This window comes from Vipera ursinii, assembly GCF_947247035.1.
Source record: "Vipera ursinii genome assembly, chromosome: 5".
In the NCBI taxonomy this organism is placed as follows: Eukaryota; Metazoa; Chordata; class Lepidosauria; order Squamata; family Viperidae; genus Vipera; species Vipera ursinii.
Genome location: NC_139518.1, coordinates 29408271 through 29869681, shown reverse-complemented (window position 1 = coordinate 29869681; position 461411 = coordinate 29408271). Strand labels below are relative to the sequence as shown.

The 461411-nt window shown below is 37.9% G+C and overlaps 10 protein-coding genes and 2 long non-coding RNA genes across 23 annotated transcripts in view; 5 read left to right on the top strand and 7 right to left on the bottom strand.

Annotated features, from left to right (window-relative positions):
• Positions 1 to 26990: 26990 nt before the first annotated feature.
• On the bottom strand, positions 26991 to 29588 carry LOC310640837. The gene is made up of 3 exons (XR_014492603.1): positions 29527 to 29588; positions 27507 to 27625; positions 26991 to 27132 (listed from the first exon to the last, which is right to left on the bottom strand). It is a non-coding gene; the product is annotated as an uncharacterized lncRNA (long non-coding RNA).
• A 4694-nt stretch (positions 29589 to 34282) lies between these two features.
• ATP1B3 (ATPase Na+/K+ transporting subunit beta 3) lies at positions 34283 to 65510 on the top strand. The gene is made up of 7 exons (XM_083364083.1): positions 34283 to 34577; positions 49732 to 49860; positions 51708 to 51821; positions 58065 to 58249; positions 59361 to 59411; positions 62788 to 62874; positions 64218 to 65510. The coding sequence occupies exons 1-7, from the start codon at positions 34469 to 34471 to the stop codon at positions 64386 to 64388; spliced, it is 846 nt and encodes a 281-aa protein (XP_083220209.1). The 5' UTR covers positions 34283 to 34468; the 3' UTR covers positions 64389 to 65510.
• A 10604-nt stretch (positions 65511 to 76114) lies between these two features.
• TFDP2 (transcription factor Dp-2) lies at positions 76115 to 88743 on the bottom strand (the record flags this gene model as incomplete). Its single annotated transcript, XM_083364941.1, is given in 7 exon segments — positions 76115 to 76443; positions 82177 to 82343; positions 84213 to 84352; positions 85152 to 85351; positions 85354 to 85372; positions 87711 to 87808; positions 88695 to 88743. Coding segments are annotated over 7 exon segments (822 nt in total). The 3' UTR covers positions 76115 to 76294.
• A 9934-nt stretch (positions 88744 to 98677) lies between these two features.
• Positions 98678 to 139499, bottom strand: GK5 (glycerol kinase 5). 2 transcript variants are annotated; one of them, XM_083364322.1, is made up of 16 exons: positions 139221 to 139499; positions 133059 to 133152; positions 132229 to 132304; positions 124761 to 124854; positions 120939 to 121070; positions 119593 to 119668; positions 118506 to 118567; positions 118349 to 118422; positions 117318 to 117378; positions 115571 to 115697; positions 114239 to 114343; positions 112863 to 112957; positions 109151 to 109254; positions 106426 to 106485; positions 105236 to 105369; positions 98678 to 104298 (listed from the first exon to the last, which is right to left on the bottom strand). In XM_083364322.1, the coding sequence occupies exons 1-16, from the start codon at positions 139398 to 139400 to the stop codon at positions 104144 to 104146; spliced, it is 1629 nt and encodes a 542-aa protein (XP_083220448.1). In that variant the 5' UTR covers positions 139401 to 139499; the 3' UTR covers positions 98678 to 104143. The 2 variants fall into 2 exon arrangements, with proteins under 2 accessions (XP_083220448.1, XP_083220449.1); XM_083364323.1 differs by having other exon boundaries at positions 132229 to 132298.
• Positions 139500 to 147445: 7946 nt separating this feature from the next.
• Positions 147446 to 210682, bottom strand: XRN1 (5'-3' exoribonuclease 1). 6 transcript variants are annotated; one of them, XM_083363353.1, is made up of 44 exons: positions 210500 to 210682; positions 207963 to 208195; positions 205886 to 205983; positions 205144 to 205253; positions 204950 to 205060; positions 204541 to 204623; positions 204294 to 204381; positions 204036 to 204204; positions 202850 to 202917; positions 201007 to 201135; positions 199018 to 199087; positions 198104 to 198206; positions 197855 to 197944; positions 197428 to 197584; positions 195931 to 196050; positions 195346 to 195515; positions 194903 to 195023; positions 194129 to 194227; positions 192388 to 192491; positions 190376 to 190507; positions 187697 to 187859; positions 185475 to 185588; positions 184302 to 184400; positions 182794 to 182909; positions 180802 to 180948; positions 179011 to 179100; positions 177156 to 177291; positions 176182 to 176238; positions 175024 to 175156; positions 173130 to 173199; positions 172550 to 172775; positions 170922 to 171023; positions 169300 to 169398; positions 162793 to 162910; positions 162319 to 162380; positions 161273 to 161383; positions 158454 to 158573; positions 158160 to 158301; positions 157511 to 157689; positions 156193 to 156306; positions 155953 to 156088; positions 155169 to 155326; positions 154782 to 155084; positions 147446 to 147563 (listed from the first exon to the last, which is right to left on the bottom strand). In XM_083363353.1, the coding sequence occupies exons 1-43, from the start codon at positions 210572 to 210574 to the stop codon at positions 154782 to 154784; spliced, it is 5325 nt and encodes a 1774-aa protein (XP_083219479.1). In that variant the 5' UTR covers positions 210575 to 210682; the 3' UTR covers positions 147446 to 147563. The 6 variants fall into 6 exon arrangements, 5 of the variants coding, with proteins under 5 accessions (XP_083219479.1, XP_083219475.1, XP_083219476.1 ...); XM_083363349.1 differs by lacking the exon at positions 147446 to 147563 and adding an exon at positions 148580 to 150915; XM_083363350.1 differs by lacking the exon at positions 147446 to 147563 and adding an exon at positions 148580 to 150846.
• Positions 210683 to 212755: 2073 nt separating this feature from the next.
• ATR (ATR checkpoint kinase) lies at positions 212756 to 271654 on the bottom strand. The gene is made up of 47 exons (XM_083364690.1): positions 271568 to 271654; positions 269919 to 270010; positions 268592 to 268741; positions 267325 to 268199; positions 266724 to 266917; positions 265201 to 265389; positions 264646 to 264869; positions 263859 to 264011; positions 262293 to 262491; positions 260827 to 261083; positions 258539 to 258729; positions 258347 to 258447; positions 254706 to 254877; positions 252952 to 253122; positions 251222 to 251416; positions 250646 to 250831; positions 248672 to 248764; positions 247210 to 247340; positions 246904 to 247047; positions 246328 to 246421; positions 245399 to 245524; positions 243962 to 244168; positions 243534 to 243647; positions 242741 to 242856; positions 241568 to 241688; positions 241292 to 241429; positions 239883 to 240090; positions 238462 to 238640; positions 237605 to 237769; positions 236423 to 236514; positions 235258 to 235349; positions 232938 to 233115; positions 231552 to 231728; positions 230060 to 230219; positions 228849 to 229028; positions 228455 to 228597; positions 227780 to 227877; positions 226960 to 227192; positions 225902 to 226036; positions 224142 to 224342; positions 222991 to 223134; positions 221856 to 222006; positions 221530 to 221686; positions 220703 to 220856; positions 218572 to 218723; positions 214853 to 214958; positions 212756 to 213302 (listed from the first exon to the last, which is right to left on the bottom strand). Exons 1-47 carry the CDS (start codon positions 271624 to 271626, stop codon positions 213129 to 213131), a joined length of 7971 nt encoding a protein of 2656 aa, XP_083220816.1. The 5' UTR covers positions 271627 to 271654; the 3' UTR covers positions 212756 to 213128.
• A 325-nt stretch (positions 271655 to 271979) lies between these two features.
• PLS1 (plastin 1) lies at positions 271980 to 334563 on the top strand. Of its 2 annotated transcripts, none has more exons than XM_083364689.1 (16): positions 271980 to 272116; positions 293029 to 293120; positions 298953 to 299116; positions 301381 to 301510; positions 303079 to 303211; positions 304122 to 304203; positions 310369 to 310534; positions 310643 to 310785; positions 311505 to 311600; positions 312755 to 312950; positions 317526 to 317604; positions 324533 to 324647; positions 325928 to 326061; positions 326752 to 326875; positions 329335 to 329459; positions 331969 to 334563. In XM_083364689.1, the coding sequence occupies exons 2-16, from the start codon at positions 293051 to 293053 to the stop codon at positions 332102 to 332104; spliced, it is 1893 nt and encodes a 630-aa protein (XP_083220815.1). In that variant the 5' UTR covers positions 271980 to 272116; positions 293029 to 293050; the 3' UTR covers positions 332105 to 334563. The 2 variants fall into 2 exon arrangements, with proteins under 2 accessions (XP_083220815.1, XP_083220814.1); XM_083364688.1 differs by lacking the exon at positions 271980 to 272116 and adding an exon at positions 273704 to 273858.
• Positions 334564 to 338718: 4155 nt separating this feature from the next.
• On the top strand, positions 338719 to 359740 carry TRPC1 (transient receptor potential cation channel subfamily C member 1). The gene is made up of 13 exons (XM_083363252.1): positions 338719 to 338965; positions 339789 to 339943; positions 340082 to 340183; positions 341859 to 342061; positions 343534 to 343665; positions 344921 to 345116; positions 349185 to 349521; positions 352073 to 352212; positions 353280 to 353423; positions 354185 to 354360; positions 355359 to 355560; positions 355914 to 356108; positions 358317 to 359740. The coding sequence occupies exons 1-13, from the start codon at positions 338830 to 338832 to the stop codon at positions 358542 to 358544; spliced, it is 2346 nt and encodes a 781-aa protein (XP_083219378.1). The 5' UTR covers positions 338719 to 338829; the 3' UTR covers positions 358545 to 359740.
• Positions 359741 to 361760: 2020 nt separating this feature from the next.
• Positions 361761 to 387680, bottom strand: PCOLCE2 (procollagen C-endopeptidase enhancer 2; the record flags this gene model as incomplete). Its single annotated transcript, XM_083364699.1, has 9 exons — positions 387461 to 387680; positions 383582 to 383687; positions 369996 to 370251; positions 368928 to 369052; positions 366798 to 366934; positions 365209 to 365363; positions 364514 to 364597; positions 363584 to 363751; positions 361761 to 361891 (listed from the first exon to the last, which is right to left on the bottom strand). The coding sequence occupies exons 1-9, from the start codon at positions 387619 to 387621 to the stop codon at positions 361761 to 361763; spliced, it is 1323 nt and encodes a 440-aa protein (XP_083220825.1). The 5' UTR covers positions 387622 to 387680.
• Positions 387681 to 410739: 23059 nt separating this feature from the next.
• Positions 410740 to 412439, top strand: LOC310640749. Its single transcript, XR_014492599.1, has 2 exons — positions 410740 to 411376; positions 411669 to 412439. It is a non-coding gene; the product is annotated as an uncharacterized lncRNA (long non-coding RNA).
• A 29175-nt stretch (positions 412440 to 441614) lies between these two features.
• PAQR9 (progestin and adipoQ receptor family member 9) lies at positions 441615 to 443045 on the bottom strand (the record flags this gene model as incomplete). The annotated part of the gene is made up of 1 exon (XM_083364295.1): positions 441615 to 443045. The coding sequence occupies one exon, from the start codon at positions 443043 to 443045 to the stop codon at positions 441615 to 441617; it is 1431 nt and encodes a 476-aa protein (XP_083220421.1).
• Positions 443046 to 454859: 11814 nt separating this feature from the next.
• Positions 454860 to 461411, top strand: part of U2SURP (U2 snRNP associated SURP domain containing) — a 52679-nt gene continuing 46127 nt past the window's right edge. For all 5 annotated transcript variants that reach the window (XM_083364695.1, XM_083364692.1, XM_083364693.1 and 2 more), the window contains exon 1: positions 454860 to 454934. In XM_083364695.1, the coding sequence (XP_083220821.1) occupies positions 454890 to 454934 (45 nt within the window). In that variant the 5' untranslated portion in view covers positions 454860 to 454889. The remainder of the gene's footprint in view (positions 454935 to 461411) is intronic.

Sequence of the window (461411 nt, the reverse complement as noted above, 5' to 3'; positions counted from 1 at the left end):
CTAAAATCTGTTTGGGTGCAAAGATAATCTAGCCACAGTAATCCCCTTCTCCCTGGTTGGATTACTGTAAGGCATTGTGCATAGCTGCCCTTGAAAGTTCTGCTTCTGTGGTGCAGAATGCTGTAGTCAGATCAAGCACTGGTGAATAGCATTTTATTGAATTTTGAGGAAGAGCTATTAGAGAGCACGTAGGAGGATCTGAGCAAATAGTGTTTGTTTTTTGTTGAATCTGGACCTGGAGATACCCAGGTTCAGTTCCCTCACTGAACCACAGAGTTTGTTGGATAATTTGGGGTCAATTTTTCACTCCTAGTTCCATTTCTCACAGGGCTCTTGTAATAAAATATGATAAAATATTCCCCATAAGGGCCCTACCTGCCCTAAGTTCCCAAGGGAAAAGGCAGTATGTAAATACAATAAATAAATGAATGCCATATTATGATGAACAGGGTGAATAACCATAATCTTGGGTATGACATTCTAAAGGAATTTGGGTTTGGGGGCAAAATAAGAATGTTGAAAAAGAAGCATATTGCTTTTGATATATAACGTTAAGTAAGATCACAGTACCAAAGTTCGATATTAAAATCACACAGTCAGGGAAGGAAAGATCTTGATCTTTGTGCACTAGTCACGAAGGAATTCTATCATCATATACAATTTAAACTTTGGTTAAAGCTGAGCAGAAAAATAGGATTTGAGGAAGAATTTTTAGGAAAGAAAGGTGGCTGGCATTTTATATATCTCAATTCAAGTATTCTTTTTATAAATGAAAACAGTAGCTGTGCTAAACAAGGTTTCTAGGAATAAGCCTGTAGTGATTATAGCCTGCATGCCTAACTGCAGATTCACAGTCCACTTCCTCACAACTGAGACATGAGTCTTGGTTATGTATAAATAGCCCGAGACTCCAGCCCTCTCTCTGTGGGATATAGATACGTTTTGGAAAAGGGCTAATTTCCATCGCTCAGACATTTGGAATATCAAAGAAGCTGAAGAAATCCAGGAACACTGAGGCAGAGTATCATTTGTTCTGTAGAAATTATAACGAGTATAGCTAGGAATTAGATTTTTGCTTTCTGTTCCGTGTCTTTTACTTCTCTGAACAAGTTATGAATTGGGTGTTTTAGTTTTCAGACCTATTTCAGGCTGTGTTCCTAAGAATATTTCTTTTCTTTAGAATTCCTTGTGATGTTTAATAATAGTTTGAAACCTCTTCCTACAGAATTTGGGCAAAGGGCTTTATCCGAGGGAACTTCATCTTCTGGTATATTTTTTTCTTTTTGTGTTTGCCTTTTTTTATGTTTTTATCATGGTTGCTAGCTACTCAAGAGTTGTGTGCCACAAAAATGGGCAACCATATATAACTTTTAAATAAATAAATTTGTAGCACAGGGTTCTGCAACCTTAAGGACTTGTGGACTTCAGCTGAACTCCACAAGTCTTAAAAGTTGTCGAGGTTGCAGACCCCTTTTGTGGCAGAGCAGATGAGGCTTGGCCTGGAGGCTGGTGCTGGCAGCAGAACTACTAAGCAACACCTCCAAAGCAGGAGATAAAGCAAGATTGTGAGAGGAGGGTAGTTTTTCATTCTGTAAGCCTGTTCTACTACAACGCCATATTAAACTAAAAAGAGCTTTGGTTGTTGGTTTTTTTGTGATGCCAATTTAAAAAAAATGAGTAAGAATTGTGAGAACGGGGGGACAATGATACAATTCGAACAGGTACATTGCATGTTGGATGCTTTGGTTATGGAATAAATGGAAAAAAGTTATCGGTGTTTGGTGTCAGATGTTCACTCAGGTGCTCTGTATTTCATTAGATTTCTATAAAGCTCTGATAACATTTAGTAGTAAAACTAAGCAAAACAAATCAGACAATCCAAAGATTTTCATAGAACTGTAGAGAGGCTTTTAATAGTGATTATAGACTACTTCAAATGCCAAATAAAATGGCTTATAAATATTTAAATAAATACATTCTGCTTGAAGGGCAACATTTTTCACATAAATAAAGTTTATTCAGTCAGAAATATAATAATATATTTGTGGTTACATTCTTGTATATATAGCATATGTGTGTGTGTGTGTATACAGTGCTTTTTTTCTAAATAAAAGGTGCTGGAACTCTCATCTTGGCGGGTGCAGGAGGCGGGGGGGTGGGGGGGCAGTGCTGCTGCAGTCACAGGTGCGAAGGGTGTTGGCGGGCTCCCCTCCCTGGGGCTGGAGCCGGCGCGGCTGGTGCTGTGGAAGCAGCAGAGCCCACTCTATATGGTGGGCCTGCACGATGTGGGCAGTGGAGGCGGTGCGGGCCAGGCGATGTTTTAACCTTATGATTTTAAATATATATTTTTTCTATTGTAAGTTTCCCCAAACCTCGCCGTGTGGATTGCATACAAATATTATATAATTGGTAAATAAAGGTAGAACATATGTTAAATATATATCAAATGATAATATGCTTCCCTACAAAGTCAATTCTTGCTCAATGACAGACCAAGGAGTTAACTCGGAAAGGCAAGAGGAAAATCTAGAAGAGGTCTGTGCAGCTCTTCAACATCTTCATCAACGATTTGGATGAGGGGATAGATGGGGAATTCATCAAATTTGCAGACGACACCAAGCTAGCAAGAATAGCCAATACTCCAGAAGATAGGATTAAGATACAGGAGGATCTGGACAGACTCGAACACTGGGCACTATCTAATAAAATGAAATTCAATTGTGAAAAAAGTAAGGTTCTACATTTAGGCAGGAAAAATCAAATGCACAGGTATAGTATAGGTGGTACCTTGCTCAATAGTAGTAACTGTGAGAGAGATCTCGGAGTCCTAGTGGACAATCACTTAAATATGAGCCAGCAGTGTGCTGCAGCTGCCAAAAAAGCCAACACAGTGCTAGGCTGCATTAACAGAGGGATAGAATCAAGATCATGTGAAGTATTAATACCACTTTACAATGCTTTGGTAAGGCCATATTTGGAATACTGCATCCAGTTTTGGTCACCACGATGTAAAAAAGATGTCGAGACTCTAGAAAGAGTACAGAGAAGAGCAACAAAGATGATTGGGGGACTGGAGGCTAAAACATATAGGGAACGGTTGCTGGAATTGGGTATGTGTAGTTTAATGAAGAGAAGGGTGAGAGGTGACATGATAGCAGTGTTCCAATATCTCAGGGGCTGCCACAAAGAAGAGGGAGTCAAGCTATTCTCCAAAGCACCTGAAAGCAGGACAAGAAACAACGGATGGAAACTAGTCAAGGAGAGAAGCAACCTAGAACTAAGGAGAAACTTCCTGACAGTTAGAACAACTAACCAGTGGAACAACCTGCCTCCAGAAGTGGTGAATGCTCCAACACTGGAGGTTTTTAAGAAGAGACTGGCCAGCCATTTGTCTGAAATGGTATAGGGTTTCCTGCCTGAGCAGGGGGTTGGACTAGATGACCTCCAAGGTCCCTTCCAACAACAACTACTACTTCTTCTTCTTCTTCTTCTTCTTCTTCTTCTTCTTCTTCTTCTTCATCTTATTATTATTATTATTATTATTATTATTATTATTATTATTATTATTATTATTATTATTATTACTATCGTGTAGAAAGGAAAGGCCCACACTGATAAATTAAAAATCTTTTGGTCTGCAAAGGAATGCTGGTGGGCTAATCAATGATTTGGTGACTAGAGGAGCATCTACAGTGTTGGAGCTTGTGGTCATGGTAAGCCATGGAGGCACTAGGCAACATGACTTTCAGGGCAGTGGTGGTGATTTTATTACTTTAAAAAAAAGTCTGTGCTCTGTCCAAGGGTGCTTGGTAGGCTGCATGTACAGGCCTGGTCTAAAATTTATTTTGGAGCATTCAACTATCTAGAGCAGGCATTTCAAACTCATTTTGTTTGAGGCAACTTTTTATAAAAGAATTGCCATTAACTTGTTTTAATAAAATAATTTAAATCAATTTTTCACTTGATTTCAAATTAAATGAATGAGATTTTTTTTAGTACAATTGCCAAATGCAATAAACTATTTTTAGGTATATGTTACTGGAAGGAAAAAGCAATTCCTGTTGCGTTACTGATCCCAGAGAAACATTTGCATGTATGCAGGTATCCTTAGGGTACCATAGTTATGGATGAGAAATATTGGTTGTAAAGTTGGCATTTCTGGATGTAATACAGATATTTTGGACTTATTTTTGTTTCTTTGCATGTTTGATATTTTTAAAAAGGCATATGCTACTGACTACGCTTATGCACATATGTAACATGATCACTGCTTGTCCAAAATTTTACTATACAGATAATACCCCCAGAAATTATTTTAGCCTTTTTAATAAATGTTGTTATTGATGTTAAGCTCACCAGGGAAAACATCATATATTGTTATGTATATACTAGGTTAATTATTTAAAGACTGAAGTGCAACATAACTGGATTCTAAATAATCTATTTTTCAAAACACACAACAGTCCAAACAGTAAAAGTAAAGTCCAAATTAAGAATATTTCATTCTTAAGAATTGTTTAGATTCAAAATAGTTTTCAAGAGTGTACAAAAGATACTATTTTTTTCTAGAATCAGCTAAATTAGACATATTACATTGAGAAAAATGTTTCCCATTTCTTTCCTGTTACCTTTGATTTCATTGCAGAGATGTTAACATAAGAAATAGATTATTTTGTTATCTAATTTTACCTTCCAAAAGACAGAAGCAGATGAAAAATGTGAGGTTCTTTCCTGTTGGCTTTTCTGAATTATTTTTTATTTTATTTTTTTATTTTAATTCCATTTATATCCCGCCCTTCTCCGAAGACTCAGGGCGGCTTACAAGCTTAGCAGTATGTTTAGATTCTAAAAGTTTAGTTCCTAAAGAAGTAATCCTGTAAATAATTTTTATCTCCTCCTCTAGTGCAGGCTCTTTTATGACTCGTGGACTTCAACTCCCAGAATTCCTGAGCCAGCATGGCTCAGCTTGGAAACCTCTCCCTTTCCCCTCAGCATGGCTGGCTCAAGATTTCTGAGAGTTGAAGTCCACGAGTCATAAAAAAGAGCCAAGATTGCTAGCCCTGCAATAGGCTTAGGAAAACCAATAAGGGAGCTGGGCTGTTTTTTGTTTTTTTGCAAAAAAAGTTGTTTGGATTGCTAACAAAGAATTAAGGGAGACTGATATGCATTTCAAACTTATTTGTTCTCATCAGTCAGCCATACCCTTGTTTTTAATGCCACCCTATATTTTTATTGGGAAAATATTCCCAGTTACTAAGTAAAAGGACAGAGATACATTTTACCTTTTGTTCCACTTCATTGAACGTTGCATTAACCTCTAAAGGATCGGGGAATTGTCTTGCAATAATTATTTGTGCAGATGTTTTTCATGCTGCTGTTGATACTGCCAAATGTGCTGCTTTAGCATTCTTTTACCAGTTGTGATCTTCCATGTCATGGCAAAGAAGTTTTGCTTAGCCCCTAACAGTTAAATTGTCTTTCAAAGCCAATGTTTGGAGCAATTGATGCAAACTATAATGAAACACAAGGAAATGTTGGAGTTAAAAAGTTGATTGAAAATACTAACCGCAAAGCACAGATTTTTTAAGTCACCATAATTAATATTGAACTTGGCTATTTATCTATTAAATTTATATTCTTCCTTCTTTGCCAAAAATAACACTCAGCATGGCTAACAAGCAAAATACAGATGAAAATGTTATGTTTATGGTTAAAACATTAAAATAAATACACTAAAACTATGATTGAATGCACCAATTAAAAATAAACAGTCCTCCCAATTAAAAATCAACAATCAGTGCCAAACATTTCTTAAGGTTAAAAAAAAACAACCCTTGATCTGTACAGAAAGAAGAGGCTTGACTTCTGGCTTGAATTCCACTGAGAATGTCATCTGTCTTATTCTCACAAAATGTGGCCCCAAACAGATATTTTTTATGGAAACCTTAAATCTTACTTACAGGAGATGTGGGCTTCCAATGAGTTTACACCCAAGGTGAATAGAATATTCACGTTTTCTTTCATTTTGTCCAGAAACTGTCTGATAGCCATAAGTATTATATATGCATCTATCAAAATTCATCAGTGGCATGCTTTGTCTGTCATTTGCTTTTTACTGCGACATATGTAAGATATTGCGATGGGGGGACATTCATTATATATCAGGGACAGCAGAAATCCTGTCTATGGTTGCTACACTCGAAATTTTGTTCAAGAACAACTTCATAAAGATTAACTTAAGATTCTGGTAAGGTCATTGAGCCCTTGGGTTATCTGTTTAAGTATGCATTGCATAAGTTAAAGCTTCTTATAGGCAGCTTTAATTTGTACACTTGACCCTCTAAAAAGGTTCTGATTAACAGCAAACATCAACAATCCTAGGGTCATAAGAGGTGAACTATTTCATCTCCTAGGTCCAATTATGTAAGTTTTGTAGAACTAGATTTTCCATCAGAGCCATACAAAAAGAAACAGATCACTAATCAGAAAGAAGCAGAAAAATATTATATTTCCTTTTCTCATGTGTATGAAGAAAACCACACACACACACGTATGTATGTATGTATGTATGTATGTATGTGAGAGAGAGCTGGAATCTGACACTAACAGGTTAATCCAAGAAGAATTGGATTCTACTTTTCAAAATTAATTTACAAACTCAGTGTGACAAAACAACAAATGAGACCAATTAAACAATGGTTTCCAGCAGATTATTTAGTCATTATCTGGAAGGCTAAATGCAATCAGTACGGTAAGTATTTGTCAGTTTCTGAGAAACAGACTATATTAGGCCAAATGTATTATCCAAAGAAAAGCATTATTTTGGTTGGGGCAAGCATTAAGAAGGGCTATGTTCCAAGAAGATGCCAAGATGTAGCATTTGAAAAAGATTGTATGAATTTCTTTCAGAAGATATTCCCTAAATATATTTGCTAATATTGGAATAGTAATATTGCTAAGTGGGATAAAAAATACAAATATAATTATACATACTGTGACTTAGTTTATCTGCAAACCAGCTGCCATATACAAAACTCCCAGCTATGTCTCTAATGAACATATTAGAGAGATACAATGCTTGCTGACCCACAACCCTCACCTCCAGAAAAGGTTGTTATATTAACTAAACTTTTTGCATCTGTATCAAAGAAAGTTAGAAGTTATTCTTTATTTCTTTTCATTTTTCTTTATTCCTTTGCACTTCCCCTTCCCCTTTTTCCTTATAAATAATTTTTGTTTTTTATAGAACTGTAATAGAATGTTTTTTATTTTAGCCAGAGAACAGCTGAACAGACTTTAGTATATTCATTTTCTAACCATTCAATTTTTTGAGGAAACATACAATGTATTCATGATAAAGTTAAATAACTGGGTTAAGTTCACCCAGAGCTTGATGTTTTTATGAATAGATCCATGTAGTTTTCTTGGCCTGACATGAATGCACCTGAGATTTTGTTTAAGAAAATATAAATTTTTAGAAGCTGGTGTTCTAGAAAATATAATTTTAATGGTTTTCTCAGAGATGATTATGATAATTAGAAGTAATATGGAAAGATAGTTATAGTGCTGGGTAAAATGGTAAAAGTGCTTGAGGATTTTTTTCAAAAATATTTACCAATCTGCATGTTCATTAAATAAAGATATAAAGTAAATCTGATTATTAATCTAGCAAATGAATTAAACATATTAATGGGCTAGAGAGATTAAAGAAATTGTAACTTAGTAGGCATGAGTGAACCAGGAATTAGACTTCTCAGACTGTTTAAATCTGATTCTGGAGAGAGCTACAAGAACTCTAACAAACGTTAACAAATAAACATTGTCTAGCTTTACTCTCCATCATGTTGTTAGGTGACTCTTGTACATGCAAGCAAAGACCTAGTGGTGGTGCTCAAATGTCAGTTTCTAAAAAGGGAGAAAGCGATGGCCACTGAGTTTCTTCTAAGAAGAAACATGCTTAAGTACATGCTTAAATATAAATTTCCTTTATAGGACTAGTTTCCTCCTATTTGAAACACTTTTTTGTTTTGTTACAGGAGTAATGATGATGATCCCAGGAAACATCAATACTTCAAGTCAATAAATTTTTATAGGCTGGAGGCAGGTCTTATTGATCCTCCCTTTGTGCCAGATCCATCAGTCGTCTATGCCAAAGATGTTGCAGACATTGCTGATTTTTCTGAAGCTCGGGGAATTGAGTTTGATGACAAAGACATTGAATTCTTTAAGAAATTTTCTACTGGTGCTATCCCAATACCCTGGCAAGAAGAAGTTATTGAAACAGGACTATTTGAAGACCTGAATAATCCCAACAGGTTAGCGTCAGCCGAAGTTGACTCCAAATCTGGAATGTGTTTACTCTTATAAATCTTAAATTAATAACATAAAAGGTGGGAATGCTTAATTGAATCTTCCAAGATTTCAAAGGCTCAGAGAAGTTTAACAAGCTGTCACTGATATTATAAAGGCAAGCTGATGAATTTGTCCTTTTCCATGCTGGAAATTTAAAGATAAAGCTTCAAGATTCTTTTATAATAGTGAAATAATTTTAAGAACTTGTGATGGTTTCTGGACAAACAATCGTAGTTATTAGGACATATCACTCTATTTGGAACTGCCACTATTTTATTATAATTCCATAATAAGACACCTACCTTCTTTACAAAATGGACACTACTCTTGCAAAGAACAACAAAATTCAAATTGATTTCAGTGATGTAGAGAACTCAGAACACTTATTTAAAATGCTTTCAGGCACAGGACTATTTAAAAAAAACCATTGTTCTTCAATTTCTTTTCCTTAAGGTGAAAATAAAAATTAGAAATGGTAGAAAAAGGGGGGAAGTTTACAAATAAAAAAGATAAATGTCTGGAATTCATATAAAATGTTGTGAATAAGATGGCAATTACACAATAAAATTCTTATTTGGAAGAACTTTTAACTAATCTTTATAGCTTATCTGCATTGTAGATTAAGCATTAATTTATCAATACATTTTTAATACTGATTTCAATTTTTAATACTGATTTCATTTTTAATACTGATTTCAGATTTCTTGATAGGATCTTTTCACATTGATGAAAACCATAGTTTAAATTAAACAAATTGACTGCACCAGTTTGTAACTGGTGTTTAAGTAGACAAATACAAATGGAATAGAAATGTTTATTCAGTGAGCAATGAATTTAATACAATTTGTTAACAATGTTTACAAGTGCATTAAAACTTTGCAAAATAATATAGTTATATTTGAATAGCATAAATATAATCATCTGGTTCTTATAAAATGCTTTTTGAATGTCTCATATCCAAAAATCCATTTTTTGACATTCTGAAACTAGCTTGTTCAGACCACATGATTTGGAGCGACATGACTAAAAATGTTGAAATTCATCATTGACAGAAAACTATCACTTACACAAATAATTTAACTAAGAGTCAATTTCCATGTTTGCACTGGAAATTAATTATACAAGAAAAAGTTCACTCAATTCACCCTTCCAAATCTCTTAGTTTTTTTAAAAAAAATATGGCCACTCTGCAGAATAAAAAAATTAAAAACAATTAGATATTCTGGGGGAATTGATGGCTGGAGAATCTGCAGAGCTATACTCTCATAAATATGAAACAATAAAATATATCCACAATGATGTTTCAGAGTACTTGTTTCCAAACTTATTTACATGCATATTGCCACTCTGTTTGGCAACACAAACTTACTGAAATGTTTCTGATTCAATACAATTAAGTAAAATAAACACTTATTCCAGTTTATAATATTGTGTTCATCAATTAATTTATGTGGCTGAATTTAGTTAATTTTTCAGTAAAGAATGCATTAGGACTAAAACTCAAGACCTAAAATATACACATTAATTTGCATAAATATATACGACTTTGCATAAACTACACAACATTTTTAGTCATGTGGCTCCAACATCTTCAATCTCTGGTTAGTTTTACTATTTCTGGTCTTCCATTTTTCATAATAACCTTCTTTAGGCAAAATCAAAAGCTTTTTTTTTAACTTAACAGGGCAAATACTGTAATGCCATCACAGTTCCTAAATGGCGACCTAAAGACTAGGAAGGAATCTAAAACACCAGGGAAGTTACAGTGTTAAACCCAAACACAGCAAACAATGATTCAGGTCAATCTGATTTTTGATATACTGATATGTTAAAGCACTATACAAATAACCCACAGTAAAAATATATATCAGGGATGTGGTGGCTCAGTGGGTTAGGACGCTGAGCTTGTTGATCAGAAGGTCGGCAGTTTGGCAGGTCGAATCCCTAGTGCCGCGTAACAGAGTGAGCGCCTGTTACTTGTCCCAGCTTCTGCCAACCTAGCAGTTCGCAAGCACGTAAAAATGCAAGTAGAAAAATAGGGACCACTATGGTGGGAAGGTAACAGCGTTCCGTGCGCCTTTGGTGTCTAGTCATGCCAGCCACATGACCACGGAGACATCCTCGGACAAGCGCTGGCTCTTCGGCTTTGAAACGGAGATGAGCACCGGCCCCTAGAGTTGGAAATGACTAGCACGCATGTGCGGGGGAACCTTTACCTTTACCTTAAAAATATATATAAAATCTCGGACCTTTTCTCTTTTTTTTCTATTGTGTCCACACACATTCAAATCAGAATATTTTTGATAAGAGTGGTATTGTTCAGCAAATATACAATATTGTCTTTTCTTTTTGAATTTGAGCCCCTCTCCCATCACCAGCTCACTTAACTATTAACCATGTACACTACGTAGCACTGGTTATATTACTTAGTTTGATAATAAGACATCTGCAAAAAAATGATCAAGCTCAGACAGCACCAAGGACACTACAGTATCTAACAAAGTCTTATAGTGCAATTACCTAAAGAATAGACTGGATAAAAAGAGATATACACAGGTATAGTTAAGGAAAGTACAACAAAGAGGCAGGGGAGAGGAAGGAGAATTAGAAGAAAATTATGATGAGCTCTGAATGCCTTACATCATTGAGTTTCCTAAAATATTACGTTTTGAATAGGTAATAATGACTAAAGTATGTATATGAAATAATTTACTTAAAACCCAAATGTGCTGCTACTCATTTTTAAAATGTATGTTATGGGACATAGAATTCAAAGAGGATCTAAATAAGTATTGTCCCTTTACATTTTTAGTAGTTCTAAAAATCATTGGGTCAACCAAAGCTACATGAGGCCTTTAATATTAACTGACTATTTGGTGCTCTGACTTTGAATTTCTTGTATACAATTGTCTCTTTCCTAGTCTGGTTCTACATCAGAACAAATATTGGCAGGCAGCATTTTATTCAGCTACTGAGCATTCTTTAGCATTTACATTAATCAATGGCAATCTAAATAACATGATTTCTTCAGCTTCTTATGTCCTATAATTTTTTAACTGAAGATTATTGTACTGGAACATTCAGAATGCATAACTCTTGGCCTATCACTGAGCTGTGTTTAGTCATTATCATTGTCATCATCAGCTTTTCCTGCAGCATAATTTTAGGGCTTGCTCAAGTCAGTCAAGATTGGCCAAAACCCCAAGTGACATCTCCATTCCAACATCTAAACAGACTAGTTCTTGATTTTACTTTAGTTGTAGAAATGGGAGAGCATTCCTCACACATCTAAGTTTTGGTTAAACTAAAAGTGTATAGGACACTCAACTCTTGTCTTTCCAAAGTGCTATTAGACCTCAGATTAACTCTTCCTAATTCATTTCAGTGATGTGCCTTGAACATAGTATGTCTATTATGTTGTATAATGCATTTCTGTAATGTAATAAGCTGTATGTTTCAGCCTCTTGAATGAAAAAACAGAGATAAATAGATTTTCCATTTCCCTCAAACTCTCCTAGTATATTATAAAGAAATGTTACAACTCTTAAAAATACATTAATATAAGAGTTGGCAGATATTATTCTGCTAACTTCTGCTTTGAGATCAAGACTGCATGTTTTTTTCTCAGCATATTTTTGTCCCTGCACTATCACCCTGAAAACAACATGTGTTTCATTGTGCTAGGAAAGCTGGCAGTACACACCACATTTTAATGGTTGCTACAAGAAATCTGTAATTAGATGACATTGCAACCTCATTTGGGAGAAGTAAAATTATTAGGCAGCCTTGCATACAAGAGAGCAAGGCTGAAAGTCTTATTTCCTTGTTGCACCAAATTTAATGAACACATAAAGTAGTTCCTCATTGGGACTATCTGAGGTGATGAAATCCCAGCTGAACATGCTTTTATATTGCTGCATCTTGAAAAAACAAGCTCATGCATCCAATATTTTGCACTTGAACCAGCAGGTACTATGACAAATAACATTTTATTACATAGAGTGGTTTTTTTAAAACAAACATACCTTATATTTGTGAAATTAATGCCAAAGGTAAGAACGGATTGTCAAAATCCCTTCAGGCAACTCAGGGATTAAGACAGTGTTTCTTAGCCTTGGCAACTTTAACACATATAGATTTCAATTTCCTGAATTCCCCATCTCGCCATGTTGGGTAAAGTCCACACATTGTAAAGTTTTGCCTTAAAGAATTATCATAAAACTCTTTCCTGCTTTAAAATTATAGTAGATGTAGATTTGCAATTCTACTCTTTCTTTTTAGAAGCCCCAGCAGGATATTGTGACCTGATGAATATAGTTCTCTTTCCAATATGGTATCCTATGGCCAATAGGACATAAAAATTATAAAGGCAAGAATTTTGGTTTTTTATTTCCTTCCTCCTTTAGAGAGCAGGGAGCACTGCTCAGTGTAAAAAACACTGTAATTAGGGACTTGATTTTCAGTGTCTGCTCAGTAAGCTGTACAGGATGTTTACTGATTCCTGTTACCTAAGCACTGCAATAAAAACCTTACAATAAAAGAAATACCTTAAAGCAGTGTTTCTTAAACTTTTTTTTCCTCTCAGGACCCATTTCCTCTTTTAATAATTTTGGAAGACCCCCCCAAAGAATTTTTGTTTTATGAGTTACATTTATCAATCTTTACCAAATTAAAAATTAAAATTGACACATTCATTTTAAAACAGTTTCAGAAGATGATTGGGCTGCATAAAAGACACATTGTCCCTGCCCTCTGGGTTGGATTAACATTTCTGATCTAAGTAATCCTTTTGCAATACTCCTGTGATGACTCTGGTTCTTTGTTATAACTTGTTAACCCAGTTAACAATAGTAGGCTAACTGTTTAAAACAGCAGTGATTGAAATGGATGATTGAATTATGTTTTCTCAGTGGAGTTTTGTAAAAACATGCTAGAAAGATGTGCTAGATATATCTTATTCCATACAAATAGAGAAATCAACTGCACTGTCTCCATTTTTGCTTGCCAGCTCTTGTACTGACATACACCATGCGTGGGTGAGGTCTAGCAAAACCAGCTTAAGCAATAGCATTAAGCAATCCTGGATTTTCTCTCAAACAGCACTGGGCTCTTAATTCTGCTTTTTTAAAACATTAGTTTTAGTTATAGAGGTAATGAGCAATACAGCTAAAGAGCAATACAGGTCTTTCACAGAACGTTCTTTTAACTGTGAGAATTTCTTGCGTGATTAGAATATTGACCTGCTGTAACTGGTGGGGGAAATGGTAGAGCAAACTATGAGAATCTGAAAACACGAAGTAATGAAATGTCAAAATAAAGAAATCTAGTAAAGACATTGGCAGAAAAGAATAACACACTACTGGCAAAGAAAAACAAACTTAAAATCTTCCAGGTAAATATAAGTCTCTAAAATTTGTTTGATGGGATTTGGTAAGTGTAAGGGAGAATCCTAAAAAACGGTTCCTACTTCCAAACTGTTCCATTTTACCACCAGCCAAACATACTTCTAGTATGAAACTTTGCTCTATGTTTAGGGCAGTGCTTTTTTTGTAAAAGAAAAAGGTGCCGGAACTCACACATGTCATAGAACCTGCCTTGCCTACCCTACAAGGTTCCATCCAAAAAAGGTGCCGGAACTCCGTTCTGAGCGTTCTATGAGAAAAAAAGCCCTGGTTTAGGGGAAGAGCAAATGCACTACCTTTGGGGAATGGAAAGAATGAATGAGGTAAGTCAAAATATATCAGTTGCATTCCTCCTTCACAAGTTATTACATACAGCCCCAGTTCTTCATCTGTTGTTATGTATAATTAACTCAATATTTTAAGTATTTTAGCTTATTCCACCTGGAGCCTTGTTTATGAAACACCATCGTATTAATTATGAGACCCTAATGTAATGTGCCTTTGGCGTCTAGTCATGCCGGCCACATGACCACGGTCCTCGGACAAGCGCTGGCTCTTCGGCTTTGAAACGGAGATGAGCACCGGCCCCTAGAGTTGACTAGCACGCATGTGCGGGGGAACCTTTACCTTTACCTTTTTAATGTAATGCCATGGGCACCAATATTCCTCAGATGATGCCTCTCAGTCTTTCTTTCTGATCTGATATTTTAAAAATTAACAGTTTCCATGTTGGAATTCAGCGTCAGATCCCAACAGCGTCTTTATTTCTATTCACAGGTCTAGGCTCACTTGACTGAAAAAAATAGATAAAAGTAAACAAGGCATAGTATGGCTCATCTTGGGTAATTAGAATATGATGATGGGCCGAACTTTACAAGTTTACTTTCTGGAAAATTTATGCTTTGTAACTGGCAGCCTTTTCGTGAGTGTGCTCAAACATTACCAATGTTTATTATATAAAAAGATTAATAACACTGTTTTGCATTACAAGCCCATATAAGCTAGGAGAAAAAATAATATGAAATGCTTTTCTGGAAGAGCACTGAATAGTAATCAATACTGTTTATTTCCAGATGTGCATCCATAGGATTGTAGACAATAAGCTAAAGCAAGTATGATGAGGCAACTAAAAATCTCCTGCCATAAGAAGCATTCTGCATATACAGTAGCTGAATGTATAAAAGTCACCTTCAGAACAAACAATAATTTCCCCATGCCCACATTTTCTAACACCAAGCTAGTATTGAAGGGCAAAAGGCAATACTGGTTATTTTGCCTCTTTTTTTTCCTTTCAACATATTATCAGAAACAAAAGAGGGGATTTTTATTTTTTTACTCAACTACTGTTATTTACACAGGAATGTCCTAAGGCAGAGGTGTCAAACTGCCAGCCCGCGGGCCAGTTTCATCATACCGAAGCCGCGCCCACCCCATTGCCGGCAATGCAAAAAGAGTTGCGATATGTTGCGACATGTCACGTGACGTGGCGAGTTTGACACCTGTGTCCTAAGGGATTTTTCTTTATAACTCAAACATACCATGTTATATATTGCTTAAGCCAACCTGAAGTTCTCGAGATTTTGGGACTATCACTTCCAAAATTTTCATGAATGAAAGGCAGGATACAAATCAAACAACCGAAAGATTCCCACCCATTCTGGCTAATGGATCTGGAAACTACAAACTGAAGGAGGCTGGTGTAACCTGATAAATTAGGAAATGTCCAGCTCACAGCTCCTGCTTTGTGGGGTGCCACAGACCTCGGTGCTTTTTCTTCTCCTTTTTAACATCTACATGAAACCACTGGGTGAGTTCATTAGTCACCACAAGATGAGGTATCACCATTATGCTGATGGTACACAGTTATATATTTCTGTCTCAGTAAGTAATGCTGTGGAGATTCTTTCATGGAGCCTGGAGGCTGTGGGAGGTTGGATGGGAAACAATAGACTTCAGCAGAACCTTGAGAAATAGCTGTGGGTGAGCCCTCTGTATTCAGGAATTTATCATCTTTGGTCTTGGATGGAGATGCACTACCCCAGACATCCTGTGTAAGCTGGAGGTCCTCTTGGATTTATGGCTTCTGTCTGAGGAGCAGGTGGCAGCTGTGACTAGGAGAGCCTTTGCTCAGTTCCATGTTGTGCACCAGTTGAATCCTTTCCTGGATAAGGGAGTTTTTCTGTTCAATTACTCATGCCCTAGTTATCACCTGTTTGGACTATTGCAGCACACTCTACATGGAACTACTCTTGCAAAGTATCTGACAGCTACAGCTTGTGCAAAATGTACCACAAGCTATATGGGTGCCCAAAGAAGGGCACATATAACACCTCTGCTCAGTGAACTGCGTTGGGTGCCAGTTTGTTTCTGGGTCCAATTCAAGGTGTTGGTTGTGACCTATAAAGCCCTACATAACATGGGGCCAGGCTACCTACAGAATTGGGTCGATCCCATTACATGGGCCCATCCCGCCCAGCAGGGAAAGGTATGCTGCAGAGTCTGTCAGGTGAAGAATTCTGACTGACAGGATCTGGAAAGAGAGCCTTCTCTGCCACCCCCTGCCCTTTGGAATATTTCACCCCTCCTCAGAAGTGAGATAAGCCCTGGCTTTCTGAGAAAGACTTAAACCATAGCTCTGCAGCCTCATATGGAGAGCCCAAAGGAGTATGGAGCTGTGGGGCTGGTTGGTACCATGAAAGCCCTCCCTTTGCTTCTGTTAATTTATTTTTAACTATGGCCTTAATATTGTCTCCTTTTAAAAAATAATTCTAACATCTTAATTCTAACATTTTAATTTTATATAATTTATTTTGACGTTTTGTTGTATACTGTCCAGAGTCCCGCTTTTGAGGGAAATAGGAGATTCAGAAATGTGAAAAATAAATAAATAATTGTGCGTGCTAAAGATAGCACTACTTCAACCCATATTAACTTGCTGCTCCCTAACACAATGTTACATACTGTATACTTCTCACCCTGATGCCATTTGTAAGGATGTGGTACAAGACTGACAAGTGATGTAAACCACTTTCTTTGCACATATAAGACATACTTAACTGAAGGAAGCAAACTGTGTGCAACTTAGCAAGCTTTGCATTGTTAAATCCCTTCACATGTCTATGCTAAGAAATTACTTAGCAAGCTTTGCGGATTGCATTATAATATTGTAAATCACTATCACCTTTGAGCCTTTTATCCTGCTTGTCCCAATTAAGAGAGCAGGACAGCATGAGTTTCCAAATCAGATGCTGAGGGCAGAGAAAGCAGTGGCAGCATATTAGAAATTATGTCTTCCATAAACATATTGCTAGCAAATACTTCGACTGAGTTGTAACAAGATGTCAGACACAGTTTAAAAATAGGATCATGTGACCTCCTGACGGCTAGGGCAGGACAAGGTCTAACTGATTTCCAATGGCCAAAGGAGAAGCTGATCTACCCTCAGTTTCAGAGTAGGAAGCAGTTAAAAGGTGAAACAGGATGGGCATGGACTAAGGTGTAATGGCTCATCTATTTGACTGGTAACAGAGATATCCAGTTTCTACTCCATCTCCAGCCACAGCAGCTTATGTGATGACTACTTCACAGGATTATTGTGAAGAAATGCAGCATTATGTATGTGCCTTGAACAAAGATGGGATATAAATAATGTGCACATTTGTGTGGCAGACAAGGGCCACATAAAGCAATAAGACTATAGATATTGTCTATATTTATTGTCATTTTTTTACTGTGGACACACTGGCACACATTAAAAATGAAATTCTGTTGCCTGCTCTCAAAAGTGTACACATACACAACACATATATAAACATGCTATGTACATACATACCATGTTTTCCTGAAAATAAGATCCGGCCTTATTTTTGGGTGATGTCTTACTGCTGCAGTCAGGCCTCCCATGCCCCGACACCTGTCGCACTGCTGTCTGAGTTCGGAGGACAGGGGAAAGAACATGTGTTTTTCTCATGTGATGCAGAAAATGCAGGCGCTGCTGTGCCCGCTTCACCAGTGTCTCGTTGTTGAGCGACCAAGCCAGCCTACTTGTTAGCAGCACACCCAGGAACTTGATGTTGCTAACCATCTCCACAGTATCCAGCCTTTCTTTCTTCTTCTTCAAGTTACTGCTTCTTTAAGAGCTACATCATGCAACAATTACTTGCTGCTGGGTGAGTGGGGGTGGCAACAAGGGATTGCAAGATTGGCAGGGAAGCTGTCGTGGAATCTTCAAAATAGGCATCACGATTACTGTACAGCAACAGCCTAACCACAGCAGCAGCTGGAAATATCTGGAAACACTTTCAACTTTTCCAAATCTCATTCCTTTGGGATTTTGGACACATTCTGTACATTAATCCAGGGGTCCCCAACCCTTGGGCCGCAGTCAAGTCCCTGGTCCATTAGCAACCAACCGTGTAAGTAGCAGGTGAATGAGTGAAGCTTCATCTGCGCATGAATGGGATCAAGGTTGTGCATGAAACCATCCCTCCTTGGTCTGAGGAAGTCAATTTTTCTTCCAAAACTGGTTCCTGATGCCAGAAAGGTTAGGGACCACTGTTTAATCCATATGAAGTATCTTGGTTCAAAAATTGTTGCACTACAATCCACTGTTTTATTTGTTTGTTAAATTTATTTGCCAGCCATCTTGCTGTGGAGCTATTCTGGGTGGCAGAGCATTGGTAATGGCAACAATGCCCAGTTATTGGTAATGACAAGAGTTTCAGTAGTATATAGATAATAGAACCAGTTTGGTCTACTGTTTAAGATATCAAGCTAAAATCTAGGAGATTGTGAGTTCTAGTTCCACTTAGGTATGATAGCCAGATGGGTGACTTTAAATCAGTCACTCTCAGACCACCCCACCTCACAAGATTGTTGGAGAAAATAGGAGCAGGAATGAATATTAGATATGTTTGCTGTCCTGACTTATTTATGTAAGTAGCAAAGACAGAATTTTAAAAAGTCTTATTTTTAAAAAAAACAATAGTTTTTTTGATGTTTCACCATGGTTTGAATCAATTGTCCCTGAATCCTAAAGGACTTATTGGCTCCAAACTGGCCAAGTGGCAGCACCTCCTCTGCTCCATTCCAACAAGTCAGAAAGGCATTGTGGAAGAAAGCTGACCTGCTATTTATTCATCACACTAAAACAATATCAGGCCCAGTGGAGGGATTCAAATATGTGAACAACCAGTTTTCTGTGTGGATGCTGCTTCTGGAAGTCCATTCTGGGCCTAGGCAACAAAAAATTAGCTAGTGATTCTGCCGAACTGGTGCAAACTGGCTGAATCCGACCACTGATCAGACCACAATATAATACAAAATGGAGACCTTTTGCTTGGAGCAAACAAAACAGGCAATCTACTCTCCCGAAGCAATGAGTTGCAAAACTCAAAAATGCAGGAAACATGCAAGAAAAAAACTGATCTTTTGGGTCAGCTCTTTCAGGCTCATTTCTTATGAATAAGCACTGCAGTGAGGGGAAAATCATTAGATGCCCTGCAGGTGCTGGAAACTGTAGGCCTCAAAGCATCTGCAGGGTAGAAGGGCAGGGCCCCTGGACCAAGATAAGGCAATGGAATCTAAAACATAAGGACAGTTGTTCCATGTGATAACTTTCATAAGCTAATGAACTCCACAAAGGCTCAGAAACATAAATTTCAATAACTGACCTAATAGCTTTCCAGAAAGTTATGAAACTGGACATTAGTATAAAACTGGATAACTAGATAGAAGAAATGTATCTACAGGTATATATGAAATGGCTGTTGACTTATAGGATAGGGCAGATACATTAATACAGAATAGAAATATTTACCTAATTGAATGGAACATCTAGTTACATTGCTACCAAAATATAATAATTTTCTTATCTATTGTTTCTCTGTTCTAAAATTGTTTCCACACCGTGTTAAAATACCATGATTCATTCATTTACATTTTAGACAAAGTAAGAGTGACATTATTCTTCCTTTTGTGACCCTCCTGAATTACAGCTATAAAACCTGACCTGCAAAAGTCTAGACAACTGCTAGATGTCAGCAAATTTCTGCATTGCTTTGCTGCCAGTTAGTAGTCATCCAAATTTGGCATTTGAATATTACTAATGCTTCTCTGACTTGCTTTCCTTTCTGCAAGGATTTCTTACATTTTTTGAGAAGTGTGGATACCTTTAGTACAATGCTTTTGCTTTTTGAAGAAGTTACCCTCTTAGGTTTAGTAGCTGACTCATGCTTAACTTCAACCAGCCTTACAAGAGTGCACACATTTGGTAGTAGTTTCGTTCTATGAACTGATCCAATAAGCTGATCTTTCCAATATCTATTCTAAAATAAATAAATGGAATAAAGGGATAAGCAGATTCATGTATATTATTCTACTGTGTTGTAATATTATTGGGGCAATTGTCTGGCCTGTTACATTTCCTTTTAACTCATGTTTTTCCCCCCAGGAAAGCTGTACAAGAGCAAATGGGAAGCAGGGTACCATTGTCTTCATCTGGCCAAAGAATGAGTGCCAAAAGTACATACTGACAGTGCCTTGCCTTCAGATCTTCTCCATCTCTTGAAACATGTTGATGGGATAACAAGAAAAAATATGCATGCGTAGGTCTCTGAGAGATTGTGTGAGGGCACCAAGCCATTAAAATGGTTTAACTGTAAGGCACAGGTGTCAAACTTGCCGCATCACATGATGTGTCACGACGTATCATGACTTTTTTTTTGCATTGCCAGATCTGGGGTGAGATGGGCCTCCGCATGATGCAACCAACCTGCAGATCAGCAGTTTGACACCCCTGCTGTAAGGAGTCCTGGTACCCTTCTTTATAGGTCTGTTGTAATAGTTTTCAAGACTCATTTTGGCATTTGTAAATATTGTGGTTGTTATTACAATTATTATTTTCTGGTTTACTAAGAAAGTAAGACCTTAGCATTATTACAGTCCAAAGTACCAGACTGAGAAAGGTTGCTGTAAATCAAGCAAATATATTAGAAACCTTCAAGTTTCATTGTCTCTTAAGCTATCAGCAAATCCATTCATTGTTTATAAAAATAGTTTTTTAATTATCTATTATTCTCAATATTTTCCTGCTTGCTTAAAAATAGCCTCTATACTATTTTTCTGAAAGAACAATGAAAAATCTAATAATACTAGAAAGGAAGTGATATTTAACAGGAAATATATTGTGACTGGAAATATTATTGCAATAAATGTTTAAATAATTCCTATCTTCAGTCTATTCAGAAAAGTATCTAGATTCCATTATTTTCATTTCTAAATAACTACCATTTATAATTATATATTTGTATGTCATGCCTCAGTCTACTGTGGAATGGTATGATGGGAATATTGCATTATTAACAGAAGAGCACTATAAGACTATCACCATTGATTTTTAATGAGTCTATTCGAGGATCATAGCCAAAAAGTACATTATCATAAAACACCATAATTATCTACGTTAGCCATTCAGTTAAAAAGAAGAATCCACCAAAAAGTTTTGTTTTTGTTTTTTTGAGGCAAGAGTTGTGGCTAGCTGTGAGTTCTAGTCCCACCTTAGGCATGAAAGTCAGCAGGGTGAACTTGGGCCAGCCTTTTTCAGTCCAAAATCACCTTACAGGGTTGTTGCTATAAAGAAAATAGGAGGAAGAAGGAATATTAGTTATGTACACAGCCTTGAATTATCTAAAAGTAACAAAGGCCAGATAAAAATCTAATAAATAAATAAAAATAATATAGAGAATTTCTTTTGACTTAAAACTATTTTCAGGTAAATATTTTTACTGCTTTCACCAGCTCTTTCCTATGTCTGTAAAAACAATACAATATTTAGAGTAATTTAAAAATTAGAGCCGTTAGTACATGCAATAAACTTCACAGATGATTGGTGGTCAATACAGTGATATTACCAGTTACACTAACATATAAATAATGCAGACAGAATGAACATAACTACAGAAAATTATTTACATACGGATAAACATGCAGATTCATACATAAACTCAAGTCAGGATTGAAGTTTCTTTCTTGTATCTCTCACCCTTTCATTCATACTCTAAGAGCTGAATATCTGATATGGGACAAGATTCAGCATTACTCAAATAAAAAAAATATTTCATTCCTCTTCTTCCTTTCAAATTTGGTCCCTGCAGTTGGACTCTTCTCCAAAAGAAATTGAGTAAATGTGGAATGCTTCAAACAGTAATGGGTTAATTCTTATTACTGATGGGAAGATGAAGACTACTGCATTTGTGTGACAGGCTAATTAATTAATAGCCTCTTCCTTGTGAGCATCCCAATCTCATTGGTCAAAGACATACTAAATATTCATGGGCAGGTTGAGGAAATGAATCAGAGCAGATTTTTTTTAAGAAGGTCAGATTCAGTATGGCTAGAAATCTATTTAGTACCTCTAAGATGCAGCTATTTACATTTTCTACTCTTGTTCAAGCCAGAGCTTATTGAAGTTAGAGTTGCAGCCAGCAGGGACTTCCTCTGCCTTCAAAGTTGAAGCAAAAGATCTGCTGGGCTTGGAGCTTCAGATTTTAGAGGAAGAGAAATTAATTTTGCAAGTGCTTACCCTTCCTGACTCCAAAAATACCTAATGCATGATCAGTGGTTGCTCTAAGAATTCTCTGTAATGTCATCATATCTGATTCTACCTGTGAGCACATGGGATACAGGTGATGGGTCATAATGACAGGGCCTATTCAAACAGATTGATATATCACAATGTATCAAATCAAATCTCTACTATGGTCAAAGACCAGCATAAGGCGGGTGGGGTACAAGAAACTAAAAGGCATAAAATTATAAAATTTATAAAATTATAAAATTATACATAAAGGCATAAAATTAGAAATAAAAAGCTAAATATAAAGATGATCAAAAAAGAGTTTAAAAGAAAGGGTATGATCTGTAGGGAAACACAACAAATCTATCATAATACAGAGCATTCTATAATGACATACTGGGTGCTCTTTAAAAATAGTTATCTTCTGACAAATTTTAAGTGCAGCTGCACAGAACCTGGCAACACTGTATGTTGTGGTGGGGTTGGTATCTGAGAGTAGCAAGGAAGTGTAGAATTGTCCTATGTATGGAGTGTCATTCCCTCCCATTTATGTTCCCCAAAAACTGATATTCAAACAGTAATTGATTCCAGTCCTGAAACTAAGGTTTAGTCAGCATGACCAATAGTACTAACTTTATCATATATGAATTTATCCAATCCCTTTCTGAAGCAAATTCATAATGATGAATAAGCTGTTGGTTAAAAAGTAACATCTCTTAGCAGTTACAATATAGTAACTTGCCACCTACATAAAGTATATCTCAACCAAATAGTAGCTAGGATAGTCAGTCAATAGAGTCATATTTATTGCTGCTTTTAAAAAGATTGTTCAATAGGAACAAACAAAGGCATCTACTAGAAAAAATGTACCATTCTCAGTTTTAAAGTACATTTGACAGAGTCATTACACTTTTTTCACTTCAGGTAAAAGAACACTTTTAGTGTTCTTCTTAGATTGTTTTCTAAAAACCCATTTAGTAAATTAATAAAAGATGAGGAATGACAAGGATGGTAGCACCAGAAGAGCCATTAAAACACCCACAGAGAAAAAATGCTACAAGGAATCTATTTGCAAAATATTACTAAGATAGGACAAACATTACGTGCTTAATAAATTCAATCTTTTTAGTCATTGTCTAGAGGCCATAGAACAAGAACAGGAAAAAAAACCGTGTACAATTTCCTATTATTTGAAATGAGAAATACACGGAAACTTATAATTATCCACTGTGGTTTACAGCATCTTTAAGAGTCATCCAACTATAATTGGGCCAAAATAACAGTATGAGGATAGTTTTATTTCACTTTATGGTGGCTGAGAAACTTCATAAAGAAACTATATCACTTATCAGATAATGGCCTCTCAATTTTTCCCCTTTTCTCTCTCTCTCCTTCGCTCCCTCCCTCCTGGTGCTGACTTAATTCATTTGGCTTTCTGTAACACTTGCTATAGATGCTGGAACGTTACTTTTTCAGAAAGTGTACTTATTCCATGAGTCAGCTCTAGATCTAGGGTTGCAGATTTACTAGCTTCCTGTTGTGATTCAGGGTCAGCCTGTGGGTTCGGCAGTTGGGTCAGACGACTCAGAGGAGGAGGAGGGGGGTGTTGAAGAGCTTGCTGATGATGGCCTTGAGGCTCCGCAGAGCCCTCAGCCAGGCCCCTCCCACCTGGTCACGACGGAGACCCAGCTGTGTGAGCCTGACAGCGTGGATGAAGATGACCCACAGCTGGCCCTGTTCAAGGACGCCCGACGCAGGAGGCAGTCAATCAGGAGTAAACAGAGGAAGGCAATGGGGCACCTCGGAAGGAGGCAGAGAGAAGCCACGCCCTGAACTGTATAAAAGGGGAATGTGTGGGAGGGCTGGTTTGCTGAAGGCAACCGCTTGAATAGTCCTGTTTCATGGTTGGTGTCTGTTTTATGTTAATAAATTTGGCAGGCTTTATTCCAGCCTCTTGCTGTTTGTAAAGGGGTTGTCCCTGCTTTTTCTGCAGGGCCGGTAGCAGGCTGGTACAGAACACTTCCTTCAATATATTAATTTAGATCAGTGATTCAATTCAGCTGTAAACAGGGCTTTTTTTTCTCATAGAACGCTCAGAACGGAGTTCCGGCACCTTTTTTGGATAGAACCTTGTAGGGTAGGCAAGGCAGGTTATATGACATGTGTGAGTTCCGGCACCTTTTTCTTTTACAAAAAAAGCACTGGCTGTAAGTATAGTGAAGAGAATTGGAGAATGATGGAGGGTTATAGGGAGATTTTAAAAGTAAAAGTACAGTACAAATTTCTCTTTTCATCATTTTTTTAATTTAATACATATGGTCCTGTTTTATTTTTGAATTTTGTATATTGTTGAGGTCTGATTATTATACATTGTACAGTAGTAAAAGTCAATGTAGAGTAAGAACTGACATAAGAACAAAGCTCAACTTCATATGTGCATATCATTTTCTTAAGGGAAACAAATTCAGAATAAACAAACATGATTGAATAAATCCGCATAGAATTACATGCTGCTTTGTTCTGCTTTTAATTGTATAAAGGCCCAAGTTAAGTTTACTTTCCCTAATGCAAGCTCTCTCATTTGATTTCTGTGACCCTAGCATCTTAGATCTGCTTCTTTTTTTCCACATTTCCGTTTAAGAGCAGAAGAGAAATATAGAGAAATATAGTCTTTGAACACTAGGAAGCTACATACCTAGATCCAGGAATAAAATCAAAGTGAGAAAGAAATTACCGTATATACTTGAGTATAAGCCGAATTTTTCAGCCCACTTTTTGGGCTGAAAAATTCCACTTCGGCTTATACTCCAGTCAACAAAAAAACTTACCGAGGACTTGTGCGCGGCCGAGGCTTTGGAGCTTCCGGGATCGCGCGCACCTCTCCCAAGCCACCGCCGTCCGGAGACCTGCCGAAGTTTGGGGAGGTTTGGGGAGGTGCGCGCGAACCTCCCCAAACCTCCCCAAACGAAGCCGGGTCTCCGTTCCTCTGCGCCCTGCCTGCCTGCTTCTTTCCACAGCGGAAAGAAGCAGGCAGGCAGGGGGCGGAGGAACGGAGACCCGGCGACGTTTGGGGAGGTTTGGGCGCCTCCCCAAATATCCCCAAACGTCGCCGGGTCTCCGTTCCTCTGCGCCCTGCCTGCCTGCTTCTTTCCACAGCGGAAAGAAGCAGGCAGGCAGGGCTCGGAGGAACGGAGACCCGGCGACGTTTGGGGAGGTTTGGGCGCCTCCCCAAACCTCCCCAAACGTCGCCGGGTCTCCGTTCCTCTGCGCCCTGCCTGCCTGCTTCTTTCCACAGCGGAAAGAAGCAGGCAGGCAGGGCTCGGAGGAACGGAGACCCGGCGACGTTTGGGGATATTTGGGGAGGCGCCCAAACCTCCCCAAACGTCGCCGGGTCTCCGTTCCTCCGCCCCCTGCCTGCCTGCTTCTTTCCGCTGTGGAAAGAAGCAGGCAGGCAGGGCTCAGAGGAACGGAGACCCGGCGACGTTTGGGGAGGTTTGGGCGCCTCCCCAAATATCCCCAAACGTCGCCGGGTCTCCGTTCCTCTGCGCCCTGCCTGCCTGCTTCTTTCCACAGCGGAAAGAAGCAGGCAGGCAGGGGGCGGAGGAACGGAGACCCGGCGACGTTTGGGGAGGTTTGGGCGCCTCCCCAAATATCCCCAAACGTCGCCGGGTCTCCGTTCCTCCGAGCCCTGCCTGCCTGCTTCTTTCCGCTGTGGAAAGAAGCAGGCAGGCAGGGCGCAGAGGAACGGAGACCCGGCGACGTTTGGGGATATTTGGGGAGGCGCCCAAACCTCCCCAAACGTCGCCGGGTCTCCGTTCCTCCGCCCCCTGCCTGCCTGCTTCTTTCCACAGCGGAAAGAAGCAGGCAGGCAGGGCTCGGAGGAACGGAGACCCGGCGACGTTTGGGGATATTTGGGGAGGCGCCCAAACCTCCCCAAACGTCGCCAGGTCTCCGTTCCTCCGAGCCCTGCCTGCCTGCTTCTTTCCGCTGTGGAAAGAAGCAGGCAGGCAGGGCGCAGAGGAACGGAGACCCGGCGACGTTTGGGGATATTTGGGGAGGCGCCCAAACCTCCCCAAACGTCGCCGGGTCTCCGTTCCTCCGCCCCCTGCCTGCCTGCTTCTTTCCGCTGTGGAAAGAAGCAGGCAGGCAGGGCGCAGAGGAACGGAGACCTGCCGACGTTTGGGGAGGTTTGGGGAGGTGCGCGCGCACCTCCCCAAACCTCCCCAAACGTCGGCAGGTCTCCGGACGGCGGCGGCTTGGGAGAGGTGCGCGCGATCCTGGAAGCACCGAAGCAAGTCCTCGGTAAGCTCCGGGAGGTCACTTGCTTCGCGTCTCCTGAGGGAAGGGGGGGCGACTGGAGCAGGCGTGTTTCCTCGCCTGCTGGGCACCGCGATTTGCCCGGGGAACGCGCGGGCCCCGAATAGCAGCGTGGAGCGAGGAAGCGGACAGCCAGGGCTTCCCGGAGAGCCAAGGCCACACAGGGTATTCCTGTGTATTCAGGCTTGCAAAATGGCGGATCGAGCCTCTGCTGGCGGCAGAGGCTTGCAGAACGGCGGATCGGCTTATACTCGAGTCAACAACTTTTTCCAGTTTTTGGGGGTGAAATTGGGGGTCTCGGCTTATACTCGAGTCGGCTTATACTCAAGTATATACGGTAATTTGGCCTATTCATTGCCCAGAAAAGCAAGGCTTGCCTGTCATACTGCTTAACAGAAAGAACACCCAGTGTTGGATTGAAATCAAAATAAGAAAGAGTCCTATAGTCGGGCACCAGATAACTAAACAGGAGACATTTATTGGTACCTAAAAAAAACATTCAGTGAGGGAAGAACATCTTGCATTGCTTATTCTTTGACACTTTGTTTTGAATTTTGAGAACCAACCATGTTTTCCATCTATAATTTTGGCTTCTAATAATTATCTTTGCCACCTCCATTTTTAAACTAACATGAGTGAAGATATTTGAAAGATAATATTCTGAAATGCAGAATGAAAATATAGTAAAATAGTGGTCATCGCTAATGTTTTACTGGTCGTTTTATCCCTACTAAGTTTTCTTTCCATTAGTTAAATAACAACAATTTTCTTCTCTTTCTTACGTTTATACTGTCCTTTTTGACTTCATAAAATAAACCTTTTCCTTTATATTTCATAGATGCTGCTATTGAAATACTTACTGATTTTATTCATATTTGTGAAAAAGCATCGAATTTTTGCTGTGCAATATTCAAAGATAGCTGAATCTTTCTTTGTAAGCATTCTTTCCATTAACCTGCAGTTAGCTGACTTAGAAAACCTGAAATAAATCAGCATCCATATTAACTTGATTAACTAAATCAATATCCTGATGCAGTTATTATATGCTGCTTTAATTTTACACATTTACACATTTGTAGTGCTCAGGCAAATATCCAAATACAGGTGATCCTTGGTAATAAGCTTCTGTGCAGTCACATGATCAACATTTGTGTCTTTCTTTGCTGGCTTCCTATACCCAAGTCAATGGAGAAGCCAGCAGGAGGTTGCAAAGGATTATCACATGAAATCCTCCTTTCACAACCCGAGATTGATTCAGTTAGCAATGGCAATTAGAAATACTAATGTCCATTGCTAAGTAGCATGGTCACATGACCCTGCACTTTACAAACACATCACTTAGTGACAAATTACAAACCAATTATCATTGTAAAGTGTAGCAAATATATTACCGTATGTGGGTAGATTGTGATGAACATCTTATAGTGGAGTTAAATAAATCTGATAAGAATACCTCACATCAGTGGCGTAATTTATCTTTCTTTTTAAGTGATACAAAGTTATCTGCATCAATTAAGTCCTTGTTAGGAATCAACACATGCAAGTTCTATTAAGAGTCTCTTAGGATTCATAAGTGTTCATTTAGGGCCACTAGATCATGTTGTAAAAACTGTCCTTTAAAACTAAGAAACCCAACAAATTATATTTGCATAACATGCTCCAAACTGAGTTTTGCAAGAATGTTGTAAAAGAGTAAGTTGATTTATAAGCATGATATATCAGATATTCTTACTATTTGTAAAAATATTTGTAAAATTATAGCTTTTTGGAAATCCATCACCACAACTTCAACCTATAAAGTATGCTACATAAACAGTTGCTTAAAACACAGTATTATGCTGCTTTATAACTGTAATAAAATTTATACATGTAGCCATCCATGAATCCATGCATTCATGAATCCACCCATATATCCATCCATCCATCCATCCATCCATCCAAAAGCAGTGGGGCCTAGTGAAAGTCACAGTTTACAATCATAAATCTAAATGAAATAACTGTTAGAACAGAATTGCTATCACACTTAACTGAGCTTTTGAATCAATTTTTTCCTGTTGGTTGCTTGGTTTTCTCACCATTGTTCTGATGTCAGAACAGAACCTCGCCTTGGTGCGTAGGGAGTATTTATGGGAATTTATACAATGATTCCATTTTGCTGGGCACTACTCATCTGATTCAGTGGCAGCCAGCCAGACCTTTTCTTTTACAATGACACAAAGGTTTTCATCCTTGCTTTAGAGTGGGAAGCCTTTCACATTGTTGTGGATAGTTTATAGAAGCATGTCTCTTGTACTATTTAATATTTAAATCAACTTCATGCATTACAAAATTTCTAAATGTAAACATGTTTCTCTGAAGAAACCACTACTATTAATGTGTGTTTCATAATAACTCCATTTTTGCATAGCTTATTTTGCACGAATAAAAAACAAATGTTATGATTTAGATATAATATCTACATGTGAGTCACATGCTATTGTTTATATAAAAAATATTACGTAAGGTTTTTTTGCAGGATTCAAAACTGCTAAGAATCATTAGCAATTGGAAAACATTTGTTAGAAGCAGATAACTTGACAGGAACATCCTATTATAAATTGCAGTGCACATCTCACTGCTCCTCCTGCATTTCTAATGCTGCTTCTTTGGCCTCGCTGTTTATATTATTATTTTCATCACTTATTAACCTTTGACTCATAGAATGAGTTCACAGATTATGAGAAATCCATGGAATATGTTAACAAATAAGTTCTACAATATCTGTGTCTTACTAAGGACTTTTCCACAGTGCATTCTTCAATCACTTCCCTTCCTATGTATGAACTGGCTGGACTTGTTAGAATAGAGCTGAAAGGGACCTTGGAGGTCTTTTAGTCCCACCTTCGAGGTCTTTTAGTCTTTTAGTCCTCAAGCAGGAGAACCTATACCATTTCAGACAAGTGACTGTCCAGTCTCTTCTTAAAGACCTCCAATGATGGAGCACCCACGATTTCTGAAGGCTTTGCTTTGGTCATGACAATGGCTTGGTGTTTAAGCTTGGTTTTCCATATCCTTTCCCCTTTCTGGAGGGAGGGAGAAAGAAAGGAAAGCAGTTACTTGGGCTAGGAGAGGAAAGTGGCAGAATTTTTATCATTTTCAGCTGCGTACACAATAAAAAACCAAGGCAGGCCTGTTATTTCACTCTTCTAACAATGAATTTGTAAAACAAAGAAAATACCCAGCTTTTCACCATTCCATTGGTAGACTTGTGAAAAACAACAACTGAAAAGATTACTTTTGATGTGAAACCAGAAAGGACAGGCGGAAGGTGGTGGAGAAGCAGGTGGGCGTGCATTTGTGTCCTTGAGAAATGATGTGTCGGGTGTGCTTGTTCTGGAATAAGCTGGAAGTGTAGACCCGCCCTGAACCTCTGATTAGAAATTACATTCACAATTAAGTGATGTGCAACATAACGAAATATGTTTGGGTATCATTGGTTAAAAATGCACAAGGAGAAAGGAGAAAGGAGGATTTTGCTGAAAGAGTTCCTTGCTAAGAATTGGGGGAGGTAAAAACCACTTTCTATTTTTAATTTATGCTTTAACCCCTGGATGCATGTGTCCTCCTGCAACCGATAGGCTAGAATTTAAGTCTGCCAGTTGCCTAGGATCTGTAAACCTATTTGCCCTTCAGACCATTAATTTGTTACAAAAGAAAAGCCCATTCATGTCTCCTTAGATGCAACTATATGACATATAGTAAGGCCTATATTCTGGGAAATGACGTGTACGTTTATTCTTTTAGTTTCAGTAAAATGCAAATGTTCTATACGACAGTACTGCAGCAAGAAAATGCTAAGAAGGATTCAATTAGAATATATTTAGGCCTTAATCTTTCTCCTGTTAAATGTTTCACAGGAAAAGGTATGAAGGGTATGGAAAGAATTAAATATAAAGACACACCCAGAGATATACACGCTACTATAAAGAAACAGGAAAGGACCTAATTATATTTTCTGCTTTCTGAAGGAGACACAGTAGGTTCCAGTAAACCAGATTAAAAAAGAAAGAAAAGTTGTCAGGCACTTACGGACACAACTATAGACTGAAAATCATGCTTTCCGGGAATATTGTTATATGTATTCCCCACTATAAACAACATTTGTTTTCATATCTAGTTCCAGAGTTTTACAAGAGGGCTGGGGCAGAAGATAGAGCAAAAGGTGAGATTAACAATTGTAACAGAACAGGACTATCAGTGTTTTCCTATCAGAAAATAAGCTTCTGGTATAATGCAAATAACTGTTTGATTAGGATTGTTTGCTACAAGAAAAATTATTTCAGATTAGACATTAAACATTTGCTAATAGCATATATTAGTTAAAAATATGCAGTGAACAAGACTCAGGAACATCTGAAAACCATATTTAGTTTGTATTGTGGCAGTCTTTCCTCATCCTGAAAAGCTCACCAAATTTTTGTCCATTGTATCAATATTGTGTATTTGTATGTATTGGGTGCTGCTTTCCTTTCATTTGGGGGAAACACAAGACTTATAACATTGGAAAAATTATTTTTCATTCAATTTCATATATTAAAGGCAAATCTGTTTGCAAAAATTTTTAAAATTTAATTGGAAATACACATCCTTCCAACCTTTCAGCAAGCAATGAAAAAATGCAAAAGAAAATTTATTATGGGTTTGGGCATGTCCAGCACAAATATTCTTGGCATGCCCAAAGCATGTTCTGCAAGAGAAAGCTTGGTCTGAGCACATTCAGAGTAAATAGTCTACGCATGCACAGGACATATTCTGGAAAGGTAAATGTCACTAAGTAAAGGGGACATGCTTTATATGCTCTGGCATACTTGCAGAGATCACATTTGACATTTACTTTTTGAAGACCTGCATGCTTTTGAAAAATAAAAGGCTGTAATTTTGATGTTGGCAACCCAGGACTTTAAGAAAAGAGCTTAACATTCTACAACTCTTTTTACATCATTGGAGATACTCTTCAGTATCTTCTAGGGTGCAGCCTCCATGAAAAGAATATCAAATGATGACTATCTCTTATAAAATCTAATCATTTTTTGATAAATGGAAACATTGTTTTTTCAAGCAGATCTTTGTCTGCCATAAGCAGTATTCCAATTTTCATTAAGCAGCAGTAGAACATGAGAACAACATAATGAAATGGTGAATAGCCCCCTATAGGGCGTGTAAAGGACCTCTGATAGGTAAGCGATTGGTTTTTATTTCTTACATCAATATAGGTAGTTCTCGACTTACGACTACAATTGAGCCCCAGACTTCTGTTGCTAAGCGAGACAGTTGTAAAGTGAATTTTGCCCCATTTTACAACTTTTCTTGTCATAGTTGTTAAGTGAATCACTCCAGTTGCTATATTAGTAATAGGGTAGTTGAATCTGGCTTCCCTGTAGACTTTGCTTGTCAGAAAGTCGCAAAAGGTGATCAAATGATACTAGGACATTGTAACCATGATAAATACATGCCAGTTATCAGGTGCCTGAATTTTGATCACATGACCATAGTGATTTTGCAACTGTCATTAAGTGTGAAAAACAGTCATAAGTCACTTCAGTGTTGTTGCAACTTTGAACCGGTCATTTCCACACGGTCTTTTAGTTATGTTGAACTATGAAACTAATCTAAACATTGATTATCTACCTGGTCATGTAAGAAATTACAGGGTGCAGAAATTATTATTTCAAAACAAAAGAAAACATGATAAAAAGCTACCCAAGAAACAGGTCAAGACCTAGCACTCAGGACAAGAGGCTTATAAAAAGGTAAAGGTTCCCCCGCACATGTGTGCTGTTCGTTTCCAACTCTAGGGGCCGGTGCTCATCTCCGTTTCAAAGCCGAAGAGCCAGCGCTTGTCCGAGGACATCTCCGTGGTCATGCGGCTGGCATGACTAGACGCCAAAGGCGCACGGAACGCTGTTACCTTCCCACTGTAGTGGTCCCTATTTTTCTACTTGCATTTTTATGTGCTTTCGAACTGCTAGGTTGGCAGAGGCTGGGACGAGTAACAGGTGCTCACTCTGTTACGTGGCACTCGGGATTCGACCCGCCAAACTGCTGACCTTCTAGTCTTGATAAATTCCAAGGGTCAGTTCCATAGAAATAAAATATTATGTTCTGCCTAGATTAGCTCTAATAGCCTGATCTCATATATATTACATAATTTTTCCAAAGAAACATAAAACATGTTAGAGAAAAAAGGAGAAACTGCACTTATTCCATTTGGGTTATTATGCTGTAAGTAGAAGACCACTTCTCTGAATTTTAATGTTGCTATGTTTATTGAGTAAACATTTGATCTAAGATATTCAATCTGCTACTTGATTTTTTTTTTGTTATCTATTTCATATCAAACTCATGAGAATGGAAACCTGGTTATACGATAAAGTTCCTCTTTTACCATATTGCAAAAAGCTGGGACTGGCTGTATCAGGCAACAAGATGAAGTAGCTATATCAAGCAGACAAATTTACAGGAAGAAAGTAATGTTCCAATGGAGCAACAAGTTTTAATGTGATAGCTTTAGCATTGAAGCATTTCATACAACACTTGAATCAGCACAGTGCCCTGAGACAACACTAGGAATAACTGAGGGAATATTATAAATATTTTGTAATATTTGTAATATTCCTTAAAAGGAACCTGAAGTAAGCCAGTTTGAATGTCTATGGCACTTTTATCTTACTATCTTCACCTTACCATTTAAATGGTGGGATGTTTTGCTTTAATTTGCTTTGCATTATTTTTAGCAAGGCAAAGACAGCATTCTCCTCACAGTAGTATGCGTAGAAATGTAATGGGTGTTCAGCTTTGTTATTAGGCAGTAACATGACAAATACTATAGTGTTTGTCATTGCGTGGAATTGCCTCCTAATGATTACACAACCATTGTAGTCTTGCCAACTTCTTTTTGAACGGAGCTCCGTTTACACCTGGATGTACAAGCACATTATGTTTAGTAAGGAAACCGTCCAATCTTTGTATATGCAATAGGAGTCAGGCTATCAAAACTGATTTTGCTTTTCAACTGAGAACTCTACAGACATGAAAAATAATTTGAAAGTAAATTAATAAAACACGGAGTGTAAGCAAGCCACTAGTAAGTTTATTTGAATATTGTTCCGTAGGTTATACTGCTTACTTTAGGTTCTAATATGCCAAGTTTAGACACAGAAGGGAGCGTGTGCTTAACTATAATCTTTTCGGGGTAAGTCCTGCAACATTTCATGCCATATATGGCTTACAAGTGTGATAAAAGGGCAGAGCGATGTCTTCTTCTTGCCTTAATTTTGTCCCCTGGAACCTATAGTCCCGGCTGCACTGCGACCCACCGCACGCAGACAGCCCACCCCTTCTCCCCCGACACCAGGATGGGAAACAAAAACGAGGAGCTTGTAGCAACTCCCCTTCCTCGCTTCTCCTTTCAAGATTCGCTCTGAAGCAGATAACTCTCGGCTTCCATCGGCTTCCGTTCCTCCAGTAGAGGGCACTCCGGCTGATCACAACTACCAGACGACGCGGGCAGCGATTGGCTCCTCCAAGAATTGACGTATAGAGTCGGGGTGGGGAGAGGCGGCGCGAGGAGCGCAACTCAGTGCGTGTGACTGGCCCAGCCCCTCTTTCCTTTCCTCTCTTCTGCTCTCCCGCCGGGCGCCTGAGGGGTTAGTTTCTTAGCGGTTCGGAAGAGCCGCTCTCCTTCTGCAACGGGTCTCCACCGTCGCCGCTCGGGTGCCCGGGAAGCAGCCGCTCCATCCCGCCCATCTCTCGCTCGCCTTTTTTTTTTTGGACTCGGCCGGCTATGACCAAGGAGAAGAAGAAACCGTTCCGCCAGTCTATGGCCGAGTGGCGGCAATTCATCTACGACCGAAACAAGGGAGAGTTTCTGGGGCGCACGGCCAAGAGCTGGGGTAAGGGCGAGTGGCGGGGAGCGGGCAGCCGGAGCCCAGCGAAGGGGAGGACGGGGAGGCGGGACCGGCCGGGTCGACCTGGAGCCCCTGCCGCCTTGGGTAGTAGCCCCGGACAGACGGGGGACCACGAGGCGAGCGCCGAGCTAAAAATAGCCCAAGCGTGACAGCGCGAAGCTGGAGGAGGCGCCTTGAACCCCACCGGAGAGCTGGCTTTGCCTCCCCTCCCCTCCTGGTTCGGCAGGGAGGGGAGGGGAAAAGTGCCCGGGCAGCGCCTCAGCAGATGCGGCGGGCTCCTTGGTCGAAGGCAAGGAGGGTGTTTTCTTAACGCCTGTCCCCATATCTGGCTACCCGCCTTCCTCTTCCTGCTGGCCCCAGTCTGCTGTCGGGGGTTACAAAGGGACCACCCCCTGCCACCCGCAGGCTCCTCCTCCTTCTTGGCAGCCGCGACAGTGTGCGGGGGGGGGGGGACAGTGGCTCCTTCCCCCCCCTCCCCAACGTCTCCCCCAGCGCTAGACACAGAGAAGATTTTCTCCCCTCGCCTGCTTGGCGTTTGGGGAGCTGTTGCTTGCCACGTGCTATAGTACCAGGGGTCTTCAAACTTGGGCCCTTTTATGACTTGTGGACTTCAACTCCCAGAATTCCTCAGCCAGCTTTGCTGGCTGAGGAATTCTGGGAGTTGAAGTCCACAAGTCATAAAAGGGCCCAAGTTTGAAGACCCCTGTGCTACGCAGTTCGAAGATGCCTCCGTCTTGGCTGTGGGAAGCTGGCGCGGATGGAGGGGGAAACCTCCGAAGCTCGACGACGAGCTGCGCGCTTATTTGCCACCGCCTGTTTTCTTTTTCCTCCCGATCGTTCATGTTCAAGCCTGTTTTTTTTCCTTCCCTCGTGTACGTTTGGGACAACGATGCTTTGAATGACCAGCCGTGCTCTTACTTAACAGAAGGGTTTAATATTACAAGCTCTGAAACGCAGTTTGCCCTGGAAACTTTCAACCCTGGTGTGTGGGTGTTGCTTTTAATTAAATTAGTTCTTTGAGAGGAGGAAGGGTAAAATAGGGAAGTTAGAGAAATCTGTAGAAGTAGAGAAGCATGGAATATATATATATATATATATATATATATATATATATATATATATATATATATATATATATATATATATATATATATATATATATATATATATATATATATATATATATATTGGTCTTTTTGTGCTTCAGGCACATGGTCAAAATGATGTGGAATAATTGAAAACAGAACACGTGTATTCTATTGCCAAGACCATCTGTCAGAAGAGTGTTTACTGTGCTGTGGATTTTCATCATTAGTACAGAAATGGGATTCTTTTCTCTTTTTTTAGAAATTGAGGACTAGAAAAGAAATTTCCATTCAGCCCTAGTGACTTCCTTTCCCTGGTTTACCTTAAAAGTGTATGTACTCACAATTGAATGTTGACAAGCAACATAGAGGAATATATGTATATTGATAAATGGTGCACTGTTCATCATTTTAATTATGTATGTATATCAGAATAAATGATATTTCCTTTGTTTATTCCCAGTGGAATATATATCTGTTGCAGGAAAAAAAATAATTAATTAATTGAGTCCTTCGGGAAAGGGCGGTATATAAATCTAAATAAATAAATAAATAAATAATTCTTGTACAGATAAATATTTTAAAACTGTAATGAATTAAATCTTTGAATACTTTATTCTTTTAAATAAAAGTGTTTTCTGATGAAAATGGATTTTCTAAAGGGCATTAAAATGCAGTTAACTTTTTTAATGCATGTCCTTCTGGCAATATGCTTATGGTATGATTTGCTAATTGGCATGCCACCTTGTTTTTGTGTGTGATATCATTCTTCATGCTTAATGTACATTCTATGTACAAATAAAACATTTGAATTAGTCTGTTTTTAAAACTTTGCATGCTAAATTGTAAGCAATTATTTTTTAAATGGAGCTACTATATTTTTCATGTATAAATTATACATGAAGTGAACAAAATTTAGTTGTAAAGAGATATTTACTGCTTTGGCTGTGAAATGAAATATCAAAGGAATATTTTTTTATAGAGGCTAGAGAAAATTGAGAACAAAGCAAATACACACATTACAAAATTTGTTTTGCCTGTGGCCTATAATTATTTCTCTGTGTTATTGATAACTTCAGTATTTGTAAATATTCTCAATTTAGTTACGTGATTATTTAAAAGCCTTTTACTCTCACTATGTAAAAAAACGTGTACAATCTTGTTTATGTCTTATTTAAAAGTAAATCCCAATGAGTTAATGGGTTTTCTTGGATGTAAGTGTATATGGTTTAGAAGCATGAAAGAAATAGAATGCCTGAGGAAAAACATCCCTTCCCCCCACCTTTCTGGTTCTCAAATTTATAAACAATATGCCATCATGAAAATATATGAATCCATAAATGTGTGAAAGTAGGTCTATGATGTTTAATAAGCAGTTTTTCTTTACTCTTCATCTGTCCCTAAATGCTATTATCCAGCTCTTACCTTCCATAGAGTTACCATAGCAGGTAGTTAGGGCAAAATGTATTATACATTTCCCTATGATGTTTGTATCTAGGAGTGAATCCTAAATAATCAGTTCCATCAATTTAATTTAATTTAATTTAATAATTTGATTTCTATACCGCCCTTCTCCCGAAGGACTCAGGGCGGTGAACAGGGCAATACACAATAAAAATCAAATACAAAAATTAAAAAACCATTAAAAAAACCATTAAACATCATGCCCATAAAATCAATACATATTAAGTTAAAAACTAATTTTAAAAACCCAACCCCATCCCGTCAGACCAGGCCAGCTTGTTCGAAAAAGAATGTTTTAAGATCGCGCCGGAAGGAGCAAAGGTCGGGGGCCGTCCGGAGCTCAACCGGTAAGCGGTTCCAGAGGTCTGGCGCGCCCACAGAGAACGCTCTCCCCCTGGGGGCCACCAATTGGCATTCTTTGATCAGCGGCACCCTGAGGAGGCCCTCTCTGTGGGAGCGCACTGGACGGAGGGAAGTTGACGCCGGTCGCAGGTGTTGCCGTAGGTAATCCGGACCCATGCGATGAAGGGCTTTGTACGTCATAGCTAACACCTTGAACCTCACCCGGAGAGCAACCGGTAGCCAATGCAGCTCGCGGAGCAGAGGTGTAACATGGGAGTATCGGGAAACTCCCAAGACGACTCGCGCGGCTGCATTCTGCACCAGCTGGAGTCTCCGGGTGGACCTCAAGGGCAGCCCCATGTAGAGAGCATTACAGTAGTCTAGACGAGAGGTCACGAGCGCATGAGTGACTGTGCGCAAGGCATCCCGGTCTAGATAGGGCCGCAACTGGCGCACCAGGCGAACCTGGGCAAAGGCCCCCCTAGTCACAGCTCCAATATGCTCTTCCAAAGAGAGCTGTGAGTCTAGAAGTACCCCCAAGTTGCGGGCCCTATCTACGGGGGGTAATAGCTCACCCCCCCATGGCCAATGATGGAATAATCGGAATTTCCCGGGATGCCGGCACGAACAGCCACTCAGTCTTGTCAGGGTTGAGTCGAAGCCTGTTCCTCCCCATCCAGACCCAGACCGCCTCCAGGCAACGGGACATCACGTCGAGGGCATCACTGGGGTGGTTTGGGGTCGAAATAAAAAGCTGGGTATCATCAGCATATTGGTGATACCCAACTCCAAAACCACGAATGATCTCACCCAGCGGCTTCATATAGATGTTGAACAGGAGAGGCGAGAGAACCGATCCCTGAGGAACTCCACAAATGAGAGGTCTCAGGGTCGATCTCTGCCCCCCTGCTAACACCGACTGCGAACGTCCCAGGAGGTAAGAGGAGAACCACTGGAGAACTGTGCTTCCCACTCCTAACCCCCTGAGACGTCGCAGCAGGATACCATGGTCGATGGTATCAAAAGCCGCTGAGAGGTCTAAAAGGACTAGGACAGAGGAACAACCCCTGTCCCGAGCCCGCCAAAGATAATTCACCAGCGCGACCAATGCCGTCTCCGTGCTGTACCCGGGCCTGAAACCCGATTGGTACGGGTCTAGGTAGTCAGCTTCCTCCAAGAACAAAGGGAGCTGATGCGCCACCACACTCTCAACAACCTTCGCCAAAAAGCGAAGGTTGGAGACCGGACGATAGTTGTTTAAAATTGCTGGGTCCAAGGCAGGCTTCTTGAGGAGGGGTCTCACCACCGCCTCCTTCAAGGCGGCGGGAAAACTACCCTGACTCAAAGAAGCAGTAATCATTGCCTGGAGCCAGCCTCGTGTCCCATCCCGGGCTGCATAAGTCAGCCAGGAGGGGCACGGGTCCAACAAACACGTGGTGGAGCTCAGCTTCCCCATGATCTTGTCCACTTCTTCAGGGGTCACAGGATCGAACTCTTCCCAGATTACTACTACAATTTACTACTAGGATGGTTGAGAAATCATCCATTTTGATATGAGGACTGGATCTTGAACTTTAGAAATAACCTGATTTACTTTGAATTAGTGGGGCTGCCCAGTCTGATATGATTCCTGAATCAAGAGGGACCTTCACTCCCATAATCTATCATACGGAAAACTCAACTGTTTTTCCCCACACTAGAATAACACAAATGGTTTTGGAAAAACCCAATCATTAAGAATAGATAAGTGTACCAAGCATTATAGGACTATATGATGATTTCAGATTCTTCTACACCAGCCTATAAATGAGAAATAATGTTAAGTTAAAATTCAGATCGTAAGGAAACTTAAAATGCACTGAATGTTTAGTAGTTGCCTTTTACAGAAAGTGCAGTATATGTCATCTTTTTCATGCTGGAGTGTAGTATGTAATCTGTTTCATATGCCTTCCTTTTATTTAATACTTATAAGTTCATATCAGCTTGAGCCAATGTGGGTTGTAATGAATTTTGTAAGAGTTATAATCCAAAATATACGGAGGACACTATTTTGTCACTGTGCCTTGGATTTTAATGCTTCTCTTTTGCTTTTAGTATTGCCATGAGGAAGGTTTGTATTATTCAAACTCAGTAACCTAATTAATTTAAATTGTAGTTAGTGGTATAATCGGGTTTATAAGATTTTGTTTTCTTTAGTGATAATCAAGATTACCCACAGTTTAACAATATTTTAATATCCTTGAGAAAGATTCTTATAACTGTGTTGTAATAAAAAGATATGATTTTGCATTATTATTACATCATTCCGATTCTTACTGAAATTCAGTTTCTATAAAACTGTGGACCTAGAGTAGGTACAGTGATTGGCAGAATGTATTATACTTACCTGTTAAATCTTGCTGTATTACAGATAGTCCTCAACTTGCAACCATTCATTTAAACTTCAAAATTACAACGGCACTGGAAAAAGTGTGACCATTTTTCACACTTACAACCGTTACATCCCTGTGATCATGTGATAAAATTTGGATGCTTGGCATGTATTTATGACAGTTGCAGTGTCCCAGGTCATGTGATCACCTTTTACTACCTTCTGACAAGCATAGTCAATGAAGAAGCCAGATTCACTTCAGTCATGTCACTAAACTGCACTGATTCACTTAACAACTGTGACAAAGGTCGTAAAATGGGGCAAAACTCTTTTTAACAACTGTCTTGCATAGCAATAGAACTTTTGAGCTCAATTGTGGTTGTAAGTCGAGAGCTACCTGTATTATCAAAACTATAGTCAATGTATCAAAAAAAGAATTAATAAACTTAGCAGTGATAGTTAGAATCACAAGGGTGGAAATGTTGCAAACTGCTCAAGATGAGTTGAAATTCCAAAAAAAGAGACTAAAAGCATAACTGCAAACAATTCTAATGTGAAAAAAATAACAGCAGAATAAACTGAAATAAGTGTGATTGTAACATAGTGGGTATCTGAAACAAAAAAGAACATAAGATGCAAAATAGAAAAAGGAAGAGGACATACAGGTAGCCCCACAACCTTAGATCTGTTAGTAGAGCAAAAGTTCAGAAGGACCTGAGGTTGGAAGAATTTGCCAAGAAAAACGTATTTAAAGATTTCTTTACTTACATTCAAAAGCAATTGGAAAGAAAAGAACAGGATGGAATGGGTTGAAACTTGAGATTGATGAACAAAAATATGGCCAGCTGAATGGCATCTTATTATGGTACTGAAGGAAATAACCTGACCATTGCCAATTATTTTTTAGAAATTCTAAGGAATAGTGAAGTGCCAGATAACTGAATAAGTGGAAACTGTAGATCAGTCAGTCTGACATTAATACTGATAAAAATTCTAGAATATATTGTGAAGATTAACTTTGAAGCACTTTGAAAATAATGAAATTCATAGGTCAGCATAGATTTGTCAAAAAATGACTTACTGCGCTAATGTTATCTTACTTTGTGATTGAACAATTCCCTTAATAGATTGTATGAATTCTGTAAATAAAATATACTGCGTGTTCATTTCATACCAAAGTATTCTGATTTGCAGTTACATTGGCTGTAAATGGCATGACAATTAAATGGTAGCCTGAAAATTATATTCAGGGCTCTTGTCAGTGATTCCTCTTCAAACGAAAGAAGAGCAGAGAGGGGTACCATAAATTTCAGTTCTGGGCTCCCGACTTTTGAATATTTATATTAGAAACAAAACTTATCAGATATGCAGTTGACACAGATGTGACTTAGATGGATAAAACCATAGAAAACAGAAAACACATGACAATCTTAAAAGAATAGAATAGAAGAAATTAAGTTAGAATAACAGAGCTTACCAGAAATAAATATTGATTGTATTCTTAATTTAAGAAAAGAAAAATCTAATTCATGGGTATAGACTGAGATGTGTGGCTTGTAAATTGTTCTTTTGAGAAAGATCGTGGAGAATTAGTTTATTACAGTTTGAATATGGATCAGCAATGTGATGTGGCTGCAAAAAAGAAATGCCATTCTAGATATCTTTAGATAGCAGGACTATATACAAAGTGTCAGATTCTGTACTATGATATTATCTCATTTCAGATTGTAGAACATAAAAAAATAGTTTTACGTTAAGGGCAGATTTTAGTTGAACATTAGAAATGGCACAGTCCTAACCAATTAAGGAAGTAGGGTCCTAGTTACTAAATAGGTTCAGGCAGCCAACTATTATGCATGCTTTCATTTGGGTCTCACCGTGACGAAGTGGTTGATCTAGTTCAGACATGTCAAGCTCGCAACATAATGTGATGTCGCGCGACATATTGGAGCTTTTTCCCCATTGCCAGCAATGGGGGCACGGTTTCCTGGTGATGTGTCCGGCAATTTGACACCCCTGATCTAGTTGGTGCCTTCTAATTATTTGCCTCTATGTTCTCAAAGAGAGAGGTCTGCATTGCCTCAAAATAACCATAATCAGTTTTTAAAAGTTCAGTTATATTGCTGTACTGGATTATTTTGGAAGTATTCCTGAAAGAAATGCAAATGAAAGAAAAGATTTATTTAACTAAATCAGAGAAGAGAAGCAAAGATTTGTATTTAATATGTACAAAATTCTTTGAGAGCTGGATGTTACATTTTCTTCTAGGTTTTGCCACAACTCCTGGACCATGCCATTCAATGGGTGTTTTGGAAATAAATCTCTTGAAGCAGAAATTGCTTGAGGTGTTTCAGGGATAGAACTGTCCTGCAGGCCTGTTTTGACCAGAATGCCTCAAAACCTTTCTGGTTTGAAGGATTTATTTGTGGAAACTACTGAACTGTCCCCAGAACAGAATGTTCTAGAGGCAGACTCTGTTTTTGAATTGACAAATTTTGCACATCCATAATAAGTTACTATTCATGAGATCAGGGTCCTGATTTTATAAGATATGTTTCAATATTTGTCTAAGATCCTACCTAGTGGTTGATTTCTATATTTAAACTTTATGCCTGCTAATTACACAATCTTTTAACAGGCTCAATTTAAAATGTATAAGCTTCTAACCCAGTAACCCCCAACCTTTACGGCTTGGCAGACTGGTGGCGGTAGCGGCGACAGCTGTGGTAGTGGCGAGGAGAGGGGATGGTTTCACGCATGCAAGCGTGCCACTTTCAGAAATGCACCTTCGCCCACATGCACGCTTGCCCACCACTTCCGCTTCCCAGTTCCAAACAGCCCATGGCCCAGCACTGGGCTGCAGACCAGGCCTTGGGGATCCCTGTTCTAACCAACTGCCTATATACTTAAGCTGTGATTCCTGGACAATTTAGGAGACCTAAATAGGAGGAGATACTTGCTGATGAAGCCAGAGAATAAGTCTTAGAAAGCATATATATTATAGACTAGAGATCACTAACCTTTGTTAGTTGGCAGACTAGAGGAAAAGGGAGGGGGGAGCATTTTATATGCATGCACGCGCATGGGGCCATGAGCACACGTGCATTGCAAATGGGGTGGGGCTAGCACCCCTGTGATACTAGCCCTGCCCTATTCTTGCATGGTTCAGCACCTTGTTTCTGCACCCCACGGTGCATCGTTGGCTATTTTTGCACCTTGCAGCACGGCGGTGGCCTGTTTTTGCGCCCTGTGGTGTGGCGTCTCATTTCCCCCTCCTTGAGGTGCAGCGGCAGCCCATTTTTGCACCCTGTGGTGTAGCATCCTGTTTTTGCATGCCACAGCAATAGCACAAGTGAGGGTTTAGTCAGCGTGGCCCGGTGGCCAGTAGGCTAAGGGCCACTACCAGGCTGCGGGCCACAGGTTGGGGATCCCTGTTATAGACAATGCAAAGATGAACACTACATTTTACTATATTTTCTTGACTTATTACCAGTCGCTTAATGATCATTCAAAGTTACGAAAGGCCCCCCCAACACACACACACACTTGCGGTCATGTGATCACATTCTGGGACTTGACAACCAGATCATCTTCATATATTTTTGCAGCGTCCCAAGGTCATGTGACCATGATTTGTAGTGTTTGGTCATCTACAAGCAAATAAAATATTGCTTGGGGAAAAAACATGCTAGCGCTATTTTCAGATTACCTTCTGCATATGCCTATTTAGAGTTAAAGTACATTTGAGTATAGTGAGATTTATCTCCAATGATTAAGAATTGTGACTTTGAAACTTACAGGTTAGATTGTAGAAGCACTTGGATTTCTCCACTGTTTGATGCACAGGGGAAATTTTCCTAATATGGTGAAAATTATAAGTCCTCTTTGTGCTATAAAGTTCAACTGGAAAGTAAAGTATTCAACCTTTGAGGCAAAAACAAATTGGAGCAAAGACAAGTTTTTTCATTTAGCTTCCATTATTAAGAAAGAGCAAAGAAATACTTCTAATTCTAATTCTTCAAAAGTTGTGGAATAACAGTCACAATAATGAGATTCTCTCATCAAGAATCATCTATTCCACTGGAAAAAGCAACATGATTATTGTATTCTGTTTTATAGATCCTGATTAAATTATGAAACAAAATAAGATTTCATCAACTGAAAGGAGGGAGTTTTCTGTCACTTTGGCAGTGGGGTAGCTTGATATCCTGCTTCTTTCTGTGTGGTCTGAGATGTGTGAAGAAAATTGAAAGTCTTGCTAATTCAGAAAAAGTTAGATCATTTTCATGCTACTTTGAAAGAATGTGACAAATAAATTAGCATTCACATCACAACATGTATATAGTCAGAATTCTTGTGAAGAAACTAGAATTTTGAAGTACTAACTTTGAATGAAACAGATGATAACTATTCATAAAATAAAAGGGAAAGTATCACTTGTGTTTAGGTCAACTTTTGGTGATTGCATCCATGCAGTTCTCTTAGCAGTATTATGGACCTTGTTTGCATTGCTTTCCTCTGAGATATTTTCAACTATCTAGCCTACCTAATAGTCTGGAATTCCAAAATGGCTTCCCAACCAAATACTAATCACCTCACTTACCTTCAGAGTCCAACTATGATTGGCTAAGTACAGTTATTCTTGAGACTATATTCATGTCATTACATGTAAGAAACAAAGGTAGGATATCTAACTTATTGATAAGCATTTCTTATGCAGCATTTAAATATCAGGAACAAGTTCTCACACTGTTCAGAATCGGGGAAGCTACATGTAATAGTGAGTACAGTGGAGATTAGGAACAATTTGTGGAGTATAGGAGTAGACAACAAAGTCTTGAACAACTACCTGAAAAATTGCCTTCTCTGCTTGATATCTGTTTATTAAAAGCTTTGTCAAAAGCCTTTAGTTCTACAGCCACAGGAAAAACGGATTGCTTTGACAGGAGTTTTCTTTTGCTTTTTAGTGTTCTTTAGTTTTAAGAAAATCTAATATAGACTTTTTAATATTTTGTCTGCTGATACAATTATAAAGTATTTACATTATTTTATGTAGTTAACTTACTGTTAGTATGTATTTTATGATGCTTTATTTATTAATTTGATTGCAATGCCATCTTTTGTCCAGGCGCCAAAGGGAACACGTGTGTTTTCTCCTGAAATAACATTGACTTGAGAAATGGTGATTAACCCAAGGTCACTCTGAATTTCCATGACTAAGAATTGAATATTGATCTTTCCTGTTCTAGTCCAAAATCTTAGCCACTCTAATTTACTAACATTATTAATATGTTACAGAAAAGTAGAATATAGATACAATGCAGTGTATGATAGTTGTTACAGAATTTGCTGGGCAGTGACCAAAATGAAACGACTGAATGACTTGCTAGAGTTCTAACTCTGTTGTGCTCACTTTCTGCACTTGTGTTTCCATGAATAGCTTCATGCAAAAGAGAAGATGGAAGAATGCATAGGTAACTTGCCGATTACATTCACAAGCCATGATAGTTGTTAAGTGAGGTGAACACATAATCACCTCACTTAACAGTCCCCAATCCTACTTTTCCCAGTGCAGTTGTTAAGCAGAATATGGGTGCCTAGCCCAGGATCAGGTCCATCTATCCTGGGCCTGACAGGGCCTTCCCCACCCTCTGTGGCAGCCAGTATTCTGCTTCTTGAGGATGCCACAGAACTTGGGCCTGCTTTTTTGCTACTGTGTCCCTGCAGATCCCTTAAAAACATAGGAACATAGAAATTACAGTAGTGTGCCTATTAGGCTTTCAGCTTGTTGATGAGGTCCTCTGATCCATTGTTTAGTACAATATTAATTTAAATTTAATATACTACTACTACAGTCCATTCAGTTGTGTCTGATTCTTAGCAAGTGTTCTTCATGATGCCCTGTCAAGGACAGCTTTCAGTTGTGGAATGTTCTTCTCTGTATCAGCTTTGATGGTATCAAGCCAGCAAGTTCTTTGCTTGCCCCTTCCTAGCATCACTGACTTCTCCAGTGATTTGCACGCATGACATGACCAAAGTAAATTAGATGTAGTTTTGTAATCTTGGCTTCTACTGATGTTTCTGATTTTATATGGTTAAATTTAATATACAGACAATTATAATGTTTTGTTGGATGGCAAAATTATTAGCTTAGAAGGGGATCCATTGTAAGAGATCTTATAATATTACCATTTTGTTGCCAGTTTTTCCATCTTGAATACATTATGGATTATGTTAGGAAACACTGAATATATACTTACGCTGCAACCTCAACCATCTGATACACAGTATTAACAACTGAAATATAATTTATGAATATTTCTCCTCTTTGCACACGTAAGGTCTCAAAGCAGATGAATGTACAAACTGTAAGTATTATCCTATCCAAATCAGGTGGAATCTCAGTTTCTACAATTCTACAAATTCTACAAACACCACCACCACTGTTTTATTGTATTCAGTTTCAGTTTCATAATTGTTGTCCGGTCCATTACCATTTCCAGCCAGTGACCTAGGGCAATTTCCCTAGATGGGTGAGAAAGGAAAAAGTTCAGTGTCACAGTGACCCAGATGATTTTCCCACTAATTTCAGGATGTTAAATAATACAGTGGCCAAAATGAAGCCCTGAGGGGATGCTATTGGTCATTGTGATAAACATGTTCAGTTGCTAAATGTTTTATCAAATTACTAACCTGATTTAATTCTGAGGAAATACAAATTTTAGCTACCTGTAGCCATATACTGAATCTTTGCAACCCCATGGACCATAGCACACCAAGCTCCCCTGTCCTGGGTCAAACTGGGCTCCTTAAAAATACCATAATCAGAGGATTAATTTATAATGAAAAACTCTGAAGGTGAAAAGCCATTATATGTTTTTGAATCTTTTGAAATAATGCAATATTAGAGGTAGGATAGAAATTCCCCAAAATTTCACAGTGTAATTTAGAACAGTTTTTTCAACAGTGTTTTATAGCTATTTAAATTTGCAAAATGTTGCATCTCTCACAGTGAAGTACCGTATTTAGCAGTCAAAATCAAGTCCCCTTTGAGATGACCATGACTTCTTTGGTCACCATTGTAGAAGCAGTTTGCTCTTATTTTTTGAGGGTTTTTTTACTTCCCAGTCTAGCCTACTACCTTGGTGCACAAAGTCCTGGCTTACTTACGGTTATGTTTTATCAAATTATTAACTTGATTTCATTCTGTTAAGCTTCGGAGGCCGTACAAATTTAGCCAGCTCCTGCTGTATACTGTATCTTACCAATCCTACCATCTCATATCTTCTGACTTTATAAATGAAAATATAAATAGTTTAATAAATATACCATTAAAATACACTAATGGTGATATAATTTTATTATTCTATAGTATCTAAATCAGAACTGACACTAATTTTCAAATTCATTGCAGGATACTATCAAGCAATCCTCTTTTCCCCATTCCCTAAAATGTAAAAGACAGAACTGATCTGATATATTCCTGAATAGATGCCAATGAAGAAAAAAATGATATTTTCCACTACTATAATGTCACAGCTAGATTTCATTCAATCTAGCTATTGCATAATTTTTCAGATAAATGATATAATACTGGTGCTTAAAAGTTTGCGAACCCTTTTCCTTTTTTTCACTTTTCAGTATTTCTGAATAAATATGATCTCACACAAATCTTAAAACTAGACAAAGAGAACCCAGTTAAACAAATAAATCAAACAGTATAGTTGTTCATTTATTCATTGTATGACATTGCATGACACATAATTGCCTGCACCAATTGAAACTTCCAAATACTTTTCAAGGGCAGCCCTGTGTAAAGTGTAGTATAGTAGTCCATTTAAGAGGTGACCGTGATCAGAGTGTGACTCTGGTACCCCGTGCAAAGTTGTATAGTAAATATAATAATAAAAAAATTACTTCCAACCCTCATCACAACAAGTATAAACCAACTCTTCATCTTCCAAGGATGGAGAGTTGGCTAATACCTAGGATTACAAACAGATACTTCTTCATTCCATATCTCATCCCTTGTCTATAAGCAAACCTAAAGCCTCTTCAAGGCTTTAACAAGCCTCTTTTGTAGATACAGTAAAAACATTTACAAGGTCATTCTCTTGGTTTATCATTTGTATTTCCCTTTTAATTTTAAATCATCAGGCAGTTTCTTTTGTACAGCCTTAGAACGCTTCTGATATATTCTCGCACCCCTTACAAAAGTTTGAAATAATGAATTATGCATATACACTATAATTTTGAAACTTCTAAACCCACGTTTTCACACCCCCTGGAATATTGTCTCGCACCCCCAGTTGGGAACCCCTGGTATAGCCAGTAAAGCAGGCATGTCAAACTTGCGACATCACATGATGTTGCGTGACGTATCGCGACTTTTTCCTGATTGCCAGCAATGGGGTGGGCGTGCTTTTGGCATGATGCATCCCGCCCGCAGCCTGGCAGTTTGACATGCCTGCAGTAAAGCATCCTTTTGCAAATGATTTCTCTTGGTATGCCATTTGTAATTCCACTTTGAGTACTTTTCTGTTTTGTCAGATAAAATTTGTTCCACATCTGTCATTCCTTTATTGACATCTTTTGGACATACTTTATCCATATAAAAATAATTACTGACATATTTCTGGCTCCATTCTTCAAATATCCTCTTTAATGTTTCTGATATTACTACATTTTGAAAATCCCAGCAATTACTGAAATCAGGAACTATAAGGTAATATGTGGATGATCTTGGAAGATGAGGGAAAGAGATGCTGCCTAGGTATGCAATCAGACAACAGAAGCAGGAGCTCAGTGGCTTAGCAGTCAGAGGAAGAAACTTAGGAAGGACCTGCCCTAATAGATCTAGTTAGTGGCAGTGGGACTTTCAGACTTATGAGATTCTGTTAATGTAACCTTGAAATAAAGTAGCATTAGTTCGTTTAGTTGGGTTTCCTGTCTGATTTATCTGGGAAGGCTCTTGAAAGTCTTTACTGACCAGTTTGCCATGGTTGTTGACTCCATTTTTTGCAGAGTTCACTATACTTCTGCCAGGAGCCCCCCATGCACACACACATGAATATTGTTGGAATAAGCATATTAGATTTTCAGCAGAAAATTAGACAAGAAGCTCAATATTTTCTAGGTTTTAAAACAGCTATGATGATATATTAGGGCTGCAGCTTTTTGATGCCCAAATTGTTTCCTTCTTATCTCTTTATTGAAATCATTGTACAACCTTAACATAGATACTGATCACATAATATTACCTGTAATTATTTTGATACAGGCAATGGGAACAACTGTTATGAAAGCCATAAGATGCAAATTAGCTCTACGTCCTTCTTTTATGCTTTTGATACAACAGTCATATACAATATAGTTGTATTGCTGTGCCAGGTTAGTTGTGTTCTACTGGCACAAGCAGGTTTAATTATAACTTCTCTTCCAAAATTCATATCTTGGAAATAGGATCACTTAATCAACAGGATTGTGTAATATTTATTTTGCATCTGTGAGGAGAAAAAACATCTTGGTCTTTGTTTTTAAAACAAAACCATTTAGAGCAACCTCAATAATAATTTTATTATTATATCAGATTTCACAATGTGTAATAATCAGATACATTGAATTTTGAAAGTACCGTAAAATTCTCTCTCTTTTTTACAGATGATTATCATGACTTTCTTTTAGGAAGAAAGTATTATTTAGAAGAGAAATCAATTTCAAAACTGAAATATTTGGCTAAATAATATTAATGTTATTTAAAATGATATCAAGTCTCATGTCAGATTTCAGCTGACTGTCAGTCTTTGCAATGTAAGTGACCAAACTAAATTATTCAGTGCATGTTTTGTTTACATTTTTTACTGTTTTTATTTTTTAGGCTTAATTTTGCTATTTTATCTCATCTTCTATGGCTTCTTAGCTGCACTTTTCTCATTCACAATGTGGGTTATGCTCCAGACATTAAGTAGTGATACACCCATGCATCGTGACCAGATTTCTTCTCCAGGTAAGTATGTCCAAATGAAATTACCAATATAAATTAATAGAAAAGGTATTTTACTTATATTAATTATCTCAACATTTACCATGTAATCATAATAATGAATTTCTAGTTCTTTTTGTACTGATTATTTATTTCAAATAAATATATTTTATAATGGCCTCTCACCTTATGAAATATAACTGCATGGCTCACAACAATACAGAAACAAGTAAAACCAAAACATGGCGCTTCAAGCAGCATTCTCCAATAAAATTCAGTGATACAATCTCCAGCTCCAAATTTGCCCTATTCCAACGGCTGGGGAGAAATCCAGCTGTTATGGTGTTCCAGAGAGCAAAAGGATGCGGCTTGTGGAATCCCTGGGGAACGATGTTGCACAAATCGGGCTTTTGCAGAAAAGAGATGTTTTGCAGAGATGTTGATATGTAAAGGAGGGAAACACGAGTGTCATTCTAGTCATTCTGTACTACAGTACCCATTGTTGTAGTAAATTAATTATTTGAGTATATTTCTGATTAATGTAGATCTTCAGTGCATAGTCTACATTTAAACACATTTTCTGAATGAATCATTAGATTTGACTTCTTAATATATGTTTATCATGAAATTAATACAAAACCCTTTCAGCTTTCTCTTCTATGAGGAGGCTAGTGCAAATTAATGACATAGTTCAAATGAACTTTGTTTAATTGAATGACACTCTACAAAATATAATGTATTACAGGCATTTACAGGTTGCATGCCCAAATGGGCAAAGTTTTTAAAAATCTAATAAAACCTTAACTGAAATTATAACCCAGAGCTAAAGACAACTATTTTATTAAAGTATTGATTTAAAATAAAATCTTGATTATAGAAATATAGGTCACATATGTGCAACTTCCTTGATGCTGAGAGTCATGTTTGCCTTTGAGCTACCTCCTAAAGACTATTCCAAAGAATAATGGATAGAATCATGACAAAAACCCGAGTTGATTTCATTTAAATAAGATTAATATGATTGCACTCGTGCAATTGATTTAAGAATTTCCTTATTTCAGATTAAAATTTACAATTTAATAATAACTTCAGCATCCATCTCTCTGACTTCCAATTGTCCACTTCTTCATGTAGACATTGTCAACAAGGGATTGATGTCTATTGTAACAAAATAGTCATATTAAGTATAATTCTATGTATGACAGTTCACATGCTATGACAGATATCAGACAGCCTCTAAAATAGTCGCACCCTGCAACTTGAGCCATAAGGTACACTAGAAAATTTACCCAGTAAAAAGTTCTACTTGTTATTAATGGATTGAGAATGTTCTTACGTAGTTTTGCTATATCTCAGGCAAAAATATAGAACAATATATAAAATAATAGAAAATGGACTCCCTTTTGGGTCCTCTTTATTAAACAGTGCTGGATCCAAGAAACACACTTGTTTGTCATGACACTTGCTTTGTGGATGACTCTGACCTTGCTGGCCTTCCATAAGACAATAAAAACCCAGTTTTAGTTTGAGCCTAAGTATTGAATAAGCCTGTGAGGTTAGTTATTTATTGCTTTTTAACTGTTCAGCATTGTGTATTGTTTGGGCAACCATACTAATACATGTAATACAAATAGATAAGTAAAAGTAAATTTTGCTTTGTCAGGGTAAGTGTTAAATAATTTTGATGATTCACTGATACAGTGATGAAATCCTTTGTAATTTAATGTAAAATAAAAGCTTTAGTTATTTAATCTTATGGAATTATGTAAAACCTAGTTCTTAAAATATTTCTTCAAACTATTTTTATACATTTAGAAATTATCATTTTTGAGGGATACTTTGGATGAACAATTAGCTTTTTATTTTTGTAGGACTAATGATTTCACCAAAACCAGAAACTGCTTTGGAATTTTCAATAAGCAAAAATAACTCAGGAAACTATAATTATAATCGTTATGTAGAAGCCCTTCATAAATTTCTAGGAGGTATGTATACTTTCACTCTTTTCCAAGAAATTTATATAAAGTACTAAGGGTCCTTGTAATGTTTTTCTAGCACTAACAATAATTGTTGGTAAAAGCAGCTATTTTTGTGGCGATTAGGGTTTTTTTTAGGTTTGTCAGACTTAGTGATACCTGAAAAGCAATTTTTTTTGTGAACCACTAAAGATCCTGAACTTAAAATGTGGCCACTTTTTTTTACATTCTGCTAAAAAAATTTGGGAGGGGAGCTTTTGGAAGATTAGTTAAATTGACTATTAATATTAAATTTGCTAAGATGAATATCTATTAAACTATGGCTTGATGTGAAAATATGAAATTGTTTGTTGCTCTATTTATGAATATCTTTGATGTATATATTGAGTCTGTTAACAAACTTAATGAAAGGCGACAAGGGCAATTAAGATAATAAAATCACATTCATACCTTCTGTATTATAGGTGTTTGTAAACTGTACAAGGGCTTTATTGTGCAGCAGGCATTTGATCAGTTTAACCAAAAGTATATATAGATAAGATATTAAACTTTTCTGTAGACTTCTCGGCCTTTTGGCTAAGATGAAGCGTAGTAGTGTGTAGAATTCTTTCTCAGGTAAGATACTATCACTGTTTCCTGTGCATATTTATGGAAAAGTGAATTGCGCACTGTTCAGAGGAGCTTACTTTAAATAAATGTGTAGAGAGTTGAAAGTCTTAACTTCAGCATTTAATTGAAAAGGGAACAAAGGAAAAATGTTGAAAAGAACAAGAAAGACATGTGAGAATGCAGAGAATCAGCATCAGAAACCTGGTTCAGAACTTCCTTGAAAGCAGATACTCAGTTCGGCTGCAGTCAGCTTAATGTGTCTGAGCGCCCTCATATTTTTGTATTTTACATGTTGCAGGCATGAGAAAGTAAGAGGGTAGAGGAAGGTCAGAGAGCAAGGAAAGGTGACAGAAAGTGGAACAAAAGAGAAATTGTCAGAGGATAAAATACAGAAAAATGAACAAAAGTGTCAAAGGCGGTGGCATTATGAAGGTGAAAGAAGAGATGAATAGAAGGTAAATGAGAGAAAAAGTGAGAAAAAGAAGATAGAGGAGAGAAAGCAAACTGAAATAGATTTCAGTGATTACAGGTGCCTTTTTGGTAAGAAAGTGCAAATGTGAAAATACGTCTTTAATTGTCATTAAATACAAGATTACTTGTGTTGGAAGAAATAGATTGCCAAAACCACAACATGTGTTCTACATTAAAGGTAAAGGTAAAGGTTCCCTCGCACATGTGTGCTAGTCGTTTCCAACTCTAGGGGCCCGTGCTCATCTCCGTTTCAAAGCCGAAGAGCCAGCGCTTGTCTGAGGACGTCTCCGCGGTCATGTGGCCAGCATGACTAGACGCCAAAGGCACACGGAACACTGTTACCTTCCCACCGTAGTGGTCCCTATTTTTCTACTTGCATTTTTTATGTGCTTTCGAACTGCTAGGTTGGCAGAAGTTGGGACAAGTAACAGGCACTCACTGTTACACGGCACTTGGGATTCGACCCGCCAAACTGCCGACCTTCTGATCGATAAGCTCAGCGTCCTAACCCACTGAGTCACTGTGTCCCTAGCGTGTTCTACATTAGACATTAGTAAATATGACATTTCAGATATTGAAACCACAAAAGCTGTTGAGGTAGCTTTTAAAGAAAAAAATATAGAACTTTTGAGATAAGCATGAAAACTGCTCTATATAACAACTTCATAAGTTCATCAGAATCCATAGTTAAAAGGTGGCAGAACTCTACAGTCTCATGTGGAAAAAATGAAGAATTGAACTAAAAGCAAAAGATTTATATAACAACAACAATAATAATAATGTCGGAAGGGATCTTGGAGGTCATCTAGTCCAACCCCTTGCTCAGGCAGGAAACCCTATACCATTTCATACAAATGGCTGTCCAGTCTCTTCTTAAAAGTTTCCAGTGCTGGAGCATTCTGGAGGCAGGTTGTTCCACTGGTTAATTGTTCTAACTATCAGGAAGTATCTCCTTAGTTCTAGGTTGCTTCTCTCCTTGATTAGTTTCCATCCATTGCTTCTTGTCCTGCTTTCAGGCGCTTTGGAGAATAGCTTGACTCCCTCTTCTTTGTGGCAGCCCCTGGGATATTGGAACACTGCTATCATGTCCCTCCTCATCCTTCTCTTCATTAGACTAGACATACCCAATTCCAGCAACCGTTCCCTATATGTTTTAGCCTCCAGTCGCCTAATCATCTTTGTTGCTGTTCTCTGTACTCTTTCTAGAGTCTCAACATCTTTTTTACATCATGGTGACCAAAACTGGATGCAGTATTCCAGGTGTGGCCTTACCAAGGCATTGTAAAGTGGTATTAATATTTCACGTGATCTTGATTCTATCCCTCTATTAATGTAGCCTAGCACTTTGTTGGCTTTTTGGGCAGCTGCAGCACACTGCTGGTTCATATATAAGTGATTGTCCACTAGGACTCCAAGATCCCTCTCACATTACTACTATTGAGCAAGTACCACCTACTATACCTGTACATTTCATTTTTCTTGCCTAAATGTAGAACCTTACTTTTTTTCACCATTGAATTTCATTTTATTAGATAGCGCCCAGTGTTTCAATCTGTCCAGATCGTCCTGTATCTTAAGCCTGTCTTCTGGAGTGTTGGCTATTCCTGCCAGCTTGGTGTCGTCTGCAAATTTGATGAATTCCCCATCTATCCCCTCATCTAAATCGTTGATGAAGATGTTGAAGAGCACTGGACCTAGAACAGAGCCCTGGGGCACCCCACTACACACTTCCCTCTATGTAGATGCACTTCCATTGAGGACCACACGCTGAGTACGGCCAGTCAGCCAGCTACAAATCCATCTGGTGGTGATGCTGTCTAACCCACATTTTTCTATCTTATCAAGTAGTAGATTGTGGTCTACTTAATCAAATGCCTCACTAAAGTCCAAGTAAATTATATCCACAGCATTCCTCTGGTCCACTAATTTTATCACTTGGTCAAAGAATGCAACAAGATTTGTCTGGCATGACAAACCCATGTTGGCTTGTAGTGATGACTTTGTTTGCTTCTAGGTGTTCGCTGATTCGTTGTTTGATTATCTTTTCCAGAATCTTCCCAAGCATTGAGGTCAGGCTGATAGGTCTGTAATTTCCCAGATCCATTTTTTTTTCCTTTTTTGAAGATGGGAACTACATCAGCTCTCTTCCAGTCCTCTGGTAGTTCCCCAGTGCTCCAGGATCTTTGAAAAATATAGTTCAGTGGCTCTGAGATCACATCTGACAGTTCCTTAAGAACCTTGGGGTGTAATCCATCTGGTCCTGGTGATTTGAACTCGTCTAGGCTGGCCAGGTGCTTACTTACCATTTTCTTGCCTATCTTATCTTGTGTTTCTATTCTGTTTTTTATGGTACTGTTTTTGATAGGTTGGACTGTTTTTTTCCCTTTGTGTAAAGACAGATGTAAAAATCAAATAGTTCTGCTTTCTCCCTGTTGCTTGTCACCTTCTTGCCCCTTTCCCCCACTAATGGACCAATCATTTCCTTAGCTTTTTTCTTGTTTTTTACATGTTGAAAGAAGCTTTTTTTTTGTTATTTTTGACTTTGGTTGCAAGCCTTAGTTCATTTTGAGCCTTAGCTTTCCTCACTTCACCTTTGCAGGCCCAGGCTGTATGCTGATATTCTGCCTTAGTTATGTGCTCCTCTTTCCACTTTTTATACTTGTCCTTTTTATCTTTCAATTTATCAGAGAGTTCTTTATGAAGCCATGCTGGTTTCTTTTGAGAGCTGTTGTTTTTCTTCTTTTTTGGTATTGTGCTAGACTGGGCTTCTATAATCTCACTTTTCAAAATTTCCCAACCTTCTTGAGTTGTTTTCCTCTTGAAGATTCTCATCCATGAAATCCTTCCCTTCAGGTTTATTGAAATTAGCTCTCTTAAAGTCCAAGACTCTAGTTTGACTGTGTTCTATTATTTGTGCTTCCATAATGCTAAATCCCAGTATTGCATGATCACTTCCCCCCATTGCAAACTTCAATTAATATGGTTACTGAAATATATAGCAGTGGCTTAAATTGAAATCTGATTTTTTGTTGAAAACCACAGTCAAATGTCTTGAGAACACTTTCAGTGATTTAAGGCCGTACATCAGGGGTATCCAACATTTGGCTTGCCCGAGCTGTATTAAGTGAAGAGGAATTGACTTGGGCCACATATAAAATATACAATATAGTTAATGTATATAAAGAACAAATTTCCCTTTATTTTTTAAGTATTTTTATTGTCTTGTGGGGCCACAGCTGTGGGTTTAAACATGTCTGCCGTAGATAGTCAACATATGAAAACTAAAGCATTTGCAATGCATTAAAAAGAATAGATATTATGTCCAGATGGTCCTTACTTAAGAAACCTTAACTGACTGACAATTCCATTGCTAAGCAATACAGTCATTAAGTCATATCTGCTTAGCGATGGCAGTTTTAGCAATCCTAGTTGCTGTCACTGTCTGAATCCTACACAGTCATTAGGTAAAGACCTATCCAGATCCAAACCGTTTTGGGGAAAATGTAAGGGTTTGACTCCACCTCAGCTCACCCCATTCCCCTATCTCCTTTCCAGTCTCTGCATTTTGGTCACCTGCTGCCAGCTGCCCCTGCCGCCACGATGCCCATCGCACCACATACCACGCTGTATCAGTGGGCAGCTTCTTTCATTTTGCCTTCTTTCCCTCCAATGCAGCTGGGGCTTTTCTTGCCTTCTGCCCAGGGCCTCCTTTGGCAGAACAGGGCCTGAACAGGGCCTCCATTCGTGCTCTGCACAGAATTTTGTTTTGTGAAAAAAGGGAAGGCAGGGTGCAAATGGGGACCCTGGCAGATGCATAAAGGAAACCCCAGCTGCACCAATGGGAAAGAAGACCCCAGCTGGTACAGTGGTGCAGTGCAGCAAGAAGCAGTGGTGGTAGCAGGTAGGTGGATGGCCAAAGGTGGTCATAAAAGCCCATGGGTCTGAATTTTATTTATAGGACCAGGCAGATGCAGCAACAGATAAGAACTTCAAGGACTGGTCATAAGTTCCATTGTTTAATGTTAACATAACTTCAAATGGCCACTGAACAAATGGACGTTAAGGGAGGACTACCTGCATTATTCTTGCATGGTTGAGATATATTTGAGAAAAAAAGATTGGTTGCTAAAATTATGTCAGCAAATAATTTTGGGGAAATTGCATTCTAAAAAAAATATTGATTTATTTTGCTTAGTACTATTCCATTTAAAATAGATTTATTAGCTTCGTATACAGAGAACTACAGTCACATATAGAAACAAAGTTTTTTTAATTTTAATATGTATAATTTTGAGATTTCTTGTACAAAATATTGTTCTTTTGTGTGAAGCAAACCATTGGCTCTTTTATATATATATAAATTTGACAAGTTAGTTCTGGTTTTGGAACTAGAATACCTTGCAGGCAAGTTTAGTTGTTTGAATAAACTGAATGTCTTAATACACAGAGAAATGTGTTGCTTCTTGGTTGTAAAAGATACGAAATGGAGTAAAATGCTTACAGTGTGGATTTAGATATACTGACGTCTGGGATTAATTGAAGAGAAATGTTCTCAGCTCTTAACTTGTATGTATTTGTGGCACAAGATTCAAGTTGTAAATTCAGGACAAAATTTACTGAACATTTGAATTTCTGTTAATAAAAAGGTGGTAAGTGATGCTATGATCACTTCTATTAAAATATAAGTTCAGCTTGTCTTTGACCATGTATTCTATGCCAAATAAAAATAAGGACAGATATAATAGCATATTTTATTATGAACCAAAAAACCCCCAGAAAGCATGCACTGTATTCTGGAAAATGCAATGAATCAAACATTGAAAGAAAAATGCTATTCTAATTATTTGAATTCTCAGAAACTTTCAGTTAGTATAGTCATTAAAGCAAATATTATGCAGTGTTTGAAAGTTAATCTGGTTGTAACTGATTTGCAACACTTTGAATTGCTTTTTTCTTGTTGGTAATTCCCCTAAATACATGAATTTTGGAGTTGGATTTGTGTTCAGGCTTCAAATGGCTTCCACCTCTTGACAAGTTGAACACCTCTGAGCAGTAATGTTTTAAAAAAAATTTGGAAATGAACATTCTCCAAAGATTTTCATTTGCTAATTGATTCTTTAGTCTGTATATTTATTAAATAGTTAATGTCATGCACTGAATTGTTTTTTCTAGCATATAATGAATCAAAGCAAACCAGAAACGTTTGGTGTACTCCAGGGAAGTTCTTTGACCAGAACTCTGTAAATAAATCAGCGTGCCAGTTTAATCGTGATAGCCTGGGACCTTGCTCTGGACTACAAGATGAAAATTTTGGTTATGACAAAGGAACACCATGTGTTATTGTAAAAATGAATAGAGTAAGTTCAGTTAGTCTTTTGGATTTCATAAGGCTTTCAGTTTTTCCTGCGGAAAACTGTTGTGCAAAATTTGCAGCTGGATAGTATTTGCTCGAAGGTAAATTTCTGTGTATGTTTCTGGATGCTCTTAGAATTCCTTCTCTGATCTTTACTGATTTTTATGTTGAAGATAGGAGCTCATGGAAAAGATTTTGCCTGCCTGCTTTGAGTTTTTAATTCAGCCCTTTTATGTTAAAGTTGGATGGCATTTTACCATTTCCAATTGCTTAGAAATGATGTCACATTTTTGCTTATAAAAGTAAAATTCAAGTTGTATGTTTTTGGTCTGAACAAATAATGAACCAGTAAAGAACAACTCACATAAGTATATCATGCACAAGTTTATCTACTGATCAGAAATGTTCATTAGAACGGTACACAGTACACAGTTAAATATTTCACTTTTTAAGCAATTAACTATGCATTATGTGACATGTTATTTGTATATGCCTTCTGGATTCAGCCGTTAGTATTATGTGCCTAATTTGAAATAATGAACGGCTGTTGCTGGAATCATCACATGAAAGTGAAACGTTCTTGTGTACTTCTGTGAGTGTATTTTAAAACAGGATTACGTTAAAACACCTACATCTGCATTCTGATCATTATTTTCCTTCCTTGCTGAGAACTGTTTGCCTACCAACAAATGCAGACATAAAGTAACTAATGGATAAAATGCATATTTGTTGTATACCTTACAAAACTGTTTGAACTGAATTGGTATCCCAACTGAGATTATTATAAAATTCAAGTTTTGTTTATATCTAGTAGTCACAGGACATACATGTATGAATATTATGGATATCTATTCATGTACTGAAATAAACAGCTTTGATATGGTTGAAAAAATGATTTTCATTACTATTGCCTTATATTTTGAATATACTGATCAAATATGGGACACAGTAATTTCTATGTAAAGTTATACTGCAGAAATAGTCATATAATGAATTATAGTTTCATTGTATTAAAATTAAAAACTTGGACTATTAGAAAGTGCTACTTCATTTATTTGAATTATTTTTAACATTTATTCCATTCCAAGTTGTATAACATTTTTCCTACATTTCAGATAATTGGATTAAAGCCTCAAGGACAACCATATTTAGAGTGTAAATCTAAGGTAAGCATTTTAAAATAAAAATGTGCCACTTTTTTGTTATTAAGAGAGGAACGTGGATTAATATTAAATTAGCCTTAATTATGTTATTTCCTTGTATTCTAGATCTCAGCTCACTAATTTTAAAATTTTATATTATAGTCTCCATTTTAAAAAGATACGGTTTCTTCATTATTACTTGCTTTTTGTTTTATTTCATTTGATAACGAGCATTTTGTTTTTCTCTCCATGCTGCAAATGCATCTTACACAATATATTTATGATGGGTAAGAAAATGAGCACTGAAGCAGAATATAAAATCTTAAGTGTTTGCACTGTGAAATTATTCACTTGTAAGCATTCCATCATTTTCAGAATGTATTCATTATAAATGTTACATATTTTTAAAATGTTTCCCTTTATATAAATGATTTTTATCATATACTTGTGTATTTTTTAAGAAAAAATATTTTTATTTATCAAACTTTATACTGCCTATCACACTTGCATGACCAGGCAATTTTCCAATTTATATAATATTTGCTGATTTATATATTTGAATGAATTTGGGTTTCAGGGTCACACACTGATGCTTTCCACTCTTTAACATATGTCCCATTTAGAATTGTTATAATATTTGCCAAACTTCATTAAGATGAAGATGTTCAATTTAATGTCCACCTAGTGTTGTTTTAATTTGAACGGTGAGGGTCATACAGTACCAAAACTGTCAAAAGGCAAGTGAGTTTAGAGTGCATGTGCAATCATCTGTTGTGATCATATTATGAAAACCAAAATTAAGTGGTTTGAATCACACTTCTGACTATTAAATTTTATTTTTATTAAAATATGCTGAAAAGAGGAATATATTGAATCTTGTCATGTATGCACGTTACCTAAATCAAAATGCATCTTATATACCCCCACAAAGAACACCTATTATTAGCCTGTCCCAATGTATCATATGATAATGGCTTAAGACACCCATGTCATTCTTTAAACCCCCATGAAAAAATGCCTCCCTCTGCTTACTTTTGGAATATAATCTTTCGCAGGGTGTGCAAAACCTTTGCTAATCCTCAGACCAACGGATATTGCATACAGCTGTACAGTATTGTATCTTTGATACTTTTTCAGCTAAATGCCAGTATAAATTTTCACAAATACATGCATAGTTGCCATAATATTGCTCATAGTTATGGCCCCAGCTTTTATGAAATTCCTATTTGAAATGTGACGTCGACTCAATGCGATCGGGCTAGTACATGGTTCCCATTGATCAAAATTCTTTCTGATAGAATTTTTTCTATTCTTGAACTTTCAGTCGTAAAAAATAGATATAAACAGCTCTTTATACTCTTTAAACTTTTATTATATCTGAGGGCATTTCAATTTGACATTTTTAATATCTACTGTTAAGTTTTATGTATCCTAATTAATTTGTTAGTTTTAAATATTATAGTATTTTTATTATTACATATAAATCTTTCATTTGCTCCTGTAATCCAAACTGCTTTGAGAATTGTTTGAGAATATTTTATCATATTTAGTAGCATATTATACTTGCATGTAGCATTTTTATATTTATTCTTAGAATCTTATTTCAAATGTAAGTAGTCTCATTTACTTTGAATGTCAAATTTTATCAGCCCAATTAACACAAACACTTTGGAAGCATAATTTGCATATGTTCCAGTACTCAATATAAAATGACTTATTTATTCAGACATTTAAAATATATTTGTGCTTGAAAAATTCAGGAAAAATGGTAGTGTAATTTATTTATGAATAATAGTCATAGAATTACACATCAAAATATAGTTTATTCTTAATTTAACTCGCTATACAGGAAATCCTTGACATGAACACAACTAAGCCCAAACGTTTTGTTGCTTAGTGAGACAGTTGCTAAGGGAGTTTTGCCCCATATTATGGCTTTTATTTAAGTGAATCACTACAGTTAAGTTAGCAACATAGGTGTTAAGTGAATCTGGCTTCCCCATAGACTTTCCTTGTCAGAAGGTTACAAAAGGTGATCGCGTGACCCTGGGAGACTGTAACTGTCATAAATATGAACCAGTTGCCTAGCATCTGAATTTTTATCACATGACCATGGGAATGCTGCAATGGTCGTAAGTGTGAAAAATGGTCATAAGTTACTTTTTTCATTGCCATTGTAACTTTGAACGATCAATAAATGAATGGTTGTAAGTCAAGGACTACCTGTTTTACCTTTACCTCCCAAAGTCAAGTTACTTTCTCTTGAACAGAATTTGTTTTATTTGTAAACTGCCCGGAGTCATTTAGTGAAATGGCAGGTGAATAAATTTGCTTAATAAATAAAGGTCAGGCATTTTTATTAAAATAATAACTGTAAAAATTAAACCAATTAATGGTTCTATCAAAATTCTGAAAATTTAAAGTTCATGTGTTTGTTTTTTTAAATGTATACACTGCAAATTGCCTATTATGGCTACATTAATACTCTTGTATTAATGGTGGTATTTTCTTTTTCATTGATATCTTCTGTAAGATTTCATATACAGATGCTCAAAAGTGAGGAATCTGGTTGAACACTTTTTTAAGGTGCTGTATATCCTTATTTGGCACATTCAGGTCTCAATAGGTCTCAAATCAACCTATTTGAAGAAGAGAATGGTTTTGTCTTTGGTTTTGATTAAAATTGTATTCCAGAGTTTTTAATACGTAGTGTTTTGATTGTCTGTTCTGTGATATTTGATATTAAAGTATCAACAGGTTATGAATTGGGCTGTTAAATGACATTTTTCTAGTTTCCTGAAGCATTTGGATCCTAATCCAAAGATTCTCAAACTTAGCAAGTCAAATGGTACAGATGAAACTCTCCATTCCCTCCAGTGTAAAACACACCTAGGTTTTCTTGTATGTGTGAATTTCCAATTGTTAGGGGCAGTTTTCCCTTCCCCAAAAGCTGTTTTGTAAATTTGACATGTTTGAAGGATGAGTTCCACAGTATGAAACATATTTTCTCCTAACAGATCTTTTTTAGTCAATTTGAGTTTAAGATGAGACGTTCATAAAGAAATTGCAGCAGACTTTAAAAGCTTACTATAGTATGGCAACATTATATTGTTGTAATAGTAACGTATTTCCTATTTACTTTTTTATAGGTTTAAGGTATAGCTGTATAGATGTAATGTTAAAATGGTTTTTTTTGCTGATTAACTGATTATTTTTTATTTTTTATACGATACATCTAGGTCTTTCTCTAGTATTGCTAATTCACAGTTCACTTTATTATACTTTGAATAGGCAATTGAATAAACCTTGGCTCTTAAGAGTCTTGTTATACATTTGTCCATGTACTCCGCATGAAAAAATGATGTTACATTTATCTTTGATAAATTTTCTTTCTTTATAGGAAGAGGGCAAGGCTACAATAAGTTATTTTCCTGCTAATGGAACAATTGATTTGATGTATTTCCCATATTATGGAAAACGCCAACATGTGAGTATGTCTTAAATCTGTGTCTCGTGAATGTGCTTTGTTCATGTTCACTGCTAATAGTGTCATTCTACTCAACTGCATTCTTCTAAAAATTAGTATGTGCAGCTGTGGGATGCTCCCTCCTTCTGGAGCAAACAGGCAGGGTTCACTGCCTCTCTATGAAAGGGGGAGGGGCTGGCCCAATTCCCAGCTTCTACTCTGTGAGCAAAGCAATTTGGTTTTGCTGCAGCTCTGAGTCTTTATCCCTATAGAGAAGCCTTAGCTTTTGAATGATTTCTTTAAAAAAACTACTTTTATCTGTTTGACCCAGCTTATCTTGCCTTCCCTTCTTACCTTGTAACACATCAGTAGGATTTTCATAAGGATCCCTTATATGTTGGCTTGTGCAAGTAAGAGGGCATGGAGATTGGGAGTCTTTTGTTGCTGTTGCACTGGTGTAGAAACCACTAGGATCTAGCGAAGAAGCAGCAATAGCTCCTATTCCTAATGGGGATCTGACCCTGGCTTAGTGTACAAAGGAGCAGGCAGTAAACTTGAGAGAGAAAGTGATCTCTATCATCCAATTGGGCATAGAAGTGATATGGATTGTGTCCCTCTTAATCTTATAAACTCAGAGGACAGTAATTACAGAGACCCTGTCCAAATCACTCCAGAAGGTATGCAAGCATATATGAATACAATGATGATCACTGAAGAAACATTTTACAAATGAGCAACTTGTTCTTTTTCATGTATTTCAATTAACCTGCAAAATAATTCCTATGTACCCAAATTAGATTACATTTTTTGTAATCAGATACTAATATCTGATAAATCTTTCTAAAAGTCTTTTGACAGTCAAAATTGTAGGAAAAAGTTAAATAGCACGTACTTGCTTTCATTTTATATTTCCATTTATTTAAAATAGTTATATTCTACACTTCAGTTGGAAAGGTCCCAAGTACAACTCACAGAACTCCTATTTTAGGGGTGGGGTCACTTACGAGCGACACTACAGTGCAAGATAAAAAAAGGATGGCAAAAAAGGAAAAATGAGAAGACTTATGAGCCAGATTCTTAGTATTACAAAAATCCTAGCTTGTCCAACCACAAGAATGGTTAAATGGCTTCTCTGGAGGAGCCAAGATTGACAGTGCTGGTTTCTTAGGATGGCTGATGGTTCTTTCCTTCTTGCCTTTTGCCATAGCTCTGATTATTTTCTCGGAGTTAATAACTTGAGTATATTTGTACATGTTTACTGGGAAAAATTCTACTGAACTAAAATGCATTTGGTCTAATTAAAATGCCTGGTTTTTAACCAGTTACTACTTGTTTAATTTTTATTTCTGCCTCTTTTGAACCAGCCTGACTACTTACAGCCGCTAGTGGCTATTCAGCTAGCATTTAATACAACCAGTGCCAAAGAAGATGTAACCATTGAATGCAAGGTTATGGGATCCATCGACATAAAAAATGATGATGAGCGAGACAAGTTTCTGGGACGGGTTTCATTCAAATTTCAGATATCTGAATAAAAGTCACCAATATCAGCAAAATGTCAATCATGTCAGCAGGACCTGCCATTCTGAAAGATGAGACCACCCGTAAGAAACCTAGAGTGGAACAAGGCATTCGGGGTAGCATAATGTGCTTCCAAATCATGATTTCAATTTGTCAAATGTAACTGCCCATCATGCTTTGCTTATTGGACCACTGTACAGATATAATCATGTTAGTGACCTGTAAATAGATTCCAAACATGTAATCATATTATGATGGTCTTTGACCTATTCAAAATGTGGGCTTTATCCCCAAGTGAGTGTCTGTAATGTATGTGTTGCGTTATGTAAATATTGTATTGGTTTAACACTGGTTAACTATCATATCAATGCGATCATGGTCTTAGAGTGAGAGGTAAGATATTTCAGACTATCCAATCCAACACCGTGAATTAGATTTGTGCAGAGATGCCTTAAATCCTGTATGGGGTGGGAGTTAGTGGGAAGCTTTATGTGGATTTTAAGTGTTAGCATTGATTTTTTTACATTATTTAAATACTGAAATAGATGTTGTGCTTATTGTGCAAGTATTGTGTGTACATGCAATGCTTCGTCTAGATTTGATATTTCAGTTGCAAAATTGTGTTAATTGCTGTTACATGGAGCACAGATAAAACCAATACAATGTCACTTTTTAAAACTTTTTAATTGAGAATTATCAATATGAAACAAGTCCTTTACAATGTGTGTGGTTTAGAGGTTTGGTAACAGTCGTATTACAAAGCTGCTTGAAATAAATAAAAAGACCTCACAATATGGGACTAGATGTACAATTTTCAATAAAAAATATTCCAGAATGGAGAAATGCCTGTTTAAACATTTTAAAATTCAGCAATGACTGTCCTGATTAAAAATTCCTTTGTTTAATTTATATAGTTTCAGATAGATTTTTGTCCTCTGTAAGTAGTATTTAAAATTTAGGTTTTTTTCTATTAAGCATTCTTTCTGTTAAGGATTAATATCCTCTGAATTTCAAGATGTAATTTAAAAACCTCTCCATATTCCAGGATATGTTGCTTCTTCTTTTCTGTTCACTCCAGACAATTAAAGAACTAAAAATGAGTGGTTCAGAATGTGCATTAAAATACACCATTAATTTTTATGCAATCATTTGTTTCTTTAAAAAACAATAACATAAAATATGAACAACACTATTAACAATAGAACAAGTTATGAGAGGAAAAGTTTTCAATTGTCTTAAATATTTAAGATCCATATTGAGCATATCCAAGTTAGCCAGAAAAGAAGTTTAGTGAAGGTAGAACCAATCTAGAAAGATTAAATACATGACTTTGGGCCTGACTTTGGGCCTATCCCTTAATGCTGTATCAGATGTTTTGATGAGCCTTTGAATTGTTGTATTTGCTATTCTTGGCCTGTTAGAACTTTTTATCTATGTTGTGAAAAACCTTGTTGGTTCTACATAGCCATAGACTTGAGCAGGTCAAGTATTAGGATAAAATAGTGAAGCTTGAGATATAGTGCATTATTGAGAAATCAGGATCATTTTCTAGACTATTTGGAATGTGACAGGACCTTTGGATTTTTGTTCAAAGGTAATATTTTAAGTGCTTCTGCCTTTTGATATAACAGAAAGTAGCCTAAACATGAGGTAAGTTGAATCAAAATGCCAATAAGGCTGGAAAAAGAATTCTGGCTATGAAAATAAACTAACCTTGGCTGCTTAGAATATAACAAGTATCATGTATTTCTCAGGGGCAAGGAAGGAATAATGGATGAGTTCACTATTGCTTAAAAGACCGTGTTCTGGGCCCCTCAAAGGTTCTGTGTGGTAAAACACGAGAATACTCCTGCAAGGTGGACAGGTGAACTTTAGAAATTTGCTGGAGTAGACCAGGGCTTGTCTCAGCCCCGCACTTTCTTTCCCACCGTAACCAAATTCTCCAGTGGACTCGCAAGCAGGATATGGAGAGAGTTCCTGCTTTTGTGCCACTGTAATTGATATTCAGAGGCATGCTGACTCCAGTTCACTGAAGACTAAATAGCTATTGATAGACCTGCTCTCTATCAATTTATTCAACTGCTTTCTAAAGCCATGAATGAGACACATGGAGTCACTGGGAGTAACAGTATGGAAGGAATGGGACACAATTTTGACCTAAAGTGTCAAAATATGATGTAACCTGAGTTATGGAGAACTAGTTGGTGTTTTGCTTTAGGAAGCAAATTTTCCTCCCAAGTTGTATCTTGATTTGTGTCAAATGTATCAGCCAAACTTTTTGTGGCAGTGTTGGGCGCTCAGTTTTACAGAATGGTAAAAAATTATTTGATGTCTTAATGCATACAGAATCATGAGGCCAAAATGCTTCCTGCAAGGCTCTAAAGAACTCTGTATATGGTAGCAGTTAAAGCCATAAAATAGAGTTGTGATTGTTCCTCAGTCCTTAGAGAGTTGTGACCACAGTGGCAATTTCATGAAAAGATACATATTTTTGCTAATCTGCAGAAGCCTTTATACAGTCTGAGCAAAACATTTCAGACACAAAATGGCTGTTTCATTTGTTCTAAGCTTTGAACAGACACTTGTTCTGACTTTTGGTACCAGTCTTTAGACACAATGGAATTTTTGTTGTTTCAAGTATTTTGACATCCTGCAATTGAATTGTTTGCTTTTCCTTTATTTTCTCCAAGCCATTGAGAGTTCCTTAGCCAGTGAGCAAAGATTACATTGTTGCTAGCGTATTGGCTGGCACTAGTTCAGAGGAGGGCTGGGTGGGGTTGGGTAGGGGAGAGTCAGTTAAGTGTATCTCTTCAGTGAGTCAGAATAATTTGAATATAAGTAACGCTTATACCTGATGGGAAGGCGAGTTTACTGTGGTTTTTAAAATTCCTTGCTATAGGGTAATTAGATGAAGTGCTGCTTTCCCTCTGAATTCCCTGACTGTTGTGGGTTTTCTTTTTCAGAATGTTTGCAAAAACCTGCATGTGCATGTACTGTATGAACCCTCAAACTGATAGAAGTTATTTTGTAGTACCATAATGAAGGGACACCATTGGGAAAGGCATATTGTAGGTGATGTTTTTTAATTGTTTAAAGCTTACCAAGTTGGTCAGTGTTTCTGTAGATCAAGTGATAAACATTCAGCATGGAAATTTACCACTTCTAATTTAATGATAGTTGAAGTATTTTGAGCTATGCTTGAGCTGACAAAGTTCTGAATGAGGCTGTTTGTTGTCAGGTTTTGGAGAACATTTTTATAAAGAAAAATTGAATGTATGCTTATATTTGTGCACTGTCAATCCTACTCCCGATGGGAACAATGTGGGTATTTATAGGCAAAGCTATAGTAAAACCACTTTGACTCATAGAGTATTCATACAATATGCTTTATTTTACCTAATCTTTATTTTATTCATAATTCTGTATGACACCTAAACTCACACAACAAGTATCATTGATTATTTTGGTTCAGTGTGTCATATGAACAGTCACAGAACTGATGGAATTCAGTTCTCTTCACCTTTTATTTGTAATTTGTGGAAAATAACAGCAGGAGACCTTCTTATGTTTCCTAATGACAGTTTCCATTGGAGCAAAAATCAAGTGAATGCCATCCTTCGAAGAGTAAGATAATTGATATGGGACAGTTCAATGTTGTTTTTAATTAACTTTAACCTATTATACATATTTTGTACAGTCCAATTCTATTTAGCATTCTCTTAAATTCCAAGTTTCTGGCTATATGTGATGGAAGTTGTACCAAGGTATTCAGTTGGGAAAAGCAGCTGAATTAAACTCATTAAATGAAATAAGTAAATAAATGCCTATAAATCAGGGGTGTCAAACTGGTGACCTGTGGGCCAGATGCGTCACGTGCAGGTCACACCAACCCCGGCTCTGCAAAGGCATGAAATAACACGATATGTCATACGTCGTGACGTGATCGAGTTTGACACCCATGCTGTAGCTGCACTGATTAGGCTAGATGTTTGTACAAAGTCATAATGGAGTGTTATTTTTTTCCAGCTGTTGCACCATATAGTCCAGTGTATTGTGTTGTGTGACTATGTTGATATTTAACTATGCCTAAGCATATTTGAAAGGAAAATAGGCTTTGCAAAAACAGAATTTCTAACTTGTCTTTAAATACAGTTACTCCGGAACAATTTGAAAACTTTTTAAGAATTTCTCCATATTTTAAACTCTCATTCATCCCAAATTAACAACTGCTGCTATGAAATAAACAGGGTTGAAACAAAGCAATTTTATTTGGCTGACTGGCTCTGATCAGATCTTGCTTCATTAGGCAGCTTGGTGATAAAAACTTGGTAACACACCCTTGAAGAGCAAATCTGCTAGTAGTGGCCAGAAGCAGCTTATAATTTTCATTCATTATCATGGTTAATTCATTGGTTAGGAACACCACAATGTTTGTGAAGTGAGAAAAGATTAACAGCAGATTTACAGTTGAATTTGTAGAACACTTTAAGTAACACGGTAATCAAATCCAAGTTGAAGTTTAAATTTAAGTCCCTGTTTCAAATTGCTGTGGGTTTCATGGGGCAGACGCATTTTGACACACACATTTGCAATTATAGTAATAATAAAGCAAAAGCTATTTTGAAATCTCTAGGTTCTGTGATAGTTTTAGAAGGATATACTAGGATATCTCCAGTAGATTTTTTGGTGTCATTTCTCTATACTTTCTATAAAAAACACCAACAGAACAAATGATTTTAAAATATTTAAAAACCAGTTTTCCAACATGTGCTCTTTGGAATTAAATAAACTTACAATGATTACTTTTGTAACAGTATTGAATCTTCTTAATATAAAAATATGGAATATGGAATTAAGTTAATATTACTTGCTTGGTAGAAATTAGTCACAGATCAGACTCTTACACTGCACAGAAGTAGCTACCAGTAAGTTTTCAAGACTTTTAAAGTATTAATTGTGAAACAAAGTTAACTTTGTTTCTGCCATCTTTTAAGGTCTGTCCTCTCCAGAATGCATTGTGCTATAAAAGAAAACACCCTCTTTTACACTTTCTATGTTTTTATAAAAGTGTAAGTGTAAATGTTTTGATGCCTTACTATAAAATTATACTGATATTTCTGGTTTGGCCCATTTTAAAATTGATTGAATATATTTATACTGTTAACTATATATTCTATTTCTAGAATTTGCTGCCAAAGAAGCCTTGCTCTAGAATTATTGCTGAAATCTTAATATTAATCTTTCTTATGCAACTTTCTCCTGTGATAATCAGATGAGATACTCATTTTAGAAAGAAAATAGGGATTGAAAATAGTATACAGGACTATGCCTGAGAAGTAATTCCAGTAGTCATGAGGTAAGAAAGCCAACAAAGTTGTTCCAACTTTACCAAAAATGTTCTGACACTGTTCTGAGCTTGGAAGAATTCCAGAATGGTCAGAGCAGTTTAGACAGAACAGTTTTTGAAAGATTTTGAATTTGAAATGTTTTTGCACAACACCCATAAAAATGTATTTGCTTTTAGGGCTGCACTGAAGCAACTTATTCAGTACTATGCTAGTACATTTTCTGAAACTAAGCAGGAACTTGTTCTTCAGACCAAAGATAAACAAATCTACTTTTCAATCTTAAAAATTTTATGCTGTAGCCTTCCAGAAAAGTTTATCTCTTCCCTAACCATTTTTGAACATTACATTTTTGTCAGATTTCAATTTCCAAGTTGATTTTTCTGGTAATATAAGTAATCATTCCACACCAAAACAAAATTTCAGGGTGAACCTGCTGCACAAAAATTTATCAGTAAATCCGATTCTGACTTGAAATAAGTCATTGGCGTCTTCAACTGCGGATATTAAATACAAGCCCAGCTTATTTTTTAACTTGCTGCTGCTGCTAAGATGTCAGTGTGCTAATAGTACTATGCAAAAGTGTTAGGTAGTTGTGGAAAAATGCTGTTCCATTGGTTAAATGAGCAGCAACATAGAATAGAGTAGAATTCTTTATTGGCCAAGTGTGATTGACACACAAGGAATTTGTCTCCGATGCCTAAGCTCTCAGTGTAATCGAAGCAAAAAGTGATAAATCATGATCATACTGATAAAATACAATCATAAATCATAAGATACAACATTTAGTAATAGATATAGGGTACTACATAACATAAATCATAATAGGATACTAATAAAAGCAATCAACATAAATCATGGAATACAGACAACAAAGTTATAACAAGCTAAAGAAATAGGTTAATAGGAAAGATGAGAAAGATAAAGCAATACAGACCTCCTAAGTGGTTTTACAACCCAGGGCAAAAGAGAGTGCTGTGGGAATCAGTTGTTTAGCAGAGTGATGGCATTGGGGGAAAAACTCCTTGTATCTAGTTTTGGCATGCAATGCCCAATAGCATTGTTTTGAGGGGAAAAGTTGAAACAGTTTATGTCCGGGTGTGTGTGTCTGTAGATATTTTCACAGCCCTCTTTCTGGCTCTGCATTCATGCATTTATTTAAGAAAGTAAGTCATATCACTTCTATTTACTAAGAAAACAAATGGTTGTTAATAGATTATCAGTCTACTTGGGTTTGATGTAAATATTGATTTAACTAGATGTCATCATTACGCTAACACAAAGAAAGGCTAATTTACCTCCTTTTGTATCCCACAGCATGAGGGAGTGCTGTCAAAATTTCTCCACAAAGATCAGATCAGTCTAGTCTCAGGTTGTTTCAGCATTATAAGACTTTCCCACCAAGTTTATGTTTGCAGAGGCCTTGCAGTATTTGCTTTCTTTGATGCAATGAAAGCATTTTCAAGTAACGTTATTTGAACCTTGCAAAGGTGTCCAGCAACTGTACCAGTCTTAAAACAGGTATACTCCTTCATGCTTCCCCCAGAAAGGAGAGCTTTAATGACTAGCACAGGGGTCCTCAAACTTGGCCATTTTAAGACTTGTTTATTTCAACTCCCAGAATTCCCCATGGCTGGCTGGAGAATTCTGGGAGTTAGAAGTCCACAAGTCTTAAAGTGGCCATGTTTGAGGACCCCTGGACTAGCAGAACTCTGTGGAATTCAGAAGAGCCCAAGCTCTTACTGCAAATCATCTTAAGAATGTACTACCCTATTCTAAGCATGCCTTTCGTTGTTTCTGTTCTGTTCGTTTTAGTTTTTTATTTTCTGTCCATTACTGTATAAATGCCATTTTTTCTTTTGCAGAATTCCATTGCCAGAATTTTTAAAAATTCTTTAATTTAGAAGCCCTTAAGATTCATCTCAAATGTATGCTGGAGTAAAGGGGATGAAATATAATCAGACAAAAAAACCTACAATAACATTTTCTCATCTAGGAAGGAAAGAAAACAATTTAGCTGCATGATAGAAACCTGACCAGACAAGAGGCTATTGTTTTACAGCTCAACTTTGTTCCTTAAGGTGTAGCCAGATTTAAGACTTAGATCACCCTAACTATTATGATGACTCAACACCAGTGAAGCCTTTTATTTACAGCACCTCATTAGTTTTGGACAACAAATTTATTCCAGCAAAACTATAAAGGCAAAAAAGTTTCATCCTGCTGTTAGAAAGTGATTGGGGACCCTGATTTATTGTATTAGACATAAAAGCCTTCAGTAATGAACTTTTTTTCTCTATTCAAGTGCCATAATCTTCTGGCCCTGTTCCCATGTATTTACATGCTAATGTCATTTGAATCAGTATTGTGAATTCTACTTTATTTGTTGCCCCTGTTTATATGTACTTTTCTACATTATTTTTTTATCCTCCCTCTTTTTGACAAAACCAGAACATAGTACAAAAACAGTCTAAAAGATTTACAGCCACCCTAGAGAAGATGACATGAAAATATTTCTCAACAGATTGTGAATGAAAAATGCACAAGGAAAAATGATGGGAAAATGTAAATCTGTATTGCTTTGCCTGAATGGATGATAGAGCATTTTAGTGAGTAATTAAAACTTGGAAGCTTGCCATGTTTATCAGACATGAGTTTGCTTAAATACAATGTTGGATCACAGGCCACATGAAGAAAAATGTTTAAAACAACTCTTTAAATCATTTGAATCTTCAAGTCCTGAATCAACATAGACAAAACGGTGGTTCTAGCAGTTGTGATTTCCCCCCCCCCAATAACTGCTAGCAAAGATAAGTTGTTCCTGACTATCCTCTAAACAAAGATGCAAAAACAAAACAACCCCAGACAGAGACGGTAAGACAACATTGGTAAGATTCAGTTATTGATATCCTGATCCTTTTTTAAAAAATATAGAGACTTTCAAAAGAAAACAGTCCTTTAGCTACTTTGGCTACATGTATCAATATTTTAAGGTAATGAATCTTTGACTGATTTGCTAATTAAGTGCTATGTCATTGTCAGCTCCTAGTGACTGCATAGATTTTTCTCTATGATCATTTATCCCTAACCTGGTCTACCGTAAGATCTGTTCCAAGGATGTACACATCACCACTGTTAATTGAGTCCATCCACCTTGCTGCTGGTTCTCTTCCCTTCCCTTCCCTTTCCTCTTTTACTTTCCATCTTTCCCAGCATTAAAGTCTTTATTCCATGAACTTTCAGTAAATTCAAACGAAATTAAAACTTACAAGGTCTGCAGTCGGTAATCTTATTTTAGATGAGTTTTTTCTTTTTTCCCTAATGTATTAAAATGATGCACATTTTTTTAAAAAAAAAACCTAAAACAATAAGGTGTTTTATGACAAAATGTATATGCAGTTTCCATTATCACAATAATAAATCCCTAACTCTAAAGACAGTAATTTTGACTTCTTAATTAGAATATGTGTGGGTAATTGTACAGTATCAAATGCCAAAACTGTATCTACAGGTTGGGGCATAGTCTCTGGCATCAAACTTTAAAGAAATCCTAATTGATACTGGTTTCAGAATGTTCCAGGAAGTACACACCCTTATGGTAACTGTTTCTTAGTGTATCTAATTAACTTGCCCATGCTGGCGGCTACAGTAATTGTCCTAACCTGCTTCTGCCTAGGATGTTAGGTAATGCTGAGCAGAGGTACTCAAATTAATGGCAAACAATTGCCTCAAAGCACATATTAATTAGAGCTAGTTCCTGCACATTTCATGCTTAGTGAATGTCCTTCCTTTCACTAAAATAAAACAATATAGCTTTACAGTATTTGTATTTGCCAAGCCAAAAAAAATAATCCCAGAAGGGAAAATACAGAGAGATTTATATTTAATATTTTGCAATGTCTAGTTCACATTCTCAGCATTCATAGGGACTCCCACTTTTGTTGGAAAAAAGTACAACTACAAATATAAGCTTTAGGAATCCCAGTTCTTATTTGAATGAAATACAGTAGATGCAAATCAGTCATTTTAACCAAAATTATTTCATAAGCTTGGGTAGTTATACAAAACTGACATGCACTCAGAGGACTCAGTCTGAGGGCACTGATCGCTTTCTATGAGCAAAAAGCTTGGCTTAGTCAACAAATCGCTAACCAGCAGTTAGCCAAACTAAAAATGGCTGTATGTCATTTTTAATGTTAGGCGAGTCTTTTCACTGTATTTGTGGCAGCCTTATTAAGAATGGAATTTTACACCAAAAATTAAGTAGTTTGTAGAAAAGCTAATGAAAGGTATGCATGTTCAAACTTCATGTTTCCATTCAATAATTTATGTTATGTATATTGTACGATAGGGACTTGCAAAAAGCTGACCAGCATAGATTACCACTTCCTTTGTTTAAATAAAAATGATTTTTTCTTTGCTTAAAATTATACTAATTACAGTAAATGAAAGAAATCTCTACTTAATATTTTATACTTTGGATCAGGTAGTTCATTCCAACTATTCGTCTTCAGAATTAAAAATAATGAAAAGGGAGTTAGAGATTTATTCCTTTTACACCCAGGTTTGCAAGATGAATTCAAAGATTTCACAAAAAAGTAAAAGTCTGCAGAAATCTGTGATGCAACAACAACAATGGTCTGATCGCTAAGTAAACACATCTAGGATTGTACAGTATTGTTCATTTTCTGTTCCTGTACTTTTGCACTACTTTTTACTAGGAGGGAGCTTTTATTCTACTTATTTCAGAGACTGCAAAAAGATGATGGTTATCTGAGAAATCATTTTTATAATTCTTATTAGCACATCAAACAATACCTCAAAACTTCCTTTTTAGGAATAATCAAATGGGAGCTTCCAACAAAGGGGCTGCCTTTTGTTTGATCATAGATATGGACTTTCTATAGGTAGTCCTAGTCTTACAACTGGTTACTTTATGATTGTTCAAAAGTATGACAGCTTTGGAAAGGGTGCTTTATGGCCTATAAAGCACATTTGGCTGTTATAAAATTTTACACACACACACGGTCACAATCTGAGTGGTTGCAATGTTTGCACTTATGACAATTACCAAGAAAATTGTAATCATGTGATTGCCATTTGTAATCTTCTCTGCCAACTTTCCCAGAAAGTCAGTGGGGAAGAGAAGATGCCACCTGTTGTGGAGCTGAAATTCACTCCTGGCAGCCTCTCTGAGATGGAGAGAGCTTCCTGCCAGGAGGGAATCTCAACCAGGAGAGGATTTCAGCTCTGCATAAAGCTAATATCTCCACCACCCACCCAGGCAGTCCTTCAAGAGTGAAAGGTTTGCCTACTGACAGAAGGGGAACTTCTCCATCGAGCTGCAGAAATGGAGCTCAGATCCTGAAGATTCCAGCTCTGTTACTGCAGCTCTCTCTTCCACACCTGAAGGAAAGATGAATTCCTCTGATGGGCTGCAGAAATGCAATTCAGATTCTTGGGATCCAAGGTTTGTTTCTGCAGCCTGCTATGTGAATTTGCTTGCACACACACAGGGGAGCTGAACTCCCATGGCAGACTGCAGAAATGAAGTTCCTGGCTTCTTTTCTATAACACATCACAAGAGATCCCTTCTGCCCTCCTTCAATACGCAGCTGTTTTGCTCCATCTCCTTAATGATCGGAACTGGGAGAGCAGGGATTGCAGTTGTTGAGCCAGTCATGTGGGTGCTCAACAACAGAGATTCTGGTCCTAATTGTGTACTATGGTTGTTAGTGAACAAATAAAATGTGTAGATGGGATTAAACGTACTATATGATTCAAACATTTTTAATGGCATATTTTACTCATCCTTTGAGCACTTCACTTTTGCATATTTATTGCTCTCAACCAAGTTATCTATTATTTTGGCTGCACTCACAAACACATTTCTGAATACTTCTCACTAATTTCAGCAGGACTTGATTTCAAGTAAAAGAATAGGATTAGATTCTTAGAAAATATTCTATTTTTATTGTATTTGAATTACAAGCTGTATCTAAAATGGAATGAGAAGTGGAATCATATAATTAAGAACCACAATCAACTGTATGATGTGCAAGAGCTTATGAAATGTTGAAAATAATTTAGCCTTCTATTTATTTTGAAAATATCAATTTGGCTTGACCCCCATTTCCCCTGTAGTTTACTCTGTAAGATAATTTTTTGAGATGGAGAACACATGCAACAAACACTAACCTTTGACAGCTTTCTTCTGCTATGGTGTTTTGCTTGAAAACAAGAACAACCCCAGTTGTCTTTAAATTATTTTATTCCGCTCTACAGTTTAATTTTACTTCTCAAGTCACAAGCAGCTGGATATTATTTTTCTTCAGGATATGCATGCTTTTCACTTCAGTCAAATGCAAATACATGCCCTGTTCTGTATGCTTCATTTCACCTTTTAATAAAATAGAAATAACTTGAAATATACAGAAATGTCTTTTTATATAATTTTTTCATAAAAATGTGTATAAAAGGTGTCATACCACAAAATAACGTTTTTATAAGCATGCTATACTTCTACTAGCAAAGATTTTTTCCTTGCCAGGTATTAATAGCAATAGCACTTAAATTTATATACCTCTCCATAGTGCTTTACAGCACTCTCTGGGTGGTTTACAAATATCAGCATATTGCCCCCAACATTCTGGTCCTGATTTTATTGACCTCGGAACGATGGATGGCTGAGTCAATCGTGAGTCAGTCTGGGTTGAACTAAAGGCTGTGGGTAGAGTTTGCCTGCAATACTACATTCTAACCACTGCACCACCACACACAACAAATCTAACTAGCCACATAAACTGAATATATTATGGGGCAATAGCAATATTATTGACCAATAGTTTCTCTACAAAAGAACAATTGGCAAGTAAAAGCAGCTAGTAGTAATATAAGTATTAATACTTCTGCAGATTTATTTGTGACACACACATAGCTCATCACAATATGCTGGATCTTTACATACCTCTGTTACATTCTTGAGATGATAACATGTTTATTACGCTTCCTATGCTTAGGAGTTGGCCTTTTGGATCATTGCTATTTTCCATGTTGCCAAAGTTTAAAGAATAAGCAATATGTACATAGTTAAATGGGAGAAATACCACTATTAAAGTTTATTTTTAAAAAGCTGAGAGAAAAATAGGATATTTTCTATTGGATATTATTTATATGGAACATAAAAGTGGCAATTTTTTACACAGATTATAATGCTTAGGTAATTCTAATCAAGCAATTATTCTGTGCAGTTCGAGAGCTTCTCAGTTTATGAAACTGATATTATATTCTAATGCAGTGGTCCCTAACCCCTGGTCCGTGGACTGGCACCGGTCTGCAACATGCCAGCAACCAGGCTGCACAAACAAGCAAAGCCCTATCCGCTGGATGCAGGCAGTACGCAAAACCACACACCCTTCGGTCCGTGGAAAAACCTTTCTCCATGGCACCAGTCCCTGGTGTTCAAAAGCTTGGGAACCTCTGTTCTAATATTTTTCCAAGGTTTAACTTTTTTAAAAAAATATTTTAAATCTTAGTTGTATCATTTACAGTGCTGAATTCGCATGGAAATTATTGATGACAAAATTAAATTTGAATTAAGCATGTTTGCCAAAAGATAAAGCTCACTCCAAGAATTCCATAAACAAACACAGGTAGTCCTCAACTTACAACAGTTCATTTAGTGACCATTCAGTTACAACTGTATTGAAAAAGTGACTTATGACCATTTTTCACACTGTTGTAGCATCTTCATGATCACATGAACAAAATTCAGATGCTTGGCAAATGACTCATATTCATGACAGTTGCATTATCCTGGGGTCACATGATCATCTATGACCTTCTGACAAGCAAAGTCAATGGAGAATCCAGACTCACTTAACAACCATATTACTAACTTAACTTCAGTGATTCACTTAACTGTTGCAAGAAAAGTTGTAAAATGGGGCAAAACTCAATAAGTGTTTCACTTAACAACAGAAATGTTGGACTCAATTATGGTTGTAAGTCAAGGACTACCTGTATATATGAGATAATAGCTTCAGCTTATAAGCATTATAAAGACTATTTGAGAATTGTTTATAATGTCCAGGCTCAGAGTAAAATTCAAAAATTGGTACAAACACAAATAGGAAATATTTTGTGAACATCCATGTTATTTTTATTATTATACATTTACAAACTTTTTAAAAAATAAAATAGGTAAACTTTTCCAACAATGTGTTTCTCCTATCAATAAAATAATACAAAATGAATGTATCCCAAAATTATGGTCAAGGTCTTCTGAGTATCATTGCCATATTTGTTTGTCTAAAGAATATTTTTCTTTTTCTCAACCACAATAGCCAATTACTTTTGATTAAATTTAATACTCCACTGAGTCCTACTCTTGTGCTATCTTCCTCTAGAGTTTCTACGGGAATACTGCTGTAGAGAATGGGATGTCTTTTTTAGTCCTCCGGTATCAAGGTCAGCAGCTGCTCATTCCTTGTAATAACTAAGAACCATTCTTAGGCAAGCAGAGATAAAAATGGGTTTTGCTAAATAACCTTTTTTTTCTAAAGAGCCCTATGTTCACCAATGCTATGCTAGGAAAATAGTGGACTGAGCCCTACTTGATTAATAAATCTAGCAACTAATTTTGATGCAATTCCCCCCACCCCAAGAATGTAGAATGGATACAAAATACAGCTTTCTGAGAATCTGTCAGCCTTTTGAGGTAGATGCTAGAAAACCAAAGTTATGAATGCTTATACTACTATTATTGTAAGGTTACAGTAACAAAGTTCTGCAAGTCTGAATGTGCTTCATCCATCCTTCCCTCACTGCCTGAGAAGTAGGGGTGTGTGTGTCATTTCTGTCTGAGACTGAAAGTTCTTTTACCTGTCTCTTGCTTTGGTTGCTGCTCTTCCTCCTGTTTGTTAGTTATTTCTACTACCCATTACAGAATTATATATGTGAATATAACTGCTTGGGATCTCAGAGAGAAAAAATTAAACAATAGAGCTAGGACTCTTCTGCCCTACTTCCCTTTTGCACCTCACCTTACCACAATTAGAATTATGCAAAAGAGTATATACATGAAACAAATAGAGCATGAAAATGTAATGAATTTAGTATTGTATGTATGTAACATGTATGTTAAATGTACCATCTATAGGAATTATTTCCTCTTGAATCATAAAAGCAGCCAATAGTTCCATTCAAAGCTTTGCTTCAAAGAGCTCTTTTCTAAAGCTGGATCAAGTGTTTGTTAAAATCTAAAGTGGATTATCAGAACATTGGCCACAGCTCACACTTCTTACGATTTTGTAATAAATTCATATTTTAGCTGCGGTGCCTTTTGTAGTTTTGCTTTCTGCAGAGAATTGGGCGGTTGTAAACAAAATGTTTGATTCATTTCCAAGTAAGAATTAAAAACAAGTTCTGCAACAAAGTTCAGAGATCTACTCTTAGCTATACCCCAGATTTTGTACTGGCTACTTTTTATACTTCATAATAGCTAAATTCTTGGGTCAAAATCATTTACAATATGACTTATGATGCAAAATAGGCTATCTCTATTATTGTTTTTAAAAGAACAAAAAGGTGATGCATGCTATTGGACTATATGTAGCATTTAAAGGTTCTTTATTCTTTATCTCTTTGGATAACATTGACATAGAACATCAATTAAAGGTGTTCCTATTTAACTCTCTCTGCTTGGATCTAAAATAAATCTTAAAGTCAAGGTGGACTCTTGAAGACTGTCAACATAACTATGATCAGTGCTTTTTTGTAAAAAAAAAAAAAGTGCCAGAACTCACACACATCGTACAACCCGCCTTACCTGTCCTACAAGGTTCCATCCAAAAAAGGTGCTGGAACTCCATTCTGGGTGTTCTATGACAAAAAAAAGCCCTGGCTATGATTATTTGGAGGGGTGGACATGCCAAAGAGGACAAAAATTGTAACTGTAGTTTCTTTTGGATTTTTTTTTTGAAAAACTCCCCAGTATAGCTTATTTCTTTGGAAACCTTTGGGGTTCTGATCAGTGGTAACTACAACCAGCCCTGCTTAGCTTTAGATCCAGTTCTTAACACCTGCTGAGATATAGCAGTGTTCATGTATAAAACAAAAATAACTATAGAATCAAACTGTTATCTAATACATCAACAGAAAATGTTTCTTTCACTATCCTTGAAACAAAGCACAATGCTTTTGGCTGAAATGGCTTATTTTTTTAACAATATTCATTAACTTATACTTCAGTCATGAGCAATGACATATTCCCAACCATACTGTTAACTCTGAAGAAATCAGAGTTTGTTATCTAATTAGCTCTACACCATTTACAATGGCATTTGGTTATGGATTTATTGTTACATGTTTTTAAAGGTTGAAAACAGATTTTTAAAGTTGTGGAAATGTATTATTATCCACCTTTCCTCTTTTTAATACTTTGAAGAGCCCTGTAGTTTCTTTAAATATTTGCACTATTTGTTCTTCCTCAAACAAACACTTTAAAAAAGGCCAAAGTAAAATGCATGTACTTAACTGTTAAGTCTGCAAACAATGTGAGGATTAAACCAAACAAAGGGTAAATAAGTGATCCAATAAACTGAATAAGAATTTCATTTTTTCTTTTCAATCTACTGTATAGACATGGGCTTAGTGTATTAGGAAGGCCATCTACCTTCATGCAACAATGATAATGAATGTTCTGAAAAATTCATTTGTCTATTAAGAAACTTTGCGTCCTTATACAGTTTAATCACTTACCATATTGCTTGTTTATATACCTTCTGTGCACAATTATAAGCAGCTTTCAGTCTCTCTGATATTAGTTGCATCTTTTCTTTAGGCCTCTTTAAACACAATTAATAGCAATAACACTTAGACTTATATACTGCTTCGCAGTGCTTTAAAGCCCTCTCTAAGCAGTTTACAAAGTCAGCATATTGTCCCCAACAATCTGGGTCCTCCTTTCACCGTCCTCAGAAGGATGGATTCCTGAGTCAACCTTGAACTGCTCAGAATCAAACTTCTGGAGTGAGCAGTGAGTTAGCCTGCAGTACTGCATTCTAACCACTGTGCCACCATGGCTCTATTAAATTAAAAAAGTAAAATTTGGAATAAAACTACATAAAGAACATTTGAAAATATATGAGGGCAAAATTTCACATAGATGTTATATTTTTATTCAGATGAAGATACAGTACGTTATGGAATACAAATAGAAAAACAGATTATTTTTTCTGTATTCCTCGATTTAGGAATGCTGTATAGATGTCTGAAATCCTGGAAAAAAAATCCCTCTCAACATTTCCTTCATTAAGAGCATATTCTGTCAATCACTGACGCTGGATTTATCATAAGCATCTCTTCTCCAAATGCAAAATGTGTATTACATTAGCTACACTATGGGAAGGAACTGTACCATATTTCCCCATAGGAAGTTTAAAACATACAATATGATTTCAATTTTTCTAATTAATATAATTATGATTCCACAAATGAGATCTCCTGTAGTATTTCATGGAAGACATTAACTAAATAGCTATTGTTGATTTATAATCTATTCCTGAAGAGAGCTAGCACCATTCTTTCTTTATAAATTAAAGAATGCACTGTTTTCTTGCTATCTTTCTTAAGCGCTGTGCTATAGTGTTTTATTCTATTATACCTCATAAATAACTGAATTCAGTGAAAAGTTTTCATTTAAGCATAGGAATGATAGAAAAAAAATATAACAAAAGCATAACTCTTAAAACCTCACAAAGTTAAGATTTAATTCCTTGTATTTAGAAAAAAAGATACTTGAATATCATATTGCATTAATGCAGCATTTTTTAATGTGGTATTCTAGGATATGGAAAAACAGGGAAAACACTGACATAATGGTAAAATATGGATTGAGAGAAATATGCCTACTACAAAAAGTGTAACTTCAAGAATAGCTCAGCTGAGACCAGATTTTTCCACATCTCTCTTATTTACATATGACACCTTTTTTTCTATCACTTTTAGGATAATCAGACACAAACAACTTTTTCATACACCCTCTTTTATTTGTTAAATATGAGTATCTACCCTATTTTATTTGTGGCTATCGTAGATCTCAAAACTAGTCATCATATAGGCTTTGAGTAAAGAATTGAAGTAAACTGTCAGATGTATAGATTTTTCACAGAACTGCTAAAATATGCGGATAGATCCTTTTTACTAATTAGCAGGAAGGCAGGAAGAATTACTGATGAGGCCATTTAGAATAGTAGCCAATTTAAATATCACAGATTGTTTATGAGTTCTAAATCTCCAATTTCAGAAATTTCAAAGTACCAATTAGTTGTATAATCTGCCAGCTTTTATAAATCACTCAATACTTTCATCCTCATGCAATTTGACATCATTAGAAATATTTCACAAACATGAGGTTTTCTACTTAATCTACAAATGCACAAAATGGTCACTTTACCTGCAACATAATTTTCTAAAGCTTTGGGCACCAGGGATTTAGCTGTTTTTAAACCTTCTGATGAGCATTTGCCTGCCTCTAGGCTAAGTGACTTTCTTATTTGTTTCAATACTTCATTGTCATCATGGATTTCAAAAGTATCTTCAAAACTGAACAGGTATTCAAATCTGCAAAAGAGAAAAAAGTAATAGAGGATACGTCCTGTAGAACGTAACTGCATTTTCTAAATTGTACATTAATGCATGCCCAAATACAATTATATTTCCTTGATTATTTCATAACTCAAAGACATATTTAAAACATAACTAGGTTCAGCTAAAGCTATACGTGCATTTGTGCAATTGCCATCTCAGCAGGTTCAAATGCTAGTTTTCCAATTAAAACACATTTTTCATACCAGGCAATAGGAGTTGATAAGCTTTTCTACCTCATTAAACAAGTTTGAAATTGAGCAAAAAGGAAACTTGGTTAGGCCAGAACCTTTTCTTGAACTAAATCCAAGGGATTTAAACGTCAGCAGCAAAATACATTTTCTCCTCCTTTCATCCTGATGATGAAAATAGCACTTAGGATAGTTCTTAACTGCTTTAAGAAAATCTCTTCTTGAAAAAATAATTTTAGTAGCCACATTATTAGAAACATTATAACATTATACTGCAATGTTTTCAGTATAATTTAAGGTCACCATGCTCTAGCTTTTCTAATTTTCTCTTGCTTTTAGATTTAATTTAAAGCAAAGTCAGTTTGAGTAACAAACAGTAAAGTATTAACACAATACTGGGAATGTTATCAAATTAATTTCATTCAAGGAAGAAAATAAAAACATATTTCCCCTAAAAGATTTCAGTCTGTTTTTCAATTGAATTGCACGGCTTATACATTGTGGTGGAAAGGTGGAAAGAATTCTGAACTCATTTATCTTGGTCTGATTTTTTTTACATCTCAAAAACCTGACACTTCAACTGGGGACTGTAGACTTTTATATTCACTTTGTGATGCAAAGTATTGGCTATTACCTTTAAAACTCTAAAGCCCTACCTGGCACAGGACTTGCTCCAAATACCTTCTTTTAAAGCTTGTCATCTTAAGAAACCTCGAAGTGTGTATTTTCTGTAATTGCCTCTGCACTCTGGAATGATCAACCCACCTTCCCAACTCTTCCCAAGAGGTCCCAACTCTTCTCACTTTTAGAAAAACCGAAAGACCTGACTCTTCTCCTGGACATTAGGGGGGCAGTTGAATGGGGCTCCCTCTCATTTGTTATGTGCTTGGTTGACATTTTGCAGTTGGTTCTTGTATATTGTATTGTTTATTGCAATGTGGGTTTATTTCAGATATTTATTTTTCCCCAACCTTAACCCCAATGAAATTATTGGGGAGATATACCCAACCAAATTCTTTATTTTAGGGAGTCCTGGGTCTTCAACTATTGAGAACTTTGGCTGATGGTTATGAGAGGAAACCTGCATTAGTTAGATGCAAAGATGTTAAAGGTGCTTCAGACCTGGCATGGGTACCCTTGCTGTATTTCTTGTCAAATATTTAAAGAGGTTGTGCCTGTTTCAAGGCTCAAATAGCGCTTTCTGTATTTTCCTCAGTAGTTCAGAGTAGAGTACAATATCCTTAAGGAGCTGCCAAAGAGTACAGCAAAGGTGCCCATGCTTGCCTGAGGTGTCTTTGCCAATTCAGTTTTCAATTCTCTGATCCTGTAATTCATGAGGAGTTAGCCCAATCCCAGCATTATCATCAAATTATGAGGCAATTACTGGGTTAGCCAAGCTGAAATTGAAGTATCACAGGAACAGTATGTTTCAAAGTATTCAGTGTCCAGTAAGTAGTTGTAAGTTAATTTAGAAAACATTGCTTTGGGCAATAATAAATAGGCATGGTATGAATCCTATGGTTCATTCTATTTTATGGTAATACAACCAGAATCTGTTTGTATTTATAAAGAGAATTACCGAAACATCACCATGCTTTGTTCTGATACACTAGGTCAAGATAACATTTGATGTCTTTTCTATTAAATAAAATACCTGGACAATTTAATATTGCTAAACACAATGAATTTAGGTCTAAATGACACCTTAAATTTGGGAAATTTTACCTGCAGCAAAAATTCTTGCAGCTGAATTTTCTTTTTCTTTATTTGTTCCAAAAATTGTTGCTTGCCTCTCTTCAGAACAAAAATGAAATTAAATGAAAAAAAGAATAGATACTATGGCTAAATAAACCATTTAGACTGGTATGGGGGTTCCCTCAGTGGCAATTATTACAGGTATCTTTGCATGCACATATGCTTTGGAGAATGGGAAAAGCTTTGGAAGTGCCTCTAGAAACTTTTCAAAGATGCAATCATACCAGTGTCTAAGCAGTAGGTTTGAAGAGCTTCTTTGCTCACTTTGAAAGCACCCTTCAAAACTGTTTGTTTACTGATATGAATCTTTCTTAAATTAGGAAAAACTCTGGCATTACAGAATTGCTTTAAGCAATATGAACCATAGTAAATCTTTTGCAAATTCAGATAATAGCAAAATTTCCGTAAGGACAATTCATTTTAAATGGAAGAGTAGTGGAATGTTATGTACAAGTTAGTTAAATAGAAAATACAAATAAGACAAAACCCATTGTATACACATTGACTTGAGTATCTGTATATAGGCATGTAAGACATGAAACCTGAAGACACAGTTTTGCCAGTGGCCTTGGGGGCGCCAGGTTATATGGAGCCCATCAAGTAGTTTGTGGAGAATTGTTGCTGGAGGGGGCGTTAGTGTATATTGGGTTTTGTATTTGGGGTTTTATTTCTGTAAGCTGCCTAAACTCACCATGAGTGAATTGGGTGGCCATGTAAAAATAAATAAATAAATAAATAAATAAATAAATAAATAAATAAATAAATAAATAAATAAAATATAGTTCAATCAATATGCTAAAGAATATTTGTAAGATTGTAACAATGGCTCCTATGATGTAAATAGGTAAAAAATAAAATGTAAAATTAACATCAATCCTCTCTTTCTAATGAAAATTACTATATCCAACAATTTACATTCTCTATTCTGGCCCCTAGGTTTTGGCATTATATAGCTGAGTCGTAACCATTTGATCTCCTTTGTCTCCTCTAAAATAATGTTTATTGTCATCAACACACTGAGAGCATCATAAACTCTCTAATATTCTTTTGATTGTAAGCCTATTTAAAAACAGGACTGATAAATAAATTAACAACTCATTACTGATGCCTAAAATAGTTAAAATCCATTTAATATAATTATATAAACAAACTTTCATAAAATAACAGTAAACACACTATTTCTACAAATAACAAAGCTATTCAAAGACCAGAAATTTGAAAGTCACAAATAAAATTGCATGAACTATCCAACTCTTTTTTTATGTTGATATACTTATGATTAATACAGTATGCCTAGTTAGCTTTCCAGTGTGCAACACAAAGGAAAAATGTGAATAAATTAAATTATTCTTAAATATGTTGCATAAGTAAATAAGCAACAAACTGTAATTATGATTATAGTTTGTTGCATATTTGGCATTTTTATTCAACTATCAAGTCCTTCCCAAGAACCTGAGATATTATTATATTTTAATTAGCATTTATTATCTTATCCCAGACATGTGAAACACAAGGCCCGGGGGCCGGATCTGGCCCGCAAAGTGGTTTCATGTGGCCCGCGTAGCCATCCTGGAAACAGTGAGGGAACGGCCCCCACTGCCTTGGCCCTGGCCCAGAGACCCTCCTTCTGCCAGAGACCCTCAGATCTCTCCCAGTCCTGCCCAGGCCCCCATAGGCACCCTTGAGGCGAACGATGTAGAGCTGGCCACACCCACCCAGTAGGCCATACGCACTCTAGCCACGCCCACCCAGTAGTCCACACCCACCCTGGCCACACCCACCCGGCCCCCTGAGGGCAACTGCAATGCTGATGCAGCCCTCAATGAAATTGAGTTTGACATATCCCATCATTTTAATATACAACTCAAGGGAACAAAAAGGTGCCTGGAGGCGGTTCAGGTCTGGATGGGGAGAAACAGGCTTCGTCTCAATCCCGCCAAGACTGAGTGGCTGTGCATATCGGCATCTCGGGTTAACCAACTTATTCCACCTCTAACGATGGGGGGTGAGGTGTTACCCCCCGTTGATAGGGCTCGCAACCTGGGCGTCCTCCTGGATTCACGGCTCAATTTTGAAGACCACATAGGAGCCGTGACCAGGGGGGCTTTTGCACAGGTTCGCCTGGTGCGCCAGTTGCGTCCCTATCTGGACCGAGACGCCCTACGCACAGTTACCCATGCGCTTGTTACCTCCCGTTTGGACTACTGTAACGCTCTCTACATGGGGCTGCCCTTGAAGACCACTCGGAGGCTTCAACTGGTGCAGAATGCGGCCGCGCGAGTTGTAATGGGGGTCTCCCGATACTCCCATGTAACACCTCTACTCCACGAGCTGCATTGGCTTCCGGTTGCCCTCCGGGTGAAATTCAAGGTGCTGGTTATTACCTATAAAGCCCTACATGGCCTGGGTCCGGGCTATTTGAGGGAACACCTGCTGCCGGCATCAAACGCCCTTCGCCCAGTGCGCTCCCACAGGGAGGGTCTGCTCAGGGTGCCGCCGGTGAGAGATTGCCGGCGGGTGACACCCAGGGATAGGGCCTTCTCAGTGGGAGCGCCTGCCCTCTGGAACCAGCTGCCGGTGGAGCTGAGAACTGCCCCCGACCTCCGATCATTCTGCCGGGGCCTGAAGACCTGGCTGTTTGAGCTCTCGGGCCCAGGCTGAGGAGAAATTTTTAATTGGGATTTTAAGTATACAGGGTCAATTTAATATTTTTTAATTTGGTTTTTTAACTTTTGTATGATGGATTTTTTAATTCCCTGTAAACCACCCTGAGTCCTCAGGGAATAGGGCGGTATATAAATGTAACTAAATAAATAAATAAATAAATAATACTCCTGCTTCCTATTTCCCTACAACAACCCTATGGGCTGGGTTGGGCTGAGAATGAATGGCCCAAAGTCACCCAGCTGGCTTTGATACCTAAGGTAGGACAATCTCCTGGATTTCTAGGCATCTTAACCATCCCACTATACCAAACTGGCTTTAAAATGTTTCTTATTTCACCGGAAATGAGGCAAATGTAGGAGAGCTGATATTTTGCTGCTGATATTTTTAAAAATCAGAAGTTCTGCTTACACAATATGTTTTAGTAGTCAGTCATAGTCTAGGCTTGTGGCCTATAAGAACAAGAAAATGTTCTTAGCACTTAAAACAGAATAGCAGTTTTGACTAAAAACAGTCTTGTGTTTAATTTGGCTTAATTTTTCCCCAGTAAGTTAGATTGTCTGAAATCAGAAGACAGGATAACATATCAATAACTTATTATTATAACTATAAAGATTCCTAGAACTGTTTAAGGAAGGATATGCCAGTGCACTGAGTGGGTTATGAAATGTACTTAAGACATTTTAATGATGTACTTAAGACATTTTACTTATTGAACTAACAACTAACTAACAACAACTTCATTATAGGATGTGATTCCTTTATGCTGGACCTTTTCACATACTTTCATTGAAAAATGTCTCAAACCCTTTCCATGTCTACCTCCCTTTTCTTTTTGTTTATTGTGGAAACCAAAAATTAAAAAATAACAAAAACATAAATTACTGAGTTTTCACAAATGTTGTTTTTGTGTACTTATACACTGCCTTCATTAAACAATTCCAATCAGTGAACAGAAGACTTATGACAAGCAATCTCCCCGTATTCATAACAGACATGGCAGTGAGTCCTCTCAGCAGGCAGTAGTAGCTTGCAATCTTCTCCTCAGGCTTTCCTATTGACTTTCTGAGGAAGCTAGCAGAGAAGATAGCAAATGGTGATCACATGATCGTGGGGAACTTGGTAAACAGTTGTAAATGTGAACAGGTTTCCAAGCACCCAGATCATCATCATGTGACTGCAGAGGTAGTGGTACAATGTTTTGCAATGGCTGGAAGTGCTTTATGGGCCGTAAAGCACTTTTTCTGAGGCCATCATAATTTCAGACATTTATTAAACAAAAGGTCATAAGATGATATGACCTATAAAGCACATCATTGTTTGGCTGCATTGCTTGTTGACAGTGATCTCAGCAGTCCTGGTTGTCATTGTTAATCAAATCCCACCCAATCATTAGGAAGGACCCACTCCAAACCATACCATTCCTGGTTTGGTCCTTCTCAGACCTGCACAAACTGCCTCTGCTTCAATTCTCCTCACCCAACTCACTTGCCCATCTCTCCCCTTTCTGTACCACTGTATTCCATTGCCATGTCTACCACCACCCTGCCCTCTTTGGTGTGAGTGTCATGTTCTTGCAGCACTAGAGTGCTGGGCTTTATGCTACTGTCCCCTCCCCATGGATTTTCCTCCTCTACTCTGCCTCACTCTCCCCTCTGGTAGACTTGCCAACATCCCAAGCTTCATAACATGGGGGCTCTGTCAGCATTGGGCTCACTTTTAGTCCTTGCTGCCACCACTTCCTGCTCCTCCTCCTCCTTCTTCATACTGGTTCTGAAGGCAGAAAGTCATGTGTGCATGCAAAATAGGCAACACCTATATTGGTATTGGGTGCATTGAAGCGCTTCCAGGTTAAAAGGATTGAATGGTGACATCCCTCTTGCCCGGAAGATGCCCAGTTTGGGGCTCCTTTCATATCCCCATTAAGTTGCCCACCAAAGTAGTATCCATCTCTCTATTTGCAGTCACCTGCTTTTGAACTGCTGAGTTGGCAGGGGCATGTGATGAGGGCTCACCCCGTCCCATAGTAGCAACCGGGTCTTGAATGTGAGCCTGCCGATCATTAGCCCAGCATCCTAATCTAACTTCCAATTTCACAAAAGAAATGATATACAGTACTACATTCTACACGTTTATGTGAATAAACTCTTAAAACTATATTTAAATAAAATTTTTACATTTTTGTACCTTTAAAGGTAAAGGTTCCCCCGCACATGCGTGCTAGTCGTTTCCGACTCTAGGGGCCAGTGCTCATCTCCGTTTCAAAGCCGAAGAGCCAGCGCTTGTCCGAGGATGTCTCCGTGGTCATGTGGCCAGCATGACTAGACGCCAAAGGCGCACGGAACGCTGTTACCTTTATCCCAAGTCAAAAAGACTATAAAAAGAATCCTTACTGCCACCTTGCGAAACCCATGTTTATATTGGTAGGCCCATCTTCCATAACATCAAAACAAAATCAAAACAATTCAGATATAACTTGAAGCCAAAAGATTCAGATAATCGCCCGGCCACCTTGTTTAGGGTGACTCGCTCACTTCTTAATCAGGAGGTGAGGGAGGATCCCTTGCAAGGTCGTGCCGAGGAATTTAGTCAACATCTGTCGGATAAAATCGCTCGGATTCGGACCGGTTTGGACTCCAGCTGGGCAGAGTCAGGCGATCAGGACACGGGCGGTCTTGTCAATGTTATCTGGGAAGAGTTTGATTCTGTGACCCCTGATGAAGTGGACAGGATTATGGGGAGGCTGAGCTCCTCCACATGTTTGTTGGACCCGTGCCCTTCCTGGCTGGTTTATGCAGCTAGGGAGAGGACACGAGGCTGGCTCCAGGCGGTTATATCTGCTTCTCTGAGTGAGGGTTATTTCCCCACCGTCTTGAAGGAGGCGGTGGTGAGACCTCTCCTCAAGAAGCCTGCCCTGGACCCAGCTGTTTTGAACAACTTTCGTCCAGTCTCCAACCTTCGCTTTCTTGCGAAGGTTGTTGAGAGTGTGGTGGCGCATCAGCTCCCTCTAGTCCTGGATGAAGCGGATTATCTGGACCCCTACCAATCGGGTTTCAGGCCCGGGTACAGCACGGAGACGGCATTGGTCGCTCTGGTGAATGATCTCTGGAGGGCGCGGGATAGGGGATATTCCTCTGTCCTAGTCCTATTAGACCTCTCAGCGGCTTTCGATACCATCGACCATGGTATCTTGCTGCGGCGTCTCAGGGGATTGGGAGTGGTAGGCACAGTTCTTCAGTGGTTCTCCTCCTATCTCCTGGGACGCTCGCAGTCGGTGTTGGCAGGGGGGCAGAGATCGGCCCCTAGGTCTCTCGTTTGTGGAGTTCCTCAGGGGTCGGTTCTCTCGCCTCTCCTGTTCAACATCTATATGAAACCGCTGGGTGAGATCATTCGTGGTTTTGCAGTTGGGTATCATCAGTATGCCGATGATACCCAACTTTTCTTTTCGACCCCAAACCACCCCAGTGATGCCCTCGCCGTGATGTCCCGTTGCCTGGAGGCGGTTCGGGTCTGGATGGGGAGGAACAGACTTCAACTCAACCCTGACAAGACTGAGTGGCTGTACATTCCGGCATCCCGGCACATTCAAAATGTTCCATCTCTTTCTATGGGGGGTGAGCTCTTACCCCCTGTGGATAGGGCTCGCAACTTGGGAGTCCTCCTAGATTCACGGCTTACCCTGGAAGATCATATAGTGGCCGTGACTAGGGGGGCTTTCGCCCAGGTTCGCCTGGTGCGCCAGTTGCGGCCCTATCTGAACCGGGATGCCTTGTGTACGGTCACTCATGCGCTCGTGACCTCTCGCCTTGACTACTGTAATGCTCTCTACATGGGGCTTCCCTTGAAGACCACTCGGAGGCTCCAACTGGTACAGAATGCGGCCGCGAGAGTTGTCTTGGGAGTTTCCCGGTACTCCCATGTTACACCTTTGCTCCGCGAGCTGCATTGGTTACCAGTTGTCTTTCGGGTGAGGTTCAAGGTGTTGGTTACGATCTTTAAGTCCCTACATGGCATGGGTCCGGGATACCTCAGGGACCACCTGCTGCCGGCATCGATTCCCCTCCGCCCTGTGCGTTCCCACAGAGAGGGCCTCCTCAGGGTGCCGCCAGTCAGGGAATGCCGACTGGTAGCCCCCAGGGGGAGGGCCTTCTCTGTGGGCGCCCCGGCATTATGGAATCAACTGCCGGTGGAGCTCCGGATGGCACCAGACCTCCGAACTTTCCGTCGGGGCCTGAAGACCCACCTGTTTGAAATAGCTGGTCTGGCCTGATGGGGGATTATGGGTTTTTAATTGTTTTTTAAATTTGTATTACTGTTTTAATTGGGCATGGGTTTAATCTTTTTTAAATTTTTGTATTGTCTTTTTTATATATGCCCTGTGAACCGCCCTGAGTCCCTACCAAGGAGAAGGGCGGTATATAAATCAAATAAACTATAACTATAACTATAACTATCTTTGACCTAGTGCTCTGGAAACTGCATTCATTTCCCAGAACCAGAATACAAATTTTAAAATAAACCCATTTACTTACCAGAGATGGAATTTTTATGGGGAATGATACAGGGGAAGTTTTTAAAATTCAAAAATAACTCTTACTGAAACAAAACACTATATCTATAACAATCTACAATTATTATGAGTTTTCATAAGAGCTTTTCTCTCATTTCTCTAGTCTCCTTTATAGGAAGGCACCTGTGTAAAGTAACAGACTTAGCTAACATGTCCTTGTCTTCTTTCTCAGCTGTGGATTATGGAGAAACTTCAGCTACTGGAGTTATAACTGTTTCTTGGCGAACCTTTCCTTGGGTTTAGGGTAAATTTTTACCATGAAGTTTATCCTAAATTATGAAGATTGCAAATATACTGATGAAAACTATAGCCATGATACATTTGCTGTACCAAAGATATAGGATAGAGTAATAGCATCTTTAAAGCCTAGCAGTGTTTTCACTCCCTACCTCCCACACTAGAGATTTAAAGGAGGATTATTTTTAGTTTCATTCTAGTGTTTTATTGTTGTGCCAGGTTTAAATCTTGTTTTGCTAATTGGAACTGTAATTATTCAAATCTGTAGTTGGGAACTGAAATTTTATGTTGCTTCCTTCACATCCACATTATATAATATGATATAGATCATAACATTGTATGTTGTTAGTACTGAACCGGACTACAAACCTCATAAAGTGGATCATTTGTGCTAAATTTCATTTTAACAGAATAAATCACTGCTTGATGATAGACATCCAACTCTTCATCTCCAATCTATTGTTACTGGTTGCAGATATAAGCACTCTCATGTGATATTTATTTTTATGCTTGGAACTGAACATTTCAGACAATACTAGTATTTTCTTTGCTGATGTCACATATCACATTGGTCTACGGGAAGGCAAATATGATTCAGAAATGTTGATATTGTTTTAATATTCTTTTCTTATATTAAAGGCTATAGTTATACAGAACATCTTATTTGAATTTCAATTAACTTTTTTGTGAATAAAATTTTATTTAGACTGAGAATGCTGTTTTCTCTTAAATGCACAACAGATGCTAGGCTTTATGCCTTTGCTTTTACTTTACTGCCATCTGCTGTAAAGATAAATAATACTGATTACAAGATGAATTCTTATAAAGAACTAGTTCAAAATACAGATCAAAACTATTTTGACTCTTGTTCTCCCATTTTAGTTCAAGGAATGTTCACTTGCAACAAAACTTACTGTATAGAACATAATGCAGATGGAATACTCCTAATCTATAATTTATCCAAATTTAAGAATACTGGGTGTATATCATATTTCACAGTTCCTCTATTGTCTCAGTTAAAAAGGGGCTTCTGTATATGAATGCCTTTGGATCAGTCTTGTCTTCAGGCAAATACAGGTAGGCGAGTCCATTCAGTCTTTGAACAGGTTTGCTACTGCTTCTTTTTTAGGGGTAAGAGGAAGTGGTTGGCCTACGTTTACCTAAGGCAAGACTACAATTCATGATCTTTTCATTTCTAGCTCAGTGACTTTAACCACTTCACCAAACTGGCTGTCAAAATGAGAACTATTCCCATGGGGTAGGATGAATTGGGAATTGGACTTCTATCTCAATGGGAATAAAATTGTGGAAGTGAACTCTTTGTACTGAGCAATTTGATTATTACAAGAAATGGGTTTGTGATAATGTACAACTCAAAATAAATTGATGCAAAAGCAGCAAGTGTCAAGTTTCATCTAAAATGGCTGGAATATAAAGTGGACTGGAATCAGGTGTTGGGCTATATTGGTAATTTGAACAATGTTGGCTTGAATGCAGCATAATATAGATTATTAGATCAGAACTTGAAAATTAAGTATTCCCAGATAACCTTTGCGGAAATATCATCCTTTTCAACATATGGCCAATTATGCAATTGGTAATTACAGGTTTATTACATGGAGGAAATGCAGGTAGTCCTTGTTTAACAACTTCCGGGTACAGACTGTTTAAAAGTGATGAAAAATAACTTTGCAGCCAAGCCTCGTATTTATGATCTTTGTTGGTCTGCAAAGCAGAGCAAAGCTCAAGATCATAAGCACACTTGTGGCTTTACTCAGTGACTGCTTTGCTTAATGACTGAGTGGCCAGTCCTAACTGTGGTTACTAAATCAGAATATCTGTAAGGAAACCAGTGCTTAATGTAAAAAAGGTGACAGAGTAGTTTAAATACTTTTTTTGGAGATCAGTCATAGTAACGAGCCATACAGCAAGAATAGGTTTTATATTCATATCTAAATGAAAATACACTATTTATTCATTTGAAAAACATGATTTTAATCCTGCCTGAATGTAAAAAATATGCATATTTTCTGATTTTCAGAGCAATTCATTTTATATTATTTAGATGCTGAAAACTTTTAAGGATATTCCATTAGCTTTTTTTATGCTGTCCAAGAATGATAGGCATTGTAATTCAGTCTTTGGGGGGAGGGCAATCAAGAATGGCAAAGGTACAGTACAATGTACCTGATATTTTTTCAATTCCTGCTCAACTTTCCTCTATAATCATCACATGGAAATCTCTTCTCGCTTAATACTACAATTAAAACTATAAAATAAAACAGCAAGCATTTTCAAAGAATTGCATTCACAGATTATCTACAATGGACACAAGAATTAAACCAATTGATAGTCCTTATTTGGTAACCACAACTGGGGCTAGTAACTCAATTAAATGAACTGCTGGCTAAATTAAGCTGGAGTGTGCTTGTAATCTTATTTCAGCTTTTCTTTGCTTTACAGACTTGTGGAGGTCATGAATGCAAAGATTGGTCACAAAGTTACTTTTTCATCATCATAACTGAATTGTCCTGTAGACTGTTGCTACATGAGGATAATCTGTATGCTTTCTAAAGTCTGCTATATTGTTGACTCTCAAACACAAGCAATCCTGAACAGATAATCATATTGCATGATACATAAGCAGTGAATCTCTTTTGTATTGGATCTTTGATACAATTCTTTTTAATTGAATAAGCACCAATTATGTATGTAAAAATGATAACCTGTTGTTATAAGAAAATATATAATAAGATTTTAAAAAACTCAACACAACATATATATTTCACAATCTATTAATATTTTAAGAATGAAAAATATGCTTTAGAAATAAGGTCCCCAACCTTTTGGGCACCAGGGACCATTTACGTGGAGAGAGTTTTTTCTGCAGACCGGAGGGGGTGTGGTTTCATGTACTGCCTGCATCCCGCAAATGGGGCTTTGCTTGTTTGTGCGGACCAATTGCTGGCATGCTGTGGCCCGGTACCGGTCTATGGACCATGGGTTGGGGACCCCTGCTTTAGAATAAACATATTCTTATGCCTTTACAGACATTTATAATACAAAGGGGAAACCCTACAATATTAGCCATAATTTAAACTAATACTTCAAAGGATGCCAAAGATCACCTGCATATTGGAACAGATGGAGTGAGTGTGCATCTTTGTGGCTATGAAAAGGAAGGACAAAGCTCTACAAAAGAATATGTATAGTAGAAGTGGTCTCAGTAACCATCAGGACCTCTGAATGTTTCCCCAAGCTTTTATGTATAATATTCACACACACACATACTGTATACCCTCCCGATTCACATACTAATACAAGATCAATGGAGGACTGGAGACTGTGATAATAAATATTACAACTCTTTGCATAATATGTAATTAAGCAAGTCATTTTCAGTTGGTCTGAAAGCTACATATAGGAAAGTAACTACTAGTAGTTTATTTGTCTAAACTATTCCAGTCCTTAATCAACTGATTAGCTAATCTCAAAATGTAGGAAGTCATGTTATACAAATTCACTTATCTTATAAGAATGAAGTACTTTCTTATTTGAATAATGATAATAATGTACAGCACTGAACTGCATGCTAGCCTATTAATTAGAGAGCTGTATTTCTGCAGGGCCCCAAATCAATTTCCAAACTTTCACTTCTTTGGGCAATAGACCCAAATTCATCTCAGTCACAAATGGCATTGCTTACAGCTTCTGCCAAGCCAATAACTTAATTCACATTTTCATGGGTCTTAAACTTTTTTTGAGGGGATATATATCTAAGCTACGCTTCCATAAGAATCATGCAAGTTTGCCATCTGAAATATACTTAAGGCTGTGGGACATCTGACATAGTTAACACCAATCTTCAAATAGTTTAAGGTACGGATTACACTAACTTTCGTCACAAAGTGCCACAAGGCAAACGGAGGAAGCTGAGGAAACAGGATAAACACTGGTTGGGTCCCAAGGAGGGTCCATGAAGCGTTCCAAGGAAGGGAGCAGGTAACATTTATCCTTCCCAGCGCAGGAGCTGATAAAAACTAACAACTAACGGTGTATTTCTACTCCTAAGTCCTTCCAGATTTAAATGAATGTCCTTTCTACAGCCCTCAGGGGCGGAATGGAGTGGACAGAGAAACACGAACTGGCGCACGCACTTCCCAATGTGCAAGAGCGGGGCCAGGGGGTCTGTGTGTGACCGACAGGTGGGCTGTCAGGGTCCATGCTTCCGCCGAGCTCAAAAGCCGGAGGGCACAACGAAACAGGGAGCGGGAAGCTGAAGGCCAGGCGAGCGGCGGGACAGGTACATGAAGAGCACCCTCGCTAGCTGGCTCGGGGAAGCGCCTTCAGAAGCTGGAGGAGGAAGAGGAGCAGACACAAAGGTGAGGGAACAAGGGTTTGTTCCTTCTTCTTCTCCTCCCCCTCCCTGTCAGGCCATCAGCCAAGGGACGGTGAGACCTTCTGGAATCCCATAATAGAGGCAAAACAGCAGCAAGCTCACCTCAGGATCCCACCTTTCTTACCAGTTGTGGGCCGGACCTCCGGCCTCGTCCCTTCCCTTGCCGCCCCAAAGGCAGCGGTTGCTGCCGAGTTGTCTCTCCCCACAAATTGGCGGTGTCTGTGAACAGAATTCTCCCATTGGCGGACACGCTAGTGAACTCACAAGCAAATTGGCTCACCTCCTTATGAATGCCAAACTTTCTCGTGGGTCACTGGATAGGCAAAAGCTAAGAGGCGGGGCTAAATACCTGAATTCATCTTCCATATCGATGGGGAGGAGGGGGCCAAAGAACTGCAAGTGTCGCCTGTCAATTTACCTTTGCAAAATTTTAATTTTAAAAAAGCAGGAGACCAGAGAGCAAAAAGCCTGATGGGGATTGGTGGGGTTTTTTTTATTTTTTTTTATTTTTTTTTATTTTTGGTGTTTTAATTTTAACTTGGTGTTTTAGAATTCTATTCCAATTGTTTTAACTTGGGCAATCATTTAATTTCTTTTTAATGTTTGTATTTAGTATTTTATTCTGCCCTGTGAACCGCCCTGAGTCCTCAGGGAGAAGGGTGGTATACAAATATTATTAAATTAAATTATATTATTAAATTAAAATATTAAGAAACACCATTTTAGAAAAATGAAAACGTTTATAGGTCAGATTTTTAACCTAAAGCCTAATTTCTTTGCCAACAGAGCCAATAGGCTTATGATATAGGTTTGCACCATTTTAGAAAAAAAATCCGAGGAGCTGGTAACATGTTCTTGAAATTGTTCTCTGCAAAACATAATTCAGATGAGGCAGAGATGACTAGCAAAAATTCAGCAATAACTATAGATTCAGCCTTTCTGTTTTTTCAAAAAATTGAGAGGAGAGAGATTGCACAAAAATTGAAGGATGAACTAATTACATTGGCTTTTCACGACTAGGCCAAAATATGGTTGGCTAGTTTGTGGTTCAGCATAGTGTCTAAACAATGCCTCTGTAAGGGTCTAATTTGTCTCTTGCTGGAATAACTAAAATGGCAACTGAAAAGGAATGGGAAAACAGAAGATACATATTTGTTTCACAAATTTCCGTATTGTACTTGTAGATATATTTATGAATCAATGCAAAATGTAGGGGAGTTTCCAAAATGTTCACTGATAGAAAATTGATTTCCATTGATAGCATGCTAGTAGAGGATCTGAAATCTAATTGCTCATTACTTCATTGCTAGAAACAGTATATTCCTATCTAAAAAGAAAGAGGTCAATACAAATCAATAGAAATGTTTGCTGATTTAAAAATATATCAGATTGTTCCCCATTTCAAGATCTTATACAACGGTGATATTTTGTCAGTTTTTCTCTTCTTAGTAAGATTTTGCACTTAAGAGATGCATAGGAACATCATAGCGCATACTTGGCTGGGTGGTAGTACTGGTGAGAAAAATCTGGGCATCCTGGTAGATTTAAGTAGGAGCCAGCAGTGTGTTGCAGCTGTCAAAAGAACCCATGCCATCTTGAATTTTGCTACATCAACTAAGTGTTAAGATCACCAAAAAGGATGGTCCTGCTCTATGCAGCTGGTTTTTTTCCTTGTCAGCATTTTGTTTTGTTTTGCTATGAAAGAAAGCAGCAGGAGAGTATAGGATATTACAATTGGAAGCACTATAGATTATATAAAATTCTATGAGATGGAACCATTATAAGATAAAAATCGTGTCGAAACACCTTTGGATGCAAGTCGTGTGTTATGGCTTCCTTCTTTTCAGAGATGTAATTTCTATTTGAAGTAGGTACTCATCATTCTGTAAAAACATAGTTTTCTGTGTTCCTTTGTATCTTATAGACTTAAGAATCTCAGGATTTGTGTTCACTAATGTCAGAACACAGAGAACTGTGATCTGATGCACTTTGTTCATAATGTGTACACGAAATGAGATATATTCTTTACATTGGACTATGCTAAGGCCATTGTAAGAAAGTGGAGGATATGGCCTTAGAAACTTTACCTCAAAAAAGGCAGCTCAGATGTGAAAGTCATGAGAGAAATGTTATGTTAAAAAGACTAATTGAGTATTATCAAGATGGGGACTTCAAAATGCTTTATTTAACCCAGAGTTCTTTTATAGATACCACCCTGAAACATCTCATTTTTGTTTCTTGGTCTTGCTAACTATAAACCTTTTAACATCAAGGAAAATATGACAAGCTCAGAATGTATTGGTGTGGCATTGGAAGCTAAGCAGAATTGGGCCTGCTTACTATTTGGATGGGAGATTTGACAGAAATTCCAGGTCCATGGATGATCTAAGAAGTTGAAATACCTCAGAGAAAGTGTTAACCATTTCTCTATTGCTGCCTAGAAATTCATATAGAATATTTGTATCCATTAAGTCACCTGAAATCAAAGCTCAGCTTGAAGAAGACATTACTTTTTATTGCAATTAAAAGTTTCATGCTGCAATTCTATAATTCTTCATTTGGGAATAAAATCCACTGAGTTGCACCCAAGTCAGAAAAAAAACATAACAGTACCTTACTAAAGAAACTGGAGACCTAGGGGAATTCAGCTCAAAGCAATTAAGTAGAACAGATTTTTCTCTATTGGGACCCAATTCCTTTCTGAGTTACCATTTTCACAGCATAGGACAATGCCACTTGCAAGGGCATAAAACTATTCAAAAGCAATGATTCGTCTTAAATGCCAACACTGAAAATCGGTCTGTTATATTTATAGTTTCAAAATATTTTGAGACTGGATCTTGTATTTACAATTGAGTATTCAAGTACATACATCTGAAGTAATAGATCACAGTATAAATTAAAGCAGTCTTGATTTAGCACTTTGTAACAGCTAGTTTCAATTTAGAAAACATATGAAAATGTAAGCACAAAATATAGTTGTTAGGTATACAATATTATTGTACAGATTACTTGAACAGAGTAGTGGTTCAAATTAATCGGCATCTTAATTGAGAATACTACAATGATCTTTATTACAGAATTAAAAATATATTAAATATATATATTTAGAAATAGTTAATTCAATTAAATAGCACATAGGACTGGCCTATATTTTTTTTGAGGGGAGGGACCTTTAAACTGGTTCTTGTGACCAGATATAGATCAGTCCTATAATTCACACAAAGTATTCTAGTTACTATAATTGGTAATGTATAAAATGTAGATGAAATATAATTCACTAATTGTGTTCTGGCTCAAGACACAAAGTACTAACATGCAGATATTCAAAGAGCTTCCAGTTGTTCCCATTCTTTCTTCTGACACTTAGACCTTTACTACGGTATTATGAAATATAGCACCATAAATCAGAATCTTGCAATAAAATTTCTGCCTAGAAAAATATATGCTTATGATTTTCATACTTAATTGCTGTTGCATATTACTACTCGCAACAAAATTTTGTGTAATTTTTTTGAGATTTGTCTATAAATGTTTAACTCACCTAACCCCATTTCCTACTTTGTATTTTTCTTCTGTTAAGTTCTAATTTATCTATGATGAATATATTGAGCTATCACAGAATAGGCTGTAGATGAAGGACTGTCGACTTCCGGTTTGCCACGCAGCTGCCATGGACGGCTTGGAGACTTCGTCTCTCTCCCCCATTCAGTTTTGGATCACTGAGGGGCCCTGAAAAGGGCTGAAAGTCACCCCAAAGAGGCAACCAGCTAGGAGGGGCTCTTGCTGGATCACGGGAGAACAGCAACTCTCCCATTGGAGCTGGCGATCTTTCCAAATCGATGGATGAAAGGACCGGCCATAGAAATATGGCTCGTCCCTAGGCTGCACACAGCCAAAGTCACACTCACCATCTGGCAACTTCAAAGCAGCGTGGTAAGGACTGGGTGAGATCACCTCTCATAAATCCTAATTGCTTTTTTGTACCTATTCAAGCTGCTAAAGTACTTTCTCCCCTGTGGAGAGGGAAGGGGGATTTTAGAAACAGCGACCATTGAATATACAGGGGAGCTTTTTTGAAAACGTTGAAAAAATAATTGGAACTTTATTTCCTAAAGCTTGTGGATTAAAAGATTTTTGATTATCTACTTTTTATCTTCTATTTTTATTTGAAAGCCTGGGTTTTTCCTCTTAAAATAGAAGAAAAAAACCAAAAGCATTGAAATAACTTTGAGATTTAAAGTAATTCCTTAAACTGGAGTGACATCTTGTGGCTAAACCTGACATTGCAATTTATTATTGTTAAAGAAAAGAGAGTTGGCTGACAGTTCAGAAAATAAGATTTATGTGACCTTGAACACCAGCTGTGAGTGTTTTAGCTCTGTTTTTAATTTAGGGGGGGAATGTAAAAGCTTTCAGTTCAATTCACCACTATGGAAGATCAGGAACAGACCTTTTCTATGGAAGAAATGCAAAAACAAATTTCTGCTATATTGAAAATAACTTACCAAACTCTTGTTATAGCTGGTGATGAAATAAGTTTTCAGAAAAAAAATCAGAAAGTGTCTTAGATATGAAAACTCAACTAAAAACCTACCTATACAGAATACAACAGAAAAAACTGAACATTTAAATATTATCACAGAAGACCTAACTGCCCAAGAAGTACAGACAATAGAAAATTCAGAAAAAAATCTGATAAACTTGGATGGAGGAAAAAAACCGCTACATAAATCAGAAGGAATTTGAAGATCAAGAAGAGAAACAGATGGAAGGAAAGATAAACAGTTGAGGTCAACTACGTCAAGAGAAGAAAATAAAGAGGCAATCTGGTAGTCCTGCCAGACCTTTCAGCCTTTCAAAAATGGCGACTGGATGGTCATATCAATATGACATAATATATACAATAATACAAGAATTATTTGAGGACCCTGAAGCAAGGACATGGAAGACAATTTGGCAAAGGAAAAAAGCCAGAATAAGACTGAAAAAGAATGGAGTGTGGACATATTTAGGAGGTTTAAAATAGACTATACATAAGTAAACAAGACCCGTATGTTGGCTAATTAAAACCTAGATGCATAAATATTAAATTGAAATATTGAGGTTTGTGTGTGTGTGTGTGTGTGTGTGTGTGTGTGTACTGATGTAATATAATTAACATGTTTTGATGTAGTGATAAGAACAAAAATTATAAGCTTAAATATGAGAAAGTGGACATAAGGAAAAATGCTGAAATGGGAGAAATTTTGGCTAGTGAATCTATAATATTTGGAAATTATAATGAAAACAAGAATATCATATTGTATTACTAATCTGTTGATATAAAAGTGAGATAGATATGATATGTATCTGGAATACTAGATGGGGGAGTTGTGACAAAGGGAATTGGGTTCATTTAAAAATTTGGAAATAAAAAATGTTAAAAATTTAATTTAAATATCAATGCAAAATTAAAGCTGGGAAAATTTATAAGGTTATTGATGGTCCAAAAGATGGAATGTCAAAATAAATAAGACATATAAAATTATTAAGTAGCTGATAGATAGAATAAGAAGTATATTAATTTCAATGAGACAGTATGTATTATGCGAAAAAAGAGAGGAAATATTGGCTGTAATAGTTGGAGATTTGTATTAATAATATTTGTATGTAATGGAATTATTGTAACTCAGACACCACATTGGTTTCCAAAGATATTATTGTAATATTGGAAAATTAATAAAAAGTTGTTTTTTTTTTAAAAAAAGGACTGCCTTACTGCAAAGGTTATATATATATATCAGACCAAAGATATGTCACTGCATAGCCAGTATACATGGCTCAGAAATCTCTGAGAGATAAAATTAATTTCATTTCACTACAAAATTATGCCAAGATAAAGTTTATAAATTTACAGGTAATCCTTGTTTTACAACGTTTTGTTTAATGATGGTTTGATGTTGTGACCACCTTGGGAGAAAAGTGATTTAAAACCCATCCTTGAAGTTAAACTGCTTGTGCCACCTTGTGGTCACATGACTGCAATACAGGCACTTGGCAATTGGCTCTCATTTATGATGGTTGTGGCATTTTGTGGTCACACAACTGCGATTTATGACCTTCCTGGCTAACTTCTGACAACAAAGTGAACTGGAAAGCTGGATTCACTTAATGACTGCATGATTTGCTTAATGACATGACTAGCTTAACAACCACAGTAAAAATAATAATAAAATTGGGTCCAGTAATGTGAAGACTCACTAAATGATCATATCACTTTGCAACTGAAATTCTGGTCCCAATTATTTTTGTAAGTCGAAGACTTTTGATATTTTCTAGTTTTTCCTAAAACTAGGAATCTCCTGAATTTCTATAAATGAGTATTGAGCTGAATTGATTATAGATTATGTGAGCAACCGGTTCTCTGTATGGATGCCATTCCGGAAGTCCATTCTGGGAATGGGCAACAAAAAAATTAGCTACCTATTGTGCCAAAGTGGTGCGAACCGGCTGAATCCCACCACTGGGTATACAACATTGTTCTCAGCTAGGACTTTCTAAATCTAGATTATCTGAAGAAGTAATAGTGGTCTTTTTCACATGTATGCCAATGCTCTAATGCAAAATTAAGACCAAATATGTATTATTTTGGCTCATAACAATATATGGCCCTAACTACAGTAATCTGGAAATTACCACAGAAAACATTAAGCTGGTATGCACTATTTCCCAAATATTCTACTTTCAATATTTTACATACTGCATAGAGATGGTGACTACTATAAAGTTTTCAAGTTCTGAGGTATCAGGTAGTGAAGTGCATAGGGAAGGAAAAGTAACAATGAGATCCACTTTGGGCTTATCTGATGAGTAAAAAAAACATCTATTTTTGGTCTCAAAGTTCAAACATGTAGTACTTGAATAAACACATGAGAGATGCTTCTTTCATTTCTGTTTAAATTTAAAGTTAAGATTCTAAAAACTCTTGCTTATTTCTTAAATAACAAGGTAGGTATACCTAATTTTCCTTAGGTCAGAATATGAGGACTTCCATAGGTTTCTGGACAATACTGACCATGCTGTCCAAATCTGAAAGTCAGAATTTTTTCATATAGATAGAAAACAGCTGACCAATTTCCAATTAAGCAATTTGGAAACTTCAGATTTCACCAAAATGCATTTTTAAAACCGTAACAAATGAGGCCATCATTGCAAAGGTGAGTGAAGTCACATGCTAATTTACTGGTCTCTGTATTCTACTGTTCGAAACCTCATTTGGTAAATAGTTGCTATCTAAATCAGGGGTGTCAAACTACCGGCCCACGGGCTGGATACGTCATGCAGAAGCCGCGTCCATCCCATTGCTGGCAATGGCAAAACTGTCTCGATATGTTGCACGACGTCACAAGTTTGACATGTCTGTTCTAGATCATGTTTTACTTTTAACTTACTGGTTTTTACCACAAAGAAATCTTTTAACAAAAAGCTTTTACTACTTTTCACTCTAGACAGTCAGTCTCCAATCTTAGAACCAATTTACCTATTTGGATGCATCTGTATCTCTTTCATTTAGGCATGGAGTAGGAAGAGATAATGCCAAAAAATGTATTTCTACCAAAAGGAGATGGTTTACATTAGAAAACAGAGGTATGTGGTATGCTCCTATCTAGGCGGAAATAACTTTTGTGATACAATTTTGATTTAGATTTTCCATATGAAATCTCCTAGGGTGGTATCTGAACATTCCTGCAAACTGATCTCATGTATAAAATCAACTTTGTCCATTATAAATAATCGTTGCTTAGAACAATACACTCTGACATTGAGTCTCTTGACTACTACCTGGGGCTCAATACTATTCCAGGAGACTTTTTGTATTGCTTGAATATTGTCCGAGTACAGTAACTTCTTAGTACAATTAAGTCTAAAGCAGAAACAAAGTTGCTAGTTATATTGTCCAACATATAAATAATATTAATTATTGAGATGCCTGGCTATACCAAGAGAGAGAACGGCAGACAGCTTTTATCCAATTACTCATAGCAGGTTCATACTCCTCTGGCTCCCTTTGTGGCTTAAAAACCATGTCAGTTTGCCTCAACTTCTTCAGATGTTTTTTGTCAGTCCAAAATCCTAAAAAACAAACAAAAAGACATAAAATAGTCATTCTTACGTTGACCATAATTTCTGTATTAAAACATGTTTAGAAGTATATATAAATCTGGTTTGAAGAATATAAACAACAGAATGTTTGAATATTTGGAATATTTTTCATATTACAGAACTAACTTGCAGAATAAATCTGTTAAATAATAATCTATAGGTTTTTCTGCAGAATTATCTATTCTGTGGGTAGGAGCCCCTGCCCTGTGGATCACCCTTCTCCCAGGAATCCACTAGGTCCCCAGCTCTCATTTTCCATAAGTTTGGAGAGCTAACTCTTCCCACAAGTGTTGAGGCAGGATGAGGTTGGAGCAGAAGATGGTGCGGGGATGTATAGGAAAGTGTTGCCATAAAGTGCCATATTTTTTAATAGAATTGTAATTGATTTTTATTTTACAGTTTGGAAGTTTCTGTTGATTTAATGTTTTGTGCATTCCCCAGTATTGCTGCTACAATACAGGCAGCTATGTAAGTATTTTTAAACAAACAAACCAACAAATGGATAATATAGTCAACATTGTTCAAATAATTGCAAAATAATTTTTGAAAAACAAAGGTTTCCTTGGCTGCTTCAGAGATATCTGACTGTGTAACTAAAACTATTTGTGAATTTATAGAGGTAGTCCTCGACTTACAACCACTTAGCAACTGTTCAAAGTTTTTGCTTATGACCCAGTTCTGAAATTACAGCCACTCCAGCGGTCTCCCGTGGCCTGCAGGGAGGCTGCACCACCACCACCACCACCACCCATGCCCCACCTCCAAGGGTTGACTTGATGGACCATAACAAAAACTATATGGCATACTCTTGAAAAGTATCATTATTATTTACCAGTTTTGTACAACGTAAAATAAATGACCATTTCTCTTGAAACAGATTCCCCCAGATACTCAGAGTAAAGCGTACCAATAGCGAGGCCTGCTAGAAAAGCTGCTCCAAGACAAGACATGTCTGTACTGTCAGGCTTGTTTATTGCTTTATTGATTAAATCAGAAGTCATCTGCATCACAAAACTATTTTTACTGACGCCTCCATCAGCTCTATTGAGGTGGGAGAAAAAAATAAAATAAAATTCAAATTCTATAAAACATATATGATTTAAACACTGCAGTGTTGTCATCTGCAATATCAGAATGGTATGCAAAATGGGTATTCTACTATGTAGCTAGTGGAATTGCTTCTTAGGTTTTCTAAATTCTAAATAAAACTGAGTGTAATTATCAAGAGATTTTCCATGCTTGGAAAATGTTTAGTTTTATATTTTATTTTCATCAGATGTACCTGACGAGAATCTAATTTGGAATCTTTAATAACTGGATAAGATCCAGTTACGATAAAATTCACAAGTTTGTTGAACAGTAGGTAGTTCAACTGACCGCTGTAGAAATATTCAATGTGGTTTTGTCAGGATAATATTCTTTCTGAAGGATCCTATTTCCAGCTTGACAGTGATAATAAAGTCAGCATTGCTATTGGTTGGATTTGTCAGCATATCAAAAGGCATCTCTCTGTCAACAGGTACAGCATTCTTGTACCCACAATTTTAGAATACTGCAACCATACAATGCTGCAATATGTAACGTGGCGACATGGCAATGCTTTGAAGAATGTCTAGCTCAATCTAGTTGAAAAAGAACAGCTAAGGGAGATGGAAGTAAATGTGATGTATGATGTAATATGTAGAAATGATTCCCTCAAGTCATGAATGTAATATTCCAGTATGTACTTTGTTCTGATAAAATGTATCATTCTTAAAGGTAACATTAACTACTTTCCATTTCATACTTTGTAGCTACAAGAAGATTACTAAACTAAATATCCTAGATTTCCAAAGAATAAATTGGAAAATAGCAATTTGACAAATATTACTGTACACAAATACCACTAAGAGACTAACAACAGTTTCGTTAACAATTCTACCGGCTGCTACAAATCTATTGATCAGGAGCTTACAGCAAGAGATGGCTCTACAACAGAATTATACTGGCTCTGACTTAACCATTGGGCCCTAAAGTTCACGAACGAAACTTATTTAATATATACATTCATATTTATTCATATTCACACTGAATATTTTTGATACAATATAAACATACCGAATGGACATAGATGGAATGCCCAACTCTGTTGTAATGATATCGTACAGCTGTTTGTTTCTTGAAAAAATAGATGGGGAGGGAGAAATTCAATAAAGTGCAATATAGTAAGTAACAATTATATTATAAGCATAAGATGTCATAAGGAACAACTATCAAAATTAACTAGATATTTAATCACATCTTTAAAAGGGAGTTAAAATTAGCTATAGTAAAATAAATTAGACTGCTTAATAAACCAAGAGCTCTAGATTTTTGAGCTAGTTTTTTTTCTTTGAAAACATTTTAGGTTACATTTTTCATAAGATTAAAGCAGTATACATCAGATATTCAACAAAATCCCAGAAAATAAAATTTCAGCAGGAAAAGTATTAAAGGTCAAAAAGTTAATAAACTAAGTAGTTTTGTATAATTTTAAAGACAGAAAAATTAATGAGAATTCCAATGATCCTATTATTGAAAGTGTTATTAGTACAAAAGTCTAAACCTAATACCAATATATTCTTAGTCTATCCATAGTCATTATATCAGATAACCTCTGTTCCCAAATTAGAATATATGAATTCTGTTTTTCATCTTATGCTTTATATGACAAAGGCAGAGGTGATAATTAAGCTCAATATATTTAATATAATGTAGCTTTCTCAGTAATCAAATTATTGAAGCATTTTTGCATCTCCTAACTGATAGCAGTGATCATATATTTTGTTATTTGCCAACAAAAAGTAATATAAATAACGTAAACCCAACTTATAATTTAAATTTTAGTTGCTCAAATTGAATTTAAAATTTAATCAGCAAGGAACAAAGCAAAACAAATTCCATTTATCTAATCTATTGTCTTAATCTCTTTTCAACCTTTTCACAGATTGTACCACTTTTAGGACATGACAATATTTGAGTACCACCAGTGTTTAGCAAGGTGTCAAAAACTTGATGACTAAAAAAATGGGGGGGGGGATTTTGGATTTTACTGATTATATTCATTTGTTGTTATAGAAATGGCTGGTTTATTATATTATGGAAAAGTAAAAAGTTGAGGTTCGATGTTAATGTTTCCTTCTGCTGCAACAGAGAAATTCTGTTCTTTTTCCCTTCTCCCCCTCAATTTCCCGCCCTTTTCCTCCCCACTGTGTCCTACCATTTGCTTTCGTATTTTTGTATTTTATTCTATAATCTAATAAGCTATTACAAACTGTAGAAAAAAAGAAAAAAAGTACCAGTTTTAAATTCTTTGGTGGTTGTTCCTTTGCTGAATCACTTTCCCTTTGCACTGACAAATGTATGATGAATTTATCCATGTTTATTAATATGCACCACTACCAGCTAGTTCAGGGGTCTTCAAACTTGGCACTTTTAAGACTTGTGGACTTCAACTCCCAGAATTTTTCAGCCCTCATAGCTGGTTGAAGAATTCTGAGAGTTGAAATCGACAAGTCTTAGTTTGTAGACTCCTGAGCTAGCTGGTTGGCCCTTCTGAGCTCTTCCACAGTGTAGTAAAAATGCACCCTCCCAATCCCTTCCCTGTACCCTTAAAGACACAGTAATCAAGCGCAAAGCAAGAAAATAAAGAAACACAAACTCCATTTTTTTCTCTTTAAGCTGCCTCAGGTGTATCATGTCACAATGTTGCAATCCAAGATAGAAATGCTCCAGCAATTGTGAAAAGCTTTAGCTTTAAATTAAGCCAGTTTACCTTCAAAGAAAACTTTCTAAAAGCCTCAGACAAAACTCAGTTAAAGGGGTAAAACTAATTACATTTGTTTAAAGCAGGCATGTCAAACTTGCAATGTCACGTAATGTCGTGCAACATATTGCAACTTTTTCCCCATTGCCGGCAATGGGGAGGGTGCGGTTTTGTCATGATGCATCCGGCCCGTGGGCCGTCAGTTTGACATTCCTGGTTTAAAGGGATTAAACCTATCCTGTTGTCTTTTTTCCCCTTCCACCACCCAAACCACGTTCTTTTATAGCCTCTCCTCTCTCCCCCCCCTTTTTTTTCTTCAGTTCACTTCCAGCTCCGAGCTGCTTCTGGAAGTGCCAATCAGCTGGAGCCAATCAGCTGGAGCCCTCCTGGCTCCTGGGACTTCTGCTGAGACCAGACAGGCCTGCAGATGCAGCTGCCTCTCCCAGAGGCTTGGCTCGCTTAGGCTCATTCCCCTCCCCTGCTACACTTGGCTAGCAATCACGTACCACCTGCCATGTGGCAAAGTACCACAAGTGGTACACGTACCACCGGTTGAAAAGCCCTGTTGTAGAGAGCCAAAAACAAAATACAAATGGAGAAGTGGATTTGAACATGGGGGAAAAAATACAAGGTACAGGAAAGAAATGTGCAAACAAAGCAAATGTTAAAAAGTCATTAGAATGAACAAGGGTTTGAGCTTATATAGTTTGTGTGTCCTGGAATATAATGATAGTGATTCATATTCTTATATGGACATGCTTGTATTTTAAGGGAGTTGGTTGCCTTCCCTTGGCTGTGAACAAGTTTATTCCAAGAAGAAATCCAAAAGTACAGAGCTACAGCAATGGAAATTGATACATTGTACATTTATCTTTGTAATTTTTGGAAAAACGATGAATTCTGAACAAATAGAAACCAAATGAGATTGTTTGTATTGACTGCTGGAATGTAGTTAGTGTGGATGCCCATATGTACACAACTAGTACAAGGGCATACTGAGAACAGGCCCAACCATGTTGACAGGGTATATCTAAGTACCTGAAAGCTATGGATTCCAACACAGCTCGAACAAGATGTTTTTTAGTAGTAGAAGGTGTGATACCCATAAAAGAAGTACATGCATAAGGATCATTCACAGGTATCTGAAATAAAATAGATATTAAAATAAAATATGTAGGAATATGTTCTATATACAATAGTTCAAGAAAGGACTGAAACATTACGGAAAGAAAAGGTTGCATGTGACAATAAGAGGCAGCATAGTAAGAGGAAGAAAATTGAAACAGCAGTAAGCAGTCTATTATATATAGGTAAAGGTTCCCCCGCACATGCGTGCTAGTCATTTCCAACTCTAGGGGCCGGTGCTCATCTCTGTTTCAAAGCCGAAGAGCCAGCGCTTGTCCGAGGACGACTCCGTGGTCATGTGGCCGGCATGACTAGACGCCAAAGGCGCACGGAACGCTGTTACCTTCCCACCGTAGTGGTCCCTATTTTTCTACTTGCATTTTTACGTGCTTTCGAACTGCTAGGTTGGCAGAAGCTGGGACGAGTAACAGGCGCTGACTCTGTTACGCAGCACTCAGGATTCGACCCGCCAAACTGCCGACCTTCCGATCGACAAGCTCAGCGTTCTAACCCACTGAGCCACCGCATTCAGATGCAGTCGGCCCAGGTTCGAATCTCAGAAGGGTATGGCTGACTGATGAGAACAAATAAGTTTGAAATGATCTTATCGGTCTCCCTTTATTCTTTGTTAGCAAGCCAAAAAATTTACACAAATATGAGCTGCCACTGCTGTGGCTACTGCCTGTAAGATGGCCTTGGGCTAGGCTGAAACAGGAAGTAAGATTTATCCCGTGTCTGGGACTAAGCAAGTGTATTCTGAATGCTTAACAAACATTTAACATATATATATATATATATGTGTGTGTGTGTGTGTGTGTGTGCGTGTATTACACACACACATATAAATGTGTGTGTGTATTATATATATGTTTGTGTGTGTATATGTATGTGTATATACAGTCATGCTCGAAATTGTTGGCACCCCAGAAATTTTTCCAGAAAATCAAGTATTTCTCACAGAAAAGTATTGCAGGAACACATGTTTTGCTATACGCAGGTTTATTCCCTTTGTGTGTATTGGAACACAACAAAAAAGGGAGGAAAAAAAGCAAATTGGACATAATGTCAAACAAAACTCCAAAAATGGACCGGACAAAATTATTGGCACCCTTTCAAAATTATGGGTAAACAAAATTGTTTCAAGCATGTGATGCTCCTTTAAACTCACCTTGGGCAAGTAACAGGTGTGGGCAATATAAAAATCACACCTGAAAGCAGATAAAAAGGAGAGAAGTTCACTTAGTCTTTGCATTGTGTGTCTGTGTGTGCCACACTAAGCATGGACAACAGAAAGAGGAGAAGAGAACTGTCTGAGGACTTGAGAACCAAAATTGTGGACAAATATCAACAATCTCAAGGTTACAAGTCCATCTCCAGAGATCTAGATTTGCCTTTGTCCACAGTGCGCAACATTATCAAGAAGTTTGCAACCCATGGCACTGTAGCGAATCTCCCTGGTCGTGGACAGAAGAGAAAAATTGATGAAAGGTTGCAACGCAGGATAGTCCGGATGGTGGATAAGCAGCCCCAAACAAGTTGCAAAGGAATGCAAGCTGTCCTGCAGGCTCAGGGAGCATCAGTGTCAGCGCAAACTATCCGTCGACATTTAAATGAAATGAAATGCTATGGCAGGAGACCCAGGAGGACCCCACTGCTGACACAGAGACATAAAAAAGCAAGATTAGAGTTTGCTAAAATGTACTTGAGTAAGCCAAAATCCTTCTGGGAAAACGTCTTGTGGACAGATGAGACCAAGATAGAGCTTTTTGGTAAAGCACATCATTCTACTGTTTACTGAAAATGAAATGAGGCCTACAAAGAAAAGAACACAGTACCTACAGTGAAATGTGGTGGAGGTTCAATGATGTTTTGGGGTTGTTTTGCTGCCTCTGGCACTGGGTGCCTTGAATGTGTGCAAGAGATCATGAAATCTGAGGATTACCAAAGGATTTTGGGTCACACTGTAGAGCTCAGTGTCAGAAAACTGGGTTTGCGTCCGAGATCTTGGGTCTTCCAGCAGGACAATGACCCCAAACATACGTCAAAAAGCACCCAGAAATGGATGGCAAGAAGGCGCTGGAGAGTTCTGAAGTGGCCAGCAATGAGTCCAGATCTGAATCCCATTGAACACCTGTGGAGAGATCTTAAAATTGCTGTTGGGAAAAGGCGCCCTTCCAATAAGAGAGACCTGGAGCAGTTTGCAAAAGGAAGAGTGGTCCAAAATTCCGGGTGAGAGGTGTAAGAAGCTTATTGATGGTTATAGGAAGCGACTGATTTCAGTTATTTTTTCCAAAGGGTGTGCAACCAAATATTAAGTTAAGGGTGCCAATAATTTTGTCCGGCCCATTTTTGGAGTTTTGTTTGACATTATGTCCAATTTGCTTTTTTTCCTCCCTTTTTTTGTTGTGTTCCAATACACACAAAGGGAATAAACCTGCGTATAGCAAAACATGTGTTCCTGCAATACTTTTCTGTGAGAAATACTTGATTTTCTGGAAAAATTTCTGGGGTGCCAACAATTTCGAGCATGACTGTATATTATATTGTTAATAATTTTAAAAATACGAATCCCAGGCATATTTACTTAAAGTATAAAATCTTTGAACACCAGGATGGATAAAAAAACAGTCGTTTATTGCTAAAAGATCATAATAAGCAATAAAAAGTAACCATTTAAAGCATATCTACCTAACCTAAGCTTTCGCTGGTCCTCTGCCAGCATCATCAGAGAAAGCATTGAAGGTTTGAAAAACCGCTGGTAAGTCTGTTTGGTTCTGTGCTCTGCTCATTGGCCACGTGATGGACCTTGCTCTAGCCAATCGTGATTGTTCTGTCTCACATCACTTCCCTTGCAATCCGGTCTTACTGTCCCTATTTTAAATTTTTCTCCTCCCTATCTGTTTTGGTTTGACTACCTTAACTGATCTTGTTTTCTTTTGTTGTTCCTCATCCAATGTCATAGCTGTTGGTATTTGTATTTCCTTGTTCTCTGTGTCCTCCTTCTCTACTCTCCTTGCTTGTGATTGGCCATTCTGTGCTATGCCTGGGTTTCCCTCGACTCCCTTCCATGATTTCTGCAAACAGCTCCCCGCCCCGATTCATTTGCACGTATGACTTTCTTTCAGTGCTTATCCACTGATCTTTATCTGATCCCTGGACTAGCCACCCCAATGTTTTTTGTTTATTCATATGCTGCCCTTGCTTTCTACTATCTGATTTAGTTGATCCTGCTGTATTTGGACGTTCTTTGTGTGTTGGTGTGTATGTGTGTTGCAGTGCTCTCTTTCCTTGGTTCGCCCATATCTGTTCAATTGGGGTTGTCTTCAGATCATCCATCAAAAGAAATACAGCAAACAGAGGATAACACGACTCATTCAAAAAAGAAGATACTGATCATGCAACAACTAGAATGTTTTGGTTTGACTACCTTAACTGTATCCATCCCGGTGTTCGAAGATTTTATACTTTAAGTAAATATGCCTGGGATTCGTATTTTTAAAATTATTAAGTTTGTGTGTGTGTGCGTATGTTTGTGTGTGTTTGTGTGTGTGTGTGTGTGTGTACACACACACACATAAAAGAAAAACAGTCACTCAAGTAAATAAATCAAAGGCAGTATTTTTACCTGCAAACCACTAAAAGATGGAACAAAACAAACTCCTCCTGAACTTATTAGGCTATGTGCCATTTGTGATGTCTCTTCAACATTGTCAAAAAGTTCTGTACAGGCAGACAAGATGTGAATTAATATGTATCAACAACTCTGAAACTTCTATACATAATTATCAATGCACTCCAAGAAAATATATGTCCTTTCTGATCCTTTAATTATGATGATTACATCAGTTATCTTTTCAGTACAGGTAATCCTCAACTTATAACCATTCATTTAGTGACCATTCAAAGTTACAACGGCATTGAAAAAAGGGATTTATGGCCATTTATGAGCGTTGCAGGATCCTCATGGTCACAAAATCAAACTTCAGGCACTTTGCAAATGGCATGTATCTATGACAGTTGCATTGTCCTGGAGTCATGTGATCACCATTTGTAACCTTCTCAGCCAGCTTCCAACAAGCAAAGTCAATGGGGAAAGCTAGATTTGCTTAATGACCACATGATTCACTTCAGTTGTAGTGATTTGCTTAACAACTGTGGCAAAAAAGGTTGCAAAATGGGGCAAAATTCATTTAACAGTTGCCTTGCTTAGCGATGGTAAGTTAAGGCTACCTGTATGGGAAAATATTCTAGTATTTCAGGTGTTGTGCACCTCTTTATGCCAAAGTGATCTAAATGGCCCTTTCAGTTTCTCTAAAAAGTCATTGATGTGCACTTCCTTACTGCCCTGAGAAAGGAAAATGTTAAATGCTATTCCATCTTTTCACTATTGGCAGTGTTTGCATATGGAAGAATTAGCGTTTGGTTTAACAAGTTAGTATTGCACTTAAATATACATAGCATATAGCTAGATATGAATTTCTTTCAATGCAGATTACAATACAGATGTCAAAGCAAAAACATCCGATGTTAGCAGAATGTTATTATTTGATACTGTGGAAGACATTATTCCTTCGCCTGCAATCTGCCTCTTAAAATGCAATACAGATGCAAATGCTGTGGTAAAATCTTGCAAAGCTTTCATTGCGTGGTGATAAAGTACAAACATCTTTGGGGTCAGAGGGTTTCTAAATCTAAAAATATATTTCTGCCAGAGTACAGGCAATATTATTAATTGCATATCATTACTTTTCAAAGTATGCAGTTTTAAAGTATAAAATGCAAGCTTTTAAATGCATTCATATTTGCTTTATTTGGTGTTTCATTTGGCATTGGATCATAAATAAAGTAAAAAACAACTGCTATAATTTACATCTTCAGAATTATTGAAAGGAAAAAATCCATCCACATAAGAACCAGTAACATGCTGATATTTTTTTTTACTTTACTTTTTACTTTATCATTCATAGGCTTAAATAATTCAGCTTTAATAATTACACTCACCTAAACTCTGAATCCATTTGATAGCATTTCCAGTATCAGAAGCATTGCCTTCAGCTAAGTAGGTTATCTCATTCCCAATTTTCCAACCAACCAGGGGATATAAGCCTTGAAATAACAAAACATAATTTTTCAAAGATATGCCACAATAGGCCCATTACATTCACAGAAAAACCTTTGATTAAATGCAGATCTTCACCAATGGAAGACATGTTAATAATGTTCACCAAATTCCCCTACAACTTGTGAAAATATAACCAGAGAATTAAGACTCTCTATAGGATGGAAGAATAAGGAAGGGCAGACTCCTCCTCTTCTTCCACAGTACTGGAAACTTGGGACAGTCCTTTGCAAAAAAAAAAAGCAGCAGTGGATTTATTTCATACTCTAATGAGTTTATTATGAGTTACACAATTACAGAGGGGCTCAAATGCTGGAACTTCGAATCCACATGCTAAGTCCCATTTTTGGGTAAGTTGTAACTTCAACCAATGGTTAATGCATTAAGGCAGATTTGTGAGAAAGGCTGACTTCCTTAATTCCTAAAGAAAAACAAATTGAATGTGTAGTGGAACAACAATCCAATTGATAGCACTGATCAAATGCTATCAACTGGTCATAAATCAAGAATTATCTGTAGTTTATATTAATAAGATAATTCATGATTTATTATACAGCACAGCAATAAGCTGCATTAGAATCTAAATTCTTTTCATATTTATATATTCTTCCATTATTTGAATAAATGTGGAGACATATTTACATGGGGTCTCCTAAACAAAGAAATATTTTAAGCAGCTTATTCAAATAATATTTTATAAATTTTTTATAGTCTTTATACTCTCGGTTGAATTCAATCTTCTATATTCAGTCTTTTCCATAAGGAAGTCTTTCTTACTATGGTGTTGCTTTTTTCTTTCTTATGACCAAGTGAAACCTATAAGTACACTTAGCCTATATCAGTTGGAACAAAAAAGTAGTTTTAGGAATTATTAGAATTATATTTTGAGATTTATTTTTACTAGCATAAATAATGAACAAAGCTGATAAAATACATAGTTGGGAATGGAGCTTTTTTCAGTTCTAAAACTTTAGTTATCCATGTGCTATGACTAAAACAGATTTCTTGATTACTACTTGATAATTAATATACTTAATTTTATTAATCATTTTAATTCTAATAAAATAAAATTTTATAAAATTATATACATTTAAAATTAAATTTAAATTAAGATTCAATTTATAAAACATTGTATTTATACAAAAATTATTTTTATTTCATTGTAAAAACTGTGTCCACAATTGTTCCTGCCAACCAGAAACATATAAACCTACCTTTCTTAGATACATGAATGTTGCTTCCAGTATTAATATCCCAAAAAGTACCAGTCCCCATGGTGATTTTTATATCACCTGTATCAAAACAGCCCTGTCCAAACATGGCTGCCTGCTGGTCTGCTGCCTACAAGTAAAAATCAGACAGCGAGGTATCAACAGCTACTCTAGAAATTAGTATTTAAACATTTAGAAGTGCATCATAACTTTACTGTGTTGAAAAGCTAATGTGCCAAGTTTAAAAAAAATGAAAAGCAATAGAATGGAAAGAAGATATGTAATTTTCCATTTTATTAGTCAGATAAAATAATGTTAATAGATGTTCTATCTCTCTCTCTCCCTATATATGTTTGTTTTAAAAAGTTTTATTTAAAGTAGCATTAGAATTTGGTAACGAGGGCCGTATCAGCATTGTGGTTACCCTCAGGGGGCCGGATGGCTGTGGCCAGGGTGGGTGTAGCCTACTGGGTGGGTGTGACTGGAGTGCATGTGGCCTACTGGGTGGGCATGGTTAGCTCTACATCATTCGCGTCAAGGGGGCCTGGGCAGTTGTGGGACAGAACTGAGGGTCTCTGGCAGAAGGAAATGGGACCGGGGCAAGTGCCAAGGCATGGTCCACTGGAGGAACCTCACTGTTCCTCTCAGGCCATGAGGGGAGGGGGGCTGGACAGTGGCACGGAGGTCAAATGCCCAGCCCAGCCACACCCACAGCACTAAGCCCAGCCCCACTTCCCCAAGGGGGCGCCCAGCTGTACTTACCTCCTCCTCAAGGCGGCTGCTGCTGTGCTTGCTCTCCTTAGCCAGGTTGCTCATGATGGGTACGAGGGCAAAGTCAAGAGGGAGGCCCACTCCCTCTCCATGTGAGGAGACCTGGCTTTGTATCCAAAGCTTCCTTAGCAATAGGATGGGAGACCCCCCCAGGATAAGCCGGGAGGATGGGGCAAGGGGATGGTGAAAGGGTAGCAGGGAAGGACTAAGGCAGGACTTCCATCAGACCGTCCCTCCCTCTCCTTCCTTCCTTCCTTCCTTCCTTCCTTCCTTCCTTCCTTCCTTCCTTCCTTCCTTCCTTCCTTCCTTCGAGTGCTGGAAAAATATTTGAGATGAGGGAGGGAGAAAAACATGCAAGAAACACAGCTGGGGAAGTGGCCAGCACATGGCCCTCACCTATTTCACATATCCGGCTTGGTGGGCTCTGGGGAAGGGGATGCCATGAGCAGCATGAGAGTTGATGTTACCTGTGCAATGCTGCCCAGCCCCCAGCCTGCCTGGTTTTGGCAGGCAGCAGGGCGCTCTCCTCACAGTGCCAAGAAGCTAAGTCGGGTGGCATGAATCTGAAGAGAAGCGCAAAGCTGCCCAGCCCCTAGCCTGCCCAAAGTAGGCAGGGCCATGTGCTGGCCACATCCAGGCAGTGGTACATTTCTTTATTCCTCACAAAGGATGATACCTCCCCAATGTGCACCCAGGGGGCAGGGCTGACGCGGCAGGGGCTGGTTCCTCGCTGTTTACAGACGGCCTTGTGGAGCTAAGACTGAATGCATTTCAGCGTAGATGGCCACCACGAAATTGTACATTAGCTCCCAGCCGGCCTGCTTCCAGGATGGCTTCGCGGGCCACATGAAATCACTTCATGGGCTGGATCCGGCCCTCAGGCCTTGTGTTTGACATCTGCTCTAGAAATTTAAGGATTAGTATGTTTTACTAAATTTAAATATATCCAAGTCAAAGAGAAAAATGTTTCTATACTTACCACAGCTGCTATTGCAATAGGCACTCCAAATATTTCAGGATCAACGGATCCAAAAATGTGACTTAAAATAAAGATAAATAAAGTTAGTGCTTCCAACTTATTCAATAAATTTTCAATAAATGAACTAACCAGAGAAAAATTGTCATTTCTATTCTAAATGGAACTTTGATACCATTTCATATTTATATTTCAACTATTTCATATTTATATTTCAACTAGACAACCCAGATCCATTGGGGTTATCATTTCAGAAATATTTCTTTATCTAAACAAAGAAATAGAAAGACCACGGGTGGGCAAAAAAATCAGTGGAGTGGGAGCAATATACAACTTCCTTTTGGCTTCCCCACTGAGTTTCCTTGTGGAAAGATGGAAGCAAGCATCAGAAATCTTCTTTCCTTCCCTTCCTCCCTCCTTCCCTTTCCTTCCCTGCAGGTAAGTAAGTGGCTGCTGCAGAGGACAGAGAGAGTGAGGGAGTATGGTGCAAGTGCAGAGAGATTGCTGCTACAACAGAATTGTGGGAAGCTGTCAGGCAACTTTGAAATCGAGAATCATGCGACTGGATTGATCATAGCAATGCCGTGGTGACACTGAAGCATGCAAAATTTCCCCAAATTTCATTCACTCAGGAGTCCTGCATCCCAGTATTCTATTTGAGGTAGCTTGGTTGAAAAAGGTTTTGCCCTATGACATAGTATTTTTCTCATTTAAAAGTTACAGACATGAGAGCTTTAACAGTAGCAATAGCAGTGAGACTTATATACTACTTCACAGCGCTCTTTAAGTGGTTTGCAGAATCAACATATTGCCCCCAACAATCTGGGTCCTCATTTTACCGACTTCGGAAGGATGGAAGGCTGAGTCAGCCTTGAGCCTATGAGAATCGAACTGCCGGCAACCGGCAGTCAGCAAAAGTAGCCTACAATACTGCTATCTAACAACTGTGCCACCATGGCTCATATATAGATAATTACTTTGACATTTATGTGTTCCTTTGGAAAAAGCAAAAATATATGTTAACTAAAACTTACCTAGTATCCTCTATTGGGGGGAAAAGCGATATTGGAATGGAAAGTAACTTGCTAAAAAGGTCACTCCATTGCAGCTGAAAACACATGCATATTAAAAAAAGAATTAAAACAGTGCAAAGACACACCACAACAACATGGCAGAGAGAACTAGTCATACCTTAAAAGGATCAAAAAATGCAGTGGTGCTGGCATTTGAATAATCTGTAGCATACACTGCACCTAGAATATACAATTAGATATTGAAAAATAAAACAAAAAGCAAATATAGTTCAACATGGAAATTAAAATTTGGTGGTTGATTTACTGAACAATACATCAGTCACATGATTCTTAATTATAACACCATGATTGCTTCTTTCCAAGAGGTTATTTTAATTATCTTGTAATATAGAACTGGGCAGTGCATTTCAATTAACGTTATTCTATGTACGCTATTATCACCATTCCTTTTATTGGTGCGCTTGATCTTCTATACAGAGCACAATTATAAAAGTAACCAATCTCACACACACTACAGAGCCTGTAAAATTGATCATGTTGAAGACGCCTCCAAGTGTAAAGACCTGCAGGGCAAAAGATTCCATAAGTAGCTATTGGGGTCTCTTTGTATGTGTCCTTGTCAGAGGAGGACTTAGAATCAGATAACACAAATTCTATGAGACATCTATTGTCTGAAAGATACATCTGAGCATAGAACTCTGATTCTTAACCCTAAAAATACCTCAAGTCTATGAGAATGGCAGTGCCTTCAAACAGTGATGCAAGGTATAAAATGGAGAAAAGGGGCAAGATTTTAAAGCTGGTACTTTCCTAGAAGCACGAATATTTTCTAAATGGATTACTATTAGGACAAAGACTAGAATTAGCAAATACGGAGTTCCAGTGGAATTCTCTGCAGCCTTGAGATAAAAATTCTAAAAATAATGTATTTTGCAATTCCCCTTTTATATTATACACCTTATTTCACCTTGTTCATCCAGCTTCCTGAACTTTGCTTTGCCTCTTGACTATGCTTTATGCCTGCACCTTTGAAACTTTGGTATTTTCTGTTCTTGATCCTGGATTAGATTTGGACAAAACGTGTTGCCCTTTCACTGCAAACGTCTTTATTTGCAGACAATAGATCTACTGTATTTTACAAATGCTGCTGTGGTTGAAGAATGTCAGAATAAGATTCACTTGCAGAATTTTAGGGTTGAGATGTGGGTATATTATCTTATCCCCCATTTAATCACTGTACTCACCTTTTGTGAGTTTATAAAGTAACCATGTGTCAACTGTTCCAAAACAGCAATTACCATCTTTAGCAGCTTGTTCTACCTGCAAATAAACACACAGGTCACTTTTTTTTTTGCAGAAAGGCAAATATAATCCATATCAGTATCCATACAATAGTTCTAGATTGCTACTCAGTCAAATTTAAGGGGGTTGATAGTAGTGTACAAAACCCTAAGCAATCCAAAAGGTTGGCTTAAGTAAGATTATTAATTACATAAGCCTTCTAGACTCTTATGATGTTTGAAGGAAACCCTTTTCTTTATGCCATAGTGTGGAAATTGCTGCTAGATAAATGTTGAGAAGATGAATCTGATGATTTTATGAAATGTACAACTCCATGCATCATGGCTGATCCCAATGCTAATATTTTTAGATATCTTTCAAAGCCACACTGTGTTATGTTGATAGGAGGAGGAGGGAGAAAAAGCAAACAGCCTGAATCTTTGCTAGCTACTGACTAGGACTGCTAGATGAGAAGAGCAGATTACCACTGTAAATTGTACATTGGCTATGACAAACGATGTGTATGTTCATATAGCATGCGGTTGGATAACAATCATGAGAGGAAGGGAATTGTGCTCAGTCTCTTACAAAATAAGTATTTGACCACTGGCCACTTTCTGTAAAAGCTATTTTATCTTAACACCTACAATATATTGCTTTTGCTGTTTATTTTATTTTTATTTATTTTTATTTTATTTTTCATAAAATATTTGAAGTTTCTTGTATTGGTCTATGTTAAAAATTGTACTATTACATCAGAAACTATTTTTTATAGTCCCATATAAAATGACCATCAGATAATATTAGCTATGATGCTTGTTTGTTTGTTTGTTTTTTGTGCTTTCAAGTCAGTTTTTGACTCCTGGCAACTGTCTGAACAGGTCCCTGCAGTTTTCTAAGCATGATTTTCAGAAGTGGTTCATCCTTGCCTCCTTCTTAGGGCTGAGAGAGTGTGACTGACTCAAGGTTACCCAGCTGGCTTTGTGCCTAAGGTGGAACTAGAACTCCCAGTTTCTAGCCTGATGTCTTAACCACTGCATCAAACAGGCTCTCAGTAATAACTATGCAGAGCTTGGAAAATAAATTAGTACAAATTGCATGCTAACCAGATATATTGGTCTCTAAACCCTAATATTCTAGTCAGTCTAGGATCATATGTTGAGAACAGTACACTGAAAAAGACTAGAATATTTATCAAGTTCATCTTCAATTGGCAATTTGATAAAACAAATGAACTCTTAGATACTATTGCCAGTAACCTCTGAACCAACAGGAAATCCCTTGCAAAGAAATTTAACATGAGGCTTACCTCAGATAAATGCTGTAAAACCCAAGCCAGTCTTAAAGAGACATGCTGTGTCGTAAAACTAAAAGAACGGGCTAGCAGAAGTTTATTAATCCGAGTGAAAAAGTGCAGCAAAGAAGAAATACCATGGATTGCCTGTTCAAAAACAAGGTTCGTAGGATAAACATTTACCTAAGCTTCTGTCCAACTAGATTCAAGTCAAGTTATATTTATGTAGGACTATATAGAAAATGAAATATATATTTTGAATTGAACTCAGAATAAACAGTGCATTCTGGAATGTTTGCAAAATTGGCTGCTGTTTAACAGAAACTAAACATGGATTTTTGGTTGTTCTGCATTTCAGCAAAAACAAAATCTGACCTTTGCACTGACCCATCCAATTTCCCATCTTCCCAGTATTTTTCATTCCCTCATTTTATAAAAAAAATGTATCAGCCCATGCACCTGCCTCCCTACTACAGTGATCTCAGCAGTTCAAAACACTATCTCTAACTGGCCTACCTGCTCCCAATCTTCCGAACCTTTTCTTTGCAGCTTTTCCTCAGCTGCCACTGATGCATAGCGGACGCGGACGCATATCTGCCCCTTACATCAGTTGTCTTAGCAGTAAGAAGCAGGATTTATTTGCATCTCCCACCAGCATGCCCATTCCACCCTTTCCAGAGTCTTCCCTGCTTCCAATGCCTTCTCCAAGGGAACTTCTCAGTCTACAGACTTTTTCCCCCCTGTGTATTCTTTATATAACTGGAACAAAACAACCCTATTTTCTTTTACATTTGGATCTCAACAAAGCATGTGCATTTTGATTTGGATGCCGATTGCTTAAAATCAGCTACAAATTTTGTACATTCCTAAAATTCTTACTAACATATGCCTACAGCTTAGTGCAAGTGTGTTCAGATATAAAGCCAAAAATGATTTATGTCTTAGTTTGTTGCTTATTACTTGTTTTATATGAGTTCAGACAATGTGATCTGTAAACCATAATTTGTCTGGACCCAGCCATTTGTGTTTCTTTTTTTCAATAAATCATGGATAATCGAGTAAGACTTATTATGTCCTATGAGCACCGCCTGTATCTATGAATACAGAACTATTCAGCTGTTTTGTGAAGTTGTTATCTGGACCTAAGGGACGCGGTGGCTCAGTGGGTTAGGACGCTGAGCTTGTCGACCAGATGGTCGGCAGTTTGGCGGGTCGAATCCCGAGTGCCATATAGCAGAGTGAGCGCCTGTTACTCGTCCCAGCTTCTGCCAACCTAGCAGTTCGAAAGCATGTAAAAATGCAAGTAGAAAAATAGGAACCACTACGGTGGGAAGGTAACAGCGTTCCGTGCGCCTTTGGTGTCTAGTCATACTGCTCATGTTATAAAATTCCCACTACAGAAATCAGCAGAGCAGAGAAAGGTTATATCCCAAGTATTTGCCAGATGTGCTGGTTTTCCACATGTGGGTAATTTTTAACAAATGCCACTTATACGTTTATTTCAATATTAAAACAATCTTTCCATTCTCCAGCACACACAAAACCAATCTGAGTCTGTAAGAAACAGTCACAGAACCTCTTCACTGCAGAAGTCAAAATTCATCTGCGCCTCCTCACTAATACAGGTAAGCCTCGACTTGTGACCACAATTGAGACCAAAATTTCGATTGCTAAGCAATAGAGTTGTTAAATGAGATGTCCCACTTTATGACCTTTCTTGCCACATTTGTTAAATTAGTAACATAGTTGTTAAGTAAATCTGGTTTCCCCATTGACTTTTCTTGTCAGGAGGTTCCAAGAGGTGATTCCATGGTCCAGGACACTGGAACAGTCATAAATACCGTGTTTTCCGGAAAATAAGACCCGGTCTTATAAATTTTTTTGCCTCCAAAAGAGGCACCAGGTCTTTTTTTCAGGGGATGTCTTACCTGCTTACCTTAGGACTGTTGCAGCCAGACTTCCCACACCCCGACAGCTGTTGCGCTGCTGCCCTGCTGCCCGAGTTCTTCTGTGGCTGCATGCCACCTGGCGCTTCACGCTGGTGCCGCTGCTCATGGCAGGATGCTGAATGTTGCACCGTGCTGATGCCGGCAGGTGTATTGTGCTGGTGCCGCTGCTTGCAGCAGTAGGCTGCACAAAACATTGTGCTGATGCTGCCGCTCGCACACGCCATGGCACAATGCACCACACGGCGTTCTGCCACTTGCGGCAGCACTGGCACAATGCACCATGTGGCATCTGGTGCATCATGCCGGTGCCGCCGCTCACGGTAGGATGCTGAACAACACATTGCGACAGTGCTGCCACTTGTGGCAGGATGCCGCAAGTGGCTGCAGAACTTGGGTAGCAGCACAACAGGTGTCGGGATGTGGGAGGCCTGACTGCTGCAGTCCTAAGCTAAGCACATGCGGGACACATGGGGCAGCTCCACCCCCTCCACCCCCACCCTAGCTTGATTTTTATATGTGCTTCTTGCCCCAAAACTAGGGCTTATTTTGTGGGTAGGGCTTATATTAGGTGCAAATGTAAAAATCAAGCTAGATGTTATTTTTGGTATAGGTCTTATTTACAGGGAATGTGATGATCCAGGGCTCCCCACGGAGGCAAAGCAGTCGGCTGGCAAGAGAAACAGTCCTTTAATAACTGTCAATGTTACCCAAAAGCTCCCCACATATGCTGGCAAGCCTTCAACCAAAGCCCACACACACGTTCCTTTCAGCTGCCTCTGGCTGAAGGCAATTTCAATACAGCCGAAGAAGTATACAATGTCCTCAAGGCCAGATAGATAACAAGAAAACAAAACAGAAACTTAATGAGTCCTTTTAAATCTCAGCTTGCCTGCAGTCTGCAAGGAGAGACTCCGAAATGCAGTCTGCAGTCGTAAAGCAGGAAACCAGCCGGTCTGGTATTCAAAATGTCCACATTAAACAAAGACAAGAGCACAGTTCACAACTGTCCCAAGATACCACGTTTGTTCCCGACAAATGCCCCACCCCACAGCGTCTCCTTAAATCTTAATCCCCAGGTGTGCCTTGTGGAGTGGGGCAGGACGCTCTCCTCCCGAGCAATTGAGCCTGCCTATGTTGTTCTCTCCTTGCTCTCGGATCAGGTGGGTGGGGGCCTTGCTCCTCGCCTGAACTCTGCCTCCCGTGTTCCAAACCTGAAGGGCCCTGGCCTGCCTCAGCCTGCTCTTCCCCACAGTCCTCCAAAGCCACAGACACCTCCTCCCGGGGCCTCAACAGGGTCCTGCTCCACCTCCCTGTCCTCCTCGGATTCAGGCTCCGGATGGAGGCATGACAGGGAAACACAGTATATGCCAGTTGCTAAGTGTCTGAATTTTGATGACATGACCATGAGGATGCTGCAACAGTCATAAGTTACTTTTTTTTTTAGTGCCGTTTGAACTTCAATTACTTAATGAATGGTTGTTAAGTCGAAGACTACCTGTACCAACATTTTCATTCAGGCAATTGTGACTAATCGTATCTTACTAAATCTGCATTTTTCTAAATCTAATCATAAAAAACAAGCTATATAATATGCTGGGAAATTCATGGCTATTTCCCTTTCCTAATCTTCTAGTTTACAAAATGTAGCTTTGGAAGAGACGACCTATTTGCTATTTAGAAAAAGAGAATTGAAAGAAAAATTTAAACGTTGTTTCTCTCATAAAAATACAAGGTCGGGCAACTCTTCCTTACTTCTCTCAGCTGCTGGCTTAAAGAAGTAACAACCAAATACCAGCCTTCTCTAAAGTAAGGGCATACATATTTGCACACACGCAAAGTTCCTTCCTTCTTTCATCCAACTTATTTTCCATGCAAAGAAGTATCTTACCTTCATTAAAAAACTTTTGTTCCAGGATTTAACGAGGTTAGAAGCTCTCATATCTTGCCAACTTATGAAATTATGAAAAGGTTTCCCTGTCTTTCTGGAAAAGCAAAAAGGGATAATTGACTTTCCAACTGCTTTGTATTACAGTTCAGTAACAGAGTTTAGATATCAGCTCTAAATAGATTACAGATAAAAAAAGGTATCGACACAGAATCAAAGAAATGTGCAAGTAGATGGGATCACAAAGATCATCTAGTTCAACCCTCTATAATATGCAAAAAAAACCATAAACAAATAAACCATGTTCCAAAGGTGTTGCTAGTTCTTCTTAAAAACCTAGCTGAATCGACCATTTGTGGTTATAAAGATCTTACAATCAGGATATCTTTTTTAAAGTGAAATTTAGGTACCAGCAACTTGGGACCTCATTGGTTTTTGGCCATCAAAAGGTTTTCACTGACCAGTGAGTTTCTCATAGCAACTGATTACAGGTAATCCCCGAGTTACAAGTGTTTACTTAACGCTCAAAGTTATGTAATGAGCGCCCCCTTGTGCTTATGAACAAGCAAGTCCTGAAATTACAAATATTGCAGCACCACAGCAGTCGTTTGCCCTTAGGAGCAACCGCAGTGGCTCTGCAACATTCACCCTGGTTATTCCCTCCCTCCCCACCCCGCCCCGGGTCCCCCTAAGCACCAGGCCTTCAATACTCACCCTGTGAAGATTGAGATCCTTCGGTTTCATGGCTGCTCCAGGCCTTTGGTGCGTTTGCAGAAAATGGAAACCAAGCAGGGGGACGCATCCACGTGCTTCTGGAGGCCTTTTCCAGGCTGCTGTGGCCGAGATCTGAGGCTGGGGGATGCTTCTGCACCCCTCTGTGGCCTGATCCAGGCTCCATAGGGGTTTTACAGGCCTCTGCAGCCCAGATCTGAGACCAAGGAAAGCTTCCACGCCCCCCTCCCACGGCCCGATTCAGGCTCCAGAGATCTTTTCCAGGCTGTTGCCACCCGGATCTGAGGCCGGGGGATGCTTACGTAGCCCTCTGGTGGACGGTTTCCAGGTGGCAGTGGCCTGGAAAATACCTCCAGAGCCCGGATCGGGCTTCAGGGGGGTGCAGAAGTGTTCCCTGGCCTCAGATCTGGGCGGCAGCCTGGATCAGGCCACAGGGAGGCGCAGAAGCATTCCCCAGCCTCAGATCAAGGTGGCAGTGGCCTGGAAAAGGCCTCCGGAACCCAGATCGGGCCACCGGGGGGGCAGGGAAGCGTTCCCCGGCCTCAAATCTGGGTGACAGCAGGAACTGCAGCAGAAAGGAGATGGATCTTTTCCAGGTGACACCAACGCAGAAGGAAGGGGACGCATGAGGTATCTTAGTGGGTCAGGAGGCCTTGGGGGCCTGTTCCATCACTAGGCCCTCCATGGCCTTCCCTACCCCGAGATACCTCATGTTCACTTAACAAGCTGCGTAAGTTTTAACAAGCAAGGGAGTGATCTCGTTGGAGGTACAAGATTCACTCTACAAGTTTTCGAGTTACGAGTGGAATGGGCAGGCTCCATTCCACTTATAACTCGAGGACTACCTGTACATGTACTTTAGACTGTCTTGTGCTTTTCCCCCCTGTCAAATGGGACAAGGTTTGGGGTATTGATTGATGGCTGACAGTTAACTCTGCACAATAACATCCCCACACTGTAATCATTACAATTAGTTATGCCCATTATGGCCAAAAAACATTTCGCCAAGAGATTTTAACACTAGTGGCAAGTAAAAAAATAAATATAAACTCTTAACAATTATTTCTTGACCTCATTTCTGTGGCAATAAAAAAGTGTCCTTGATAATTATCCCAATGTACTTGAATACTGATACCATCTCTACTTTCAATCTTCTAGATTCATTATCCCAAGTTCCATCGGCCTATTTTCAAGACCTTGTTTTACCTCTTTTGCCTCCACCCAACCCGTTTTAGTCAATGTCCCTTTGGAAATGATGCCCAGAATCTTTCACATAGTCCTAGAGCAGGGGTCGGCAACCTAAAAAAGAAAAAGAGCCACTGGGAACCGGTTCCATCACAAATTAAAAAAAGAGGGAGCCGCGTGCGTGTGTCCATGCACGCGCATGCGCAAAAAGGTTTTTTGCGCATGTGCGGACGCACGCGGCTGCCATTTTTTAAAAAATGAGATGGAACCGGTTCCCGGTTGCCCGACGGCGACGGCCCGTCTGCAAAGCTGCCGCTTTCGGCACCTTTGCAGACGGGCCGTGGCAGCTTCCTCAAAGAGCGGCGCCCCTGCCCATTCCGAGAGGTGCGTGCGCACCTCTCCGAACGACCGGAGGTGCGCGCGTACCTCCACGCGAATGGGCAGCGGTGCCGCTCTTTGAGGAAGCTGCCGCGGCCCGACTCAGCTTCCTCAAAAAGAGAGGCGCCCCTGCCCATTCCGAGAGGTGCGCGCGCACCTCTCCGAACGACCGGAGTTGCGCGCACACCTCCCCAAACCTTTGGGGAGGTGCGCGCGTACCTCCGCGTGAAGGGGCAGCGGCGCCGCTCTTTGAGGAAGCTGCCGAAAGCGGCAGCTTCCTCAAAGAGTGGCACCGCTGCCCCTTCGCGCGGAGGTACGCGCGCACCTCCCCAAAGGTTTGGGGAGGTGCGCGCGCAACTCCGGTCATTCGGAGAGGTGCGCGCGCACCTCTCGGAATGGGCAGGGGCGCCGCTCTTTGAGGAAGCTGCCGCGGCCCGTCTGCTAAGCTGCCGCTTTCGGCAGCTTCACAGACGGGCCGCGGCAGCTTCCTGAAAGAGCGGCACCGCTGCCCATTCGCGCGGAGGTACGCGCACACCTCTCCAAAGGTTTGGGGAGGTGCGCGCGCACCTCCGCCCATTCGGGGAGGTGCGCGTGCACCTCTCCAAACGGGCGGTGCCACTCTCCATTTGGAGAGGTGCGCGCGCACCACTGCCCGTTGGAGGCGGTGCGCGCGCACCGGGCGGCTGGGAGCCGCAGGTTGCCGACCTGTGTCCTAGAGCATGGTCTCCACAGTGCAGCATTGAGAAGGTTTCTTCTAATGCTATCCAGAACTCTTAGTCCTTTTAACATAAGTCTCACTTTGTTGTCTCATTTTCAGCTCATTGTCAGTGACCATACCCAAGTCCCTCCTCGTAATGCTTCTAAGCCCCTTCCTTTATAATGCCCTGTATTTTCCCTCTCTAAATACAGTACTTTACATGTCTCCCTGTTGAAGGATATCTTGCTCCTCTTAGCCCTGTTTCCCAAAATGTGCAGTTTAGATTGTAATGTTGTTAGATCTAGCTTACTGGCCAGATTTCTTAATTGTGTTTTAACTGCAAACAGGATGAGCAACTCATCCATTTCAAATTGTTGAATAATATTGCGCCAACACAGAGACCATTACTTGCTTCTTTCCCACTCACTAAGGAGCTATTAATGCTGACTGGAGTGTGGTTAGCTAGTTAATTATGGACCCATTTTATTGCATTGCTATCCATTCATACCAGTATAGCTTTTTATCTTGTCAAAGAAACAAGGTAAGATTTGTCTCACCTATTTTTGACAAAACAGTGCTGACTTTTAGAACACACACAGCATAGTCTTCATTTTGGCTACAAATGGCTGCTTTATTATCTACTCTTTAACATATTACATATATTGATGTTAAGTTTAAATTATTAAGTTTATTTTTCTTTTCTTAATGCCAGGCTCTTTTCCTATTCTCTAACACTTTTTTCCCCCGTCCTAATAATTCTTCAACCAGAACCTTCAGTATTTTAAGGGTATTTTCTTAGATCTGGGAACCTGAAGAGGTTCCAATTAATTGGGAAATGCTGGATTTCAGGGAAATGTTGGGCTTTAGTGACTGTGCTCTACACCAGGGGTCCCCAACCCCCAGTCCATGGACCAGTACCGGGCTGTGGCATGCCTGCAACCGTTCTGCACATACAAGCAAAGCCCCATCCACGAGATGCAGGCAGCACACGAAACCATGCATCTCCGTCCATGGAAAAACCTCTCTCCACGGAACAGGTCCCTGGTGCCCAAAATGTGACTTATTACAATTTTTCACACTTATGACTGTTGCAGCATCCCCATAGCTATGTGATCAAAATTCAGATGCTTGGCAACTGTTTCATATTATGACGGTTGCAGTGTCCTGGGGTCAGAACTCTGAGAACTTCTGACAAGAAAAGTCAATGGGGAAGCCAGATTCACTTAACAACTGTGTTACTAACTTAATAACTGCAATGATTCACTTAGCAACTGTGTCAAGAAAAGTTGTAAAATGGGGCAAAACTCACTTAACAAATGTTTCACTTAACAGAAATGTTGGCCTCAATTATGGTCGTAAGTCAAGGACTACCTGTATTCACTATAAAAGTCTGACCTTCACAATACAGGATGTGGAACTGTGAGATGACCAAAGAGAGAAACAACCTGGAATTAAGGAGAAACTTCCTGATGGTGAGGACAATTAGCCAGTGGAACAACTTTTGCCTTCAGATGTTGTGGGCGCTCCATCACCGGAGGTTTTTAAGAGGAGACTGGACAATCACTTGTCTGGAATGGCATAGGTTCTCCTGCTTGAGCAGGGATGCTGGACTACAAGGCCTCCAAGATGCCTTCCAGCTCTATTCTATTCTAAAACAAAGGAGATTTCTGAGCTGGAAATGGTAACAGCTACTTACAAAGCGTTGGGAATTCTGTGCCAAAAGCAAAACTGCTCTTAATCTCTAAGGCAAGAAGACTTAAAACATAAATCAAATATCTTATGATACACTGATTATTGGATTGTATCTCTTCACATAACAAGTTGGGGATATCACATTTGAAAGTCAAAAGAAGCCCCGTCTGTACAGAAAAGCGATATGGTACAGTCAACAACTTTTAACACAAATTTCTCTCTAACTCAAGGTACAGGCAAGACCTTTGTTGCAGTTAGATATTTCATAAGTAGGTCTTTATGTTCATTGCAGTAAATTAGTTTGAAAATTAATACAACCAGTCCTCGGTTAATGACCACTTGTTTAGCGACTGTTTGAAGTTATGATGGTGCTGAAAAGTGTGTTTACAACAGGTCCTTTAAAGTTCTGGCTGTCCCAACACTCTTTAGATCACATGATTAAAATTTGGGTACTTAGGAACCAGCTTACACTTATGATGGATGCAGTGACTCACGTGATTGCCATTTGTGACCTTTTGTGACAACTTCCTACATGCAAAGTCAATGGGGAAACCAGCAGGGAAGCTCCTAAGTTGTGTCCGTCACCCAGCACTAGTCACTGCCAGCTCATCAGTTACCTGTGCACCTTTCCTCCACCTGCTGCTGCTACCCCTGGCCACATGATGCCTCACCGGTCACCTGCGCACCTTTCCCAACAAGATCACTGTCATAATAGAGCTGAAATCTATTCACAAATACCAGCCTTAATGTCACTGTCTATATCTACAGGACTTTATAAGAATTAAGCTTAGGCTGTTTATTACTTTTCTCTATTCTTTGTATCTTAACTAGGACAACTTAATACCTTAACTAAAGAATTCAAACAATCACAACTATTTCTACACAAGAAAATTTTAGTAGAATAACTGGTTTTGGCGATAGTGAGATTTAGTGGAAGAGATTTAAAAAAACACCTTTTTATATTCCTTTTCCCTATTCAAAATGTTGAACTGATCAACAGTACTTTGCTGAACAATTTGGAAAGAGATTGTTTCACCCTGCTTCTCAACTTACAGTTTTTTGTTGTAATGCTTCCTCGGATATATAGTATTTCTTTAATTTATTCACATATTGAAGAATTCTGACTATATAGTTGAGATTATTGAACTAATTTTATTTATCAAACAGTCCATAGAACAAATTATGGACTCATAATTGAAGAACTCAGAAAAAAATCAGGAAAAAAATCTCAATATTCATATTAATCATAGAAATTTATTCCTGCAACTTGTGTAACTACATACCCTCTTAATTATACCTTTATCGTTTTTCAAATTTCATCAGAAAGTAATTATGATATACAGATTCCCAGCTATTTGACAGAATTCACATTAAGCTGTGTTTTCTGCTCTCTAAGATGTTAATATATTAACCAGTTTAATGCAATCAATGATGAAAATATTTTGGGCAGGGCATTTCAGACAGATCGATAAACACCCTAGTCATGCGCTGTTGGGGTAAGACTAATATTCAACACATTATATTGAAAAATAACAATTTGAAAGAAACAGAAACAGCCAGATTGCTACTAATATTCAACAGTACTAAGTTTTATCAACAGGCAATACCAAACAATGCAAGGAGAAAGGAGGTTGAAATAGTAATAGCTTATCATCCTGGGTTGAAAACTTCACAGGGATGACTATAGCCATGAATTAAGAGATCTCTGATTCTAGGCTGATGATATTATGATACAAATCGAGTTTTTCATACAGACATCCACATTTTTTCATTAACAGGATTAGTTGTGGACAACTCTAGCAGAAATTATGTTACATGTTTGGTCACTACCTGACCTCATCCAATACTATCCTACTTCAGAGAAAGATATCAGAGATCTTAACCAAAAAATAAAGTACAGAGATACAACTCAGACATAGACTACATTTCTCAATTTGTAAAAACATGGCTGTGAAAATTGGAATAACAGAAAGGCTGAAGGACACACTGATGCCTTTCAATATTGGTGCCAGTGAAAGCTTTTGCGAATACCATAGACTATCATCCGCTGAGCAAACCATTTGATCATAGATAAAATCAGCCTGCCCGTTGGAAATGCTATTATAAAAGGACATTTTAAGTATTTGGGACACATGATGTAAAGGCAAGAGTCATCTGAAAAGTCTCTGATGATTGGAAAAACAGAAGGCAACTGAAGAAAAGGCCAATAACAAACATGGTAGCTAGATATTATCACTGATAATACAAACAGGAGCTTACAAGAACTGAAGAAAGCAGTTGCTGCCTGGCAATCCTAGCAAAATGTTATTCATTAAATCACAAAGGCAAGGGTAAGAAGCAACCTAGTAATTAAACAACTTTGATAGTTGGGTATTTTCAAACTAGAAGACTCCAAGGTTCCTTCCAACCTTTTTTACGTAAAAGTTATGGCCCAACTTTTTAAAGCAGCATTTTAAACTACTAATTAAAGAATTAGCAAAGCTTTTCACCTATGTAGGAGTATAACCTACATCCATACATAAACAATATAGCTGGCACCTACCCTGCAGCAAATCATTTATTTCAGGTGTTTATTTCAATTGCACTTTGTTGGAAATACAATTTATAATACATATATGGGTTTAAAACAAAAGCTAAATGTATTTCATTATTATTTTTAATATCATGGGTGCTAGTAAATAATGCCTTCAACCATTACTGTAACAAGTGAACTTTACTTTGGAAAGCATCCAACACATACTGATCTACAAGCACAGAATGATCATCAGTTATAATCTTTACACATACTTGTTCCATGTAATGAAAGTTGCACGTTGTGTTGAAAGTCCAAGAGCAGAGATTTGATTCATTTTAAGTCCTGCAACTAAAAGATATATTTATTTATTTTAAAATATTTATTTTAAAAAGTTTTCCATTCAGGTGGGTCATGGAAATAAAACTACAAAACCCACAAAAAAAAAAAACATGTGGCTCCGTCAACCAATTGTCTGCAAGCTCCACCATTCTATCCCAGTGCCTAGATAAAAGAGCCAGGTTTTAATGCCTTTAATTTAAACAAGAATAGCTGAATAATTATGGTGGTGGTGATTTAGTTTAATAATTAATGCACGTGCATGGATGTTTCAATAAATATATGATGTTTCATTAAAATAAACTTAACTAGTAATCATAATTGTTAATTCAGTTTCTAAAAGTTGATGTGAGTGGAAAATAGGCTGTTCCAAAGAAAAGTAGTTCCCATATGTTGTGAGTTCTTTTCTGAAGGCCTTAGCTTTAATCTAGATATTGTGATAGAATGTGTACCTGGCAAATAAGTGGCTATGAGTTTTGGTAATACAGAGCTTTCCCAAGGAGGAGGCAGTAAATCTCACCAGAGATTTCTAATAGGTTAGAAGGTTATAGCTTCAGTTTCGCAACATTCTGTCCATTAAATGAAAGCAAATAAAGTTCGGATTTGATTGGATTTTACTGTGTCATTTTTGAGCGTGAACCTGACTTTGAACCTTTGAGCTTGAACCCATGTCATTTTTGAACTTGAACATGGACCTCAATATAAAATAAATTCAATATGGCAGTATTAAGTTTTGAAAGAGCAAATTAATACGGTTGCATATTACCTTGAACTGCTTCTTTAATCACATCAATGAACTGTGTCCACAGACTTTCAGGGTCTAATTCAACCCAGCCAGGCTGAGGATGAAGAACCTGTACCTATTAAGAGAAACACAGGTTACCAAGATTATAGATGTTAATAATTTTGAGAAAATTACCAAAAGCAATTTCATATATTAAAAGAATTAAAGATGTTTATAGCGTATTTCTTACACACTTATAAGCCACATCCTCAGTTTTAAAAATAGCAAAGATAATTATAGCCCAGACATTAGAAATCAATGTATAGTATGTATATACACTATCAAATATATTGTTGGAACCTTCAGCGTATGGCCACATTTTTCATTTTCTCATTGTTACATGAGAATGGAACATGTACATTTCACTGGTATTAAAAGTCACCATAAATCCACAAACCATTAATTGAATTTGGAATTTGAACATTTCAAAAATAAAAAACGTAAGTAATGCAAATCAATACTAATTCTTAAGGTCTCATCATCAGAAAATAAATGCTACTAATTAACCTTCAAGATCAAATTAATCCTTTGTTTCCAAAGGATTTGGCAAAGTGCCAAATCTCAACATACCGGTAGTGGTATAAGGAGAATTATAAAGCAATAAATATTGCACAAAGTTAAGTATATTTTGAGGTGCATAACTTTTTCTGATTGTTTCTTGTATTAAACATTGCTTTTGTAAACTCACTAGGGCAACTCACAGATGAAATCTCATGATTACAATATTAACTGCAATTCAAATGCTGTATAATTATTTAATAAAATAACCAGTCTCTATGATTCCATTACAAAAGGCAATTTTGGTGTAGCAACATTACGATAGGAGTACTTAAGGAATCCTCCCTGTATTTCCAGTCCAACATACATCTCTTTAGTTCTGCATCAGAGAATGGAGAAATGGAAATTAAATTATTCAATAATTAATCATGTCTCCTTAAAATCTGAATTTGATTCAAGCTTCAGAAGGTTTTGTTCACAGAAAATATATTCAAAATGTTCATACTATTTATACATCTATTACCAACTCTAGGAACTAGTTTAAGCATTGCCTTCTCAAAGACATCAAGAGACCCAAAGTATTACCAACGTAACAACAGTACTTCTGATACATCAGCTACAGAGAAGACCTTGGAGACAATACAACAAAAGCAACCCTTTAGTCCAGGAAACAAAGCAACTATGTGAAAGAAGCCAAGACTGCTTCCATATGAAGCAGTGAGGGAAGGGAAAATACAACCAGGCTTCAAGATTTTATTATAATTTATATCAACTCAATACAGCTCCGGTTAAACTCCCTGCAGTCTATTTGTTGACCTTGCTTACTTCAAAAAATATGACAATTTGCTATTTCATTTTGATATTAAAGAGTATTGAGAATATAGAGCATGGTGGCCAAGCGGTTAAGACGTTGGGCTTGTCAACCAGGTCAGCAGTTCAAGATCCGGGCACCCAAGGATGAGCTCCTGCTCACTTATGAATTTGAAAGCATGCCAATTCTCACTTTGGTGGGAAGGGAAAAGTGTCCCATGCACATGGATGTGTAGTCATGCTGGCCACAACTACAGAAATGTTTTTGGACAATGTTGGCTCACTTTGTTAAGAAATGGAGATGAACATACACCCCCCCGAGTCAGATATGATTGGACAGGGGAAACCTGTATCTTTACATGGAATCTTTATACAAATAGTCCTTTACTTAAAACCATTTGTTTAGTGACTGTTCAAAGCTACAATAGCACTTTAAAAAGTGGCTTATTATTGGTTTTCACATGACCACGTAACATCCCCATCAGTCACATAATTACAATTTAGGCACTTGTCAATAGGCATGTATTTATGACAGTTACATTGTGATTTGCTTAATGTGGCAAAGGTTGTATAGTGGGGCAAAACTCACTTAACAAGTAACTTTCTTAGAAACAAAAAAATTAGACTCAGTTGTAGTCATAAGTCAAGGACTATCTGCATTAGCTTTTTGAGATAAGCACAACTCACGAAAGGCATAGTATCTACTTAAACACACCAAAAATAGTGAATTTTGCCCCATTTTATGACCTTTCTTGCCACAGTTGTTAAGTGAATGACTGTAGTTAAATTAGTAGCACTGTTATTAAGGGAATCTGGCTTTTCCATTGACTTTGCTTGTCAGAAGATGGCAAAAGCGGATCACATGACTCTGGGACACTGCATCCGTCATAAACATAAGTCAGTTGCCAAGTGTCTGAATTTTGATAAATGAGGATGCTGCAACAGTCGTAAGTGTAAAAAATGGTCATAAGTCACTTTTTTCAATGCTGTTATAACTTTGAATGGTTGCTAAGTGAACTGCTGTAAGTCGAGGACTACCTGTACTTGGTCTGGTTGGCATAGCAGAGGCATAACTGAAAAAAGTAATTTGTAACTTTGATGCTTCTTTGGGAACAACTACACAAACAACGAACAGCATATGTACTGTATATTTTTAAAAAAATATTCCACAGAATCAATGATTAATAAATTAGTTGGAATAGACAATGAACACCTAGTAGTTCAGTTCACAACCCAAGGCAAGAATCCTCTATTCCAGCACCCCTACAAAATTTATTTATTTATTAAATTTCTCTCACTAACACAGTGCCTCTAGGCAGCTTACAATATAATAAAAAGTTAACATATGCTAAAACAATTAAAAAACAATTAAAATAAAATGATTAAAAGTTAAGAAGCAAGATGATGGGCAGCCTGGGAGTGAGAATCTTTCCTACCCTATCAGCCAAACGTAGCAAGCCCCCATTGACCAAGTTTTGGGGCTCTTCCAAAAGCCCAGGAGTATGGGAATGGACCTCATCTCTGATGGGAGAATATTCCAAAAGGTGGGGGCCACAGTAGAAGATGGTCATTTCATTCTGTTTAAACACTATGGAGAATAGGGAAGATACCTTTGAAGAAACTATGCAGCAACTACTACTTAAGCAAAATAGTTGAGTGGTATAAACAAAGTAGAAACATTTTTAAGCCCAGAAAAACAAGTTAATATTTAGAAGTGGCTCAGGTAGATCCTACTTGATTCACAGAGTACTGAATAAGAAAGGAAAAGAGAAACAGAACAATTAGACTTGCAAGATTCTTTTATTTTAGCCAATCTGAATAAAAATAGTTTGTCTTCTTGTGGAGTTCATTTCCTGGTCTGGTCTATCTAGTGGGGCTGACAAAGTCTTTTAGTATATTTATTTATTGAGGCATATATGTCATTCCAATCAGAACAGGACACTGAACAGCTTAAGTGATAGACAAATCTCACCTATACAAAGAAAACTTGTTCTCACTGATTAACTCTTACCATGAGAAATATATACCTAGTGCCAAAGTGTACTTCCTTGTAATTTAAACATATTTTCTTGACTTGTTTTCTGGATCGGTTCTGCCCCACTTCCCATATAAGAGCCTTTCTGATACTGGAAGACAGCTATTATTACTCCCTATAGTCTTTACCAGGCTAAACATACCCATATCCTAAATTTTTCTTTCTAGGCCTCTTATAACCATGGTTTGGTTTTACTGGTTGTTCTTATGTTACAACCACTCATTTAGCAAGTACTGAATGAGAAGGACTTACGATCAGTCCTCAGAGTTTCAGCTATCTCAGCCGTCCCATGGTCACATGATGTTGATCTAGGTGTTTGGATTGCAATTACAATGTCACACTGAACTGTGGTCACATGATCACAATTTCTGATATTCCCTATTGGTTTCCTGAATGCAAGGTCAATAAAGAGACAGGAAGCCAGAAACTGCTATTATATAAAGTCCTCATTTAACAATGGCAACCAAGACTACCATTGCTAAGTTACATAGTCACACAATATTGCTAGTCATAAAGTGCAACATCATGTTACTGTGTCACTTAGTGCCAGCAAATGCCATCATAACCTAAGGACTGTATTTATATCCTGCTACAATCTTAAGGGAGTCTTGGCAGTTTATGAAAAGTACAACAAACAAAATATCCCTGTTGCTTAACTCTGGTCAGTTTGTCAATGCCATTCAGTCTGATGCTGAATAGAGGGGAAGAATGATTTACTACATTACACATCTGTTGAAGTAGTCTAGAATTGCATTTGCTTTTTTTACTGTTGCACCACATTCCTGACTCATGTTCAGTTTGTGATTTACCACAATACCCAGATGCTTTTTTGCATCTAGCACTACCCAACATGATTTCCTCCTCATCCTATATCTTTTCTTAGTCAATCTATGAAAAACCTATTTTGCTCTGCATTTCTTCCTGTGAAACTTACCTTCCTGGTTTCTGCCTATTGCTTCAGCTACTTGTTATCCTTCGTCTTTATGCTATCTGCAAATTCCATCCCCATATTTTAGCAGGTTATCCAATTCATTTAAAAATATGTTGAATAGCACAGGGAGAATAACTAGAATTCAGCCCTGTGGTATGCAGCTCCACACTTGCTTCCAACTTGATATGGGTACTTTTTTCAATAAGCTTTATATCTTTTTCAATAAGCTTTATATTTAGCATAGTTGACTGCATTTTGCCATTCTATTAGCATTTCATGGGAGATCTGTGCACTATCATTGCACTTTCAAACAAGATTTATTTATATCCCTTTATTGGTTTTACAAGCAACTCAACACGACCAACACATTTAATACTCCTTCCTCCTATTTTCCCTTTGTGAGGTGAGTTGTGCTGAGAGTGAGTGAGTGGCCCAGCTGGCGTTCATGGCTAAGATAAGACTTGAATTGCAACTGTTATTGTTGTCAAAAGTACTAACACCTACATTTTTATATTTAATTCATCTTCAACTCTGAAAAAATTTCAAATGTAATCATAATCATAATAGGGACCTTGGAGGTCATCTAGTCCAACCCCCTGCTCAGGCAGGAAACCCTATACCATTTCAGACAAATGGCTGTCCAGTCTCATCTTAAAAACTTCCAGTGTTGGAGCATTTACAGCTTCTGGTGGCAGGTTGTTCCACTGGTTAATTGTTCTAACTGTCAGGAAGTTTCTCCTTAGTTCTAGGTTCCTTCTCTCCTTGATTAGTTTCCATCCATTGCTTCTTGTCCTGCCTTCGGGCGCTTTGAAGAATAGCTTGACTCCCTCTTCTTTGTGGCAGCCCCCAGAGATATTGGAACACTGCTATCATGTCACCCCTAGTCCTTCTCTTCATTAAATTAGACATACCCAATATCTATGACTGAATAAAAACAATTTTTATGGTGTGATATTAAGGGCAGGTTAAATACTGAAACTTTAAAACTGTATTTCAGCATTACATATAGCAGGCTATCTGCAATAAGAGATCAGCATGATATTGTACAGTCCATGCATTCATCATGGTCTCTGTTATTCAAACTCCTGCTGCATAAGCAGTTCAGAGTCAGTGCCACATAACAAACCAAAGCAAAATCCAATTTCTATATAACCATTACAGGTCAATATGCAACTTGTTTTTTTATTAACATATGCTACTAAACAAGAGCAAAAAGACAACAAGTTGTATATTTCAATGATGACAGAAATTGCAATGTACATTACAGAAAAACTACGAAGCCAAATGTGATCACTAAGTCATAGATTAGAGCAAAAACAAAACAAAACACAACCCCCAATTCTTTCCTTATTTATAAGACAGTGGAAACAAGCATACTGCCCAGAAGAAATAAAAGACTGAGAGGAAACCAGCTTGGATTACAGGAAGCAAATGTTTATAAAATATACACCACGGAAAAACTTTAGTTTTAATTGTATATAACTTATAGAAAAGCAGCGTCCCACTGAATTTAAGCAGTAACTCTCTCCCTCCAATTTAGGAATAGGAGTCTCTGAGTTTTGTTTTTAAGTAAACTATTAAATTGTCACAACCGAGATTGACTGAATCATTTCTGATGGTCAGTTGAGCCGAATTATTTACTGAACACACACTAGCTGAGCACACACGTTTTGGATGAACATCTGTTTGGGTGGTTAATGATTGAGTCTCGTGCGTCCACAATTTGTGGACAGGGGACCAGGTTGCACTCCGAGTTGTAATCTTAGGCAATAGCAATAAAAACAATCTCCAAAGAACTCGGCGACTAAAACGGATTTCCAGGCACTTCTTTATTTCGGGCCTTCTTCCCCGAGGCCCGCACAATTCTCACCTGTTTGCTACTGAATCCTTTGAGTACCGCCGCCTTGTCGTACACCTGGCACCGTATCACCGTGCTGCCCACGTCTATCCCCAAGATGTACTTCGCCTCCGGGGCAAGAGCGCAGGCCGCGGCGTCGCTGGCGGGGGAGGCATGGTTGGCCGCTGGTGCGCCAGTATCGATCAGTGTCATCGGCGCAGCGCCTCTGCAAACCCAGGCGACCAACTTTGGGCAGAGAAGCCAAGGCGAGCCTTCTCGCAACGGCTCCGGCGGAAAGCGTCAAGCGACCCCTTCGGGGCCAGGCAGTAAGCCGCCCTGACTTCAGGGGCGGGTTAATGAGGCGACCAAAAGGGGGCGGAGGCTGTTCGCCGGAAAGCTGGTAGGGAAACGAAAGAATCGCGCGGGGAAGCCGGAGCCAACCAGGGGAAGGAAATAGGACGAGAGGACTGTGCTGAGTCGCTCTCTTGCTCGGATTTGACTTCCCCGGCGGCTCCCCTGAATGCTTTATTCTAATTTGACTACACAGACTATTGCAATCTTGGCCAGTTTCCGTACGGCAGGGGACTTCAAACTTGGCCCTTTTATGACTTGTGGACTTCAACTCCCAGAATTCCTCAGCCAGCTTTGCTGGCTGAGGAATTCTGGGAGTTGAAGTCCACAAGTCATAAAAGGGCCAAGTTTGAAGACCCCTGCCGTAGGGTGTCTCGGGGCGAGGACAAGAACAGAAGGCGGCGAGCAGACGGGCAATTTTCCACAAAGTTGCTTGCGTAGGCACTCATAGGTCTCCCGAGGCCGCCCGTGAGTTTAAAACAAAAACACTTATTTTGGTTGTCTAGTGTGCTTTGCATTCTAGGAACTGAAGCCCCAAGCCAGGTTGCTTTTTGTTTCTAGAACGATGATGCAACCGCCCAAGTAAGTTATTACAGTTAAAAGATAGCTGCTGCGATTTTAAGTCTCGTTCTTCGGTTTTTTTTTCCATCCTCTTCACAGAGTGACTTAAAGGTAAAGGTAAAGGTTCCCCCGCACATGCGTGCTAGTCGTTTCCGACTCTAGGGGCCGGTGCTCATCTCCGTTTCAAAGCTGAAGAGCCAGCGCTTGTCCGAGGACGTCTCCGTGGTCATGTGGCCGGCATGACTAGACGCCAAAGACGCACGGAACGCTGTTACCTTCCCACCGTAGTGGTCCCTATTTTTCTACTTGCATTTTTACGTGCTTTCGAACTGCTAGGTGGCAGAAGCTGGGACGAGTAACAGGCGCTCACTCTGCTATGCGGCACTCGGGATTCGACCCGCCAAACTGCCGATCTTCTGATCGACAAGCTCAGCGTCCTAACCTACTGAGCCACCGCATCCCTTCCAGAGTGACTTACGAGTTAATAAAAACAACACTCCCCTCTACTCACAGATCTGCAGTCGAAAAGGACCCAAAAGGAGACGGGAAAGGAAAAACGAACCACTTCTCAAGGTTCTCGTCTTTCCCTGGGCACTATTGGGAAAGGGGTTGCCGGAAATGAAAGGATGAAAGATTGTACCCACTTTTCTCATTGATCTCATTCACTTTTCTCATCGATCGGAAGGTCGGCAGTTTGGCGGGTTGAATCCCCAGTGCCGCGTAACAGAGTGAGCGCCTGTTACTCGTCCCAGCTTCTGCCAACCTAGCAGTTCGAAAGCACGTAAAAATGCAAGTAGAAAAATAGGGACCACTACGGTGGGAAGGTAACAGCGTTCCGTGCGCCTTTGGTGTCTAGTCATGCCGGCCACATGACCACGGAGACGTCCTCGGACAAGCGCTGGCTCTTCGGCTTTGAAACGGAGATGAGCACCGGCCCCTAGAGTCGGAAACGACTAGCACGCATGTGCGGGGGAAACTTTACCTTTTAAACTTTTCTCATTGGAGGGGATTCTGGGAGTAGGACAGAGAAGAGGAGGATGGTCTCCTCTCTTCAGCTGCTCTTTTTCCTTAGGTGTCAGGACAAGGGGTGGGTGAGGAGAGGACGCATGGCTCCTTTGGGTACAGTTCCCTAATCTCAGTAAGAATGAAGGCCTTCCTTACCCTCCCCCTTGACTAGCTTCAAGTGAGGGCAAAGGTAGCAGAATTTTCTGCTGGTTCTCACCTTAGATAACAAGACTTAAGGATTAAGGGCTGTTCCACACAGCAGCTCTAAAATAACCAAAATTCTACCCCAAGGAACAAGCTGAGTTTGCACAAAGGTCAAGGAGAAGGTTGTACTAGTTTGTGCATTGGCGATGGACAAGTTATATACAGCAATTTCCTGCCATCTTTGCATCAACTCTCAGGCAAATAGTGTTGTTCTTTTCAAATACCAGAAACAGAGAAAGGAATGAACTTCTCTCAGTCAGAACATTTATCAGGAGAAATAATAAGGTGGTGGTGATGGATTGACAAGAGAAAAATGAGTTGGTTAGGCTGAAGATAATTTAGGGAAGAAGGCAGTCGGTGTGTGCTGAACCAAATGGGTTCTAGGCAGCCTTGGTTTCCTGAAGACTTAACTGGGGTGAGACTGTTGATGTACTCCCAGGTGGGGTTACTGAACAGACCAGTTCTGTTTATGGCAAGAGATTTGTCTTTGATACAGATGGCCTTGGGGAGAAATAACCAAGCCTTGTCAGCCCAAGAGACAATGCCAGGAAATGTAGTTGTTCAGTCATCTCCACATTGTGAGAGGAAGACAGGAAAAGCCTTATTGGCACAAGTAGAAATAAATCACTGCTAAATTGTTTTTATGTATTATTGAGGCAGAAATGAGAGAAGAGTTGGGGGGGGATTATGCTTAGTTGACTGTTTTAATGAAATATTGCACAAATTGCTTTATGTGCTTGGAAATAAAAGAAACATGTTTATCACTATTAGTAAACAGGGAAATCACAAGTTCTGTTGTATGTTGTATTATTTCTGAAAATCCATAATAAATCATATTTATACACCATTTAAAAGAGATAGCCAAAAAGCTAAAAATGAAACAAAAAGACCAGAACACATCCTCTCCAGCAACCAAGACCCAGATAAGCAGAAAAACAAGAAAAAAAAATAATATCCTAATCAACTACCAAGGAGAAAACCACACCCCACAGAGAAGGGCCACCTATACTATACAGAGGGAACAAACCCCATACTCTCTAGTAGTGATGATATTAACTAGTTGGGTAATGCAATGTCTGCAAACAAATGACGAAGCTCAGAGAGCACCAAGGACTCTATAATCCTTTCTTGTTGTATTTCTTCCTTCAAAATATTTTCTTTGGAAGCAGTAAGAAAATAATTTTTGCTCATGATATTTTATTAGTATGGCTTTTATATTTCATTAGTCTAATTGATTGCATGTGACTGCTCTGACAAACAGGGTAATGAGAGAGCATTGGAAATGTTCCAATATGTTCATAAGATTTGATCAATGTATGAAAGCAGCTGTATTAATCCCTTTATTAAGAAACATTAAAGAAGCATGCCGAATTTCTTGTCTTGGCCATACTTGACCAACTAATTGCATTACATTGCAAATTACACCCTCCACCCAAGCTTTAGTTGGTAATTGACTTAAAATGCAAAACATTTAAGGGTGAAAATAATTTTAAGGACACACATTAGCAGATCATATCATGTTTAACTTAATCTACTTCTAATGCCACCTATTTGTTAATTTTAGAGTTAACAAAGGCCTTACAGATTACTGGGATTTTTTCTCTCTCTTCCCCTTAGGCTGGGGTGTGTGTGGGTGTGTGTGTGTGTGTGTGTGTGTGTGTGTGTGTATTTAACAGAATATTTTTTGTAATTCCATAATTAATATATTAATAGTATATTTCTTTGATCTTCCCTTCTCCCAATAGTATTCTCCTTCCACCTTAATCAAATATTTCTTGATATTTTCAACGCCTAGTTAAATATAAACTTTTTTCATGTTTGTACAAAATAACATCCATGTATGACATTTTTTCTTGTCAACTTTTGTTTTTATAAAAATAATCTTATTAGTTCACCATATATCCTATTTTCATAATTCTTATTTAAGTTTAATTTCCCCTTAATATTCAAACAATTCTTATCTGTCATGATTTTCTCAATATTTTCTCAATACCCAACTCTTTCTTTCCACCCTGAACCAACCCAGCGATGCCATCGCCGTGATGTCCCGTTGCCTGGAAGCGGTCCAGGTCTGGATGGGGAGAAACAGGCTTCGTCTCAATCCTGCCAAGACTGAGTGGCTGTGCATACCGGCATCTCGGGTCAACCAGACTATTCCATCTCTAACGATGGGGGGTGAGGTGTTACCCCCCCGTTGATAGGGCTCGCAACTTGGGCGTCCTCCTGGATTCGCGGCTCAATTTTGAAGATCATATAGGAGCCGTGACCAGGGGTGCTTTTGCCCAGGTTCGCCTGGTGCGCCAGTTGCGACCCTACCTGGACCAAGATGCCCTATTCACAGTCACTCATGCGCTCGTGACCTCCCGTTTAGACTACTGCAACGCTCTCTACATGGAGCTGCCCTTGAGGACCACCCGGAGGCTTCAACTGGTGCAGAATGTGGCCGCGCGAGTAGTGATGGGGGCCTCCCGATGCTCCCATGTAACACCTCTACTCCGCGAGCTGCATTGGCTTCCGGTTGCCCTTCGGGTGAGATCCAAGGTGCTGGTGATGACCTATAAAGCCCTAAGTGGCTTGGGTCCGGGATATTTGAGGGAACACCTCCTACCAGCATCAAACTCCCTTCGTCCAGTGCGCTCACACAGGGAGGGTCTTCTCAGGGTGCCGCTGGTAAAAGATTGCCGGCGGATAACACCCAGGGGGAGGGCCTTCTCTGTGGGTACGCCTGCCCTCTGGAACCAGCTGCCCGTGGAGCTTAGGACCACCCCTGACCTTCGTTCATTCCGCCGGGACCTGAAGACCTGGCTCTTTGAGCTCTCCGGCCCAGGCTGAGAATTTTTAACTGAGGTTTTTAGTTAAGGGATAATTTAATCTTTTTAAATTCTTTTTTAACTTTTGTATTTTGTACTGTTTGATTTTAAATACCCTGTAAACCGCCCTGAGTCCTTCGGGAAAGGGCGGTATATAAATTTAATAAAATTAAATTAAATCATCTAAATATCCAGATTTTCCATTTTGATACATCATCCCATCTTTTCATATTTCATACATTATAAAAATACTATACTGCTTATCTATCTTATGACATCTACCTATAACATCTTTTGTGATCAGTTTATATTTCACTTATATTTGTACGTTAATTTGTTAAATCACTATATATCCTATTTTCAAAATTCTTATTTAAGTTTAATTTCCCCTCAGTATTTCAGTCATTCTTTAGTCCTAATTGCCTTCAACTTGGTGGAGCAGTGGGCTAATGCCTCCTTAAGTAACACCAGCTGCCTGCAATTAGTGCAGGTTCGCATCCCACCAGGCTCAAGGTTGACTCAGCCTTCCATCCTTCCGAGGTAGGTAAAATGAGGACCCAGATTGTTGGGGGCAATAAGCTGACTTTGTAATAATGCCGCTTGGGGGGGGGGCGAAAGCCCTAATAAGCAGGCATATACATAAAATGAAGGCTATTGCTAAGCATATTGATTTGTGCTTAGATTGTAAGCCACCCTGAGTCTTCGGAGAAGGGCGGGATATAAATGGGATTAAAATAAAAATAAAATAAACTTAATTTACCTTTAAATTTCAAAATTTTCATTCACATACTTCATCCTAATATTTTTACATCTATTATAAAAATACTATATTACTTATATCTCTTATGCCTCTTATTGTAAGGCCCCTTTATATCCAAAGTTATCTGTTCTTTTAACTGTATTCAAACAAGTGTTTGCTCGTGTAATACTCCATCTGGCAGGGCGAGTCAAATCTCTTGAATCTTCGCTGACCTGCTTCTTTTGCCAAGTAGCTTTCCAAGTTGATATATTCCGCTTGCCAGGAAGTTCTTTTATTTTTGTAAGTATTGTTGGGAGTGGAGAAGACAGGATGTGTAGCATATATGCTTTTTGTCTTCTGAACTCTAATCCTTCTTCTGGCAGTTCTATACTCCATTTTGTTAAATCTTCTTTCTTATCCTCAGGTTTATTTTGACATTCTGATGAATAAAGTATCTTTCCCATTTTTATTGTTATGTCAACGTCTTTTTCCTGTTTGTGTTAAATTATAATTCTCTTCATTTGTAGCTTCACTGATTAACTCATTTTCTTCTAGTTTGTTGTTATCGATTTATTTTTTACCATCATTATCTGAGTGGTTTTTGATTGTGAGTTTAGATTAGAGATGTGCTCATTTATGTTGTCAAAGTTATTTTTGATCTCCTTGTGGTTTAAATCTATTGTCATCTGTACCTGTCATAGCATTACATACATTTCCTCCTGGAAAGTATTTGTCTTGTCTTGAATTGTTGCTTCTGGAGGTCTTTCATATTCCAGCCTAGGTCCTTCAGGAGTAAGTATTAAATGTGGTTGTCATTTTTTGATAAGTATGCAATATCCATGTTGCCTTGCCCTTTCAAATAGTCCACCGGTGCTATAGTCTCTATAATTAGCCTTATCAAACCAGCTACACTCAGAATCCAAACAGTCCAATTTTGTATAGTTCTTATCTTTATATATAGTTTTTGTAATCCATAGTATTTCCAATTGTCAAGGCATCAATAAAATAAGTATTTTACTGTATAACAGTTCTTTTATTCAGGGGTCAGTTGTCAACCAGTCAAAATTGTAATTCAGTGTACTTAGCCATCTTGAGTCCTTCCTGTAAATCCCCCCCTAAAAGATTAGCCCAGAGTCAAAGTTTTTCTTTTTCTGTAAACAATTCTTGAGTTTAGACAACAGTCAGAGTATTTCTTTTCCTTCAAACACTTTTTAATCTTATGGCTGGCCCAGTATGTATTCTTTCTTTGTTCCCACCCAGCTGTCTTCTGAGGGTTATTAACGTTCAAGGGAACAGATTATTCTTTGTTTCTGGGCATCTTGCCAATTTCTGAGTGTTGTTAATGTTCTATATCCGTGGTGGCAAACCTATGGCAAGCGTGGCAAACCTATGGCACGCGTGGCAAACCTATGGCACACAGAGCCCTCTCTGTGGGAACGTGCGCTGTCGCCCCAGCCCTAGCCCTTCAGCTGGGTTTTGCTTTAGGCCTCTGCTGCCATGTGCAAAAAAAAAAGGTTCAATCAATTTCAACTTCTCGCAGGGAAAAAAAAAGATCTCGCAAAGTTGGAATTGATTGAACTTTTTAGTCCCACCCAGTCTGCCATTACCACTGCAGCCATGCCCACCCAATGGGCCACACCCACCTGGCACCTGACGATACATAAGTGGGTTTTGGATTGCAGTTTGGGCACTCGGCCTCTAAAAGGTTCGCCATCACTGTTCTATATTCTACTTCTCCAATAGGTGTCAGTAGTTGCTTTCTAGCTTTTCAGACAAAAAATTATTTTTAGTTTCATCAAAACTCTTTAAAGTATAATCTTAGCAGTTTTTTAACTTCTAGATTTATCCAGACTGTAGCATTTTAACTTTGATTTCAATATATTTCTTTCCCCCGTAAAGGTTAATTAACTGCTTCCGTCTATGAGGGAGTTGGGGTATAGTCCCCTCCCTTCACTTTCGGAGGTTTTCTTAATTGGGGATCTTTCCCAAGGACTTAAGTTATAGAATAGAGGAGAGAAGTTTGATACTCTCACCAGATCCAAGTACGCTGTTCACCGCTGTTCTGGTTTGTGCTCTTGGACTTCAGCTGCAAGTAGCTTGGGCTAGACGCTGGTGTGCAGCTAGCCTTTCTCCTGTCAGGTTAGAGGGCTTCCCCTGGATCGAACAGAACGACTGCCATCGTTCTGTGATTATCAGGGCACTCTCTTCCTTCGTCTCCTCCCCAGGGTGACTTCAGACACATTTAGGATCCCCTGGCAGGGTGAAATCAGCCATGGGATGCAGAGTTCCACAATTGTGCAACCATGTGCTGCGGCGCAAAAACCAGAAGTCATAGAGCGTTGAGTTACTTGTTAAAGGCTGGTTAGTTGGCTGAAAGATTAGACACCTTTTATCCAGACCAAGATATGAATGTTCTCATATCCACACTTAGTAGGAAGAAGCAAGCACTTAATTGCTTTTTAATGCTAGTTTTAAATTGTTGATGCACTGTACTATTTGTACAAGATGATTGTTAGTAGATGAGTATCTACAGATATCTACAACTTGTAAATCAGAAGTATCTAATTGGAAAAATATTTTAATGTTTCACGGCACAACTAATTTAACAAAAAAGCAGCTTTTAGACTTTCATAGTTTGATTTTATATAGCCATAGACTAAACAGAATAAGGAAGTACCAGACCACCTTACCTGTCTCCTGAGAAATCTGTATGGAGATCAAGAGCAACAGTTAGAATCAGACATGGAACAAACAATTGGTTCAAAATAGATTAAGGAATACAACAATATTGTCACCTTTCTTATTTTAATTCATATGCAGAATACATCATGCAAAATGCTGGGCTGGATGAATCACAAACTGGAATTAAGATTGCCAGGAGAAATATGCAGAGAATACCATGCTAATGGCAGAAAGTGAAGAGGAACTAAGAGTTTCTTGATGAGGATGAAAGACGAGAATGCGAAAGTTGGCTTGAAACTCAATATTGAAAGGGGGAAAAAAAACCCTAAGATCTTGGCATCTGGTCCCATCATGTCCTGGCAAATAGAAGGGGAAGAAATGGAAGAAGCAATAGATTTTATTTTCTTGAGTTCTGAGATCACTGCAGACAGTGACTGCAGCCATGAAATCGAAAGATGCTCCTTGGAGGAAAGCTATGGCAAATCTAAACAGCATATTAAAAAGCAGAGACATTAACCTGCCAACAAAGGTCTGTACTATCAAAGCTGTCCTTTTCCCAGTAGTAATGTTCTGTATGGCTGTGAGAATTGGGCCATAAGGAAGGCTGAGCGCCAAAGAATTGATGCTTTCAAACTGTGGTGCTGGAGAAGACTCTTGAGAGTCCCTTCGACTGCAAGGAGATCAAATCAATCAATCCTAAAGGAAATCAGCTGAGTGTTCTTTGGAAAATACTAAAGCTGAAGCTCAAATACTTTGGCCACCTAAGGAGACAAGAGGACTCACTGGAAAATACCCTAATGTTGGGAAAGATTGAAGGCAAAAGGTGGTGGTGGCAGAGGATGAGATGGTTAGATAGCATCATTGTCACAATGAACATGAACTCCAGGTGACTGTAGAGGACAAGGGAGCTTGATGTGGCTGTGGTCTGTGAGGTCATGAAGAGTCACTCATCAGTTAGTGATTGAATATCAAACAAAAGAGTAAAGCATTTTCCAAATTAGTAAGTCAAATGAATAAAGAGTTCTTTCTATGCAAAATCATTCAATGCTAAGAATCTTTTTATATCTTCTTTGTACCATCAAAAGAAAGGTGATGTGTTGGACAACTAGAAATACAAAACAAGTTTGAATCAACTGGTATATCTATATTTGGACAGCAAATTATTCAAACAACATATAGATAAATGTGAATACAGCTCATCACATTTGGCTTTTTGGGGGACTGCTTCAAACTTAATTTGTTTGAAATTAGGATATAATATTAATTGTATTTTGACTAGGAATTTCATTCATATATATTTTTATTCCTCTTCATTCCATATTTATCCTGTTTTCAGAATTGGATTATAACTGCCTATATTAATTTTTATAGTTCAATTTTTATGATTCTGTCAACATATGTAAAAAAAATCCCTTAAATTAATACATGTTATCATTTGGCTACCATAAAGTCTAGCCAACCATTAAATAATTACATTTTAATACAAGTAGACAAAACCAAATCTTATATAAAATTATTGTATTAAATTTCTCCAGGGTATTTCATGTTAATCCTTCATTGTACATTATAAATTTGCATTTTAAAATACTTTTGCACCATATTTTATATATGATAGAATTCTGACATACACACACTGTACACAAAAATACACTTGATATTCATGCCAATTTATCAATCTCATTTGTTAGGTAGACAAAACGTTTTCTAGAAAGGAAATTATAAAATCTGCACATTTTCCCTTTAAGATTTTAATAAAATACCACTTTGTACAAGATTTGTGAAAAAAATCCAGCATTTACAAAATACACTCTAAGAGGCCTTAAGCCAATTATTTATGTCTCACAACATAAAAAAACCCCCAGGGCACCATATATGGAAACTAATACTGATCTGGCTGATTCATAAGAAAATAAAAATGGAACAGATGTAATGTAGAGACATGAATAAAATCATTGAAAATAAGTGGCAATTTGGATTAAAACACAGAAATATAAATAGAATAGGAAAAATTGGATATTTTTGCTGGTTCTAGGTTAGCCAACTTTTCCTTTAGCGGCTAACACACAATTTATAGATTTTGACACAGGAAAAAACCTTCCAGGGCCTAGAGTAAGGATGTTTATATTCCTAAACATGTAAACAAAATGCAATTCAGCCTTCAGTCACACTGGCAAATAAACGTGGTTGTCTTCCATGGAGATCTGTAACCGGACCATACCTGTTACCAAAACCCAAATTAACAGACAGCCTGATCTATTTATAATCAGAAAAATAATAGGCTGATTCCTAAACTACTATGGATTTAAAACTAAATCCCAGCATTAAGTAAGTATTCTCTGTTAAACATAATTCAAGGCAAAGTATAGTTCATTTAAATTGAAAGTGTTGAATACTGCACTTCCCATGCTGTGATGTAACAATGTACTAATTTTGCATGAAAATCTGCATGTTAAAAAAGCAATCTTGGATCAACATGGATTCAGCTTGGATGCAAGTATGTGGAGATAATATATTGACAGCATTATTTAGGGTATTTTCCTATGGTGAGATTACTCTAGCATGAGAAATGTGTTATTTGAAAATGATCATACTCATTCATATAATGCTACTGCTGCTTCCAATAAAAAAAATTCTGAATGTTTCAAAAGTTAGTAATGAAACAGTATCATGCTGATTCATGTTTTATTTCTCTCAAAATATACTGCAGGTGAACAATAAAACAAAAAGAAAAAGATTTGTGGTGTGTCTGAGTTAGGACTGTCAATTTTCTTTTTTAGGAAATCATATAAAATTTTTATCCTATAAAAACAACTTTGCCAAATTGTAGAGTTCATTTTCCTCAATAAGGATAGGTTCAGAGCTCATGCTGTATGCCACATCCAAATGTATAGGATTACTGAGCAATGTGCAGAAATAATCTTTATATTTAGGATAAAACCAGATCAATAATTTGTATACCTCATTTGCTGGAACATGGTGCCATTTAGTTATTTATTTTCAAGTTGTTCTTAACCCTCATTTGTTAGTGACTGTTCAAAGATATGATGGCGCTGGACGAAGAGACTTACAACCCATGCCTGGACTTACAGCTGTTGCAGCACGCCTATGGTTGTGTGATCAAAGTTTGAGTGCTTGGCAGTCTGCCTACATTTACGACCGCAGGGGCGCTTCAACTCATCCTCACCTGGGCCCCCATCTGAGCCTTTTTGGAACCCTGACACCTTGTGCTCCACTGCCTTAGCTGACTTTCACTGTTTTCTTCCTCCCAGTGCTGATGAGGCATGCCCGGCCTGGTTGGTGGACTAGGCTTCAGATGTGGCAAAACAATAACAAAGATTTTGTAACCAGTTTGTGGGTGGGGATGAGGTTTGTGTTCCTAAAAGAAAAAAAAATCCTCAAAGCAACCCCTTGTAAAGAGTTTAGTTTAGTTTAGTTTTTATTAAATTTTTATACCGCCCTTCTCCCTAGGGACTCAGGGCGGTGAACAGGGCAGATAATAAAAGTACAAAACTACAAAAGTTAAAATAGAATTAAATTAATGCCCAAGATAAAACAGTAAAATATACAAATATTTAAAAACCCAAATTAACTCCCCCTCAGGCCAGGCCAGCTTGTTCAAACAGGTGGGTCTTTAACCCGCGCCGGAAGGAGCGGAGATCCGGTGCCATCCGGAGCTCCACCGGCAGTTCATTCCATAAGGCCGGGGCGCCCACAGAGAAGGCCCTCCCCCTGGGGGCCACCAGCCGGCATTCTCTGACTGGAGGCACCCTGAGGAGGCCCTCTCTGTGGGAACGCACAGGGCGGAGGGGGGTTGACGCCGGCAGCAGGTGGTCCCCGAGGTATTCCGGACCCATGCCATGTAGGGACTTAAAAACCGTCACTAAGACCTTGAACCTCACCCGGAAGACAACTGGTAACCAATGTAGCTCGCGGAGCAAAGGTGTAACATGGGAGTACCGGGAAACTCCCAAGACAACTCTCGCGGCCGCATTCTGTACCAGTTGGAGCTTCCGAGTGGTCTTCAAGGGAAGCCCCATGTAGAGAGCATTACAGTAGTCAAGGCGAGAGGTCACGAGCGCATGAGTGACCGTACACAGGGCATCCCGGTCCAGATAGGGCCGCAACTGGCGCACCAGGCGAACCTGGGCGAAAGCCCCCCTAGTCACAGCTGCTACATGATCTTCCAAGGTAAGTCGTGAATCTAGGAGGACTCCCAAGTTGCGAGCCCTATCCACGGGGGGTAACAGCTCACCCCCCATAGAAAGGGATGGAACAATTTGAATGTCCCGGGATGCCGGAATGTACAGCCACTCAGTCTTGTCCGGGTTGAGTTGAAGTCTGTTCCTCCCCATCCAGACCCGAACCGCCTCCAGGCAACGGGACATCACAGCGAGGGCATCACTGGGGTGGTTTGGGGTAGAAATAAAAAGTTGGGTATCATCAGCATATTGATGATACCCAACTCCAAAACCACGAATGATCTCACCCAGCGGTTTCATGTAGATGTTGAACAGGAGAGGCGAGAGAACCGACCCCTGAGGAACTCCACAAACGAGAGACCTAGGGGCCGATCTCTGCCCCCCTGCCAACACCGACTGCGAACGTCCCAGGAGATAGGAGGAGAACCACCGAAGAACTGTGCCTCCCACTCCCAATCCCCTGAGACGCCGCAGCAGGATACCATGGTCGATGGTATCGAAAGCCGCTGAGAGGTCTAATAGGACTAGGACAGAGGAACATCCCCTATCCCGAGCCCTCCAGAGATCATTCACCAGAGCGACCAATGCCGTCTCCGTGCTGTACCCGGGCCTGAAACCCGATTGGTACGGGTCCAGATAATCCGCTTCATCCAGGACCAGAGGGAGCTGGTGCGCCACCACACTCTCAACAACCTTCGCAAGAAAGCGAAGGTTGGAGACTGGACGAAAGTTGTTCAACACAGCTGGGTCCAAGGCAGGCTTCTTGAGGAGGGGTCTCACCACCGCCTCCTTCAAGACGGTGGGGAAATTACCCTCACTCAAAGAAGCAGATATCACAGCCTGGAACCAGCCTCGTGTCCTCTCCCTAGCTGCATAAACCAGCCAGGAAGGGCACGGGTCCAATAAACATGTGGTGGAGCTCAGCCTCCCCATAATCCTGTCCACTTCATCAGGGGTCACAGAATCAAACTCCTCCCAGATAACATTGACAAGACCGCCCGTGTCCTGATCGTCAGACTCTGCCCAGCTGGAGTCCAAACCGGTCCGAATCCGAGCGATTTTGTCCGACAGATGCTGACCAAACTCCTCGGCACGACCCTGTAAGGGATCCCCCCTCACCTCCTGATTAAGAAGTGAGCGAGTCACCCTAAACAGGGCGGCCGGGCGATTATCTGCGGACGCGATGAGGGTGGAGAAGTAATTACACCTCGCCACCCTCATCGCAGCGAGATAAGACCTAATATAGGTTCTTAACCGCAATCGGTCGGATTCGGATCGGCTGGACCTCCAGCAGCTCTCTAGGCCCCGTTTCCGACGCTTCATCTCCCGGAGCTCCGCGGAGAACCATGGAGCTCGATGGGATCTGCGCCGGGTCAGGGGCCGCAAGGGTACAACTCGGTCCAGTGCCTCAGTGGCTGCCCTTTCCCAGGCTTCCACTAAGGCATCCGCCGAGTTGTGAGCGACGGAAGCAGGTGGGGATCCCAGCACTGCCTGGAACCCATCAGGGTCCATTAAGCGCCTGGGGCGGTACCATCTAATTGGTTCCGTATCCCCACGGCGGGGGGTGGTAAAACGGAAGACCAGCCGCAGGAGGTGATGATCCGTCCATGACAGGGGCATGATAAATGGAGAGCCCCCACCAAGATCATCCAGCCATCGTCCAGATAAAAAACTAGGTCCAGGGTGTGGCCTCCCTCATGAGTTGGTTCAGAAATTACCTGCGTCAGGTCCATGGCCGTCATGGAAGCCATGAACTCCCGAGCCAACTCAGATGACCCTCCCAGGGATGGTAGATTGAAGTCACCCAAAACTAAAAGTTTGGGGAACTCAATCACCAAACCGGAGAGGACATCGAGTAGCTCAGGCAGGGCTGCCGCTGTGTGACTAGGCGAAACGTACACCAGCAGCAAGCCCAACTGCGCCCCCGAACCAAACCTCAAAAAGAGAGAGCTTCTGGACAGAATGAGCTCACTGTTCCAACCCTCCTCTCAGCTTTGCTGAGAAGCTTTTTGCAAAGGGGCTGCCCCACACAGCTGAACTCCTGCCCAGCCAAGCAGCCAGGTTAGGCATCCCTCATTGGCAGTGGGAGCAAGGAAATGGTGAAGGTCAGTGGGGGGTTGCAGAGCAGAGGGGTCAAGGGTCTCCTACTGCAGGGTGGTGAGGTTAACTAGGACTGGGCTGAGCCTCCCATAGTGTGTCACACAGCTTCACAGTCCTGCTGTTCTGGGGCTGCTAGCTGCCCCACAAGGCAGAGTGCAGGGCGGCCAAAAGGCAAGAACTGGGTAGGAGATGGTGGGTGGGTGGGAACTGGAGGCAGTCCAGTTACCTTATGGGGACTTTGGCTGGGAGGGACAGAGACCGGGATGGTTTGGACTAGGGTAGGTACTCGCTTAATAATCCATAGTTCTTGATTAATGACAGAACAAGGACTGCTGGGATTGCAATCATCAAGCAATGTATTCAATTTCATCTTACTTAATGACCACATCACTTAGTGACAGAAATTCTGGTCCTAATTGTCATAAGTTGAGGACTACCTGTACAATAATTTTAGGACATGTTTAAGTTGTTACATTGCTTTGGTATAATTCCTAGATATAATTTTATTTAAAGTTGGCAGTGCCACAATAGTTAAAATCTATTCACACTGAATCAGATTAAAAGAATCATATAGAAATAAAATAATGGCTACATTAAATAGTTTGTAGAAGTTATGTAATCTTTAAAAAGGAGACAAATCATCAGGAATAATTCTTTCAGACTCACTTCGTTTTAAAAAAGCAATTCTAGCACTATCAATATTATTGCTGCTATCTTGTGTTAATGTTTAAAAGCCATTTTAAAAAAAATTAGGCAAGATGGCTAGTGTTACTACCTTAATTTTATCAACTAAATAAAGTTCTTTAATGAGCATAATTAGTATTAAAAATAATGCAACTGCCAGAAAATATTAATTAAAAGCATAATTTGGATTAGAATTAAAATTTAAAATTGTATTTATTTGTATAATACAATAGAAAGGTAAGTATTCTGTATAGCATACTTATTCTGAAGATTTCGATGCACCAAAATTGACAGCCAATTTTCTGGGTTTTCGTTTGCTAGAAACATTTGGTGTTGACTTTTTATGAGGTGCCCTTGAATTTGGAGATGCCATTTTTTCTTGAAAAGATGTTGCAGACTGAACAGTTTGAGAGGGTCTTAAAGGATCTGAGGAAGTATCTGGTGAGTTCAGTTTTGTGGTGTCAGATATTGACTGATCATTCTTCAACTGTGCATCCTGAAGAGAAGCTTGGAACTCCTTAGACTCAAAATTTGTTTTGTTTGCAGCTGTTTTTTTAGTTACCTAAAAACAAAACAATAACCTGAATTACTTTTCTAAAATCAGAAAATGTATTTATATATACATTCTGTCTGCTGTCAGACTTACCTGCAATGGTATAAATTGGTTATGTGTACCAACTGGTATATTTGCAGGATATGCGTTTCCAGGATATGAACCTGTGTAATAAGATTTGTTGTGAACTGGCACTGGTGTTCCCCACTGTACTGAGCCAAAGGCAGGAAATGATGAAGGATATATATTAGCTGTGAAAAGAATTGGATATATATTAAATAAAAACCTTCTTTTTCATTTAAACTGTTCTTAGTGGGTCTGTTTTCAACAATACCCACTAAATAAATTTGGTAACTGCAAGGTCTGAACTGATGTTACTGCAGCAGAACCCCTATAGCCTTTTACTTTACTCTACAAAATTAATTAGAGAGCAAGAGGCACTTCAGGGAACATAATTAACTTTTTTATACATTATTCAATTGGTTATTTTTTTATTGTACAACTTGTCTCCCTGCAATTAACTTTTTTTCAACCAATAATATACCTATTTCATGAACATTATTTCACTTGTTCACATTAAAAAGAATGCAAAATAACTGTTTTTCTATGAAAGGCGCCATTCAATTATGTATAATCAACTAAGGGGCATGAGGAGAGCTACTACTGCTTTTCTCTTTTTCCCAAGCCCCAGTCTTAAATGAAAAGTATAAATAAATTCTTGCCAAAGCATTTGCAAAGGACTAGGACTAAGTGAGGCTTGAATCATTTGAACAGCCACTGTCTAGAGAAGGAAATACATTCTACATTTTTGGTATGGAAGAGATTTCACATCCTGAACATCCTTGAACAAATAAAAGATAACATTTAGCAAATTTACCAGTTTGTTGTTGACTGAAAACTGGAGGGATAGATCTAGGTGCCATAAGATTTCCCAGTGGCTGATAATTTGGAAACATTGGTGGGGGTGGCAATGGTTGCTGCGGTGGCAGGGGAAAATTCATCCCAATAGAGCTCTGTATGAAAAAGATAATGTTTTCATCATTAGAAAATAGAAGCATTATATGTTAAAAATTCAGTACAGTGCAACAGTTTCAGAACATTTAGAACATGGTCTCACCAACTGTTGTAAAGCAAAAAATGCTGCTTTCTCCTTGGCCTCATTTTGAGAATGGCACTGAGGTCCATGCACTAATAAGCCATTGGATAACTTCACTTGACAAACTGTCATTGTCTATGGAATAGAAACATGTAATATGAATAAATACCTTTTTTATCTTATATTGCAAACAAAAATAGTAAAGAGCTTATCTTTTAGTCCTGTGATAGGTTCCTAAACTCTCCTAAACAGAAGCAGGTTGCAATACACCATTAGATCTAGCGAAGAAGGCACGTACCATCTGCTAGGGATTTATATTTTAGTGGATCCCAGAAGGCAGGCCTTTTCTGCTCTGGTGCTGCCTTAGGGAACATTCTCCTCCGCCCCCAGGTCAAGTTAGCTCCATCCCTCTTAATGTTCTGGAAATCCCTTAAGACCTGGTTATGTCATGAGGCCTAAGGGAGAGGGTCCCCGAAAAGAGATAAGCTCATATGATCCACTATTGTGGTTATTATATTCATTCTCTCCATGCCTTGAGGTTTCTATATTTTTAATTTAATATTTTAATTTTTAACAGTAATAGAGTTGGAAGGGACCTTGGAGGTCAACTAGTCCAACCCCCTGCACAAGGACAACTTTCCCCCCCCTTTGATTGTTGTACAACTCCCAGAGTCATTTCCAGTTAGATGGTTCGTCAAAAGCATTTAATAAATAATATTAGAATTCAACAAAGCCTCTTTTCATTTGCGTTCCCTCCTAAATTTTATCTTATAAGCCTCCTGAAGCCGCTGAGAGAGAGAGCTGGGCAGCCACATACATTTTCTTAAGTTCTAATTTTGCCTTGGACAGATTTCTAGCAAATTGTTTAGGTTGCTGCTTGTGTCTCCAGAAGTGTTTACCATTATATCCACTGCTATTTGTTCATTAATGATGTGGATTTCCATCTTCCCTGATGGAAAGGAATGATGGAAGGAATGTTTTTATTTATGCTTTTTATACTATCCCATGTTTTTATTGTAAATTGACCAGGGTCACTTAGGTGAAGATGGGGAAGGAATGTAGAAATGTGATGATAGATAGATACAAAGATAGATAGATAGATACAAAGATAGACAGATAGACAGACATGGAAATCCACTCCATCTATGAATAAGTACCACTGAAAACAATTTTGGCGGTAGAAGCAACTTTCTGTTGAGTACATATGCCTATACAATCCAAATGCAATGGCAAATCTTTGATTTATACAAGTAAAGAGGGTGCTAAAAGGCAGTATTTCCTTCAGTTTTAATAAGTAACAATTTACTTATTAAGCCAGTTTATTTAATTCCAAGGTTACCTGTGGGGTTCTAAGGAATGAGAAATCTGGTTGCAACATTCCAACAAGGGAACACATACGAGAAAGTTCAGACACAGCAGTAGATACTGTATTTGGTGTTCCAAGGGGAGGATGGCTTCCTTTTCCCATGGCCTGAATGTTCTGTGACCCTCCAATATTAGATTTATTCATGAAATCCACTATCAATGAAACATAATATAAAAATGAATATATAACACCAATGTTTTGAATAAGTCCAAATATTAAGCTTTACTTGCTTCAATGTAACATATTTACAACTGGTCTGCTGCAAGCAGACACTCATCCTCCCACTATTTTAGATGGCCCCTTCAAAAGGTACACAGATGGCTAGGAAATGTCTTTGAATAGACCAACTTCTGTAGCAGGAGAATAACAGATCCTGGAGTATCAAAAAGTCTGTACATAATAATGGTTCAATTTTCTTTTGAAAGTGTATTTCTTTACAAACAAACAATTTCTAAAAACAAATTTCCCCATCCTCCTTACTCTTAGTAATATTTTCAGTATGTTAAAACATTTGTTGTAGGTAAAGAAGAAAAATCTAATTTGAAGTGCTTATAGCTAATTATAATTATTAATTTTATAATGTGCTACAACTATTCAATTTACTAAAATAAACCAGACATACCTATCTTTTGGGGCTGTCTACATTGTGATGCAGATTCAAAAGAATCCTGTTTACAAGTAGAAGGTGAAATTTCATTAGTCTTTCCTTCTGTAGCGTCAGAAGCATCTATCTTCAAAATTTCTTTGAGCATCTGTGTTCCTTTCTTTAAAAAGATGAAGTTAAATAGAAATATAAGCATATATGTATGTTTGTATTTATATACAGATACAGAATAACTTGGAATTTAGCATCTTGATTTAAAAAACAGAATTCCAAAAGAAATTCCAATTTGATGGGTAATACAATCCAATATACCATGGCAAAAGACTGGGGAGATAAATGATCTTCATTTGTTGGCTCCGTGGAATCAGGTGATTGTTCCTTTTCTTTGAAAATTTTTAAAGTTGCCAAAATATCTCCACGTTCTGACCCATTCTAAGAAGTAGATAAAGATATAGTTAGAAGCATACAGTATGTAAAATTAATTAGATTTAAATATTACATAGAAGGTTCTTAAGTACATTCAAAAGTTAGTGTTTTAAAAATATTTTACCATTTTTTCTGCCATGTTAGCCTACTTATACAATTTAGCATAGTTGCTACCCACTATGCTATTACAGATTTATAGTGAAAAAGAAGAGAATAAATGGCTTATTCTGGATTCTGACAACTCAGCTAATTTGTAACAGGATTTTTCTTCAAATTCAAAACTAAACCCATTTTGATTCTGAGCACACCTGTTTGTACTATTCACCACAATGTTTGTTATCTCCTTCACTGGATAGTGAAGAGGCTGTACTTGAAAGGATGCACAACAAATATGCATTCTCAACAAGGTTAAGTCTTTTTAGTAAACTACATTAGGGGCAATTTAACAACAATCCATTATAAAACTTCCAATATGCTGATCTTATTATTTTAAACGTGTAAATGACCTTGTTTACTCTAGAGGCTATAAAAAACTCCTTTTTACAACCCTGTAGTTCCTTAATTAGGAGTAGAGTTGGGGCAACTGGATGGAGCTGAGCAGTAGTGGGATTCAGCCAGTTTGCACCTGTTCGGCAGAACCAGTAGCTAATTTTTTGTTGCCCAGGCCCAGAATGGATTTCTGGAAGCAGCATCCACATGCAGAACCAGTTGTTCACATATTTGAATACCACAACTGGAGCTGAGGGTTTATTGGCCTGATGCCCTTCCCAATGCCTATACGGAATTTGCAGAAAATATTTTTTCTGCTGCAACACAGATTGACTCTCAACCTCCTGAATGTGTGTCAAATGTAGAACCATTTTATAGATATTAAGCATCCTCAGTGTGTCAGTATAGAGGTAGTCCTTGGGTTATGACCACTTGTTCAGTTATGATCAGTACTTGAAACTGTGGCCATCACAATGTCCCCGCAATTCATGTGATCAAATTCAGGCACTTGGTAACCAGCCGCAATTACACTTGCAGTGTCCCACAGCCATGGGGTCACTATTTGCAACCTTTCCAGATGGCTTCCCACAAGCAAATTCAATGGGGAAGTTGGCAGAATTCACAAGTCACTTCTGCCACTTTCTTCCCCAATGGATGGCATGGGGATCTTGTATTCTGTAATGTCTGCCCATGATCATGTGACATTGTACTTTATGACTGCACTGCTTAATGAAATTCCAGTCCCAATTACCACTGTAACCTAAGGACTATATGTACTGCATGCATCTACAATTTTGTTGAATACAGGCAACATTATGTTGGGTAGCAGGTAGTGTATAAATGAAAAGATCCTAGCCTGCATAAAATTAGCAGGAATATGCTTGAGATAAAAATGGACTTTAGTTTTGCCTGTGGCATATAAGTCCAATATAAGCCATGCTGACTCGGGAATTCTGGGAGTTGAAGTCCACAAGTCATAAAAGAGCCAAGGTTGCCTACCCCTGGCCTAGACAATGCTCTGATAAACAAAATTTGAGTCTGAAGGGGGGTGGGATACAAATAACATCTCAGAAGGGACCCTAGTTTTCAAGAGTAAAAGTAAGAAAGATGAAAGATACTTTCAAACTTGCAAAATTCTGTTACTCTTTTACAGTGAAGATAGTATTACTACTCATGTTTAGTGCTTCTTGACTTGACTACCTCAAACAGTGACCAGACACAAGTTGGGACAGTGATGACCTGGGACAAGTCCATGTTTGTCATAGTAGCCATGAACCTCCAAGAAATCTTGAGAGATGAGGTTGAACTCATCCAGCACTAGCAGTGTGGGTGAATCCACAACCACCCTACACTAATAGCAGTTTGGTGAAGTTTACAATCAAACATCAGATGAATGAAAATCAAATAAAGCAAATGAACAGTGAATGGCATGAGAAGGAGAAGGCCAATAAAGTCAGGTTTGAATGGAGTTGATGAGAACATCAGAAAGTGGTAAGAAGTTTATAAAACAAAAGCAATGTAAGAACTGGTATAATAAATAGCATTCTCCCTGAGATTTGGCTGGCTCCAATACTGCCTGCTTTTCAAAAGGCAGTAACACTTGGTTTATGGTATGACCTGTTAAATATTTTTTCCTGGCACTTTGTGTGTTTTTGTTTAAGGGTTTTCTTAATGTTTCATTGTGTTGTTTTTATTGATTATCTACCCAATCCTGAGTCCTGGGCAAAATTAATAAATATCCCATGTAAGCAATTTCTAAATTTTGTGTCATTTATTAACTCAACAATCCTGTCAAATTAACATTCCAATGGGCCACTGATATGAAAGGCATCCATCTCGTGGGCAATCAAGTCATACTCTGATTTATATTTAAGAAATTGAGATAGGAGCCAATATCACTTCATGTTCAGAGCTTTCCTAATGATGACATTATGAGCATAAATGTAATTCTATAGAGAAACAGAGGCACAAACAAAATTAAATGCAGTATTTAACTACTTTGGCAAAAACAGGAATTTATAGTTTCCAGATGTTGATTCACTTACATTCCCATCAATCCCAGTTAATCATTGCCAATTGTAAAGGTAAACTGGAACTGTTGTCCAGCAACAAATAGAGGGTGGCAGAATTTCCAGCTTTACGTTATGGATTAATAAAACTGTTTCTTTCCAGGGTATAGTCAGATATATATATCTTTTTAGACAGTCATTTCCTACCTTTGCAGTTATACTGGGATCATGAACTGCAGATTTTTCTTCTATTTGTGTATTTGAGCCTTCATTTCTCTTCAGAAGCTTTATATTACTCTTACTTACATCTGCAAAATTCTGCAATTTAATAAAAGTTTTCTCATTAAATTCTTATATATGAAAATACTGCAAAATAATTCTCCTAAAACAACTATGAATGTTTTAAAATCAAGCATAAGTTGAAATAATTTTAAAAGATTCTGTAATGACTCATCTACAACTATACACACGAGGAGGGTGAATGGTTCAGAAAAGTCTTCCAAATTCACTGCTTTAAGTCTTCATGCAAGTATCTTTTAGGTATGCACATACATACTGAAATGACATGGGAAGACCTCAGAGCAGCCTGTGAGTCTTCAAGAGGATACAAGATGCACTTCAACAACTTTAACAGCAGGTTTAGAGGGATATTTCACTTGCTTCCTGTTCTTGGTGAAGGGCCATGCAGCCCAAAATGATGTTAGGGATAGTGATGTTCAGGAAACCATATTAAAGGTTCCTTGGTTTTGCAGACTTACTATATAGTGATTGGGATCCCTCTTCGTATTTCTATAAGGCCTAGTAATCAAACTGAAGACAAATGATTCTTAACCTGTAACCTGGAGATTACTATTGGTCTTGGAGTAAATGACAAAGTAATTTCTAAGTTATTAGGAATAACCACAAAATGTTAAATCATATTGACATCTTGCAAAAGTATGTGTGGGGGAATATTAAAATACTGTGAAATTGCAATCCTTTCATATTCCAACCATTTCGTGAAATTCAGGAGTCGTCCAGATGCCATTCTGGGAACCACAAATTCCTATTTTATGTTATAATCTGCATGAAGAAAATACTGGAATAACTTTTGTAAGCCATTTAAAGTAGTACTATATTGCTTATCACAAATCTGCTTAATAATAAAATTCTGAACTGACTTCCATAAAAGACCTCTAAATGAAAGTTAAATAAATAAATAACAAAAGTACAATTATGTGTAGTCATATGCAAAGCAGAAAGATAACAATTACCAGTTTGTTGGATATTTTTTGTATTTGACCTTCATTTCTTGGCTCTTTAGAATCTTCTTTGGCTGGAACCGAAAAAATTACAAACAGTTTAAAGAGTAAAATATAATGAAAAAGAAAATTTCTGTGTCAACTAAAAACAAATCCATTAATTGTAGTAGGATTTATTGTTAAGTAGAACAGTGAGATTTCTTCACATAACTCAATATATTTTTCCTAGCTTTCTTCATGGTTTATCTATTCAGATCATGTATTATGAAAGATAGAATCAGGATGCAAAGTTGCAGTGGAAAACTTCAAAAGTGCTGATCGTGGCAGAATTTTGAAGAATTAAAATCCACAGTCATGGATTATGCATTTAAACTTCTTTTGGCACAGGATTCAGTGATGCCCATTGAAGCCAACTCTTTTCAAAACAGGATTCCTATATTTAAAAGTTAAAAATATTTCAAGTAAGTTACACTCTACAGTACTTACATTTTCTAAACGAGTCCTGGGCTTTTTGCTGGCTTTTAAAGCTATTCTCATTGAAACCTGGTTTGCAGGACCTACTATTGGTACCGAATTTTACATATTGAGGTAAAAAAACTTCATCCTAGAAAATCAGATTTTGCAAGAGTAAGATTTTGCATAGACGACATACTTTAGAATACATAAAACATGAAAGGGTAATCTATGGTCTGCAGAAGAACCGTCTCCTCCCCACCACCACAAATTTCCTATGTTTTATCATTGAAATTTAGCGCAAAGCACTTTGGCACATTGGAGGCAGTTTCTAGTTCCCTGAAAGAAATAAAGATCAGAAAAAAGTTGAAAAATAAATATTTAGGAAATATGTATTAGATGTATATGGCAAGACTTTCAGAAATATTCAGTCTTTGAACTGTATTTTTTAGATGTCATTAAAGCTATCATACAATGTGTTTAATTTTACATTCTAGCAAGTTGTTTAGGATTATCAACAGAGTCTCCATGGCAAGTGAAATATTCAAGCTGGCCTTAGAAAAGGCTGAAGAACATGAGATGCTGTTGGTGCTCAACTGAGGCAGCCAAAAATACCAAAAAACCCTTACTATGTGCTTTGTTGGTTATAGAAAGGCCTTTAATTTCATTATTCATGTCAAGCTATGGATTGTGCTTATAAAGATGGAAATCCCAAAACATTGTCCTTAGGTAAAACCAACTTGGGAGCCACTACCCAGATGAATATGGTGAAACTGGTTGGCTTCAATTTGGCAAAGGAGTGGGACAAAGATACAGGTAGTCCTTGACTTAAGACAAATTGCTTAGTGACCTTCCTTCAAAGAAGGAAGAGACAGCACTCTGCAGCAGAAAGTATACCCAAGCCTTTGAAGCAGCAGAAAATGGAGGATTATATTGCAAACAGACAGTCTGCTCCAGTAAGTAACTCATTCGCAGGCACCTTATCAGATAAATTTAATTTATGTGACTCATCGGAATGGGACTTACAAACTGAACTGGAGAGCAGACAGCATGTGGAGTTGTCCTCCTCCCTCTTGGAGAATGGCTCCCCTCCTTGGAATCTGGCAACAGCCTCATTTACACAGGAGGGAGATGTAGCAAATTTGAAGGGGGAAAATGTGACAGACTTCCTCTCTAGACAATGTTTGCTTACAGCCCAAACTGTAAACTCAATATATAATCTCTTGTCAATTGTCATGGATAAGGTTGATTGTCTGAAAGAGTCTTTTGCAGAGTTTGTTAGGAGCCACCCAAATACTGTGGAAGGACTTGGGAGGATAACCATGGGCAGACATGGGATGGCTAACTCAGAAGGTGAAAGTAGAGAAGGACCTTGTTCTCCTCCCAAAAATTTGAACACCTACAGAGAAAACACTCAATCAGGCAAAGGTCTAAGAGATGACCAATATAACTACAGTCTGCAAACTAACCAGGTTACTTTGCAAATTTATGACAAGAGAGTAAACAGAGGGCGTTGGAGCAATAGAAAAGCTATTAGGCTGTCCCTGAGCCAGCTGCTCCGCTGTGAATCCACTCTGATAGATCTACTACATGTAGAGTGGCTGCCAGCAAGAACACAATGTATGAGAATTCTCCTATCATTCAAGCAACCCACAATTCCCTCCATGCTCTTCAGAATGAAGCCCTTTCTGAGCTTTTTCTCTATATTTCCAATAAGGGTCTTTTGCTCAGAAAAAGTGTGCCCACTCCTGAAACAGCGTCACCAAGAGGGAACTGTCGCTTTAAATCTAGGCTGCAACAGCCCTCACACTACTAAGCCTGAGGCTGCTGCAACTGAACTGACCCTGAGAAAGCAAAGAAGCAATATACGAACTGTGTTATCCACAGCTGCAGGAACTGCTGAGGATGTGCCAGAGGAAATGTTGATTGACCTATTCAGTGCATTGCCAGAACCTGAGCAAGTTAACATCATTCAAAGATTGGACGACCTAAAAGAGGCACTGACAACAACCCAATCTACAGCAAAGCCTCTATTTAATTTGGATCCACTAAACATGCAACCTTGTGACAAGATATTTAATCAACAATCTGCCTTTACCTCAACAGTAAAAAAAGGTGTTGTCACACAGGCTGAGAGTGGAGTAACTGCACTGACTGACCCAGCCTCTGAAAAACAACTGAAAGACAAAGGGCTTCATCACACAGTGCCCCCTAAGCTGACAAACACTAAGGACATAATCCAGCTTCCATCCTCATTTGATTTAGAAGTTCCCACAACATCTCTCCACAAGATGAACCCTCAGCCATGCCCCTCCAAAAATGGACATAAATCTACATTTATTGACTTAAGCCAGAGTACCTGCTCTTTGGGAAAAAAATCATTCTTGGAGCAAGAGCAGAGGCACACTGGTAACCGAGATATAGAGGAGCAACAACAAGTTCTGCAACCCACGAGGAGAAATATCGAACCTCACAACAACTGTGTTTATATGGGAAGCTTAGATGATATTGACCCAGCTCCATTGTCAAGTTGACATCTGGCATTTCCACCATCTAGCCAATTAACCAAGTCAGACCACGTTGCTTCTGAGAACCCCATACAGTTGATGACCTGGAACATAGCTGGCTGGAAAAGGATGGTTGATAGTGGACTAATGAGCTTTCTTTCTAGATTTGACGTAATAGCCTTTCAAGAAACCTGGCTAACCGAAGTGGATGAACCAGTACAATTGCCAGGCTTTCAGGGATGGGCATCCCCAGCCCTAAAAACAAAGAACAAAGGGAGACCCTCTGGTGGGCTATGCATTCTTATAAAGGAAGAGTTGCAATGGCAGGGAGAGAAATTATATAACGAAGATAAGTATCCGTACTTTCTAGCTGTCAAATTTGAATATGACCAGTTTGAGTTAATATTGGTAAATGTGTACATTCCTCCAAGCACATCCCAGCACTATAATTTTGAATATTGGATGGGCTTGGAAGTTATCTTAGAAGATTTATCTATATTGTACCCTCAGTCCATAGTGGTATTATTAGGAGATCTGAATGCTAGACTGGGTCCCTCTCTGTATGAGCTTGCCCAGAAGAAGGGAATCCCAGGGGAGTTCTTTGATAACCATCCTCAGTGGCTCTCAAGAGACTGTAAAAGTAATGCCGCTGGCCTGCTCCTAGTCTCCTTAATTTTTAAGGGTAATCTCCAAATTTTGGGAGGTAAGGACAAGAATTATACATACCCTTATACATACCACTCAGCCAATTCAAGTAGTGTACTGGATCTCTTTTGTGTGTCTAGAGATAAGGCTGACCTCTTCTCAGAGGTCACAGTACACCTTAGCGACAATAGCAACCATCAGCCTGTAAGTGTGACATTGCGAGGCCGCTCAGATTTAAGACCATATAACATGGCTGACAGATGGCTCACCAAAAAGGTAGAGGTGACCCAAAATAAAAGGTTAATTTGGGCCAAAGTTGATACTAAGGCAATATTAGAATGCCTTAAAACAGAGAATGCTACTAAGTGGGCTAGAACAATACAGTCATCTACTACTGACTGGATGTCAGCCTTCAATGCATTCTCCAATCTGTGTAACATACTGAAGAAACACCTAACAGCTAAACCTACTACAAAAAGAGCCCAAGTGGGTAGACCTCGCTGGTTTGATCCTGATTGCCAGCGACAGAAAAAGAAATTGAAGGTAGCCATGAGGCTTGCCCAGAGGAATCCTACTGCCCATATACAAGCTAAGATGCTGCACACAAGAAGGGAATATAAAAAAACTATAACATTAAAGAAAAAACGTTTTGCCATTTCAATCTGGTCAGAACTTGAGTTGGCTGCCAGAAGTCATAATTCAGTATTATTTTGGCACTCAGTAGCAGGTATTCTGAAGGAACGGAGATTTGCATTTGACATACCAATCTCTGCTGCGGACTGGGAGAATTATTATCAGTGCTTGTTTGCCCCCACCGAACCGGTAAAGAAATTATTTTTAAACAGTGATTTGGTAAATCCGAGAACCCTCCCCCCTTGGCCACCAGTTTCAGAAAAGGAGATACAGTCCATCATTAAAAGCTTAAAGAGCAATAAAGCCCCAGGCGAGGATTTTTTACCAGCAGAATTATTTAAGAAATTTCCCAACTGGTGGGGCCCTGTATTAGCAGGTCTTTTTACACACATAAATAACACCTGCCATATACCAGACGGGTGGAAGATGGCAATAGTTGTCCCTATATATAAAAAAGGGAATAAAAAGGATCCTAGTAATTATAGGCCCATCAGCCTGATTGACATTGTAGCAAAAATATATGCTAGGTACCTTTTGAACAGAATTGAAATCTGGGTAGAGGAAAACAACATCCTCACAGAAGAACAAGCAGGTTTTAGACAAAACAGATCTACTATTGATAACTGCTTTGTTTTGAACCATCTAATTGCCAAATATGCCTATAAGAGGAGACCCCTGTTTGCTGCTTTTATAGACCTTACAGCAGCATTTGATATGGTAAATAGAGACGTACTATGGAGTAAATTGACATCTCTTAAAATAGAACCCAGACTTCTGGCTTTGATTAAAGCCCTTTACACAAGTACCTGTTTGAGGGTGCGGTATGGGGTTAATGGGGCCCTGACTAATAGGATTCACACAAATAAAGGGATAAGGCAAGGGTGTATCCTGGCCCCATTATTATTTAATTTATACATCAATGATTTGCCAGGGTTAATGAAGGATACCATGGTACACATGCCGATGATCCTAAATACTTACTGTAACAGCTTGCTTTATGCTGATGATATGATTTTATTATCATACTCACAAGTAGGATTACGTAGGCTATTAAGAAGATTCAGCTCTTATTGCCAGGATAACTCCCTAATTATTAGCAAATCCAAATCGAAAATAATGGTGTTTGGAAGAAACCATCAGAGACATAAGTGGCAATTAGACGGTGAACCAATTGAACAGGTTAATACCTTTGTATATTTGGGAGTAACTTTTTCCAAGACTGGATCTTGGGCCTGCCATCATCAACGAAGTACATTTAGAGCAAAAGCCCGTTTGAATTTATTGCTCAAACTAAAGAATCATAGTTACCCAGGGTCCCTAGCTCCACTACTCAAAGTTTATAAGGCTAAGGTTACGACAATGCTCTTGTATGGAGCAGAAATTTGGGGTCTTTATTCAACCACAGCTTTAGAACGAACACAGTCCCAGCATCTGAGATGCATTTTGGGTGTAGATCCAAGAACATCTGCTGCAGCAGTTAGAGCTGAATTGGGAATTCATACAATTCAGGCATTATCTAAAATTAGAGCTTATAACTACTGGTACAAAGTTAATGAAATGGAGACTGATAGACTCCCCAAATTATGCCTACTAGAGCAAATAAAACTACAATCACAAATCTCCTGGATCACCAAACTAACAAATTTTGTAAGAAGATGTGGCCTTCCTGTTTCTTGCGTAACAGGAGAACAATCTAAAAAAAGAGTTGCCCAAAGAATTAAGGATATAGAAGCACAAACTGATATAGCTATCCTTAGTAAGGTGGGTAACTTGAAATGGCTGAGTAAATACAAATGTACTTTCCAAGTGGACAGTTATTTGAAGTCACAACTCCCAAAACATCTTAGGGAGATATTTACGAGAGCAAGATTTGAACAGCTTGACACAATGGTCAGATATGGGAGATTTCATGCTATACCGTACAATGAGCGTCTCTGCATTTGCGGAGCGGCAGAGGTAGAGGACCTGGCTCACATCCTATTTGACTGTTGTTTGTATAAGAGGGTGAGAGACAGGTATCTTGGTCTATATACCAAACGAATGACCCATTGGGATCCCCATATCAAAATAACTTACCTTATGTCCGGCCAGAACTTGAAAATAACATCCAATGTAGCACAGTATTTGAACAAAATGATCCAGTTAAGATCTGCATATGTGGGACTGATTGGGGTAGATTGTAAGGGCGACTCCGAAATATAATGTTTCCATATTTTATCTATATCTTAAATTTGCATTTTATTACTATTTTAACTTAAATTGTATTTTAATTCCATTTTAAATTGTATTTTATCAAATTCCATTTCGGATTGCTTTTATCTAGTTTTGGTGACGGTTTGTTGCTGGAACTTTGTACTTTGATATGGCCCAAGGGCTAATCAATAAAAGTTGTAGACCTTCCTTCAAAATATTTACAATTTATTTGGCTTTGAAGTTCCGACAACTGAGATTAACCCCACAGTCACACGACCGCATTTTGAGTATTTGGCAACTGGTTCATATTTACCCCATTGGGCAATGGTGGCAATTGAATATATGCAAGTACATTCTTTGTCTGCTAAGGCTTTCATACCCTTCTGGATTTCTTTATAGCTAGTCACTGCTTGACTTATTTATTTTGGTAAATATTTATTCTTTTCTTAGAAAACCCCTCCCTTCTCTTATTCTTTGGACTTACCCTGTTTTTGGGTGTGATCATCAACATGCCATATAAGATTGGTACAAATAAAATTGCCCCTTTTTTACATATACTAACCATATCATCCTTATTTTGTAGGGAAGGCTGAGACTTTCCAGGGGTCTGCAGCGATTGCCAAATGTTGCAAAATTCATCATCTTTTTTATTGTGAGCTTGCTAGGAAAGAAAAACAAAACAAATAAAATTGAAACTGCCATGAAAACGTATTGCAGAACAAAAACCTGGAGTCATGATTTTTTTCTCCACCATGTTTCCATTATCTCAAAAACTAGCCATGCCTTAAGTTTCAACAAAGTAGCCATTTAAATTGCAGGCATATATCTTAGTTGCTTCAGTGAATACTTTTAAAAAGATAGAAGTGAAGACATGTTCTCATCTTTTCATGAACAGTTGCCCCATAATGGAGTATTACTACCGTATATTGTTTTGCAGAGACAGTACTAAATTCTACACCAAGAGGATTTTTCACATTTTTTTCTCCATTTCCAAGACAGTCATGTCCCAGGGCCTTGATCCACAAAATCAATCCTCTCCTCTTGTATGCAGAAACTCTCAGCTTTCATGAATTTCTCATTTGTGCTTTTCAACTCTGTTTAGTACCATACAGTACAATCTCCCAATTGTTTTCCATCTCCCATTATTTCTAAAAGTAAATTGGTTCACAGCTAGCTATTATTACCACTGTTGCTATTTCATTCTAGAGTTTTGGGAATGGGAAGGATCCTTTTTTTTAAAAAAATAAAAACTCTGTTCTGATTCTGAGCTGCCATGACTTTATCAACTAAATGGGAAATAGGAAATTTCTTAGTCTATCCTATTCCATTTTTAAGAATACATAGTAATTCTGTTTAGCTAAAGAAGATTCACTGAAATAAATGGAAGAAAAATTAAATTTGATCCATCCTTTTTTTGTCATAGGTTGTCGAAGTGTCATTTACTATGGTACTACAATGAGAACAAAAAACAAGTTAAATTGTAGAATTGATTTTATGGAGATACCATAAGGCATAAAGTACCATAAGGTGGTACTTTAGCACCTGGCAGGTGGTACATGACACCTAGCCTAGTGTAGCGGGGGAGCGAACGAGCTAAAGCAGTGCCTCAGCTGGAGCTTCAGGGCTCGGCAGAAGCCCCAGAATCTGTGCGCACAGCTGCAGGCTCATTGGAGCTTCCAGTGTACCAGAAAGAGAAAAGGAGGAGAAGGAGGGTGGAGAGGAGAAGCTATGAAAGGAGCAGGTTTTGGTGGGGGGAAAAAACACGGAGAGAGAAGAGGCTTTTGTTAGTGAAGCAATGAGGAGAGCGAGTGAGAAAGACCTTTCCAAGTGACGGAGGAGTAAGTGAGCGAGCGAACGAGCAGACGGCCTTTGGAAGTGACAGGCAGTGAGCGAGCGAGCGGCCTATGGAAGCAACGGGGCAATGAGTGAGCGAGTGAGTGAGCGAGCAAGCAAGCAGCCTTTGGAAGCGAGAGGCAGTGAGTGAGCGAGCGAGCAAGCAAGTGGCCTTTAGAAGTGACAGGGAAGTGAGTGAGATAGCGAGTGAGCAAAGCAGCCTTTGGAAGCGACAGGCAGTGAGTGAGCGAGCGAGTAAGTAAGTGGCCTTTGGAAGCGACAGGGAAGTGAGTGAGATAGCCTACACAACCCTAAACCATTTACCCAAAGGTAGCAGGTAAAAGCACTTACTTTACATTTCTGATGGTTACTTGTATAGGTTACTTTATGCTGAGAACTGGAATTGCCCTGCTTTTCTGCTTTGATAATATTATGCTGTCTTCCATTCAATTGCTGGATAATAGATTAAGAAAAAAAAACAGAATAACTTTCCAGTTTTTCCACTTATTTAAAATATTACACAAACAGCTATTTTTTTTTCTCACATAGTACTATAAATTAACAGGCCAACAATATATACTCAACAATTTTAACAATAATTTTTATGGGACATTATCTATTTTGTTTCTTTTGATAATATTATGGAACAGAATTTCAAAACATGTAAAAAATCAACTTCTCTGATATATACACAAATAACTAAAGTGCTCAAGGCACATCTAAGAATTATTTCTTCTTTGGGCATATACTAGTCTTGCTGCAGTTATATCATCATCATCATCATCATCGCCATTGTCTATCCACTGCAGGACGAAGGCCTCTTCTGCATGTTTCTACCAATACGATCTCTTTCGTGGATGCTTTTTATCAAGTGGGATCCATTCTATAACTTAGCAAGCTAAGCATAATTTTCAAGAACAACCTCCCCCTATGCCTGAAGAGAAAAGTTTTCAATCAATCGATACAAAAACTACGAGTGGCGCAAAGAGTCATGGAAAGGTACGTGCTCGGCATTACAAGACAAAATAGAAAGATTTGCATATGGATTAGAGCACAAAAATATATGATATCACCCAGAGAGTAAAAGAATTTAAATGGAAATAGGTTGGTCACATAGCAAGAAGAATTGATGGCAGCTAAACCAAGGCAGTCATTGAATGGATCCCACTTGATAAAAAGCATTTTTATCAAAGTGAAAGAGACCTAAAACAAGATGGATTGATAACATCAGCAAGTTATTGTGAGCCTAACTGGCAAAAGCTCAGAACCATATTGGTTGGAAACATGAGGAAGAGGCCTTCATCCTGCTGGGGATAGACAATGGCTAAGATGATGATGATGATGAATTGCTATAAAAGAAAATCAGAAATCATTTCTTTACAATCTTTTTTTCTTTCCTTCGATTTTTCCACATTTGTCTTTGCTCCTTTATTCTTTCCTTTTTTCATTCTAAATATTTGGTGATCTTAGTTTTTATTCTGTTTTCAAACTTCTAATAAAGTTTATTAAAAATAAGAACTATCATTTCCTCCTTTTATCATATATGTCTGGATAAATCTGCATTAATTATTCTTTTGTGTGTTTGTGTGTGTGTGCGCGCTCCTTTGGATCATGGTTGTTTGTTTTGCTCTTGATTCTAGGCAAGTACCTGGAAAAGGTACTTGCCTGGAATCAAGAGCAAAACAAACAATTCCTGCAATTTTCTTAGCAAGGTTTCTGAAGCAGTTAGCCCTTGCCTGCTTCCAAGGTCTGAGAGAGAGAGAGAGTGAATGGCACAAAGTCACAGCTGGCTTCATGCCTAAGGCAAGACTAGAACTCATGGCTAGCCTGGTGCCTTAACCACTACACCAAATCAGCTCTGCTAATTATTATGACAATTATTAAGCCTTGTTCAAATTTAGCTATGTTTTTACTAGCGTAAGAGAATAACAATATCTTTATTTTTATGATAGGAACTGGGTAACTGAATTCACACTTACTTGAGTTGGAACAAAGAGGGAACGAGGAGAATGATTGAGGCCTCCTAGATGTGCTTTTTGGGAAGATACAGAAAAGGATTCAGATAAATATGAGTTGTAGGAACTCACAGCTGGCTGTGGCTTAACTATGGCTGTTAACTTCTGACTTCCTGTTTCAATTCGATAGCCATAAGAGATGTTAATTAAGGCACAAGCTGGTATACGGTATCCTCTGGAAGGTGAACTCCTAATGAAAGAAAGGAAAGGAAAAGAATTTTGTCATGGTATTATTCATATAATTTCAAACTACATATTAATTTTTTTACAGAATATAAATATTTAATATTTTGGATGGAACATAAAATGAACTTAACACACTTCAGACCCAGTTTTATGAGGTTGAATGGCTGAATGGAGGTATCTTTGATCTCTATTTCTCATCAATAAAATGACAGTTTATAAATTTACAATGACAATAAAAATGGATAATAAAGAACACAATTACTAGAAAAAACATTTTTAGTGTTACCTTAACAATTATTTTATGTCTCTGAAGTTCTATTAAACACTTAAGAAAAACAAGCAATTGTCAGCAACAAACCTTATTGTCAAACCTCCATGAAATTCTTCATCAAACAGTACTTCATACAGCACATCAGATTCTCTGCTAGCTAAAGAAAATATACATTGTAAGCAATATCATCAAATGTGAAATTGCTAGAGAAAAAATATTATTGCTTTATTACAATTTCTATATTCAAAGACCACTGTATTTATCTCTAGAGCTATATACAAAGATTAGAACTTCCAATTAAGAATTTTCAGGACTGTCCTCTATACTGGCTTCCCTTCCTAGTCAATATAGCTGACTACTTAGATCAGAGTTTCCCAACCTTTCGGGGTTGGTAACCTGGAGTGGGGGGAGGGGGGAAAGAAGGGATGGTTTTGTGGGAGGGGTAAATGTGTGCACGCTTAGGTGCCTATGCATGAATATCTGTTGCTCACGCGAGTGGAGCTGCGAATGCTTGTGGCAACTCTCACGCAAGTGGGGCCAAAAACACCAGCGATGCTCATGTGAGTGGGACCGAGAATGCTGGCGATGCTCGTGTGAGTGGTGCCATGAATACCAGCGATGCTTGCATGAGTTGGACCGTGCACATGTGCACACACACACACCAACCAGCCACCTATGCGGCCCAGTGGCCAAGGCCCGATAGTGGGCAGTAGCCCAAAGGTTGGGGACCCCTGACTTAGACCATCTTCACCTATATGGTTCCCTCCAAATGGTTTGTATTATAAATCCCAGAATTCCCAAATATTATGACTAATGAGACGTTATAATCCAGAGGCAGAACTCTTTGATTCATTTTTATAATTCCCACAGCTGTGCCAAAGCACGCCATCAGATTTGGTTTTCAGCAGCTCACTTATAATAACAGAACAAATATTTCTACCCTGTACACTCTGGTGCTGACTATGCACCCATTGTAAGAATTTTTCTGGCCTTCCTGATGAAGTTACAGTCCGCAACACTAAGTTAAAATAAATTGGTTTAAATGAAATAAGAATTTCTGTAACGGGAGTGGAGGTTACCTCTGTCACACATCTTGAAATAATCTGTTGATGATTTCTGTATTATTGACTTATGTGCTTCAATGAGCTTTAAAGTAGTTGCAGTCTTATTAGAGAAATACCACCAAAGCCATGGTGTTTTTAAAATGAGAATATGTACAAAGACAATGTTATGTGAGTTTGTGCATTCTCAGCCTTCCAAAACAAGAAAAAAATGATCAAAGAAGACAACTGGTAGCAATGTGTTTTTCTTATATTTTATGCAAATAACAAATTAATATAGTTAGGGCTTCCCCACGTTTGGTTATACTGTAGAAACATGTTCCCAAATGTTCATTAGTTCTAAGTGCTACAAAAGCACTATAGATCTGTTTCCCTATAACAAATCATCCAACCACAGTTGCCTACTCCATTCCCCAATAATCAAGGGCTGTAGAGTGTAGACATTATGTTTTAAAAAAGATTAACAGCAGAGGCCACATAATATGCAAACAAAACCATTATGTCAATTCTTTGGATCCAAAGTATACATATGAAATGTCATTTGTAAAACAGCTTTCCAATTCTTTCCTGTCCCCAAATTTCTACATTTTGAAAGGTCTAGAGGCCCTTTAAAATAGCTTGAACTACCGTCCAGGGTAATGCAATAAAACAGCAGAGGCCATTTGGTGCAGACACATTCTTATTTTCAATTGCAACCTGTGTGATTCAGGTGAATCTCCAAGAATACCAAGAAAAGTATAGACAAGCCCCACACAGACTTTTGAATTTATCTCATTAAAACCAACAAAAAGATCTATCTTTTTAACTTCAGTAATTTTGGATAAGTATCCAGTTGATAGTAATCAGCATTTTTTAAACATAGAAATCATTCACAAATCAAAGGCAGGATTATCAAAAGCTAAAAAGATATTCAATCGTACCTCCTTTAATTCCTATTATAGTACCACGAAGTCCAAGGGGAACAGAAAAGTTCTCTCTCACATTCACAACACGATCAAACAATCGATAGTCTGCATCTTGATCTGGTAAAATTCCATGTTGTTGTTCTAAAGGCTAATAAAACCAAAGATTTAAATTACAGCAAAAATACCTAAATATGAATATAACATAGAATAAAAGTAGTTATATATGTCTCTTGTGTATTACTTTTATGTGCAATTTATTAAAATGAAAAGATAAATAATCATGTAATGTCCTCTTCACTATAATGATCTTATGATGCAGGAAGCTTTCTCAGTAGAAAGCAATCAGACTCCAAATTCGGCCAGCAGAAAATATAGTAAGGTTCATCTATGCCAGACATGTCAAACACAAGGCCCGGGGGCTGGATGTGGCCCGCAAAGTGGTTTCATGTGGCCCGCGAAGCCATCCTGGAAACAGTGAGGGAACGGCCCCCACTGCCTTGGCCCTGGCCCAGAAACCCTCCTCCTGCCAGAGACCCTCAGATCTGTCCCACTCCTGCCCAGGCCCCTATAGGCACCCTTGATGCAAATGATGTAGAGCTGGCCACGCCCACCCAGCAGGCCATACGCACTCTAGCCACTCCCACCCAGCAGGCCATGCCCACCCTGGCCACACCCACCCGGCCCCTTGAGGGCAACCGCCTTGCTGATGCGGCCCTCAATGAAATTGAGTTTGACACCCCTGATCTATGCCATCGAACCAGCATTGCCATTTTTTACACACCTTGTTTATTAGTTTTACAAAAGAGATCCCCAAACTTTTGGGCACCAAGGACTGGTTCCGTGGAGAAAGGTTTTTCCACGGACCGAAGGGTGCATGGTTTTGTGTGCTGCCTGCATCCTACACATGGGGCTTCGCTTGTTTGTGCGGACTGGTTGTTGGCATGCCGTGGCTCGGTATTGGTCCACAGACTGGGGGTTGGGGACCCCTGTTTTACAATAAGTAAGATAGAGGAAAAAAGAGGAAGCTGGTATCAAACATGAAGCCTCCCTTGAGTCAAGCTTAACTCTCGATGATTACATGATACATTCATATTTCTTTCTTGGCAACAGGAAATTGATTTGCTACTGCCTTTACCAAAAATCCCCATGCAACTATAGTTATATTAAACTTACTCTGTATAATAAGTGAGGTTTCACTGTCACACGCACTTTCTTGTTACTTTTTCTTTGCTAAAAAAGAAAAAATTATTGGATGAAATCATTCATAGGTTATTATTACGTTACAAAGTTAAACAGTCATATATTGTAGCCCACATAAATGATAACACTGATAGTGAATCTATCTATATTCCTTAGCTTAATGTGTATCACTCAACTTAATTTTAAAACCATTCTGTAAGATAAGTTTAGGAGTTCTGTAACAGCTCTCTGACTTAATGGATCTTAATGGATGACCCATGAAAAAAATACGATCTTTATGTAAAAAGATTTAGTCATTCCCATTCCAAATATTGTATTGAGAGACAATCACATTATATAACCAATGTAATGGGTATTCTAAACTACTCTCATTTAAAGTTCTCCAACACCAAATACTGATCTACATAACTGAGTATAAAGGAAGATAACCCAACAAGAGCAGAACAGAGATGAACCCTATGAACAAAACCTTCAGTATAACCTTTGATGTATGTGACTTCATGAATTGTAAACTCTATTCAAAGTTTATCTAAATTAAGGTGGCTCAGAGGCCCCCAACCTTTTGAATACCAAGGACCCGTGGACAGAGGTTTTTCAGCGCACCGGAAGAGGTGTGGTTTTGCACGCTACCTGAATCCCACAGATGGGGCTTCACTTGTTTGTGCAGCCTGGTTCCTGGCATGCTGCAGCCCAATGCCAGTCCACGAACCAGGGGGTTGGGGACCCCTGAGGTGGGTAATAGAGATTATCTATATATAAACAAGTGAGTTATCTGGTAAGCTGGTAAGATCTCCTGCATGCTTTATTTTTTTAAATGACTTTTTATTGCTTTACAGTCTAAAATTACACTCAAATATTCATAATGGACAACATTCTAATAGCAATCTAAATGACTTTTGAAACCTAATTATAATATACTGTGATAAGTATGAAATAATTTTATGTACCTTGCATTTGTCTATTTCTTCTTCAATCTTTTCAATGATAGCTGCATCCAGAATTTGCAAATCACAAGATGAACGTGAGAGTGTACTGACAGGATGAGCCTTTAGCCATGACATGATTTCTTGAACCTTCTCAGCACTATGTTAAAATTTATTCCATATTAATAATCATCAAGATGTAAAATCTGATATAGTCAACATGTAAATATTATCAAGTGGCAAATTATTATGTATTATAAAGATTTGTTTTTAATATGTCCTAATGTAAGAAAAATAGATATAAGCATTGCCCCAAAGCTTAAAAATTACATCAAAGCTATCAAAGCAAATCTGAAAATTATAATCCAATTATTTTGTTTGGTAGATATAATTTTATTACTGGTAACCATTTGTTCTATGCCACACACTAAATAAATAAATAGGGCAAAAAGAAAAAACCTCTACAAGAGAAATGGGATTATTTTTATATATCAACTCCTATAATTCCTTGGACCTAGATTACATCTTTTCAAAATAACAATAGTGTTCTTAAGAGACAAAAAGTATGTCTGGAATTAATATATTCTTCAAATAAACGCAGATATGGTGCCAATTAGTTCAACATAATACTAGAAGGGGATTAATCCAAACGATTACAGCAAAGTGCAAAAATATTTCAGAAATCAGACCCAGTGACAAAACTTGTAGTGTAGGCTTAAGGTACAGTATTGAATTTGTCCAAGTTTATTATACCTTAAATTTCTAAACTTTGCAATTTAGGACAAATATAGGAAATCTCCATTTTATCAAATAAATGGGGCCTTGAACAAAATCCTCTTCCAATCTCTCTCTACAAGTGCATTATTTGCAGCAAATGAAAATTAAAGTGGACGATACTTGAAAGAAGGTAGTCGTTACCTAACTTTTAATAACCTAGTGTGTAATCTCAACAAACATGAACCTGTGGATCTCAGCCTAAGGGGGAAAAGATGTAGAATGACTAAGATCAATATATTTAAGACACCTACAATGGCAGGCTGTACTTTGATGACTCTGCAATATCCATTTTGGCTTTCTGCTTTATTTTACATTTGACACTTTTCTGTATATGGAAGTGGAAATGGCTGCTATTGGGTGCAATACACTTTTGAATGGAGTTTACCCACATCCCTTAAGCTTTGTCTATGGAAATTCTCAGTCATCCAGGTCATGGTTGTCCCAAAGATGCTTTTTCAAAAGGCAACTGGACTAAAGTATTTCTAAAGTATTCATATTTTAAATATTCCATATATGTATACTCCTGCCACTGTACACACAAGACAGCCATGAGATGATTTCTCATTCCCTTTTCACCATGAAGCACCGTTTTGAAATAAAATAACAAAAGCAGGTTTTGACATTTTATAATTGGAATCAATAATAATTTGGAAACACCTCAAGCATCACTTGAACATCACTGGGATTGACAAAATCACCATCAGTCAATTGCAAAGGTAGCTTTACTTGGAACAGCTTACATCCTGCGACAATATTTTCAGCATTATCAAATACTGTAAGATCTGCCTATCCCTAGTCCTTGGGAAAGATTCGATAGAACTATCAAATCCAATCTAATCATCTCACTGATTGTGCAACCAAATTTAATAACTGGACTTAGTCTTTGCCAGCCTCCCAAATACCTGGCAAATAATATTTTGACTGATTGATAGTAACTAGACAGCCTACAACCATGAAAGAATACTGCATGAAATTGTTCCTCCTTGAATCCAAGGACTCGTCTACTAAATTTGAACTAGCAATCTTCAGGCTGATTGTCTTTGCAAGATCAGAAAATTTATCTACTTATTTACTAATCTACCAAAAAATATGAACTACATACCCATTCTCCTCTTCACCAGGCCAAATGTCATCTTCATAAAATATATCTTCTGGACTATTTTTGGCTAAGTAAGTAAAAAGTTCTGGTACCCTGAAAAATAAATTGTGTATGGTTTGCACTGAAACACTAATGTAACCCAGAGCTATAACTTTTAAAAAGTTACAGGGTTTTTTCCCAGTATAATGCAGAAGCAATCATGTGACTTTCATGTTATGAAAGATATGGATACAGTTTTCTATCACACACAATGGTAGTATAGTACCCAAGGAATAATCCACTATATTCACATGGAAAGTTTTAAAATTATTTTAAAATATTTCTTCATCCAGCCAATATACTACTAAAATTATGGAGATTTTCCGTCATCCAGATCACAGTTATCCCAAAGGTGCTTTTTCACGAGGCAACTGGACTTTCTTGTTTTTCTCTGAAGACATTTAGCTTCTCATCCAAGAAGTCTTCAAAGAAAAACAAGAAAGTCCAGTTGCCTCGTGAAAAAGCACCTTTGGGATACTAAAACTTTGATTCCTCTAACAAGAAAATGGTGTATCGTAGGGCAAAACGTTTGAACCAAGGTACAGTACCTCAAATGAGCTAACTTACAGAATGCATCCAAAATTCCAGGGCTAATGGAACTGAAATTTGGCCAATTTTAAAACCTTTAATGACATAAAAATAATCATAAAACTGTTTATGGCATAATACAAATTATCATAAAACATTCCGTGTGCTGATGTTTGACTATGATATACAGTTCAGTAGGGGCTATTTTCAAGGCAGGACATCTCTGATCATATCTGTTTTTCCAGTGAAGGCAGTACATTAGAAGCTTTGTCAATGTTGAAGACATTGAGGAATCTGATAAGGAAATATCACTGAAAATACGATGCAAGCAGTCACTTGTTGTCTGGTACATTATCAAACAATGAAATGCCCTCCGGGTGAGATTCAAGGTGCTGGTGATGACCTATAAAGCCCTAAATGGCTTGGGTCCGGGTTATCTGAGGGAACACCTGCTGCCAGCATCAAGTTCCCTTCATCCAGTGTGCTCACACAGGGAGGGTCTTCTCAGGGTGCCGCCGGTAAAAGACTGCCGGCGGATAACACCCAGGGGAAGGGCCTTCTCTGTGGGTGCGCCTGCCCTCTAGAACCAGCTACCAGTGGAGCTTAGGACTGCCCCTGACCTTCGTTCATTTTGCCGGGATCTGAAGACCTGGCTCTTTGAGCTCTCCAGCCCAGGCTGAGAATTTTTAACTGGGGTTTTTATTTTTAGGGATGATTTAATCTTTTTTAAATTGTTTTTAACTTTTGTACTGGTTTGGTTTTATATACCCTGTAAACCGCCCTTTCGGGAAAGGGCGGTATATAAATCTAATAAAATAAATAAATAAATAAATAAATAAATACTATCCTCAAAACTGGTTAAATCTGGGAATCAACATTGTTTGAAAGAAGAATACATAATTTTTGGCACAATATGTCTTTTATTTAGTTATTTTTGTTTTTAACTGGCTATTAACTACCTGGAGTCTAAGTGACTAAGCAGTCATACAAACTGAAAAAATAAATATATAGAATAAATCATAAATACCTAAACCCAAAATCAAAGCCAGTAAGATTAAGAGGCCAGTTGCTAGGGAGAAACAATATTTAGGTTACTAAATAGATGAAATAAAGAGAATGCTTCAATAGACTGTTAGCTGGATCCAACAAAGCTCCCTACAATAATGCTATACAACATTATCAATCACAAGGATATACATACAAGTCTACAACAAATTTTAAGCTTACCTTTCTAAATATTCAGCTAGAAACTGTTCCACTGCAGAGGAGTACATCCATTCATTTCCAACTTTTTTAGTGTAGCCAGGGACTTCTTCATTCCTCTTATTGAATTTCAGATTTAAACCTACATTTGCTTTATGGTCTCCACGTGGACTGCAAAACAGATGGCGAATGTTAACTCTATTTATTGCAATTTACTAAATTTCTAATACTAATTTTACTATATATTAATACAATATTCAGTTTTCAAATGTATCAGCAGAAAAAGAGCAGAGGATGAATATTAATAAAATTTAAACTAAGTCTGAATGATTTATTTAGCAAAATACATGCTCATAGTCACTCATGGCTTGGTTATTTCCATGCTGGATTTCTGTAACATGATCTATGGGCTGCGGCCACTTGGCCACTGGGCTGCATGAAGAGATGGCCATGCACTCACACCCCCACACACTCATGCTAGCGGCGAGCATCCCACTGGCCCCGCCCTGAGCGTCCTGCCAGTGCTACCACCACCCCACCCCCAAGCGTCCCACTGGTGCTAGCGCCGTCCCCAGCACCGCCCCACCCCCCAAGGGGGAAGTACATGAAACCAAGCCACCTCTGGTCCGCAGAAAAAATGCTCTCCACGGAACCAGTCCCTGGTGCTCAAAAGGTTGGAGACCTCTGATCTATAGTACAAGAGTTTATCTTTGAAGCTCACCCAGAAATTACAACCAGTTTAGAATGTAATAGCACACACAGTTCTAGGTATTCTATGGTTTGCCCTTATCATACTGCTACTGCCTGAGGTGCTATGACTCTCTGTTTCTTTCCTGGCATAATTCAAAGTGTTGGTGATCATCTTAAAAGCCCTGAATAGCACACGGCCAGGTTATTTGTGGAACCTCCTCTCCATGAGGGTATCTATCAGTCCTAACAGATCAAATAAGGTCCGTGTGCTTGAAATCCCCTCCTTAAACCCTATCATCTGGCAGAACCTAGGAGGTATGCCTGCTGTGTAGTTGTACCTACCTGACAGGACTGGAGCTATCAGAAACTGATGCTAAGGCATTCAGTATCCTCTAGAGGTCTTGCCATAGGGTGCCTTTGGAAATGAGTGCTTTGATTCCTTACAGTTCCAAATGAAGCACCATCTGTGTATTTACTTGGAGACAACCTAGGAAGACCCTGAAGAAGTTATGCTGAGCCTTCAAAAAGTCATAGCTGCCTAAATGCTTCAAGGGGACACATTAATCTTATCAGTTTCACTGCTCAGCATGTGAAATATGTTCTGCCTCCATATCTCTAATTGCTTCTCTTCTTCCTGTTTTCATTTTTCTTTCCTGATAAATTATGCTCAAATTCAACCTATCCATGCTTTGGAATCTGTTTTAAAAATGTACATACAAGAATTTCACATGGGGAAGAGGAGGATAGAAAATTAGACAAAGCATTTTATAAAGGAAGTACAGTTGGGAAAATAATTTTAAAGGTTGTAAAATGGGGCAAAACTCAACTTAACAAATTTCTCACTTAGCAACCTAAATTTTGGACTCAATTGTGATCATAAGTTGAGAACTACCTGTAATGGCATTTCAAACTCTTGTGGGTCAACTGGCCTTCTGATGAGCTTTCAAGTGCCAAAATATTCTCAATGAGTTCACTGGCTCACAAAAAGGGACAATCCTTAGTGATGCAAAAGTGCAGTGAGTTATGTTTTGAAAAATAGTATTTGCGCACTTATCTCATCATACTTCATAAAGGTGTTCTTTCCCAATTGTAAATTAAAAACTGGGCACAGCTAACATAAAATTGTCTTTCTTGACACTGCACAATCTATTCTCTCTATACTAAGTGCACAAATAAATGGAGGAGGTCTACTTCCATTAATTTTTCTCTGTGAAGACCAATATTCAAAGCAAATAGGAAGAATCAGATTAACAGCATTTTAATTTGGGTTTAATTCAAATGTAATTAGATAACTCACTGCAAAATGGTATTATATTCCAAACTTACTTTCTCCTGGCTCCTCTTCCAATAAAAATGCTTCCTGTAAATCTTGACACAAGATAGCTGCTCACTCCAAGGCGACTGGCCAATACATATGCAGGATTATATTTCACAGAATATTTCTAAAATATCAAATATTTACATTTAATATTTGAGAACTATATTAACATTTATCGAAACAAAAATACGGAGCCTTTGGAAGTCTACAGATTTGTTATGCAATATATTTCTAAGGAGAAGTCTTTATATAAGATATCTCATGAAGTGGACTTGTATCAACATTCTTCAATTCACAGGCAAATGTATACAAGCAAGCAAGTAGGATGTCAAGTCCCAGCTGAAGAAGCCCAATCAAGCAAAACACCAGAGTCATAGCGTTCTCTAATGTAAACTTTTATTGGACAAGAATCAAACCGGCATAACTGAACTAAAGCTAGCTCTGAGGAAATGGCGGGAAGCAGATAATTAAAAGAATAAAATCCTCCCTCCCCTCTCTGACAGTTCAGGTCACATTGTCCAATACATCTTCTGATAATTGTTATGACAAGAACCTTCTATTCGCCAAAACAACAGCTCTCAGTTGTTATGGTGATAAAAGACACCTGTAGACCCCAAACTCTCCCAAACCACACTCCCGTTCTGTTGGCGAGCAAGAAGAATTAGAGCTGTCCTAAAGGCAATACATTTTGTAGCTTAACACAGGATATGTAATTTCTGAAATGATATGTAATCGGATAAGAAACTACTGAGGTTCACAGTGTATCATTTCTAATAGAAAAACAAAAAGAATAAAAATGATGAAGCCAGCATTTGTTGAATAAAGAGCAGAAAGAGGTACTACGAGAGTGATGGGGGGCATTAATATGTCAGGAAAAGTTGGCTGTTGGAAGAAAAGAAAAACAGAAAAAAGAAAAAAAATTCTTTTTGATAAATTTACAAAGAAATAAAAAAAATATATAGGTAGTCCTCAACTTACAACAGACTGCTTGAAAATTCAGATGCTTGGCAACTGACTCATATTTAGGACAATTGCAATGTCCAAGGCCATGTGATCACCTTTTCCGACCTTTTGACAAGCAAAGTCAATAGGGAATCCAGATTCACAACCATCATACTAACTTAACAACTCAGTGATTCACTTAACAACCATGGGCATAAAATACAAATGAAAATTAAAATAGTGGGAAAATGGGAAAAGAGAGAAGGATGAAGGGAAGAACATAAGTAATTATATGTATAGGTAATTTTCTAATCTAATCAATGGAGGAAGCTTATAATTCTAAAATGGCAATATGTTTCTTTAAAGAATATTTAAATAAAAAAACTTGAAAACTAGTTCAAAATACTTTAGAACCTTTAGATTCTAGTGTATGTGTATAAAAATATAATAGAAAAAGATGAAAGTAAAAGAATGTTGCTAATTATTTGAAGATTTTTCCATAGTGATGAATTATTTCCCGAAGGATTAACATGAACTCTGCAAGGTATTCCACTGCTAGAGAAATAACACTTACATGCTGATTCTGTATTAAGATATCAAGCTGAGGTTCAATTGGAATGCTGAAAACAACACGGATTCTGCCATCTGAGATAACATCAGAGGAATCCTGAACCTAAAAAAATAATAATTGATATACTCAAGTTCACAATGGAAAAAAGTCTTCCAAATATCTCTAGCGATTACAGGTAGGTCTTGACTTACGATTGTTCACTTAACAACAGTTCAGATTTAACAGCTTTGGAATGTGTGCTTTATGGCCTGTAAAGTATTTCTGATTATTGCACTTACCCATCTGTCACATGATTATGATCTGGTTGTTTGACAACTTGTTTGTATTTACAACCAGTTACGAGCATCCTATTATCATGTGACTGCCATTTACAATCTTCTCTGCCAATTTCTACAGAAAGTCAATGGGGTAGCCAGAAGAAAAGATTGGAAGATGCTGCTGCCTGACAAAAAGACATTATCTTTGAGGAATGGCTGAAAGAGCTGTCTGCCAAAGGATTTCAGATCCATGCCTGCTTGACACAGAGCTGAAATCCTTACTGCCTGCTTGCATGGAGCTGAAATCCTTCCACAGGGAGCCAGTCCCCAGTCCCCAGAAATAACATAACAGAGAGCCAAAATTAAGCAGGATTTTCAGCCTGAATGGAAAGGCAGCATGTAAGGTGAGGAGTGTGGGTGCTTCAAGAGGGTGGGGAGGCCCAGTGCAGTCACTTGGATTCCAGCAGGGAGGATTTTCAGCTCCTGAGCAGGAAGACATTTGTGCTTAGTCTGCACCGGCCTCACTCATTCTCGAGGTACCCTGCACTTTTTACCTCTCTCCACTTAACAAGTGCAACCAGGAATGCCAATATTATAGACATTAAGTAAGACAATCATGTGATGTCTCATTAACAACCACTTCACTCAACACCCGAAATTCCTGTCCTAATTGTAGTTTTTAAGCACCTTTTCTGTGGAAAAAAAAATGAGGTGGGAATATTATGTATGTTGCTTGGAGTTCTAGCAAATAAAGACAAGACAAAAATCTAATGAATAAATATATTTTAAAAAGAGATAAAAGCAATTACAAAATCATATATTCAACAGACAAATGATAGCTCAAAAAACTATAGATAAGCATTTGATCTATTTCTGATAGCTTTAAATTTATAAAATGAAAGATTATTTTGAAACTAACTTCTCCTGTGCAGCCATAGTAAGGTGTTCCTATCATGAAAACTGTGCATCCAAAAGGGAATAGGTCATCCAAAGTTTTTAGTTTGGAGAAGTGGCAATCAAAAGTTTTTATATCCTGTCAAAAAAGCCAGAAAGATACATCACATTAAGACAGACATGTCAAACACAAGGCCTGGGGGCCAGATCCGGCCCGCGAAGTGCTTTCATGCGGCCCGCGAAGCCATCCTGGAAACAGTGAGGGAATGGCCCCCACTGCCTTGGCCCTGGCCCAGAGACCCTCCTCCTGCCAGAGACCCCCAGATCTGTCCCACTCCTGCCCAGGCCCCCCCATAGGCACCCTTGATGCGAACAATGTAGAGCTGGCCACGCCCACCCAGTAGGCCACACGCACTCTAGCCATGCCCACCCAGTAGGCCACGCCCACCCTGGCCATACCCACCCGGCCCCTTGAGGGCAACCGCAATGCTGATGCGGCCCTCAATGAAATTGAGTTTGAGACCCCTGCATTAAGACAATCCAAACTAACCACTGTATTTATTTATTTATTTTTGGGACTTATATGCCGCCCTATCTCCCAAAGAACTCAGGGCGGCTAACAACAATAAAAATACAGCAATGCAAAAGTTAAAAACAATTAAACTAACAGCCCCAATAAAATAATTAAAATTAATAAATTAAAATTTAAAAACATTTTTAAAATCCCTATCATCAGTCCAGGTCAGCCTGATGGAAAAGGAATGTTTTAAGGCTGCGGCGAAAGGACTAGAGATCCGGGGCCGTCCGAAGCTCAAGGAGAAGTTGGTTCCACAGGGCTGGCGCTCCCACAGAGAAGGCCCTCCCCCTGGGGGTCGCCAGCCGACATTTTCTAGCCAACGGCACCCTGAGGAGGCCCTCTCTGTGCGAGCGCACTGGGCGATGGGAAGTCGTTCCCGGCAGCAGGTGGTCCTGCAAGTATCCCGGTTCTAGGCCATGTAAGGCTTTAAAGGTAAGTACCAGCACCTTAAATCTCACCCGGAGGACAACCGGTAACTAATGCAGCTCACGCAGGAGGGGTGTAATATGGGAGTATCGGGATGCTCCCATCACTACCCGCGCAGCCACATTCTGCACCAGCTGGAGCCTCCGGGTGGTCTTCAAGGGCAGCCCCATGTAGAGAGCATTGCAGTAGTCTATACGGGAGGTAACGAGTCCGTGAGTGACCATACGTAAAGCATCTCGGTCCAGATAGGGGCGCAACTGGCGAACCTGGGAAAATGCCCCCCTGGCCACGACTCCTATATGATCTTCAAAACTAAGCCGTGAATCCAGGAGGACGCCTAAGTTGCGTGCCCTATCAACGGGAGGTAACACCTCTCCTCCCATAACCAAAGATGGAACCTCTTGGACTAAACGAGATGACGGTACGTAAAGCCATTCAGTCTTGGCCAGGTTGAGCTGGAGCCTGTTCTTCTTCATCCAAATCCATACCGCTTCCAGGCAACAGGACATCACGTCGAGGGCATCGCTGGGTTGGTTCGGGGTGGAGATGAAAAGCTGGGTATCATCAGCATATTGATGATACCTCACCCCAAAATCACGGATGATCTCACCCAGTGGCTTCATATAGATATTGAACAGAAGGGGCAAGAGTACTGACCCGAGGCACCCCACAACTAAGGGGCCCGAGAGGTAGGAGGAGAACCACCGTAAAACGGTGCCTCCCACTCCCAACCCCTCAAGATGTCGCAGCAAGATACCATGGTCGATGGTATCAAAAGCCGCTGAGAGGTCTAATACGACCAGGACAGAGGAATAACCCCTATCTCGGGCCCACCAGAGATCATCCACCAGCGCGACCAATGCTGTAACAATGCTTGCCAATGATTTATTTTAAAACAGCAAGTTTTACACTTCAGTGAAGATACTAATCCATGAATAAATTTATGACTTTCTATTAATTAATGTCCTTCACCTGTTCAGCACAGTCAATACCATCTTAAGTACAATACAGTTACTTATGACAAAAGAAAATGGTAGTGTTAAGAGTGATGAAGATCTGCTAATATTACTTCACTATTTATGTGTTTATGTAAATGTCTATGTAAATATAAATATGCATACATTTCTAACAAATTAAGAAGCTTAAGCTGAAAAAATATTTTAAATTTGACCTGTGCTAATAAATATGGATTGAACTGATAGATATGTAAATAGGTATAACAACAACAAACTTGAAAAGATCACCTTGACAATTGTCTGGTATGCAAAAGGTAGATTTTGCTTGGACCACTGCTTTTCAAAATACACTTCACCATTTTGATTTAACTGATATCTACTCCCAGTTAGTAACTGGGCATATACAATTATAGATGTTTCATTTATAATTACTCCTTTTCTTCTTTGGTAGCTGGTAAAAAGAACAAATTATACATTAAATTAGAATTTGCATTTTTTGAGAAATGGTATTTTAATAAAGAAAAAAGAAAAATTAATAATCATTTTGGGGGGGAAGTCAAACAAATAATAATAAAACATTAATTTAAACCTATTACTTTTTTCAAGAGTTTGCAAGGATTCCTAAATTAGACAAAAGGTAATAAAATTATTAAAAACCACTTTTCTAATAAACATTAGAAATTGTACATGTTATGGAAACTAGTAGTAGAGATAATACCCATGAAGCCTTAAGGTCTGACAGGGATATAAGGAAACTTCACTTATCTTCTTCCAGTCCAAGTTCCCATAATATATATCCAGCATATAGTTTGACTAAGTAAGGAGAGGATATAAAGCTGTGTCTTTTGCCAGTCGGAAGCCAGTCTGTTTCACCCAAACTGGGGCATCCTGAACTGTCCATAAGTTTTTCACGAAAACATTGAGATGTTCTGGGATTCTCATTTTTATGATCATAATCCATTTGATATAATTTGACATAATTGAAGTCCTTTGTATAATCCACAGGTCCCCAACCTTTTAGGTACCAGGGACCGGTTCAGTGGGGAGGTTTTCCCACAGACTGTTTCGTGTGCTGCCTGCATCCCATGGATGGGGCTTCGCTCGTTTCCGTGGCCCGGTTTCTGACATGCCGTGGCCCGGTGCTGGTCCACGGACTGGGGGTTGGGGACCTCTTTCAGGAGATGGTGACTTTCTTCATTCCTTGCAGAGGGTGCCCCTCCCCCACTGCATTTCTTGCCTGTTTTTTGCTGCCACCTGTGTGTGCGCCTGGCACGGATGGCTGCCATGAAGTTACAGATCAGCCACGGCCGGCCTGTTTTATCTCCTCTCCTCTCTCCCCTCCTCCTTCTTTTCCCTTCAGCTCCAGCTCACTCTGCCTCCTCCCCAGGCTGCATCTTTTTCTTCTTCTTTCCCTCTCCAGCCAAAACTGCTTTATTTTATAGCTTCTCCTGTCTCCGCCCCCTCCTCCTCCTTTCTCTTCCAGGTGAGCCGGAATTGCCAATCCTGGGGCCTTTGTCTCACCCCAGCAGCCTTGCAGCTCCTGAGGACTCTCTCAGGGCAAGTCCTGTGCTGCACCACTTTAGCTCGTTCCCTCCTCCCGTTACACCTGGCTAGGCTGGGCTGGGTCGCGTACCACCTACCAGGTGCCAATGTACCTGTACGCGTACCACCGGTTGAAAAGCCCTGCCTTATAGTATTCCTTGAGTTTGGAGTTCAAAATAATAGAGCTGAAGAAGGGAGGGACAGAAAACTGCAGGAGGTAGGATGAATTCAGACATTCAGCACAGTGAAAACAGTGGCACATATTTAATGTCCACATAAATCTTCCCCCCCTGTAACCTTTCTATGCTAGTGCCAATGAAGCTTATCTTTGTGTTTGTATCAAATAATCATATTCAGATCTGTAATGCTATCTGGATTACACAATAATATATTTAGGCATGCTTTATGGGCTGCTGAACAAAGTTGAAATTCTGAAAGCATGGTGTCCCAAAATAGTCAAAATAAGAAGCTTCCTTTTTTACAAAAACAATTCCATGGTGGAAGGAACAATAATTTATCACAAGGCAAACAAGTGAGGTATCTTCCTACCAACCATTTTATCTTCTTTACCACCACTACCTTTTTTTTCTTGCTTTGTTTGAGGCAGAAATTCACATAAACAAAGCATCCAAACACACATCATTTTTATATTCCAAGAATGCCTATGAGCTTAGACTAGAAGAATTTTTGGAAACAAGATAGTGCTGGAGATAAGGTTGTCTGCTTTATAATATGTCATCCTCCCAATTTAAACAAAGTCTAGTGGACTTAGAGCAGAATCGGGGCACAATGACATCTATGGCCAATAGGGTTATACTAATCTGAGATCTTGTACTTCTAAAACTTTCTCCTTCTCCTGTCTAAAGTACTTATGTAGTACACACAATTCTTTTCTTTACCCTTAGAGCTGTAGCCCTATTTAAATGTTGCCTATATGTGTATTTTTATTTTTTAATAAACTATAATTGAGTAAACTATAATTAAAATGCTATTACCCATTTTAAAGAAGTCAGCTTTGGCTTTACCACTTAACACTTAGGAATTCCAAAGATACTCCATGTGATACTCCATGCTCATTTCTATGGATACTGTATCAGAGAATGACCTCTAAAATGTTTACTGTGATCATGCCTTTAGTGGGATTTACTATATTCCACATTCACCAAAGCTACTAAATGCCAAAACTATATCTGACCATGTCTATGAGATTTTCAATCATCCAGGTCATGGTTTTTCCAAAGATGCTTTTCAAAACTAGACTTTGTTTTTCCTTTGAAAACATTTTACTTCTCACCCAAACTTCTTAAGTTCTGATCTGGTCTATATCTGACCATGCATTTCTAAATAAGCCATTTCCACAAAGCAACCTGCTCACTCTTAATTTTGCTTTAAAGTGTACAAACTATAAATCAGGTATAATCTTACTGTTCTGAAATTCCCTGGATTTCTTTTATCCATACATTATTTTCCTTTTCTCCAACAACTGTTACTTTAGTTGGTGGCACAGCATTTCCCCTATAAAGTTTTTGGGCTCCAGGACGCTCCTCCAAGTAAAACCTTAAATAAAAGCATGCAGTTAGTTTAAAATAATGCATTTTAAATTTTCATCTCAGTTTTAATATCATTACACAAGTTTTAAGTATCTTGAATTCAGTCAATATTGTTGGGATTCTTATGTTCTTTGAATTTGCTTTCCTGGAGAGCTTTCATAGTAATATCATCAGCACATGGGAGAGTAAAGCTATTGAATATTTATATACAAAAGCTTGCCTTTCCAGTCTTGACTGAGGTGTGATTTTTTCCTTGACAATTCCTTAATAAGGGTATTGTTTCTTCCCTAATTGTTTTCTTCCTATCTGGGTATTGCACACATTATTAGCATTTGGTTATGTCTTTTGAATTGCATGCAGATGGAATTTATGCATCTGTTGATAGCTGATTTGTGCAATTTGCTCCTGGTTGTTTGGTAACATTACAACTGTGCACAAAAGGAGTTGCATAGGAACTTACATACTGCAAAAGACACACTTCAGTAAGCCAGAATTTCAGCAAGAGGAAAAAGACTACACATACAGTACAACATCTTCCAATAAGTACACATACCATTTCATTAAAAAAGTACCTAGATAATAATTATCATATCACAAACTATCAAAAGGATAACTGCCATACGTTAAAAATTTCTGAGACACCCAACAGACCACCATAAGTACTTGATATTCCTCCAACACATAAACCAACAAAATATTTCCAAAATATCTTAAGCAAAGGCCCAGTAACCAAAGAAGAAAAAGGACTCATCTACAATGTATGCTGTAAAGCAGACATGTTAAACTCGCGACGTCACACAACGTATCGGAGCTTTTTCTCCATTGCCGGCAATGGGATGGGCGCGGTTTCCTGATGATGCGTCCAGCCCACGGGCTGGCAGTTTGACACACCTGCTGTAAAGACTGAAACAACAATTATACAATAACACAAATAGGTAGAAGCCTGGCAGAATGCACCCTTAACATCAACTGGAAGTTAGAAAACCTGGTGAAAGTTTCTTAATCTGTCAACACTTAGATAAATTCAAAGACAATTTTAAGCGGGAAACTGTTGAAATTTTAGGTCAAGCCAAAAGCAAAAAAGCTAGGAAATTCCTGAAATCTTGGCATTCTGAAAAAAAATCAAAGAATCAGAAGTCAGAATGGAAACAAACAGCTTAGAGCAGATTCCCCATTATAACCAGCACCTACATAAGCAGTAAACAGCCCTAGATAAACAATCAAGAAAGAAACAGTATCCTAATCAAAGAACTCTTAAGTAAGAAAGCACATCCCAACCAAGACAAGAACAAGGTACTATATATAAACAATCAGCAAACATCACTTTCCATGTACTTATGATGATACCTAGTGTGTAGTAATGAAACGTCTACAGGAAAGCAACTCAAGTTCAGCAAGCGACAAGAACTTAACAGTTTAACCAACCCTATTACATATTTTATTTATTAATCACATTTTTATCCCACCTTTACTACTTTATAAGTAACTCAAAGCAGTGAACATTCATAATACTCCTTCCTCCAATGAGGAGGGTGGTGCTGAGAGGATGTGACTGGCTCAAAGTCACTCAGCTGACTTTCATGCGTAAGGTGGAATTAGAACTCACAGTCTCCTGGTTTCTAGGCCAGTACTTTAATTTAACACATATATTATTTGTGAATGTCCCTAAGGTATTAGGTGAAATTGACTAGAAATTAACTTGCTAGTAACACAAATTGAAAGAAGAAACATTCTTGGAGCTTCTTACAATTTTGTTTTAATATGGGGTTGTTGTTTTTTTAAAAAAAATCTTATAAACTCTTGTTCCAACACCTATCTTCCAAAGTTTAGCCTTAAAAGATACATATATAGAAGCAAGTAAATAACTCTTCCAAATTTGTCTCTTACTTTGTTTCCCCATCAGATACAGCAACAGCTCTGGCTTCCTCAAGATGTGGCCAGTTAACAAAGACTGATTTCCCAAGTATCAAACTAGCTACTTTTTCTATACCCTACAGGAGAAAAATAATTGTTTAGTGCAGCAAAAGAAATCCATTTCTACATTTGTATATCAGGCTACATAAATCTTTTTTTAAAAAAATAAAATGGCTACAAGTAGTCCTCACATAACAACTTCCTTTTTAGATCGTTTGAAGTTATAATGATGCTGAAAAAGTAATTTTACAATCAGTCCTCACTCTTATGACCATCACAGGATACCTATGATCATTTGATCGAAATTCAGGTGTTTTGCAACTGGCAGGAATTTATGACCATGGTAGCAGCCCATAATCATGTGATTGCTATTTGCATGCTTAACAGCTGGCTTCCAACAAGCAGAGTTACAGGAGAAGCCAACAATAAAGTTGCAAGTCGTGGTTATATTATATCTTGCTTAATAACTGCAGAGGATGTCATAAGTCTGATGCAGTCATATGACATCTTACTTAATGACCTTGTTGCTTAGCAATGGAGTTTCTGGTCACAGTTGTGGTTGTTAAGTAAGAACTACCTATTTACATTTAGTAATTAAAACTAAATTTTGTTCTCCTTGGATTGTTTATAATTTTTATGAATAATAATTCATAAATACATGTATTATTTTAAACACATACTTGATGCAAGTTCTATTTTTATATGATTTAGATTTGTCAGTGAAACTTTGATGATATGCCTTATTTTAAATATTCTTAGCAAGACTGCCACAACATTAGGCACTCTTGAAAATATTATGCAGATCAATAGGCAAACACATCAGATTTTAGATGTAGAAATGAAAGTACTAACAACCTGATGTGTTGCCTGGTTTTATGGCCATTTTCTCTTTTGTGTAGCTTGGAAATAGACTATTCCCAGGTCTGCCAAGGTGCACATAGCCTCTGCCTTCTTTTCACATCAGATATAGATTTAAGTCAGCTGCAAGTAAAAATGTTGACTTTTTTTGGTGACGATGTCCAAAACATAGCATTTCCTGCACAAAGGAATCATTGCTCAACATTCAGAACAAGCATTAAAATAGCATGTTACTGTACCCTTCCAAGTTATCACCAGTACATGCAGTGAAAACACATCTAATGTCTCTTCCAAAAAGAACAAACCAGGTAAGACTAGTTCTTAAGATCAACTCAATTATAAATAAATCAGCAGTCAAGGAAAATCAGTACTCAGGACAAGTGTTTCTAATTATTTGCATTCTATATTCCATATACTGTAGCTTCTAGCCAGATTCTTTTATTCACAAACTTCCCAAATTTTCCCCACAATATTATCATCATACTATATTCAAAATGAAGTTTTTAATCCCCAATGGTTTGTACTGTTAACGTAAATTCAATAATATGTCCATTAACCTCAGAACTTACTTAACATATGGTAGAACTGTGGATAAATCATGTAATGATAATTTGCGTTCCTTAATTGAAGTATACCTCCTTCATCAGTGAGTTATCTCAATAAACTCTCAGACTTTCAACTAGGCTTTAATTACTATGTTTCAAACTGGTTGTCTAAGTGATGCATTAATAATGTTTATTAAATTAAGTTATTATTATGTGGTGTAATAGATAGCATAAAACTCTCAGGCTGCACAATGAAATCCAAACTACAAAGAATATTATTTCTACAAAACAAATTTGAGAAAACTACTTACCAACTCCTCTGAATCTTCTGCAGGTATAATTTTCAGCAACATATTTTCTCCATGACTGCTTTGCTGAAATACTTGCACCCCACTTTTTTTCAGACCAAACTAGGATAAGGGAAGAAAGACAGTATTTAATCCAAAAGAGGATCTCTCCCCTCAAATTACAGAACAAAATCCTGGGAAATACCATAATAATGCTAGAGATCCGAACTCCTGAAAATTCCTCTGCTGCATATAACATGCCCATATATTCACATATATGCATGTGAATGCATATATGTGAACATATATATATGCATTCACAAACACACAAAATAAAGGTTATGCTCACCATCACACACGTACACCCACACACAAAGCACCCCCTACCCACCCCCCCACACACATGATGTATATATTCATATGTACCAAAACTACACTTTGATCAGTCACTAAACAGTAAAGGGCCATGACTAAAATACCGGTAATTACAATGAAATTATATCTAGTTTAAGCTGCCAGTAAGTAACAAGCCAACTGAACCCCATATGCATCTGTTTCAAACCCATTCAAGCCACCCTCACACTCAGAAACATAGAAGTACAACTACATATATTCTCTTTTGTCTTTTCAGCAGAAATATCAAAAGAGAAGAATGCAGACGAGCTTGTGAGAAAAGTAAAAACAAACTTGGATGGAGATGAAGTGAGAGGAAATAGACATGGACAGGGCTGGGAAAAAAAAAGAAAGCAGCTCTGTTAAACATTAGAAAAAGGATACATATCACATTTTACATTTTACCTTGTGATTAATGTGTTTTAGAGTAGGAAAGCCACAAAAATATAACTTCTCGGTATCTAATTGAGTTATTTTATTATCGGCTATATCCACATGCCAAGCATCTATAGACACAGCTTCACACCTACATAAAAGAAAGAAAATAAATTAAACTGCAGATAAGCCACTAATCATCATTAAAGGGAGATCATGAAGACATTGATGTTATGGGTGTGTGTGCATGTGTTAACAACTTTGAACAGAAGAATGCAAAACAATAATGCTGAAGCCAAGAGCTTTCCTACGCAGATGTAGGTAGTTCTCGACTTATAACCACAATTGAGCCCAAGATTTGAGTTGATAAGAAAAGATTAATATTCTGTTTCCTTCAGAAGTTCAAAGTGGTGCATTTCTCTCTCCACTTTTAATTTACCCTTTGCATTGACAACAGAATTCTATAGGCTTACCTAGTATGACACTTTTCTATGGAAAGGAACTTTTCTGGCCACGGTGATAAATACCGTAATTCTTTATCTTTATCATATAAGTACATTAGGCATTCACTATGTCTATTTCTTTGCTTTTCTTCTGCTTTCAATAATTTGTTGCATGGTTCCATGGCTTCTAATAATAGTTTCTAAATAAAAGACAGAATTTTGTAGTCATGTAGTATTCATACATTTTTAGAATCTTATAAAACATGATAAAAATACTGGACTGAATGAGTCAGATTTGTTTATAAATTAGTGGAACAAGTTACTACAAGGTCATATGCTAATCTAAATTTATGCTAATTTGTCCTGCTGAAATACATGACTATTAAATTAAAATCACTGTGATATTAAGGAGATTCATTCTGGTACAGATTGCCTATTTCTGTATGAAATAACATTCAATTTTAAGATCAGCTGAGATAAATTGGTATTGAACAGGAAAATACCAAATAAGGAGCATATTTGGGAAAGGTATAAGAACAAGAGGATGCATTTCTATTATCTTTTAAAAGTGGTAAAATATGTGATAAATAACAATAAAAATAATAAAGCTCTCACCTCATCAATAAATGGGATTAAAACTACAGCTTCCCATTCTTGTTGCTTTCCATTTAAATCAGTTTTAAATTCTGTGGGATAATATTCAATAATGGGAGACTCTTCACTAGTCATTAAATGCTGAGAGATAGGAAAGGAAAATTCATATTAAACATATTAAACAGGACAAATATAAAAATATATATGGCAGAAATGCCAAACAAATCAAATATGGATCAATTAAGTATTAATAGCACTGAACTAATATGCCTATATACAATAATGGGAAAAAGTATGTATATCTCATTGAAACTTTTTACTTTTTCAAGGTATTTCAATATGTAGATATTTGATCATTTCAACAATATTGGTAAAGGACATACAATATAACAAACATCATGCATAATTTATATTTTGTACTCCAGTGGGTAATTTAAATAAACCTAAATTCAAATTTTATGGAAAAAGCAAGTATACCTCTACATTTATCACAACCTCAAATACTTAAAATTAGTGTAAATTAATTAGATCGGGTGCAAATGAATAGAATTTCATTAAAAAGGATCTGGGAGGAACATGTCTTATTTATTTGGTATCATTATGCTTGCATCGAAAGAGCTCTCGGAGGTCTTCAGAAGGGTTATAGATGCCTATGAATCTGGGAGGGCATTTTAAAAGATTGCCAAACAAGTGGACATTAACAATTCCACTGTCTAGAATGGTTCCACTTGTTTCATCTACAAATGAAAAGATTTCAAACAAATGTCAACTTGCCCAGGCTAGACTGTCCCAGAAAGTTCAGGCAAAAAGTAGAATGCAAGATACTGAAATAAGATGCTAAGAACCCCAGAAATTGATTCATGACCTAGAGATAGCTCTCATCACTACTCACGCCAAAGGGTATGAGTCTACCACTAGAAAGAAGCTATACAAATTAGATCTATATGGCAGGTGTGCCAGAAGGAAACCTTTGCTGTTCAAAAAGAAAATCAGGGCAAGACCAAAATCTGCTCATGAATACTTATAGGCAAAGACTGGGACTTCAGGAACAATGTGTTCTGGACAAGTATGGATGTAAATCCCACCAAGATGCTGTGATACAACTTGAAATGGGCTGTACATACAAGAAACCCTTCAAACAACATACACACTGCATGGAAGAATGGGGAAAAAAATCCTCCCAGCCAATGTTAGAGATTGGTACACTGTTATAATATTTACTTAAGGTTGTTTCTACCAAAGGGTAAAACAAGCCAAGAGTGTACTTGCTTATTCCAGATGCGAAATTTGCATTTATATTTAAATTACACAATGAAATACAAAGTATAAATGTCACATGGTATTTGTTATTTATCTTTTATCGATCAATAATATTAAAATGAAGATCAAATAACTGCATATTGAAATATTCCAAAAAAGTCAAACATTTCAAAAGTATAGTTACTTTTCACATGAATACAAATGAAGGATTTTTTTTCCTTGCACATACCAATACCTTATCAAAATATTGCAACCTACCTGATAACATTTCGGTAATAAATCCTTGCTGGCTGCAGGCAGTACTGCAAGAAGTTGTTCAAATGGCATGAATGGTTTTCCTAAATCTAAATGAATCTTAAGTTCACTGATATTGCAAATATCTGAGAGATAAGGTGCATAATGAAAAGGGTAGTACCTAGAAGGAAACAATATATTATTTCAGTTCTTCAAAGTGCTTAGATGTATGAAAAATCAGTATCTTGAACTTATTCAATCAAAAAGCTGAAGGTAGGAAATGACATCTGCAAAACATGTCATTTGAGTGACATAATTTGAGAAACGTAATTCTGAGAGTGAGATAGAAGTTGAGAAAGAACTAGAAGGGTTTTCTTGGGTCTTTTAGTGTAAAAAATCAACCTAAAGTATATAAACTGATCTATAATTTCTTTTGTAATAATTAGCTTACCAGCTCCATGACTGAACACCGTGGTAGTAATAATGCAATATCCACTGTATTGCCTGGACATAACATTTTGCCTGGTCAGCCAGAAAGTCACTAAAAAAAAGCCACAAACACATACATGATGGACAGAAGTAAGAAGCTGTGCATTTAAAAATAGCTAAGCAACTATGTCCATCAAGGGGCTGAGATATTATAGCACTTTGGCAAGTTTTTCACAGCAAAAGTTTATAATACTTTAGTCCTAACACTTACTCTGAAACAACTTCTATGCCCATCTTTGTCATATAATATGTTCGTTTGTATTGTCTAAATTCTGCTTCAAACAAGCCATCATCTTCCAGTTCATCTTCTAATGCTAAGAGACACAAAATTGAATAATACTCATTATTTAACTGTTATTAACACTGTCCATACTATTAGACATTTAAACTTACGGTATATGCCAAAAAATCTGCAGTCAGCATTAGTTTTTAAAATTGACATGTTATACATTAAATGTGTTAAAATATAAAGAGCTCTGTTAATTCAGGCTATATAATGTCCACCTGCAGCAGTATTATGTTTACCACAGTAGTTAATTAGCTAACTCAGAAAAGCACATAAGCAATGCACATTGCAGTACTACTATTGTACCAAATGTGAATTTACTGGTTCTGAATTGGAAAAATAATTTTCTTCAATCAACTGAGCTGCAAATTTCACTTTCATTTGACTGATAAAAGCATGACACATACACTATGTAAAATATCTGAAAACTCTTCAAGTATTTGATTGGAAAAATGTCAATAAAAACATCTAATATGAAATTATGGATAAAAGCACAGAAAAGAGTTTATATAATTTTAGTGTTCCTGGAGTGTACCAAATCCTAATAAGAGGCTTAATACAGTGAAACTTTTTTCCACTGGTAGCAGGTTGTTAATATAAACTATACTTATATTTATATCTACATATAAAATATCACATATAACATACATTAGAAGTTAATATAAACTACATAGCTTTGCTTGCCATGTGAGAATAATCTTCTATATTAAGTTTTGCAGAAATTCAAGAAACAAGTACAAACGTTAGTATTAAGCAATACATTCAAAATAATTGTAACCTGTCCTGCACAGACTATAGGTCAAAATATGAACAGCACTGAACAGTATTTCTGAACTTACTTTTTGAAGCTTCTACATTTTCACTGTCAGTTTTCTCTAAAGCATCCAAGCATATAGCATTTTCCTGAGCCTGTTGACATTATAATTCATACTTTTGAATTAACAAACTAGTATTAATACCACAATGCTACAGAAAGGAAACGTCAAAATAACAGCACTTTCAATACATCATTGGACATCTCACAAATTGCTTCTGATGGTTGGGTTACCTCCAGAGCCAATTTGGAGTTCTTGAAGAAAAACAGAGGAAGAAAAAATTATCTCTTCTTATAATATTGGATTTAGCCCAAAATTAAGAATGACACTTCAATAATGAAGAGAACAAAAACAATTCAAAACTCCAAATCTATTCATATATAGCATTATTTCAACAAGCACTCAGAAAGCTCAATAAGATCCAAACATTCCAACTTGGAAATGAATAATTAATCAATTAAATTTATTAGATTTATAAGTCTCTAGAGCAATTTATAATATCCCCCTCTAAAAATTTAGTAAAAATTATTAAAACAATTTAAATTCACATAAGCAGGCAGCCGAAACTAAAATAAACAATACAAAAATACAAGACCCCACTAATATGTACCAATGAAATTCCAAGACTTTGCTACATTTAAAGGGGGAAAAAAGCAACACCCAATATCATATGGGTAAACTTCAGCTTTTAATTTTCTCCTGGTAGTTACTAGGTCCCTTAAAAATATACTTAAGTGTCTTCCTCAGGAGCAAATGCTAAAGAATAGGTGAGAATGAAAACTGCTTGCTCTATTGATAGAAACCACTCTGTCACCTTGCCAAAATTGTTATCTAAATGCACAATTACAAAACAACTGGATAAGCCTGATACATAAACTTTAAAGAGTTTAGTAAATATCACTTTCTATTTAATGAGAATAAATTACAGAACCATAAAGTTGGAAGGGACCTCAAAAGTCATTTAATTCAACCCCTTGACCAATGCATGAATACTCATGCATCCTGGACAAATGGTTTTCTAGTCTTTTCCTGAAAACCTTTATAGTGATGGAGAATTCACAACTTCAGAAGGCAGGCTGTTCCGCTACACAATAGCTCTTGTAATCAGAAAATTCCTTATATCAATCTTTCTCTCCTAAGCTTCCATGCACTGTTTTTATCTTACTCAGGGATGCTATGGAAAATAAATCCATTTTGCATATCATACATCCCCCGTCTCTTCTTCTTTAAGCCAAACATAACAAGTTCAAGCCAGGCATGTCAAACTCACGACATCACATAATGTCGTGCGACGTATAGTGATTTTTCCCCCATTGCCAGCAATGGGGTGGGCACGGTTTTGGTGTGATGTATCCGGCCCATGGGCCGGCAGTTTGACATGCCTGCTTTAAGCATTCCTTACAGTTTGACATGCCTGCTTTAAGCATTCCTGAGCCTCCAAGCTCCTTACCATCAATGTCACTCTTCTCTGCACCTTTTTCAGTGCCACAGCATTCTTTTTGCATGGTTGAGACCAGAACTGGAAACAGTATTCCAGGGATGATCTCATTGGGATGGTAGTACTTCCTGTGATCTTAACACTATACCAGCTAATGCAGTCCAAAACTGCATTAACTTTTTTGGCAGCTGCAGCACATTACTGGTTCATGTTTAATCTATGACCTATCAAGATTTCCAGATGATTCTCAGAAGTACTTCTATTATACCAGATCCTTGTTTTTTATCTTTACATCTGTTTTTTCCTAAGTTCAGAATCTCAAATTTCTCATCACTGAGCAACATTTAACATTGAATGGAAATTTGCTTCATTGGTTAATTGGTGATGATGCATAATCTCTTCCTTAATCCCTAAGGATGTATTTTCAGCAAATTTGCTCAAGGCATTTCTTAGTGTCATAAGGGTCACTTGTATATATTTAGGAATACATATAGTAAACAAAGCACTAAACATTAATTTTTCATTTAAAAACAGTAAGAATGATTTCTTTCTATAGATTATTTCAAAATACTAACCTTTGGATTTTTTTGTTTTTTTGACTCTTCAGCTGCAATACCGGCTGCTTCATTTAAATATTTATTACCAACTTTGCTTTCAAACCATTTTAGATCTACAAAGATTTCACTGAAGTGTTCACGATCAAACTATTAATATAAAAGGAAGGAAGAACAACCCATCAGTCATGCCAACATACAAAAACAGAAGCTCTAGAATTCTGTAGATTCACAATATAACTACTCAATAAGTAGTTGGAAAATCAACTGAATCAATGTCAAGCAGGTTTTTATCTTTCCAAGTCAAGTATCAAAAAAGATAATATTTTGATTTGAATGCCTATTTCCCCCCCTCAATTTTCTTCTCTTCTTTAAAACCTGTTTTACAGTCAAAGTTTAAAAAAAAAAAGGACCACATATAGTTAACCAAATACATATGTAAAAAGAGCATAATAAAAAATTCATAAGGCAGTAAATGAAGCAAACAAAATAGTTATATTATTAAGTATTGAAAAGTAATCAAAAGAATTACGGTAACCTTTATGGAAATCTCAAATTACATGTCAGCTCAAAAGAGAGCATTTTCCTCTAAGCTAACAAGGCTATGCCTTAAAAGAGGCATGATTAGCACACCAAAAAGCAATGCAGGCATATTCTATTCATCCAGATGGACAGTTGCTGTTCCACAGGAGAATTATGGAATTTTCCTTAAGGTGGATGACAAACATTAAATCATACAAGTATAAGGGTTCTCCTTTGAGCTGAACATAGTTTATTGGTTAAGTAATTAACATAGAAAAAAAATCTTAGAAACAGGTCTGCTTCATACACAGTGAAGTTGGTACTTCAAACTTGCTAGATACTATTGTCAAGAGGCTAATATTTCAGTTCACTCTAATTTCTGTAAGGGCCAATTGTGATCAAATGTTTGTTCATTTATTGTGAAATTTATCTATCACCTCAATCTTCATGGGCTCTTGGTGTTTACAGATAATAAAATAATTGGTAACATAATCTCTGCTTATCAAATTAAAAAAACAAAGTGGTGGTTTGTGCTACAAAACCTAAAAGTGTTAAATGGTTAATACAAAAAAAGGCAAGGTGAAGGATTTTACATATTTGGGGTTAGTGTTCCAGAATATTGATGCTTGGCAGGCCCATATTGGTTATGTCACTTCAGAAGTACAAAAACTACAGAAGCCGTTATGAAATTCACTTGTACAAAGGATAGGTATTGCACACTAGCAGCTCTGAAACTTTGTTTCCATGGTTCAAATACTCAAATGGTGTTCAACTGGTGCCACACTATAGGCTACTATTGCTAAGGACATTGATTTGTGCTTAGATTGTAAGCCGCCCTGAGTCTTCGGAGAAGGGCGGGATATAAATGGGATTAAAATAAAAAAAATAAAAATAAAAAACTAGAGATTTAACAAACAGTTCTTGCAAATATTGTTTCAGGCACTCAGAGGCACAGCTAACGCATCCCTCCAGGTGGAAGGTTAGCCAAAAGTCAAGCTGAGGGCACCGGTTTACTCCTCCTGGCTTAAATACTATTTTCCATCAAGACTGATCCCCTGAATACTTGCTGATCACTCACCTAACACAAGATGTCATTTGGACTCCTCTTTTGGATTACACTCAAGCTAAAAGAGAGAGGGTTCTAGACGTGAAATATCAGAATGAGTTCAGCCAGATTCTAGTGCACCTCGGAAATGTATAAAGCACCATAGATAGCAATTAGGCAGATATTACAAAAGTATTCAACCAAAACTTTTTCAAGAGTTGAGTTGAGAAGTTTCTTTCTTAATGAATTCTAATGCTATTGCTTTAATTTTATGCAGTACAAAGAATACATACTTACATCTGACAATTTTATAAGGTATTTCTCAAAACGGACCAAGTTGAGGTGCCCACTTTCATTTATATAACCTAAGAAACAGAAGAATGATTTATATTTACAACTATGAGCTGTGTTTCTAGCCTGATACTGTTAAAAAAATGATCTATACATTTCTTCTGTTCAATGAATTGTGGGGGCTTCCATTTGAAGAATGGGGGTAGCACACTAATAAACACAGATGCCTTTTTTCGCTGCAGCCCTCCACTGTTATTTAGATCAGATTGGAAAAGCATGGGAAGTACGTCTAAAAGGGGAACAATATCACTTTCTCCTCCAGTGCCAGTGAAATACAAGTGAATGCAAATCAGTATTTACTAGGTAGATCAGGTAAAAAAAAAGCTCCACAAGAAGGCTTTTTTACTTTTATTGAGACTAGCTATATACCAGCAGAATCATCAAAGTTGGTGTTCTTCCTTCTTAAAGTTAAGTGAATTAGTAAAGTGCCTATTAGAGCCGCTGCCTTGGCAACATGCTTATGTTCCTTAATGCCAGCTTCCTTACAGGTCATCCTTGCCGCTGACCTTCAGGCACTTTTCTACTCTTGTTGAAAGGCCTGCAAGCCTACCAAAGCTTGTCACACCAGACCTTCTTTACCAAAACTGACTCAGAGCCAGTCCTTTATTTTAGGCCCATGCCCAGCACTAAAGTCATGTGCCACTACGCAGGGAGACTAGATCAGAGGGGAAATGGGTGTAGGGAATTAAGTGGCTTTCCTCAGTGATGTACAGACCTAGACAAGTGGCAGCTGGTCATAACTGCTCTAGGCCCCGGGCCTCTACTTTAGGCCCAAGCCAGGCACTTTTGCCAATAAATGCAGGATCAGGACCACACTGTAGCCACCATTCCAGCTCATGTGTAGTCTGTGCCAAGCCTGCCAGAGACCCCTCTATCCTGAGGCAGTTGCTTAATGACAACTTGGGAGTGCTGGGATTATAGTTGTTGAATGAAGGGGTCACGCTGGCATGTTGTTTAATGACCCCTTTGCTTGACAATCAAGATTTCAGAGTCAAATATGATAGTCAGTCAAGGGCTACCAGTATTTTCTACAGGACCCAATCTACTTAATGGAAGGGAAAATGTATTTTCCAGCATGAGTAGCAGGGCCTACTGCAAGACCACCTTGCAGTAAACATGTGAAATAGCTTACCTCCAAGTTCAGGCAATGTAGTCATGTATGTTCTATAAAGCAGCGGCAATGCATCATGGTTAATATGAAAATGAGGTAGATGAGGAATAAAATCATTTCCAACAAGAAAGCCCATTAAAATCCAGTCATCTATTATTCTTTCAATTTCATATGGAAACGAAATCTTGTCCTGATAAATGTTGACACAAATAATTAATTAATGAAAGTGTAAACCTTTAGCAACATTCAACAACCTTTAGCAAGTCCACTCATACTTACTTTAACTGGTGAAAATTCATAGTCAATATATTCTCTCATTAATGACAAGTGCAAAAGATGAAAAGTGGTTTCTTCTGGGGCGCTTGCTCTGTAAATTATTAATAGGGTTCAGTAAGCTAATTAAAATGTAACATTTCATAGATTAAAATGTGAATGTTTAACACTGAATAAATACAGCGATTTTGGTTATTTAGCAGTTTTGTTTAACTTCCTTTGCGGTCATTTAACATTTTTTGTAGCAGATTACCTTTGTGATTTTTTGCCACCAAACCGGACCTCTTCTCTTAAAAGGGAGAAGTGTGGCTCATGACTTGTCAGCCCAAGCATTATCTATTAAAAGAAGTAATTTAATAGAATCAATCATTTAAAAATGATCAATAATGAGTTATTCTAGCAGCATATTATATACCCTGATATCAAAAGATCTCATTGACATCCATGAGAATAACACTGCCCCTTTCCACAATGGATAGCATACTACAAAACAAACTGCTTGCATAATGCATACAACCTTCAAAACATAAGGCAAACCAGTAAGAATCTTATGTGTAAAAAAATCCTTGCAGTCTAAAGAGATTCTTTCACCATTACTATTGGCATTTATAATCAAGAATCTTATTTGTTTTCAAACAAATCATGTTTACATGTAAACGTACCAAGTCAGCATCTAAACCATAGAGACAGTGCCTTGTGTTTGGATCATGGTCAGGCTTTGCTTTTTCTGATCTAATAAATTCCATAATTTTATGTTCTCCTTCTCCTGGTGTCTGAATGAAAAGAAAAAACAAATTAATAAATGTTGAATTAATAACAATTAATTTAAGAAGTCTTATAAAAGTAAAAAAATAACCTCATGGCCTGATAAGTAGACAGTTATGCCTTGCCAAGATTTGTCTGTGGAAATCTTCATATTTACAAAATACTTCAGGTGTTCGTGCAACCTGGCCATGAATTCTGTCCCTAATAACAGAAATCTAAAAGTTACACATTCAATCACTAAAATCTCAAAAATATTTTTTCAAATATCATGGAAACATATATTTCTTTAAAAAAGATTTCACAATTTTTAACAGCACTAATATTTGAAATTATGTTAAACATGTACACAATTATAATACAAATTTTGAAATTAAACACAAACATCTCTATTACATTATTTTCTGATTTCAGGAAATACAGCCTGACAAACTTGGGACTACATCTCCTCCATTAGAAATCTTCTTAGTCAGAAAAAAATAAGTTTAGTCAGACATAATGTAATGTTGGAGTATAAAACATTCAGATTATTCAGAAACACACAGAATCCATATATGTGTAAAATTGGGAAATTGTTTATTAATTGGTTTTAATATAAGATGGAAGTACTTAATTGAACAGAAAAAACAGTAAACAATGAATAAGAATAAAATATAGCCTGTAATTCATGTTGTATCTTTAATACTGAATAGGGGTAGGAAAGAGTGCATTCTGTAACAGAGGGGCCATACTGCTTAGTTTGATTTCTGCGGCTCTGATATATTTGAAAATCACATAAAAATAAGAAATAAAAAATGAAGTTCAAAATAATGTAGCAAAATAACAGAACTCCCTACCTGGTGTAATGCAATTAGAATCAAATCTGGATTCAGTTGGAAGACTTTCTCCTTTTTCTAATGCTTTCTTAATTTTGTCTTCTGCTTCCCTTGCTGACCTATAATAACAGTAGTTTAGTGCTGAAATAATCTGATAGCTACATGTGTATTACAATCTCACAACAATTCTGTACAGATTATGGCAGAAATATCTTCAGATTACAGATGGTCTTTGGAGGCAGAATACCCATGCCAACACTTTCTTACATATAATGTACAGTTTCCTTAGCAAAATAAATTTAATGAAAGTTTTATATTATTTAATTTTCATTACTGTATAGCTATAAAGTTGCATGGAATAGAACAGTGGTCCCCAACCTTTCCAGCTTCGCAGCCTGGCAGTAGAAGCGGGGAAGAGGGGATGGTTTTGTGTGCATGCCCAATGCCTACGCAAATGGAGCTTCACATGCTCACACGTTTGGCCACTGCTTACTTGGACAGGGGGTTGGGGGACCCTAGAATAAACACAATCTAAGTCACAAGAGTTTTGTTAATTTTCTTTAGAACTGAATAAGCCTAAGTTGTGATAACATTTCGATAAACTTGGAAGAGACCACAAAAGCTATCTAGTCCAACTCCCTGCAATGAGTAAGAAAATAATTTAAACCACTTACAAGAGGATCTCTTTAAAAGCTACTGAAACAAAAGCACCACAACCTCTAAAGGGAGATCTTATCATTAGGAATTTCTGGTCCTAGGTTTTGTGGAAAATAGTTTGGGTTTATTTTCTTAGCTGCATTTTTTAAAGCAACTTCTATTATTATATTATTGGCAACACTGAATCTATGGACAGATAAGATCATCCAAGCAGTTGTGAATTGAGAGCAAGCCTGGAGATTACTTAGCAGCTGTCTGATGAAAACACTTAAAGAATCTTCCTGACAAAGACCAAATAGACAATCTACCCTCTTTCCTATATTAGACTAAGAAAGGCATAGCACGGTTTACAAAGGCACAACTATTTTGAAGGTTCAGAGCTGTATGCAGCCCCAGAAATCTGAAACTGTCGTTCTAATATAACATATAGCAGAATTTAACATACAATTAGGACATAATTATACACTAATTGTATTTAATAAATGAAACTGGTCTTATTCAGACGTTAACATAAATTAAACTATATCAGGTTTCCATTTTCCTAACCTGCATTTTGGAAAGTTGGCCATGAAATTCTAAAAAGGTGCATACTCTAACACAACAATAAAACATAAAAAATGACTGGATGAAAATACTTATGATTCAGTGTAGTTGCAAACTGAAATGTCACATGCCCATGTAGACATATGCAGTCATTAAGTCACGGATGTTAAACTCGCCATGTAATGTGACGTGTTGCGACGTATCACAACTTTTTTTGGATTGCAAGAGCTGGGGTGGGTGCAGCCTCCGTATGATGCAACCTGCCCGTGGGCTGGCAGTTTGACATCCCTGCATTAAGTGAATCATTGCAGGTCATAAAATATGATGTCATATGACCACAACTTGCAACTTCCTGCCAGATTCCCCACTGACTTGTCTGACTTCACTTGTCAGAAGTTGGCTGTGAAATTTGCAAATGGGGATCATGTGACAGTGCACCTCTTGTAAATGCACGTTACCAAGCAACTGCATTGTGATCACATGACTGCAATGGTAGCAACTTCGAAGACCAGTCATAAGTCTAATTTTTCAGCACTACTATAACTTTGAACATCACAGATTGAGTTCAATAGTCAGTAAGCAAGGACCACCTGTGTTCAGTCTCCCCACATGGCTTCCCTTCAGTAAAAAATGATTGGGTTGAAGCCAGCACCACTTATTCCCTCTTAGGTTTCCCTTTGGACAAATGGTCATGGAAGTCACTTTGTTACCAAGAGCAGGAAATATTATATAGTTTTTCCAGATAAAAAGAAGATAGCACCGAATGAGCAATCCTACATTCACTCCTATGAATAATCATCAGATATGAAGAAACAAGCATATTATATCCAATCTGCAGGAAGTACAAAGAAAACAGTGAAAACAAACAATAAATCAAAAGCCCATTTTACATACATACCTAAAACGTCTGCCACGTTGCTGGTTCATTTTTGCTCTTGGAGCTACTCCATCAACTGCCATAAAAAAAACTTTTCTTGGTTTAATAATGCGAAACAAAACTTCTAAATAGTGAAATATATCAGCAAAGATCTTATCTTCAGAGATTCGAAAATGAACATCATCATCATTGGGATGTGAACATTGATGAATAATGCCATTCATGTCCAAATATAAGTTGTCAAATTCTGGAATCTAGGAAACACATTACATATAGAAGTTGTTTTACAAAGACAAGTTTTAATTGTTATATTTCTTCTACAAAAATTGTACCTTGCATTATCTAATTTCATTTTATATATTTGGAAAACACATATGCTAATATTCAACATTCTCTGCTTATAAGAGGCCACATAAATTCCAAAGACACATATATCCTGTCTTCCATGAAAGTTTTCAGATTAAAAATAAAATTCATAAACTGCTAAAAATAAGGAAGTCTTTCTACCATTAACAATGATTATGTAGTGATTACAATAGCTTTGATTCTAAACTTTCATATTTTAATAGTGCCATAAACTTTTTAAAAGGGCATTACATAGGTCCATATTTATTTATTGAATTTATATGGCCGCCCACTCACTTTCAGTGACTCTAGGCATATAAAAATAGTAAAAACAATCACCCCCACTCCCCCAAGCAACAATAAGCTACTTAATGGGCTCCATCCCACTTTGGGTTTCCCACACTAGTTGGCAAACCCAGGCCTTGTGAAAGAGTGTCAAGGACACTGCAACCATCATAAATCTGAGTCAGTTGTCAAGCATCTGAATATGAATCACGTGACCATGGGAATGCTACAGCATTCATAACTGTGTAAAATAGTCACAAGTCACTTTTTTCAATGAAGTTGTAACTTTGAACAGTCACTAAGTGAACTGTTATAAATCAAGAGCTACTTGTACTTGAATGAGAATCAACAGAAAAAAGCAAAATAAGTCTGCACAATATTTCCATTTAGAATTGTACTTTTAAAAAGAATTTTTATCCAGAAATTCAACATTATTTTTATTCTGTATTGGCATAATAAAACAACTGACAAAAATGAAACAGTTATATATGTAAACTAATTATCTACTAGCGCTAGGGGTGTATAAAATCATGTTACAAACTACAATGGCTATTTTAGAAACAATATTTCTCTGAAATAAAGTGCACTATCTTTAATTTAGCATTTTATGTTGCTTTAAAACAGGACTGTAACTGAAATGCCCTGAGGAAAAGAATGTGAAGCTACAAAGCAAGTAATAACTGATAATATTGCAATTTATGACACTGCACTTAAATTCATACAGTACTCTTAAGCAAAAATCAATTAATAGTATTATGGCTTAGTACAATTAAATATACTCAGTGCAAACTGTGGGTCAATAGGAATTTGATATGATTACTTGTGTAATTTTGCTAGTTAGGACTAGAGTATTGTTTCCCTCTTTCTCAGCATAATCACTTGTATTATTATTCTTTGTTTTGAATTCTTTGTATGTCTTCCAGTTGTTGGCCAGTATAAAACAAACTGTATTGCATTTTTAAATGTAACAGACACGAGCAATGCTACATTTTCCCAACATGTCGCACATTTTCATCCATCTACTCATGTTCTTCCTCGAGTCTGTTAAAAAGATAAAGTACACCAGGATGCGATTTATATATCCGATTTAAATTTTAAAACAACACTAAATAAGAGTAGATGTAATCTCTTTAGGCTGAAAAAGAAAAAGAATTATTTCTAATGATGTGGAGAGGTTTTCCTCCTCCATCACGAAGCAGAACTGCAAATAAATTGCCAGGCTCCAGACAGCTACCAACAAACAAGCCACTCTCTTCTCCGCGGCTTCCCACGCAAAATGAAACTACAACGTCGCTCGGAGTTTCATAAAACTCTTTCCAGACTCGCGTTTTGTTTCTAAATGAGAAACCGCAGCTGACAATCTCGGTTTGTAAGGGTCGAAGGCAGTTAGGAAAGTTGCAGCTTTTCTCTCGGGCACATTCCTGTTCTCCAATTTCCCCCTCGCCTGAAAAAGAGATTAAGCGGCCTAAAATTCTTAGCCGAGCCAAAAAAACAAGAAGAAGAAGGACTCCAAAATGGTAAACTCCACCGCAGCTCTTTCCAGGTGGGGATCCGCGCAACAATTCCAGAGGCAGGCGCGGCTTTATTGCCAGACCTGTCCGTCACACTAGAGCAGGGGTCGGCAACCTTGGCTCTTTTATGACTCGCGGACTTCAACTCCCAGAATTCCCGAGCCAGCTATGCTGGCTCGGGAATTCTGGGAGTTGAAGTCCGCGAGTCATAAAAGAGCCAAGGTTGCCGACCCCTGCACTAGAGAAAGAGGGAACCTCGACTGACAAAAAAACGAGAAATGAGCCCTTTTCAGCAGGGAATATTAGTGTTGCTCTTCCTATTCCTGGAGATTCATTCCTGATCCGAATAAACAAAGTACTACCCAGCTCCAGCTTCCCTCTCCCCAGAACAGGGAAGCGCAAGCCGCAGCTGCTCACCTGATGCTCCTTCACCACCTGACTGAGGCAAGGATACCGCTCCGAGACCCACCGATAAAACTTCGGCACCCCCATAGCGGCCGGCTTCTGCCTTTCCTCTTAGCTAACTCCCGCACTCCACTCGGAGCTAAACAACCTCCTTTGCCACCTTCCCTTCTCTCGGGCAAAACGCTTCCTTCCGCCAAGGCCCCAAACCATAGAGCGGGCCTCCACAGAACGGACGACTCAGCGTCGGAAATTAAAGGCGGCTGGCGCTTCCTATCGGACGTCGTGAGAACTGCGGGCTTGGTCTCATCCTGTGTCGCCCAAAGTTTCCCGTTGTTAACGATGATGGCAGGTGATGGAAGAGAAAAAGAGGCGAAAGTGACTTTTTCGGTCCTTAGGCTGCCAGCAGACAGGAGGAGGACAGAAGACTGCTTTAAAAGTATTCCCTTGAAAAGTGCATAATGGGACTGGGAAAAGGTGGAATGAGAGGACGGCCAGCAGCAAGGGAGCGAATAGATAAAATCAAACTAAATAGGAAATGGATTTGGGATGAAACATTTAAGCGTTCTTAATATGCCAGGAAATCGGCACCTAGCTAGCAAGCGATCAATATACAGTATACTAGAGGTGAAGTTGGCAAGTAGAGGAAGGTAGAAATGGGAGGGTCTTTCTGGCCTTAGCTGGGAGAGGGATTGGTAGAAGTGAAGCAGGAGAGGTGAGGCTGGTTGCTGTACTATTGAACTGGTGGGAAAATGGCTGTTTTCACAACTATATGACTCCGGTTGGGTGTTGAGTGTCATATATAACTGGTTATTGGGTATCTGGCAGAGTGGATTATGAGGTAGCTGAAAGGGCATGGAATAGTATGGTAGGAAAGTGCCTGGGCCATTCTAGGGGAAGCAAGATTGTTAATTTGTTTCAAGTTCCAACCCCTCTTCTGAATCTTAACCCAAGTTAGGCAACCAAATTGCTGGACATGCCAGGTTTAAGTTGGTGCTTTTTAAATAGTAGGTTGGTAATAAATCCAGGCTTGTTGATGACTCAATTGTGGATGAGAGGGCATTGCTCACAAGTGCTGCTAAGAGCCGGCTAAATAATAAGCCCCTCTAAGATGAGTCCAGGAGGTTCATGTCTTGCTTTATTCCTGTCTCAAGCAACAGAGGTACGGTATTATGGAAGTTGTGTGCTAGATTAGTCCTGGCTATTGTGAACACTGGCATGTGAGGTTCAGCTAAGGGACAATATGGTGTTCCTGCTATTATATAGTCCTCACAGAGGCATGACTGCATCCCTCCCTGAGCTGCTTGATTTTACAGATATGGATTTGCTCAGACTATCGGTACTGGCCGATTTTAATCTCTTTTCACTTAGATTGGAAATAATTTGGGAGTTTATTACTGCAGTGGCACCATAGACTTATCAGCGGCTCAACCTACATTTCTGCCACACATTAGATCTGGTCCTAACTTTGGAAATGGGTTCTGGAGAACATATCCATCAGTCCTTTATCTGTACATCGAGAATGATAGTGTTAACCAAAACCACAACCATTGCAAAGAGAGCTGGCCAATTAAAATAGCTCACTGCGAGTATCTGGTGAATCAAAGATTTCCAGAGATCATTTGGAGCTCAGAGATCCCCTGAATATTTAGGAATGCTATGAGACACGAGAAAGAATTAACTTCCTTTTCCCTTTCACTGATTCCATCAGGCTATACAGTCTTATTTCAGGGGAAAGACACCAGCTAGAAAAACAGCTGTGGATTTTAATGTACCTTAAGTGCAGTAACATAATTAAAAATGAAATTCTGGAGGAAATTAGTTTAACTGGAAGTGAAGCCAATTCTTATTTTAATACAGTTGTGCAATGCTTCAGACTTACTCTCTTAAGTGCTTTGGGGCATATGGGAACACAAACATTGCATCTACAATACCTGCACATTTCTTTCTAACCCCGACTCTATAATTTCTCCTAGTGATGATATTGTTAAAAGATGAATGCATATGACTATTATAATATAGTTAGCTTCAGTGTTCACCATATCTCATCTAAAATATTGTTTCCAGCTCTGGTTACCACTTTTTAAAAATTCAAACAAATGAATCTGGGACATGGTAGTGAGAATATCAGGGACACAAAAATCTATAAATTTGATGAACAGATTGAAGGAGCTAGAGATGTTTAATTTTGAGAACTGAAGGCTTTAGTAGGGACACAGTAATCTTCACATATCTGAAAGAATGTCACAGAAGACTATTATCAATTGTGCTGAAGTAGAGAACACAGAAAATTTATTTAATTTCTGGAAGTCAGATTCCAAATGAATGCCAAAAAACTTTGCTAACAGCAACAACTATTTGATAATGGAATGAAAATGTTATGTTCTCATTCAAATAATTCTTTAATATTCTTAGCTCAAAGACCTCTATTTTATTATTAAGCTTGTGGGAATAGCATTGTGATAAACAGAATAACATGCATTTTGTAGTCAAAACATTTTTATTGGAATAAATTCTATAAACAGAATTTCCACTCTATCAGTGGAAACAGTATTTATATACAATATAAACATTGAAAGACTGATCTGCATTAGCAGAATTTACTAAAGTTTGTTTAAAAATGTTGTCTGAAAATTACAGCATTTCACATATATGGTGCCCAACCAAGATACATCTGACACAGCAAGTTTTCATCAGTTGAATCTTGAATAAGATGGTGAACATGTCCTTCAATTGACAATGGTAGGCCCTTTACCCTGTTCCTGTTTTTTATTACACCCTGCAGCCGCTGCTCTATATCTTGCACATGAGTCTTGGCCTGAAAAACAAAAAATAATCTACATAAGAAAAAGATGCCATTAGTACACTAGAAACTAAATTTTTAGTAGTAAATATTCTATCTTTCTCTTTCCAACATAAAAGATTGAGTTTTCGCTGAAGGTTTATTGAATTATATAAAACTGAGTACTATATACTAAGCCATAAATTACAATTTACAGTACATACTATATAATGTATACTTATATTAAACCAATCCAACTATCTTATGGTTTAGCACAGTGAACGAACCTTACAGCTACCTAGGAAACACTTATGGATATCACAGTCAGATTTGGAACATCTACTATTTATACATACCCAACCATCTTAAATGCTGTTGAGAGACTGTCACTTACTGACAGATATTTTTTTAATTTACATTACTCTTACATGTACGTTAATTTAAATATATTAAAAAATTTAAAATCAACAACAGACTAATTACAGTCAACACCATTGCAGACAGGACTTAAAGAGACTTTACATGCACCCCCATCGTCCCATTCAGAGGTAAAAAAGAAAATGGGGGGATTTAGGATTTTATCCCCATCCCAGCAGTCAAAAGAGCTGGTTAAACCTGTTAGTCATTTTCCTATCAGAAAATATGGATGTCTGGAGGACAGTAGCTTAGCCATAAATAACCCAAAAGTTGTTTTCACGCTACAATAATTCCTCTAATTTCAGTGTTAACTGAAAAATGATGTTTATCATAGCATGTTCAATATGTAATATAATCACAGCTGCTGCATATATTATGGTGAGAGCCTACTATATTAATAATAGGATACAATTCCATAAATTTAGTTTTTATTGATAGACATTAAAGAAAATAGGCAATTTCAAAATGAGTATGTTTCAGACTTAATTTTGAATTCTTCAGTTTTTTAAATTTTTCATTAAAACCGATAAGAATCAGTGGATTGACTGTGCTTAAAATATGCTTTGGAAGATTCTAGATTTACCAGAGACAATTTGGGGTAGTGGCTAAGGTATTGGGCTATAAACTGGGAGACACCTTAGGCATAAAACTAGCTGGGCCAATAACTGTGCCTCTGCTCTAGGAAGCAGGCAATGGAAAACCATTTCCAAAAAGCTTGGAATGCTGTTCCAGGAATCAATAATGACTTGAAGGCATGGGGGAAAAAAGATAACTGTATGTATATTTTGCTAATTAAGAAACATTAAAAGTATAATCTATAAAATTTAAATGAGACCAGCAAATATTTTAAGTATCATTTTTATTTATACCACAAGAATTAATCTGCATCACAAAATTAAATATTTCTAAATACTATTAATGAATGAAATAATTATAAAAAATTAAACTGCTAGCATTTATCAATATATGAGAGTGACCTGATGAAAAGCAAATGGGTCAAAGTTTCCAACTCTTGTAGGTATCTGTTCCTATTGTGTTTGCTTTTCTTGAATAAATTCAGTTATCATTCAAAGCAAGATTATGTTGCTTAATTTTATAGTCTCCGTTTTTATTTGTTTACTGCCCTGGTGCAAAGTTTGAATTTTTAACCCTGAGTTTTACCAGCTTACCTTTTCATTGACAATTTCTCCAGTTTCATTTACTAAGGTTTTTGTATTGCCTCTAACTGGTTTACTCCATTCCACAAGAGGATCGTGGAGAAAAGTCTTCAAAACACTAGATGTGGGAGGGAACAAAATATTTTTAGTTGCATTTGTTATAATAATTCTCATTAAATTCAGTTACTACCCAAATTTGACGGGAGTAGAATAGCATATTATAAAATACTAATCATAATAATAATCAGTCTGATTACAAACAACAGCATGACAAAGTAGCAACAATGGTGCACTGAAATATCTGCAAGAAACCCCATTTGCCTGCAAGCAAGAACTGGTAGGACCACAAAATAAACAAAGTGATAGAAAATGAAGATGCTAAAGTGTTGTGGGACTTCAGAATTCAGACAGACAAATGCCTTCCACATGACACCCCAGATATTAATTGTTGATCAGACAAAAATGTCTAAATAATGGATGTGGCAAGAGGTTGGAGGCAGCAGAAGAGAAGAGAAAGAACTAGAGAAATCACAAAATGCAAGGACCTGCAAATAGAAGTAGAATTACTATGGCAAAAGAAAGCAGAGATACTATCAATAGTACAGGTAGTCCTCAACTTACAAGAATTCATTTAGCGATCGTTAGAAATTACAACAGCACTGAAAAAGTGACTTTATGTCCATTTTTCACATTTATGACCATTCCAGCAACCCCAAGGTTATGTGATCAAAATTCAGACATTTGGCAACTGACTCATATTTATGATGATTGCAGTGTCCCGGGGTCATATTTATTTATTTTTATTTTATTTTAATTCCATTTATATCCCGCCCTTCTCCGAAGACTCAGGGCAGCTTACAAGCTTAGCAGTAGCCTTCATTCTATGTATATGCCTGCTTATTAGGGCTTTCACACACACACACCCCCAAGCGGCATTATTACAAAGTCAGCTTAATTGCCCCCAACAATCTGGGTCCTCATTTTACCTACCTCGGAAGGATGGAAGGCTGAATCAACCTTGAGCCTGGTGGGATGCGAACCTGCACTAATTGCAGGCAGCTGGTGTTACTTAAGGAGGCATTAGCCCACTGCTCCACCAAGTCAATGGGAAAACCAGATTCACTTAACAACTATGTTACTAACTTAGCAACTTCAGGGATTCACTTAACAACTGTGACAACCAAAGTTGTAAAATAGGGCAAAAATCACTTAACAAATGTCTCACTTAGCAACAGAAATTTTGGACCCAGTTGTGGTTGTAAGTTGTGATAGGTGCCTTGGACGCAATCCCAAAACAACTGGAGCAACACTTCAACACATTGCATTGACAAATTAATCAATTGCAAAAGGCAGCTTTTATTGGAATGGTTTATATTCTGTGATGACACCTTTAATACAATCAAACAACAACATCTACCTATCTCAGGTCCTTGGAAGAGACTCACTAGGTTGATAAAAATGCCAAATCCAGTGTAAATAGCTGGCTCATAATCAGGGGATGTAAAATAGGAGACAAAGAATTGGAAGACATCAAGTATCAAGATCTGAAAACTGAAGCTGAACATGGCATAAACTGGCTATGGTGGCCTCAGAGGTTATTGGCACAATGACGAACTTTCTACCTGTCAATTACAAAAGGCCATACCACTTGGAGGTGTGTGTGTGTGTGTGTGTGTATCAAGCCGTCGGGGTTGGAAAGAGGCGGCGCGCACAACGCGAATGCAGACAACGCAAGCACTCACAGAGCGCTCTGTCAAACCAAGACCAGAACTGCATAATTACACAATTACCCCCCACCGTGGAATGTAAAAAAGAGGAAGAACAACTATTTAGAGCAGGGCTTTTCAACCTTTTCACCCATTGTACCACTTTTAGGATATGGCAACATCTGAGTACCATCAGTCGCCTAGCAAGGTGTCAAAAACTTGATGAACCCCCCCCCCAAAAAGGAAAAAAGTGATGAAGTACAGGTAGTCCTCAACTTACAACAGTTCACTTAGTGACTGAAGTTACAATGGCACTGAAAAAAGTGCCCCCTCAATCCACAACCAAGCAAGACACCTGCCTGCCTTGCCCGGCGGTGCTCTTCCTCCTGTCCGAGGTTTTCATTGTTGTGAGCATTTCTATTGAGGATCGGCAGCGGGGGTGGGGTGAATGTTAAAACCAAACATTCCCCCCATCTGCTGGGTGGTTACAGCAGGTTTTGGTTACTTCACATGATCCTGGGACACTGTGACCATCATAAATATGAATCAATTGCCAAGCATCTGAATGTAAATCACAAGACCCTGGAGATGCTGCAACATTCCAGCTAATCGGCGCTTCTTCTGGGCTCAGAAGCGCCGGGCTCAGCGCCACCTGGTGCTGAAACCTGGTGCTGATCCTGGCGCTTTCGCTGAGCCCTGACAGCCCTGTAGCTCCAGCCATCTCTCGCTCAGGCTTGTGTGGTGCTGCCACTGGTTCAGCTCATTCCCCTCCCCCGCTACCACTTTTCTAGGAAGGTCGCATACCACTTGCCTGGTGCCAATGTATCACAGGTGGTACCCGTACCATTGGTTGAAAAGCCCTGATTTAGAGCCTCCGGCATGAAAACATGGGCAATGGCAAGAGCAATTACTATAGCTAATAGGACTGACAGCAATCCTCTTCCGACAGCAGGGACTCAGAGAAAATCACACTCCATAGGAACGAATGCGAGGCGACTCAAAAGAATACGGCCGGTTGAAACAAACAGAGCGGTGACGCGCTCTATGAGTGGAGTGCAGAAACGCTGATAATATAAATGCAATCTCCCCACTCCGATAATTTCATCCTGACAACGTTGGTAGTTAGCCAACTAAAGCTTGATTTTTAATAAAACTGTTTTAGTTTTCTACCTTATCCCAGGGTTCGGATCTCTTGTTCTGATTTAAATATGCCTGGGATTCATATTTTTAGTTTGATTAAGGAGAGGAGAGGAGAGGAGAGGAGAGGAGAGGAGAGGAGAGGAGAGAGAGAGAGAGAGAGAGAGAGAGAGAGAGAGAGAGAGAGAGAGAGAGAGAGAGAGAGAGAGAGAGAGAGAAGAGAGAGAGAGAGAGAGAAAGTATTTATACACCAATACATTATGACATCCTAGGTTCTTAAGAATTTGATGCATATGAAGGCCAATACCAGCTAAAGAACTGGCAATTGTGATTTCATTGTTGTGTACATAATATTATTTCTAGATATCTATAAGAGCCTTAAAAAGTTAATAAGTGCAATGATTCTGAGCTGAAAGTCTGTGACTAGACTTTTTCCCACTGCAAACCATTTTCCAATTCTTATTTGGGAAGTACCATAAGGAAATCCAGAAGAAATAACCACAAAATAATTATTTGCAGCTCTTTCTTATTAGCACAATTGTGTATAATTGCATGACTATCCTGACAAAGAGAAAAAGAAGAAACATATTTAAGAGCAGTATTACCCACTGAATATTACAAGCCTTATTTGTGGAGTGTGTAAAACGAAACTAGGTTATCAACGAATATAGTGGCTGGACACCATCAAAGCTAACATCACCCAGAGCATAGAAAAACTCAAAGAAATAGTACAAGATCCGAAGATCTGAGACTTGACCCACAGAATCGCCAATAGTTGGACACAACTAAATATTTGGACACAACTAAATAGTTATGCAATGAAGCGTGGCAATAATAAAAAATGAAGTTGATATAATTAAGTGTAATGATTTTATGTGCACTCTTTACCTCATGAGTGGTTCTCTCTGGCTACGCATAAGTCTTAAGGTAACTTCGCAAGCTGTCCTGAAGAGCCCTTCTGTGCCCATTGGACCCATTGCATTAACCATGTTATGAGTAAGGCGAAATGGAACAATTTCTGGAAAGTCGAAAGTTTCTCCCTTTAAATGAATTTAAGAAGAATGTGTTCAATAATTCATGCTTCTCTCAAAATGGAATGCAGTAGATTCATATTCTGCTTGTCTTATGCAATTATAGAAGAATTTTTATACAAAGTATACTATTATAATGTTAATTACAGAATATTTCACTCCTTTCCAAATTACTTTGGTGTTTGGAAATAGAAAGGCTAATTACATTTTGCTATTAACCAATGTTAAATGTAATATAAAAACAAAACCCATATTTGTGATTTTTATTACTGGATGTGCAAAATATTCAATACATGGAGCAGCTCTTTTAAATGGTTGATGGCTACATCAAAACAAACGTTTCAGGTGTTTGGGTCTGTGATGGAACTAAGCAGGGTAGATCTGATCCATGCAAAAGTGGTTTGGTGATTATGGGGAGGGGGAATCAAAGAACACTGACAGTTGGAGAGAGATAGGGAAGGAAAGGAAGAAAGATGCTGGGAAGATTGGGGGACGCTGGAATATGCTGTTTTTAGAAATTGGCAGCTGAATGAAGCGAGAAAAATTAGGGGTGGTTAGCATGATGTGATACGATGCGTTGCTCTAGGATACCGGGATTTGAGGGAGTTAAGGTAGGTCAGATGCATATGATATGTTGGAACTTCAGCAACAAAGATGGGGGGAAAGATGGGAAAAATAAGTGACTAGGCAGGCCAATGGGATAAGTTCACTTCAGGTACTGGTATTAGCAGCTCAAGGAAGGGAGAGAAAAGGGAAAATGCTGGAAGGATGACGGGTTGGAGAGTTGGGTGGATAAACACTTCCAGAAGCTGATGAGAGGGACATGGGAGAGAGATTTTATTACCAGCATTGGCCTACTCACCTCATCCAGTTTGTTTTGTTGAGAACCTGAAGCAGCTAAGATTTTTAGCTTTTGCTTCAGCGCTAGTTGCGCCCCTATCTGGACCAAGATGCCCTACGTACGGTCACTCATGCGCTCGTTACCTCCTATATAGACTACTGCAATGCTCTCTACATGGGACTGCTCTTGAAGACCACCCGAAGGCTTCAACTGGTGCAGAATGCGGCTGCGCAGGTTGTGATGGCAGCGTCCTGATAATCCCATATTACACACCTCCTGTGTGAGCTGCATTGGTTACCGGTTGCCCTCCGGGTGAGATTTAAGGTGCTGGTTGTTACTATAAAGCCCTACATGGCTTAGGTCCAGGATATTTTCAGGACCGTCTGCTGCCAGGAACGACTGCCCATCGCCCTGTGAGCTCACACAGGGAGGGCCTCCTCAGGGTGCCGTCGGCCAGACAATGTCATTTGGCGACCCCCAGGGGGAGGGCCTTCTCTGTGGGGGCACCTGCCCTTTGGAATCAACTCCCCTTGGAGCTCCGGATGGCCCCGGATCTCCGTTCCTTTCGTTGCGACCTTAAAACATGGCTTTTTCAACAGGCCGACCTGGATTGATGGAAGGGAGGTTTTCTTAATTTTGTTTTATTGTGTTTTTAATTGGACTATTTATGGGATAATTTGATTTAATACCTTTTAATGTTTGTATTTTGTGTTTTTATTGTTGTTAGCCGCCCTGAGTCCTTTGGGAGATAGGGCGGCATACAAATCCCATAAATGAATAAATAAATGTGGGTAGTTCAGAATGATTTGGCAGAACCTCCAGAACATATTGATTTTGTTCTGGGTTGCAGATGAAACATTTTTGCCATTGAAGTATGCCCCTTTGGGAGGATTTCTACCCTTAAAGAGAGTCTTGATAGTTTTAAATAAATGAAGTAATTGTGCTCTATGTATTGATACATTTTGTCCCTGGAAGTTAAAAGAACATTTTTTATACTGGAAGTATTGTTTGCAAAGACTGGAGGATAAACCAACCTGGAAAAATTTGAAGACTGCTTCAGGTAGTCATGATTGCAATTCAGATGTAATTGTTTTGCCAACATACTTTGAAATAAAAAATATTTTAAATTTAATATTTAGCTGCTCACCTTATTAAACAGACAGTTGAAATCTACATGCACACATTCACCAGTTAGAGAATCAAACAGAATATTTTCTCCATGACGGTCCCCAAGACCTAGTATGTATCCAACCATTGACATAACTGCAGTGGAACGACAATAAGCTGATCTGCTGCTGTACCTACAGAAAAAATAAAAGATCAAGATACCTTATAGGTGCTTGGTCATGTTGTAATAATTATTGGTTGCATAACAAAACAACAAAAACATAAAAAATGTAGTTTATGATGATTACTACAGGCAGTCCTTGACTTATGACCCCAATTGGGAATGGAACTTTCATTGCTAAAAAAGGTGGTTAAGTTCGCTGCAACCAATATTACCACCTTTTTTTGCTGTGGTAAGTGAATCACTAGTCATTAAGTGGATCATGAGGTTAAGTGAATTCAGCTTCCCCTATTGATTTTGCTTGCCGGAAGCCAGCTGGGAAGATCGCATGTCAAAACTGTGTGACCACAGGACACTACAATTGTAAATAAATGCTAGTCGCTAAGCGCCTGAATTTTGATCATGTGACTGTGGAGAAACCGCAATGGTCATAAATGTGAGGGCTGGTCATAAATGCAAAGACGAGTGGTAAGTCACTTTTTTCAGTGCTGTCATAACTTCTAATGGTTGCTAAACAAATATTTGGAAGTCAAGGAATACCTGCGAAGTCTCTGAATTAAAAAAAAATGTAGGCAATCAGATTTTCTTTTAAAATTCTAGATATTATTATTGTGTAATTCAAGCTGTATTTATTTATTAAATGTGTATACCACTCAACTCCTAATAACTGTAGAAAAAAGACTGACCACGAGGTAGGATCAGGGAATTTTCTCAGAAACCACTCATGAAAAATTGGGGGATGCCGAGGAAGTAGGGTTTCTTTGAAAACCTTCAGCTTTTCAGATAAAGGTGCTGTCTTTGGAATAATACACTGACGAAGCTCTTTACCAGTCATGTAGATGCCTGTAAAAGAAAAATGAATATAATTAGGCTGCATATTCTATGATAAATATAACCAGTAACTGTTGGTGAAGCATTGCAAAGAGTCACTGTATTCACTATTTCTCCTTCCCTATCCTCCGCTTTATCTTTTCACTCATACTTTTAAAAGATTACATCATCATTATTTTACCTTTTTCTTTGTATAATTTGATTAGGATATTTCGTAAACCAGCAGTGTTGTTCACCCATTCAATGATTCCACATTCCTCATTCAGAGGAATAACAGCGTAGGTTCGGATGTGGAGTTCTCGTCTTCGTGACTCTGCATCTTTTCTTAAACACTAGGGTAGAAACATGGCATGCTCCGTAAGATTAATATAAAACAGTATCTTTAATTTTCACTTTAATTCATTTCTCTGTCTCTTGTAATCGAAAATTAAGGGTTTGTATTTTTAGGAAGGGTGTGTGTGTGTACATACACAAGCACACACACATACACGCTTTTATATACACATACACAAACATCAATTGCTTTATTTATCCCAAAAAAAGATCCCTTACAGAAGGTTCAGGGAGTTAAAGTTATGTACAATCCAAGTTTATATACTGTACAATATTTCTGTCTACCAAGACCATCTAAGCACTTAAAAATTTAAAACAGAATTACAAAAATAATTTTAATAGAAAACAGGAATTTTGACAAAGGTATTGAATCTTTCTTAAAATAAAATCACTGTACCTATTCATTCAAAATTTGGCAAACAAGAACCAAAATGACTTTATAAACATAGAAACACAAATAATATGGGCTCCTTTTAAGCATATAAAAAGCCTAGCATATATATGACTAGATTTTAAACACATTTATTTCCATCAGTATAACTATAGTATTAGCAAGTTTTGCTGAGATTTATATTCAAAATCAGCTTTTCATAAAACACGTTATATATACTGCTCAAAAAAATAAAGGGAACACTTAAACAACACAATGGATTGTATTTAATAGTAGGATGTCTTATTTTGTGTTCCCTTTATTTTTTGAGCAGTATATTTTAGAAAATAGACCATTACTCAATGTATTAAATCAGGCTTGATTAAAACCAGAAAGCCTTCTCAGTTTACAGGCAACAGACACTGATTTATAAGCCTGCGTTGTTGCTTAGAATGGGGACAGACAATAAGAGGAGCTGCAACCAAGCATATTTGAGTTCTGGTTAACCATTATACACAAACATTCTCACTGATAACACTGATGCTAAGAAAACATTTAGTGGATTGTCAACAGCAAGTTTGCCATACATTCAGAAACATGTTTAGAAATTAACCTTATTTATGAGGGAGTTGAATTCCATGAGTCGACAGTCTTTTCTAAGATCATCTTTTGGCTTACACATCATGATATAAGATTTTCCATCTGAACCTTTTAAAGTAATCTTCTTGGGCTTCTGAAGAGATGGAAGAATTTCAACCTACAATTAAAAAAAAGAGGCACAGTTCACACTGTCTCAGCCAACATACCCCACAGATATGTTGCTACTGTGAGGAAAATAGTCTTTGATTTACAACCATTCATTGGTTCAAAGTTACAATGGTGCTAAAAAAAATGATATTACCTGTTCTCATGGTTATAACCATCATATAATCCCTGGGGTCATGTAATGACAATTCAGGCACTTGGCAACAGGCTCACATTCATGACAATTTCAGGGTCTTATGGTCATGTGATCATGACTTGCAACTTCCCAAGGCTTCTAATAAGCAAAGCCAATGGGTGGGGGGGGGGGAGAGAAGCTGGATTCACTTAATTGCTACAGTAAAAAAAATGATAACATCAGCTCCACTTATACAATGACTTGCTTAACCACTACATTGCTTAGCAACTGAAATTTTGGTCCCAATTGTGGTCATAAGTCAAGGATGACTGCCTGCTGCCTCGAGGTCCTGAAGAAAAAATATGACATAAAGCTAAGAAATAATTTCATTTAAAGACTTAATTCTCTTTTTTCTATTTTACTTTGGCTCCAAGAGAAAGTAAATTTTGGAAAGTAAACTTAGGCCAAATTATAAAAATGCAAATAAGTTTAGGAGCCTTTTCTATCGTAATGCCCACCCTTTGGAGCATGAGTCCCCTTGAGCTTAGATTGGCCTGAATGCTGCTGGCCTTATGGAAGATGTAGCTTTGTCTCCATATTTGGTGATCCGGATATAGAACTAAAAGTGATCGATTGTACTCTGCTGTAGATTGTGTCTATGTTTTTGTGTTTCAATATTTTTAAAAATATGGCTTTGTATCTTTGTTTTTATTTGCATTTCTTTATTTTTCTCAATGTTCTTTTAATTGATGTGAGCCATCCAGTCACATTTGTGAGATATGTACTAAATATTTATTAAATTTTATATGCTGCCCATCTTATTATTGAAACAATTATATAAATTGAACAAGCAAACAAACAAATAAGGATTAATAGATACTAACTGTATCATCAAAACTTTCAATGTAAGCCCAACATCCAGGAAATGGATCATGATTGGAATGTGTTCCAGGAACTGAAGGAAGAGTTGGTATCATTACAGATTGCAAAGGAATAAGAATCTGACTAAATGTTTGGTCTTCTACCAGCCTTTTGAGGTTTTTGAAATGAATAGCCATGCTTAAAGTGGACGTGTTTCCATCGACCTGAAAAAAGGTTAAAAAGTAATGAAATCCAAACATTCAAGCATATAATTATCTTAATTTTAAGTATAAATTTAATGTCCATATGTTTTTTTCAAACTCACCATTACCTAATTTAGGATCTAATTTCAAACAAAATGTAGCATTATTGACAGGTTTAATATAATATAGTAATATATTTGATTAATCTACTAAAAATCTTCTGTTCCTATCTTCTGAAAATAAATGATATCCAACTAATGTTCTCCAGCTGACATCATGTATCCATCAATGGGAAGGGGGTACAATTTTCACCTATTAGCCTTCCTTTCCAACTCTATGTCATATAGTCCTAGAAGACTATCATCCCTGATAGTCTTTTGATGAAGTCAGGAACTATCTATCATACAGGTGTATAATAAACTAAAATCTTACATAATTAAGCCAAATGATTGAAGAATAAAAAACATCTGGTAATATTCCTTTAGTAGGTTCCTCAGACTTTTGTGCATAAATATGGCCATTAATCAATTATTTTAGCATGATAGTGTTAACTGTCAAGAAGTTAGCCAGAAAAGAGAGGGCAATTATTTAGAAAGAAGGGGGAAAATAAATGATTTCCCAGAATTACCAAAGGATCTTTAAATGAAATAAAGGCAATTATCTCAAAGTAGATGATTAATTTTTCACTGGAATTTTATGTTTCACTACTTGGTGCACTTCAGAACAATACAATAAAGGTTTTTCCATTAAATAATTATTTCATTAAATAATTAAAATAATTAATTTTTTATTTTAGAAAATTAGATATTTGACACCCTGATCCTTTGACTTATAAAACAAAAGAACAATCCTTATTGGTTATGGGGTTGAAGACAATTATGGATACATTTTGTGTAAAGTAGTGGCTAACAAGTATTCTCAGATTTTAATTTCACTTCAAAAAAGTAAATTTTAGAAAAATCACAAAAAGTGCTTTAAAAAAGTTTGCAGTTGGGGAAGAGTTCGCACTGAAAAATATCTCTGCTCACTATTCTTTTGCTCTTTCCTTTTGGGAGTACAAGAAATCTAGCTGGATACTACTTTGACTATAAGTGGTCGTTAGTTGTTTCCAAGAGGTCCATGGTGCTCTCAGCTTGGTTTTCTTGCAGACATTTCATTACCCAAATTAGGTAACATCATCAGAGCTTTGATGATGTTACCTACTTTGGACAATGAAATGTCTGCAAGAAAACAAGTACCATAGACCCCTCATTTCAACCCTGAGCTACAAATATTCTCTTTTATTGATAGTTGCTTCTTTTAATTATCTAAAGCATATTTAAGAGCTTTTATGATGATGGTATTAGTTTAGATTTTGTTTAGATTTAACAATAATTCCTAGTTTAGTTATGTTTTCAAATCCATCAAATCCAAAGCTTGAACAAGTCTAAGTCCAATCCTTTATAATAATTGTAACTTATTTATAGATTATAATAAAGAACACACAAAAATGAATAATCTTTCACAAAATAAACATTTTTAATCTATCAGGAATATTAAATTATAGAAAATGAGTTAGTTTCGTGCAGTATATGCATTACCGATTTGTTACACAGTTCTAGGAGTTTATCCGTCAGGCGAGCTGCATCCACAATAAACTTGCCCAAAGATGCCTTCATATTAATAGCTTTGTTTAAGATTTCTTTGCATCTGGTAGCCCGCATTGGATAGGATGACTGCAGAAAATTCAGTTTACTGAGTTTCAGTGTTACCCTTCAAATCAAAATTTCCAGAGCAATTGACAATAACACACACACACAAAATTACAACAAAACAATTGCATCAAAATAAATTTAGCCTGACAAAGAAAATATCTTTGCCTGGCATGTAAAAGGCATTAATATAAATCTCAGGTAAGTCTCACACTCACAAAAACAAAATAAAGGCAAAAAAGCTGAGCAACTCTTCTGCTTCATAGTCATCTATCTCAGTTTAGATATGGGACCTTGAGGGAGCACTGTGGAAAACAAGTAGACTGTACATACACACCTTCACTCCCAACATATTTTTTACATAAGTAGATTCACTACCTGCAGAGGGCTACTGAAAATAAAAGTACAGTATATCTTAATTACATGATTTTTTTCTCATTCTGGATTGATTACCTGGGATATATGTAAAACTGTTGGTCACAAGAAACATTTCAAGGAAACATCTCTACAAGTGCAAAAGTTGAATTGTTTTAATATTGCCTACGCGGTGGCTCAGTGGGTTAGGACGCTGAGCTTGTCGATCAGAAGGTCGGCAGTTTGGCAGGTCAAATCCTGAGTGCTGCGTAACAGAGTGAGCGCCTGTTACTCATCCCAGCTTCTGCCAACCTAGCAGTTCAAAAGCACGTAAAAATGCAAGTAGAAAAATAGGGACCACTACAGGTGGGAAGGTAACAGCATTCCGTGCGCCTTTGGCGTCTAGTCATGCCGGCCACATGACCACGGAGACGTCCTCGGATAAGCGCTGGCTCTTTGGCTTTGAAACAGAGATGAGCACCGGCCCCTAGAGTTGGAAACTACTAGCATGCATGTGCGGGGGAACCTTTACCTTTATAGGGGGAACTTCTAGCTAAAATGCTAAATCAAAAATGGAACATTTATGACGTTACCTTAGATATTGCAGTTATCATCCACATAGCTTGTTGAGGATAAGCTAGAAAAACTTTAGCAATGATTGCCATAAGAACAAGGAAGACCTCATCATGTGAATGGCAGATTCGGGAAATCAGCTGAGAAAACGCAGTCAAAAACTGATAAGGAGCCAAGACTTGTGTGTGCTCTGTAATCACTTTGTTAATTTTAGCCAAGTCATTTTTCATTTGTGTACGATCATGGCGACCAGCTAGACAAAGCAATGCAAATCAGTTATCTTATTTAATGGAAAAAAGAAACATGTACATAGTTCCAAATCAAACCTATCCCCAAAATTTTTTGTTATCTACATCTAAAAAGATCACCCTTTTTTATCCTTTATTCTGTAGCTACATGTTGAAAATCTGCTGAACACACATAAAAACACATTTTCTTCAGTCATATCCCTGTGTGGAATAAATTTCATACAAGTCATTTCACCAAGTTACAGAAAATATCATTTTATTCAATATAGTTCTTCTTTAATAACTATTCCCCTGCATTTTAAATCAACATATCTAATAGACTGACCAAAACATATTAAAAATGGACATAAAAAGACTATATCTCTCTTTTTAGATTTGGATTGGATTAGATTAACTATACTTGGTATCTGCCTTTTCAGCTAAGGTATTATTCTCTCCGCTTTCTCACACGCAAGACCTCACAATCTTACTCAGTCTTATATATTCATACTTAGCTACTCTACAAACACTTCACATGACCCAATCAGACGTTCACTTATATTTGTATCAGCTAAAGCTCAATGCAGAAAAAGTACTTTTTAAAATATCTTACCTTTCTCATATTCATATGCTTTTGCTCCAAAGTCTAGCCACAAGGACAACATTCTTGGCATCGACTGGTATATGAATTGGTTTCCAAAATACAAAGATCTGAAATTAAAATACCACCTTGCAAAATGTGTATTATCTATGTCCTATTTTCTTCTGTAGTTTGTTTTCACTTTATCTCACACTAGTGTTTTTAAATTATAGGAAAAAGTGCAAAGATATAAAATTGCTATTTCATTGGTATAGCTTATAAGAATTGGCAGCTTTTATATCTGACTTTGGATATTTAAAATATGTTACCTCTATCTGAGATTATAAATGCATTTATATAAAGTGTTTTTATATAGAAAATGGTTTAAAATATACTCTTTGGAAGGGATATCTAGTTTATTATATTTTTTTAGCTTTTAGTCCTACTCGTTAATTTAAATAAAAGTGTTGAAACATCCAAATTGCTCATTAAATGAGAACTAACTGTTGTTGGCCTATGGCCATTGGCCATGCACACTGATGTTGGCATTTAACAGCAGAGAGGAATACCAGTTCCCACGCTGCTAAACTAGCACTATTCTAGTCATCCATAAAATGTTAATAAGCATCACTAACTAGAATACTTGAAAAAAGGAGAAAAGAGGAAAAAATAAATATAAAGATCATTATATGCATTTATTGAACTAACCTTCCAAAATGAATAACAATGTATTTAATCAGGTCTCCCTGCTTTTCCATCTTGTTCTCTGTTACTGTGGGCATCACTTTATCATAGTATTTAGCAAGATAAAAATGCCCATTCTCCCATTCTGGCAAGCAGGTAGTGACATCCTGAAGGGAAAAAATATTGGGTAATAGGTAATATAATTGTAAATTAAAATTTAGTTCCATGAGTCAATCATTACTTCAAGCATTTATAAACTCCTTCTAGAAGTATGCCACTCCAAATTAATATAAATCCTAAAATAGAAAAAAAACAAACAAAAAACATACAGATTGCACCCAAAGCAAGCTGACGCGAACAAAAGTGATCTAGCTTAAAGTTTTAAAATTACATTAAGGGTTCCACTTTTGGCATTTACCTTATATTTTTTCATTACTGCATTACTCTCAAAGTTGGCTGTTTCTTCCATAAATCTTCCCACCAGTAGCAGGGCTTGCCCATGAATGAGCTTACTTTTAGCATCACACAATTCTTGACTATCTGGAAAACATAACTCAACCCCCTTCTGAAGAATTATAAGACCTTGATGAGCTTCACCCTGAAAAAAGAGCAAAAAATATATATTAGCAGTCACAGTACTAATTTTATCACGGAGGTTATATAAATATATTATATTAACAGTTATAGATAGCTTTTATATTAATCACAGATAAAATCATTTTTTTTTCAGCATACAACCAAAACATCTGTCAAAGGAGCAAAAACAAATGACAAAATGTATGAAACAGAAATAAAGAAGTTACTAAATTAGTTAATCCTTGTGATGGAGGTTGGAAGTTGCTACTTTATATATTTCTTTATCCTTTCTTTATCTTTATATTCCCTCCTAGCACTGATTGTTATCTAGTTTAGTAATGAAACATCTGCAAGAAAACATCCAACCTCAGAGAGAACCACACTTTCTTCACTATTTTTTTCTTTCTTCTCTTTTTTTCTTTTTCCCTACAATTTTATGCTTTCTATTTTCTTTCTGTTTTTGTTTGTATTGTTTGTTTCGCCTTGGTGATACAGTGTTTAGAATGCAGTATTGCAGGCTAATTCTGCCAACAGCTAGGAGTTTGATCCTGACTGGCTCAAGGTTGACTTAGCTTTCCATCCTTACAAGGTTGGTAAAATGAGGACCCAGATTGTTGGAGGCAATATGCTGATTGCTTAGAGAGTGCTTTAAAGCACTATGGAGCAGTATATAAATCTAAGTACTATTGCTAGACTTTACTATTACAATCAACATTTCTTATATGTAAAAGGAACATTTCTACTTCGTAAAAAGTCTATAATATACTCTCATCTAAATACTATTTTGCCTTAGAGAACAACCACCTTAATACAAATGTTTAATACTAAACACTACAAAATATTTTTTCTGACTATATTTCATTTAGATCAGGATGAATAAGTAAATCTATGTTATTAGCTTATAATATAAAATACAAAAATATAAAAGCAAGTAGTAGGAAACAAAGATAAGGAGAAGGGAAAAGGAGAAAAAGGATGAATAAGCTTAAATGTTGCCCAACAATAAATGATGAAAATTAAAACATAGGGGGAGTCACATTATATCGTATTTACCTTAGACCACAGCCACTTTGCTCTTTCCACATAAAGTTCAGATAATTTGGATTCTCCAGCATTGAGGAGAGCGTTATAGGCCGTTTGGTGATGACCAGCTTTACGTGCTACTCTGGCACTTTGGAGCCAACATTCTCCCATTTGCTCACTATATTCCTCTCTGTAGGAATATGCATTGTCAAAAATATAGTGAGAAATTTATGACACTCCATGTGTACCAAAGAATAAATTCTACATAGAACTCTTACATTCTTCAGATATTTTGCATCTATTAGTTTAAGGAATAACCGAAACTAATGGTTTAAAGTAACAGCACTACAAAAATTTGACCCCTTTGTAGTTTCCCATATGAGATATTTATAAGGAATCTTGCTTAGCTTGAAATATCTTTATGCTAGTATGACTTTCTGTATAATAGTGCCATCTGTGGGAAAAAATAGGTCCATGACCTACTAAATTAGAATGTGCATAATATTTTTTTTATTTCAACAGGCATTAAGATGAACTCAGTAAGCTTGACAATCCAAGCAAGTGCATATGGTTTTGCACTTTATGTGGTATTTTCCTTTCTTATCCTTTTAATTTCACTTTCTTTCAAGCTTCCATTAATGTTTGGTAAATGACTGGCTTGTATACTAACAGCTGCCTAGGAATATCCTTCTCTTTAATTCTCATGATTTATAAAACAGCATGGTTTCATTCACTGCCATCAGATGGCTTTAAAAAGGCATTAAAATAGAATAGAATTCTATCCTATTTCCTATTCTATTAGAATGTAAATCTAATAGAATAGAAAAAGTTCCTAATTCCTGGTAAGGAACAACAAATAAAGTCTTCTGTAACCTGTTCATTTGTTTCTATAGGTACGGTTAGCCATGATGGCAAAGGCCCTTGCTTCTCCCTAGTAGGATGCTCTAATGTTGTTATAATAAAGTATCCATAAATTACAAAATTTCTGCAGATTCAGCAATATTTAAACATTGGATAGTGCCTCTGCCTCACACATATTTATTTTTATACTTTTTCTCCCTTTTATTTTTTTTGTTGACTTAAAGCAATGTACATATCTTATGTTCTTTATCTGGCCCACAACAAATAGCTCAGAAACTTAATCAGTACCAAACTGACTTTTGAGGTGACAAATCTGTCCGCTGAAGATTATGTTAATATACCTACCTAATAAATTTAATGTATTAAAGCATATGACCTAAACAAATCTTGGAAAGCCAATCTGAGAGCTAATCTATCTAAATCTCCAGTCAGCTATATGTTAGTTATCTATTATCTAAACTATCATTCCATAACACTGTTGCAAAATCAGGATCATGTAAATCTTCTGGGCAACTTTTAGGAAATACAAATTTTGCTTTTGTCTTATAAAAGTAATTGGTACTGATACTTCCCTTTCCTAACTACATTTCAGTCCATTTTAATTTGTAATTCACATAATAAAGACAGGATGGGAGAAAAAAGGTTCCACAGCAGAATTTACCTTTTGACGAGGCCAAGCAAAGCCCGTCTAAGTGCCAGAATTGGCTCTTTAGCTCTGTATGAATTTTGTGTCATTTCTAAACGGGCATGCCAGTTCAAAGAATCTTTACCATAGTAATCATCAGGTTTTTGAAGCAGCAATCCAACACTGTGCTCCAGCTCACAAAGCATATGTAACCTATGATTTAAGAACATTTATCTATTAACAGAGTATTTGGAAAGCTACAGACTTTAGAGATTGCATTATAATTTTACCATACTATCATTTCAGTGTATACACAAGGGTCATCTTTAGAAAACTATTTTAATGGGAAAAATGACATTAAAATATTACAACTTTAAAAATCCGATTTATTTCGTATTAGGAAAAGCTCATTTTAGCTGGCTAGATGGCGAAATTCTGGAAGTTGAAGTCCACATGCCTTAAAGTTGACAAGGATGAGAAACATTGATTTAGAGCTGTGGTGGCGAACTTATGGCACGCATGCCACAGGTGGCACGCAGAGCCCTCTCTATGGGCACGCATGCTATCACCCCAGTCCTAGGCCTTCAGCTGGGTTTTATAAAACCTTTCTGCTTTAGGCCTCTGCCGCTGTGTGCAAAAAAAAAGATTCAATCAATCAATCAATTTCAACTTCTTGTGGGAAAAAAAAGATCTTGCAAAGTTGGGATTAATTTTTTTAGGCCCACCCACTCTGCCATTACCACCACAGCCATGCCCACCCAATGAGCCACACCCACCCAATGGGCCACGGCCACCCGGCGCCTGACAATACATAAGTGGGTTTTGGGTTGCAGTTTGGGCACTCGGTCTCTAAAAGGTTTGCCATCACTGGTCTAGACTCTAGAGAACCCAAAATTCACTGCTGAATCTAGTGCTGCCAAATATAAAACACACAATTTAAACCACTGTTCTAAATGTATTCTCTAAAGAAGATAACTCCATGAGTGGAAAAGTGGATTAATCATACTATTATACAAACTATCTAAAGAATTTTGAAAACTCAAAATACACAACATATACTATACTGCTTCTTTTCCCTACTCTTCCCAGTCTGCACAATGGGGAAGCTTCACTACACTAATTTATCAGAAATCTCAACTTTAAAATTTTGTGATTCCCTTGTTTTAGGCAAATCTGTATAAACTCATATTTGTTTTACTGAAAATATGATCTGACATTTTTATTTGTCCCAGAACTACTCTAAAAAACTAATTGTTGAATTTAAGAAAAAAGAAATATCAAAAGAAAGATGGTTTAGAAAAAATATAATACGTATATCAAAAGTATATTAAAACAGCAACATAGTATTGTTTTTGGGAAAAGATGCAGAAAAAAAATCTGTTATGTTTATTATTAAACTGTTATTAAACATTAAAAATATACCTGATAATATATTCATATCCTCGTTGGTAGGAGCCTCTTTCAAAACTTGCTGCTGAAAGAGGAACTATCTGTTCTGCACGAACAGTTCTCAAAGTTTCATAGAAAGTGGCAGCTTCTTTCTTTTTGGCTGACAGCAGCAACTGTCCAAGTCTAATACTCCATGTATTAGACTTCCCATCTAATTAAAGAAAGGTCAGTGGGAGAACCAACATTTCATGTTAATATAATCAACACAAACCTCTGACACACGCACACATTTTACCAGAATGTTATAACAGAACCAGTTGTAAACATTCCAATTTGTGCCATGTCACAGATTACTTTAATGTTGGTATTTTAGTTGCCACAGCTATGCCAGAAACATTTTTTGGGAACTCCTGTGAAAACCTATTGACAAAATGAGCATATGATTTCTGTACTGGGCAAGGAGACGAATTATTAGAAGATAACCAAATTCCCTTCCACCCTTTAATTTCCATAATTCTATTATTTTAGTGCTATGGTGCAATTCACATCATGTGTTAATGTGCTAAAACATTCAATTTTAGCAAGATTTTTGATCTCTCTGTGTGTGTGTGTGTGTGTGTGAAAGAGAGAGGGGGGAGAGGGAGAGTGTCTGACTAATTGTTTAGATCATGAGGGGATGAGTATGGCAGCATCTGACACTGCTAAACAACAATGTTTTAATTAATTACTTGATTTTTGAAATGGCTAAGATTTTGGTATAACACACAAGATATTGTAATAGCACTTAAATTCCATACTATTTCAGCATGTTTCCATTTTGGGAGGACAGCACTTGGAACATTGTGCCATTTCCAATTTCACAGTGAACACACATGAGGTTTACTCAGGGCTTTTTTTCTCATAGAACGCTCAGAACGGAGTTCCGGCACCTTTTTTAGATGGACCCTCGTAGGGTAGGCAAGGCGGGTTGTATGACATGTGTGAGTTCCGGCACCTTTTTCTTTTACAAAAAAAGCACTGGGTTTACTTATCAGATTAGACAGCTTTTACTCTTAGGACTGTCTTCAAAACTGATGTGGGATCCACTACATGTTTTAACCTAAACTGTTTGTAAGAAGCTGTGGCCTTCCTGTTTCTTGCGTAACAGGAGAACAATCTAAAAAAAGAGTTGCCCAAAGAATTAAGGATATAGAAGCACAAACTGATATAGCTATCCTTAGTAAGGTGGGTAACTTGAAATGGCTGAGTAAATACAAATGTACTTTTCAAGTGGACAGTTATTTGAAGTTACAACTCCCAAAACATCTTAGGGAGATATTTACGAGAGCGAGATTCGAACAGCTTGATACAATAGTCAGATATGGGAGATTTCATGCTATACCATACAATGAGCATCTCTGCATTTGCGGAGCGGCAGAGGTAGAGGACCTGGCTCACATCCTATTTGACTGTGGTCTGTATAAGAGGGTGAGAGACAGGTATCTTGGTCTATATACCAAACGAATGACCCATTGGGATCCCCATATCATAATAACTTATCTTATGTCCTGTCAGAAATTGAAAATAACATTTAACGTAGCACAGTATTTAAACAAAATGATCCAGTTAAGATCTGCATATGTGGGACTGATTGGGGTAGATTGCAAGGGCGACTCCGAAATATAATGTTATCATATTTTATCTATATCTTAAATTTGTATTTTATTACTATTTCATCTTAAATTGTATTTTATTTTAATTCCATTTTAAATTGTATTTTATCAAATTCCATTCTGGATTGCTTTTATCTAGTTTTGGTGACGGTTTGTTGCTGGAACTTTGCACTTTGATATGGCCCAAGGGCTAATCATTAAAGTTGTTGTTGTTGAACCTAAACTGTGGACATTTCTACAGATGCTTTCTGCTATTGTGTACTTAAAGGGGATAGTTTCAAGCTATACCTCTACCAAATAAAGTAAAAATCCCAAACCTCAATATAGTTTTTTAATGAAGATGAGAATGTTAGCTAACTTAAAATATATAAATCAGTAAAATATCCTTACTATTTTCTCTACTGTACAGTACAGTACATAAATAGTAAGGATGCTACCAAACTGATACCCCTGTTGCAATCAACAGTTAATAAAACAAATTCTATTCAAACAATCTCATGAAGCCCTCTGAATGTAATCTGAAGAATATGGTGGATTTGGAACAGTATAAATAGGATAAATAAATAAAAATGAGAGACAATATTACTGAATTTTGTCCTCATACTGCTTATGGCTGGTATCTTCTATATTCCCCCCAATAATCAAGAGCAAATTAAGATAAAATTTGTATTTAACAAACATCACACAATTATTCCAACAACCTGAAGCTAAATAATTTTCCAGGGAATCCCACTGTGTCAATTTCCAGGCAGCTTCTACTCTGTAGCTGTTTAATTCAGGTGTCCATTCAGGTCTGGTAAAAGGAGAAAGGAAGCTTAGTTCAAACTAATAGCGTGAGAACCAGTTTGCTTAATGTCCAAAAAACTGTAGACCATTAGTTCTATTCCTGCTGTAGGCGTAAAGCTAGTTTCGTGTCTTTATGCCAGTCATTCAGCCTTAGTCATACTTTTATATAGCCATTTAAAACTGTGCATCTATATTCAAACTAGAGAGCCAATTTGGCATAGTGGTTAAGACTTCAGGTTAGAAATGGGAGATTGTGAGTTCTAGTTCCACCTTAGGCACAAAGCCTGCTGGGTGATCTTGGATTTGTCACTTTCTTTCAGTCTTTCTAAGGAGACAATGGCAAACTATTTTCAAAAAACCTTGCCAAGAAAACCGCAGGACTAGTCAGTCATCAATCATCAACACTGACTCAAAGGCGCGTGTACACAAACACAGAAATAGTACTCACTATTCTATAAGGCTTAAAGCATTTGTTTTATTTGTAATTTGCTCCCTTTTTTAAAAAAAATGTCTGATATTGTTGGTCTTTGCCATTGTAGGAGGGCTGCAAAAGGGATGCTGGCAGGTTCCATAAACTGACAAGCTGAATAGTTTACATCCCTGATGTGGAGGAGTACTATTCTCCTCTTTTCCCCTAACTAAGATGTAAAAGGTTTATATCTTAATGGACAAGACATATGCCCAGCAACATATTTTCCCGGAAAACCATAATGAGAAAAATAGTATGGTTGATCAATTGTCCTTGTTGGTAAAACTAGGTGATCACCCATAGAGACTGTTTACTGCCATCTTTGATTCTACTCCATTTCTCCCTACATGAACTGTTGAAGACATAATAAGAGTGCAGCTAGTAAGATTTCTTTTTGAGCAGAATTTGAAATTATAATTAACTCAGTTATAAATTATTACTGTTACTGTACTTACAATACTAATCCAGGGCAACTAATAGAAAGGAATTGGAAACAAGTTTCAGTTTTTGGGTAAACTTGGCACCCAGTCCAGGATTTCTGGAAATGCTTATTCTATCTACACTAGATTTGTACATATTTCTCATACATAAGGCACAATGAGGCACATTACCTTTTAGCAAGTACTCCATTCACTTGAGTGATTACAGTAGAGAACTGACCAAGACCTAACATGGATTTCACCACACCCTGATAATGAATTATCTAGAAGGAAGCAGAATAAGTTTTAAACTTTCAGTCCTTTATACTCTGAAAGGAAGCATACAAATTCTGCAACTCATCACTTCTTGCTCACAACTACACACTATAAATTAGGTTAATCCTGAAACCTACGGTAACTATTCTTTTTGTCGTCAAAAAGCAGCTATGTTCTTCCAGGGACTTTTATTATTAAGTGAAAATTTGATCATGTCTCATTCTGATTCTCATCCTAGTGTGGCCTGCTTTACAAATAAGGTGACTCATACCTCAATAGGTTTACAAGCAAGAAAATGGACAAGGACAAAAAGAATTTGTCATTCTTTAATGATATGTATTTAGGTTTTTTTCCCATGTGTCACCCATGAACTATGCTTCCAAATTCATGTAAAAATGCACAGAATAAGAATACAAAGAAAAGGACAGTAAAGATAGCAAGAGATGAGTTGGCAGATTGTAGCTACTTATACATTAAAAATAATTACACTTAGGAGTAAGAATTTTTAAAATACAGTATATGCTTTCACTGCTTATCAGAAGGCAAACTATGTCCAGTCATTTTGCTGACTCTAGGTATGTATATCTCTCATTCCAATACTTTATTCTATTCTTTATGCTCCCAACATCTGTAACCTAAGGCAACTGCCTTATTTTGCCAAGTGACTGCTCCTTCCTACTTCTGATATTTCCAAATATTACCTCTGTTAGTGATATCTGTTCATACTTCATTCTATCATATAAAGAAATTAAACTTTTGAAAAGTATATCATTTGTAATTGGCCTGTTCTTGCTCACATAAATAAAACATTTGGCTCCAGACACTGATTTACCATTTCCCCATAATCATTTTATGCCCTTGAATACAGTCCATTCATTTATAATCTGCTTCAATTTTTAGTCAAGCAAAAGCTTCTGCTCACTGGATTGTGTTTTACACCTTTTGCAAAAGAGACAGACCTTGATTTTTCTAGTTCAGAAATTATTCATTGTTGCCTTGATTCTCTTTGGTCAAGGAAGTAACAAATTGTATTTTACGATAAACATTTATGTGAGTTATTTCCAAAATAAACTTCAAATAGAAAACGTCTCTGGTTACCTGTTCTGGTTCTAGCTGAATTGCTCTATCATAGCAAGCAGTGGCATCTCTCAACAACCCAATGCTTTCGTGTTCAAGAATTTGTTCTTTGAGAGATGGCTCAGCCTTTCGTAACGCACTTACTCCTTCTACCCCATCTGGTTCATGCATTGCTGCATAGAGTTTCTTTGAGTAAAGAGGAGAAACATTTGCCATCAGACAGCATTCTGCCAAAAAGTCACAAGTGAGATTTAAATTAACTATAAGAATATCTTTGTGTTCTATCAAGATTCCGTCTACAATTTTAATGTATTGCTAACTTTAAGAAACACTTCATTTTTCTTTTTTGTTCTGTTTCTGAGTAAAGTACGTATCAGTACTGAAAATGTACCTTTCCTTTCCCCAATCATACGACTTAAGAAATCTGATTTCAACTTTCTTTTTTTAATAATAATAATAATAATAATAAAGTTGGAAGGTCATCTAGTCCAACCCCTGCTCAGGCAGGAAACCCTATATCATTTCAGAGAAATGGCTGTCCAGTCTCTTCTTAAAAACTTCCAGTGCTGGAGAATTCCCAGCTTTTGGAGGCAGGTTGTTCCACTGATTAATTGTTCTAACTGTCAGAAAATTTCTCCTAGGTGGCTTCTCTCTTTGATTAGTTTACATCCAATGCTTCTTGTCCTGCCTTCAGGTGCTTTGGAGAATAGCTTGACTCCCTCTTCTTTGTGTGTGTGTGTGTGTGTGTGTGTGTGTGTGTGTGTGTGTAAATAGCAACTATGGTATCCAAATAAAGCCCTAGTATAATAAAATGGGGAAAATGACACAATAAAACACAGAAATTGAATTTTACTCTATTTTAAAACAAAGTATTTAACCTGAAGAAATCCAAGATGCTTTTGGATGTCTTGTTTCTTTTCTATGATGAATGATTCAAAGTGCATTACTGCTCTGGTGTAAGCTTTGGAATGAAAAGAAGCCGCAGCCAAGGTGTCCTGGGGTATGAGGTCAAGAAAGTGAGCAACATTTTGATATTCTTCATGTTCCTCATTTGATGCTATAAATAAAAGTTTTAAAAGGGCACGTCAAACTTCATCTTTCAAAATGCCAACTTTAAGTGCTGTAAGAAAGAGGCATGTAAAATGTCGCACAAAACAGATCACTCATTACAGTTGGCATCAGAAATCAACTGGCCTTTTTCAACTGGAACAGCTCCCCACTAGCATCCTGCCTCCCTCCACAGCAGAGTTCACAAGAAAGTTTCATAAAATGTTTTTTTTCTCCTCTCAAGGGTCTTGCTGGAATTTTAATTTATTTTCTAATTATTCTTAAATTTTGGACTGCATATATGCAGACTGCACCAAACATTTTAAAGGGTGCTTTGTAAATACATTACAAAACTTATCTCTGCGATGTTATAATGTGTCCTTGCAAAGATATGGCTAGTACATGGGGAGGGGAGTGTCTAGCCTTTTGGCTTGCCTGGGCCGCATTGAGAGAAAAGGAATTCTCTTGGGCCGCATACAAAATGCATGTCAATGCTGCAAACATTGACATGTTTTTGCACTGACAATATGAGACAGCCTGTTACTTTAATTGCTTCATTTGGGAGGGAGGAAATCTACCCGGATGTTGTGAGAAGATTAGATAGCCCGCATATGGAATGGGAAAGCTCATATGTAAAACTAATTGGATAATGTGATTTATGACGTGTAGATAAGGGCGGGGATTGTGTGTGTGTATGATGGGTTTGGGGGGGAGGAGATTTCAGATTCTGGCATCCCTCCATGAGTGTCGATGTTTCGTTTCATTACTAAGACTTTTTAGATAAACAATATGCCTGCAATTTGTTTGAATTGTCTCATTTATCGGAACCATGACAATGTATAATAAAGTTATTGTATATAAATCACATAATAATGTTTAAAGTTTATGATCTTGTGGGGCTGCATGTGGCTCATGGGCTGCAGGATGAGCTAGTATCTGCGTGCAATGCACATTATATAGTGGTGCTTAAAGGTTTGTGGATCTTTATAAAATTTTCAATATTTATTGAACATTTTCTTGTTCTGTTAAATCAATATTGACTAAAGAAATCCTTTTCTTCTGCTTTCATCAGGTGGTGAGATAAAATTCTTTATCAAAGGTATGGCTTTAAAATATTTTTTCTTCCTTATTGAAGCTTCAAGACATCCTGTATTTTTTATGCTTATGGCCAAATAATGAAGTTCCTTCAAAGTCAAATTAAAAACAGACACAAATCAGAGGTAATTCAACTCAAGCAAGGGAGAATGCCAACCTGATAATTCCGTAAGATCTTTATTTGACTTGCCAGCAGCTTTTTCAACACTCAGTTTTTGAAATTTATACCTGGCCCACTGTATTAGATGATCAAGCATAGAAAACACTGTCTGAGTGCTTAAATGACTTAGATCAGATGCACTGTCTTCACATCGTCTTGTGCAGGAGTCATCATTTTTCAAAACAGCCATGATTTCTGCATAAACCTAGACAGCATGATATTTTAAAATTTCTTGGAATTTAGATTACTATTAAAGCAGGCTCAAACTAGAAAAGGAGCTAGTTAGCACCGTGAGAAATGTGAAACACTTCTCTGCAGTTCCATAGGTATAAAAATGATACAATATTTTTTAAAAGACAGAAGTAGAAGCTTATTCAGTGTTTCATGACAATACTATATTGTGCACTTCCACCTAATTTGAGAGCTCACCAAGACAAACCATCCTTACACCCCCCACACCCGATGTGCTTTCCAGTTTTTTAGGATCTCAAAATATAACCATAACAAAATTCCAGAGGCAAATCACTGAATTCTGGTGATCTATTGTTTTGCTTTTAACAAATAAATTTTAAAATCTCTGGTAACTCTTTACCTCACTAAAACAAAAAATGCAGACTAGCAGATATTTCAGTCCTGTCCACACTAACAGTGATACAGTATACCCCATCACTACTCACAACTTATCCTAAACATATAATTTTTTAAAAAAAACAGAGTAACAAATGAAACAGAATTTGTTTGTAATACTTTTCTGCTGTTGCAAGCCACCTTATTAATGTAATGAGTATCACATTAAGTAACACTGTTATGGTTTAATGCTATATATGAATTTGCAAACATGTCTGGTTCAGAAATGAGAAGGAGATTTGGAAGTATTGTTCAAAAAACTTCACACTGATTCAAGTACAATGGTATGCTGAGAATAGTTACCAGGGCAAAGTTATCCTACTTTCAGTTTAGCAGTCAACTACCCTAGCCCTAACCCTAACCCTTGACTTACGACCACAATTGAGCCCAACATTTCAGTTGCCAAGCAAGGCAGTTGTTAAGCGAATCACTCTAGTTATTAAATGAATCATGCAATCATTAAGCAAATGTAGCTTCCCCCATTCACTTTGCTTGTTGGAAGCCGGCTGGGAAGGTTACAAATGGTGATCGCATGGACCCCAGGACAGTGGTACTGTCGTGAATACATGCTAGTTGCTAAGCACCCAAATTTTAATTATGTGACCATGGAGATGCTGCAATGGTCTTAAGTGTGAAAACTGGTTATAAGTCTTTTTTTCAATGCTGTTCTGACTAAATAGCCACTAAATAAATCTGGACATAGAATTAAGGTGAGCAATAGTCAATGACTGCAATTACAATGCCTCTTCAATAGGGGATACAAGGCAGAGGATTCTCACCTCTTGTTGATCTTCCTGATTGCATCCCAAAAGGACATACACAAGAATGTGAGGAAGAAGATAGACAGTCACTTTAAAGTCATTCTTCATAATAATACAGCAGCAATTAAAAACCTTACTGGCAAGATCATGTCGCACCTGGAACAAAGAGGAGAAGAGTTTGAATATAGAATTTTGAGAGGAAAAAATGTACAAGGCTGGCACAGCTTATGAAAGTTGATAAGACAATAAATCTTATATAGAGCAACTAACTGAATTATTGGTTATTGTTCCTACCTTTGTTATTAGATAGCCAGCCCAGCTTGCTGACCATTCTGCAAAGTTTTTGCCTAATTTACTTAAGTAAATTGGCTTCTTCATTTTAGACCAATTTATAGCCTTTTGATAACTCTTGTATCTGTAAATGGAATTTCCAAAATTTGTTACAATTACATTACTTTATGATAAACAAAAGGACAATCAACCAACATTCTAGCATCACTACTTGACCTTAAACTACTCGTTAGAAAAACTTGTCTAATAGAGCCTTGGTGGAGCAGTGGGCTAATGCCTCCTTAAGTAACACCAGCTGCCTGCAATTAGTGCAGGTTCGAGTCCCACCAGGCTCAAGGTTGACTCAGCCTTCCATCCTTCCGAGGTAGGTAAAATGAGGACCCAGATTGTTGGGGGCAATTAAGCTGACTTTGTAATAATGCCGCTTGGGGTGTGTGTGTGTGAAAGCCCTAATAAGCAGGCATATACATAGAATGAAGGCTACTGCTAAGCTTGTAAGCCGCCCTGAGTCTTCGGAGAAGGGCAGGATATAAATGGAATTAAAATAAAATAAATAAATAAATAAATAATACTCCACTGAAATCTGCATTCTTCTAACCAGTCCACTTGCACTTGAATGTGTTTCAAGACAGGTCTTGAAGTCATTCATGGGATATATTTGTGTAATATCAAATATTGAATTTAGTTATATTTTAATAAAATTAGCCAATCTGTTTCTTCTCATACTTTTTCACACAATGTGGCTTTGAGTTTTGATCATCCTTGCTGTTTTCCCTGAACCTGTTTTAGTTTATTAGAATCTTTCTTAAAATGATGGCAGTTGAAACTGCTCACTGAAGTGCTGTTAAGCTATATTAAATGACTGAGCACAATATGTGAACCAACATGCATAAAACAGGACTGCTTGTAGTATCGTAAAAAATGTATGGGTTACATAAATTTACTTAATATCTAATTCTACTTAAAATCGGTACAAAAATTTATCCCTATCTAACATTTACATAATATATACTTTGATATAAGCTAATATTGGGAATTGTCTGCTGGCTTGTTCAACTGTGTAATTCAGATGCATTGTGCAATTTTGCTTAGGTAGAAAAGAGAGAAAAGATATACTTAACAATATTTTGATTTTTTAAAAAGTTGAATTAAAAACTCTAAATTTATTTTTGATACCGTGTTTTTAAATGAGATTCCAATATTTCCTGAATATGTTCTGGAAACATTTTCCAAAGTGCTGTGCCTGCTTCATCAGTAGACATCTCATTACAATTATAGATAGATAGCAGTTCCTTAAAAAACAAAAATAATTTAATTATTTTAAAGAATTATAAAAATGAAAAATTCCACTGCTGATTAATAACCAACTGAAAAGAAAAGTCTCTTTTGAGTCAAACTTGACACATGCTACCCATACAAACACATGTGCAGTTTTCTTAGCAGGAAATAGTGCACTATTTCCTTTTTCCAGGATACATGCTTGACTTCTTTGTCCATCCTATTCCTGGAATTCCCTGCTGATCTTTCATCCAAGCATTATCTAAGACCAATCTTGCTTAACATTCTAAATAGCCAAAGTTGGTTAGATCTGCTACCTGTTGAGGCTGATTAGCCCAGTGAAAATGTTCCAACCAAATTCTGACTCTATTGGCAAGACAATGCTCCAAACATCTGAACAAATTATACTCACCAAGATCAAACAACAATATGACTATAATCTTGCTAAGAAAATTATTCTTCAAAATGATTTTATTTGCCCATAAGGAAGAACAATAGGCAAAGGACTTGGGAGTTCTTCGGTTTTTGAATGAGTAACTAAGAAGCAGCAGTACCATTCTTTAGAATTCTGGATTACTGTGGTTTTCTGACACCACGGTATTGAAAAGAAAACTGAATTTGTTTTTGAATTTTTAAATGTTATTCAATCAATAATAAATTAACAGAATACTAGAAAAGAAAATATCCTCACCTGAATTGCATATGATGCAGAATCTTGAGCTCGGACATTGTCAGCATAAGCAAGGAATGCTCTCGTCAATTCCATGAGTAATCCATATGCAAAATTTGAATCTTCTACACCCGCCTCAAAGCAAATGTCTTATGTTAATATTCTCATTCTTACTATCCAAGTCAAAATGCCATTTTAAAAGAAAATGAGCTGTAACTCGCAATAAGAGTGGTGCGCACAATGATTTTCAGCAAAACCTATAGTTGTTCAGTGATCAGACTAAATGAAAATCAGAACAATCTCTCTAGCATTCTTGTGTCAAATGGATGCTTAAACAGTAAGAGCACAGACAAGTAAATTATGTATAACTATAAATTTTAGCATTTTTTTTTCTTATATAAAATAGCAGACATACCAGCATTAAAAATTTGAATGTTAGGATTACTTACCACAAAGAGAAGTCCTTTTCCTTGGTTGTCACTTGTTGAGAAATCCAATCTGCCAGGATCTATAGCTCCCAATTCTCCTAAACACTCCCCAGAGAGTAACCGTACATGAGAATTCACATCCTGACAGCCAATCAGGAGGACTGTTACCAGTTGAGAAACAACTGGCTCAACAGTTTCACTGTCCGTTGAATATTTTATCAGAGTTTCCTAGAAAAGAGAAAGAAAAAAAGAGTTAATAAATTATGTCCACAAACATATGTTAGCTTTCACTGAATTACCATTATTTTGTTATTGTTTCAAATGATACAGCATTAAACATTCAAAAGATTTTTAAGAGAAAGATAAAGTTTTCTCTACAATTGTTTTTATTGGGTATTGTTGTAGACTGTGATACTAAAGAAATCAATTTGATGTTGAACTTGATAACAGCAGCACGGTAACTGGTGGGACAATATTGGAAGAATAGAAGAGCTTTATACAATTAATCCCTGCCTCAGTGGAACAATATGGGGGGGGGGGTTTAGGTAGAATTTGAGAAACCATATGATATGACTTTCAACTACATGAATCAGTGATGTTGTACTTTGGTCATTATTAGGATAGGATCCTCAGGTCTCCTTTTCTCGGCAATGCTGACAAGAGAGTAACAATTAATTACAAGAAGATGGAAACAAGTGCTTTAAAACAATTGTAACATAGAAGTACCTCTATTTTAATTAAGTAAGAATCTAGAATTAAAATGGAAGAAATGCAATTTAGCTGTTTCAGAAGGATGACATTTTTACATAACCTAAAACTTTTAAAAAATAGTTTGTGTTAATACAAAGGGTAAGAAACTCATTAATTTTGTTGTTAATTATAAGAAAAAAGATCACAGCAAAACTTATGAGATTTCTTCTTCCGTGTCTAGATCAAACTGTAAACTGCCAGAATGAAACCACCTATTGAGCTTTGTAGTTGGCCAAAAATAAGTCATTATGAGTACATGTTTCTGGTAGTGAGAAGTAATGAGATGTAGAAATTATTAAGTGTATTTGTATTCATAAAACTGTTTTGGCATACAGGTAGTCCTCACTTAACAATTGCAATTATGAACACCAACTCTACTGCTAAATGAAACATTTTGTGACCATGACTTGTGATTTACTACTGGCTTTGCCATTTGACACTGCTTGTTGGAAACTGGTTGTGAGGATTACAAATGATGATTACATGATTGCAGGGATGCTACAACAGCCATAATTTTGAGGACCAGCTTTAACCTACTTTTTCAACACTTTCATAATTTTGAACAATCTCTGAGTGAAATTGTACTAGATTATTTGATGTACATAATCATATATGTTTATAAAAAGCAGAGCTAACTTCAGGAGTCTTATTAGGAGTTAAGCGAATATAATATTTCAGCATGACTTTGAGTTCCACAGCCTTACATACTTGGTTTTTATATAATGTTTCCTTTAGAGTGGTGAGAGCATGGATCCGAACATCTACATTTTCATGTTGGATAGCTTTCATGGAGAGCTGTAACACTGTTTGTAAGTCTGTAATCCTAGAAGTTTCCTGTATGGAAAGATGATTGTAACTTTCATTAATTTCTTTATTTTGCGGGATACATATATCAAAATATATTTGCATTTATAAAAAAGTGCTAACACACAACTTGCAAATTTAGAGGATGTTTAAAAAGCATACAGGCTGTGTAGTGCTTAATTTGGCTAAATGGTACTTCAGTACACATGAACATAGTATTTACATGCAGTACTTCAAACCAAGCCATATTTCTTCAGGTTCATAAAAAGCTACTGAAGATGGCTGTGTGATTCTGCAAAAGGGCATAGCTACTTCAGTGAGTTACAAGCACATAGTACATTTACATCCCCACATGCCCAAAGTATTTTTTGCCTCAAATTTGAAGAACTATACAGCCTTAATATTTATACCCGAAGTACTTAATACAAAAAATCAAGTAATCTACTGAATTAAAACAATTGAACCATTTATTGGTGAGCTTTCTATCTTATATATCTTTTAGGAATTTAAAGCAGCTTAATTAATATGCCATCAAATCAATGTCAGCTTGTAGCATAGAGATAAGACAGTTTACCTTTTTCCTTTTTTTGGACAGAGGAATGAAGGACTAAAAAAGGATATGTGGACTTCCATGCATTCAGGATATAAATATGATAATTGTAGGGTAGTTTCCCATTTAATAATTTTTAATGAAAAGAATGAATTAAATGTAGGTAGGATAAATACCAGAGTTACTAAATGATATGCAGAAAAAAATTTATTCTGTCAGCATCAAATGACTAGTAATTCATGTTATTTTCAAAGATTCATTAAAAATATAGAAAAAATAATACCTTTCTATATTCCTGAAGAACTATTTGGATTTCTTTCAATTCTGGATGATCAGGTAAAAAATAAATTTCATGTAAGAAGTCTTGGACTGCATCTCTAACCAATAAAAAAATAACAAATACTGTTAAATAAAATAAAATACATTTTAAAGCATGCACAATATAATTAAATACTCATAAATTGGAATGTTCAAGAATATATTTTTAATTTTGTAAAAGTTACAGCTTGGGCCTTTAGACAGTCTGCCTTTATTCAAACCCATAGCAATGTGCAATTTATTAAGGAATACTATAACACACACATTCTCAGAAAATAATAATCTTCCTCTCTCAACTGAGGGAAATATGTGTTACAAAAGAAACATTAGAAGAGAAAGAAAGAAACTGCTACTACAGGGAAACATACATTGATGATTGTAAAATTTCTATATTGGGAAATTTGGGGGGATTTATGGTATATTGTTAATGGAATTTGAAACTGAGGAAGAGACAATTTTGCAATACTATTTATTACATTTATATCTTGAGGAAGCTTTTGTGTAATCCCAGGTAGTTATACACTTAAAAATATTTTCTTACCTGTTCTCAACTATAAGAAAATAGAAAATTGCTGCCGTTTCTTTTTGTTGAATATGTATGAGAGGCAAGAGAGCTACAATCACATGACTCAAAAGAGACCCAAGATGACTTTGATCCAAGCATCGTACAAAGCAATCCCAAGCCCTAAAACATGAAAAGCAAAATAGCATATACAGTATTGCTTTATATTTTTCAGCAACTAGACATTTCAAAATCAGCCATAAGCCAGGTGTACCACAATAATTCTTTTTAATCTTATATATAAGGAGAGGCAGTAATAAATCAAGATTTTTGTAGTTTTCTTACTTGCAACACAGTTGTGGGAAATCATCTTTATATCTCAGCCCTGTCCTTAGTGTTGTCATCATCTTCACTCTAACTGCGGTTATATGTTTAGGGCCCATAAGCTTCATTAAAGCCATCAAACTGTTTAAAGCCTACAGTTGAGAAAAACAGGTTAATGTGATAGAAGAGTCAAATTCGGGGGTTCAGCTGAGGTGCTGATAATGACCTATAAAGCCCTATATAGACTGGGACTATATCCTAGTTACATGTAAACCCCCCATCAAGTTCAGCAGGAGAGGCCTATTCCAAGTCATGACTGCAAAAGAGCATCATTTAAAGCCAGGCAGAGAAACATTTCTGCCATGATGCCTACTTTTGAAACATCATTCCCTCAGAGCGTAAATTGGCTGATCCTGCTTACCTGAAGACATGGATTTGCCATGAGACTTGGGAATCTGTAGTAATGGAGGGCTTCTCCAGTGACCAAGTTAGATATGAAATAGTGATTGCCTTAGCTGCCCATTATACTTTTGTTTTAATTTTATTTATTTTAATTCCATTTATATCCCGCCCTTCTCCGAAGACTCAGGGCAGCTTACAAGCCTAGCAGCAGCCTTCATTCTATGTATATGCCTGCTTATTAGGGCTTTCACACACACCCCAAGCGGCATTATTACAAAGTCAGCTTAATTGCCCCCAACAATCTGGGTCCTCATTTTACCTACCTCGGAAGGATGGAAGGCTGAGTCAACCTTGAGCCTGGTGGGACTCGAACCTGCACTAATTGCAGGCAGCTGCTGTTACTTAAGGAGGCATTAGCCCACTGCTCCACCAAGGCTCTGTGGTTTTATTGATGGCTTTGTTATAACCCATATCTATTTGGATGTTGTTTTAACTGTTGTGAGCTGCCCCAAGGCACTAAGGTGAGATGGGTAGCTATAGAAATTGAATAATTAACTAATTTTAAAATTTCTAAGTTAACAGTCCTTTAAGCTGAACAACAGGATTGGGATGTCAGGACTAGCTATGGAAAACATAGTACTGCTTTTCCCCCCTCTAATGCCATGATCCACAAGGGAATTAAAAAATAAATAAATCCTCCAGCTTGTCTCTACAAATTCAAACTGGTCCTTTACACATAGTGAAGCTTTTTAACTATTTTAACCAGACTTTAATTTTTACTAAGATTATATATTCTTTGCATCTACTAGAGGTTGGGTTCATAGGCAATGTGGTGTGTCATTTTTATAAAAATAATCAGAAATTATGAATATACACCTTTGTAAGGGTTTTTTACATTACCAAAAGCAAATGAAATTGCAAAAATAAAAATAAATAATTCTAGAATTTGTCCCAACCTCATTAGTATTAACAAGAGTAGTCAAAAAGAAAATACATCCTCAAGCATTCCCTCACAAGTATTTCATTGCTAAGGAAAAAAAATATTCGTGCCTATTTTGTTTTCAACGAAGGATTTACTCACCATTTTCTTATCTTCAATTCCAATACTAGAGCTCAACAATTGCATGTTGAAAAAGGCCAAAATGCCTAGCAATTTTGGTTGTAAATAATCAGCCTAGATAGCAATAAAACATATATTCTGAGATATTAAAATATTTAAAGATACAGTACTAATAATATCTGGCAACATACTTAGTCCTTATGTATAGATTATATTTACCGTAAACTACAAAACGAAGTAAAATATTTTTATTTCCTTTCAGCCTCATCCTGACTGATGATGGATAAAAAAAATACTTCAGTAATAAGAGCAATATCAGTTCTTATGATTTACTCTAGAAAACAGTGTATATCTTTTATGGTATTTTTTAGATACACTGACCACCAGGAGACACCATCTAACTGAAAAATACTACCAGGATATGTGCTGTGTAAAAATAGAGAAATTCCTCCTCTCCCTCCAAGAAGAAGTATGGAAGTCAGGTAAAAATACGTAAGCTAATTTATCTCTCTGCTCCAAGAACTTAAAGGAAGGTGAGCTGAATATACAATTCCAAAAGAGCTTTTAGAAGTGTTGGCCTGCCCTAGGTTTATCAGTTAGTTAATCCTTGCAAAAACATAATCAGGTCACATTCAGAACAAATTGCAGGTAGTCTTTGTTTAGCAACTGCCTCATTTAGTGTTCATTTATAGTTACAACAGTCATGAAAAGTAACTTTACGACCAACCCTCCCATTTGTAACGTTTACAAGTCTGTAAAGCAAAGGAAAGCTGAAGTAAGATCATAAGCACCATCACAGTTTCAGTTCTTAACAATTGAGTTGCTGGTCCCAATTGTGACTAATAAATAATGATCTCTACTTCCTATCTGATTAGTCACGCATCACACTGCCACACACATGACCACCACATCAGTCGTAACTTTAAATCATGAAAGTGACCTCTCTCTTTTTAAATGTAATTGAAAGTTTTAAAAACAAGAGTACAAATTAATACAAACTAAATTGTTAAGTGAAGAAGGGGAAAAAACAGAAAGGGAGAAATAAAAGAGAAAACTAAATTGCAAAAAAGAGAAAAGATATAAGAAAAATATAAAAGAAAAAGAAATGGCTTCCAATCTGCTTTAGATCAGTTACAAGTATAGATTTATCTCGTTTCTCTAAAGTTATGACTCTTTTTTCTATAATCTACCTGATGTAATCATAAAACCCACAGATTTATAAGTTCATTTTTTACTGTTTTTCACAAAAGATCATAAGGTGTTTGAAAGACACCTCTTCTAAAAACACTGAACAAAGGCAATGCATCATAGTAATAACATACAGTTAACTGAGTTATAAATGTTTATAACATATATAAATACATAAATATATTTTTGTTGTTAGTTGCGAAGTCGTGTCCGACCCATCGCAACCCTATGGACAATGTTCCTCCAGGCCTTCCTGTCCTCTACCATCTTCTGGAGTCCATCTAAGCTCACGCCTACTGCTTCAGTGACTCCATCCAGCCACCTCATTCTCTGTCGTCCCCTTCTTCTATTGCCCTCAATCTTTCCCAGCATTAGGCTCTTCTCCAGTGAGTCCTTCCTTCTCATTAGGTGGCCAAAGTATTTGAGTTTTAGCTTCAGGATCTGGCCTTCTAAAGAGCAGTCAGGGTTGATCTCCTCTAGGACTGACCGGTTTGATCGCCTTGCAGTCCAAGGAACTCGCAGGAGTCTTCTCCAGCACCATAGTTCAAAGGCTTCAATTCTTTGGCGCTCAGCCTTTCTTATGGTCCAACATAAATATATATATATATATATATATATATATATATATATATATATATATATATATATATATATATATATATATATATATATATATATATGTATACCAGACTCCTGATTTGTTTGCCACCATAGATTAACATGGTTCTCCTCCTACAAAGGTTACAAGAACGATTCCTTTCTCTCTTAGAAGAACAGAAGAAACTAGAAATTAGTATTGCTACTTACCATTTGTTCAGCAGACGTGATATCCTTTGGTCCTTGGTATGGGTCATCATTTGAAGCAAATGAAGCTAGAATTGATAATCCATTGAAGACCTGCTGATAGTGCTCCCCTAATCGGAGCAATAATTCATTATGCAATCCTTGAAAATCCTGTCTCAGCAAACTTCCCAGTTCTATCTCTGTTTCATTCTATAAAACACCATGGGGAAAAATGTATTGGTTTGAACATTATGCAAGCATGCGCACAACATAAAAATATTACAGTACAGCAATTCCCATTACTGTGAATAGAGGTGAGCCAATTTGCTAAATGAAAACACCATTTTTTTTAAAGGGAGAAAATAAATGCTTAGAATATCCTCAGTGGAAAAAAACTAATCTGTAAATTAGTTTTTGTTCTGTAACCAAAAGAAACAGAGATTGATGATTAAGACTTGGCTCTTTTATTGAAGATTAGATTTATTTCAAAAAGGATCTTGATTTCAGTGACGCTCCATGCCATTTACTCAATTTTCAACACATTCTAAAACACGATCAATCTTACTGTTCTGAACTTTCTTCTACAAAGTTTAACCTTACCTTAAGATAATGAAGTGCTCGCTCCAGATCATCCTTACTACAGAAACAAACTAAATGAGAGAAAATGTACTTGAAATTGTTAATGAGGATCTCTCTGCGGTTTACATTTAGTTGTTTTGCTATCATTCGGATAAGTACAGAGGCTGCAGGACTAGCCTTGGCCGCAAGGTCAGGCAAAAGCACTTGAAGAATCCGCTGGAAAAATAAAGAAATGGCTGGGTTTTTTTAATGTTATACCTTCATGTAAATAAAACTATACATGTAGGTTTACTCCAATTCAAAATGACAATGCTAAATCATTCTAACCCAATGAGTACTTTATACATATTGCAGAGTGCAAATCCCATCATCTCTAGCCAGCTTGACCAATGAAGGTCACCATACTTCATGTCTGTCTTGTTTCCTGGCAACTGCCTGGACAAATTTTGTTGACAAGACTCCCATATGTACTTTGCCACTACCTTCTTCCTAGGGCTCATAAAGTGTGACTGGCGTAAAGTTACCCAACTGGTAACTAGCACTCACACTCTCCCAGTTTCTAGCCTGCTTCCTTGACCATTACATCAGACCGGCTCTCCCATTAGAGGAAACCAAAATGAAAAAGGTCACTCCAATTTAGACAACTATTTATCAGCAGTGAGGAAAATTTTGAATAGTTATTATTTTAAAATACATCCACATAATCATTACCAATTAGACTACATGTTTCTGCCCTAACTCGACACTTTTCATTTGCTATGCTCCACTGAGACATTTATGATTAAGGATATTGCAGGTTAACGTTCACTTAATGAGAAAGGAGTAGAGCTTCCTGTATTTGCCAAGACAAACTATAAAAGCATGTGGATGCTCATTACTCACATAAAAAGAAACTTACTATGAACATGTCCTATTGTTTTCTTTCTATCTATTTGTATATTTATATTATTTATATATTTGATATAGTCAAATGATTAATCAATAGATTCTATTCTATTCTATTCCCGTCCATTTTATTCACAAAAAGAAATAGACGACGTGCAGTAATTAACACAGTGTACAAGGGCAAGGAGATTGAGGTGATAGTCCATCGTGAGCCACAGAAGTTCACTTAATGAGTTTGGGCTAGTTGTCCAATCAGGCCAATCTACCTTGCAGGAGGGTTATTGTAGAAAAAAATAAACCGGGCTTATATATAAATGTTTAAGAAATAAAAATTCTAAATATAAATGTGGTGAACTAAGTATGTCCCTGACCTCCTGGTTTCTTATTATTTCCATAATTGTTTTCATCCTGTCTTAAATCCCAGAAGTGAGTCAAGACACTGAAGAGAGGGCTTTAAGCAAAGTGAGATTAAGGCAGGTGAAAGTTTACCCTCCTTCTTGGGCATTTCTTCTGCTCACCCTATCTATTCCCTGGACAGCTACACATAACTTGTAGCTGCTTCTCATGAGAAACCTAGGCTCCAGGTGAGCCTATTTATTTGACTTTAAGAACTTCTTTTCTACAAAAAAACAAAAAAACCCTTCCAGTAATGGTTGAACATTTCAAGGAACATAAGCTACAACTGAAAGAATCCTTCATAAAACGTATGTACTTCCAAGCAAAAGCTTCCCTGAATAGATCTGGTAAGAGGTCAAAGGAGAAGGCCACAGGGAATACTAGAGTCCCAATTCTGGAATTTCATTAGCTTATTTTTCCCCCAAGATGAACAAATATAGAAACTCAATAAATCTTAAATTGTTACTTACACTAAGAAAACGATTGAGGTCTGGAAAATCGAAAACATTAGCAATTTCAGATAACATGTCCAGCACCATGTCTCTTTGATGAACAATCTCCTGCTTCTGCATTTCACTGCTTTGCTGGGGAATGTTTGCAAGCAGGGCCGTTTGAGTGGAGTGTAGAGATTCCGCTAAAAACTAAGCCATGAGAAATGCATTTATTCTTATTTCAGTCAATTGAAAACTAGCATTCTTAGTTAAGAATGACACATCAACATATTATTCCACCAATCTTGGAACTATTTCTTAGCTTTTGCGGACAGTAAGTCTTGTCCCAATCAAAACAATGTGCTTTTAACACCCCCCCCCCACACCCCAAATCCAGCAGTGATAGTATAAGCACACAAAGTGTTTAACATACTCGAATTTAATACTGTTTGTTGTTTTGGATGAGAGTAAGCATAATTCTGCCAACAATAAAAATGTAAGAGCTTCTTCTGAACCAAGCAAATATGTACATAGATATTTTGGGTCCACAATGGCCACCCATGTACAAATCAGAAGCTTACAAGCAGATATGAAAAAAACCCAGCACCCACCCATTCTTGCTCCATAGAAGTTGTATCAGATTCTTGGAAGCAATTACTGTATATCCCCCCATAATTCTAACTCTCATTTAAGCCTTCTAAAAGATAGCTAACATATCCCAGGGCTTTGCATTCTAAAACTTACACAAATGAGCTTCAATTAATGACCCCAGGTTTTATTATGAAGGTTAGAAAATAATTTCATCTCTATATCATACTTAAGTTTTACTCCACATGATCACATCATCCTACTTGCTCTCTTTCCAAACTAAAAGAGAGGAGTGTTTCAAGTGATTTCATACAGTATTTTTAGTTCCCCTTCTCTACCTTTTTCAGCTCTTAATATCTTGACATAAGTGAACATCATATTTAGTATTCCAAGTTTGGTAATGCTATTCCCTTTTTATTTATTATTTATTATCCACTTCTTTTTTGCAGCTATATAATGGCCCAACATACCACTAGGCAATCTATCATAGCTGAAAATCCTTTGCATACTTAGTTAGTTATCACTAGCTCAAAACACACAAATAAATGAATGGGAAAGTTAGGATGCTTTTGCCGCAATGCAACACACTTGCTTACACGGAGCCACATTTGCCATTTTAATGTTCATACCTGTTAAGTTTAATACAGGTAGTGCTCGATTTATGACCATTTGTTCAAATACAGTTCAAAGTTCCACAGCCTTGGAGATGGTGAATTACAATCTGTATTTGTACTTACAACTGTCGCATCACCCAGGAGTCACATGATCAAAATTTGGGCGCTTGGCAACGAGCTCGCATTTTACAACTAGGTGCAGCATCCTATGATCATGTGACACAAAAAAGAGCCATGGGGAATCACATGCTCTGCCTAACAGCTAGTGATTTGCTTAATGACTGCCAAAATTTGTCACAAAATGGGGCCAGTCTTAATGTACAACTCCCCCAATGACTTACCATGAAAATTCCAGTCCCAATTGTAACTGCCAATTGAAGATTACCTGTAGCAGCGTGTCAAGAGAAAGCCCTATTGTCCCTTTCCTATATCCACTGATAAACATTAATAATCTATGAGAAAATGTGGGGAAATAAGTAATAGCTACTGTTCACTTACAACAACTGTAGTGTCCCATGATCATGCGATCACCATTTGCAAGCTTCTCTGCCAACTCCCCACCATGCTTGCACAAATTTTGGCGATTCTCACCTGACAGATGGGTTTCTTGTACTGACTGAAAAAAGCCTGCAGTTTTACAGACTTGGCAGAAGCCAGCATTCTGATTTCTGTATATGCTGATCCTGCCACTGATGCTGACTTGGATAATAAGCAATGCAGGAGGTGTAACAGCGCAAAGCGTACCAAATCTCCTGTTGCTGACCTAATAGAGGATAATACTAATCAATATTAAGGAAATGTAATATTAACATACAAAATACATGGGAAAACACAATATACTAACTTCTCCATAAACAAATATAATAACTAAACAGTTTCTCAGCAATTAAAGTGAGATTGGTTTTATTCAGTAAATACTATCAATAATTACCCCTTCATGGATTACTGCCTTGTCGTGGCGAAGGGGCTTGCGTAATTCAATGAAGCTATGAGCTATGCCGTGCAGGGCCACCCAAGACGGACAGGTCATAGCAGAGAGTTCTGACAAAACGTGATCCACTGGAGAAGGAAATGGCAAACCACTCCAGTATCTTTGCCATGAAAACCCTATGGACAGTACCAAAAGGCAAAACGATATGACGCTGGAAGATGAGCCCCTCAGGTCGGAAGGTGTCCAATATGCTACTGGGGAAGAGCAGAGGGCTAGTACTAGTAGCGCCAGAAAGAATGAAGCGACTGGGCCAAAGCCGAAAGGACGCTCAGCTGTGGATATGTCTGGTGGTGAAAGGAAAGTCCGATGCTGTAAAGATTTTTTCTCTATAGGAACCTGGAATGTAAGATCCATGAATCAAGGAAAACTGGACGTGGTCAAACAAGAGATGACAAGACTGAACATTGACATCTTAGGTATCAGCGAACTAAAATGGACAGGAATGGGTGAATTTAATTCAGATGACCATCAGGTATACTACTGTGGGCAAGAATCCTTCAGAAGAAATGGAGTAGCCTTCATAGTCAATAAAAGAGTAGGAAAAGCAATACTGGGATACAATCCTCAAAATGACAGAATGATCTCAGTTCGAATCCAAGGCAAACCATTCAATATCACAGTAGTCCAGGTCTATGCCCCAACCACCAGTGCTGAAGAGGATGAAATTGACCAGTTCTATGAAGCACTACAGCACCTTATAGAACTAACACCAAAAAATGATGTTCTTATCATCATGGGGGATTGGAATGCTAAAGTAGGAAGCCAAAAGATAACTGGAATAACAGGCAAGTTTGGCCTTGGAGTGCAAAATGAAGCAGGGCACAGGCTGATAGAATTCTGTCAAGAGAATACAATGGTCATAGCAAACACTCTTTTCCAACAACCCAAGAGACGGCTCTACACATGGACATCACCAGATGGTCAACACAGAAATCAGATTGACTATATGCTCTGCAGCCAAAGATGGAGAAGCTCTATACAGTCAGTAAAAACAAGACCAGGAGCTGACTGTGGCTCAGACCATGAGCTTCTCCTTGCAAAGTTTAGGCTTAAACTGAAGAAAGTAGGGAAAAGCACTAGGCCACTCAGGTATGAATTAAATCATATCCCTGTTGAATATACAGTAGAGGTGACAAATAGATTTAAGGAATTAGATCTGATAGACAGAGTGCCTGAAGAACTATGGACAGAGGTTCGCGACATTGTACAACAGGTAGCAACCAAAACCATCCCAAAGAAAAAGAAATGCAAGAAAGCAAAATGGCTGTCTGAGGAAGCTTTGCAAATAGCTGAGGAAAGGAGGGAAGCGAAAGGCAAGGGAGAAAAAGAAAGATACACCCAATTGAATGCAGAATTCCAGAGAATAGCTAGAAGAGATAAGAATGCCTTCTTCAATGAACAGTGCAAAGAAATAGAAGAAAATAATAGAATAGGGAGGACCAGAGATCTTTTCAAGAAAATTGGAGAAATGAAGGGAACGTTTAATGCAAAAATGGGCATGATAAAGGACCAAAATGGCAGGGACCTAACAGAGGCAGAAGAGATTAAGAAGAGGTGGCAAAATTACACAGAAGAACTATACAAGAATGAGCTTAACGTCCCTGATAATCACAATGAGGTGGTCACTGACCTCGAGCCAGACATCCTAGAATGTGAAGTGAAGTGGGCCTTAGAAAAGCTGAGCAACAACAAAGCTAGTGGAAGTGACAGTATTCCAGCTGAGCTATTCAAAATCTTAAAAGACAATGCAGTAAAAGTGCTACACTCAATTTGCCAGCAAATTTGGAAAACTCAACAATGGCCACAGGATTGGAAAAGATCAGTTTACATTCCAATTCCAAAGAAAGGCAGTGCCAAAGAATGTTCAAACTATCGCACCATTGCACTCATTTCTCATGCTAGTAAAGTCATGCTTAAAATCCTACAAGCTAGACTTCAGCAGTATGTGGATCGAGAACTACCAGAAGTGCAGGCAGGATTTCGAAGAGGCAGAGGAACTAGAGATCAAATTGCCAACATACGCTGGATCATGGAGAAAGCTAGGGAGTTCCAGAAAAACATCTACTTCTGCTTCATTGACTATGCTAAAGCCTTTGATTGTGTGGATCATAACAAACTGTGGCAAGTTCTTAAAGAGATGGGAGTACCAGACCATCTTATTTGTCTCTTGAGAAACCTATATGCGGGTCAAGAAGCAACAGTGAGAACTGGACACGGAACCACTGATTGGTTCAAAATTGGGAAAGGAGTCCGGCAAGGCTGTATACTGTCGCCCTGCCTATTTAACTTATATGCAGAGCACATCATGAGAAAGGCAGGGCTAGATGAATCAAAAGTTGGAATTAAGATTGCCGGAAGAAATATCAACAACCTAAGATATGCAGATGATACCACTCTAATGGCAGAAAGTGAAGAAGAACTAAAGAGCCTCTTGTTACAGGTGAAGAAGGAGAGTGCAAAACTTGGGTTGAAACTTAACATTAAGAAAACCAAGATCATGGCATCTGGCCCTCTCAATTCCTGGCAAATAGATGGGGAAGAAATGGAGGTAGTGACAGATTTTATTTTCCTGGGCTCCAAGATCACTGCAGATGGGGACTGTAGCCAAGAAATTAAAAGACGCTTGCTCCTGGGGAGGAAAGCCATGGCAAATCTAGACAGCACACTAAAAAGCAGAGACATCACCCTGTCAACAAAAGTGCGTATAGTCAAGGCTATGGTCTTCCCAGTTGCAACGTATGGCAGTGAAAGTTGGACCATAAGAAAGGCTGAGCGCCAAAGAATTGAGGCCTTTGAACTGTGGTGCTGGAGAAGACTCCTGCGAGTCCCTTGGACCGCAAGGCGATCAAACCGGTCAGTCCTAGAGGAGATCAATCCTGACTGCTCTTTAGAAGGCCAGATCCTGAAGCTAAAACTCAAGTACTTTGGCCACCTAATGAGAAGGAAGGACTCACTGGAGAAGAGCCTAATGCTGGGAAAGATCGAGGGCAAGAGAAGAAGGGGACGACAGAGAATGTGGTGGCTGGATGGAGTCACTGAAGCAGTAGGCGTGAGCTTAAATGGACTCCAGAAGATGGTAGAGGACAGGAAGGCCTGGAGGAATGTTGTCCATAGGGTCGCGATGGGTCGGACACGACTTCGCAGCTAACAACAACAAAAATCAATAATTAACCATTTTCCATGGTCTTCTTCAGGTGAAATATTTATAAATGCAGAAAAGAAATCTATTAAGAAGCATCACCTTCCAATATCTCCTGTAGTGAGAATCAGTGTATCTTTCAGCTCATTATTCCTTGACATTTTTGCATTTGTATAAGCCTCTTTCATTCTGGAAACAAACAGCTGAAGTGGAAAATAAAAAAAGTATTATACTCATTGTGCAAATGCAACTTAAAATTATGCTTTGCTATTTCGAAACATGCAATAAATTCACCTCTTTGATGAATTCTTCCTCAGAGTCTGAAGCATTTAATATATATTTGATGTGACTACTAAAGGATACTCTTACATCTTTATCTGGATCTTCCAACAGCTTTAAGAAAGCTCCAACAACAGTTTTTACATTCAGTTTATCATTTCTGAAGTCCAGATGTTTGCACAGTAAAGGAATGTTCTTTATTAAATCTAAAAATAGGATATAAGAGAAATGGAAGCACATTCCATTGTTTCAATATCACTTTTAAACAAAGTATTATTCATGAAAGGATTAGATACAAGTTCATTTCCGTTTATCAGATTAACCTACAATTTACTCCTTGAGATTTAGATCTCCAAATCCAGATAATATATTCATAACATTAAATGTTAAACTGATAATATCATATCATCTTGTTTACTTTTGCCCAATGTGCAGTATCAAGCCTAGCTACCTCAACCTGTGTTCTGTTTGGAGGCAAAGACATACCGCCCCTTTTATTTTCTGCAACTAAATCTATACATGAAGAGCAGCACCACAGATCACTCTTGTTCTTGAAAAATGGGAGGCAATCTTGTTTTAGGCGGCCATATCTCTCGTGCGGCTAAAAGCTAATTTTGGAGGCCTCAGTATTACTGTGGAGATTGCTGATCTGAATTGGCAAAGGCTCATTTTTTCAAATCAGAAACCTTCCATGCATCACATTTTGTAAATAACCATTTCTACCAGCCTTTTGGTACAGAAGAATCAATGGGAAATTCTTGCAGGTAACAAACATGACAACATTTTTGCCATACTGTGGAAAGACAGTCTCCTAGGAGTCCTTTAGTTCTCTTTCCTTCCCTCCACTAAGATTTTAATACAGTTCTATTCCAACGATAAAAAGAGGTTCTTCTGCACCTGGGGAGCGGTGGTCTGGGCTGAGAGGAGAGTTTGCATTTTTGAATTGGAGAGAAGGTTGCATGTGAAACAGGAGGAAAAGAGCAGGATAATTTACCTCAGTGTAGTGTGCAAGTGGTTAGATGGAAAAAGTGACATAGAATCAGATGTACAAGCAGTCAAAAGCAGCAGCCAGTTGATAACAAAGACTAAGAAACTCAGAAATGCCAAAGTCTTTGCAGCAGCATATAAAGGAAGCAAACAGTTGCTTTTCTTAGCATTTGTCCCACATAATTGCATGTTCACTTGTTTTGCACTGCCTTCACTTAGTTCTTACAGTGCAGTAATCAATGTATGATGCAACAAGGGTTTTGTTTATCAGTCAACTGCACTGATTAGAACTGAGAGGGAGTGCTTGGACTTATGTACCTAAGGGAAGAGTAAAACCTGGGTCTCCCTACCCTAATACTTTAATTTCTATGCCACATTGGCTCTCTAGAAAAAACAGGGCTAACTAAATTTTGTAATTTAAACTGATGTAAGAAATTCAGCTGCTAAAAAGGGGGGGGGGGAGAAGAAAAAAACATGAAACTCATAGAAACTATAGACAAGACTCCTTAGAATGATATACATCAAGGCTCCCCAACCCCTGAACCACAGCCCCTTACTGGGCCGTGAGGTGTTTGGAACCAGGCCGCGGAAGTGGAAGGCGAGCATTCACACACATCCCCACTTGCATAAGCTGCGCACATGTGCATGCGCTTGCTGGCCACTAGCATGGAACCATCTCTTTCTCTCCCCCCCCCACCAATCTACAAAGCTGGAATGGTTGGGGAACTCTGATATACATAACAAGTATAGACACATAGGTAAGTATCTAAGATTTAGAAACAGTTACCAATTTTGTTTAAATAATTTTTATTTTTATAAAAATCCACCTTATAGGAAAAGGAAGTGGGGGAGGGGGGAGAAAAACCCTTACACTCTGTCCCAGATTTCAGGCTGTTTTTCCTTTTGTGTTTGGAGACTCTACGGCATGAAGTTGGGGCACCTTGAAAGCAAAATATGTTCTATTATTGAGCAACATCTCAGACACACTGAAGTTCTGTGTTAGCCAAAACAAGGATGCTGCAAAAGGGTGCAAGTTTTAGGATGCCTGGGAAAAATTCAGGGTTTCCAGAAATAAACATAGAAAAAAAAGCTGTAAGTGTAAACTCATCCCTACCCCAAACATAGCTTCTATGCCCACAGAATGATTATTACTGAAGGAGTGCAGAAGACTGGGTGGGGTGATGGAGTGAGATATTGTACAGCAAACATGGCTAATTATAGTACCAAATAGGACCTCTCCCATTCTATAAATGCTTGCTTATTAAAGAAGGAAGTATGCATGAAATAACATTAAAAGTATGTTTTAAGTAACTTACCAAGCTTTACTGGGCTAGGTATATTGTTTTCAAGAAGATATAAGAAAGGTTTAAACACATCAGCTTTCACTGTATGCTTTTCTCCTTGAGAAGTAACAATAAATTTGCTACAGAGGATATAATTAATTTTCAACCAGTTATCAAACTCAGCTGAGGGTGGCCTTAAATTAAAGCTGCCAGAAAGACAACACGCTAGATCTCCAATGATACCAGCATAAGCCTTCTGAACTAGTAAAGATTCATCCCGTATGTGATCTCTGGAATAAAAATAAAACAAGTTTCAATTGTAATTTTCTGTATGTATATCAGTTTTCAAATGATTAAACCTAACTTGTTAATCAGAATATGTACAACTATTATGCAGTGCTTTTGCTCCCTTTCCCCTCAACCTGTTTCCTGAAACATCTGAACTAGAAAACTAATAGCCTTCAAATATATTAAGCATTGGTTTAGAACAGTGGTTCTCAACTTGTGTTCCATGGACCCCTGCGAGGGTGCAATGTCACAGTGGGTCCGTGAAGGCTTGAAGAAATGTATGAGTCTTGGTGGTCTATGCCCATGGTCTGTGGCCACAAAAGGTATTTAAAGGGGTCTGTGATGAAGAAAAGGTTGAGAACCAGTGGTTCAGAACACTGTATGACATCTTAGTATAGTGTTGGTTACTGTACTTTTATTTGTTTAAACAGCAATAGTTATAGATTCCTAGTTAAGATTATAAAGGTCCTGGCTTTTTTGTGTGACGGAAGCAGCAATTACAGGCATCAGGTAGGTTTGTCTGCCAATACAAATGCACATATGTAGCAATGTATATCATTTTCTTAAAAACATGCACGTCACACATACATGCTACATTTTGAATTTTAACAAATCCTTGCTCTTCAATTTCTTGAGCCTGCAGAATCCTTCCCTTAGAAAATTGCTTGGAAGATTCATTTTTTAAAATCCCTTCTTTGTATTTCCTTTTGAAAATCAAAATAATAAACAAGTTGATAAATAAGTAAAAAATTACTGTAACTTATCTAGCTTTTATGAGAAAAGACAAGAGAAAACCTCTCTTCTCACAGCTACCAAGAGTATTGGGAGAACCGAAATTGACTTGGTATTTTTACCCATAACTCAAAACAAATTACCATCAAAAAATAGAGAATCAACTATGCTATGCTATCAGAAGTCAGTGCACAAATCTGTCAAGCGTGATTTCTCAAAAATATTTTCCCAAAATCTTATACACATTCCACAGTAAATCTAAATAGGAATATCATCTTGCCCTGAACAAGAAATATAGGCAAGAGGCTTAGAGGCCAGTTCCCCTCCCTAGCCCTCACGGTAAGATTAAAATTGTATATCTTCAAAAGAAACCTGTGATATGGCCATTCTTCTGCTACTACTTTCATCATATCCTATTGTATTTACCAAGACATTCTTTTTCACCACAAGTTTATTTGGAATTATCAAATAGTACATACAAAAGACATGTGGGCAACGTGGCGCAGACTTCTATGCCTAACTGGTGGAGCAAAATGGGAAAGCCTTTAATACAACTAGTTCTGATAGCTTCATGGGGACTCTGAAGTGCATGCTGATACACAGATTTCCTCCAATTCAGATGGAATCTCTTTGGAAGCAGAGAAAGAAGAAACACACAATTGGAACGAATTTCAGGTGCTAAAGGGAAAGATAAAGAAAATCAATGAATTTAATGTTGATTCTTGCAAACATACTCTGTCCCCTGATCACTGAAAATTAAAGACCACCACAACATATTATTAGAGATCTGTAAACATTATAGCTAATGTTTTAAGAATATGGTATTAGTTTAAACTATACAGATAGCCAAATGAAATATTATACCAGTGTACCTTCTACAATTCTATGGTCTATTAATTCTGCATTCATACTAGAAGAAATATTTTCTAAATATTTAATTTATTGAACAGCATAAACTTTTGGGTTTTTTACATCAGGGGTCACCAACCTGTGTCTGTGGCCCACTACCAGGCCATGGGCTGTTGGCCAGTGCACATGCATGGGCACACTAGCAATGGTGTGAGCATCAGATGATCACTAGCACTGCCACAAGTGCACCTCCCACTCAAGCTGGCGTCATGGCATTGTGTGGGTGCTAGCAATGCCATGTCAGGCAGGCGCTAATGCAGCCACAAGCACACCCCCTTAGCGCCAGCATCGTGGCATCATGCCAGCACTATTGTCGCTGCAAGCACAACATCCTCACTTGCACTAGCATCGTGGCATTGCACAGGTGCAACACCCAAGCATCACTTGGGCACCCATGTTTGCGTCACGCACATAATCATGGCCCCATTTGCGCATGCACATGCTCACAAACGTAAAAGCATCTCCATGCCCTCTGCCCCAGGTCACCGACCCAGAAAGGTTGGGGACTCCTGGTTTAGATTACATCTCTATTTTTCACAGGTATAGCTGATGTTGATCCAAGATCAGGCCTTATTTCTGGCATCCTGACTTTGAAATACTGTATTTAAAATGGTTATCTAAAAACATTCGTGTCTTCTAAGTGACAGGTAAAGAATTATTTAGACTAGTGTTTCTTAAATGTGGTCCAAGTACCCCTACAGGTCTCCCACTATTTTCCTAGGGGTCTGAGAAGTCAAAATTATTTGCTAAATGTGGGGAAAAATTCAAATATTTTAATATTTTTATTTGTTACAAAATATAGCATTTTTTCCAAGAAAACTATTTGTTAATAGCCAATGGATTTAATATTGTTATTTTTGACCTGATTCAATAAAAATTCAATGAATGCACTGATTTTAATATTTAATATAGTAATTATCAGTATAATTCATACAACCAAAAGCTCTTTTGGGGTCCACCATAATTTTTAAAAAGTGGGAAGGAGTCTTGAGAGCAAAACATTTAAGAAATATTTAGATTAAATAAAAGCAGCTTATAAAAATCCACTTTTAAGACACTAAAGAAACTCTTAGATTGAACAATAAAAACATGAAAAATAAACTAAATTTCAGATATGATAAGAATTGTTTACTTACTAAAATGGCTTGCCAGATGTTGACTCAAGCCCAAAAGATCCAAATTAAGACTAGGAAGGATGGATGGAAAGTCATCTGAATGGCTGGAAATCCATGGCAAAGACAGTATTCCAAACAAGTTGTCAAACACCTCATCATTAAACTGGAATTTAACTTTTAGGTGACAGAAGAAATATACACACACTTTTACTGAAATAAGTTACAAAAGAGTTAAATGCATTAACAAGAGAACAGCATCAAGTCATTTTAACTTTATGGGAAGACTATATTTTTGTGATAAGATTTATATTGACAAAAAAAATGAGTGTCAAATTTAAAATTCTGAGTATATGTAAATTGGATTTTATCAGGTATTGAATTAATGCTATGCTCCAATAAGTCAAGCTATTGAGAGAATTAAGGTAAAGTCTACTTCAAGTCAAGTTTGACTTCTGGTGATTAGTTGAATACATGAATGGAGGGGTTTCTGGCACCACTATAGCAATATGGAAGTAGTTTGCCATTTCCGTTTTCTGTGGCCTAATGGGCAGGAACTATAATTTGCCACAATGCCTCTAGTATAACCGAATATGTACTTTCCAATATTCCATCCAAGACTTGAATCAAACATGAACACATCCTTACATTTTCCTCTTAGCAGTCCTTTTTCTTTTTAAATTTGCTGCATGATGTTCTTGGAAATTCAATACAATGAAAATATGTTCCAAAAGCAGCTCCAGTAAGCTGCTTTATTTTCACTATCAATATGGCTATTTTTGCTTTTTAACCTTTTAAAAAGATATCTCACCTTGCATATAAAGTAAGGCATCAATTATTTTCACCACTTTTTGAATCACTGGCTCCAAGTCAGTTATTCGTGAAGCAGGATCCAGAAGCTTCCAACAAACTCTAATTGCTCTCATGATAAATTCTGAAGAAATCCATATTAACTGTATATGTTCTCTTGATTCTGAAGCATTACCATTTTCATGTGTATATAAATTACACAGATGAGCAACCTGATGATCTACTCTGTTAAGAAGAAAAAAATAAAACTGCTAACAGTTTAATAAGTAACATTTTAATTTTTTTATTTTTCAGAAATGTAGATCAAGAACGGCTTAACTCAGCAAACAACTCAATCAATTGTACAGTTCATCAAGAGCTTTAAAAATACTATTTCTGTCAAGTTTCTAGAGAGCCCCTAGTTGGTAACACAGTTGCCATTATAACTCGGTGCTTTTTTTTTAAGTTTCACTGAAGCAATGGCATGTGGGTATTTACAAAAACAATTTCAGAAATATCTTCAGAAGTTTTTGTAAAGCTCAAATAAAGCAGAAACTGACAACTTTAATTCTTTTACCTGTTGAAGTGTTCTCTAGAATGTATTGTACACATTGCAGCCAGTTGAACTATTAAAGCAATTCCTTCTACACTCTGCAGAACTTCCACTGGAAGACTGTCTTGTTCCAAAAGTGACAGCAGAGAGTCTGCCTTCTGGCATATCAAATTCCACAACTTGCTCTTCATTTTCATGTTCATGGTGTGGGGCCTTTGAATCAACATTTTGGATACCATTTTAGAGCATTTTATAGTAAGTTTACTATAAAACTAAAAGTGAAATAAAGTATCTGGTAACAGTAAAACTAGATGAAGCCTGTTTTAAATCTTTCATTTTGAGAGAAACACATTTAAGGGAACAAAAATAGACATCAGACAAAATAGATATCAGACAACCTTATCTTATGCTATAATATATATATAAGAATGGTGGCTTTAATTGTCCAGATTTTTAGGTTTACTTTTAAGTATATTTAGATTTTTGTTTCTTTATGGAATACGTGATAAAAAAAATGCAGGCAGAATTGGAAAGTTATTGTGTGACTCCTCGGAAATCATGTTAGGAGCTTGGCTCCATTTTTAGCCAAGCTATTGTATTTCTTACAGTAAAAGCTTCAGGGTATGTTAAGAAACAGTTGGGACAGAGATAAAGTTTTGACCTGTGTTTACATGACAAATTCATTTTATAGGATAATAAATTTTAAAACAGCAAGTAAACCCATTTTATGTTTTGGAGCAGTTAAGGATTTTTATTTTACTGCTTCCTTTGAGTCAATTTTTGACTCCTGGTGACAACAAGAAAAGTCCCTGCAGTTTTCTTGGCAAGATTTTTCAGATGCCTTCTTTCCAGGGCTAAGAGAGAATGATTGATCCAATGTCATTTAGCTGGCTTTGTACCTCATGTAGAACTAGAATTCATGCTTTATGATTTTTAGCCTGGTGTCTTAACCACAACAAATTGGATCTCCAAGGACAATTATAGATGCTAATACTTTAAATCAAAGTATGACCAGACAAATCTCATCTGAGTTTCTACAGCCGGAATGTGGATTTTATGTACAAATAAAACCTTTCTTAAACAGTTTTACCCAGATGCATTAGCGAGGTCCAAAAATCCGGAATTATTTTCAGTATTAGAGTATGGGTTTAGATGATCCAAGTTAATTTTAAAGTGATAATATTTTTCAAGAGCTCTAGAATAAGAAACTGAATATAATGACAAAGATACTTTAAAAGTATGAAATGTATTTCTTTTAAAGTTAATACAAAATAAATTTTACAGAACTATTAAGATTATTAAGCAGTTTGTGAGTATTTAAAACCAAATACATTGGTTGTAATGAACTAGCAAAGGTTTATCAAGAACAGCTTATGCCAACAAACTTTATCTTTCTTTTAATAGAGTCATCAGTTTACTTGATCATTGGAACACAGTATAGTATATCTTAACTTCAGCAAGCATTCGATAGTGTCCTGAGACACAAAAAGCACATTCAAAATAGATCTGAAAATAAGATTGGTTCTTAAATGCTACCATTTACTTACTCTGGTGGCGTGGGCAACTTTTTAGGATGTTTTAAGGATAGACATAAACGACGCCTTTTTTGTGGAACATCATCACTACTGCTACTACTTCCCCCATCAGTATCAGAAGTTTCTGGAAAACACCTGCACTGCAGTTCCAGGATGGTTTCTGCTGTCACAGACTTCAACACTACATAGACTGGACTCAGCAGATACTGAGTCAAAAAAAAAGAAATTATACTGTATAACATCTTCATAAAATTCATATTTAAATAGGATAAAGGTCATAAAAATCTCATATATGCTTCCTTCTAATTATAGTATTATGTATACAAACAGGTTTATTCATTTTAAAATTTTAAGCTAAATACGTACCAATCAATTATAAATTCCACTAAATCAGTATCCTATACTGAGGTTACACTGTAAACTCATGAATTTTAGACCACTAAAATGTAAGTTTTTCTTCCTTGTGTTGGTATAGAAAACAGAAGCTACTTATACAAAACCTGATGGCATTAGCCTGGTTAACACTAAATCCAATAATTTCCTCAAAATAATTTCCTCTTAATCTGTTTAACATTTTGTGGCAAACCTTTGTTAACTTTTTAATAACACTTACCTCTTGTTCTACCTGGCATCCAATTGCTGAGATGAAAAATCTGCAAATGTTGTTAATATAAGTTTTTCTAACCAGAACAGCAGATTCATATCCAGCTGGTACATACATCAAGAAATACTGCAGTATGTGACATAATACTTCTTTTATCTTCGTAGACTGGAGAAACCTGAGCGCATCAGCTTCAAACAACGCATGAAGTTTTTCCAGTAGTATGTTTAGATAAATAGGTTCAAAAGTCTCATGGGAATGAATTTGAAAAGGAAATAAAGTTCTCACTAATATTAAGAGTGGTTCTTCATATAATTCCAGCTTTGTAGAATCCATTATAGGAATGGATTGCAAAATTCCAAATAGAAATGAGAAGAAATTATTGGCTAGGTCTTCTGGAAGTCCTCCAAGCTCTAGGAGTTCTGTTAAAAATACCATACTCAAAATTTTAACTTTAGGACTACCATAGTCCAAAAGGGAGCAACCTATTCCAAAAAGGATAATATCTTGTGGTTTGAAAAACATGTAAGAAACTATACGAGTAAGAATCCTTATCGAAGTTATTTCCAAGCATTCTACATTATTCATTCCATTTAACTGTAGCTGGATAGAAATTAAATTGCCCAGATTTGCAGTGGAATTGCAAGAAAATCTGCTCACAATCACAGGCCATGTCAAAATCGTCTCTATATTTTTTTCATGGATTGAAATCAGATCTTGAAGAAGATACAGAAGTTCTTTTGTTACCAGGTTAAACAAGACACAGTTTTTGACTCTGAAAAGGCAGAGTAAAGAACAAATCACATTACTAATGTTCTCATGTAAAATGTGGCAGTTTGGACTAGCAGCAATTCTCAAAAGTCTTGCTATAATCCAAGTGCTGAATTCTAAAGAAAAGAAAAAAAAAACATTATGAACATATTAATTAGGACTGATTTGGGCTAAGAAATCCAAGAGTAAGAGAACTTCTTTTTAAATCTTCTTGCTGCTACCTATTGATTCTTTGGGTTTTTGCAGATCATATCTGGTAACTCAATTAATTGTGCTATTTCCTTATATTTGTGCAAACTTGGATGTTAATTTTTATTCGATAATACATTTAACTTGAGATTCTAGAAGGATATCAATCGTTTCAAAGTATACATGAGATTAAAGAAGAGAGCATTTTTTCATCTAATTTTTTGTTGATTTATAGCCTGATATAAAAATATAATTCATATTTCAATCTGCTATAATTGGTTGAATTATAGATCCAATAGATATATTTCAATAAACTCACCAATACAGCTGGATTCTGTGTCATTTTTCTGATCAACTCCGGTTCCATTTACAAACACAAGTGGAGATGATTTCATGATATGGAGAATAAAGTCAAGCAACATTACAGAACTTGGCTGAGATTCAGTCTTCTTCATAAGTTCCAGAGCCACTAAAAAGATAGCATAATCTAGACAGGAGTTCAAAACTTATTTCCTATTTCAAGAAAAATGCAGCTTTTCTTGGATATCTATAAGAAGGATGACTTCTTTTAGGAAGTTTGGTTTTCAATTTTACAAACTGAAAATGAATTCCTTGAAGTTAAATGTTTTGCTTCTCATGTATGCTCTACAGCTTCCTTTCCTCTTTCTTCCCAAAAGTCATACAGGAAAATAAAACAGGTAGTCCTTGACTTACAATCACAACTGGGACCAGAAATTTTGGTCACTGCATGAAGTGGTTATTAAGCAAGATATCAGGTGACTGTTTCAGTCAACAACTGGCACCTGAAGTTGTGGTTGTTAAGCAATCTCCTAGGTTGCTAAGTGCATAGAGCAAAATAACTGCCTGCTGGAAGGACTCAGCCCCACACAGAGCGGAATCCCTCTGAGGTTGAATTCCCCTGGCAGGAAGCCATTTTGCTCTAAAGTGGGCTCTTGTCTCTGGGAGCTGGCTGCAAATGCCCCATGCTGCAAACAGTCCATGACAAAATCCTGTGTGAATTTCAGGACAGACTTTTTTCAGCCAGCCCCCAAACTAGAGAGAGTCCTCTTGACAAGGCAGCAGTAGCTTTCAACCTTCTTTGCTAGCTTCCTCAATGACTTTCTAGGAAAGCTGGCAAGGAAGATTGCAAATGGAAATCACATGATCACAGGGTGCTTGGTAACCAATCATGTGGGAAAAAGTTGCAAAGTGTCCAGATCACAATCATGTGACTATGGGGAAACTGCAATGGTTGTAACTCCCGGCATGGGTCATAAATCCCTTCGTTCAGTGCCAATGTAATTTCAGTCACAGAAAGAACAATCTTTAAGCAAGGACGACCTGTAGGGAGGGCTTCTTTCAAACTACAATGTCCCAACAAAGCATAACTAGACTGACTAAAAATCATTTATATTTTAATCAATCCTCATCTAAGAATTATTTCCACCAAGGTGATAGTTAATATTTCATTTAGCAACAAAGAATATTTGTACCTACTCCTTTCCCTCTGTGGTATTATTACTCAATAATAAGACTGTCTAATGTTAGAGATTTTGTCCAGGACCATGATTTAGGGTTGGAACAACATGTAACTAGAAATCACACAGTTGGAGTTTAAATCTAGGCCATTTACTAACTTTACTTACCAACATCCACATCTACAAGAATTCGATCAATGAACTGGCAGAGTATTTGTCTTGGCTTCTGTACCACAGTATTATATTCTTCTGGTGTAGCACTGAAATAAAGATGTATTTAAAAGTTATTTTATTAAGAGAGCTACCTTTTAATACTGAAATACATTATGGTCACAGACCAGAATAATGATATATATAATTAACACACACACATACAACCATTTACTGTAAAGTTGTTTGCACATCTGGTAAACAAATAAAGGTACAACATAAGCTATTTAAAATCATTTTCACATAGCAGTTATTAAAATGCTGAATTTCAAGTACCGGTACTTTATAATTTTGCTTAAAGTCTCTTAGGGAAAGAAGCTCTATTTTTAGAAAATGAATTTGTTCAGGGTATCAATTTGCTCAGGGTATCAAAATCTTAAGTAGCCTGTGAAGCATATCAAAAGCATGTTATTCAATCAGAGATGGAACCAACCTACCAATGTGAAGTATCCTTCCATTATCAGTGATTTCATGAATGAGAACTTAAAATTAGAATTGTTAGTGTATTAGATTGTGCATTTCACTTTTTTCTGGTCTCTGTGTATATGTGCTCCCCAAATGAGAATAGCACTTTATTCACATGTTTTAATGGCTTCTAACCTATAAAGTTTATACTAAAATGTTTTAAGTATAAGATACTCTAGGCATATATTAATCCCTCATATAACATACTTTCCTAGGCTGGTGACCCTCAAAAATCCATCCCCAACTGAATACCAGAATAAGAGTTGGAAGGGGACCTTGGAGGTGTTCTAGTCCAACCCGCTGCTCAAGCAGCAAATCCTTCTTAAAAACTTCCAGTGTTAGAACACTGGAGACAAGTTGTTCCATTGATTACTTGTTAACTGTCAGAAAATTTATCCTTAGTTCCAGATTGCTTCTTTCTTTGATTAGTTTCTATCCATTGCTTTTTGCCCTGCCTTCTGGTGCTTTGGAGAATAGGTTGACCTCTTGATTTGTGGCAGCCCCCGAGATATTGGAACACTATCATGTCACACACGCCCCCAATCCTTCTTTTCATTAGATATACCCAATTCCCACAACCATTTTTTGTATGTTTTAGCCTCCAGTCTCCTAATCATCTAACCACTCTAAGCCTCATCAGGGCCTAAATTCCTTAGAATGTATCAGGGGCCTCCAATGTACTAAATCCCAGCAAATTGGATAGTGCCATATTTATCATTTTTTGTTCATTAAAGGAAATGAAAGAAGTGAAAGAAGAGTGTACATAAGCTGTAAAGTACGCTTATTGTGCAATAAAAGCAACCAAAGGTATAGTAATTAATAAATTCAATGCCAATTAATTAAAATATCAGCAAAATAAAATGTGCTAATTTTGAAGTTTTTCTAAAGCCTAACAAATAACAAGAGCAAAGTTTTTCGGATCTACGGTTCTGTTCAAGGGCTACCTTCCCCTCCCCACTTTTGCCAGCCGTGTCTCTAAATTGCCGTTCCACACGACCCGGGAAAGACAATGGTGAAACGGAGCATCGCATCTCGAGCTCCTGGGAGGAAAACTTGATTACGTACAGTAAATACAGCGATTCAGAAAGAGCCTGAAGTCAGGCAGCAAAAGGGTGAAGCACTTTGGTTTCAGACTCACACACCTGCCCAATTCCCGGAGGGCTGGAATCATGGAAGCCATTTCGAGCCCCTGGTCAGCCATTCTTGACTCTCCCGACTCTCCCGCCAGCTCCGTTTCGACCCTTTGCTGTCTCCACCCCTTTTCCTAGCCGGCCGGAAACTTAAGGACGGTGGCTCGTTTGAGCCAAATTTCCTATCAACAACCCGCCGTAATACACAGCGCTTGACTTTTGAAACTTGAGTTCTACTTGGGCTGAACTCGGCGGAGCTTATTTTCTAATTATTACATGTTGTATATTTTGTAAGTTTGCATCGAGTGATGCAGTAGCTTTTTGTCAATTTATTCCCATACAATTGTCATATGTGTCTATCAGAAATACGTCACTGTAAACGACTTCCGACACTTCAAACTTGTGCTGTTTCCTAGCAGGCTAGTCATACACATAAAAGGGTTGCATTCAATTCTACTAACAAAATTCAGTATGAACACTAAACAACGTTTGGACAGACAGGATCCTCTTTAACAATATCAGAACTGAAAAGACAAGTATGCTCAAGTGCTGAGAATACTGGTAAGATGCTATGACTGGATTAATGGTTGACTGGATTATGCTTCTTGACTGCAGTTCTCCCACAAAGCATGTTTAGATAGCAGGGATGAATACAGGGAGTCCTCAACTTAGGACCACGACTGAGCCCAAAATTTATGTTGTTAAGTGAGTTTTGCCCCATTTTACAACTTTTCTCACCACATTTGTTAAATGAATCACTGCAGTTCTTGAATTAGTAACATGGTTGTTAAGTGAATCTGGTTTCCCCATTGACTTTCTTGTCAGAAGGTTGCAAAAGGAGATCATATGACTCTGACACTGCAACTCTTATGTGATTCAGTTGTCAAGCATAATGTAAATTATGTGACCATAGGGATGCTGCAACAGTCATAAGTGAAAACTGGTCATAAGTCACCGTTTTCAGTGCCGTTGTAACTTTGAATGGTCACTAAATGAACTCTTGTAAGTCGACTACCTGTAAATGACTTCAGTGTCAGGTTATTCCTCCTTTTGTAGTGGATAGTGTTTTATACAGGACCAAGAGCAAGCGCATACCATCATCGTTAGGGACCCCTATGGCTGAACATCTCACAGTCATTATTATTTGAGTGCAACATAAATTTAATAAATTATTATTACTGTTAGTATCTCCAGAACCCATCATAATCTGAAATTACAGGCTTATCTGAGAGTCTTTAATGGTCAAATGGGACGGAACCTACCATCTGAATTACTGTTGCCACAACACACTAAGCCACGCAGTGTTATTAATGAGATTGCTTGTACTGCTACTTCCTTAGTTTAGCATAGTGCTTTAGTCAAGCACAGAATGTTGTTGATCGGTATTTTCACTGTTTGAGCTTTGAGAACTACCATTTCTAATTATTGCAAACTGGAATTTGAAACAAGCTTCCAGAAATTCCCATCCAAGAACTTAATATGATTAAGCAAATGATTAAATAAATTCCAATGAAAATTATGTACACATCAGTAAATTTTATGGGCTTAATTCACATCATGCTCATTTGTTTACTCATGGTGTAATGAGTGAATCACAATTTTGCACATAAAATTACAATACCAAGTTTACAGACCATAATGGTTGGATTTGTGCAGTAACCAAACCAGTCAAACTATATGATGTAATGAAATGTGAACACGTTTTTTTAATTAAACCAAAATGAATTTGTACAAGGAATTATTGTACTCAGCTCAGCTCCCATTCTAACTACATTCCTTTAAGATCTATTCAATTAGGTTGAAGGATCAATTTCCAAATTCCCAGCCACGATAGCTACTGTCTTTGATTGTTGGAGATTGTAGGAACTGTAATACTCCAATACCTTGGCGTGATGAAATTGTGGGAAGTTGTTCTAAGATAAGGAGTCTCGATCTCTGTAAAACTTTTAAAATCACATTAGTTTTTGCGCAATAAATCAACCAGGTAAAAACCACTCGTCAGAAACTCATCAGACACGTCACCAGCTCAGAACAACCATGGGAATAATTGCGGCTGAAATTTGATACCAGCAGCTCCCCCCCCCCCCGCGCGAGTCCTTTGTAACGGCGATGTTTGTGCTATAAACCCGCCTCCTACTGCCGGGAAGACGAAGGGACTGGGTTCTATAGCTGTCAGTCAATAGCGATACGAGGGAGGGACCGGCGGCTGGCTGCAGGTGTTCTCCAGTATAGTACTTTCGAAAGCTTAGTCCAGAAAGTGGAGCTGAGACGAAATCCAGCTACGAAGTGGTTGCGGCAAGCCGGTGAGTCCGGATCCTTGGTTTATGACAAGTACCTTTCCTTCAGGGGTAGTAGGGCGGTTAGCACCGATTTTGTTTTAATCTCATTCTGTTTATAAGAGAGGCTGTTCATCAAATGGACAGTTTGCTTTTAGACAGCTTTAATCGCTTTGTAGGCTTTGTCATGCTACCTGCGTGAGTTTTACTTTAGAATTCTTAACTGTCACACCCATAGCTTCTGTGTAAATAGGCCCTTTAAGATAAGTGAACCTTTGATTAAATACAAGACAAGCTTGCCATTCATAACTATTTCCTCCAGCACAAGGTGTGTTTCCAAGAATCTCAGTCTCACAAGAGAGCAATTTACAGTGTCTTATAAGGGTGCAAAGTGCAACTGTATAAGCTTTAGACAGGATAATGAGAAAAGAATGAAATACGTTTTTTCCTTTTCAAGGGTAAGGTACGAGGATGCAATTTTGAGCATGAAAGCAAATTATATTTCTGACAGTAAACATATTTCTTATGAAGGAAACTATTCAGGATTGAAATAAAGGCAATATTTTAGCACTTCCTTTGAAATAAGATGGATGAACAAGCAGTTCTAAATAAGCATAACTCAGTAATATACAAGTCGTGTAAATTGAGGACTTATTTTTGATAATAGTCTTTAGAATTGCTGCTGAAAATGGCAACCGTCTCTTCATTCACAGTAAACTATAAAATATTCATAAATCAGTAAATTCCAATTTGTTCTTTCTTTGCCTTACTTTAAAGATTAAAGGTGTATCAGTGGTATATGAAAGATTTGGAAGAACCCTAGACTATGAAACATGACATTTATTTTACTTTTTATGTATAACTTTATGATCTTTCTTGCTCATTACAATAGATAGGAATGGAGGAGAATAAAAAATTCATGTAGTAATTAATCCTAGTACAGCCCAGGAACTAAAAATCCCCCTACTGTTTTCTAAAGAGATTAAGTATGTATCTATTTCTAGAATTGGTGAAGATATTGTTGCAAATATTTTTGATACAACATTGTGACTCCAAATGCTGTTGAATCTCAAAACAATTTGAGATCTGTATTCTAGGATAGTATTGAAGCTGGAATTTGAACATGTATCCTTCCAAAGGAATGTAATAAAGAATCCTGTTTTATATTAACAACACAGTTAATAATTTTCTGCCTCTCCAAAATTCTTCATTATTATTTTCTCTCTCTCTCTAAGAATTCAAAACTTCTTTTAGAGCAAATTTGTTCTTCCTTCTGATCAGAGATTTTCAGTATGAATTATTTTTATTTTTCTTTGCATTGTCCTGCAAATTTTATATACATATTATAGATAGATAGATAGATAGATAGATAGATAGATAGATAGATAGATAGGAGAGAGAGAGAAGATGGGGGATATCTTATCAAAATGTCTTCATCCAATATGACATTTCACACTGTAAACAGCAAAGCTACATGATCATTTCAATAAAAAACATTATTATATAGTTGTGTTTATATACATGTAAAAATAAGACAATAAGTAGTGTCTCCCTTTTAGATGCCTATAACTTTTAATTTATATTTTTAGAGGAAAAATATCCCCATCCATCTTTATATCTTTCTTTTTCATCTTTCTTTAAAATTTTATATTGTGTGATGATATCACTATAAGAATTAATAGGTTTAGGACAGAATCTCTCAGTAAGCCTCAATTACATTAAAGTCAAAATATAATAATACTTGTTGAAATGCGAGCTTTACAAATTAAAATAAATACTACGGTAATAAATAAATAAATACTGTTAAAATACAATGGCAAAATGCAGGAACTTAAAACAATGTAAAACATATTGATTAAAAAGGAGGAAAGAAATGGAATATAGAAACTTTCATCCATAATATTCACTTAAGAAAGTCTTGAATGAAGAATTAGTTCAATAGATATTTAAAAACGTAGTGGGAGAAGACTCAATATTCAAGAGTGAGAACATCCTAGAGAAGAGGATGTAGGGTGAGGTATCATATGAAGGGACATTTTATCAAGCTTAGTGGGCATCTAAAAAGCTTAGAAAATGAATACAAATGCAGAAGTTTTTAAAGGTTAATGTACAATTAAAATCAGAGCTTACTTTTGGAACTAATGGACAAGCAACTAGAAAAATGTTATAGAACTTTGTTTTTATATATGATAATCACAGCAGGACAATAATATTGATTAAAGCAGAAAGGCTCAACATTACCCATAATCGAAGAATAACTGGTGAAGAGATGGAACTTGCAAAGATGGGTAAACTGATTTCTTTGATTAGAGAAAAAAATATGTTCGTGTTTGACTGGAAATCCCTAATAAACCTTTTGCATTAAACAGAAAAAAATACACTTATGATTAGAAAAAAATTGTTTAATAGGAAAAAAATTGACTTCTTTTTAATCATAAGGTAAGTGTTAATACTGTAAATATACATATTTTTGCTGCAGAAATCAAGGTTTTTTCTATTTCTTTCATTTTCTCTTTTGCAGTTTTTCTTTTCTTTTTCTTTTGTTTCTTTTTATTAGTTTGTATTAGTTATGTTTTTTGGAAAACTTTTAATAAAATCTATATTTAAAAGTGAGGATAGGAACCCCAGATTTATATAACTTAAAAACTACATAGCCGTGCATCAGAACCCATCTGATGATCTTAGTGATTATATAAGGCAGAGGACCCCAACCTTTTGGGCACCAGGGACCGGTTCTGTGGAGAGAGGCTTTTCTGTGGACTAGAAGGTGTGTGGTTTTGTGTGCTGCCTGCATCTTGCGGATGGGGCTTTGCTTGTTTGTGCGGACCAGTTGCTGGCATGCCACGGACCAGTACTGGTCCATGGACCGGGGGTTGGGGACCCCTGATATAAGGGACAGTAAATCTATTCAGTACTCTGCTCCCAAGTTATATAGCTCCAGTATGTAAGAAGCAAATCTTGAGTCTCAGCCTTTTTCTTAATAATGTTACATATCAGTCAAATGTTTCAGGCAAGAAACTTAGAAAGAATAAGGCCAAGCATGAGAGGGCTTCTGAACTTATGTTCAATAATGCAGTGTTATTTAATTCAGCAATATGGACTAGAAGCAAGCAGAAAAAAGTCAGTAAAAAGTGAAAGTATCGTAACTGTCTTTTTAAGGATATCTCTGCTGTGCGGGTTCTGTAATATGCTAAATAGCCAGCCTTATCACTTGCATTTGTATCCATATATGGTAATCAAAGTGGCCTCCTAAATGATATGTTATGTCATTCACCTTTGACCACACAGCTTTCTCTTATCTGCTTAGAACAAACTTTAATCCTGTTTCCTTTAGACCTTGCAAAAATGAAATAAAATTAGTAGTCTGACAATTTCTTTGTTTTGGAATGATCTGGATCTTTAGGGACATATTTGGCACTGAGACTGCTATTTTTACCAACAATTTTCAGATACTATATTTCATAGTTCTCAAATGAAAAATATGCAATAATTTGCACAACAGTGTAAACATGCATCAATCCACTTCTGCATGAAAACTACACTTTGAGTTTTCTCATTGACAGTGTAGAATGAGACATGGTGGAGAGAAGAACAAAGCTGAGCAAAGCATTGCCTGATTTCTGGATTATGTCTCTCCATTCCTCTTTTGCCACTTTGTTTAGGAGAGTTCAATTAACCTTCTGGAAAGACTTTGCAAGGGCTGCAAAGTCAGGAAATATTTGTAAGTTAATTTATTATTATAAAACCCAAACTAATATCTTCCCTCACAACATTTAGTGAAGGAATCTTCTCTGAAATGAGCTTTGAATGTTTTCACTTAAGCTCCTAAGAATAAAAGAGTTAGAAAGTGTTATTTTAGGCATTACTCAATGCAGAAATTGGAATTCAAGCATTCACGAATAGTGACTACCTGCTTAGGCACATCCTGTGAGAAAGAGCCCATCATCTCTCAAATAATTGGCTCCATGCTGCTCTTATAACAGTTTTGAAGGTGATGACCCGTTGAGAGCTGTATGCAATGAAATTTCATTTTAATGTATGCCAATTAGTGTACGTTCAAAGTGACTATAAAGTATTCTATTCTATTCTATTCTATTCTATTCTATTCTATTCTATTCTATTCTATTCTATTCTATTCTATTCTATTCTATTAACTCCTACTCGCATTCCTGTTCTAATTTTACAAGATAAAAAAATATCAATTGAAATGAGAAAAAATGCCTTGACTTTATTCTATTTCACATCCTTTAAGATATTTGAAGAATGCTATCATATTCCAACCGTCATCTTTTTTTAAGGCTAAATATACACTCTTCTAATATCTCTTCATAGGATGTTCATCTATTCCTTGATCATCCTCATTACCTTTCTCTGAAACTGTTTCAATTTCTGTAAAGTCATGCCCAAAACCATATACTGTATAAAAGATAAGGGCTGCATAAATCATGATGAAAGCAGAATAAATTTAAACAATTACATTCTGTAATGTGGGAATTATACTCGTGTTAACGTTTCTTAAACAGTATTGCATTTTTCCCCCTCAGAACATTACATTGCTAATTTCATGTTCTATTTGCATACAGCTACTGGTTCAGTCTTTTTTCCCCCACCATTATCAAGCCAGGAACACACATAAATACATGCTCCATTTTATATTGTTTGTTTGATTTTTGTTTCCTAAGTGAAGAACATTCACTTGTTCTTCTTAAATTTCATTCTAATACTTTCAACTCATTTCTTTAATTTATAAAGATAATTTTAAATTTTATTTCTGGTATTAAGTTTTCTATTTTTTTTCAACCGTACATTTGATAAGACTTCTTTCCATCCATTCATGCAAGTCCATGAGCTGCTATGATTTTTAATCATGTATATATCTACTTAATTGTTATGTATCCTGCCTATATTTAGCTAGGTAAAGGTAAAGGTTCCCCCGCACATGCGTGCTAGTCATTTCCAACTCTAGGGGCTGGTGCTCATCTCCATTTCAAAGCCGAAGAGCCAGTGCTTGTCTGAGGACGTCTCCGTGGTCATGTGGCCGGCATGACTAGATGGCAAAGGCTCACGGAACGCTGTTACCTTCCCACCGTAGTGGTCCCTATTTTTCTACTTGCATTTTTACGTGCTTTCGAACTGCTAGGTTGGCAGAAGCTAGGACAAGTAACAAGCACTCACTCTGTTACGCAGCACTTGGGATTCGACCTGCCAAACTGCCGACCTTCTGATCGACAAGCTCAGTGTCCTAACCCGCTGAGCCACCGCGTCCCTTATATTTAGCTAGCTAGCTTTAAAAAGATCAAATGTTTTACTAAAGTCAAGATATGTCTGTAGCATTCCCATAAATTATTAAGTAACTTAAACAAAAATATGAGAAGAACAAACCTTGCTAGAATAATAACAAATCCATGCTGACTTCTGATGATTTACCATATTGTTGTCAAGATTTTTCAAGACTGAACACTTTATGATCTGCTCCAGAATCTTTTCATGCTTCTTGATTGGTATGTAGTTTGCTACACTTTCCTTTACCCACATTTTGAGGATGTTATCTTTCTGTGATCACCATTTTGTCAGTTCTCCAAAATTTCTCAAAAATAATACATAAGAGTTTACGTTAGAATATAAGCAAGTATCTTTATTACCCTAGGAGTGGGTTTTTCTGATTTGGGAAATTTAAATTCAAAGAAATGACATATTCTGCAACTACATTTCTATCCATCTCAAATTTCAGTCCTTCTTCTCAATTCTGTGAGGTTTTTTTATCATAGAAACAGTTTTTAAAAAAATTTCTGAATTACATAATTATTTGTTACATTGTTCAGGTATTAACTTACCTGAATAGTTTTGATCCAGAAAAGCCTTTACCCTAGCACTTCATTGGCAGTCCTTTACAATGAAAGGACTATTTACATGAAAATTATTTTCTGTGCTCTTTGCTTATTTTATACCTGTTACGTCATTTTAGCCTTAAACATAATCTTCAACTTCATTTAATTTTTTATTTAATATGAACTTAATTTAATTATAATGTAAATATTATTTGGAATGTAAACTTATGGTTTTGCTTTAGGCTATCCTAGCCGTTATATATATTAAAATGTTTTCAAAGTATGTATTATATAATAAAAATTATTGAAAATAATGAAATTGTAATGTCCTGCAGTAAATAAATAAATCTGACTCATCTGGATGATTCAATTTTCAGAAAGATTGAGCATTCAGGTACATAGAATTCAGAGTCCTGGCTTGTTTCTAGTTTTAATGTTGGCCATTTCTATTAATTTCAAGTTCAATTTTATGTCACATAATTCCACAGTTACTCTTTTTCCCAGAAAATCCTAAATCTCTGAGAGAGAAGGAAGACTACACAATCTTTTAAAAAAAACTATCAGCAGTTTCATACATATTTATTCATAAGTAAGTCCTATTCAATTCATAGGAAGTTATTTCTTGGATGTACAATATACCGTATATTGAAATGCAGCATCATAAGAACATCTGACTCTTGGGAACATACACTCTATTGCTAATTTCATATGTTATCCTATATTTAATGACATAGCATGTGATCCCTGTCCATTTAGCATGATATGAACCAGGTCAATACTGATGGTCCTCTTACAGGGATGAAAGAAAAGGGCCACAGAGATATTCAGGAAGCACAAGGTTCTAGATTCCAGTTAGCAAAACTGTTCTGATATATTTTGTTCCTTAAGGCAAAGAATGGTTTTTGGTACCTCTATTTTACCTACATAAGTATTTCAGACTGGTGGTTGAATCATATTTAATACTATCACTTAATGAGGAGCCTCCTCACCCCTGAAAACAGTAGGCCCGCTGCAGAGAAAGGATCACTCATTGCTATTGCATCTCTCACCTATCCCCTTATGTATCCCAACAGCTATCTTGCTGCTCCCAATAGAGCAATCACTCTTAAAATCATACGCCATTGGAGTGATATCTCAATCTACTATGGCTCAGACCACTTATCTTGTCACATATAAATCTCATCAGTGTAAACATTTTTCATCTAATTGAGTTCTGGATAAGACAATGCATAGTCTTAAATTTTAAAATAGCTAGAATAACAAGATGCTTTTTTATTAGCCAGAATACTACAGTAATTTCTGTTCTGAACAAAGGAGTTTGAGAAGTGGAGTTCATCTTTGTTTATAATATAGCATAAATGAAAATGTGTAAGGTGGATGAGGGATGGGGATAGCATATTTGGGAAGCTTTTAGATCGCTAACATTGGTATAATTATAGGAACTTGCTGACTAATTAAATCCTTTAAAATGTTTCAGTCCAAAATCTGGCACACTGCCATTCAGTTAATATTCTTAGACTCAGTGTGTAATTTATATGCTTAAGACAACCTCTTTCTGTATTTCTTTTGCATGCTCTTCCCTGTCATTAGTAATTCTTTCTCTTTATTCTAAGTGATTTTACCAGAGTTCCTAGCATTTTCAGATTTTGCTGCCAAATGCATTCTTCATCAGAATCGTGGTTTAGAAGCGTAAGCCTGTAATTTTCCTAATAGCTTTCATTTACAAGCATGCTGGTGGCTTCAGGCTGTGTTGGGTCACAGATGTTCTTTTCTCCTCCCCCTGTGTATCTATTACTTTTTCTTCCCCACCATGATCTCTCAATGCATTTGCTGTGGCAGATTTTGATCAGAGCCAGTCAATGCTTCTACTGTCTTTCTCTCCCAAAGTAGGTCAAGAGAGAAAAAGAAACATGAGGTCCCACATTCCCAGGAGTGCTGGGTATACAGTTTCTGCTGTTCTCTTTGTCTCTTTTAAGCTAGGGGGGAATGGCACATCCTTTTGGGAAGAGAACAGCTCTCATTTTACAACAAAATGTAACATTTAGTGATAGCAAAACTTTGTATGTGACATTCTTCAAAAATGTTTTAGCTGTAAATGGTTAGGAATGGGTGAGTGGTTGCTAGAAACTTTAGAGTTTTTCCTTGGAAATGTAGAAAGAGCCTTTCTCTTAAAACCGTTTATAAAGATTTAAAAAATAATAATAGAAGCTCCTGAATTCCTAAATTACCCCATGTTTATAATATAATGCCATTTCTTTTGCTGTGATTTACAAGTCCCATCCTTAGTATTATCTTTGACCTTTGATGTCTGAAGAATTAGGTAGTGTGCGCTTTTGTCATCTATCCAGAAGAGACTGATATGACATTGCTATGAGTAAAATATTTATTCTGTAACATTATAAGTATTGTCATAAATTAAGTGTGCTTAAAGTGTATTTGTTCATTGCCTTACTTGGTCTTGCAGTTCAACTATGTTTACTAGCCCTAGAGCATGGGAAAGTCCTGTAAGTTTAAAGCAGTCCAGAAATCTTATGAATAAATAAAATGCAGTTAAATCATATCATGGATAAAAATTTCCTGTGGTTTGCATCACACATTTTTTTTTGTCTTTGTGAGAAAAAAATAGTTATATGAGTCTCTCCTATTGTTCATCTTTTGGGGTGTTTGGAGAAATATCCAAAATGATGTTCTTTAAACAGGAATTCTTAACTCAAAAAAGAGAAACTTCTTAAAAAATAAAAAATGGGTGCCTGCCAGATAATAGCAGTATGGTAACATATTTATTATTTTGAAATAACTAAGTCATTCCACACTAATATTTCATAGAAACGCTGTGGCAGGATCGGAAATGTTATTGGGCTAAAGCAACTGGCCATGGAGCAATTAGTGAAAATTCTTATACAACAGTGTGAGATTGGTCACCAATTAGAACCGATACATAGTTGTAGTTGTTGCAGCTAAAAGTTGTACAATTCAATACTGCATTTAAAAGAGCAATTACTTTTGTACAGAGGCACAATGTTTATTGGTTTATTTTATGTATGATATAAATTTAAAAAAGCAATGAATGTTTCTATTGCATTTTCAAGTCATGCTCCCTTTATATATCAAAATGGTATAATATAACTTTGTTATGCAAAAATTCAGTAAAACCTAAAAGGACTGAGTACTTTTTAATAGAACTCTAGGTATGTAAGAAATATCAGTTCATGTTTGATCTGTGATTGTCTAACCAAGTTAAAAGTCAGCATCAGTATTTGAAAGCTAGTATTTAAAATTTTCAGTTTCATTTTAATTTACTCTTGGCTTTTGACAATGAGCTTCATATGGACTTAATGTTGCTTTAGAGATGCATACCTTGAGTGTACTGTGCTGTGAAATTCATTAATCCCTTGTCAGACAGGCATGCACAATGTTATGTTGAATTAACTTCAGGAGTAACCAGTTCTTTGGTTTTGGCAGATGTCTGTGAGGGTGATTGTCTAATTGTTATGCCAATTTTATGCTTTCTTTCCAAGATGAAAATTTCAAACACTAATTGCAATCAAAGTTTAAAAAGGGGGGACATTAAAACATTAAAATTGCTAAGCACATTGATTTGTGCTTCTTAGATTGTAAGCTGCCCTGAGTCTTCGGAGAAGGGCGGGATATACGTAAATGAGATTTAAAAAAACAAAAAAACAAAAAAACCCCTAAAGTACAAACATTTAATTCTTTCATTGATGGAAAAATCCTGTCTTGGTTGTTGTAGATTATTTTAGTAATCTAATCTAATAGTCTTTTGAGCCATATACAGTTTTGCCAAGTATTAAAAAGCTAACCAAAGGATATATTACTGAATAATTAATATTAGGAGAGGAAGCCTTTGAATATTTTAATGATATAAATAGGCCTCTAATTATCACTAACTTTAATCATTTGAGGGTACAAAATTTGCTTGCTAATACAGTGCATTTGCACATTTGTATTAATTAGGACGCTGAGCTTGTCGATCAGAAGGTCGGCAGTTTGGCAGGTCGAATCCTGAGTGCTGCGTAACAGAGTGAGTGCCTGTTACTCGTCCCAGCTTCTGCCAACCTAGCAGTTCGAAAGCACGTAAAAATGCAAGTAGAAAACTAGGGACCACTACGGGGGAAGGTAACAGCATTCCGTGCACCTTTGGCATCTAGTCATGCCGGCCAGATGACCACGGAGACATCCTCGAACAAGCGCTGGCTCTTCGGCTTTGAAACGGAGATGAGCACCGGCCCCTAGAGTCAGAAACAACTAGCACGCATGTGCAGGGGAACCTCTACCTTTACCTATTAATTAATTATTACTTTATTAACTTCTGGAGAGTCATTAAAGTAGCCAATTAGTCTCCACTTATTGCAAGACTTCAGGCTGTTGATGATTAAAAGTTTCTAGTTCACTATTCAATGAAATGTTAATTTTTGCTGATGGAGTAAAAGTCTAGCAGAAAGTTGAATCATTCTTTAAATTTTGTAGTTACATGACTGTTGGGGAAAACATTATTCTTGATTTTTGTATGGCTAGCTAGGGGATTATTTTAAATGGAATGAACAAATTTTGTTTTTACCCCAACTTTTCTTTTCAGCACTCAAAGCAGCCTACAAGCACCACAGCAAAAATAAGTATAATTATATAATTAAAATCAAGGAAAATGTAAATATTTTTCTCTGTGTACATCATACTTAGAGTTTAAACTGTCATGGCTGTTCTTCAACAGAAGTGGAAAAAGCGTATTATGCAATTTTAAAATCAAGACTAACTAAGGAATAATTTGCTATTCAAATCTATGTATCAGAAAGTTTCTATATCCAACCAAACAAATTTAAAAAAGGAAAACCTTATAATACTTAACGCTATCTTTATAATCATAACTGTGTCATGTGATCACTTTTCCTTTCATGCAAGCATATAATATAAACTGCTTTGTTTTAACCTAGACTTCATTTACTGATGTTACACACACACACACACACCAGTGAGAACATAAATTTAAATAAATACCCTGAATAAATAAATGTCTATTTATACAAATATTAATTCGTAGTTTCACCTTTTTTATGGAGAAATATATTTATGATGGGCTAATGTCTTCAATATATATTTTATATAATTTGCATTCTGCATTTCCTTGACAAGTCTGCCTGATCAAGCAGTGCAAGTTATTTAATAATTGTACATTGTACATTTAACACATTGAAAAACGTCATAAATCACAGTTATGTGACTGTGGGATGTTGCAGCTGTTCATAAATGGGAGCCAGTTGCCAAGTGCCTGAAATGAGGGGTGGGTGGGGAGACAATACTAGCCACTACCCACACAACACTTACGGCAGTGGTGGCATGGGGATGAGCATGTGCACTGCCCAGCTACTCACACAGCCCAGCGGCCAAGAGGCTGCGGCCTGATAGTGGGCCGTGACCCATAGGTTGGGGACCTCTGGTATAAAGCTTCTTGCTTGAATTGGTAGTTGGACTAGAAGACCTTCAAGTTTCCTTCCATCTCTGTTATTCTCTATAGCTGCCAAGTCAGTCATAAAGCCACAGAAGGCAATGACTGTTGAAGTACTTTCACACAGCAGTTTCAACTTCCGAACCCCTCTAAAGCAGTTTAAAATAGACATACAAACCACTCTATGCTGAATTAAGGGATTACAAGCTTGTAAAAAGGGAGTCATGGGGGTTTTTGTTTTGTTTTGTTTGCAAATATCTCTAACCATGGTTGTATGTAGGCTAAAGCAGGAAAGGAAGAAAGAGGACAATAAACATGAATCAAAATAACTTGGTTTTAAGGCTGCAAGAACTCCTTGTAAACCCAGATCAATACCACCACTCTTTTCATTCCATTCTATTCCATACCACCATTTCTGGAATTACTAAAACAATGTCATCGTTCTTTACAAAAGGGAAAGAAACTAATTTTAAAAACACAAGTAATCTGAGACTCCACATATCCATTCATTTGCAAGAAGGTGAAAAAAAGAATTCTTGCCAATTTCATTCCTGTTAAATAAAATATTTATTTTATAAATTTCCTGTTAAAAACATTTTGTACTGTTTTTATTTATTTATCAAATTTAGAGACCACCCGTCTCTCAGAGTGATTTATTAGAACAGCTGATAAGTTCAAAAGATAGATGGAAAGCTAGTAGGGAGCAGCCTGCAGTGGAAAAATGAACCATTCTTAACCACTGTTTAGCAGTTGAGAAAATGAATAAGACACGCAATTAGGACAACATGACAACTAATATTGGACCTAAAATAATTAAACTTCTGAATTCAACAAATGTTTTTCTTTCAAAGTTTCTCCAGGACATTACTATTCATTAATATTTTTATTTTCATATAATCCAGTTTTAATGCCAGTTCTGCTGGTTTTAGGATAAAATTGCTTTAATAGCCAAATTAATAATTTTATTTTAGCAATAGCATATATATACCATATCAGAGTGCTTTACAGTCCTCTCTAGATTTACAGAGTCACTATATTGCCCTGAACAATCTGGCTCCTCATTTCCAACTTCGGAACCATGAAAGGCTGAGTCAACTGTGAGCCAATCAGGATCGAACTCCTGGCAGTGGGTAGAGTTAGCCTATAATACTGCATTCTAACCACTGCACTACCACGGCTCTTAAAAGTTTCTAAAATGATAGTTTATTACATCAAACCCAACAGTGAAATTTAGGGAGCCTTAACTATTTGATTATGGTATGTGCTTTTATAGGCCACAGTCTATGTAATCAGATACATGCTATGTGGAATCAGAAGCACAGTTAGTTGGATAGGCGTGATTATGTGTGGATTTCTAATCTGTTAGATTGGAGAGGAATAAAATTTAAAAAGTTGGATTGGGAAAGTGATTGTGAATAATCAGATTCACAAACTAGATATTTGTTGCTGTTAGTTGTGTCTGACCCATTGCGACCCCATGGACAACGTTCCTCCAAAGTAGATATACAGTAGGTAAAAAAAAGTGTAGCCTTCATTTGTATATGGAATTTTTTTTATTTTCTGTATTTTAGTTTCATGAAGTTGTCACTTCATGGGAATGCAGAATGCAGAAAAATACCTTGCATTTTTAAAATGAAATGAGAGCAAATGAATTTTGTATACTATAAGTGAAATGAGTGCATATATTTTAATCTTGCACTTAAATAAGATAAAATTGATGAACAAGATCTAGTCCTATTTAGACATAAGTAAATTTTCTATCTATGTTTTATTCGACTTATTTCCTCTGTTTGCATGACATATTTAACTGGGTCATGGGGAAGGAAATATACACAGACTCTAAAACCTAGCCAATTAATCCAGAGGAAATTAGATATAATCCCAAACACACCCGGTAATCCGCATTATTTGCTGTAACAAGGTACAGGGTAAGGAATTGCCTGGGGGAAGGGATTGCTGGGTCACTTACTGACATGCAAACAGGGCCATTAATTCCAATTTATAAGTCATGGCCATTTTTTTAGTAAACAATGTGATGCTTATAACGATACACAGTTACAATTGATAAGTTCTGTTCTTTGCATATGACACAGTTGGTGTGAACAGAATTAATAATAATAATAATAATAATAATAATAATAATAATAATAATAATAATAATAAGTTGGAAGGTGCCTTGGAGATCATCTAGTCCAGCCCCTGCTCAGGCAGGAAACCCTATACCATTTCAGACAAATAGCTGTCCAGTCTCTTCTTAAAAACTTCCAGTATTGGAGCATTCAAAGCTTCTGGAGGCAGGTTGTTCCACTGATTAATTGTTCTAACTGTCAGGAAGTTTCTCCTTAGTTCTAGGTTGCTTCTCTCCTTGACTAGTTTCTATCCGTTGCTTCTTGTCCTGCCTTCAGGCGCTTTGGAGAATAGCTTGACTCCCTCTTCTTTGTGGCAGCCCCTGAGCTATTGGAACACTGCTATCGTGTCACCCCTCGCCCTTCTCTTCATTAAACTACACATACCCAATTCCAGCAATCGTTCCTTATATGTTTTAGCCTCCAGTCCCCTAATCATCTTTGTTGCTCTTCTTTGTACTCTTTCTAGAGTCTCAACCTCTTTTTTACATTGTGGTGACCAAAACTGGATGCAGTATTCCAAGTGTGACCTTACCAAGGCATTGTAAAGTGGTATTAACACTTCATGTGATCTTGATTCTATCCCTCTGTTAATGCAGCCTAGCACTGTGTTGGCTTTTTTGGCAGCTGCAGCACACTGCTGGCTCATATTTAAGTGATTGTCCACTAGGACTCTGAGATCCCTCTCACAGTTACTACTATTGAGCAAGGTACCCCTTATACTATACCTGTGCATTTGGTTTTTCCTGCCTAAATGTAGAACCTTACTTTTTTCACCACTGAATTTCATTTTGTTAGATAGCGCCCAGTGTTCAAGTCTGTCCAGATCCTACTGTATCTTAAGCCTATCTTCTGGAGTATTAGCTGTTCCTGCCAGCTTGGTGTCGTCTGCAAATTTGATGAGTTCACCATCTATCCCCTCATCCAAATTGTTGATGAAGATATTGAAGAGCACTGGGTCCAGAACAAAGCCCTGGGGCACCCCACTACATACTTCCTTCCATGTAGATGCAGTTCCATTGAGTACAGCCTGTCAGCCAGCTACGAATCCATCTGGTGTTGATGCTGCCTAACCCACATTTTTCTATCTTATCAAGTAGTAGGTTGTGATCTACTTTATTAAATGCCTTACTGAAGTCCAAGTAAATTATATCCACAGCATTCCTTTGGTCCACTAATTTTGTCACTTGGTCAAAGAATACAATAAGATTTGTCTGTCACAATCTGTTTTTGACAAACCCATGTTGGCTTTTAGTAATGACTTTGTTTGCATCAAGGTTTTCGCTGATTTATTGTTTGATTATCTTTTCCAGAATCTTCCCAGGTATTAAGGTCAGGCTCATAGGTCTGTAGTTTCTTGGATCTATTTTTTTTCCTTTTTTGAAGATGGGAACTACATCAGCTCTTTTCCAGTCCTCTGGTAGTTCCCCAGTGCTCCAGGATCTTTGAAAAATATAGTTCAGTCATCTTGTACCCTAGGTGGGATTAACTTTAGTTCAAAACAGCACAGGATACTTTGAAATTAACCTAACATATATCAGCTGACAGTGTCAAGTCAACAAGGAAAAAAAGAGTGTTATTCTTTTTCTATTGCCACAAAGCATCATCTACAATAAGAAGAACCCTGCAAAATGGTGCTCATTTAGGAACTTATCTTTTTTTAAATTTTATTTTCATCTTTGCTCAAATAGTTGGGGAAAAATAATGGAGTCTCCCTTGCTATGCCATAGCTGTAGTTGTACTGTGTTATAGATACCTGAGAAAATCCACATAAAAAGAATAAATTTTGAGTTTTTCGTTTTCATTGGTATTTGATCAACAAAAACAAGATGGGTCTACAGGCAGGAGTCTCTTATACATCACTAGTCATCGTAATTGCTAGAATGTTGGCCATTACTGCAGATACCCCCAAAGCTCATTGGAATACCATGGTTTAGTCAATGAGTGTCTGCTTGTCAAATTCCTAAACTGTACAAATACAATAACAAAACAAAATGCAAAATGAAAGCATAATATGCAAAAGGGAGCAATAATGCAGTCATTCCAAATCTAAACAATACAAATTAATACATTAATTAATACAAATTACAAAATAATTAATACAATAATGCAAATTAAAAACTAATTGAAAGCCAATTAAAAAGCCTGGGAAAATAGAGAGGTTTTCACCAGGTACCAAAATGCTAATGAGCAATTTGAGACTCTCTTGAAAGGAAATTCTGTAAATAGGAATCACCACACAAAAAGCTTTCTCTCTTGTACAGATCTACCTCACCTCCTTTGTGGAAGTGGATCTCATTACAGTAGACCATCTTGAGGTCTGTTGGGAGGTCCACTAGAAGATTTTAACTAATTAACTGTTTGACTTAAGAGGATAATTAAGAGAATTAAGCAGAAAAAAGAAGGGATGGGGAAAATGTACTCTGACATTCTAAAAAGAAGCATTACATAAATATAATTCATACTTCATAGGCTACACTTAAACTAAAAGCTTTGGAATAGTAATTGCATATAACATATACATGATATTTTCTGATATTAAGGGTGAAACAACCATAGTCTTAACTATAGGGAACACTGCCATGCTCTGCATCTTTAACCTTCAAGCTATAGAAGAGAGAAGATCATTCTGACACAGTGGTTTGGGTGTGGAGAAAGAGTTTAGAATCCACATGGTTAACTTAAAATAGCTTAAATAAAAGTTATACTATATTAAACATTGTAAATTGTAATATATGCTGACATTAAAGCAAGCAACGGGGGAATAGTAATTTTATCAGATTTTTATACTATAATTTCAAAATGGATACTTGTCTTAATATAGTAAAATTATAGAAATTGTGCCATCTTAAAGTATATTTTATGGTTTGTATACCAGGCTGGCCTATTCAACCATGAGTAAACTAAACTATGACCAGATAATATATGTGAATCCAGTATTCAAGTATTCAATCTAGTATTCAAATTGTGAGAATTTAAAATAGCAAAGAACAGAAATATATATATGCAAGTGGGAGATATTATTATTAGTGGAATGCTAACATTTGCAACTCTTTTGTATACATTAAACCTTGTGGGATTACTGCATGGTCTTACAGTACTATGCAATACTTTCAAGTCACTGTTAGTTGTATCAAAAGGTGTTCATTTACAGCAAGCAATATTACTATGAAAATAAGTATGACAGCTAAATAGTTAAATTGAAAATTATATGTTATAATGTGTTTAATATTTTTATTATTGTTACTTGCTATTTGATGTAATTTCTATCCTTGGCTCATTGCATATGCTAACATTCCTTCTCCTCTAAACCTATTCACAGCACGCTTAACATGCAGTTTGTAACCACAGATCATTTTAGTCCAAAGAACAAGGAACAAATGTAATTGCAAAAGTTCAATTTATTGTTTTATTTATTGAATCTTTATTGGATTGTGACCTTTTGACAATTATAACATAATACAGTTTGTTCACATTAAATAAAAGAAGAAATAAAATAAATTGTAAAGTATATCCAACTACATTCTGCAGAAACAAAATATCCAAGTCAGATTTCTTGGTTTTACTCTGAAGTAGAGGTGAGAAAAATCTTTTTTTTATATACATCTGTATTTATGTATATGAAGAAAGAATGGAAACAATTGGTATTCTTTACAGATAGTACATCTGGCAATTTACATTTATTATATAAAATGATATCTTATTTTATTTGGGTCTCAATTTTGTATCAACTCAATTACTACTCACCACTTTTATTATGATAATTTGGGCATTAATAAAATAACTTAAAATCTAAAATGTCCATTTTATGAAATTTACTTTATTATCCCTACCAGCTAAAATAGAGGTACTAGCAGTAAAAGTGATATCCCTTTCTTAGTAACTAGAGATCCAAGGAATTCAATAATTGCCTTTACTAGCTTGCCTTCATTTTATAGAAATTTCCTCAAGAAACCATAACCCCTCAAATATATTCCTACCATATATTCTTCTTCTACCCTTGTAAGATCACTATTACTTTTTTCCCCCCACTACAAGGGCAGAGGTATTGCTAACAGAAGATTGTAGAGTATCTACCAGCTAAAATTATCGATACCATACCATTAGATAGGCCCATTTTTTCAGTATGTGCCAAAATTCAGTATGGGAACAATTAAGAAAATATCCGCTGCTACTGGTTAATTTATTTATAGAATGTGTATGATTGCCTGTCTTACATATAGTAATCCTAAATGGCTCACAAGAAAAATCAACAATAAAAAAATCATACCACTCCTAAAAGGGTGCATCAATACTTCTCTCCAGTATTTTCTCTAAATTTATAATGAGCAAAAAGTTCATAGCCCTATTTTTTTTCTATCAAATCTGTAGCCAAAATCATTTTAAGGAAAAAAAGGAATAGTAAATTTTCATAATAATTGGAGAGAAAATTTGGAATTGACTTAGGTGTAATAATTGCTAAACTTTTAGATTTTATTTTACTAAAACTTGTTAAATATAACTACCAGATTTTTTAAAATATGCTGCTGTAGTTTTCAGCACCAAATTATATAAATTTGAGGTTTTATAGCCTTTCACAATTCCAAAGGAACCTGGATGGTGAAAGGGTCAAGACAGAATACAAACAAAGATATAGGTTAATAGGTTACAAAAAGAGCAACAAAATTGCTGATAAAACATTTGCATTTTCTATCAGCTCAGGTCAAAAGCTCATTGGAAAAATAATTATTGCTTTGCTTTTAACATTCATGGAGGTAGGAGACAGGCAAACCTCTGCAGAAAGTTCCATAAAGTGGAGTTTGCTACTGAGAAGACATGCCAACTATATATTTCATGTAACTTGTAAAACCTGTTCTTGGATTCTGCAGGGTTTCAAAGGAACAAGTACTTTGAATTTCAACTAGTAACCAATGCATAATGTAGATATTTTTCTGAGCGGTGGGGTTTTCCCACTAGAAATCTTGCTTTTGCATCTTTGTGTGGTGATCAGGTTATCTCCAGGGCTGCTCCCTATAGAATGTGTTACAGTCATCCAACTATATGGAGATAAGACATGAGTTGTTCACATTATTTAGACAGCATTTGTAATATGTGTAAAAAATATACATACTGCTTGTAATTCATGATTTTAATAGCAGTTTATATGTAAACACAGCTTTAAAAACTCTTACTAAAAGTACTTGCAAATGCATACTTAGCATATAGCAGCAAGACATAAGCAATGCAAATTTTAAAAAATCACAAATAAAAATTCAAGCAGCAACATAATATTAAACATTTGTCCTCTATTGTTCCTTAGGCTTGTTGATCACCTTTATTTTATTCATTTTATTTTTTTTTCTCCTCAAAATTTTAAATAATATTCTCAGTTAATCAGTATTGTTGGGATGCACAAAATACAGTACATCAAATTACTCCCTTTAGTCTTCCAGCATTAGGTATCACCCCACAAATGTTGGGTTGCAATTCCATAATTTCTAGTCATTATGAAGCTGCATTGATACCACTGAACACTTTCCTTTTGATGCAGGTAGAAGTAGAATCTTCAGTCTTATGTCAGCATAAATTAATAAACCCAATTGTTATCGATATAACTCTTTTTGTCTGGTGAGAAATTAATCCAAAATCTGTAACTTTTGCATAATGTGAAACTTATACTTAGAAAAAAGAAACTTATACCTAATGCTCAGAATAAATTCTAATGGATCACAAACAATATTTCAAGTTCATTGAATAATATCTTTCCTTATTGTACTTTGTATATATGTCTTATTATTTTCAGACATAAAAACCTGGCAATCAAGATGGAAAATAACGTAACAACAATTTCTCGAGAGGAACTGGAAGAACTAAAAGAAGCATTCAGTAAAATAGGTACGTTTGCTGATGTTTTCTAAGGTTTTAACTGACCCTTGTTGAGGATATAAGATTAAAAATTGATCACATCTACTACTTTTGATTTCATAACCCTGTCCCTTTCAAAGATAATATCAAGATATCTGCCATGATAATTTAATAATAGATTCTATGTGTAATAATGATAATGTTTCACATGTAAGTTTCCATAACACAGTGTTTCTCAATCTTGACAACTTTTAAGATGTGTGAACCAACTCCCACAATTTCCCAGCCACATGTAATGTTATATTGCCAGAGGTTTGCTATAATCACATAAGCCCTGCTGATCCCCAGTATATATTATCATGTCATGAGAGTATTGGAAGAAAATCCTGGGTTCGAAGTTCAGCCAGGTCACAAATAAACATGCTGGGAAGCGGCTTGAAAATTAAGTTAGTTTTATTGTACTACATTTCATGGAGTATAGCAATCGGAAGTAGGGTATGAAGTTAGAATGCTGAGCATGTTAGTACTTCAGTACTAATGGGCTTTGATCAGGGAGTATGTACTTTGATATTAAGTATATTAGATGGGTAGAGATGTTCCTACCCCAGGATATGTTGTTTCTTGTTTTATAGGATATGCAATCTTAGATGTGTAGATCTGTTCCTAGGTGTGAAATTTTGAGGAGTGCAATATTGTAATAAAGATTTCCTTTATCTTGAGAGGATTCCATTTTGTGTTTATTTGCCGGTGCACACTGTTTTCCCAAAAAGACCAATTAATCAATTGCAGTCCAAGTGTCAATGCAGGCGGGAAAGTTCAAGGGACTTCATTGTATCTTTCTTTTGGGGCTACTGGTGGATCAGGGGCATTTCATGAATGTTAAGCACAGATGTCACAAAGGTTTTTATCTTCCAACAAGAAAATTATGCAGATTGGGGACAATGAAATCTGAACAATTGCATTAATGCAAAGGCTAAGATTTCCTTGATATGTTTTGCCTGAAATAACCTTGTACTTTAATTTGAGGGCTATTTAGAAGGTATACCCTAGACTTGTTAAATTGTGTAGAAAAAAAGAAAAGCTGCTATGTTTGGCAATCCAAATAAACTGATTACTCTATGGCATCCTTCCCTTGCTTCATACATAAACTTCATATATAAGAATAATTAGATTGACGTGAAAGTAGCAAATCTTCCTGACACCAGCAAGACTCACATTTTAGCATCTTCTCAGTGTTCATGAGAACTTTTGATATGTAGACTAGCTGTCTTCCATTGTATTGATTTACTCAAGAATAGATAATAAAACCATTCAGGCTTTTCCATATTATAGCACAGGAGAGCCACATTGTTACAACACAAATAATTGTGAATAATTGATGGGGCATTCCATATCTTTGATAAGTTAATACATACTGTATGCGTAACTTACTTGGTATCTACATCGAAATTGGGTCTTGGTTTTGCTTGTTGGGAATGCAGTGATTACTCTATTTCTTTGTTAGTTTAATAAAGAAACTGGAACATACATTTTTTTCTTTAGAGGTGTGTTTTTCCACCACACTCTGAAATCTATATTTTAGTGAAATAAAGCAAAATTATTCTTTTTCTGCAAACAACTGCTATACAATCTGAGATATGTACTTGGAAAACTCAACTAATTATCTATGGACTCATCTCGGGCGTCAGAGGAATGTTATGAAGAGAGATGGGTGATTTCATATTGATAGGGATTTGTAAGATAACTAGGGAGTAATGAATTGGCATACAATGCACTGACTGGAGAAGCAAAGTAAAATCTTATAAAAATTAGTTTGGCAAAAAATAAATATGAGACAGATATAAAGAAAATAGATTGAGTCCAATCAATTATACTATACTGAATGTTTCCACACTAATACACAAAATATGGCTTAAACAAGCAAGATGAGCTAGAAGTCATGAGGCATAAATTTTTTGAAGGGTTAGGGAGGGGGGAGGGTCAGGCCCAGCAAATCGGGGGGAAGATCCCACCAGACCTGTCTCAGCCTAAGTTGGCCAATGGTCGCGGCAATATGAGGGCCGAGGAGAGTCTTGGAAACCAGGGTACAGGGATACCGATCCCCACAGTAATTGGGAATGGCAGCAGATGGAGGAGCAGAGGGCCATATCGTATTCTGAGATCATGCCCACGCTATCTTCTTGCTGTGGCGCGCTCTGACCCTCTGGCTCTCGCTTGCTGCCCTGGGGAAGAGGGAGGTCTGACTCCTGAGCTCAGGCTGATCTATTTTAATGCCAGGTCTGTTGTGAATAAAGCTCCCCTCATCCATGACTTGATCGAGGAGGAAGACGCAGACCTGGCATGCATCACGGAAACCTGGCTGGGCCCAGAGGGAGGGGTCCCTCTGACTGATTTATCCCCTCCAGGTTTCCGTGTGCTACATCAACCTCGAGCCCAGGGTAGGGGAGGTGGCGTGGCGGTCGTTATCAGAGAGACCCTCCATCCGCGGGAGGCCACTGCCCCTCAGATAGACGGATGTGAATCCCTCCTCTTAAGATGGGGTCCTGGTGGTCAGTTGGGCCTACTTCTGGTATAACTCTCTCCAAGCTGCACAGCAACGGTTCTACCCAAGCTACCTGACGCCATCTCAGGATTGGCGGTCGAATTTCCAAAGCTTATGGTACTGGGAGACTTTAATCTACCTTCCCTGGGCAGTGCATCAGAAGTGGCCCGAGAGTTCATGGCCTCCATGACGGCCATGGACCTTACTCAAATTACTCAGGACCCAACTCACGAGGGAGGAAACATGCCGGATCTAATTTTTGTCTCTGGGCAGTGGCTAAATGGGCTGGGTGGGGTTACTCCAACATCACAACCCCTTTCATGGACAGACCACTACCTCCTGCGGTTGGGCCTCCGTCACGTCACCCCCCGATGTCAGGAGGCGGAACCGACCAGGTGGTTCCGCCCCAGGCGCCTGATGGACCCAGATAAATTCCAGATGGCGCTTGGACCGATTCCCACCTCCCTCTCCCACAACCCGGTCGAGTCCTTAGTTAATGCCTGGCAACAGGCTGCTTCAGAGGCGCTCGACCGCGTTGTCCCTTTGCGGCCTCTGATCCGGCGCAAGTCCCGACTCGCTCCTTGGTTCTCCAAGGACCTGCGGGAGATGAAGCGCCAGAGAAGGGGCCTAGAGAGCATTTGGAGAGCCAATCGGTCTGAGTCTGACCGAACACAGTTAAGATCGTTTTCTAGATCCTATCTTGTGGCAATGAGGGTGGCAAAGCGCGCCTACTTCACCACCCTCATTGCGTCTGCAGATAATCGCCCGGCCGCCCTATTTAGAGTGGTCCGCTCCCTTTTAAGTCAAGAGACGGGAGAGGACCCCCTACATGGACGGGCTGAGGAATTTAGTAAATATCTGGTGGACAAAATTGCTCAGATTCGGGCTGGTCTGGACTCTGACTGGGCAGTATCTAATGAGAGGAAAACGATGAAGTTGGCCAAGTACATTTGGGAAGAGTTCGATCCTGTGACTCCGGATGAAGTGGACAAGATCATGGGGAAACTAAGTGCCGCCACATGTTTGTTGGACCCGTGTCCCTCCTGGCTAGTCTATGCTTCTCGGGAGGTTACACGAGGCTGGCTCCTAGCAGTTATCAATGCCTCACTGAGTGAAGGGTACTTCCCTGCTGCCTTGAAAGAGGCGGTGGTAAGGCCCCTCCTCAAGAAACCGGCACTGGACCCAGCTGTTTTAAACAACTTCCGTCCTGTCTCCAACCTTCACTTCCTTGCGAAGGTCGTTGAGAGCGTGGTGGCACGACAGCTCCCTTTGAACCTGGAGGAAGCTGAATATTTAGATCCGTACCAATCGGGTTTCAGACCGGGGCATAGCACGGAGACGGCATTGGTCGCGCTGGTGAATGATCTCTGGCGGGCCCGAGATAGAGGTTATTCTTCTGTCCTGGTCCTATTAGATCTATCAGTGGCTTTTGATACCATCGACCATGGTATCTTACTGCGTCGTCTTGAGGGGCTGGGAGTGGGAGGCACCGTTCTGCGTTGGTTCTCCTCCTACCTCTCGGACCGTTCGCAGACGGTGTTGGCAGGAGGGCAGAGGTCAAGCCCTAGTCCTCTTAATTGTGGAGTGCCTCAGGGTTCGGTGCTCTCGCCCCTCCTGTTCAACATCTATATGAAGCCGCTGGGAGAGATCATCCGTAGCTGAGGGGTGAAATATCATCAATATGCTGATGATACCCAGCTATTCATCTCCACCCCGAACCAACCCAGTGATGCCCTTGATGTGATGTCCCGTTGTCTGGAAGCGGTACAGATTTGGATGGGAGAAAACAGGCTTCGACTCAACCCGGCCAAGACTGAGTGGCTGTACATACCGTCATCTCGTTTAGTCCAAGAGGTTCCATCTCTGACTATAGGAGGAGAGATGTTACCTCCCATTGATAAAGCACGCAATCTGGGCGTCCTCCTAGATTCACGACTCAGTTTTGAAGATCACATTGGAACCGTGGCTAGGGGGGCATTTGCACAGATTTGTCTTATATACCAATTGCGCCCCTTTTGGGACCGAGATGCCCTACGTACAGTCACCCACGCACTCGTTACCTCCCGTATTGATTACTGTAATGCTCTCTACATGGGGCTGCCCTTGAAGACCACCCGGAGGCTTCAGCTGGTGCAGAATGCAGCTGCACGGGTTGTGATGGGAGCTCCCCGATACTCCCATATTACACCCCTCCTGCGTGAGCTGCATTGGCTACCAGTTGCCCTCCAGGTGAGATTTAAGGTGCTGGTACTTACCTTTAAAGCCCTACATGGCTTAGGTCCGGGATACTTGCAGGACCATCTGCTGCCGGGAACAAATTCCCATCGTCCAGTACGCTCACACAGAGAAGGCCTCCTCAGGGTACCGTCAGCTAGGCAATGTCGGCTGGCGACCCCCAGGGGAGGGCCTTCTCTGTGGGAGCACCAACCCTATGGAATCAGCTCCCCCCTGATAGCCCAAAACCTCCAATCCTTTTGCCGCGGCCTCAAAACACACCTGTTCCACCAAGCTGACCTAGACTGACAGGCATTTTAATTAATTTATATTTAGTATTTTTAATTCATTTTTAAATTCTCTAATTTTTTATTGCACTGATGTTCTCAATTTCATTTTATCTTGATTTATGTACTTATTATATGTTTTATTGTTAGCCGCCCTGAGTCCTTCGGGAGATAGGGCGGGATATAAATCCCATCAATAAATAAATAAATAAATAAATAAATAAATAAATAAATAAATAAATAAATAAATAAATAAATAAATAAAGGCAAGTGTAATACAAAAAGGATTCTATAAACATAGTAAGATGAATTGCACCAGTAGAGCATTGGATATGATAGGTAAACTTTATTTCAGAAGAACAGGCAACACATATAAACCAGAAATGATCTCACCTATGCAGAGATCCATACAGAGATTCAAATAACAAGTGTTATTTGAAATGGCAAGTTGAAATGGCAAGCTAACAGAAGTGCTATGTTCCTAGGGGTCTGATACATACCACCAAATAAGTCATTAGAGGTACATGATAATTTTATAAAGCAGATAATTGAAGCTTCAAAAAATCATGAAGTAATTGTGATGATATATCCAGATAGATAGGATAGGATAGGATAGGGCAAGGCAAGGCAACCTAGAAATATGAATAGGTTCTCAGTTAATATTTGAAATGATCATAGTTCAGCAAATATATATTATCTATTACTAAAGATAGCCCAAATTCAAGCCGGTAATTAAAAAAAATAAAAATGCATTGTTTTAAAACAGCAATTGAAATATCAATAGTAACAAAGCACTTATGTTTGTTTTTTAATTTATAGACATTGACAATAGTGGATATGTCAGTGATTATGAACTTCAAGATCTTTTCAAAGAAGCAAGTCTTCCGTTACCTGGCTATAAAGTTCGTGAAATTGTGGAAAAAATTATAGCAGTGACAGATAGTAACAAGGATGGCAAAATCAATTTTGAAGAATTTGTCTCAGTAAGCAAGCTAATATCTTAGGTTATATGTTTATCTGAATATAACTGGATTAGTATTAATTAATTATATATGAAACAAACACCATGTGGAGAAGCTGGGCCAGGCGAGGTGAAACTGGCAAGAAGCAGAAGAGGTGAGCACATGGCATCCGGTGTCCCAGGTGAAAGGGAAGCGCTCAGAACATAATCAGCCAGCAGGGCAAAATAGTCACCCAGGACGCCTAGTGCCAGCCGCCTCATCTGTGCACGCCCAGGCAGGTTTGGCTTCTCGCCAGCTTGGCCTCACCCAGCCCAGCCTCTTCGTGTGGTGAGGAGTGCGCCGCTGCCTGCCAAAACCAAGCAGGCTGGGGTCTGGGTGGCATAGCACAAGTAACGTGGACTCACTCCATCCCAGCCCGCAGAGCCCCCAGAGCCCGGTGTATGAAATGGGAGACGGTCATTTGCTGGTCTCCTTCAGGGGATGCTGCCTTTCTTCATTCCTTGCGGAGGGGGACCTTTCCCCCGCTGTGTTTCTTGTCTGTTTTTCTCCCTCCCTCGTTGCAAATATCTTCCTGCCACTCTGCTCTTAAGACTGTGCCGCTCTTATCCAGGGATTTACAGTGGTCTTTCAAGCCATGGCCACCGGCAGCAAGGCCACCAGCCACGCTGGCAGACTTTCCCCCTGCCCTTGTCCCTTCCTGGGCATGGAGGGACAAAGGAAGGAGATGGGAATGAGAAAGGGAGGCAGGGAAGGAAGGAAGGAATGGACAATGAGAGGGAGGGAAGGAAAGAAGGAAGGATGGGACAATGAGAGGGAGGGAGGGTAGGAAGGAAGGAAGGATGGGACAATGAGGGAGGGAAAGAAGGGACAATGAGAGGGAGGAAGGAAGAAACAATGAGAGGGAAGGAAGGAAATCAGAATGAGAAGCAGGGAGGCAGGGAAAGAGGGAGGGCAGGGATGGAGGGAGCAAGGAAGGAAGGAAGGAGGAAGATTGAAATGGGAGGGACTGTCTGAGGGAAGCCCCACCTTAGCACTTGGCCACCAGCAGACCTGCTGCCCTTTCGCCATCCCCTTGCCCCCTCCTCCTGGCCTATCCTGAGGGTCTCCCATCCTATCGCTAAGGATGCTTTGGTTACAAAGCCTGGTGTCTTCTCATGGAGAGGAAGTGGGCCTCCCTCTGACCCAAGCACTTTGCCCTCCTGCACCCATCATAAGCAACCTGCCCAAGGAGAGTGGGCACATCAGCAGAAGCAGCCTTGACGAGGTAAGCACAGCCAGGAGCCTCCTCAGGGAAGTGGGGCTGGAGTGGGTTGGGTTGCAGGGTCCTGGTGCTCGAGAGCTCAAGGGTTGGGCTGGACGCTTGCCTTCTGCTGCCCAGGATTCTGGGCAGCCTATGCCACTGTCTGGGAGTCCCTCACACAGCCCAAGAGGGACAGCAAGGCTCCTTTAGTGGACCATGCCCTGGCGCCTACCCCAGGCCCACCCCCCTCCATCAGAGACACATGAATCCCCCCACAGCCCCCCACCCCCCCCAGGAGCTGTGCGACTTGAGTAATGTTGAGCTGGCCATGCCCCCTGGCCATTGACTTCACTTGTCAAAAAGTTGCAAAAGGTGATCACATGACTCTGGGACACTGTGACCATCATAAGTATGAATCAGTTACCAAGCATCCGAATGTAAATCACATGACCCTGGGAATGCTGCAACAGTCATAAGTGTGAAAATGGTCATAAGTCACTTTTTTCAAGCCATTATAAAGTTGAACAATCACTAAGCAAACTGTTGTAAGTTGAGGACTACCTGTACTTTATCACTTTTTTCCTTTTTTTTTTTTTTTGGTCATCAAGTTTTTGATACTTTGCTAGATGACTGGTGGTACTCGAATATAGCCATATCCTAAAAGTGGTACAATTTGTGAAAAAAGCCCTGCCATAAGATGCTGTTGATTTTTTTTTATTGGTATAAGTGTAAAAGTATATTCTTTATAGATATATCCAAAATATTTTAGTTTTCTTATAGTCTAAAAAGATCAAATATGAAGGAATTAAATAATAAAGAATTGGTTCACAATTATAAATGTCCTTGGTTTGTCCCTTTTCTCTCTCCCACCCCTTCTCCAGATAATTGATTTGCTTTATGGTATAAGTTCCATGCTTCAGTTAGTTGGAACAATTAAGTAGATATGCTAAGAAAACAGGAAGAAGAAAGTCAGGAATTATACTACTGTTTTGACATGGCTGCTCTTTGATGATTTTCTGTTCTATTTGATGTTGTTCTGTTCCAGGTTATTCAGGAGCTGAAAAGTAAAGATATTAGCAAATCATTTCGAAAATCCATAAACAAGAAACTGGGTATTACTGCAATTGGAGGAACATCATCCATTTCTAGTGAGGGAACTCAGCATTCTTACTCAGGTAAAAAATAGTATTGTTCAAAGAAACCTTTTTGTGAATGTAATGCCAGGATTAAGATTTATGCAGTTCTTACAGTATAATTAGAGAATGGCCTGCTCAAAATAAATAAACTTTTGTCCTCTAGTGCCCTATTGACTCACTAGATCCTTATTCAACAGTTCCATCTCCCACTTAAATTCTCTGGTGCTAATATTTCCATAATCATGACAGTCTCCTTCTTTTCTTGCACAATGACTGAAAAATGAAAAAAATAGATTTTATCCATTTTGGCAGCTTTTGAGAGTGAGATGTTCCTCCTGGGACATCCCACTGAAATTGTAATTACCCAGCAGGGTAGAGGCCCAACTGCCTTTTAACTTGGATTGATTTATTGTTGATATGCCATCATATTGTGCCAACTCTTAATGACTACATAAGTAGATTTTCTCCAATGTGATCTGTCCCTAACCTAGTCCACGTGACTGACCCAATTTTAAAATATTTTGCAGCGGTTGTTAAGTGAATGCAATGGTCTTTAACTGAACTAATGATTCACTATGGGTTGGCTTTCTGAAAAACCGAAAGTAAATGCTTGTTTTCAGCAAAACCATTGTAATGACTGTACGATTCTGCAAATGATAATAAATAGGGACTAATTGCCAAGTGACTGACATGTAATCATATAACCATAGGGAGAGACCCAGTCATTGGAACATTAAAACTGGGTAGCAAGTACCCAGGGAGACTCATTGAAGTCTGAATGATTGCTAAATGACTGGTCATAAGTCAAGGACTACCTGTAAGAATAAAACAGTATAATATCTAACAATTCCTAATAACGTATTAGATTGTGAAGAAAATTAGCTGCTTCTTCCATTGACCACCATCTTATTGAACTGATACTATTGCTGCATAAGAATACTTTTATGCAAATCAGATGTAAAACTGTTGGGATAGCAGTCAAATTATGTTACATAGATTTCTTCTGCAGCTATATGGACCTTCTACCCTGGAAGTAATTCAGTCCAACTTTTTAAAGGCTGTTTTCCATGTCCCTTGATAAACCATAAATGCATTCTCCTATTTGAAACTTGGTTATGTCATTTCTGCGGCTAGACTGAAATTTTGCCAATTGAAATGCTAGGGTGAATCATTGCTTCATTGTATGCTATTGGATATTTTTACCACCTTTTTGAAAAATCATCTAAACCAGTTTTTTTATTATTTTCTTATAATGGCTATAACCTCTAAATAAAGGTCTAGTTAAAGTTTTGGCAGAGCTTAAGCAAAGAGAATTGGACCTTGGTATTCAAAAAAAATCAAAATTTTCTCACCTTTGTATATCTCATATTTAAATACCTTTATATATCTCATAGCTAAATATTTTTTTATATCCATCATACTCCACAAAGAAAAGTATTCACATTGACACAATTTGATGTCCTATTTTCAATGATTACTAAGGATACATAACATAATATTCCCTATTAGGATTGCTTTTACAAGTGTGCAAAGACAGCAAGGTTGAGTCTGTGGCACATGTATTGCTAGACTGCTCTTAAAATATATTTTCCTCTTGTATTTTCCAGAAGAAGACAAGGTTGCGTTTGTTAACTGGATAAATAAAGCTCTTAAAGATGACCCTGACTGCAAACATTGTCTCCCTATGGATCCATCAAATAATAGCCTTTTTAATTCACTTGCTGATGGTATCCTTCTTTGGTATGTTCAGTTTTTAAAAATATTTATCAAAATACTGGCTGGTGAGTTCTTAAGACATTAACATTGCTTAATTTTGATACTATAAGCCCTATTTATTTTAGTTGGAAAGTTAAGCAATTTTTGAATTCATTGAAATCAATAAAATTAAACCATATACAGGTAGTCCTTGCTTATGAATATTAATTGGCATTTGGAATTCTGCTAAGCAGCACAGTCTTAAAGTGCAATGTCATGTGACTGCCCTGACTTATGAAGGCAGTTCTTTCAAGTCCAATTGCTGCCATTAAGCATGGTATGCTTCACAATTGCTGCTTCTGCATTGCTATTAGCAGTCTCATTGAGGAATTTTATAAAGGAAATGTCCATTCTCCCTTACCTCCCCTACCATTCATATCCACCTTGGATAAGAATGAACTGCTATTTTTAACAGCAGCCTTGGTTGTATATGGAATGCTTTAATACTAATTCATACTAATCCCAGAAATTATCCAAGTATAAGCATTTGAAAATCAGACCTAAGCTAATTGTTTCTAGCATGGTGCTGTTGTCTAAGAGCTATTGTCTTCATTCTCCATGCTAAGTCAAAGATAGTTCTGCTATTTTACATTTTAGCAGGGAGGAAATGTATGTTACATTAACATGCATATACATATGCTTATGCCTCTTCCTCTGTCTGTGGTAAGTTCTAAGCAGATTCTTCAGTTAATAACAGTTGAATATTAGTTACTTACATTATTTCACTTCTGGAAACAAAATACTCATTCCATAAGTTTCCATATTCTGTAATTCTATTAAATGTTTTGCTATTTAATGTGTTCACATTTATGGAGAATTTTAATCTGCCAATCTTTTAAATCACTTCACACTTTATTTCAGATTAAGCTAACAATTATTTTTCTTTATTTTCAAGCAAAATGATTAATTTATCTCAGCCAGATACAATTGATGAAAGAGCAATTAATAAGAAGAAGCTTACTGCATTCACTAGATCAGTAAGTAAACCATAGCCAAAATCTAGCTAGTTCAATGGCAATTAAGAAGATGAACAAGGCAGATTGTAAACTGCAAGTCATATATGGATGATGTTTGGGAAAGTGATTAAAATTTGATTGTAGCTCTTATGTAAAATTACATTATGATGCAAATGCAAACTTGAAAATTTCTTGCCCAAGCCAGAAATTTTGAGCAAGAAATAGTATTAATCCCATATAGCTAATTAGCATATAGCTAATTATTATTTTAAAACATTTCAAAGAATTTGGTTGGGTTAATACTGCTGAGTTGCAATATACCATATCAAATTGAAATGTATTTTAATTTTACAGTTTGGGCCTGATGTGTGAAACTGTGTGAAAATCGGAAACTCCTAAATTATTAAAATTGTCAGAAATTTTATTTGGAAGTTTCTGATTATATAATTAATCTAAATCTGCAAGTGAAAAATTGTACTAAGATACACATAGAAAACCTGCAGTGACAACAAACCAATGTTAGAATTTTTAAAATGTCACATTAAGTGTTCTGTGATCCCAGAATGCAATTAATTCTAGAGGATTCTGTTTCACGTTTATTGGGCACTCCGAAAATATTTATTTATTTATTTATTTATAGGTGGTTAGATTCCAATCTCCATATGTAACATTTTAGAAATGACAGAGATTTTGTTTTGGAGATGTTATACATTGAAGACATTTTAGTAATTTTAGACTCTGAACCTTATGAAGTACAAGGAGATTTATCCTTCATGGGGTGTAGCTAAGAAGATTGATTATTTATTATTTTGTTTTATTTATTAAATTTATATGCCTATCTCACTGTCTGAGGCTACTCTGCACCATTTTACTCCAGTGGGAAGTAATAGAATAAAAAATACTTTCAAAATAGGAAAAAGCTTTTTATTGCATAAAGTTTGATCAATATCACTCCAGTTAGCCAAAGTTTAATTTGTTGTTTGAGACCTGGGTTTCAATTATATTTAAGAGTATCAAACATACATTTTACTTTCAATATTTTTCTGTATTTTCTTTATCTTTGTTTCTGTTTTCTTATATTTCTTATATTTTATTTTTATATTTTGGGTTTTTTTCTCTTCTGGTTATAGATGGAAAAATGAATATAAAAAGAAGGCAATAAATTGTAATATTTCTAGTTATTTAAACTTTCTATATATACTGTATTGCTGTAGTAAATCCATAATATATGAGCCTTTGAGTAGAACAGTTTCAGGAAGCTTTCTGGAATTTTTTTGCAAAGCTAATGACTCAATTTTTCATTTCTAGCACATAATTTGGTACATAGTTCTATTAGTAATACATTTGTAACACATTTGTAGAACATATCAATTTGAGTTGTTTTAGTACTGCTTTTGTTATGCCTATTAACTACCTCCAATTTTTACAATTTCCCCTACCAAACAACTTTTTGTTTCAGTATATATTTTTCCATTCAAAACATTTTGTGTATGTGTATGTATTCATCTCTGATTCAAAAAGCCTTATTTAGTTTTCAGACCTCCATTTTTCTTACATCTTTCTTATGATATCTATTTTGATATCATATATAGCATTTTTTAGAAAATCCTAGTACAGACATATTCTGAGTTATGATGGTAACATTTATATTAAGTTACTAAAAGAATAAATTTATTTATTTATTTATTTATTGATGGGATTTATATCCCGCCCTATCTCCTGAAGGACTCAGGGCGGCTCACAATAAAACATATAATAAGTACCGTATATACTTGAATATAAGCCGACTCGAATATAAGCCGAGACCCCTAATTTTACCCCCCAAAAATGGAAAAAGTTGGTGACTCGAGTATAAGCCGAGGCTGGGAAATGCAGCAGCTCACCTTATGCTCCTCTCCAGAGATCTTCCCTCAGCAGCGGCCGGCAAAGTAGCTCGCACGCGAAACAAGCCCGGCAGAGGAGCCGGAGCGGCGAGCAGAGGCGCCCGGCCCAGATCCTGCAAGGCCCGGCCGAGACGCGCCCCCAGCAGCGGAGCTGCTCCGGCTCCTCTGCCGGGCTTGTTTTGCATGTGAGCTACTTTGCCTGACGCTGAGAAGACCCGCTTGGGCACTCGGGTTGGTGTCAGTCTCCGCAGGCCCTTCTCGTTTCCAGGAACGTCAAGCGCGCTTGGCTCTCCACCCCCACGGCAGGGCAGGGCAGGGCAGAGACTTGCTCGCCCTTCTGACGGCCCTGAAGAGAAACGAAGGGCTTGCAAACTCCCCGCGAGAAGCTGGGCGAAGCGCGCGGCTGGGCGAGTGTGTGCCTGCGCGCGTATTTACGAAAGAAACGCTCCGAGAGTTCTTCTTTCTCCGCCCCCTTGGGGGGAACTCTAGCGACTGCTGTAGCCGCGCTTCTCTTCTCGGCTCCGAAAATAGGGATTTCTACTCTCTCTCTCTCTCCCCTCCCCACCCCGCATTCTCCTGCCTCTTCGATTGCGACAATAAAAGGGCGAAGGGTGCGCTGGTTTCTTCCTCCTTCCTCCCCCCCTCCCCTCCCCTCCCCGATTGTCAGGTGAGGCAGCTGGAGGTCTGGCCGGGAGATTGTAGCCGTTTTGAAACGCCGCGTCTTGAAACGCCCGATCAGCTGATTTTCGGGTGGAAGAGCCGCGGCTTGAATCTGTTTGCATCTGCCTGAATTAGACCGAAACGGCCTGAATTTGACCAGAGTTGCTTTGTAATGGCTGGAGGAACTGCAGAGGAGGTCTTGCCGGGAGATTGTGGCCGTTTTGAAACGCCGCGGCTTGAAACGCCCGATCAGCTGATTTTCGGGGCGGAAAGAGCCACGGCTTGAATCTGCTTGTATTTGTTTGAACTTAACCAGAAACGGCTCGTAATGGCTGGAGGAACTGCGGAGGGAGTGAATGCTCCAGCCTGGAATATTTGGAAAGGCTGGGGGAACCGGATGAACTGCAGCTTAAGCGACTGTTGCCGGAGGAGCCATGGCTTGAAACGCCCCAGTTTTGGGGCAGCGTTTGCTTGTTCCCTCCCTCCCTCCCTCCCCTTTCCCTCCTCTCTAAATCCTTCCTTCCTTCCTTCCTTCCTTCCTCCCTCCCTCCCTCCCCTTTCCCTCCTCTCTAAATCCTTCCTTCCTTCCTTCCTTCCTTCCTTCCTCCCTCCCTCCCTCCCTCCCCTTTCCCTCCTCTCTAAATCCTTCCTTCCTTCCTTCCTTCCTTCCTTCCTTCCTTCCTTCCTTCCCCAGCCCTAATCCGGAAAGTGGAAGGAAAGAAGAGTAAAGGCTGGGCGGAGGAGGAGGGGAAGTTTAAAAAGGGGGCGGCGTTCCCTTTAAAAAGCCGCCCGCCACGCCGCGCTCCCTCGCAGCACTCGCGGCGGCTGGCTTTTTGGCTCCCGGTCTCCCCCAGGCTTCCCGGCTGTCATTGGCGAGCGGGCCTCCCGAGCTCCGGCGGCCGTGACATCAGCAGAAGCGGAGCAAGCAAAAGCGAAGGGGGAAGGAAGTTCACCAGCAGCACCTCGAGCCCGCTCCGAGCGCTGGCGGACGCGGAGCCGAAAGAGAAGCAGCATCTCTGCGCGCCCGGGCTGCTGGGGTGAAGTTGCAGCCGCCCACCAACCAGCCGAGGAGACTCTCGCTTCCCCCCACCCCCCACCCCCCACCCTCCCTACATCCTGAGCCTTCCAGATCTTCGCCTGCCTACTCGCGAGCAGGCATGTTTTCCAGCCAATCCGGGCCTGGGAGCAGGGCGCCGGCGGCACGTCCACTTTCCCCGCACTCTCCGTTCAGACGGCGCCCTTTGAGCCTGGAGTGATGCGGACGTCGGAAAAGGGCGCCGGGCGAAAGCAGCGAAGCGGGATCGCCGCGTGCCCCCCACTCCTCCTCCTCCTCCTCTTCTTCTTCTTCCTCCTCCTGGTCGGCTTGACACCCCCATTTCGGCTGCTTCGCAAATTGCTTCCTCCACCCCACCTCACCCCTCCCCGCAAAAGATGCCGGGGTCGACAGCGTTTTTTCTACCCGGAACAAGCAAACACGCAGGCAACCCTGCACTATTCAGCTCAGTGAAGTCACGCTTGAAACGGCTTGAAACGCCCGATCAGCTGATTTTCGGGGCGGAAAGCGTGCGGTGTTGTGTTTTTTTTCCTCCCCCCGAAAGTGAACGGCAGCTTTCCGTACTAGTGTATTGGCATGTCAAGACACCAGCACAAAGACCAAGGTACAAGCAGCTCTCCTTCAGTCATTATTGAAACATTTGATCAGCCCAACTTCTTCTTCTTATTATTATTATTATTAAATCTGTTTTTTAACCAAGCGTGACTTCACTGAGCTGAATAGTGCAGGGTTGCCTGCTGGCAGGGGGCGGAGGAACGGAGACCCGGCGACGTTTGGGGAGGTTTGGGCGCCTCCCCAAACCTCCCCAAACGTCGCCGGGTCTCCGTTCCTCCGCCCCCTGCCAGCCTGCTTCTTTCCGCTGTGGAAAGAAGCAGGCAGGCAGGGCACAGAGGAACGGAGACCCGGCGACGTTTGGGGATATTTGGGGAGGCGCCCAAACCTCCCCAAACATCGCCGGGTCTCCGTTCCTCCGCCCCCTGCCAGCCTGCTTCTTTCCGCTGTGGAAAGAAGCAGGCAGGCAGGGCACAGAGGAACGGAGACCCGGCGACGTTTGGGGATGTTTGGGGAGGCGCCCAAACCTCCCCAAACGTCGCCGGGTCTCCGTTCCTCCGCCCCCTGCCAGCCTGCTTCTTTCCGCTGTGGAAAGAAGCAGGCAGGCAGGGCACAGAGGAACGGAGACCCGGCGACGTTTGGGGATGTTTGGGGAGGCGCCCAAACCTCCCCAAACGTCGCCGGGTCTCCGTTCCTCCGCCCCCTGCCAGCCTGCATCTTTCCGCTGTGGAAAGAAGCAGGCAGGCAGGACACAGAGGAACGGAGACCCGGCGACGTTTGGGGAGGTTTGGGGAGGCGCCCAAACCTCCCCAAACGTCGCCGGGTCTCCGTTCCTCCGCCCCCTGCCAGCCTGCTTCTTTCCGCTGTGGAAAGAAGCAGGCAGGCAGGGCACAGAGGAACGGAGACCCGGCGACGTTTGGGGAGGTTTGGGGAGGCGCCCAAACCTCCCCAAACGTCGCCGGGTCTCCGTTCCTCCGCCCCCTGCCAGCCTGCTTCTTTCCGCTGTGGAAAGAAGCAGGCAGGCAGGGGGCGGAGGAACGGAGACCCGGCTTCGTTTGGGGAGGTTTGGGGAGGTGCGCGCGCACCTCCCCAAACCTCCCCAAACTTCGGCAGGTCTCCGGACGGCGGCTTGGGAGAGGTGAGCACGATCCCGGAAGCTCCAAAGCCTCGGCCGCGCACAAGTCCTCGGTAAGTTTTTTTGTTGACTGGAGTATAAGCCGAAGTGGAATTTTTCAGCCCAAAAAGTGGGCTGAAAAATTCGGCTTATACTCAAGTATATACGGTACATAAATCAAGATAAAATGAAAATTGAGAACGTCAGTGCAATAAAAAATTAGAGAATTTTAAAATGAATTAAAAATACTAAATATAAATTAATTAAAATGCCTGTCAGTCTAGGTCAGACTGACCTAAATATAAATTAATAGCTGTATTACACACTAAAAAGCAGAGACATCACCCTGTCAACAAAAGTGCGTATAGTCAAGGCTATGGTCTTCCCAGTTGCAATGTATGGCAGTGAAAGTTGGACCATAAAAAAGGTTGAGCGCCAAAGATTTGAGGCCTTTGAACTCTGGTGCTGGAGAAGACTCCTGCGAGTCCCTTGGATTCCAAGGCGATCAAACCGGTCAGTCCTAGAGGAGATCAACCCTGACTGCTCTTTAGAAGGCCAGATCCTGAAGCTAAAACTCAAATACTTTGGCCACCTAATGAGAAGGAAGGACTCACTGGAGAAGAGCCTAATGCTGGGAAAGACTGAGGGCAATAGAAGAACGGGATGACAGAGAATGAGGTGGCTGGAGGGAGTCACTGAAGCAGTAGCTGTGAGCTTAAATGGACTCCAGAAGATGGTAGAGGACAGGAAGGCCTGGAGGAACGTTGTCCATAGGGTCGTGATGGGTCGGACACAACTTCGCAACTAACAACAACAACAATAGCTGTATTAAAAAGGGCCTATGCTCTATCAGCTCCTTCAAAGGAAAATACTGTTCATTTTACATTGTTTTTTCCTAACTTTTTTTTTTGCTTTGTTTTTAGGAAAATCTAGATCTAGCACTAAATTCTGCATCAGCTATTGGCTGTACAGTAGTTAACATTGGATCACAAGATCTAATAGATGGAAAGCCACATTTGGTGTTAGGATTATTATGGCAAATTATTAAAGTTGGTCTTTTTTCTGATATAGAGATTTCCAGAAACGAAGGTGAGAATTTTAAACACTCATCAGGAATAATAAATTCTGTAGCTTAAGCATATTCTTTTGTTTTTATTTTGAAGTTCCAGAATAATATTTATTGAAAACCTTTTCCAGCTCTTATTGGTTTACTAAATGATGGGGAAGAATTGGAACAATTAATGAAATTGTCTCCAGAAGAACTTCTGCTACGCTGGGTTAACTACCATCTGAATAATGCTGGGTGGAAGAAAATAAGCAACTTTGGTCAAGACATTAAGGTATATCTTACTTAAACTTGTAGTAAACAAAGCAATTATTACAATCTGAATTTTAAAAATAGAACTAATCAAAGTTTTCATATATTATTCTACTGTTGCATTTTAATAAAAAGTACACTAATTGAAATGTTTTGAACCTAACATACTATTGCCAAACATCGGCAACTTATGAAAGACCAATTCTTAAATAAATAAAAGTGTGTTAATAAGTGGCTTAGGAAGTGATTCTGTCTTCTCCAGGATACCAAAAGCTCTGGTATCCATCCAGAAAAGTGGGATAGTTGCAACTGGAATCGTTTAGAACTTTGAATCCAGAGGAAAGCAAGTGAGCCTAGATACCTGTATATAGAGATTCAATTCATGTATAAGCTGAACTTTAAGATGACGAGTCCTTCTGGTTCTGCAACGTCTCTGTTCTGAGCCAGTAACACTTGATGATGCTCTCCATCAAGATCAACTCCTGTATTTTTTGAGCAGTTTATCCAGACACCTTTTTATTGCTATAAATCTGCAGATACATCCCGAGTATAATCCTATACTTTGTCTTTTTCAAAAGGGTATCCTCCAAGAGAGAGATGAAAATCCAGTAACAAGATATATTCTATGCAGAACCTATATAGAATATGACAGCAGCACATTAGTATAATGATTCCAGTAATTCAGCATCAGATCAGTGTACATGAATAATTTTTGTTTAAAATTTACATTGCTCATTTCAGGACTCAAAAGCTTACTATCATCTTTTGAATCAAATTGCACCCAAACAAGGCAACAGTGGAGAAACAGCCATTGTGATTGATCTTTCAGGCTTTAATGTAAGTGTTCCATTAAACCTTTCAGATTACAAACACTAGCTAGGTTGGAGAACCAAGTTATAGCATTTCTACTAAATGTATCTAACAGATTTCTTGAATAGATAATTAAACAGTATGATTGAATGGATAATTAACAATACTTTTAAGTCAATCCTTTTTTAAAAAAGAATAATTGTTTTGTATGATCTGACGAACTGTTAAAAAAATGATAATCCAGCCAGCTAATGTGATAGTTTAATAATGACTCTTAATGTTGGGAGATACTTTGAAAATTGATAGAATATGCTTCAAATATACAGTTGAAGATTTATTTCAATTTATTTTTGTCTCAAGTTTATATGGTAGAGCCAGTTATGACTTTTTTACCATTACATAGTCTTAGATAATCCTGCCTATTCAGATCTGATCTAATTTGGCTTCAAACTCTGAGACTGAAAAATTTCCCAAACAGACATGTAAATCTGAAAAAGACATGGCTGCTTATTCAAACACTATGCTTTGAATGTGTTTACATACATTTAGAGGCACCTGTTTTGAAACATTTGTAATACCTTAACAGTCCCTCAAGAAGTAGAAAATGAGAAAATAAATGCCGGGGTGTCGGTGTCAAACCTCTGGCCAGAGGACTGGAGGTGTCACAAGGAAACTGTGTCCATCCCATTGCCGGCAATGGGCAAAAAGCTCTGATACATCACGTGACAACATATGACATCACGAGTTTGACATGTCTGAAATAAAGGAAAACAATACCTGTTAGTATTTCCAGAAGAACTCTTCTAGGAATATAACAGCAAAGCGTGTTACCCTTTTAACCATTGTATAGGCTGCTTTTCTTTTTTCATAATATATTTTTGACTACCGTGTTTGCCTAGTCAGTCTGTTCTTAGAGATTATATAAGAAACCTCTGAGAATGTTATTTTGTGTTTAATGAAAACAATTGTTTCCTTTAGATCTTCTGAGGGAAGAGTATGGTGAACTACTCTAACTGATCCAAAACAGATTCTAAATACTTTTCAATGCAATCGGGAATCCTGCAAAACCAGGATTTTCTTTCCAAACAATTTCTGGTTTGCTTCTGTAACTAGAATTTTATGTCTAATGCAAACTTGGGTGCATATATTTTATTTTAAATTTGCAATTTATTTTCACCCAGGAACCAAATGATTTGAGGAGGGCTGAATATATGCTTCAACAAGCAGATAAATTGGGTTGCAAACAGTTTGTGACTCCTACAGACGTGGTTGCCGGCAACCCTAAACTTAATATAGCCTTTGTTGCAAACCTCTTTAATACTTACCCTGCCCTGAAGAAGCCTAAAAACAATACTTATGATTTCAATTTATTGGAAGGTAAGTAACTTCAACACATATTAATTGGGATATTAAAGAAATATTTGTCTTTGGTTGTTTAATATTTCTTAATTTAAATAATCTAATGGGGGTATTGTTTCTTGTTTGTTTAATAGTGTACTTGCCTGCTGCCTCTCCCTTGATGGCTTAGGACAGCTTAGAGGAATACAATTAAAACAGCAACAGTTTAGTTAAAACAAATGCTAAACCAGATTAAAAGATTTGACTATGATTTGAGCTTCTTTCTAAATCCTAAGGAGAGTGAAGTGTTGCCAAATTCTAGCCAGCTGAGTTTCTGGACTGTCTTCAAAACCATTCCATAAAGACAATTGCAGTCTTTGTTTTTTAGTGTACAAGCTTTTCTTCTTCACTTATGGACATGATTTATCAACCAAAGTTGATAAAAGGATCTTTTGATTTTATTAATGGTCCAGGATTTAATGCTGGATTCAAAAGGGACTCCCAGATTGTAAATCTGATCCTTAACAGAAAATGTACACTTTTCCAGAGCAGGCATTTTCCCCAAATCCTGAAGTCCACCTTCTGTATCAGTAACAACTCCATCTTGTCTGTGGAAAGTTTCGCTAACATCAGGTCCCTTGTTCTCTAACATAAATGATTATATTATTTTACTTGAAAGTTTAGTTCACAATATTTTCTCCAACCATGCTCCCACCCATATAATTTTACATGAATTTGGAGTCACACACAAACACCTATAAATCTAATTGCAAAAGTTAAGAATGGAAAAGATTTCCCCAATACAGTACAGGTAGTCCTCAACTTACAATCATTCTTTTAGTGACCATTTGAAGTTACAATGGCACTAAAAAGTGATTTATGATTGTTTTTCACACTTATGACAGGGCTTTTCAACCAGTGGTACGGGTACCACCTGTGGTACATTGGCACATGGCAGGTGGTACGCGACCATCCTAGAAAAGTGGTAGCAGGGGAGGGGAATGAGCTGAACCGGTGGCAGCACCACACAAGCCTGAGTGAGAGATGGCTGGAGCTTCAGGGCTGAGGGCTCAGCAGAAGCGCCAGGATCAGCGCTTCTTTGGGGCCGTCAGGGCTCAGTGGAAGCACCAGGATCAGTGCCAAGCTCCAGCTGGAGTCAGCACATCCTGGCGCTTCTGCTGAGCCCAGAAGCAGCGCGGGTTCACTGGACTGTTGCAGCATCTCCAGGGTCTTGTGATTTACATTCAGATGCTGGCAACTGATTCATATTTATGACGGTCACAGTGTCCCAGGGTCATGTGAAGTGACCAAAACCTGCTGCAACCACCCAGCAGACGAGGGGAATAAAACCCAAACATCCCCCACCCCACCCCCGCTGCCAATCCTCAACAGAAATGCTCACAACAATGAAAACCTCAACAGGAGGAAGAATGCCACCGGGCAGGCAGGCAGGTCTCTTGCTCGGCTGTGGCTTGGGGGGCACTTTTTTCAGTGCCATTGTAACTTCAAACAGTCACTAAGTAAACTGTTGTAAGTCGAGGACTACTTGTACTTCATCACTTTTTTCCTTTTTTTTTGGTCATCAAGTTTTTGACACCTTGCTAGGCGACTGGTGGTACTTGGATATTGCCATATACTAAAAGTGGTACAATGGGTGAAAAGGTTGAAAAGCCCTGACTTATGACAATTGCAGCATCCCCATGATTATGTGATAAAAATTTGGACACTTGGCCACTGACACATATTTATGATAGTTGCAGTATTCGGGGCTCATGTGACCTCACAAAGTCAATGGGGAGGTGAGATTTACTAACTTAGCTGCAGTGATTCACTTAACAACTGGCTAAAAGGATGTAAAATGGGGCAAAGCTCACTTAATAATTTTCTTGCTTAGCTCAATCACCATAAGGGAAGGACTACCTGTACAATTGAAGTTCCTGTTTTTTTGAATGTAAGAAATACCTATTTCTGGAGATAGGGTGTGTGGATGGGGAGGAGTTCCAATCACATCAAGATCTCGGATCTTAAAGTGTTTTTTAGGAGTTAAGCACACTCAGATACTGAAATTAAGCTAGTGCTCATAATCTTGTGTTTCATAACTTTCTAATCTTTCTTCAAAAAATGCAGATTTGACTCCTCCTACTGTAGGTACTGTATTTAGTTGGGGACTTTTGGCTTGTCAAAGTATATTTTGAAATCTGTTTTCCCTTTCATTCTACTGATGTTATGACTGCCCTCTTTGTAACTGTCCTGCTTTTATGACCTGTTGTTTTTCTTTTAATATGCCATTACAGCTGTGGAAAAATATTAGTAATAGACATTTATTTTAAAATCATATAAAATGCCAGCTTAACCTTACTTGAATACATAATTGAGTTCTTGGGAGTCATGATATGAAACCTCAGAAATGTGAATGAAAAGATCAAGTTGTCAAGAGTGAAACTTCTGTTCCCTAAATTCAACTATTTGTTCAAGGCATATATCAGCTAAAAGGCTTCCAATAATTTTCAGGAAAAAAACGACAGTTTCCTGCCTTAGGCTTATAAAAGAAAATTATAGAGAAAAAACAAAGCAAACATAAAAAATAAACATAAGTTTTTAAAGATTTATAGTAATTATCACAGTTGTAATAAAGTTAGAAGTTGCTAGTAGTGTTATCACTATGAACTGGAATGGAAACATTTCAAAAACAGACAGAAAAATATGGCATTCTATATCCCTCTTAGCATATAGCCTATTAAAATGGTTGCTGGATAGTTCTTGAAAACACAAGACTGCCTCATTTTGAACTCCACCCAGCTGCCTATCTCCCCCCATCTCTATTAATTTTGGCCACCAACACTCTGCCAACTCTGCCACCCTGCATTCTACTGGCCTCCTCAGCAGCAGGAGGAAAAATTAGCCAATAACAACTGGGAGTGGCAGGGCCAGAAGAGCACAGGTTGCCAGGACTGATGGAGCAAGGTTGTGAGGGGATGCGTGAGAGGCATCAGTATAGGTCAGTATGGCTATGGCAAGAAGCATGGTACAGGTCTGGGAGGATGCAGGAGAGGTGTTGTTCAGATCTGCAAGGGCGCCCAAGAGGTGTCATACAGGTTGAGAGGGTACCAGCCAGTACAAGTGCAGTGGGGCTGCGGTAGGATGTGCGGGTGGGTGACATATACCCAGTGACTTGACTTTCTGGGGAAACCAGCAGGAAAGATTGCAGATGGTGATGACATGATTTCAGGAAACTTGGCAAGCAGTTGTAATGGTGAACTGGTTGCCAATTACACAGGTTGACATCATGTGACAATGGGGTTGCTGGGATGGCTGGAAATCCAAGGACTGGTTGTAACTACCATTGGTTCAAGTGCTGTCTTAACTTGGAAATATATCTGGCCATACAGGCATAGTAACTCCATTTTATTTTTATTACAAAAATATTCAAATATTAAAAATAATAAAGTAAGAGTAAAAGATAGACAAAATGAATTGTGTTTTGATTGGCAATACTGAGAGTTGCATGGCTATAAAACCCAATGGAGAAATATATCTTACTCACAATACAATCATGATTAAAGATGGATAGATTTATTTTTCTTGCAAAATGAATTTGAAGTTAGTCCTATTTTGATAACTAAAATTAGAGTAAGTGAAAAATAATCAGCATGCTTGATCATATCTGTTTCTGATCTCTATGTATGCCTGTTGCTGCCCAACATTGTGATTACAGAAGAAAAGTGCCACAAGGCATGTTATTACCATGTTCCAGTTTGTGTTGGTTATCTATTATTCATACCTATCCCACAGAAAGCAAACGTGTATATACTTGAGAAGGTACCTATTAAACAGTGAACAAGAATGAAAGTTATAGTGATGGTAGGTGGTAATGAAGAAGGTTAAGAATTTGATTTTAGAGTGGCATATTAAATGTAACCTTTTTTTACTTTCACAGTTGTTTCAGTCAGAATTGTTTTTTTTTCAGCTTGCATGTTATTTTCTGCATTGTTTAGCATGAAGTTTTAATTTTTATTGTGAATTTGCCAAATGTACCCTTTAGCATCCCTTCTTTCTATAACCTATTTTCTTGGAAGCATGTTAATTCACTCTGAAGTATTCAAAATATATTTCAGTTACAGATTGAAATACCTTTTGAATCAAACCTTAATAATTAATCCCAAAAGGGATTATAGTCCCAATTTATATAATAAGGTTAGTGAATAAGTAATTGGATAACCTGTGTGTGTGTGTGTGTGTGTGTGTGTGTGAAATAATTTTAACTGAAGGCTGCAAAATAAAATTTAGATTTTTCCTGAACTGTGCCATTGACCAATCCTGTTGGCCAGTATTATAGGCAGCTGAAATGGGCTTTGACTCAAAAGATCTAGTCATATAGACCCCAAACATGCAATTTGATGGTCGTTTTTTTGCTACTGCTGTGCACAGAAAGTAACCTTTTTATAGTTTGATTTAATTCAATTTGTTTATTCTTCACCCATTTATATATCTTTCCACTTTATGACAGCATTTCTCTCTCCTGCTTTGTGATACCATATCTTCTATTTGGGATTCAATAGTTTAAAAACAGACCAAAAGTCAAAATATAATTAAATTATCATCTTTGTACTGTAGGAGAAAGTAAGGAAGAAAGAACATTTAGAAACTGGATGAATTCATTGGGTGTAACTCCTTATATTAATCACTTATACAGGTAAAAAAATAAATCATTATATAGTTTTTACCCTGAACAAACCCTGCTCACATAAAGTATGCTAAAATATTGTTCCTTTGTTTCAAGGTTTGATATAAAATTATACATGGTAATGCAGTAGTACCAACTTCAATCACCATTTTTCCTAGTATGCCTGTGCTGATTCATTTAAGCTTATTTGAATTAATGCTTATTTTCTATCTGCATCCAAGGGCAAGGTTGTTTTATCTGGCTCAAAACTGTTGCCAGTTTGGGCAGTGTTATTTTTCGGTATACTGACGATTTGAATATGACCCCAAAGATATTGGAGAATAGAACTGGTGGCTAGAATGCAAAGATGATTTTTTTTACAGACAACTATCAATTCTAGGAGCAATTTGAGAACCTACATTGCATGTTCTTTCTCATCTACCTCTTGAATAAGTAGTTTTAATACAGTACTATTTTAGAATGAACTAAATATGGTAATAGTTTATTATTATATTGTATTCCATTGGATTCCCCCTAAATGTAATAATGATAACCCAATATGGAACAGTTCAAATCTGTTGGCCCTGAGGAAGTAGAAAGGATCCATATGACCACTTGCTCATGAGACTTATACTTGAGATGGGTTTTTTTCTTCACCTCTTAAGGAAGTGTTGATTTGCCCCCTCCTAAAGAAGCCATGTTACTCGTCCCAGCTTCTGCAAACCTAGCAGTTCGAAAGCACGTAAAAATGCAAGTAGAAAAATAGGGACCACTCCGGTGGGAAGGTAACAGCGTTCTGTGCGCCTTTGGCGTCCAGTCATGCCGGCCACATGACCACGGAGACGTCCTCAGACAAGCGCTGGCTCTTCGGCTTTGAAACGGAGATGAGCACTGGCCCCTAGAGTCGGAAACGACTAGCACGCATGTGCGGGGGAACCTTTACCTTTACCTTAAAGAAGCCATCACTGGATCCCACTATAAAGGACAACCTCCAGCCAGTGTCAGACCTCCCTGTTTTAGGGAAACTCATGGAGGTTGTGATCACACAGCGGGTTCAGTCAGGATCCAGCCATGTTTCTGGATACAGAAACAGCACTGATTTGGATGATCTCTGATGGGATCAGTTGGATGTAGGGCATCCATCCTAGCTCTTCTTGCCTTCTCAACGATTTTCAATACCATTAATCATAGTATATTTCTGGATCAGCTTCAATTATTGGGAGTGGCACAATATTGGGCTTGTTCTCTTCCTTTCTATGGGGCCAGCAATAGTTGGTATTGACAGACAGTGAAAGGCTCTGCCCATGACCCTTGCAAAATTCAGAACTTTCCCCCTTCCTATTTAACCTCTACATGAAACTGCTCTGTGAGATCATTTGTTGCCATGGGATTATTATATATTTCTGACCCTGGCAAATTAAGCAGTGCTGTTGGTGTCTTGTCTTGGTGCCTGGAGGCTGTGAAACTGAATGGGGAACAATAAAACTAAATTGTTTTGGGTCTTCACCATCTTTGGTGTTAGACGGGGTGGCACTGGTCCAGACAGACCCAGTGTGCAATCTGGGGTTCTTTCTACTTTCAAGACTTCTGCTTGAGTAGTTACAGGCTAGGAGGTCTTTGCACAAATTTCATGCAGTGGTATGATACAAGTTACCTTTTCAGACAAAGGAAACTATCTGAAATGGTATACGGTTTCCTGCTTGAGCAGGGGATTGGACTAGAAGACTTTCAAGGTCTGTTTCAATTCTGTTATTGTGTTATGTGTGCCCTTAGGACATGGGTATCAAACTCACTGTGTCATGTGACATGTCACAACGTACCGTGACTTTTTTTGCATTGCCAGAGGTGCAGCCTCTGTATGATGCAACCAGGCCACAGGCTGGCAGCTTGACATCCCTGCCTTAGGTGAACACACACACCTCTTGTCCGTGATCTGCACTGATTATTAGGTCACTTCCAGATGCAATTCAAGATGCCGTTTTTGACCTTTAAAGCCCTATGTGGCATTAGGACAGGTTGAGGTATTGCTTCTCCCCAATTACATCTTGTGCTATCTCACTTACTCATATGCACACATAACAGTGGTATAGAGCACGGGTGTCAAACTCACTGCATCATGTGATGTGTCATGACCCATTGTGATTTTTTTTCACATTGCTGGAGCTGGGGTTGGCACAGTCTCCACATGATGCAACCGGCCCGTGGGCTGGCAGTTTGACTCCCATGGTTTAGAGCAGACATGTCAAAGTCACAATGTCATATGACATCACACAACATTTCAGAGCTTTTTCTCCATTGCTGGCAATGGGGTGGGCACAGTTTTGAGATGATGTGTCTGGCAGTTTGACACCCCTGGTTTAGAGAGTTTAGTAATATTCCCTAGCAATTCCCTTCACCAAAAGCCCAGAACTGTTCCAATGAAATCCAGGCAAAAGCAGACTGATGTTAATCCACAGAGCAATGGCCAATCAGTCCATAAGGCACTTGAATGTTTCCCAAACAAGATAAAAACACCAGGCAAAATTAAATCCACATTTCAAGAGGGTTCACAAGGCAAGAAAGGTTTAGCACTCACAAGCACAATCAAAGTCAAGGCATGGTGTCAATCCAAAGCAAGGCAAGAATCACAGTGACCAGGAAACACACAGCTAAGAAATGAACATATTATTCCCAACATCACCTCCATCTGTCCGCTGTGTTAAATAGCCAGCTTCTAGTGCAGCCTGTCAAGAAGGGTGAGGCTGACCTTGGCTGCCTGCCTTTTTTCTGTCCTGTGTGTTCTCAGATCAGGTGCAGAAGGCAGTTCTTCCTCATCAAATTGGCTGCAGCTGCATGCTTTCCCCACCTGAAGCCTCAGGGTTGTCCTGCTGCAGCTGTGCTTCAACCAAATCTCTTTCAGACAGCTGCTTGGAGCCATTGACTAATTCCAATTATGTGAAAAGATACTTTGATACTTTGTATCATTTTGTATTCAAAAATCTCACAATATAGATTTGTATTTTAGTCTTGAGTTTCCCAGACTTATGGTTCTGCGGGATTTCAACTTCCACTTCCTTGTTGGGAGTGGCCCGAGAGTTCATGGCTTCCATGATGGCCATGGACCTGACCCAGGTTATTCAGTGTCCGGCCCACGAGGGGGGAAACAGGCCCGACCTTATCTTTATCTCCGGGCAGTGGCTTAATGGTTTGGGTGGGGTTTTTCCATCTACTCAACCCCTCTCATGGACAAATCATTATCTCCTGTGGCTGGGCCTCCGTCATGCCACCTCCCGCTGCTGGGAGGCGGAACTGACCAGGTGGTTCTGCCCCAGACACCTGATGCACCCAGAAGGGTTTCAGACGGCGCTTGGACTGATTCCTGCCTCCCTTTCCCATAGCCCGGTCAAGACCTTGGTTGATGCCTGGCAACGGGCTGCTTCTGAGGCTCTTGACTGTGTTGTGCCTTTGCAGCCTCTTACCCGGCGCAGGTCCCGGTTGGCCCCTTGGTTTTCTGCGGACCTTCGGGAGATGAAGCGCCGGAGGAGGGGCCTAGAGAGCATTTGGAGATCCAGTCGGTCCGAATCTGACCGAACACAGTTAAGATCTTTTACCAGATCTTACCTTGTGGCAATGGAGGTGGCGAAGTGTGCTTGCTTCGCCACCCTCATTGCGTCTGCAGATAATCGCCCGGCCGCCCTGTTTAGGGTGACCCGTTACCTTTTAAATCAGGGGACAGGGAAAGATCCCTTGCGGGGATGGGCCGAGGAGTTTAGTCACCATCTGCTGGACAAAGTCGCTCAGATTTGGACCGGTCTGGACTCTGACTGGGCAGTATCTGACAAGGGGGAAACGACGGGTCTGGCCGATATTTGGGAGGAGTTTGACCCTGTGACTCCGGATGAAGTGGACAGGATCATGGGTAGATTGAGTGCCACCACGTGTTTGTTGGACCCGTGTCCCTCCTGGCTGGTTTATGCGGCTCAGGAGGTCACACGAGGCTGGCTCCAGGCAGTGATTAATGCTTCTTTGAGTGAGGGGTGCTTCCCTGCCGCCTTGAAGGAGGTGGTGGTGAGGCCCCTCCTCAAGAAACCTGCCCTGGACCTGGCCATTTTGAATAACTTTAGTCTTGTCTCCAACCTTCACTTTCTTGCAAAGGTTGTTGAGAGTGTGGTGGCACGGCAACTCCCGTTGGTCCTGGAGGAAACTGAGTATCTGGATCCATACCAATCGGGTTTCAGGCCCGGGTACAGCACAGAGACGGCATTGGTCGCGCTGGTGGATGATCTCTGGCAGGCTTGGGATAGGGGTTATTCCTCTGTCCTAGTCCTATTAGATCTCTCAGCGGCTTTTGATACCATCGACCATGGTATCCTGCTGCAACGTCTCCGGGAGTTGGGAGTGGGAGGCACCGTTTTACATGGTTCTCCTCCTACCTCTTGGGCCGTTTGCAGACGGTGTTGGCAGGAGGACAGAGGTCAACCCTGAGGCCCCTTGATTGTGGGGTGCCTCAGGGGTCGGTCCTCTCTCCCCTCCTGTTCAACATATGAAGCCACTGGGCGAGATCATCTGTGGTTTCGGGGTGAGATATTATCAATATGCGGATGATACCCAGCTTTTCATCTCCACCCCGAACCAACCCAGTGATGCCCTTGACGTGATGTCCCAGTGCCTGGAAGCGGCATGAATCTGGATGGGGAAGAACAGGCTCCAGCTCAACCCGGCCAAGACCGAGTGGCTTTACGTATCAGCATCTTGTGTAGTCCAAGATCTTCCATCTTTGGTTATGGGGGGAGAGGTTTTGCCTCCCGTTGATAGGGCGCGCAACTTAGGCGTCCTCCTGGATGCACAACTCAGTTTAGATCATGTTGGAGTCGTGGCCAGGGGGGCATTTGCACAGGTTCGCCTGGTGTGCCAGTTGCGACCCTATCTGGACCGAGATGCTTTACATACGGTCACTCATGCGCTCGCCACCTCCCGGGTAGATTACTGCAATGCTCTCTACATGGGGCTGCCCTTGAAGACTACCTGGAGGCTTCAGCTGGTGCAGAATGCAGCTGTGCGGGTTGTGATGGGAGCATCCCAATACTCCCATATTACACCCCTCCTGCGTGAGCTGCATTGGCTACCGGTTGCCCTCCGGGTGAGATTCAAGGTGCTGGTTCTTACCTATAAAGCCCTACATGGCTTAGGCCTGGGATATTTGCAGGACCGTCTGCTGCCAGGAACGTTTTCCCATCACCCTGTGCGCTCACACAGAGAGGGCCTCCTCAGGGTGCCGTCGGCCAGACAATGTCGGCTGGTGACCCCCAGGGGGAGGGCCTTCTCTGTTGGGGCACCTGCTGGGTGGAATCAACTCCCCCGGGAGCTCCGGATGCCCCCAGACCTTTGGTCCTTTCGCCGTGACCTTAAGACATATCTTTTCCAACAGGCCGACCTGGACTGATGATAATGGGGTTTTTAATTATGATTTTAAATGTTTTTATTGGTTTTAGTGGGACTTTGACACAATTTAATTCTTTTTTAATATTTGTATTCATTTGTATTTTATTGTTGTTAGCCGCCCTGAGTCCTTCGGGAGATAGGGCGGCATACAAGTCTCATAATAAATAAATAAATAAATAAATAAATAAATAAATAAATAAATAAATAAATAAATAAATAAAGTAGTCCTACAATAAAGTAGAATTAACTAATCTTGTGTTTCCTACTCTTTGGGAGTGTTGTCAGTCTGGGAGGCTAATAAGGGATCTCCTGGCAGCATGGAGCCCACACATTGGTTGCACCATGTATAACATTCTGATTTTAACTTTCTTGAAATCTTATTCTTCTTTATATTTAATTATGTAAGTGTTTTAAAATAAGGTTTATTTGTTTCATAGTATGCCACCCAAAGTCACCCTGTGTGAGGTGGGCTGCTGTATAAATGTGATAAATAATAATATATTACAATTGTATTATTGTTACAGTATATTGTGAGATTTTTGAATACAAAATGTTAAATTAGCACACCATATTACACAAAGTATCAAGATCTGAAAATCAAAACTGAAAAATTATGGCATAAATTATCCATAGTGGTCCCATTGGTTATCAGCACAAATCTTGGATGGCATTTAGAAAATCTGTGCATTCCACCTATTAATTATAAAGTATACATTGCTTGGATCTACTATGTCAATCTATTATGACATCCTAAATTCTTGGGAAGAACTTGTTCTGCATGAAGGCCAACACCAGCTAAAGAACTGGAAGCTCTGAATTCACATTGTTGTATACATAATAATAATTGGAAGATCTGCAAGTAATATCATTTGCCTGCAAGCAAGAACTGGTGGGAACAGAGAGAAATAGAAAATGAAGGATTTAAAGTGCTTTGGGACTTTAGAATTCAAACTGACAGACACCTGCCACATAATACCCCATACTTAATTGTCAATAATGAAGACAAAGTCTCAGTAATGGACATGGTAATACCTGGAGACAAGAGAAGAGAAGAGAAACAACTGAAGATAACAAAATACAAAGACCTGCAAACAGAAATAGAACTATGGCAAAAGAAAGCTAAGGTAGTACCATAGTAATAGCTGCCTTAAATGCAATGTTAAAACAATTGAAGCATCACTTGAACACCATCAGTATTGACAAATTCCTCATCAGTTAATTGCAAAAGGCAGCTTTACTTGGAACAGCTTACATCATGCAATGATACCACTAAAAGCATTAAACATCCACATCTGCCTATCCCATGTCCCTGGGAAGGACTTGATAGGTGGAGAAAAATGCCAAATCCAGTGTAAACATCTGGCTGAATGCAACCAATCACAATAATTAAAATAGTCTTGTGAGTTGTAATGGTTTTAATGAATAATTTAAATGGGAAATTTCAAAAATGTAGAAGCAGTGAAAATATGTTTTCTGATTACTTAAAGGATAATTTGCTTTTAATCAGAAGAACCTTTTTTCTCCTTCACCTTGCTAGTGACCTTGCTGATGGTTTAGTAATCTTTCAACTCTATGAAATGGTCCGTGTACCTGTAGAATGGAGTCATGTCAACAAACCACCATATCCTGCACTTGGGGGTAACATGAAAAAGGTTGGTAAATATTTCTGTTAGGAACTCTGGTACCTATATAATCACCACTAATTTATATTCATCAATCTCAGTTACAAAAGGGACGCAGTGGCTCAGTGGGTTAGGACGCTGAGCTTGTCGATCAGAAGATCGGCAGTTTGGCGGGTCGAATCCCGAGTGCCGCGTAACAGAGTGAGCGCCTGTTACTCGTCCCAGCTTCTGCCAACCTAGCAGCTCGAAAGCACGTAAAAATGCAAGTAGAAAAATAGGGACCACTACGGTGGGAAGGTAACAGCGTTCTGTGCGCCTTTGGCGTCTAGTCATGCCGGCCACATGACCACGGAGACGTCCTCGGACAAGCGCTGGCTCTTCAGCTTTGAAACGGAGATGAGCACCGGCCCCTAGAGTTGGAAACGACTAGCACGCATGTGCGGGGGAACCTTTACCTTTACCTTTTATCTCAGTTACAAGCAAACATAGTAGAGATAGATAGCATGTGTAAATTAATATCTCTACTGATAATTTTTATGGTTCTATTTGTGATTCACAAAACCAAGTAGAAATTTGTAACTTAATCTTGAAACTAAGCACTGAAGCTTCCGTGTTAATATTTGGCTAATATCCAAGCACTGACATACTGTATAAACAATAGACCACCAGCACCACTAACATGGATATCAGCAAAAGCAGTGTTCAGTAAAGACATGGTTAGTGATACACCATCAGATGGCTGACTGATGAGAGATCTCAGGATATAATCTACATAGCCATAAGTAAGATTAAAAAAGAGCAGAAGTTTACTCTTTGATCAATAACAAAGTATTTTATATATTGTTCACATACAGTGCTAGGATTTTCTTTATTAGCATATCATTATGCAAATATATACTGTTAAAAAGTCTACAGGCAAACCAGAGCTCTGGCAACTTTTCCACTATTTCATAATCATTTAAAAACCTTACAGGAAAGCTAAAGAGTGGTTGCCAATCATACATATTCATCCCGGTTTTGAACATCTTAATAATGTCACATGCCAAATGTATTATTTTCAAATAGGATACCTCTGGGAAATAAAGAATTTTTATGCATTCTGCAGCAGAAACATGCCTACTTTAATGTAAACTTAAACCATTTGGATTTCTGAGACGTAGCAGATGTGAGGGCAGAATTGCATAACAAAATATAGCAATTTAATCTAAGGAATTAATTAGAAACTAAATACTGTTTTTCAGGTCAAAATATCTGCTTTTTAAAAATCTGGGTAATAACACTGATTTGTATCTATAATCAAATGTTTTTAGATTGAAAATTGTAACTATGCAGTAGAACTGGGAAAGACAAAGGCCAGATTTTCACTGGTTGGAATTGGTGGAAAAGATCTCAACGAAGGCAACCCAACCTTGACCTTGGCACTAGTCTGGCAATTAATGAGAAGGTGAGGCTTTCTTACATCTAAATAAATCCAATGGCTTAACTAGGTTTTATTTATATCCAGCCTTTATTTTTATAAATAACTCAAAGTGGCGAACATACCTAATATTCCTTCCTCCTCCTATTTTTCCCCACAAAAGAAAAAAAAAACCACACCCAGATCTATGTGGTAGGTTGGGCTGAGAAAGCGTGACTGGCCCAAAGTCCCCCAGGCTTTCATGCCTAAGGCAGGACTAGAACTCGCAGTCTCTTGGTTTTTATCCTAAGCCCTTAACCACTACACCAGAACTTTTTCTATAAGTGTTCTTCACTTATTCAACCAGCAGTTTAAAATCCAGATAACTGAATATTTTTTTCCATTTTTTATCATTTATGCCTTTTTCAAAATGTACAATAAATCTGCAGTATGCTGCTGTGCATGTCTGCCATGTTACAAACGAGTTACAAGTTTGTAAAAACAGTTGCAACCTAGAAAGCCATACATATATCTATATACTGCTAAAATTCTCATGTCTGTTTAAATTGTTTGTAACCTTCAATTGGGTAAAATAGTGCATCATAGGGCAGTATTTTTTAAAAAAACAAATTTTATTGGTTTTCCAGTTTTACATTAGGTGTTCGGAAAGCAGCAGGCTAGCTGGGTAATCAATGGTTCAATAACATTCTTACCAGTTACATATACTATCTATTACAGATTTACTCTGAATGTACTATCAGACCTTGGAGAAGGGGCGAAAGTAAATGATGAAACTATCATTAAATGGGTGAATCAAACTCTTGCAAATGCAAATAAGACCACTTCAATATCTAGCTTCAAGGTAATAAGACTATCAAATAAAGGGAATATTATATTAATTACATAGAGAAAACCTGGATGAGAATGAATTTATAGCAGAAATTCAACACTTTTTAAAAAATGCTTAAAATACTAGATTTTAAAATGTAAAAACAGATGAGATTCTGGATAACTATACGTGCATATATATTACTATCTTTGTCATGGGCCATCATATCTATTTTTCTGTAGAACTAGATGAAAAATAATTTTGTGGATGAGGATTATACATGATGATTAAAAACAGGAAGAACCTTGTATCAAAGAGTGAAATTTTGTACCTATATTACAGTTGTTGTATCATAGTCAAATACAGTACAGAGGCAGTTTATGCAGGATAAAAGTATTAAAAGTAACAAAAGTATTCTTCAGAGAATTTTTTTTTTATCATAACCTTTTTGAGAACAACCAATCTATATCCTTGAGTTTTCTTTATTTTCAACAATATTCTTTTCTCATGCAAACTGAAGTAATGTTACTTCAGTTCAATTTTTACTTCCATCCACACATTAAATTTTGCCACACCTTCAATCAGCCTTGAACAAGTACAGTATTCTAAAGTGCATACTGATCATGGAAACACCAGAAATACTGTAGAAAATAGTTTTATGACCAGTTAGCAAAAATGTTTTTCAGAAATCCCGCTTTCCTTTGCCATATTTATCTTAACAATGGAGTACAAGAGATACACTTAAGAAAAATAGGGACAGCAGAGTTACAACAGGCCAATGTGATCTATAATTAGAACTAAAATTATATATCCAATCACTGTATTAAGAAACCTCAACTTAGTAGCTCAAAAGGAATAGTAAAATACTGCTTTCAGATAATACAGATAATACATGGTAGAACAGATAATACATGGTGGAACTTAAAAAGGATGAGCCCGTCTTGAAACCATAGCTTTAATCTCCTGGGTAAGAAAAGCATGGTGAAACTCTTAAAGCAGAGCTAATTACATCATTCTAGGGCACCTCCTGCTGATAACCTGATGTCATGGATAAGAACACTCATCTGCTTGAGCTGTTAAAAGGATGCTGAGTACAGCAATACCACCTGCTATTTTAAGACAGAAATACATCTTAGAATCCCAGGAATAAAATGTAATAGCTAGTGACCATCTCAAATTCATAAAGAGATTCCAGAAAGAATCGGAGTACTATATACCATTTATAAGCATGTAGAAGGAAGTAGTAATGGAGTAGCCATTTTATTTTAATTTAATGCAAATATCTTGCACGATTGTCCTATTTGCATATGTAACAACAGTACTTAGAACATATTGCAACGCTCTCTACATGGGGCTTCCCTTGAAGACCACTTGGAGGCTCCAGCTGGTACAGAATGCAGCCGCGAGAGTTGTCTTGGGAGTTTCCCGGTACTCCCATGTTACATCTTTGCTCCGCGACCTGCATTGGCTACCAGTTGTCTTCCGGGTGAGATTCAAGGTTTTGGTAATGGTTTTCAAGGCCCTACATGGCATGGGTCCGGAGTACCTTGGGGATCACCTGCTGCCGGCGTCAACTTCCCTCCGCCCTGTGCGTTCCCATAGAGAGGGCCTCCTCAGGGTGCTACCGGTCAGAGAATGTCGGCTGGTGGCCCCCAGGGGGAGGGCCTTCTCTGTGGGCGCCCCGGCTTTATGGAATCAGCTGCCGGTTGAGCTCCGGATGGCACCTGACCTTCGCTCCTTCCGACGCGGTCTGAAGACCTATCTATTTGAACAAGCCGGCCTGGCCTGATGGGGGATGTGTTGGGGTTTTTATTGTGGATTTTTATATTATTCTATTGTTTTAGCTCGGGCTCCTATTTAATTCTTTTTTAATTTTTGTACTCTGTATTTTTATATGTGCCCTGTTCACCGCCCTGAGTCCTTCGGGAGAAAGGCGGTATACAAATATAATATAATAAAATAAATAAATAAAAATATGTTATTCTAAGGTTGGAAGGGATCTTGGAGGTCTTCTAATCCAACCCCGTTTGAGCAGGAGATCCTATATGGATATAATTGGTTTAACCAAACTACATTCCAAGCAGCAGTATAACTATTTTTAGTTTTCCATAGATATTGTGGAATACTGGATGTGCTTCAACAACACTTTTATGTTTCTTTCATGTATGCAGCATAGCTAACAGGAACTGAAGAGTGTACACTGCCATTGTGTAAAAAAAAAGATTTCTATAAAACGGTACATGGTACATTAATTACAAGTTATTTTTGTGATTAGGAGAAAAAATCTATAAGATATACTCAAAAGTGTTCAGGAAGCAAAACCTTTGAGGTCCAATGAAACATGTTGAGGACTTTTTGTTTGATGTATCATGGACAATAACTGGATAAAAAGAGAAAAGGATATGAGAAACCAAATTAAAGATGACAAGCTATGATGACAGAAAATAATTCATTATTGATAACTAACAATACCTTAATGTATTTTGTTTCAGGACCAATCTATAAGCACTAGTTTGCCAATATTAGATTTAATAGATGCTATCGCACCAAAAGCAGTCCGCCCAGAAATGGTCAAGAGAGAAGATCTAACACCAACAGACAAGCTAAATAATGCTAAGTAAGTCCTTGCAGCATATTTCAGAAGACTATCCTGTAGAATGAAAGCAACAAGCAATCCTTTAAAGTGCCATAGATTATAGAAACATGGCATTTTAAAGAATAATGTTTTAGTATGGGCTAAAGTTACCTTTGTTAAGTTTCAAATGGGAGAAATATATAAAATCTAAATCTTTCAACAGTTATGATTGTTGATATTATAGTAGTGATAGTCATTAAATTTATTATGCTTGCCCACTCTAAAATAATCTAGGCTGTGTAAAACATATTAAAATGTTAAAACAAATTAGCAGAACATATTAACAATAAAACAGTTAAAACATGACAATACATAATGTCCCAGTCAAAAACAGTCATGTCAAACTAAAGTACAACAGAGGCTTCACAATCAAACCCAAAGCTGGGAATATTTCATGCATCTAACAAAGTATATTAAACCTGGGAAACATATCCTTCTTCAATGACTAGTCCTCACTGGAAAAATATTTGCATTAGACATAATGATGCAACATTCTTTACTTCTGCAAAGCATAGAATCCCACTCAATAGACTACATGCAGCATGACATTTTTGACATAAATCAAATGATACTTAATAGTAGATTTAGAAATAATATCTAATAGGACCATTGTAATTGTAATGAGTTGCACTAAAGATGTTCTAATCCAGCAGTCCCCAAGCTTTTGAGTACCAGGGACTGGTTCTGTGGAGAAAGGGATTTCCGTGGACTGTAGGGGGTGTGGTTTTGCATGCTGCCTGCATCCCACAGATGGGGTTTTGTTTGCTGCCAAGCCATGGACAGGTGTCGGGACATGGACCAAGGGTTGGGGACCCCTGTTCTAATGTATCTGTAATGAATCACATTAAAGATGTTCTACATTGATATCGGTCCACTATAGTAGTAAACATCTTTTTATAGATTTATGTGGAAGCCTAAAAATAAATATGCATGATTTAGCAGCAGTCCTCACAAGAGGACTGAAACACTTTTTTAAAAAAATAATTTTTGAAGCGTGTTCAGCCTTAATCTACGATACGGGGTAATTGAATTTGTTTATTTGTGTCAGCAGCATCACAATCAAACTAAAACATACTATATAAAATAAAATATAAAATATAAAACATAAACATTAAAATATAAACATTGAAGTAAACTAGTGTTATTATTTATGGTTAATATATTAATTACACCAAGCTCTAATGTCCCTCTTTCACAAATTCAATTGAAAAACAAAGTTGCTTTCCTGAATCAATATCCGGGATCAGAGATAATGTATACCATGTTGGTTAAATGTACGCTCAATAAAACTGAATTCATAAAGTTGTTACTAGGCAGATACTTTTGGAAATATGTTATTATGAATGTGGCCATACTGTTTCTAAAATACTATGTCTGTGACTGGAAACACTTTTGAATCATGGCTTGATAGAGTTTTTCTAATCCCTGTATGTGAGCTGTACATATTACTGGAATACACAAGCCTTGCTATTGTCACTAGGATTTTGCAATTTAGAGATTAGATTATAATAGGGTCTCCATGATGCTATCCTTGAAAGCTGTCTGAAAATGACAACTGAATATCTACACAGCCTTCTCTCTCAAATGTATTTTCAGCATTTATATAAGCTGAAGAGTGGATTGTAGACTCTGTTATGTTTTACTGTCATTTTGTATAACAAACTTCCAGGCTATTTTCAAAGGCGGTTTTAGTGAGAATTGATGCAGGCATGCATCTTTGATATTCCCTGACATAATAAATCAGTATGGTCTCACTACCCTTTTTAAAGCAACAAAGTGTTTGTTTTCTTAAGATTTTTTTTAAAAATGTTAGGAATTAGTATATATCCCCCCACATTTTTTTCTACTTCATTCTGAATTGGTTTGGGTTTTACCACATTATTTAACTCTATGTTTTAAATCCGATGTTTCTACCCATAGCACTTAAGACAACTAAGTAATAAAATAACATTCTAAATCTTATTAAAATAGCTAAAATCTCTATTACAATCAAGTCAGATTAAAAGAACCCACTGGAATTCAATGCAAAGTACTGATATCCGTTCTAGACTTTCTGGTAAACTTCTAAGAGAATACATATTTTTACAGCATATCCTGTTTTTTGTATTTCTGTATTGCATTTTAAACTGTGCAACGTTCTGGGAAATTTATATTTAATAATATTGTACACAAGGTTTTAGATACTGTATAATAACTTTTGAAAAGAAAGACAAAAATTGTGTAAAACATTAATGCATATTTATGACTGTAAACTATTCATAATTTGGTGAAAAGAATACACTGCAACTTCTTTTTAAAAACTTAGTTCTGAGAGTTGGGGAACTATCTGGAATGGAATATAGCATGTAGGATTGTGAGTTTATGACTAGAGAGAAGAGTGAAGAAAAATTATTGTCCCATTAGCAAAGACAAAAGTTATTAAGGAATCATCATACACTTCCAATGCAAGTAATGCTAAACAAGTATTTTTTTTCTCCTTTTTCTTTCCAAGGTATGCTATTTCTATTGCTCGGAAAATTGGTGCTTGTATATATGCCTTACCAGATGACTTGGTAGAAGTGAAGCCAAAAATGGTCATGACAGTGTTTGCATGTTTAATGGGAAGAGGATTAAACAAAACAAAATAAAGAACACTTTTTCTTTTTCTGCCATGATAAATGCATTGAATGCCTCATTGTTTACAGACTAGTATAAAGCAGATAATTTATATAAATGTGGAAAAGACAGATTTAAAATGATTTTTAGTTATCACTTGAAGTGCGTATTGCATCAGCATGTGAGCTAACATTGCTAACATGTTGCAATAATTGTAATTAACATTACTATGTTCAGCAGCTTTTTAAATCTGCATATGATTTTTCTCAGCACAAAGATTCCCAAGATTGTAAAGTGCTATTTTAGGAAATACTATAAAGTCAAAACTTTTGATTGATGAGATAAATTTCAATTGTTGCTGGCAAACATCTCTTGCTATGTTGTAAAATAAGGAGACAATATTTTCAATAAAAGAGAATATGTAGCTCAGGGTTGAACTGTGGAGTCCTTGGTCCTCTGTGACTTTGGTTCTTTGTAGATGTTGCATTACCTGACTAGGTAACAACATTAGCACTAGTAAGTGTGGAGTTTGTTCAGTTTATATACAGTGTCAGTATATATCCTGCCAGTGATGGTGGAAGTGTGATTTTTTTCCTTGGTAATTCCTGGATATCCTTATCAGCAGAGGAAATAATGACAAATTATAAACACAAGTCTTATCAAAAACAATCCACACCAACCAAATGCTCCATTACCAAAGTAACAACCTAACCTCCTATAATAGTTGTTCTGTAAGACCATTATTCAGAAGAGTAGAAACATTGCAGCAACCAAAACACCAGAAAAAGGAAACACACAAGCTACGAAAATAACTCTACCCCACACTGAAAACCTCTCAAAAACAACTAATACTATATAACAGTGTTTCTCAACCTTGGTAACTTGAAGACGTGTGGATTTCAATTCCCAGAATTCTCCAGCCAGACTAAGAAATTCAGGGAATTGGTCCACACATATTCAAACTGCCAAGGTTGAGAAACATTGTTCTATAACAACCACATAGTATCATCGCATCATACTAACCAACTAAAGCCCTCCAAAACATCTTAAGTAAACCAAAAGACCCAGTAGCCCAAGAACAAGCCTACATCATATAGTGTAAGGACCATAACAACCACTATATAGGAGAGACAAACAGAGCAGATCTTAGGAACACCAACCAGCAATCAGAAGACACAATGAAACTCCTTAAACTCACAATACATGGGCAGACTTGGCTATAGTTGCAGCTTGGAAACTGAGTATCCAAGATGAAGCTAAATTCAAAAATACTAGAAAATTTCTGTGAGCTTGGTAGTCAGACAGATCAGCTATCAGAAATAAACCACACTGCTACACCATTCAAGAGATAATTAAAAAAATCTAGGGAAACAAAAAGACCAGAAAACATCCTCTCCAGCTGCTGATACCCAGATAAGCAGAGATTAACACCATATAAACAAAGAAGCAGAAAACAATACTTTAATCAAGGAACTCCTTAAAAGAAAACCACACCAACAAACCAATAGAAAAGCAAGCTACTATATATAAACAGGGAACAAAGTCCATATTAACACTGCTGATGTTACCTAGTCAGGTAATGAAATGTCTGCAAGCAATCTTAAGAGCACCAAGGACTCCACGTTTTAAGCTGTAACAAATCTTGTATTTCAGCTATGATTTAGGTATTGAAAAGAAAATGTTCCCTTACCAAAGCATATTTCTTTTATTATTTTGCTGGTGTAAATTATAATTATGTGAATATCACTGTTCTTTAGACTGCTTGTTGGAAAACAACTTCACAGAGATCGTACAAACTGTAAATAAACCTTAAGCATTGATGAGGCTGGTGTGGGAAGAACCAATAAAATTTGCTCTGAAGACAGAAAATATACTGTTTCAATCTCAAATCCCATTAGCATAGTAATAAAAAGAGACATTTACAATGGCTCCAGAGTAGTAACTTTCCTTAATTAAATTGTAAACTCTTTTCTATTTCAATGTCTCAGAAAAAGAAATTTATAGACAGTATGGCATTATGTTAGTTATCTTTATGAAGCAATCAGGAATGTGACAAAATGAAGATATTTTGATACAGAAAAGGAATTGATGTATTCTCATAGCTGTGCTTGAATGCCTCTATTAGTGTATAACCATTATACATTAGATGCAGGATTGTACTGGTAATCAACTAATTAAATATTGGGAATGAAAATGTTTTTTGCTACACTGATAGATAAAATTTATTACTTGTGCTATTGAACTTACAAATTCCATTTATGAGATTTTTTGTAGAAATGTTTCTTCTGTATTACAACTTGTACATTTTATATAACAAACAAAAATACTATAAAAATAAAACTACTAGGGTTTGCAGTCTAAAATAAAATTAAAACATGTTTAATGATAGCAAGAAATGGTATGTATATTGTATTACTTGCAGTGTGTTTGTGTGTGGGTGAATACAAACACACATTTTAATAGAATACCAAATTAAAAATCAATAAAAAATAGCAAGTCTAGTTTTGAACCAGTCTTAAATGGAAGTGTGTTGCCAAGCACCCGAAATACGACTATGGATACAATGGCAAAACATCTTACAATGGCTAGAAGTGCTATATGGGCTATAAAGCATTGTTCTCTTATAATTTCAAACAGTTGTCATAACTCGTAAGTTGAGGACTATTTGTATTAAGCAGTAGGAGACACTACAACCAGTTTTATCTTTATTGGGAGTCTTCAAGCGTAGCTATCCTTCATACTGGAGGAGGGTGTTTGAATGATTTATACTGTATGCCTATTACTGGCCAATAGCTATTACAAAATCTAAAGCTATATAAGCTCACATATAACCCCGCCATAAAGATCAAAATTTAAAACTTTTCCACTCTGAGGAAAGCCAGTTGCCAGCCTAACTCACAGAGGGAAAATCATTACCAGTATCTGCAAGTTGTTCTACACCAGGAGGAACAGACTTATATCAGACTGGCCAATACAAACATATGCTGTTGGTTTAAAGTGCTGGTTTTAACCGTTAAAGCCCTCAGTGATCTAGGATCAGGTAACCTGGAAGAGCACCCAATCCTATGTATACCTACCTGGTCTGTTAATGAGGACCTTCTCTAGGTCCATCCACCAGTATTTCTCAGCTTTTGAAACTTGAAGGTATGTGGACTTCAACTCCCAGAATTATATTTTCCCCAAATAATTTAATCTTCTTAAATGTAGTTTTGGATGAAATGTAGTTTCAATGATCACTGGGTATCTGCTTTGTAAGAAATGGGGACCCTGAACAATAGAAAGACAGATGGTTGTACACAGTGCTTTTTTTGTAAAAGAAAAAGGTGCCGGAACTCGCACGTCATACAACCCGCCTTGCCTATCCTACAAGGTTCCATCCAAAAAAGGTGCCGGCACTCTGTTCTGAGCATTCTATGACAAAAAATCCCTGGTTGTACATTTTGGGATTGAAGAGTGAAAAATCTAAATGAGATGAGTCATGGACACATTTTGAGCAAATGAGATGTTTAAACAAAAATGTATTTTTCTATTGTAAAGCAAAGCTGCTAAGCATTCCATTGTTAATAGGATATATTGAGACAAGCATCCACATTTCATTGAGATGGAATATCCATGGCTTTCTATATGATATGATTAAAAGATTATATTGGTAGCAGAAACATAGCCATGTTTGAGTTATGTATGATCCTGGAGCTGACCTAGTTTACATATGCAAGTGAGATGGGGCAAGGACAGTAGAGGGAAATGGGGAAAGAATTTGCAACAGGAGAGGCGGGTGGGCAGAAAGTAGAGCCAAAGAAAAAGGTTGGGGGAGAGTTTGGAGAATTTGCAGCTTTATTATTTTTATTTTTTTCAACACAATTGCCCCCTTTTCCTGCTTTCTATTAGTAACTATTTCTTTATGAATGGCGAAAATTCTTGCACAAAAGCCTGGTTCAGAAGGAGCAGAAACAATGGTTACAAAGTAAAGAAGGAAGCAGAAGAGTAGGGAAATGCCAATGAAAAACAAGGCCTTTTAGGCAAAAACAAAAAAACAACAAACTATTTATTCTAACCAACCATCAAACCAGTTAGTGAAGGAATTGAAATCCAGGATGGCATCCTGGCTGACATTGTGGAAAAGACGAATTACCTGTTGGATTGGGAGTAATGGAAATGAGAGAGAAGAAAAAAAGAAAAAGGAAAAAACAACAAAGCATTACCGTATTTTCCGGCGTATAAGACGACTTTTTAAACCCATGAAAATCATCTCAAAAGTTGTGGGGGTCGTCTTATACGCCCAGTCGTCTTATACGCCGGAAAATACGGTAGTTTAACAGTATGCACACTTATGAAGCCATGTTATTGTACATTTTTATTGTTATTCCTTCCCCCTAAAAGATTTCAGTTTGTTTTTCAACTGAATTGTACAGTTTATATGTTAACGATGGAAAAAATTCTGAAATGATTTATCTTGGTCTGATTTTTTTACCAATAGCAATACCACTTCAACTTATATATCGTCCCATACTGGGCAGTTTACAACATTCTCAGGGCAGTTTACAATGTCAGCATATTGCCCCCAACAATCTGTGTCCTCATTTTACTGACCTCGAAAGGATGGAAGGCTGAGTCAACCTTGAACTGGTCAGGATTGAACTCCTAGCTATGGGCAAAGTTTGCCTGTGATTCTCCTTTTCTAAATGTGCCACCAATTAGATTTTTTACATCTCAAAAGCCTGGCATTTTAACAGGGTGTGTAGCACTACAGCTGGACTCACCCTTAAGATGCTAGTTGGGTTTGCTTCTTTCCAAACCATTCTCTCTTGCTCCTGCTTAGAAGAGAAACCAATAGAGCTCTTACTCTCACTCCCTGAATTTCATTACTAAGAGTTTGCAGATCCTCTTATTGTGATCTATGAAAGTAGTGTCATCCTCATAGTGCAGGTCAGAGATGTTTCTTCCTCCAATTTTACAACAAAGCTCATTTTCTGTCCAACTTCCTTTAATGTCTGTTCAGCATATAAACTGAATAAATAAGGGGAAAATATACAGACTTGCCTCATGCCTTGGCCAATCTGGAGGCAGTCTGTTTTGCTATATTCTGTCCATATTGCAGTTTCCTAACCTGAATAAAAGCTTCTCATGAAGACAACAAAATGTTCTAGGATTACCATTTTTTAAAACTTAATATGAATAACACAGTTGAAGGCCTTTCAATATCAATTAAGCATATATTGACTTCTTTTGGCGGTTGGGTTTTTCAATTATCCAGTGTGCACCAGCAATAATGTCTCATGTTCCTCATACTTATCTAAAGCAAGCTTGAACATCTGGCATCTCTTTTTGTCATGCAGGGCTTTAATCTGCATTGCATGATTGGGATGTAGATTGACCTCTTCTGTTCTGTTTACCAAATCTGTGTCCTTCTCTAAATTTCCCAGCATAGCTTGGTTGGAACCTTTACCGATTTTTATTTTTTTGCTTGCCATATTTCTGTGATGCATCGGATTGACGGACAAAATTAAATTCCACTATATTCAGTCTCACATTAATGCTCTGCTCAAAGTCATATATACACTGTAGAAAGCAATAAAGGGCTGAAGGTTGGATGAGACTTGACAGGGAAAAAAGAGAACTAGTTAATGACTACCTTGAGCAGGGATCTTCAAACTTAGCCCTTTTATGACTTGTGGACTTCAACTCCCAGAATTCCTCAGCCAGGCATGCCTGGCTGAGGAATTCTGGGAGCTGAAGTCCACAAGTCATAAAAGGGCCAAGTTTGAAGACCCCTGACCTTGAGTATGGGCGCGGATCCTAGAGGAAATTCTAAGTAAACTGAAAAATTGTTGTTGTTAGCTGCGAAGTCGTGTCCGACCCATCGCGACCCTATGGACAACATTCCTCCAGGCCTTCCTGTCCTCTACCATCTTCTGGAGTCCATTTAAGCTCACGCCTACTGCTTCAGTGACTCCATCCAGCCACCTCATTCTCTGTCGTCCCCTTCTTCTATTGCCCTCGATCTTTCCCAGCATTAGGCTCTTCTCCAGTGAGTCCTTCCTTCTCATTAGGTGGCCAAAGTATTTGAGTTTTAGCTTCAGGATCTGGCCTTCTAAAGAGCAGTGAGGATTGATCTCCTCTAGGACTGACCGGTTTGATCGCCTTTTTTACTGCCTTGTCGTGGCGAAGGGGCTTGCGTAATTCAATGAAGCTATGAGCTATGCCGTGCAGGGCCACCCAAGACGGACAGGTCATAGCCGAGAATTCTGACAAAATGTGATCCACTGGAGAAGGAAATGGCAACCCACTCCAGTATCTTTGCCATGAAAACCCTATGGACAGTACCAAAAGGCAAAACTGAAAAATAGGACCTGCTTTTCGGTTCAAGTTGACATTTCTTCCACTTACAATTTGATTACTCCGTTGTACCACGAATTGCAAACGACTAACGTGGTCCCTGCTGCTCTCCTCTTTGCCGTCCGGGGCAAACCACGGCATAGAAACCGCTCGCTCGCCTCTCCGATGGAACGAGCGACCGTTTAACGGTCTTCGGCGGGGGGAAAAAATCAGAAGAGAACGAAAAAAGCGCTTTGCGCCTGCGCGCGGAGCCTTCGGTCGCTCGAGCTCGCGTTTGACAGCTCTGCGTCGTTCGCTCTCCCTTCGGCTGGTTGAGGTGTATCCCAGCGGGGTTGCTGGTCTGGGGGACACGGAGGAGGAGGAAGGCGGCTTTCCAGAGCGGCCTCTCCGATGACCCTCAGTTTACTGCGGGGCCGGCGCTATGGCTGCTCTATACCAGAGTGCAGACCCATCGGCCTCGGCTTCCCCGAACAAGCTGCTGGCGTTGAAGGACGTCCGGCAGGTGAAGGAGGAGACCACCCTGGACGAAAAACTGTTCCTGCTGGCCTGCGACAAAGGTAGAGAGACCTCGGCCTTTTGCTTTTTTTCCCTTCATGTCCGTAAGGAAACGGTTTTCGTTCGACCCGCATTATCAACCAGGAGCGGGCCTTCATCAATTGAATCCGCCCAGCGTCCAAGCGGGCAGCGCCGGAAGAGGCCGGGGTTTTGCTCCTTATTCCTGAATGTATCTAGGACGAGAAACTAAATCCGAATGATCGGAGTGTGATTCATAAAAAGGGGTAGCAGCGCTCTGATTCTGGCCCACTGAGTAATTAATGTACATTCCTTGTAATGACCAAGAAGAACAATAGCAAAAGGCACATTAATGTACATTAATGTACATTCTTTGTAATGACCAAGAACAGGGGTCGGCAACCTCGGCTCTTTTATGACTCGTGGACTTCAACTCCCAGAATTCCTGAGCCAGCTATGCTGGCTCAGGAATTCTGGGAGTTGAAGTCCACGAGTCATAAAAGAGCCGAGGTTGCCGACCCCTGACCAAGAAGAACAATAGCAAAAGGCACATTCCCTTTTATGGGAATGTGCGGTCTGTTAGCTTTGTTGATGAAGGGTCTTAGCTTAAAAAGCACCAAGTAATTAAGACTGTCAAGCCAACCCTATTGTAACGTGTCGTTTTGTCTGGTTAATTTCAGCTTTTGACCATTCTTCTTTGTTTCTATATTTTAAAGGAGGAAGAGGGTAGTTTTCAGGGAATGCTTGCTTTTTAAATCAAAATTTACATACGACTGTCCTGCCAAAGAATTTAATAAATAGTAAAGAAAGTCATTAAGAATTAAAGTCTAAATTGCTAAAATAGGTTTTTGTATATTATTGGTTTAGGTGATTATTACATGGTGAAGAAGCTTTTAGAAGAAAATAGTACTGGTGAGATGAACATAAATTGTGTGGATGTACTTGGGAGAAATGCTATTACCATAACTATTGAAAATGAGAATCTAGACATTCTACAGCTTCTGTTGGATCATGGCTGTCAGGTACTATTAATAACATAAGTATAAATTTGAAATTTCTATACTTTTTGCCCTTAGAACATTGTCATTTTGTAATTTAACAATGTATATTTTCTTCCATGGTATGAAATTTGCTATTATTTGTGCTTTAATTTTCTTCAGTCTACAGATGCATTATTGGTGGCCATTGACTCAGAGGTTGTGGGAGCTGTTGATATATTACTTAATCATCGACCAAAGCGATCCAGTAGACCAACAATTGTTGTTAGTATTACTTTAATTCTGTTTGAGAGTGCATCTCATGATGTCATATCTTCAAGCATGTATTTGATAATGGGAAAAGTTTGATCTTGACAACTTTGGAGAGCAATTGAAAAGTTTTTTGATTATATATCTCAGACATGTCAAACACAAGGCCCGGGGGCCAGATCCGGCCCGCGAAGTGGTTTCATGAGGCCCGCGAAGCCATCCTGGAAACAGTGAGGGAACAGCCCCCACTGCCTTGGCCTTGGCCCAGAGACCCTCCTCTTGCCAGAGACCCTCAGATCTGTCCCACTCCTGCCCAGGCCCCCATAGGCACTCTTGATGTGAATGATGTAGTGCTGGCCATGCCCACCCAGTAGGCCATATGCATTCTAGCCACACCCACCCAGGCCACACCCACCCGCCCCCCTGAGGGCAACCGCAATGCTGATGCGGCCCTCAATGAAATTGAGTTTGACACCCCTGATATATCTGAAAAAGGGCATATGTATTCATTATTTCTAATTGTTTATTAGATTTATATTCAGGAACTCATGGACATATATAGCACTCTGCCACTCACTTTTCCCCACAACAACAATCCTGTGGTCGTCTATGGCTGAGGATGGACTTGAAGCTATTTTACTGATAATTTATAAAGGATAAACATTTTAAAAGTATTAGTTTAACCTTCTTGAATTTAAATAATGAAATTGTAGGTTGTCTTAAACAAATTTCAAATAAACATTGACTTGTATACGCAAGTAGTCCTCGACTTCCAACAGTTCATTTAGTGACTGTTCAAAGTTACAATGGCACTGAAAAAAGTGACTTGTGATCATTTTTCACACTTATGGCCGTTGTAGCATCCCCATGGTCTTGTAATCAAAATTCAGACACTTGTCAAGTGAATCAAATTTATGATGGTTGCAATGTCCTGGTGTCTTATGATCACCTTTGCAACCTTCTAACAAACAAAGTCAATGGGGAAGCCAAATTCACTCAACAACTGTGGCAAGAAAGGTTGTAAAATGGTGCAATATTCACTTAACAAACGTCTTACTTAGTGACAGAAATTTTTGGCTCAATTATGGTTGTAAGTCAAGGACTACCTATATACATTATAAAAGAATAATTCTAACACTAGTTTTTTAAACATTACTAAAAAGATAAGAATTGTTACAGTATGTAAATTTAATAGTGTAATTGTTATCTTCAATATATCCCACAAGGTCTTTTCTATTACAATTTTTTAATATTGGGAGAATCACTAGAAGTAACTCATCAGATTATCATGTACACACTGATCTTTTTTTAATGTTACAACTTTAAGTACTATTGTATAAATGTGTGTCTGCAACTTTGGATGCTTAAGAAGGAGGAACACATAAGAAGCATAACTGAGTTTATTCATTCTACTTCTTAGTATCCTACCCCTAGAAATAAGAGGAATAGCATATGTACTTTAGAGCCATATATACATTTTTCATTTTAGGAAATAATTCTTCATGGAACAAAATGTACTTAGTTAACATTTGTCAGTCACTGCATCCAGTTTAGTAATTTTGAAATTAAAAATATTTAAGTTCTTAAAATATATGTTTTGGTTTCAAATCAGATGTCTTAGATTTCATCTCTGTATTAGTAATTCATCAAGCTTAACTTATTTTCTCAGACCTCTGTTTGTTTGTTGCAGAAATTAATGGAACGTATTCAGAATCCAGAATACTCAACAACTATGGATGTGGCACCTGTCATTTTAGCTGCTCACCGTAACAACTATGAAATTCTTACAATGCTCTTAAAACAGGATGTGTCGCTACCCAAGCCTCATGCTGTGGGGTGTGAATGTACATTGTGTACAGCCAAAAACAAGAAAGATAGTTTACGACACTCCAGGTTACAATAATTTGATCTTCATCCATACCTGCAGTTTTTCCACCATTTTAAGTAATAATCATAAAGGAGTTTAGTTTATATTTTAGAATAAAATGAATGCTCATGACAAGGATATATTTGATGGAGTGTATAGATTTGCATGCAAAAGATGTTAGATTTAATCTCTGCTATCTTAGTAGAATTGGGAAAAATATTTGGATGATTGCTTATGGTCATTATATAGTACTGAACACAATGGTTTAGCGACCTCACTGGTGGTAAATTAGTTTCCTACTATATACCTAGTAGTCCTGGAAAGAGACTTTTGTAAACAAGGAACTATTTTTTTCTTCTACGTTACTATAAATTGCTAATATGTAAGCAGTTTAAAACATATTATTCATAAAAACAGATCAAACAATTCATTAATTGGATTAAAATAGCAGACCAATACTTGCTTTCACTGCTTTCCTAAAACATAAAACTCGGGGCAATATGATATTGGGTGCAAAGTGTTCCATAAATGTGCATATCCTATTCCCAAATAGATTGCAGCTGAGATTCTATTTGAAGAAGGCAGCTCTGAAATTAATTGGAAGCTTAATCATGTAGGGTTTTACAGTATAGGTCAAAACCAGGATTTTGAATTGTACTTGGGAATTTACTCGCAACTAAGGCAGCACTAGAACAACTTTTGTTTCTTAACTGTAGTGGCTTACAACAGGCAGCAGGCAAAGAGTTACATTCTGTAGCTGTAACTTACATACCAGCTGTAGCTTCTGGGTGGTCTCCAAAGGCAGCCCAAAATTGAATGCATTGCAGTATTCCACTTTATACATGATAAGGGTATAATACACTGTTGCAAAGGCTTCCTTCTGCCCAGAATTGGCACAAAAAAAGAAGCTGGGATAAAAGTCCCTTTGGCCAAAAATTCAAACTATTCATCAAGCAGAAACTGAATCCAGAAAGATATCCAGTTATTGACCTACGTTTTCAAGGACAGGGACATTACACCCAGAATCAAACAGGAGCTGAAATTAAATCAGATTGTCAAGACAGGAAAAGTATCTCTGTTGTTCAAGGAATATTTGCACATCTAGTTGCACAACATCTAGTTGCTATCCACATCTAGTTGCTCAGAACCTCCAGTGTAGATAATTTTTATTATTATTATGAAATTACAATGGTGGATATAAAGTTGTTTTGAGTAGGATTAATGGGTTTGCATGTTTTGAGAATTTTAATCTAAAACAATTGTATTTTGAACAATAATGGATAGCAGTACATCTTATAATCAAGACTTTCGTTATCAGTATTTAAACTAAAAACATCTAAAAACTTTCTTATACTTGCTTTGAAGGATTTTTTTTTTGCTTACTGATAATGATATATGTCAGATTTCTAAAATAGGTTTCATATAAATGATGAGTTGAAATGTTTAATCAGATACAAACTGTTTGTCTTAAGATGTGTTCTTTAACATTGCACCACAGATTTCGTCTTGATATTTATCGATGTTTGGCTAGTCCTGCCTTAATAATGTTGACAGAAGAGGATCCAATTCTGAGAGCCTTTGAACTTAGTGCAGACTTAAGAGAATTAAGCCTTGTAGAAGTTGAATTCAGGTATGATAATATGTATTACTATTGTAATTTCAGCAGCATGAATAATTAGATGCAGGCATATCACAAGTGAGCCTGGCTAACAATACTATATACATGCTGAAACAGAAAATTCCTAAAGCAAACTCATTAATATTTATTGAGAAATAAGTCATACATTCTATAGCTCTTATTCCTAGACAAACATACTGAGGAATAAATAATATAAATAATGTTACTAAGAAACAAGAACTAAATACAAATATTTCATGAAGAATAACTTGTTTTAAGCTAAGACCATAGATTTGCAATTAACTTAGAAGGTACTACATATATTTCAAAGATTTATAGCAAATGTCTAGTTAAGGGCAAAATCTACACAGGATTGTGCTATGTTTCTTTTTTGGTTCAAACATGCTTACTTTGGTTATATATCAGAGATCACAGTGACAAATTACTGTAGTGTAGTGTTGCCAAGAAAAAGATAAGATTGCATTCATGAATATTTTATTCTCTATATTGATAACATCATTCTGCATGGCAATGAAATGATTTTTTTAATTTTTAGAACAAACAATCCATATGCATCACTGAAGCCTTAAAAAGATAATGTCTTCTTCAAGTCCAGCTTGATTCCTGATGCCTTTATGGATATTAGCCTAAAGCTCATTTCTTGGTGGTATCATACAAATACTAAGCTTCCAAATTTAATAAAAATCAATACAGCACTGCTGCTATCTCTAACATGTATTTCATTTTATTAATTTGTTTTTACAATATTTATAATCTATTTCAGTTCTAACAAAGGGTGCAATAAAACTCCATGCCCAAATGCATTAAAATGTATATAATAAAAAAGCCATAAATCTAGTAGATGAAATATGTCTTTAAGGGATATTTAATGACTATGTAGCTAAATTATTTAAATTATTATGAATGGATGGCAAGATATATATAGCATTCCCTCTTCCAGTTTTCCCCATAGCTAAAGTCATCTATATCTGAAGGATTTGAACCTGAATCCCCTGGCCCTAGTCCAGCACCTTAACTACTATACCATTTTTATTTTTTAAAAGTTTGTCCTTTTTTAGTGACTGAATAATTTATTTGAATCAACTTGATTTTAGTTTATTCCAGTCTAGTATCCAATTTTGTTCAGGAAGGACCTTTATTCTTCTTTTTTGTTTGTATTAGTATTAGGTTAAATTAAATCTAAGTAGCATTGAATTATATTAAATTAGTATTAGAAGTAAGTTTTGTTACTTTGTGTATTTCCTAGAAATGATTATGAAGAACTGGCCCAGCAATGCAAAACCTTTGCTAAAGATTTGCTTGCTCAGGCACGGAATTCCCGGGAGCTTGAAGTTATATTGAATCATACTGCGAGTGATGAACATGTGAATAAACGAGGATTACTAGAAGAGAGAATGAATTTGAGTCGCCTAAAGCTTGCCATTAAGTATAACCAAAAGGAAGTATGTCAGTTTTGATTTATTAACAAATAAATGTAACAAATAGATGGGATAAAACAGATACGTATCTTAGTAAGTTTTCGACTTCTAATAATTAGAAAAAAATTAGTACTAATTCAATACAATCTATTAAATTTCTATAGGAAGTCCTTGACTTATAACCTTTTGTCTAGTGATCATATGAAAAAGCACTGAAAAAAGTGATGTAGGACCAGTCCTCACACTTACATTAGTGGCCAAAATTGTGGAAACCTTTTGGGAAAAGTGTACAGTAGAAATGCCATCTTTGATTAAGTTTCCACCAATTTTTCTTCTAATTTCTTTATAACTGTAGCCTTTTTCACTTAATAATACTATTTTACATTGCTTTCTGGGCAACCAGTCAACTCTTTGCACTATTACTTTAATTATTACATTTTACAAGCTCACTAAATGAAAGAACACAAAAAAACCCCAACCAACTTGATAGCGATCACATCACACATAAATGTCTTCCTCTCAGCTTCAATACATGACATCAGTGCTTTTTTTCTAAAAAAAAAAAAAGGTGCCGGAACTCAGAGGTGCTGTCACTGGGACTGATGCTGGTGTCTTGCTATGGTGTCGCCGCCCGTCCTTTGCACCCCCGCCCCTGTGGCTCAGAGCCACATGCCATGGGGATTCCCCTCCCCGCAAGTTGCCATGCCGCAGTCCATGCTGAGCCCCCACCCGGAGCTGCTCCGAACCCTGACCCAGAGCTGTGTTCCTCATGGCAGTGGTCTCTGGTGCCAAACAGCTGATGGCCTCCGGCACCGGCACTCATTCACTTACTGCCCCGTCGCTTCCAAATGCAGTGAGTGAGCGAGCAAGTAGCGTTTGGAAGTGACGGGGCAGTAAGTGAGTGAGTGAATGAGCAAATGGCATTTGGAAGTGACGGGGCAGTAAGTGAGCGAGCGAGCAAGATGCCTTTGAAAGAGATGGAGTGAGTGGGGCAGAGACTGAACGAGGTGCCTTTGAAAGAGACGTAGGAGTGAGTGAGAGCGACTGGAGGCTTTTGTGAGCAAAGTGGGAGTGAGTGGGAGGGTTTTTGCGAGCGAAGGGTGAGAAAAGAAGGGAAAAGTGAGGGGGAGAAGCGAAAAAGAAAAGGCACTGACTTCTGACTTCCTCTGTTACAGGAGTAGAAGGAAGCATTAACATTGAACCTCAACTTTTTGCTTTTCTATAATATTATAAACTAGCCATTTCTATAACAATAAATGAATCTAACCAATGAAACCCAAAATACCCCCCTTTTTTTAGTCATCAAGTTTTTTATACCTTGTTAAGCACTGGTGGTGCTTGAATATTGTCATGTCCTAAAAGTGGTACAATTTCTGAAAAGGTTGAAAAGCCCTGATGTAAATGCAGCCTAAATTGTTTATTGCCATCCTATTTGCAAATAATATCTTACTTACCTAGTTGAGATGGTGTAGTTGGGTATCAGGGAGAGGTGCAAAGTTCCTGCCTTCGCTGCAGACAACTTGCCTGTGCAACATTGCACAGTGAAAGATTGTGACTAAACAAAATTTTAATGTACAGATAATACCCCCAGAAATTATTTTAGCCTTTTTAATAAATGTTGTTATTGATGTTAAGCTCACCATGGAAAACATCATATATTGTTATGTGTATACTAGGTTAATTATTTAAAGACTGAAGTGCAACATAACCAGATTCTAAATAATCTATTTTTCAAAACACACAACAGTCCAAACAGTAAAAGTAAAGTCCAAATTAAGAATATTTCATTGTTAAGAATTGTTTAATTTAAAGTGGTTTAGTTGTAAGATGGTTATAGATTCAAAATAGTTTTCAAGAGTATTTACAAAAGATACTTTTTTTCTAGCATCAGCTAAATTAGACATATTACATTGAGAAAAATGTTTCTTATTTCTTTCCTTTTACCTTTATTGATTTCATTGCAGAGATGTTAACATAGGAAATAGATTATTTTGTTATCTAATTTTACCTTCCCAAAAACAGAAGCAGATGAAAAATGTGAGGTTATTTCCTGTTGGCTTTTTTGAATTAGCTGTTTTAGATTTTAAAAGTTTACTTCCTAAAGAAGTAACCTTGTAAATAATTTTAATGTCCTCCTCTAGTGCAGGGTAGGCAACCTTGGCTCTTTTATGACTCAAGGACTTCAACCCCAGAATTCCTGAGCCAGCATGGCTCGGCTTGGAAACCTCTCTCTTTGCCCTCAGCGTGGCTGGCTCAGGATTTCTGGGAGTTGTAGTCCATGAGTCATAAAAAAGAGCCAAGATTGCCTATCCCTGCAATAGAGGGAGCTTTTTTTTTTGCAAAAAAAAAGGTGCCGGAATGCCATTCTGAGCATTCTATGAGAAAAAAAGCCCTGCATGACAGCAATAACTGAATCCTACTGTGATCTGATTTGCTCATTGCCAAAACAAGATGACACCTGATTGGCTCTCTAAACACTCATACTCATTGGCTACAATCTGATGTAGGAAAGCTACCTGATATCAATCTAAGCAAGTAGTGCTTCCTTTTTCTGGTTATTTGGCTATAACATTTCATAGAATACAGTACAGATAATTGAACAAACTTTGTTGCATTGCATTCTTGATTAAATTATCTTTCCATTGATATATAATTTTATGGTACTACTCCAAAAAAAGTGGTGTTATTAGCCATCAAACCTCAAAAATACACTTTCCCCAAAAGGTTTCCACAATTTTGGCCACTACTGTACAATCACGGTAGCATCCCTGTGGTGACATGATCACAACTTGGTCTCTTGGTACCGGCATGTGTTTATAATTTATGCGATCACCATTTGTGACATTCCCAGCCTGCTTCCAACAAGCAAAATCACTTAATAACCATAAGATTCACTTAACAACTATGGCAAAAATATTTAAATTGGGCACCACTCAACAATTGTCTTGCCAAGCAATGTAATTTCTGGTCTTAACTATTGTTGGAAGTGAATGGCTATCTGTGATATATACAGAGGATATAAAATACAATGCCTTTTTCTATAAGACAATAGTTAATGTATTTGTAGGACAAGATCCTGAGTGGCAAGGAAGAATTAATGCCATATTAGTACGAGTTCCTTATTACAGCTCAGTGGATTCACTGGTTTTGCTGCTCTGGTTCTTACTTCATACATCTGATGTGACAGTGTTTTGAATTTTACTTCATCCAATTTCTATTGGCTGGCATTATATAATGATACTGTAGTCGCTGAAGTTAATTGCCTGTATAAAATATGGTGCAAGGTTTTGTGCAGGAGATGATTGGCACTAATGTAAACAATACTTTCATATTGCTGCTTTTCATGTTGCCATTTTTGAAGTTTAATTTCTTGTACAGCATTCCCAATCATATTTTTATTATTATTCCAATTATTCATAGCTGAAAGTAACTATTTTTTACAATCCTATTGTTTCTTATGTTGGATTTAAAAACCATATGTTGCCAGTTTATAAACCTGGCAAGGCTCTAGTACCTTGTATGTCTATGTATGTGTATTTAAAGAGCATTACTCTATAAAATGGGAAATCTGTTTCATATTGTTCTGTGACAGCACAGCCCAAAATAATGGATGTTATGAAATCTGGTTGCTATAATAGTTAAGATTTTAAATATTTTATTGTATGTCAAGGTAGTCAATCCAACAAAAACAGCATTGCACTGTCACATTGCAAGTCTTGCCTTTTGTATACGTGTATTCTGATGTGACATAAAAATATGGTCAAAAGAGGTGGAGCTTATAGTACAAGGCAACCTTCATCACCAGTTCAGTATGGACACCACACAAACATTTTTTTACAGTTAATCTAGTATTAGCAATACTAGAACAATAAAATGAGAAAGATTGTGATCTGCTTTAAATATACAATGAAGTTTAATTAACTGATTATATTTAATTATATAGAATTTACTTGTTTAAAATGAATTTACCCTCCAGTGCTATTATTGCAGCTAATTACTTCTGCCTACTTTTGTTATTCTTTTAAACCAAGATTGTAAATCATTAAGTCTTTTAGAAAATGCTTATTCATGTAAAACATTTTTCTATTACAGTTTGTTTCGCAATCTAATTGCCAGCAGTTTCTCAATACTGTCTGGTTTGGACAAATGGCTGGTTATCGCCGCAAGCATACATTTAAGAAGATTTTGACAGTCTTGGCAGTTGGCATCTTTTGGCCTCTACTATCTTTTTGCTATTTACTGGCACCAAGATCTCAAATAGGCAGAATAATTCATACTCCTTTTATGAAATTTATCATTCATGGCGCTTCTTATTTTACATTTCTGTTATTGCTTAATCTGTATTCACTTGTCTACAATGAAGATAAGAAAAATACAATGGGACCAGCATTGGAGAGAATAGACTATCTTCTAATACTGTGGCTCATTGGTAAGTATAAAGAATATGAAATTGTTAAAATTCTGACTTTGTCAATGGATGCATTTTGGAACCAGTCATCTGATATGATAGTAGAACCAGCAGTGGAACAGAAACTATTTCTCAATATCATTGCATTTTCAGTCTGTGTAAAGCAGACATGTCAAACACAAGGCCCGGGGGCCGGATCTGGCCCGCGAAGTGGTTTCATGTGGCCCGCGAAGCCATCCTGGAAACAGTGAGGGAACGGCCCCCACTGCCTTGGCTCTGGCCCAGAGACCCTCCTTCTGCCAGAGACCCTCAGATCTGTCCCACTCCTGCCCAGGCCCCCATAGGCACTCTTGATGAGAACGATGTAGAACTGGCCACGCCCACCCAGTAGGCCATAGGCACTCTAGCCACACCCACCCAGTAGGCCACGCCCACCCAGGCCACACCCACCCGGCCCCCTGAGGGCAACCGCAATGCTGATGCGGCCCTCAATGAAATTGAGTTTGACACCCCTGGTGTAAAGTATATGCAGAATTTTGAAAAGTATATTAGCAGAAGGAAAACGCCCTCAAAGCATTAAGCAGCTATGGAAGAACTTTTAAAATGTGTGCTTGTGTGCACATGGAAACTGCTTTTGTTGAAACTGCCAGCAAAATAGCTATACATGCAGATACACGTACAGACTGTAGGGGACAGTTTTTGAAACAGCCATGCAAACTTTCCAAAGGATGTGCCTGCTTTCATGTGTCACATGAAATGATAGGTTATTTTGTTTGCCTTAATCTGCTTTGTAAAATGTTTTCCTAATACTTCTCACTACTCATTGCTGTTTAAAGTAAATATACCAACCTTTGGTCTGATTTTCTTTATATCAATAAAATTGCAAATCATATTTTAGTCCCCTAAGACTGATATAATTTTATGAAATAATAATTGATACATTTGGTATATTCATTTTCTCTATGTAGCTGTGGTTACAAGCATTTAATAACCTTAAAGAAGTAACATTTTTTATTGTGGTTATCTGTTAAGATTAAAAATATCTTCAGATATCTACTACTGGAAGAGCAATATTAGGAAGTCATGTCAGTTACAGAAATGCTATTTTTCATGGTAAAATGTGAAGAGATCTGTAATCCTTAAACATTACTTCTTTTTAATCACGCTATGATGACATTGGAAAAAAATGTAAATGTAGAAGAGTGCCCAGAAGTAAATAAATCCACAAAACTAAGCTATTACAACACAGAATGGGACAACTCGCCACAGCCAACTTGCGACCAAGTCACTGCAGGACAATTCAACAAATACAAAAGTTAAATTAATTTCAACAGAACTGTGGCCAATAATAATAAAATAAAGACAATCCAGAAATACAAGAGTTACAATACTTTTGATGAAAAGATGATTACCAATAATAAAAGTAACTGAATGAAATGATTGATATAACATTGAATTGTCCAAGGGTGAGTTGTCCTATGGTGCGTTGGCTGGGGTAAGTTGTCCCGGATGACTTGGCTGCAGTGAGTTAGCCACGGCAAGTTGTCCTAGACCAGAGGTCCCCAACTCTTGGGGCATCAGGGAACGGTTCCGTGAAGAGAGGTTTTTCCACAGACCATAGGGTGCATGGTTTTGTTTGCTGCCTGCATCTTGCTTTGCTTTCTTTGTGCGGACTGGTTGCTGGCATGCCGCAGCCCAGCACTGGTCTATTGACCGGGGGTTGGGGACCCTGTCCTAGACCACGGGTATCAAACGCATTGCATCACGTGACATGTCACAACATATGACTTTTTTCACATTGCCGGACCTGGGGTGGGTGCAGCTTCCGCTTGATGCACCCGGCCCATGGGCTGGCAGTTTGACACCCCTGTCCTGGACCTATTACAGCATGACCTATGGAGCACTTTATAATGGGCGACATATAATGGTTCACATATAATGGTTCATATATTGTCACATTTATATTATTTCAAAATTCTGGCCTGTAGGAATATTCAGCATTTTAAAAACAGGCCAGTGAACAAATGGCTGCTGTGGTAATGAGGCTTATCACAAGATGATATGAATTATTTTGTTAAGTTGTGCCACCTACTGCTTGACAGTGGCTAAATGGTTTGCCATTTTTTTTGTACCAGATTTAAGTTAGCATATTGTGCAAACATATTGTTCTCAACATTTAAGGATTTTTACGTCCAAAACTAATACATTACAAAAAAAATTTCACTGGTTTAACAGTTGGAAAAAAAGCTGTTGAAAAATATCTAGGGAGGAGACAAAACCCGCACATATTCTCAATGATTTTGTCTTATCCTAAAGCAATATTGTATAATATTTTTATTAAATATAATTACATATTTATGGTGGAAAACTTTTATAAGGTAACTGATTTATATTTGGAATATATGAATTAGTTCACTTTTGGTATTATCATATTTTATAATACTGTAATCTGTGTTTGTCACTAAAAACTCCTTGGAATGAGTAGTTCTTTATTAGACTGATCTTTCAGTTATTTAAAATTATAGCTAGACAATACTGAGATTGAACACCCTTTTCCTTTTTCTTTTCTAAGGAATGGTATGGTCAGATGTTAAAAGACTTTGGTATGATGGCTTGGAAGACTTTTTAGAAGAATCACGAAATCAACTTAGTTTTGTCATGAATTCTTTGTATTTGGCAACTTTTGCTCTCAAAGTAGTTGCCCATAATAAGGTAAATAGACATTCTTATGTTAACATGAGTATTAAGTTGTTGTATTTTTCAACAACTGAAGTCTTAAGACATTCATTCTTAAAATGTCTGTATATATTTAATGCTGCTACAGAATTTATGTGTTTATTATTTAAATTTATTGGCTGCTCATTTCCAGTGGACTGGAAAAAAACACAAAACTAAAAGAGACATAAAAACAACTAAAAATGTTAAATTAATGTAAAGAGCTTTCAGTGTTTTTTGTTTGTTTTTTGTTGTTGGTAAAATTCTTTTTGGGATAACTACAGTATATATGAATAAAATACATTTTATACAATGTCAGATAACGAATTGTACAATACCGTTCAAAGATATATCTGGAATTATCATACTAGCTTTAATAAGTCATGGGTATTATGCATATACTGTATTATCAAAATTAATTAGAAATAACCTTTTAAATGCTTAGTACATGCCACACGGTGGCTCAGAGGGACGCGGTGGCTCAGTGGGTTAGGACGCTGAGCTTGTCGATCAGAAGATCGGCAGTTTGGTGGGTCGAATCCCGAGTGCCGCGTAGCAGAGTGAGCGCCTGTTACTCGTCCCAGCTTCTGCCAACCTAGCAGTTCGAAAGCACGTAAAAATGCAAGTAGAAAAATAGGGACCACTACGGTGGGAAGGTAACAGCGTTCTGTGCGCCTTTGGCGTCTAGTCATGCCGGCCACATGACCACGGAGATGTCCTCGGACAAGCGCTGGCTCTTCGGCTTTGAAACGGAGATGAGCACCGGCCCCTAGAGTTGGAAACGACTAGCACGTATGTGCGGGGGAACCTTTACCTTTACCTTACATGCCAATAGTTTGGTTTTTGTTTCTTAAATATAAGAAATATATAGTAATAAACTGATGGATTACAATAATCCATTTGTATGTGTCTGTATACACATACTATATTTCACATACATATTTCAGCAAGCACTTTGTTGTGTAGGAACTAATTAAATAATGAAATATGTTTCATGAGATATACTGCTGGACTATTCATCAGTTATGACTGAAGTAATGATAAGTTTTATTTAAAAATTCCAGTTCCATGATTTTGCTGAGAGGAAAGATTGGGATGCTTTCCATCCTACACTTGTGGCTGAAGGACTCTTTGCTTTTGCTAATGTTCTCAGTTATCTCCGACTGTTCTTCATGTATACAACAAGCTCCATCCTGGGTCCACTTCAGGTATCTTGTTACATGACTATCAACATTGGTGCGATAGTAGCATATGACCACCATTGTTAGATTTACTATAAGTCTCTAGTTTTTCAAGAATAGGCCTTCTTGGCTTAATTAAACTTGCTGAAATATTTGAGTGTATTCACAGTTGCCCTCCCTATCATTTGTTGAACTAGCTATGCAAGTTTATGCCTATATGGGTAAGGTGTGGTTGCTTCATTGAATCAAAGCTGTAGAAACAAAATTAGAATTAAATTCCACATGATTCAACTGATAGTATTTTTATAAAGTAATTGATTGTGTATTCTTATTGTATCAAGAGGTACTGTATTTTTCCTCTCTATAGCTGAACACTCAAATGTGTAAATAAATGTGAACTGTGCACAAATGCATAATATCTAGGAAATATTGTTTTGTTGTCTGTACTTTTTACTTTACTGTAGATTTACTTTTTAAGTAAACAATAATATAAATGTATATTTTTTAAAAATAGGTAAAACTTCCTGTTATCTGGTCTCAAACCTTTTTACTAATTAAATTTGAGAATAGTATATTATATTACATTACATTATGAATATTTGCTATTTTAAACTATTTACTTAGGATACTCTTTACATTTTCATTTTAATCAAAATAAAATTAAACATTCCGTTCGCTCTTTTGTAATTTCATGGAATTTTCTGTCTCCTTTTGTCTTTTTTTTTTTAACATTTGCCATCACCTGGTATTAGTTTAAGTAATGTCAAGTAATATGTATTGTTTTACAGATTTCAATGGGGCAGATGTTACAAGATTTTGGGAAATTTCTTGGTATGTTCCTTTTGGTATTGTTCTCCTTCACAATTGGGTTGACTCAACTTTATGATAAAGGATTTACTGTCAATGAAGAGAAGGACTGTGCTGGGATTTTTTGTGAGCAGCAAAGCAATGACACATTCCACTCGTAAGTTTCAGTGCTCTCTGGCCATGCTTTGCTTGTACCTTGCTTGGCATATGCTAATTATTAGAAGCTATCTGTGTTGTCGGCTTGATAATAAAATTGTTAATTCCCTTACTTTAAATGTTTCATTTATTCCATAATATATATAAATGGCACTTATTGAGCATGTAATTGACTCTACGAAAGATTTTACTAGAGTCTTGTTTAAGCAAGTACTTTTACTTAATTATATAATACACCCTACAGAGCAATCATAAATACAAATACCAAACAATCATTTTGTATTTGATGTCAAAATGCATTCAATAGTGAGCTGAAAAATTTAACTTACAAATTGCTCTGTCTTATATTCATAACTGGAAAAATAATACCAAACCTCTACCAACTCCTCTTTCATTTCTACTTATACTGTGTAATACCACAGCTCTTTCATTTAAAAAGATTAGCCAGTCATCCTTGAAACAAATATGTTTAGCTGTTTCTTAAATACTTCAGCAAGGATGTCCATGCCAGTTTCTATGTGTCTACCCATAATTCTGTTCCATCTTATTTTTGTGTTAATCCTTCAATTTTTGCATGGATTTATATTAATGTATTTGTATTTATTTCTGTAATTTGACATTTATTTTTCACTATATGTTTATAAATATTTACATATATTGTGAGATAAAAAATGATGTATGTAAACCAATGCAGATTAAAATCCAATTCACATATTAAACCATGAAGTTGCAATGAAGTTATATATAAAGTTCATTTTTATCCTGAATATCTATCAAAACACACATTATACAGTATTTCCATTTTCACAATAAGTTTCACCCTGCTATATACCTATCAGGTGCTTCCTCTCTTTTACTGGGCTCCTATACAATTTTAGACCTAAACATTGAAGTGAATTAGAATAGCATTATTTTAATCTGCATTTTAAAAATGATGAGCAATGTAACAAATTAACTCTTTCCTTATCTAATCAAAGCTTTTTCCCCCCCTATCCTTAGGTTTATTGGCACCTGCTTTGCTCTGTTTTGGTATATATTCTCCCTTGCACATGTAGCTATATTTGTCACCAGATTTAATTATGGTGAAGAATTGCAGTCTTTTGTGGGTGCTGTTATTGTTGGCACGTATAACGTAGTAGTTGTGATTGTTCTTACCAAACTTTTAGTGGCGATGCTTCATAAAAGTTTTCAGCTAATAGCAGTAAGTATTTTTAAGGTTTATTGTTTTATTCCCTGTATAACAAAATTTGAAGCCTGAATAATGTCGTCTTGATTAGGATGTGAAATTTTCTATTTTTGGTGTTTACATTATAATGCCTGAAAAACACTGATGGGAATCATTTGTCTTTATTAATAATTCATAAGCTAAATCTTGTCTTTAGTGGGAGAAGTTAAAAAAGTCAAGATCATGACTATGTAATTGAACCTTTTTATTTTTGTGTGACACATATTAAAAGGGACATCACAAAGGTAGCACACAATATCTTGACACAAAGCTGTGTTTAATTATAATTTATCAAAATTTCTGACATCTTTATGTATTAAATAATTTAGAATCATGAGGATAAGGAATGGAAGTTTGCTCGTGCGAAGCTGTGGCTTAGCTATTTTGATGATAAATGCACACTACCTCCACCTTTCAATATTATTCCTTCTCCCAAAACAATTTGCTACATATTTAACAGTCTCAGTAAATGGATTTCTTCTCATACATCATCGGGAAAAGTTAAGCGGCAGAACAGTTTAAAGGTAAGGAATTGGTTATATAATTATCATGTACATTTAATTTTTATTGTTCCTTCATTACTTTGGAAAATTTATGTAGCTTATAACTTATAACTTAATCATAACTCTGAGCAATGTACATTAAATGACCTCTCTCATTTAATGTCATGTGTACACACACACACACACACACACACACACACACACACACACACATATATATATATATATATATATATATATATATATATATATATATATATATATATATATATATATATATATATATATAATCAACAAAAAGCAAAACCTACAAACAAACACCTCAAACAAAACATAGCCAGGCTCATTGCACATTCCACCTTACAGGATATGGGTTCATATAATGTCTTGATTTTCCATGTGCGTTTCCTAGGGAAAATCCTCATTTTTCAGCTTTCCTAAAGGCTAACAGGTCAGAACCATCCAAATTTCAGGGCAGGAGGAGAGAGATATTTCCAAAGAATAAGCCACAAAACACTGCAATAGAAAAGGCATGCCTAAGTCATTACTTCAAGAGGAGACCTGGAGCATGCCTATCCTGTAAAGTGCGTCGATAGGCAGAAATAACTGGTGAAAGGAGTTGTTCAAATAACCCAGTCCTGGACCATATAGAACTTTGTAGGTGAAATCAACTTCTTGAATTACACACAGAAATCCTCCAGGAGGAAATGCAGCTTGTGAAGTAGTAGTGTTAGATGAGGGTATTGTTTACATCAAAGTCTCCGAAATATTTAATCTAGTTTATCTACATGGGATTTGGACAACCTTACAGTGGTTGAGTCTACACTCACAAAGGTAGCACAGTTCAGCAGGGTGGGCATGCTCTGGATTCTGTTAATTAAAGAATGTCATCTCATGAATTGTGTCTTCTCTGGGAATGATACTGAATACTTATTTATATAAGACCTGGTTGTTCTCCCAAGTCTTTGTGACAAGATGATTGTGATAGCCTATAGTTATTATTTATAGTACTTTTGGCAAGGAAAAAAATGAAGAATCATTTTGTATCTCAAAAGAGGTAATTTTGTTTTTAGGGCAAGTATATTTTAACAAGTACAGGAAAACATCTAGCCAGATTACTAATCAGTTGTTACCCAAGATTATAAAGTAACTTCCTTGTACTTAGTTTTTGATTATACTTATTAGTATAGATAAGTAGATGAATATTAGCACATAGATAATTGTCTGATTCTTATGTGTCAGTTATGTCTGAACAACAAAGACAATATATAACAATTTATATCTGGGCAGCTTATTAAGGTTGTAAGAATTTAGGGGATGTTGTAAAGATATTTACCCATGTAGATGTGATCATAAAGGCACTATGCTTTTGTTATGAAAATCAAACAAATATCGTTTATTCAGAAACATTTATTGAATAATCATGGTAAAGCAAACTGTGTACTGGATTAGGATGTGTACCAGGTCTCAGTCCAATTGGTATCCTAAAATAATTGTCAGGTTTCTTGAATCAACCCAAAGAATCCATAGTATTGCTTTTAAGCAAACTTACAAATCCAATATGTTGTTGTGACACAAAAATGCACATGCACACAGAGAGATAGCAGGGAAGTTTTAAACTAGAACTTCAACACTGGATTGTTCTGTCTGGTGGCAGATACTGCTGGGCAAACTTCTAGAAATTACATCTGTAGAAAACTCCATATTTTGGGTAGGTTCTTGTTCAAATGCCATGCAGGCAGGTGAAATAGACAAACCAATAGAGGTTGCTAGCATGGTAGCTTCTGCACAATTTTGGAATTTTGTACAATATGCATGTTCTATCCATATACTGCCTGAGTTCAATAAGTTGGCATTATCTGCAAGTATAATAGGGATAAAATGATTTGTGTGACACAAACTTCATAGTATGTATTCTATAGGCATTAAAAACATTAAAAACCAAATAAATTAGTCAAAAGTTCTCATTAATCCAGAGGAAATGGTTAAATGATAAATTAGACGTTGCAACTGAGTTATTTGTTTCATGCAACTGCTGACAAGTCTTATAGCTTGCACTTTATTCATGGAATTTGTGACATTTTGGAGGAGTGTTATTTGCGTGGTTAGCCTGTTGGTATGACGGAGTTTGATTTCGTGATATTTTGAGTATCTCAAGAATTTAGCTTAATATTCAGTTCTAAAATGATTTTACACAAATTTATCTAATTTGTCATTATTTATTTAAAGGAGTGGAGAAATTTGAAGCAAAAGAGAGATGAAAATTACCAAAAGGTGATGTGTTGTTTAGTTCATCGATACTTGACTTCCATGAGACAGAGAATGCAAAGCTCTGATCAGGCAACAGTAGAAAACCTGAATGAACTCAGACAAGATTTATCAAAATTCCGAAATGAAATGAGAGACTTGCTTGGTTTTCGAACATCAAAATATGCCATATTTTATCAAAGAAACTAATTTTCAAACTTTTCTAAGGATTCAGCTCAGGCACTTACATTTGCAGTGTGTTCAAAAGCAGTAATTTTATTAATATACTTTTAAAATGCAATGGAAAAACTGTTGCCGGAATCTATGGTGAAACAGTAACTGGTCATTTTGAATTAATGTGAAGCTTCTGATGTATATAATTTGTAAACTGTATATAGTCAGCTAAATGGAAATATTTTGTTATATATCAAGATTTGATATTCTCATTATCATAGAGACATTGAGTAATTTAAGTGTACACTGTTGCACTTTGGAGGAGATGATGTTTAATTTTTTTCTCTTTCAAGTATAAAATGAAGGCACAAATTATTTTTGACATACTTTCAACAATTGTACCTTTCTAAATTAATATAGGCACGAACCAGTTATGAGCATATTTTTAAAGGCTACATTTCTGGAAAAAAAATCAAATTAGTTTCATATAATACCATTTAAAAAGAATTCTTTTGGAGTTGGAATAATATTGAAAGTCCATATTACCATCCTTGTGACATTTTGGTCCTCAAAGACTAATGAATGATATTAAAAAAATTAACACTTTGGAATTGACTTTATGGTTTTATTTTTATTTTTTTGTAAAATGATGGCTGGTTAAAATTTTATAGATAATCTGAAGGTGCCATTTTTATTTATATCTCTAACACCTATTTATATCAAGTTATTTCCAAGGTGCAATACTTGAAATAATGGATTTCAACATTCGTACTCCTATAGATAATTCAACAGAATGAGCTGTACACATGGTACTTCTGTTGACTGTATTAGTTACTTTAAAAATTAATCATTATAAAAATAATATTGAAATATTTTATCCTCTTAAAATATTTATAGTAAAACACTTTACTAGTGTAATGGATCAAGTAAAGTGCAAGAAATGTATTTTCACTGTTTTCATTGAAAGCATACTATATTTAGTCAGATTACCTTCTCCATGTTTGCAAAAAAATACTGTTTGAAGTCATTTGTTTTAGTCTCATACTTGTTTTTAAAATATACTTTACCTTGGAGTTTCTTAATGTATATATTGATACCCAGTTGAATTATGTTTATTTATTTTCTAAATGTACTAATTGAGTATTTCTATTAAATTCTGCAAACTATGGCTAACAGGTGCTGGTCATCTAAGTAATTGCTAAAAATAAAGGAAATAAAGAGTGAAATTTAAATATTTCTCCTGAGGCTTTTTTAATACATACCCACACCCATAAACAAATCTATTTTTGCAGAACAGAATTATCAAAAGTGATATGATTATAAAATTGATGATTCTTTTTCATTGTCTGTATATTCCATTTGTATAACCTGAACTTATCCCCCACCTGAACTTTTCCCCCAAAAGATGATTGTGGATTTTTGGATTAGAAATTGAAGGGTTTTTTTTAGTTATGATACACACTATTTTGTATTGTATAATGTATCTTGTCAGCTAGCACAGTATAGAAATATTGGCATTTTTCTAAAAAAGTAATACTACTCTTAATGTCTGATCCAAGTTTATTTCAGAAAAATTCATTTTATTAATATGAATATCATAAAAAAGATATATAACTTAGAAACAGTTTAATTATAGAAAAACAAAAGCTGTTTTGTGATGTAATTTTTCTTTTTCTATTTTTTTATTTTCTTCCATTCAGTCAAAACCATAAATAATGTGCTTTCATCAAATAGCAATGTTAGAAAGATAATGGCAAGAAATATATTTAAAGGTTATCACATAAATGAACTGAACCTAGTAAATGGTTTTCTTTTGGTACTTTGTATTACCTTTAAAAGGGAATTTACTAACAATTTGTTCAGGGTCTAATAATCTGAATATTTTGTTTTCTACTCCCAGAAAATCTGTTGAACAACAAAAATAAACAAAACCTGGTAAAGAAAAAAATCATTGTCAATATTGTTCTTCAAAAGTACAATACTGGAATAGATTACTCAAAAAGCAAAATGGAAAGAAGTCAATTAAAATACTTTACAATATGGCAAAGCCAGTATGGCACAACTTCACTTGATAGTTTTGGATTATGGAGTCAACTCCACAGGGACTGATTGTAGCCTGCCTTAATTCAAAGGTTTTCGCAATGATGTATTTTATTTGCATCTATTATATAAGCAAGATATTCAAGAATAGCGTTTAAAAATAATAGCAAAATAGCAAAACATCGTAAGTTAAGATCTTGCTTTGTCCAACATAATATGGTTCATGTTTAAGCATCCTGGAATTTGGAATATTCAGATTCAAAAGTATTGAGATTAGAATTAGACATTTAATGTTATCTTTTTGAGCTATAAATTTAATATGATAAAACTAGCATCCAAAATGTATAGGCCAATCACTTGCCAAATCTCAATAAAATTATCATTGGCCAAATTGGTTCTTCTTAACTGATTTAGTCTTATGTATCAGAAACTGTAAGAATAAGTATCTTGCAAAGTTGTACTGATCCTATTTGAGATTCTACTGAAGTTCAGAATCCAAAGTATATTTGAATCAGAATCTTCTGATAATTCTAAATTTAGCTTACAGCCATTCTACAATCTTGAACCATGAAACGCCAGAATAGAATTTTTAAAAAATCAAATTTGCACACTTAAATCTTTAAAGCAATATGGTAAAAATCAGGTTCAAAATATGGATTCAATGTATAAATGTGACAGCATCCTTTCCACTGTGTGGAAAATTTCTCTTCATCAAGTGATCATAAAAAAACAATATTGTTCTTGTGCACCGTAATTGTGGGCCATTGGGTAATGTCTTAGGATTTTTAGCCTTTTCATTTAGTTGTAAATGCAGTGGATCCAAACATGATTTTCTTCCCTTATTGCAGACTTGAATCAAAATCCTACTGTAGAAAATATTAGCAATAAGCATGAAAAACAAGTTTTTTAAAAAATACTTGTTGTTAAAAATGTTTTTATGATTGATAATGAAACTGAATTTTAAAATTAATTATAAATTTTGCAACAATGTAGTATAAATTAAGAGTTTCAGTATAGTAGAAATGTATTGTTTCAAGTTGCTGAAAGCTTTGAAATACATTTTTTCTTTGATTACTTGCAAGACTGATCAACAAATCAGTTAGGATTATATCGCTATAAAATCCAGAAAATATACCAATTTGGAAAGTGCAAATTTTGCCGTATAAAGAAAATTTTAAAAAATGGTAAGAGATGGCTTCAAAAAGTCTTACATCAGCACCTTCTGTTTTTTAAGACATTCAGGATTTTTTGGTTCTTAGTCTTGAAACTCATAATAAAACTGCTGGGCAGGAGTTTACCTCTGCCATCTTCTTCTACCTGGCCCATGATGACATAGTTTAGACCTATTGAAAGAGAAGGAAATAATAAATTCTGCTTTACAGCCCTAAGGATAATATAGCTCAACTGGCTACTGAATTCTTCAGATGCAAACAAGGACTTTAGAAAACTTAAGTTACTCAACCTATGGAATCAATACACTCATGAAAATATTGGTCAAATGTTTTTTTCACTATTAAAAATGGCAGCTTGTCTATTTCTTCAGTTAAAATTTATTTGGCTATATTTTCCAGTGGTTATTGCTTAGTTGCTTTCTGATACGATCTCTCATTTAATAACATTTGATAAAATGTTATGACCACAGTTGGGACTAGAATTTCCATTGCTAAACCATGCCTGATTCTACGACTTTTTTAACACTTGTAAAGCAAGTCACATGGTTGTCAAGTGAATTTCAACATCTCAAAGTCTTTGCTTGTTGGAAGCCAGCTGGAAAGGTTGCAAATAGAAATCAAATAACCCCAGGATAGTGTAACCATCGTAAATGCTAGCCAGCTGCCAAGTGCCTGAATCAAAATGATGTGACTGTGGAGATGCTGTGACAGTCATAAGTGCAAGGATCAATCATGAGTTACTTTTTTCAGCAATGTCATAACTTTGGTCAGTTGCTAAAGGAATGGCTGTAAGTCAAGGACTATCTGTAAAACACCCATGTAGCATTTCTATTTTTATGCCACTAATCAGATAAGTGTAGTTAGCTGTAGTACTTAGTTAGAAAATGTCATTCTAAAAAATAGGCTTCTTGTTGTACATATCTTGTTGGTAAACTCAACCATGGCAAACGAGCAAGCATGAATTCTCATTCACCATTCCTTAATTCTCATTGCCCCATTCTCCTTGATAAACCCTCCAGTAATGCATGTTCTTATAATTGATACCCAGAGGATAAAGGGACCCTGCTTAGTGGAAAGGACTGTTCTGTAGAACAGTGGTCCCCAATCTTTTTTGCACCAGGGACCAGTTTCATAGAAGACACGAGTCAGTGGGGGATGGTTTTGCTTTCAGTTCCTTGCCTGCTGCTGACCTCCAGTTGTGCGGCCTGGTTCCTAACAGGCCACGGATCAGTACTGGTCCATGGTCTTGGGACCCTTGCTGTAGAAGAATGAGAAAAACTGTGCAAGGCCAGCTTCACAAGTAGAACCAACCCTGTATGATTTTGCACTTACTGATGCTGGGATTCTTATTCCATTTACACAAATATTTTTTAGTATTCATTCAATGTTTAGCTGTTCATTGTCATTTCAACATTGTGATAGCTAATAAAATGACTTTAACATCTAGTTTTACTTAAAACAGAAGTCCATAGTCTAAAAATTACAAGTATAAGCAAAAACATTTCAAATCTTAATTGCTGGATAAACATGCCTACACCTCCTAATAATGTATGTCTATTTTAGTTTACAGAGCTATAGATTCTTTTATGAGGGCTAAAATGACTTAAGCCTTAAGCCATCATTCTGTTTCAACTCACCTATATTATTAACATATAATACATACAAAAACTGAAAAGATTTTAAGATAAACAGTTTCTGGATATTCTCATTTCACTTTTTTTACTGTAATTTAAATAATTTGTTTTTGTATTTTGTTTGGTGAATGAGCAACTTAAATATAGTTTCTGGGAAAAATAGGGGCATGAAAACTATAAGGACAAACGTCATTTGAAAAATTCAGAATTCCACTTTGAGTTTACTTACCTCTTCTGATAACAGGACATTGTTTACAGACAACAATAAACTTGGCACTCAGATTTTTCCCTGCTTGCTGAATTGCTAAATTTCCTTCTTTGTATACATTAATGATTGATACAGTTGCATATAAACTTCCACCTCTGATGTTGGTTGTGATAACAGATCCAGTTATTACTAAAAAGGATAATTTAGGAGGAATACATTGCAATAATCTTGCAAAACAATGAAGCAGTTTTTTTTCACCATTCAGCAGTGAAGCAGCATAAATAGAAAATGTAATACGTGAAGGAATGTATGAATACATAAACTGGAATAAAGTTTTTATTTACAGGAAAAACAATGGAAACAAAAGGGTGTTGTATATCTTTGGTAAAAAGGAAGAACTGCAGCTTAAGTATCCATGTTTAACCATGAATATTGGATAAATAAACTTGTTTGTCCTGGGTTAATACATGGCATACAAATTGCATTTGTCCGTTGCGCTAAAGGAATGATACTTACACTGAAAAAAGAGGGGGTATGAGTCTTTATCTGACATCATTAACTATAATGATATTAAAGAAACATTCAGAAGATAGCAAAGAATTAAGAGCAAAGCAGTATGTACTATGAATTTATCACTTTGAATAAAAAAACCAAAGAGCCTTCCAAGTGATGTTGTCACTAAATCAAACGTTCATACAGAAACAGTCTCCTTCAGTCATTTGTGTTTAGATTGGAAAACTTTTCTGACAAAAAAATTCACAGTCTTCTCATCAAACATCTCAAGGAATATAATTAAGTCATAGAGTTCACTGCAAGAGCTACAGTTGTATAAGCTGAAAGAATTTCCTTGTGCACTAATGGTAGCTTACAGATAAATGCTCCAAACCTCTCCTGTAAACATACATCCCTAAGTCACTTTTTTGGGGGTGGGGAGAAGAAATCTGATCTTACCAAAGTTACTCGAACAGTAATTGCTCTCAAGAGTTCCACTCCTTTTGCATTTTTGCTGGCACAGGCTGACTGTAGGTTTCAAGGCTTTCCAAAGAGACCCAAAATGAAAAATTAAGTTTCAGAACTCTTCTAAAAATGTCCTTTTTAATGTTCAGTTACTGAAAAAAAGTCACTCAAAAGCAAAACTCCGAACAATCTAGACAAGCTAAGTTTTAATAAATCAATGTTCTATATATGTACTAGCTTGGTATGACTTACAAGTATGTAGAATAGTAGTGCCTGAATTCATGATGTACCTAGATTCAATTCTGAAAGAATGTACAACATCTAATTGGTAAAAACAGTCTAATTTTGTTTTTTATGAATCCAGATGTTTCTCATGATTATGATCAGAATTAAAGCAGAGGCATTATGGAGAAAAAAGCTTGCTCTTGAATGAAGAATAAAATCTCTATCCTTAATTCTAAGAGCTGATGAATTAGCAAATATATGTCCACTTTTCTAAGTATGGACATATAATTTTTTTCAGACAAGCAATACCCACATGTGATGTTTCTGTCACCTCTATTTAATCTAAACAATTATTTTTGGTCACTTAGTTACATTAAATTTATAGCAAATAAGAAAAAAATGACATTACAATATAGCTTGAATGTTATTTCCTTATCGGATTTAAATGAAGGCCCCATACTCACTTGTGATAGTAGGAAGAGTTGTGGTGGTGATTGGTGATATGGTTGTTGGTAACTTTTTGGGTCTGAATTTATAATGACCAATAAATCCATCAGCAGTTAAACTTAAATCAGACAAAAATTGAATAAGCAACTCATTTTTTTCAGATATAATAGGCCTAAAAGAAAATAATGTTTTTATCATTAATAACTCTGCAGACCATAGTAAATAAATATCCTGCACATAGAAATATTTTGAATGAAACTGAATTTCCACATGGAATATAAACATTTACTTTGATAGAAAAATAAGCTTCACAATTCCTAAATAAATCTGTCTAGAAATCTTACTTTACCTCTTAGGAAAACAATAACAGTGGAAGAAGAGAGAATAAGTGGCTCTAAGACAAACTGCTAAAAAGTACTTAGGGATCCATATACAGAAAGTGGAAGTGTTCAAAAATGCAAATTTTCAGCAAGTATTTATCATTTAGAGCAAGTTCTATAGTTAGTTCAGAAATATTCTGCTAGTATTTCTGTAGAACATCAAAGTACCTCTGTCTCTGTGGAAATAACATCTATAGTAATCAAGAAAAATGTAGATGAGGTGAAGAATGAAATTCGCACTTGGACTCCTGTAACTGAGTTTAAATTCAGCATTAGCTTTCAAACCTGGAACCTTCCTTCTCTTATTCCAATGCAGCCAACATAATGTTTAGGACAAGCTCAGCTGGAATAAAGTGTTATTAACACTATCAAAACAGATGGGAGCAACAGGGAGATGAAGGGAGCTGTGGAAGAGAAATAAAGAGGAAAGAACCTGGGCGCAGCTAGTTGTTTGAGTAAACTCGCATAGCCATATCCACAACTAGAATTCTGTGATCTTGGATGTTTCATTACAGCAACAATTCCATACTGGTAGACTGTGGCTTGTAAGATCACAAGGGCAGTAGGACATCAGCTTAATAATTTGTGCACCACAGATTCAAGCATTTCTGAGCACTTGCAGAGGTGATCCTGGATAAGAAATATTGTGATATCTATCTGTAAGGGCCACTAAGGACAGGGTATCAAATTGTATCACTGTGAAAGCTCTTCATTGAGTAACATGGGATAAACAATAAAAATATTTAGATGTGTATTTTAGAATACAGGTGGGCTTGCAGTAGCGGAATTTGTTATCTATCCAAAATTAGGTGTTTTTTTTTGGGGGGGGGGGAGAAGATAGCATGATACTAGCAGCACATTTTCTTCCCATTGCTTCTGTTGTATTTTTTATCATACACTTATATACATCATGGTGGTTATCTGTTATTTTTAATCTTATTTAACTTGCACATTTAGACAATTGAAAAATAGCACAGGATTATTTCTAGTTAATGTGAGTCATCAGTATTGTAATGAAACAATACTCTATTGATCAAAACTGAAGCTACAGTAACTTTTAAGAAAGAGAAAATCGGTTTTAATGTCTAAATTTGGGAAGTTATTGAATAAATAAGCTCTTTTGAGGCTCTAACAGGCTTTCCATAAAAATATATAACTACCCATCACTTTGTTCCATCCATCTTGTGGCATTTGCTAAAAGGTATTTAGCCAATGAGCTTACTTACGCTGGTGGGCTGTCTCCGCAGTATTTCCCAATTCTCCTGGCATCATTAATCTTGCCACCATTAAACACTGCCACATAGTCATACCTGCAATAGTTATCTCTCTCCACATCAAATTTTTCAAACTTTAATTCTATGACCTGCAAGATAATAATTGACCTGTTAAAACACTTTGCTAATTTATTATTAGTATGAAAATCTCTTTGAAATCTAAATATATTCTGACCTACATCATTTTAAGTTGTTGTTAAGCCACAAGAATTTTAAGTCTACATTGTGTTCCTTTGTTTTAATCATTTTAATCATAAAATCTGTAGAAAAAAATTAAAACATTTGGTGCAGGATAAAACTAAATACTGTAGGTCCTGGAATCACCTTCCTTTACTGGCATATATTTAATATGAACTGAATAGAAGTAAATCTCATATGTTTTATGGTTGTATAAATAAATGGAAGCTTTTTATAAGTTTGTGGCTCTACTGGAAAATATTATTTTATCTCAAAGCTATTATTTAGCTTTGTATCTGTCTTTAGTCATTAATCTGCATTTCTATTTAGGCAGGCACCTTATACTGGCCAGAAGTGACACAGGAAGATGCCAGAGGCAGATGATCAATTTAGAGACAACGGTAAAGTTATCAATTCAGATTGCACAGGAGAAGACAATGGTAAAACCACTCCTGCATTTTGACCAAGAAAACCACTGAGACAGAAAATACAAAATGCTTTACGATATAGTGCCAAATAGGCCCCTCAGGTTAGATGACACTCAATATGAAAGAAGAATTAAGAATCTTTCAGAATACTATTGGTGTTTATGAAGTAATTAGATTAAAGTTGCTGATGTAGGATAAAAATCTGAAGCTACAAAGATAGAAATACAGTAGGAATATGCTCTAACAAATATATAAATATAGGAAAGCTCAACATAATGAAAGATAAAGTGAAACAACTGCAAATTGATAAGTTAGGCATTAGCAAAATGAAATAAACTCAGACGGGACACTTTCAATCAGAGAATTACACTGTTTTTTATTCAGGACATGAAAAAAAACCAGTATTGCTTTTATAGTTAGAAACAGTATAGCAAAAACAGTACTTGGCTGTAATACAATCATTGACCAAATATCATTGGTCACCAAATACCAGAAAGTCACAGAGTGTGCAAACAACATGTGTTCCTTGTGGAGGCTGGAATGCTAAAATTGGAGTCATTAAAGAGGACAATGTAGATGTAAAAGTCAAAGAGCATAGCGAATAGAGACTAAAATTAAATATAATAAAATATATCAATAGTAAAGAATAATTGTAGCTCAGGTTTGAACTATGGAGTTCTTAGTGTCTCTAAGCTTGTTTTTCTTACAGACATTTCATTATCATACCAGGTAAAATCATCAGCGCACTTAAAGGTGATAAACATATTTTATATTCCTTCTTCCTCATATTTTCCCCACAATAACAATCCTGAGAAGTGAATTGGACTGAGTGACAGTAATAACAAGAAGAAGAAGAAGAAGAAGAAGAAGAAGAAGAAGAAGAAGAAGAAGAAGAAGAAGAAGAAGAAGAAGAAGAAGAAGAAGAAGAAGAAGAAGAAGAAGAAGAACTTGGAAGGTACCTTGGAGGTCATCTAGTCCAACCCCCTGCTCAGGCAGAAAACCCTATACCATTTCAGGCAAATGGCTGTCCAGTCTCTTCTAAAAACTTCCAGTGTTGGAGCATTCACCACTTCTGGAGGCAGGTTGTTCCACTGGTTAATTGTTCTAACTGTCAGGAAGTTTCTCCTTAGTTCTAGGTTGCTTCTCTCCTTGACTAGTTTCCATCCATTGCTTCTTGTCCTGCTTTCAGGTGCTTTGGAGAATAGCTTGACTCCCTCTTCCTTGGGGCAGCCCCTGAGATATTGGAACACTGCTATCATGTCACCCCTCACTCTTCTCTTTGTTAAACTACACATACCCAATTCCAGCAACCGTTCCCTATATGTTTTAGCCTCCAGGCAAAGATCCAAACTTAGTTGGTTTTCATGTTTAAAGTAGGACTAGAACTCACAGCTTCCTGCTTTCTAGACTGGTGCCTTAACACTAGATCAAACTAGATTTTTTTTAAAAAAAAAACAACAACAACAACACAGCTCACCTGGTTTTTTGGAGCCACAATATGCCAGGAACAGGTCACCCCTGCTGGGTAATCACGATCAGGCCAGTTAGGAGTTTTAAAAGATCCGGTAGGTTTATCTAGTCGTCCACCACAATATTGATCTCCTAAAAATACAAAATACATAGCTAGTATAAAATAGTTTCACATAGCAGAGTTGCTCAACTGTCAAATGAAGTCCATGACAATCTACTGTACATCTAAACCTATTACATTAGTAAATAGTGTACTGCAATTACATTATTCTATAACTGTAATTGTAGAAAAGCTACCAAGTTTCAACAAAGCTCCTAGAATCAATTCGTTATTAAATCTTTATATGAAAGAGTATGGTCTTTTAATCTATTAATTCTTCAACATTTTTTCTTTAACATGAAGTATATTTTAAAGCAGAAACTGTAGCTATGCTCCACCTTCTGTCACCAGAGACCACATTTATTATTGGACTTTTGGGTTGAAGGGTGAATAATATCTGATGGAGTCAGGGCTCTATTAATACTCATTCGAAGTTATTCATTTTCCTGTACTCATGAAGTTTAAATATAAAAATATAGTTTCCTTTTAGCAAGGATCTGAACAATTAAAAACTGAATTCGTACTTTTAATCTAAAAATCATGAGCTTCTATGTATAATTTTAAGTGATAAAAGTACATGAATAAACATGCTATTGTTCTTCCTACTATGGAAAAAAGACTATAACTCCAGATACAAAGGATTGGATTTTAGATATCTAGTCAATTTTGAGAAATTGTATTCTGTCATTCTGAAGATGCCACATTTTTATTCCCTTTTGAAAAAATTCTGAAGAGGCTTGGTGAATATTGCATGTTTAATTTCCCCTTTTAAAGACCTATAAAATAGAGAACTTGGAATATATTTGTAATTGCTGTTGCTTTGCCTCCCCATGTACAGACTTAGAAAAATATAATTTCAGCAAAACCTTATCCTATGCAAACAGACTAATCCTAACATAATTTTTAAAATTTTAAATCTGCCATGAAAATACAGTATAGATCGGAAGATTTCAGCTTAAAAAACTTGAAAAATACCTCTTTCATGTGGCTCTGCTGCAGAATACTTTGCAACAAAGCCATTTCCAGCTGTATTGGCATCTGAAATCATTTGCACCAACATCTTATTGCTATTGGCCACGAGAGCACCAGGTCTGAAAGTGCCACAGAACCGGCCAAGTCGCTGCCCGTTGGCATGGCCATTATATACATCCACAAAATCATATCGACATAAATTATCACTTTCCAAGTCTATGAATCTAAAAGAAAGAACAACAACTTTCCCTTCAGGAACCTGTAGGGGGAAAAAAAGATACCAGAGCTGAATAACCTTATTAACTACTCTTAAGATATAGAAGCTATTTTTATATTGCATTTAAAGCATTATCTGTTATAAAACAGACACCATTTTCTCAAGCCTCCTCATGCAGCAGTCTTCATCAAACGCTTTGTTTTCTGTAGAAATTTTACCTCTCCTTTCCAATTTACAAAACATTATTTAAGTTTTATTGTGCTAAAAAGGGGGAAGGGAGAAAAAAAAGAGGGTAAGGGATGAGAAAAGCACCAGAAAAGTTGCTTAGCCATATCAAGAATTTTATTTTCAACTTGCCTTGCATACTTCAAAGAAAGACCTCGTTACCAGAAGAGAGTGGGTTTTGGCATTACAACAACTAACAATTGATATGCATAAGCCATATTCAAAGCATTACCATTTGTTAATCACAAATCATAGCTACTTTGGATAAATTTAGGGATAAAATATAATTTAAACTGAACAAATTGCTACACTGAAATGCTTCAAGGACAAGAGGTTCCTGGACAGGAAGCTAAAGCTTTCAAGGAAGGGCAGAGAAGTGAACACAACACCAGAGAAAATTAAAAGCAAAGCAAAGCAAAACAAAATCTTTGGCAGAGGAAAACTGCATGCAAAAAATGTGTCCCAAGGAAGCAAAAACATTAGAGGCTTGATGCCAATGGAACTTGGAACAGTGCCAGCCTCTTCTTCTAAGGCAATCAACCTTACAAAATCATGCCTGTCAGCTTCACTAGATAGACCCAAATCAGGAAATCTACTGCATAGGAAAACCAGATATTCTCTTTATTAAGATTGGCTGTTAAGACAGAATCTTGGAAATCTGTGCTATATCTCTCCTCCTTTTTATATCCAGTGTACGGCATTTGCCTGAGCTGCTGCTGAAAATATCATTGCCTAGGACAGAAAGTATGTGCCAGCGTGTTTCTGCCAGGATCCCCTCTTTTGTCCTCTACAATGACACAGAACATTGTAGAAAGCAGTTGGGCTTCCTGGGCTGGAAGAAATCAAAGAGCCTCTCTGAGAAAAAAGAGGAGTCTTGAAACGATGGGTGATTTCCCCTTTAAAAGGAATAGACATGACATGATGCTGCAGGAAGCTCGTGACCTCTCGACTAGACTACTGCAACGCTCTCTACATGGGGCTGCCCTTGAGGACCACCCGGAAGCTCCAACTGGCACAGAATGCAGCCGCGAGAGTTGTGTTGGGAGTTTCCCGATACTCCCATGTCACACCTCTGCTCCGTGAGCTGCATTGGTTGCCAGTTGTCTTCCGGGTGAGATTCAAGGTACTAGTAATGGTGTTTAAAGCCCTACATGGCAGGGGTCCAGAGTACCTTAGGGAACACCTGCTGCCGGCGTCAACTTCCCTCCGCCCTGTGCGTTCCCACAGAGAGGGAGTCCTCAGGGTGCCACCGGTCAGAGAATGTAGATTGGTGGCCCCCAGGGGGAGATCTTTCTCTGTGGGCGCCCCGGAGCTATGGAACCAGTTACCGGTGGAGCTCCGGACAGCGCCCGATCTTCGCTCCTTTCGCCGCAATCTGAAAACATACCTGTTCGAACAAGCCGGCCTGGCCTGAGGGGGGATTGGTGGGGTTTTTATTATCATTTTATTGGGGTTTTTATTAATGTATCAACTGTTTTTATGGGCATGTATTTAATTACCTTTTAATTTTTGTAACTCTGTGTTTTATTCTTGCCCTGTACACCGCCCTGAGTCCTTCGGGAGAAGGGCGGTATACAAATATTAATAAATTAAATTAAATTAAATATTGCCTATATCTAGGATATGATGGAGAGATTACCAAGTCTATTCAAACCCATCTACAATTATCCTTTTTCTTTCGATCCATCTAAAACGAATGATATAACCAGAAGAGTCCTTGAAAGAATCCTTGGATCCCACAAGGCCCTGGGCAGAAATGTGAAGGAACCAAGAGTAGAAATAGCATTGTCCTCAATTTTTCCAGTTGAGGATAAATAAGAGAAAACAGGAATATAATACAAGATAGAACAAAGAAAAAGTACACTTGGAAAATATAAAAAGAAACAGAAAGCTTTCCTCTACAGCAAATATAATTACAAATTTATCTCTTACCTCTACGATTACAAAAAAGCTCACTTTTTTCTATTACCCATTTTTTTCTCTAATTAACAAAACCACAAATCATAAGCATATTTTTGTCTGTTTCATGCAAAAAATCTACAATTTCCAGTCATTCATAAATGATCATGTGTTGTTTCTTTGATCTAGGACAACAGTTAATTTAGCTAGATCTGCAAACTCCATCATTTTACCATTCCTCCATTGTGGATAGTGTCAACCATTTTCACTTATGAGCATATAATAAGTTCATTGCAGTTGTCATATATAAAAACAAAGTCCCATGGCTTTTTTCAAGTAAAGTGGTACCTTGGTACTCCCCCTTAATTGGTTCTGGGAGGTGCCACAAATATTAGGATGAGTACCAAACAAACCATGTGACTTACCACATGACCCTTTGTTTTGTCCACACAGGACTTTCTATCTATCCCTTTTCCTATGTTGGCACCTTCGCAGCATGACCGACTTCCTGTCTGTCCCTGTTTCCTTTTCCAGCGACCTTCCCAGCACGACCAACTTCCTGTCTGTCTTCTGTGGTTATCCCCCACTGCCTTTTCAGTGCATCAAGCGTCAAACAATCAGGACCAGAACAATAGTTTTGTGCCAAAATGAGTTGAGTACCAAATTTGACAAGTTTTGAAGCAGTTGAATATCAAGGCACCACTGTATTTTACAATATGCTTTTAACAAAGTGTTTATTATCTATAGCTTTTCTTTTTCCTCAGACTGATTCCAATTTTGCTAATTACCGTAAATATTTTTACAGTTCAACAGATTTATGTTTCACCAAGAAATTGGATATGAAATGTCTTATACAAGTAGTCCTTGACTTACAACAGTTCACTTAATGACTGTTCAAAGTTACAATGCCATTGAAAAAACATAACTTATGATCATTTTTCACACTTATGACCATTGCAGCATGCTCATGGTCATGTGATTTACATTTGGATGCTTGACAACTGGTTCGTATCTATGAAGGTTGCTGTGTTCCAGGGCCACGTAATCACTTTTTGCAACCTTATTACAAGCAAAGTCAAGAGGGAAGCAAGGTTCACTTAATAATTGTGTTATTAACAACTACAGTGATTTACTTAACAACTGTAGCAAGAAAAGTCATAAAATGGGGCAAACTCACTTAACAAATTTCTTATTTAGCAACATAAATTTTGGGTTCAATTGTGGTCATAAGTCAAGGACTACCTGTACAGTTAACTGCAAAGGTATATTAGACCAGGGCTTTTCAACTTTTTCACCCATTGTACCACTTTATGATATGGCAACATCCAAGAACCACCAGTCGCCTAGCAAGGTGTCAAAAACTTGATGACCAAAAGAAAAGGAAAAAAAGGAAAAAAGTGATGAAGTACAGGTAGTCCTTGACTTACAACAGTTCAAAGTTACAATGGCACTGAAAAAAGTGCCCCCCAAGCCACAGCCGAGCAAGACACCTGCCTGCCCACCCGGCAGCGCCCTTCCTCCTGCATGAGATTTTCATTGTTGTGAGCGTTTCTGTTGAGGATTGGTAGTGGGGGTGGGGTGGCAAGGTGTTTGGTTTTTATTCCCTGGGTGGTTGCACAGGTTTTGGTCAGTTCACATGATCCTGGGACACTATGACCGTCATAAATATGAATCAGTTGCCAAGCATCTGAATGTAAATCAAAAGGCCCTGAAGATGCTGCAACATTCCAGCTGATTGGCGCTTCTTCTGGGCTCAGAAGCACCAGGATCAGCGCCAAGCTCCAGCTGGAGCCTGGCACTGATCCTGGCGCTTCCACTGAACCCTGACAGCCCCAAAGAAGTGCTGATCCTGGCGCTTTCGCTGAGCCCTGACAGCCCTGCAGCTCCAGCCATCTCTCACTCATGCTTGTGTGGTGCTACCATTCCCCTCCACTGCTACCACTTTTCTAGGATGGTCGTGTACCACCTGCCAGGTGCCAATGTACCACAGGTGGTACCCGTACCACTGTTTGAAAAGCCCTGTATTAGACTATATCCACCCATACTTTACTACTTATATTGTTTGTTTTCTCTTTTCCTTTGTTGCCATATTTAAATGTTTACTTGTAATAGCATCATTTCTTTTCTTTTTATCTTGAAATTATAATAAAATTTATACATACACGTGCACATAGAGAAATTTATACATATACGTGCACACACATAAATAAAACAAAGCAGCAATATTGCTACATTGTAACATAAATGGTTTCAAAAATGAAGGGAAGGAAAAGTAAGCTTTGCAGTATTATACTGTGAGCTGGGCTTGGGAAAGCAAGGAAAGCATGCTTTATTCAGACTAGTCAAATGCTGAAAACTGCAAATATCACTATGAGATTTTAATACATCATTTAATTGTGAGCTTCCAGAGAAGGGGAGAAAACATGGACCCCAATAAAATTGACTTAGTATTCCATAGTTGGAAAGGCAGTTAGTAAGAAACAGGATATAAATCTCACAGACAAATTGATAATGATGTTGATGCTATTGGTCAATATTTACATACAGAAAATCACAATACTCCTTATCTGGGAAAGGCAAGCACAAATGTTTGAAGAGTGCCTATTTTTTTCAAAATAACAATAAAACTTTCATACCAGCCAGGAGCAATCTTATGTCCAACTTAATTTGATATTGATAATGATAACAATAACAACAACCATAATAAAGTTGGAAGAGACCTTGGAGGCCATCTAGTCCACCCCACTGCTCAGGCAGGGAACCCTATACCATTTCAGACAAATGGCTGTCCAGTCTCTTCTTTAAAAACTTCCAGTGTTGGGGCATTCACATCTTCTGGAGGCAGGTTGTTCCACTGGTTAATTGTTCTAACTGTCAGGAAGTTTCTCCTTAGTTCTAGGTTGCTTCTCTCCTTGACTAGTTTCCATCCATTGCTTCTTGTCCTGCTTTCAGGTGCTTTGGAGAATAGCTTGACTCCCTCTTCTTTGGGGCAGCCCGAGATATTGGAACACTGCTATCATGTTACCCCTCGTCCTTCTCTTCATTAAACTAGACATACCCAATTCCAACAACTGTTCCTTATTTGTTTTAGCCTCCAGTCCCCTAATCATCTTTGTTGCTCTTCTCTGTATTCAAGTCTCAACATCTTTGGTGGTGACCAATACTGGATGCAGTATTCCAAGTGTGGTATTACCAAGGCATTGTAAAGTGGTATTAACACTTCACGTTATCTTGATTCTGTCCCTCTGTTAATGCAGCCTAGCATTGTGTTGGCTTTTTTGGCAACTGCAGCATACTGCTGGCTCATATTTAAGTAATTGTCCACAGCGCTTTTCAAGTGGTGGTACGTGTACCACTAGTGGTACGTTGGCACCAGGCAGGTAGTATATGTAACACAGTCTTCAGACAGAGATTCAGCTGGAGCTGCGCGAGGCATTGCCTGCCTAGGTCCTGCGGAGGGGGAGAGAAGACATAAAGGCGGGTGAGAGAAGAGATGATATTACAGTAAAGGGGTGAGAGAAGAGATGATATTAAAGGGGGTGAGAGAAGAGAGGATATTAAAGGGGGTGAGAGAAGAGAGGATATAAAGGGGATGAGGACTACCTGTACTTTATCACCTTTTTCCATTTTTTTTATCAAGTTTTTGACACCTTGCTAGGCGACTGGTGGTACTTGAGTATTGCCATATTCTAAAAGTGGTACAATTGGTGAAAAGGTTGAAAAGCCCTGACCGATACTATACCTGTGCATTTGGTTTTTCTTGCCTAAATGTAGAATCTTACTTTTCCCCACACTGAATTTCATTTTATTAGATAGCGCCCATATCTTCTGGAGTGTTGGCCATTCGTGCCAGCTTGGTGTCATATGCAAATTTGATGAGTTCCCCATCTATCCCCTTATTCAAATTGTTGATGAAGATGTTGAAGAGCACTGGGCCTAGAACAGAGCTCTGGGGCATCCTACTACACATTTCCCTCCATGTAGATGCAGTTCCATTGAGGACCACATGCTGAGTATGGCCAGTCAGCCAGCTACGAATCCATCTGGTGTTGATGCTGTCTAACCCCCATTTTTCTATCTTATCAAGTAGTAGGTTGTGATCTACTTTATCAAATGCCTTACTGAAGTCCAGGTAAATTATATCCACAGCATTCCTCTGGTTCACTAATTTGTCACTTAGTCAAAGAGTGCGATCAGATTTGTCTGGCATGATGTTTTTGACAAACCCATGTTGGCTTTTGGTAATTACTTTGTTTGCCTCTAGATGTTCACTGATTCATTGCTTGATTATCTTTTCCAGAATCTTCCCAGGTATTGAGGTCAGGCTGATAGGTCTGTAGTTTCCTGGATCCATTTTTTTCCAATTTTGAAGATCGGAACTACATCAGTTCTTTTCCAGTCCTCTGGTAGTTCCCCAGTGCTCCAGGATCTTTGAAAAATATAGTTCAGTGGTTCTGAGATCACATCTGCCAGTTCCTTCAGAACCTTGGGGTGTAATCCATCTGGTCCTGGTGATTTGAACTCATCTAGTGTGGACAGGTGCTCACTTACCATTTTCTTGCCTATCTTAACTTGTGTTTCTAATCTGTTCTTTACGGTACTGTTTTTGATAGGGTGGACTGTTTTTTCCCTTTGTGTAAAGACAGATGCAAAAAACGAGTTAAATAGTTCTGCTTTCTCCCTGTTGCTTGTCACTTTAGTTCTTGTCACTTTCTCCCATTAATGGACCAATCATTTCCTTAACTTTTTTCTTGTTTTTTACATGTTGAAAGAAGCTTTTTTTATTTTTGACTTTTGTCGCAAGCCTTAGTTCATTTTGAGCCTTAACTTTCCTCACTTCATTTTTGCAGGTTCAGGCTATTTGCTGATATTCTGCCTTAGTTGTGTGCCTCTCTTTCCACTTTATAGTTGTCATTTTGTCTTTAAATTTAGTAGAGAGTTCTTTATGCACCCATGCTGGTTTCTTTTGAGAGCTGTTATTTTTCTTCTTTGTTGGTACTGTGCTAGACTGGGCTTCTATAATCTCACTTTTCAAAATTTCCCAAGTTTCTTGACGTTTCTCATCCATTGAATCCTTCCCAAGCTCTAAGTTTATTGAAATTAGCTCTCTTAAAGTTCAAGACTCTAGTTTGACTGTGTTCTATTGCTTGTGCTTGCATAATGTTGAATTCCAATATTGCATGATCACTCCCCCCAAGGTCCCTGTGGCTTCGACACCTTCTATCATTTTATCTCTGTTGGTGAGAATTAGGTCCAATATGGCTCATCCCCTAGTTCCCTTCTCTACTTTTTGGCAGGCAAAGTTGTCTGCTAGGTTTGTCAGGAATCTGTTTCATCTTCCATGTGGTGAAGAGTTTGTCTCCCAGTTGATGTCAGGGTAATTAAAGTCCCCCATTACTATTGTGATGTGCTTCCTACATACCTTAATTAGCTGACTAGCAAAAAGTTCATCTATTTCCTCTGTTTGATTGGGTGGCCTATAGTATACACCTATGGCAATGTCATTCCCCCCCACTTTTATATTGACCCAAATGCATTCAAGACAGTTTTCATCATTGTTGTGCTCTTTTTCTGTAAAGATGTAATTATTTCTTATATAGAGAACAACTCCACCTTCTCTTTTATTTGTTCTGTTTCTTTTAAATAATTTAAATCCCTCTAGCTGTGTGTTCCATTTGTGGGTTTCATCCCACCAAGTTTCCATAATGGCAACAATATCATAACTGCCCCCATTTACCTGTTCACCCTGTTTATTGCTTATGCTCTGTGTGTTGGTGTACAGACATTTCTTTATAATTGACCCTGTGTTTACTTTCTACATAACCTGTGTGGTGCCTTAGTTCCCCTATTTTCTTACCACCTGTTTGATTAGTGCACTTGGTGTGGCACTAACTATTAAAAAGCTTGATTTTGCTTGACAGCTAGGTTGATATTCTTGTCCACACACATCTCTGTTACATGCACTGATAACCCTATAATTTTTAAATTGCCAGGGACAGGAATGTTCTGTATCAATTAACTCACTGTCCCTGTTATTCAGTTTATATATTTCTCCAGAAAATCTGTGAATGTATTGCCGAGTAACTCAATCCCTTTCTTTGATGGATGCAAACCATTTCTTTTGTACACTTTTTCATTGGACCAGCTGCAGACATTGTGACTAATATAACCAAAGCCTTCCCCTTTAAACTACTTTTTTAGCCACATATTGAATTCTGCTATACACTGGCCTTTTCCATTTTGTTCCTTATAGACTGGTAAACCTCTGAAAAAGCCTACAGCCTATCTTGCTAAGTTCCTGCCCCAAGCTCTGGAAATCATTCTGCACAGAGTACATCTTTTTGGGATAGATCATTAGTGCCAAGATATACAATAGCATCCACATCACAGTCCTTGCTGGCATTCTTGACTATCTTAAAAATATGCTTATTGTCCCCTACTGGCAGTAGCACCTGGAAGACACCTGACCTCTTTCGAAACCTCTGTATCCTTTCCTAAATTTACATCCCTTATAATTAAATCATCAACCAGAAGGTGGCTTCTCTTTTTGGATGGCTTGCTCTTCTTGCATGACTGATGTGTAATACCTGATTCACACTTTCCCCTGTCCAAAACAAGTTCTTCATCTCGGACCATGATCCCCTGCTTATTTGAGTTATCATCATCACAACTACCTTGACCTGTCTCCTTAGTGTCCCTATTAAGGTCAGCAAGGGCACTGTATCTGTTATGCAGAGACACAGTGAAAGCTTTGTGTTTATGGTTCACAGCTCTCACCCTGCCAGATCCCATGGTTGTCAATACTGCCCTTCTCCTGCAAGATCTTTGTAGTGAGGGGGCTGATAGCCTGGCAGCTCAATAGAGCAGAATTTCTCTTGATGTTGTAGGGGTGCCTAGGATTACTAACTGTCTTTACTGTCATAATCATTGCTGTAAAACTGCATCACCCATTTGTTTTAAATACTTTTATTCTAAAGTAGAGTAGGCAGGAACATACCAAGATATGGCTGTTGCATGGCTAATTACTATGGCTGACTGTCATCTTGTGACTGCTGCTTTTGCCAGTGGTTTGCCCAAATATTGAAAATCTACTTGAGCAAGAAAGGCTCCTCAGTAAAGGAAGAAGCCCATACAAGCAATAGAAAAAAGAGAAACAGACACTGGTTTGATTGAACTTGGAAAGGTATATAAAGGAATAATGCTGGTCCAAAAGTTACAGATAAGGGTTTTAAATTAATTAATATAAATAAAACTAATTTTTACATCTTTTCTAAGGAAAAGAAATAGAAAATATTTGGAACACAGGGGTACCTACCAGGATAATAAAAAGATCAACCTGGTGGACCCAACCATGTGATGGAAGCCTCACTCTGTTTATGTATGTTGTGAGGCCTATAAAATAAGGTGAGATTTTGAATGCATAATTATAGCCACTATCTCGACCTTTATGTTCTCCCTTGTAGGCACCCGTTTGAACATAAAGGGACAGCAGCAAATATAGCAATCCATTCAGAGTTCTGCAGCACTACAAGGCATATATTTCAAAAGGATTCTTTAAAAAAATCCCTTTCAGCTACACTCAGCTTTATTTTTCAATTATTTACACAGAACAGGAGGAGCAACCATTTCAAGGAATGAAATATTTTGCAAAAAAACCGATCATGACTCACTTTTTCAATGAACAATTTTCATGGATAGTACAGACTGGCCTCAAAATATAAAATTACTCACCATATACTATATAAGATTTATTCTTGTGGGTAAAATTCTATTAATTTTTATGCTAATATTTTCTGACATAAATATTTATCTACTGCTATCTCAGAAAGAAAAGAAATATTTCCATTTGGCTTAGCAAGTAAAATCATCAGAAAATAATCTTATTTTTTAGATATTTAATTCATCTACTCAGAATTTGATTCTGCATTATTTGCACAAACAGGATAATATCTCAGTTCAGAGATCACATTAATGTTTTATATTCTGTGTCCTTCATATTAGTAATTCTCATCTCCTTTCAACTCCTCTGCTCCACCACTGATGTCTCTATATGAGCACATAAATGCCAGTCTGGATAATAACTCTCTTTGTGGGTTTTTTTCCTTTTATAGGTAACAAATCCTTATGTCACTCATTGTTCTTCATGGAATTACTTTCACAAATGTATTTTAAAAATACATTTTCTACACGTTAGACAATGCTCAATAGTTTAGGCTTTTTCTAGTTAAAAATTAAACTCAATTACTTAGGAAGACTTTTCAAAACATATTTGTATGTTATAATAGTAATTGTAATCCAAAACATATTTTTATGTTATAATTGTAATAGATTTTGCTTATACTAAAATTGACTATTTGAAGACTTGAATATTATTATGTTATATTCTTAAAGACTCTGTGAGTAGATTAAGTATTCTTCCATTTTTCCTAAATCACTGAGGACTGACAAGAGAATATTTTAAAACCGTTGGTATGTGATGCCTTGTATTTTGCACTCTACAAATTGCTATATAAGAGATGGTAAGAAAAACAGTTCAGGGAGTACTATACTTGTGGATTCTGTCAAGCCTATAATACAACATGCTGAATGACCGGCTTCTATAGTTAGAAAAAAAAATGAAGAGAAATAAAAGAAAGAGCATTTGGCTGTAATGTACTATCTTGCTATTCAAAATATCAGAACAACAGTCAACTTCGCTGTTACATCCATCACAGAAATCTTAACCCTATTTAGAATTAAATTCCTGCTATTCAATTACTCCTGCAATTATAAAGTTACATCAGTTTTTTATTTATATTTATTTATTATTAATTTATTGGCCACCGATGCTACCACAGGGTAAAATTAAGAAGGGAAATATACAATAACAATGCATTAAAAATAATATAATGTTGTACTTTGAGCAAAGACTGAAAACATACTGAACAGGGTAGATACCAAGAAGCATCCTTTGGAATAGCAACTAGACATGAGGAAAAAAGGCTACCAAATTCACTAAATTATGTACAGTTTCACAAGTAGGAGAGGAGATTCCAGGCAATGGAGCAAACAGCCAATGTCTCCCAGAGGCTGTTTCTGGGAATGGAAATAAAAGCTGTCTTAAACTGATAGTAGCAATACAGTACTTGCCCCAAGACTAAGAAATGCATCTCTCCACTAAATGGTGGAGAACCAAGCATTGATTGATTGTCCTTCTCTGAAACTTTCTTGCTGCTCTATAAGATACTATCTTGTAAGACTCACGTCCCAATTTACCTTGTAATGTGCCTGGTAGATAGCTTATTTATACTGTATGTGCAACAGATGTATTGAGTGACAATTTGACAAGGCACTCTGGTCTCCATTTTTATGTAATGAGAGAGTTAACAGAACTGCTTCAGCCTGCTAGAATCTGTCATGCAGGATCTCTGAGTGTCAACCATGCTGCCATTATTGGTGACCACTATTAGTCTGAGCAACTCAGCCAAAATTAAGCCTTACACAGTGGCTTTGCAGAAATCCAGTTTATAGTAACTTTAGAGTAAGGCTCCAATGAGTGTAGTGCTTGTGGTATCATCAAATAAGGCACAAAAATAACACAATGTGATTCAACAGGACTTTTGGGGATTCCAGGGACTGCTTAGTGCCCCAAAACAAAGGAATTATCTTGTCTGATATCTAGGAAGGCATGTTTCTTCAATTTTGTTTCTAGGTCCCCATCTTTTTTCTTTTTATTATGGCCTAATAAAATGCTTTTCTAAGATTTACTTCTTGTCCTGCTGTTAGGTGCTATGGGGAGTAAACCCAATGCATACAAACATTACTAACTCTGAAGGTCCTACTTCTTTCAACTAACCAAGAGCCAATTTGGTCTAGTGATTAAGGCACCAGGCTGGAAACCTGGTGGCTATGAATTCTAGTCCCACCTTAGCCATGAAAGCCAGATGGATGATATTGGGTGGGGAAATAGAAGGGGAAAAGTGTATTGGGTATATTTGCCATCTTGAGTTATTTGTAAAAATAATAAAGGTGAGATATTAAAAAATGACCTAAGACATGTGCCACAAACTTTGGTTTTATGGCAATACATGTAGTACAAAGCAAAGTTAAATTCCAGAAGATCATTATTTCTTAAAATCTTACATGTGGAAGATTCTTTTTTTACAGAAAAGTAGACATTCATAGAATCATAGGGCTGGAGGGAACCTTAGAGGTCTTCTAGTCCAACACCCTGACCAACTGTTGTCCAATCTTTTCTTGAAAATCTCCAGTGATGGAGCACCCACTACTCTGGGAGGCAAGCTGTTCCACTAATTGTTCTCACTGTCAGGAAATTCCTCCTTATTTCCAGGTTGGATCTCCTTCTGATGAGCTTCCACCCACTGCTTCTTGTCCTACCCTTAGGTGCTATGGAGAGTAAATCAACACCCTTTTTCCTGTGACAGCCTGTCAGGAATTGGAAGATGGCTATTATGTCACCTCTAATCCTCTCTTCACTCTTTTATTCCATGGAACTGTCTATGAAGCCCAATTCAACAAACATTTTTAAGTGTAGTAAATGTTTGACAACAGCTGTTAAATTTTATCAAATTTTACTAAAGTGTAACAGAATGAACATGGTATGTACCTATTCAGTTTTGTTCTAAAATATTATTGCGCTTCTAGTCTCATCTTTATCTTGCATATTGTATTTTCAAAAAAATGTTAAGTGGGAACATGTATACATCTTTTTTCATGTGAATTGTCAGCAGAGAAGGCATTACCTTCCTCCATGTAATATCCAGAAATGTAGTCTTCAATCTATTATTACCTTTCCAATAACACACAAAAGCTTTTACTTCTAAGGTTTCAAACATGGCAAAAAGGGAACTTACAGTCTGGGTTCAAAAAAACATTAAAGTACTTCAATGTGGAGAGTTAGCTTTCAGCACATTGTGGAAACCCGGGAATTTTAAAACATTTTTCATAAACATGGCCGTCACATTAAGTCATATACATTTCAAACAGGTTTTGGTTTAGAGCAAGAGTTCAAAGTCTATTGAAATGACCAGCTAAGCTTTCATCTACATAAAAGAATACCACTATGACCTATCTACAAGTGATTTAATTTATATTAACATTTGTGAAGAAATATCAAATGTTCTATTTTGGTGGCTACATATGATATTAAGGTATCATTATAGACACTCATCACATAACTGAAACCATCAACAATAAGCATGCATATTATTCTTTGTGTGGGAGGAGTTGTCATATCAAGCTTTCTTACTGTGATTTTCCAGGTACATTTGCTGTTTGGAGGGTAGACCCCTGGGAATCCTTCACTTCCAATAAACCCTGATACTCCAGTTAGAATGCCACCGCATTTGAAAGCCCTGGAAAACAAAGAATTATTATTTTTGAGATAGCATGATCTGGTCTAGATAAAACAGATGGCATCTAATATGCCACTGTCAAAATATATGGAATCTTTGTAAAAAGCATTTAAAAGCTATCTAGCTATTTAAAATATAATGCAATTTTGTTGCTTTAAATTGATTATTACGTGCTATCCAATCATTTTCAACTCTTAGCAACCACATCAGGAAAATATTATTGCTGAGTCACGATTATCTCAACATGCTGTGGTTGTGCATGCGTGAATATGTAGACAAAAAAAGCAGACATACAGTAGATACACTTGATGTGTCAGATGTTGAATCACATTCTTTCAGGTAAAATGTCCTGTGTTCAACAATCACATATTTGCACATGTACATACCATGTCAAAGTGATTTTGTGGTTGTGTATTAGCATTATAGGAAAGTAGTAACTATATTATACACACACACACACACACACACACACACACACACACACACACTTCCTTCAGAAAGTTTGGAAGACTTTCTTATTTTTCCATTTTCTGTTTCCATCTTCATTATCTTTATAGATGTTTACTGTTTCTGGTCTCTGCTAATAGTTCTATGAAACTCATTAAGTTCATTTCTGATATTTTTGTCTTCACTTGTTTTGGCTTCTCTTCTCATCAATTTCCAATTTGTTCTGACATCCTGTTTGCTTTTGTTTCTTTCTTCATTTTTGGCAGTCTCTTTTCACATTAATCCTTAATGACTTTTTAAAGTTCCTTCCATAATTCCTCTGGTTCTGTGTCAATGAAGTCCAGTAGGATGCTGAGTCACGGTTAAAGGAAAAACAGGATTGAGAGTGGTGGAAAGTTAAATCTGAATGATACGATTGACTAGGACCCTGAACAAGAACCGTTCTGTAGTGAAGACAGGCAGCATTTTTCAGTCACAGGTTCTTCTCATCCGAGGCATGTCTCTAAAATAATGTGTTTTACCACTGCAGCCAACTTGGCACCAAAATGGAAACAGATGAGAAAACATATAATTGAAGTATACTAAAAGAAAGTCCTGTCCTGTCAGGACATCCTGGATTCTGTAAACAGACCCAAGTTGTCACTTGCTATTACTTCCATCTGTCATACAGATGGTAAGAGAGATCAGCAGAGACGATTTTCAAATTGCTAAATGTGAGGACTATATGCCTTTTATAGGGAAGCATCAAATTCCAGGAAACATTTCCCACCAACCATTCTACAATGAGGGCATCACGTGGAATTCTACAATTTGCAGAAAGGAGTTACAGGTAGTTCTTGACTTAGGACAGGGGTAGGCAACCTTGGCTCTTTTATGACTCGTGGACTTCAACTCCCAGAATTCCTGAGCCAGCACAGCTGGCTCAGGAATTCTGGGAATTGAAGTCCACGAGTCATAAAAGAGCCAAGGTTGCCTACCCCTGACTTAGGACTACAATTGAGACCAAAATTTCTGTTGCTAAAAATGAGATAATTATTGAGTTTTGCCCTATTTTTATGACCTTTCTTGCAATAGTTGTTAAGTGAATCACTGCAGTTGTTAAGTTCGTAACAAAATTGTTACAAAAATGGCTTCCCCATTAATTTTGCTTCTCAGAAGGTTGCAGGTGGTGATCATTGCAAGGAGATGCTATGTGAAAAAGGGTCATAGGTCACTTTTCAGTGCCGTTGTATCTTCAGTCACTAAATGAACTGTTGCAAGTAGAGGACTACCTGTATTCACACCCTCAGCAGCATGTTAATGGTGATGCTACTCCAATGCATCATCTTAAAACTAAAAATAGCACCAATCCTGCTGATAAGTGAACTTGGTAATATCACTGAAATTGTAACTCAGCCTTGTTGAAAAAGAAGGAAACCCTAGCACAGAGGATTCCCAAGAATTTGTAGAAAGAAATTTTAAACCAGCCCTATGGGGACAATCTCACCACTTAGTTTCTAATGAGGACAGATTTCACTTAGTAAGCACAATGTGGTATAATGTCTAAGGAGTTGGACTAGGAGCAAGGAAAACCAAAAATCAGCCCATTCCCAGCCACAGAGACACACTTGAGTGACTTTGGGCCCATCACTTTCCCTCAACTCAACCAACCACATATGGGGAAAAACAGGAGAAGGGAACATTATGCCACCTTGAGCTCCTAAATGAAAAGTGAAATATACACTGAATTAAGAATGCTTGCTGTCTTTTGAAAAGAAAAAAAGGAGAAGAATTGAATGGAATATTGCCTAAGAGTACATACTAATTGGATCTGAGGATATAGTAAAGGTAAAGGTTCCCCTGCACATGCGTGCTAGTCGTTTCCAACTCTAGGGGCCGGTGCTCATCTCCGTTTCAAAGCCGAAGAGCCAGCGCTTGTCTGAGGATGTCTCCGTGGTCATGTGGCCGGCATGACTAGACGCCAAAGGCGCACGGAACACTGTTACCTTCCCACCGTAGTGGTCCCTATTTTTCTACTTGCATTTTTACGTGCTTTCCAACTGCTAGGTTGGCAGAAGCTGGGACGAGTAACAGGCGCTCACTCTGCTACGCGGCACTCGGGATTCGACCCGCCAAACTGCCGACCTTCTGATCGACAAGCTCAGCATCCTAACCCACTGAGCCACCGCATCCCTCTGAGGATATACCTAGCAATATATTTTCCAGGTAGAGAAATGTAAAGCATCTCTGAAACTCCTTATTAAATTGTACGGCCTTCCCCATGTACATAGCAAATGAACAATCTCTTCATTGCAATTTGCAACAAATACATTTATATATTGAGACAGAGTAGTATATCTGCAAATATGTGCTGGAGAACTGTGGCTAGCCACAGCATAGCTCTGTGATACTGTCCACTGTATGGTCCAATTTTCCCTCAGTCGCCTGGATGAACATGAAACAAACCTTGATGTCATGTAAGTATGAATTACCTTTCCTTCTCTAGAACAAACACAATAGTAACCCCTTTCAAAATATATCATCCTTATGAAACTGGACTCAAGAATTCAGGGACACTTACCCTAGCCTAGAATCTCCCCACCCCTCCTTTGGAAACATTGTTATTGTTAGAAGAGGAATATGCACTCTGCACGTGTTTAGAAATGCTCTTTTCATCTTCTCAAATATATCAAATATTCCGTTTTCACAGCAGAGACAAAAACCCCAAACGGATTTTAAAACTGCAGGGTAGAGAGACTAACTGCACACCCTCCAGGCTGCAAATGTCTTCTTTCTCCCTGAAACTTGCCCTTGCACGATATAGGAGATTTTTTTTTTCCCCTTTTAACTGCACGCCAGGGAGAAGCGCGGGATTGGGGGAGGAGGCGTGAGTTGTCTCCTCAGGACAGGCGAGGTCCTAAGGTGGGGCAGAGAAGCAACCACAGGAAAGTTACGGGCAAGGGAGAGGCGCTAGTACGGTAATCCTTGAGGCACTAAAGCAGGGGTCTTCAAACTTGGCCCTTTTATGACTTGTGGACTTCAACTCCCAGAATTCCTCAGCCAGCTTTGCTGGCTGAGGAATTCTGGGAATTGAAGTCCACAAGTCATAAAAGGGCCAAGTTTGAAGACCCCTGCACTAAAGTCTGCTGTGCATCCCGGGCGTTCCAGCCAGTCAGCCGGGAGGGAGACCCTTGCGGAACAATAAAGCCCTGGCGGCAGCTCGTCCTCGTTAAACCCGAGGAGAGTGCGAAAGCCGGGGAAAAGCGGGACAAATAAGCCAAACGAAGCGGCCAGGCTTGGCTGGCTTGCATTTCCGCGCGCCGCGGCGGACTCGTAGGGGAGTTTACCTCGGTCTTTGCAGCTGCCGCCGACCGTTGGAGGGCTGAGCGGCCGCCAGAAGCAGCAATCCCAGGGCCAACGAGCGCGTGGCTGCGGCGGCCGCGTCTTGCATCTTCCTCTCCCGCTTCGGCCCCTTCAGCGTGGAGTTTCGGTTCGAGGCCACCTGCATAAAAGCGCCTGGCCAAAAAAATAAAATAAAATAAAATAAAATAAAATACAAAAAACAAAACCAACCACTGGCCCTTTACCGTGAATATCCCATTTGTTCGCGGAGACGGGGGGGGGAGGGGGAGGAGAAAAAAAAACTCCCGCGTCCTCCCCTTCTTCTTTCCGTCCGAGGCGGCGAACGTGGGGAAGGGAGCGACCGAGAGATAAAATAGACGCCTCTCAAGCTCTTACCTTGCTGTAAGTGGCGGAGATGGCTTTGAGAAAGTCGCACCCGGGCCCTTTTCCAGCGCTTCCCAGGCGGAGGGAACCTTCCAATGAAATTCACCGGTGGAACTCGGGCCACCAATTCTGGGAAGATGACAAATTTAGAAATCCCACCCCCTTCCGAAGATACCAAATCCCATTTGCCTCAGCGTACGGCTAGGGGCCAGAGCTGATGGGAAATGTAATATAGCTGGATATCTATGGAGATTCTCAGTCATCTAGGTCAGCGTTTCCCAACCTTAGGAACTTGAAGATGCGTGGACTTCAACTCCCAGAATTCCCCAGCCAGCTATGCTGGCTGGGGAATTCTGGGAGTTGAAGTCCACGCATCTTCAAGTTCCTAAGGTTGGGAAACGCTGATCTAGGTCAGGGGTAGGCGACCTTGGCTCTTTTATGACTGGTGGACTTCCAACTCCCAGAATTCCTGAGCCAGCCATGCTCCACCAGTCATAAAAGAGCCAAGGTTGCCTACCCCTGAGCTAGGTCACGGTTGTCCCAAAGATGCTTTTTCACAAGGCGACTGCGCTTTGTTGCTCCTTGAAGATCTTTCGCTTCTCATCCAAGAAGCTTCCTCAGTTCAGAACTGAAAAAGCTTCTTGGATGAGAAGTGAAACGTCTTCCAAGGAAAAAACGAAGTTCAGTTGCTTTTTGAAAAAGCACCTTTGGGATAGTGTAGCTCAGTGATGGTGAACCTTTTAGAGACCGAGTGCCCAAACTGCAACCCAAAACCCACTTATTTATCACCAGGTGCCAGGTGGGACGTGGCCCACTGGGTGGGCATGGCTGTGGTGGGCATGGCAGACTGGGTGGGTGTGGCCGAAGTGGGCGTGGTCACCTCGATGTTGCTTGTGTGGAGGGACGCCTGTGGGGGCCAGACAGGGTTGGGGGAGATCCATGGGGTCTCTGGCAGGTGAGGTGGTAGGCAGGAGGCTCATCCTGTGGGGTGAGGTGAAGCAGGATGGGGATGCCATTGCCATGGGGCAAGGTGAGGCAGGGGCCAGGGCAGCTGCTGCCTGACACCATTGGCACCCACACACAGAGGCCAGCGAGCGCATGGGGGCTGAAGGGTGTCCGTCAGCTGCCAGAGCCTGCCGGCTCCTTGACCGGTGCACTCTGGAGCTCCACAGCCCGCCACCAGCAGTTCAGAAAAGCTGCCTCTGAGCTGGACAGCTGGCCGACAGCTGAGGAGGCGATGCAGTGGGTTGTGCCCAGGAAAAGGAAAGCATGCGAGGCCAGGAGGGATGGGACGGGGGGGGGAGGGAAACCAGCCATGCTGGGATGTATCCAGCCACATGGGACCTCGGACGGCTGGTTGAAGAGGGATGGTTGCCATCTCCAGGGCATGGCATGTGTGCCCACAAAGAGGGCTCTGAGTGCCACCTCTGGCACGCTTGCCATAGGTTCGCCACCACTGGTATAGCTGGAATACTGCAGCTTCTCCCTCCCTAAGTTCAGGGGATTCAATTAGCGTTTCCCTATTTGGTGCTCTATCCAGCCATATATGAGACATCAATTCTCACAACACTACACTATGGCAGATAATTATTGCCATGCTAATACCCAGGGCCTACAAATGTGAGGCTGGGTTGCTAAAAACACGTTACTGGGGGGAAGGGGGGGGAGAAAATGTGGTTGCATGTGTTTTTGAAATTGTCTCCCAAAATTTGAGATTATTAAGAATTAATCAGGAGCAGTGTGGGAGGAGAAAAAATATATAATGTGCTGTATTCATTCCTAGGTGGTATACTGACTGAATTCACAGAATTTGCTTGCCTGTGGTTGCCTCTGTCATGCTTTCTCATCCAATTTTTTGGCTTGGCGTGATGGTACGCTGACCCATACAACTGGGTGTTCACCATATACAAAGCCTAGGTGTTTGTGGGAAGGATTAGATGCAACTCCAACTCCATAATATGACATTCAGTTCTTTGCAAGTACATTAATAATCGGTAAGTATTTTGTTTCCCAAAAATAAGCCCACACATATACATATACATACACACACACACACACACACACACACACACATACTTAAACATTTAACACACACACACACACACACACACACACACACACACACAGATAGATAGATAGATAGATAGATAGATAGATAGATAGATAGATAGATATAGATATAGATAGATAGATATATATAATCTTTGGTCATTCAGGTTTTTTCCCACGTAGAATTGAAGGTATAAGAGCAACGTTTCGACGAAATCTCATCCATCATCCTCAGGCTGGTGGCTTCAGCTTCGTTCTTCTGGGAGAAGTGTGTGGTAGTGGCTGTTTGTTCCTCTTTTTTATCCCTGTTCCAACACTTTAAAGCCACGGGACATGAAATTGATTTTTAAAAAACCAAAACTATCGCCAAAATTGAACATTTTAACAACAGAATAATCAGAGAAGCCATTGAGATAGAAAAACGCCCCCACAGCATGAACAAACGAGATGATACCTCTCGCCTACCAGCCATTTGGAAACCCGCCTTGATTGACAGACGAGTCCCAACCACCAAGAATGATACCAGACCCAAACTCATGATAACATCACATGACATCACCACCACACAACCATTCAAAAAGCAAATCCAAACCCACAACGATAACGACACACAACCACAAAACAGAAACCTAACTACAGCTGCAACATCAGCCACTTTAAACCCCTCCAAACCACACAATAAGCAAACTGACACCCACTATAAAATCATGGCACCACCATAAACACGGAGCTGAACAAAAGCAGCACAACTCACCAGTTCAGAAAACATATATATATACACACACACACACACATATATATATATATATATATATATATATATATATATATATATATGTATGTATGTATGTATGTATGTATGTATGTCTGTCTGTCTGTCTGTCTGTCTGTCTGTCTGTCTGTCTGTCTATCTATCTCCCTACTCCAAAAATAAGTCCTACTTATTTGCTAAGACACAAGGTGAGGTGGGACGCGGGGGGGGGAGCTGCCCCATGTGCCCCATACCCACTTACCATGCTGCAGAGCTCTTGGTGCTGCTACCATCGCAAGTCACATTGTGCTGCCGTTGCTGGCCCTGCGAGGTGCATCTGCTTGGTGGCACAGCCTGCTGCCGTTGTCACTGCTGCGAAGCATATCCTGCCACCATTACTGCTGCCGCTGTCAGGTGTATCCTGCCACGAGTCATGTCACACTGCTGCCACTGCTGTGAGGTACATCATGGTGTGGCTGCCGCCGCTGTGAACCATGTCACAGCATGCGGCACCGGTGCCAAGGGGAATGGGATGCACCTCATGGCAACAGCAGCAGGATGGCGGCGGCTGCAGTGTGGCGGGCCTCACGATGGCACGACACACCTCATGGCTGCAGCACTAATGGTGGCAGGATGCACCTCATGGCGGCTACAGCAGAATGGGCATGGTGATGGAACAGGAGCCCTGCAGCATGGTAAGCAGGTATGGGGCTTCTGGGGCAGCACCTGAAAAAAATTAAGGCATCTCCTGAAAATAAGACCTAATGCCTCTTTTTAGCCTCTTTTGGAGGCTAAAAAAAATGTAAGACCGGTTCTTATTTTCGGGAAAACACAGTACAATAATAACTCTTGTGCTTGGAGGACCAAACAGGAGTAATCAAAAGCCCAAAGCATATATAGAGACCAAGCCACATTTGGGGAAGCAAATGCAAACTTGTGACATGCAATTTCTTCATCAACACTGATCTCCCCTATTATACATATGTTTTCACAGTTATGATGTCAGTTCTTAATTATGTTGAATGTACTTTTGAAATTATACCATGGCACACATTTGGGCTTGTTAACATGCCTCCTGTTTCTTTCATTTGGGGAATGTTTTTATGTAACATAATATCCATCTTACAGAAAAGTTTGCTTTATATATTTTTGTAAGTTTTGGTTGGATTAATAGGAGCTCTTGTTGATGTTTTGATCAACCACCCTTAAGTGCAAACATTGTACAAAATAGACCAATTCATAACTTTAATTACAAACAAGCCACTTTTTAGTACTTCATAAAGACAAAATCGAGGTTTAACTTTTTTTGCCCAATAGCTACTAAAGCAATTGCAATTTTTTATGAATGCGAAGCCAAAATAAGGATCAGTAAAGTGGCAGTCTCCAATATTAAGCAAAACATTTAATTTTGTTTTTTCTGCTTCCTAAATTGGTGTTTTCCTTGTGCTAGCCTACATAAACACTGTATTTGATCTACTTTGAACACCTGGAAAATTAATTGGTGTCTTTGAGCTTCTTTTATTTTCCTTTGTTTAATCTCCTTATATTTCTGGCTTCCAGGTTTTATTTAAAGTATAATTACCAGCTAGATATGTAGTATATGTGTACATATCAAACATTTGCTAATATGTTTTTGTTCGTCTTATCAGTAGAACTCTATTCTACTGTCCTTGGGATCAGTTTGTACACTTAATATGAAGATTTGTCCATCCAAACTATTCCTGTTGTTTGGGTGTCTGGTGTTCATTAAAGAATTGGAAAAGATATTCTCCGCTCAAGGTCTTAGTTTAATTGTTTGGACACATACTTTATGACTTCAAGAAATGATTCTCAACAGCTGGGATGCATAACACAGTAGTACATAGAAACAGTTTAGATAAAATGTGGGGTGAATCAAAGAAACTTTAATCCTTAAATCTTAGTGTAAATAATAAATATCATAACAGTGCTTTTGTTTTTGTTTTTTTATTGGTGTAGACATCAGTCAAGTCCTGGATGGTGACATGATCGGACCCAATTTGACAAAAATTGTTGAGAATAGCTAACAGCAGGTGGCGGTATCTGGCAGACTTTCTCTGACCTCAAAAAAGCTAACAGAGTCAGATCTGGGTAGCCCTTACATGTGAGTCCATCAAGAAATCTCCTCACCATATGAAAACTTTGGAAATTGGAAAAATAATCTGAAAGAAGGCAACTCAAAATCAATTATACATTGTTGTCAGTGTTTTTAATTGATTCAAGAAAATAATGGAAAATAATCCATTATTACAGTTTCACAAATAATCCATTATTAAAGTTTCACAAATATTAAGACACATAGTTGCATAACTAGTATCAAGAATTATATAATCTAGACTGAAATTTTCTCCATAATTATACGTTTATACTAAGATCAAAGAAGGTATTTGGTATGAGTTATGATTGGCTTGATTTCCACCCCAACCAATCCTATTTGTATCATACTCAAAAAAGATATTTTTGTCAGTAGCCATTCGTGCTAATACTACCTCCAGATTCAGGTGTTAAGTACTGTCTGACCTCCTTGGAATCCTGAGGCTAACTAAATCCAAGTAATTCTAAAGTGTGGGGAAAATTCCCTATTTTAGGACTATGAGGTCTGGAATACAGAAGTCGAATAATCACTAAATGGAAATAAAGAGATATAAAACTCCCTTTACTGACATCTAGTATCACATACAAATAGAGCTTACTTTGCAATCTTATAATGGATATTCATCACTTGTTTTCCCCCTTCCATGTTGTGTGTGTAGATAAAACTCTTTAAATTTTTTAAAAATTAAATTCTTCTACTATTTTAGTTACTTCAAAATAACATTTTCATTGAACTCACACTGGACAGGAAGAAACCAACAGACATACCGGTAGTAGGCCTTCCATATTCTATAGCACAGGTGTCAAACTCACCATGTCATGTGACATCATGATATATCGTGACTTTTTGCATTGCTGGAGCTGGGGTGAGCGCGGCCTCTGCATGATGCAACCGGCCTGTGGGCTGGCAGTTTGACACCTGTTCTATAGGTTTTGTATTGCTAAGAGTGATTATTTGTTCCATATGTAACCAAATGAAATTGAATCTTTGTTCACATATCTTTTTCAATCGGCCAACATGTGTGGCAACAACAGAATATTTTTGAAGAAGGAACATATTTAGGGTCAATTGAAGATGAGAATGTTAATGCCTTATGAAAAACTGAAGCAGTATATAATTGTTTAAGTCTTGCAGAAAATGAAATATTTGCTTGATATGTAATATATAATGACTTAGTCTTATGGAGAAGGCTTTTAAGTTTCCATCTCTGAGAAACCTATATAGACCTTGGTTCTGCAGTTAGCAGTATGATTTTGGAGGTTTTAGATGCTTAACCACATTCCAATTTTTAGCAGTCAGTATATGTATTATTCAGTATTAACACTATCATATGACACACTATAATAGCTGCTATACCCTAGGGTTTCATACAATAGCTTTATAGTTAATTTTCAGATCATATTTTCTCCTGGGGATTACTGTTACTTTTTCCAGTATCCCATTGTTAAGTGTCTATACTTCCTAAACATTTATAATAGTTTTTTAGTTGGGACTGTTATTCTATTATTAAATTCCCTTGACTATGCTTGTTAAATGAACAACAGTAGGAAATTCACAATAATTCTATTATGAATAGCTTCCATCCTTCAAAACACCTGCTGAGATAACTAATTAAAGACATAACTACAAAGTAGCTTATTTTCTTTCAACGGATGTCGTATTAATTCACCATGTTTACTACTTCATTACATCTGTTCACCTTTTTTACCTTTTCCTTTTTGCTGACTAGAGCTTTCATGTTAGAAGGCATTTGTGATTTGATTGTTTGCGTTATTTTGGGTTAATGTAGCTTTCCCTTAGAATATGTTTGCATCATTTTTATAGGGTTTGTTTTTATAGGGTTGCCCATTTACATTTTAGATTGATGCTTAAATTCCTAAATTCATCAATAATACAATAACACAAAGAGCTGTTTTTACCTCTAACTGTTGCTAAAGTATGACCAAAATAGCTGTTATCTGAGTTTCAATACTTAAAATAGCGATCTTACGCAGTTTATTAGAGAAGTACTGTTGAACTCAATGAATCTTAATTCAAAGAAGGCATGTATAAGTAATGTATATATGAATAAGCACTGTGAATATTTTAACAGGAAGAAATAAAATTGGTTTTTTTCAGTGCCATCTCTCAACGTTTATAGTTCTCTAAACTATGTTTCTGAGATTACAGAATAACAGATTTGGTAGGGACCTTATAGGTCATTTAGTCCAACCCCCTGCTCAAGCAGGAGATCCTATACCACTACTGACAAGTGGCTGTCCAGTATCTTCTTGAAAGCCTCCAGTTATGAAGCACCCACAACTTCTGAAGGCAAGGTGTTCCATTGGTTGATTGATCTGTCAGAAAATTTCTCCTTATTTCTAGGTTGAATCTCTCCTTGATCAATTTCCATCCATTATTCCTTGTCTGGCCTTCGATGCTTTGGAAAATAGGTTGTCCCCCTCCTCTCTGTGACAGTCCCTCAAATATTGAAACACTGATATGTCACCCCTGGTCCTACTCCTCAGTAAATTAGCCATCCCCAGTTCTTGCAACCATTCTTCGGTTTTAGCCTCAAGGCCACTAATCATCTTTGTTGTTCTTTCTCTACACTCTTTCTAGAGTCTCAACATCTGTGGTGATCAAAGCTGGATGCAGTATTCTAGGTGTGGCCTTACGAAGGTTTTATAGAGCGGTACTATTACCTCAAGAGCCAGAAGAAAAATATTAATCCCCATATCTGTTGTCATACCTTTTGTCAGACGATAATGATGGCCTCGTAGGCATATTACAGAACCTATTCATCTAAGATACAGAGGGACTGTCTGAGGATGTCTCCTAAAGGAAATAAGAGAGGTCAAGCAATCTTACAATGCTTTTTGTCAACAGTCAAGCCAGGATCTAGTCTGGGAGAAAAGGAACACAAATAAAATCAAATTTAGGGATTCAGCAATAGCAATAGCACTTATATACCGCTTCACAGTGCTTTACAGCCCTCTCTAGGTGATTTACAGAACATATTGCCCGCAACAATCTGGGTCATTTTACCAACCTCGGAAGGATGGGAGGCTGAGTCAACCTTGAGCTGGTGAGCATCGAACTGCCAAACTGCTGACAGCCAGCAGAAGTAGCCTGCATGCATTCTAACCACTGCACCATCAAGGCTCATTTAGAATGATGGTTGCTAAATTTACAATACTGTTGCTGTTTGTTATACCTTACAGTGGTATAATTACTACAGAAATAGTCCTACAGGTAGCCTTGACCTATGACTGTAATGGAGCCTATCCATTACTATTTCAAGTGGTGACAAATATTAAGTGAAACAGCCTCCTTAACAACCCTCACCCCCTGCTCCTCCTGATCCCAGCCTTTGGACATAGGTTTCAGGTTTCCTACTTTTTTGCTGCCTATTTCACTGCCTTTAGGACCCAACTTCTACCATGTGCTGTAGCCACTTTTTCTTTAGAGCTGATTCCCCCCCCCTTCAGCTCCTAAAGGCAAAAAGCTTCAGAAAGATTTTCTTTGCTTGCTTGCATCCTTTCCTCTCTTCAGCCTGACAGTGACTCATCAAGATAAGTAACTTACAGATTTTGTCACCATCTTTCCAGACATGCAGTAAATTAGCAAATTAAGCGGTTAAAATAGATTGAGATTGGAAGGCAGAGGTGGAGAGTTTAGTTTCAGCAGATAATGGGGGGGGGGGGAGGGAAAACAACTCTGTCCTGCCCAGCTTTGCTTTTTTATTGAAGAAATGTGGGTTTCTGGGGGAGAAAGGGGGTAAGCAAGAAAAATGTATTGGGAAGCTTGCCCTGAAGCTGCCACTTTTGCATGCAGTGACTTCCCAAAGCTAGCAAGAGCCAGAAGCACGTCCCCCAGAAAGCTCCAATATATGCAGTTTTTTTGGGGGGGCTGTCATAACTTCAAATGGTCATTAAGTGACCTGTCGTATCTCAAGGACTACCCATGATTCTAGGTGACAGTCAGTATTAACCACAAAGATTCATTAGATGTAACTTTTATTCCCATCCAAAAATTCCCATTCAGTTCATTGTGGGCTGAACAAATAATGTACAGTGACAGGGTATCTCTTTCCCCCTATTTTTTCATATTAAAATGATACACTGTTTAGGCTTTTTTTTTAAGGGAATGGGGTTTAATCTTGAAGTTATTTCTTTTATTTGGGAGGAAAAATATTTCTGTGCAACTCTAAATGATAATGGTAGGGTGTAAAACAAATGAAAAACAAGTTGGTTTTGTTCCAATAAAGGATAGGAACATTAAATACAAAACCAGCCAATTTCTTATTGAAGCTTGTTAAGTTAAAGAAAGCATTGTGCCTAACTACTTGGCTCTGCAGCACAGAACAAGTATGAAAAAAAAATCATAAGATGGCATAGAATCAAATGTTGGAAAATGTAAATTTAATTCCAGTCTAGTAAATAAACATATACTTTATATTTATCATAAAGATTGAAGTCAAAATTCTATGATGAAAATCTGCTGGCTAAAGAATACAAATTTGGCCAAAATCACATTACTTTTTGGAAGACTAGATGCACCAATTTCTTAACAAATACATCCCAGATACACTGATAACATAAGTGGAATTGGTAACAGTAATATTTGTGGAGAACATAATTACACTGAAAATGTATATTGTAACTCTTTATCACAACAGAATACAAGAATGGCAAATAAAAAAAATATTTAAGTCCTTTCAGAGACACAAAATGAAATACCTTAAGTAACATTTTTAATAATTTGCTTTAAAGTTCTAAAGCTAAAGCTCTCAAAATCCTCAGTTCTGATCTGCACCGCAAACAAGATACAGCAAAATAATTACTTAACCAACTACAGCAATAGGCAGAAACTGAGTCCATCGACAATAGTATTTCTCTCTTCCTCTCATCTTGACATCTAACTATGGCAGACATTTTATGGTGGTTTAAATAACAAACCACAATTGGCTGTTTCATTGTTGTTGTTAGTTGCAAAGTTGTGTCCGACTCATCGCGACCCCATGGACAACGTTCCTCCAGGCCTTCCTGTCCTCTACCATCTTCTGGAGTCCATTTAAGCTCACGCCTACCGCTTCAGTGACTCCATCCAGCCACCTCATTCTCTGTCGTCCCCTTCTTCTATTGCCCTCAATCTTTCCCAGCATTAGGCTCTTCTCCAGTGAGTCCTTCCTTCTCATTAGGTGGCCAAAGTATTTGAGTTTCAACTTCAGGATCTGGTCTTCTAAAGAGCAGTCAGGGTTGATCTCCTCTAGGACTGACCGGTTTGATCGCCTTGCAGTCCAAGGGATTCACAGGAGTCTTCTCCAGCACCATAGTTCAAAGCCTTCAATTCTTTGGCGCTCAGCCTTTTTTATGGTCCAACTTTCACTGCCATACATGGCAACTGGGAAGACCATAGCCTTGGCTATACACACTTTTGTTGGCGGGGTTATGTCTCTGCTTTTTAGTGTGCCGTCTAGATTTCCTGTTTCATTACAGCAGCCAAAATCATAAATCCTGATTTGAAACTACACAAGCTAAGTTGAATACAACACACAGAGTCTGAAATATTTATATATCTCATACTCTGTGGATTTTTGTTTCTCAGCATCACATATAAAGTTTTAGATTAGTTATCGAGGCATCTTCACTATTGTATCAGAATAGAAATTTTCTCTCATTTTACAGAAAAGAGCAGTGATTAAAACATTTCTTCAGGGGATAATGCTTCTGTTTTACAGTCCCTAAAAAGGATGGTGGATGTGGACTCATATTAGGCCTTTGCCCCCTTAACATCTCTTTAATATGATATTGATCTCTTCTCCCTTTCCTACTTGAAGTTGGTTTACATCTATAGACTTCTTGGATGCATATTTTCACATCTGCAAAGTACCTATCATCATTTCTTCTTCTTCCACCTATCAACTTTTATTTGGATTTTTCATGGCCCAAAGATTATTTTCTGGGCATAGTTTCTATAAATTTCCTCTACTTCTAAGGCATAATTCCATTATTAGATTAGAAGCTTTTTGCTATGTATTCCTGTAGAAAGCTATTTTGCCATGTAGTTCAAATCTTTTCAGTCTTTGGGTCAATTATGCAGTCTGCCTTTCCATTGAAGATTATCCTGTTTGAAGGGGAGCAATACATACGCCTATCTCAGCCTTCCATCCTTCTGAGGTCAGTAAAATAAGGATCCAGACTGTTGGGGGCAAGATGGTGACTCTGTAAAACCTCTGTAAAGCACTGTGAAGCAGTATATAAATCTAAGTGCTATTGTTATTGCTATATCCCATTATTATGATACCATATACTTCAAGTGCTCATATATAGAATCCTTCTCCAAGAGAAGTCAGTGTCTGTATCATTTTCCAAGTGTTGGGCCCATGGCAACTGCAACTTCAATTTTCCACTTATTTAAACATAGAGGTATTTTACCGAATATGGACATTGCATAATTTTACCTCAGAGTTCTGCTGTGGCAAAATGTTATTGTGCAAAATTTAGACAATGTCACCAAAGGCATTACATTTACATCTTCCACAAAAGTCTTCACTATCATTCCCTCTCCATAGTTGAATGAGGAGCTCAGTTTCAATTTTTTTGCATCCAAAGTGCCTCAACCTGAGCTCTTTACAGTTTGCAAGATTTACAGGGCTGTTTCTGCAACAAGAGTGTTTAAATTGTATCAGATAGTTCTGTGATGATTTAGTAGATAAAGAAGAATTACAGAATTTATATCTTTTTTTCCATCTTACATCACAGATCTGGCAGTATTACATTGATCACTCAATTTATCTGGAATATACTGGAAAATAAAATATTCTTGCTAAATACTTCAACTACACCAGCATGGTATTCAAAATCTGGAGTCTCGCGATCTGGGTGTTTTATAAATACAATATTGGAAAATAACCAATCAATTTTTCAATTGAGGAAATTCCACATCTGACTCATTTTCTATATGACTTGAAGACAATGCCTATTCTTCACAGCTAGAGCAGAAGAACAAATCCCAGCAGTTTCTTTTCTTTTTTGGAACAACATTTTAAATATGCCTATATGCTGTCCAGAAACTTGGCAAATATCAACAGATGCTTGATGAACTGCATTGTTTTGCACCTTGACAACCATGAGTCATCTTATTCTTGCCCATTGAGAGTATCTTTGCTTCCTGTATCACCCACTAACTCTTCATTAACAAGGACAGGTTTTCCATCCAATTCCCTCTACATTATAGCATAAAAGATTCAATTTTGCAACCCTCTAGGATGCAACAGAACATGTTATTTTGGGTTCTCACCAGCATTTCACTATGCAGCTAAACAGTGCTTTTTTTGTAAAAAAAAAAAGGTGCTAGAACTCACGCACAGCTCCAGCTCCAGTCAAAAGCCCTTTATGGAGCAGGAGGGGGGGGGAGAGACCGCTTTAGGGAGCTTCCGAGGTGCAGATCACGTGAGCAGTGTCAGCTGACGGACACTATTGCCATGGCCTTTGAGAGGGTGCTTGTTCGGAGCCACCATGTCTTCTGCCACCTCGTTCTCCTCCACCTCTGATGACACAGAGGCTTCCTCCAGAGCCAGAGTGACCAAGGCGGCAGCACTGCTGCTTTGGGAGTGTGCCTGGTCCCTCGAAGAGATTCGCTCCAGGAGTGAGACCTGGTCCCTGGTGGCCAACATGGGGGTAAGGACAGGTGATGGCGGTGCGGGGAGCCCCATGAACCAAGGCAGAAGAGAGGGTCTGCTTTCAGGGCGTGGAAGTGTTTCCGGGTTGACCTTCGATGCCCCCAATTTCCCTGGGCAGCTTCCTTTCACCAAGCTAGAGCTTTACTCGTGCTGGCAGCTTAGAAGGAGCCGGTTCTTCTGTTCAGAAAAAGGTGCCAAAATGCCGTTCGATGCATTCTATGACAAAAAAGCACTGCAGCTAAATAAGAATCTCTACAATACAATGTCCTTTATAATTGGCCTTTTATTTAAAACATAACCCTTTTCACCACCAGTGTGATGGAATACGCTGCTATTAAGGTGAGTAGCTGCCCCACAAGAAGTAGGTATTTCCCAGGTGTATCTTTTGCTCTTTTGAGGCATCTCATCCTGAAAGCTATATAGGCTCCGTATGATATAATTTCTCATTTTCCTGTGCTCCTAAAGCATAAAACTGCATAAAAGTTTGGGATGCCTGCTGGAAGGATTGTAGATTGGCATAGTGCAATTGCAGTAGGTAAAATGTACTGACACAAGTTGTTATGCAGAATGTAGTCTCATCATACTGAGGTCACTGATTTCTTACATCTGGGTGGTGCATAAACATAATTGGCAGAGCTCAACTGAAAATGCCCATGGAGTTTCCAGAGACCCTGGGAACATACTGGTCACTTCTCATGAGTCTTCTGCTTGTTTATGCTTCCCCCCCACTTTTCTTAAACATAGTACCCATTTGGCTGGCATAACCATAGGTATATTTGATCCCAGAACAGAGAACAGGTATGTTTTCTTTAAGAAATGCTTAAAGATGGATGGATGAATTGCTCCATTCTAACATAAGAGTTTTCAATTTTTTTTACTTTGGCTAGTCACAACATTTAATCATTCAAAATTTTATTAGCATTCTGGATCAAGGGCCAAGTTTATAAGAGATGCTGCCTGATTTCATTAGGGAAGTTCTTGGCTCACAGTACTGCAAAATGTAATATGAACTATAATACTGCAAAAAAGAACAAATATGCAACTGAAACATAAAAAAAGGACTATAACTGTCCTCCCTCTTCTATTTACTAATAAACTGATGCCTGTTTTAATTGCATAGGAACACAAGAAACAGTCTTGTATTAATAAATGATCTATTTTTTATTTACCACTAATGGACAAAAATTCTCTTATTTTTCAAGTGTCTTCCATGGCTTGGATTGAATCTGAAGCCCTTTCCATGTAATGTGGATGAACTTCCAATGACCTGTGAAACTGTTCATCTAGTTAAACAAATCAAAGTTAGTTTAAAATTAAATTGTTAAATTTATTAATTTTTAAAAATTTACTAAAAATACAATTTCCCCCATTCTATAATTAAATCCTTAAGATAGCTTATCAGATAAAGAATTGATCAAATTCTAATTTAAAAAAACATAGCTAAAATAATGTACAAATATCCATACTATGCAATAAAATCAGTTGCAGAACTAAGTATCCAACAAAAACTAGAAATGGGACCAATTCAAGAATTAAAAAAGTGAATTAGTAAATACAAGTCTTAAATTGATGAATGAGTACATTAACTGACATTTTTTTCAAAAAAGAAAAGTCTACACACCATGATTTATTTAACCATGGCTCAGTGGGTTAGGACGCTGAGCTTGTCGATCAGAAGGTCGGCAGTTTGGCAGATCGAATCCCGAGTGCCGCGTAGCAGAGTGAGCGCCTGTTACTCATCCCAGCTTCTGCCAACCTAGCAGTTCGAAAGCACGTAAAAATGCAAGTAGAAAAATAGGGACCACTGCGGTGGGAAGGTAACAGCGTTCCGTGCGCCTTTGGTGTCTAGTCATGCCGGCCACATGACCACGGAGACGTCCTCGGACAAGCGCTGGCTCTTTGGCTTTGAAACGGAGATGAGCACCGGCCCCTAGAGTCAGAAACGACTAGCACGCATGTGCGGGGGAACCTTTACCTTTTACCTTTACTGAATAAACCACATATACCTACCTACATTCACGATATGCTAACCCATGCCCAGTGTCAAATCAGTTTAATCAAGTGGCAGCAGAAAAAAGAAGCAGAGGTATTGGGAGATAGCTGGTTTTGTCTCTCTTAATCATCAAGTAGTAACAGTGATTCTATCATGATACCAAAACTATTTGCATTCCATCTGGTTGTTATAAGAACTGAAACTTTTAAAAACAAACTGGAGTTTACATCCTTCTCCATTCCTTTTCTTTTATACAGTTTTAGAAGCCAGATTTGAAATTTCAGCTGAATGTAAAATGACCCCACCCCAAAGATTACAAACACACATTCTTGTATGCTGCCCAGTTTCTTGCTTTGCCAACTTGGGCTGTCAACTCTCATATTAAAATATTTTCCCTCACCACTTTTTATGTTGATGTGTACATACTGTATAAGCAGTATGTGTATGGGTGAAATACACACACAGCTTGCCAGAATCAATCCATGCTGGAGTCTTCTAAAGTCTACTGTGAAAAATCTACATGTCATTTCAAAAATAAAACTGCTTGTTCTCATGGTCTTGTACACTGTCTTCTTTTGACCACTGTCTGTTGATGTCCAGTGGATTATGTGAGATTGTACATTCTTTTAAGAACTCAAAATGTGAAAGCTTGTAACTGAGTCATCCAGGGGAGATAACAAGATTGAGTCATCCAAGGGAGATAACTTTAATGGATTCACATTTGCATAAGGTATGTCCTAATAATTTTTGATACTTGTAAATCAGGGGTGTCAAACTCAATTTCATTGAGGGCCGCATCAGCATTGCAGTTGCCCTCAAGGGGCCGGGTGGGTATGGCCACAGTGGGCGTGGCCTACTGGGTAGGCGTGGCTAGAGTGCGTATGGCCTACTGGGTGGGCGTGGCCAGCTCTACATCGTTGGCATCAAGGGTGCCTATGGGGGCCTGGGCAGGAGTGGGACAGATCTGAGGGTCTCTGGCAGAAGGAGGGTCTCTGGGCCAGGGCCAAGGCAGTGGGGGCCGTTCCCTCACTGTTTCCAGGATGGCTTCGCGGGCCACATGAAACCACTTTGCGGGCCGAATCCGGCCCCTGGGCCTTGTGTTTGACATGTCTGTTGTAAATGAAGGCAAATACACGCGTCCCAGGATAATGTTGCAGGATTCAATCTGAGTTGGTCACCAGGATCAAAGGTTTACTCTTCCAAGCTTTCAGGCTCATGCTGGAGCACATCCTCATGTAACTTCTCTTTCTCTTATGGAGTATTTTTGATATGGTTAAATATGGTAGATTTCTGATCTGCTTCTATGAGATAAGATCTGGAAACAAATTTAGAGTAGAGTAGAGTAGAGTAGAGTAGAGTAGAGTAGAGTAGAGTAGAAGGGAAGGGAAGGGAAGAGAACCTGGAAGGGACCTTGGAGGTCTTCTAGTCCAGCCCCCTGCTCTAGCAGGAGAATCTACGGTATACCATTTCAGACAAGTGACTGTCTAGTCTCTTCTTAAAAATTTCCAGCAACAGAACACCCACGATTTCTGGAGACAAGCTGTTCCACTGGTTAATTGTCCTCACTGTCAGGAAGTTTCTCCTTAATTCCAGGTTGCTTCTCTCTTTGATCAGTTTCTAACCATTGTTTCTCATCCTTCCCTCTGGTGCTTTGGTGAATAACGTGACCCCCTCTTCTTTGTGGCAGCCACAAATACTGGAATACTGCTATCATGTCCCCTCTATTTCTTCTTTTCTTTAGACTAGCCCAGGAGTGTCAAACTGCCAGTCTGCAGGCTGGATGCGTCATCCGGAAGCCACGCCCACCCCATTGCCGGCAATGGCAAAACCGTCCCAATACATTGCATGACGTCATGTGACGTCATGAGTTTGACATGTCTAGACTAGCCAAACCCAAGTCCCACATCAATTCTTCAGATGTTTTAGTCTCCAGGCCTTTGATTATCTTAGTTGCTGTTCTTTGAATTTTTTCCAAACATTCAACATCTTTTTTGTGATATGGTGACCAAAATTGGCTGCAGTATTCCAGATGTGGTCTTATTAGGGCAGGCATGTCAAACTCGTGACATCACATGTTTCTGTTTTTGAGCAAGGTACTTGTACCTTTGATTTTTCCTGCCTAAATGTAAAACTGCTTTTCTCCACATTGAAACTCATGGATCTGTACATAGTACATCTTTGCTTCAGAAGCTTGGTAATTATATTTCCAAGGCATAAGGATAGTCATCAAGTGCTATAGGATAAAGTGTCATCTGCTTTCAGATAAAAACTAAATCAAGAAATAACGTGCATATTCTAAATTTTTGCGTGGATGCAGTACAGTACTGCATTGGATGACAGTGTTATTTATTTATTCATTGTATTTATATAGCTACCCAGGTAAAAAAATATGATTCAGGGCAGCTTACAGGAAACAATCAGGACAAAAACAATAATCAAACAATAAATGCAAAGATTGAATGTTGACAATTTTATGGTGCACAATTCCTGAAAAGGGGAATTGGAATGTCATGAAAGGAAGAGCTACTGTATGTGGTTTGGGATGCTTCTACGGTCATCAATCATTAATAAAGGCTCAGATCTCTGTTGTAAATATTTTCTTTTCATCCAGGCCTTCCTTTTTCTGACCAGGAAAAACAAGTTAAGCAGCATAAAATGTTTTAAACAACCTATCAGAGATCATTCTCCAGAAAAAGGGCAAAGCAGTATAAAACCAAATTACTACTACTTGAGCTAAATTTCTTTCTTCGTCCATTTAATTGTATTTGACTTTCAGAGCCTTTATTGCCTCTCTCCTTTATTCCATATGTTTTACACCAGGAATGTCAAACTGCTGGCCCACGAGCCGGATGCATCATGACGAAACTGTGCCCACCCCATTGCCGGCAATGGGGGAAAAGCTCCGATACGTCGCATGAGGTCACATGACATCATGAGTTTAACATGTCTGTTTTACACCTTCATGTAATATTTCTAGGTTTAAATCAGAATCTTGACAATATCTAGCTACGTGTTCTTTGTGGTCTCTATTTTCTAGTATCATCAAACCATTCCTCACCAATTTTTATAAGAGATTTGAATCAGTGGTATGACCAAAATATTTTAGTAATCTTAACTTCCAGTGAGATTTCTGATTGTGGTCTGAAATCTTTATTATTTTTGCTGTAAAAGTTGAACTCCCCACCACTTAGTGTGTCATAAATCACAATCCCAATTATCACCTTTGGCAGGCTTCCTGATGGTAGCTCCAGCCTGCCAAATATTTAGACTGCTTGACCTTGGTTCCCACAAGAAAGTTATTGTTTTGACTAAACTAAAAGAATGCATCTCTCTTCTCCCATGGCTGTGGCAACTAAAAAGCAAAGAAACATGGCTGAATTCAGAGCATTTGAAGGTTTGACACTTACTCTATAAGTAGTAACTAATTTACTCACAGGTAAGTGTGCACAATCTGCTGGTACAGTACATGGCTTTATTTATTTAGCTTATTTCATTCTATGATAGTTGGGGTGGCAGCTAGGGAAGAGTCCGTTGGCTTCTCAAATTGCTTTTGCTTGCAATGAGGGCATTTGTCAATATTAATCTTGTTGCTAACCTAAAGAAACCACAGTAAGCTTATGCTATCCTATAGTTAATGCCTCTCATTCCCAAGTGAATAAGCCCTATGGCTATGTTTTCAGTCAGTGTGCCATGTTCATTTTCCTCTTACTATCTTCAATAGTGTGTGTAGTGGATGAAAGCCTGTTTATAAAAACTATTACACAGGTTGAGACACCTGGTTTTCTTGGGTTCTAATTAGTTTCATTGCTGATGTTCACTGGGGCTATTACACATGGGCTGCAAATTCTAGAGGCCCAGTAGATGGCAGGAAAGGGTTACAAGAAATAAGAATTCTTTGCAGAAATCCAGTTTTCCAGATTGTTGCATTCAGATATGGCCATTCAAGCATTCCCGTTCTTCAGGTAGCATGCACATGCAACATATGGTGATGGCTTCTTCCCTATGTCACTGCACGTTTTTTTTTGTTCGTCAGAAAGTTCATTTCTAACTGTACATTTCCCCTGCTCTCTGCACCTGTTGTGATAACTTATCTGGTAACCATAGTGAATCCCATATGACTAGCTATGTTATGGTTTCAGTCTGTTTATTGCGCATGTCTAGAGAAAGTTCTGAGTTATTATCTGTATTGTTTTTTCACTTTGCTGTTACTGTTACGTTAGGATGTAGCTAGCTAGCTCTGTATAATATATATTTAGTTTTTATATTTTTGTAAGTAAAAGGTATTTAGTAAGATTATGCGTCGTGTTTTTCTTGCCTTCCTGCATGCACATCATGCATTCTCTGAAGCACGGTCCGTCGCCCTCTACAAAGGTGATTTTTACCTTGACATTTTGGTATCGAGGATGGTTTGATTTATGTTTTTGGAGATGCATGTTTCTGCGGCTGTTATCAGTTAGTTAATGCTAGTGAGGCAGTGGTGATTAACTGCTGAAACATGTCAGGAAGGAAGCCACGGCTGAAAAGGAGTCTTTCTGTGGGGCAGCTCCCTTCTACTTTAAGAACTCCGATAGCTTCGGCCACACGCCTTGGAGAAGACGCACCTGCTCCTGTCGACGATGCAAGGTCAGTCACTCCTTTTTCTACTTTTCCAAGCTCCCTGGCAGCTGCTCTTGGAAATGTTCACACTCCAGGGGCTCAAGATGAATTTCAAAGGCTTGGAGCGAAACCTAAAGTTCAGCCGAAGAAAATTCCTTCTGCTCCTTCAAGCCCCAAGCAAACTATGCGAGATAGGGCTATGCAAGGCTACTGTGAACAAATTGGGGTTTTTGAAAGGCGTTTGCAGCAGGCAAAGAAATATGTGTCAATGGTTCAGCAATATGAGAGGAATTATGAGCATGAACCGGCCATATTGCCACACCCACAAGGAGAAGCCATATTGCCTCCTTCTTCCCCAAAGCCAAAGTCACGCCCATCATTGAGTGTCATGCAAGACGAATGGGAACCGGAGGCTCCTATGTCACATGATTATGGGCCATCCCAAAGGTCATACAGAGCCACAGTGATGCCTGAAGCAAATGTTATAGCACCATCTACTGGTGAAGCTGCATTAAGGCATAAATTGGAGCTCTCATTCTCGCAATTGTCTATGGAGGAGTCTTTGCTCAGAGATACAAGATTTCTGCCGTTATCTGAGGCTCCAGTCCATGATGGTGCTAGGATTCCTGTTATTATTGCTTCTCCTGTTAATATTGCTTCTATGCAAGCCCCTCTACCTGGCAGAACACAGCCATATTTAACCCACATGCGATTGCCACCGGGTTCTTATATGCGAAGGCCAGTGTTATCTGCAGGTTATGCTAATGCACCAGCCCCAGCGCCAGCGCCTCCTGCTGGCCAGGGTGGAATAGCAGCCCAAAGACAGTCACAGCCAGCACCAAGACTACCGGCAGCTTCAATGCAACTGCCGCATGTCCAGGCACAGACGCCACTGGTGCCCCCTGCAGGTTATGGTCGGATTGCACAACCTGCACAGCCAGTACCTCAATTGTATATTCCTCATCAAACACCTTCCATTGTACCACTGGTTGGTGACTCAAAATTAAAGAAGTCAGGACAGAATTACAGGGCATGGGTCAGTGAGGTTGGACTTTTGTTACGCAGAGAAGGTACTCACATGATGGTGTTTAATCCTCCTGCCCAGCCATGGACTCCTGACATATGGGACTTGGATAATAGAGCGTGCACAACATTATTGATGTCAATGGACACTGAATTGCAGCTCACGTTTTCACAAGATGCAACTGCCCAACAAATTTGGACTCAGTTAGAAACATGTTATCGGCCTACATCAATTGAGTCTACATGTTTGCTTTTGTCTGAGTTCCATGGTTCCAGATTAAAACCTGGTGAACATATTGGAGCACATTTGACTAAAATGAAAGGTATTAGAAAAGAACTGGGTGAAAAAGGCTATCCTATTGATGATTTTCAAATGATCAGCATTATCATCAATTCTTTGAATCATGAGTGGAAAGATGCTATTTCCAAGATCAATCAAGTGCCTATTGCTCAACGCACAGTGGATCATGTATGCAGGATTTTAGCCGAAGAAGAGGCACTTATGCAAGCTGCGCCACATTTAAGGGAACCACCTGCATCAAGAGCTTCAGCGAGGCGTGCCTTCCGTGGAAGGACCTACGTTCCAAGGATGCTAAGATGCTACATCTGCAATCGTGTGGGACATGCCACCCGGGATTGTCCCCAACGAGTTCCAGCGCCCGTCACATACCAGCCCAGAGGAACAGATTCCAGAGGAGGCAGAGGTAGAGGTGGACGACAAGGTCGTGGTCGTGGTTCCAGGCGTGATCCACAAGCTCCACTTGTCACATTGGTTGTGACCAACGATCCACAGCCTCAACCAGAGTACGACAGACGACTTCTTTGGACTTTGGACAGTGGAGCAGCATTACATGTTACCTACAGAAAAGAGCTTTACACTGAGATGCACGAGCCTGAACCTGAACTTCGTGAACTTTACTCTTTTTCCAATCATCCTGTTCAGGTCATGGGAAAAGGAACTGTCTACATTGAAGAGCTCGGTGCTCTCATTCCAAATGTTTACTATGTTCCGTCTGCCAGTAGTAATTTGCTTAGTCAGAGTCATTTGTCTAGGTTTTCTCATTTTCAGGTCCACCATCTTGAAAAAGCAAGTTATATAGTCAAAGATGGAGATATTGTTGCTGAAACCATGTTGATTGGTGGTGTTTATTACTTAAAACCAAAGCCTAAGCAGCAAGAGCAGGCAAGTATACACGTTCCAAAAAGCACAGGCCCAGAGAGAGACGTCCCAGAGAGAGATCCTGTTGCTACTCCAAAGGTTCCTAATAATGATAAAAATACAAAAAAGACACAGGTTGCTCACAGCAAGCCTGGGGTTCCTAATAAAAATGCTAAAGTTGAGAATTCACTAACAGGTAAACCTTTGCATTCCAGGTGTATCCATAAGTGGCACAGAAGATTGGGTCATGCCAGTTTCCGTGTTCTGAAGAAGATGCCAGAGTTCGCAAGAGGTTTGGATCTCAAGGGGTGTAAGGTGTTCTTGGACTGTGCTGTCTGCAAGAAAGCCAAATCCAAAGCAGCAGCAATTCCAAAACGCGCTACACGCCTGTCAACACGCATTTTTGATTTGGTACACACTGACATAGTTGGTCCTTTTGCACCAACACTTGGTGGTAAAAGATATTGCTTGACAATCGTTGATAATTATTCTAGATATGGATATGTATATCCTGTGAAAGAAAAATCTGAGACCTTTCAGATCTTTAAAGACTTTGCTAGTCTTGTCTATACCCAATTCGAGGTCAACATTGCCAGAATCCAGAGTGATCGTGGTGCTGAATTCATGTCTCAGCGTTTCCAGGACTGGATGCGTGAGAATGGGATAGTACATCAGACATCTGCTCCTTATACTCCAGCTGAAAATGGGGTGGCAGAACGCAGAAATGGGGTTTTGCAAACCATGATGCGTTGCCTCCTTGAAGATGCTAACCTCAGTCTTCCATACTGGGGTGAAGCTATCAAATATGCTAACCATATCATCAACCGTACTTGGAGTAGTGTGATAAATCAGACCCCTTATTTCATGTTGTATGGACACAAGCCTGATCTCTCACATCTCCATATTTTTGGTTCCTATGCTATGGTGAATATTCCTTTAGCCCAAAGAAAGAAAGGGGGTCCTGCAGCAAAAAGGATGCGATTTATGGGCATTGATGATAATTCAAAATGGAGCAAATACATTGACTCTCATCATGTTATTGTGGTTTCACAATCTGCTACTTTTGAGGAAGATGCTGACTGGTCCAGGATTCATTCTAATGATCCTGGAGTTTATTTTCCTAGAGATGATGTTGCTGATGCCACACAACCTGATGATCAAGATTCACAGGATAATGTTCCTTCCACGAGTTCTTCTCAACCTACTGTTCCGTCTTCGCAAGCCGCTGATGTTGCTGCTGGCGACGATGAAGACGAGGACGACACAGAAGAAGAATGGACGGTTGGCCTGAGACGTTCCAAGAGGACCACAAAGGGAATTCCTCCAAAACGGTATTCGTGGCAAGTAACAAAAACACCTGTACCTTTGATTTGTAATGTTACACTTCCACCTGAGAAGTTCACACAGATCAAACATCTTCCTGAATCAGAACAAGATAAATGGTTTGAGGCAATGCAGGCTGAAATGGACAGTTTAAAGAAACTTCAAGTGTTTACGCCTGTAAGCCCTCCAGCAAACAAGAAAGTTATTGGTACTCAATGGGTCTACAGGATCAAAAAGAAGCCGAATGGTGAGTCGTTGTACAAGGCCAGACTCGTAGCCCAGGGTTTCGCTCAACGTTATCCTGAGGACTATACAAATACATACTCACCCACAGTGCGGACTGAAAGTGTGAAAATTGCTTTAGCCACTGCAACTATCCTTGGCCTATAGGTTTTCCAGTTCGACGTTGAAACGGCTTATCTACACGCTGATCTTGACGAGGACATCTACGTGAAAGGTCCTCCAGGTTTCAGACAGCAAGAAGGAGATACCTGGTTTCTACACAAAAGTCTTTATGGTCTGAAACAGTCTGGTTTAATGTGGTACTTATGTCTTTCTGACAAACTAAATTCAATGGGCTTTATTAAGTCCGAAACAGATGAATGCGTGTTTACCAAAAGATCCGGTAATAGGTATGAGATAATTCTTGTTTATGTCGATGATATTGTTTATATTGGTCCAAATAAGCAGATGAGTGAGGTTTTTGCTAAAGCTTTACAAAAGTTTTTCACGTTGAAGTCTTTAGGATGTATTAACACTTATTTAGGTGTTCAAATTGCCAAAACTCAGAAGGGGTTTAGTCTCACACAAGAAGAGAAGATTGAACAACTGTTACATCACTGTAACATGGAGGACGCTAAGCCTGTTAGTATACCCATGCAAACTGATTTTCACATTTTGGCACACGAACCAAGTCCTGAGTTCGAAGATCAAACACTATATCGCTCAATCATTGGGTCGCTGCTGTATATTAGTAGTTGGACTAGACCCGACATTGCACTTAGTGTTAATCTTTTATCACGACACGTAGGCAAGGCAAAACAGTTTCATTGGACATGTGTTAAAAAGTTATTGAGGTATCTAAAACACACAAAAGACATGAAGTTGTTGTTGGAACCAACACATACTGACTATGCAGAGTTATGTTGTTTTGCAGATTCAGATTGGGCGAGTGATAAGAAGTCACGGAAAAGTACATCAGGTTACATGATGTTCTTAAATGGATGTCCTGTTTACTGGCATGTGCGTAAACAGAATTTTGTTTCTTGTTCCTCTACAGAAGCTGAGTATGCTTGTGTGTCTGATGCATGCAATTCTTTAACCTGGTTTGATGCTTTGGTCACAGATATCTGGACACATCCGATTCGACCGATCACAGTAATGGAAGATAATGAATCTGTGGTTTATATTTCTGAAACACGTTTTACAGGTTCAAGGTCCAGACACATTGACATCCGATATCAAAACATAAGGCAACTGGTTAAACAAGATTTTGTGTCGTTACAGTATGTGCCTACACGTGATCAAATTGCTGATATGCTGAACAAACCACTTCCTACAGCCCAGCATGAGTATCTGCGTGAGAAGATGTGCCTTACTTGAGTCTTCACTTTGCTGACGAAAGAAGGGGAATGTCACTGCACGTTTTTTTTTGTTCGTCAGAAAGTTCATTTCTAACTGTACATTTCCCCTGCTCTCTGCACCTGTTGTGATAACTTATCTGGTAACCATAGTGAATCCCATATGACTAGCTATGTTATGGTTTCAGTCTGTTTATTGCGCATGTCTAGAGAAAGTTCTGAGTTATTATCTGTATTGTTTTTTTCACTTTGCTGTTACTGACTGTTACGTTAGGATGTAGCTAGCTAGCTCTGTATAATATATATTTAGTTTTTATATTTTTGTAAGTAAAAGGTATTTAGTAAGATTATGCGTCGTGTTTTTCTTGCCTTCCTGCATGCACATCATGCATTCTCTGAAGCACGGTCCGTCGCCCTCTACAAAGGTGATTTTTACCTTGACACCCTACAACCAGTTTTTTTAGCAGTTAGTCTACTACTGGCTTTCAACAACTATGTTGTAGTAGTGGTAGTAGTAGTAGTAGTAGTAGTAGTAGTAGTAGTAGACTTTATTGTCATTTCAACAATATACAGTAAAGTACACAGTGAAACAAAACAACGTTTCCCCAGGACCAAGGTGCTACATCAGACGACATGAATCAAAAAAAGAACAGAACACAAACTACACATAGCTCTAAACTAAAAACTTTTAAAAACTACAAATACAAGTATTTATAGTACCAGTTTCTTCGTGTTGAGAATTCTAATGGCTTGTAGGAAGAAACTGTTACACAATCTGGATGTCCGAGCCCGAATGCTCCTGTACCTGTTTCCAGATGGCAAAAGAGTGAAGAGTGTGTATGAGGGGTGTGTGTAATCAACCATGTTTCTGGCTTTACGGATGCAACGTGATGTTAATATCCATGACAGAGGGAAGAGCAACCCCGATGATCTTCTCTGCCATCCTCACTATTTGCTGTAGGGTTTTGCGATCCGAAACGGTGCAGTTTCCAAACCAGGCAGTAATGCAACTGCTCAGGGTACTCTCAATAGTCCCTCTGTAGAAGATTGTGAGGATGCGTGGTTGAAGCTGTGACTTCCTCAGTTTTCTCAGAAAGTAAAGACGCTGGTGGGCCTTCCTTGTTATGGAACAGGTGTTGAGGGACCAAGTGAGATTCTCCACCAAGTGAACAACAAGAAATTTGGTGCTCCTTACGAACTCCACGAAGGAGCCATCGATGTTCAGCGGAGAGTGGACATATTTTGTATAAACTACTACTAAAACTCTCATGTCTGCAACCTTTAACTGAACTCACCTTTTATCTAAGTAAACTTATTTAAATTAAAAGAAGACAACCACCCACTCATCCACCCAATGTGTTTCCCATATTATGCATGAGGTGGGGAGAACAGTTTAATCTATGTATTATATGCCTGATGTCTCTTCAACATGGTTTCGGATTGGAAAATAAACCTCTTTTCAGGTTATAACAGACCTTGCCCACTTCTGGTTGTTTTCAACAGAAGGAGAAACAGGCATTATATGTTCTACAATGTAAGCTTAAAGGAATACTTTGTTCCAGTTGTGTAATTTTAAAAACAATAAAAGAAAAATGAATCCTTACATTGAAAGTGGTCCTTGTTTGCACTGCTAATTCAATTTAGAAGCTAAAAGCTTAAAAAAAGAACCAGAAAAAAGTTCCAGTTTATTCGTTGTCGTTTTGCAAACAAAGGTAATAGTACAGCTTTTAAATCCTAGCCTATTTTAGATATGTGACAAATAGTTTTGTTTTTATTGCTGCACCCTCCTCCTGCCTAAAAAGAACAAAATCTTTGGTATTAATATACTCATACAGAATTGAAATAAACTTCTTTAAAAGGTGCTACAGTAAGTAATAATTCCCCAAGCCAAACCCATAATGAGGATATCATTTTGTTTAATGCAGTAATGGCAAAGATCCAACCAAACAGCTCACATTCCTGGATATACAGCTGGATTCTGTCATCATGGAAAGATTTTATGTAGACCTCGGACAGGAGGTTGGAGCATATCCAATTTGAGTATTATTATCAAACTGTACAGTTAAGCCATATGTCTTCATTCATTATGAAAGATCCTCCTAAAAATGGGTTCAAACTCAAACCATTAGAGCCAAGTAATTTTATAAATAAATATTTTTTTCACCTAAAATGTTTTCCTAGAACAAAATATTGCATTTCGTCCCCTAAAATATAGTTCAATTTTGGAAGACTAAATACATAGTTTTTAAAATGCTTACTCCTCCTTTAACTTCTTTAATAACATATTCAGATGAAGATACTCATTATGGTCTGACTCAAATGAAACTGTTGAGATGATTCAAACCTTACTGGTTAAATTATTTTTACAGCAATAGGGAACCATTCAATAAAGATTGGCTGTAGCAATGAAAAAGTAATAAATTACCATAGTTTCTCTGATATCAACTTCAATCTCTTTAAAGTGATAAATTATCATTGTTTTCCTGGTACCAACACCTATCTCGTTATGCGTATTAAGGATGTTAGAGGTTCAGCTATTTTGCCCAGCATCAATTCCCTATCTTTTTTGTCTTTGTTTCATGGGTTCTTGTTATTTAGTTGCTTGATGTTTGTTCAGTAAAGATAATAAAAGAGAAAGAGATGTATTTGTGGGACAAGGGTTTTATTTTCAGGGTCACTGGTGTTTAAATCACTGGTCAAAGGGGTGGCACAAGTATCACCTAAGACAGGTCTCCAACCCCTGGGCCATGGACTAGTACTGGGCCGCACAAACAAGCAAAGCCCCATCTGTGAGATGCAGGCAGCACACAAAACCACACACCCTCCTGTCTGCAGAAAAATCTCTCTCCACAGAACCGGTCCCTGGTGCCCAAAAGATTGGGTACCTCTGACCAAAAAGTTCACCATCAGCTATGATATATCCAAAAAGCTGCTATTCTAGTGTGACAATCAGGTAGTAGTTATCATAATTATATAAACTTCAAGGGCAGAGTAGGTGAAGGATTACCCAAGAAATGTATTGTCTTGCACTTCTTGGCTAGCATCTTTCAGTACTGGCTTTCTCAGAGGATATATTGATCTGTAATCATTCTCAGAGTATTTGTGGGAGCATAGGAACATGCTCAACTCCTTGTTAATATCCTTATGGAATGCATATTCCAAGGCAACCAACTCCTTCCTAGCTTTTTCCTAGTTGAATTGTGGTTTATATTCTTCCATTTTCTGAAGCAAGTTCTCAAGTATCTTATTTGTGGTTAACTCTTATTTGTGGTTTCCTCCTAAGTTCTTCTGTGCTATGTTATTGTGGTAGGGGGTTGTGCCTGGAAGAGATGAGCAAAGAACCTGAGGTGTGTATGCCAAAAGTATATATTCCCAATAGGGTCACTCAAGGCATAATCATCCCAACCACCCAGGTAAAGTAAGCAGACAACTATATCAGACAGCAATAATATAGGAAATTGGGGGAGGCCAACGATCACTTCTGTGACAATGGCAAAGGTATCAATTAACATTGTGTGGGAGAAGGCAATGGTAAACTACTGGATACACTTAAAATTGACAATGAATTTACGAAAGTTGTAGATAGCTTCTGCCATTTAAAATTAATCAACAACAATAAAGGGTTTAGACAGCGAAGAAGCACACCACAGACAAAGATCAGTACAGTGCAAGCAATGGAATTTCCTGTGAGACTCTATGGAAGCGAAAGTTACGATTTTGAAAAAAACAAGCTAGGAAGAGTATTGATAGTTCTGAACTTCAGTGATGGAGAAGACATTTAAGAATATATAGAAAGACAAGAAAACAAACAAATGGATCATCAGACAAATCAACACCAAGTTCTCACTTGATACATAAATAACCAAGCTCAAATGACCCCTCTCTCTCTAGAAAAGACAATGCTAAGAAAGGTGGAAGGAAAGAGGATGACTACCAACAAGGTGAATGAATTTAGTTACAATGGTGAGGAATGTACTGTTAGGTCCTGAAAGACCACCTTAGGGACAGATTATCATGGAGAAAATCTATCAATCTTGTTGCTAAATTTTGACACCAACTTAATGGTACATAATCAATCTCACTTATTCCTTTATTTAATATGCCTATATAGTGCATACTCCCAATCTACAATTGCCAATCAATGAATAAATAACCACAAATGTTAACAGTAAAATAAGTGAGTAAAATAAGAATGCATAACAATAAAATCTTATAAATATCACAACAATAATCAAAGTAAGATTAAACATAGGAAGCAAAAAAATTGGCTCACAAGGGGGAAAAGATGAAGGATAACTATGTTTTAAGGCTTTTCTAAAGGTATCAATGAGGGAAGGGAGTTTCCAAATTTTTTTACCCACTTTCCTTTACCCCATTCACTGGTGGGCAAATGAGTCACATTTGAGATGTACATTGAAGTGGAAAATTATGTAAATACCTTTGAATGGCAAAAAGTAAATTCAGACTAGAGAAGCAGATCAGAGATAGGTGTTTACAATTGGAAGGGATGTACTGTAATCAATAGTTTATTGGGTGAAAACAAGGAAACTTGAAGTCAAACATAGCTGAAAAGTTTTAAATTTGGAAGACACAGATTTTAAAATATTTATATAGTTGAAAATATTGTAAAACACTTCATTCTTAGTTTTACTTTTCAGAAAACTCTCTAACGGTAGAAATCAAAGGCTTTCAAAAACCCATTCTTCTTAATATTTATGGTTCCATTTGTTAATGTTACTTTTTCATTGTCCTATCTTTAATTTCAGGCACAGTGAGAAATTTAATAAGCACTTTTTTAAAGTGTGTCACTTGCCACTGAAAACATGGGGGCTTAATAAGAAATCAAAACATGCTTGTGTTTTGGGAGAAATGTAGGCAAATTTGGCTTTCTTAAATTCCTATAGCAATACATTAACCACTACAGTCTCAGCCCAAAAAGACATGTTAAAGACCTGAGAAGAAACTGTGTATCTGACTTTGAATCAACCTTGACTTTTAAAGATTGTCTGAACTAATCCCTGCAGTTACTAAGAATGAATTTCAATTGGACATCACAACAGTGGCATCTACTGTTTTAGAAGCATATGATACTTGCTTTCCTTGAGGTTCTTAAGCAGAGTCTGGCTAGCCATATACTGGGGATGCTACATTAGTGGATTCCTGAATTGAACCAGAATATTAATCACGGATTAATCAACTCTATGGATCTTTCCAATCCTTTCATTGTATAATTCTGTGACTCCTTTGTACGAAAGGTTATTGATCCATGCTGTACTTCTGTGAATTCCACCGAAAATTCAGATGCTTGCATCAGATATTTCAAACCATTATTTTATTCTTCCCATGGAAATAAATTTTCCTAATGTTTGTAAAACAGAAATTATATCCTATTACCTATTCTTCTAAAGCAGTTAATCATGTGATAAATTATGGAAAATAATATTACCTGATCACTGCAGATAAATCACTGAATAATCACTATTTTAAAAAGGAGCAACACACTTGAGTTGGCATTTTCTGTATCTAGATTTTTGTTTCTGTGATCTAGCATCTGTTCTATTTATTTATTTATTTATTTATTTATTTATTTATTTATTTATTTATTTATTTATTTATTTTTTTGGATTTGTATACCGCCCTTTCCCGAAGGACTCAAGGCGGTTTACAGGGAATTAAAACAAGCAATACAAAAATTAAGAACAATTAAAAAGATTATAACAGTCCCTGAAAGAGTAAAAACCCCCAATTAAAATTTAAATTAAAATTAAAATTATCAGCCTGGGCCAGAGAGCTCGAAGAGCCAGGTCTTCAGGTCCTGGCGGAATGAACGGAGGTCGAGGGCAGTCCTCAGCTCCACCGGCAGCTGGTTCCAGAGGGCAGGCACACCCACTGAGAAGGCCCTCCCCCTGGGTGTTACTAGCAGCGGCACCCTGAGAAGACCCTCCCTGTGGGAGCGCACTGGACGAAAGGAACTTGATGCTGGCAGCAGGTGTTCCCTCAGATATCCCAGACCCAAGCCATTTAGGGTTTTATAGGTCATTACCAGCACCTTGAATCTCACCCGGAGGGCAACCGGAAGCCAATGCAGCTCGCGGAGTAGAGGTGTTACATGGGAGTATCGGCAAAACCCCATCACAATTCATGCGGCTGCATTCTGCACCAGCTGAAGCCTCCGAGTGGTCCTCAAGGGCAGCCCCATGTAGAGAGCGTTGCAGTAGTCTAAACGGGAGGTCACGAGCACATGAGTGACTGTGCATAGGGCATCTCGGTCCAGGTAGGGTCGCAACTGGTGCACCAGGTGAACCTGGGCAAAAGCCCCCCTGGTCACGGCTCCTATATAGTCTTCAAAGTTGAGCCGGGAGTCAAGGAGGACGCCCAAGTTGCGAGCCCTATCAACGGGGGGGGGGGGTAACAGCTTACCCCCCATCGTTAAAGGTGGAATGGTCTGGTTAACCCGAGATGCCGATATGTTCTAGACCCTAAAGGGTGACTTTCACTGGAATATCTAATGTGGATATAATTCTTCTAGTATGACTGGATGATTTACCCTTTACATGAATGCAGGGAATTCCCACAGTACAGAAATTACAGTCTCATTACAGAAATTTGGGTGTGTAGTCCTGGTACATTGCTTAAGCACTGGAGACTGCAGCAGCTCCCATCCAAATGTATCCCCAATCTTCTCTTGGTTGGAGAAACTAGTGCTTGGACCATAGTGAATTCTCAGATTGCAGCCTCCAAAATCCTCTAAAACTCAGGAGGTATTTTCATCTAGAATTCCATCTAAAAATGGAATTGCATGCTATTTTAAAAGAAAATTACAGGTTCAGAAAACACAAATTAATAAATATATTCTATGGGTTGTATTATTAGGATTGGAACATTTGTCATTAAGTGATAAGTTAAGTCAGCTGTGCCTAATTTTATAATCTTTTTTGCCACAATCATTAAGTGAATTGACTTTGTTTGTCAGAAGCTCCTTGGGAAAATTGCAAATGGTGACTGCATTATCCTGGGATGGTGCAACCATTGTAAATACATGCTGGTTGCCAAGCACCCAACTTTTGTTCACAGGGACCCTGCAGCGGTTTTAAGTGCAGGGACTGGTCATATGTCACTTTTTTCAGTGCCATTGTAATTGAATGGTTGTTAAACAAATGGTTGTAAATCGAGGACCACGTACCTATATAGCAACCTGATTAATCAGCTGACAAAGCTCACTTGCTTTTAAAACTAGGGTTAGCATTTCAAGGACACTTTAACATTCTCTATTTAGACAAGCTGAACATATATGGATAAAGCTGATGAAGGAAGTTATTGGGTAGTTTCAAGATCCAAAAGGATAAAGTCTTAAACACTAGAAGAGACAAATGATACCCTAGTAAGAAAGAGAGAGTGTGTGCAATAGTATTTTCACTAAATTGCCATCTGTTTACAAGACAGAAGAATAAAGACAAGTTAAAAATATTATGCCAAACATACCATTTCTAAAAACCTAGATGCTGAAATATGTTTGTTGGGTTTTCCCAATCCTTCAGTGAGGCTCCCCATAAAATAACAAATATGCTGTGACTTTAGAAAAAAGAGCTACACAACTGCTTCATTGTTGGTTTTACTCTTCCTTGGAAAAGTAATTATGATATAAATGATTGTGATGACCAAAAAAAATTGTACCAATGCAATTACAGAGGCAGGCAACTGAAGAGAAATAGTGTCCATAGCTACCTTAATTTGCTTTTAAAAAGGCTGAAAATAACTACAATTAAATAAACTACAATTAAATGGAGGCTGGACAAATTCTTGGAGAACATAGAATTTGTAACAGCAGGTTACAAATTCTGATAGTTGAATACTATCTCCTGAATGAAAACAGAATACCAACTACTAGGGAGCAAATTGTTTATATGTTTACTAAATATTGTAGGATACAAAATATTGAACTAGTTCAATGGTGATCAAACATTTTGATCTCAAGACTCCTTTATATTCTTAAAAATAACTGAGAAGTCTCAAAGAACTTTGGTTTATGTGGGTTATATCTATTGATTTTTACTGTATTAGAAATTAAAACTGAGAGATTTAAAAATATTTATTTGTTTTTGCAGATCTACTGGAAGGGCCTGTGAGATCCCCAGGAGTTACTAAAGTATTGAACTAGATAAGTCTATGGCGTGATCCAAGAGGGACCTACTTTTAGTTGTAAATCTTTGCTCAGTCACCCATAGCAATATAGTGCATAGCAACTTCAATATTGGGTTCAATACTGTTAAAGATCATTTCATTTCTATTATATTAAAAGTTCTAGAATGTTAACAAAAAATCAACATAAAGAGATGACTCACAAACACCCACAACAGCAAGCTAAGCTTCAAAGGGTTGATTCAGTATGAGACATCCTTTATATTAACTCTAATGTTGTATTTTTGGGATTTTAAATATAGAATGCTCTATTGCAGTGTTCATTCCCAGTCCACAGTCAGTTTAGAATGGTACCCATGTTCATAACTATAATTTACTTTTCCCCTTAGGGTAATCCTAAATGTAATTATTCAGAAATAAATTCTGTCAAAATTAGTGATTTTTTTAAATGAGTGATCTACTGTAAATACCTTGGTACTGTCTGGATTTCTTCCTGCAGTCACCCAAACATCTGAAGCACAGAATTAATACTGGTGTTTCCATGAGCACCAGAACCAAACACAGGGCATTCCAGGTTAAAACAGCTTTGATCCCACAACCTTTTATTACTCTAAATTCTCCTGAATTAAGATACAACACATAACATATCCAAGCTAATATATGAGTTTAATGGAATAGAAATTGAAAACACATTTGCATGACACTGTTACCCAGAGTTAACTGAACTGTAATTTATGGAATTAGCCCATTTCTGGATTCACAAGAATACAGAATAAAATAGCCATATGGGCTCAGTTCATAAAAGATGCTTAGTCTAAAATGTGATGCACTACTTTAGAGTTCTCTGTGTCATGATAACCCATAAAATATATAGACTGGATTAGCAAAAGAAAAACCACCAGATCTTCCACTGCCTGGGTGAAGAAAACAAGGCCTTTGGGAGTAAACTATTGTTAGACTTACCACCATGACCTCAACACACTTTCCCAAAAACCTGAGCAATATGACTAAGCTTTACACTTATGTTTAAGGTTCTGATACAGCTAATTGACCTTTGTGAAGATAATTCTGCTTTTATGTTAGATTTAGCTTAATGTTAAATCTAAATCTACTCTATCAGTTAATTGACAATATTCCCTGTGCTTCTTGCTCTTAACATAGTCAAGTTTTTCATAACTGACACACCTAATCCAAGAGATTTTGGCTTTAATTCCTACAATTAGGCCTGGGCATGCTTCCAACATGAATTGGAAGAAATGCTTTGGACATTATATGACTGTGAGCACCGGGACTCTCTTCTATTTATTAGAGCACATGTGTCTTTTTTCAGGCTGAAATAAGATGCTACTTGAATTAACAGAATCATTCAAGTACAAGCACGAAAGCATTGGAGTAGGAATGGTGTTGGTTGCACTTGTGGATATTGTTTAGAGGGCTGGAGTTTGGAGTGATGTGTCCTCCTTGATCTCTCTTTTGATACAATCAACCATGGTATCATTCTGGACTAACTTTGGAGTTAAGACTATGGGACATTGTTTTGTTCTTCCTCCAGGTCTGATTTCAGTCAGTGTTGGTAGTGGAGGAAGAGGGCCACCTATTAGGCCTCTCTCTCCAGTGCCTGAATGATATAAGGTCTAGATGGAGAGGAGCTGGCTTAGACTCAACCTGGGAAAGGATTGGATTTATGTTTTTGGTCTCCCAGAATACAGTGAGTTGTTATCCTTGGCTCTCAACAGGAACACACTCCCCCAGAAAGAGATGGCATGCTATTTAAGGGACCACTTGGACTTGCAGCTTCTGCTTAAGGAGCAGGTAGCAGCCATGGCTAGGGGGGACTTTTGCACAGGATTGGCCTGTGCACCAAATATACCCTTTCATGGACTGGGAGTGATGTTCACTCTCACTCATGCCTTGGTTACCTCTCAGTTGGATAACTGCTCTCTATCTAGGGCTGCCCTTGAAGGCCCTCCAGAAATTACAACTGGTCTGGCATGCAATACATAGCATATACACTTCTGGGTGCTTCACGTTTTGCCCATATTTAAATGCTGCTGCATGAGATGCCACGATTTCTATTTACTTTCTGAGTGCAATTCAAAATGCTGGTTATTTAGGTTTAAAATCCTAAATGGCATAGGGCAGGGGTGTCAAACTCGCAACGTCATGTGACATGTTGCGACGTATCACAACTTTTTTTCCATTGCCGGCAATGGGGTGGGTGCAGTTTGACACCCCTGGCATAGGGTGCAGTTTGACACCCCTGGCATAGGGCCAGGTTTTTTGTGGGACTGCCTCTCCCTGCTGATATCTGCCCATACTACCAGTCAGATACAGTAGTGGCCACATTCCAGGTTCAGTCACTTAAATGTAGTCATCCAGTGGGATGTTGGAGATTACCTATTCTGTGGCTGCTCTGACTCTTTGGAATACTGTAGCTGCAAGTCACAGGATCCCTGACCTATTAGCCTTTGGGGGGCTGTGAAGACTGGGATCTTCATTCAGACTTTGGGTTAGATAGGAGTGAGCTCAGCAAATCTAAGAACATGGGCAGTTTTTGCAATGTTGAGATATGTGGTGCTTTCACAGGTTGTTCTACTTATTGTTTTTAGTTAATATTATTGTGATTACCCAATATTACCTTGTTTGGTAGGCAGCCACTTTTCCAAATAAAAAGATGCACATGCCTTAATGAAAAATAGAGACATTCTGTGCCCTCATAAGGCTGAAGCACTTCTGAATCTATTTCAAAGTATGCACAATCCTACTGGGTATTAAAACACTCCTGTTGTGACTGAGGATTGTGTTTATATAGAAAAACAATCAGAACAATTAATTCTAACAGTTGCTGTGAGTAGCACTTTTTTTAAAAACAAATTTTATTATTTAAAACTTTGGACAAGGTGTTAACGGTCTGACAGTCCTTCTTGTCATTACATCATTTTTATGTTTTATATACACATATACACTTTATGTACATAACATTTATATAGTTATAGAATATTCAATCTTATCAACCACCTTATTCTAGTAATATGTGAAATCAGCATCCTGTGTGTTTCTGCTGTGACTTTCCTTTCTGTTCCCACCATGAGTAAAACTTATTCCAAATTTTGTAGTAATCTGACTGGTCTTTTTTTTTAATTTCCAAAGTTAACTTGTCCATTTCTGCGCACACCCAAATTTTACTTATCATTTCACTCTCGTCTGGTATTTCACTGTTTTTCCATTTCTGGGCAAATGTCATTCTCGCTGCTGTGATGATATGCATTATTAAATATAACTCTTCTTTGCTATGTTTCTCTTTTGTTATGCCAAGCACGAAAAATTCTGGTCTACATTCGACTCTCCATCCTAATATTTCCTCTAGCCATGTCTGAATCCTTTGCCAATACTTTTGCGTCTTATTACAGGACCACCAAACATGAAAATAAGTACCTAATTCTTCGGAACGCTTCCAACAGCTAGGGGATATGGTCTTGTACATTTTGGCTAATCGTGCTGGGGGGGAAATGCCACCGATAAAACATTTTATATAATTTTTTTTATAAGCTGAGGCCAGTGTTATCTTTTTATTTCTATCCCAGAGAGTTTGCCAGATATCAAAATCTATGCCATATCCCAAATTTTTAGCCCATATCAGCATTGGTTCTTTAACCTGTTCCTCAAACATTTTGTACCCCAATAGCAAACTATACTATTGTTTTTAATTTTTGTATTGTATTGACGTTTTTAAATATCTTGTAAACCGCCCTGAATCCTACGGGAAAAGGGCGGTATATAAATTCAATAAACTTAAACTTATACAATTTCCTTATTTGTTTCTCATCTGACCCCAATAAAATTTTTCTAGGGTTGCTGTGGCTTATTGTATGCTGCTGCTTTACTCCCCTTTTTTCATCCAAATTAACCAACGTTCCTATCTTTCTCAAATGGTTTTAATATATGATGATGAAATCAAAACATTATTCTAATATTATGGCTGACATTAATGGCTCTGCCAGCTGCCTGTAATGTTACTCCCTTAGGCTCATGGGAAAATCCAATGTTATAATCAAGCGGCTAGGACTGCACTTCTTGATTTTGATCTACTGGATTCCAAAACAGCAACAAAAGGATCAGTTCCACTCACTTCGGTTTGCGCATTGAACCATGTAGCTCTTCAGACAACAGAGGCTCAGATGTATTTGCTTTAGTAGTTCCATCTTCTGACCATATGCTAAGCTAGGGGTCTTCAAACTTGGCCCTTTTATGACTTGTGGACTTCAACTCCCAGAATTCCTCAGCCAGGCATGCTGGCTGAGGAATTCTGGGAGTTAAAAGTCCATAAGTCATAAAAGGGCCAAGTTTGAAGACCCCTGTGCTAAGCAATCAATGACCTTGAGAAATCTGCCCACACCTGAATTGCTTGACCATACTGGAGAGCATTGCAGTGATCGTGTGCCACCAAAAAGCTTTTGTATGCCTCCTAGTTGTCTGTTTCAAAGATTTCCCACTCCTGCCATCAGGGATCTAACCCTCCTTCCAATGCTGATGAAGGCCTTTTTTAAAAAAAGAATCTTAATCATGCTTTTGCTCTTATAAGCCTTCTTTTTTCAGTTATTGTTTTAAACTGTTTATTGTACTTAAGATTTTACTCCTTCAGAAAAAGCTCTCTATATATGTACATATTTCACATTAAAAATATCTATTTCCATTTTGAGCAAAAAATAATAGATAATAATAGCAAGTAGCAACCTTCCCCAGCTTGGTTCCTCTAAGACATGTTGCTCCTAGCCAGGAAAGCTTTTAATATATTGGAAGTTGCTTTCCCAATATGTCAAGAACAACAAATGGGGAAGACTGCCAAACAGAGACAAGAGTTGACAGGTCTCCTCTGACAGGTAAGAGATTTTGGTTGAATCTTTTTCATGGGGAAATTTCTGTATAGCTGCTACATATGTGATTTTTTTCAAAGTTAGCTGCTGACTCTTGTGGGTGAAATATTATAAGCAGAGATAGAGCAGAGAAATGAAATCATGTTTATTTCCCCAATCAACCCAAAGAATGCTCAACTGAGTGACCAAGACTGCAGATGATGGACAGCATGCTGTTTCTTCTTACTTCTGAACTGGCAGCAGCAGATACAAAAGCTTGGCCTTTGCTTTTGACTAAGTATTAGAGCAACCCTGTTTGCCCATTTACAGCATTATTTCCATTCTGGTTTCATGACTGAGCTCAGAATTCAAAATGTTAAGTTACTTTTTACAATCTGTATCACGAGTAACTTGATCTGCTAGTAAAATGGTCATGATTCATATTTTAGATTTAAAGGTGCAGTTCAGTGGTGACTACAAATTATTGGTACATTTTAACTATGAAAATTATACTAAAGTATAATAGAAAGAATTGAAAGCGCTTTCTATAATTATTGGACTAAAAAATTACCCAAACAGGAAAATGTGAACAAGTTATAGCAAATATATCTAAATGGTTGTAATCCTAAGGATCCTTTGCTGTTCCTCCTGTTATTTAGTGACTTTTCCTTCTAGACCAACAGTCTCCCAACCTTTGATGACCACCTGGGGGGAGGAAGAGGGGATGGTTCTGCATGAGCGATAGGTGAGTGCACTTGCACATCTGTATTTATGCAAGTAGCAGGCACGTGAGCCGACTGCTCACACAAATAGAGCTGCACATGCACATTCACCCACCTGCTGCCCGCACCAAGTGGAGCTGACCGCGCATGCTCCACTTCCGTGGCCCGGGGGTCCCTAGACAATAAATCTTAATTGGCATCTGCTTCTTCTAACTTACCTCTATGTAACAGAATATCCCTGGTTCATATTATTATGTATGTAAGTCTTATTTACCTGCCTATAGTCTTGCTTTTTGAATCTAAGTGAAGCATTTTCAGCAATTGTGCATGAAGAGTTTTTCCTGACCAAATTTTCCAGATTTTCTAATCTAACGTTGAATAATATCTGTAGCCATAAGACTGTTGTTTACCTATTTCTGTTTTAACCAATAGTTGTAGGGATTAAAACTACGATGTTCCATTTGGAAAATTAAGGTCCCATCGAGCTCCAATGCTCATCTTGTTTTAAATGTCTTAGTATCTTTACGAACTGTTAATATTTCTAAGTTCTCTTAACTGAAGAGAAGCCATCATTTTATGTCTGTTGTGTTTTGCTGTGGTTTTTCTTCTTACCCCAGACCATGTTCATCATTGCTTTTGGAATGTATTTCTGATTGAAACTCTCAGAACATGGTTTCAAATATATTTATAATTCCTGCTTAGGGATATTTTGTGGTCTCTACTGCCTTGTTACCCTGCTGTTATTTATATTCTTTCCACGTTTCTATAATGAGAAATGCATATAACAGATTCCATTATATATTCTATGTAATTTTATACACTTCATTTTTTACTTGGAAGAAAACAAAACGGTGCTTTACATATCTTACCTGGTAACAGTTAATGCTTATATCTTTCTGGAATCTGTCCAGTCCTTTCTTTGAATTCAGTCATAGTCCTCCTGGCCCTTCTATTTAGAAGATGGAAAGTTTTGCTACAAAAGTCTTTGGCAGACTAATATAATAGAAGTACAGAAGCAAAAACAAATGGAAATTGAACAATATAATAAGCATGTCAATCAAATTGAATAGGCAAATAATACTTTGATGGGAAAATCTAAATGTGTATTGTTTGAATAAAACACATATAATATTGCATTTCACATCGTTCAATTTTCAGTAAAATTGTTTGAATCCCAGTTTAACTTTGAAAGTGAGAAATCAATACATATTAATAATTTTAATCAATAAGTACATGATAATTCTTACTAATGATTCCAAAACAAAGTTATTTATTTCAGTCTGTGCAAAACACCCCATTCTATGATTCTATGCAGCATATAAGAGTGAAAATACAGAACAAATACATGTACTTCAGAATACAAATATAGAAATACATAAAATACATGTGGAAAGTATTGTTTTCAAAGCTTTATGAAAGGTGGAGAATGAAGGAGGGAGGGAGGGAGGGAGGGAGGGAAGGAAGGAAGGAAGGAGAAGACTGCAACAGAAGAGGTCTGTTCTCTGTTCCCAGTGTCCTCAGCCCAAGTAGAGTGGGGATTCTAAGCAGGCTTTCTCACAAAAAAGTGCAAATTAAGCTGTATGAATAATGAAGACTTGATCACAATTCTGACATAACTAGCACATCTATGAATTTGATATGAAGATATTAATTTAAGAAAGCTTTGGGGGGGGGGAAGCTGCAGAGAAGTTATCCTTCCTTCATAAATACTATACTTACCTCAAGATCCACATTTATTTCTTTCCAAGCAATACTGGGAGAAAACAAGGAATACATGGTTGGTTTATTAGTATATATTAGAGAAATACAATTGATACTGTACCATAGACTAAATGTACTTTATTGATTAGCACTAAACAATTTACCATTCTTTTAATGCAAAACATACTGCTTGGAGAACTCATTAAATTTTAAATTGAGTCTACATGAAACCCAGTAAAAGCATTAAAGTTTCATTTAACTAGATTAGATTGACTGGAAACTATATCAGATCTACATTAGTGTGACACTGTAGACTTTCAGTCAAATTGTCTCCAAGACAATCTGCACATTAGGTCATATCAAATAAAATGGAAACTATATTGTCTTATGTGAGAATAATGGACTTTACCATTTTCCACCCCTCCCCCTTCCTTAAGCAAGCATCCTAAAGATGTTTTCAGAGTACAACTCTTGGAATTCCCAGCCAGCACAAACAAATGGCATGCTAGTAGTTCTGCAATTCTTCACTCCAAGTTGGACAAAAACAACTGACAGCCAATGATATTCTAGCAAAATGTCCGATAGGAATTACAAAATCCAAGACAGAGACAGGTCAGAAATGCAGCACACAGGCTCACAAAGATGCATGTACCCATAAAAAGTATAAATGCTGCCAATTCCAAATTGTAGTTTTTAATGAACTGAAGAGTAATCAAAGCAATCAAAATTAAATTGTTGGTCTTAAATGGTTAGCATTTCTCCATTTGAGACTGGTATGCAACTTGGCGCTCCTCCTGGAAAGATGGCAGCTTTGGCCAAGAAGGTCTTTGCACAAGTTCATTTTGTGTGAAAGTTGCACCCTTTCCTCGACTGAGAAGTTCTTCAGATGACTGGTCTCATCCTAGTCATCTCACAATTAGAACTTTGCGGAGTCATTGAATATGAGATGGGTGTCAAATTTCACAGTAAATAAAAATTTCTACATGGGGCTGCCCTTGAAAGCCATCTGAAAGCTATAGCTGATTCAAAATACAGCAGTGCAAACAGTATGGTTTGCTTTTTCTTATGCCCATATATCACCACTGGTATGGGAGCTGCTCTGCTTGCCAGATAGCTTTCAGTTGAAATTCCAGTCGTCACCTATAAAACTCTTCATGACAAGCTACTGTGAGGTGGCATAAAACTTATTTTACTCTCTGTAAAAATGTACTTTATACTCAAATAAAAGTTAGAATATCAGACAATACAAAAAATCCTTATATAATCATAACAAAACTCTTAATTATTCTAGAGTTTAAATATCCATTGTGTATTCGTCATTGTGGAGATTATCATTGAAAAGGCCAGGTTCCTAGTCTAAGCTTCTCCACTTCCCATGGGGGCAGGATCTTTTAACAAGCCCTCTCTTGATATGCAGACTTGACTGGTAGAATCTTACTTGGCAAGATAGTCCAGTATATTCTACTTCCATGCCATAAAAATATTAACCAGAATTTTGAATCAATTACGAGCACATTCAGTTTGGTCCAGAAATCTATTGGTAACCAATGAAGTAACCTAAAAATAGATGAGGCTTTGTTTCCCAAACCATAAAAAGAGTATGTATAGTATGTGCTGAACTATGGAGTGAGTCCTTGGTGCTCTCTGAGTTTGGTTGTTTTCTTTTAAATGTTTATTACCCAACTAAATAAGGGCATATAGAATATGCATGGAAGTCAAATATTTCAGAATGTACACAAATGGCAGAAATGTGCAAATATGCAAACCTCCAACAAAAAAACAACTATTTTTTCTGCATGAATGCCTACAATAGCATGTCTTGCCTACCAGTGTCAGATACAAACCTCCAATAAACTGCACTGAACATGTTACCTAGTTCCAAACAATTGTTAAATTGTTTTATTGATGAAATATGACAAAACGTAAGACAACAGCAGTAATACAATAAAAAGTAGACACAGATGATTAAAATAATCTAAAACTTAAGAAAGAAAAAAATCTACATAATACTAATATAAAAATAGTGCACTTATCTAGTTTACGTACTAGTAAATATATATAACATAGATGTAAATTACTTCATCTTTTAATTTTTTTGAAATAAACATTTTAAAAAATGGATAAAGAATGCATCTTCTGAATTCAGTCTTTAACTTCCTAAGTACAATTTTCTTTATGTAGAATATTTCTCTTTGAAAAGCATTAAGTTGGATAGAGCTTCCTAAAATGTCAAATTCTATATTTTGGACTTGTTATTCAGCAATTTGTTTACAATTTCAACAGCTTCATTTTCCTCATGTTAACATATGTAGTGTCTTGAAACCAGAAAGAAGCTATAGCTGTACATAACCAAATCATTGGTTCACACAAATCTATACTTTCTTACAAGATCAACACATGAAATCTGATATACAACCTTTTAAAAGCATTTTTTGAGGTCAACAAACACAACATATTTTTAAATGGATTGTCTTCCTCATTCAATCAGATTTTATGCTTCTTAAAACTTGGACCCATTGATTTCCCAAAACTGGGTATTCCAAATTCTCATTCTAGGCACAACATATATATATACATATACATATAATCTACACATCTACATACAATATTAACTCTTAGCCTATTCTTTAGGCATGGTAAATTGGATTTTTTATTTTGTTTTAAATAAACATCATAATATTCCAGGTACCTCTGCAGTTATTAAAACCTTGGGATCACATTGTTTTGTCAATGTGTGTTTTAACTGTATATTCTGTGAAGCAAATGATTTAGATAAGTTATACTCAAAACAGAGCCTTTCAAAATCCATAAACTAGCCATTATGAATAATTTAAGATATTATTAAGATATACTTATTTTTTTCTTATTAACTATTTCTCTATCCATAAGTTACACGTAACAGTTGTGGAATAACTTTTAGTACTTCCAATACTCGTATATAAAGATCACATGTACACATATCACTTAAGAACTCTTTTCAGAAGCAATTTTATTTAGAATTTTTTTCTTTCGTGAAAAATTGCACAGCATATTTTTTTACAGTACAGTTTTATTAGCAACCAAAACTTTACAGAGAAAACTTTTCAAAAACAAAAAGGAGTATCTTCATGCTTTTTATTCAGATTCACACACAGAAACTTAAAAATAACAGTGATCTATAAATATGCACTTAACGTAATAGCAGATAAAAAGATAAAACTTGAAAATCTCCACAGTTCTTTTGAGTACTTTCAGCAGCAGAAACCTGTATGGTGTTTACTCAATGCAACACAGACCCTCTCTAAAGTTCTGTTCAGATACTATATTGCTGACTATCAAGAACTCCCACTGAAACTGGCATGGTACATATATTTTTTATTTATTTTTTATTTTAATTCCATTTATATCCCACCCTTCTCCGAAGACTCAGGGCGGCTTACAAGCTTAGCAGTAGCCTTCATTCTATGTATATGCCTGCTTATTAGGGCTTTCACACACACCCCAAGCGGCATTATTACAAAGTCAGCTTAATTGCCCCCAACAATCTGGGTCCTCACTATGACAAGAGGCAGGACAGAAACAGAGCAGACAATGGCCACTCCAACATCAAGATTTCAAATTGATTAAAGAAAAGGATTTCACATAAGTATTAGTTATACGTTCCCTGGCACCAAACTGTGCATTCAGCCTATTCTGGAAAAAGTTGTACTTCCCACCAGAAAAAAAATCAATTCACAGCTTGAAAAGTGCTCTTGATCCTACACTGTTCTGCATTTCAGAAAGTACTGGCATCAAGGAAAGCATTTGCACATCTATATTTAGTGCACAAGCAGCAACTATTCCTGAGCAGGATGTGATTTGATAGAAATTAGCCACGCTCTGGCTATCTGACATGTGGTTTATATAAGGTTACCCTTGGGAAAAACCCAAGACTTGCACTGGTACAAAATCTGGCATCCAGTCTGTTAACACCTGCAGGTTATCAAACTCATATCACACGAATATCGAAAGTGTTTGGGTTCTGCTAATTGTTTTCCAGGCTTAGGACTTGCTATTTAAGAGATCACTTGTCTCATTATGAACCAACCTATAATAGCTAAGAATTGAAGGAGAGTGTCCTTGAGGATGCCTCCACTCAGAGGCAGGCTTGGCAGCAGACAGGAAAGGCACACTAAAATAGCCCACAGAAATACCCTACATTAGTGGGTTACCACTTTCATAGAACCACTGTGTCAAAGAATTTTGCTCAAAATAAAAAAAAAAAGATTTGATCCCATTACAACAGAAACACTTTCCCCTAGAAAGACATTCTATTATGTTTATTGTTTACAGTACATTAATTGAAGTTTTAAGGAATTACTAAATTTCAAACAGATTACTTCTTTTCCACTGCAATACAACCCCTTCTTTAAAAATTATTTTTCATTACACTAAAATAATGAAATGCACTTAATTCTGATTCTTATCTCTTGATTTTTACTGAAAGGTTTCTAAGGTGCATTTTAAAATTATTTTGCCTTTTTTCTGTTAGACACCATTCAGGTGGCTCTTTAGGAAAAAAAGGTATCAAAGACTATGGTAATAATAAACAAGTATCCAAAATAATGTCAGTTGTTGTAGTAAAAAGTCTTCATTTCAATTTTCCAATCTCAGTAACATAGTAAAACTTAGCTTCTAGGGAAATTTCCATTTTATGTATCGTTCAGAAAAAGAATTAAAATAATGTAAGCAAGGAAATATGTTCAAAGAGGTCTCAGATCCAAGCAGACCATTTCTGTGGTTGTTCACAGACCTATGTGATACGTTACTCCCAAGAGATAATAAGAAATGCAAATCAATGGCACACACTGTACGGATTCCATATTTTCAACTGGGAAACATAGAGCATTCATATTTTCCCACTCTAAAGAAATAGTCTGCAGTTTTCTTGCCCACTACTATTCTCCAAATGACTAAATTGAAATGATCCTACTTTGGACATATTACGTTAAGACTCAGTTTATGGAAAAGGCTGTAATGCTGGAAAAAGCAGAGTGAAAGCGAAAAGGACGACCAGCAGCAATGTGGATAAACTCAGTTACAGTGGCAATGAGTGAACCATTGGAAGACCAAGTTAAGGACAGACCTTCAAGAAGAAAATCTACATGGTCACTACGAGTCAAAAACTGCCTGATGGCACATCATCCATCCTCCCTCCCTTGAGCAGGGCAAATCTAATGCTTGCAATGATACAGGTCCGTGAGAAGGCTACATCACCTGCATTTACAGTTTTCACACTGTCTACAGGAGGATAGCTTTAGGGCAAGAAACAAATATCAAAAATTAAAAATCTTCCTGCCAAAGGAGTTAACTGTTTATGCAAATATCGATAGACTTTTATAAATTCTGAAAATAAGAATGATTACCTTTGCACATGCATGAATTTTTAATTCTACACAAGAGAGGATAGTCCCCATTAATTTCAGTGGAGAAAGAGAAGAAATTCCCCTTGGGCTCTTATAAACTGAAGCAAAAAAGATCCACATATTTTCTTCTTCAGAAGAGACCGCACTTACAGGCATGCTACTTCTTCTTTAAATAATACAATAAGCAAGAATAATGTACATAACATCCACGTATAAAAGACTTACACTTAAAATACTCTTAAAATGCAAGCTTGGCATAACATCTTGTGATGAAGTCCTGAATACTCTGGATTTCCTCTTACAGTGCCCAATGGAAATCATTGGCTGAAATCCAGATTCTTAACCTGGCAGAAATTCAAATTCTTCTATGGAAATTGGCTGCAGCACACATGTCCTTCAAATCTCCCCAGATCATTTTTTAGTATCAGCTTTCAATACTTCAGAATACTTAAAGTTCGCCCATAGTATTTTGTCCTTCTGACCTCAACTGCACTATGATTCTACCATTCAGAAAAGCTATTCCTAAAAAAAAGTGTTGTGTGATCGGTGGTATTTGAATTACTTTCTTGAAAATACCTTTGACTAGAATGAATAATTTGAAGCTCAGTCGCTATGCAATTGTATTTAAAGTGACTTCTTTTAATATTTTAAATAAATGCTAATTGGTAGCCATTTTCTAAATACTGTAAGAATGTTCTAAATACTGTGAGAATGTCACTTTGGGGCGTTCCTCTCTCTCATTGCCTCTGAATTCAGTATACCACTTTCTCTCTTGACAGAAATCAAAAGCAACAAACTTGCACAAAGACATTATTTAAATGCAATCATAAAAGCCCATATCAACACAATACCATTGAGAAAGAAAAACAAGAAATTCAAGAAGAAAGCAGCATGGCTGCAGAAAGATCCACATGGAGAGACGTAATCAGTGGGGTACCACAAGGTTCCGTATTAGGCCCAATACTCTTCAATATCTTCATAAATGACTTAGATGAGGGAATTGAAGGGGAACTCATCAAATTTGCAGATGACGCCAAACTGACAGGAGTAGCCAACTCCCCAGAAGACAAACTCAGGATCTAAAAAGATCTAGACAAACCTGAACAATGGGCCCTATCCAACAAAATGAGTTTCAATGTGGGAAAAAAGCAAAGTTTTACATTTAGGCAGGAAAAATCAAAGATACAAGTACAGATCGGGTGAGACCTGGCTTAAAAACAGTAACTGTGAGAGGGACCTTGGGAGTCCTAGTGGACGATCACTTGACTATGAGCCAGCAGTGTGCTGCAGCAACCAAAAAAGCTAATACAATCCTGGGTTGTATAAACAGAGGCATAGAATCAAGATCACACGGTGTATTAGTACTGCTTTATAAAAGTCTAGTAAGACCACACCTGGAATACTACAGCCAATTTTGGTCACCATATCACAAAAAAGATGTTGAGAGTTTGGAAAAAAGTTCAGAGAACAAGCAACTAAGAGGATCAAAGGCCTGGAGACTAAAACATATGAAGAATGGCTGCAGGACTTAGGTTTGGCTAGTCTAAAGAAAAGAAGAAATAGAGGAGACATGATATACTGCTATCATGTCTCCTCTATTTCTTCTTTTCTTTAGACTAGCCAAACCTAAGTATCTGAGGGGCTGCCACAAGAAAGAGGGGGTCACTTTGTTCACCAGAGCACTAGAGGGAAGGACGAGAAACAATGGTTGGAAACTGATCAAAGAGAGAAGCAACCTGGAATTAAGGAGAAACTTCCTGACAGTGAGGACAATCAACCAGTGGAACAGCTTACCCCCAGAAATTGTGGGCACTCCATCACTGGAGATTTTTAAGAAGAGACTAGAGTCACAATCACCTGTCTGAGATGTTATAGGTTCTCCTGCTTGGGCATGGGGCTCGACTAGAAGACCTCCAAGGTCCCTTCCAGCTCTATTCTATTCTAAAATATTACAAGTAAAAAAGCTATACCTTATTCATATTGCAAATGGAAGTGTTAATCAATGTTTGAAAAGAAGAAAATCTAGTTATCTTCTGAGGATTTTTCTATGCCCTCTTAAGAGATGTTATTTAAAATGCCCACTCTTCACATTACACTCGATAAGACCTACCTTCAATGTAAGTATAGGTTTCACAAGATTCTTTTAAAAAGTTTATCATCAGAGGGCTATAGATCCTCAAATGTGTGATCCTTTCTATGGTCTATGACTCAAATAAATATTTGATTTGAATATTCAGATGTATATGCCTCATTGTTGTAAAGAGACATTATAGTATTAGAAATAAATAACATCAACAGATCAAACTTTCTATTATTTATTTTTACTTCATTCTGCTAAAATTTAAAAATTTTGTTCAAATCTTGGACAATTGAGACCCAAATAGCCACTAGTCCTCCAGGAAAAGGTTGTGAGGTACAGGCAGTCCCATAAATTGAAGGTACTATACTCCTGCAACAGCATCTCTGCTATTCCACTTCCTTTTTTTTAACTTTTTCTTCAGTTTTTAAAATTAGCCTTACTGTAAGCAATGCATAAGTTATCCATTTTCTTTCAAATAGATCTGAATGATTCCAGTTAATCTTTAGATTGTGGCTACCCAACAAAGAAGGATGAGATGAATATGCCTCCCTAAACATACAACTGTGCATAATGGGATGGTACCTATGACCCAAGAATTCCATGAAGTTCCAGCAACAGCCTGGGATTAACTGTGCCCAAATTACCCTGTCATCTCTGCAAAAGGCTTTCTGGGGCTGTAGGCTACACTTAAAATTTGGGGGAAACTCCAGGACAATAAAGAGAATAATGATACAAAATAGGTATCATTAAACATAGCTGCAAAAAATGTTGCTAAACCTCTCAAGCAGCCTTCTTGAATGTGTTATTCTCCTGCTGTATTAATAACCTAATTTCTAATACAAGGCCATTGGCTATAGTGATTAATGGTAAAAGAGGTATCATTCAAGACCTGAAGAACACTGCATGGGAAAACTTGCTCTACCTGCTATTACAGATAATTTTTAATATGAACGCCTCTTTTTCCTATGCCACTTAACAAGTTTTCTTTGTGAAACTTTGAGCAAAGTGGGAAATTTGGATATATTACAGGAAGTCTTAGAAACAATCTAAAATACACATTAGTCAAGCAACATAAAACTGTTGCCTACAGTATTCAAGAGCAAAGTAGATGTTGGAATTTGCACATACCAATGCATAACTGGAAAACTCTTCTGTCTGCTTGTATTTTGGAAAATGGCTGTTGCTCACAAATAATTTGCAGGGTTTCCACCATGGACTTAAACCAGCATTTCTCAACCTTGGCACCTTAAAATTTGTGACTTCAACTCCCAGAATTCCTCAGAAATGTTAAGAAATACTGACTAGAACAAATAGAAACAAAGCAAGAAATTTGGTTTCCACTTTATAGATAATTTGTCTTTATTTTTTGTCCATGCTGTTGAATAATTATCATTAAGTAGCAAATTTGTCTGTTTTTGCTTTTTGCATGTCTTTCAGCAGGCTAAAAAGAAGCATTTGCCTCAAAATAGAAATCCTGCAAAGGAGTTATCATTAGATAACAGGGCTTTAAGTAATAATTTTTTTGAAAAAAGATTATAAATCTAAATGGAACTATTAGTCTCTGATAAATCTAGTAAATCATAAAACTTTAAGTGAAAGTCATAACTAGGTATAGTATTATTAGCATGCTTCAGCAAGAAGCAATAATATGGTGTATGTAAATCAAACTTCCGAGCAAAATCTGTTAATGTGAAAGTGGGAAGAATAAAATCAACAGCCCTAATGATAACTAGCATCAACTCACCACCATAAACTTTTATCTGTAATTGAACTATAAATAGAGGAGATCACATGGTCCAAAGATCAAATGTATTTTTACTGCTCACTACAATCTCACACTGCTTTGCAGTATGTCCCTTACAGTACAACTGATAAGCATGAAAAACTTAAAAGCTTTCTTTAAATTTAGATTGTACAGTATACAGAACTCAGTTCTCCCAAAAAAACAAAGCCCACTAATTCTGGGCCTTTTCCATTTTATCCTTCCTTTTTTAATTGTCAAACGGATACTTGAAATTGTATCTTCCAAATAAGTATTTCCAATAAAATAATTAAAATAATGTCAAGACCAACTCAGTCATTTCTGGCACATCATTACAATTATTATTATTTAGGATGCATTATAGCCCAAATAATATTTAGATTAAGTATGCCTGAGGTCATACAGATCACCATATTTAAAACTCTTTTAGAAATCAAGAAAAAAATTGGAAAAACTTACAGGCACACTTTGTAATTTGGACAAAATTAGTCTCAAAAGAAACTAAACATAGTTATAACTCACACACAGTATGAATTGCTCAAACAAGTGCTAACTGCTAACTTCTCTGCATGTTCAGCAGCTTTAGCACTGCAAAAATCCAGGACATAAAGTTGTTTGATATAAGTGTAATATTTAATCATGGTTAGAATATTAACTTAAACCATAACTTTGGATTTTCATTTGAAGTTAGCTATATTTGCCTTACCTTATCATTTTTCGGTATTAAGGAGATTTAATATCTGCTACCTAGTTTATATTCTATCTATTATTTTTACTGTGATGATTATTTACAGTTGTTGGCTTGACGGATATAAAACACTTATGGATAAAATGTGGATAAAATAGATCTGCAAATATATACAAATATATTATTTGTATATAGGAAAATCTCTCTAGACTGGTATATCTCTGTGTACAATTGGTCTGTGAAGATATACTTTCTCAATTCAATGGATGAGAATCTGCTACTGAAGAATAATCAATATTTTTCCACTGGAACATCAAAACACACATTTATTATGCCTGTATAGTGAAATGCATTGTTTAATGCAGTATTAGAATTAATTATAGATCCTCTATAAAAAAGGAATGATTTTAGAGCCTTAAAATCTGGTTTGAACACTGATATAATATCCAATCAAAAATAAAATCAGCTGTTTATTACAAATTGCTGTAATTTCAAAATATAATAGACAATACTGCTCTAGCCTTCTTCATTTGAAGACTGGCAATTTTCTTTATCCATAAAACCAAAATGAAATTGTAAACTAGAATCTTAAAAAACACACCGACTAACATCAAGACTCTTGAGGATCATGAACCGCCATACAAAGAATTAGGAAACAACAGATAAATTGAGAAATAAATAAATAAATAAAGTATACTTCTTCTTCAACTGCATTAATGCCAAAATATCTACTTTCAAGACTTGCTATACTTGCATTTACTTGAGGAGTATTTTATTCAGGTCAACTAAAATGAATGTTACTTTTGCTGCTACATAAATAGAATTCAAGTCCAAAGATACAAGATTAAAGAACTGGAAACATGACATGAAATTTTGAGAAACAGCTGTATTCATATGTTAAAATAAACCAAAAGGTAAAATAAAACAAAACTTAAGTAATAAAACATGACAATTCTATTATAGTAAAACTAATTAGGCATCATTGCATCAGAGGTATGAATGATGCTCTCAGTCAATAGATTTTAACACAACTGTATGCATAACTGTAAAACAGAAATAATTGTTGGGGCCTAAAGGACTGAATGGTAAACAAAATGGCTTGTACTATTTTGAAGAAAAAGTTATGCATTTGAAAGACAAAAAATAGTCACCATTCATAATTTTCCAGGTTTTGCAATCAATTATTAGAAGAGATTTGGGTTCTAGTTTCTTATAAATATTAATGTAAAAATACTAATTTGCAACCCACACTAAAGATTCTTTGGAGTTTTGTTGGGGAATAAATAGTTTTCAGGTTTTAATGCTGCAATCTTTAAAATATCAGCTGTACAAAAATTGTGGGAAAACACTGAGTTGTTTTAGATACAGGTAATCTTCGATTCACAACAGTTCATTTAGTGACCATTCAGAGTAAACACTGACTTATAACCATTTTTTAGTTACAAACTTTGTAGCATTCCCATGATCATATGATCAAAGTCCAGATGCTTGGCAACTACTTATGACCACTGCTGTGTCCCAAGGTCATGCAATCACCTTTTGCAACCTTTTGACAAGCAAAGTCAATGGGGAAACCAGATTCATTTAACAACTGGGTTACTAAACTTATCAACTGCAGTGATTCACTTAACAACTTGGCAAGAAAGGTTGTAAAATGTTGGGCTCAATTGTGGTTAAGTTGAGGACTACCTGTATATGGCAAAAAGTTCCTGTTTGTAAGGAGGAGAGAGGATATTGTAGACACTGCCCCAATACCAAGTAGCCAATAAACTGGACAATAAATAACACATAGCCACAGTATTAATAACAGTGGGCAGCCTGCATATTCCCCAGATAATCTCATCTGATCAGACAACACACAGAGGATGGGGGAAGAATATAAAGTTCAAAAATTAGGCCAGGTTACTATAGCAATAAATTCTGTAATTTAAACTTTGAAGGCTAGCCATTACATAATGAATGAATTAAATGTTGCAATTATTAGATTACACCAACCTTTACAGGATAAAGGAGGAATGTTTGATACCTAAAATCTTGAAAACAAAAAGGTCAGCAACAAAAAGCAGTCACCCCAGGTTCTATACAAATTTAAATGTAATATATCCAAACCAAAAGTAGCAATGTATCATGACATTACAAACAGGGCCAGTAGGCAGGGTGAAGTAGCTGCCTCAAAAAGCAGATACTTGGTGAGTGGCAAGTGATTAATTATTCAGTATTATTACTGTATTTTCAAAATGATTATCGGTGCTGAGGAAATTTCTGAGTATCATGGAGAATGTGTAGTCCAAATGTAAACGGGACCAACCCAAAAAATAACTGATTAAAGATTAAAAGGGTTGGTGTAGTGGTTAGAAATCAAGATGTGACTTTAGGCCAGTCACACAACCCAACCCACATCAAAGGGTTGTTGTTGTGCGGGAAAATAGTGGGAGGAAGAGTACTAGGTACATTTGCTGCTTTGAGTTGTTTATAAAAATAATAAAGGCAGGATAAAAATCTAAACAAATTAGTGGCATTATAGGGAGGATGGTCGATTTAGTTTCAGCTTTGGAGGACCACATACAAAGTAGAAACTGCAATTAGAGTGACCTGTTTTATGCCTATTCTGTATATCACAATCCATAAAATCAGGACTTTGCATATATGATGAAAAAATACTTTAGAACTTAAAAACATAAGCAATAATAAATCTAATAGCTGTTAAAATGGCTGTTCTTCAAATAGTACCATTTTAATTTTTTTCTGTATGCAACCAAATGTCATCATAACTTTTACTAATGAATTACACATTAAAATCTAGAAATTGTTATACTTTAGATGTAATCCTGAGATAACAATTGCCACCAATAATACATTCCATTTCTTAAAGGATATGTCAGCTACCGTAGGTACATCTATCAGTTATAATATTCTCTGGAATCCTCAAACTTTGTCTACAGTTTGCATCAAACTTGCTGCTGTCATAAATCCCAGCATAACAGAGATCTGGCCAATTGTCACTATTGATACTGTAAATAGTCTTTCAGCTTAGTTTTAATTGGGGGGGGGGGGGGGAATTCAGGAGGAAACAATTCCAGTACAACTGACCACATAAGCAAATTATAAAAACTTCTTAAACTTGCTGGTGCATGGGCCTATATTTAAGATAACAGAATATTCCTACCCTAGTTCTAATGTAAAAACTAATTATTAGATTTATACATCATACTAGGGCTGCTTAACCATAGTTTGTTGACTGGAGTCACAGATTATGGTCACCTTCCTAGGCCAAAACCGAGCAACCGGATTATGGCTAAATCCTGTCACTACATTTATTCTAAAGATGACATTGTAGTTCTTTGTTCTGTTTAAATAGTCAGCAACAAACCAGCAGGATATATAGCGTGCAAAAAGATATTAGAATCTGAATCAAAGCATCTTACAAAAGCAGCCTTATGCAAGAATCTGAGAAGATATATCACAAGTAAACTTTCTTTTCACTGTATGTATAGAAACTTGTGATTAAACCTTTCTTTATATTCACAGCCACTTAAATAACAAGAAATGTGTATGCTCAATGTCTGTCTTCGAGACAAGATTGTTAATGCAAAAAGATCTCAACTTGTTAAAAACACAATTCCAGTGTATATGACTTTGAAAAACACATATACCTACTTTACTGAGTGCATAGTTCCAAGATTCGCATGCAAATCAGATCTTAAATATCAGCTGTTTATCAGTGCAGATCTGTTGTATATTGCTAACTAACAATACCATAAAGTAGTCAGACTGAAACCAGCAGCTCATATTCACATTGTCTATGCATATTATTTCCCCTGAAAAAACAGGATCTTGAGTCCATTAAAAGGAATTCAGAGAAGGAGGATTTACTTACAAATAATGTAAATAAGGATCAAATTGTAGATTTCAAGCAGTAATTCTAGAATGGCTTCTCTTTGTGTACTAAGCAGCAATAAATAGAAGGTTGCCTATAGAACGGTGGCCTAAGTGTTCTTTTTTAAAACCTGTTTTGTTTCAAGAGAGCCGTTTTTCAAAGGAGTTCGATCACGCCCGTAGCGCTTGGCCTTTCTTTCCCTAGGAAGAGCCGACCTCCCGGATTCTTGTAGCAAAAGCAGCAGCCACAGATAATTTAAGTAAAATCTTCAACAACAACAAAAACAACAACAACCCCCCCCTGAAGGACAGTTACCTCATTCCTCTTTGCAAACCTCCTGGCCACTTAAAAATCTCCGGATGACCAGAGCAAGACACAGTATTAAGCCCAGCATGTAGCCGATGGTGCCCGCAAACGTCGGCGAGGTGGGCGGAGGGTTTTGAAGAAAGTGCCGCAAGCCTTCCTCTACGTAGAACATCTGGTCGTAGATGCTAAGGAAGGTGAAGATGTGGAAGAGCTGGTGGCTGTGGCCGATGATGTCGAAGAGGCCCGGGTGGATCCGCTCGGGGATCTTACTGAGGTTGAAGAAAGCAGCCACCAGCAGCCAGAAGTAGCGGCGGTAGAAGTACAGGAAGAGGGTGGGGTTGTGGTCCTGCAGGTCGAAGAGGAGGCTCTCCAGCATGATCGGGCAGGCCATGCTGAGCGGCATGACGAAGACGAAGGTGCGGATGGCGAAGGGGTAGGCGCACCACTCGGAGCGGCTCTTGCAGCAGGCCACGGTGCAGGCCACGGCCAAAGCGAAGGCGACCGGGAGCACCAGCGCGCTGTAGGCGGCGATGGGCGCGCTGCAGTCCACGTGCCAGCCGAGGCGCTGCTGCAGGTAGCGACTGAGCATGCGCGGCTCCAGCAAGCTCAGCTTGGGCAGCAGGTAGTAGTAATAGGCTACCGTGCTGGCGAAGCCGTAATAGCTGATGGAGGCGTAGTCCAGGTAGAAGAAGGCGGCGCGCAGCCGTAGCGAGAGGCAGCTAAACACATGGGCCGTGCAGCTCATGGCAAAGGTGAGCAGCACGCCCGACGCGTAGCACCACAGCGGCAGCAGCGCCGGGTGATGGAAAGGCAAGTCGCCGGCCTCGCGCAGCACCAGCAGACGGCAGAATTTACCGACGAAAAGCAGCAAAGGGATGAAATGCGTCCAGAAGTTGAGCGTCTCGTTGGTGGGCTGCAGCACCGAGGCCAGACATTCCTGCGCCGAGCAGTGCAGCCGCCGGTAGCCCGAGAGGATGAAGCACTCCACGAAGTCGTCGGGCACCTCGTCCCAACGTAGCGTCCCAGCCGAGCGCTGGGGCGAGGGCAGGAAGGCGGAGAGCGGAGGCCGGCCGGGGTGAGGGGACGGCTGCGGCGGGGCAATCCTAGGGGACGCCTGGCCCTCGCCGGCTCCGCCCGCGGCCATCGTCCTCCGCTTCTTCTCGGGCTGCTGCCGCTGCCGATGTCGCCGCCGGCCGTCCCCGCCGGGCTCGCTGAGATGCTCCCCGCCTGCTTGCCGCTCAGAAAAGCGGCAGCAGACAGAGCTGGGATTGTGATGTAAGCACACCGCGGCAAAGCTGCTTTTCCTCCTACTGGAAGAGGTGCAGAGGATTTGTGCTTCAGAGGAGCAGCCCCGGCGGTGGCAGCCGCCTCCCCCTCTCCTTCCTCCTGCTCTTCCTCCTCTTCTTCCACCGCCGCCTCTTTTTTCTCCTGCATCATTCATTGCAGGAAGGACAGGAGGCGAGGAAAAGCAATCTTGCTCACCCCAGCCAGCGAGCGGCAGCTCCTGCAGAGAGAAGCGACGGGGAGCATTGCAGTCATTCAAGCCTTGCCTGGCGCGGTGGGTTCATGGCTTGCTGTGGCCAATGAAGATGCCCCTCTCGGCTTCTGTGTCTTCAATTCAGATTCGGGGAAGACCCCTTTTCCCACCTCCGGCTTCCTCAAGACACCCGAGCCACGTTTAACGATCAATACCTCGATTGGAGCAAAATCGCAGTGCCGCTCCACTCTTTCGAAAGGCAAAAACGATCCGCCTTTCTCTCTCCTCGCCCCCGCCCTGTCGGTGCCTTTTTCGAAATACACGTGGTAGAATTGTTGTTGTTAGCTGCGAAGTCGTGTCTGACCCATCGCGACCCCATTGACAAATTCCTCCAGGCCTTCCTGTCCTCCACCGTCTTCTGGAGTCCATTTAGGCTCACGCCTACTGCTTCAGTGACTCCATCCAGCCACCTCATTCTCTGTCGTCCCCTTCTTCTCTTGCCCTCAACCTTTCCCAGCATGAGGCTCTTCTCCAGTGAGTCCTTCCTTCTCATTAGGTGGCCAAAGTATTTCAGTTTCAACATCAGGATCTGGCCTTCTAAAGAGCAGTCAGGGTTGATCTCCTCTAGGACTGACCGGTTTGATCACCTTGCAGTCCAAGGGACTCACAGGAGTCTTCTCCAACACCATAGTTCAAAGGCTTCAATTCTTTGGCGCTCAGCCTTTCTTATGGTCCAACTTTCACAGCCATACATTGCAACTGGGAAGACCAAAGCCCTGACTATACGCACTTTTGTTGACAGGGTGATGTCTCTGCTTTTTAGTGTGCTGTCTAGATTTGCCATGGCTTTCCTCCCCAGGAGCAAGCGTCTTTTAATTTCTTGGGTGCAGTCCCCATCTGCAGTGATCTTGGAGTCACAGAAAATAAAATCTGTCACTACCTCCATTTCTTCTCCATCTATTTGTCAGGAATTGAGAGGGCCGGATGCCATGATCTTGGTTTTCTTAATTTTAAGTTTCAACCCAACTTTTGCACTCTCCTTCTTCACCCGCAACAAGAGGCTCTTTAGTTCTTCTTCACTTTCTGCCATTAAATAAACTTATTAAGAAATATATCTAAGGAAAACCAAGTACATCAAATTAAATTTGTGTGGCACTATTCTTAGATAATTTGGGTATAAGGGGCACAGTATAGCGCAACTTCTGCTTTGTAGTGGCCTATTCTTGTGAGAACAAGCAAACCCCCCCCCCCCAAAATTAAAACACATCCCAGGATGCTGGGCCAAAATAATTCTTATATTCTAATTAACTTGTGGGCTGGCAATGCACTGTCCAATACTATTTTAAATTGTGGGAAGGTTGTCATAGAAATGTGTGTAAACCTACTTTTGTAAGTAGAATCCCATGGGATAAAAAAATGCCATATTGGATACATTTGAGTATCAAAGTAGTGCTTAACATATTGATAACTCTTAGGCAGATAATACATTTATCAGCTGTGCAGAGATGCAATTAGCAGAAGAGATAAAATAAACTTCTCTTGCTATTGACAACATTTTTAAAAATTGAATTAATAAGATGTATTATCTGGATACCGTACAAGCCTATTCCTTGGATTTGGAATTTTTGTCTTCATATCATGTAAAGACAAAGTGTTTTAGATTACTGAACAAGGAGATACAAACTGTTGACTAAACACATCCCTAGAAGAGTCAGAAATCTTAATGGAAAGAAGTGTTGAGCTGTTTTACAATGATTCATTGGAAAGAATTGTACATTGCACCAAGCAGTTGTTAATTTTAATTGTGATTTGTTTGAATAAACACAGTTGGATTCAAGCACTGTTGAGGTATAATTTTCATTTTATACACCACTATGATTAAGCTATAAGCCCAAACCAAATCCCATTTTTGTTTAGTGTGATGTTTCTCAAACTTGACAACTTTAAATTGCATGAATTTCAGCTAGAATTTCCAAGCCAGCAGGCTGGCTTGGGAATTCTAGAAGTTGATATCCACATATATTAAAGTTATAAGGTTAGGAAATATTGGTTCAATGTAATATCTAAACCAGAGGTCCCCAACCTTTTGGGCACCAGGGACCGGTTCCATGGAGAGAGGTTTTTATGCAGACCAGAGAGTCCGTGGTTTTGTGTGCTGCCTGCATCCCACCAATGGGGCTTGGCTTGTTTGTGTGGACCAGTTCTGGCATGCTGCGGCCCAGTACCAGTCCATGGACCAAGGGTTGGGGACCTCGATCTAAACTACACCATTTCTGAAGGCCCAGTGATTTAGCTGCAGTTTCACACCTATTGGCAGTCTCCGTTTCCTCCCCCATGACATCCTACACTGATCATAGTTCTCTTTATGCCTGATTGTTGTGCTTATTGTGTCTCATTTTCCTTAATCCTAAAGAAATTCAGCAGAAACCTGACTGAAACAAGCTCTACAGTTTTGTGGTCCCATGACAGCTGTGTTTATTCTGACCCCGGTTTTAAAACACAGTTCTGCAAACATGTGCTTTACCTCTCTTTTAACCACCCTTCACACCTCTCTTCTAACCCTTGATGACAGGGAGAAAAACAACAAGTGCAGGATATTCAGTCACTAGGCTGGCCTAAGACATTTTGTTACCTGTAAGGAAATGACACTTCCTGAATCATACATGTTTCATACAATCCTAGGCGAACTATTTTGAAATCTGAGGCAGAAAATCTCATAATCGTCCCTTTCCATTTCATCCTAGCAGTAAAAATGCAATTAAACATTAAATAATTATCAGTTTTCTTTTCTCCCTTTTTTTTATTAAAATCCAAATCAATAATTTGAGACCTTTTTAATTATTGGGCCAGCCCAATAGATTGTTAAGAATCTTCTCTAAGAATGGGTGTCTTTCCCCAAAAAACAATCTTATAGGTCTTAAGGTATTTCTGGTAATTTTTGTGGCAAAAGTCATTAAATAAAAGATAACCTAAATGATAGGATAGTAAAATTTAAGTTTGAGCAATTCTAAGTATTATTTGTAACAGGCTGGACATGTACTATTACTAATAACATTTTATTCCATTATATCAATGATTTGACATTCAGTCAAAGGATCAATGTACTAGGGGCTAGACTAGAGTAATGTTAAATAGGAAACAGGAGGGCTCAGATTAAGCATCATGTTCTGTTCTAAAGATAAATCTCCATCTGTAGATTACACAAGGCCACTGATGCCTCACAGAAACTTGAAAGGCAGTTCCAGTTTCTGGAGGGTCCTAGGTTCTCTATTCCCAGTTTAGACTTTTACCTCAGCTTCCTTTGACTGATGCTCTCCAAATATGAAGATTCATATAATTAACTCTGTGTTTGCTATTTTTAAATCTTAAATATTTAGGGCTCTTTTAGGGTTATAAAACATGTGTCCTTCAGATGTTTGGGCACAATTCCCTTAAATCTTATCACAACAAATGGTCAGAAATTATGGAAGTGTGGTTCAAACTTCTAATTGCTTACTTTTGGGCTACAGTATATAATGCATAGGGACGCGGTGGCTCAGTGGGTTAGGATGCTGAGCTTGTCGATCAGATGATCCGCAGTTTGGCGGGTCGAATCCCGAGTGCTGCATAGCAGAGTGAGCACCTGTTACTCGTCCCAGCTTCTGCCAACCTAGCAGTTCGAAAGCATGTAAAAAATGCAAGTAGAAAAATAGGGACCACTATGGTGGGAAGGTAACAGCATTCCGTGTGCCTTTGGCGTCTATTCATGACCACATGACCACGGAGACGTCCTCGGACAAGCACTGGCTCTTCGGCTTTGAAACAGAGATGAGCACTGGCCCCTAGAGTTGGAAACGACTAGCACGCATGTGCGGGGGAACCTTTACCTTTACCTTTATATAATGCATGAGCTCTGTTGAAGAGCAGTGGTCTCCAACCTTTTTGGCATAATTTTTACACGGATTGGCAGAGATGGGAGGAGGAGCACGCAACCCAGTTCCCTTGCATGCACAATTTACAGTAGGCTTCAAGCTCCTATGAAAACCTAATGCCTGTTCTGAGGTGGAGCTGAGGCGGTGATGCTAGTGCTGGGGAATGTCAGGTGCCAGGGAAATTAGTAGATTCAGGCAGTTCAAATGAGTATAAAAATTTATTGCAAGTTTAAACTCTCTATAAGAACCTGATCAACTAACAGTCAAGGGAAATGAGTGGGAGATAAGAGATAAGTGGCATTTGAGGTGGGCTGGACTTAGCTCTCTTGGGGTTGCATAATGATTTGTGACATGACTTGTTTGACCTCTTCCTCGGGTTTAGCCTGGTCAGGTCCTACTGTGAACAGCTGCAAATGCAGATAAAGCTTACTTGCCTGTGGTTCATTTCCAGCTGTGCTCCTGGTTGTTAACAGGTCATGGACTGGTACCTTTTTCCCCTTCCCCAGAACAATTGTGTGAGGTAAGTTGGGCTGAGACAATGACTTACCCAAAGTCACCCAGCTGGCTTTCATGGCTAAGGTGGGCCTTGAATTCACATACTCCTGCTTTCTAGCCTGATGCCTTAACCACTGGACCAGTATATTTAATAATATTTATACTTAATCACTATGTCCTATGTAGTTAGTTCAAAAGCCAACTGAATAAAAATTGTCCATGTATTTTGAAATGTTTCAGTCAACGTGAAGGTGGTTCAGTAACTGCGTGTCATTAAGTACAGCTGCATTACAGTCTAGTTTGGCCTCATAGAAGGAAGCTATATTTTTTTTGTGCTCAAGTGCACCATAGATAAAAGATACCTAAAGCATGGTTTCTCTTTTTTAAAATTGATGTAGTACCAATATCAATATGTAAATAGTTTATTGCTACTGGATTTATTTTGAAAGAAAGAAAACTATTACTGGGTGTAATTGATGTTCGATAATATGTCCACTGAAGATGTATAATTAAAAAATACTTTGACAAATATAATATGGCACTTAGGATACTTCAAATTTGTAAATTGAAATTTGATCCTAAATTAGCTCTATCTAAAGTAAATTAGCATTACTTTATCCATAGGGCAGTTGGGCAGGATTGAGGTTAGAGAATTCATGGTTGTGTCAATACTTATATTGTAGACTACACAATTCACAGTTCAGAACTAATGTAAGGTAGTTAATTTCCTATTATACAAACTAGATTCAAGCACAATTGAGGAAGATACAGAACTACCTAAAGCAAAACCAAACAAACCATATTATTCTTTAGCTTATTCTGTGAAGTGAGCTATTATGTTTCTAAGCCATAGTTTATGACTTAGGTTATTGTCTAATCACCGAATATATTCAATTAATTATGGTTTTGTGGACTGTTTAAACTTGATTCTTATCATAATGCATTAAAATTACTAATATAACCTATTCATGAAAATTTCCTTGTGTCATTTCTAAGGGTAATTTCTTTTATACTTCCATACAGTAGATCCAGGGCTTTTTTTCTCATAGAACGCTCAGAACGGAGTTCCGGCACCTTTTTTGGATGGAACCTTGTAGGGTAGGCAAGGCGGGTTGTATGACATGTGTGAGTTCCGGCACCTTTTTCTTTTACAAAAAAACCATTGAGTAGATCATATACTATATATTGATTCATTGGCACATTTATTACCTGTTTAAAGAAAAGATAATTTGACATTGTAAGGCAACATGCTTCTTTAGACCCAACCTCAAAATTTTGTTTATGCAAACTAGTCATCATGGGTAGATGTTTGCCTAAACAAATATAATGCATGGATCAGATAAACACGACTACTGACTGTTTACAATTTCTGAGATTGCTCAAGCATATTTCCTAGCTGTGGTTATTAAAACAATCTGCTAGGAAATCATAATGATAGCCTTACACATATAAAATATCAAAAATCCCACTTAAATATTGCATAGATGACTGCCCTTAATCAGCTTGACCAGAGTAGAAATGTGTTTATAACAAGTACAAGGGAAGATCCCTTTGCAAAACAAGTAAAAACCTGTAGCTTCAGTGAATCATAGGAAGTTTTGCAAGATAAAATTCAATTCAAGTACTTCAACCTACACATTATGTGAATTGGTCCAGCCCATGGACACACATAGCACCATCACTCCTTTTGTAAACCTCAGTTCCTGGAATTGGTAACACTCACGTGGAAACACTGGTGTTTGCTAAAATTGTGTCAGAGCTACCTGACTTGTATCTAAAAAACACAAGAAGTCAATATGATTAACAGGAAAGTGCTTCATTTAAATTGAAGGAAAACTTTGGTTATATTCCTAGGAATATATTCTCTACCAAAAAGATAGAAAACATTGTGTGCTCTGGTTGTTTAGGATTATAGTTCCAATAATCTCTGAGCACACTGTGCTTTATAAAAATTGTAATGCCAAATCTCTGGAGAGTATCAGGTAACCTACGCCTTCATTAACATGACTATAATGTAATTCACTATTGCTAATGTTCTTAGAATATATAATTTTAAAGGGAAAAATCCTACAAGCCTTGTGATAATTGTAGCAAGTGAAAATTGATTAAGAGTATACAGGGAAGTTGCAAGTTTACCTCCAAAATACATGCCAACATGTTTTAAATAGTATTCCTTTATCAAGGAACATATTAAAATATGGGAGAATGGCCTTGTTTTATTCACTTACCAGGAATGAAATATGCAATTCAAATATAATATAGAAGATGATTTGTTTTTTGTGTGAGGTACTTTTCCCCTTGGTTTCTGGAGATTTTAGAGTCACCACAAGTTGAGCTTAAGTGACAAAAAGTGCATTTTTTGGCATATAGACTCAGTTTGTAAAGTAGAGAAATGAACAATCCTAAAATGTGATGCAAAATTTCAGGGTTTCTCAGAGAAAGCTCATTCTATTAGAAAGGCCATTAACTGCAGAGGAGAGCAAATTCACAATGATTTCAATCTCTGTTAAAGCGTATTGCTCAATTGTATAATTCATCTATTGTTTACAGCAGATATTTAATCAGCGCTCATACTATATCTTATGCTATTGCATATGAAGAACTAGAATAAATCCCGGAAAAAGAAGCTGGGGAGAGCCATGTGCTCTCTTGTGAGAATATTCACATAGATGTATTTACCATTTTCTTTGTAACAAACCAACAAGAAGGTTGTAAGGAAACCTCAGTTCACCATGGAGGAAGGACAGGGGAGTGATAGATTCCTCCAAGATGAAGGAAACTATTGAGAAGCCAAGATCTGGTCATAAAAATTAGCTGATGCAAAGGGCTCAAACCAGGAGAAAGCAGGAAGGAAACATTAGATGTGAGTTATGGAAACGTTTGCATAGTTATATTTATCAAGTCTCACATAATCCAGGGAGTATCATATTCTATACCAGTACAGATAATGACAACTTAAGGCTGTCTCCCTCACTGGCTGTTGGTGTTGTCAGAGTATACAAATGAGGACAGGACCTTTCTTAAAAGATCAACATACACTGTCCTTTCCTTGTCCTTTTCCTAATGAATGAATGAATAAAATATTCATTGATGTGTTTAAATGGGATAATTACATGCAAGATTTCAGTTGAACTCAAGGGATATAAGTTCATGATTGGAATAGGGAACAACCATCAAAGGCTTATAATATGATATAATAGGCTAATTTTGATCACAGCTGCAAGTCTCAGGGGTGTTGAGTAGAAGGCAAAGCTGTCACTTCCTTATCTTCTCTGATTACTAACTGGTAGGAACAGCAAGCACAATATAGACAATGTGAAAATGGTTAAACAATTTAATTAAAGGTTTCTTCCTTAAGTTGCTTTTAATTGTGTATTTTAATACGTCACATCAATAAGAATGAATTGCATACTGACCTATTTTAAGCCTTTTAGGAAATTACTAGTCTTTTGCAGAAGAGATTGTATTTGAGTATGTACTGAAGACCCATTCCCCATATCTTCTGATTTCTTTAGACTTTAGGCTAGAGGCTTATCTTTTAAAAATCTTTTTGAGATTTTCATCGTCCAGAGAAAAGTGAAAAGATAGGGGTCTGCCTATGGAAGTTCCTGCTCCTGCAGCAAATTGCTTGCTCAGAGCTATCCATGGTGCTGCTGTGCTGCCCATGTGGGTTTTTAAACTTGACAAATAGTAAATTCCAGGCTATATGTGGTTAGAGAATAGGTAGTGTAGTCCTAATTCCTTTATGTAATTCTGTTTTATTGTTCAACAATAAATGTTAATTTTTAATTAACAGCCAGTTTGACTAGCTTACCAATCAATTTTGTGATGATTGTCAGATCAATATTTTAACATCATTAAACATTAAAATTGCATTGGCCCAAATGGTAGTGAAATGTTTGCAGATGGGGTATTATAAAGAATCTTTTTGTGCTCTTTGTGTCATCATGGGAATATGAAAAATAAAAGATTGGAGCAGAACCGATACTTTGTTTAGATCACTTCTAGTTTGAAACTATGGGGACTTCCTATTTCTCTGTGCCTTTTGTTTTGAACAAAAACACAATAATCCCACTGATGGTGAACTTTAATGCACAGCAAATCTATATATCCATATATATATATATATATATATTTTTATCAACAAGAATAAAATGTGAAACAGAAAAACATACATCAAACACTAACAACAAAAGAAGAGGAAAAAATGTGTAGAAAAAAGGAGAGAAAATGTCCCAAATATCAAATAAATTTAAGATTAAACATATAGACTCCATCCTGGTTGGATGCTGAGAAAAAAAAAACCAAAGAAAAACTGATAAATTCTGCTCCCCTTTACATAATGGGTCTACAAATAATAATAAGCTTTTCTCCAATTTAACAAAAATACTATATTAAATAAACAAATGTTACAAGTGAGGGGATCTCTATCTGATAATCAAATTGACCAAACATCTGATCATAGTATATATGTAAAAAACCAACAGTCAGCAGGTTAATCCAAATATTACACCACAAACAGATTCCAGTCTCTTATAAAGCTGTCTACTCCATTATATCTAATCAAAGTAGTTTTGCCACCTCTTCCAATTCAGTCAATTTTAAAATCCATTCTTCAATCATACGTATCTCTTTTCCTTTCCAGTGCTTGGCAAATACAATACTCGCAGCGGTCATCATGTGGAGGAATAGCACCCAAAATTGTTTTTTGATTAGGTTGTCCATAATACCTAAAAGAAAAGCTTCAGGTTTCATTAATATCTGTATCTTAAATATTTTCTTCATTATCATTATGATGTTTATCCAACATGTTTTCACCTACTTGCAAGACCACCACATATGATAAAATGAGCCAGTTTGGTCTAAGTCAGGGATGTCAAACTGCTGGCCCATGGGCCAGATGCATCATGCCAAAACCGCGCCCACCCCATTGCTGGCAATGGAAGAAAAGTCACGATATGTTGTGAAATATCACGTGATGTTGCGAGTTTAACACCCCTGGTCTAAGTGCTTAAGGGCACCAGGAAAGAAACTGGAAGGCTATGAGTTTTAGTTCCACCTTAGCCATGAAAGCCAGTTGAGTGATCTTGGACCAGTCACTTTCTCTTAGCCCAACTCACCTCAGGCAAGGTTGTTGTTCTGGTTTGCTTATTCATGGTTTGATTAAACCACAATTGGTAGCTTTATGGCTTAGGTAAAGGTTCCCCCGCACATGCGTGCTTGTCGTTTCCAACTCTAGGGGTCGGTGCTCATCTCCGTTTCAAAGCCGAAGAGCCAGCGCTTGTCCGAGGACGTCTCCGTGGTCATGTGGCCAGCATGACTAGACGCCAAAGGCGCACGGAACGCTGTTACCTTCCCACCGTACTGGTCCCTATTTTTCTACTTGCATTTTTACATGCTTTCGAACTGCTAGGTTGGCAGAAGCTGGGATGAGTAACAGGCGCTCACTCTGTTATGCGACACTCGGGATTCGACCCGCCAAACTGCCGACCTTCTGATCGACAAGCTCAGCGTCCTAACCCACTGAGCCACCACGTCCCTCCTAGCTATATTGCTTAGAAACCATAATAATGTGTTCATACATACAATATTAAACAACTGTAGTATTATAATGATGCCTTAAATAAATTTAATAGGCTTTGTTAAGTAGGAAGTTACACTTTTCCAAAGATGAACATACACGTTTACTACTTTCCTTCTGAAAATTCATGTTTTTGCACCCTCTGGTGGCAAAGAGCCTTTTAGGACAGTGCCTATAACAGAGGAGTCAGATTTCCTCTGGCAGTGGTCCCTAAACTATATATGAAAAAGAAGGGTATTTTGTGGGTTACCTGCAGGGCTTTTTTTGTCATAGAACGCCCAGAACGGAGTTCCGGCACCTTTTTTGGATGGAACCTTGTAGGGTAGGCAAGGCGGGTTGTATGACATGTGTGAGTTCCGGCACCTTTTTCTTTTACAAAAAAAGCACTGGTTACCTGGTTGCTCGCTGTGAAAATCAAGATGAACTGGATATCTGTTTAATCAGACATTTTTTTCCTTTTAATAAAGAATAAGAAAAGATGAATGTCAGTATCTCACTTCTGCAGCATCTAACATATTTTCTTGTCTATCCTTTTTATTAAATAAATTGTGGGGAATTCCAATGAAGTTGAAATACTACGTAGTGTTTTGTAATGTTTTACTGGCTTAAGAGATGTTTGATTTGTATTCTGCCTTTCCTCCAATTCAAAATTGTGCATGTTCCATATCTTTCTATTAATAGCAACGACCCTACATGATAATATGGGAATGACAACCCCCAAAATCATATATGGCTTTGGTCAATATGCATTTGAGCACGTGTCACCCTAATCTTAGTTCAGTGCCTTAACCCTCATACCACTCTGGCTCTTTTGCTTCCTGTCATTATAGAAACATCTGTTTACTATTTGTTTTTTTGTCTATATTTTCAGAAACAAGTCACTATGCACTTATTGGAAATAAAAGAATTACATCTTTTAAACTATGGAGGAAGCAAGATTTCAAACTGAAACCTTGATGGGATTAATTGGCAACAGTAGCCAGGATTGCAATTTTTAGTATTTCTTGAAATGTATCTTCTATAATGCTGCGTTCTTCCAAGCTGCAGTACTAACGAGTGAAAATATGTTCCCTTAAAAGTTACCAGCAGAGGAAGATTGCTCTGTGAATATGACTATACACGCAGTCGTTTGACAGTTGATACTCTTTAGTGATGTGTAATACCCTTTTCCAATATTGAGCCCTCCAGATGGCTGGGGATTATGGAACCTAAAATCTAACACACAAGATTAGAGTTGGGGTGCATAAGATACAGAAAAGGATAAAGAGGTTTAGAGGGAGGAGTATAAGAAACAAAGGAAATTATGGTGCATAATTTTTCCGTTTTCTGTGAAAAGGTTTTTTTTTGCGTTTCTCTTCGTTTTCTAGAGCAGCGTTTCCCAACCTTAGGAACTTGAAGATGCGTGGACTTCAACTCCCAGAATTCCCCAGCCAGCTGGCTGGGGAATTCTGGGAGTTGAAGTCCACGCATCTTCAAGTTCCTAAGGTTGGGAAACGCTGTTCTAGAGTTAACCGCTGAGTCAAAACTTGGTGAGAATCGACGTTCGCAGAGAGCAAGAACGCGGCTGCGCCGCACCAAACGAAGCCAGCGCTTCGGCGCAGGAAGGGCTCTCTGACGCGCTCGCCGCTTTCCGCCCCGCAGGAAGAGGCGAGAGGAGGAGTTCAGTTTGTCGCACAGGGTTTCCAATCTGCCACATCTCCCGGCAGGCTATCGATTCATCATGCCTCCCTCCCCTCTTCCCCATTGGAGGCCTCTATTCAATCGGTGGGATCGGCGCTCGACTCTCCGCCGCTAAGGCTTTGAGCGGGGGAGAGAAGCAAGATGGCGGACAAGACGCCAGGCTGTTCGCAGAAGGCCAGTGGGAAGGTGAGGCCGTTTGGGGGAGGGGGGTCGAGCTAGTCGCGTGGCGGTTCCCGGAAAAGTGGGAGGCCCGAAAGAAATATATGTAATCCATCTGCAAAGGACTTTTGGGGAGATGGCTTGGAGCCGCGTGCCGCGTCGGGGAGGTGGTGCGCAAAGCAGGCGAGAGAGCAAATTCGCAGATTGGCTTCGTGGCCTATTCTTGCCTCCTCCTCTCCCTACAATCCAGCCGATAATAGAATTTATTGGATTGAATGGGAAGATAGGAGGAGTTAGCGTGAGTTGAAATGAAAAGGCTGAGTCAACACCCCCCCCCTCTTCTTAATTATTTTGTCGGAAACCTGGAAGTGTTTCTCGCTTCTGCTTCCTCTCATCTGTTCTTTTATAATGTAATCCAGCCTTACCCAAACTAATGTCCTCCTGGGTTTCATAGACCACAGTTCCCATTCTGTGGCTATGCTGGCTAGAAACGGAATGTATTATTTTCTCTGCAGTATGCGCCTAGGAGGCGGTAGGTCTGTTGTGTTTAAACATTTGCTTCCCCTGCCTAATTTACTAAATCAACGTCTGATTCGAAATTAAATGTTTAGGAGAAATCCAGGGTGGTTTACAAGAAAGCTGTCAAATACAGCTATCATGAAGCATTGCCAGCACTGCTTAAAACAATATTAAAAATGTGTATTTTAAGAAAGAAAAATAGTAATTTAATTAGTGCTGTTTGACGATGAAATGTGTTGTTATTTTACATATGCCTGGCTGAACAGTGTGTTTGGAGTTGCCTCTAAAGGGGCAAGGGATGCACTGTCCATATTTTCCTTGGGAGAAAATTCTATATTTGTGAAAACAGCTAAGCCATGGAAAGGCTTGCCTTCAGAAGTTGTGGGTGCTCCATCATTGCAGGCTTTTAAGAAGAGATTGGACAGTCAGTTATCTGGAATGGTATAGGGTCTCCTGCTTGAGCAGATTGGACCTTCCAACTCTATTATTCTTTTGAGAGAAGCAAACGTTTAAATATAATCTCTGTTTCAGAGTTACCCTCTTGTTGACCCCTTCACCCTGGGAAGCTTAGTCTCTTGACTCATTCTTTATAGCATCGAACCTGTCATAGGATATTTAGTTCAAATAGTACTCCCCAGGATTGTTTTTATTAAAAAGTATCTGTGCTAACCGTCTGATTGCAATTACTAACTGAAATAAATAAATGAAACAGCAAAGCTGTGCTAATAATATTTAGCCTGTTTATGGAAGATAGTTTATCGCTATAAGGCTTCATGTAGAACAAAAATATTGTATATTTGCTACCTGTGCAGGAAGAAAGTGTGATTGTGATGTATACATGTATTGTGGGTGTGGCAGAGATACTGTCCTTAATACCTATATAGAAGATAATTGCTATAATACCTATTTCCTGTGTTTTTATATTTAGAACTACCTATAATTTTTTGTCATAGAGTTACATGTGATCACATTTTCAGGTTAAGAGTTCAGCTAAGATAACTCTTTTATTTCTGATTTGGATAAGCAGCTAAGTATCATTCAGAATTTGAATTTTTGGGCTCTCTAAAAAGTAGAATCTAAATGAGAAGTGATTATATAAAGTTGATTGATAAATAATTGGAACATTAGAAAAACATCAGGGCATGACTTTGATATTAATCTTGTAAGGTATCTAAAACTTTTTTAAAAAGGGTTTTGCTTACTGTTTCTTTCTTTATTAGATTTAGAAAAATAAGATGACCTGAGGGGAAAAAGGATTCTGTCTTTAATTCTTAAAAACTAACTAATGACTATAGGTAAAAGGTAAAGGTTCCCCCGCACATGCGTGCTAGTCGTTTCCAACTCTAGGGGCCGGTGCTTATCTACATTTCAAAGCCGAAGAGCCAGCGCTTGTCAAAGGACGTCTCTGTGGTCATGTGGCCGGCATGACTAGACGCCAAAGGCGCATGGAACGCTGTTACCTTCCCACCAGAGTGGTACCTATTTTTCTACTTGCATTTTTATGTGCGTTCGAACTGCTAGGTTGGCAGAAGCTGGGACGAGTAACGTGCTCACTGTTACATGGCACTCGGGATTCGACCCGCCAAACTGCCAACCTTCTGATCGACGAGCTCAGCATCCTAACCCACTGAGCCACCGCGTCCCTTTAATGACTATAGAAATAGCCAAATAAATAGTATTCATAGAAACATTTACTACTTACCCATAGCACACTTAGAAATGTATGGTACTGTACATTGCAATTCACTAGTATAGTTATCTCATGATTCTGTTATTTGCTTCACATGTGGTATCCGTTTCCTTTGGATGATGTATATTCAGTTTTCAAATGAATATTTTTCCTGCAAGATCAGGGAAACAAAGCAACATGTTGTATCACTAGTACTGATGAAGACATAAAAATATTGTATTCATTTGTCATATGTAACTATGTCTGAATTCAACTCTTTTAAGAAAAAAACCCTCCAAAATTAAATATCAGTAACATTGAATTTCATGGAAATGTATCAATTTTTTTTAGTAAACTAAGAAAATTTATCCTTTGCATAGGTAATGTAATACACATGTTACAACTTTTTGAAGCATGAATTAATAAAACAATATTGCCTTGCTTTATTTTTTTATTCGCTCTTGGCTATGTATGTTAAGATTTTTCTGCTTATCTAATAATTTGAGAGAACAACATAAACTAGCAGCTTTCCCTACTATTGTATCGAATAATGTGTTTGCACAGCAATGTACCCATCCTCCATCTTTTATTCCTGTGGCCATGTTGACTTAAATTTTGGAATCCAATAGTAGACAACACCATTTGGAGGAAAGCTGCTATAGAGCATAGCATAGGTACTAAGAGATTGCAATATAATATTAGTGATAATTTACTAAACAGAATTTCAAATACTAGGATATGACTTTTTGAGGGAAAAAAGATGGACTATCCATAACCATCCAGTGCAGTAGATTAAAAGCTTTCTCTGTTTGGGAGCACTGTTCTGCCATTCATGAGTTTTTCCCCATTCTTGTACACTCCAGAAAGCTGAAGCCATTCTACCTCCATTGCTTTTTGTTTTTTTACTTTGCATATGAGAACGATGCAGAAATTTTAATTGCAACTTCTGTACAATTTCTCTACCAAGGAAATACAGGACAGATTGTTTACAATGGTGATACATCACTGCATTTGTTATTTGCAATGGATGAAGCAAGACAGTATGCTAACCCCAGTCATGTTCATTCTGTTATTTGCTTGCATTTGTCACATGCTACCTAGGGTCTGAAACTTCCAGTGTACATCACTTGTCAATTGGATGGCTTTTTATTTGATTTTTGCTCTTGAATACATTCAAGAAACCTTTTCTGGTTACTGTGCCCTCCTGCTGCACAAAGACAGCAATCTACAGTTGATGCTAAAGAAATCCCAGCTGGTACCATGTTCTTTAGCCTATCAGCCTGAAGACTAAAGCAGCAGTCCCCAACCTTTCTAGCTTTGCAGACTGGCGGTGGTGGTGGTGGGAGGGGCGGAAGAGAGGAGATGGTTCTGGGCCGTGCAAGCAGTGGGTGCGCCTGCAGTTGCACTTGCGTAAATGGTGGGCGCAGCTCCATTTGCACTGTTTATGTAAGTGAAAAAGCGCAAGCAAGCGTAATCACCTGCCATTGTGCAGCCAAGGTTGGGGACCTCTGGACTAAAGTACTTTACCAGCCCATGCCAAATATCAACCCTGGAAAACCAAAAATCATTGCTGACAAATGTAAAAAGCTCCAAATACTTGGGAAGCATCATTCTGAATGATCTTTAAACAAAGAAATTGATTCCAGGATCAGTGAGGCTGTGTTGATCTGGGGGGCTGCAGACTGGAGTGCTCAAATCAATACAAAGTCCATATCTCCACAAAGCTGATCATTTACAGAGCTGTGGTTATCCCTTTCTACTTACCTGATTATGAGCCCTAGACTCTAAACTCAAGATGTATTAAAGAACTGGAGAAATTTCTCATGTGTGCTCTCTAATCCATCCTTGGCATTCTTTGGCAAAGTTGTCACTCCAACCTAGATGTCTTGAATTGCATGAAAAGCTCAATAGCTTCGAGTCCCTGATTATCAGAGCCCAGATTAAATAGCTGGAACATATCATCAGACTGGACAACCACAATGTGTGTCGCTGGTTGCTCTGTGAAGTACTGGAAATGGAAAGAGACCTTGAGATTGTCCATGCAAGTGCTATGCAGGTGCTGTGAATGCCACTGTGACATTCAGCCAAAGGAATGAGACGCAGCAATTACTGACAGAATCCACTGGCAAGCCTTGTGCTATGAACTCTCCACTGGTTTTGAAAACAGGTGCTACCAAAAACTAGTAGAAAACCTTGAGTGGCATCACAGAATAGTTATTATAACGTTATTATATGTTACAATGTTATCATAACAATGGACTTCCAGTGCCCCCATTGTACTAGAGACTCTGTGCTTCTAGTCTGGGACTGCAGAGCCATCTATGTGCCCATAGATGAACTGCACAATAGTATGTCTTTTTCAAACCTGAAAGACTGCCTTTATGAGGCATATCAAACTGCCGGCCCGAGGGCTGGATGCATCGTACTGAAACTGCGCCCACCCCATTGCCAGCAACGGGGGAAAATTCACGATACATCATGTGATGTCACATGATGTCATGAGTTTTACATGCCTGGCCTATATTAAGAAGATTTTATTTTAAATATTAACTCCTTGTGACTAATGAAGATGTCAAGGTAACTGCCAAATTTTGGATGTTGGCTATCAGATTAAAGAAGTAGCAGAATTTTTAAAAATAAGATATTTATTTAGAACATTTTCTCTCTCTTCTACTTATCATTTGTACTTTTAATGCGTTGTTTCAGTTTTTGTAATATAAAACACCCAGAGTCATTGGGATGGCCATTCTTTATGTAAATGAATAAATGAGAAAGAAGTCTCTTGCTCAGAGTGTAGAACAAAAAAAAAGATTTAAATTATAGGAAAGCAGATTCCAGTTGGATGTTAGAAAACCATTCCTAGGAATACTTTGACGGTAAAAGTAATTAGCAATATTTGGCTTCCTTAATTGAGACTAGACAGCCACCTATCAGGATGCTTAAATTTGCATTCCTGCAAAAACAGGGAGTTGAACTCAGTGGCCTCTGTTGAACCCTTTCAACTCTGAGGTTTTATAACTATCCTCTGAACTGTCATCTGGATTTGGCTTACAAATTAAGACAAACTGTAATGCAATCTAATGTATTCTGTCAGATAGGTTTATAGTAACTGCAGCAAGATTATTATATACAGAAATCTTTCAGATTTTTTTCTTTACATCTTGCCCATTCATACTTTCTTTTATATTCTGAGCAAATGTTCATAGGACAGTTCATAGGATCATCTTTTTTTGGTAAAAACCCACTACCGTATTTTCCGGCGTATAAGACGACTGGGCATATAAGACGACGCCCTACTTTTCCTGTTAAATTACCATATTTTTCGGACCATAAGATGCACCTGACCATAAGACGCACCCAGTTTTTAGAGCAGGAAAACAAGAAAAAAATATTCTGAACCAAATAGTACGGGTATACTAAAACAGGGCTTTTCAACCTTTTCATTGTACCACTTTTAGGACAAGGCAATGTCCGAGTACCATCAGTCACCCAGCAAGGTGTCAAAAACATGACCCCCCCCCACAAAAAAAGGGAAAAAATGATAAAGTACAGGTAGTCCTCAGCTTACAATGATTCACTTAGTGACCGTTCAGTTATGACAGCACTGAAAAAAGTGACTTATGACCATTTTCACACTTAGGAACATTGCAGCATCCCCAGGGTCATGTGATTTACATTCGGATGCTTGGCAATCGATTCATATTTATGATGGTCACATTGTTCCAGGGTCATGTGATGGCCTTTTGCAACCTTCTGACAAGCAAAGTTAGTGGGGAAACCAGATTCACTTAACAATCATGTTACTAATTTAATTTCTCTCCTTCTCTTTCCCTCTCTCCCCCTCCCTCTTTCTTTCTCTCTCCTTTCTCCTTCTTTCTCTCTCCCTTTCTCTCCCTCTCCCTCTTTCTCTCCCTATTTTTCTCTTTCCCTATTTCTCCCTCTTTCTCTCTCCCTCTATTTCCCTTCTTCTTTCTTTCTCCTTGTCTCTCTCTCCCTCTCTCCCTCTCTATTTTTCTCTTTCCCTCTATTTTTCCCTCTTTCTCTCCCTATTTCCCTCCCTTTCTTTCTCCTTCTCTCTCTCCCTCTTTCTCTCTCCCTTTCTTTCTCTCCCTCTCTTTACCTCTCTCTCTTTCTCTCCCTCTTTCCCTCCCTTTCTTTCTCCTTCTCTCTCTCCCTCTCTCTCTCCCTTTCTTTCTCTCCCTCTCTTTACCTCTCCCTCTTTCTCTCCCTCTATTTCCCTCCCTTTCTTTCTCCTCTCTCCCTCTATTTTTCTCTTTCCCTCTATTTTTCTCTTTCCCTCTATTTCTCTTTCTCTC

What these genes read in the sequence shown, in the direction of transcription:
- GK5 (XM_083364322.1), bottom strand. Translation starts at nt 139,400, where the DNA reads ATGACACTGATCGATACTGGCGCACCAGCGGCCAACCATGCCTCCCCC. An exon ending in ACAAAAGTTTTTTAATGAAG is followed by an intron (nt 121,071 to 124,760) that starts GTAAGATACTTC and finishes GTTTTTGAACAG; the next exon opens with GCAATCCATGGTATTTCTTC. An exon ending in CATTTTTTGATCCTTTTAAG is followed by an intron (nt 118,423 to 118,505) that starts GTATGACTAGTT and finishes ATGTGTTTTCAG; the next exon opens with CTGCAATGGAGTGACCTTTT.
- TRPC1 (XM_083363252.1), top strand. Translation starts at nt 338,830, where the DNA reads ATGGCTGCTCTATACCAGAGTGCAGACCCATCGGCCTCGGCTTCCCCG. An exon ending in GATAGTTTACGACACTCCAG is followed by an intron (nt 342,062 to 343,533) that starts GTTACAATAATT and finishes ATTGCACCACAG; the next exon opens with ATTTCGTCTTGATATTTATC. An exon ending in AAGTAGTTGCCCATAATAAG is followed by an intron (nt 352,213 to 353,279) that starts GTAAATAGACAT and finishes TAAAAATTCCAG; the next exon opens with TTCCATGATTTTGCTGAGAG.
- ATP1B3 (XM_083364083.1), top strand. Translation starts at nt 34,469, where the DNA reads ATGACCAAGGAGAAGAAGAAACCGTTCCGCCAGTCTATGGCCGAGTGG. An exon ending in TGACCAGATTTCTTCTCCAG is followed by an intron (nt 49,861 to 51,707) that starts GTAAGTATGTCC and finishes TTATTTTTGTAG; the next exon opens with GACTAATGATTTCACCAAAA. An exon ending in TTATTGTAAAAATGAATAGA is followed by an intron (nt 58,250 to 59,360) that starts GTAAGTTCAGTT and finishes CCTACATTTCAG; the next exon opens with ATAATTGGATTAAAGCCTCA.
- PLS1 (XM_083364689.1), top strand. Translation starts at nt 293,051, where the DNA reads ATGGAAAATAACGTAACAACAATTTCTCGAGAGGAACTGGAAGAACTA. An exon ending in GTCTGGCAATTAATGAGAAG is followed by an intron (nt 326,062 to 326,751) that starts GTGAGGCTTTCT and finishes TATCTATTACAG; the next exon opens with ATTTACTCTGAATGTACTAT. An exon ending in GACAAGCTAAATAATGCTAA is followed by an intron (nt 329,460 to 331,968) that starts GTAAGTCCTTGC and finishes TTTCTTTCCAAG; the next exon opens with GTATGCTATTTCTATTGCTC.
- ATR (XM_083364690.1), bottom strand. Translation starts at nt 271,626, where the DNA reads ATGGCTGACCAGGGGCTCGAAATGGCTTCCATGATTCCAGCCCTCCGG. An exon ending in GATGCCAGGTAGAACAAGAG is followed by an intron (nt 266,918 to 267,324) that starts GTAAGTGTTATT and finishes TTTTTGACTCAG; the next exon opens with TATCTGCTGAGTCCAGTCTA. An exon ending in TTCCCACAACTGTGTTGCAA is followed by an intron (nt 247,048 to 247,209) that starts GTAAGAAAACTA and finishes TTCATGTTTTAG; the next exon opens with GGCTTGGGATTGCTTTGTAC.
- XRN1 (XM_083363353.1), bottom strand. Translation starts at nt 210,574, where the DNA reads ATGGGGGTGCCGAAGTTTTATCGGTGGGTCTCGGAGCGGTATCCTTGC. An exon ending in ACCTTATAAAATTGTCAGAT is followed by an intron (nt 201,136 to 202,849) that starts GTAAGTATGTAT and finishes TTATATTAATAG; the next exon opens with TTTGATCGTGAACACTTCAG. An exon ending in GTATCTGATGGGGAAACAAA is followed by an intron (nt 190,508 to 192,387) that starts GTAAGAGACAAA and finishes CTTTTATTTAAG; the next exon opens with GTTTTACTTGGAGGAGCGTC.